This window comes from Choloepus didactylus, chromosome 23 (genome assembly GCF_015220235.1).
Source record: "Choloepus didactylus isolate mChoDid1 chromosome 23, mChoDid1.pri, whole genome shotgun sequence".
In the NCBI taxonomy this organism is placed as follows: domain Eukaryota; kingdom Metazoa; phylum Chordata; class Mammalia; order Pilosa; family Megalonychidae; genus Choloepus; species Choloepus didactylus.
In genome coordinates, this window is record NC_051329.1 from 18,835,349 (window position 1) to 19,408,467 (window position 573,119).

A 573,119-nucleotide genomic window follows, 5' to 3' on the forward strand; every position below is an offset into this window, starting at 1 on the left:
CGCGGCTGCAGAGGGCGGCCGCCGGCAGCAGCAGCAGCAGCGAGCGTCGCAGCGACGGCGGAGCACAGCCCGCCCCGTGAGGCGCTGCCCGGCCGGCGGCGGCAGCAGCGGCAGCAACAGGGCGGCTGAACACCCGGCGGCGGCGGCGGCGTTTCTGCTCGCAACCTTCCGTTTCGCTTCGAGTTCCCTCGGTTTTCCCTTCTTCACCTTCGCTTCCCACCCCTGGTCCTCCTCCTCGGCGCGCGCCGAGCCGCTGAGCCCGGGGGCGGGGGGAGGGGCGCGTGCCGCCGGCGCGGGGGAGGGGCGGGGCCGGCGCGCGCCGCGCCCAGGGCTCCCGGAGACCCGGGGGACGCGTGCCGCGGCGCGGGGCGCGGGGCGGCGAGGCGGCGAGGCGGGGCCCCTCCCCCTGCAGCCTGGCGCGCGCCGGCCGGGCCGCACCGCTGCGGGCTCCGCGCGCGCGGGCCATGTCCGCCTTCTGCCTGGGCTTGGCCGGCCGCGCTTCAGCACCCGCCGAGCCGGACAGCGCCTGCTGCATGGAGCTGCCCGCCGCGGCCGGGGACGCAGTGGGGAGTCCAGCTGCCGCCGCCCTCATCTCCTTCCCCGGGGGTCCCGGGGAGCTGGAACTGGCGTTAGAGGAGGAGCTGGCGCTGCTGGCGGCCGGGGAGCGGCAGTCCGACCCCGGGGAGCATCCTCAGGCCGAGCCCGGGCCTCCGACCGAAGGGGCCGGACCGCAGCCGCCGCCCGCCCAGGATTCCGAGCTACTATCGGTGATCCGGCAGAAGGAGAAGGATCTGGTGTTGGCGGCCCGGCTGGGCAAGGCGCTGCTCGAGAGGAACCAGGACATGAGCCGGCAGTACGAGCAGATGCACAAGGAGCTGACCGACAAGCTGGAGGTGAGGAACCCCCTCCAGGGCTGGGTGGGAGGCAGGGGGAGCCCAGGCACCCGCCTAGCCTTGGGCACCTTTGGGAGCCACTCATACACCCCCTCCCCCTTCCTCACCCACCCTGCTTGAATAAAACCGCCTGAAAGGAGGGTAGGGTGGGGGGCTTGGGATTGTTAGATCAGGGCATCCGTTGAACCCACCCGACTTTCCCACCCTGCTCAAGCAAGTGGGTCTATGCACAGCTCCAACCAATGTGGACCGTTCTATATATATACTGTACACAGTATCTAAAATAGAGCTTACAGTATGACTAATTTATACAGCACTGAGGTGATATCTGTATACAGAGAAATAAGAAAGTCGAGGAGCATTTAAAATATGCTTCAGGTTTTCAAAGAAGTAGTTAATCTGTAATCAGGGTGTTAGCCTTAAGCGTTCCAGTTTCAGTGTTAAGGCCTCCAGATGCCCTTGTCTTAACTTCCTGGCAGCTCAGAGTTGTGTGAAACAAGTGCCCCTAAAGGAGCTTTATATAGCCTTCAGATATTCAGAGATTAGGAAACGTGGTTCCACTGCAGAAATCAGGCAAGCCTACATGCCGGGGCTCAACATGTGACCACGGGTGGTGACTTTAATTTGGTTCTTAGTATTTATGCGGATCTGAAGATTATTTTTCTGTGTTCTGGGTCTCACACATGCATTTAGATGGCCACATGCAGTATATGAGAATCATATTACTTTACTGTTATAAATAGCTCTCAAAGTATGTAATATTTCTCTCAGTTCTCTGGACCAAAGTCTTTTGGAGCTAAGCCTGTTTTTGTTTTCTTATCCTTAACTAGAAAAGGGCCTTGAGTGTGATACAGACAGCCAGCATTTTTAAAAATTAGAAAGACTTGCCAAAAAAAAAAAAAAAAAAAAAAAATGGGGAAGGGGGCACTATGGCAGTGGAGACAGCTTATCTTTTTCAGCCTGTGTATTTACAATTGTTACCTATTGTGGTTGTGACCAGTTCTTTTCATTCTTATTTGCAACAAGAGGAGAGTACAGTCCTTATAAAAGGTCTGAAATTGATCCTAGATTGGTTCCACTCCTACTGGTTGAACAGTTGGAATGTAGATTCAAAAACTTTTCTATAGTAAGATTTAAATGTGCCTGTCGTCCTATGACATATCAAAAGTAAATCAGAGGGAAAAAAGGAAGCCAGTGAGTGCCCTGTGATTCAGTTGGCCTGTTAACTGGGTCTGTCAGTTGATGAACTCCTGAGATATGACTCTGAAAAGTGGTTTGTGAGACCTATAGGTAGACTGCCAAAAACCAACCCAGTGAATTGAATTGTTTGGTTTTCATTTGAAGTAGAGGTCCAGAAATAAAAAGGTGTCTTTTTTTAAAAAAAGATATTCAGTTACATGACTATAAAGAAGTACTACTGCAGAGATTTATTCTTGTGATTTCAAATTCCTTCAGTGAGGGACTTGATTGAAGAGACAGATCACTTGAAAGGAACATCGTATCAGTCAATTTGATTAGTGATAGATTTCATAGTAATCCTGAGTGTGCAATTACACATCCTGGGCTCCATGTGGAGCCTTTAGAAGTTTCTTCAACAAAGGAAAAAGATTTCAAAATTCTATAACAAGAAAGGTTCTATTGTAAAAGAATAAATTTCCTTTGACTGTTTTTTATTAAAGTGATAGACAAAAATAAGATAGTTTAAAGCTCTTAATCTGTTTTTTTTTTCTTTTTTTTTTTTTTTCATCTTCACTGCTCTACAGATCAGCATATGAACTCTGGCATTAAAAGTTTATTTTTATAAAGGCCAAGTATCAATCATTGAACCTGAGTGATGGGTACATGGGGGTTCGGTTATAGTATTCTCTTTAGGGTACGTTTGAAAATTATAAAAATTTTAAAGTTTAAAAACAAGGTACACTTAAAAATATTAAGGTATTGCCATCAGTTACTTGGTAATTTTTTTAGTGTTAATGTGAAAGTGACAAACCTGATTAACAGAGGACTACTTCATTTCATGTGCTTTTGCCACAGTATATTTTTGAGCAGCCTAGATTTTAGAATGTCTGCTTAGACAAAGAACTTTGTAAAGTTTAACACTGCCACTACATTTTCAATTAAATTAAACATTTGGGAGCAGAGAACCAGCCCTTACTTGAGAAGAATTTATGATTTCCCAGGAAGTGTCAAGATAGTGGAGTCAAACACATTTTTTCACAGGATGATTTGAAAGATAAACACAGGTGAATTCTGAGAGAGCAATGGGGTTTAACTATTAAATGATGGGACCAGTTTTATTTTAGTCCCATCTGCTCCCTTACTTTGTTTTAAAATTGGCACCTTTCTAACTTCAGGACAAGCAAGCCATTTTCAGAATCTTTTTAAACCATTCATTAGTTAATGTGAATATCTCTCCAGTTCTGTGTGCCAAACCCAAGATTTTCTGTTTTGTCATTTAAAGCATCAGGTGCTTGATCCTACACTACTCTCTCATTAAAGACATATTCTTCCTCTTAAAAGATCTCTTAGGATTAAAATGAAGATTCAATTTAATCTGAAAAAATGTAAGGTTTTGGCCATTTTTTACCCATGAATTGACTACTGTATTTTATTAGTCATTCACTGAATCACGTTTTCCTATGTTTAAATCTTATTTCTTCTGTATCTACCATTAGCCCTTTCAGTTTTAAATTTATATTCAGCCAGGTCCTTAGTTTTTCCCCCAGAACATAAGCTAAAATAGTAACTTGCATTTATACATGTTTTCTCAGGGTTTAAATATATATATATATATTTGTGTATGTGTGTATATACACACACACACATACTTATATTTTTATTTATTTTTAATATATTTTTATTGTGAGATGTAACATATACAGAACAGTGAGAACTTTCGGAGTTCTTTTTTTTTTTTTTTTAATATTTGTTTATATTGTCCAGGATCCCCATTTTTTTCCCATTGCATTTGAGAGTGAATTATCTCTTTCTGCAGGGATAGTTTCTTCCCTCACTTATATGTTCTTCCTCCTTTCCTAGACCAATTCTCTTGATTCTAAATCACTTTTTTTTAAGAGGGCAAAAGTTAAGGTGAAAATGAGTATGTAATGGGAGTCACTAGTAGATTTAAGGAAGCAAACCCAGGGTCCTTGATTTGCATTCAGTACTTGGTCTACTTAAAGAACTGTATTTTTCTTTGTATTTTTCAGGTAACATCCTATACTTATGAGGTTGGTATTGCTTTTTGGTCCTTTGCAGAAATCCGTTTCTGTAAAGGCCTATTTTATGTAGGCTAATGATAAAAACTTTTGTTTTTTGGAGCTTATTTGGACTTGATTTTCCAGAACAGTTTTAGATTTGTGGAAACATTGAAAAGATAGTACAGAGTTCTTATATACCCTGCATCCAGTTTCCTCTCTTATTAACATCTTACATTATTATGGTACATTTGCCACAATGAATGAACCAATAGTGTTATATTACTATTAATAAAATTCTTAATTTATTCACATTTCATTAGCTTATACCTAATGTCTTTTTCTGTACCAGGATCCTGTCCATGATACCACATTACATTTAGTTTTCACATTTCCTTAGGCTCCTCTTGGCTGTGACAGTTTCTCAGACTTTGCTTGATTTTTATGACCTTGACAGTTTTGATATTAACTTTAAAAATGCCAAATAACCCTAGAAACAAGGGAGAACATGGACAGAGCCTGACCTCCACACTTCCCGACATTTTGCCTAGTTTACTATTTAATTTAGCATTTAATTGAAAATGCAATTCTAGAAAAAACCTTTCTTTTCCCAAAGTAGACAAAAGGCCAGATTCTGTGTATTAATAGGAAGGTCTTGATTTTTTTTTTAACCGGTTGGGGAACCTGAAATAGGAAGTTTATCTCATGTCCAAAGAACTGTAAGGACAGAATAAACTGATCAGCACCACCTGTCCTCTAACCGTCCCTCCCCGCACGTGGATTGGATTGTTTCAGTTGCCTTGTTGGGCTGTTCGCTAACAGCTGTTTGGGAATATTTTTAAGTCCCTCTGTTCTTTTAGAGCACAAGCCTGATTTATCTGGCCTCTCAGTTAACACTGTGATTACTGAGGTCTTGGTGTTACCTTCTGCTCAAATCTTTTTTCATTTTGGAAAAATTCAGTAAGATCAAAGGATCACAATTTTAGTTTTGCAGTTAGCTTTTGTTTCTGCATTCCATCTTTCTGAAGTTTCCACGGTGGCTAAAACATGCTCATTTTTGAAAGTTTAGTAATGTGAAGGAAGAAATAGAGCAGAAAATTCTCACACCGATGAGTAGAAGTCCCTCCCTTGTCATTCCTTTTGCTACATGCTCGAAACAGGCTATAAAAAGTGTAATTATGAAGGAATGTGATTTTTTTCAACAGTGGATTAGAGTGGCTATATCCAAATGAGTTATCCCCTTAAAAGTGGTCAACTTGAGAGACTGTACATTTATTTTGGTGAATGCTGATTTTGCTAATGTGCTCAGAATTTTAGTTTTGCATCACTCTATATTTTTTGGCACATTCTTTTGATTGTCCTCAGTCATGGTAAATTTTCATCTTTGGGGGGTAAATTTGACTTTCAGAAACATTCACAGGTCATTCAGAACAAATTTAGGGGAATAAGACAGTCAGATCAAATTGCATAATCTCATTCTTAGCCACGCCTCAGATGTGAAGTAATGGGACTAACTTTCTTGCATGACTAGAAACTGGACCTTAAGGCTTTTCAAAATAAACATTCCAAAAAATACTTGAAAGATGGAACTTAAAATAAGAGTGTAGCTTACCAAGGTAAAGAGATGGATGCCTGAGTACTCTGAAGGAGAGAATTCATATGCTCATTTTAGCTTGCTGAAACAATCTTAGTGATCTATATTGACCTTTAGTGTGCATCAGAATTTCCTGTAGAACTTTAAAAAATACAGATAGATGCCTCGGCCTTATTGTATTCTTAAGTGAATCACAATCTTAGGAATTAGGGTCCACGTGGGTGTTTTGAAGTTTTATACCAATGCTTTTCTGAGGGCACCAGAAGTTGAAAACTATTACTTTAACTTACACCTATATACTCTTTGAGGTAGAGACTTGGCTTCTGCACATATTTTGCTCTTTTAAGTGGGAGAACTTACTTGCCTTTTAAAAAGAGGCAACTGTATTTGTCTCACTGAAACAAAAAGATGTTATTTCCTTCAATCCAAAGGAATCCTTTTCTCTTGAACTGTGACTTCAAACCTTTTGTACTTTTTCTGCATAGCATTTGTCACATAATTTATTACTTTTATCAGTCTCCTCCGCTGGAATGAAAGCTCCATAAGGGCAGGGGCCTTGCCTGTTTTGTTTAGCACTGTGGCCCATAGTAAGTACTCAAGAATGAATGAATGGATCAGAAATAAATATGCAGTGCTTTATTGGCCATGATTTAAAGTAGACCTGAGCCTGAGCTTGCTTTAGTGATTTTGAAATAAAGTGCTGTGTATAGCAACAAGTATTTATTAAGCAGTGATTTAGAGCAACTAAACAGTCAAGTGACTTAGATACACATCCCAGCTCTGCCATTTACTAATATTGACCTTGAGCTTAACTTAACCTCTCATCTTCTGTTGCCCTGTTGTAAGAAGAAATGGTTCATTGAATGGAATCTCTGAAGTTCTTTCCAGTTCTGAAAATTCTGTGAATTTAAGTGCTTGCTATTATATCAGCCATAATAGATGATTCTAAATGAAACTTTCTCTAAGAAAATGGATATTTTGGTTGTGGGCCTCATTTTTAGTTGTTTAAATATATAGTTCACCAATTGATTAGATGACTTGCTAAATGTCAAGGAATGCCTAAGTGTAGAACCCCATTCCCAAAGACAGGAATAAACAAGTATGATTAATACCATTAAGTATTTTCAGTAGGAATGGTGTTGTTTGTGAAATCTCCCCTACTCTGGATGAAGGGAATCTTTTGTAGGTGTGAACTGGGCGACATACATTTGTCTTACACAGCAGAGTGTTTTCTTGTTGACTGATCCGAGAAAAAGAAACTTAGGAGAGTGTGAAAAGAGATAAAAGAAAGGCTGTGAATTTCTAACAGTTTCTAAATCTTCTTCACTTTTCACCCAGCATTTAGAACAAGAGAAACACGAACTAAGGAGGCGATATGAGAACCGAGAAGGGGAATGGGAAGGGCGAGTGTCAGAGTTGGAGAGTGACGTGAAGCAACTACAGGATGAGTTGGAGAGGCAGCAGGTTCATCTGCGGGAAGCCGATCGTGAAAAAACACGGGCTGTCCAGGAGCTATCAGAACAGAACCAAAGGTTATTGGATCAACTAAGTAGGGTGAGTCACAAGTTAAATGAATCTGTGGTGTAAAATTCCAGAAGTTGGAACAGAACTTCTGTGAAATGTCAATCACATATAGCTATGGTAAAAACAGTTCTGATCTTTGTTGCCTTTAGTTTTGATATCAACTAGTTAAGTGTATCTTCCACCTACAAGAACTTCAGCAGTTTGAATTAGGAGTCAAGAGCCAAGACCCATCTTTGTCATTAAACAGCTAGATGAGACTTTGACAAATCACCTAACTTGGGAGTTTTCTCATTTGTAAAATGAAGGAGTTATGCTTAATGATATCTGACATAGCTTATACCTATAGAAGTCTTTGGTTCTTTTACCTAGAGAAACTGTTGCTGGGAAAATTATGTTAATGCATTTAGTTCAAATATTAAAAGGGGTCACCTTTAAACTGAAAAACTTAGGGAAATTTTCTATAGCAGACGATTTTCATTAATGTTGCATTTGAGAATATACATTCTTGCATGCTGTTTAAACATAATAGGAGGTCAGCGTGTGCCATTATATTTAAAATTTGTTTTATTTCCAAATAAATAAAGATTATTTATTTGTACCTTTATAGGATGGTATAGGTATTAATTAACCAAGGTCAAGACTAAGATGATTGCAAAAGAGGTTGAGGGCTAAAAAGGTGAAAACTTAATTTAAATACAGAATGTGACTTTAACAAATGCAGGAATGCTGTTAATGCCCTGGTCTCTAAATCCATCTACTTTTCAAAGTTAAGAGCCAAGTTTCCTATTTGTGCCTCAATCCTTCTTGTGTATTAAATACAAAATTGCAGTTCTTTGGTTTACAGAGAAAAAAGAACTTTGACTCTGCTCTCATCCCTAAGCCCTAAAGTTCTTCTGAGAATACTGTCTTGTCTTCTGGTTAGTGTTTGGTCCTACTCTGGGAAAGCTTTAGCCAGATTCCTGGCTCTTCCACTCATTTGATGGTTGACATTATATGAAATTATTTCACTAGTTTGTCATTGGCACTCTGAGACTGGTGAAAACTTTCATGCCTCCTAAGTAGGTGTGAAATAATATTACCCCTGGGGAGAGGGAGAGGAAGTAGAGGAGATAGAGGAGAGAGAGGGAAGAGAGGAAAGAAAGAAAGAAAATGATGCCTAGTAACTTGGAAAATAGCTAGTTACAGGGAAATATCGGAATATATGTGAAAGGTGAGAATTCAGGTGATAGGAAGAGCTAAAGATCTTCCCTGCATTTTTCCCATTTAGGGAATCAAATCACCTTACCTTCTTTGATTGTTTGGGAAGCAAGAGTTGGACAGTACTTTAAGAAGTCATTTTACAGGGCCATTTCTGTAACAGCATTTCTTACTCAGTTCTAAAGCCTTTTTCAGCAACTGGGAAGGGACTCTCTATTCTATGATTTTATAGGTTTTTGAGTCTTTTCATTCATTTTTCATGAAAGGGTAAACGAACCAGCTAGGCCTGGCCAAATTGATTTATTTGTTCAAAAACATTTGGTACATATTTTGAGCAAGGATGGTCTTATGGGAACTTACAGAATGAATACAACGAACCAGGACAGTTAAAGGGAAAATTAAGATTTCTTGGGGATTGAGTTCGTCTCACAAAAATGTGAGCAGAAGCAGACTCAGCCCTGCTTTCTGATCTGGCCAAGGGAGATGAAAAGGAGAAAGCAAACATGACCTGGCATAGTGAAACAACACAGACCTTGGAATTTAGATCCATGTTGAATCTTGACTCTGCTTCTCATTAACTGAGTGACCATGTTTGTGCCTCAGTTTCCTTATCTTTAAAATGGTGGTACAAATTTGTAATTTGCATAAATACTGTTGAAAATGAAATTGTAATGTGTTTATGTTGAGCAATATATGAAGATCGGGATTTGTTTCAGCTGTTGAAGGTTATTTTACTAATGCATTATCTTTATAGTTGAGGTTCCTTTGCCCAGTTCCTCTGAAAATCCCAATAAACTGCTCCCAAAAGAATATATGAGGATAACATATCCCCTAAATCTAGATTCTGATTATCCTCGCTGGCCTTGAATATGTGCCCTTGGGGACTTTTGTGGCTTTTTTTTCTGTTTCTCTTTTTAAACAGGACAAGCCCCATGGGGTTTCCATCATCAGCTAGTTTAGATTGCGTTTCATTATCATTTTATTAACTGTATTCTGGAACTGGAGGAGTTGAGTACTTTGAGGTGAATTAAGATTCTCATAGGACAAGATAGCAACCAGCTACGATGGTAGAAGGAAATCCTTTTCTTACAATGTATATAATGTGTTTTTAAGCATGAGGTATATAATATCTAAAATGTAGTACAGTATTTCTGTTGCTTTTATCCAGAGTATTTTTACATATGTATTTCCTTAGACTGCCTCCAAAGTTCTTTTGTTTTTAATAACAGCTTTAATGACATATAATTCACATACCATAAAATTCACAATTCATTGTACAATTCAGTGGTTTTTAGTATATTCGGAGTTGTGCAGCCATCACCACTATTTTGAGAACATTTCATCCCCCTAAAAAAGAAACCATGTGCCCATTAACAGTCACTCACCATTCCTCACAACTGCTGACCCGTGGAAATCACCAGTTTACTTTCTATCTCTGTGGATTTTGGACATTTCGTATAAATGGAGTCATACAATATGTGGTCTTTTGTGTCTGGATTCTTTCACTTAGCATAATAGCTATGAACATTACTGTACACATTCTTATGTGAACAAGGTTCTTTTCAGCTCTAAAATAGGATGCTGTGAGCATATGTATCCCCATGGCTGCTGGATCCTCGTGATGAAGGAAGGGATAGGTATTTTCATTTTATAGTTGGGAAAACTTGAGAGACAGAAAGATAACCTAACTGGATTAAGGATCTTATGATTCAAGACTGATTAGTTCCTGTGCTCCAATTTTAAATTGCTTAGGTAGGAGTTAGGATCACAGGCTCTGGACCAGACACCCCTGGGATCAAATACCAACTCTGACATTTACTAGCTGGGTGAACATAGGAAGGTGTTTTAGCCTCATTTTCATCCTCCACTGTGCTGGTTTGAATCTCTTATGTACCCCACAAAAGTCATGTTCTTTTAATCCAGACTTGTGGTGCAGACTTACTGTGGGTGGGTCCTTTTGATTAAATTATTTCAATGGAGATGTGACTCCGCCCATTCAAGGTGGGTCTTAATTAGTTGACTGGAGTCCTTAAGAGAGCAGACACAGATCTCGATGCTTAGAGAAGCTGAGACATTTTGGAGAGAAGCTAAGAGATGAAATCCAGAGTTTGCTTCCATGAGAAGCTAAGAGAGGACCTCCAGTACTCAGACAGAAACACCCTGGGAGAAACAAGCAAGGGCATACAGGAGCTGAGAGAGAGAGAAGCTAAGACAGAAGCCCAGAGACATTTTGGAGAAAGCAACAGAAACTAGAAGCTAACCACAGGAGAGGTCCAGCAGACTCCGGCCATGTGCCTTCCCATGTGACAGAGGAACCCCAGATGCCATTGGCCTTTCTTCAGTGAAGCTTTAGCAAACTGGAACATCCATATCATAGAAGCAATTATATTATTATTGTTACCTGATAGTGTTATGAGGATTAAATGAGATAATGCATATAAAGCACTTAATTACTACATCTAGCATATAGTAAGTGCTCAATAAATGGTAGCCATCATAATAATTATCATGTTATCATCATGTAGATGGGATTTCTGCATCTGGTCAAGCACTGATCCTGAAAGCAGAGGATTCTTTCACTTAGCCTAATGTTTTCTTAGTTCATCCATGTTGTCACACGTATCAGTACTTCATTCCTTTTTATAACTGAATAACAATCCTACCTTTTTATAACTGAATAACAATCCTACCATTTACTCCTGACTGCAGAACCAACATAACTTAAAATAAAATTTCTAAAAGGTTATAGGGAACCATTTTGGGACATTTCTTGCCAACAGAGACACCCCTTGGATCTTACTCAATGTTGTCTGTGAGTAGTGTTCACAGTAGTGTCACTTTCCTTGGGGGTTCCAAAAACTCAACAGAATATTCACACACCAAAGACACATATGCCTACAACCAGTGGCCAATGGCTGCCATGACCAATGGGAAGAGATTTAGAACCCTCATTCAATTCTGTTCTTTGAAAATAATCTCAGACCTACCTTCTCTGCACTCTCCTTTACATTTTATTATCTTGAGTAAAATAGCAAAATCTTTTACTATTTTTTCGATCATCTTTAATTCAACATTCAGCATATATTTATTGAGTAGGGCACTGGGGGATACAGTGGGGAGGACATAAGACCTCTATTTTGTGAAGCTAGTAGGAAGAGATACATAAAGAAGTACACGTATCCACAAGATAATTACAGATTGCAGTAGGTATTATGAAGAGTGATGTGATGGAGAATGACCAGAGAGAAGGGGAGCTACTGTAGAAAGGGTGGCCAGGGAAGGCTTCTTTGAGAAGATAAAATTTGAGCTGAGACCTGTAGGGTGAGGAGACAGCCCTGAACAACCCCAAAAAACAGCATTCTTTGATGAATACTGTTAGACCATGTGCCGGTTTGAGTGCATTATGTCCCTCAAAACGCCGTTATCGTTGATGTGATCTTGCGTGGGCAGACATGACATTGTTGATTAGATTGTAATTCTTTGAGTGTTTCCGTGGAGATGCGACCCACCGAACTGTGGGTAATGACTCTGAATAATTTCCATGGAGGTTTTACCCCACCTGTTCAGGGTGGGTCCAAATTAAATCACTGGAGCCATATAAATGAGCTGACAGACACAAGGAACTTGGTGCAGCTGTGAGTGACATTTTGAAGAGCAACTGAGAGTGACATTTTGGAGAGAAGCTGAAGCCTAGAAAGGAATATCCTGGGAGAAAGCCATTTTTGAAACCAGAACTTGGAGCAGATGCCAGCCACGTGCCTTCCCAGCTAACAGAGGTTTTCCAGACTCCATTGGCCATCCTCCAGTGAAGGTACCCAATTGTTGATGTGTTACCTTGGACATTTTATGGCCTTAAGACTGTGACTGTGTAACCAAATAAACCCCCTTTTATAAAAGCCAACCCATCTCTGGTGTTTTGCGTACCGGCAGCATTAACAAACTAGAACAGACCGCAAACTCTTTCAGAGCAGGGACCATCTTGTTTATTGTTGAAAATAGGTATCTAGCCGAGTGGACAGTCAAAATTTTGTTGGTTTTTTGTTTGTTTGTTTTTAAACTTTTTATTTTGAAAAAACTTTCAAACTTACAGGACAGTTTCAAAAATAATACAAACCCCGCACAGAGCTCCAACATTCCTCTGTCCTCCCAGATACCCGGATCTACCAATTTTAACATCTTGCCACATTAGCTGCGTCATTCTATCCATCTGTCCATCTATCTGTCTGTCTACTTTTCAGCCCATTTTCTGAACAATTGAGTGTAAGTTGTATGCATCATGCTCCTTGAACACTTAATACCCATGTACATTTCCTGAGAATAGGATATTCACTTACGTATCCACCTAAGTACAGACATCAAGTTCAATATTGAACATTGAGATAAAGCTATATTCCAGTTTTTTCTTATGTTCCAATAATGTCCCTTTGAGCTTTTTTTCTTCCTTGTTAGATTCCGTCCAGGATCGCATATTACATTTAATTGTCATTGTCTTTGTCTTTTTTAGTTGCTCTTTCTTTTAAAAAATATTTTTAAATTTTGGTAACATATATAGAACATAAACTTTCCCCTCACCCTTCCCAAGCATACCATTCAGTGGGATTAATCACATTCACAGTTTTGCGATCCCTCACTACTTTCCAGTACTAAAACGTTCCCTTCTCCCCAAACAGAAGCCCTGAATCCATTATGTATTCTCCCTGTTTTTTCCACCCCTGCCCCGTAACCTGTATTCTTCTTTCTGTCTTCATGATCTTGCATATTCTTTGATATTTTCTTTGTAGTTATCGTGTGTCTTAAAGTGAACATACTAAATCCATAACAGTCTCTCATTTGCTTTGATACCAACTTAATTTCAATAGTATATACAAATAAACGGTGTTCCTTTATCCTTCCGTCCTCCCACTTTTTTGTAGTTTTTGCCTTACAGATTACATTTTCATTATGAGTCCAAAACCACTGATTTATCATTACATTTTATGCGTTTGTCTTTCAGATCCTATAGAAAATGAAAGGTGGTATTTCAAACTAAAAATACAGTAGCACTAACACTTATATTTACCCATGTTGTTATCCTCCCCCGAGATCATTATTTCTTCGTGAGGCTTAGATCTATTGTCTGTTATCCTTTTCTTTCAGCCTGCAGAACTCTCTTTAGCATCTCTTGTAGGGCCAGTCTGTAATGACAAAGTCCCTCAGCTTTTGTGTATCTGAGACTATCTTTATCTTTCCCTTATTTTTGAAAGACAGTTTATCTGGATAAAGACTTTGTGGTTGGCGATTTTTTGCTTTCTGCACTTTAAAGATGTCTTCCCACTTCCATCTTGCCTCCTTGGTTTCCGATGAGAAATCACACTTAATTTTTTTGATGTTCCCTTGTATGTGTCATGCTGCTTCTCTCTTGAGGCTTTCAGAATTCTCTCTTTATCTTTGACATTCAACAGTTTGGTTATAACATGATGCTGTGTGGGTGTATTTGAGTTTATCCTGTTTGGAGTTTGTTGAGCAAATGAATGTGTATATTCATGTCTTACATTAAGTTTGGGACGTTTTCAACTATTCTCTCTGCCCTTTTCTCTCTTCTCCTTCTGGGACTTCCACATTGCATATATTGGTCTGCTTGATGGTGTCCCACAGGCTCCTCAAGCTCTGTTCACTTCATTCTTTCCTTTTTCTGTCTCCTCAGACTGGATAATTTCAATTGTCTTATCTTCAAGTTCACTAATTCTTTCTTCTGCCAGCTCCAATCTGCTGTCAGAACCCTCAAGGGAATTTAAAATTTTTGTTATTGTGGTCTTTAGCACTGTTTCCTTTTCATAAATTCCATCTCTCTATTAATAATCTCGAGTTCATTTATTGTTTTCTTGATTTCCTTTAGTTCTTTGTATTTAGGACCATTTTTAGAAAAAGTCTTTTGTCTGGAATGCCCCAGGTCTGATCCTTCTCATTGATGGTTTCTAATGTTTTAATCTTTTCCCTTCCCTGGGCCATTGATGCCTCTTTCTTTGCATGTTTTGTAATTTTTTGTTTAAACTTAAACATTTTGACATTTTAATGTGTTATCACTGGAATTTAGACTGTAAGGCATCTGTCCTTTAAAGCTTGTATCTTTGAATGCCACAACTAACAAAGCAAGAAGAAGAAGGGAACAAGAAAGAAAAGACCTTCCCCATCTTTGCAGATTGACCTGCGTGAATGCTCTCCTTCAGAGCTCATCCATACAGTGAGTTTAGAGAATAGTTTGAAGCCAAAGTGTAGGGTCTTCTCCGGTCCTTTTTGCACATGCATCTTGTCTTGGGTATTTGCTTGTGGCCCTAGGAATTTCCCTGTTTACACAGTTCTGTGTCCCCCTTACCTGGTTTCCTCACAGCACCACATGTCCTACAGCCAACACTCCCTTGCCCCAGGCAGCCATGACTCAACTGCTCTTCCACAGTGCTATGTAAAGAGCTCTGTGCGCTGCCTTCTACATGCAGGGCAATTCTGGGATGGAGCGCCTGCAACGAGTCTGCTGATTCAGTCCCTCAGGCCACCACCAGACAGACTGGGCCAGACATAAATGCTCCCATTATGTGCACCGAGGTTACTCTGCTTCCTCCAGAACCGGACCAGGGACCCACACTGGGAGCGTGGGCTGGCGCCACAGCAAGCTGGTGAGGGGATGAGGAAGGGGCCAACCAGGATGCCATGAGTTCCTACTGTTTCTAAGTTGTCTTTTTTTTTTTTTTTTTTTTTTTTTTGATTCAGCACTCACCCTGTTAGTGCAATGCTTTCACTGTTTTCTGGATCTTTGAGAAAGATATTTCTGCAGGTTCTCGCTCCCAGTTCTTGTTCAAAGCTTCTTTCAGGGGACAGAGCCCTGAAGCTTCTCATCATGCCATCTTGATTGGGATGGAGCCAGTTGGTGGTTTTTTATTAAATGACTGTCTAAGATACCTAATAAAGAAATATTTAGAACTATAGCTTTGAAGAATACACAGCTCCTCCATGTACTCTGTAGAACAGATTCCTAGACTATTCCAAACTCACTCCTGTGCTGCGTGTATTCTAGTTGAAAACCAGTGCTCAAAGAACCATGGTATGTCAGTTCAAGGATATCCCTGAAATAGAATGAAAACCCAACCTTCTATAAATTGAGAGGGGTGAGTACAAATGAGAATGGAAGGAGCTTTTGTTACTGATTTGAAGTCTGAACTTCTTTTTTTTGATTATACTGTTTCTCCAGTGTATTTCTGTGGGTTGGTCAGTTACTGAAAGTCAGTAGTTGTTTGACTTTGCCAATGAAGATGGAAATAAATGTTTTAGCTTTTACAAAAAAAATTTCTGTTGTCTCATGGGAGCGTTAGGTTTGGCTATAATTATGACTTTCCCTTTCTTCTAGGGAGCATACATTCTGGACAGAAGAACTTCATGTCTCCATCTGTCTGTCTCTTATCTATTATTATAATACAAAATGGCCAGAGATTCTCCTTTGTACAGCTGATTAGTGACTACTTTTGAGCAGAGCATATAGAATATACAGTTGCTCCTTGTGCAGCCCTGGTTGGCTTCTCCCCAGAATAAAATTGTTGGGAATTAGCCTTAAAATGGTTATATTTTTTCTAGTATTATTATTATTTGTTTCAGTGTTACACTATATTCTTTTAGCTTTTATTTTCCCATGGCCCTCCCCATTAGTCCTTCCCCCCTCCCCTCACTATTATAGCTATATAGATTTCTCCAACAAACCTCTCCCATGTTCCCACACCAGAACTGTGGTCATGTGCCTAGTTATTATGGCTTTGGATATTACTATCTAGTTGTGCCAAATGGAGATGCTGTATCTGGGGCAATATACAAAAGGGGCTGTTCCATTCAATTTCTGTGTGAGACCAAAGGAGAAGATGTTTATTTTGTCCAAAATTTCAATTTTTCTATAGCACGCTATCTAACTTAACCTGTCTGGCCAGTTTATTTAAGCAACCTAATTACATGGAGCCTAAAATAGCAAATGAGCTCTTGTTATTCTTTGTAGCTTAATGTAATACCCTGATACATTCCAAAGTGTTTCGGGCAGAAAATAAAAAAAGAATTTGCAAAGTCCCTTGAGGGATTGGAGAATAAATACGGAACTATTAAACTTCCCCACCTGGGAAATTCCTGATACTCTCAAGCATTTAGGGACTCCCAGTTTAATAAGCCAAGCTCTTGATCTTGAGGCTTGCCCTTATGAAACGTATTTCTGTAATGGCGAAGCTAAACCTATTTATAATTATTCCTAGAGTCACCCCCAGAGAACCTCTTTGGTTGCTTAGATGTGGCATCTCTCTCTCTCTAAGGTAAACTCTGCAAATAAACTCATTACCCTCCCTCCTAGGTGGGACATGACTCCCATGGGTGTATATCTCCCTGGCAACATGGGGCATGACTCCCAGGGATGAGCCTGGCCCTGGCATCATGGTATTGACAATGTCTTCTTGACTAAAAGGGGTGAGGGGAGAAATACAACAAAGTAAGGTTTCAGTGGCTAAGAGATTTCAAATAGAGTTCAAGGTTGTGGAGGTTACTCTTATGCAAACTTCAGCCAGATATTGCAGATTGCCACAGTATGCCAAGCCCCAACCAATAGTGTTCCTGAAAACTCTAATGAATACCAAGGGCTCTATCTAAGACTCTATAATAAAAGTTTTCTTTATTAAGTTTATTTTTTCAGAAACTTAAAACCTCCAGATTGTTCCTATGCCAAATAAGCCCTGAAACCCAGAGGTACCAGTCTCTCCAAGCACATCAATCAGTTGCATTCCCCTACCCTGTAATGTCTCACCCCTTTTCAGTATGAAGAAGTTAGAAGGATCATTCCTCAGATATCCCTGAAGATTGAGAGAATGATCAAACGATATGGAGGAGTGGTAACTGAGAAGTTGGGATGTAACAAATGATTATGACTACTGAATCACTGTATAGTTTTAGTTTCTAGTATATTAAAATAGCCAGAAGGAAATACCTAAAATTGTGCAGCTGTGAGTGATGTTTTGAAGAGGAGCTGCAGCCAAAAGGGACACTTTGAAGAATGCACAAGAGCTGAGAGAGGAACTGCAGTTTACAGAGACATTTTGAAGACGGGCTTGAAAGCAGACTCTTGCTCCAGAGAAACTAGGAGAGGACAAACGCCCCAAGAGCAACTGAGAGTGACATTTTGGAGAGAAGCTGAACCCTAGAGAGGAACGTCCTGAAAGAAAGCCATTTTGAAACCAGAACTCCGGAGCAGTCGCCAGCCATGTGCCTTCCCAGCTAACAGAGGTTTTTCAGACACCATAGGCCATCCTCCAGTGGAGGTGTAGACATGCAGGAAGACGGAGACATGAGGGAAAAGGGGAGTCTTTTCCAACTCTATCTTTACACATCGAGTCTCCTGACACGGAACAGGAGTTACTGGTTATTTTTGAATGAGAGGAATCCCCAAGTTGTTCGCCAAATCTCAAGATGGTTCCATGTATCCTTAATGTTGCTGTAGTTTCTTATCATCCTGGGATCTCAGAAACTGGGATTAATTAATTTTAAGAATAAGTCAGGAATTAGCAAACAAGAACAGATTTTGAAATTTGCTCTATAACTACTTGTTAAACTTTACTTGGAAATTTATCACTTTCTACATATGTTATATTTTACAATAAAAAAATTAAAGTGTGTGAGGGGGGTGCTGTTCAAAAGGCTGGGTGAAGCCAAAAGGGTTGTTGCTATAGAATCACCAAGATAGGGAGTAAAAATAAAAGCACTCAACAGGAAGCTAGGCTTGGGTCCAAGGCTTGGAGAAACCAAAGTCTGTATTTTAAACTAGAAGGGCTTAGGCCAAGAGATACTTGGAGGAATAGTCTGAAGATTGGTGATGGAGAAGGTTGAAATAAAGAAATAAAGATCCAGTTGTAGTTTAAGTGAAGCCAGGCTGTTTCAAATCTATGTCTCTGAGAGCTTGACATTCAGTGGGGTGTTCTTTTCGTGAGCCTTGGCTTTTCTGGCCGGGATAGGGGTGGATTCTTAGGGAACTATGCTTTACTGAATATCCCTTAGTGTATATTCAGAACTTCTGACTTTGCCTCTGCCCTAAAGTTTTCACTAACAGATTTTAATTATCTTCACATTGGTGTTTTGTTTTGTTTTTTTTTTTTTTTTGGTGGTAAAAAGAACTGATGTTCACTGTAAAATAGAATTCAGACAATACAAAAATGTTTCAAGTAAACAGTGAAATCCCCCATGATCCTCCCTCAAATACTGATTATAGTTTGGTGTCTGCTTTTTACATATATGTATATACACACACATACACAGACACATGTAAGTTATTTTTCTATTTCTTTTTCCTTTTTCTCTTTTTAGGATAATTTTTCTTTCACTTACTGTATCTTATATCTTTTTTTTAATGGTTGTATGCAGTTTCCATGTAGTATATATGAATGTACCATGTTGTAACCATTCCCAATTGAATAGTATGCCGGTTTGAATATATTATGTCTCCCCAAAAAACCGTGTTTTAATCCAATCTTGTGGGTTATTCCTTGCTTATAGAAACACTACTGCTTCTTGAGTGTTGATCTTGTACCCCGCCACTTTGCTGAATTCATTTGCTGGCTTTAGGGGCTTTGTTTTGTATTTTTCAGGATATTTTGCATATAGGATCATGTTGCCTGCAAATACAAGAAGTTTTACTTCTTCCTTTCCAACTTGGATGCCTTTTTTTTCTTTCTCTTGCCTAGTTCCTCTGGCAAGAACTTCCACTACAATGTTGAATAACAGTGGTAGCAGTGGGCATCCTCATCTTGTTCCTGATCTTAGAGGGAAAGCTTTCAGTCTCTCACCATTAAGAAAGATGTTAGCTGTGGGCTTTTCATATATGCCCTTTATCATGTTGAGGAAGTGTCCTTCCGTTCTAGTGTGCTAAGTGTTTTTATCATGAAGGGCTGCTGGAGTTTGTCAAATGTCTTTTCTGCATCAGTTAAGATGATGTGGGGTTTTTTCCCTTCATTCAGTTGATATGGTATGTTTCATTAATTGATTTTGTTGTATTGAACTAACGTTGCATACCAGAGATAAATCCCACTTGATCATGCTGTTGGATTTGGTTTACTAGTATTTTGGTTTACTAGTATTTGGTTTACTAGTATTTTGTTGATGATTTTTGCATCTATATTCATAAGAGATATTGGTCTATAGTTTTCTTGTATCTGTATCTGGTGTTCTAGTTTGCTAATGCTGCCAGAATGCGAAACACCAGAAATGGATTGGCTTTTATAAAGGGGGTTTATTTGGTTACACAGTTACAGTCTTAAGGCCATAAAGTGTCCAAGGTAACGGATCAGTAATCGGGTACCTTCACTGGAGGATGGCCAATGGCGTCCAGAAAACCTCTGTTAGCTGGGAAGGCACATGGCTGGTGTCTGCTCCAAGTTCTGGTTTCAAAATGGCTTCCTCCCAGGATGTTCCTCTCTAGGCTGCAGCTCCTCTTCAAAATGTCACTCTCTGTTGCTTTTGGGGTTTTTGTCCTCTCTCTTAGCTTCTCTGGAGCAAGAGTCTGCTTTCAATGGCTGTCTTCAAACTGTCTCTTATCTGCAGCTACTCTCTCAGCTTCTGTGGATTCTTCAAAGTGTCCCTCCTGGCTGTAGCAAGCTGGCTCCTTCTGTCTGAGCTTATATAGCGCTCCAGGGAACTAATCAAGGCCCATGCTGAATGGGTGGGGCCACATCTCCATGGAAATTATCCAATGAAGGTCTCACCCACAGTTGAGTGATCACGTCTCCACGGAAACATCCAGTCAGAAGTCTCCAACCCAATCAACACCAATATGTTTCCTGCCCACACAAGACTGCATGAAAGATAATGGCATTTTGGGGGACATAATACATCCAAACCAGCACATCTGGCTTTGGTATGAGGGTGACGGCCTCATAGAATGAACTAGGGAATATTCCTTCGTTTTCAGTTTTTTGGAAGTTTAAGAAGAGTTGGAGTTAAGTCTTCTTGGAATGTTTGGTAGAATTCCCCTTTGAAACCATCTTGTCCTGGGCTTTTCTTTGTTGGGAGGTTTTTGATGACTGATTCAATCTCTTTAGTAGTAATTGGTTTGTAGACATCTTCTGTTTCTCCTTGAGTCAGTGAAGGTAGTTTGTGTATTTCTAAGATTTGTCCATTTCTCTTTGGTTGTGTAATTTATTGGTGTACAGTTCATTTCAGCAGGATTTGTAGCCATGTCCATTTTTTCATTTCTGATTTTCGTTACTTATATCCTCTCTGTGTTTTTCTTTGTCAGTCTTGCAAAGGTTTGTCAATTTCACTGATCTTTTCAAAGAACCCACTTTTGGTTTTGTTGATTCTCTCTATTGTTTTCTTATTTTCTATTTAATTTGTCTCTGGCCTAATCTTTGTCAGTCCTTACTTCTCACTTTGGGTGTATTCTGTTTGTATTGGGTGAAATATTCTATATATGTCTGTTAGGTCTAGTTGGTTTAGAGTATCTTTCAATTCTTGTTCTTCCTTATTGATCTTCTGACTAGACGTCCTATCCATTATTGAGAATGGTGCATTATTGTCTCCTACCATTAATGTAGAACCATCAATTTCTCCCTTCAAATCTATTATTTGCTTCATATCTTTTGGGGCTCTGCTGTTAGATTCATATATATTTATCACTGTTACATCCTCCTGTTGAATTTTCCCCTTTATCAGTATGTAATAACCATCTTTGGCCCTCATAACTTTTTTGACTTAAAGTCTATTTTATCAAATATTAGTAAAGCCACCCCAGCTCTCTTTTGGTTACTACTTGCATGGTATATTTTTTTCCATCCTTTCACTGTCAACCTCAACCTACTTGTATCTTTGTCTTTAAGGTGAGTCTCTTAAAAACAGCATGTAATTGGTTCATGCTTTTTTATTCATTCTGCCAGTCACTGCCTTTTGACTGGAGAGTTTAATCCATTTATGTTTAAAGTTATTACTGATAATAAAAGACTTTCTTCTGCCATGTTGCTACTTAACCTTGTAAGTCTTATACCTTTTGTTCCCTCAAGTCTTCTAGTAGTGCCTACTTTTATATTTATTTGATTTTTTGTGTTGTACCATATTGAATGCCTTCTCATTTCTCTCTGAATTTAGTTTTCATCTTTCTTCCCTGTGGATCCCATAGTGTTAAAATTTAACATCCTAAATCAATAACAATTACATTTGGTTTGATACCAACTTACCTTCAGTAGCATACATATATACTTTTTTTATACCCCTCTGTGCCCCCGTAATTTTTTTTTGTACTTGTACCACTTATATTTTTGTATATTGTATGTTCAAAAACATAGGTTTATCATTACCTTTTATCCATTTGCATTTTAGCACCTGTAGGAAGTAAGAAGTGGAGTTATATACCAAACAATACACTACAATAATACTGGCATTTATAATTACCCAAATGGTTAAATTTACCACTGATCTTTATTTCTTTATGCTGCTTTGAATCACTGTCCAGTATCCTCTAGTTTCAGTATGAAGAAATCCCTTTAGCACTGCTTGTATTGAAGATCTAGTGGTAATCAACCCCCTCAGCTTTTGTTTATCTGAAATGTCTTAATCTCTATCTCATTAAAAAAAATTTTTTTAAATTCAGTTTTATTGATATATATTCACATACCCTACAGTCATCCACAGTGTACAATCAGTTGTTTACAGTCATCATATAGTTGTGCATTCATCACCAAAATAAATTTTTGAACATTTTCATTACTCCAAAAAAAGAAATAAAAACAAGAATAAAAATACAAGTAAAGAAGAAAACTCAAAACATCTCATCCACCTATTATTCATTTAATTTTTATTCCCATTTTTCAAACTCATCTGTCCATATACTAGATAAAGGGAGTGTGAGCCACAAGGTTTTCACAATCGCACAGTCACATTGTGAAAACTACACAGTATACAGTCATCTTCCAAAATCAAGGCTATTGGATTGCAATTCAACAGTTACAGGTTATTTCCTTCTAGCTAGTCTAGTACACTAAAAATTAAAAAGAGGTATCTATATAATGCATAAAAATAGCCTCCAGATTGACCTCTTGACTCTATTTGAAATCTCTCAGCCACTGAAACTTTATTTCATTTCTCTTCCACCTTTTGGTCAAGAAGACTTTCTTAATCCCATGATGGCAGGTCCAGGTTGATCCCTGGGAGTCAAGTCCCACGTTGCCAGGGAGATTTACACCCCTGGGAGTTATGTCCCACGTAGGGGGCAGGGCCGTGAGTTTACCTGCAGAGTTGGCTTAGCTAGAGAGAGAGGACGCATCTGAGCAGTAACAAGCTTCATAAGTGCAAACCCCAAGATTCAGAGCTTGGCCTTCTAAATTGGTAGTCCCCAATGCTTGTGAGAATCTCTCTCTCTCTATCTCTCTCTCCCATTTTTTAAAGAAAATTTCACTTTCTTGGCTGGCAGTTGTTTTCCTTCAGCACTTGAAGTATTTCAGCTCACTGCCTTCTTCCTTCCATGGTTTCTGATGAGAAGTTAGAACTCAGTCTAATTGGTACACCCTTGTATGTAACATGTTGCTTTTCTCTTGCAGCTTTCAGAACTCTCTCCTTGTCTTTTTTTAAAATTGCAGAATAAAATATATATACATAGAAGTGATAACTTTCCAAGTGCAATTTAACAAGTGGTTAGAGAGCAAATTTCAGAGAATATTATGGGTTATAGTTCCACAGTTACAATTATTTCCTTATTGTGAAATAATAACATAAACACACAAAAAATAATGTCTTTCAAATTATGATTTAACGATAGTTATACAGGAAATTTCCAAAGTTGTTAGTACCATAGTTTCAGTTATTTCCTTATTGTGAAATAGACCATATATACAAAAAGGTGATAGCTTTCAAGTTATAATTTAACAGTAGCTGTAAAACAAATTTCAAGGATGCTATGGGTTATAGTTCCACGATTTCAGTTCTTTCCTTCTGGCTATTCTAATACTCTATCAGCTAAGAAAAAGAAAACTATATAGAGATTCAGTATTCATAATCCTTTGTTAAATTTCATCTTGTCTGTTTCTACCCCTTCCTCTAATTTAATCACTTTCCCGATCTTCAGGGCTGTCTAGAAAGTTACCCCCTCTGCCCCCAACTTGTTTATGTAGAAAATGGGTGTGCACATTATGGGAACAGGGGACACATCTGGTTGATGTTCTTGAAGAGGCTATTGCCTCTGGGTTTTGGGACTTAGCTAGCATAGGAGTTCTCTGAAGGATTTAAGTATCTGAAGAATAAACTTAGTGAGTGAAACTTTTATAGAGTCTTAGGTAGGGATCTAGGTATTCTTTAGGATTTGACTTGGGCTTATCATACTGTCGTTATTTGGCATATCTAGGTGAAGCTTACCTAAGAGTAACCTCCAGGATAGCCTCTTCACTCTATTTGAATTCTCTTAGCCACTGAAACTTTATTTTGCTGCCTTTCTTTTCCCCCTTTTGGTAAAAAAAAAAAAAAAGTCACAATGTCTCAATGCCAGGGTCAGACTCATTCCCGGGATCCATGTCCCACGTCACCAGGAAGACTCATTCATCTGGGGATCCTGTCCCACGTCGGGGGGAAGTTGTTGAATTTATTTGCAGAGTTAGGCTTAGAGAGAGAAAGTCCACATTTGAGTAACAAAAAAGGTTCTCTGGAGGTGACTCATAGGCATAATTATAGGTGGGCTTAGCTCCCCTCTACAACCATAAGTTTCACCCAAGCAAGCCTTAAAATTGAGGGCTTGACTTATAAAGTAGGGGGTTCCTAAGTTCACATAGCATATGTTATGTCCACAATAATCCATCCATATCTCACATTATCATCACTTAGATGTACAGCCCTCATCACTCTCTGTTTTAAACAATTCTCATGACCCAAAACACCTCTTAGCTCTTGTCAGCCCTTAGTTATTTGTCCCTAGTATTTGTGTGGTACCAGTAAGATTTTCCTGTTAATTATAGTCTCTAGTATACAATAGGTAGATTTTTCCCATATACCCTTCTGTTTTCAATTCTCTCTCCTTGTGTCACCACCCCTTAGAAGTAAATCATGCAAGCACCTATCTATTTTTATGGTGCTAATCTGTGGGAAACATACCTTTAAACAACTCCTTTCAGTCCTATTTGCCTTCAATACAGCTCTGATACTTATAATCCCATTAACAATCATCATCCCTATCCAGCTCTCCTTGTCTTTTGCATTCAATAGTGTGATCAACGTATCATGGGGTATATTTTCCTTCATGTTTATCCTGTTTGGTGTTCTCTGAGCTTCTTGGATGTGCATCTTCTCGTCTTTTGCCAAGTTTGGGAAGTTCTCTGTCATTATTTCTTTGAATAATCCTTCTTCCCCTTTCTCTCTTTCTTTTCCCTCTGGGACCCCTATTTTGCATACATTGGTGCATTTGATGGTGTCCCATAGCTCTCTTAGGCTAATTTTGCTTTTAATATTTTTCTTTCTGCTCCTCAGTCTGACTTATTTCAAGTGCCTTGTTTTCAGGTTCCCTTATTCTTTCTCTTGTTATCTTCAGTCTGCTCTTGAAACCCTCCTGGGCATTTTTTATTTCAGTTGTTGTAGTCCTCAACTCCAGTAGTTCTGTTGTTTCCTTTTTAAAATTTCTATCTCTTTTCTAAGACTCTTATTGCTCATTCATTGTTTTCCTGAACTCCTTCTCTCTATTTTCCTTCATCTCTGTTCTGGTTTGCTGATGCTGCTGTTATGCAAAATACCAATTTTATTAAGTTACAGATTTTATTAAGTTTTATTAAGTTACAAATTTACAGTCCTAAGGCCGTAAAAGTGTCCAAACTAAGGCATCAACAAGAGGATACCTTCACTGAAGAACGGCCAGTGGCATCCAGAACACCTCTGTCATCTGAGAAGGCACATGGCTGGCGTCTGCTGGTCCTTTGCTCCTGGGTTGTGTTTCAAAATGGCTTTCTCCAAAATGTCTCTGGGCTTCTGTTTGCATCACCAAGCATCTGCAAGCATTAGCATCAGCAAGCGTCTGTGACTGGAGCTCTCTTAAGTAGTCCAGTGAACTAATCAAGACTTACCCTGAATGGGTGGGGTCACATCTCCATGGAAACATTCAATCAAAAGGTCACACCCTAATCAAAAAGATTAATAAGTCTGCCCCCACAAGATTGCATTAGAGAATATGGCTTTTAGGGGGATATGACATATCCAAACCAGCATAATCTCCTTGAGCTTTTTTAAGATCATTTTTTTAAAAGGCTTTGTTTATCATGTCCACATTCTCATCATCTTCATTGGTGTTTTCTGTATAGTTATCCTCTTCCTTTGGATGGCCCATCATTATTTTTTCCTTTATTGTCTTGTACCCTTGTTGCATACTGTACATTTTAATATCTTTAAATGTTAACTCTGGGATTTACTACCTGAGATGTCTGTTCCCAGGTTTTGTAACCAGCTGGTGATAGGACAGAGATTTTCTTGAGCTTTGTTCCCCCCTATCAGGAAGGTCTGCCCAAGGCAAATACAGTATGCAGGGTTTTCCCTGTCTGGTCCTGGGCTTTTGCTTGTTATTTGTTTTGGAGTTCCCCTGTTTACAGGAGTTTGGTTGCACCCTCTGCTTCCCAGGAGACAGACCTCCCTCTCCCTAGTGTTTGAAGCAAAGGCAGGCCTTTGTCCCAGACTGTGCACCTCTTCAGTTTTTACACCTCTTCTATTGTCTCAAGCTGCTTTTGCTTGGAGGACAAATTCTGAGAGGAAGGCACAATGGAGAGGACTTTCCCAAGTCAGTCTTTCCCAGCCACAACTCCAGGGACCCACGAAGCAGGCACAGACCAGCTGCTAAGTGCCCTGGGGAGGGGATCAGGAAGTTGCCAAAACCATCTTCAGCAGCTCTCCAAAGCTTAGCTTTCCTGGCCTGCCCAGCATACACGGCCCTTCAGATAACTTTCCCCACAGACCTGAGGAAGCCCTGCATATTAACTCTCCACTGCTTCTGCCTCTGCCAGGGAGAGTTGAAACAAGAGCTGCCGCTGTCTTTGTCTGCGGCGGGTTGAGACAGTGGCTTCCTTCAGAGTTGGGCCCCCAGCAATCCAGATTTGCTAGTCAAAAGCCGTGATCGATGATCATCTGTGCTCACCCCTGTTCTTGGGAAGATAATATTTATATCCCTTTCTGCCACTGTTGTACTAGCCAGGGGCTGGACCCCATGGCAGCCTGCTGCTAGAGTGGGGGAAGGATGTCTGTAGCCACAGCATGGAGAGAGCTATTTACTGTTCTTTACTGTAATTTAACAGTCTCTTCTTCCCTTGGATGCTGTACTGTGTTCTTCTGGCCTTCAAAGTTTCAAAATAGTTGTTTCACACAGGTCCTACCTATTTAATAGTTGTTCTAGTAGAAGGACTGAGTCCTACAGCCCCCTATTCTGCCATCTTCCCACCATTCCAGAGAGCTGCCTTTTATACATCCATGTTAGTTTCATGTAAGTCAAGTGTCAAGGAGTGAAGACACGGCTTCAGAGGTGTGCACTGGGGATCTGTGTGAGAGGTCTGGGGGTTCAGTGATGAATCTGATCCTATCCAAATTGTGGCACCAGAACCATCAAAGAAAAAATTACACCAAACTATGTGTGCTGGTTTGGATGAATTATGGCCCCCAAAACGCCATTATCTTTGATGCAATCTTGTGGAGGCAGACTGTATTAGTGTTGATTTAGTTGGAACCTATTGATTGAATGTTTCCATGGAGATGTGACTCATTCAACTGGTGGGCAAGACTTTGATTGGATAATTTCCATGGTAGTGTTACCCAACCCGTTTAGGGTGGGTCTGAATTAAATCACTGGAGCCATGTAAACGAGATGACAAACAGAAGGAACTTAGAGCCTGCTAAAAGTGACGTTTTGGAGCTGCTGCTTACAAAGACATTTTGAAGACAGCCGTTGAAAGCTGATACTTTGGAGAATGCCATTTTTTTTTTTAATCTTCATTTTATTGAGATATATTCACATACCACGCAGTCATACAAAACAAATCGTACATTCGATTGTTCACAGTGCCATTACATAGTTGTACATTCATCACCTAAATCAATCCCTGACACCTTCATTAGCACACACACAAAAATAACAAGAATAATAATTAAAGTGAAAAAGAGCAATTGAAGTAAAAAAGAACACTGGGTACCTTTGTCTGTTTGTTTGTTTGTTTCCTTCCTCTATTTTTTCTACTCATCCATCCATAAACTAGACAAAGTGGAGTGTGGCCCTTATGACTTTCCCAATCCCATTGTCACCCCTCATAAGCTACATTTTTATACAATTGTCTTTGAGATTCATGGGTTCTGGGTTGTAGTTTGATGGTTTTAGGTATCCACCACCAGCTACCCCAATTCTTTAGAACCTAAAAAGGGTTGTCTAAATTGTTCATAAGAGTGCCCACCAGAGTGACCTCTCGGCTCCTTTTGGAATCTCTCTGCCACTGAAGCTTATTTCATTTCCTTTCACATCCCCCTTTTGGTCAAGAAGATGTTCTCCGTCCCACGATGCCAGGTCTACATTCCTCCCCGGGAGTCATACTCCACGTTGCCAGGGAGATTCACTTCCCTGGGTGTCTGATCCCACGTAGGGGGGAGGGCAGTGATTTCACCTTTCAAGTTGGCTTAGCTAGAGAGAGAGGGCCACATCTGAGCAACAAAGAGGCATTCGGGAGGAGGCTCTTAGGCACAATTATAGGGAGACCTAGCCTCTCCTTTTCAAAGACATTTTGAAGACAGCTGTTGAAAGCTGATACTTTGGAGAATGCCATTTTGAAACGCAACCTGGGAGCATGCAGATGCCAGCCACGTGCCTTCCCAGCTAACAGAGGTTTTCTGGATGCCAATGACCTTCCTCCAGTGAAGGTACCTGATTGTTGATTCCTTACCTTGGGCACTTTTTGGCCTTAAGACTGTAACTTTGTAACCAAATAAACCCCCTTTATAAAAAACCAATCCATTTCTAGTATTTTGCAAAAAGGCAGCATTAGCAAACCGGAACAGGCAAGGATTTCTTTATTCATGGTTATACGTGGTAGGAAAGAGAGAGAGACTAAAAAGCTGTTGCAGTAGAGAGAAAAAAGAAGTCTGTTACCATAGAGAAAGGAGAGAGACGGCTCAACTTCCCTGAATCAGGACAGGAGAGTTTTTAAGGACCGGCGTAATCTACTGGGAAAGTCCTGAAGGGGAAGGTCAAGCAATGGGGTGTGTCCATTATGCGGAGTGTGCTGCTGAGTGTACTGTTGAGGCCAGGGAGAGTGTGTTCTATCTGGATTCTTTAAGGGCCAAGGTCAGGCGCCTCGAATCAAAGAGAAGCCTGTCTAAAGTTTGGTCAAGCTAAGGGGCGAGTATGGCTATCTTGATCAGTAACACAAAGGATGGGGGCTGGTTACTTAACCTGTGCTATTTTCCAGGACTGCATTATTCTAATAAATTCTGCATCCTCAAGAGCAATGCGAATTCTGTTGAATTCAGGTGATCTTTTAATTTAAATTTCCCACAGCCACTCTTGGCATCTGAGACTCTTGTTTTAGTACCTTTTGTTAGGTTGTCACCAGGAATTTACTCATTCAGAGTGACTGAAGCTGTATTCAGATGAGACTCTCCCCACCCAACCCCACCCCCCAGTTCCCCACTCCCTTCTTGTCCCACCCCTACCCCTAACTCCCTCAGCTTCTAGAAGAGCTGTCAGAGGAAGTTGATGTAAACAGGGTGTTTTGTCTTGGTTTCCTGCCTGTTTGGAGCTGTGCTCATCAGTCAGCCTCTGTCTTACCCACATTTAAAAAGTACATTCTACATACTAGCTGAAGCCGATTTTCCCTGTAAATGCTAGTTTTCCTTTGAAAAATGAGCAGACCCCTGTTCTTTAAACAGCTTGTTTTGGATTAGCAGCTCCGCATCTGGTATGCCTCTTGAAGCACATTTCTCGTGGCGGTATTTTCCCAGGTTCCCTTCTCAGGGTTAGAGGCTTTTAGACAGTGGTTCTAAATTTCCTGCAGTCTCTCTGGTCATCCTTATTTCTAGGACACTTTACAGTGAACAAAAGCTGTTCACTACCAAAAGTAGTTTTAACCTCTGAGTGGGCTTTTGCTTCTTTTTTTTGTTGGGGGCAGGGTGGTGCTATATTATTTGCTGCTTCTTTAACGTCTGCTTCATTTACAGGTATTGTGTTGTTGCCCAGGTTTCATAATGTGAAAGAAGTTAAGAAAAGAAGATTATTTCCAAACCAAATAGCAGTAATTTACATTTCCAAAGGGCATTCATATATGTGACCTCCTCTGATCTCTACCCTTGATGGAAGTAATTACTCTTATTTGACAGATGAGGAAGCTGAGTTCAGAAGCTTAGTAACACCTTCTCCACAGCCTTGCGCTGGCTGCAGGTTAACCACTGGTTGAGGCTTGGTTTTTGTACATTTTCAAGATCAACAGTCAGTCAGAAGTAAAAACCTCCTCACATGTATTTACTCTCTCCTTGATTTATTTTTTAGTTGATGTTTGCTGAATGTTAACAACCTGTGAATTTCAGAGTCACTGGGCAAAAAGGTTTGGGATACGTTGTTTAGTCTGTCTATTATATCAAGTTATACTGGAGGGATTGAAAACGGTTTCTTGAGAAGATCACTTCAACTAAAACAGAAAAGCACTTTTGCATGTAGGAACACTCCCCTATGGAGACAGCATTTCCAGCTTTTTTCCTGATTGGTACTGTTGCTAATTAGTGGGTTAAACACATTGGGTTGATAATTACTTATTCTTTCAGCACATGGGTGTTTTTATTGGTAGATTCTTGTCTTGATTATTTGAGCCTATTCCTGTTTACCCAGGGAGAGTTATGCCTACCTGATTCGGGAGTCTTCAGGTTGGCTGTGTTGGTTACAGTTGTATTTGGTTCCGTTTTTCTTTTTTAAAGGAGTGTCTGAAGTTCTAGCATATTAAGTATGTATTTGTGGAATTGTAAGGCCCAAGACTCAGATGAATTACTGTAAGGGTAGATCTTAATGCCACTAGGTTTGATTTAATACAATGGCAGTCAGCCTTTTTTGCCTTGAAATTTGGACTCCCTCAGTCTCTGTAGACAGCTTAATGTATTGCGTTAAAGTGAAGAAAACAAAGTTAAGTAAACTTCCCATGTCTGATGTGAAGTGGGGCCTCCAGATCTGATACCTGACAGATGCGTTGCAGATGGCAGGAATGTTCGGGTTCACTGGCAACGAAATAATTGTTATCAAATTACACATCATTTTCTTATCTGCTCTGGTTAGCCCACAGTTCTGGCCCCTAAATGTTGTTGCTTTGGAAAAGAAAATATCTGTACTCAATGAGTAAATAATACTCAGCAGAGAAGCCCGTAATGTTTTGACACTGATAGCATCTTCTCCATGGCTTTTCATTATAATTCAGGACAGTAATCTGGTGGTATATAAATGTTAGAGCTCAAAGAGAACTTCTAGTCCATCTAGACCAGTGGTTTGTAAAATTTTTTGTTTTCAGAGATTCTGCAAATTGGATTCTGTTTTTAAAATTGTAACGCTTTTAAAAACCATCTCCAAAATAGACATCATGTAGTCTCTTGTGATGGATCATCAGTGCCTTAACTTGTGCTGCCCAGCTAACGTGCCTTTGCAGAAAAATTAGCCTAAAACTATCTTGCCATCTCTGTTAACTAGAAGATATTGAGGTGAGCTATGTGAAAACTGTTAACATTTGTACCTACCCAACTTGGTGGAGAAAAAAAAAAAATTTTTTCAGTACTTTGAAATCAGAGCTAAATCCACAAATACATTGATACCGAGGCTGATGCAAGATTGCCACTATTGCCCTTAATTCCCCACCCCCCTCACCAATTTCAAATTGTTTTCACCAGAAAGCCTCATTTTCTATTGAAATAAGTTATAAATAAAATTATAGATTAAAAAATGTACTGTCAAATCACATAATTTGGAAAACCATTGGTTTAGTCTGTGGTTCTCACACTATGTTCTGAGGAACTGTAAGTCTTAACAGAGATGCTCAGGAATAGTTGTAAGGAAAAGTTAAAGGGGCATTAAACTGGTGGGCTCTTGTTCCCTTCTATGTCTACTTAAACCTGGGCATTTTTATGTCTTATATATTGAAGTTCTACTTAACATTTTATTTGGGGAAAAAAAAAAGTGGTTTTCCAGCTCTGTGTTAAAAGAAAACAATGATTTGCAAGGAAACTGAAGCCCAGGGAGAGCTGTATTCTCAGCAGAATGGGAGGAGAACAGAAGGTTTCTGTGGTTCACTGGACTCATTTGCTATTGGGGCTCCATCCCTGGGCCACACTCTGTTCCAGGAGAGGCTAGGAAATATAGGCTAGCTTTGTGCCCAGGAGGGAGAGGAAATGGGTTGGTGAACAGCTCCAGCAGGAGCAGTATCAGTAGAAAGAATCCTGGACTGAGCCAGCCTGGTTTCGGGCTCTGTGGCTCTGTGGCTAGCACTCAGCATGACTTGAAGTCTTTGTTTTTCTGGAATTTAGTTTTCTGAAGGGGTTGGAGTGGCTGACGGCTAAGATCCTTCCAATTCTAATGAGATATGATTCCTTGGCCGACATGGTAAAAAACCACCTTTTGTGGTACATTTGCACCATTCTATCCCAAGTAGAGAAGTGTTTGGTCTTTTTGTATGCAGGTAAAATCTCTGATAATCACAGATTTGGGTAAGTTCCTTTGAAGTTGTAACTTGATCTAGAATCCTATTTCTCACTCTACCCCGGGGAGGGGGGAGGGGGAGGGGGGATGTGGAGATCTTTTTCAGATTGCTTTGGAGTGGGTTAGGCCCATTCATGGTTACTCTAGGTAGGGTAACACTAACTGTTGTAACAGATAAACCCTAAAATAAAAGAAGTCTGTTTTTCATTCCTGCAAAATCTAAGCAGCCATTCCTGTTTAAACCTGAGGGGAAACATGAATGTAGCATAATGGAGAGAGCTGGTCTGGGAGACAGAAGATCTAGGTTCTAAGCCCATGCTCTGTCACTAACTTTCTTGACCTTGAAAAAGTCCTCTCTGGGTCTCAGTTTCTTTGTCGTTAAAACAAGGGGATTGAACTCGATGATTCCTTTATTGTCTCTAAAAGTCACATGTATGTATGTGAACTCTGTTAGAAAGAGAAGTCTGAAGAGAGAAAACACTCACTTTATCTGGGTATATTTTGAGAAAAGTAGCTTTGTAATACTGCTTTCTTGGCATGCAGAACATGTTTGCATACAGAGCACCTTCATCCTTCTCTGGGTCCAAGAGCTGCTTCTCCTCTCATCTAAATCCACTGCTTCTGTATAACTAGAAATGGAGAGAGGTTGAGATGATTGGTGCCACAAAAAAAATTTATTTTCCATCCCAGTCATGACGCATAAGGTACTTTCCCTGCACACGACTGACGGTGTGGGGAGTGAGGGGGTGTTTGTGTGCTTTTCCTGTTTAAAATTATGTATCATAGTATTAAGATTTTATGAGGCTGACATTCCCCAACTCTTGACACTGTCAGGTTTTCCCCGGTGCCCTAGTGTGGTTAGTTAGTTGCATTCAATTTGGCATGTTTGTCATTTGCAGAACTGGAAGAATTCCCCCTACACACACATCTCGTCATCAGTTGCTAGGTTACAGCTTTTTACATTGTCCAAGTCTGGCGATGTTGCCATGGATACCAGTTAGTCCCCCTCCCATCCCACTGTTCTGGTCAGACTCTGAATGCAGGTAAGATGTAACTGTGATGTCAGAGATGTTTTAGTGTACGTCTTTCCTTCTACATTAATGGTAAGATCTTGGAAATTCCATGTTTTCTATTATCATATAATTAAAGAAAGGAGTTATTAGCTGACTACTGGACACAATCCATCATGTAGGACCTCTATTCCAGTGTTCTGCAGAAGTAAAGCAAACCAATTATAATATATGAATGTGAAACCTGCTGCACTTTTTCTAGCTCATTCTCCACGCAGACCAGCATGCTGCCTCCAGTAGGGATATACATGGACTATAATCATTACCCTTGACAATACCCTCAAAGGTTAGGGAAATTTTTTAGATGCTTTTTGTCAAACTCTTGATTTATCTAAATAATAAAACCTGTGACCTAAATTTTATTGTCATTTAACATCACACATGGTGGTTATGTCTGGTTTTCCTACTAGGTTTTAGACACCATGAAGGCAGAGACTGTGTCTTCAGTGGTTTTTTTTTTTTTTTTTGATCCCCAGCAATGCCTAATATAGTGCCATGTACAGGGCAGGGATCTAGAACAGGCTCATTGATTTATTCTAAAGACTGAAAGAGAAGGTAACTATTAATTTGATTTTAGATTTCTAACGTAGTATTTTAAGATGCTGAGAACCCCTTTATATCACAGTGTGAAAGGACAAGGTGTTAACCAGTGTTACTCAGCTCTCATGTAGTCTGTGTGATCTCACAGTTGAAGGAACAACTAAGGTTTTAAGAGGATGTGACTCATCTAAGTTCACAGAGCAAGCAAAGCTGTAGTTTATGCAAGTTTTTCTTGTAACAAAGTCTTTGTAAAAAACAGGGTTCTAAAATCTTTGCAATAAAAATTAAAAATAATGCTGTTTCCCTAAAGGATAGTGTTTTGTTTTATGCATTCTGTTTATCTAAAAAGCTGGGAGGCAGACATTTATTATTTAAAAAGAACATCAACGTTTAAAAGGAACACTATGAAGAGTATACCAGTTATTTCAAGTCAACTCAAAGCCTTGCAGTCTTCTAAAGATTTGGCTTATATCTCAAAAAACAAATGATATTGAACACAGTGTAGGATTGAGGCCAGTGCTTCAAAGTTAACGTCCTATTAAAAAAACTGGCAGAACTTGAATTTAAAAAAAAGTTATTCTTTACATGTGATGGTTCTTTCCTAAAGTTAAAAGAATTTATTTATCTAATGAACCATTTTGTGTGAAAAATACAAACGAAATGAATGAAAATACATCTTCTGAAGCATTGATTGCTAAAGATGCCAGTTGTGGACTTTACTCATCAATGGGGGAGACAGACAAATCCTGCAGGAGTAGAGCAAAATGGCAAAGCAAAAGCTCTTAAAAGATGACATATGTAATTCAAGATGAACCTCCTCTACCCTCTCTTAGGACCAGGGAATCAAAGAGTCTACCCCTGCCTTTGCCTTCTCACTACCATGTCCGCTCGTGAAGCTCTCTTAACTTCATGCTGTAACGCCCTTAGGCTCTGCCCCTCCACTCCTCCTCCTTGTCAGATTACCTTCCTCCATGGAAGCTCTGAACTAGTCATTGCCTTCTGGGAGCTCCCCTTTGCAAACCAAGTAAAGTTAAGACTCCTTGGCATGACATTCTTGTCCCATCTGGACCTAGCTTTTGTCTCACATTATTACTTTTCTGTTTGTATCCTATGCACAACCAAATTACCCTATTTCCTGAGAAGACCCTGTGCTTCCCCACCTTGCATCGCCTTCTCCCATCGCTCCTTGCTGGATTCTTCTGCAGTCCTTAAGGCCAACCTCAGTTGCCACCTCCTTCTGGAGGCCTTTGCAGTTCTCCCCCCACCGTATCTGATCTCTCCTCCTACTGACCACCAGGAGCACTTGAGTACCTTTCTTTGGGCATTTACTTTCTGCCATCTGTTAGGGTTAATTTATGTGTTCGACTTTGTCTGAAACAGCTGCTTAATAAACATATGACCTGGATTCAAGAGTCAAGTGACTGTACTATCACTAGCACCGTGGGTCAAGTATATAGCCAACTTGACTGTTTACTAAAAGGTTTTACCTGCCTAGAGAATTATTATTTTACTTCCTTAGTATATACTTATTCTTGCTGGATTCCTTCACATTGTCTAGGTTATTGGTTCCTAGTCTGTCAGTATGAGGAACCCCACCTTTTAAAAATCTAAACCAGCTACTGTCTACAATATTTTTAAAGTCTTATTGAGGTCTAATTTATACTTTATAAAATCCACTCATTTTTAAGTATACAATTCAATGATTTTTTTAAATGCAATTTTATTGAGCTGTATTCACTTACCATATCAGTGATTTTTTAAGTGATGAAGTTGTGCAACCATCTCCATAATCCAGTTTTAAAAATTTCCATGACCCCGAAATTTCTCTCATGTCTGTTAGCAGTTAGTCCCCACACCTACCTCCACCCTAGCTCCAGGAATACACTGACCTATTTTCTGTCTATATCGATTTGCCTTTTCTGGATATTTCATATAAATGGAATTAGATAGTATGTTGTATGTTTGTTTGTTTTTTTTATGTCTGACTTCTTTCATTCAACATAATGTTTGTGAGGTTCACTCATGTTGTAGCGCTTTTCAGTAGTTGTTTTATTGCCAACTAGTATCCTGTGTATGGATATATGGCATTTAGTTTGTCCACTTACCAGTTGTTGGGCATTTGTCTTTTTTCCAGTTTACAACTATTATGAATAATGCTTTTGTGAACATTCGTATACGGATCTTCCTGTGGATGTGTGTTTTTGTTTCTGCTGGGTAGAAATCTAGGAGTAGAATTGCTAGGTTGTATGGTAATAAGGACAATGTTTAACTTTTTAAGAAACTGCCAAACTTGTTTCCAAAGTGGCTGTACCATTTTATATCCCCACCAACAATATATGAGGGTTTTACTTTCCCATCCAAGGGGTCTCCTTTTTAATACAAAAAAAAAAAAAAAAAAAAAAAATGTGGACCAAGACATGGTAATAAGTGTGGTTTTGGCATCTGTAGATAGATAAAAAGAATAAAAGTGGCACATTATTAGGGATTGAATAGTACTTTTAGAAGGAGTTATATTCATAAACACAGCAGCATTTAGAGGACTTCTTGCAGCAGCAACTCAGTGTCCCCCAAAGATCCTTGGCTTATCAATTGGGAGCCACTGGTCCAGATAACTCATTTAGAAATAAATATATGCTGTTTAGTGTCTTTTTATGCATCATCTGTAAAATAGAGGGAGACCTGCCTCATAAAGTTGCTTAAAGACTGAACTAAAGCATGGAAAGTGCTGGGCCCCAAACAGGTGTTTGGTTGATGATAGTTATCATAAAGAGTATAGGCTTTTAAGTATACAGATGAGCATCCTACCTCACCTGAACCAGGCAAGATTAGTAACAGTCTTTCCTTTACTGAAACTTTCCTAGGAATAGAGATTGTATGGGTAGCTTCAAGTACACATTTCCTTGCTTAATTCTTACTGGTTTCAAATTGCTGTTTGTATCTACCCATTTAACTGAGACCTGTTTCCTTTGGTTTCATCTTTTTGGGGAAAGACCCTTCTACCCCACCCCCAATTTATCAAAATCACTTAACAAGTGTTATTCTTGCATTCTGAAGCTATATTCTTATCCTTGCTGCACACTAGCATTACCTTGGTAGCTTTTAAAAAATACCGATGCCTGGGTCCGACTCCCAGAGATTTTGATGTAATTCTTCTGGGGTGGGGCCTGGGAATAAAAGCTTCTCGGGTCTTTTAATGCAGTCTTCCTAATCTCAGACCTTTCTCAACATTGATTAGAATCACCTCGGGAGATTATAAAAATGCTGATGCCTGGGGCCCACTTCACTTTCCCCTTGATCTTCTTGATAGGAAGGCCAAATGTTGGTGGAGAGAATGAGCAAATCAGAGCCAGGTTGCAAAGACTATGAAAGGTGCTCTTTGCTTTGGTTTGTTTTTGTTAGCTCCCAGAACAAAAGGAACAGACAGCTCAGGGACCAAATCCTAGAGTTATTTTAAAGTATTAAAATGTACAGTGTGCAACAAGATTACAAGACAAAGAAACAGGAAATGATATCCCATCCAAAGGAACAAGATAAAAATCCAGAAACTACCAATGAAGACCAAACTTTGGAAATACCAGCCAAAGACTTAAAAAAAAAAAAAAAAAAGATTCTTAATATGTTCAAGGAGTTAAAAGAAAACATGGAGAAAGAATTAAAGGATGTGAGGAAAATGATGGATGAACAATATGAAAATCTCAATTAAGAGCTCTAAGTTTTAAAAAGGGAACCAAATAGAAATACTAGAGTTGAAAACCACAGTAACTGAAATGAAAAATGCCCTAGAGGGTTTCAACAACAGATTAAAGTTGATAGAAGAAAGAATCAGTGAGTTCGAATGTACAACAATTGAAATGATTCATATTGAGGAGCAGAAAAGTAAAAGAATGAAAAAAGTAAACAGATTCTAAGAGACCTGTGGGACACCATCAAGTGTACTAATACATGCATTATAGACGTTCCAGGATAAGAAAGAGAGAAAGTGGCAGAGGGAATAGTCAAAGAAATAATAGCAGAAAATATGCCAAATTTAATGAAATACATGAAAACACACCTTCAAGGATCCCAACAAACCCCAAACAGGATAAAAGTGAAGATAACCACATAAGTAGTCAAACTGTCAAATGCCGGGGACAAAGAGAGAGTTCTGAAAGCTGCAAGAGAAAAAGCAATCTGTTACATAAAAGGGAGTTCCAGTAAGATTAAGTACCAATTTCTCAAACAAGACAAACAGAGAAACAGGAAATGATATCCCATCCAGAGGTATGAACCATGAAGGCAAGAAGACAGTGAGCTGAAGTATTTAAGGTCCTGAAAAAAAAAAAAAAAAGCTCCCAACCAAGAATTTTACTTCCAGTGAGACTGTCTTTCAAAATGAGGGAGAGATTAAGATTTTCCTAGAAAAACAAAAGTTGAGAGAATTCTTCACCATGAGACTTACCCTACAAGCAATGCTAAAGGGAATTCTTCAGGCTGAAAAGAAAAAACCCTAGATGGTGGATCAAAGCAGCATAAAGAAATAAAGACCTCTAGTAAAGATAACCATATATGTAATTATAAAAGCCAGTATTATTGTATTGTATTTTTTGGTATGTAATTTCTCTTTTTACTTCTTTCAAGTTCTAAAATGCAAGTGCTTAAAAAATTAGGATAAATCTATGGATGGGGACATATAATGTATAAATTATATTTTGTAAGAAGTACAACCAAAAGGTAGAATGGTAGGATATAAAAACAATGTATATGCTATTGAAATTAAGTTGGTATCGAATCAAATTTGATTGTTATGGTTATAAGATGTTAAATGTAAGCCCATGGTAACCACAGAAAATATCTGATAGATATATCTATGTAGATAGATATACATATAGTATGTGAATATAAAAGGAAATGAGAAGGCACTCAAAATGATACACTACAAAAACCTCAAATAAGTATGAAAGTAGGCATTAATGGAAGAATTGAAGAACAAAATGGTATGAAGTACAAAGGCCAAATAGAAAATGGCAGAAGAAATTCCTGTATTATCAGTATTTACTTAGAATGTAAATGGATAAAGCCATCCAGTCAACAGGCAATGAATAAAAAAGCTGTTTTCAATAGACTCATCTTAAATTCAAAGACACAAGTAGGCTAAAAGTGAAAGGATGGAAAAATATATACTATGCAAATAATAGCCAAAATAGAGCTGGGCTAGCTATACCAGTATCGGATAAAATAAACTTTAATTGAAAAACTGTTATGAGGGATGAAGAAGGTCACCATATACTGATAAAAGGGTCAATTCAGTAAGAAGACATAACAATTATAAATATATGTTGCACATAATGGCAGAGCCCCAACATATATACTGTAAATACTGACAGATTTGAAGGGAGAAATAGTTCTGTGTTAACAGTAGGAGACTTTGGTATACACCTTCAATAATGGCTAGAACATCTAAAGAGAAGATCAGTAATGAAATAGAAGACTTGAATGATACTATAAAACAACTAGACCTAACAGACATATATAGAACACTTCAACCAATAGCAACAGAAGAACAGAATTCTTCTCTACTGCATATGCATCATTCTCCAGGATAGACCATATGGTAGGTCACAAAACAAGTCTCAATAAATTTGAAAATATTGAAATCACAAGTATATCTTCTCTGACCACAATGGAATAAAGACAGAAGTCAATAGCAGGGAGAGTCACAAATATTTGGAAATTTAAACAAACAATGAGTAAAAGAAGAAATCACAAAGGAAATTAGGAACTATCTTGAGGCGAATGAAAATGAAAGCATAACATTCCAAAACTTATGGGATATAGCAAAAAGCAGTGCTGAGAGGGAAATTTGTATCCCTAAATGCTTACGTTTAAGAAGAAAGGTTTCAAATCAGAGTGCTAAACTCAAAACTATAGGATCTAGGAAAAAGAGAGCAAACTAAACCCAAAGTGAGCAGAAGTGGGGAAATAACAAAGAATAGAGTGGAGATAAATGAAATGGAAAATAAGAAAACAGTAGAGAGAATCCAGAAAACAAAAGTTGGTTCTTTGAAAAGATCTATAAAATTGACAAACCTTTAGATAGTCTGACAAAGAAAGAGAGAGAAAAGATGCAACTAACTAAAATTAGAAATGAAAGGGGTGGGGGTGGGTGGGTGCGTATTGCAACTGACCCCTCAGAATTAAAAAGGATTACGAGGATACTATGAATGACTGTTTGCCAACAAATTAGATAACCTAGATGGACAGATTCCTAGAAACACACAGATGACCTATACTGAATCAATAAGAAATAGAAGATCTCAACAGACTAATAAGTGAAGAGATCGAATCAGTCATCAAAAACCTCCCAAAAAAGGGAGCTTTGCCAAACATTCCAAGAAGACTTAACTCCAGTTCTGCTCAGACTCTCCCAAAAAATTGAAGAAAGAATACTCCCTAACTCATCCTATGAGGCCAACATCACCCTCTTACCAAAGCCAAATAAAGATACTGCAAGAAAAGAAAATTACAGACCAATACCCCTTATGAATATTGATGCTAAAATCCTCACCAGAATACTAGCAAATCAAATCCAACAGCACATTAAATAAGTTATTTACCATGATCAAGTGGAATTTAACCCAGGTATGCAAGGGTAGTTCAACATAAAATCAATTAATGTAATACACCACATTAACAGAAAGAAGGGGGAAAAAATAATAATCTCAATTGACACAGAGAAAGCATTTGACAAAATCCATCACCCCTTCTTGATAAAAACATTTAGAAAAGTAAGAATAGAAGGAAACTTCCTCAACATGATGAAGAGCATATACAAAAAACCCACGGCGAACATATTCAGTGGTAAAAGACTGAAAATATTTCTTTTAACATCAGAAACAAGACAAAGATGCCCCCACAGTCACTACTTTTATTCAGCATTGTACTGGAAAGTCTAGCCAGGCAATTGAGCAACAAAAAGAAATAAAAGGCATCCAAATTGGAAAAGAAGTAAAACTTTCCCTATTTGCAGATGACATGATCCTATATAGAGAAAATCTTGAAAAATCCATAGCAAAGTTATTAGAGCTAATAGACAAATTCAGTATAGATCAGTATGCAAAAATCAGTGGCGTTCCTCTGCACTATTAATGAACAATTCAAATAAGACCTCAAGAAAAAAATCCTTTTTCAATAACAGCTAAAAAATCAAATATCTAGGAATAAATTTAGCCAAGGATGTAAAGGACTTCCACACGGAAAACTACAAAACATTGCTGAAAGAAATCAGAGAAGATCTAAATAAATGACCTAAATACATTCTGTATTCATGGATTGGAAGGCTAAATACTGTGAAGATGTCACTTCTCTGCAAAGTGATTTAAAGACTCAGCGCAGTCCCAATCAAAATTCCAACAGCCATCTTTCCAGAAATGGGAAAACCAATGATCAAATTTATATGGAAGGGTAAGTGGCTGCAAATAGTGAAAACCATTTCAAAAAAGAAGACTGAAGTTGGAGGACTCACATAATGTCATTATAAACATCAGTGTACAAATGCCTATTCATATCCCTGCTTTCAGTTTTTCTGAGTATATACCTAGTAATGGGATTGCTGGATCATATGGCATCTCTATACTTAGCTTCCTGAGGAACTGCCAAACTGCCCGAGTGGCTGCACTATTCTACCTTCCCACCAGTAGTGAATAAGTGTACCTGTTTCTACACATCCTCTCCAGCACTTGTAGTTTTCTGTTTTTGTTTTTGTTTTAATTTTATAATGGCTATTCTAGTAGGTGTGAGATGTTACCTCATTGTGGTTCTGATTTGCATTTCCCTAACATCTAGTGAAGTTGAACATCTTTGCATATGCTTTTTAGCCGTTTGTATTTCCTCTTTGGAAAGTGTCTATCCATGTTTTTGCCCTTGTAATCTATTTTTAAATAGTTCAGAAAAAATTGGCAAAGCAAATAGAGCAAACAGTTAACATTTAATATTTCTAGGGGTTCAGTGTTCATATAGTATTCTATTTTTTCCATATGCTTGAAATTTTTCTTATCAATAAATTTTTTAATAAATTTTTTAAAAAGATGTATGTCATTCAGACAGTGTGTTAGAAGCTAAGTAGACAGAACATGGAAGATATATATAATAGAAGGCTATGTCAGGTCTAGACCAACAGGAATTAGGCACTTTTCAGAAAAAGGACAAAAGCAGTAAAAGATATATTTAAAGCACGTATAACAAGGAAATGTACCAGTAACTAAGGCAAAGGGCTGCTTCAGCTTAGAAGGTTTTTTAGATTCCTAGGGAAGAAGAAACCATTCTCTGATGCACTTTCTAACACACCCAACACTTGTTGGAACGGGGATGAGATGGCGGTTCCTGGGATCCTATAAAGAATAAGAGTTATTGGCTGTTCCAGTGCTTGAAATGAGAAGAGGATGAGAATGTTGGGGTAATCTCACATCCCACCAAAATAAAGTTGACTCTCACTCTATTCCTCTTGGGGTACCACTTTACCTTGAAAATGCTTAGCAGTAATAAGAATAACATTTTGTCCTTTATAGTTTGAACTATTTTCATATATTATCTCATTTGAGTTTCACAGCAGGTCTTGTTAAATATTATTATCCCTATTTTACAGATAAGGAAACTAAAGCCCAGAGAAGCTGTGATTTGCCCAGAGTTGATCAGATGGGCCCTACACAGATTTGTCATGTTGTTGTCATTCTCTGTGTTCTTTATGGCTGTTTTTCTCAGACTTCTTTGGAGTCTTTAACAATCTAATTTTCACTCCCCAGGTGTTGTTGAAAAGATCATTTTCCTTCTAGAACAGTTTATGCCCAACAGTTTTCCCTTGGGTATAAAATACTAAGCATCCAAGATATTTTTGTTTCCCAAAGGACCAGCTATAGCACTAATTTAGCTGTTTTCATCCAAGAAGGAGGGTAGCATTACTTAATACCATTATTCCTAATTAACAGATCTGTTTACTCTTAATTTGTATTTATAGTACAAGATAGGCAAACATCAAGAAGATTCCAGTTCAGAGACACTAAAATGTTGATTGTCAAATTCCTAAATGGGTGCTTTTAAGAAAAAGTTTTAATTGAGGCAGTGGTAAGTATTAATCTCACTTTGCCCTACCATACTCCTAAACTGTTAATGACTCAGAATTCATCCTGGAAATTGGCTCCTTGGAAGGGAGGCTGCTAAATGGCTTTGTTTTCCTCACAATCTCTGATTGTCAGGGTCAAGACTGTCAAATTAGACAAGGGTCTGAAATTGGAATGTAATGCTGTCCTTTTCTGGGGCTACAGTTTTTTAGTATGACTACTAGTTTGTTAGATTCTATTAAAGTCTCTTTCTCCCCCTCCCCTTTTTATGGTGAAAATCATATTTAGAATTAGTTAACCGGACTCAGTTTAGATTATCTCAATTTTGTTGGCAACATTCAAAGCATCATAGTCAAGAGCCAGTCGGACATATGCCTTCTTCTCTCCCTTGGGCCTGATCAAGGTACTTTTGGCACGTCAGTGTCGTAGAGTGTCTTCACAGCCCGTGTGATCTGGTGCTTGTTGGCCTTGACATCCACAATGAACACAGTGTGGTGTTGTCTTCTTGTCTGGTCGGGGGGGAAGTCAATGACGGCACTGTGGTAAAGCTTGTTTCTCCTGGGGGCACTCTTCTGACATTATTTGGGCTGTCTTCAGAGACGGAGCATTTTGGGCCCCCAGAAGGTGGGTGACACGTGGATCTTCTTTTTTTTAAATGGCTGTGGATGCCTTTCAGCCCTGCCTTCTTGGCTCTCAGAGCCTTCACTTTGGCTTCAGTTTGGGGAGAAGCCGGGGCTTCCTTCTTCCTTTTTGGCGCCATCTTCATGAAAAGACTCAAAGTCTCGTCTAGCTTTAACTGAAGTTTTAATTAACAAGAAAATATCTCTGGTTCTCTGTTTTGCTGCCTGTCTTTCAGACTCTTCTGTGTCGTTGGTCTTACAGAATCCCTTTGTTAGTCATGTATCTAAGAACTAGTTCCCCCCAAATCCATGAACACTGAAAATTAACAAGAAAATATGTTATTTTATGAAATAGGCAACATTGGGGCAGGACTGGCTAGGAACCAAGCTGTCTAGGCAGAGTCCACAGATTCTGTAGCTGTAGGTAATAAGCCAAGAGTCAGGTCAGAGGGACGCCAGCTACCTTCAGAAAAAGGAGGCTGCAGAAAGCATCATGGAGGTGGTCATGATCCAACAAGTGAGTGAGGAGGCTCTAGCAAAGCTTGCTGTTCAGAGGTAGGCCCTGATCTGAGGTTCTTAATGGCTTGTGGTCAGAGGCCCAAAGTGCATCCTGCTCTGCGTGATGGAAAGGTAGACACGTTAAGACCATGAGAAGTTTGCACAGAAAGTACTGTCAGATTCCCAGTGCTATATCCTGCTCTGTGCGCTGAACCACGTGGCTGTAATTTTGCCTGAAGTTTCAGACCATTTTTTTCCCCTTAGTATGTAGGACAGAGATCCCTCAGCTTCATTATGTAGAAGAGAACCTGTGACAATGTGATTATTATAACTGTCTATGCATTCCTTTTTTATTTTTGACTTGTTTGCCATCCATCCAGCCCTCAATTAAAAGGTAGATCTATTGAGAATTTCAGAAGTATTCACAGCAGCTTGTAAGTACTTCTTAGAGCATCAATCCCAAGAAATGTATTTCAAAGTCAAAAAGATTCCATGGTCAAGTAAATCCAGGAAACATTTACTATTATATCACCCTCTTGGTGATTTGCAATATATATTTGTATATTAAAAGGTTCAGTAAGTCTCCGTAGTAGAGAAACCTGTTCGACCCAGTTTCCCAGACTTTTTTGACTCCAGGTTTTTGTTTTGTCTTGTTTTTCGTAATACTTATTAACCTTCTATTGAACTAGTATTTTTTAAACTACTTTGGGAACAGAGCACACTCTTGGAAATAATAGCTATATGCCAAGTGGATTGAGCCTTGAAACAAGTGGAGAGAAAGTCTAGATTATTATTAATGAAGCCCATGATTTAGAGGAAAGTTCAAACCCCCATTAAGGAGGTAGATATCCCAAGAACGGGCCTAGTGATGATGTTCTGCTTTATTTTCTTGAAGACAGATATAAAGTGGGTATATTTTGGGAAGTGGGACAGGCTTTTGTCCCTTAAAACTGACAGGGTGATGATAACACCTTACATTTGCAGTATACTTTAAGGTTTACAAAATGTACATTTCCACAGTCAGAACCCTGTGAGGTAGAAAGATAGATACTATCCCCATTTTACAAAAGAAGAACCTCGAATTAAATGGCTTGCCCATTGTCACACGAGTGGTATGTAGTGAAATGGGTCTAGGACTGAGGACTTAAGTCTCCAGGTCCAGTGCTTACGTCCACAGTGTCTGTGGCGAGCAAGCACTCCTTTCGTGCAAGTGCATTCTTTTCTTTCTTTCTTTCTGTCACTCGTGTAAGTACTTCTGTTTGCATTTCTACCCCTGAGTCCTTTTTTCATCTTTGCTGTTTCCTATAGCACAGTGATGGGCACAGCCTGATGTAACAGGTATCCTGTTTGTCTCTGGTTTTCCTGTTTAGAGGATCAAAAACCTCAGACTTTACGAAATTTCCAACTTCTCTTATAGAATACGCTTCCAGATACGATTGTAGAACCAACCATGGTTAACCTTTTTTGTTTCATTTTTGTTTTTAATAAATTCAATAAACATTTATTAAGAACTGACTATGAACCACAGGCAAGGCACCAAGCTATGTATATTTTCCCCCAATACTTCATTCAAAATTTTTTTAGAATTAAAATTAAAATTTTAAACATACAGAAAAGTTGGAAGAATTGTTCAGTGAGCACCATATACCCACCACTCAGATTTTACAGTGAACATTTTACTTTGTTTTATCACATATCTAGCCATCTACCACTCCGTCTTATTTTTGATGCATTACACAGTAACCTGTAGACATCAGTACACTTCACTCCTAAATACTTCAGGATATATATCACTAACTAGAGTTCAGCATTTGTGTACAGTTCCTGTTTCGTTTCTGTGTTTCACTTTTTGTGTGCCAGGCACGTGACAGGTGCTTATCAGATGTCTATTGAATGAGTGACTGATTCAATCAGATCAAACAACACAAAGTGGAAGAAGATCCGCATTGAAAGGGCTCTTTTACATCTGCTGTCTCGAGTCTCAGAACAACATTCCCTCTAGCACATCTTCCCTTCCCGCTGTTACATGTATGCAGTACCCCACACATACCTGTGTTAGAACATTCCATACTCAGAGGTAAACTGTCCCATTTTCGGAAACCAGGAAGAGGGAGTCCTTCGGAGAATAAGGCAGTGCTCCCCTTTGCTGGAAGTGATGAATCAGGTGACTTTGAGGTCATGAGCACTGACAGAAAAAAGAAGCAGCCAGCTAGGATTTAAGGGGAAATTTTTTTGTTTTTGTTGCCAAAGTATCTCATGGCCTAGCCAGGCTTTCCTCCATACCACCCTGCCACCTTTAGGTTGACTGGTAGGTAAAAGAATGTAGGAGTGTCTACCAGTCTAAATTCTACCCGTTTTTGCAGGACCAGCTGGGAATTTGTCTCCTCCGTGAAGGCATCCCTCACCATTCTAGCATGCAGTCATCGCTTCATTTTCTGAATTCATTATTATTTACTTGGTACATGTTCACTGCTTTGTGAGATTTAGTTTTACTTATTTTTACATAACCTTTTATTCTTGCAAAACAGTGTATGTACACTGAAGAAAATGAGAAGATAAAGCCAAAATTTTAAAATGAAAGCATCACATTTCTACCTTCCAGAGATTACCATTGAAACAGCTCAGTACAGATCCTTAGAGACCTTTTTCTAGGCATTTGTAAACCTATATATATTTTTTAAACCAAAATCATGTACTATGTAGCAAGTACTATTTTGTAACCTGTTTTTTTAAAATCAGTGATCGCTACCTTTCTAGTCCATTAATTTTTCATTATTCTAATTCCAAGTCCATATTAAAATTTCCTCGTTTGACCTTAAAAGATGTCCTTTACAGTTGGTTTATAAATCAGGGTCCAATCCAGTACAACTCATTGTATCTGGTGATTGTTATTTCCTCTATGTATTATTTATTCTAGTACAGTCCCCCTGGGCCAGTTGTCCTCTAGAAAGTTCCAGCTTCTGAATTTGTCCAGTTGTTTCCTTATAGCAACATTTGCCTTGTTCTTCTGTTCCTTGGTATTTATTTCCTATTAAATGGAGGTCATATATAAAAGCTTGACGAATTCAGGTCAAAATATTTTTGGCTAAAAGACGTGCATTTCTGATGCATGATATCAGATGACACGTATTTTGTTGTCCCCCCATCAACAATGCTGAGACAGATCCCTGGAGTATAGTAATCGTATGAAATCCCTCCATTGTTCAGTTTTGTTTTCCCCTTTAACTAGATAATAATCGGGGTGCGGGGACCAGCCGTTAACTTTTGAGATTCTTTCAACACCACCGGGCACTGGAACACAGTTTCTCAGCCTTCGTGGTCATTGAGCATTTTGATGAAAATGGTGTATCACCCGATGAAATTTTCCCATGTAACTTTATTACACAGATTTTAGTCCCTATATCCTGCTGTTCTGATTCTGGAAAATGGACCGGTACTAGCTGTAGACGAATAGAAACTTTACTATATCTCTTCAAATGAAATTAGGAAGACTTCAGATGTAATAGATGAGATCTGCCATCTGTAAAAATGGCAAACTGAGGATTGTCTTTTAATGAGTTATAGTTTTAGGAACTGGATCCTTTGTCCCGGGACCAAGGCTGCCATCAGGGTGTCGACGGGGCCGGGTTCTCGTCTGGAGTCTGGAGCCCGCGTTTAGGCTCATTCGGGTTGTGCAGAGTTCACTTCCTGGTCGCTGTGGGACGGCCCCTCCACAACCGGCTCTTGGCTTCTTCAAGGCCAGCAGGAACTAGCCTGTTCCAGTCTCTCTGTTCTATTTAAATTTTTAAATTCTTTTTTATTTTTTTAAAATGATTGTCTGTCTTGTCTCTTCAGCTAAGTTCAGAGTATCTTAAGGAGCTGTGTATTTTATTCCCCACGGCTCTTAGCAGTAGATTTAATCACATTTGCAATGTTGCAGTACCCTCGCCACCATCCATTACTAGAACCCCCCCTTCACTCCAAACAGAAACCCTGTAATCAGTTTGCATTAACTCCCCATTGCCCCAGCCCAACCCCTGGGAATCTGTACTCTACTGTCTGTCTCCGTGAGTTTGCCTGTTCACTGATGTTTTCTCTGTGGTTACCATGGGTTTTAAATGTCACATCCTAAATCTGTAACCCTCTCGTTTGCTTTGATACCAGCTTAACTTCAACAATATACATAAACTATGTTCCTATTCTGTTTCCCCACCTTTATGTAGTCTTGTCACAAATTGCAGGTTGATACATCATGAGTCTAAAACCATTGGTTTATCATTATACTTTATGCATTTGCCTTTTATATCATGTAGAAAGTAAAAAGTGAAGCTACAAATCAAAAATACAATAGTACTGGTATTTGTATTTACCCATGCCATTATCTTTACTAGAGATCTTTATTTCTTCACGTGGCTTCAGTCAGTTGTCTAGTGTCCTTTCCTTTCAACCTGCAGAACTCCCTTTAAGCATCACTTGCAGTGATGAAGTCCCTCAGCTTGGTTTATCTCAGACTACCTTAATCTCTCCCTCATTTTTCTTTTAATTAGAGAAGTTGTGGGTTCACAAAACAATCATGCATAAAATTAAGATTCCCATACATCATCCCACCCCCAAAACCTTGTATTGGTATGGAACATTTATTACAATTGATGATAGCTTTTTTTTAATACTTGCACTATTTTTTTTAACAGTAGTTACTTTTGTTACAATTGATGAAAGATTATTGAAATTGTACTATATCGTCCATAATTTACATTAGGTATATTTTTCCCATATACTACTGTAATATTAATACCTTGGAGCAGTATCAGACATTTGTTAAAATTCATGAAAGAACATTCTTATACTTGTACTATTAACTATAGTCCCTCTTCTACAATAGGGTTTACTGTGTTGTACAGTCCTATGTTTTATCTTTTACTTTTTAATCTAGTAATACATACATCCTAAAGTTTTCCCTTTTAACCACAATCACCTCTGTCATTCAGTGCTGTCAATTATACTCACCATAATGGGCTACCATCACCACTGTGCTGGTTTGAATGTACTATGTCCCCTAGAAAAAGCCATATTCTTTGATGCAATCTTGTGGGGCAGACATATTAGTGGGGATTAAGTTGGAACATTTGGATTAGGTTGTTTGCATGGGAATGCACCCCACCCAACTGTAGGTGATAACGCTGATGAGATATTTCCATGGCGGCGTGGCCCCACCCATTCAGGGTGGGCCTTGATCAGTGGAGCCATATAAATGAGCTGAGGGGCAGAGGGAACTCAGTGCAGCTGAGTGACATTTTGAAGAGGAGCTATAGCCAAGAGGGACACTTTGAAGAAAGCACAGGAGCTGCAGATGAGAGACATTTTGAAGACGGCCATTGAAAGCAGACTCTTGCTCCGGAGAAACTAAGAGAGGACAAATACCCCAAGTGCAACTAAGAGTGACATTTTTGAGGAACTGCAGCCTAGAGAAGAACATCCTGGGAGAAAGCCATTTTGAAACCATAACTTTGGAGCAGACACCAGCCACATGCCTTCCCAGCTAACAGAGGTTTTCCGGACACTGTTGTCCATCCTCCAGTGAAGGTACCCGATTGTTGATGCGTTACCTTGGACACTTTATGGCTGTAACTGTGTAACCAAATAAACCTCCCTTTATAAGAGCCAATCCATTTCTGGTGTTTTGCATTCTGGCAGCATTAGCAAACTAGAACAACCACCATCCATTTCCACACCTTTACCATCAACCTAAATAGAAATTCTGTACAAGTTAAGCATCACCTCCCCATTCTTTAACCCCAGTCTATCTCCTGATAACCTATATTCCAGATTCCAACTCTCTGAGTTTGCTTATTATAGTTAATTCAAAACTAATTGTATGATATTTGTCCTTTTGTGTCGGGCTTATTTTACTCAACATAAAGTCTTCAGGGTTCATCCATGTTGTTGTGTGCATCAGGACTTCATTCCTTTTTACAGCTGAATAATACTCTGCTGTATGCATATTCCACATTTTATTTCTCCATTCATGTATTGATAGACACTTGGGTTGCTTCCACCTTTTGGCAATTGTGAATAATGATGCTATGAATATTGGTGTGAAAATACCTGCCTGAGTCCCTGCTCTCATTTCTTCAGAGTACACGCCTAGTAGAGGGATTGCAGGATCATATGATAATTCTATACTTAGCTTCCTGAGGAACTTCCAAACTGTCTTCCAAAGCGGCTGCACCATTTTACATTTCTACCAGCAATGGATGAGTATTCTCATTTCTCCATATCCTCTCCAGCGCTTGTAGTTTTCTGTTTGTGCGTGAGGGTTACTCTGCTCACTCTGGAACTGGGACCAGAGATCTGTACTGAGAACACAGACCACTCCACGCCAAGCAGAGGGGGGACGCCGGGGGCCAGCCAGGACACCCTGAGAACCTCTGCTTTTAAGTGGCTTTTTTCTTGATTTGGCACTCGCCCTGTTACTGCAGTTCTTTAAATGTTTTCTGCAGCATTGAGAAAGATGTTTTTGCCAGTTCTTATTGGTTGTTCACAGCTTCTGTGTGAGACCGAGTCCTGAAGTTTCTCACGCCACAATCTCAATCCAGTAGGACAGCTTTTATTTATTCTAGTTTAATTCTAGTTTAATTCAGTGTAAACTAACTACGCTTTGTTCAGTCTGTGGAAACAACTGACTGTAGAATCAGTAAGCAATTCCTTGTACTGGGAGCATCTCACTTTGAGAGATGTATTTTTTTCATGCTGCCTATAGTTCATTCTTTTCAGTTTTTGTAGTCATTATGGCTGATTGGCTAGAAAGCTTAGAAATGTTGGTGAATCTCCTTTTATAGAAACATGATGTCAAAAATCATCAAGATTAAATGTTGTAAATAAAGGAATTGATTGAATATGCTGTATTTGATGTATCACTTCCCAGAACTTAAGTTCTATCAATTGAATGTTTTAATATATATGCTCCTATGTTGTTACTTCTCCTTTAGTGAATATGATCCATGGCTTATTCATTTATGTGATTTCTGTCCTTCCTTGAATGCAGAGCTGTATCTTACTCAGTACCTAACATATTGCCTTGACTATAGTAGATGCTCAGTAACAATATGTTGAAATAGTATCAGATTACTACATTATTTGGAATTGTTTTCTCTGTTATATTTGTGCTTTTCTGTAGTATTTTAGGTTTATTGACTGTTTTCGTTTTAATTTATAGAGCATCTGCTCTCTCCCCTAGGAGCACCAAGGTGACAGGGTATTTGGAACCACTTCTTTTTGGCTTGGAATTATTATTTTGCATCTAAATGAGCCTCTGTCTTGATATGCCCCAAATTTTCATTTCTGTCTTTTTAAGCTCTCCTGCCCCCAATAATTTTCAGACTTATAAGACTGCAAGTAATTAATAATCTCCATTATGACATCCCAAATAGACATAGATGTTGAGTGATGTGCTGGTTTGAATGTATTATGTCCCCCAGAAAAAGCCATATTCTTTGATGCAATCTTGTGGGGCAGACATATCAGTGGGGATTCAGTTGGATCATTTGGATTAGGTTGTTTGCATAGAAATGTGCCCCACCCAACTGTGGGTGATGACTCTGGTTGGATAATTTCCATGGAGGTGTTACACCACCCATTCAGGGTGGTTCTCAATTAAATCACTGGAGCCATATAAATGAGCTGACAAACACAAGGAACTCAGTGTAGCTGAGAGTGAAATTTTGAAGAGGAGCTACAGCCAAGAGGGACACTTTGAAGAACGCACTGGAACTGAGAGAGGAGCTTCAGTTTACAGAGACATTTTGGAGACGGCCTTTGAAAGCAGACTTTTGCTCCAGAGAAGCTAAGAGAGGACAAATGCCCTGAGAGCAACTAAGAGTGACATTTTTGAGGAGCTGCAGCCTAGGGAGGAACATCCTGGGAGAAAGCCATTTTGAAACCAGAACTTGGAGCACACGCCAGTCACGTGCCTTCCCAGCTAATAGAAGTTTTCTGGACACCATTAGCCATCCTCCAGTGAAGGTACCCGATTGCTGATGTGTTACCTTAGACACTTTATGGCCTTAAGACTGTATCTGTGTAACCAAATAAACCCCCTTTATAAAAGCCAATCCATTTCTGGTGTTTTGCATTCTGGCAGCATTAGCAAACTAGAACAAGTGACAAAAGGGAAGTAGAAACAATTTTTAATAGAATATAAATAGTGCTTTATATTTGAAAAACCTTCACAGACAACCAATTTTCTAACACTTTGGAGAAGTAGGAAATGGGTTTTTATTATGTATTTAATCACTAAGAAAATGAGATAATTTCATTTTAATCTTCTCTTACTGAAAAATTGACATTCACTTAGGAGCAATTTGATTTATTTGTTTAAAAATCATAAAGATACTATGTCTTTGTACACAGAACAGCTAGACGGAAGATCAGCAGGATTATTCAAATAGAAGACCTGAAAAACTCTGTAAGCTATCGAGATCTAACAGGCATATATAGAACACTTCACCCAACAAGAGCAGAATACGCATTCTTCTCCAGTGCACATGGACCATTCTCCAGGATAGGCCATCATTCAAGGGCACAAGACAAGTATTAATAAGTTTAAAAATATTGAAATCATTGAAAGTATCTTCTCCAACCACAATGGAGTAAAGTTAGAAATCAGTAACAGAAGAAAAACTGGAAAATCTACAAAATATGTGGAAATTAAACAACACTCACTTACACAACCAATGTGTTAAAGATTCACAAGGGAAATTAGAAAATAATTAGAGACAAATGAAAACAAACACAACATAACAAAACTTATGGGATGCAGCGAAGGCAATGCTCGGAGGGAAATTTATAGCTATAAACACCTACATTTAAAAAGAAAAAAGATCTCAAATCAATAATCTAATTTCACATCTTGAGAAACTAAAACAGGAAGAGCAAAGTAAACCCAAATTTAGCTTAAAGAAGGAAATAATTAAGATTAGAAAAGAATTAAATAGAGAATAGAAAAACAGTCAAGTATCAATGATTCTAAAAGTTGGTTCTTTGAAAGGGTCAATGAAATTGACAAACTTTTAACTAGATTGAAAAAGAAGATGCAAATAACTAAAATCAGAAATAAAAAATGGTAATGCTGGCCTTACAGAAATAAAAAGGATTATAAGAATACTATGAACAATAATTGTACACCAACAATTTAGGTAACATAGATGAAATGGACAAATTTCTAGAAAAATACAAATTAACTAAACAGACTCAAGAAGAAATAGAAAATCTCAGTAGATCTATAACAAAGAAATTGAATCAGTAATCAGAAAACCTTGCATCGAAGGAAAGTCCAGGTCCTGATGGCTTCTCTGATGAATTCTTTAAAGAAGAATTAATGCCACTCTTTCTCAAACTCCTCCAAAATATTCAAGAGGGAAGAACACTTCCTAATTCATTCCATGAGGCCAGCATTACCCTGACACCAAAACCAGGAAAAAAACAGAAGAAAAAAATTTATAGGCAAATTTCCTGTATGAATATAGATGCAAAAATCCTAGTAAACTGAATCAAATAGCATAATGAAAGGATTTTCACGAGGACCAAGTGGAATTTATCCCAGGAATGCAAGTTTGTTTCAAAATATGAAAATTAAAGTAATATAACACATTAAGAGAACAAAATATGAAAATTAAAGTAATATAACACATTAATAGAGCAAAGGAAAACCTCCACATTGTCGTTTCAATGGATGTAGAAAAGGCATTTGATAAATTCAGCGCTCTTTCATGATTAAAACAGTCAGAAAACTAGGAATCAGAAGGACTTTCATCAACATAATAAAGTCCATATGAAAAACTCACAGCTAATATCATACTTATCAGTGACAGACTGAAAACTTTCCCCTGAAGGTCAGGAACAAGACAAGGATGCCTGCTTTTACCACTGCCATTCAATATTGTGCCAGAGGTTCTAGGCAGAGCCATTAGGCAAGAAAAAAACAATAAAAGGTATTAAGATTGGAAAGGAAGAATTAAAACTACATCTTTTCACATATTAGTTGATCCTATATTTAGAAAATCCAAAGGAATCCACAAGAAAGCTATAAGAGCTAATAAATGAATTCAGCAAAGTGGCGGGATACAAGATCAACCTGCAGAAATTTCTGTACACCAATGAATAATCCAAACTGGAAATTAAGAAAACCATTGCATTTACAGTGGCATCTAAAAGAATAAAATATCTGGGAATAAATTGAACCAAGGAAGTGAAAGACTGATATGTTAAAAACTTCAAAGTACTGTTGAAAGAAATTAAAGAAAACTTAAATAAATTGGAAGACTTCCCGTTTTCATGAATTGGGAGACTTGATATTGTTAAGAAGTCAGTACTACCCAAAGTAATCTACAGATGTAATGCATTCTCTGTCAAAATTCCAGCACCACCTTTTTGCAGAAATTTTAAGGCTGATCCTCAAATTCGTATGGAATTGCAAGGGGTTCCAAATAGCCCAAATAATTTTTAAAAAGAAGGACAAAGTTGGAAGACTCACACTGCTGATTTCATAATTTACTACAAAGCTATAATAATCAAGAGTGTGGCGCCAGCGTAATAAGACATACACACCAATGGAATAGCATTGAAGTCCTAAAATAGACCCAGATATCTATTACCAAATGATTTTTGACATGGGTGCTAAGTCCACTGAGTAGGAAAAGAATAGTCTTTTTAAAAATGATGTTGGGAAATCTGTATATCCACATGCAAAGAATGTATTTGGACCGGTATCTCATATCATGTATAAAAATCAACTCAAAATCGATCAATGATCTAAACAAAAGAGCTAAAACAATAAAACTCTTAGAAGAAAATGTAAGGGAAAATCTTTATGATCTTGAATTTGGTGGTGGATTTTTCACTATGACACCAAAAGCATGAGCAACAAAAGAAACAATAGATAAATTAGACTTCATCAAAAATAAAAACTATGTGCATCAAGGACATTATCAAGACTGTGAAAAGAATGGGAGAAAATAGTTGCAAATCATATATCTGGTAAGGGCTTAATATCTGGAATATAGAAAGAACTCTTACAACTCAACATCAAAAAGACAACACAATTAAATACTAGCCAAAGGCTTCCCCACCTCGATGGTTCCTGATGTGCTCACAGATATAGGGGACTGGCGATTTGATGGGCTGAGCCCTCTACCATGGGACTTGCCCTTGGGAAGACTCTTAACTCCAAAGGAGAGGCTAGGCCTGCCTATAATTGTGCCTAAGAGTCTCCTCCTGAATGTCTCTTTGTTGCTCAGATGTGGCCCTCTCTCTCTAGCTAAGCCAACTTGGCAGGTGAAATCACTGTCCTCCCCACTATGTGGGACCTGACTCCCAGGGGTGTAAATCTCCCTGGTAATGTGGAATATGACTTCCAGGGAGGAATCTAGACCCGGCATCATGGGATGGAGAACATCTTCTTGACCAAAAGGGGGATGCGAAATGAAATAAGTTTCAGTGGCTGAAAGATTCCAAAAGGAGCTGAGAGGTCACTCTGATGGGCACTATTACACACAATATGGATAACCCTTTTTAGGTTCTAATGAATTGGAATAGCTAACAGTAAATACCTGAAAGTATCAAACTACAACCCAGAACCCTTGAATCTTGAAGATGATTGTGTAACAGTGTAGTTTATGAGGGGTGACAATGTGATTGGGAAAGCCATTTAAATCGCACTCCACTTTATCCAGTGTGTGGATGGATGAGTAGAGAAACAGGGACAAAACAAACAAACAACAACAACAAAAAAAACTGAATGAAAAATAGGGTGGGATGGGGGGGATGATTCAGGTGTTCTTTTTTACTTTTATTTTTTATTCTTATTCTGATTCTTTCTGACGTAAGGAAAATGCTCAAAAATAGATTGGGGTGATGAATGCATGACTATATGATGGTACTATGAACAGTTGATTGTACACCATGGGTGACTGTATTATATGTGAATATATTTCAATAAAACTGAATTTAATTTAAAAAAACAAAAATAAAAACAAAAAAAACTAGCCAAAGGAACTGAATAGACATTTTCCCAAGGAGGATATACATGAAAAGATGGTCAACATCATTAGTCATTGGGGAAATGCAAACCAAAACTACAATGAGATACCACTTCACATCCACTAGTATGGCTACCATTAGAAAAATGGAAAGCAAGAAATGTAGACAAGGATATGGAGAAACTAAAACTCATGTGCATTGCTAGTGGGAATATAAAATGGCACAGCTGCTGTGGAAAAGAGTTTGGCAGTTCCTCAGAAAATAAAACAGAATAAACCCCAAAGAATTGAAAGCAGGGACTCAAACAGATACTTGTACACCAGTGTTCATAGCAGCATTATTCATAATAGCCAAAAGGTAGAAACAACCCAAGTGTCCCTTGACAGATTAATGGATAAAACGTGGATATCCATACAATGGAATATTGTTTGGCCATAAGCAAGAATGAAGTTCTGAGACATGCTGCAATGTAGGTAAACCTTGAAATCATTATGTTGAGTGAAGCTTCAGACACAAAAGTACAAATATGATATGGCCCACTTATATGAAATACGTAGAATAAACAAATTCATAGAGACAGAATGTAGATTAGAGATTACCAAGGGCTGGGAGAGGAAGAATAGGGAGTTATTGCATAATAGGTCAAGAGTTTCTGTTTTGGGTGATGAAAAAGTTTTAGTAATGGAAACGTGATGATGGTAACAGAACATTGTAAAAGCAATGTCACTCAATTGTACGCTTAAAAATGGTTAAAATTACAAATCTTATGTTTTGTGCATGTTACCACAGTTTAAAAATTTTACAAGTGAAAATAAAGAGACTGCATGGAGATACTTTGAAAAGAAAATGAGATGCCTTTCACAACAAGGCTAGGAGAAGACAGATGCTTTGACATTCTACTTAGCAACTTTTTAATTTAGGGTAGAGATGGTAATGGACTGGTAAATACTTAAGAGTCCTGGAAGACAGATATCGTAGGAACACATCCAGGATTCCCTCTGAAAACAGTTGTCATGTGTAATCCTAAAAAAGAAAGAATACTCTAATATTTTTTATGTTTTTTTTTTTGTTGTTGTTGTTCTTTTGGTCGTATGGCTCACCAGGGGGGCTTATCTAAACTTAGAAAAGAAGGGTGGAATGTTAATGTTCTTGTTAGGAGCTGGGGAAGAAGTAGAGAAATTTTGCTTTCCAAACTGGTGGTCACTTTATTCCTACCACCACCATAAAAAGAAAACTATAAATCAAATCATCCCTTTTTCCCTAAAGTGCCATGTTTCCTGAACATGCATGCCTCCATGAATTTGATCATGATGTTCTCCCTGTGGGGATGTCTTTCTCTGTACTTTTTCACCTGATAAATTCTTACTCAACCTTAACATCTCAGCTCAGACATGACCTCTGTATTGATCTTGTAATCTTCCAGGGTAACATTACTACTACACTCCTTGCAGTCCTGTCATCGTCTGTTATAGCCCTCATCACTCTCTATTTGTTTGCATGTCTGTCTTCTGTCTTTGACTGTGAAGGGCTTAAGGGCAGGAATTGTGTCTCCTATTGATACATAATAGTGCTAAAATTAAAATATTTACCAAAAGAGATAAAATCTGAATACCTTAAGTACTTTTTGAGATTGTCAGACTGACTTGAAAAGAGAAGTGGAATTAAACTAAAGCCCAGAAGTTCCCCTTTAGCAAGGTTCTACCAGGATCATCAGGGGATTAATGAGATAATTCTCTGATTTAAATAGCCCATCCCCAGTGAAGTATATGATTCCTCCTGTAGGTCATTGCCAGGCTCAAGTAGATTTACTTAGGCTTTGATGTAAATTACCCGTGACTGATCCATGGGTTTGCTGCTTGGTGCTTCTACCTATGCATTCACCCTACTTTTGCATGAGGAAGCTTTTAATACTCAGAGCCTGCAACAATGTTCCCTCCATAAACCTCAGTAAAGTCCTTTCTTTTATAAGGTCATTATTGTTTGACAGGAGATGGATTTGATTTCTTTTTGGAGCTAGTCATCAAGTAGCCACCCCCAAAATGTATACATGGGGATTGGCTGTAAGTTCAGACTGGTTTCATCCTGGGAGAGCAGCTCCTGCTGTGTTTGCATTGAATGCAACAAACTAAACCTGAGGAAAAGGAAGATAAATATTTATTGAGCACTTCGTATGTCCAAGCACTGCTCCGAGTACCATACATATGTTATTTCATTTTATCTGACAATCCTGTGAGATAGGTACTGTTAACCCCATTTTACAGATAAAGAAACTGAAGCTAGAAGAGATTAAACCTAGGAAATGATGGAGCTAGGATTCAAATGCAGGTCTTATCCCAAAGCCAATGATAACGCCATGACACGAGCACACTCAAGGGAGAAGACTGCCCTCACTTTTGGTTAGACGCATTAGAAACAGACGTCACGTTGGCACTTCATCCTGAATGCTTTGAGGTCTCTTTTGTAATTCGTCTCCAGACTTGACCTTTCTTCTGGCTACAGGTTCCTGTATCCAATGCCTACTCAGCACATCCATTTGGCTATCCAGAGAGCATCACAAACTCAACATGTCCAAAACCCAAACTCTTCATTCCAGGGCCTCCCCCCAAACATACTCCTCCCCAAGTCTTTCCCTTCTCACCTATGTTCTTACAGTTGTTTTAGGCCCCAACAGAGGAATCAGCCTTGATTTCTTTTGTTCCCCCTCTCACAGCTCCCGTCTAATCTACCTGCAAATCCTGTGGGCTCTGCCTTTGAAATGTACCTCACAGTATTGTTAAGAGCAAGGAGTGAGTTGATGGCTATAAAACTGTTAGAACAGTACCCAGCACATAAGAAGCACTGTATGAGGAGTTTCTGAGTAAAATAAATACCCGGAATCCTATTGCTTCTCACTCCCTCCACTGCTAGTACTTCCCTAGTTCTAGCCACCACCATCTCTTGCCTAGACTCTTGATTGCAGTAATCACTTAACTGTTCTCTGGACTTCCACCCTTGTCCTCCTAAAGTCTGGTCTCCATACAACAGAGCAATCTTTTTTTTTTTTCCCCCTGTTGTCACCATTTTTTTAAAACTTCGGTTTTATTGAGATATATTCACATATTGTACAGTCATCTGTGGTGTACAATCAACTGTTCACAGTACCATCATATAGTTGTGCATTCATTACCCCAGTCTATTTTTTTTAACATTTTCCTTATACCAGAAAAAGTAGAAATATAAAAAATAAAAGTAAAAAAGAACACCCAGATCATCCCCCCATCACACCCTATTTTTCATTTGGTTTTTATCCCCAGTTTTTCTACTCATCCATCCATACACTGGATAAAGGGAGTGTGATCCACAAGTTTTTCACAATCACACTGTCACCCCTTGTAATCTACATTGTTACACAATCATCTTCAAGAGTCAAAGCTTCTGGGTTGGAGTTTGATAGTTTCAGGTATTTACTTCTAGCTATTCCAGTACATTAAAACCTAAAAAGTGTTATCTGTGTAGTGCATAAGAATGTCCACCAAAGTGACCTCTTGACTCCATTTGAAATCTCTCAGCCACTGAAACTTTATTTCATTTCATTTCGCATCCCCCTTTTGGTCAGGAGGATGTTCTCAATTCCACGATGCTGGGTCCAGATTCATCCCCGGGAGTCATATTCCAGCAGAGCAGTCTTTTAAAAACCCAAGTCTGATCATGTCACTGTTCCAAACCCTCTAAAATCTTTCTGTCTGACTCAGAATAAAATATAAAGTCCTTACCAAGATTTACAAGACTCTACAAGATTCCACCCCCCACTCCACCTCATCTCCCATCTCCCCGTCTATCCACCATCTCTCTGTTCTGCTCATAGTGGCCTTCATGCTGTTCTCAAACTTGTCAAACATACTCTTCTATGAGGACCTTTGCATTTGTTTTTCCCGCCACCTGGAACTTCTTCCCTGAGATATTCACAGGCCTGTTCCCTGAACTCGCACAGGTCTCTTCACAAATGCCGTCTTCATCCGAGAGGCTTCCTGGTTCACCCCTACCCTGCCAATCTCCCTTCCCTCCCTTGCTCTGTTTTAGTTTTCTCCATAGCACTTATCATGCCTGACCTACATGTCTTTGTTTATTGGGTTATTGCCTGTCTCTCAGTCCTGGATTGTAAGTTCCAAAATGGTGGGGTCTTTGTTTTGTTTACTGCTATACCATGCAGGCAAATAGTAGACAAATTTGTTGCCCGCAAGGGAAAACAAGTGTATTTTCTCTCATTTCCAACTTGAGGTTGTCTATAAAGTGGTCCTCAAAATGTCATAGGGGACAAAACAAATTCTTTAAGATTCCCCATCATATAACAAGTTCAGTTTATAGCAGGAAAAGAAAATTTTATTTTTAAATATTCCCTTTCATTTGAATAGTATTGACAGAAGAGAAATCATGCCCATTTCTTTCTTTGCTTCTAACAACTTAAATCATACATAAAACCTTTTCTCTCCAGGTTAACCTTATCTGTTAACTCCATTTTGCACTAACCATTCAAACAATTCAAGCAGAATGCTATTTTCTTATAGAAAAATCCGTAGCAAGATTTTTCCTTTAAAGTATCTCCTACTGAAAGTTCAACACGGAAACATGGGGGGAGAGCAGTTTAGATTTTAGAGACAGCAGCCAAGCAGTCTGGTAATCTCCTAGTAGTACAATCTACCTGTGAAACGGCATCTGTCTGTGAAAATACTTTGCACAACTTGCTGCTGAGATTATGCATCATCTGATGGTTGTCATGGAAACATTCGTAATGCTAACATGGATTATCCCCATAGGGTTTAGAATTATTTTCTGTGAAGTTGCTGGGGAAGCAACACGGATACTATGTGGTGGATAAAAAGCATTGTAGTGATGCTGGTGAGACTCCCTGAGGGGCAGGAGGAGAGCCCAGCTCCTCTCCCAAATCAGAATCTGTTCATTTGTTATCCTCATAATATCCACAGCTTGATAGTCTATGTTTTAGAGCCTCTTTAAATCCTGCATCTTCAGTGAAGACTTCCCTAACAAACTCCAGCTCTCAGTTCTTGCTCTTGTCTCTCAATTCATAGTTTTTAAAATGGCCTTCATGTAATTTAAGTATCTAATCATAGATACAAGTTGAGTTAACATCTGCTGGGTGCCTACCTTGAGCCAGGCATTGGTGCTAAGTGCTGTCACATAAATTATTTCATTAAATCCTCGTACTAATCATCTGAGGCAGATGTTATTAACCCATTATTTAGAAGAGGAAACTGAACTTGGAGAGATTGCGACTTACCCATTATGACAAATGATTTCACAGAAATGAGCCTTGTTACCTGGGTTAGACTGCAGCCTCTCCAGTATTTGGAAAAAGGTTGGCTCACAGTGGTCAGTCGACAAAAAAAAAATGATTTAAGAAGAAAATCAACAATGGGAAAAAAAAAAGAACTATATATTTGAACGTGAGCAAGTGGGAAGGCCAGAGAATGCTGTCCTTCTATCTCCCGCCAGTATAATGTCCATGTGTTATTTTGAAGAAGAAAGAATTTTAAAAACATACAAAGCTGTAACTGTTGTTAACTATGAACCTATTGGTGTTTGTCATGATCACTTGAGAGGTATGTTGCAAATCATTTGTTTCTCATAATTAAGTAATGAAGTAAATAATTCACTTCAAAATATGTCAAGAGGAGCAAAGTCCAAATGGTCACACTCACTCGCTTGTTCACTCACTGTGTTTGTTCAAGAGGGAGAGAAAAGATGTAGTCACAGCTAGCCCTCTCGGTGAACCGCACCTTACAGAAGCATCCTGAGCCCATGTCTTGGTTGAAAAATGTTTAAGAACCACAGGCTTAAGAAAAAAATACTAGGATGGGGATCCAGGATCAGCTGTCATTGCATTGTTCTTAACTGTTACTCACTTATTGAGTGAACACAGGCAACTCACCTACCCACTAATTCTAACTGGCTTCAGAGGAGCGTGGCTGGAGCACGGAGAGCAGGAGGAGGGTAGAGACCAGAGAAGGGATAAGAGGTAGGAAGGGACGAGGTCAAAGCAGACCTTATTATGGTAAGGAACTGGATTTTATTCTACCTAGAGTTAGAGGAAGCCATCGGATGATTTTTAAGCTGGGAAATGGCATGATCTGATTAATAGATTAATGGTTACAATGGTTAGTATATAGAGAACAGATTGAAGGTGTGAGGAAAAAAAGAGTGAAATAGCGAAGAACTCGATTATTACACAGAACAGTAGATGGGAGGGTTCAGACCAAAATGGTAGAGGAGGAGATGGAGAGATATCGACGGGTTCAGAGGATGTTTTGAAGTTTAGAGCTGACCTGACTTGCTGATGAATGACTGTGGAAGGAGGAGAAAGGGAGAATCAAGGGTGACGTGTGTGTGTGTGTGTGTGTGTGTGTGTGTGTGTGTTTGGCTTGAGAAACTGGATAGATTCTGGTGTTATTTAATGGAGATTGTGGGGATGGGAGGTTGGACAGAGAGGGGAAGCAAGTTTGATTTTGCATGGTTAAGTATGAGATTCTTACTTAGATTTTCAAGTGCAGATATCAAGTATGCAATTTGAAATATGAGCCCAGTGCTCAATGGAATGGTCAGGACTTGAAATTCAAATTTGGGAGCTTCTGGCATATAAATGGTATTTAAATCCACAGTGCTAGATGAGATGTGGAGGGTGTAGTTCTGTGTTCTGAGGCACTCCAACATGAAAAGGTTTCTTGGAGGACAAAGCAAAGGATACTGAGAAGGAGTAGCTTGGTAGACAGGAGGAAAACCAGGCAGGTGCATGGATACAGCCAAAAAAAAAGGTTTTTTGTTTGTTTGTTCATTTGTTTTTTATGAAGGAGGTAGAGGTCACCTATTTCTAATGCTGCTGAAAAGGCAGATAAAGTGACAGAAATAGCTATTGGATTTGGCAACATGAAGGCCAATGATGAAATTTCCTAAAGCAGAGTGGATATGTCCAGACATGTTGTGCTTGGGTGCATGTGTAGAGTAGGCAGATGGGTGACTTTAAGCAGAGCTGGAATTTTGCCAGGCAAGGATTATAGGGTAAGAGGGACAAGAAGGTAAAGGGGTTTATTCAGGTGTAAGTGTATTGATAGACCGTGGAATCTAAATAGGGTGAGAAGGGATGTAGGGGATGGTGTGTTGTGTGTTGTGTTCTTAAATCAAAGTCAATGGATTGGTGATCATGATGAATGATAAGGAATTTCAAAGTTGGGATACTATTCAAGTAAATAATGTGAAGGTGATGCAGTGGTGTCAGGGTATGGGATATTAATTTGAAATTTGGGGAGAAACAAAATGCAGCTCAAAGTAGCCCAAGCAATAAGAAAATTTATTATTTTACATATTCTTAAATCTGAAAGTATGGCATATCCAGGGTTGATTAGTTCTGGGGCTAACTCCCTGTTCCGGTTTGCTAATGCTGCCAGAATGCAAAATACCAGAAATGGATTGGCTTTTAGAATGGTGGTTTATTTGGTTATAGTTACAGTCTTAAGGCCATAAAGTGTTCAAGGTAAGGCATCAATAGAGTACCTTCACTGAAGGATGGCCATTGGCGTCCAGAAAACCTCTGTTAGCTCGGAAGGCACATGGCTGGCATCTGCTTGCTCCCACGTTGCATTTCAAAATGGCATTCTCCAAAATGTGTATGTCAACTTCCAACGGCTGTCTTCAAAATGTGTCTCTCAGCTGCAGCTAGCTGTGAGCTCCTTCTGTCTGAACTTTTGTAGGGCTCCAGTGAACTAATCAAGGACCACACAGAATGGGTGGAGCCACACCTCCATGGAAACTATCCAATCAGAATATCACCTACAGTTGGGTGGGTCACATCTCCATGGAAACAATCAGATTCCAACCTAATCAACACTAATACATCTGCCCCACAAAATTGCATCAAAGATAATGGCATTTTGGGGGAGACAATATATCCAAACTGCCACACTCCCATCTGGTCACAGTTCTGCTGCAATTCCAGGCATCATATCCACAAACACCAACATCCAGATACAGAGGACAAAAAAAGCCATGTCTTCTTTGTTTCTCTTTTTAAGAGTGAAGTAACATATTCCAGAAGCCCCTTTACGTATGTCTCTTCAAATATAATTGGCCAGATCTGAGTCACATGCCTACCCCTAATCATTCACCGACAAGGGAATTGCCCCCCCCACCCCCCCGTGGCTGAAGTAGACGGATCTGGACTTACCAGAGTCATGTGGGGATGGAGTGAACATGGAAGCAAAGCTCAAAGCATTACCAGCATAGACGTGGAAAGCTCCATGTAAGTAGTCAACCAACAGTGAATGCTGTGAAGTAGTGATGACATTGTCAAGGGTATGTCCATGGAAGTGAGTAGCTGAAGGTGCAACAACAAAAAAATGTCATTGGTGATAAATGCAGTGGTTGAGTAACCATGGATGTCGAAGTCTTCAAGAATGGTGGCAGAAGTCAGGGTGAGAAGCGGATCATGAGCTAGGTATTGCCATCAGTAAATGATTTCTTTTTCAAGGGCAGGTATTACATGTTACTCATATTTTTATATCCCCTGCATGGTGCCTTATGACTGCTATACATAAAACTCTCCAGAAGTAGTCAGTTTGGTTTTAAGGGCCTCAGTTCTCTCCTTTAGAAAGCCTTTCTCTACTACTCAAATCTTCACTGACTTTTCTTTCTTTCTCTGAACTGTGGTATTTCCCGGCCATGTTAAGCACTCTTTTTGGTATTTAACCTATGTCCTGTGCCTTATATTGGCTGCTTCCTGAGTGTTCGTCTCATCTCCTTCAGCTGGTTGAGGATGGAGATCGTCTCTTATACTTCCTTATACGCCTCATAGTGACACAACTGTTAATTTTCAAATTTGAAAGTTTTTTTTTAAACAAATTAACTTCTTTCCCCCTTTCAGTCTTTCATAGCTTATACTTCTGAGATTCATTGTGATTATTGCGTCACTTTACCCAGCCTCCTTTTTATTGAAATTACTCATCTTTACCGGCATTTTTTTTTTCATTCACCTTGCTCCCTAGGTTGATATCGTATCAATTTGCCCATTTCAAAAAAAAATAAAAATAGTTTTATTTTTTCCTGATTATTAAGATAATATATACCTCTATAGCACATTCAAGCATTAAAAAAAAAAAGTATTTTTTTCCAAAGTAAAAATAGGTAGGAATCTTATCCCCCAGCAGTAATCACTGATAATATTTTGACAAATAGTTTTCCAGGCATACTTCTATGCATGTATACACATAAATAAATGCTTTATAATTTATTTTTATAATGTTATTGTTTTCATTTTACATTGTTGAAATCTATCTGTTTTAATGCAGGTCAATAGACAAAGCCTTCCATTGCACTGATGTTCCATAATGTTTTAATCCAGTCTGTTAACAGTAGACATTTAGATTGCGTCCAATTTTTTACTATTAAAAACAGTGCTGCAAGAAGTTACTTAGGTTTGTTATTTTCTTCTCCACACCCCCCACCCCACCCCCAGTATGGTTACATTGTTCACTTGTAATGCAGTTAGGTATATTTGTTACTGTTTGTAATTCCATCAATTGGTTGTAATTATTTGGGTTGTGAAACATCACCATGACTCTGCTACTATCTTGCCAGTTCTTTGATTCTTTTAAGAAGCCTTTTCTATTATGCAACATTTTTAGCTATTTTTAAAAGGAGAGTCAGTCCAAATAACCTAGCTCATCAATTTGCCAGAAATGATTCTTTTCTTTGGGAAAGTATCAGTGAAAATCTTACTGTCTTCAAACATTAAGAAAAATATAAATACTTCACACAATTCACTTGTGAACTTTATTTTTGAAAGACTTTGGGGGCAATTGTCATATTCAAGTCTAATGAGAACAATGAGACTATTTTACATTTGTTGCATTTGTTTGTTACCTAATAGATGTCTGTTGTTTTTATTGCTACAAATTATTAAGAGAGTAAAAGGAGCCTTATTCTGTAATGTGCTATTGCTAGGTACCTAGCACCCCTTACTCAATTTGAAAGTTTGTAATAGAAAAACCTTGACAATCAGAAAATACACTTCTGATTAACTGGATTTTCCAATTAAGCATGGGTTAATTATTTGGGTTGTGAAACATCACCATGACTCTGCTACTATTTTTGGTTCCATTTGGTGTTGGTTTTCTTTTCTGAAGTATATGCATCTACCTTTCTGCCACAGTAAGGTTGTCTAGTCTTCTGGACTACTCTGGTAAGTTCTACTTCTACCACCCCAGTGACATGTATTCATCAGTGTATTATAATTGCAAAATATGGGGAAATTCCAGATGCCTAACAAATAGGGAGTGGTAAAGGAAATTATAGCACATCTACTTTATGGAATATTATGCAAAGTGATGATTAAGAAGAGTGGTAATAAATAACATGGAAATGCTTTTTCTGTAATGCTAAGTGAAAAAACCTATATGAACATTATAATTATAACTGATTGTACATGTGCACGGGTACACATAGACACACACACAGAGAGTTTGGGAAAAATCAACAAAGCACTAACAGTGGTTTTAAAATGTACCCATATTCTGCAGTGGAATTCTGTTACATTTAAATGTAAAATTAAATTTATTTTTAAAGTAGTGCCCTAGAACACAAGTTTTGAACCACAGTGACATACCAATGTTTTGAAATAATTTATCCATTTTTCTAAGTTAGAGTAAACTGAAGGTTGTTCTCTTTTTCATTTTAATAAGCATTCTTGAGAGGGAGAAAAGGGGAGAGGTGTCAAAGGGAGTCAATATAGTGTTTGTTTTACAATTTTTATTGTGAAATATAACATAAATACAGAAAAGTGATAACTTTGAAAGTACAATTTAACTAGTACTTAGCAAATTTCAAAGAATGTTATGGGTTATAGTTCCACTATTTTAGTTATTTGAAATGTAACATATATACAGAAACGTGATAACTCTCAAGGTGTGAACTAACAAGTAGTTATAGGGCAAGTTTCAAAGACTGTTATGGGTTACAGTTCCACAATTTCAGTTATTTCCTTACTGTGAAATATAACATAAATACATAAAAGTGATAACTTTCAAAGTAGAATTTAACAAGTAGCTGTAGAGCAAATGTTGAAGCATGTTGTATGTTACAGTTCCACCTTATCAGTTATTTCCTTCTAGCTATTCTAATACCCTAGACACTAAAAAAAAAACTATTTATATAAAGATTCAGTATTCATAATCCTTTGTTAAATCCTATCTTATCAGTTGCTACCCCTCTCATTTCATCACTGTCTCAGTCTCCAGGGATATCTGGGCAGTGACCACCCTGACTTGTTCATATTGAAAGAGGGTGTTGACATTATTAGGAAGGGGGATGCACCTGGTCGATGTTCTTGGAGAGTCTGTTGCCTCTGGGTTTTGGCAATCTAGTGTTGAGGCTGAGAGTGTTGGGTGTAAATACCGGCTCCACCACTAACCAACACCAATATAGATCTGGGGAAAAATGGCCTAACCTTGGTGTCCTCATCTTTAAATGGGGAGATGCACATTTCCTACTTAGAGTTATTGTGAGGATGAAATAAGATAATAAACATGAAATATTTAGAACAGGGTGAAGCAGATAATTAATGCTCAGTATGTAAATCATCTCTACGTCTTCAATCACCCTCATCGTTACTCTCACTGCCACCCCCAAGGTATTTCAGGCAGATGCCCTTTATCCATTATGCCCTGGCAGAAAAAAGATTGAAAATTTCTCTCTTAAAGTAAAACTCAGTAAATCAGGTGAGTATTAAAATTGTAGCTCTTTTGACAAGTAAGTTAAATGGATGCTCGTGTGTGACTGATGCAGTTTTCTTTCTTCCATTTAACAAGAATGTGTATAGTTAATAGTTCTTTGGCCAGTTTAAACAAACTTAATCTAAATGTCCTAGTCTGGAGAAATGTTCATATGTTATTAATCACATCAATAAGAAAAGTAATCCTGGAATAGCTCTGCCCCGCGGAGAGGAAATAATCTGTCCTAGATGGTACGCTAACCAAGTCAGGCATGTCAGGGAGAAGGAAAACACTGTCACCTTGTTTTGCCAACTTGAGGATTAATTAAATAATAATAACCCAAGAACTCAGACTATAAATGTTCATTTTAGATAGTTCAGCTTTTCAATTTTGTAACAGAACTAGAGTTGTTTCTCAAATGTCTTCTGTTTTCAAGTATTTAAAGATTAAAATGCTTGCTAAAGGAGAGGCTAGGCCTTCCTATGGTTGTGCCTAAGAGCCTCCTCCCAAATGCCTCTTTGTTGCTCAGATGTGGCCCTCTCTCTCTGGCTAAGCCAACTTGAAAGGTGAAATCACTGCCCTCCCCCCTACGTGGGATCAGACACCCAGGGGAGTGAATCTCCCTGGCAACGTGGAATATGACTCCCGGGGAGGAATGTAGACCTGGCATCGTGGGACAGAGAACATCTTCTTGACCAAAAGGGGGATGTGAAAGGAAATGAAATAAGCTTCAGTGGCAGAGAGATTCCAAAAGGAGCCGAGAGGTCACTCTGGTGGGCACTCTTACGCACACTTTAGACAACCCTTTTTAGGTTCTAAAGAATTGGGGTAGCTGGTGGTGGATACCTGAAACTATCAAACTACAACCCAGAACCCATGAATCTCGAAGACAGTTGTATAAAAATGTAGCTTATGAGGGGTGACAATGGGATTGGGAAAGCCATAAGGACCACACTCCACTTTGTCTAGTTTATGGATGGATGAGTAGAAAAATAGGGGAAGGAAACAAACAGACAAAGGTACCCAGTGTTCTTTTTTACTTCAACTGCTCTTTTTCACTCTAATTATTATTCTTGTTATTTTTGTGTGTGTGCTAATGAAGGTGTCAGGGATTGATTTGGGTGATGAATGTACAACTATGTAATGGTACTGTAAACAATCGAAAGTACGATTTGTTTTGTATGACTGCATGGTATGTGACTATATCTCAATAAAATGAAGATTAAAAAAATGCTTGCTAATACTCAGTGGCGGCAAGGAATCAGGAAGCAGGCATATTTGGACTGTCAGAAGGGGTATAAATCGATACAACCTTTTTTGGAAGAAAAACAATACCTATCGAAACGTATGTGTGTATCGTTTTACCTAGCAATTCTACTTACAGGAATTTATCCACTCAAAAAATATACTCCCACAAACACAAAATGGGTGAAAAGGGATTTTTGTTTTTGTTTTATTAAATTCAGTTTTATTGAAATACATTCACACACCATGCAATCATCCATGGTATACAATCCACTCTCCACAGTATGATAACATAGTTATGCGTTCATCACCACAATCTATCTCTGAACATTTTCCTTACATCGGAAAGAACCAGAACAAGAAGAAAAAATAAAAGTGAAAAAAGAACACCCAAATCATCCCCCCATCCCACCCCATTTGTCCTTTAGTTTTTATCCCCATTTTTCTAATCATCCATACACTAGATAAAGGGGGTGTGATCCACAAGGTCTTCACAATCACACTGTCACCCGAAAAGGGATGTTTTTTGCAGCAATGTTTGTAATAGCAAAAAATTTGGAACACTAAATGCTCAAAATTAGGGGCTATTTATAAGTTATTAGAATTAAATACCAGACAGTTGTTAAAAAGAATGAGGTAGATCTACATATTGACGTGGAAAGATGTTAAATGTATATGCATTCAGACAAGTTTTTGGGGAATGTTTTAGATAGATATGAATAGAAAAATTTTAGAAGGATCACAAGAAGTGTCTCTAATACTGATAACCTCTGGAGAGTGGCATTGATGATTAGGGGTAAGTGGGGACTTTTACCTTTTGTTCTAGTTTGCTAATGCTGCTGAAATGCAAAACACCAGAAATGGATTGGCTTTTATAAAAGGGGGTTTATTTGGTTACACAGTTGCAGTCTTAAGGCCATAAAGTGTCCAAGGTAACACATCAACAATTGGGTACCTTCACTGGAGGATGGCCAATGGTGTCCAGAAAACCTCTGTTAGCTGGGAAGACACGTGGCTGGTGTCTGCTTCAAAGTTCTGGTTTCAAAATGGCTTTCTCCCAGGACATTCCTCTCTAGGCTGCAGTTCCTCAAAAATGTCACTCTTAGTTGCACTTGGGATATTTATCCTCTCTCAGCTTCTCTGGAGCAAGAGTCTGCTTTCAATGGCTGTCTTCAAACTGTCTCTCATCTGCAGCTCCTGTGCTTTCTTCAAAGTGTCCCTCTTGGCTGTAGCTCCTCTTCAAAACATCACTCACAGCTGCACCGAGTTCTCTCTGCCCATCAGCTCATTTATATGGCTCCACTGATCAAGGCCCACCCTAAATGGGTGGGGCCACGCCTCCATGGAAGTATCCAGAGTCATCACCCACAGCTGGGTGGGGTGCATCTCCAAAGAAAAACTCAAGGAAATCTAATCAAAACTGATAACGTCTGCCCACACAAGAATGCATCAAAGATAATGGCTTTTGGGGGACACAATACATTCAAACTGGCACACCTTTCATTTTAATACTTCTGTTCTCTTGGATTTTTTTTAACTCTGAACATTTGCTAAAAACTTTATTATACAAAATATTTTTTGAGTTTTTAAGAAAGAACAGATATCTAAATTAAAACCTTACCATCTATTTTATATCCCCCTTTGATTATAGATATCATTTTTTTGCCAAAATTTTGCCTCAGCTGTTAATAGCTTGAAAATCAGGCCTTGTAGCCAAAGCTTATCAATATTTTTGAGACATAAACTGTAAGACCAGTGCCTGCCATCTTCTACAACAATGAATTGTCCTAACATAACCCCCTACCACATGTCCCACTTCTCCATACTTTTTAGCTTGACCCACTAGCTTCATGATGTTGGACAAGTCACTTAGGTATTTTCAGTGCAGAAGCCAGAAATGGGCTATGTTTATGACGGTGCCCTATAATGTAACCCCAGGACCTTAAAAAAAATAAATAAATAAAGTTGCTCCTTCAATCTTTTACTGTTTCCCCCTGTTGCTGTAAATTTCCAACGAAGTAATATTTCTTTCCTTTCTTACCTACCTAAACTTCACTGATTCAACTCAATTCTGCAGTGTCCTGAGTTAGAAATAGGAAAATCAGGCATTCCTGCAGAGCTGCCTTTTTTATGGTTATAAGTAAAGGGGGAGAGGCGGGGCAAGATGGTGGCACAGGAAGGTGTGGAATTCAGTTAGTCCCCTAGAACAGCTAGTAAATAGCTAAGAACAACCAGAAAATAGTCTGGAGCAACTGATGAGGGAACATCCGTGACTGGGCAACATCGTATATCAGTCAGGAATGGGTGGAACGTCTGAGATCGCAGCACAGAACTGTAAGTAAAGCTCCCCAAACTGCGGCGCTGTCACCCCTCCCCCACCAGCACAGCAGGCCGAGTTGCAAAACTGCTGAGGGAAAAAGAACAGTCCCTGCCAGGAGCAAGGGAAGTATCCCAACCAAGCTCTAATTGTGATTTTAATTAACAAATTTGGACTACTGAATACGGTCTGTGAGCACAGATAAACCCAGAGCAAGCAGGAAAGTTACGTGGAGGTTTATCCTGGCAGAAAGGAGGCAGGGCTGATGGGAAAAAAATTATAAATAAATAAAAACAGAGGCTTTTGGAGTCCGCTCAGATCAGAATACTGGAAAAGGACTGTGCCCCAAGAAAAGGGGCGCACAGAACTGGGTACCAGTTCTGGTTCTTCCTGGTGAACTGGAGGGCTGGGGACTGGCTCTGAAAAAGGGACTTCTTGCTTTTTTCCCTTTTTTTTTTTTTTTTTTTTTTGTCTCATGCTAAGTAGCATATTAGAGAAAGCCTCAGGCATTTTCACTTGTCAGCACTGACCCAGGTTAACATAGAGATTCAAAGGAAAAACCCAAATGTACAAGACAGTTCCCTAAAGGGCTTATCTTCCTGGCCCAGCTCATGTGGCGGCCCGCCCTCAGAGAACTCAGACCCCAGGGCCTGGGGGTGGGGGGGACAGAAACAGCTTAAGCTTGGCTTCTGACACCCTGGGCCCCTGGCCAGGACAGGTTCTGCTGAGAATTAAAGGGGCCACTCCTCTTTACACTAGGGGGGAGCTGAGGGCTGACAAGTGCCACCTGCTGGGCAGGATAGGAAAAGCACAGAGTCTAGAGGCTTTACAGGAAAGTCTGACGATCTTCTGGGTCTCACCTTTAGGGAAACCTGATACTGAATACGGCTTCCTCCTGAGACCTGGGCCCATCTGAGCTAGGAAAATCTGATTGGGGTAATCAAGGAAACCAGATGCCTAGACAACAAAAAATTGCAAATCACACTAGGAAAAACAAAGATATGGCCCAGTCAAAGGAGCAAACTCACACTTCAACTGAGATACAGGAATTGAAACAGCCAATTATTAATCAAACAATCTCCTAAATCAATTTAAAAATCAAATAAACAAGTTGAGGGAAGATATGGCAAAAGAGATGAAGGATATAAAGAAGTCATTGGGCAAACATAAGGAAGAACTCGAAAGTTTGAAAAAACAATCAGCAGAACTTAATGGGAATGAAAGGCACAATAGAAGATATGAAAAACACAGTGGATACATACAACAGGAGATTTGAAGAAGCAGAAGAAAGGATTCAGGAACTGGAGGACAGGACATCTGAAAACCTACACACAAAAGAACAGATAGGGGAAAGAATGGAAAAATATGAGCAGGTTCTCAGGGAACTGAATGACAACATGAAGTGCACGAATATATGTGTTGTGAGTGTCCAGAAAGAGAAGAGAAGGGGAAAGGGGCAGAAAGAATAATGGAGGAAATAATCACTTAAATTTTCCCATCTGTTATGAAAGACATAAAATTACAGATCCAAGAAGTGCAGTGTACCCCAAACAGAATAGATCTGAGTAGACCATCTCCAAGACACTTAATAATCAGATTATCAAATGTCAAAGACAAAGAGAGAATTCTGAAAGCAGCAAGGGAAAAGTGAACCATCACATGCAAAGGAAACTTGATAAGACTATGTGCGGATTTCTCAGTAGAAGCCATAGAGGTGAGAAGGCAATGATATGATATATTTAAGATACTGAAAGGGAAAAACTGCCAACCAAGAATTCTATATCTGGCAAGACTGTCCTTCAGAAATGAGGGAGAGTTTAAAATATTTTCAGACAGACAGACGCTGAGAGAGTTTGTGAACAAGATAACCTGCTCTACAAAAAATAATAAAGGGAGTAATACAGGCAGATAGGAAAAAGACAGGAGAGCACTTTGGAGAAGAGTGTAGAAATGAAGACTAACAGTAAGGTTAAAAAGAAAGGGAAAAAATAAAAATAAAGATATGACATACAAAATCCAAAAGACTTTACATTGAATGAAATTAGCCAGAAACAAAAGGATGGATACTGTATGATCTCACTAATATGGACTAAGAATGATGAGAGAAATTTGAGAGTTGAGAACACAGGTTTTCAGGAAATACAAAGAAGTTAAGAGATCAGGCATTTGATACTGAAGTAGTACAGAAGGTTCAACAGGATTGATTGTATAGATCCAGAAATGGATAGCACAATTCTGTGTGATGGTAGCACAATATTCTAAGTACTCGGAACAAAGATGATTGTGACTATGGTTGAAAGAGGAAGGTTAGGGGCATTAATGATAACAGAAGGAAAGATAGAAGATAAAGACTGGGACTGTATGACTTAGTGAAACCTAGAGTGGTCAATGATAATGATTAAATGTACAAATATAAGAATATTTTTAAATGAGAGAGCAAATGAATGTCAACATTGCAAGGTGTTGAAAATTGGCTGGTATGGGGAAAAAATACAATCAATGCAAACTAGAGTTTATAGTTAATGAAAACATTGAAAGATGCTTCCAGTAATTGTAACAGAGGCAATATACCAAAACTAAATGTCTATAAAAGGGGGTTATAAGGGAGTGATATGGGATTCTTGGTACTGGTAAGGTAATGTTGTATAACCTTTTCATTGTATTTTATTTTTATTTTTCTTCTATCTTTTGTGTTTTTATTCTTTTTTTCTTCTTCTTCTTTTCCTTTCTTTGAGGAAGAGATGGAAATGTCCTCATATAGATTGTGGTGGTGAATGCACACTTATGTGATTATACTGGGAATCATTGATTGTTTACTTAGGGTGGTTTCTATGATGTGTGTTCTAGCTTGCTAATGCTGCTGGAATGCAAAACACCAGAAATGGACTGACTTTCATAAAGGGGGTTTATTTGGTTACACAGTTGCAGTCTTAAGGCCATAAAATGTCCAAGGTAATGCATCAAATATCGGGTACCTTCACTGGAGGATGGTCAATGGAATCTGGAAAACCTCTGTTAGCTGGGAAGACATGTGGCTGGCGTCTGCTCCAAAGTTCTGGTTTCAAAATGGCTTTCTCCCAGGACGTTCCTCTCTAGGCCACAGCTCCTCTTCAAAATGTCACTCTCAGTTGCCCTTGGGGAGTTGTCCTCTCTTAGTTTCTCTGGAGCAAGAGTCTGCTTTCAATGGCTGTCTTCAAACTGTCCCTCATCTGCAGCTCCTCTCTCAGCTCCTGGGCATTCTTCATAGTGTCCCTCTTGGCTGTAGCAAGCTCACTCCTTCTGTCTGAGTTTATATAGTGCTCTGGTAAACTAATCAAGTCCTATGCTGAATGGGTGGGGCCACACCTCCATGGAAACACTCAAAGAATTACAATTTAATCAACACTGATACATCTGCCCATACAAGATTACATTTACATCAAAGATAATGGCATTTTGGGGGACATAATACATTCAAACCAGCACAGTGTGTGAATAAAACTGTTAAAAAAATAGAGGGATACAAGTGCTGGAGAAAAGATGGAGAGAAGGATGTACCTATTCTGTGTTGGTAGGGACGTAAAATGGCACAACCCACCTGGAGGGCAGTATGGTGGTTCCACCGGAAGCTACCTATGGGATTGCCATATGGTCCTGCAACCGTGTTATTGGGCATATACTTGTAAGAACTGAGAACAGGGACGTGAGTGAACATTGCACACTGGTGTTTATGGCAGCCATATTCACAATTCACAATGGAGTTGGCCTAAGGGTACATCAACTAATAAACAGAATGGTGAACTGTGGTGTATATGTACAATGGAATACCAAGCAGCAGCAAGAAGAAATGAAATTGTAAGGTATGCACCTAGGTGAATGGACCTTGAGGACAACATGTTGAGTGAAATAAGCCAGTATCGGAAAAACAAACATTATAATGCCTCACTAATACGGATTAACTATAATGTGCAAACCCTGAGAATTGAATTGGAAAGAATAGGTTATCAGGGGAAGGCTTATGGTAAAGGTTCCTACATTGCAAGCTCTTACAGTAGTCACATCTATTGCTGAATTGTAATGGTCATCTCTTTGTGTATAACCTGGTCGGTCCCTGTAACTTCAGGTATCTGTGTGACACCTGAGACTCAGAGCCAGAGTTCAGCAGCTATGAATGTCAGCATTACTCCATACAGCAAATGTTAAAAAAGCTGAAAAAGAGTTCAGTGTTCAGTTAGAGATTTGAATGAAATGGACTCTACCAGAACTAAAGTAAACCAGACTAAAGGGGAAAGGATGATAGTGACTTTGTTTTAAAACCTCAACTTCTGTGTGAGACCAAAGGAAGACATGTTTATTTGGTGCAAAGTCTATACTTTCTGTAGCACGCTATATAATTTAACTTGTATGATCTGTTTATTCAAATAGCATAATTACATGGAAACTTGAGATCTGATTGGTTTGTACAGGGTAGCGTGAAACCCCAATACATCTTAAAGTAATTTGGGCAGGAATAAAAAGTATTTGCAAAGCCCCTTGAGGGCCTGGGAGAAAATGTGGAAACATTAAACTTCCCCACCTGGGGAATTCCTGATACTTTCACAAACATCGGGGAATACCATTGTAGTAGGCCGAGCCCTCAGTCTTGGGGCTTGCCCCTGTGAAGCTTGTTACTGCAAAGGAAAGGCTAAGCCTCCTTATAATAGTACCTAAGAGTCTCCCCCAAAGAACCTCGTTTGTTGCTCAGGTGTGGACTCTCTCGCTAAGCCCATTTGGCAGGTAAACTCACTGCCCTACCCCCTACATGTGACATGACTCCCAGGGGTGTAACTTTCCCTGGCAACATGGGACATGACTCCCAGGGATGAGCCTGGACCCGGCATCGTGGGATTGAGAAAGCCTTCCTGACCAAAAGGGGGAAGAGAAATGAAATAAAATAAGTTTCAGTGGCTGAGAGATCTCAAATGGAGTCAAGAGGTCATTCTGGAATTTATTCTTACGCATTGTATAGATATCCCTTTTTAGTTTTTAGTGTATTGGAAAAGCTAGAAGGAAATACCTGAAACTGTTGAAGTACAATCCAGCATCCTTGATTCTTTAAGATGATCATATAACTATATAGCTTATACAGTGTGACTGTGTGATTATGAAAACCTTGTGGCTCACACTCCCTTTATCCAGTGTATGGAAAAATGAGTGGGAAAAGGGGGGACAAAAAGTAAATGAATAATGGGGGGGAGCGAGCAGTGTGAGATATTTTGGGTGTTCTTTTTTACTTTTATTTTTATTTTTATTCTTATTTTTTAGAGTAATGAAAATGTTCAGAATATTGATTGTGGTGATGAATGCACAACTATGAGATGATACTGTGAACGATTGTATACTTTGGATGATTGTATGATATGTTAATAAATCTCAATAAAATTGCATTAAAAAACAAGTAAAGGGGGAATAGATTTATAATTTGGGAAAGTGAGACTCAGAGAGATTAAATGCCTCGTATAATCATGTATGTGAGTAGGGGAGGAATGCTAACCCTGAACATTTGACTCTTAGGTTTCTTTTCTTTCCATCATACCATCACCCCTCAGGAGCACAGTAGGTCCGTTCAAAGGAACCACTGTTATCCTGGCTAACTCTGCTGCTTGGGGAGCTTCATAGAAGCTCTGAAATTCATTGTGGAGCTAGGACCAGCCTTGTAGGCTTCCTGGAACTTTGATAGGAGAGCACTAAGAACATTTTAGCTGCATACAAATTTAAGAGATTATTATTTATGTGCAGAAACACCTAATAATATTCATTCTGTTATTCAAGTCTAAAGATCTGAGCCAGATTGTGTCTCTGAAAAAGAAGACAATAATTTACTTTGAAAAGTGCATTAGCTCCTTGAGAACAGTACGTTTATGACCCTGGTGATTGGTCCCCTCCACCACCATCACAGGCAGACTGGGGGGGCTCGCCTGGCTGCAAGGTGGCTGTGGTGTGTGGGGAGACCCAGAACCAGGAGGCGGGAGGCCTGGGCGTCGCAACTCCCTGGCTGGGTGATCTGGGCCGTCCCTGGCTCTCGCCCTCAGCCTCCGCCTCCCCGTCTGCAAGGCAGAGCCAGTGATTCTGCTTCTCGGGGCTGTTGCTGTTGGAGCTTCCAAGGAGGAAATGGAGGTTAAAAGCCTCTTACAAACAGTACATCCAAAGGAGTAAAGCGTTTAAAGGAGACATTATAGCTGAGTGGTTAGGAGCTCGGGTTCTGGAGTCAGACTTCTGGTAGGAAGAGTCATATTTCTATTTCCAAGAAGGTCGCTTTGAGAAGAGAGGAGTTATAGGAAGGTTTCTGATGCCAGTTGGGCTAGATTTGTAGCCCTCGGTGGTCCTCTGTGCTTTGCTGTCTCATGAGTCACATCAGGGTGGTGATGGGTAAGGACACGGTTGGCTGCCGAAAGCATCCAGTGCTTTTTCAAGTCTTAAACATATTTGAAACCCCAACAGGCAACTGAACCTAGTGTAGGCAGTCCGATTATAGCACATGAGAGGGAATTTTCCTTATGGACCCTAAATTCTATTAGAAGAAATTTCAAAAGAATCTTAATGAAATTGTTTAGTATTAAAAAAAGAAGAAAGAAAGTAAAGTTTGCTAAATCATCTCATGTAAAGTTTGGTTTCAGTAGTGACTTATACAACCCTGGTGCAGGAAAAACTATTTCAAAATACAAGAAGGCAGCATTGCAGTCCTAATTTGGGGATAAGACAGCCCAGTTTGCCATTCTAATGCTGTCACTTCCTGAGATCTTGAACAAATTACTTCACTTCCCTACACCTGTTTCCTCAATAAATTGGGGGTGATAGTCCCTACCTTGGGTGTGACAACTGAGATGATGCATTTAATGTATTTAGTTCTTTACGCAAAGGAAGCACTCAGTTTATATAACTAATGTTATTATTCCACAAGGATGAATGAATAGCATTGTGTTTCTAAGTGATTGAACAGTCTGAGAAAAACTAGTGGTGTCTGAATTTAAACTTGGGATATAGAGGGAAAAGGTGGTTTGATATTATTTTGTTGTGTGTTTTGTAATTGCTGTTTAAAAATTGGAACTATACATTAAGATTCTTATGTAGTCCAGTGGGGCAACATTTGTTGACTCTTTGGGATCAAAAAAAAAAAACAACAAAAGGACATTTGGTTCTATAGCACTTAAAGATAAAAAGAGGTGCTGAATATTTGAATGTGTGACCATGGCTGTGAGAGCTTCATTGAACAATCAGCCTACCATTTCCACATTATCACCCTCCTACCTCCTCCCAAAGTCTTTCCTAATCATTCCAGCACACAGTGATCTCTCCCAAGAACCCATGAAGTTTACTGACCCCGTTTGGCCTCCGAGAAGCACAGAGGCAGTTACCTGACTTGTCCTGTGGCTCTCTTCCCTGAGGACAGTGTGAAGGGCTCTGCCCAGCAGGTCTGAGTTGAGCCTCAGGAGGTGGGCAGGAATCGACGCTTGGCCACGTGAGCATTCTTCAGGTGACTCTCCTACATAGTCAAGAGAAGGTGCCGACACAGTGAAAGGTGTTTTGATGTTTTCTGTGTTTCAGCATCAGAGGATAAATGGGTGATGGTGGGAAGTGAGCACCTCAGCCAGCGCTCCCCAGATAGTTAAAAGTTCCCAAAATGTCCTTGAGGAATGAATGGCAAAATTCCTAACAGACATGACAGGGAATTTCAAATAGTGCCCACTCAGGATAGAAGGGAGAAACGCAGACAAAGATGATTCATTCGCCTGGGCTCCGCTGAAGAGATAAGTGGGGGAAATAAAGGAGTTTCTAAGGCAGTAGGTATACCTGTCTTATTCTTTCATGTGAAATACTAACAATTTCAGCTTAGTCAATATTTGCTGAGTTTCTGTTATATACAGAGTAATGATGATAATGACATACGAGAACTATTTTATGAACCTATTTCTCCTCATCCATAAAGCCGCCCTGGGCCTAGACATAGGCCTGGTATGGTGGTGGTGTGGATGGGGATGTGTCTTGTTTTGGTATGAGAGAACAAATAGACCAGGTGTAGGAAGCCATCTCACCCTTTACTCCTTATAGAATGGAAAGCTGCAAAGAGATGCTTGAGAAACTAAAGACAAAAGTTCTTAACAGACTTCCTCTGCACAAACTCTGAACTCACTCTGAAGGTCTCCTCTGTTCATAGGCATCAGAAGTTGAGAGACAGCTCTCCATGCAAGTCCATGCCCTCCGAGAAGACTTTCGGGAGAAAAACTCGTCCACCAACCAGCACATCATCCGGCTTGAGAGCCTTCAGGCTGAGGTGAGTCTCCCCAGGGGGGGCAGTGCTCTGGGACAGAAGCGCTTTTCTCAGTGGAAGTTCTGCACCCAGTCTTTTGGATAAGGGGTCCTCCAAACCAGGAAACAGAAACTTGTTCTCTGTAAGAGCAGACTAAAATCTCTAAAGAGAGACGAATCTGTGAGACACTAAATGGGGACAGCTTGATCCGTTTTCCTCTGGGTAGCCTGTTGTCTAGAAAAGTAAGGTTGCTGAGGGAGTGTGCAAACTTGTGCTGAGTGTTGAAATCATGAATGAGCTACATTTTACTGCATATGTTGTTCCCTCCAAAAAACATCCTTGTCAATCCCAGATAGAAAATGGAAAAGGGAATCTTTCCTTTCTCCATTCCGCTCAGGTCAAGTTCAGTCCACCTTAATAGGGTCTATGATTATTATCATCTGTAAAATGAGAGTAATGGAAGTACCTACCTCACAGGGTAGTCGTGAGGATTTGATGAATTAATACATGGAAAGCACTTTGTTTGGTGCCTGGAACATTGTGAAGTTGTGGAAAGCATATGAGAGGCCAGAACATAGCAGCCAGGGTCCAGGGCCCCAAAGTGAGCCAGAGGGAAGAAAAGAAAAGTACCACTTAGGAACTGCACAGAGAGAATCCAGTTGTGGGAGGTGAGGTGAGGAGAGGGATCATATCACAAGCCCAAAAGGGCTCTCCCCGGTGGAGCCTTCCACCTAGTCTGCTCCTAAGGACCCCTCAATTAAGTGTCTGAACGGCAGCCCTTTGGCTCCATCAGACTCTGAAGGATGATCTAGGGCCAGATGGAATGAGCTCCCTCCAGTATGGTCAGCTCCAGAGAAGCCCAGGCTGTCTGCTCCCATGCTTTGTAAATGACATGAAGATGTTTCTCCTAAAGTCTGTCAATATCTTCTCTTTTCTCCTGCCTCCCATTCCCTTCCTTCCTCCCTCCCCTTGGAATTCCTACTGGTATTGAGCAGCAGGTTCTTGAAGTAAGTAGAGTCTGTCCCAGTGGGGTTTGGCATGCCTGTCTGTGACCATTTGTGTGCATGACTTACCATTCAACTGCCTCTGCCAAGCTCTGACTCCTTCAAGTTGCCCGTCTTCCTCTTTTCGCTTCCCACTCACTTTTTCTAGACCCTCATGTAACAGGGTAATTCCCAGGAATGTTTACCTCCAGATTTGGTCACAAGTTTCAGGGTGTGTAGGGTGGGGTAAGGGAGTTGGTGGCCTAATACCAACTCCTTGCTCCATCCCAGGAACACAGCTGCTTTAAAAAGCCAAGCTGTGAAACTGTTCATTTCCAGTAAGTTACTTCAGGTAGCTCTGAACTTCTCTCTAAACTTTTTTAAGGAGTTGGGGTTGTGTATCAGAATCACATTACCTCATTATTTCACTGAGTGGAACTTGGGAAACAATGATTGTCATGAGATGAAAAATGTAAAGGTCAGAGGGTATTTAAATGAAAATCAACTAGAGTAGGAATTCCTTTCACTTGGGTAGCTTTGCTACAGTGCAGGGAATAGTGGGCCCATTCACAAAAAGTCCCTTACCCAGGTGTACCCTTGAGAGACAGTGTTTCTTTATTTCACCAGATACCTGATCTCTGTGGACAAAGGCCACATACTTTGTTTCCCTAGGATGGCATCCTGTCTGAGTGATTGGTAGCCAGGGAAGATCTGCACCCTGTGAACAGACTGCTAGTGCAGAGTGAGAATGGCCCAGAAGCAAAGGGCAAAGTGGATCTCAGAGGATCCGGAACAAGTTGGACATTGGTTTCGAAATCTCCCCTGAGGTTGTTCCCCAGAACTTAACCAAGTAAAGGCCTTAAGGAATTGTAACCCAAGCTAGACTAGAGAGCTGGAGAACACCTTAACTGTGTCAGGAGAATATGTACAAGCAGGAAGCTGGTAGAGACATCAGTCCAGCAGGAAGCCTATAAATGAGAAGAGCCAAGGACCCTGCAGGACTCCAAAAGTTCCCCAAAGCCAGTAGGAAGTAGAGGGCCTGCAGGGAATCAGAAAAGCAGACACCGTTGTGGAGAGGAACTGCAGGCCTTAGGAGACCTGGACAGGCTTGCTGTCCAAGCAGGACAGTGGTCTTTGGGTGACACATCAGTCAGTGATCTTGGGGAACACTGGCTCCAGCAGCCCATGCTGCATACCTTGGAAGGCCAGAGAAGACTCAGCATCTTGCCTCTTTTCCTCTGTTTTGCTGATACTGAAGAGACCAGACAGACCTTCCTAAAAGAATGTTCATGTTTCTTGAGACTGGCCGGGTATCCAGTGTCCAGACATACCAGCCTATTTAATAGAAGGAGAGAATTTGCCTCTGCTCACAAATTACCTGCTCAGGCAACAGATACTTTAAGTAAAACCAGTTACCCACTAGGGTTGCTGTCCTGTTGCTTCCCAGGACCCACCCTGACATAGTCTCTATGTTGTGTCTACACCCACTAGCTCCTCCATTAACTCGGGGCGCCAGGTCTGAACTGTATGACCTCTGGAGCCAGACCTGCCAGCAGTGAGGGACGGCGAGAGGAAAGCCCTAGAGCATGTAAATACAGCGGCTCCTGAGGATTTCTTGGGCAGTTTATTGTGCTATGACGAGAAGAGTAGTACAGCCAGTTAGGATCCACCCCATCCCCACCCCCTCAAATTGCAGGGTTGGGATAAAGTTGAGGCCAAGCAAGGTGGGGCCCTCCTCTGTCTTATCTCTGGAATTTCCAGAGTGCTAACCTTCCCTTCCTCTGCCTGGCATCCCACATTCCAGCCTCCCCAAAGCTCAACTCCTGCCCCTCCTCAGAGCAGTTTCTAGAGGGGAGGGGTTTATCTTCAGCTTATTAGGATTTCACAGCTGTTCTCTCAGAGATGGGGGCACAGAGCCCCTGGGCAGGACACTTGAAGAAACACATGCCTTCCTGTTTTGAGGCTAGTCCCTCCCTTCCTACTCGTCAGCCTGGGTGTAACTCCACACCACCCCTGTGGCTTTCCACCCTTTCAGATCAAGATGCTGTCCGATCAGAAACGGGAACTGGAGCATCGCCTCAGCGCCACCTTAGAGGAAAATGACCTGCTCCAAGGGGCCATGGAGGAGCTGCAGGACCGTGTGCTGATCCTGGAGAGGCAGAGCCATGACAAAGACCTGCAGGTACCGGGGCAGACAAAAGGAGCACTAAGCCCCTTAGCCAAAAAGGAAAGGCGGGGGGATGAGCCCCACCACCGGCTGGGTGTGGGCGAAGCTGAGGTCTCTCCGCAGGCCCTGTTTGTAATTTCCCTGGGGCACCCACTAGCTTGGCTGTTCCGCCTCTGCCTGGGAGAAGCACATCTCTCCCCACAGGTCATCCCAATTTGTTCCGCACCACTGGCCCCTGGAGCAGGTTCACAGAGTTCTTTCTGGGTAGTTAACATGGCTGGAACACTGCGTGTGTCACTCCAGCCTCCCGGTGTTTGCGAGATTTGCCAGAGGATTTCAGAGGGAGCCTGTGACTTTCTGTGCTCAGCTCACAATGCTCTCTGCTGCTGACATCCCAGGGTGATGGATTTAGTTGGCTGGCACAGAGCAGAAACCAAGAGGCTGCTCACTGAACACAGCAAGACGTATATCCTGCTTCCAAGAGTTGCCAGAAAAGCCACAGGCTGATCCCCTTTGTGAGCCTAATTGGCCTTTTTTTCTTCCTAAAGGAAATTGCTTCATGACCATATTTGTCCTTATTTGAGAATTTCCACCAGGCCTCATCAGAGCTCATACTTGACTACAAAGAATCCTCCACTCAAAAAAGATTAAAAAAAAGACTCCCAGCCTCCCAAGAAATAGAGTGTAGCCTCTGCAATCAAGAAAGCTTCCCCAGGCTTGCCTTCCCCAAGGCTGGTGGCTGAGAGTGCAACGCTTCCCCTCGCACATTACCGTGTTCTGGGCTGTAATGGTGTTGTTAGTGCAGAGGTGGGTCCCTGCCCAAGGACAAGGCTACCCAAGGCCCCCACTGAACGTAGGCTGCTCAGGAAAGCCCTGGGTGTGGGAAAAGAAAACAGCATCTCAGGCCAAGGTCGCTTGCTGTTGACTCCATCAGCTAAGCTGCCATCTGAATGACGAACCTCTTTGAGGGCAACATAGCAGCTTCAGCTCAGAGCTTCATCCACAGTAGGGCCTCAGTGAACGTTGAATAGAAAGTGGTGCAGACTAAAACCTCACAGCGGTTTTCAAGAAGGGAAGGAGTTTGCTCATTTTTAAGGTTGATGGTGATGACAGTGAATGTTTGCATGCTTCTTTACAGGAAGCGCAGTGCTTTCACATACACCGTAAAACTAGGACCTAGAAAAAGATGGATCGTTTATCCAAAAGTGGTGCAGTAAGTCTTTGGTAGAGTCTAGAGTAGAACCCACCTGCCTGCTTTACCGGTTGCTCCGTGGTAACTTTTTGCACGTCACTCGCCTGAAAGTCAGTGTTTCACCGTCACTTCTTACCCATCAGGCACCCTCCTGAGAGCTGCTGAGTAGAGCATGGAGAGGAGAAGGAGACAAAGTACAGGGAAATAGGAAGATGGCATGAAATACACAAATAAAAAGTCCTTATTTCAAGTCAAGGATTGGGGGCCTGGGGCGGGGGAATGTAGGCGGAGGGGTGGACTTCCAGGGCCCGCCTGGCACAGCGGGCTTTGTTCCTTAGCAGCGAGCGTCCAGCTGATGCCGCCTTCACGTCTTCCCCATTTGCACGGCCGCTGTCTTCCGACTAGCTTCTTCCCCAATGAGAGGGGGTCAGTCACCCGGGGCCCTACAGCAGCCCAGGCTGTTCCCCCTTGGATTTGGAAAGTCTTCATCGATGGGCTAAATTCTCATCTTTCCCAACTATCGGTAATTCTTTTCCTCTGTTCATGTGAGATTTTCCTTAAGCTGCCACTGATTACCAACACCCTCCAGAAAGCCCTTTCCGTTATTGAAATGGCCTGTACTGAAACAGCCTGTTGTTGAAATAGAGAAATAAAAATTCCAGCTCACTCAGGCTGTAGTTGAGCAGTCCTAAACCAGACTTGTGAAATGTTGAGCTGGCAGCCTCAGAATGTATGTAATCCCATGATTTAAAACCCTTCTCCCCAGGCAGGGCTGAGGGGAAGACTGGAGCAGGCAACGCACGGCCCGCCCACCCCTGCCCCAAGCTCCCTCTTGGTTTGTTTCACTGTATAATTTGGAGTTCCACAAGAGACTTATGGAAAGGGGTTCTGCTGTCAAAACCAGATTTTTTTAAACTAATGATCAAATCCCACTCTAATTTTTTTCAGGTTGAGAATAGGGATAAAAATTGTTATTCATTGAGCACCTAGACTATATCAAACATGTTGCTAGACTCTGAATGCCTGGTGAAGGAAATACTTTGTCCCCCTAAGGACCACTTAACAATGCCCTGTTCCATACCCAGCCAGGCATCTTACGGATTTGTGCAGGGACCCAGTCCCAGTGAGGGGGCAGATTTTGTCAGCAGAGAGCACAGGCCCTGCTCGCTGTGAGGTGGCCCAGGAAGCAGTACCGACGGTCTAAACCCGGCTCTGACACTAATGGTGTACTGTTAGGCAAGTCGCTTAAGGCGGCACTCAACATCTCAGATCCCTTAAAATGTCAAATGGGGAGGGCACCTCCACTGGTGCCAACCTTAGGGACTTGAATGTTTGTGAGTGTTTAAACGTAATATGTTATGTAAATACAGAGCATTTAGTGTCATCCTTGTTCATACATATAAGCACATTCAGGGGCCTCTTTTTCATATAAAGGCTGATATTTCTTATTTTAATGGATTCTTATACTTACCAGGTTCTTCTCTGGTTTGGTTTGGTTTGGTTTTTTTTGCATATGTCTGTCCGGTTGATGAATCAGTTATTGACCAGAACGCAGACCCGTCCTGGCCTTTTGTTCTCTTTCTGTTATAATTAATTAAGCCTCTTTGAGTGTGCATGAGTAATTGAACTAATTTTATCCAGTGCATAAGAACTTGTACTTGTCTGTGCAGAACTTTCCATGCTGAGATGTATGTGGAGTTGTCTGGAAAATAATTGTCAGTTTAATGTGCCATTTGTAATTGCGCCAAATGCTTCCTAGGAATGTCTCTTTTTTTAAACCATGATTTCTTCTTTCTGAATTTCCTCAAAACTGGGGCTGGAGTTGTTCCCGCCGGACCAGCAGGTATTGCTGATCCACGGAAAACTGTGCAGAGCAGGCTTGCCCGTTCCTTCTTCATTCTCTGAGTAACCTGGCTCCAGACCCTTCCTGGTTGGGACTCATCCAGATCACAGGTGCCACTAGCCAGCCGTTTCCTGATACGGGTTGGCAAAGGTGAAGCTGCCGGGACACCTGAAGGATTGGCTCAAGGCACTGCAAGGCAGTTTGCTCTATGTATTAAAACTGCAGAGCTCTGAGGGGCTGCCTGCTAACCTCCAGTCTTGGCATCTCTTCAGGAACCACAGAACCCACTTTTGAGAGTCCAGAACAGACCAATGCAGTGTGCACACTATAATGGAGCAGGGCTGACCCCAGAAACACTGTTTTATTAAAAATAAACTGTTCAATTTTTCCCTCCCCCACCAAAATTCAATTTTTAAATGTCTTTATTTTTTGCTACAATTGATGACACAATATTGTTACAATTATATTGTTAACTATAGTCCATAGTTTACACTAAGGTTCACTCTTCGTGTTGTATAGGTCTGTGGATTTTTTTTAATTCTAATAATATATACAATCTAAAATTCCCCATTTTAACTACTTTCAAGTATGCAATTCAGTGTTGTCAATTATATTCAGAATGTTGTGGTGAATATAATTTGGTTTTCCATTACCAAAGCTTTACCATCACCCCAAACAAACTGCACCAATTAAGCCTTAGCTCCCCTGCCCCTAGTAACCTGTATTCTCATTTCGACTATGAATTTGCATATTCGAATTATTGCATATCAGTGAGATCATGCAATCTTTGTCCCTTTGAGTCTGGCTTATTTCACTCAATGTGATGTTCTTATGCCCTTTAAAGTGGGGTGCGGGCATCCCACCGATGCCAGAGCGGGAAATACCACTCATGTGCAGGTGTATCCCATGGTTGTGTGCATAGTGGTTAGCAAACTGGATCGGGATTCCACAGCTGGGGTCTTTTGTGTTAAAAGTGTCATGATGGGGTGCACAAATAAGAGTGTGGCATCTGGCCGCCATGCTGGGGTCCTGCCCAGACACTCAGTGGTTGTGATAACCTCCCCAGACGGTGGTGCCCTGTTGGAGGCTCCACACCGAAGGGGCCAGAGAGGGGTAAGGTGGGGGCAGCAAGGGAAAGGGGAGGGGGCCCGGCCTGGACGTCCTGTTGCCTGCACTGCCGACCCCCCCAGTCTGAGCCCCAGTTTTATCATCAGGAACCTGAGATGGTTGGACTAGTTGATCTCCGTGACTCTGTCAGCTCTGAGTGCAGGATTATGTTAAAACCTCTGAGATCACTTAAAAATCCAGAAGGAGGGTGTAAAGGAAAGGCCTGAAAGTATATGATACATACAATATGCAGCTTGCAGAATGGAAGCTATTTGAAAAGCTACTGAAAAGGAGTGTCTCTAACTATGTAGCCCTTCCCAGTCTTCAGTAAGGGCTGAGAAAGAATAGCTGAATGGATGGGGTGAAGGACTTGGGTTAATCAGGCAAAATGTGTGTTCATTTCTGACCACCAGAGTTAGAACTGAAACGGAGGAAATTTCCCTTCGGAGATCTTTAAAATAGGTTAACATCTCATCTGTCTGTGACAAGTAAGCTGTGTGGAGGCATGGAGAGAGCCCTGGCCCAGGGACCCTGAGTCCAGCTCTGCTTCTTGGTGGTTGGGGAAAGTCACCTGTCACCTGTGGCTCATTTCCCTACCCTTGGAAATGAGGGGGATGGGCCAGATGGCATCTGTGGCCTCCCAGCCCCAGGGCCTTGTCTTTAAACTGTGAGGTATGCAGAGAGCGGGGAGAGGCTACTTGGTATTACCCACCCCCAGCTCCATTCCAAGCTACCCCTTCCCCCCTTTATTTTGTCATTAAAATTAGCATACATATAGTAAAGCACACGAATCCTAAGTGGACAGCTCAATAAAGTTTTACAAATGTATACACAAATGTAACCCCCACCTAAATCAAGATATAGAACATTATCCACACCCCCAGAAGCCTCTCTTGTCCCTTCCCAGTCAATACCCTGCCACTTCTTCAAAGGCAAAAAAGGTGTTCTGACTTTAATCCCTCCTATCTCCATGAAGTTTGGGACCTTCCTATAATGGAATCACGCATTATGTACTTTATGTCTGGCTTTTGCTTGTGTTTTGGCGAGTAATTGTCATGTGTACTTTTTCCACTGTTGTATAGTATTCTAGCTTCTGAATAAGCCAGAATTTATCCATCCTATTTTTACTGGCATTTGGACTATTTCCCTTTGTGGCTATTATGAATATTGCCGCTATAAACATCGCGCTTAGGTCTTTTGTGGAGATATGCAGTCATTTTTGTTGGGTCTGCACCTAAGAGTGGAATTGTTGGATCATAGGAAAGATGTATATTTAACATTATTGGAAAAGGTCAAACAATTTTTCAGAGTGGTTGTACATTTTATACTCTCACCAGCAAGGGGAGTCCTAGTTGCTCCACATCCTCACCAACACCTCATGTTATTATTAGCAGCAGCAGCCAGAATTTATCTATTTATTTTAGACTTTCTGGTGAAAGTCTAATGGCACCTTAGTTTGTGCATTTGTATTTAATTTTTTATTATGGAAAATTTCAACTAACTCAAAAACAGAATCGTATAATAAGACCCAGCATACCCCATTGCCCTGCTCTAAAAACAATGGCCAGTCCTGCCCCCATCTGCATTACATCCACTTCTTCTATTCTTGTATTATTTTTTAAGTAAATTACCTAAGAGTTTTTTATAATTTTTTTTGTAAATGAGGAGTATCTCTAAAAGATAAAAACTTAAAATACCTGAAACTACCAAACTCCAACCCAGTGGCCTTGACTCTTGAAGACGATTGTATAACAATGTGGTTTACAAGGGGTGACAGTGTGATTGTGAAAACCTTGTGGATCACACTCCCTTTACCCAGTGTATGGATGGATGAGTAGAAAAATGGGGACAAAAACTAAATGAAAAATAGGGTGGAATGGGGGGGGATGATTTGGATGTTCTTTTTTTTTTCATTTTTATTTTTTATTCTTATTTTGATTCTTTCTGGTATAAGGAAAATGTTCAAAAATAGATTGGGGTGATGAATGCACAACTATATGATGGTACTGTGAACAGTTGATTGTACACCATGGATGATTGTATGGTATAAATATATCTCAATAGAACTGAACTCAAAAAAAATAAAATAAATAAATAAATAAGATAAGGACTTTAAAAATAGAGCCACAATACTATTATACTTTAAAAAAAATAGCACTATTTCCTTAATATCAAAAATCCGGTCAGTGTTCAAATTTTCAATCATCTTATAAATGTCACATTTTTTTCATTTTTTTTTTTTATGTTTGAGTCAAGGTACAAATTAAAATAGACCCACACATTGCAGACAGTTGATATGTCTTTTAAATTTCTTTTAATCTGTAGGTTCCTTCTTTATCTTTTTTTCTTAATTCATCTGTTGAGGAAGCTGAGCTGTTTGCCCTTGTAGGTTTTGTTGCTTGCATCCCTGGTGCAGTCTTAACATGTTCCTTTCTATATATTTTTCTGTAAATTGGTGTTTGGATCTAGAAGCACGAACAGGTTTGGGGTCAGTTTTGTTTTTGTTTCTGGAGATCCTCACTACCATTTGCTGTTTCTTTGAAAGCTGCATCAAAGCCAGCTAGAGCTCCAGGAGGTGCGACTCTCCTACAGACAGCTGCAGGTGAAGGTAGAAGAACTCACGGAGGAGAGAAGTCTGCAGAGCTCTGCTGCCACCAGCACTTCCCTCCTGTCAGAGATGGAGCAGAGCATGGAGGCCGAGGAGCTGGAGCAAGAGAGAGAACAGGTGTCACCATCCCCGGCACTCCGACACGTGAGATTGCCTGGGGGCTCTCGGGCAACTTCAACAGCCCATCAGACTCCCTCTCTCTCAGTGCCTGCTGTTTCAGCAGCCAGCCTGGTAGGGGCCTGGGCAAGCCCTGGGCCTGCTGGCTAGAGCTGTCATGAAGCAAGCCACGACTGAAGCAAGTCCCACTTTCCATTCTCCACCCACCTTGTCCACTGAGGCATTAAGAACAGAACTTCCAGAGGACAGAATGTTGTGGGCAGAGCCACGTCCAGCTGCCTGTCACCCCTGGGCCTCTCAGCAAATGCCTGTTGACTGATGATCGGCCTCATAACCTTGTGTATTGACAAAGTTGTAGAACATTCAGGGCTCATCCTCTCTGTCCCGTTGGCTTCTTTTCATACTACATATAAACACTCATTTCCAAAGTAACTGATTATATAAAGAAAATGCTTTATAAAGGCAAGTGGGATGAGCTAGCAAACAGGGAAACAAGAATTAGGAGTCTCTATAAACATACTGGGCCCAGAATAAGTATCAGCATTTCTTGGGACAGATGATTTAAAAAAAAAAAAAAAAAAAAAAAAACTTTCTCCCAAAGCAGGTGTGTTGGGTATCAGTAGTTTGGATTCATATACTGGAAAAAGACGATCGGGTGGCCGTCTTCTCTAGAGTCCGTAATCGAGAATCTTGTCTCTGTGTGACAGCTGAGGCTGCAGCTCTGGGAAGCTTACTGCCAGGTGCGCTACCTCTGCTCGCACCTCCGAGGAAACGACAGCGCCGACTCTGCCGTGTCCACCGACTCCTCGATGGATGAGTCTTCAGAAACTTCGTCCGCCAAGGACGTGCCGGCTGGCAGCTTGCGCACCGCCCTCAGCGAGCTCAAGAGATTGATACAGAGCATCGTGGACGGCATGGAGCCCACGGTACGAGAGCAGGCTGGGGACAAGCGCTTCACCTCCACCCCATGGGATCTGGCTGGTGGCAGGATGAGGCTAACGCTAGAACAGAAACCTTCTTAAATACCTGTAGTGACTTCTTCTGAGCCCGTATTTGTTTGGGAGCATTGAATCCCTGTGATCAGGCAGGGGGGCTAATGCCAGAGAATGGAAGGCCCCAGAGTCGTCCTCTCGCAGACCTGGGACCCACAGGTGATGTCCTTTTCCCCATAGAGATCTATATAGGCAGCGGTGGCCTTGAGTTCAGGGGGTTTCCTTGGAAGCTTTGAATACAGAATTTTGTATCCGAGTAAAAACCGCAATTTACTGTTCTGTAGAATCTCTCTCCCCTAATTCCTTCTTTCTTCTCTCCTTTTTCTCTCTCCTCTTTCTTTCTCTCTCCTCCCACTTCTCCCCCTGCCATATCCCCAACCCCCCATCTGTCACTCCCCTCCTCATCGACCCCCTCCCCACCCACCCTCTCTACCCTCCCCATCCCTCTGGCTGCCTGGCTCTTTCTTTTGCTGTCAGACCTCCCGGAGAATTGACGATGACTCCTTAGAAGAACAGATAAGGCAGACCAGTGAGGACTCGAGAGCCCTAAGGGAACTCATGGAGGGAGAGAGGGGTAAATTGAGGCAGAGCCTAGAAGAACTGCAGCAACTCCACAGTCAGGTGAGCAACCCCCCTTAAAGGGTTTAAGGAGCCGTCCCACCCAGAAAGGAGATTTTAAACTCCATCCTAGGGGAGAAGGAAAGGCTCCTCCTTTTGACTAGAGTCGCACATAGAGTTTCTGTCCTGCTGCCCCCACCCAGCCTGCCCCCTTCCTTTCCTTGTCCTAAGGTGTCCATCCCTTCCTGCTCCACAAGATTTTTGAGAGATGGAACTTCAGCCTGACTTTCATTTTCCCCATTATTCCTTAAGTTTAAAAGTACTTTATAGAAATATATTCCTGTCTTTTTTGGGTCACACCCATTAATCTTCCTAGTATTATCCTCCTGATATTGGGGGATCCACCCAAAGCCAGTACCATGCCCTACTTTCTTTGAGTGACCTGATAATGAGGACGCAAAGATGCTCTTTAAAGCTGTGGCTTCTTTCTGGCAGTGCCCTGGGGAGTGGGGTTGGGCAGCCAAAGGCATTCTTGTTCCTGAATCCTAAGACCCTCTGCTGGTGGTTCAGACTCGGGGCCAAGTCTTCCAAACTGGCGGAATAAAATGCAAGAGAAAGTTTGGATCTAAAAGTGCTTTGGATTAATAAAAAATTTTTAAGTTTATTTTCAAACCTATTTAAATTTCTTAGAGGTGCTTCTGCTTGTCAGCTCTTTGGAATTGGCTGGTTTTTTGCTCTGTTTTGTTGATGTTTTTTGCTTCTCAGAATTGTAAAACAAGAAACTCTCCAGAGACATTATTTCATTCAGAAACATGAGCAAAGTGTAAGTTGCTGAGAGACTGGTGTGGGACCATTCAGGAAGTCATCTCCACCAAGAAAGTTTCCTGGAAGTGTCAGCTGAAAACTGGCTTAGGCTATGCCCAGTGGCTTCCCTTTCACATCGTTCACCAGGCGCCGCATGGGGAGTGGACCTGGGCTGGGTCCTCATGAAGCCCCAGCAGGATGGCCCAGCCCAGTGGAGCGAGGGGAGGAGCAGGAGCCCACAGTCGTCCACCAGGCACCATGCAGGGCCCAGGACTGTTTATCTCGTCTGAGCCTCACCACAACCAGGCAATAGTTAGTTTTGTGCCTACTTGCTATGAAAGGTTTAAAGAGAGATTAAGTCACGTGTCGCTTCTCCTAAGGCAAATGGCTGGTAGGCCCTACCTATACCAGGTTTTCTAGGTCAAAGTAAAAAGTTCTGGAGTTTTATCTGGAGCATGTCAAATGTCAACATTTCCTAAGCAGCATGTAGTTCTGCCTGTCCCTTACTCAGCTGACAGGACACCCGGCTGTCCCACGGCTGTCCTGAGGCCATCTCAAAGCTCATTTGGTCTGAGGAGGTCTGGCGCTCTCTGCTAGGTGTTCTCTGGACCTAGAGTTCTGGCCTGCCAGGCTGCAGAACCTGCCAGTAGATGAGGTGAGGCTGGGCTTGTCGCCTCCTGCCTCGTCTGCCTCAGGGATAGATGCATGAGTCTGCATGCCACTGCTTCTGCAGGTGCTGAGTCAGGAGTCTCCTTACCCTTCTCACCCTCCACCTCGCAGCTTTCCCTGCCACAGATGCTGCTTCCCACTGTTCTCAGCACAGAGCACCAGGCCCCGAGCTCCCCGTTTCCTGCCATCCTCCCGAGACACGGTGGCAACAAGTTGTCCTCATATCCCTCTTCATTGCTGGTTGTCCTCCGAATTCCTCCAGATGGCTGCTACCCCCAGGGCTGGCACCTCTGCTCTTTTCAGTCCAGGGAGAGTCTGAAGGGTCTCCAGGAGAGCTTGATTTTCAGCCTTAGACCTGGGGCCTTTGGTCGGTCCGTCTCATTCTGTCTCAAGATGATTTGACCTGGGACTTGAGGAGCAGAGATGGGTACACTGAAAGGTGATGTTTATTCCCTTGTGGGAGGGAGGCAGACTTCTATGGGTGGAGCTTCCCTTGCGGGAAAAATGTCAAATTATGTTTCGTATTTAACAAGAGTCATGGCTAGGTACCCTAACTCATGTCTGGTCCTACCCACTGTGAGAAGACAGGGCTCCCACCCCTCCATTCATTCAACAACTACTTACTGAACGCTCCACCAGGCATGGTTCCTAGTTTCAAACAACAGAAACTTGCTCTGCTTAACTTAAGCCGAAAGAGAATGTACTAGAATTAAATCTGGTTGCTTAGAGAATCAACAGGAGAGCCAGGGAACCTGGGCTCCAACAACAGGAAGGAGCCCATGTAAATAATTTCCCAGTGGCCTGTGGCTTCTCTTTACTCCCCCATGAGCTGCAGCCCTAGGTAGTGGGGTGTGGCTGGTAAGTCTGGGTCACAGGCTCATGTCTAGGTTGCCCAGGAAAGGAAATGCCCTGTCTCCCACCGAGCCTCAGCCAACCAGGAAAGCTCCCAAAACAGGAAGGGATTTTGGATGGTAAATAGCAAAAAAAAAAGACAAGTGCATTGGGATTAGCACTGTTGACCCTGTACACAGCCAGGCTCTGGGAAAGCAGATGGGTGAGGCACAGATCTGCCGTCATGGGGCTCGTGGTGTGAAGGGTGTTACTGCACAGAGGGCAGGATGAGCTCCGGTCACCGAGGGAGTCACCAGGAGGGGCCCCTCGCTCCCAAAAAGGATGATCCCAGGTTTGGCATGAGAACCTGCACAGGGGCATTCCCAGAGGCAGGGACCACAGGAAAGGCCACAGGTTTGAAGTGAAAGATAACATCATTTAGGTTTCTAAATTCCACGTGGCTTTGACCTGGGGAACGAAATGAAGAAAAACGAGAGAGCCGGACTGCACCGAGCCCTGCCAGAGAGCTGAGAGATGAGTGTAAGGTCCCAGGCTTTGGGATCACAGGGCCCTGTTGATAACAGCTCTCAGCGTTGAGTGGGAGATGCCTGAAAACAAAACCTGAGTCCCTGGCCCCAAAAATGTGTTTCAGAGCACTGGTGCAAGTCTGGTGCTCTTTTATTCGTTCCTGGGAGTGCGTCCAAGGGGGATCCGGCCCCAGGGCCCCAGGCCTCTTGACACTGAGCTCAAGTCTGGCAGGTGGCATCCTTCCTTCAGAGATGCTGCCTGAAGTTCAGAGACTCCTGGAGTGGGGAGCCTACTGGTCTGCACCCCCACACACAACCCCTGTGTCTGCTTGGATTTTCTTTTTCCTTTTTCCCTCTTGGAGGGAAAACACTTGGGACCAGCAGCCATGATGTCATCATGTCCCCTCTCCTCCCGTCTCTGGTCAGGTGACGCTGCTGAGTGTCGAGATGACGGCACTGAAGGAGGAGAGAGACCGACTCAGGGTGACCTCTGAGGACAGGGAGCCAAAGGAGCAGCTTCAGAAGGCCATCAGGGACCGGGACGAGGCTATTGCCAAGTGAGTGCCATGTGGCTCGCTTCATTTTTTTTTTTTTTTTTTTTTTTTTTAATTTCACGAGTAACATGGGAATATATGCTCGGTTTTTGTTTTGTTTTGTTTTTTAATTCCATTTTATTGAGATACATTCATATACCATACAGTCATCCATGGTGTACAATCAACTGTTCACAGTACCATCATATAGTTGTGCATTCATCACCCCAATCTATTTTTGAACATTTTCCTTACACCAGAAAGAATCAGAATCAGAATAAAAAATAAAAGTAAAAAAGAACACCCAAATCATCCCCCTCACCTCACCGTATTTTTCATTTAGTTTTTGTCCCCCATTTTTCTACTCATCCATCCATACACTGGATAAAGGGAGTGCGATCCACAAGGTTTTCACAATCACACTGTCACCCCCTGTAAGCTACATTGTTGTACAATCGTCTTCAAGAGTCTAGACTACTGGATTGGCATTTGATAGTTTCAGGTATTTACTTCCAGCTATTCCAATACATTAAAACCTAAAAAGTGTTATCTATATAGTGCATAAGAATGTCCACCAGAGTGACCTCTTGGCTCCATTTGAAATCTCTCAGCCGGTGAAGCTTTATTTCGTTTCATTTTGCATCCCCCTTTTGGTCAAGAAGATGTTCTCAATCCCACAATGCCAGGTCCAGATTCATCCCTGGGAGTCATATCCTGTGTTGCCAGGGAAATTTACACCCCTGGGAGTCGGGTCCCACATAGTGGGGAGGGCAGTGAGTTCACCTGCCGAGGTGGCTCAGTTAGAGAGAGAGAGGGCCACATCTGAGCAACAAAGAGGCACTCGGGGGAGACTCTTAGGCACAATTGTAAGCAGGTTTAGCCTCTCCTTTTATGCTCAATTTTTAAAATTAATTCATACATAAGAATACAGGGCTAAAGAGTTGGAGTTTCCTTGCTACCCACACACACACACCCCATTCCTGTTCTTCATCCAGACAGACACAACTGGTAGGTCATTTTCCTATGTTTATATAGATATACATTCAGTATAGTTGTGGGTATTTTTTTAAAACACAATAGGAGATATTTTACATGCCTTGCTTTTTTTTTCCACTTTCATGTTTCTTAGCTTTCAAATTTGATTATATATATTTAACCTCATCTTTTTTTATTTTTATTAACTTTTTGTTATGGAAAATTTTATGCATACGCAAAATAGAAAACGTTAAGATGGTGAACCCGTCTACCCAGCTCTCAGGCTCAACAGTAAACAGCATATGGCCGGTCCTAGATCATCTGTATCCCCATCCACACTCCCCACTGAGTCATGTTAAAGAAAGTTACAAGGCATATATCACTCATAAACACTTGACTGTATATTGCTACCAGATAAAAACTTTTTTTTTTTTTTAAACACAACCACAATATAGTTATCACACTGGAAAAAATTTTATAGTAATTTCTTAATGTCATCTAGTATCCTGTAACTGTTCAGATTTCCCCAGTTGTCCCTTAAATGTCCTTTTTAAAAATAGTTCTCAAATAATTTTATTTTGCTTATTAATGATTCACCATCCTTTTTACCCTTTTCAGAGAGAGCAATATGGTTGGAAATGCATCATCAATTTTTAAAATCTTGGTTTAACACCTTGTGGTGTACTGTCTCAGAAGTCTCGTTGTAAATTTGTTTTATTCATGTTGCTTGTGGTTTTTGTTTTTTTTGTTTTTAATTTTATTATGGTAATGTATATCCATAAATGTCTTTTTATATAGTTGGTTAAGCTCAGACTTTAAAGTCCACATATTCCATTTGGTTGATGATGTCTCATAAATCTATAATACTCCCTCTTTTTTATTTTTCTTACTGCTGTTTATTGAAGAAATTGGGTTGTTTGTCTTAGTTTTCCCTCTTCTGGATTGACGGCATTCCTATGCTGTCATTTTACATGTTCCTTGCCCCCTATATTTCCCATAAAATGGGTCACTTTTTAATAATTTGGAGGTGTTATTTAATAGAGAAGAAATGCATAAGTGCATTCATTCTTATACGTTCAAAAAAAACTTGTAACTGCACATGGCAGAAACACATATTTACACATTCCCCATCTCCCTGAGGTTGTTTCTTTATCATGCACTCAGTCAACCCCTGTTCACTGAGAAACAAGAGATAAAAGGTACAAAAAATGTGTCTGCTTTTGGGGAGCCTGTGACACAACAGTAATATTTGTCTATCAGCATACTGTTTAGAAAGCACTTTCATGCTTTGTAAACAGAAAGAATAATTTTTTATCCCAATTTCAATTCCTTTTTTACAGATGAGGAAACTGAGATACACTTTCCTCAAAGTCACAGCCAGTAGTGATAAACTGGACTTCAACTCAGGTCTCTGACTCCAGCCACGTCCTTTCCCCTGCAGCATATTGCTGCTTGTTGGAAAGCTAAGATCAGCTCATTTGCAACAATTTGTAAATAAGATACCATACACCTTTTTTTTAAAACATATGACACAAATTTTAATTTCTCGTTTTAAAATTCTCCAAACTAACTTCCCCGTTTCTCACTTCCACCTGCTTCCCCTCCCTTCTTTTCTCTTTAATCATTCTCATCATCTCCATTTCTGTTTTACCTCTGGTCTTTTTTCAGGTTATCTGTCAATTTCAAGTTTGTTTTAGGAATTATACTCAGTGAGTCTCATATCTATCTTTGCCACTTGGACTCCTGGTGTGTTCATGCATACCTGAATAGCAGATGATATAAGGGATGGGTGGAAAGGGAGAGCATATCTTTATGAATAACAAAGGATGAAATTGTGAGACATTTAGGGAATAACATGAAAAAATTAAGTGCCAATTGTAGAACCCCTGTAGGATCAAAGCAAAACGAAGCAAGAAGTACAGGCTGGTGGATTTGAGGCATCCTGTTGGCAGGGACTGGCAGGAATCCCAAATGATGTCCCAAATCTTTCCTTGAGGCCTCAGAGAAGGGATGACAGCTGAGGAAACAGGCCAGGGACGCCTTGCCTCTTGGCAGGGCTTGTGCTGGAACCCATGGCCCCATGTAGGCATGTCTGATAGGCTGCCCCTGGCACAGAGCAACAGGGTCCTTCCACCCCCAAGCCCGGGGCTGAATGTCAAGATCTGACCATATGCTGGCGTGGGCATGGGAAGTGAGAGAAATAACCAGAGATTGGCAGGGTACAGGAGAGAAGAAACAAGTTGTGCAGTTGCCATCCCTTAAAAAAAAAAGTGGAGCCTAGCTCTGCCAGCTGGATGAGAGGCTCCAAATCTACCTGAGACCTTGTAATGCAAGTATCCCCCCCAGCAAGGAGAGCTCTGGAAAGAGGCTCTGTCCTTCCCTACCTCCTTAAAGAACAGGGTTGGCCCTTTGGGGAGCAGGGGCTGGGAGTTGTTAGCTCACTGCAGGAAGATAGCTCTTTTTCTGTTCCTTAGAAATGGAATTAACTTGGTGTACAAGTATTGAGAGAGCGGACCCAAGCAGTCATTTAAAGGGGGAACCACACGCACATTTGTATAGGACCTTAGTTTTATAAGTTACTTTCATATTCATCATCTCTGGTTCTGGATCCTGGCTGCACATTAGAATCCTCTGGGGATTCAACCTGACAATTCAGTCTGAACCTCAGCCTGGCAGCTGCTTCTTAATATTCACCTCTCTCCACTGGGCTGCAGGACTTGAAGTGTACCTTAGATTGCACAGTAGAGTTTCAGAGAAGTAACTTGTATCTTCTTGCAGGGGAAAGGCCCTCGCGAAAAGCAAAAACAAATCTGGGGCTAGAAATCTGTCTTCTAAAAAAGGAGACAATTACTCGTTTCCTTTAAATAAGTGATTCTGCCAACACTTTGAAATACTCCTTTTTTAAAAAACACGATTAGTATATTGATTAGTGACTTCTGCAGCTTTGCTTTCCCTTTCTAGTTTCTCATGAATGGCACTAAGATTCCCGAGGGTGCAGTCTGAGGCCGGGATACGAGGTGGGCAAGATGCGCCCCGCCTCGGGCTTGCAGGAAGGAAAGGGATCCCCCATCCCCGGGTCCGCCCCCCACCCCGGCGGCGTTAGTCAGCACATTCGGAGTCTCCAGGCTGCTCGTGGCGCCACCTGCCGGGAGACGCCTGGAAGCGCGGGAAGCTGCAGCCGCCGCGAGGCGCCAGGGGTGTGTCCTGACGTTCAGTGACGGCTGGGGCGGCGGGGCGGGCGTCCGTGGCAACCGGCGCCGTGCGGTGACTTCGCTGTTCGCCGCCAGCCAATAGCGGGCGTGACGCGCGGCCTGCGGCAGCTGAGACCCTGACGCCCATTGGAGAAGCTCGGGTCCCAGCCCCGCAGCCGCAGTGCGGCGCCGAGTGGAGCGGCTTGCCCAGCAAAGGCCGACAGGCAGCGGGGTGCAGGGCAGGTGACTAGCTGCTCGGTGGCCCCGAGGCCTCTGCCTTGGTCTCCCCTAGCTGCCCTGCAGGGGCGGGAGGCCGCAGGAGTCGCTGGCCCTGAGGAACGAGGAGACTTTCGAACTCGCGAGGCAGCAGTTCGTGAAGGCAAGGGCTAAATAAAGCATGTTTTCGCAGCTGGGCCGAGTCCTCCCCACTTTTTATTCCCATCCTCCCAGCACCAGAAAAAAAATTTTTTATGCATTGAACAACTGATTTAGGAATGTTGGGGGAGGCAGACAAAGTAATCTGTATGACATACACAAAATGTAAAAATTCAAATTGCAAAGAGGTGTGGGATGGACTACTTATCAGTGTTCACCGCCCAGAATGTAACCAGCTAGACATTTTGTATATGTCCTTCAGCTACACCCACAGGCAGGTTTTTTTTTACAGAACTGGTATCATATTAGACCTTATATTTTAGTGCTTTTCTACACTCAGTAATACATCATGAACATTTCCTCCACTGTCAGTGAGTGCTCTTCATGGTAGTTTTTTCTAGTGAGTGCATCCCATCAAATAATTTATTGAAGCAGTTCCCTCATTTTTGGTTCTTTGGTGACCTCCATTGTGTGGCTGCATTGCATATATCTTCCAGCTGTGTGAGGCCTATGACTTAAGGATCATCGTCTTTTAACCACTTTGAGCCTGTTTTCTCCTCTGTGAGGTGGGGATGACAAACAATCCCTTTACCCTCAGACTAGTTACGAAAATCATGAGGATGTATGTGAAAGCAGTTGCAAACTTTCCAGGCCTCTATTAAGTAACGTCATCATTGCTGTTACAGTTACCCTTAACTTTGTGAGTTTGGGGTCACGGCCGGTTCCCGCATCCTGTGGAGTTCTAGTGCCCCAAGTAGAGAGCCAGATGCCACTTTAACAGGTCTCCATGATTGCCCCGTCTTGTCTGTTTTCAGGAAGAATGCCATGGAGCTGGAACTTGCCAAGTGCAAGATGGACATGATGTCTCTGAATAGCCAGCTGCTGGATGCCATTCAGCAAAAACTGAACCTCTCGCAGCAGCTTGAGGCTTGGCAGGTGAGATCCCTGCAGCCCAGGGTGGGGGAAGGTGAGGCTCCAGGAGGAGTCTCTGCACCCAGGCAGGGTGTAAGGAGGAGAGTTTGTTAGGGAAGGATCCCATGCGATGGGTGATTAGCAACCTCGGTCTTCACCTGGTGAAACCTAGAACTCACCCGTCCCTGGGGAAAAGCACCTAAGGATGCTCTCTGCAGCAGCAAACCCCAGGCTGCTGGCCTCGGGGCTGTAGCTGCCACCAGATCTGGGACTAGGGCCTCCTTTGGCTGGTTTTCTTAGCTTTGCTTAAATTAGATAGCAAACATGGAGGGTCCACAAAGCCCTGTGTAACTGAGTAAAATTGCAGCCAGATTCAGTTCAGCAACCCTCAGGCAGCCGCAGCTGCTGCCCTTCCAGGGCAGAGGGCAGCTTCCTTTTTCCGTAGAGCACTGCTCTGGCACAGGCTCTGGGTGAAGTGAGTCAGTGTGTCTGTCCATCTCCAGGACCACCTTGTTCAGGGTCCAGTCAGCCTACTCCAGCAGGCCAGGGCTCCCCACTGGGTGGGGGCTGTGACTGACTTTGTTGATGACATTAATTGGTGCAATTTAAGATGTGGGTGTAACCATCAGTGTTTCTCTCTAAGAAATTCTAGCCAGGCGGATGGAAATGCACCTGGCAGCTTTCTGAGATGAGCCCCACCAGCAAGGGCAGGGCAGTGGTCACCGTGCCTGGTTTGGGATGCATGGCCCACCCCATTGGGCTGGCAGGAGCACCAGTGCCCCACAGAGGGCCGGGCCTGTGCCGTTCCCTGGCTTACCTCCCTGTTCTTCTCTCTTCTCTCCTGGCTGCAGTTTGCTTCCTCAGGGCTTTTTACTATCTGGCTCCTTTGGTTTCTGATCTAGTGGCCTTTCTCAGTTCCCGTACCAACAGCTTTAGTTGTACACCCCTCCAGCCTTCAAGGTGAGCCTGAGCCCTGCATCCCACCCGCCCCCCGTGCCATCGCAGTCCTCCCACTGCCTCCCCTCATGGCCCACCGTGTTGTGTGTGCCGGAGCCTGGTGGCATCTCCGTGCAGCATGACATGCCACCCGAGCCCAGCCCCCCTCCTCCATCATCATCATGTCGAGTGAGCTCCTCCTCAGTGCATAGCCCAGTGCTCAGGCCTGGCCTCCTGGTGCCCCCTTCACATGGTCGAATTGTCTTGCCCCTAGGAGCAGTGGCAGGCGGGATGAGCAGCACATGCATGTGTCTGTGTGAAGTTTTAAAATTATGTATTTCCGGTGATTACCTTGGTGAATTTGATTGCTTAAAGTATTAAAAATGCAGTTTGTAATGTGCCAGAGAAAACATTGGTGGCTTTGAAAGGCTTTCTTTCTGAAAGGCCCTTTAATATTCCTGTGGCACATTTAACAACATAGATTTTATTGAGCATGTCCTGAGTTTAGGGTGCTGTGCCGAGGAGTCTACACCGGGAGCTACTTGGAGGTGGAGACCAGTCTCCTCTTTGTTTGTGTCAGCAACCAAGTCAGATCTGAGGGAAGGAATGGAAAAGAGGGAAGGGAGGAAAAGAAGGGAAGGAGTAGAGGTGGCAGGAAGGAAGATGAGTATGAAGAAAGATGAGGGATGGAGAGGAGAGGAAGGCGGGAGAGCAGGACTTGAGGAGGGAGAGAGAATGAAGAGAGGAGGAAACAGTGGGGAGAAATCCACCCTGGCTGCCCCTGTGACGTGGACGTGACAGTCCCTTTGTTTCACACTGAAACCCGCAGACATTTGAGTGACAACCATCTGAGGTGAGACCGTAGGTGATGGACACCGGTGGTTGGGGAGAGGGGCTGCTGCAGCCGTGGGGGTCACCCCCCAGCCCTCAGGGGGCCCCCTGACCTGAATGCCGGCCTCACCGGCCTGGGCTTAGGCAGGAGCCACTGACTCGACACAGGTTTTAGCCACAGGTTCCGTGTCTCCCTGCCAGGGCATCCCAGAGTCACTGGTTCAGGGTGAACAGATTGAGCAGATGTTCTGTGTGTTGCTGACGTTAGACAGGGCTGCTGAGATTTCTAAACCAGTCGTTTTCACACTCAGTGGCAGAATCCCTTTGTCAAATGAAGTTTTACCAGAAATGCAGTCTAGCAACTAGAATGGAAAAGACTGGTGCTTCTCCGTGCAGAAGCCTCTCAGTGGAGTAAAAGCTGCTGTTCTCTAAGACGAGGGGGTAAATGTCTTCTAGGCAACTTTAATAGCTCCATGGCCTCTACCACAGGTGGGAACCTGGCTGGCAGCTGGCGCTGAGGGGCTGGTTGGTGGGGACAGGTGCTGCACCCAGAGCTTCCCGTCTCAATGTGTGGGGGCCATCAGTGGATGGACACGAGCAGCTCAGTCTGGAAGAACCTGAAGAGAAAAAAGGGCAGAAGCCCCCCTGAAGCTAGGCCACTAGGCTGGAGAGTTGGCAAGCTGAGGTCAGGAATGGTACAAACTGAGTGAGGCCCCTGGCGCCCCAAGGGACAGAAGGCAAGCAGGGCAGAGGGCTGGTCACAGTGGAGGCTGAGAGGTGGTCTGGGGCGAGTGGACTGGGTGGGCCTCTCCCTGACCATAGTGGAGAGAGACAGGGAAGTATCTGCCATGGTGCTCTCTGGCCTGTAGGAACAGATCATCTGAGGGGTCCGCTGAGGTGATGGCAGGGGGTGGGCAACACTAGCAAGGAGACACGTGTTTCAACCCTGAGGAAACGAGCAGTTGCCCTGGCCTGCGTGTCTGTCAGCTTCCCACCCACACTGTGCTGCTTTCTTGGCCCGGGCGACCCTGGATGCCGCTGCCCACTCATCTCATCACTCGTCCTCATCTCGCCCTTCCAGCATCTGCCACCTCCCTGCCCGCCCTGGCCCCGGCCCCTGCTCACCTCCTCCCCTCTTCCCTCTGCAGGACGACATGCACAGGGTCATTGACCGGCAGCTGGTGGACACACAGCTGAAGGAACGGAGCCAGCCTTCTTCCTTCTCCAGGGGCCACGGAGCAGGGCGGGGGGACGAGCCCGGCATAACTGAAGGCAAACGACTCTTCTCATTCTTCAGGAAAATTTAAGTCGGGAGGAGTCAGGCCACTGAGGATGGGTGGCCTGGAGGCAGCTGAAGGAGGGGAGGCAGGCGAGGGCCCTGCAGTGTTTCCACTTGGTGGCCTTCTAGGCATGCCCGGGGCCTCAGCAGCCCACCAGCACCCTCAGTGCTGAGTCCGACTCAGGAGAGTCCCAGATCCCTTTGTGGTCAGGGATGGAGACTTGGAGGGAGAGGTAGGGGTAGCCTGTCTTAGCCTTTGGAAGGTGCCCTCGCCATCCCCACATTGCACAGGGACCTCTCGGCTGGACTGTGCCACTCAGACCCAGCTGAGGGACCCACTCCCCTCCCACCCCTCAGGGGCCCCAGTGCCCACCCCCAGGCACTGCTGCCAGGCCCGTGTTTTGGAACCTGAGGGAGTAGGAAGTAGAGGCTTCTCTGCGTGCCTCAGGCTGTGGCCCATCCCCGGCTGGCCTGAGCCTCGGCAGCCTAGTCCCGCAAGGCACCAGGCCCAGGCCTGAGCCTCGTTCCCTCCTGGCCCCTGGGACTTGGGAGGACGGGAAGGAGGCAGCTCTCACCCAGTACATGTGGCTGCCTCAGGCACCTCTGGGCAGGGGGCTGAGCCCACGGCAGCCAGTGGGGCCCAAGTGCTGGGGCTGCTATCTCTCCGTCAGCCCCAGCAAGCTCAGGCCAGGCTTGGTGGAAGCCGTCCCTCAAAGCCCAGGGAGGAAGAAGGGCCTGGTTTCCCATCACCACTGCAGCCCTTACCCTGGTGGGGGGTGGGCCAGGCAGAGCTCTCTCCTGGGTCCTCTCCAAGGGCCCAGGGTAGGAGGGGCCTCAGCCTTCTCCCACAGCCTGCCTGCCCCCCGCAGGCAACTTCTTGGCCCAGCCAAGCAAGCCTAGGCCACAGAATGGCCCCAGAGGGATCTGTGATCGGCCACCTCCACTGCGAGGGCAGCACTGGCCCCCCAGGGAGGAGGGGGTGCTGTGTCAAAGCCCTGGCCATGGGAGTTCTGTGGCTCCAGATGCTGCCCATCAGGCCCACAAAGAACAGTGCTGCAGCCCGCTGCTTCTGCCCCTTCTCAGCGGCCACACCACATTCTCTGCCGAGGCCCAGCTCCGAGAGGCTCTGCGGGCTGAGAGCCACCTGCAAGCTGCTGGACACTGACTCAGTCTCCCTCACTCACGGGAAAAGCACAGCAGGGATGAGTGGAAAGAATGTACTTATAGATATGTACATACAACAGTGCTGTAATTTTTGTATGTAGCAATCATGTAAATACATGTATGGATTTTATAATATACATATTCTATATAAATCTATAAAGGCATATTTTTAGAAAAACAGCACACCACTGCTTCTTTTGAAAATAGTCTGAATAAGAATAAAATGAATTTCTACAGAGCTTCTGCCTCGGTCATTGGGTATTTGGAGGGGTTGGTGGGTCAGAATGCAGCTTACACTTCAGAACCAGGGCTGGCTGAAGATGCAGCCAGTGACACCCCCCACCCCACTGGGAGGACCCCTCATTCCTTGGTTCCTAGTCACCGGATTCAGCCAGGAAGGGGCACCTTTCCTGGAAGGAGCAGCATCCTGCCCTGCAGCCCGTCCTTTCAGGGACAGCTGCTTTGGGAGCAGCGGTGGGAGCACTGCCTCCGTGCCCTGGCCCAGGCTCCCAGCCAGCGGCTGCAGCAGGCCCACCCTCTGTGGGACCCGCCAGCACTGCTTGTCAGACCCAGGCAGGGCCTAGGGCTCGGCAGAAAACAGCCAGAGAGAAACCACTCCAAGCAGAGGCTTCCATTGCCTCCCCTGGCATCTCACCACACATGCTCCCAGCTGAGGCACAAACCAGAGGGGAAGTTCACCCTGGACCAGCCTTTCCTGGCAAAAGTGCACTTGGCTTCTGAAAGCCGCCCCAGACCGCGGCAGACCCTGCACGGGCGTCACCTAGAGCACAGGTGAGCGCTGGGCACTGCTGGTGGGAGAAGCCAGGCCTGCCTGGAGCACAGCCAGAGAGGAAACTGACCCTGAAAGAAAATGTGGCAGCTTGAACCTTTATTTTTAGTATTTTTTTTTAAAAAGCATAATTAGAAACTTTCAATACAGAAATAATCCTAGCAAACCATTTAAAAGTTTTGTTGTTTGACAGGAAATTTCACATCAAATCCACCAGGACATCGGTCCAGCCCTGTGAGTTCCCCCCACCCCTCCCATTCACGTGTGTAACACCCAGTGGGACACCATTGTCACCAAATCACCCCACCACCCTGGGTGTGGACATCCAGTTGCCAGAAGCCATGGGGGTTTCTAGCCTGGGCTGGAAGGCTCCCAGGACCCCCCCTTATTGCTTGAACTTGCAAGCACTCCCACAAAGGCTTCACCTGAACGCAGAGTCAAGCATACCCACCCCCACTCCGCGGAGCCCAAGCTCCACGCCCCACCCCCACCCCAGGGTCCCCAGACCAGTCCTGAGGACGGAGGCCAGGCCTCTCTCCAGGGCCCCAGCTTCCACCCGCCCAACTTCCCCACATGCTCCCCACCCCATCCTGTAGCTCCACAGGGACGGCCTCTCACAGACCCACAGGGCAATTTGGGGAAATGGGGAAACGGGGAAACGGAGAAACGGGTCAGAAGAAATCCCTAGTTTCTATTGGTTAAAAACCCATCCAACAGTGTTTATGTGGCAAATCTGCAGTGTGATCTGTGATGTGATTGTCCAATCAGGACTTTGCCTGGAAATGGGCTAGGAAAGGAAATCTCATAAGACAAATCATGGTGGTGAAATAAATTATTCCCAGGTTACGTGATCCTGAGGGAAAAAGGTGAATGGAGTGCCCCGGCGAGGGAGGGAGCAGTAACCACGTACAAGTGGCCTTGGCCTTCCTCCAGGGGACTGGGCAGGTCAAACCTGGCTGGCCTCTGCCCAGCTGCCATTCCTTCCCACCCACTCACAACTTCTCGTGCCACTTGCCTGTCAGTGAGCCAAGGCTGCCTGCCACCCCGCTCAGGGCTGTGGCCCCCATGGACCAGCACCCCCCAGGACCACCACCCACATTTCCAGGTGCCGGCACTACACTCCAGGCCCAAGAACTCCAGTGGGTGACGCTGGGCCGAACAGAGGGTGGGAGGCCCCTTCTCCTTTCCAACCAAGTAACAGCCAGAAAGGCAGGTGACTCGGCCAAGAGCCCCACAAAATCACAAAAAGCCAATCGCTTTGTCTAAAAACACTGGACCCAAAGGGGGCAGGCAACAACTTTTGCTGCTGTGCCAATCAATCTTCAGGGAGAGAAAAGTGTGACAGGAACTTAATTCATTTGATTTGGCTTCATTATCTGTTAAAATAATGCTCCTGTAGCCCTCCTACAAGCCCCATCCCTGCACAAAAATACCCCTACCTTTCTGCTGGAATTTAACCATTTTGGTAGAAATTAAAAACCTCAGCTCCCCTGGGTTTGTAGCTCAGAAAATTCTAGGAAGCAGGTTAAGAAATCTGTTGACCAAAGGGCATTCGTTATTCACGTCCTTTGCAGAACTGAAAGGCTGGGCCAGCCGAGGGAAGGACCTCGATGGGCAGCCCCAGGCCTCACTGAAGGCCTGGTTTTCCCGGCTGCCAGAATGGGGGACAGGGCAGGAAACAGGGACCTCCCAGGCCCCAGAGAGGTGGGGAGACCCTGAGTGCCAGGGACAGGAGCTGACAGCATGAGGGGAATAAAACAGAACCCACTCCACCAGCCCAGGTTGGCAAAAGACTTGGCCAGAATGTAATCCGTCTCCTCCAGAAGCTGCTGGCAGTGAGCTGGGACCAGGGCGGGGGGGAGGAGGGCCGGTCTGTTGCATCAGGTTGGCATTAAGGAGGCAGAAGCCAGAGCGGGACGAGGGCGATGCGGCTGGTTATAGCAATATACATTATGTACAGACTGGTTAATCCGTCCGCTTGGCTAGCAGCGTCCTCGCCGTGTGCAGGCGCCTGGGCCAGGGAGGAGGGGCACCAGGAGGGAGGGCAGGCTTGTCCAACACCTTCTTGGCACTCGAGGGGGGTGGAGGGGAAGTGCCGAAGGCGCCTCCCGATACAAAAACGTGGAGAGAATTCTTTAAATAACGGCACGAAACTGAGACTGTCCCCCGAGGTGCCCCCCGTGGGCCTCGGGCTGGGGAGCGGCCGCAGCACAGTCTCTGCAGAGGGATGGGTGGCCATTAGCAGCAACGTTTCTTTCGTTTACTGTTCTTCGTGAGCTTTACCACATCGTTCTGTTGTTGCTGCTGCTGTTTCGCTAAGTTGTCTTTCTTTGCTCGGAGGACCAGCTCTGTGATGCAGTTGAACATCTGTGGAAAGGAAAGGAGGCAGGGGTGGCCTCAGACCCACCGAGGAGGGCCACAGGGTGGTGCCACCTCCTGCCGGTCAGCATGCTGGGCGCCCCGCACACACTCCTGGCCTTTCTGGGCCCGCTTTCTGTTTCTATTTATTTTTTTGTATGTATGCCCTTCACTGCAAATATCCTCAAGCCCCTACTAAAAGGAAGTGGTGAGCTGTTTTATATAAGGGTCAAAAAGGACCAACAGAGACCCATGAGCCGCATAGATCTGAGCCAATCTCTTAGTCTCTCAGGGTTTTCCAGTCTTACTTTACAGAAGGAACAGACAGGAGTAGAGAGGTGAAGTCACCACAGTCACAGGGGCCTGGCCCACTATCGCCTACCCACCCACCACCCCCACCCACCACCATGGAAAGCCCAGGATTTTAACCCTAGTCTGACTCTCCCAGAAGCCAGTATTCCCCACCGCTGTGTGGTCCACGTCCCAGGATACAGAGGAACCCCAGCCTCCCCGGGGCCTCTGGACCCCATGCACCAGGGAGCCAGGTACCTCCTAAGGCCAGTGAGTGGGGCCAGCCTGGGCTGATGGCAAAAGGTCTGGCTCTTCTCTCACAGAATCACAACTGCCTTCCAGCAGCCCCAACCCAAGTGCACAGGGAAGAGGCCTCAGGCCAGAGGCTCAGCCGCCCATCTGCAGCAGCTTTGTGCAGCCTGAGAAGCCTCTGGAAGCCACAGCAGAGTAACCTGGTCTCCACAGGACCAAGGCCCCAGGGAAGGCAAGAGAGTAGGAAGAGGTGACAGTGGTGGGGCCCGGGAGGTGACAGTGAGGCAGCAGACCAGAGTAGAAGCTGTGAACAGCTCTGGTGTGGGACAGATCAAAATTTGACTCAGCTACTTACTAGCTGGCTGACATTCCTGAAGGCATTTAACCACTGGACCCTGTTTCCCTATTTGAAACATGGAGATAATCACACCTTGCTCAGAGGATGCTGAGAAACAACCAACACCTTCAAACTGCCTGGCAAAAGCCTGGCACACAGTAAGTACTTAGTAAGTGGCAGCTACCATGCCGCTTTCTGGTGGTCATAAAAAAGCATGACCAGTGTGGGTGGGAAGAGGAGGCAGAGATGGGGAACAGAGCCGGGAGCACCAAGGAGCCACATGGCCCCCCAAGCCACTCGGCCTCACCTCCTCCACGTTGACATTCTCCTTGGCACTGGTCTCAAACAACTGGATCCCCATCTGCCCAGCGAATTTGTAAGCATCTTCTGTCTCCACCACCTTCCGCTCAGGGTCATCATTCTTGTTCCCCACTTCAAGGCAAAGCAAAGTCAGCCCAGCCCCAGCTGCATGCCCTCCCCCAGCCCGCCCCACCGGGTCCAGCTCACCTAATATTCGGCACACATCATCACAGTTCTGATTGATTTCGTGAAGCCACCGTTTGACATTAACGAAGGATTCAGCACTGGTGACGTCGTAAACCACGATGACCCCATGGGTCCCTCGGTAATACCTGTAGGGCCAGGGCAGGCATCAGAGCCGCGGCCCCTTCCCGAAGATCCACGGCACATGCCCAGGATAGGTGGAGTCAGGGAGGGGCTGCAAACGCTTCCCTGCCAGTCACCGGGAAGCCCACCCACTCCTCCCGCTTTCCTGCCAAGCCACCAGCAGGGTACAGCGACCGCTGGGCCCCAGGAGGTGGCCCAGGTCTGAGGATTCACCCTAGGCTGTGCAGAGCAGCCATTAGTGTGACACTTCTTTGAAGTTCTTGCTTTGTTTTTAAAATCGAGACAATTTTAGTAATTGACATCATATCACTGTGCTTGTTTTAACAATCAGAAAATGTTTTCTCTCCTCAAATTTCTTTTAGTAGAATGCCATCCTGAGGATGAACCACTTGTGAACACAAGGCCCACCAGGGGCAGGTGGGCTCTTCCCGCCTACTGCTCTGGCTCAGCCGAGCAGTGACCAGGAGCTGCCCGGAAGCTGTGGGTGCAGAGGGTGGTGTGCAGGGGGATCCCAGATAGGTCACTGTCCCAAATGTGCAGAGCCCATGGCCCAAGGTCCGCCAGAAGGTCTAGGAGGACGAAGACGTTAAGACATTCCTCTGCCAAACATCTAGCACCCCAGCCCCGGTTGACTTGGGTGGTTCAGGAGGATAAGTGAAGGAGGAGGCGCACTAGAGCCTCACACTCTCTGAGTCTTTGCACACCCAACAGCCAGGTCTCAGTGCCCCCTCAACACCAGGAATCACCCCAGAACCCTCTTCCCAAAGCCACAGAGATTCTCAATCACCAAAGGCTTCTTAAAACTCGAAGGGTGCAAACCACTGCCCTACAGAGAGGCCAGCGGCCTCCTCTCCAGCTCAGCCCACCACCCCAGCCCTAAGCACCTCCGCCTCCTGAGGCTCCCGGCCCCAGGCCTTTGGGGAGAACAGGTCCACCCCAGCCTGGCCCCCCAGGACAGAGGCGGCTGGGCTGCTGCTGCGACCCTGGCCCCCTCTTCCGGCCCACCAGCTCTCTGGTCCTACAAGAGGGGAAAGCCAACTCTGGCTCCACCTCTGAAAGGCTGTAGGGTCTTGGGAAGGTTCTGGCACCTCAGTGAGCCTCAATTTCTTCAACTACAAAATGGGCATCTACTAGTACTAACCTCTCAGGATGGTTGTGAGGACTCAAGTAGTCAACGGGCATCACCACAAGAACTGGTGAATAGTAATAAACATTCAACAAGTGGGAACTCTTTATTATCACTACTAATAATCTTTCCATGGTAGTCTGGGGCCCCTGACACAGGCAGAAGAAAACCAAGGGGCAGCACAGGAGGCAGCTCTGGAAGCCTCTCCTCTGAGCGAGAAGAGCTGCTCTGCCGTCCCTGGGGCCTGTCTCTCCACCCATCACACGGCCACTGAGATTTTCTCCTGGGGCCCGGCCTTCATTCTGCCCATGGCTCTCCCTTTCCAGGGGTGCAGACCTCCCTGGGCTTGGGGGAGTCATGACAACCACACCACTTGGGGGCTGAAACTCTCCAGGCTCTGGGCCCCTCGAAGCCAGCCCTGTCCCTTGCTCCTGCTCCCTGGCCTCCAGTGGCAGCTGTGACACGCTGGAGCATCGGTGTGCCTCAGTTTGGTGGGGTCATCCTCCTGAGTGGCTACAGGAGGGCATTCAGGTAACCACATGACAGACAACTGTCCCTGTGCCAGCAAAAGAAATGCAAGCAATGGAATGCAGTTCCAAAACTCTCCCTTCGCTGAAGACAATTAAAGATGCCCACAAATGCCTATGGCCATGAGTCCCAGCCCAGACCGGTACGTCACCTTCTCTGGCCCAGGGAAGGAGGCTCTATCCAAGAGCACAGAGTTGGACTGGGGGTGAGGTCAAGGGCCCAGTGCAACAGGAAGTACCCGGTGGAGGCTGGCTTGACGGAACTATTATTTCCACTCACCAAGTTGACTCTGCCGGGCATTTTACACAACTCCCTCTACCATCCCAGTGACAGTCTGGCACAACAGATATCAGATTGCCATTTTACCAGTGAGGACGTGGGGTCAAGCAGTGATGTGACCTCCTGAAGTCACATAGCCAGGAAGTCACGGGGACGAGGTCTGACGCCCACTTCTCCCTCTGACCGCCATTATCACCGTCCCCCTCACTTCTCCCCAGCCTGCACTCCCAGCCACACCTCTCAGGGTCGACAAACCCCAGTTAACAAGAGACAAGAAACCATGAGGGGGACAACAGGGCTCTGCCTTGTCAGGCTAACAGGATGCAATGTTAGTTTCTCTTTTAACACCTGAAATCAGAAAAGGTCATGCCACTGCACCCTGACTGCCCTGTCCATGAAAAGAGAACAAACTCCTGAAATATTCTGAGATACCACCTTCCTGCCTCGGCAGCTACCATCACTGGGCATTGAGTCTTTCTGCAAACAGGAAGCCCATAACGTGCCCTCCAGGCCTTCTGCCTCACAAGGGCCGCAGAATCAGGGACCTCAAGATAGAGCTGTACTCCAGCCTCCCCAGACAGATGGGCAGGGTGGTCAACAGGGGCCAGAGCTGGTGTTCACAGTGGTGGATGCAGGGTTGCTCCCCTTCTCAAGCACCCTGGAAAAAACACGTGTTGCCCTCAGGCAGCTGAGTAATCCTCCAAGGATCCTAAATAGAAGGAAGGAGGCAGCCCTCCCTCCTCCTACCCACCCCGCCCAGTAATGAAAGAGCTGACATCACGGTGGTTGGGGGATGGGCTGGGGCTTGTCCTGCTGAAAGGGCTTCAGACACCCCAGTCCCCAGTTCCCTGTCCAAAGCATTTCTTATGGCCACAAGCTTAATGTTCTCTGCCATCCTGACTTGCTTTAAACTCAAGAAAGGCCTCAGTCCCTTCTGGGAGACAGGCCAGAGCAGGGAGCCAAATACTGGGTGCTTTGGCTTCACACAGACTTAAATTCAAACCCTGTCTCCTCCGCTTACCCACCAAGTTGTCACCTCACCCTCTCTGAGCTTCTGTTTTCTCATCCATGAGTGGAGACATCAGAGGACTCCTTATTGGGATTGAAGAAAGTAACAGTAGAAGCCCTAGTGACAGTCTCCAGCCCACCTCGACCACCTAAAGTGGTCTCCGACCTGCCCCAGCTATGTTCCGGGCTGCCTCGAGCTTCCGATGTCAGTCCAACTCCAGGAGCCTCTGAGCCCTGGGCCTCCCTGGGAGTTGCTGCCACACCAGCAGGCAAGGGGCCCCCTCAGGAAGCCCGGCAGCAGGCGGGCCCTGAGAGCTGGCACAGGGAGATCCCGGGGAGTCACGGACAAAGGGGCACATGCTTACTATAGGGCGACCCCTGTGACACAGCCTGTTCAGCTGCAAGCAGAAGCCCCTCCTGCCCGGGCTGCTTGGGCTCCAGGCCCCCCACCCCCTTGACCAGTGCTGCCCAAACCCAGCCGAGCCCCCTTCCACTGTGGGCTCTTTACCCCTCCTCCACCACCCCCCAGAAGTCCCCCAGGGCCTGTGTCCATCCTGGTTCCACGCCGAGGAAGGAAAGGGGTCCCTCACCTGGGGAGCCTCCTTCTGGACCTCCCCAAGAGCCCCACTCACAGAGGAGCTACTCGGTGGGAGGAAAATGAGACTCCCACAGAAGAAGCAAACCCTGCGGGCCAGACGGCGCCTGCCCCTCTGCACACACTGCAGGGCGAGCTCCAGCTCGGCTGCTTCCTCGGGAGCCCCTCTGTGGACTGCAGTGGCAACAGGAACCACACACAGGGTTGTTAGGGGAGCTCAGCGAGAGGATCACGGAAAGCCCCAGGCACAGGGCACCTGGCTCCCAGGGCTCAAACGTTAAAGCAAATCCTAAAGTTAAACCCTTGGGGAAACTGCAGCACAGGGTTTAGGTGACTTGTCCAAGGCACACAGTAGAACAGAGATTTAAATTCAAACTTTCTGAACGAATTATATTATCACATGTAATAAAAGTCTAATTATATTTTTAAAAACAAATTCAAACTTTCTGCCTTTAAAAACCCTGCTCTTAATCTGAGCACAGAATAAAAAGTATTTGCAGAGCCCCCTTGAGGGACTTGGGAAAAACTGGAAATATTAAACTTCCCCACCTGGGAAAATCCTGATATTCTCGCAAGAATTGGGGACTACCAATTTAGAATGCCGAGCCCTTGATCTTAGGGCTTGCCCTTATGAAGCTTGTTACTGCAAAGGAGAGACTAAACCTGCTTATAACTGTGCCTAAGAGTCACCCCCAGAGAACCTCTTTCATTGCCCAGATATGGCCTCTCCCTCTAAGCCAACAATGCAGGTAAACTCACTGCCCTCTCCACTACGTGGGACATGTCTCCTGGGGATGAGCCTGGACCTGGCATCGTGGGATTGAGAAAGCCTTCTTGAACAAAAGGGGAAGAGAAATGAAACAAAATAAAGTTTCAGTGGCTGAGAGATTTTCAAATGGAGTCGAGAGGATATTCTGGTGGTTATTCGTATACATTATATAGATATCTCTTTTTAGTATTTAGTGTATTCGAATAGCTAAAAGGAAATACCTGAAACTGTTGAATTGTAATCCAGTATCCTTGATTCTTGAAGACAATCATATAACTATACAGCTTATACGTGATGACTGTGTGAACGTGAAAACCTTGTGGCTCACACTCCCTTTATCCAGTGTATGGACAGATGAGTAGAAAAAAGGGGTACAAAAAGTAAACGAATAACAGAGAGAAAAGGAGTTTTGGGTGTTCTGTTTTACTTTTATTTTATTTTTATTCTTAATTTTTGTTTTTATTTCTTGTAGTAATGAAAATGTTCAAAAAATTGACTGTGATGATGAATGCACGACTATATGATGATACTGTGAACAACAGATTGTACACTTTGGATGATTTTATGGTATGTGAATATATCTCAATAAAATTGCATTTAAAAGAAAAAAGAAAAAAAAAAAAAAACTGCTCTTCCAGGAAGCTGTTTCATTAGCAGCCCAATAACCAAGAGCCCCTCTGCAGTCCTCCTGCTTCTTGGAGAAAGGGCTGGATTTTGCTTCCAGTTTGTAGCTAAGAACCACAAAGATGCTACCCAGCAGTAAAGATGGACAACCCTCTGGGGGAGCCGGTTCGCCAGCAGACAGCTTTGGGAAGGCAGAGGAAGGGCTTCCAATGACCTCATACATGTCAATGCTCCTTTCAGGCCTCCCAAAAGAAAGGAGCCACCTCCAAGAAGTCAGGGTGGGAGAGGAGCTACACAGCAAGACCCCAGAGTCACAACTGACACCCACCAACAGTAGCCCTTGCTGACTAAGCGTCTGCTGGTACAGGGCACTTCACAGCACCTGGTGAGGCAAGTTCCACTGCCATTCCCACTTCAAAGATAAAAGAAGTACCAGAGGGTACTGTCATTTCAGACTCCAGAACCAGCATGCTCAGTCACCAGACACCACTCAACTGGGGCCTTCAGCCTCAGGGACCCACCGTGGTGACATTTTCTACCATTTCTACCACGGCTCCCTATTCACGCAGCAACAGTGCCCAAATGTCCGGGGTGAAGGGACAAGAATGGGAGCCAGCAGACTCACGTGGAGGTGATGGTGCGGAAGCGCTCCTGCCCAGCTGTGTCCCAGATCTGCAGCTTCACTTTCTCCCCATTGATCTCCACGGTCCGAATCTTGAAATCCACTCCAATTGTGGTGATGTAGCTGCCTGTACACACAGGTCACATGAACAGACTGGTAAGGTGGGTGCTGCAGTTGGCAGGGCATCCTAAACCCTCAGAGTCTCCGTGACCCTCGCCTTTCACTCTAGGAACCCCACCCAGGTCCAGGTTCCAGGGATACCGCCCCGAAGAAGGAAGAACAGGTCTTGGGCCCAAAGGAGTCTACAACTGAGGCGAGGGCAGCCGACCACATACCATAAAACAAACTGATAAAGAAAATAATTTCTGATGGTGATACATGCTACAAAGAAAATAAAACAGGGAGATGTGGCTGTGAGGAGGGCAGGGAAAAGGCTCCATCACTTGGAGTAGTCAGGGTAGGGACTTATCAGCTGTGATCTGAGAATGGGGGGAGACCTTTGATGTACTTGTTTTTTCTGTTCTATCCTATTCAAAAATATGTTAATGACCCACAAAATTAGTTTCATAAACATATACACAGGTCACAACCTGCAATATGAAAAATACTGTTCCAAGCAGAAGAGACAGTAGCAAAAAGTAATCACTGGGGGCTCAAAGGTCAAGCACACAGTGTGAAGCAGGTAGAGAGAGGGCAGGGCAGATCTCGGAGGCCTTTATGTCATTTTAAAGATTTTGGACTTTATCACTGAGTGTGATGAGGAGTCACTGAAGGGTCTGCGTCAGGGGCATCTGTGTAAAACAGTTCTCTTGGGGCATCTGTGTAAAAGATGGATTTGAGGAGAATTAGGACTTACACATATCTTAACCTTAAGAACAGATGTTCTTGCTCCTTTAGGAGCTTACAATGTGGCACAGGAGATGAGGCACACATACAATTATGGAAGGTGGGGCGAGTATACGGAAAGGTCAAAGTTCAAGTGGGTGGAGATTGAGGAAGGCTTCAGAGAGGAAGTCGCATCTGGGCCTAGCTTGAAAGAAAAAGATTTCAAAGGTTGACATTAGGTGGGGGAAAGACATCCCACAGAGGAAACCAGCTGAAGCAAAAGGACCAACAGAATACATTCAGAGAACAAGCCAGCTTCTGGTACTCTGAAGGCTGGATATCAAGGGTGGTGGCCCAGCACTACTAGGCCCTCACACAATTGATAGATGAATGAATAAATGAGTGAGTGAGTGAATGGGCAAGTGAGCAAGTGGGTGAAAGAATAGAAGTATGAGCAATATGAGAAAGTCAGAAACGTGAGCTGGAAATAGATTCTGAAGCCCTCTGAATCTCAAGCTAAGACTATAAACCAGTGGCTCTCAATGAGAGCCGATTTTGCTCCCCAGGGACATGTGACACAGTCTGGAGACACTTTCGGTCGTTACAACTAGGGGGGTGCTACTGGTATCTGTGGTTCAAGGCCAGGGATGTAGCATACCATCCTTCAACGCACAGGACAGCCCCACCCCAAAGAACTGCCTAACCCAAAATATCAATAGTCCTCAGGTGAAAAAACCTTGCTATATACTTTACTCGGGTGACAGAGGGCCACGGAGGTTTCTAAACAGGAGAGACTCTGCCAGAGGCATATACAAGCAAGATGAATTTAGCAGTCCTGTACAGGACAGAAAGGAGCTATTCTAACGCTTCAGGTTAGAACCAACAAAGGTAGTGATTACAGAACTGGAAAGGACAGATGTTGAAGAGGGACCTCCAGGATTTGAAAGCTGCTTAGAAGGGAACTGGAAGAGGAAGAGGAAGAGGAATGCTTATCAGCATAAGCAGAGGCTGAATGTAACACTAACTAACTAATATACATCGAGAGATTATTCAGTCCCAGGCACTAGGACACGCGATGTCTTGGGTAACCCTGGCGACAACCCTATTCCGGAGGGACTACTACCATTCTCACTTCACAGATGGGCTGAGCCTTAGTCACTAGCTCAAGGTCACACAAACAATCCAACTCTTTGCACACCATACCAGTGATGCTGCAGGGCCAAACCCACTTCTCCACAAAGAGGAAGGCATTAGCTGTAATCACTTCCTCATCAGCAGTCACCAGGTGACTTTTAGCTCCCCCTCAGCCACTGCACAGGGAATCCCCCACAAGAAAATCATATTTCAGTCCTCAGTCAGAGACAGCCACCCAAGCCAAAGCCTCTCTCATCAGTCTGATGTATTAAACAAATGAAAACATATTCAATCTCCCCAGTGATCGGGGAATACAAATTTAAATGATACCACTTTTTGCCTCTCGGCTCAGCAAAAATGAAGACGGCTATGAAGATCCAGCACTGACTAGCACTGACAAGGGGTACTTCCGAATCCCTTCAGTGGAAGTCTAAACTAAATCTGTACACTTCTCCGGAAGACAACTTGGCAGTTCCTATGACCATTTTAACTGCACACGCCCTCTGACCCATTAACTCCACTTCTGGAGAAATGTACAAACAAGTGTACAAAAGCATACAATGTCTCACAAGTAATGCAGCCTCACTAATAAAAGAAGCAACCGGAAACCATGTACATATCAAAAGCACTGTTAATGAATTAGAGTTCATCCATGTACACCACAGAAAACTTCACAGCCATTCAAGAGTCGTGTGGAAACATGTTCCTTGACAGACTGAGAGGAAGGCAAGTTGGCGAACAACTTGTAGAGTTCAGAAAAAAAGCTGGAAAGATTCTCACCTCACTGGAGAGAGGCCACTAGGGCAGCAGAAGGGGGCACCTGAAGGGGGCAGCTGAAGGGACAGCATTTGTTTTTTACTTTATTGATGACCCACTGTTTGAAGTTTTATTCAAGCATGTACTATCTTACAATAAGGATTTTATAACTTTTTTTTCTTTAATGTTGGGGAGCAAAAAGACCCTGGGTGGAAAAAAGAGGGACCTGAAAGAAGATTCTTTGAACAAGATAGTTTAAACAGACCACAGATGCTTCTACCCTACGCCTCCCTCCCTTTTCTCCGCCCTCCTCTGGCAATCAGAACAAGAGCGTTTTCTATATTAGGTAGAGGCAAGTGTGCTCTGGTGCCAGGGAAGGGGATTTTAAAACGAAGACATCCCAGCAGCATCCCCGGGAACACTCACCTGAGAAAGTGTTGTCCGCAAAACGTAACAGTAAACTGCTCTTGCCCACACCTGCGAGAAGGAAATCACTGGGATGAGAGAGGACATGGGCTTCTTCCCTCCAACCCCAGTCCTTCTTTCAGGATGACAGAAGACAGGCGTAACTCAGGAGCTCCGTGGGACCCTTCTCCCCCTCTCAATGCTTCTTTCTATCTCCGCAACCAGTCACACACCAAGAACATCTCTTCCATTCAATCCCTGGCCTTTTCCTTCGTCCTCATATACAAGCTGCTCCCATAATCCCTGCGAAAGAGATGAGAGAGGATCTCATGCCAGGCCCTGCACTGAGGGCTTGAACCAGCTACCCAAAGGAGGATACCAGAGGACAGAAATGAAACAGGAGAAAGCTCAACCAAATGATACCTGGCTCCCAAAGTGTGTCTAAAACATGGTCCCCAGAGAAACACACATCACCCACAGGTATGACCCTCCAGTTTGTGTGGAGCTTGAAACGAGGAACTGTAAAGCTGGAAAGAACCTTTGAGATCATCAGGGCTATTTTGCAGATAAGGAAACTGAGGCACAGTAACTAGAACCGTCAGCCATCTTCCCTCTGCAATACAGTTTCACCTCTGCTGTTGTCACTGCTGGCTGGAATGGGGGAAGAGGGTGTCCCGCCTTCGAACACCCATCAGACCAACAACTCCCCACGACACTTAGGACAGCAGCTCCTGGCCTACCTATTCCAGAACAGGCAGGACGCAGGTATGCTGGGCTTTCCCTTCACATAGGCCCACCAGCAGCTTTAGCCAATCAAGTGTGCCTGTCCCACGGCCCCCTACCCCATCCCTCTACCCCTGACATCCCTAAGACCAGCAGAGTCACCAGCCACAGGAGGAAATAACTAATATGCAGAGAGCACTTTCTGTATGGTGGGCACTTTGATGCTTTCCTGTAATTCCAACTATCTCTCTTAAGGTGAGGAAACTGGGGTTCCGAGAAGCTAAGCAGCTGGCCTGGGGTGCCTCAGCAGGAAGTGGTAGAGCTGAGATCTGACTCCAGAGGGCTAAGACTCCCTCCAATACATCCTGCTTGGGGAGGCTTCTTGAGTCTGTTTCAGGAAGGGGAATAAAAAGACCCCACAGGAGCTCCTGCATTTCACTCCTGTTAAATTCTTAACAGCAATGCTACCAAAGCTACATGTGAAGAGATCTTACCGTAGGGACCCATGAACCCCTGAAACTAAATGCAAAATGTTGAGTGTTAATGCATGACTGTGCTGAGAAGCCCAAAGCTTTTAACAGATTCCCAAAGAGGGCACTGACTCTGCCCCCACTCCCCACAAATAACCAAAGTCCAAAATTACTGTGGTGGAGGTAAGAGTACCTAACCCCAGACAGACAGCCTTTCTGGGTAGTCCTCTCTAAAGATCTCTCTATACTTCACCAAGTGTGTAAGTTATCGGGAGATGCCCAGGAGAACTTGTTTCACTGAGTAAACCTAGACCTTACCTTCCTAAAGGGAGACTTGGGGTGAAGCTCTCGGGAGCAGACAGGTGCTGCACCCACTGTACCTGCTGCTCACCCCGAGGCCCACAGCACTCTTGCTCAGAGCCTCTTCCTCACTCTTCCTCATTGCACCTCTGGGAGGCTTCCTGCAGAGCCCAAGGAGAGCCCAAGTCCTGGGTTGGGTCCTTCTCCAGGTTCTGCCCAAAGCCAACACCCACTGGCCCTGCTGGCTCCTTTGCTTCCTCCTGGTGCCTCCTGGAACCCTCTAGGCCCAGCTGACTCAGCTAAAAGCCTGTGTCTAGGCCAGCAGGCTGTGAGTTCCTCTCAGATGAGCCCTCCTCTCCCTCACCCTGCGCAGTCATGCACGGTGCTGTGTTTTACTTGTCCCCAGGCCTGGAAGCCGGGCCCAGCACATAGTAGGTGCCAACCAGACACTGCTCCATGAATTTATGACTAAACGAATGCCAAGCTCACTGACAGCTACATCATCAAATGCTCTTACTGCAGCAGCAACCAGAGCCAAAGCAGTGGTTTTCAAACTTTTAGGGGGCAGCAGAACCCTTTTGTAAAAATTAAATTCTGTCCAAAATTTAAACAGAAAATTAAAACAGAAGCAGGAAGCGATGAAACAGCGGTGTCGTCCCTCCCCAGCTAGGCCTTTCTGGCTCCCTCGCTCACCCCCAGGCACCTTTGCAGAGCAAGGAAAGCCACTGGGCTGCAGAAAGACCACCCTAGGCACCGCACAAACTGCTGCTTTGGGCCTGACACCAACCTCCAGACATTGCTCTTCCCTCTGAGAGCAACAGAAACCCACCCCGAGGCAGACCATCTCCTAAATACCTCTGAAAAGAGCCACCTTGGGAAAACACATGCTACCACTTAACCTCCAGCACCTACCACTTAACCCTCAGCATCCAGCCTACAGGAGGAAGTGGAAGGTACCAGTCTACCTTCACCACAGCCAGTCAACAGCTTCCCAGTGGCCACATCTAGTGTGAAACATGACCAATCCCACCCCAGAATTTTTAACCCTGCAAGGAGCACAAGTCCTGGCACTCAATGCCTCTGGGTAGTCAGGAGGTGCAGATTTACACGCCTCATTCATCTCTCCTGCCCTCCCCTGGTCTCTGCCTCTATCAGGGACTCTAGTCTTCAACATGCCAACCACACTGCTCAGCCCTGCTCCTCCCTCGGGCTACATTCCCTCACCCTTCTTTGCTTCAATTCCAGCCTGTTGAAGAGCCTACAGGTGAAGTGTTCTCAATTTTTCATTCTGGCTCAGCACTACTTCACTGTTTAACCTTGGACAAGCCACTTCCCCTTTGCGGGCCTCAGTTTACTCATCTGAAATATGAAGTGCTTTAACTAGATCTCTGATGGCCACTCTGGCTTCCAGGTCCTAAGAATGAGGACAGCTGGCCCAATGGATGTGGACAAAATGCTTTACAAATCAGAGCCAGAGGCAGAAGAGCCTAAGAGAAAGTACAGAACCTCAGGCATAAAGAGCTGCAAAAGCCAAAGGAATACATTCCAGAAGCATGTACAATGTGGCAGAGTGGGAAGAAGAACTGTAGATTTATAAAGAAGGAAACAACATCCACTGAGGGCCTACTGCTAGCCAGGCCTGACACCAATTGCGCTCACACATATTAGCACAGACATGCAGTGACTCCCAGCTTTGCCTCTGATGAGCTGTGTGACTTTGGGCAAGTCAGTCCCCTTCTCTGAGCCTTAGTTTCCTTATTTGACAAACCGCACAGGCAATGGGTGAGACTCAGATGAGAGACTGTGAAATCATTTGATAAAACTTAAGGAAGCATACACATAAGGAACCCACTTCAGGGGCATGCCTGGTATCAGTCTCCTCAGCTCAGCTGCCAAAGCTTGAGTTGCTCATCCCTGGCTACCATCTCCCAGTCTCATAAGTATTCACCTTTGAGTAGCAACTCACTGTTTGGAGAAATCAGCAAATCATCTATCTCCTCTCACGCAACCCAGACTACGAGCTCAGCCTGAGCCAGGAGCCAGACCACATAAATCTGGACCCAATGAGTCTTCTCCCACACCTGACTTCTGAGTAAAAAATCAATACACCAGGCAAAATGCACTGTGGGAAACGGGGCCAAAACCATTCCCTGGGTTTTACAAGGGAGAAACTCAAACAAGCTGCATCTTCTCGCTGGTTTTAGGCTTTTTATTTTTGGATATAAATTTTGGATATAAATGTGCAGGCCCTAGATGTCTTGCAGAGGGACAAAGACCCCTAACCACATTAGGCTGATTTTAACTCCAAAAGAAATGAAGAATTATCTAATCCCACAGAACCAGGCCAGGGTGGAAATCAAATCCAGTAAAGGCATCAGCCCCAGAACCCTGGAGAATGCCAGAGGCCATCTCCAAGAGCAAGATCACACAGCTCATCTGCTTTCTCTCATTCAAACCACAAGCAATCCATCCTCCACCTTTCTAACTCCCACCCCAACCACAGTTACCTTCCACCTTCCTAGTTAGCACACAACTTTTTCCCTCACTTCTCCCCTCCACCAGCAACCACGAAAACCTCAGCCATCCTTCATTTTATCCAAACCACCAACCACATCCCAATCCAGCTTCATATGTAAGACTAACAACCACCCACTTCCCAAAACCAACTATGACACTGTCCCTCCAACATTCTTATATCCTGGGTCTTACCACCCACTTAATCTGGTCCCCTCTTTAATAATCCAGGGGCTCCACCTTTAGCCTATCCTCTGCCTCCAGTCACATGCACCCCTTCCCCACACTCAACTCGGGTCTATCTGTAAACATACTCCCCAACATCATATAATCCCAGCACCTCAGCTATGCTCCCATAAATCTTCTGTGGCCTGCCTCTCTGACCTCCTGGTCACCCCATAAACTTGCTCACCAGCCACACTCCAAATACCTCTCAAACCCTCCACTCTCTTGCAGAAACCAGCTTATCTTTTCTAAGGGTGCTCAGTATTCATTTATTCATCAAACATCTGTTAAGCGCCTAGTGGGTGCCAGGCACTGTTCTAGGCACTGGGGAGAGAGCAGTGACCTGAGCTAAGGAGGGTGCAAGGGCTGAAGCACCTCCAAAGCCCCTCTGTTACAAAGGATGCAACAGCAAACACTTATTGAGCACCTGCTTTGTACCACAGACTGTATCGAACACCATATGCATTAATTAATTTAATAGTCAATCAACCCTGTGAGATACATGCACAATTTTCCATTTTACAAATGAGAAAACTGAACCACACAAAAGCTAGAACAATAATTCTGCAGGAATGTGCCAGGCCCCATGCTAAGCCCTTTACCATGCTTTATATCTCATTTAAACTTCACAATAACCCCAAGAGGCAGGTTCTAGGAATACCCATATTCCCTTTTGTACAGGGGAAGAAACTGAGGCTTACAAAGGATACTCACCATAATGACAACAGCAGTTAGCATTTACTTAGACCTTACTTTATGCCAAACCTGGTATTAAACCCTTTTCCTGCTTCAGCTCATTGAATACACACACCACCCAGAGAGGCAAGTCCCCACTTCTCAGGTGAGGGAAATGAAGCTCAGAAAGGTGAAGCAACTTGCCCAAGGTCACAGAGTGAGGCTACCTGGTAGTCCCAGGACTCGAACCCGGATCCGTCCAACTCCAGAGCTCGCGCGACTTGACCAAGGTCACCCGTGAGGCAGGGGCGGGCGCGGCGAGTGGACCCGGCGCCCCAGCCCCGCGCAGCCCCGCGCCCGCCCCGGCCCGGAGCCCCTCGGCGTGCCCCTCGGCCCGCGGCCGCCAGGCAGCCCCGCCCGCCCGCCCGCCCTCGCGGGCCGGCACCTCCCGGCCCGCCCCGAGGCCCCCGCGGGCCGCGCCCGGCAGGGCCCGCTCCGCCTCGGCCGCCGCGGCCTCACCGCTGTCGCCGATGATAAGCAGCTTGAAGAGGTGGTCGTAGTCCCGGGCCATGGCGGGCGGGGACGGCAAGCACGGACGGGCGGGGTCGGTGCTGGCCTCGCGAACCGCAGCTCCCTCCGGGCTGCTCCGGCAGCGGCGGATCCACTTCCCGAACAAACAGCCGGAACTGACAGAAACACCTCCCTCTGCTCCCCCTCCTCCTCCTCCTCCTCCTCCTCAGCAGCAGCCGCCGCTGCCACCGCCTCCCTTCTTCCCGCCCCGCCCCGCCACTGCGCACGCGCAGAGCTCGGCACCACCTCTGCGCAGCCGCAGCCGGGGCCGCCGCGCCCTCACGACGCTCGCGCCACGCGCACGCACACGCGCACGCGCCCCGGCGGAGATCCGGCGGGAGCGGGCGCGCTTTCCCCGCGCGTCTTCAGCGATCGCCGCTGCCGGTGTCGCGGTCGCCACCACCTGCTCTGGAGGCTCGTAGAGCGAAGCCGCTACCAAGCCCCAACCAAAAGAAACCGAGAGTGTTGGAGTAGCCCGGCCGTGGCCCCGAACGGACTCACTCCCTCGTCTTCCAGACCCCCAAGTGCTGCGGAGAGGAAATGACGGACACGCAGTGACCGTAGAGGGGCTCACGCCGAGCTCCCGGTTTCTCGAATCTGGGGACTCGGCTGTAAAGGAGAGAGTCGTGCGGCGGTTCAGGGCTCGGGCACTCCGCCCCCTCTCTGCATCCACGCCGCCTGGTGTTGGTTCGGGATCCCATCGTGTCCCGAGCCTATGGACCGCACGCCGAGGGTGGCTGGTGGCCACCGAGCTGTGCAAGACAGGCGTTGCCTGCTGGAGCGTAGCTGTTAGGAGTGTGGCCTTTGAGGTCAGCGCTGGGTCGAAATCACATCCTAGCTGCGAGATCTGGACTCTGAGTTGCCTCCTTGGAAGAATAAGGAGGGTACGTCCAGATTCACAGTCCGGTCCAGCTTTAAGCTGAGCCCGGGAAATTAATGACCCACAGTGTTTACCCCGAGATCGAAAGCAGCAGCTCCCTCGGCTTGAATTTCACACCACCTACAGATACACATCTCACAGCCGTGCGGTTAAAAAGACCTGGGCCGCCAGAAGTTAAGCAGCATTCAGTTTGTCATCAGCCAGTTTTTCCAGTTTTAAAGTGAGTCCCACCTGCCCCACCCCTTAGATCTGAAATAGAAAGTAGGATCTCCCACTGCCATCTCACTGTAGAATTAGAGTTGATTTTTTAAGTTTCCACCCTTAGGCTATTGCCTTATAATCCTGTCCCTTTCCAGACAAGTGCCTATTGACTTTATCAAACTCCCTTTTTAGTTCTTTGGACTTTTTAAAAAGTAATAATATTCGTGGTAAAGTACAGAAATTTACTGAAGCATACAAGTTACCACCCCCCCCACCCCCCTTCAGATCCACTACTCTCAGGTAACCCTCCTTAATAAGTTTCTTGAACACCTTAATAAATGCATAATAAATACCTGATGAGTGAGTAAATTATCCTTCAATAAATTTTCTTTGCCTATATAAATACATGTATGTATCTTGCTTTTTCCTTTTAGCAATAATCATTTTGTAACAGCTGCATGGCATGGTACTCCATTATATGGTGGTTCTATAATGGAAGCACTCTGCTGTGGATAAGCATTCAGGTTGTTTATACTTTTTTGTATTATAAACAATGTTGCAGGGAAGATCCTTGAACACCACATGGAGTGTCTAACTCAAGCTTTGGGTTATTTTCTCCAGGAGCCAAGAATCAGCCTGGTAGCATCAAAAGAACATGAGCTTGGAAGTTGAAGGTATGAGCTGGGGGAAGGAGCTGCTCACGTGCTCTTGATTGAAAAAGGGTCTTCCTCTGTCAGCGAAGGTTTGTGTCATCCCCTTTGACCTAGCAGTTTTAGGAAATATAATGGAAGAAGGGGGCTTTTGCAGAATCCCCAGACAAGCCAGTGAGGCAGTGGGTCTCTGCCAGGTCATATTCACAACCCACTCTGGAGTCAGAAAGACTAGTTAGAATGCTGTTTTAGAAATCCTGGCTACACCCCATACAAGGTTTGTGATTTTGGATAACTCGCTGTGTCTCAGAGCCCCAGTTTCCTTGCCTGTAAAATAGAAGTTACAATATCTCCCTCACAAAATGGTTGAGAGCATTAGAGATGTTTGTAAATTACCTGGCACATATAGGCATGTGATAAATGGTAACTGATGTTGTTAACCAAGGTCAGTTTGCACTGACTCACTCATACTTTCAGCCATGTCCTCGTGTAGACTCTAGCACACATTTCCAAGGCAGCCACCAGGTATTAGGGCTCCAGGGTACTTTGGGGAAGTATAGCAAAATTGTCCATTATAAAGACCAAATTCCTGACTGCTTTGATGTGTCATCTGGATAAAAAAAGCAATAGGCATTAATGCCTTCATTTATTTGGTAACTATTTAACGAGTGCTTATTATTCATCATGTGCCACAGAGTCTCATCAGAGGTAAGACATACTCATGAGGAATTAAAAATTCAAGACAATATAGCAGATAAAATAGCTTTTGAATAAGCAGTCTAGACTCTAGAGGAAGAAAGCTATCACTTTTAGCTAGTATAATGGGGGAAAGATTTCATCATAAAGATTTGATGATGGAGTTGGAAATTAAGAGCTTTGAATGATGGGTGTATTTAGACAGCCATTGTCACAGTCTGAGAATCATCAATTTTGGCTTGTAGGGGGGAATTCCCTGTAGGCCAGGAAATGTGCTTGGCATCTCAAGATGAAACTGAGCACAATTTCCTCTAGAAACCTTGTTTTACAATTATTTAAACTACTGTTCAATGACTTGAGCTATGTTATGGGATAAATATAAACTTTTGTGACCTGAGGGCTAAGTATCAGTATGTACCACCAATGGCAAACTTTGTTCCACTATTCCAAACATCCAACGTACAGATGAGCTTTTGCAACACCACCTCTTTGTACAGTAGAAACTACAACAGCAAGGCAGTGAAAGTTTTTGAGAAGAACAATATCAAAATGTTATTTTGGGTAAGTAACTTGGTAGGCGCATACAGGATGGGTTTCAGCCACAAAGCTTTTAAGAATGTTATTGCTGTAACCCAGGTGTGAAGTAACAGCAGGAAGGGACTGATGCAAAACAATATCAACCAAATGAAGCCCTATTAAAAAAAAAAAAAAAATCACATCATTTACCCGGCAACTGGATTCATTCACTAACTTAATAAACCTTTGAGTGTTTACTATGTGCCAGGCACTGTGCTGCTGTGGGGATAAAATATGAATAAAACAAAGCCCCTAGCCTCATGGAGCTCACAATTTAGCAGAGGTAGAAAAGTCATTAATTCATTTGACAAATGTTTGAGGACCTACTATGTGCCAGACACTGAACTAGGAACTGGGGATTTAACAGTAAAGAAAATCTTTTAATCTCTGCTTTCATGGAGCTTTCCTTCTGGTAGAGAGCACAGACAATGTGTCAAAAGAGAAAAAGGAGGGTCAGCATATGCAGAAGTTTAAAGGAACAGAAAGATAGTGAAGCCGTGGAGGTGCTAAGGGTATACTATTCATTTATTCAAGAAATCTGGCAGGGAATAAAAGAGAAATAGAGTGGTTGGTGGTGAGAACAGTGGGGTTGAAGGAAGAATTTTTCAGGATGGCAGATTTAGAGGATCAGCAGCTAGTGGATAGTTAGAATTGAATATCTGGTGGAGAAGATGGGCTGAGGGCACTTCAAAGAGCTTAACTTTGGCCAGGTGGAGGTCAGGAAGTGAGGTGTCACCAGAAGGGGGTGTTAAGAGGGGGAGGGAAAGAGAGCCCTCAAGTTCAAGGCCCTGGAGCCAGACCCACTGGGGACCTGGAAGGTAGCAGTAGCAGAAATGAAGGTCAGTACAGTGAAGGCCTGGAAGGACCTGTGAGGTCCAGATTCGGAATGGTCAGCAACATGGATTCCAGAGTTGCTAAATAATAGACAGCAAGGGAGGAAACGCATGCTGCAATCACCCAAGAAGGTGGAGTAAGAATTTAGTAAAGAATTTAGAGAGTGCAGGTAAATTGAAAGATAGGAACTTTAAAAGAGGGGCCAAGAAGGGGCACCATTCAACCTGCTGATCAACAGGGAAGGAATAAAGGAAATTGCAACTGGTCTCTCTCTTCAATGGAACTGGAAATTGGCCTTTTTTCCCCATATCTGCATGCCTGATGCCATACCAAGAGATGTGGCAATGGTCTTGCCCTGCCCCTTAAGTAGTGCCCCCAAATCAAGTGAACATAAGTTCCTTGATTGCAGGGATCATATATTATTCATCTCTATCCTCTGGGACCTAACTCATGGTAGGCACTTGGTGTCCGTCGTATTAAAGTGAAGCCACACACAGAATTTTAAGTTAGTAGGAACATCCGAAATAATCTAGTTGAACCCTCTCATGAGCTTGCTTTCTGTGGGTGGCCAAACTTAGGGCCTTTTGACTATACTCATAGCCAAACTCCCCCTTCCCTCCAACCTCCAAACTCATCAGTAGGCTTTTTCTCCCCTCATTTTTTGAATTATATCAGCAGTTCTGAACGTATGGTCTGGGGACCTGTGGGGCTCCCTGACTCTTTCAAAGGGTCTGTGAGGTCAAAACATCTTCATAAGTTATTTGCATTTTTCACTCTCATTTACTTATGAGTGTACACTGGAGTTTTCCAGAGCCTACAAGACGTGATATTGCAAGAGACTGAATGCAGAAGCAGACAAGAGAATTCAGACATTAAAGAGACTTCCAAAAATGTAAACAGTAACACCCTTCTCACTGAAATTGTTTCTGTTTTGGAAAGGTATGTTTATTTATTTTTTAATGAATTAATAAACACTTTTAAAGTTTCTCAGTTCTGTGTCAACATCAATAGGTAAGATATGCATAAGCAAGAGCCCTTTGGGCTCCCCAGAGTTTCCAAGTGTTAAGGGGTCCCAAGGCCAAAATGTTTGAGAAATGCTGGATTAGATAGTGGTGCACCCCAGCCTCTTACCTCCCTTGTCTGTGGAAATCTAAATTGCAAGAAACACCTAATAGAGCGTATGTCCATAGCTTCATCATAGGACTAAGAGGCATGGCCCTGAGGGATTCCCACATACTCAATGTCCCCAAGACCAGGCTGCCATCTCACTGGAGAAATCTCAGAATAGCACCGCAGAGTGACTGATATATTCCATGTGGGCACACTCAGGAAACAGTCTTACCCAGAAATCCCACTAAGGTACTAATCCTTGGACCAGTTTTTCCGGTTTATAAGCTTTGTTACCATCTATCATTCTGCCTGGGCAGGTGGCTGGGAACCCTCCTAAAAGAACTGAGGGGCAGCTCAAAACCACTCAGAGAAATAACTGAGCTCCACCATTTTTAAAAAGTAAAACCCAGTCACTCTGCAGAGCCATATACTGAGAACCCAACTAGTTTCTTTTGTTAAAGTCACCATCCAAATTATTTTTATAAAATGGCCTTGGGGTTTAGTAACTAGACAATCAAGAAATATGTGGGTTGTTTTTTTTTTTTCCAGTTTTGCTGCCAACTGGCTCCATGACCTTAGCGCCACTCCTTTCCATCTGTGCCTCAACTTTACTACTCATAAAATAAGGACAAGGTCCTCCTGACCACTCCCCAGAGGGTGTAGGAAACCCTGACCTAAAAGTAATGACAAAGTACTTTACTGCCTGTGCACAGCGAAGACCCTGCTGCTGCAGAACATGATTTACACAGGAAATTGTAGCTCTCAATGAGCAAGAAGGATTTCTCCAAATGCTTTTTTTTTTTTTTTAGGAAACAAAAGAAATTTTGTATTATTAAAAAATATGATTTGAAATTGGGAGATTTTCACAAAGGGCTCAAGAAGTTAACAGTACATCTGCAAAGGGTCCAGTAATTAATTTCTGAATGTTAGAACCCTGTTCTTTGACATGCCTTGTGCAGTGGTAGGTGTCTATTGTTGAGTCGCTTTTCATAGACATACCTTATTTTACTCACATTATCCACATATTGAGAGCCTCCTGTGTGCCTGGCCCTGTGCAGAGTGTATTACCTCATTCAATCTGTACAACCACCCTGTGAAATCTGGCCTATCACAGAACAGATGATGAAACTTGGGCTCAGAGACATTAAGGAACATGTTCTAGGTCACACAGCAGTAAACTAAAGCTCAAACCTGACTCCAAAGTCCACACGTATAGAATTTTAAAGCAATTTCCACATTTCCTTAAAAACATTTTAGAACCTAGACCTTTAAGTTCAACTAGTTCCTCTTTTTCCTTATTGTTCTAATTTAGAAAGACCTGAAGCAATTTAAGACATATCCACACCAAACCATACTTAGAAGAAAAACATTCCTAACTGCCAATCTTGTTTCAAAATCTACTCTTAATAAAACCATCTGTCTCTCTGGAGCCCTGCATACAAGTCTGTCAATCCTGAAGGTTCCTTGCCCCTCTCCCAAGCTCTCTAGCATCACAGCAGTGGAACTGAGAAAACTTGCCTGTAGGTAGGGTTTGGTTCCTAGAAGGGATCTGAATCCTGTCATACCATCCCACATTTTAAAATAATCTTGATGCCCCTGATTCCAGAGGTAACCATAGTTAGTTGAAGGGTTAGTATGTTCTCGGTTTAAGTAGTTTTCTCTGGATTAGCTAAGGACACAACATTTTATCACTAACTTTCCAATAATTGGAAGAGAAAAATGAGGGAGTCTCCTTTCTGGAGGATTACTGAAAATCTTGAAGGACAAGAACGTTACGTCTTCTCTTTAGACCTTCCTAAACAGTGTTCTATAAACGGGCTGAGATATTGGTGTCTCAGCCCCTAGAGCTGCTTGGGGGGTGTCGTGGTGGGGCAGCCCCTGGGCCAGTCATCTGGAGCAGTCTCATCCATTTACCTAGTGGGCTGTACATGTATTTTCATTTCCTGTGTGTGCCAGGATGTGCAAGGTCTGGAGGCACTGCTCTAAAGAAAAATGTTCATGTCTAGCAAGCCCTAGAAGGGCTAAGAGGATGAGCTCTGGGGACAGAATACCACTTATTAGCCAAACGACCCTGGATGAGTAACCTCTCTGTGCCTCAGTTTCCTCCTCTGTAAAATGGTAATACCAAGAGAACCTACGTCAGAAGACCTTTGAAAGGGTTAAATGAAATGATGCCTCGCACATGGTATATGCTCAACAAATGTCATGTCATAATTACCATGAACCCCTAAAAGGTGACTTTAAGAGCAACAGATTCCTAGAGCTTCTATCCCAAACTCCTTTTACAGGTGAGAAACTGGTCCAGAGAGGTTAAATGACTTGCACGTGGCCAAACAGCTCTACCAACCACCAGGGCAGATGGCTTTTTCATCTCGGTTGTCAAGCTCCAGTTCTTCCAGGGTGTTCGGTCCTGGCTGCTGCTTCCAGGATGACTGACTTGGGGCCAGCAGGATCCTGTCTGCCTGCTCCACTGTCGCGTCTGTGACAGCTCTTCGCAGCTCACTTCTTGGAAGCTCACACTCTCCTTCCAGACTCAGAGAATGCAATTCAAAGTGCTCGGGGAGCCTTTGAGTCATACTCCGTCTGTGAATCAACCTTCATCCATCTATTCTGAACAGAGAGATCTCATCCTCCTCCAGTTTCTGGAACTGGAACCTGGTATTTTTTCTTTTGGATTCTGCAGAATGAGTGTCTTTCACCTCCAAGTATATCAGGTTCCCCTCCCAATTTCAGACTGAAGACTGAAAGTCAGAGGTGGATATAAGCATCTAATCTAAGATCGTGGAGGGAACGCTTAAGACAACCTTGGAGGCTTAACAGGGGTTTCACAGCCCACGTCCTGTGAGTTGGCAGAGCCCCCTCACAACAGAAACTTCATAAACCTCTCCATGGCTAACTGGCGAAGGTGGACATATATGCAGACAGCTTGCTGGTCAAATGCCCTGGGCAGCTAGAAGGATGTAGATGACCATCTGAATCCAAGAAGCAGGGAAGTTACCATGGCTACTAAGAGCTGTAATCATTGGCTGCTTTAGCTATGGGGACCAACTCAGCTGACCTCTCAAGTTCCCTTCCAGCCCTGGGATTCTACAATTACAATTACACTGAACCAGCTGAGACCATGTCTGCTGCAAGGAAATAGGAAGTCCTGTGACACATAAGGCTCAGGCATAGGAAGGAAAGATTTCATCAGAAGTATCTTAGAGGTCACCTTGTCTTATTCATCAGAAGCCTTGAGTCACAAGCCTGCTTTCTACCTCTGCTGCATTTATTAGTAAACAGAGCCTTGCTTTTTTGGGGTATAGGATTTTAAACCTCTTACAGAGTGAGTTCACTACCACATTTATTTCTCTTCCTTTTGCAGCTCTGGCCAGTAATTTTAATAGAGGTTTGCTTTGTATTGTGACCAGGGAAACAGCCCAGAAAAACTTGTGTCACTGGGCTCAGGGGGTGTGCCCTATCAGACAGGACGCCTGTGTCACGAGCCTTCTAAGAATCTGGAGGAAGGAAGTCACTCATAAAGAAGGCAGATGCTGAAATGCAACTTTGGTTTCCTCTTGCAAGTCCTTTGATTATAGGAATGTGGCTTTCTTACTCCACAGAGGGGGTGGATTTCACTTTAAAACTTGCTACCAGAAGCTCCCCTACCTTTCCGAGTCAGGACAGAGCAAGGCAGTGGCTATATTCTCCACACCAGATGAGATCACAGGCCCAGCTGCACCTCCCTCAAGACCTGACCTCCGGACAGAGAAGTCTGTAGGTATCTACATGACTTCAAAGAGCATGGGACATACCCAGGAAATCAGAGTTCTGCTAATACTTACAGAGAGAGTTGCCAACCTTTCCTTATCCCTGATGCAGGAAGCTTCATGTTTAGCAGATGTTTGGAGATTTAAAAAAAAAATCTGCTTATGTCAAGATGAAATCAAAGCCTTTATTAAACATTCCTCCTTCAAACAGCCTGCATTTAAACCTATGCTCCTCCCCAGACTCGTGAACTGCCAGGGCCACGTGAATGTTGTTTTCATCTGACGGCCAGATCCCACCAGGCAGCACAAGCATGAAAAGCCAAGCCTAGCCACACCCCACTTGACACACCTCTCCACTCCTGTACCCACTCAGGATCTAGGCAAAAGTCTGATGGTGCCGACTCTCGAATCAGAGCTCAAGCACAGAAGAAGAGGAACCAGAAGTCTGACCCCACTTGTTCCAGACCAAATCCCACTAAGCTGGTTAATCAGCTCTCTGGCCACCATCTGGTAAGGCCTGCGCATGTGCTTTTTCTTCTCTTCTCCAAAGAAAAGGGTGAGAGATGGAGGAGGCAATTTTCAGTTGTGTGTGGGCTTGAGTTAAGGCTTTGGCTGTGGTCTGTTGATATATTAAAATACTTTCTGGGAACGCCATCTCCTAAGCTCCCCATCAGAACAAATGTATTTTCAAAAATGAAAACATTGAACAAAGATGTGGAGCCGAAACACTGACATAGAGCTCGGTGGGCTGGGCCAGGCCCATCATGTCAGGATGGTGTCATCCACCTGCTCCGCTGAGTCGGCCTGGCTGGCCAGCTTCTTCAGGGACCTTCGGTGGCACTCATTCAGCACCTCCAAACTGGCCACATCCAGGATCTTGGAGAGAGACTGTGAGGAAAGGTGGGAAAGAGGAGAGGTGGTCAGAAAACAGGGCTTTGGATTTCTCTAATCCAAGACAAAAATGAGTGTTCACTCAGAACTAGAGTCATGAGGTGGAATTTGGCAAAATAGGGGAATCGGACTGATCTGGGGAAAGCAAAGTGTTCAGCTTGCTTTTCATGGGGTAAGGTGGTAGTTTTCAGGGCCTAGGGTTGCTAGCAGAAAGGTGGCCGAGGGGACAGGACTGTGGGCTTCAACAGGACAGTTTGACCTGGGTCTTGTCTGCCATGTTTGGGTGCCACATGAGATTTTATTTGAAGAAAGGGCTCAGCTGCTCAAAGAAGTCTGAAAACCACAGGAGCAGAGGAATATGTGTTTTCAGACAGTAGACCAGGCACCTGAATCACCATCTGCTTCTCAAAACTAACACATATGTGGTGGCAGAGAAAGGAGTATGACACCTAAATATTGTCATGCAGAAGAACTGCAAAATGAATGCTCGCAGCAAACAGAGAGAGACAGAAAGTAAAGTACCAGTTATGGGGAGGGGTGGGGGGTAGAAGAATTGCTGCATAATGGTGCAGAGTTTTTTGGGGGGTTGATGAGAAAGTTCTGGTAATGGATGGTGGGTTAAGGGTAGCACAATATTGTAAATGTGATAAATCCCACTGAACTGTATGCTTGGGAGTAGCTGAGATGAGAAAGTGTATGCTGTATAAGCAACTAAAGAGACAGTGACAATTAAATGGATAAAAGATCTGGATGGGATCTAGCAAGGGAGGAGAAAAGGGTCAAAGGGATATTATTGGGACATATGAAAAAATTGGAATATATACTGAAAGCTTTGTATCAATGTTAAAGTTCTTGAACTTGATAACTCTAAGGTAGTAACATAAGTGAACGTCCTTGTTCTTAGGAAATGTACACAAAAGTATAATGTGGTCAAGGAGCATGATGTATAAAACCTACTTTCAAATAGTTAGAAAATACATAAAGGAGAGACAGATGGACAGACAGACAGACAGATAAAAGGACTACCAGATGGAATGATAAACAGATTGATAGACGATGGATAAAATGATATAACCAGTGATAAAATGTTAGAACTTTGTAAATCTGGAGGATCTGGATATAGCTAAGGTACTTTGGTGTTCCTATATTGGTTCTGTGTTAATTTTGCAACTGTCCTATAATTTTGAAATTATTTTAAGATTAAAAGTTTAAGAAGAGAAAAAACACATGCGGGCAGCGTGCCCTGGGGAAGGCACTCAAGTCCCAGGTTCCCACCTGAAACACCTCCTCGCCCTGCCTCATCTTGAGGAGATTGACAATTGCCTGGTCGCTGTAGGCCCTGACGACGGTGTTTTTATCCTTGGTGTTGTCAAGAAGCGCCTTCAGAATGGGTTTGATGGCTTGGGGATCCAGGGGAGGCAATGGGTCTTTATTTGCCCACCAGATCATCTTCTCAGCCACCAGCCTGATGTCACTGGATGGGTTCTGCAGACACTATGAGGAGGAACACAGACAGGCTTTCAGGTCAGGCACATCCAGCCTGTTTCTCAAAGTAGCCCCTGTGCCCAGGCCCAACACCCTTTTCTTCATGGAAACCAACCTGACTGCTCCCTTCCAATGCATTCCCCTCCCATGTGAGGGCAACAGGGCGTGAACAGGCCCATCTAACTCCCCCATCTCATCTCGTGCCACTCACCGCTTTGCTCACTGCTCTTCACCCACACAGGGTTTTCACTTCCTCAAACATGCCAGGCTCTCTCCTGCCTTGGGGCCTCTGCATAGGCAGGTCCCTCTGTTTGGGGCACTGTTGCACCCAGATCTCTGCTTGGCTGGTTCCTTCTCTTCCTTCAGGTCTCAGCTCAAACGTCATCTCTTCAGAGCTTCCCCTATCTAAAGTAGAGCCCTCCCCACGGGGTTCTGTGTGTCTCCAACCCCAAAGATCTCGTCTGCCTTGTTCATCTCTGCACCTTCCCGTGGTGGGTCCTCAGCCTGTCAATGTGGGGTGATGGGTCTGGCACAGGCCACTCTGATCGGGGTACCTCTAAGCTCTCAGGAGGGGCCTGGGTGTCTGCAGGGTGGAACTACCACCCTTTCGAATCTCACTACTCATGCAAGGCCCCTGGTACAGTGGCACTGACATTATCGAGAAGCTGGTTAAAAAATGCAGAGTCTCAAGCCCAGCCCGTCTCATTAAAATGCAGATTCTGCTTTGAGTGTGCACTACCGTTGAGAAGCATGCCTTATTACAGAGGTGGTGGGGTCCAGCCATCAGACTCTCCAGCTTTCATAATTACGGCCTTGCACCCAAGGCAATACCACACTAAAGTGCACCATGCCACCTACATGGAGTTGAATAGTGTCCCCCAAAATCCATGTCCACCTGGAACCTGTGTGTATGCCCTTATTTGGAAGTAGGGTCTTTGCAGATGGAATCAAGTCAAGAAAAGGTCATACAGGATTTGGGTGAGCCCTAAATCCAATGACTGGTGTCCCTTATAAGAGGGAAATTTGGACCAGAGAGAGAGTTGCAAGGGAGGAGACAGCCATGTGCAGATGAAGGCAGAGATCAGGGTGATGCTGCCACAAGTCACGAACGCCTGAGGCCACCAGAAGCCAGGAGGAGGCAAGGAAGGAGACCGCAGAGGCCCTGCAGCCCTGCCGGCACCTTGATTTCAAACTTCCACCCTCCAGAACTGAGAGAGAATCAGTTCCTCATGTTTTAAGCTACCCAGTTTGTGGTGATTTGTTACAGCGGCCCTAGGAAACTAATACACCAACTAAAAAAGGGAGGCAGGCAAGAGAAGATTTGTTAAGATTTGAACCCAGATCGTCCCTCATTTTACACACCAGGATGCCTAGAAAGAAAGCCTTAAATAGTGGTTCCTAACTTGGTTTAGGGTCACAGGTCTCTCTGAGAATGATAAAATATTGGGCACACTTCCAAAGAAAAATGGACATAGAAACATTTTGCATTCCACTTCTAAGGGTCCAGAGAGCTCCTGAGGCTATCCGTGGAGAACTCCTAAAACAGGTCTAGTCTCAGGACCCACTTCTGGTAGCCCCTGGTCATGGGCCCATCTCACCACCCAGGCTTGGTGGGTCAAACACAGGCCTTGCCCCACTCACCTTAATGAGCAGGCTGGAGAGTTTAGTTGGCAACTGTCCTCCTCCCGTCTCGATGTGATGTTTCATCAGAAAGCCCATGCCCCGAACCCCACTCACAGCAATGGGAATCTGTGGAGAAACGGAAGAATAAAACCACTCAAGAGCTAGACAGGAAGGCAACCTGCTTCTTCCTCAGAACAGCAGAGCGAGACAAAATCCTGCCCCCAGTCATCTCCCTGACCCTGCCTCTTTCCCACTGTTTTATCCCTTATTTCTTCACAGCAAAGACTCCTCGACAGCTCTCATTTACACAGGCTGCCCTGAATGTTAGGCAGATGAACACATTCTGAGTGACTGGCTCCAGGAACAGGAAACAGAGACTTTCTGAACTAGAAGGAATGTCCAGATCCTCCACACTCCCCATTGGTTAAATGATGAACCTGGGGCCCAGGGAGATGAAGCACTCGTCCAAGGTCGTAGCAAGTTACTAGCAAAGGTAAAATTCAAACCCAGGCCTCTTAACACCCAGTCTGGAGTTTTTTCCTGTGCTGGATCAGCAGAGGCTTTGGCCCTGGGATTTTAGCCAGGGGGAAAGAGAGGACTAGCCTGGCTGCCCCAAAGCCTTACCCTGTCTGCCGTGGCATTGCTGAGGATCATTTCCTGAACTTCGTTGCTGTATTTGCCCACACAGAGTCTGCCAGGAGTCACATTCACAGCCACGGAGAGCGCCAGGCTCCGCCCGTGGCGAACCATCCAGTCAATGCCGGACACATCCGCTGAGTGGAAAGACAAGGTTGGGGTCAACTCACCCTTTAACGCATGCCCCACCACCTGTGAGGTCCATGGGCCTCCCCACCTCGGAGACCAGGTGCTGATGGGGAGCTCGGAGGAAACCCTGGCCACCCCGTACTGAGACCTCCCCTTCTGTCTTGACAGGAATTCCCCCAAAATGGCATATTAAGGAGCAGTCTCTCACAGATCACCTCAGGTTTACAGCTGTGTTCTCTGGGCAGAGACACTGGACCAGTGAACACTCCATTTTGTTTTGAATAGTTAAGATTCCCAAGGAGGGGGCAGTCCACACACTCACAGACCCTCTGAGATGGGGCATCCGGGGGCCATGGACTCTTCCTCAGGGCTAAGAGGCCCCAAGTCCCTGAGGGGGAACTCCCCAGTGTAAAGGCCTACCCAGCAGGCACTGCTGAAGTACAGCGCTGAGCTCCTCTTCAGTCAAAAAGGCACACAGTTCCCCCAGGCACCCGGCCGAGGATATCCGAGTGTTGTCCTGATGGAGCAGAGAAGGGAGTGATGGGGCAAGCAAGCAACACCTCCAGCTCCAAGGCGACCAGGGCAAGCAACTGTGGGGCCTGGGACGGAGGGCAGGGGATTCGGTCCATCCCCTACTCTGTGTGCTTGTGTTCCCAGTGCCAGGACAGGACAGCCAGGCACTGACACTGCCTCTTGGTGTGGCGTTAAAAATCACACGCCCAGCACTTAATTATAGAAAATGCTGTGTGTGCATATGGTACTCCTCAACACAACAGCAGTAATGACTGTATTTATTTAGCAGCTTTCTTCTGATGAAGTCTGAGTGCTTTCTGTTTATTACCTAGTGATCATCAACAGCCCTGTGAGGCAGGGATGGCCATGGCCCAGAGAGGGCAGCAGCCTGCCCAGCACCCCGCAGGCCAGCTGCAGGCAACCCCTCAGTCCCCTCTCCCCACACATCTTGGGTGTCATCTTGTGTCCAGAATGACTCCTGGGTGCCCCACTGCCACCTCAACTGTTCTGGTTTGTCCTAGGAAGTCAGACTGAAGCCACTCATTGACCCACGGAAGATGGGTAAAGGCCAAGCATTCTATATCAAAATCAAAGCCAGGGTGTTTCTGGTAGCACGGCACTGCGGATGTAATCCAGACCACTGAGCTGTGTAAGTGAAAGCACTCAAAATGGGAAATTTGGGGTTGCATAAACGTTACCAGAATAAAAATTCTTTAAAAACCCACAGAATTACAACAGTGTGAACCCCTAGTGTAAACTATTGGCTTTAGTTATTAACAATAATTACATTGGTTCATCAGTTGTAACAAATGTACTACACCAACGCAAAATGTTAATAGGGACAACTGTGCGCTGGGTCTGTGGAGGGCGGGGGTAGGAACCACTGTATTTACTGCATGATTTTTCTGTTAACCTACAACTGCTCTGAAAAATTAATTAATTAGTTAATTAAGAAAAAATCAAAGCCCGACACACACTGCTTCTGGCTGCTCCTCCCTGACAAACTAACTGTGGAACACTAAGATTGGATTTTATAAACCATCCCTCCACCCATCCACCCTCGTCCCAAAACAAAACAAAACAAACAAACAAAAAAAAACAAAGAACTCAGCGACCTCTGAGGAAGCTGACGCCAGATTGGCACCCTAGATTGCTCTCTTCAATCCAAGTGGAAGTTCAGAGGCGGGAGGAGGATGGACTGCCAGCAGCTTGGGCCTCGGAGCTCTCAGCAGAACCCCAGGTGCCAAACAAGGATAAAGCTGGCTCTTTCTGACACCCACTCTCTCCAACTGGATCTATTTTAAGCTCCAGTGTGGTGAAATGCAAATGCGTTCAATCCTAACTTTTGCCTGTACTGTGCATGGCCCTGTGACCAAAAGAAGCTACATGCACCTCTCTACCAAGGCCCAAGCTGTCGAGCTGTCGAGCTGTCGCTCCGGGAGCAGGGGCTGGGGAGGAGGAGCAGACTTGTGGAGCCATGCCAAGTGCTGCAGCAACAAGGCCAGCCCATGTGGGTGCACCCAAGTGCAAGGCCACAACGAACCCAAAGCGCTCTCTCCAGAGATCAGCTTGCAAACATAAATTAGGTCACTACAACAGAGGGCTGTCTGTGAGAGGGCAAAGAGAAAATTCTTATTCACAGATTCAACCCCTACTAAACCTACCTCAGTGCTGGGCAACCAGCAGATACTTAACCAAGGCTTCCAGACTGGGGGAGACAGAGCTGTGAGATGGAACTGGACGCAACAGAGGCCACAGGACCCAGAGGCTGGTGGATGCCCCAGGGAAGTCTCACCCTCTAAGCCAGTGGTCAGACCTCCCACCTAGACGGGCACTCAAGAGCCTTTCTCCCACCCAAAGCCAAGTTTCCTGAGGCCTGTGACTATGCCTCACTCACCTCCGGGCTAGGCCCAGAAGGGCTCAGCAAATGTTTCATGAACAAAATAAATGAAGTCCTTCACTTTACGAACAGGAAAAATGAGGGACAAAGAAAGAAAGTTATCTAAGATCAGAGATCAAAATTAGTGTGAGACCTGGAACTCTACAAACCTTACTTTCCTTATCTATAAAGCAGCATAATCAATATCAATAATACCCACCCTGGCTCCCTGACAACCTGTGGAAATGCTTGGCAAGCCATAAAGAATGGTACAATTGTCAGAAAATATTCTTATTACTGACCATTTGGCAGCTGTACCGAGTTCTTCTAACACAAAGCAGAGATACTAACCAAGAAAGAAGGAAAACCAGCCGACTCCTCCAGCCCTGCCAACCACCTGCACCATACCTCATCATGTCCCAGCATGCTCAGCAGGAGCGAGATGATGTTTTTCCGGATGACTGCATCCACTTTGGCCCCCGCTCCCTGAATCACAAACCTCAGGGCTTGCAGCATGGTGTCCCTACAGAACCAAAGCACCCAACTTAAAATCCTGGCTCTCCTTCCCTGCTGCCCCTCCCACCTGCACAGGCATGGCTAGATCTGATTCAGCAGCTACCTGGTCTCCTCGTGGCCACAGCCCTTTCTCCCCAACCCCTCACACCTGACACCTGGGTCCTCCATGACACGGATTCCATTCAGCAGCTCGGTGAAGAGAGGGTCCACCTTGATGTGGATGGAAATCAGCTTCCCCAGTGCATCGGCAGCCTTCAGACGCACACCCCGGTTGGAGTCCTGCAGGGCTTTGGTGAAAGTGGTCTGCAACTGGGGCAGGAAGGGCTTCAGGGCGATCCCAACCTGCATGAGAAACCCAAACCCCAAACACAGCTGTTGTGGAGGCTGAGGCCACAATGTACTACAGGACAAAAACAAGCAACAATCACAAACCACTATGAGCTAACCCAGCTCTCGTGCAGAGGCTGGGAATGGATACCCCGTAAGAAAAGAGCAGAGCACAAGACAGGCTACGCCTGGCCTCCTCATCCGTGTTCAGCATCCTTCACGGCTCTGGGAGGAGGCAGTGGAGGCAGCTACTATCTGAGGGAGTGGTCTTGCAGCCTTGGCTATCTTGGTGCTTGGCTTAGTGGAGACTTGTCCATGTGAGCAAGTGGTTGGAAAACCTCCTTCTCTGAATCCCTTAAAGAGCTGGGCAGGCAGATGGCTGCAGGCAATGGTGAAGCACAGTTCTAGTGCCACGGCAGAGAAATGGACTATATCGGTAGCAGCAGGTACCATCTACTGAGCAATTCAGTCATGGTGACGCACTTTACATTTAGCTCTCAGAACAATTCTATTGAACAGATGACCTCAGGAATTCCCCTTTGCACACAGATGCACCCATCTAATTAAAGCTCCAGTTTAACCAATGGCTCCATAAAGAAAAACAGGCACATTTGTGATAAAATACAGATGGGTCCAAGACTAGAGATTCACTTATTATTGTTAAATGGAAAACCGAAGCAGCTGTTTGGAGTTTAATGCCAACTGAGGTCTGGAAGAACTGGAGTCAGCCGGGCTACAGGCCGCTGGGGGCCACCCAACATAGGAAAGCCCGTAAATCAGAGGTGGGAGCCAACCACCCATGAGTGACACGTGACTTGTGGCCTATGGGACAAATGCTACAAGGTAAGGGCTCCATTTGTATCTAAAGGTACAAAAACACTACGGAAAAGAATAAAACAGAATGCAAGGTGAAGATGATGCTTGATTAAAAAAAAGACTCCATTTTCTACAAAATGAGGCTGATGCAATCCCATTTTCTAGCTGGGAAGTTGTTCCCCACGCCCACCTCTCAAAAGGAAAAAGCTACAGATTTTAAGGTTGCTTTGGCTTCCAAACCTCATGTAAGAATTTAATTTTTTTAACAAGTTATCTTGGTGCTGTTTATGCTTTTTAAAAAAAAAAAAATCTAAAGGGCTTAATTACTGTCCCATAAAACAACAGCTGCCTGGCCTCCTCACAACTGGTGAAGACCTTGCATCTTTGCTGCTTCTACTTTTGGCAAAAAATTGAAGTCATTTCAGGCACTCTCAGACTTCCTTTGCATTTTCTCATCAGATTCTTTCATCTCTCTTATGTGGCCATAAAAGAGAACTGCAGCATATTTCCACAATGTTTTGATTGTATTTATGGAGCCCTGAATCTATTCCTTTGAGCCAGTAGTCCTTCAAAATAACAGCAATTACGTGGACTGCGTTCTTCATGTGTGTCAGGCGTTATGCCAATGTGATTTCATTTAATCCTTACATTTACCAGCCCTACACGAGACAGGCAGGATTATGTCTCACACATAACAGATAAGGAAAGAGCCTCAGAGGGTATGTGGTCTCCAAAGTCATTCAGGCCACACAGCTGCTAAGTGGAAGGACTTGGCTCTGAGCCCTGGTATAGTCTGAGTCTAGAGCCTGAGCTCTTAACCCCTCTGCCATACCCTCTCTCCATGATGAAGCTGCCATGCAGCAGTCTCATGACACCCTGTGTCAGCCTCCTGCAGGCAGACCTGTTCCGGCTGCTTTTCCTCATCTCGTCACTCACCTTCGCCAGCAGGAGGCTGAGCGTCTCCAGCAACGCCGCCTTCACGTTCCAGCTGAACCGGTCTCCCAGGATGCGAATGAGAGGGCCGGTGATGCTGACCACAGAGGGCCTCAGGGCGTCAGCCGAGGTCAGGCGGATCACCAAGCCCAAGGCTTTGGCGGCTTCCTCCTTCTGCTCTGGGCTGCCGGTCAGGACTCCCTCCCGCAACACTGGAAGGATGGAGGTGACTCCCTGGCGAGAGAACCACACCTGAGAGTCAAATCTCAAAGGCGCCAGACCCGGTGTCTCCCACCCAAAGCAAGGCACTCCTGTCCCCCAGACAGTCACTCACAGCCTAAGAAGGTGCTATGCCTGGAAAAGAGGATTATCTTGACCCAACAGTACAAGAAATGCACATAACTGAAGACAAGAGCCCCTTCCTGTATTACACCAGGCTTGTCACACAGAGGTGACATGCACCAGGCCATGTGACCCACTTGCTCTGGCTGGGGTGGCTTAAACCAAAGCATGAACCATGTCCCCATCTGGCCAACCCCGGGAAAAACAGGCTGTCTGTGAAGGAGCTGAATGAACAACAGCATCAAGTGCAACACCAGCTGCCCCATCCCAGATCTGTGACTGGGGACGGAGGAGGGGGCAGCACCCTTGCTCAGAGGCCCTAACTTACCTTCTTGGGGAGGCAAAATCCTGGCACATGCTCGCCTTTGCTCTCGTTCCCTATGAGCCGGATTTCTTTATGCAGTTCTTCGATTAGTGCCAGCTGGTTGCCGGCATCCAGCTTCTGTGGGAATCCGGGGAAAAGCAGAGAGAATGTCAGAGTTCTAAGAACGGCCCTCTGAAGATTGCTTCAAAAAAAATAAAGAGCTGGGGGGTGGGAGACGTACAAATAAGACTGGCCACAGCTGACAAAGGTTGAAGCCGAGTGCTGGGTACACGAGGGACTTTTATAGGAGTCTACTCTTATAAATGTTCAGAATTTTCTATAATCTAAAGTTGTTTATTTTACAGCCAGCACACAGTTTATGGCTAGACCTCATTAATTCAGGAGAGTTACTTCTTAATTTCCTAAGCACACCTCATATCCAGCAATTGACCAAGGCTGAATGTGAGTTCTCTGTAGGATTTCTGATCAGCAGGGAGTCTGTAAAGTGGGTGCAGGAGCTCGTGGGGTCAGCAGTCCCTCACCTTGGTGATGGCATGCAGGGCATCCCAGCTCTCCTCCAGAACCACAGGGCTGGAGTCATTGAAGAGGCGGAGCAGGCCGGAGACCAGGCTCCGCAGGTGGCTGGTATAGTCTGCCTTGGAGCGGGAACAGTAGATGTTAAGGATGATGGCTGCAGCCTGCCTCATGCCCACTTCAGGGCTGCGGGTGGCTTCCAGCAGATCCTCAATGATGATCCGGTGCCCGGTGTCATCGTCCACTGAGAGGATCACAGCCTGGCAGTTGGCCATCTCCTAAAAACCACAGGGGACACGTGTGCTGAGCTGGAAACCTCCAGGGACAGGGCAGGAAGGCCATTAGAAAGCCAATTGCAGGGTTCACACTGCCCCTCACCAGCTGCTCGTCTGGGGTCCCTAGCTTCTCCTTTAGGGCCAACATCACTGCCGGGAGAATCACTCCAAGATGACGGGTCAGGGCATCACCTGCCACAGACGAGAGGAAAGCCAGCACCCGGGTATTGACAGGCGGGGTCGTCAGCTGTAGAATGACGGACATCATCAACGCAATAAATACTGAGTACGTAATCCATACCAGGCCCTGCGCTAGGCTCTGGGAGAGGTGAGCAGGAGATGCCATCCCCACTGCCTCGGAGCTGAGTGTCTACTCCCAAGCTGCTCAGAGGAGAACAGGGGAAAATGTCCTGCCTGCTCTGCACTCCCCCACAGCCTCTAGAACCTGTCTTCACAGCAGGCCCAGAATGATCATGAGGCTATGACTTCTGAGCCAGGGAGTGTTTGCCATGCCGTGGGGTTTACCTTGGGCACGAGGTAGGGCAGCACCACACGGCTCTTGATGGCCATAACTTGCTTCAGACCATCCAGGGCAAATTCTGACACCTCCTCGTCTTCCTGCAGAGGCAGTGGAACAGCCCTGAGGAGCAGGCTCCTTCCCAAATCGCTGCAGTCTGAACCTGCCACTGCCAGCGTCCTGCTCCGTGTTCCTCCCTCCTTCCCAAAGCACCCATATTTACTTACCATTGAAGGAGAAGCACAAAGCCAAATCTGCTCTTGCTGCACCCACTCCCTCAGGAGGGCCCACATTCCGACTGCCTTGGCAGAATAATCCCCCTGCATTTTGCTTCTACAAAGACAGTGAAAGCCAAACTGGTAGGTGTGTAGCAGATCCACTCACCAGCTGCTTCAGTAAAAATGGGAGAATGTCCTCCAGGGCCTGGTGGCCAATGGTGGAGTGCAGCTGCTCGAAGGTCTTGGCCGCCGCCTCTCTGACCTCCTCCAGTGGGTCGCACAAAGCTTTCCTTGCCGTGGGCACAAGGGACTCAGAAAAATACAGCACCTGCGACAGCAAAGCGCAGCTGTACCAGATGCAGAAAAGAACACGCAGGGGCAGAAGCCAGCAAGGGGACATGGGTGAGGGAAATGCAGCCGAGCAAGCACGATTGCCCAGGCTTGACCTTTTTTTAATTAAATTTAACTCTTTCATGTGAAAAGGTTTAAATCTTAAAAAGCAGAGAGAACATGTGATGCCCCCCAGCATACTAACAGTTATTGACTTGATTTTTCCCCATCTCCTAAATTAAGTTCAAACTCCTCCGTGCAGCAAGACCCTTCTGGCCTCCACTCTCCCTGGACCCTGTTTTGCTTATCCTCTTGAGAAATTCCAAGTCCTTCTGCAAGTCACAGCTCAAATGCTTCCTCCTCTGTGAAGTCTTTGGGTCTACAACAGAGCCAACAATGGCGCTGTTCTCTTTGTAATTAATTTTATCACAGCAGAGTTCACTCTAAGTTCTAATAACTGGTAGACGTGTTTAGACCGTGGGTACCTTGCAGGGAAGGTCCCAGCCTTTGGGGGACCCAGTAACTATTTAATGAACCACAACTCTCTATTTGCCAAATGCAAATATAAAAAACAAACATAATGCATTTATGCAGGACACAGGAGGAGAGGGATCCAGGAAATCAGACTAGGATGCTCAGACTAAGCAACCATCTACTTGCTTACATCCCTAACTGGCCATCAGTGCTTTCATTCAAACTGAGACTAGTCATTCTCAACCTACTTCCCAGGAATGTTCTGAGGATCAATTACCTTAAAAAGTAAAGGCAGTGCAGAGTACTCCAAAGCCCTTAATACGGCTTCTATGGAAACAGTACTGCTGCTAGGAACAATACATTTCCACCCACTGGGTACTTAAACTCACATGTGCTCCACTCCTTCTAAGAATGAACCCACACCCTTCCCGTTCTGTCACCCTCCACCACTCACACACGCTCTCCTTCCCTGTGGAAAAAGTACCGCACATCTTAATTACACAGAAGTGACGTAGTGGGCACTGATCTGCAGCAACCTCAGGAATGGTGAGAAAAGGATTATCTTTGAGGCCTTCAAATCACTTATTTCTTGAGACTGGCAGGAAAGCTGAGAGGCAGGAGAGTAAAGGCCCCGTGTGGCCCAGCCAGCACCCTGCAGCTCACAGGGCCCTCCGGAGAAAGGTTCTCCCCTCTGAGGGTGAGCAGAGCCTCTAGGTGGGGAGCTTCTCCTGGAAACCAGCCCCGATCCCTGTGCGTCAGGTCACCCGCAGGTGAGAGGCACTCACGGCATCTCGGCTGGTGGACTTCATGATCTCGCTCAGCCCGATGCACACTCCCTGCCTCTCATCGCTCTTCTGAGACCTCAGGCCTTCCTCAAGGATAGGGATGATCTCGGGTAGGATTTTCTCCCCTAGCTTCCGGACAAGGTCTCCCAATGTCCTCGCTGCAATCTGTCAACAAAGATCCAGTTGGGACACCAACTCCCTGCATATCCCAGGGTACCCAGAATGAGGACTGGGGAGCCTCATGGACTTTATCTGAGCCACTAAACTTCCCCAAGTGCTCCCACCCCAAAAAAGGTCCCAGAATGTTTGAAAACATTACAAAATAAAATTACGTCTCTGTTTCACACATACTACACAACCTGAAGCAGGAGCTGGCTCCTGAAATAGGAAGGTGAAATCCCATATGCTGCGTAGACAAGAACCAATTTCTCTGGACTTAAAACTGCGGACTAGAAGTGACTTAACCCTATGCCCTTGCTCAAGGGGAGCTGAACTTGGAGCAAACACTTTAAGGAAAAAAAAAAAAAAAACATCTCTTCTCTGAGGCCTCATGCAAACCTTTCTTCAGAGCCAAATACACAATTTGCTTGCTAGGGACAGGGGTTAGAAGTGGGCCAAAGAGACTGGCAGAGACAAGCAGCCCAGGCTGAGTGCCTTCTCCCAACCACCCAGCACGCCTGCCCCAGCCCGGCCCCTCAGCCTTACCACACACCTGCCTGCTCCTCCCACTTCCACGCTTCAGCCACACTGGCCTCTATGCAGTCCCTGATGTTTGCCACATTCCTGCCTACAACAAGACTTTGCCTAGCTCATCCCTGTAACTAAAAAGCACTGTTCCCTCTGTCCAGAATAGTCTTTTACCACCTCTTCGCCTGGTTAATGCTCACTCAGCTTTCATCTTCAGGCATCATTTCTCCTGAGAAGCCTTCCTTGACTCCCCTAGCTAGGTCAAATGCCCCTATTACAAGCATCTGTAGGGCCATGAAGCACGTGTCACAGTTCTACTTTACATCCGTTTGTGTGGTTATTTGATTAATGTCCATCTCCACCACTGGAGTGGCACTCCACAAAAATAAGGCACCCAGGTCCCAGGCTCAGCTTAGCACAAAAAATATTAGTTAATAAATAATAAATATTAGCTTAATAAATATTAGTTGAACAAATCAGTAAATAAATGCTCCTCCCTGTTAATTTCCCTGCTAGACACTCTCCCCAGTCTCTGCAAACCTAGCTTTCTTGGCTCTGAAGGCATCAGGAGCTGTTGGGTCAAGAGAAAAGTCTGGGCAATTTACCGTTCGCTTATCTGCACATGTGCTGGCTAGGAATCCCAGCAGGAGGCCGAAGAGAGTGGGCAGAATTTCACGCAAGGTGCGGGGAGTGTTGGAGACCACAATCTTCCAGACGTGCAGGGATGCCTGGCGCACGACCAGCTGGGTGTCCGAGCGGCCCATGTACAGCCCTGCCAGCACCCGGTTCCGCCGATCTACCCCCAGGGCAGTGATGATCGCCTGCAGCCAGCGGAGGCAAGAGGGAACAGAGAAGACAGGGTGGTGAAGCCTCTGCAGCTGAGTGGCAGGCAAGCTGGCCCCAGAGTAACGCGCCCCTGAGCAGAGGGAAGAAAATCAGCCCAAGGCATGCACCTTGTTGGACTGGGCAGTTCCAAAGTTGTCATCTTCGGAGGCAGTTTCTGTGGTCATTTTCCCAGTGACTCCTGAGATGTGGAACAGGAGATCCCCAAGGAGCTGAACCGAGCTGAACCTAAGAAGGATGTCAAGAACCAAGTCATACAGCCACGGGGATGGCCTCAGTGCACAACCAAGCACAACAGGAATGAAGGACCGGAAATGTTAATGGTGGTTCTTTTGGAACAGGAGAAGGATTACAGACAATTCTCATTTCTTTATGCTTTCCTACATATTTTCCAAGTTTCCTTCTAATGACCATGTTATTACTTTTATAATGGAAAACAAACATTTTTTTAAAAAATATATAGTTCATAGCATCATGAAGATTCTCTCTACTTCTCTGTATGAGTGAAAATTTCTATAGTAAAAGTTATTAGAGACAGAGAATAAAAAGGAGGCATTGACGCGAATCAGGAACACTGATCATCAGAAGTTTAGAAACCAGGAGAGACCTCGAAGAAGAAAACGATTTCTCATCAAATTCAATTAGGTTTCTAGTTTTTAAGGATTAGAAAAAAAAATAGTCATGTTCAAACTGAAAATTCAAGAAACAGAAAAATACAAAGAAAGTGTTTAAACAATCATCAAAACTCCCATCACCCAAGCAACCACCCTGACAATCTGGTGGCACACTTGTACACATCCCCCTCTTTACACTCCACACCACGTGGGAAATGGGCTCACATGGCATATTCTGGGCCTCAGCCTGCACTGTTCCATCAACAACTATATAATCCTAAGTCATTCTTTGTAACAGCCGATAATAATCTACTATATAGATATGCTGTGATTTTTTAAAAACCAACTCCAATTTTTCAAATGATAAGCAATACTGCAACAAACATCCTTTATGTACCTCTGTAAGCATTTGACCAAATATGTCTTTGAAATAAATTCCTAAAAGTGGAAATTCCAGGTTATAAGGTAGTCGCATTTACAGTTTTAATGCAACTCAAAGACTAGATGGAACTTTTTAAAAGAGAATCAGAATGAATTCCAGAGGAAACCATAGAGTTTCAAACTGGCTAAAAGCAAGGGCCTGGAGAAAGTGGAGACAGTTCTTGGCAACCTTCTGCTCTTCATTTCCCAGTTAGTGTTTTACCACCCATGTTCTCACCTTATTCTCCAGAGGTCGTCAAAGAGGCCTTGCTCCAGCTGGGGCAGCAGCAGGGCGATGGCTGTCTCAGCGTACATGGAGATGACTCGCTGGCCCGCGCGGAGGGCAGTATCACGCACAAACTCGTTCTCATCGGCAAGAGCCTGCGTGCACAGAGGATGAGTCAGCCAGGGATGCCTCCCCCTTGACACCCAGTCCCAAAAGGAGTGGGGCTCCCTGACAGCAGGGTGAGGACTCCTGCCGCCTGGCCCCAGTCCGCAGGGAGCCCCTGGCCCTCCAGGAGGCATGTCTCCTGCCTTCCTTCCTCATGAACTCGATCCTTGGCATGGTCATCGGTACCTACTTTGAGAATACAGGGGATGATGGGTCCAACATAAGGAGTGAATTTGTCCCCAAAGGTGATGGGCAAGTAGTTAAACATCATGATGTAGCCATCTCGGACGTGGGGTGCAATGTCCACTTTGCTGGCTGTAGCCACTATTTCCGGCATGAGCTTCTCCAATTTTTCTACCCCCAGACCAGCCATGACTTCAGCCAGCCCTGCAAAAACAAGAGAGTATGACCCCCTGGATGTGAGGACCCCCTAGAGGGAATTCCTGATCTGGCCAGTAGGCTTGCTCTGGCCTCACCTTGGGCAGCACCTGAGCGGTCCACAGAGCTCTGCTCATAGGTGAGCGTCTCCATCAGCCATGGCAGCAGGTCCTCAAAGCACGATTCCCCCATACCCTTCACCATGGCCCCAAGAGCCTTTGCAGACACTGTCCGCACCTGCCAGGCAATGACGAACAGAGATGGTGAGGAGATACAGCCCAAGGTGGCCAGGCAGGGGAGAGGAGGGCCCCTAGGGTCTCCTACCCTTTACCAGCAGCTGATGGGGAGTTCTCAGGAATCCATTTTCTGGGGACTGGGCTGACACAATGAACTCCTCTCCCCTCTCCCCTCCAACTCACCTCAGGCACAGGGTCCAAAAGAGAGGCTTTCAGGCCGGGCGTCACACTTGGCAGGTACGGAGCCAAGTCCTGCAGCCACACAAGAGATGACTCAAGCAGAGACCTGATTCTTGCTTTCTCTGTGACCCATTTCAGTATGGACCTGACCCAGCCTTTCTGCTGACAAGGAGCACTCAAGAGGGGCCCCATGCATGTCAACCTGATGCTCACAGAAGAGGCGGGGGAAGGTAGCTGACCAAGCACATCCTCTCCAAATGGTTCCTTTAAGGGACCCAGGAAAGAAACCAGGCCTTTCCTAAACAGGCCAAGGAGAGTAGCAGCCATAGCGCATGCTCCCGCTGCTCCTGTCCACCCCAAGACCAAGACTGCCTAAGCCTCTGGGATCCTGAGGAAATTACTTCTGGCACTTCCCTCTCAGAAATTCTCTATCATCACTCCTTTCTTTATCTTGAAATGCTTATATCTCTTGATTTGGCATTCTGTTTTGGGGAATAATTTTAAATATAGAGAAAACCTTAAATTTGCTGCAGCACCACTTAAAATATAAGAAAAAAAAAAAACCCAAAAACTTACAAACTGTATGATCAACAATAGAATTATATAAGTTATGGTACATACACTTGTTGAATATTATATAGCTGTTAAAAATCAGTTTTATGAACAACTTGTAACTTGGAAATAAATTTATGTTCAGATATATAATAAAAAAACATTAACAGTAATTGTTTTGGTGCTGGGAGACTATGGATAAAATGTTTTGTTTTCCTAATTTTTTGAGATCTCAAATTTTCTGATTGATGCAATAACTTCTCCATCTTCTTTAGCCCATAGCCTCAGTAAGTGAGATCACATGTGCAAGCTCTTGGGAACAAAGAAACAAAACAAATAAAGGAAAGTTCCCAAAGCAGGCTGGATTCCTCCAGGAAGCTTATGCTTGGGGAAGCGAATGCTGTGACGAGAAAACACTGCAAGTCGTCAAAATAGCAGCCACTTGACCAACACTCCTGAAAGCTCACAGGAGAAGCTGGACCCTCCCTACACCTCAGTGTGGGCCTCGCCTGGGTACCAAGCTAAGAAGGACCTGAATCGCTGTTCTCTGCGAGATACCTGGAGAATCTGGACTTCTAACCCCATCTCCCAAAAATGGCCCATCCTCCTGCCCTCCAAACACGATCAGGGACCAAACGTCATGTCCCTCTCTATCTCCCCAAACCAGCATCTACTGGTCTGCCTGAGCCAACCCAGCTGGGCCACTACCTTCTGGTCTGTCAGGGAGTACATGTTGCCAATAATCTGGGCGGCCATCTTGCGTGTGTCTGTGGAACGATCCTGGAAGGCTCTCTGCACGATGGGCATGATGAGCGCCAGGGACGGGGCATCGATGAAGTGGACAAACTTGGTATCTAGCAGGGTCTGCAAGCACTTCTGGGTCTTCCTAGAGGGGTCTGTCAAGGCATCCAGCAGGACTGGAGCAATGGCTGTATGTCCAAAGAGGAGAGAGGCTGATATGTTCAAGTCTGTGGAGTGGCAAAGCCCCTGGGGCTGCAGAACTAGCGTGGACAGGAAGAGAAGGGAGCCCTGAGGCAACTCCTCCCCAACACCCCTCAAGTATCCACTAGGGAAGCCAGTCTATCTGCAAAGAAGCAATCGTTGCTTCACCAGCAGGAAGCAGAGGACACTGTGTATAGGTGGCACCTATAGTCCCTTTGCACTGCAGAGCTGTAATCTGGTGGGGACACCTGTGGCCTGATTTCTGTGGGCAATGAGCTACAGCCACAGTGCTGAGTCTCCACGGGCAAGCTACTCAGGCACCAAGGACGGACCTTATTCTGGAAGCAGCAACCCAAAAGGAGTTTTGAGACACCAAAGGCCTCTGAACTAGTGTGAATGAAACACACAGTGCTCAGAACAGTTAAACCCAGATAAAATGAACTCTCAAACAGCCTGGCCCCAAGAATCCCAAGAGGAATACCTGGCTTATCTTTTCCACAAGCCCAGGGAATTTGATCACTATAAAGACCCATGCTGGTCAACAATAAAAAAAAATAACCCAGTTGAAAAAGAGCAAAGGATTTGAATAGGTATTTCTCCAAAAAGATATGCAAATGACCAATAAGCAAAGGAAAACATTTTCAACATCATTAGTTGTTAGAAAAATACAAATGAAAACCACAATGATCAACGACAATAGTACAGACAGTCCAATTATAAAATGGGCAAAAGATATGAAAAGCAGTTCTCTGAAGAGGAAATACAAATGGCCAAAAAACACATGAAAAAATGTTCACCCTCACTAGCGATTAGGGATATGCAAATCAAGACCACAGTGAGAAATCATCTCACACCAATAAGAAGGGCTGCCATCAAACAAACAGGAAACTACAAATGCCGGAGAGCATGTGAAGAAATTGGAACTCTCATTCATTGCTAGTGGGACTGTATAATGGTACAGCCACTCTGGAAGACAGTTTGGCGGTTTCTCAGAAAACTGGATATTGAATTACCCTATGATCCGGCAATTCCAGAACATTTGAAAGCAGTGACACAAACAGACATTTGTACACCAATGTTCACAGCAGCATTGTTCACAACTGCCAAGAGATGGAAACAATCCAAAGGTCCTTCAATAGTCGAGCAGATAAACAAATGCAGTATATACCTATGATGGAATACTATACAGCAGTAAGAAGCAACAAGGTCCTGAAATACATGGCAACATGGATGAACCTTGAAGAAATAATTCTGAGTGAAAAACTCAGACACAAATGGAGATATATGATATGTTACCACCTCTATGAACTATCTGAACAATGTAAAATCAATGTCTTATAATAAAATAGGGGACCTAGTGATAGACGGTAGCTAGTGAGGGGGAATGATAATCTAGTATGATCAGATATGTTAATGATGGTAAATTCAAACATATGGCAATGGATAGGGGTGATGAATGTTTGCTAATGGGATTATAAGTATCAAAGCTGTATTGAAGGTGAATAGGAATGAAAGGGGTTGTTTAAAGGCATGTTTCCCACAGATCAGCACCACAAATATGGACAGGCACTTGCATGACATACATCTAAGGTATGACACTAACACAGGGAGTTGACCACAGAAGGGTATATGGGAAAAATCTACATACTGCATACTAGGGACTATAATTAATAGGAATACCATACTAGTACTACACAAATACTAGGGACAAATAATTAAGGGCTGACAAGGGCTACAAGATGTTTTGTGTCATGAGAATGGTTTAAAATGGAGAATGATGAGGATTGTACAAATAAGTAATGATAATGTGAAATACGGATGGACTATCATGGACATAACATATGCTATGTGAACTTAGGAACCCCCTATTTTTATAAGTCAAGCCCTCGATCTTGAGGCTTGCTTGGGTCAAACTAATGGCTGTAGAGAGGAGGCTAAGCTCACCTGCAGTTATGCCTAGCAGTCACCTCCAGAGAACCTCTTTTGTTATTCAAATATGGACTTTCTCTCTCTAAGCCTCTCTGCAAATAAATACATCACCCTCACCCCCACAAGGGACAGGACCCCCAATATGAATGAGCCTTCCTAGCAACATGGGACATGGATTCCAGGAATGAGCCTGACCCTGGTACTGAGGGATTGAGAATGTTTTTTGACCAAAAGGGGAAAAGAAAGGCAACAAAATAAAGTTTTAGTGGCTAAGATAATTCAAATAATCAGGAGGTTGTCCTGGAGGTTACTCCTATGCAAGCCTCACCTAGATATGCCAAATGACCACAATATGATAGGCCCAAGTCAACAGTAGTCCTGAAAACCTTAAAGAGTGCCCGGATCCATATCTGAAACTCTATAAAGGTTTCACCCACTAAGTTTATTCGTCAGAAACTTAGATCCTTCAGAGTGCCCCTTTGCCAGCTAAGTCCCAAAACCCAGAAGCAACAGCCCCTTCAAGAGCATCAACTAGATGAGTCCCCTTTGCTCATAATGTTGACACCCCTTTTCAACATGAACAGGTTAGGGTGGTCACTGCCTAGACATCACAGAAGATTGGGAAAGTGATTAAACTAGGGAAGGGGCAGCAACAGACAAGATGGAATTTAACAAAGGATTATGAATACTGAATATTTATATAATTTTCTTTTTGTCAGTTGTTAGGGTATTAGAATAGTCAGAAGGAAAGAATTGAAATGGTAGAACTATAACCCATAACATCCTTTGAAATTCATTCTATAGTTACTTGTTAAATGGTAATTTCAAAGCTATACCTTTTTGTATATATGTTATATTTCACAATAAGGAAATAACTGAAACTATGGTACTGTAATTCATAATAACTTTGGAAATTTCCTACTGTTAAATCATACTTTGAAAGATATTATCTTTATATATATATATATATGTGTATATATATATTTCATAAGGAAATAATGGAAATGGTAGAATTGTAACCTATAGTATTCTTTGAAATTTTCTCTCCAACTACTTGTTAAATTGCGTTTGAAAAGTTGTCACTTTTATGAATATATGTTATATTCTACAGTCTTAAAAAAATGAAGGAAAAAAAAAACAAACCCACAATGAGATGCCACTTCATGCCCACTAGGATGGCTAAAATCAAAAAGCCAAGAACATGATGATACTGTGAGCCAGTGATTGTATACTTCGGATGTTTTGTATGGTGTGTGAATATATCTCGATGAAATTGCATTTAAAAATGCTCAAGGAAATGAAGGAAAATAAAGAGAAAAAACTAAAGGATATCAGGAAAACAATGAATAAGCAATATGAGAATCTTAGTAAAGAGACAGAAATTTTAAAAAAGAATCAAAACAAAAAGAAAAAAAAAAAAAAAGACTAAGAGAAGCCCTATCCCCATCAAGATGGTAGAGTGACACGCTTCAGAGCTCCATCTCCGTCAACCCCCACAGTAGCTCTGAACAACCAGCAAGAACTGGCAGAAATATGTTATTCAAAGTTCCAGAAAACAATTAAAAGTAACAGGGCAAGCACCAAATCAAGATAAAGGCTACTTAAAAGCAGTAGGATCTCTAAAGGGGGACACGAAATGAAACAAAGTTTCAGTGGCTGAGAGATTTCAAATGGAGTCGAGAGGTCACTCTGGAGGGCATTCTTATGCAGTACATAGATATCCCTTTTTAGGTTTTAGTGTATTGGAATAGCTAAAAGTAAATACCTGAAACTATCAAACTGCAACCCAGTAGCCATGATCCTTGAAGATGACTGTATAACTATGTAGCTTACATGGGGTGATGGTGTGATTGTGAAAACCTTGTGACTCTCACTCCCTTTATCCAGTGCATGGATGACTACACTCATTTTATGAATAGAAAAATGGGGACAAAAACTAAATGAAAAATAGGATGGGAACGGGGGGAAGATTTGGGTGTTCTTTTTTACTTTTATTATTTATTCTTATTTTTATTCTTTCTGGTATAAGGAAAATGTTCAAAAATTGGAGTGATGAATACACAGCTTTATGACGGTACTGTGAACAGTGGATTGTAGAGCATGGATGATTGTATGGTATGTGAATATATCTCAATAAAACTGAATTAAAAAAAAAAGCAGTAGGATCTCGGGGCACCCAGGCCCACATGCCCAGTGTGATTCCTGGTCCCAGTTCCAAAGGGAGCAGAGTAACACACACGCACATACTGGGAGCATGTATATCTGGCCCAATCTGTCTGGTGGTGGTGCCCTGAGGGATTCACTGTTCCACAACTTGCCCAACGTGTAGAAGGCTGTTCACAGAGCTTTCCTATAGCACACCATGGGAAAGCAGTCAAGTCTTGCTGCCTGGGGCAAGGGATTGCTGGCTGTAGGACATTCAGTGCAGTGCCAAGACTATGAGGAAACTATTTCCCAGGGAAGAGGGGACATTAGGAACTGTGTAATAACAGGGGTATTTTTCAAGGGTCAAACCAGTATGCCAGAGACAAAACGCATGTGCAGAAAGGAGTAGAGGAGCCCCTATGCTTTGGCATAGAGCTGTTCTCTAAACTCACTGTATGAATAAGTCCTGAAGGAGAGCCCTTGCACAGGTCAATCTGCAAAGACTGGGAAAGGTGTTCTGGCATCCTAGGAAAGCTCTGTCATCACACTAGCTAGATACAAACTTAAGGAACAGATGCTTCGGAGTCTAAATTCTAGCAACACATTAAAATATCAAAATATCCAGATTTCAACAAAAGATTACAAAATATATGAAGAAATAGGAAACAATGGCCCAAGAAAAGGAGAAAATTAAATGTTAATTAACAGCACTGAATTATGTATCTGAATGTGATTAAAAGGGGAAATTTTAGGTTACACATATGATACCAAAATAAAAATTTAAAAAGAAAAACCCATTGGACTGTACAACACAAACAGAGAACCCTAATGTAAATCATGGACTATAGTTAACAGCACAATTATAATAATATTCTTTCATCAATTGTAACAAATGTACTACACTAGTGCAAGGTTAACAATAGGGGTTAAATGGGAATGGCGTGATTTTCTGCATGATCCTTCTGTAAACCTACAACTTCTCTAATTAAAAAAAAAAGAAAAAGAAACCATCAAGAGGAGGATGAGACCTGGGACATTTTTTAAAAATGGTCCTAAATATGCTCAAAGGGCTATTAAAATGATGGACAAAGAACTAAAGGAAATCAGGAAAACAGATGAACAGAGAGAATATCAACAGAGAAATGGAAATTATGGAAAGGGAACAGAGCTGAAGACCACAGTAACAGAAACTGAGAATCCCCTAGAGGGGTTCAACAGCAGACTGGAGCTGGCAGAAGAAAGAATCAGTGAACTTGACGATAAGACAATTGAAATCATCCAGTCTAAGGAACAGAAAGAAGAAAGGAACAGAGCCTGAGGAACCCGTGTGACACCATCAAGCAGACCAATGCACACACTGTGGGAGTCCCAGAAGAAGAATGAGAGAAAGGAGCAGAGAGAATATTCAAAGAAATAATGGCTGAAAACTACCTAAATTTAATGAAAGATACAAATACACAAATCCAAGATGCTCAACAAACTGCTAACAGGATAAACTCTAACAGACCCACACCGCACCACGTTATAATCCAAGTGTTACAGGCCAAAGATAAAGAGAAAATTGCAACACCCATAAGACAGTAGCAATGTGCTACATACAAGGGAGCCTCAATAAGATTAAGCATGATTTCTCCTCAGAAACCATGAAGGCAAAAAAGCAGTGGGAAGGCATATTTAAAGTACTCAAAGCAAAAAAAGTGCAAACCAAGAACACTACATCCAGCAAAACTGTCTTTCAAGATGAGGGAGGGATTAAGACATTCCCAGATGAAAAAAAAAAAATGCTGAGGGAGTTCATAACTAAACTTCCCTACAAGAAATGCTGAAAGAAGGTATACAAATTGAAAGGAAAGGACACTAGACAACTGACTGAAGCCTCATGAAGAAATAAAGATCTCTGGTAAAGATAATGACATGGGTAAATATAAATGCCAGCACTATTGTATTTTTTATTTGTAATTCCACTTTTTACTTCCTACAGGATAATGATTACAATGTAATGATAAATCAGTAGTTTTGGATTCATAATGTATAAGCAAGTAATTTGTGACAAAAATTACATAAAGGTGGAGGGACACAGAGATACAAGAACTGTAAACTATTACAGTTAAGTTTGTATCAAAGCAAATGAAATTATACAGATTTAGGATGTTAAATTTAAGCCACATATAACCACAGAGAAAATATGGGAGAATATGCAAACTCATAAAAACAGAAATTAGAGTACAAGTTGCCAGGGACAGGAGGCAGGAAGAATGCAGAGATAATGCATAATGGGTATAACAGGTTTCCATTTGGGAAGAAGGGAACGTTTTAGTAATGGAAGGCAGTGAGGGTACCTCAACATTGTAAGTATGAGTAATCCCACTGAATGGTATGCTTAGGAGTAGTTGAGATGGGAAGATTTATGTTGTATATATGTTCCCACAATTAAAAATAAAAAGAATAATTAAAGAGATAATGAAATTAAATGCAATACATGATCTTGGATGAGAGCCAGCAAGGGAAGAGAAAAGGCTCAAAGGAACATTATTGGGACATATGAAAAAAAATTGGAATAAAGACTGTAAGCTTTATACCAGTTAGATTTCTTAAACTTGATAACTGCATTTAAGGTGGTTACATAAGTAAATATCCTTTTCTTAGGAAATGTATGTTGCAGTATTAAGTGTGTTTAAGGAGCATGTTTACAATCTACACCCAAGTGTTCAGACAATGGACTGACAGATGGATGGAAGGATAGAATGATTTGGCAAATGTGACAAAACATTGAATTGGTGAATCTGGGTATCTGGGGAGATGGTGGCATGTTAAGAGTTCTCTGTACAGGGTCTGTATTACCTTTCGAACTGTCGTGTAAATTTGAAAGTACTTCAAAATTGGAAGTTAAAAAAAAAAAAAGACAAGAACAAGTGTTGATGAGATGGGGAAAGAGCAAAACCCTCATTCATTGCTGGTGAGAGTGTAAAATGGTACAATCACTGTGGAAGCAGTCTGGAAATTCCTCAAAAATTTAAACCTAGCTATATGACCCAGCAATTCCACTCCCAGGTATCTAAGACTGAAAACACATGTCCACATAAAAACATGAACACAAATGTTCACAGCAATATTATTCATAATAGCCAAAAAGCAGAGACAACACAAATGTCTACCAACTGGTAAACAGATAAAGAAAATGTGATCTATCCATACAATAGAATATTATTGAAACATAAATAGGAGTGAAGTACTGATACATGTTACTGTATTGAAGAGAATTTAAAACATTATGCTAAGTGGAAGGAGTCAGACAAAAAAGGCCACAAATGGCATGGAAATATCCAGAACAAGCACATCCACCGAGAAAGAAAACAGACTAGTGATTGCCAGGGGCTGGGGGGAGGGCTCATGAGGCGTGACAGCTCAGGGGCACAGGATTTCTTCTGGCATTGATGAAAGTGTCCTGGTATTAGACAGTGGTCATGGCTGCACAATTTTGTGAATATACTAAAAGCCACTGAATTGTACACTTTAAAAGAGTGAATTTTTTATTACGTGCATTATTTCTTAATTAAAAAAAAAAAAGATCCATGCTGGATTCACAAAATGAAGACATTTCTACTCATTTGATAGAGATAAGAGCATCCCTGGCCTTAGAAATTCCCAGTCTATGGGGGCTGGTAAAAAACAAAACAAAGCAAAACAAAAAACAAAATAAACAAAATACAAAAAACACTAGGTCTACCTATTCATCCTTAAAGGAAAAAAAAAAAAAAGAAACAGAAAAAAAAAGAAAAAGTGCCAGACCCCCATCACTTTCTCAGTGAAAAAATTCTGGTAACATCCTTGCTGAAATATACTGAATGGACACTGATGCCCCAAAGTGAACCTTAAAATTTTATAAGTAATGTCCTACCAGGCCAGGTGGATGGCTGGGTTTTGTTCCTAGTTGTCAATACCTTCATAACTCAAGAAAGACCCCAACTAAATACAGTTACCCTCACAGGCCTGCTGGAATGAAATAGAATAGAAAGTTCCAAAAGAATCTAAAACCGTAGTGATATTAATGCAGCAGAGTTTGTCATTCAATTCTGTTGACCTCACAGCTCAGCTTAGTGCAAAGGGCTCTCAGAACCAAGCTACTGCAAGCCTACGACTCAGTTTCCCTGTGTGTGCAGTCAATGAAGACTGCTCTGGACCAGTGGGAAAACAGACTGTTTCCAAACTACTTTCAATTAATTATTCCAGGAAAAGCAATGCCCAGTGGCAGTGATGGTAGCACAACATTGTGGATACAATTAACACAACTAAATTATATACTTGAAAGTGGTTAAAATGGGAAATAATGGGAAACATGGTGTTTTATATATGTTAGCACAACATATATAGAAATAAAGTAAGAAATTTAAAAAGAAAAAAAAAAAGGCTGCCCAGGCTTTAGAGGTTATTTCAATGTAGACATATTTGTCCTCAAATGAGTGGAAATGCATGTTCCCTGCAACATCCCAGGTGGGTGAAGCATGTGCCCTTGTGGGAGAGGCATACCTACCCAGAATCTCTGGGTTCCTGATGACAGAGCCAATCTGCCTGAGCGCCTGCTGTCCGGCCTTCTGTACTTTGACGTGGGAGTCGGTCAGCACCTCTGTGAGTTTGGGCACGATGTTGGGCAGGCAGGACGACAGCTGCTTGGGCGCACAGTATGCCATGGCCCCGAGCAGCTCCACCGACCCTACAGAAGGCAGACACATGCCCGAACGACTCACTGGGCACAGGCCTGCAAATCCCCCAGGCTGGCTGCACAGGCAAGACTGCTGCAGGCTGTGTATGTTAAGTGCTCCCTGGGAGGAGGGGGCAAAAAGCCCCTGCAGCCTCTGAGCCAGGGATATCCTGGGTGGGAGGAAGTGGGGTGAGGCAGGGGGTTGCAGGGGGAGAGAGGTTAAACAGGATGGTGGAGGCCTGGCTTAGTCCTGGCAGTGCTATTAACTATGTACATCCAAGGCCAGTTCATTTCATTTCTCTGGCCAGAGTTTCCTTATCCACAAATGAAGAAACAAATTTAGATCAGCAATTTCTCAAACTGAGGGCGAAGCCTGAAGGACCAAGGGGGAGGCCAAATGGGAGAGCCCCAGACCATGATCCTCCCCATAAGAGAACAGCAATGCTTGGGTTCCAGAGAAGATTATGTGTTTTAAGAGTATTAATGGGGGAACAAAGCTTTAAAGTCACAGAACCAGGTGATTTCAAAGACCAGCATTAAAACTCTGGGATTTCCTGACTTCAGGTTGTGGCTCCTGTCACAAACTCCAGAAGGATTGCACTGTCCAAGGATACAGAGTCCGCCTTATCCTGGACTGGGGACTACAGACCCCATACACAGAGGACAAGCGCTGCAGCAACCAGGATTCCAGCTGAGAGCGGTTTCAACAAGCAGCTGAGGAAGAGGGAGAGGAAGGGAGTGGCCTTACCGGCTTTGGTCCTCCAGGATTCCTCCTCCAGGGCAGCCAGTAAAGAGGGGAGTACCAGCTTCACCCCGTGAGCACTCAAGTTGCTCATCACAGCCTTGGCACAATCATCTGCAGCCTCAAGACAGGAGAAAAGACATTCAGGAGCATCCTCACCAGGTAAGGGTCAAGGCCCGATGCTATACATGGCTCCTCCAGTGGCCAGCACTTATAGGGACTCCATTATGTCAGACCCTGTGCAGGGGCCTGGAGCTACAGCGGTGAACAAGTCAGAGTTCTCACCCTGCTTCAGTAGTTTACTGGGGACCAGAAGGGGGTTCATACCAGTGACCAGTGAAGGCAGAAGAGACTCCATGCTGAGAGGAGAAGCAAGGTTTACACCCTCTCAGAGACCCTGGCCTGAGTCTCTCACCCAGTGGCTGTCCCTCGGGCTCCCGGCTGTTCTGGTGGGCAGCTTCAGGACTTACCTCACGCACGTACTGGTTCCCATCCCCGAAGCACAGGAGCAGATGGGGCAGCACATGAACCACATACGGCTCGAAGAGCTTCCCCAGCATAGTGCAGAGCATCTCAAAGGCGAAGAGGGCTCCTGGGGAAGGAGGAAGTGGGGAGAAAGGTGGGACAGCTAGGAAGCCAAAGGGAACAGAAGTGGCTGGCAACCTCCCGGCCACCTCCTGAACCTCTGGAAACACTCAGGGCAGCACTGGAACTAACGCAGCTGCCCTGGGAAAGAGCAGGACCCTCCGTCTCAGCTCGAGAACCGTCAGAGCAGGGATGTGGCTGACAGCAGAGGAGGAGAAAGCAGGGAACTAGCAGCAGAAGCCAGCTCTCTTGACCTAACTAACCCTGGCACTAACAGCCAGAAAGGCAAAATCTCTCTCAGTTAAGGGTGTTGGTGAGTTAGAAGTAAGAAAGTCCAGGCCAAACCACCAAGGACCAACAGAAAGGGTCACAAAACGTGCCTCCTATAAACCCTCTACGGTACACACACTAGCACCAGTCCTTCTTCAGCTTGGGAGGAAAGGCCAGATTCCTTCCTCTGGCAGCCTTGGGGACAGACTTCTCATGCTGGGCAGCACTGAGCTCAGAGACACTCACCCTCCCGCCGGCGGAAGTTCTTCTTATCCTGGATAGCATCGGTCAGCGCTGCCATCATTTCCTGCTGCTTTAGTGAAAGGATGCCCAGGCCCTTCACGAGGCCTGCCAGCCCGTAGGCGGCCCCTTTGCGCTCTGCGTACTTGTCTGACTCCAGCAGCTGCTGCATGAGCTTCTGGATCATTCCCCCTGCATCCTCCTTGATGGCTGGCACCAGAGGTGGCAGGCAGCTCGCCACGGATTCCTGGACCTACAGGGGGATCACGACCTCATCAGTGTGGCAGCTCAATTTCATCTGCTGCCTTGAGACTGACACAGTCCTGTGCAGCACCTCACCACCAAATCCCATCTTGGCCACTGCCTGCCGGGCCTCACAGGGCAACCAAGAAGCCAATGGTGTTTCATATACTTCCACATATGACACATGTGCTCCACTAGTGGATATGTCTGTTAGTGACAAGAACATCAGCAAGTATGGTTGCTGTTTCTGGTCGAAACAGAGAACCCAGGCCTGGGCAAGGGGTGGAAAATTCCAGAAAGACTGAACCTACTCTCAGAAAAAGACCTCCAAAGAGAAGCGTGCTAATACTTCTCCACAACAATACTCCACGTCTCTCAGTTTTCAAACTTCTCAAAATCACAAAAAAAGGGCTGAGCAGAGCTTTTAAGATCAGGACCAAATTGAATAGAACCAACCTGCAAATCTTCCCTCCAGCCACAGCTCATCAGGCCCAAGTGAAAGCAACAAAGCACAGTGCTTCCAGGTTCCCAGATTGGGAGCTTTGTGGATCAGGTAACATCTTACTGATCCTAATTTTATAAACTTACAATTCTCAATTGTACATGATACTCTAGGTGATCTAAAACACAAGTCACACACAAAAAAAAGAGTGTTTTTTTCAAAAAGAGGGAAAAAATATGCATTTTACACCATGGCTTGGAGGTTGCATTCAAAGGCACCTGAAAAGATGTAACTAACCTCAGAGAGGGTCAGGAAAAAGCCTGATGTCAGAGGAAGCCCATCTTTTTTTTTTTTTTTTTTTTTAAAGAATCTCTGTATCTGTATCTCCAGCCCGAGGTCTACACTAAGTACAAAAAATGTCTGTTAATAAATGAATGGAAGAAACACAAAGTAACTCCCTCTCCAGGGGTGTTCTGATGCAGGAGGGGACTCCTCCTCCTCCTCCAAGAGAACTGGGCCTTCTGGACCCTGAGCATCCAACTCTGCACACCCCACCCCCGCCCATCCCAGTGCCTGTCTGCAGGTGAGCCCCAGTTCCTCAGCTGGCTCCAAGGAACCAGGTGGCAGGTACCTGCTGGGAGGGGGTGGAGAGGGCAGCGATGAGCTTGGCGACAATGGGCTTCACTTTGGGGTCACTCTTGTCCAGGTGCTTGGCCAGGGAGCCCATCAGGACCACCACGCTCTGCCGCACGGCGTCGTAGCTGGCATCATTGGGCGCATCCTTCAAAAACTCCTCAAATACTGGCAGCAGCGAGTTGACATTCTCCTGGAGAGCCAAGCCCACCCTGGCCTCAGGTCAACCCTGCAAGGCCGCAACTGGGGAAAACAGTCTCTGCCCCAAGGCCCGAGCCCAGGTCTGGCTCTGGACAGGCATCCTGACAAGCCCTCAATGCCAGCAGCTTTCCCAGTTTACTAGCAGGACTGTAGCAGACCTGCAAAAACTTAACATTCTTTTGGGTCTTTTTGGCTCAAGAGATACAAATGTATCTTCCACCACAAGGCTAATGCCCTGCCAGGATTTCTGTTCTCAGTGTCACCACTGCTCAGCTCTGGCTCCTGCCTTGGCCCAGCCTTTTCCCCTCATTCCCTCAGCTGGCTGAAATTCTTTTACCTTCCCATGGGTGTTGAGTGTTGCAAGGGCTGCATCCAACATGCACTTCCGGACATCTGGGTTTCGGTCGTTGAGGGCATCAGGGACAAAAAACTGAAAGAGTGGCTTCACCTGGGAGCTGTCCAAATACTGGGAGAGCTTGTTCAGGGCCAAAGCCAAGCCACACCTGGGAGAGAAGCAGGAGCATGTTGGTGGGTGATGACCAGCCACTGGTCACCTCTACTAATGAAAGCTATTCCGGTCCGTCAGAAGGAAAGGGAGCTGGCCAGTAACACATCAGGCATGCAAAGAACAGCTGGGAGCCTGCTGCCCAGTCCTTACCCAATGTTCCGGAACAGCCAACTTTCAAGCACAGTAAGCCTTGGGCCAATAGGGCCAAGACCTGCCCTCTCTCTTGAGTGGAACCCCTACAGGGTGACTTTGGTCAGGGGGACAAGCTCTGCCTCAGTTTCCTCAAATGTGAGTGTAAAGCCTACCTTCTACTTGCAAGGTAGGCTGTAAGAGGAAAGAAGAGAGGCAAAAGGGTCAGAAGTAAGGGCTCTCGGAACACATTCTACAAAGAAAAGTGGCATTACTCTCTTCAGCTAGAGAGACAGGAAGAATGAACACAGGGCAAAGAATCTGTGTCCCATCCCTGGAGGACTGGATCAAAAAAGAAAATCCATTGGCAAGATGGACCCATCAACTGATAGAAGCCACACAGGAACAGAGCCAGCCAGAAAGCTAATATCTACCACGTGTTAGATGCCTACTCTGCGAGGGGCAAGGGTCTTCCAAGTTCACACTTGCTAATCCTCCAACTGCTGCTCCTGGGCTCCAGGGAGGAAAGAGAACTAACATCCACTGAGCACTTTACACATCGTTAATCGACTGATTCTACCGACCCTGCAAGGTAGGTTCTGTTCTGTGCTCTTCATACAGACGAGGAAATGAAGCCCAGAGAAAAGGAGAAACGTGCCCAAGGCCACACAGCTAGAATCTGGAGAGGCCAGCACTTGAATTCAGGTCTCTCTGACTCCAACATCTTGCTCTTTCCTTCCATTGTACCATTATTCCATGCTGCCTCCTCACAGCACCCACCCCAGCTAACCAGCTATATCTCAGAAAGCTGTGGATGGGACAAGAACAAGACTGAAACAGTTGTTATACCTGGCTTCCCACTGATCTGGAGGAGATTCTGAAATGACTCGTCCCAAAGCATCCAGAACTGGGGGTGGCCGCTGCAACAGACAAGTTGACACACACTCACTGCAGTGCTCTCCCCAGCCACGCTGGGCAAACAAGGGACCCCGGCACCAGGACTGTGAGGTGGGAAATGAGTCATAGCCACCCTGAGCCAGGAACCCTGTCTGGAAGTCAGGGGCTAAACAGAGTCCAATCCAAACTTGCACCCTACCACAACCGACCCCGCCAGACCATATCAGGGCTACACAGTTACTCACATAGAGCTTTTCCTGATAGATCTCCATGAGCCTGCCCATAACCTCCGCTGCCTGCCGCTGGTAACATGCCACTGCTTGGGAGAGGGCTTCGGCCGCAGCCTGCCTTATGGCCGCTTCATGGTAAATCACATCGTCGATCAACAGGGAACAGAGGTCCGGCTGCAGATCTAGGCCCATCGACGACCAGAGCCTGCAGCAGACCAAAGGCAGAGGCTGGTCAGACAAGAACCTGGAGCTCCTTTCCCACCAAACTCAACCACCCGGCCCTTCTCTCAGTGTCAGCTGAGCACATCAGGTTCACTTCTTTCAGAAGCAAAGAGCAGCCAGAGCAGGAGTAAAAGATCTTCTAGGGGCTCTCACCTCTCAGCCAACTTTCGAATTTCCTCTTCCTTGTCAAACTTGACCACCCAAAGCCTCCGCAGAAGGTTCAGGCCATTCTTCTCGTCGGTATCGGGTGCTGGCAACACCAGGTGGAGCTCCATCAGCCCCTGCGAGAGGACGGTTAGACAGAGGGAGGCCTTCCAGGAAGAGCCTCTGGCCTGCCTCCTCACCTCCCTCCAGGGTTGTGCTGTCTAAGATGTAGCCACCAACACGTGGCTATTTAAAATAAATCAACTAAAATTAACTGGAAATCCAGTCCTGCAGTCACAGCAGTGACATTTGAAGTGCTTAACAGCCACATGTATTACACAGGGCAGATGTCGAACAAGTCCATCATGGCAGAAAGTTTCGTGGGCAGTGCTGGTCTAAGGAGGCTATGAATCAGCTCAACTCCGTACCTGGTCAGGGTCCCTCCAAATGGCTTTTCTTTTGTGAAATGACATTGTGTGGTGGTAGAATATTTTGTGTAAAAATTTAAAGTTTAACTCTAAATCAGACAGACGTATTCTCAGAAAAAGGACAGTCCCTTCATTGAATGAATTGAGACTTAAGAAAAATTTACCACATTGCCCTTATTTTTCACATTTTTAACCAAGTACTAGGAAAACTCTGTAACAGACCAATAGCAGCAGGCTGCAGATCGGAATTCATCACTCCAAGGGGATTCTTTAGTTTCTGGTCCCAAAACCACCAAGAAAGGCCAAATACAAGGTGGTGGGCTGAAGAAATAAACTAATCCTGTGTGTTATCTGTCTATAACAGTACCAAGATCCAAGAATGTAGGTGAAGATGGAAAAAAAAAAAAAAACCAAAAACCAAAGATTCACCACGACCACTGCTTAGTTGTTGGGATCCTTAAGAAGACCCCCGACCCACCGCCCACAACCTTCTTTGCCTCCCTAGGACACAGTGGTGCAGAAAGGTGGCACCTCCCGTGACAGAGAGGGACCTTCTCTCAAACGTCCATCACACAACTCGAACTTTTATAAACCGCCAAGGGATGTGGATGGGGCCCCCGTGGGGGAGGGTCACGCACCCGGAGTGCTGTGTCCCGCACACTGGCACACGGGGACAGCAAGGCCCAGAGCAGCACGTCCACCTCCTCCTGCTCTGCGAAAGCACAGCCCTCCTCGCCACTGCTGCTGGCACACAGGGTGGTCAGGGTGTCTGCGGCCAGAACCTGGGGAGGACATTATCCACTTTCAGTTCCAAAGTGTTTACCGTCCCTCCCATGGGGCCAGGCAGGGTACCCCGATGAGCCAAAGGGCCCACAGGGGGAGCTGACCTGAGAATGCCCAGCCTGCAGCCCCCCCATGCTAAGAGCCCAGCTCCTGGCAAGAGCTCAGTGGCAGGACTCAAGTGAGACCCCTCACTAGCTGAGAAGAGCCAGAGCAACCCCCTAAAGCAGCCCTTCCATCCGAGTCCAAGAGTAAGGGCTGAGGGGACAGAGAAATAGAACTCTACCCTCCTCCTAGACCTGAGGTCAGGGTCACACACTGAATCAACTGAAAACGAGATTACCTGTAGGCGGGGAGAGCCCGTCCCGATCACCCAAGTCAGGAGACGCAACATGGCCACGCGAGGCAGCAACTCCGGGCCATTCTAAGAGAGAAGAGCAGACAGGTTGGGGTGAGGCCCTGGGAAATGAAGCAACATCCTCCACAGGGAAACATTCTGGATCATACATCAAACTTCACTGTTGAAATACTGTTAGGATTGCAATTGACTGAGGTCCCAGAAGCTAAGCCCAGTCAACCAGGATCCTCAGGGACTAAAAAAAATGAATACTGAAATCTGCTGGAAATTCACAGAATAGGGAATACGGTTAGCCTATAAACACAGACAGAGCTACTCAACTTTATAAATAAGTAAAGAAACACTAAATAAAATGAGATACCATCCTTCACCCGTCATTGGCAAGCCTGACACTAGCTGAGATCGATGCAGACGTGGAGAAAAGGGAACTCTTAGCGAGGGTTCATCTCAGAACACGCCGCATGGCCTAGCAATCCCACCTCCAAGTATCTACCCTACAGAAATGCTCACTCGGGGTGTGCACAGTGTGTGCACATCACTGTTCAAAACAGGGAAAAGTTAGGACCTGAAAATGTCCATCAGCAGGTACAGAGTTAAATAAAATATACTGCATTCATAGCATAGAATCCATACAGCCAATAAACTCTGTACACCCTGACATGAAAGGAGACCCTGGACATGTTTTAAAAAGCAAAACAGTATGATTCATTTTTGCTTTAAAAAAATCCACAATACTCTATGGATGGGAGTTTTGCATGTACTTAAAAAAATAAAATGTAAAAAAAATAATATAATATAAAAATATATTTAAAAATATAATATAAAGAAACATAGTATAATACCAGGAGTGGTATTACTTTTTTTATGCTTTTGCATTTTTGGAATTTTTAAAAATACACATGTATTATTTGGAAAAAATTTTAAAAAAGAAGTTATTAAGGAAATTATAGTGATTAAAATTACATATATAATTACAAGTAATTTATTAAGGACCCCTTAACAAATGGGGTCCAATCTCATAATCATGAGCAGGGCAAAGGGAGACTGATCAGTATTATCTTCTGAGTTAGAAACCAAACACACACAATAAGTCAATATACAACCCTTCAACTTTTTGAGGCCAGAAACAATCAGACACAGACCTGGTAGTTTCTGAGGCCCTGACGGCTACACAGAAGGGAACATTCTGGTTCTCCCTGCCAATGGCTACTGCTGTGGGAATAAACACATACTCTACTTCCCCCAGAGAAGAGCTGATGGGTCGGAAGGTATCAGAAGCCCTTGCCTCCCCCGTCCCAACAAGCCAAGAGGAGAGCAGCACTCCTCTGCCAACCTCGTCCACCCGCCCAGGCGGGCTGCTGGGTGAGGCCCTCAGCTGGGCATGGACAGTGAGGATCTGAAGGATCTGGGCCATGCGCTCCTCCTCCTCCTCACTGTGGTGGGGCATCTCGGTCAGCACCATCTTCAGAAATGGGAAGACTAAGGAGAAGGCTGGCGCGGACAATGGTAAGGCACCTATGAGAGCAAGAAGCAGACAAGATCCGGTGGGCAGGGCAGGGCCCAGGGCCGTTGATGCCTCAGTATCCACCTTCAGGGCAAGTGGGCAGCAGGGAAGGCTGGAGGCCCTTTCTGACACCTGCACGCAGGGAGTACAAGGATAAGGATGACAGCTGATGGCCCAGTTCTAGAGCCAAATCCGCTCCTACCCCAAAGACTGCCCAGTTCTAGAATGTGAGTTAAGAAATAGATTCCAGAGACAAGAAATAAAACCTGAATGGGAATCACAGCAACTCACGGAATACCAGGACTGGACTCAGAAATCCTCCCATTCTTCAGATAAGGAAACCGAGGGCAGATGAGCAGACTCATCCAAGGCCACGGCCTCAGAAGCCCAAGGTGATGCCTTAGCAGCTGCAGCATCCCGACCTAGCACGTCCTGCCCCATCCCTTACCTGGCTCACCCTTGCCCGCCCTGCTGGTGACAGTGTGGGTGTGCAGCAGGGTCACTGCCCTCTTCACGGCCACCGACAGCTCTTCCTGGCACCAGGACTTATCGAGAGCACACTCTGGCTTCAGCAGGCGCAGAGTCACATGGCTCACCAAAGTACCTACACCAAAGAGAAGTGACCCAGCAAGAACTGAGCCATGCAAAGGAGCAGAATCTGGCCCACGTGCAAAAGAGGGACCCAGCAGAGAGGCAACCCATCCCTGACCTAATAAGAATCTCTTCTCCTGCACCTCAACCTCATCTCACTTTTGATCTGTGTGACAGCACTGAAGGATAGGCAGGTCAGGAGCTTTGGACACTCAAGAAATTATAAATGCACCAGAGTAGGCATGGCTCACCCAAGGACCATTCAGCCAAGCACAAAGCTCTATCCGTATGGTGCCTCCACCTTCCGTGCCACAAACCCTGCCAGCCAGGAAACAGTCTAGCAGGCTCCCTGTGCACTGACCAACTTGTTCACCAAGAACCATCCCTGGATTCCAGCCTTTCCCGAGAACATGCCTTTAAGCTAGGAAGGATGATGTCTGCTCAAGGTCGTGAACCCACAGAAGACAGCCCACCTTAATTCCCAGCCACCCACCCTGGTTTTTGTTTTCTCCAAGCTACCAAAAAGCCACAGACTTCTGATCTCAGACTTCTGATCTCCCGATACGTGGCTGCCCTGGAGCTCTGGGCTACACTGACCAGCCAAGTGCCATGTGATACCAAACTATTCCCACTGGCCCTGATTTCTGACTTCTTAGTTTTCAAACTTCTACTGAAGGACCACACACTGACTAAGGTCTACAGCCTGGTCCTCAGAGGGAAGGCACAGCAGGTGTAAAACAGGAGAGCGGGAAGAGGTACCAGGTCACTCCTAAGGAAACACACAGCTTGAGGCTCCCAGGACTGCTTCCACAAGGAGACACATGTCGGTGGCCCAGATCACCATGTGCCTCCCCACATGCACTCAGGGGCATCTCTGCCCACCGCCCAACCTGCCCTGAGCCATCCCCACAGTCAGCAAACCAGAACTCACCCAAAGCCTTGAGTCTAGGGGGCATGACACAGGCAGCCAAGGACAAAAAAGGGTTCTTGATCCTGGGAGCGGCCAGGGGAGATTTCAGCAAGGGCAGGAAAGAGTCAACCAAAACAGGGATGTACTGGATCAGGCCAGATGGGTTCTTGGCCAGGATGGTGTCCAGGAGTCCTAGGGCCGCCTCCAGCTCACTGTCCAGCTGCAAGCAGAGTTGCCCCGGAGGAGGTCAGCACAGCCTTGCTCCAGGAAAGGAAGAGCAGGCACAGGCTGCCCAGCATGCTCACAGCAAGGGTGTGGGGGTGATGGTGGCAGCAGCAGCAGCCTCTTACCTCTTGCAGCCGCCTCCGTATCTGTGCCTCCTTGTCCAGCTGGGCCTGCAGCATCTCCTTCTGCTTGCTGGTGAGCTGTATCTCCTCTTTGATGCCTTTCTTCTTCTTTATCTCCTGAAGGGAACAGGCAAACCAATTCCACTGTCAGGGAAAAGCCTTCCTCCCTACCTCAGAGGATGGTGACTCAGTTCCACTAGCAGCACCACACTGGCTCTAAGTCTACGGCTTAGACCCCTGAACCTGCCATGTAAACTCCCCTGCCCCCAACAAAGTCCCCAGCCACCTGGTTTCATGGGCACAGCAGAGAGGCAATTCCTACTGGAATCTCTACTGACTTCTAGAAAGAAAAAGTCCCTCAATGTACTCAAAAGAGTATCTAGTAGCCACATGGCTTCAGAATTAAGACTCTAGTCTCCCTTCCTGCCCAGCCCCTTCCCACAGAAACTCTTCCCACAGTCTAAGTTGAAACCAAAAAACTGCCTGCGAAGGTGCCCAAGATGGCACAGAAGAGAAATCACTCATTCATTCAACAAGCATTTATCGAGGTCCTGCATGGTGCCAGGCACTGTTCTAGGTATGTGGGGGTACTGTGGGAACAAGACAGACAATGCCCGTGCCTTCATGGAGCTCACCATCTAGTAGGTAAAGACAGACAATAAACAAGTAAAATAAACACATAAACCAGTAAAATAAACACGTAAACCAGACGATCTCAGATCATGATAAATGCTACAAAGGAAACAAATACAATGCAGAATAACTGAAAGGGGGGCTGGGTCTTCTTTGGGTAGGGTGGGCAGGCAATCCTCTCTCTGAGAAGGGAATATGGGAGCTAGGATGGGACAGCTAAGAATCCAGCCCTGTAAATCTGAGGGAAGAGCAATGGCCCTGGGATCAGAAGGAGCCCTGCAGGCTCTGCTCCTGGCAGGACCAGTTCTGTTCAAAGCTAAGGACAGCACGAGAGCCTCGATGCTCCAGAGGCTCTGCAAGGTGAGGAGCAAAGACAGGGCCCCAGCCACCAGGGAGCTGGGGGGACAGGCACGGAATCCAGCAACACCACATAGTAAACACTTAGCAGAGGAAACTACCCATACCTGGCAGAGAGAAATTTGTTTCCTTGGGGGCGGTGGGGGTGGGGATGGAGGAAGCTACGGAGAACGAGTAGACAAAGAGCATGACAGGAAGACAAGGGACAGGTGGGTGGTTGGAGGAGCAGGCCGCAGGCATCAGGATGATCCAAGGGACAGCACACGTGCAGCGGAAGAGCCACTAGCCAGAGGCCTCCAAGCTCAGCAGCCTCCACATGCCACACTTCCATGTGCTCACCTCCTTCAGCTCCAGCTCAATGATCTGCTCCTTGAAGGAATAGGCTTTGTTCTCCCGCTTCATGTTGGCCTTTTTGATGCTGTCCTGTTGGGCACTGAAACCCCAGAGTGGGTGATGAGCCCAGCCTGAAAAGAGCCACCAGACCCTTCTTCGAGCCTCCCACCAGCCATGAGACCCCAGCCAGTTTTTAAGGAGCACCGTGCACCAGGAACGCGCCAGCTGCCTGACAGACTCTCATACCCAGGGCCTGAGCACGCCTGTAACCTATCAGGCATTTGTCCTAATAGCTTATTTCAGTTGTTCTGTCTCTACCTTACAGACATGAAAACTAAGGCTGGAGGAGAAAAGGCTACAGAGCCCAGGCACAGGGTCTCACCTCTGGATGATGGACTTGTCGTACAGCTCCCCGGCAGGGGTCTGCATGATGGCAAACTCCTCCCGCGTCACCTGGCACAGCGCGGGGTTCTGCACAGAGGCGGTGATGGTGCTGATGAGCTGCGGAAGGACCCGGGCCGGAGACAACAGGGAGAGGGAGCCCATGGCGTTCATGGAAGACTGCCAGACAGACAGACACAGTCAGTGTGTGCCAAGGCCGGCAGTGGGGAGCGGTGCTGCCATGCCTGTACACGCCCCCCAGCAATCGGCTGCCCTTCCTCTTGCCACTTGTTCTTTCTACACACTGCTCACCACAGGTGACGGCTGTAGCTGCCGCCTGCCTCAGCAAGCATGTACTCTTTGTCTGGTAAGTTCACCCTGATGGGGGTGAGGGGATGACATCTTCCCCCTCCTCTCCCAATTTCTAGTGCAGGTGGGGGTCCCACCCTCCCCTTTCCAGAGGTAAGCATGTGACACAGGACAGGAGCAGGGGCTCAGGAAGGAGAACCGGACTTGAGTCAGGTCAAGCAGGGACAAGACACCAGGCCAGGGCAAATTATCAGAAAACTCAAGGTTTTTCCACTGCAGCTGATGGGGGACAAGATGGAAGTCTGGAACTCCAGTAGCTGCCCTACTAGAATCCTAGCAAGCTATCCTAAAACAAAATACCCTAAAGTCTGAGCCCACATCGTGGAAAGCAGAGACAAGAGACACAGATGGATGAGAGAGAGAGAGACAAAGAGTTAGAGAGATATCACCTACAACGCCTTGAGGGCAGTATCTATGTCCCTGTAGCCAACATCACCCAAAGCCATAGTTATATGAAGCACTAAGCTCCCTTTTGTGCTTCAACCAGTTTGCCTTTCCTGTCACTTCCAACCCTAGGGTCCAAGTCCACATCTCAGCACACCTTCACCTGCCTCCCCAAATCCTCTCTTCCTGCACCCTGGGAGGGTCCCCCGGCCAAGCCAGAATCAGCTCCTAGGCCAATCACCTGGTTCAGGGGACTCTGTGTGGTGATCCTGGGAATGATCTGATCCAGATGCCTGGTGATGAAGGCTTCAGGATCGATCTTCATCCTGGCAAGAAGTGCCGGCCAGAGCCCAGACTGCACAGCCACTGAATGGTGGGGTTGGAGAGGGATCTTTGAGGCCTTCTGCCTGTCCTGTAGAGCCCCCATACCTGCCCCTCCCTGCCCCAGCCACGGACCTAAGGATGGGTGGTGGGAGATGATCAGCATCTCCTGGACCAGCTGCTCGGTGTTGGTGACGTCCCCCTCCAGCCCCGGCACCCCAGAGATGACGCACAGAGCCTCCTGCAGGACCCGGGGAGGCACATAGGTCTTGCCCGCCTCCATCACCTCCCCGGCATCAGTCACTAGAGCCTCTAAGGGCAGCACCTGCATGAAGACGGCACGTGAGTTCCACTGCTCCAAGTCCTGTCTGGGCTTGGCACACATGAGGTCATGATGCCAGCAACAAAGCTGCCTCTGGCTCATGTGATTCTCTGGGGTCCCTGCTGGAGTGGAGACTGATGCCCAGCTTCCTGCACTGGACCTTCAGGCTATGAGAGTTCCTGAATGAGGAAGGACCTATGACTTTGCACCTAAAAAGCCCAACAGGGAAAAGAAGGCAACAGAAACTGGTCCAGAAGACCTGGCCCATGAACACAAATCTGTCACTGCCTGCACTCCTCAAGCAGGCTTACGGGGGGACGGATGCCATTGAAGCATGGCACAAGGAGCTCCGAAATGGGAGTCAGGAGTTTGAGGTCTATTCCTAGTTCCATTTCCCACTGGCTGGGAGACCGTATGCAAGTTATTTCAGTTCCCTGGACCCTGGACAACTCATATGAAATAAGGGTAATAAACCCTGTCTTTAAGAGATATCATGAAAAACCAAGTGAAAGAATGGGTAAAAAAGTGCTTTAAAAATTATAAAGCACATTAAAAAACTAGGGTATTATTCAATTATTCAAGGAAAAAAAAAAGTTGAGCTACATGTCAAAAGGAGCCTCAGAAAAAGAAAAGGAATTATATGAACAAGAGGTCACTGGGGCTCTAGTACAGAGGAGACTATTTCTGACATCACTCAGAATCTGAGTGAGTGAGGACAGTCGAGGAGTGGCCCCACCAAAACCTCAGGGTCTAAGCAGGACCTGCAAAATGGGTCCCAGCGCCTCAGTTCTGGAGCCCAGATGCTCTCACCTTGTGAGAACTGAGGACAGTCTTCAGCTCCTCCAGGAGCCCATATGCCAGCTTAAAGCCCCCAAGAGAGGACAGCAGCTTCCGGACCGTCTGCTGGGCCTGTCTGCGGATGTGCCAGGTCCGGCTGAGGAGCACGGCCACCAGAGCACGGTGGTATTGCCTGCAGACACAGGGCACACAGTCCCTGGGAGGGTCAGGAGCAGGGCCGTCCACAGCCAGCCTTCCTGCCTCCCATACCCCTGCCAGGATTCAACTCATTTGGTCCAAGGGAAGAGGTAAGAGCGCCTCACGTACTGAACTTTGTTGCCTGTGAGTCTGTGCAGGTGGTCAAGGAAAAGTCTCTCTGTCAGCTGCAGCACGGTGCACAGGGCTGAGAGGGGAGAGACAGCAGAAGTATTTTCAAAAAAGGTATGGAGGCCTTTTGAGCAGTAATAACCTCCCCACAGAAACATGCCTCTCACAAAGAGCCTCCTTCCCTCTCCAGGAAAGAGGAAACACAGGGAAGTGCCTGTTGCAGAGCCCCAATTCCTACTTCAGGGATGTGAAATGCCCAGGATGCTATAAAATCACCATGGTCTTTTGCCGTACACAAACCGTAGTTTTGTGTGTTGGGTACTCCACTGCCCACTGCCAGCCTACAGGAGGAGATGCAAGGCTTACAAAAGGATGCTCCTTCAGAAGGAAGTAACATTGGATTAAAAAAAAAAAAAAGAAGAAGATAGACATGTGTGTACATACTCAGGCACACAAACACATATATCCAGAAAGTACTGTAAAGAACTAGAAAATTAATGCCAAAATATAAATGTGATCATTAATGGATATGAAATTAGAGGTCATTTTTATTTCCTTCATTTTGTTTATTAGGCAGATGTGTTTTGGAACAAGGAAAAATACCATGCAGCCCTAAAAAAGAATGAGAAAGCTCTTTATGTACTGACATAGAACAAATTCCAAGTAAAGAAAGTACAGTGTATATGCTAGGCACACTACCATTTGTTAAAAAAAAAAGTAGAGAAGGAATATAAAGAGGCATTTGCTTAGACAGCTACAAAATATCAAGGATACAGAAAAAGCTGATAAAATTGGTTGTCTATGGACAGAAGAACTGGGTAGCTAGAGATCAAAGCAGGAGTAGCATTTTCAGCAGAGACCATCTTGTACCTTTTATATTTGGATTACATGAATGTATTTCCTATTCAAAAACTGAAAGGTTTTAAAAACTCAGGAGCAGCTAACAGTTGCAGCTCATTAATAGGATGTTGTGCTTTGTGAGTCAAAAGGCTTTTCAAGTCACCAATTCGTGGCAGACACCCCACCCCTAGGACAATCTAGATTTTCAAACATGCATTTAAGGATCAACTGTTACTTTTCTGCCAGGAGAGAAACCAGTAGTTTTTTTTTGTCTCCTGCTGGGGAGCAGAGCCTGCCACAACACCGCCAGAGCTTCTTAGCTCCCTCTTAAACACAAGAAAACTTCCGAGACAGCACCAATTAACCAATCAGCTATAATTACAGCTAACCCCACAGCTAACCCCACGGCTCCACAACCATTCCCGCCCCATCTCCACACATCTCCCAATTCCCCCATCTCCGTGGCCTTACACTCCCCCACAGGAATGAATCCGTTCCCCCAACACCCAAGCCGCTGGGCAGACCACTTCTGGTCCAGGTTTCTGCAGAGCTGACTGGTCACAACCACAGGTAGTCAGGGAAGGGTCCCTTCTGCAGACCTGTCAGGGAGACGGGGCCCACCCTCAAGATCACTGACAGGGGTAGTAACTCACCATCCTCTGAGGCCAGGAGCAGGAATTTCTCAGAAGTGAAAATCTGCTTCTTCTCATCCACAATCAGCTGCCAGAAACTGCTCAGTTTGGCCTCTGCAAAAAAACAGAAGGTCACCCCCAACACAGCTCACCATTCCCACCAGGGCTGGCCCCCCTCCATCGCGAAACCACGTGGTCTGGCCTTGTGACAGGATCTGCTCTCCAGCTGGCAGGAATGCTCTCCTAGCAGGGAGGGATGCTTCCTAGGCTCACCCCCCTCACCCAATCTGACAGCTAACAACAGTCCTTCTGAGACCATTTCCTGTACGAAAAGCTTCAGTGGTTCCCCGCTGCCTGCAGGAGCCTAGGACGGCAGCTTCTCATCTGAAATTCCCAGGTACCCCAACCAAGGTGGAATACCTGAGGTTCACACACTGTGGTTTTCACTACTCTTCTCCAACCGGGGCATGCTTCAGACTCACACTGGGCAGTGCTCTTCAGGCTACTGAAATCCCTTGTAGCCTTCAGGGCCCCAGCTCAAATGCTTCTTCCTTCAAGAAGCCTTTCCCAACCCTCACCCCAAACTAAAAGCAATCTCTCCTTCAAAACGGCTCCAATGCCACAGTTTGCCTTAAACTACAGATGCAATTTTGTATCTCCTCTCTCTGATTAGAGAGTAAGCACCCTAAAAGTTGCTGAAGCAAGGTCTTGTTCATCTTTGCATCCTCTCAAGTTAGCCCAGAGCCTTAGCATATGCACAATGGGCACACAAAATATGAAGTGAGGTGAACTCCCTAACCACAGGAATCAGTTCCAGTTATGTTCGTGTGTGGCGAGCAGGAAGGAGGTGAACTGAAGAAAGTCTGGAATACTATGTAGCCACAAAAAAGACTGAGAAAGCTCTTTTTGTTGTACTGATGTGAAATCATTTCTAAGATATGTTCAGTATATTATGTGGCAAACATAGTAAGACTATCCTGCCTGTTGGATTTGATTATGCAGCGACTACCTCTGGACACAAAACTGGTAATAAATACCATTTTGGGGAGGGGGGACAGAGTGGATAGAAGACAGGACTGAGGGGAAGTTCTTATATCATACCCTTTTGTACCTTTCAAGTTTTGTACCTTAATTGGCATACCCAGTTAAAAAGAAAAGCCCTGCTACTGAACCCAGTCAGCCTGGGCATCTCCAGGCCCACATCCCCAGGTCACTGGAGCCAGAGGGTGAAAGAGGACAGTGGCAGAGTTCCCTGGTTCATTCCCAGGCTCAGTGCAACCCTGAGGCTCATCCCTGCAGACTGGGCAAGCAGCCCCAGGGCCAGCCCAGTGGGCTAAGTGGCCAAGCTGACCTGTAAAATCCTAAACATCAGGACACTCATCCCAAGGACTCGGAGAGGCCCTTGTCTACTACCGTCCTGGACATGTCTGGGCTCTTACCAGCCTGTGAGTCAGCTGCTGACAGCTTTGAGAGCAGCAAGGCTGCGGCAACCCCTTCGGTGACTGTGGGAACCTGAGTGCTCTGGGCGGCTGCCTTCTCCACTGTCTGGATGAGCAATGGCAGCAAGTCCAGGGCCTGCAATAGTGTGTCACCTGAGGAGAGAGGACAAGAACTCACTAAATCAGCCAGATCCGGGGTGTGTGTGTGTGTGTGTGTGTGTGTGTGTGTGTGTGAGAGAGAGAGACAAGATTACTAAGAAAGAAGTCAGTCACCCACGTCTGAACTGGCTGACTAAAACCTTCCCATTAATTTGTCAAAGAGCTCACACAAAGAAGTGGAATCTGAATCTGGGGCTTAAATCAAACTCTATAACCAGAAAATTAGAGCTAGAAGGATCCATGAAATCAAATAGTTCAGCTCTTCACTTGACAGATGAGGAAACAGACCAAAGAGGTTAAGTGAGCTGCTCAAGGTCACATGACTGGTGAGGCCAAACTAGACCACCCTTCCACCTACCAACCCCTCTCTGGTACTCTTCCCCCACAACAGACAGCCTCCAAACCCTAGTTCCAAGGCCAGAGGCCATCTGCTAACCCATGAACTAAGCCCAGTAAGGGAACAAAAAAACAAAAACAAGTTAAAATTATAGCTAAACCCATGTTTTAACTACTAAATAGGTTCATCAAAACATTTTCACAAGGAAACCAGTATTTTGTTTAGACTATGTCTTGGATTTCAATCCAAGCAATGCTTTTACAATCAGTGAAAAGCACCAACTCAAGCTGAAGTGACTAGATTAAACCAAATCTTTGCTATCTAGGAACTCAACTGAGAATCACTGAAGACACAAATTAACGTGAGTACACAGACTTGTTTTTAAACCAAGATGTGAGTTCACTACATCCTTAAGGCAGCTGACTCTGTGGTTAACTGTACATTTCCACCCACAGGGAATCTATGATTTCAATGTGTGGCTTTTTGTAAACTCCACCAACCACTGCACAATGATGAACTACAGCTTTGAACTTGGAGATGTTTCACAAAAAGATTTATTGTTCTCCACTCAGTGCAAAAATCTCCTCTGTTCATATTCCTGTTCTATAATCAGTTAAAAAAATATATACATGGATATAAAGTACAACAGATAAGACAAGACACATTTCATGTGGAAGGCTGTCCTCTCTCTAATGGAGGCTCTGGAATCCCTTAAACAGTTTTTTAAACACAGATCATCATAAACCTGAACCTTTCTAAAAAGGTTTAAAACATTTACCCCACAGGTAGAAATCATTAATAGAGATTTTTAGCTTAGAAATCAAGCTCCTACATGATTTTCAAAGTTTCCCCCAGCTCTGTTTGGGAAGGCAGTGGATACCCATGCCCAAATGACTAGGTTTGCTGGCACTGTAGCAAAGGCAGTGTTTTGTTGTGTTTTTTGTTTTTTTTTTAACTTTTTATTTTGAAAAAATTTTCAGCGGTCGTTTTCAATAACAAAGTTTGTATGAAGTTGGACCTTTTAAGTCAGTGTTACCAGAATCATTTCTCCATGATTTCAGATAATAGAGTGATAATGTAGTGATGTGGGAATGCAGTTCTGCAGCTTCTTGAATAAAGGTTTATGCTTTGAAGGTTGGATAATGGGGAGAAGCCAGAAGTGGATGTGAAGATCAGGCTCTGATTCCAGGCTTTATGAGTGACTAACTCCCAAAGCTCCCAGAGGCCCAGAAGGAAATGATGCAAAACAAGGTGAACCAAAAGGAGAAAAATCTGGAACCATGATGATGCCTGAAGGCTCAATCATTTTTGTGGGGAGATCCTGGATACCGGCCCCCGGCAGGCATCTTACCTCGGAAGGAAGCCAACATGCACTGCAGGTAGGCGTGCCTCACTGCGGAGGTGGAGGTTTTAAGGCTGAAAGCTTTCTTAAACCACTCAGTGAGCTTCTTGGGCACTTCTGTGGTGAACCGGTTACACCAGAGAGCCAGGACAGAGACAGCATGTACCAAGGTGCCTTCGTGAACTAGGGCGAGAGGCAGAAATCCTGTCAGTTCAAGGTCTTATAACCGAGACAAATCACTGCAAGCAGCTCAAAAAAGCAAATGGGAGCTCCAGAGAAAGGAAGCAGCGATGCTTCTAACAATTCCCAGTCCCTGCTCTCTGGGGGAAGCCTGCCTTCAGAGGGGCTGATGGAAGGCTCTGACTATGAGACCTTTCTTTATGGTCAAGGATGAAGTTCAATCTGCATGCTCATCATGCTGCAAAGAATTACCTTCTTGCTGGAGGAAAGGGATGAAGAGCTCAGCCACGGTCCCATTCAGGACTTGACTGGAAGGCCCAGCCACCAGGTGATGACTCACACTGCCGATCCCTGAAAGACAAGAGTCTCTGCTCAGTCCCTCATTCATGCAACACCAGAAACCTGTGCTTTCTCCTGCCACTGCCCACCTCCTCACACTGAGCTGATGGGCCACGGTCATGGGCTGCTTTTGGGGCCCCCAGAAGCCATACCTCTCCTCTGGCCATTACTGACCCTCCCTCAATCCCCTCTCCAAACATCCTGCCTTTTGTAGAAGCCAGACTTCCCCCTGGACTTGAACAGGTCCCTCTTGCTGGGCAGTGGGACAGTGGGATTCTGGGGACCAGGGTGGGATGTCCAGGATTGTCAGAGGATTCAAGATCTATGAAAGACTCAACTTCTCCAATGGTTACATTAAACCCAATCTAGTGAGTAGGGTTCTGGGGACCAGGTGGGATGTCCAAGACTGTCAGAGGGTTCAATTACAGAAAGATTCATCTTTTCTAATGGTTATGTTAAACTTCATCTAGTACCAGACTGCATTTTCTCCTCCCTACCCACAGGGAAATTCTGTACCTGAGAGTACACTGATCTTCTGGGCTATAATAGTTAGTTTTCCCTCTGAGCCTGCGAGGAGAGACAGCAAAGATCCAAATTCACATTTATATTTCCCAAGGGAATGAATGATGTAGTCACAAGTGTGACATCAAGACAGTTTCTTAACTACTCAGAAGTAGCCTGTGTGAAGCTTGGTTTCAAATATCCTTTACTAGCCTTTTGGTTTTTTGACTAAAAAAAGTAACAAGTTCTCATAGAAAATTTGGGCAACAAAAAATATATATAAAGAAAAACATTGAAAAAAATCACCCATATCCCACTACCCAAAGATATTATTAACATTTAGTGTGTATTTCCCTCTAGTTTTTTCTGCCATGCATATAAAGACGTACATACTTAAAGACAAAACACGAGGTCACAGTGCCCACAACCTCCTGCACACGCTTCTGTTGACTTCTCATAGTCACATTATACTGTGAGCATCTTCCCGGCCACGCAGAAATTCCACCAACAAACTTGGAGCACCGTGTTCCAGTCCAGACCTCGGTGTTCAGGAGAACACTGGAGGCTGCACCTCAGCCAACTGCCACGGCCAGAAAGGTTTGCTCACCTCCGAGGATGGCAAACAGGTGCCTGGTCAGGGCTTCCATCGCCGAGGAGTCACTGCATTGGTGGGCCAGGTTGCGCAGGGCCAGCACGGCTTCGTCCATCAGGCGGGGACTGTTGGATTTCAGCTGACCTGGGCACACAGAGGGCCACTGCTCAGCGGCAGCTCAACAACTGAGGACTCAGACTTCCATCTTCGTCTTTTCCATGGTCCCAATTCTTTTTAAGTGCTCTCATTAGACATGGCCTCAAGAAAGAAACTATGCAAATGTAGTTTAGGTTCAAGCCTTATTTCTAACCTGAGCAGACCCCCTACCCAGGTGCTTTTTCGACAACCAGGACAAATATAACCAAAGCCCAAGTGCACTTCTCAGGGCTGGAGAGGGTCAGGATACTCACTAGCCAGTCCTTTCACAATGTCCAGGGCATACTGACTGAGATCGAGAGTCACTGATGCCAGCAGACTGGAGATAGCTAAGGAGGGAGGGGCAGAAAGTAGTGACCACATCAGCTTCAAGTATAAAAACTCATTTTTGCCTTACTCCCCAGCAAATGCCATCAGGCCTAATGTCTAGCCACATGGAACCATGACTACTCTTCATCTCTATGAGGCCACATGAGTTGTCACACTTTTGTCCCAAAGCTCTGCCAAAAAACTGTCTACTGCCTCGCCCCCATCAACAACAAAAATGACCCTCCAACATTCACCTATACCTTTCGCAAAGATAAACAGAGACCCAAAACTGCGTACCCTGTGGTTTCAAATGCCACCTCCACAGCAAGTTCAAACTGTCTAGAGAAGAGGTTCTTCACCTGAATGGTCTCCAGAAGTTTCTTGGACCCCTAAAACTGTATGCAATATTCTAAGTAGATACACTTTAGTGCGTTCTTCTAGCAAGAGGGTCCAACATACTATCAAAAGGCTTCCTGATCTCTCGCAAGGTCCCCATGAGATAAAAAGATCTAGTGAATACATTCCCCCAACCACCGCTTCCTGCTGCCAAGTTTCAGGGATGCAGCTCCTCAGGCAACTCATCTCCCTCCTACCATCCTGTTTGGCAGCAACCTACTTTCAATAACATTCTCTGGACTCCTCAGTAAGGACTTCTGTATGGTGGGAAGTACCAGATCCTTAAATTCCGAGTGGGACATGTATCGGAGCAGAGGGGCACAGCTATCCTACAAAGAGAAAGGAGTCAGGCATCCAGCCCTCACAGGAACAGACCAAGAATAAAGGACAGTCCCCAAACCACAAAATTTAAAGTAGGACTTAGCTTGTCCAGGCGAGTAAAGTCCACCTGTCACTCACCAATAGATACTTCTGAGGCTTTACTTTGCTCATCAGAATGTTCTTCGTATAAAAATCCAGCAGGGCACTCTACAGAACACAAAGACCTGGTTAGATCCTGTTATTCTGAAGTTATCCGATCACTGGCCTAAGAGATCCATCTTGAGAGAATGCCTCCAAATAATACAAGTCAACACCTCAAACTTCATAGTGTCAAGTATAGAGTTCCCACCGATCATGCCAATCTCCATTTAAAAGCCTTCCATGGCTCTCTCCCACTCCTAGGATAAATACCCTGGCCCAACTCCTCAGGATCTGCCTGCTCCCTGACCAGTTGCATCTCACAGTTTCCTTACCTGCTCACACCAGCCACGCCAACCCCACCCACCTGCCTCCTCTACATTCCTCCCCTCGTGCTGCTTTCTCTGCCTGAAATGCTCTTCTCTCACCTCCTCTCCTTGCCAACTCCTATTTGCCCTTAAGCTTCCTTCATTAGAGACGGGTTCTGTGACACACAGTCTAAACCAGGTCCTCCTGCTTCAGAGTATCACAGCTTCCTGCACTTTTCCTTTGTAGCACTATCGCAGATATAAGTAATTAATGAGGTGACCCTTCCTCAGACTCTGTCCCACAGGAGCAGGGATCCTCTCTCCCTTGCTCACAGCTGCTTCCCCAACGCCTAGCACAGTGCTTGGGATGTCATAGCTGCTTAACTGGGGGTGAATGAATGACTGCAGGAAAAAGCATACTATCAATCAATAACTCTGCCCGGTTTCAACCCAAGCCAGAGCTGGAAGGAAAACTTCCCAAATCCTTGAAGTTCATGTATCACGGCAAAAGTCAAGGGTCTTAACCCACATCTCATGTGAAAAAAACAAGTTTCAGATAAGGCCAGCAGCTGGGACCAAAAGGGCAAAATGAGCTCCCACTCCTCCCCTGTGTGCTCACCTTGTGTCGGCTGACCACGTCCATCTCCTTGTGGCTCGTGCAGAACTGCACCAGCAGCCCCAGCATGCCTGCAAAGTTCTGGTTGGGTTCTAGGCTGAGAATGGCTGACAAGTACTGCTCTACCAGCCCAGGAGTCTGAAGAGAAAAGTTCAAAGCAAGTGTATCAGACAGCAGTGGAGGGCAGGGTTCAGAGCAGCAATGCCCCCCAACACCTCCTGGCTCCCGTCACCTCTTTCCACAGTTTGGTGAGCTTCTTCACCGCACCATCCACAGCATGCTTGTGGGAGCCGCCCAGGACCTCCAGCAGGAGCAGGCACTGCACCTCCACCTGCCAGGACCAGGAAGGGTTCAGGTGGCCCTCTCACAGCTTGCCCAAGACCTTCCGGAATCTGTTTCATCTCAACTGGGCCTCTCCCACTCAAGGTTGGCCAGATCCTCTTCCCTCCATCCCCCATACTTAGTCCTGTCCTTTAATTACATCCATTCACTCAAGCGTTTATTTAATAAGTATTTGTTGAGCACCAACTATGAGTCAGACAATGAAGACACATGGGAAACAAGGCAGACACTGTCCCTGCTTTCAAGAACCTTATAGTATAAAAGGAGAAAAACATATCAAACAATTAAAAACGCAAATGAGTATATAATTTCAGCAAGGTACGTGCCAGGCAGGAAAAGCCCAAGCATCCTGTTTCATATACTTCATTATCTTCCTTGATGTTTTCCTTCATTAATTCCAAAAATACCAACTAAATACTGACTGAATGGCAGGCACCGTGCTAGGTCTGTGGATACGGAAGTGAAGATCAACATGGTGAGCTTGGCATTCACAGAGCTCATCGTCCAAAGTGGGGCGCACACAGAGTGGAGCATATAGGAGGGTCTCAATTAGGCACATGGTAGGGGCTCAATCAATAACCTCAAATAATGTCCCAGGTCACTGGCGAGCAGTGTGAATGGCCACCCTGAGATTGCCCATGATGATCTATCACATAAGGGAGTCCAGGTGAGACCAGCTCATATCAATTCCAGCACATCCACTACCAGTGAGGTTTCAATGTTCTCACCCATCAACTGCTGACGGCCACTCTGTGGTCATCCCCAAGTGTACTGGAAACACTCCCAGGGACTAAGCATCCATCAGGCTAATGTAGGGAGAGCTACTTCAGGTTTTCTAATGCTGCTCCTGTCATTTACACCTATATGCACAGCACACTATAGATAGTAAAGTCTTTCCACACCTTATCTGAGCCCATCTTCATGACAACTCTTTGAGGTGGATTCCTGGGCAGAACTTTCCCCATTTTGTAGATGAGGAAACAGACTCAGAAGTTAAATGACTTGGCCAAATCTCTAAGGAATATGGAATCAGATCCACACCAAGATCCTCAGATTCCTATGCTAAAGGCCTTTTCACTAAACCCTAAGACCATTCCCCCTGACCTCTACACCAAGCACATCTTTAAAGGGACCTCCAAATTTGGCCTAGTAGGTCATCTCTGGTCAGCAGACATATGGAAAGAAAAAGCAGGGACTGTGGAAGGAACAAGCATAGAATAGGAAGAGAGAATTTAAGGACAAAAACACACGTTAAGAATTCCATTCCACTGGCCAGTTCGACACCAAACTCCAAACAAAGGAAGAATGTTGGCCAGAAAAAAAAAAAAACCGAGATGATTTACACTACAGTTTCTTCTGGTTTACTTTCTTTTGGCCACCTTCCGCACTATGATGTGTCATATTTTTCACATGCCACGAAGGCAGGGACGTGTTTCTCCTGTTCATCACTATTTTCCTTGGCCTAGCTCCAGGCCTGGCACATAGAAGACTCTCAAAATATTTAATAAATCAATCAATGTTATGTTGCACAGATGCCTACCCACCACACACTCCATGACAATGCCTTATCACCTGATACCTAGAAGAGCACTTGGCACAGAGAAGGTGTTTAAACATGAGCTGAAATGACTGCAAAAAGCTGACCTCACCAACCCAAAGACCCAGGGAACCTACCAGTTTGTTCCAGAGGTCTCCTTGCCTCTTGGTTCTTGCGGGAAAGACAATGCGCACCAACAGGCAGGTCCAGGACAGGGCCAGCAAGGCGGCCGAGCCACTGCTCTTACTGTGGGGAGAGCAGGAGTGAACGCAGAGCAGCCACCCTCCAGCCTGAGGACTACTGCTCACTGCAAAGCCCCGCCTGGTGTGTTGGACCTGCCTTGGACCTAAAATCGGGAAGAATCTGAAACCAGTTTCCCACAATTTATCTGGGACAATTCAGGACAAGGAGTTAAGCCCTTATCAGCAAACTCCCATCTCTTAGCACCACTAACTATAAAAGATAAAAATACAGGTTCCCCATTCAGTGCCCTTTGGACATTTGCTTCCAACGGGAAAAGTCCCATTCCTCAGAAAAGTGGTTTTCTCCAGAGGCAGCTAGCTACAGTTGCAAAAGAGATCCACGTGCTCATCCCCTACTCAGTTTGGCTCATCTGGCACTGGCTCCTCTTGAGTGGGACCCCACAAATCCCCAGTGGGCCAAAACCTTCACCTCATACCTGGGAACACCTGCTTTGGAGCCAATGCCTGAAGACTGCAGAGACTGCAGAAGGTTCTTGGCAGTGGCTTCTGGCTGGGCCTCTGCCAACTGCTGGATCGCTGCCTGCAGGGCCCTGCGGGAAGCTGCATCTCTAGAGAGAGGAAAGAAAGGGAAAGGTGAACATGTGGACTCGGGGTGGAGGGTTGGGGGCAAGGCTGCTTGAGCTAAGTACTCGGCTTTCCCAGAAAAAACTTATCACACTGTACTCCAATGGATCACTGATGAGATTAGGAAACGAACCAGAAAAATCCATCTCCTCTCAGAATTCTGGAAGTAGCTGATAAGAGCAAATGAGTCATTGAGTCTGTACGGACAGCAGCTACATGTTCCAACTAGGCCAAGTGCTTTTAATGATAACGTGCATGCATTGAGCACTCATGGTGGAGAGGCACTGTTCTAGGCACTTTATACTTATTAACCTCCACCCTGTGAGGTAGCTAAAAGCATCATCCTCATTCTGCAGATGAGAAAACTGAGGACCAGAGAGGTTAAGTAACTTGCCCAGGACCCAAGAGGATGTGATACAGCCCAGATTCAGGTCCAGGCAGTCTGGCCCCAAAGACCCACTGCCCTAGTCTGCCTCTCTGTAGAAAGTGATCAGACACTGGGCCTTTCTTTGGTGGGATGCACCTGTATCGATGCAGAGTCAAGCAGAACAACTTGCAGAGTCCTTTCACCGCTCCCTCGGGCAGATCTGAAACCAAGGACAACAAAGAGATTAGCCAATAAAAACTACACTCTGAGTACCTGCTTGGGCCAGGCACTCTGCCAGGCATGATCTCTGCCCCCTGGACACTCCCACATGTTTGAAATAGAATTGGCAGGAAGAAAAAGCAACAAAAGAACAAGGCTCTAGGAAAATGCCAGGTATAGATAAAGCTCTCAGGTAAACACCTGTTTAATGAATGAAACAAAGGCAGTATCAGTGGCCTCAAAATGAGAAGTGCTATCAAGGGAGTTTTGGGGTGCTGGTACTATGCTGCTTCCTGAGCTGGGTGCTGATTAGATGGGTATGTTTAGTTTGCAACAACTCAGCAAGCTGTTTGCATGTGATATGTGTGCTTTTCTTTATGTGTATTCTAGTGAAAAGTTTGAAAAATAGGACAGCCATACCTCAGAGATATTGAGGGTTCAGTTCCAGACCATCACAGTAAAGTGAGTATTGTAATAAAGCAAGTCACACAAATTTTTTGGTTTCCCAGTGCATGTAAAAGTTATGTTTACACTATACTGTACTCTATTAAATATGCAATAACATTATATCTTAAAAAACAATGTGGCTACAACCAAGAGGGACACTTTGCAGAATGCATAGGAACTGAGAGAGGAGCTGCAGATGACAGTTTGAAGACGGCCGTTGAAAGCAGACTCTTGATCCGGAGAACTAAGAGAGGACAAACACCCAACAGCAACTGAGAGTGACATTTTGAAGAGGAGCTGCGGCCTAGAGGAACATCCTGGCAGAAAGCCATTTTGAAGCCAGAACTTTGGAGCAGATGCCAGCCACATGCCTTCCCAGCTAACAGAGGTTTTCCAGACGTCACTGGCCATCTTCCAGTGAAGAATTAGCATACGGACTTGACATGTAATTTATGGTTTAAGTATTCTTCACACTTCTTGGATTCTGTGGCACCATTTACAGAGTTTGACACTCACAGGCATCAGTGACTACTCAGAAAAGTTCCGTTGTGGAAAACAAGACTTGAAAATGAAAAGCATTTTTTGGAGTCTTTGGCTTTCTATACCATACTTTTAAAGATTGGATAAAAATTGACAATGAAAATGTTCACCTATCTCCAAACAGAACATAAGTGGTAATTTCCAGAAAGCAGATTTCTTCCATCACGCCTCTTGGTCTACTGAGCTTATTCAACATGTGACTGCAAACACAGCAACACCATCAGCAGGACAGACATGAGTGCTTGTCTTGGGAATGGGGTGTTGTATAATGTGATAATTTATTTCCACTGACATTGCTTATTCTTATCTATTAAAGCCCAATGCTACACCTTTAAAAAAAAAAAAAGTACATCCCTTAATTAAAAGTACTTTATTGCTAAAAATTGCTAACCATCCTCTGAGCCTTCAGCAAGTCGTAATTTTTTTGCTGGTGGAGGGTCTTGACTCCATGTCGACGGCTGCTGACAAACCAGGGTGGCGGTTGCTGAAGCTTGGGGTGGCTGCGGCAATTTCTTAAAATAACCCAGATCCATCAAAGGAATCACTATCTATGGCAACTACAGGCATACAAAATGTATTTCTTCAATAATAAGACTTGAAAGCCAAAATTACTCCTTGATCCATGGCTGCAGAATGATGTTGTGTTAGCAGGCACAAAAACAACATTCATCCCATTTTACATCACCATCAGAGTTCTTGAATGACAAGGTGCGTTTTCAATGAGCAGTCGTATTTTAAAAGGAATCTTCTTTTCTGAGCAGTAGGTCTCAACAGTGGCGTAAAATATTCAGTAAACCATGTTGAAAACAGATGTGCTGTCATACAGGTTATGTTGTTCCATTTACAGAGCACAGGCAGAATAGATTAAGCATAATTTTATCTTAGGGGTCCTAGGGTTTTTAGAATAGTAAATGAGCATTGGCTTCAACTTAAAGTCACCAGCTGCTTTTGCCCCTAAAGAGAGAGTCAGCCTGTCCTTTGAAGCCAGGCACTGACTTCTCCTCTCTAGCTATGGGAGTCCTAGAGATGTCACCTTCTTCCAATATAAGGCTGTTTCGTCCACAGTGACAATCCGTTGCTTAGTGTAGCCACTTTCAACAATAATCTTGGCTAGATCTTCTGGATAATTTGCTGCAGCTTCTACATCAGCACTTGCTGCTTTACCTTGCACTTCTATGTTACAGAGATGGCTTCTTTCCTTAAACCTCATGAACCAATCTCTGCTAGCTTCGAACTTTTCTTCTGCAGCCTCCTCACCTCTCTCAGTCTTCAAAGAATTGAAGAGTTAGAGCCTTGCTCTGGATTAGGCTTTGGTTTAAGGGAATGTTGTGGCTGGTTTGCTCTTCTATCCAGAACACTAAAACTTTCTCCATATCAGCGATAACGCTATTTTGCTTTCACTGGAGTAGCACTTCTAATTTTCCGCAAGAACTTTTCCTTTGCATTCATAACTTGGCTAACTGGCAAAAGAGGCCTAGCTTTTGGCCTATATCTAGGCCTCTTGCTTAATCATTTTTAGCTTTCGATTTAAAGTGAGATACATGTGTCTCTTCCTTTCACTTAACACTTAGAGATCACTGGGGTTACTAATTGGCCTGATTTCAATATTGCTGTGACTTAGGGATAGGGATGTCTGAGGAAAGGGAAAGAGACAGGGTAAAGGCCAGTTGGTGGAGCAGTCAAAACATACACAACATTTATTGATTAAGCTCTCTGTCTTATATGGGTGTGGTTCATGCCACCCCAAAACAATTACAAAAGTAACATCAAAGATTACTGATCACAGATCACCATAAGACACAATAATGAAAAAATCTGAAATATTGCGACAATTACCAAAAATGTGACACAACGACAACGAAGTGAGCACATGCTGTTGGAAAAATGGCACCAATAGACTTGCCACAAACCTTCCATCTGTAAAAAACACAGTACCTGTGAAGTGCAATAAAAAGGTATGCCTGGGAATGGAGAACATCTTGACCAAAAGGGGGATGTGAAAGGAAATGAAATAAGCTTCAGTGGCAGAGAGATTCCAAAAGGAGCTGAGAGGTCACTCTGGTGGGCACTCTTATGCACAACAAAGACAACCCTTTTTAGGTTCTAATGAATTGGAACAACTAGCAGTAAATACCTGAAACTATCAAACTACAACCCAGAACCCTTGAATCCGGAAGATGATTGTATAACAACGTAGCTTATGAGCGGTGACAATGTGATTGGGAAAGCCATATGGACCACACTCCCCTTTGTCCAGTGTATGGATGGATGAGTACAAAAATGGGGGAGAGAAAAAAAAAAACAAAAAAACACCCAGTGTTCTTTTTTACTTTAATTTTTCTTTTTCACTTTAATTTTTATTCCTATTATTTGTGTGTGTATGGTAATAGAAATGTTCATAAATTAATTCTGATGATGAATGCACAACTATATGGTGAACAATTTTGTTCATATTGTGAACAACTGAATGTACACTTTGTATGACTGCATGGTATGTGAATATATCTATACATCTCAATAAAATTTAATTAAAAAAAAGGTATGCCTGTACAAAAGTTAAAAATTAAAATATTGCAAGGAATCAGAAAAAGGAAATAGCAGTTGTAACTGCAGTGGTTTCTGAAGATTTTAAGGAGACAAGAGCTTGACCTGACAGGTTAGTACGGATGGAAAAATGGAAAGAGAGGAAGGACATGTTGGGTGGTGGTAACAGAGTGAGCAAAAGTACAGGGGTAAGAATGCACTGTGCTTATTCAAGACACCCAAGAAGGAAGAAGAGGAGGAACACCCAATGCTTAGTGCTCACAAGGTGCCAGGCCCTGACCTAACGCATTTACACACATCAACTCACTGAATCCCCATGAGGCAGGTAGTGTTAGCGACCCCATTCGAAGATGAAGAAACCAAGACACATCAATCCAGCAGGACAGCCAGAGTGCAACTCAAACTTTGGTTGAACAACAGTGCTCAATAATGTTGGAAAGCCAACCTGTGACAGGTTCTGCATTCCAGCCTGAAGCCTTCAGGTGAAAGGGAAGGGGAAATTTAAATCACAGTTTAAGAGACAGACCAATATGGGAGACCCCTTAGAGCAGGGGAGCCACGCTGGGCTTGCAGAGGTGATCAAATGATGGAGGGAAAATGAATTTGGCAGCCAGGAAAAAGGGCCCAGGTCCCCAAGGCTGCTGAGCACTATTATCAGTCCATCTGATTTGGGCTATTTCAGTAACTGAGGAAAAGTGCAACTCGGGTCACAAACAGGTTGTAGTGAAGACAGTAGTAATGTGCCCATTTGAATATATTATGTCCCCCAAAACGCCATTATCTTTGATGTAATCTTGTGTGGGCAGACATAGCAGTGTTGATTAGATTGTAATTCTTTGAGTGTTTCCATGGAGATGCACCCCCCCCAACTGTGGGTGATGACGTTGATTGGATAGTTTCCGTGGAGGTATGGCCCTGCCCATTCAGCATGGGCCTTGATGAGTTTACTGGAGCACTATATAAGCTCAGACAGAAGGAGCAAGCTGGCTACAGCCAAGGAGGACACTTTGAAGAATGCACATAAGCTGAGAGAGTAGCTGCAGATGAGAGACAGCTTGAAGACAGCTGTTGAAAGCAGACTTTTGCTCCAGAGAAGCAAAGAGAGGACAAACGCCCCAAGAGCAACTGAGAGTGACATTTTTGAGGAACTGCAGCTAGAGAGGAACGTCCTGGAAAAAAGCCATTTTGAACCCAGAACTTTGGAGCAGGTGCCAGCCACGTGCCTTCCCAGCTAACAGAGGTTTTCCGGACGCCATTGGCCATCCTCCAGTGAAGGTACCTGATTGCTGACGTGTTACCTTGAACACTTTATGGCCTTAAGACTGTAACTGTGTAACCAAATAAACCCCCTTTTATAAAAGCCAATCCATCTCTGGAGTTTTGCATTCTGGCAGCATTAGCAAACTAGAACAAGTGATAATAACTGCAAGATGACCACAGCCAGGCACTGTGTTCGGCACCATGCATGCATGTTCTCATTCACTCCTCATGCCAACCCTGTGAGGGAGGTACTACCGATTGCCCCATGTTCAAAGGAAGCAGACTCAGAAATGTCATGTAGCTTAAACCAGGTCACACGGCCTATAAGTGGCAGAGCCATGGCTAAAATTCAGGGCCCATCTGACCCCAGAGCCAAGCCCTTCATCACTGACTACTGCACCAAAGGGCTCTGACTGGAAAAATCAGGCACAGGAGACACAGCATCAGTGAGTCTCAGCATTCGAGCAGATGGACGCAGGGCTGAGGAGGGCACCAGGATGGCCTCAGAGGCCTCGGGGCCAGGCTGGGCTGAGCCACGCTGACCAACTGCACCCAGGGTTAGGCAGCCCTGAGAAAGTCCTCAAACTCTGCAGCCTGGCTCACCCACCTTTGCTTACTTGGCTTGGCTATCTTCTGCTCTCACAAAATGAAAGACCAGAATAATCTTTGCTGTGCAATGGCCCCTCCCTAGACTCAGAAAATTCGAAAGTTGAGAACTAACGATTTCACGCAAGGAGTAAACTTGCATGTACAGGCTACTGAGCACCATATAAATGCAATTCACCCTGAACTGTAGAATTTCATGGCCACTGAAGAGTAAAATCATCCTAAAAAGGTCCTAAGTAAACTTCACCCACCCTCCATAAAAAAGGGAAAAAAGTAATATTGCCTTCAGCAGTTTGACAGCAGGCAGTCAGATTATTAGGGATCAGAAGGTGTGAGAAGCAGTATCTTGTCTATCTGGATTCAGGCCAGCAGCCTTTTCTAACTAGACCCCTGCTGACAACCTGAGCAGAAAGACCTTTGAGCACACCATAAATCTCACACAAAAAAGCACTAATACATAGGAGAAGCTCACAAACAGCAATTTACTTAATTTACACACAACTTTAACAAGCTTGGGTCGGTTTCCCAGACATCAGTAGAGCTGAAGCAGCTAATTAGAACTTGGGTGAAAAAGGTAGGGTCTCTATCATTAAGAAGTGAACACGGACAAAAGGGAGAGATAACTATATAGCCAGGGTTTTCAAATTCTAGCACACATCAGAATCACAAAGAGGGTTTGTTAAAACAGATGTTGGGCTCCTCCCCCCAGGGTTTCTGAATCTGAGTTTCTGAGATGGAGCCGAGACCTTGCATCTCTAACTCTGAGGTGAGGCTGCTCTGCTGGTCTGGGGACTCTGCTTTGGGAACCAATGCTGTATGGTAAAAACACGCATACCAAAAGGAAACTCAAAAAACTAATCTGGATTTACTGACGGTAGGCAAAATAGTCTTCTTTGCCCAGATAGGTCATAGGACTCTCGAGAGCAAGTATTCCCCAAACCATTAGCAGGTATTCAACAACAACAAAAATCCAAGGGAAACACTGGAAACAAAGCTTAACAAAGTTAAAACACCTTCCTGGAGAGCACTGTGACTCTGCAAAAGGCAATGAGAAAATGTGGCATCTCCCATGGAACACAGATTGGGAAAAACGGTGCCCCAAGTCATAAGGAAAATGTTTTTACATCCAGTAAATTACCCACGAGAGACTGTTGGTATCATTTAGAAATATTTCCAACCAAAATAGTTAAAACTATAAAAAGCTTTGGCACCTAAATGGATAAACTCTCTACTATTGCAACTAATCTTGAGAAATGAGGTTTCAATGTACATTATAAGAAGTACAGAAAGTGAAGACAGAAGTTGCTGCAGGAAGGGGAAAAAAAAAAGGCCAACATACAAAACAGAGAGCACAATTTACATTGAAATGGAACAGTCTCCAGGTTATACGGATGGAAAATAAATACCTTTTCCAGCAACACATTTCCCCAGTTCACTAAGGATTTCTCTCCGTTCCTTCACACTGGCTGTTGTCACCTTCCCCGCAAAACGCTTGAGTGTCTCGGAAACCTGTGAAGGCCAAGTCCACAAAGAAAGTTTCACCAGTGAGACAACAAAATAATGAGTGTGTGCGTGTGTGTATTGGAGAGGAGGAGGGCAGAATTCAGTGCAGATCTCTCCAACCCAGGGTTTCTCAACCTCAGCACTACTGATATTTCAGGCCCCATAATCCTTATTATGGGGCCTCTCCTGTGCATTGCAGGATGTGGAGCAGCACCCCTGACCTCTCCCTACTAGAAGCCAGCAGCACAGCTGCCCACCCACCCCGACTCAGTTGCGAAACCAAAATTGTCTCCAGACATTGCCCAATGTACCCTGGAGGGCAAACAGCCCTTGGCTGAGAACCAGTTTTATAACCTAACCAGTCAACCAGTCAATATACCTTATTTAAACTTGGGCAATGAGAGGCAAGGCCAACGACAACAAACTCAGGACAAAATATTGTCAGAATTATCCAAAACCTAGTGAGAGGCTGCTAAGTGGAGGCACCCTTTTAATCAGCTCACTTTAACCTTCCACAAGGGAATGTCAGTGTCCTGGCATGTCACTCAGGGAGCAAGTATAGTGGCTAAAAGGCCAAAAGATGAAGAGACTGAATCCAGCTCTGCCTCTTACGAGCTGCGGAAACTCAGTCAAATTATTTCACTGCCTGGGGTTTCAGTTTCCTCACCTCACAATGCAGATACCACCACCTACCTACCTTATATTACTCTCATGGAGATGCGATGAGAGAATGTATGTAGAGCATTTACTCTCATCCTAAGCACAAAGTCAGCTACCACTACCAGCAAGCCTCCGCGGTAGGCACCAGCACCCCCATCTTACAGATGACGAAGGAAGAGCCTCTAAGAGGCAAAGTCATTTCTCAGAGTGGAGCCAAGAGTCATGCACCTGCATTTTTTCAAACTAAACCTGAAACCAAATAGGTCTATAAACTGATGCTAACAATCCCTGTCAACCCCCGTCCAAGTTACCACAGCTGCAGTCCCTTCCACAGGAACAGAAGCATAAGACCCAGGGAGAGGACAGTTTGCAAATATTCCTGAGCAATATTGTACAGACTAAAAAGTGGGCCGGTCGTGGATACACATGTAATAGAGCAGGGCACTGTCTTTTTCTTTTGAGGGTTTTTCACAGGCAGAATAAGAAACAAGCGTGCATAAAGAAATAAAATAACCCTGAGTTTTTTGTATGTTTAAATCCCTGCTACAATTCTGCCAATGAATAAACTGATGTCCAAAACTTGGACATCTATGAAAACAACTTATTAACTTGAAAATGTCTTTTGTTTTTATAGTTATAAATGCACATAATTAAGAAGAATCAAAGTAAAAAATTTCGTGAGGTCTGCTATAAGAAGCAGTCCCTTGCCCTAACTCACCAGGGGCAACCTCTTCCATCAGATTTGGTTGAATGTTTTGGCATTTGCCTCTCTATCTCTAAATGACTTGTTTATACTGCTAGGCTTGATTTTTCAGTTTTAGTGCCTATCTCCCAGAGTTCTCTTTCCTTTTCCCAAGCCCACCACTCACCTTCCCTATTTTGTGAATGTAATTTCCCAATTTCCTAATATGGGATAGCTCAGTAGTCAGTATTTACATTATATATAAATAGTATCCATATTTCCATTTAATAAACTATGATTTTGCTCTCTAGCCTACAGTTTTTCAATTCCCCTGGAGTTAGTAACTGCCCTTTCCCACCCCTTGTTTTATCTGTTCTTATCAGTAATCTAACCCCCAACTCTTTGCCATTTGTCTAAATCTTAAGACATTTAGCCAGACCAGGTATACAATCAATCAAATTAAACCTAGCTAAGGAGGTCTCTCCAGGAGTTTTCTGACCTGCCCCAATCTGGACTGGTGATCTTCTACAGCTAGGGCACAGTTTATCACCCTGAAAGCCTCCCTCTCTCTTGTATTTGGGTGAAGCACATTCTCCAGGGGCTTTCTGAGAAAGGAACGAATGAGAGGTAAATTTGTGGAGTCTTTGCATGTCTAGGGTAACATTATTTTCCTTCAGAATTCTGAAGGCAGTTCTCCATTGTGTTCTAGCTTTCAGGGATGTCACAAAGTCCAACGCCATTCTGATTCCTCATCCTCTGCAGGAGACCCAAGAATTTCCTCTTTTGCCCAGGGTTCTAAACTCTCATGATAATGTGCTTTAGCGTGTGTCTATTTCCATCCAATGTGCTGAGCACTTTGGGTCTGGAAACACATCCTTCAGCTTGGAGAATTTTTCTTGAACTATTTTATTCAATCGATGATTTCCTCCTCTCCCTCTTATTTGGATACTGGACCTCCTAACCTAGTCCTCACAATGCAGCAATCCTATTTTACACTCTCCAGAGAGAAAAATTCCCATTTTTCACCAGGGTGGAAGGGGAGATCTGGGTCTGAACTGCATCTGAAACAGACTTGCAACCAATTCTCCTTCATTTAGTCTCTCCCTATTCACCCTCACTTCCAGAGGTTAATGGATACCACCAATCTTTCAGAAACTCTGCAGTGTAAATCAGATTGGTTTGCAGCTTTCCCAATTGTTGCCTTAGGATTCATTTTTCTTGGGTCTGCTAAGTCCTTTCCACTCATCATGGCTTTCTAGCTTTCAAAAGTACACTGCTGTTGTCTGCACTCCCGTGCCCCTAATCCTCATGCCATTTTTTTTAAAAATGCTTTACTCGTTTTAGTAGGGTCTGAGGAGTGAAAACAGGTGCGTGTACACAATCCACCATCTCCCTAGAATTCCCACATAGCCGTCTTTCCTTGTGATGATATTGAATTCCTGGCTATAGTTTCTCTCACAATGAATGGGCTCTTCAGGTTTAAGGCTCTTCTTTTTCTTTATCAGAAAATGAACGTTACCTATTTGAGACCCTGTCAGTATGAAACTGAGAGTACACCAAGAGCCTTCAGTGATATCATATGCAAAGAGCTTTAACGCTCACAAGTTTCTCTCTAGAGCAGCACTGTCCGATAAAACTTTCTGTGATGAAGCAGCCACCAGCCATGTGTGACTACTGTACACTTGAAATATGGCTAGTACAACTGAGGAAGCGAATTTTTCGTTTTATTTAATTTTAACTAATTCAAATAGCCATATGGCTATTATTTTAAGTAGCCCTGTGGCAAGTGGCTACCATATTGGACAACACAGCTCTAGAGGAAAGGTATTTTTGCAGTTGAGCATCAGTGTTAAACATTCATCCTATATTCCCAAATACCTCCCACCTCTGAAAATATTCAATAGAGTAAGAAGATTTTCTTTCTAGGATTCAGTATGACACAACTTGAAACAAATTAACAGCCCCTTATATAGGAGACCCTCAATAAATGTCTTCTGAATATTCAGGTAGATAGTCACTCTCTGGTCACTCTCATCACCCAGGAGACCCAAGTGAGCCTAGCCGTCCTTTAGATATCTGTATGTTTTTTTCTTTTTTTTTCCCCACCACACTGTCTTTTCAACCTTAAACAATCACAGTTACAGTCAAGGCTAGGGTGGAGGAAAAAGATTTTCCCAAGCTCTTCCCAGAACTACAAGGTACCAATCAAGGGGTACAGGAACAGATATAATCAAGGGGAACAAGAACTCTTCCTGGGTAGCCACAGTTCTTTTATCTAACCCTGGATGGAATACTACGGAATAGTAACAGCCAATATATATCAAGCCCTACTTTATCTCACTGAATCCTCAAGACTACCCTACAAGGTAGTTATTATTTTAATCCAATTTTATAGATGAAAAGACTGACATTTGACCCGGTTAAGTCACTTGCCCAGCGCCTGAGAACGGCGGCAGGGGACTCAAACCCAGATCTGCATGAATACAAAGACTGTGCTGTAAGTCCCTACACACAGTAGGTACTCGAGAAATATTTAACCGAATGCAAAGTTAAAGGAAGATCTGGCATTGGCCCAGGGCTCCATGTCGGTGTGCATGAGGGAAATGGAGCGGAGACTCCAAGAGCTGAACTTCTGCAACTCCAGGGTAGGGGAGGGCCCCGCCGAGTTCCAGCTGCCGAAGCCGAGGCCGGAGCCCTTTGACTCCTCGAGCTCGGAACGGTTGGCGGCGCCCGAGCCGGGGGCCGGGCCGGACCCGGAGCCCTATAGGATCCGCCCGAGGCAACCCGGGGGCCGCATCCCCGCAGTCACCGCACCCCGCAGCCCCTCGCCCCGAGGCCGAGCAGCGGGGACGACCCGGCCCGAAGGCCAACGTTCGCTCCCATTCCCCAGCTTCATTGGCCCAGCTGCCACCCGCCTCACCTGCGTGTCCGCCGCCATCCTGCCGGCGCTGACCCCGGAATCCCTTCCGGAGCGCTTCCGGGTCACCGCGCGAGCCCACGCGGCAGGGCGAGGCCTAAAGTCTGGGCCAGTAGCTAGGCTTGGCGCTCCGGGCCGGAACGGCGGCTGTTCCCGGGCCCAAGTTCCCGGGCCCCGGGCGAGCCCGGGCTACAAGTCAAGTGGCTGGATCGGATGCCTAGACTCGCGCCTGGGACAATCAAGATCTTTTCCCCAGGATCCGCCCCTCATTTTCCGATCAAGGTGCCCTTCTCCGCCAGGTCCGGTACAGCAGGAGGGTCTGTGAGGATCTGTTTTAGGATGAGATTTCAAGTGGAGTTGAGAGGACATTCTGGAGATTATTAAGCATTATACAGACATTCCTTCGTAGGTTTTAGTGAGCTAGAAGGAAACAGCTGACTGTTGAACTGCAACCCAGTAGCCTTGATGCTTGACGACAACTGTATAAGTGTATAGCTTGCACTGTGTGCCCATGTGAAAACCTTGTGGCTCACACTCCCTTTATCCAGTGTATGGACAATGATAGAAAAAGGGGGACAAAAAGTAAATGAGTAATAGGGAGGGATGGGGGGATGGGATGTTTTGGGTTTTTTTTTACTTTGATTTTTATTCTTTGTGTGTGTTCAAGAATTGATTGTGGTGGTGAATGCATGGTACTGTGAACTGACTGTACCCTGTGGATGATTGTATGGTTTGTGAATCCATCTCAATAAAATTGAATTTAAAGAAATGGAAAAAAAAAACACAAAACACTGCTCTCCAGGATGATGCCTGGCATTCGCTCACTGAATGCCTAAGAACCTACTCCGTGTATCTTAGAGGAACAGGCTAGTGGTCAGATGTCCCATAGGAATAAGAATTCCAGTCTAAAAAAAGGACAGTTGAAACTGGTCTAGAAAATGTAGCTGATGCTAGGAAGAGGCTTTAGTTTCCAGTATACAGCACTATAAACTTCAAAACATACAAAATAAAGCCTCCAGAGACTTTTTAAGAGAAGTAAGCCTTTATTTCCTCATTTCACAAATAAAGCTAGTTCAGTTGGCTGCTTTTTGGTGACTAGTCAAAGAGACCAAATCCCATATCCTCATCCGACTCCTCTGACTCTTCCTTTGCTTCAACCTTGGCTGGGGCTGCAGCAGCAGCAGGAGCAGCAGTGGTAGCGGCGGCCACAGGGGCAGCAGCCACGAATGCAGATGGATCAGCCAAGAAGGCCTTGACCTGAAAGCAAGGGGATAAATTAGTGATCATCCACAACAGTCATCCACACCCCCTCACAACCCCTAGCCCTCCACTGTGAGGTCTTCCCTAACAGGAAACAACCAAGGTTGGGTATGGCTCTCACCCATTTACTCCTCCAAGTCTCTCGTCATTCCTAAAGTAAGCACACCTCCCAAAATAACCTTATAGTTATACTCTTAATGTATTTGCTATGTAGGCTACAATTACAAAAATGATAAAAGTACTAAGCAGTAGGCTGCCATCTGTCCCCCGTAGTTCTGGTGGTATTTTCTTACCTTTTCAGCAAGTGGGAAGGTATAATCAGTCTCCACAGACAAAGCCAGAACTCGCTTGTACCCATTGATGATAGAATGGGGTACTGATGCAACAGTTGGGTAACCAATCTGCAGACATACGCTGGCAACATTGCGGACACCCTGGGGGTAAGGGAGAAATTACATTTTAGATGAGACCTCCTAGGAAAAAGGCAGTGGAATCCAGACAAAGCTAAAGCAGAACAGAAACACTTGTTAAGTATCTCAAACACAAGAGACACTTTAATCTCATACCAATTGTTCCTGGCAAAGCACTTCACACCCACTGACTTAAATGCTTTTTGCCCTTATTCCCAATCCATGTTACCTACTGATGAGACTCAAAGCCACTATTTTATGAAAAATATAAACTATCAACTGTACCATTGAGTTCCATGAAAGAGAAACACTATAAACTAATTTCAGACTGAATTTTATATACTCATGGAGATTTTTTTAAAATTGGTGCTATTTAGGATATTATTTAATTGCAATAAAGTAAAAAATATTTGACCAATAAAGAAACAATGTACCTTCTATCACCATTACTTATTAAGACACCTTAGTGGTAAAAGTTAAAGACAGTGCCAGAAAAAGGAATCTCAGTCCTCCCAAGAAAGGACACTTGGTAATCTTATGTGAACACTTATATAGGAAAGCAAGCATTAAATTGTCCTCGTGAGTTTGTCATGACTACCCAAAATCTCAGCTATCATTGCAGTACCTAGAACAGCCCTTACCATGTGCCCAGCACAGTTCTAAGGCTTTACGTTCACTAATTCATTAAATCCTTCAATAATCACATATTATTGCCATTTTACAGATAAAGAAACTGAGGTGGACAGATTAAACCATTCGTGGTTATACATCTAATTTAAGCAGCACAGCCATTATTCAATCTGACACTTGTCGGGCTCTCAACAATTTATGGAAGGGCCTGGCAGTATGTACCTCCAGGAAGCGAGAGTGCAGAGTTTCCTCTGTGATGTCAAGTACTTCAGGGTTGTAGATGCTGCCATTGTCAAACACCTGCTGGATGATCAGCCCAAAGGAGAAGGGAGAGATGTTCAGCATGTTCAGCAGCGTGGCTTCGCTGGCTCCCACTTTGTCTCCAGTCTTGATAAGCTGCACATCACTCTGAAGAACAAGACAGCTGGCAATTAATACCTGGGCATCCAGCAGACCCAAAGCCACTAAGAGAATCCCCAACACTTGCCTGACCAACACTGGCAAGCCAGGACCACTCACCAGGATTTCAATGGTACCCCTGGAGATCTTAGTGGTGATGCCTAAAGCCTGGAAGAAGGAGGTCTTCTCGGGACCCAGCCCAGTGTTCTGGGCGGGCACAGTGACTTCGCATGGGGCAATGGCACCAGCACGGGCGGCAGCTGGCACCTGAACAAAAACAAAAAACAGTAAGAACATTCATCTCACCACAGATCCAACCTGAGAATGGTCAATTTTGCTTTCAAGGAGCCAAAGTTAACAATAAGGTCTCTTTAGCCAACCCAATCCTCCCATTACCTTGTTGGCCATCAGCATGTCCCTGATCTCAGTGAGGTCCTCCTTGGTGAACACAAAGCCCACATTCCCCCGGATATGAGGCAAAAGTCTGCAAAGACAAGTTCACAGGAGACAGTCACCTTTCAGCACCATTCTCCAGGAAAATGGAAAAGGACACTGGGAAAGGAGGACAGGACTGGCCAGGGAATTGACTAACTTCTCCAGGGCCGGGTTGTTTTCCAGATGCCCTCGGATGGCCTTGCGCATCATGGTGTTCTTGCCCATCAGCACCACAGCCTTCCCACGGAGGGACATGCGGATCTGCTGCATCTGCTTGGAGCCCACATTGTCTGCTCCCACAATGAAGCATTTTGGATAATCATCCAGAAGTTGCTACAAAAATAAGCCCGAAACAATAAAAGTTTAGCCACAATCACTAGCTTTCCAATTCACACCCTTTCTTCTAGGCTTTTGAAATGACCTGAAGGAAGGGGCAATTCCTCCCACCAGGAACCACCTGAGTTATAACAGTGCCAGAATTGTTGAGACTTGCTGGCTTGCTGGGGATGAATAAATTCAAATCAAAAAGACAAAGGAACAGAAGTATCTTTCATAGAGCACAAAACCATAAAACCATAAAGCCCTAAGCAGATCTAGTTTTAATTTTTCCCAATTATAGGCATGTTTCTGATTTCACTAAAATAGCTTTTAATAAGGAAAAAAAAACTGCCCCAAATGATCCAAACAAGGGAAAGGATAGATTTATAGCATCAAAATACCACCTAAAGTAAACAGAGCAAAATGTTAATTGTAGAATCTACACGGTGGACAGAGACATTCTTTAAGTGCTTTATGTTTCTGAAAATTTTCTTAACAAATGTAGAGGAAAAAATGCAATACAGACTAAGCGGTAAAATGCAGTCTAACCCTCAAAGCACAGCATGGTCAGCTTTTCTCAACCAGGAACACCCACCAAAAGAAACTATTCAGCAAACAGTTTCTTGACTGGCAGGACTTAAAATATGCAACAACTTGCCTCCTTATAAAAGCACTCAACTACAGATCAAAGGAAATGAGTCACTCATTGCTTCAGACCGCCCAAAGAAGGCAGGGGAGTTAAAGTAAGTTGAGTCTACTTGCACGCTGCCATCTCAGGAGCCACTAACACCTGCTTGAGCTGTCACTGCAACCAGAGGAACACACCTCGGTAAACTCTTAAGATTAAACGATATGTGGGCAAAAGGATTTAATCAGTAGGCGGGATGGGGCAGCCGATCGTCTCTATTAGCTAATACCCGGGGTCCACACCCCCCACTTACGATGATCTTTAGGAAGTAGTTGGACTTCCAGGTCGCCCTGTCTTCCCTGGGCATCACGGCGGTGCGTCAGGGATTGCCACGCAGGGTTTAAAGACGATGTCACTGAGGGAAGAGAGGGAGCTCAGACCCGGTCACCTGCGCACCCGCCACCACGGCCAGGCCGGGTTCAGCACGAGGCCTAAGCGAGGCGGGCCACGCGAGAGCACCCGCCGGCCGGGCCTGGGGCCGCAGCCGCCGCCACCACTACGGGAGCGCAAGCCGCCGCCGAGTCCCCAGGCCGGACATGCACGAACCCCACCACCCCTGAAGTCCCCAGTTCTCCCCAGAGCCACCCACCCCATCCTCCCAGCTGCCCCCGCAACAACTCTAGCGGCCGAACGAACCTCTCAAGAGGACGCCTGGCGAGAGAAGGACCGCGCGCCGGCGCGTAATATTTATGCTCAAACGAAACAGCCAATCAGAAGACGAGGACAGCGCCCCCGCCTATTGGCTGGCACCGTTGCCCGTCTAGCGAGGCGGACTTGATGTAGGCAGCCATTGGATGATGTCGCTGCCACCCCAACCAACGAGAAGCTGCCTTTAAATAAGGTAATTGAGAAAGCGCTTCCTAGAGTTGAGGGAGTTTTTTCAGAGCTGCTTCCCCCTGCTGGGCTGGAGCTGCCTTCCGGTAGGAGCTAGTTTGTGGTTTCCGCTTCCGGCGGGCCAAGACACAAACTTAAGAGAATCACGTGGAGGTCAGAAAAAGTGGCACATAGCTCAGAAACAGATCGGTCGCCTTGCTTCTGTGTCAGTTTGTTCTCCCCGCTCCCCAGCCAAAACAGAGGGATACTTTTAAACCGTAAATCGGACCATTTCTTCATCTGTTAAAACTCTTCAGAGGCCCCCCATTTCACTCAGAGTAAAAGCCCCAAACTTAAAACGGACTACAAAGCCTTACGCGATCTGTCCTCGACCTCTCCCCCTTCTAAGTCATTCCTTTTAAGCCAGACGATGCCCTTTGCTGCTTTTCCAGCAGCATGCTCCCACTAAGGAGCTGTACACTGGCTCCCATGAACAGCACTCTTTCAGTAACTCACCTCTAGGGAGTCTTGGCTCAGGTATCTGCTCAATGAGGCCTGCCTGAGTGCCGTATTTAAAATGACAAAATCCCTCCTTCCCATTCCTTCTTTACCCTGTTAATAGTTTTTCAGTAGCACTCACAACTTCTAAAAGATTATATAATTTACTTATTGCATTATTGTCTCTCCCTGCAAGAATGCAGGTTCCACAGGGGCAAAGATTTTTGTCTTTGTCTGAGCCTAGTACACACTTCATGAATTATTAGTAAATTCTTTTAGGAGTCTTCCATTCAACAAACCCTTATTTGAAAACGTGCTGTACCATTAAATATTTTTTTGAATGATTGAGCTTAGATCCTAGGGCAGAAGGGAAGTTTCCCCCTATCTCCACCCTTTCACTTGTCAGTTAGAAATTTCTGATGATTTCCTCTAGACCAAGCAATATCAACTACAAAATGGTTGGCTAGATGTGGTCTCAAGTCCTTTTCTCTAAACTTACCCCCAACAAGGCTGGTCTAAGGTTGGAACTCTGATTTTCCTGGCCTGCGTCTAATTTTGTTACACAGCCTCTTTGAATAGTCGCTTTGAGAATGAAAGCCAGCTTTTCCAGTCACTGTCATCAGGGACTATGCCAAACCTGATTAACAATCAGAATCACCCTAGGAGGTGTAAATCTCCCTGGCAACACAGGATATGACTCCCGGGGATGAACCTGGACCCGGCAACCTGGGATTGAGAACATCTTCTTGGCCAAAAGGGGAAACGAAATGAAACAAAATAAAGTTTCAGTGGCTGAAAGGTTTCAAATGGAGTCAAGAGGTCACTCTGGAGGGCATTCTTATGCACTATATAGATATTCTTTTTCAGGTTTTAGTGAATTGGAATAGCTAGAAGGAAATACTTGAAACTGTCAAACTGCAACCCAATAGCCTTGATTCTTGAAGATGATTGCATAACTATGAAGCTTACATAGTGTGACGGTGTGATTGTGAAAACCTTGTGGCTAGCACTCCCTTTATCCAGTGTGTGGACAGATGAGTAGAAAAATCGGGACAAAAACTAAACAAAAAATGGAGTGGGATGGGGGGATGAAATGATTTGGGTGTTTTTTTTTAATTTTACTTTATATTCTTATTTTGATTATTTTTGGTGTAAGGAAAATGTTCAAAAATTGTGGTAATGAATGCACAACTATATGATGGTACTGTGAACAGCTGATTGTTCACTATGGATGATTGTATGTTATGTGACTATATCTCAATAAAACAATTTTTTTAAAAAAGCCTAGGAGCTTTGTAAAAATAGGAATTTCTAGGTCTTACTCCAGGCCTACTGAATCACAATCCACAGGAGGGGGACCCATGGATCTATATTCTGTTTTAAAGCCCTCTGGTGCCTCTGTTGATCAGCCTGGTTTAAGAACAGCTGGAGCAGGTCTTAGACAACTGCTAAGATCCCTTTTTAATGACAATGCATTATTTCATGTTCAGTATTGTACTAAGAATTTTGTGCACATTATCTCTGTAAATCTTAACTTCAATCCTCTGAGATAGGTATCAGTATTCCCATTTATACATGAGAAAATTCACACCAAGAGATTAAATAATTTGCCCAAGTCCCTCAGCCAATTCTGGCTTCAGAATTGAAATCTAGGAGCAAGTTTAACATCCCTGGGCCTCAATATGCTATGCTGTCCCTTTCAAACCCTGAGGCTGTCCCCCTCTAAACTCACTTTTCTAAGTATATGTACACTCACATGGTACCTTCCCAAGGACATCCTGGCCCTGTGATATAAATACCAAGATCCTCTCTAATTGCAGTACATCAATATAATGGAATACCATGAAGCCATTAAAAATTGATGCAGATCTATATTTATTGACATGGGAAAATATCCACAAAGTACAGTTGAGTGAAAAAGAAAATCACAGTGTAGTATCCCAAACCCATTTCTACAAATGAAATGAATCCAACATGTCCTGGAAGAATAAAACGAGTAATTCATTATCTTTGGGTGAGCGTTGAAATAGCACAGGTGAAATGGTCCAGGTCCAGACTAGAATTCCACATGCTGCTGTTGGAGGACTATTCCAAACAGGGAAACTGAAGTCACGGCTCAAGGTAGAACAAAGCTCTTGGGGAAGATGACAATAGCTCCTGGGGGCCTAGGACTCAAGTTCTGGTTCTGACAAGAGCAGAGGAAGCATGCAAATATGGACATGACCACGGGGGGACAGTAGAGTCCCATTCTCAAGAGTAAGTCAGACTCCTGCAGCCTGGGAGGGTTCAGCTGCACCCACTGTGTTGGGCTAGCCCAGGAGTGGTGATGTCTGGCTCAACCCAGGAAAACCATATCTTATCTCCACATAGGCAGTTCTCCTCTCTGAACCTCTTTCCCAATTTGCTAATGAACGGAAGGACACCCAGGGGCCTAGGTGAGGATACCCTGAGCGAATCCATGGGAGAGAAACCAAGACCGGGCCTGGCCCCTACAGGACCCAGTAATGCTGCTCCCAGCCTTCTCTCCCCAACTGCCAAGGAAGGAGCAAAGCTCACACGGGAGCAAGGCAGGACTCATGATCCCAGACAAGTGAGGCATCAGGGAATCCCATCCCCATGGCTTTTTGCCTCAAATAAGGGGATTACCAATGGTTTGCCCTCAAACTGGTCATCCTTATGAGTCTGGGGAGGGCTTGGTCTCTTTGCAGGGACTAAGTTATCTCAGATCACAAAGGAAAGGCACTAGCGCAGGTGAAAATAATGGCAAATTTTATTGGCATAAATCACAGGAATTGAAATGGGAAAAAGCCATGTTAGAAGTAAAATCAAAATCAAATTATCAAATAACCACCAACCCAGAGGTTGGACCCCAGAAGCCCCTGTCCCTGTTAGAGAGGGGCCTGGGCAGGTCTCTGTAAACAAAGCAGTAAGGCCTATGGGTGCAAGTGGAGACGTCAGACGTTTGGAGAGGCCCAGCTGACCTCCCAGAGCTGGGCAGCTCTAGCCTTGCCACGGAGGGTGACCCTCTTCCCGGACCCCCTGCACAGAAGCATCTGCTATGAGGCTAGTGGAGTGGTCTGGGTCTCCCTCACTTCGGACCCCTTGGGGGCCCCTTCCTACCGACCAGGATCTCCCAGGGCTGCCTGATCCTGTTCATCCTTGGGGAAAAGAGCTCTGGGGGCTTTCCTTTGCTTCAACCCAGGATCCTATCCCTCCACCCCAAATCCTATCAGGCCCCCCCACCTGCAACAACCTGGGCCCTTCTCCCTAGACCTCTTGTGTGTCCATCCCACCTGCAAAAGGGGAAGAACTGGTACCCAGTCCCCAGAGAGAGCAGGAAATGGGGAAGTGACGTGCCCAGTGGAATCACCAAGAACCTAGAGAGATTTTTATGGTTTTTACAGTCAAAAATCAGGCACCAGCTTTCCTGAGAAGGTAGAAGAAAGAGTCCCAGAGAAGCAGTGAGAAGGCTGAGAATGGTCAGGAGGCTTTATTTGTTGCCAAAAAGTTCAGAAGGAACAGAAGCCCCTAATGGCTTACTTGAACAGGAAACAGCACCCCTAAAAGTGTGCTTTCCCCTTCTCCTCCCCACCAGGAACAGGACCGATGGGGGTTCTGAATTCTAGGCCCAAAACGGCAAGAAATCCTTTAGCCAGTTTTATAGTTAAGAGCTTGCTGGCCTGGGCAGTAAAGAAGGGGTTTCAAAATACAGCAGTTTATAAAACACTCCCAGTTAGCTATGATGTGAAAGAAGGGTCACAGAGCTGCTCCCAGTTCACCTGCTTGTGCTAAGAAAAAAAATAAAATACAAATGGCTTCCCCACCCCCAGCCCTCAGTATAAAGCAAATTCCATACCAAAGCCACTGTCACCAACAGGATCAGTGCAGGTGGCGAGAAGAATACAAAAGGGGACATCTTTAAAATCTCTTCAAAATCATTTTGTAAAGAGAAGTAAAAGCAACTCAGATGATATGAATTCAAACCTCAATGTAGAAATCTATCAAAGTCGGCACAGCGTCCAGGCACGGGGTGATACTTCCCACTCACGCCATCCCGGAGATGAAGTTACTATAAAACATTATTGCTGGAAAGGCCTTTCTCAGTAGAACCAGAGCAGTTAAAAGAAGGGAGGTCAAGGCGAGAGGTGGGATGGGGCAGTCACCCAGGCCCGGGTGACTGGAAGGGCAGGAGCAGGACAGGGCACCTCCCCTGGTCCCTTGGCTGCCCCACCGGGCGGACAGGTGGATTTATGCTGGCATCGTCTGGAGGGAGCTGGGTGTCCCCCAGTACTCTCAGAACAAGGATAATTAGGTCAGGGAGAAATAAGGATAAAGAGACCTGACGTGTATTAGGGGCCAACCCTGCCTGCCCTCCCCCGGCTCCACTGCCAAAATATGAATAAGAGATGGCTCCAGTGTGGGGTGTTGGCACGGCCAAGCCAGTTCTCGGGAACACGCACGGTGCGGGGCAGGACCCTCCAGCCTCTACCTCCAGGGCAGGATGACCGGTGGGCCAAGCCCAGTTTGCAAGGATTGCAGGAGGAGACAGGAGGCCAGAGAGGCTCTGGCAGGGGTGAAGAAAAGCAGGCAGGCCCCCTCAAGGTCCTCTTCCCATCCTGCACCAGCTGAGGACATGGGTTCCAGTTTCGGCCGGGTTTGCCCCTTCACCCCTGGGCAAGGTCTCTGGGTCACAGTAGCAGTTGGGGATGATGGGCTGGGGAAGGTGGGCAGACGAAGGGATGAGGGAGCCTAGCAGAAGAGCTTGAGGAAGCAGTTCTGACAGTAAGGCTTGTCGTTCTGCTCCTTGAAGGTGCCCTTGTTGAGCTGCTTGAGGCAGAAGGCACAGACAAAGTGCTCCGGGTGGAACTTCTTGGCCATGGCGGTGATGCAGCGGCCCGTGATGGGCTTCTGGCAGCCGGAGCAGAGCGAGCCGCGCCGCTCGTGGTAGTGCACCTCACAATAGGGCTGCCCATCGTGCTCAAAGAAGCTGCCATTGATGAACGGCGTGAAGCATTCCTGCCAGACCGAAGAGGGGCAAGGAGCTCAGCCAGCTGTCCCTTCAGGCTGGGCCAGGGGAGCCAGGGCAAATCCTAGCCTGTCTGGCAGGAGGTGGTTATCAACATCACACTCTCAGGGACTCCTGCTGGCTAAGTACTTCCCGTGTGCCAAGTGCTGTGCTAAATGTTCGTTTGACACTGCCAGCAGAGGAAGCAACCAAGGCACAGAAGTTAAGTGACTCGCCCAAGGTCATAAGCCTGGATTCAAGCCCAGGTCTGAATCCTGCACACTTAGCCAGGCACTGTTAACAGTGTTGCAGAAAACCCTGGTGCTGATAAAAGGGTCCTGTGGTCAGACTCTGCATCCCAGATCCCCACTGGGAGATTCTCATGCATGTTTGAGTATGAAAGGCTCTGAGAAATCCTGCAGTGAACAGGGTTTCCCAAACTTATTTAGTCAAAGAGCCCTTGTGGAATCCCTGATAACATCTTGTGGGGCCCTAATATTCCCCAGAATGCAGTTAGGACACCATTGCCCATTTCTCTCAAAGCTGCTCAAATACTTGCATTATCTCACTTAAGCCTCACATGCTCTTGACCCCAGTATGACCAGCCCCAGGGCCGCCGCCCAGAACGAGCTGGGGGATGTGTCCACCTTGCTCTGGGTCTGTCTCAGCCTCAGGACAAGCCCTGGCCCACACCCCATCAGGCTTGAGGGACTGTGCCCTCTGCTTGCTCATCCCATTAATAACCCATAACGAGGCCACTGCGCACTGGCGGAGGCCCTTCTTTCTCTCCCCGTGCCCAGATGCAATGGGACTCCTTACCCGGCACACAAAGCACTCAGGATGCCACAGGGTGTTGAGGGCCGAGATGTAGTTCTCTAGGATGGCCCGGGCACAGCCGCCACACTTGGGCGCGAACATGTCGAAGTAATCCTTCCGGCAGTAGGCCTTGCCGTCTTTCTCATGGAATCCTGGGGGGCGGGGGTTGGAGGAACAGAGTTAGGGCCTCCAGAAGTGGGGCTACCCCAACCCCTGCATCAGCAAAATCACCCAACCACCCCCACGCCTGGGCCCTCCCGGGTGGGCCAGCCCACTGGTCAGTACCTTCGGGACCAAAGAAGGCTCCACACTGGGCACAGAAGAAGTGCTCTGGGTGCCAGGTCCGGTCCAGGGCCGTCACCACTTTCTGTGAAGGGGAAGTGTGGGGTCAAAGGTGAGCTGCCTGCCCTGCGGCACAGGCCCCACAACTCAGACCCACGGGGAGGCCCTCTTCTGCCCCAAGTCCAGCACAAACAGCCAAGGAATCACCTCCCAAGAGCGGGGTCTCTCCTATTAATCCACGGAGAACTCTTACACACGGAGAGGTGTGACGGCTACCAGACACTCTCTCTCCTTTAATCCTCACATGGGGCCTAGATCATAGGTTCACTGCGATCCCCATTTTATAATGAAGAAGCTTAGGCTCAGAGAGGTCAGGCATTTCCCTCACATCACACAGCTGAAGAGTGAGGGTGCCAGTGTTCATTCCGTTTGTCTAGTTGGAGCTCCGAACCCCTGGGAGTCTCCACAGGCAGGATGGGAGGTGGAAGGGAGGTGGGGCCGCCCGATGTGCATTAGACCAGCCTCTGGCTCAGGCCCAGGTTGGAACCCCAGCCCAAGCGCGCACCAGCAGTGTGAGCTTGGGCATGTGACAGGCCCTTTCTGAGCCTCGGACGGGCACCACCTGACCCTCAGAGGGCTGCTGTGAAGACGGGGCACCTCAGCAGGTACCTGGCATGGTGCATGGGTAAGGGGGGACTCACATCCAGGATAGGACCGTTGCAGTAGTAGCAGCGTGGAGAGAAGAGGTTGTGATAGTCCTTTTCACAGTAGGGCTGGCCGTCCCGCTCGAAGAAGTTCCGGGACCCGATCTCCTCCTGGCAGTGGGTGCAGACGAAGTGCTCCGGGTGCCACGTCTTCCCCATGGCGGTCACAACCTGAAGCAGGTGATGGGATGTGGTTCCAGGCTGAGGCCCACCATGGAACACTCAACACAGAGGAGCAAAGTCCCCGTGCCCACCCGCAGCCCCCCACCTCCCGCCACCTCTTGCCCACCTCACCTGCCCGGCAATGGGCTTCTTGCAGGCCCCACAGACCCCTTTGGCGACCGTGGCAACACCCAGCTTGTTCAGGTCAGACTGCAGGCTCCCCAGCATGCTGTCTAGCTGGCTACCAGGCTTTGGGGCTCCCCCAGGGGGAGAGCTGTTCCCCGCCTTTCCCTGGGCCATGAACTGTGAAGACAGGGGAGGGCCAGTCAGGACCTCTGGGGCTTGGAATGTGGTGTCTCACAGCCACACACCAGGGGCTCTGGTCCTTCCCGGACAGCTAGGATGATGGAGGACTAAAGAGCCAGGGAGGAGTGGCCCCAGGAAGGCATCCTGTCGGTCAGAGGGGCTTGCTCTTGGGCCCCTGGAGAGTCAGGGCTCCTGGCACCCTGCTGGCATGACCGAGCCCAGGGAAACATGACAAGCAAGAAACTAAGCCCCCGGCCCTTGGCACTGACCCCTCCCTCGTCTGGCCCTTGGCTGCCATTCGGAGACGAGCCGGCCACCCAGCACATCTCTCCATCCATTTTTTGTTCCAGGTCCTGCATCTTAGATAGGGGGAGAAAAGAGAATAAGAAATATATATATATATATATGAAGGAAGAAAGAATAAGAAACCCTGTCACTGGATCAATTCACAAAGGGGAATTTAGGATGAAAAAAGAGGATTTTTTCCCCCTGGTACTACCAAAATCCAGAGAAAAACAACCCAGAGAGAAAAGCCCAGAGGAGATGAAGAGGGAGAGGCAGCCAGCCGAAGGCATGGGATACAGTCAGGAGAGATGACCTGGGGTCAGAGGGCAAAGAGGCCTCTCCAGGTACTGGGCCTGGGGGTTGGAAAGGAGACGGGTTTCCGGTTTCTGCTCTAGGACTGGCTTCCTCAGATGGGGGCCTGGGCAGAATCCAGGGACAGCCAGGAAGGGCAGGCAGAGGGGAGCCCCACAGGGAAGCGAGGCGGGGGGCAGAGAATAAAAGGAAGGGCTGTGGTCACTGGGCTGGGGTTGCAAATGAAGGGACAGAAGGGCACCAGCATGACTGAATGTGCCAGTGGGTTTGGAGGGTAGTGCTCAGGCCCCAGGACAGGGAGGGCTGGGCCAGCGCCAGGGCCCCTGGCACGCCTGCCTGCAGCGGGGGGAAGAGTGGGTCCTCGTCGGTCTGACAGCCCACGGACCTCCCGGCGTGGGGCGCAGGAGTGGGAGGGGTGGGGCCCTGCACATCCCCATTGAAGGGGTCTTCCCAGGCGCTCTGGACCCCAGGAGAGACACGGGTAAAGGCGGAGGGCCCCGGGGGCAGGGGAGAAGAGCTGCTGCTGGCCGAGGCGTCTCGGTGATGCTGGAGCAAAGGGACAGGAGGAGAAGGAGCCAGAACAGAGATGGTTCTTCTCAGGGGAATGGGAGAGCCGGGAGGGAAGACCACCTGGGAAGAAAGGAGGGCAGAGGAAAGCATCAGCTCAGCGAGCGGGGGGGACAGAGGGGTGGCGTCCCCGGCTCCCCCCAGCCCTTCCCACTCAGCTCTCCCACCAGGAGTGACCCCAGCCTCACAGGAGCACAGAAAACAAGACCACCACCCCTCAGTCTCCCGTCCGGCCAGTCCCTGGCCACCTCCCGGCTACCTTCTCTACGAGCTGCCCCCCAGCCCGCCGCCCACGTGGCTGCACGGTGATGACGACCCCCTCCGTCAGCCAGTCCTCTGCAGAGGCCCCCGCAGCCCCCTCGGCCTCCGGCTGGATGCCCAGCCGGCCCTGCAGCTCCGCGATGAGCCGCTCCTGGGATGGGGTCCTGCTCAGGGTGGCGGGGTCCCGCCGGCGGCGAGGGGAGGGCTCCCGGGACATAGGGTGCACGTGGCCTGTCTCCCGGCTCCTCCTGATCACAGAGCGAATCTGAAGGGCGGGGAGGGAAGCCGTCACAGTCCCGCTCTGGGCTGGGGTGTGATGCTGCTCAGGCCACACTTGGGGGCCCTGGGGAAGGGAGGAACAAAAAATGCCAGAGAAGCCAAGCAGAGGTGGAGGTAAAGGCAGCAGGCAGGAGGTCTCTGGGATGGAGATCAAGGCAGAGCAGGCTCCCCTGGCAGTGCCAGCCACAGACCCAACCCTCACCTGGTGCCAGACACTTAACTCCCAGGGCCTCAGCTTCCCCGTCCTTAAAATGGGGTCATAAACCTACATCTTCACCAGTTAAAAAAAAAAAAATGGGGCAATGGTATTTTCTTGGCCTACCTCATAGGGCTATTAGGAGAATTATTTGTGAGGATTTAAGTGGAAGCTCTAGAAGAGCCTAAGGCTTTTTTCTTTCATTCTTTCTTTCTCTTTTCCTGATTTGCAATAGAAAATAGTCTCTTTTCCTAGTAAATCTCTTAACTAGCTTTTCTTCTTACAAAACCTTCTTGTTTGTAGAGTTCTCTTATTTGTTTGCTTGTTTTTGAAAGAGCATAAAATTTTAACCAAGCGAGAAGCAAAATATAAAATCAACCACCACTCTGGAAGTGCCATGTGCTGTGTTCTAAGCACTTTCCAGGCATTACGGTAATCCTCTAGCCAACCTCAGGGGGAAATGTTCCATCATTACCCCCATTTTAAAAATAAGAAAACTGAGGCTGGTGGGGGTTGCCCGCGGTCATATCCACAGCCAGTGTTGGAGGTGGGGTTTGCTTCCAGGTCTGTCTGATTCCAAAGCCCATGCTTTTAGCCATTTCACATACATCATGATGTCAGAGGTAGCTCTTCTAAAGAAGAAAGCTTCAAACAAGCAAAAGGGGTTGCTGCTAAGGGAAATTCTGGGGTCCAGAGAGCTCTGCTGGCCCCACAGAACCCACTGCTGAGTGCTGGTCATCAGGATCGCGGGCCACGGTGTCTGTATTTTCTGCCCAAACACGCATGGGGTGGGAGGCTGCATGCAGTTAGCGAGGCGTGCAGGGGCCGGGCCACACTCAGAGCAGCCGTGCGAGCGGGAGCCTGCCTGGCTGGACGTGGAAATCCGCTCCGTGACACTGGGCGTGTCCGTGACCGTGAGGTGCGGCAGCTCCAGCTGCTCCTTCCTGGCCTCGGTAGCAGCTTCAGGGGTACTCTCGGGGCTCCTTGGGGTCTCAGGTCCCTGGCTTGGCCTGATAGGGCTCCCCGTCTTGGGCATCTCTCCATCTAGCTGCTCCTTCTCGACTGGGGCAGGGTGGCTGCTTTCCAGCCCCAAAGACTCTGGCCTTGCCGCTTTTCCCCACTGTCCACTCTCCTTCGTGAACCTCCAGGTGTCTGGGAAGATGGCCTGACGGTCCATAGCTACGAGAGCCGGCTCAGCTACTTCCCTGAAGGTGAGTGCAGCTCCACATGGAGCCTCGGGCCTGGACACCTCCAAAGTGCCCAGACGCTCCCAGGTGACAGCCACAGTCTCCTCTGGGCACAAAGGATTGGCCGGTAGCCCCTGGGGGCCTCCAGGCTCCTGGGGACCTGCACAACTAGCTCGGGTGAGAATGTCGCAGGGGGAGGCCCTGGAGAGCTCACTGTGGAAGTTCCATGTGTCCCTGGTGGGGCCTTCCTTCCACCCTCGAGCCTGGCTCTCTGCACCCAGTGGGCCCTGAGAGCCCTCCCCAGAGGGAGCTATTGAGTTGGGGGTATCAGGCGTCACCCCAAGGCCAGCCACTTCAAGCCAGCTGGGGTGCACAGGAGATAGGAGGCCCCGTCTATTATCCTTTTCCTCAACGCACAGGCCCCCCAGGGTATGGCCTTGGCCTAGAGGGGAGGCTTTAGTGGTGGATGGCAGGAAAACAGAGGGTGCGGGAAGAGGAGGAGGAGGAGGAGAAGGCATGTTGTGTGGGGATGGAGTGGAGCTGAGCCGCAACCCCTGGGAATGCAGGACCACAGCAGAGGAGCTGGTCTGGAGAAGGAGGAAGAGAAAGACAGAAGGGAGAGGAGAGAAGTGAGGAAGGAGGCTCACTGCCTGGGGTGGGCTCAGCCTTAAGGCTCAGAGTCACTCTCTGCATTGACCGAGGTGGTCGTGAAGCTGAAGCTTGGGGACTCACCCTGGAAGAAAATCCAGACCCCAAAGAAGGCTCTCCTGGGCTCCCCACCCCTGATGCCCATCAAGCTCAGGCAGCAGCTACTAAGCCGGGCCTGTGGGACCAGCCTTACCGCACTCAGAGTAGGTACGAGGGAGAAAAGGCTAAGAGTGCAGTGGACAGATGAGGGGACAATGCTGGGAGACAGGTGACTAGGGAGGACAAATTGAGGCAGAGTCCGCTGCAGGCAGCTGTCCTCCTCAGCCCGCAGCTGTGACTCCTCCCAGACAATCCCTTCCTTACACAAGACCAAGCTCTAGGGCACAGCCAGCACCAGGCGGCTTCTCCTGCCCGGGCATGGGGACGCTGAACATCTCAGAAAGCAACAAGAGCCTTAAAGGCACCAGGGACAGGGCTCCCTCGAGCCAACGTCTGAATCTGCTTCTGAAGCACTAACATGGAGGTTGGAACCACAGCTGGCAAGGGTCACAATCCCAAGCTCACTCCCCACCCACCCCAGCCGTGCTCCCACCCCCCACCGTGAAACCCCAGCTGAACGCAGGCTAGAAGGCACCCTCAGGGCCAAGAGCACAAGGACTGCTTGCTTCCCGGCTCATATTCCCTAAGCCAGGCCCCAAAGGTCTCCAGCAGACCCACGTGGAAAGCTGAAGTCAGCAACTGTTGGAAAGTTCTGTCAATATCTGTTCCCACTGAGGTGCTGCTGGCAGGCTCTGCATCCTCTAAATAAAACATCCTGGGCCTGGCAGGGCTGGGGAGCTCGGAAGCAGGGGGAAGGGGCAGCTCAGGCAGGATGGGCCCCGCAGCCTGAAAGGCTGGGTTTCCCACAGGCAGAGCTGGTGGGAACTCCGAGGCCCAGCTGCCAGGCCCCGGAGGGAGAGAGGCAAGAACCAAGGACGGCTGGTGAAGGAGGCCTGTGGATTCAGGAGGTCAGAGGCAGAAAGAAAAAGGATGTGTTGAGGACAGCTGGTATGGGAGATGGGGCTCCAGGGCAATGACCGCTCAGGCACGGGATCCCAAGTCCCACGTGCCCCAGCAGAGGACACCTCCCCCACTGAGGGCAGCCGGCAACACAGGGCCCTTTGTCCGAGCTCCTGATCCAGTTGGCCGGGGTGGCTGGGAGTGCCCAGAGAGGAAGGAATGTCCTTGCTGAGTGCTTCTCTGCCTTCACAGGCTGCCGTGGTGGCTCGATCCCCACGCAGCCCGGCCTGGCCCTCCCCCCGTCATATCTAGCAAGGCCGGGCACTGCGGGGTCCCTGGCTCGGAAACGAGGCACTGAAATGCTGAGGAGCCAAGTTCCAGCTACTCACACTGAGGTGAGGGAGAAGGATGAGAGAGGCGGGTTAGGGCAGGGAAGATTGAGGGGCCATGGGGCACCTTAAAGTCCGACAGTGAGGCCATCAGTTCGTCCAGCTCCCTGGTGGCAGAGGAGGCTGAGATGCGCGTCTGCTGCTGGCTGGAGGTGACTCGCTGGGGGCTGCCCACCTCGCCCTGGTTCACAGTGATGGCGGGGCTGCGGGCAGGCATGGTGTCAGCAGGGACCCTCTCCCGAGGGTGGGATCCCCAGGGCAGCTCTGACACCGCGGCCCCACCAGCTCCCAACCTCTCCTGGGCACCTGTCACAGGGAGGGGAACAGAGCCAGGGGACAGAGCTCTGCGGTGACCTGACTTGGGAGAAGGGAGGGCAGAGGCCCCTGGCCCTCCTAGCCCAGGGGAAAGCTTGCCTTTTAAACAAGCCCAAGCACCCTGTGTGCACCCTCCACAACAAAGTATGTACGTGTCAGGACTAAAACTTAACAAAATAGCTAATTTATTAAGCATTTACTATGTGGGCTATGCGCCAAAATCATTCCAAGGGCTTCACATACATTATTTGGTTTCAACCCTATTATTATCCCATATCCCCCTGTCCCATTTTACAGATGAGAAAACTGAGACTTGAGAGCTGGCATTTAGGAAGTGGCAGAGCCAAGATTTAAACCCCAGCGTGGCTCCAAAGCCTGTGCTCTCAGCCACTAAGCTCCAGGTGCCCTCAGCTCATTCCGCCTCTGTCTCTTCTGACTGAGACTCGGTGGAAGTAGGGGTGGTGTTGGCCGTGATTTGCCGCTGGGCCCCCAGTGCCTGGCACAGGGCCTGGCACATAACGGGCACTTGTGGAGAGAATGGAGGGCACCAGGGTGCAGCAGGCGGGGGACACTCACACAGGGCTGGGCACGGAGCTCTCCAGCTCATCCAGGAGACTCTCCACACTGGGCCGCACGTCCTCCAAGCCGCGGCCCCCGTTCCGCTTGGGCTTCTCTTTCGTCATGGGCCCGGCTTTGCCCCCCAGGGAGCTGTTATTCTCCGGGACGCTGTAGTGGGGGCTCAGGGCCCCAGGTAGCGGGGGGCTCGAGTTGGCCTCATCTTGGGGAGAGGGAGAGAGAAAGGCTGCCTAACCCTTGAGCCCTCCGGGGACCCAGGGAATGGCAGCCGAGTCTGGGAGGTCTGGCAGGCCCCAGGCCCAGGAACCAGACCTACCTGCAGGGAAGCCGGGGGGGTTGTGCTGCACGGCGTTCAGTTCCAGCAGCAGGCGGTCGAGTTCAGAAAGGTTGCTGCCCAGGGAGGAGCTCATCACGGTGGGTGAGGGCTCAGCCGACTTCTGCTTGTTGGGGAAGCTTCAGGAGGCAAAGGGAAGGAGACGGTGAGAGATGCTCCCCAGCCTTGGACTGGCTTGGCGGCCCCCAAATTCTCAAGAAGAATAAGACAGAGGAATAAGCCTCTCCTGACAAGAGGACAGAGTGGAGAAGGGGATGTGGTAAGAAGTGGGTGGGGGAAGGAAGTCTTGCTTCAGTTCCTCTCCTACCCAGAGGGGCTGTGCCTCCCAACCCAACCACTGCAAGGAGATAAGGTGGACCAGCCAGGTGAGCGACATCAGGAGTCTTGGGGCCTCTGAGGCAGAAGCCCTGAGGGCCAGTGGCCAAGCCTGGTCCCTGGCCTCCCACCCTGGCCTTGGCATCACACAGGGCAGGCCTCAGCTGCCTCCGGCCCCGGCCAGGCCCCCGAGATTTGCACGGCAGAGGGGAAGACGCCTGAGGAGGGGCTGGGGCTGCACCTGTAGACGTGCTCCTCCTCGCCCGCGCGAGGACACGGTGAGCCGCTGCCGTCCTGGGGGAAGGAAGCACTGGGAGCTTTGGCACTGGAGCTGTACACAGTTGACGGGGATGGAGGCTGCAGGACAGAGAAAGCTCAGAGGTCAGGTGGGACAAAGGCCTTCCCCCAGGGGAAGAAAGGGATTGGGGGACAGAAACAACCCCAAGTCACCCCCAGGAGGCCCCTGCTCACAGCCAGTCTCACCAGGGAATTTCCAAGTTCTGGCAGAGAGACCAGTGATTAATATGTGGTTCATTACCACCCCACCACCACCACCATGTGATAGGTGGGAAAAACAGCATTGGGTTGGGGAGAGCTGGACACTTCCTGGTCCCTCTCCCCATTTCCCTAATTCCCCTGATTTCATTTCTCCCCCACCACCACCCCCGCTCCCCAAGCCCCTGCTAGGCAAGCTCTTTTATCTCCCAAAGACTCTGGGGGCTCCCCACCCCTGTGCCCTTCTTACCTGCTGGTGGGCAAATCGGGGGCCGCCAGGTTGCCACTGGTCTAAAGGATCAAGAATCGTGCCATTGAGGGCCTCGCTCGATGGGGGTGGGGGGACAGGGGGTGGCACTGCGATCTCCTGGTATGTGTGGTTTCCAGTTGGGTATGAGTAGGGGGTCTCCTCAGACAAGAACACGGGCCGTTTGGAGATGTGGGAGGTGGTGGACTCCAAGTCCGCTAACAGGGCATCTGCAAAAAGAAGGCAGAGGGAGAGAGGGTGTAAGAACCAGGGATCCAGGGAGCTCTCCAATGGCAGTGCCCTCCCTACCTGCGCCCTGAGAGTTAATGACTTCTGAGCACCTGCCCCACCCTGGGGAGAAATGACCAGCCTCAGGGCAGGAAGATTCCAGCCCAGCCGAGCCTGGCTAGGAACCAGCTCCCAAGGCTGACCTTCTCTGCCCTGCCCGAGACTGCAAGTGCTCTTGAGGGCGTTTGAGGCTGCTCCTTGGGGCTCTCCTACCTCTCTCCGGGAATCGGGCACCTGGCTCTGCGTTCCCTCCCAACAGGGCCGTGCAGCGGGCTGGCTGCGAGTGAGCAATGCCTGCCTGGAACGCGGTGCTCTGACTCCGCAGGGCAGCGGGAGGGGCTCCACGTCACGGGGAGGGGCCCGGGCACTTCCAGGTCCTGCTTAATTTCTGAGAGCTGAGGCTTTCTCAGCCCCCAGCCCGAAGGGGACATGTTCCTGCACTCCTGACCACGTGGAAGCAGAAACCCCAGCTCCGAGCTCCTCCCGCGAGTCCAGGGGATGGGGTGAGGTGTGTGGGGAGGTGGGGGGCTGGAACGAGGCTGGTGCAGCGGTCCCCACCCCCCTCGGCTGAGCGGGGGGCAGAACTGCTCTGTCGGCTGTTTCTGCTGAAGCCTGGCGAGCAGCCCGGCCCCAAAGACTTCAGGGCCCCGCTCTTCGGCTTTTAAGAGCAGCAAGGGAGCTGAATCGGCCCTCGGGTGCAAGCTTCCATTACCCCAGCACTGGGCAGCCAACAGGGGACCCCTGGATCTTCCCAGTCTCCAGGCAAGAAGGTGCAGCTGGAGGGTCAGGGGTAGGAACTGCTGCTGTACCCAACTGCACCCCTCCCTTCCGGGGACCCACAATAGCCCCAGCCCCGAGAGCTGGGGCCGGATGCCACGCCCTCACTCCCACCCTGCTCAGACTCGCTCACTCATCAGCTCCCTGGGGATGGAACCCCTGCCCCGGGGGCAATCACCAGACAGCCCTGGCTGTAATCGCCATTTGCTAGTAACAAGCAGGGGGACCAGGCGCTTTGCAGCTGTCATCTCAGTCACTCTCCAGAATCCCCCGTGAAGCTGGAATTTTGATCCCCCCTTTACAGGTGAGGAAATGGGCTCTGAGAGGTGAAGGATAATATCGCTAGGGAGTGAGGGGATCTTCCGACCCCCCCCAAAAGCCCCAAAACCCTAAAAACCAGCCTGCAAGAGGCTGCTGTGATTCCAAGATGATGTCATATTTAAATGGTACAACTTCCTGAGTGTCTGAAGGGTCCCAGTCTGATCCTCCATTGTCCCCACCCCCATTCAGAGCAGAGAAGAGACCCTCACCCCGGGTCTCGGTCCATGCGCCCACCCCTTCTGCTCACAAGCCTCAAGGGTGCCCACACGTACCCCAGGCTCCTGCCAAGACGGCCGAGGGGCAGCCCGATCCGAGGCCCAGGACCCTGGGGCCAGCAGCCCAGGTCTCCCGCCCTCCAACTTCCCTTCCAACTTCCGGGGAAGGTCAGTTCCTGCAGCCCCCTCCCCCTCCAGGTCCTTTGGACTAGGTCTGACTTCCTCCCTTGAGCAAACCGGAACTAGAGGGAGTCAGTGTGCGTGTTTAGGTGACAGTGGAAAAGAGCCAATCCCAAAGGCCTCTACACAGCCACACCTGCTACCTTAGCTTTACCACTATCCCCATTTCCTGTGGGCCCAATTCAGCAGGGGCTGGGTCCCTCGTTCACCCTCCATGGCAGAGCCAGTGGGGAAACCCCACGTCAGCTCCCCAGCTCAAGTGCGACAGTGATAACAGGAGCAGCACCTGTTTGGGGCCCATTAACAGGTACCAGGAGCTTCACCTGTCTTCCGACAGAGATGGTAAAACTGAAGCTCAAAGAGGCCAAGTTGTGTCCCCACACTGCCAAAACTGGTCCAAGTGACCAGGCTGGGACCGGAACTCGAGTCTCGGGCTCCAAAGCACTCAATGGAAGACAGATGGCCAACCTCCCCCAGCAAACCTTCTGAAGCAGGGACTCCACGACCCACTACATCAAACACCCTCACCCCTTCACACATGCTGTGATCCTCAGTAAAGCCTAGTCCATTCATTGCTTCAACGGGCTCTTTTCAACACTGGTGCATGGGTTAGTTGGACTGTCAGTCAGAGGGTGTGGTTTCCGGGGACAAGACAAAAGATCAATAGTTCTGGAGTCCAGCCAGATGCAAGTTCAAATCCCAGCACCTCTATCTACCTAGAATCCATGGCCATAAAGCAAATTGCAAAGCTAAGCAAATCGCTTAGCTTCTCAGAAACTCTTTCTTCAGTAAAGTGGTGTGAATGACTCCTACCTCCTACCACTGGTGTGAAACTTAAATGAGATAGCATATGCTAAAGAGCATGGAAACTGCAAACATCAAATTTTATTTGCTTTGTGAAATTCAGAAAAAGATCTTCCTCTAAGGAGAACAGGGCACAAGGCATAGTAATGACCAGTTCTCCCAAGTCTTGAGAATCTGGGTAAGATGGGAAAAGGGCAACCTTGAAGAGAAAAAGAAGGTAATAAAGTAACATTCTAAGTGAAATATGTGCATGGAGGACTGGCGGTTTGGTATACTGAGCCCTCTATCTTGGGGCTTGTCCTTATGGAGCTTGTTACTGCAAAGGAGAGGCTAAACCTGCTTATAATGGTGCCTAAGAGTCTCCCCCGAGTGCCTCTTTGTTGCTCAGATGTCACCCTCTCTCTCTCTAGCTAAGCCAATTCGGCGGATGAACTCGCTGCCCTCCCCGCTACATGGGACCTGACTCCCAGGGGTGTAAATTTCTCTGGCAACGCAGGATATGACTCCCGGGGATGAATCTGGACCCGACATCGTGGGATTGAGAACATCTTCTTGACCAAAGGGGGGATGCAAAATGAAACAAAATAAAAGTTTCAGTGGCTGAGAGATTCCAAACAGAGTCGAGAGGTCACTCTGGTGGGCACTCCTACACACTATATAGATAGCCCTTTTTAGGTTTTAATGTACTGGAGTAGCTAGAAGTAGATACCTGAAACTATCAAACTGCAACCCAGTTGCCTTGCCTCTTGAAGACAATTGTGTAACAATGTAGCTTACAAGGGGTGACAGTGTGATTGTGAAAGCCATATGGATCACACTCCCTTTATCTAGTGTATGGATGGATGAGTAGAAAAATAGGGACAAAAACTAAATGAAAAATAGGGTGGGGGGGAATGATTTGGGTGTCCTTTTTTACTTCTATTTTTTATTCTTATTTTTACTTTTTCTGGTATACGGAAAATGTTCAAAAAAATAGACTGGGTTGATGAGTGTACAAACTATATGATGGTACTGTGAACAGCTGATTGTTCACCACAGATGACTGTATAATATGTGAATATATCTCAATAAAACTGAATCTAAAAAATTGAAATATGTATAGCTGTCAGAAAGAAAGCACTTCGTTTTCCATTCTTTCCACAAACTGTTGTCTGAGTGAGAGGGGACCCCCAGCAAGCACCTCCACAAGCCACAGGGTCTCTGTTTAGCACAGCTTTCTCTCTCCCTGCCCTTCGTCCTTGCCTAGTGACCTGAACAGGACTTGGAGTCACTGTCCCTCCAAAGCCGGTACCAACCAAGAATCTAGGAGGCAGCAGGGGAGTGGACTCTGAGCTCTCCTTTGGTCACTACACGTACAAATGCCTGATATCTCCAAAATGGTTAAGGGCCAAAGTCACCCTGAAAGCTCAGCAAACTCCTCCCCTGGCAAACCAAGGAGGGCATGAAGGAGCACATTTGCAGGTGGTGCCCCATTTTAGCAGAGGCAGGTCCCCTAGTTTTCAGCTACAGCTACCCTGGTGCCCAGCTCTAAATACCCCAGGGGCAGGCACAGGGATTCCTTCCACTCACAAGGCAGCCCCACCTTCTGAGAGACTGGTGCTCACTGGAGCACTGCAAGACCACAAGCAGGGCCTCTCTTCCCACGTGTTCTGGGGACACATTCCAGACACCTGTCTAGAAGCAGCACAGGCTCCCTCATTCGGGCTCCGGGAAAGCCTCAGACTCCCTTCGTACAACTCCACTGAAGTGCTGGGTCCAGGCCTGAGACCCGCGGGACATGAGAGAGCTGCCAGGACCACCCGAGTCACCCTGCAGGAGGAAAATCTCCCTGGGGCTTCCCATCCCGTTTCTGGAGGAAACCATCCTGAATTCCGCAGGCTTTTGGCCCCTCTGGGCGGGTTGACAAGGGCCCTGATACCGCCATCCACCGCAGACGGGATGGGCTAACGAGCGGGGTGGCGGTGCAGCTGAGCCGGGTCTGCTGGGAGCAAAGTCCCCAGCCGGCCAGGGGCAAAGGCCACCGAGCTCTGCCGAGCGGAGCAAACAGGGGAGGCCTGTCCGCCGCTGACCACCAGAGGGCGCCATCGGCCCGTCGGCTCCTGCCGCGCGAGTAACCGCGGGTAACCTCGCGCAATCACGGAATTTTCGAACTGGGGAAGACCGGGGAGCCTCGGCCGTGGGCTCACTGGAGAGACCAAGCAGGCTACGAGGAGGAGCGCGAGACGGCCTGGATGCCGAGCCTCCGGGGCCGTGCCTGAACACACGATCAGTTGAACGCGCGACCCAAGAGTGCCGCGGACCGCAGGGCTCGAGGGCTGCCGGCGCCCCCTCCGCAAACCCAGCGCCGGCGGGCGTCTGCTCCCAGCCGGCGGCGGAGCCCGGTGCCGAGCAGCAGCAGCTCAGCGCGCAGCGGCTCTGGGCCAGGAGGCCGCCCCGGGACACCTCAGCAGGCCCTCCCCCGGGGCCCAGGGACGGGAATCATTGGCGCGGGGTGGGGGCCGCCTGGACTGCGGCCGGGACAGGGTTAAGCCGCCGGCGCCCCCGGCCCGCCGCCCCGGGAGGGAGGAAACGGAGGGGCAGGTCCGCCCGCATTCCAGGGCGAATGCCGCAGCTGCGCCCCTCGCGTGCCTATCCCAGCCCAGGGGCCCAGGACGGAGAGGGCCCAGGGGACCCCTCGTTTCAGTCCTTTGGAGAGACTCCCAGTGTAGGAAGGGGCCCAGAGCACTGAACTGCCGGAAGACGGGTCTGCCTCCACCCCCACCCCTCGCCCCAAATCCCCAGCCCGGAGCACTGAAGCAGTTAGAGCCCCTGCTCCCCTCAGGCCACTAACGTGGGGGCCGTCCCCCAAGACCACAGCTCTGAGGACCCGGGCTGACACACTGACACAGTGAGCACCCAATAATAGGTTAAAGAGAATCAGTGACTCCTTTCCACCCCACCTCTAGCTGGAGCACAGAATCAGGGCCCGGTTCTCACAGGCCTGGAGTCCTCCCACTTGAGCGCGCTGCCACTTCTTAGTGTTTGATAAAGTCTGTCAAGAGCAGAGGCTGGGAGCTGGGCAGGTGCCAAGATAAAGGTCCATCCACCATGGGGGTGGGGGGGCAGGAGGGACCACCCAGAGCTTTGACATTTTCTTGGCCCACTTGATATCTCTGGGGCCACTCGATGTTAGAACTTGCAGAGGGGAATTCTGAGTCACATGGACAGGCTGTTGAACCGCTCTTGTGCCTCTGTGTCCTTGTCTGTCAAATGGGAATGCCACCCTCTTACATGATTAAGGATTAAATGTGAGGCTTACATGAGAAAGTGGAGATATAAAGTGTTTACTTAGCACAGTGTCTGGAACCCGGCAGGCACTCAGTAAATGGGAGCTGCTAAGTAGATGGGAGGACCCTCTCAGAAGTCTGGCCTGGGGAAAGGAAAGAGAAAGCTCCTGCCCACACAATCTCACCCCTAGGACAAAGGATGTTAACTGTCCAGTCCTAGACCAGCCAGAAGGGGCACCATTCTGACAGAAAGGCATCCCGGAGAAGCCCCCCACTAGATGTCCACCCCCAAACCCACGATGGGGCAGGTAAATGCCAGACATGGAGTCGGCTTCCACATCTCGTCCCAGAGGCTTACAGGCTGCCCTCCCATACCAGTCGTGTCTGAGACCCTCTGCCTCCCTGCCCACCCCTGCCACTCTGAACTCCCTGGCAAGACTAGAAGGTGTGGTCCTGTGGGCAGCTCCCAGAACCAGCAGCCCTCAGAAAGACCCCACAGAGCAGATATTCTTGAGGCCAACAGGAGAGGAGAGGCCCACAGTAGGAACAAAATCTTTTCAAGACTGTCACCCACCTTCTTTCTGCAGGCCAGTTTAATTCAGCATCATCACCCCAGGCAGGGGCTGGCCCGGCTTCCTTAAGAGCTGACAGGGAGAGGTAAATGCCAGGAAAGCTCCACCACAGGCAGCAAGGGGCTACCATAGCACCAGGGCCTTCCCAGCAGCCCAGGGCCTGCTGTCCATCCCTGCCATTTAACAGGTCCCGGGACTCCCAGCGGGACAGCACCCGCTCTGCAAGCCCCCTACCCGCACACCATGCAAAAGTGCAGCCTCACACCTGTCTATCCCATTGGGCCCACTTTAGGCTTCCTGCTGACCACCTGGGTGGCCTTGGTGCCCCATGGGACAGAGAAGAAGCTGCCTGGCCTCTTTACCACTGCCGGAGCTCAGGGCTGTAAGCAGTGAGCAGGGCTCAGCCCTTGCTTGCGAAGGAGCTATGTAAACACTGGGCTGGCTCAGGGACGGTCCCATCTCAGCTCCTTTGGTGAGACTCTTCCAGATTAGGAAGGAGAGCAAAGCGTTGATGCTCAGGAAGGCGGGTCTCCCCCTTCCTGGGGCCCCAAGTCCCCATCCCTCCCCCTAGCCCAGAGCACTTGACCAGTTAGAGCCAAGGTAATCTAATCCGCAGCGGGGTGCTTTAGTACTTGGTGAGTAACTCCCCAGGAATGGGGAGCTGGGTATATTTATCCTGATAACCGTCCTAGGAGGAAAGGCGGATCCGTGGCCAGTGAGGGCCAATCCACAATTAGGCCAGACTCACTCTGCCCCACCCTTCCCAGGGCCCCAGGGCTGGGGACTCAACCTCCTGGAGGGGCCTTCCCTGCCAATTTGGGTTCTTGTCAACTGACTGTCTCTTCTCCAAGAATTGAGCTCCAGAGAGCAGGGAGCTTGTCTGTCTTGCTCGATGCCATACCCCTAACAACGAAAATGACCGGTTGACTAACAGAGGGACCGTGAAGGGGGAGGAGGATGGGGAAGGAGCAGTGAGCAGAGAAAACCAACAGTGTCCGCTGGAGCCAGGCTGCCATCCAGGAATGGTAGGCCCGGCCTGCTGGGTACCAGCAATGCTCCCGAGAACTTCTCTGGGTAGGTCTCTATCAGTAAAGTGGGCAGAACCCTGTTGTTCCCCATTTCTAGTAGCAACAAGCAGTGAGGAGGAGATATTGCGCTGACCGGTGAGATTTCTATAGCACCTGTGAGCTCCTCAGGAGTCGGTCTAAATCCAAGATATTGTAATTATTTGAGTCCCAGACAGGAAATGCCCTTCCCAAGGGAATGGAGACAAACTGATCAATGACATAGTGTCATTTAAATATTTAATGGCCATGCCTGGAGGTTAGAAGATTCAGCCACTGATTCTCCTTCGCTGACTCATGCCTCACTCAACAGGAATTGCCATTTTACTCTCACAGCCCTGAAGAAAAGTGTGGGCTGGGGGTGGTGACACAGAGGAAATGCAGGGGAAAAGGCCAGCGAGGTTTCCAATCTGCTGCTGGAGGAGGCGGGGTGGTCATTTAGATAAGGCATTTCTTTCCCTGGGCTTCCTACAGCGTCATAGGAGGGTGGTTTCCGGTCTGCTGCCGGCCCTTTCCTTGCAAAGTTCGTCCCAGCATGAGTGTGCCAGCAGATTCGCTTTCTTTATTGGGTGCCTGGCTGGTGCCCAAGGCCGCAGGGAACAGGTAACCGGAGTCCCGAAAGAGTAAAGGCTGCAGTACAACTCCAGAGGTCACCCTGGGCCCAGGCAGAAGTTCAAATGTGCCGGACCCCACCACCTCCACCAGGCACCCACTCGCGGCCCAGCCATCAGGGCGAGTTCCCTGTTTCTCGGGCTCCTCTGGGGAGCTAAGCAGAGCAGAGCAGGTGGGAAGGGGGCACCCGGGTTTCCTGGGCACACCTCCATGAGGCGGCCCTGGACTGCAGGCTCAGGGGTACAGGCAGGACCTCAGGGTCTCTTTTACACCGTAAATAACTCATTTCCTGCCCAGGAGCAGCGGGCACAGGTCACCCAAAGACTATGGACGTTTTTAATGTCAAGTCTACGGCCCCACTCAAGGCCCGTCCCAGAGCTCCTTCAATGGGTAAAACATGGATTTGCAAACAGAAAGAACCCAGGAGGCCCGTGTGCAGAAACCTCGCTGAACTATTCCAGATCTACTCAAATCCATTCCTCAAATCGAGGCGCGTTGGTCTGTTGCAAAGCAGGGCGGCTCCTGGGGCCTCTTCGCCCTTGCTAATCACCAGAGGTTAGGAGGGGCTCAGAAGTGAGTCATCGCCCCACAAAGACCCGAACAGAAAGTTCAAAAGTTTTCCTGTTCCAGGGATGAGTTGCATCCTTTCTCCTTCCCGGAGGTTTGTGGATTTCAGAGCTCCAGGCACCCATGCTGCCAGTCAAGTTCCTGGTTAATAAACAGAGCTCAGGATGACCCCTGGGGCAGATCAGCGCTTCCCCTTTCTCTGACAGCTGGGTCATTTCCCTAAATGGCCCATCCACCTGACCTTCCCCATGCTAGCAGCCCCACTAAGGGCTCCAGCCCTCTTCTAGCCGCCCCCACATTTGACTAGTCACCGGGCCTCATCAATTCCTCCCTTATGAAGCCCTACCCCAGTACCTGCCTCCTTTTCTTTTTATCACACACGGTCGGCAACCTGGAGGGCGTCAGAATCCCCACTCAGCCCCTTCTGGCTGGGTTCTCCCCGCTCTCACCTTTCCCGCAGGCACCCCAGGTTTGAAATGTGGGGTGTACCCCACACTCGGCCCTCACCTCTCCCACTAGACTCTTGATGGGGAGGAACCAGCCTCCCCATCGCTGGATCCCCGCCGCATGGGTCCCCTTCCAGACCCCCTCTGGAGGGCTTGAGGGACTGTACACCAACATGGAGCACGGCCACTTAGCCGACGTGGCCCGCTCTGCCTGCGGGAGGAGGCCGCCCCCCCCAAACCAGCCTTCGCTGTCCCCTCCAGCCACCCCACCCCCCAACTCCAACCGCCTCTCCAGGGAAGTTGGTCTCCCCACCATCCATTTCCCCAACTGTTTGCCTTCATTCACAATACTGAACGTGCCCCCCAAATCTTCTGCTGGGTTTGAGCTTCTCACCCTGGGATACCCATACCTCTAAGGGGATAGATGAAGCCAAGGGGTACACAGAAACCACCTCAGGATAAACCCAGACCATCTTCTGAGGATCAAATTTACTTGGTAGTAAGAAATTTAAGTCCTTGCTTTAAATTAAAAGGAAGGCTACATTATGGAGTAAAATGCAAAATGCAAGTGAGTCATAAGATAAAAAGTAAAGTACAAGCTGGCAGTTACACAGCTTTATAAATATACTAAATACCAATGAATTGTACACTTTAAAATGGTTAATTGCATGTTCTGTGAACGGGACATAAATTTTTTTCTTAAAAAGTGAGGTGCAAAAAGACTTTGCACATTCCCTGGGAACTCTGGAGAACAATTTTAAGCAGCACCACAAAGCTACCCCTGTCCATACCAGATTTGGCTGCTCTGGTGTTACTGGGAGATGTGCCCATCACACGGCTCTTTTCCCTTCTGGCACTCCAACCCCACATGACAGTGTGGAACAGGGGCTCCAAACAGTGACACAAGGCAGACAGGTTCAAATCTTCCACTCGCCAGCCTGGGTGACAGGAAGCCAGCTCCTCGGCCAAACTTGGCTTTAGTTTACTCAGACGCCTCATAGAGCACAGTGAGCAATCCATGAAAAAGTGTGCAAACCCCACCATGGTGGATGGGAGCAAAATAAACTTGAGTGTCCCCTCCCACTCTGAAACAGAGGAGACCCTCGATTAATAGAACCCCATCAATGATGTTCATCTCCCTCAAGAAGGAGAGAGGGAGGAGGTGGAGCCAGGAACTGTGGCCAGGAATCTCGGGAGCTGTGGCAGGGCCACTAGCTTGGGCCTTGTTGCTGAGCAATCCACTGACCTCCCCCCAGGGCCTCGGGTCCATTCCAAGGCCCTTCGACGTGCAGCAGCTGAGCCCAGAAGACTCCAATTCATTCCTTAGCAAGGACAGAGCCTGCAGAGCTCCAGTACCACCCCCCACCCCCCAGACTCAACTGCTGGGAAGTCACAGCTGTCTGAGAGCTCTGTGGCTCTGAACCCAGAATCGTGACAAGCTCCACAGAAGCTCTTCAGCCTCCAACCTCCCCAAGGAACAAGCCCAGGAGGGAACAGGCTATGGTCCTGCCATCAAAGCTCCAAGCCCAGTAGAGTCCCCAAAAGAGACCGAAAGACAAGCCATATGGGCAGAAAGAATCTCAGGAAGGGGGGTGAGGAGGAAAGGAGAGAAACAACCCTTCCTGAGCATCTGATAGGAGCCACCTCCCAACACCCCATTTTACAGATAAGGACCCCGAGGCTCAGAGACATCAAATGAGCAGGCTCTGCAGGTGATGGTGTTCTTTCCCTGACACCCTGTGACAAGGAGAGGGGCGTCTGTCAGCACCCTCCCTCATCCTGCCGGTGACCCCTGCCACCAGCCCCAGAGCCTCCTGGAGGAATCTGAAAGGGCTGGCTGCCCCTCTACTGCTTTGCTCTTGGTCTCCCTTCTTCCTCTTTTCCCTCCCTCTTCCTCACCCTCTGCTTCAGGCAGGGTCCTGAGCCCAAGGAGACCCTAGTGGTGGCATGGGGAGTTCAAGAAGTCAAAGAAGGCTGGACCGCTCCTGGTTGTCCAGCCAAACTTGCTGTACGCGGTGGACCTGCACTGGGTGTTTTCGTCTTCTGCTAAGCTGCCAGCGGCCCCATGAGCAGCAGTCTGCAAGAAGCGTGGCCCAGGCACTGCTCTCCAACCTCACTTCCGGCCAGGCAGCCCTCTTATCTGGATGAGAGGGAGGAGCCTAGACCATCTGTCCCGGGGCCTGGGCAGATCAGAGGCCCCTTGAGCCCCTCCAGAAACAGCAGAGGTGGCGTGAGGATTATCAGGGAGACAGAAAGGCATTCAGGGGCTTTGCTGTAGGCACCAGACCAGCCAACGGAGGGAGAGCCAAAGAGACAGGTGGCCTGGGCCTTCCAGCCCACAGGGTCGACGAGGTGTGGCGCTTCCTCTAATGGGCAGCCACGTATCTCCCCCAGGCCCTTGCTCTACTGAGCAGAACCACGGGTGTCCTGGGTTTCTTCCTCTGTAAGTGCTGTTCCCACCCACCCCACATCTGTGGGGGCAAGAGGATGCAGAGTGCACAAGTGTCCTGGGGACACACAATCCTAAACCCAGGGCTGTCCTCAGCCGTGGTTCTCAATCCTGGTGGTGCCTTCAGACGTGAGCTGACATTGATAAGGTATCGACACTTACAATTGATTTCCTTGTACTTTTAAAAAATAAACTGAAGTGGCTTCCAGATTACTCCATAACAGTCAGCCCCACTCACGTGTGTTCCAATAGGCTTTCTGGAGTCACAGCCAGCCCAGAGAATCGCACAGAACCCCCGACACACCCTCAGCAGGGGGATGGGCAGCCCATGGTCCGTATCGGCCATGGGAGTCATCTGAAGGGTATCTCGTGGTGGAACACAAGCTGGAAGCATGATCTTGGATGGCCAGCAACTCTGAGAAGGGGCAGATGGGAAAGGAAGAGCACCAGGGCCAGCTGCCCCCAGAATGCTCCCCCGGCTGACCCCCAATGACACTTAAACTTCCCCAGAGCATCTAAGTCTTCCAGCCCCGGGCCCTCTCATCTCAGTCTGCACAAGTTTTGGAAGCCATCTGCTGAGTTCAGGGCTCCCGCAGATCCTGGGGCCACACGAGAGCTGATGTCACCACAGACTGTCAGCACCTCCCGGATGAGGGGGCGGTCTCTGGAGGGCCTCCCCCATGGCACTGCTCTCCAGACCTCCCCACACTTGCCTGCAGCAGGCCTGCCCACCTGGCCCGAGGATTTGGTGGGTCAGGGCCGCTGACCCACCAAGGAAGGAGGCCTCCTGCCAGTCGGCGGCCATCATCCCTAGCCTGAGGAAGGCAAGACACGTTCTCCTGAAGCCAATCCTCTGCAGCTCTCTGCACTGGGACATCTGCCCCTTCCTGGACAGAGGGAGGAGACCGAGGCCACAGCCCTCGTGGCTTTGGCTAACCAAAGTCACACTGGGAAACCACAATAGGAAAAAAAAAAGACAGAGGATCTGAAAGCAGTGACATGAACAGACATTTGCACACCGATGTTCATCGGGGCATTGTTCACAATTGCCAAGAGATAGAAACAACCTACATGTCCTTCATCAGACGAGTGGATAAACAAAATTTGGTCTATACACACGATGGAATACTATGTGGCAATAAGAAGGAATGAGGTCGTGAGACATATGACAATGTGGAAGAACCTTGAAGGCATAATGCTGAGTGAAATAAGCCAGGCACAAAAGGAGAGATAGTGCATGTCACCACTAACGTGAACTCCATGAACAATGTAAAATAAGTGTCTTATATCACATAATATCGGGGACCTAGAGATTGACAGCAACTAGTGAAGGGGGAGCAATAATCTATTAAGAACAGACAAGATATTGAGGGTGAGCTTAATGATGTGGGAATGCTCAGGTGTGACTATGGTTCATTAATTTTCTTTTGGTATGGTAGGAGTCTACTGGAAGGAATGAAGTTGTTTCAGGATATTTGCTTTTCCCATTGCTTTGGATTGTTTGGAAATGTTTTTTATTTGATCAAGTAATTTTAAAACTTAAAAAGAAGAAAAAAAAAAGAGGGAAAAACAGACTTTTCTGAGACAAAAAGCATCCAGGGAGTCCTCTGGGCTTTCAGTCTAGCTGGCCAAACTCATGTGGGTACATCAAGGTGCAGAGGAGACACCTTGACAGGACCCCATGGTCAGCCGGTGGGTGCTCCACCAGCCCAGAGTGAACCACCCAGATGCCAAGCCTCCTCGGGGCAGGTTCCTCAGGGCTCCAGGGTTCCGGCTTGGCTGGGCTGGCCTCCCTCCACCAGGCCCAGATGGGTACACCAGGAGATTGGGGGCTGCGAGCATCCACCTCATCTGTGATTAGGACTTCCTTGGAGGAGGCACTCTGGGGCTCTGGGAATCCAGCCCAGCAGGGCCAGAATGAATGGCAATAGCGGTGCCTGGCCATAATGTCCCAAAACACAGTACAGGAAGTTCCCAATACATGCACATGGAGCATTCCAAATTGGATTGCGAGCCATGGAGAATATCTTCTAATAGAAACCACACTGGTAGACCATTTCTATCACTAATTCCACTGAATGCTAGATCCTGCACTGTCGCAGGGAAAGTCTTCTCACTGAGGGGCCTGAACCCCCCCACTCCACACCCCCACAGTGCCCGCCATGAGTCCAGTAGAGTGCTGTGCCCTAGGGGTACCACTGGCATGGATAGTTCCACCTGAACTACCCAAGGATGGGACAAGACCTCCCAACTGTCCTAACATCAGGGAGGCTCTTGGGTAACTGGGCAACCTCTGATGTGAACAATCTGTCGGTTGGGGCCGCTGTCTTTCCTCCTGAACGTCCGTCCGTCCAGACAAGCAACAGTCACCAAGGAAGTCAGCAAGCTGATCAGGCCCGGCCTCAATACTGCCCTTCCTGACACCACTTGGTTCTCCTTTTTCAACAGTTGAAGTTTCTGCCCCCTCTCATTTGGCCCCAAATGCTAAGTCCGCCTCCATGGGCACCATCCTTCAGTAGGGGGTGCTGGCCAGGAAGGAGGGTGCCTGGCCCCACTCCATTTTCTTTAGTTAAGGGAGGAGCTGGCATGCAAAGAGTCTAATCTCACCAACTATGAACAATGACTCCTGTTTCCACAAGAGAGATAAACTTTAAAACCCAGGACCAAAGAGCAGCCCTGACACTCCCACCTGGTGACCGGTCCTCTGAGGAAAGGCCCCAGGGCCTGTGCTCCCTTAAAGCCAAGAGCAGCTCAGTGTGGAGGGGCAGGGAGTGCCCACGGCCTCTGCAGGCGACAAGCAGGAGCCCGGGGAATGGTGGGCAGCTGGGCAGAGGCTGGGGCCTGAGGTCAAGCCCGACACAGACCCCTGTGCGCAGATTTTAATCTCCCTTCTACCTGATTCCACACTTCTGCTCCTCTCTGGACCTATCTTTTTGGTGACATGGGGATCAAAAATGGCTGAGGGCTATTAGGGAGACGCAAATCAAAACCTCAGCGAGATATCATCTCACTCCTATAAGAACGGCTGCCATTAAACAAATAGGAAACTACAAATGCTGGAAAGGATATATAAGCTGGTGGGACTGTATAATGGTACAGCTGCTGTGGAAGACAGTTTGGCAGTTCCTCAGAAAACTAAATATCAAGTTACCCTACGACCCGGCAATTCCACTACTCAGTATATACCCAGAAGATCTGAAAGCAGTGACACGAACAAACATTTGTACACCAATGTTCACAGCGCATTGTTCATGATTGCCAAAAGATGGAAACAATCCAAGTGTCCTTCAACAGACGAGTGGATAAACAATATGTGGTATAGACATACGATGGAATACTATGCAGCAGTAAGAAGAAATGAGGTCCTGAAACATGTGACAATATGGATGAACCCTGAGGACATCATGCTGAGTGAAAGAAGTCAGACATAAAAGGAGAGCTACAGTATGATATCATTAATATGAATCCCTAGGATAATGTAAAATTAGTTGTCTTAAAATGTAGAATATAGGGAACCTAGAGATAGAAGCTCGAGAAGGGGGAATGATTACCTAATATGTACAGACTTGTTAATGAGATTGAATTTAAAAATATAGGAATTGACAGGGGAGATGATGGTTTGTTAATGAGATTATACGTATCAATGCCATATTGAAGGTGATTAAGATTGAAAGGGGTTGTTTAAAATTGTGTATCTCACAGATTAGCACTACAAATATAAAGTTCTTTCATTCTAAGGAATGACACTTGAACAAAGAGCTAATAACAGAATGGTATATGGGAAAAACTACCTATTATATACTACGGACTATATTTAATAGGAATATCTAATACCACACTAATACTGGGGGTAAATAATAGAGAGGCGGGGATAAGTTATAGGGTGTTTTTGGTTAGGAGAATTGCTTAAAATTGAGAGTGATGATGATTGTACAACTAACTGAGGATGAGACATTGTTTACTTGGGACAGAATATATGCTATGTGAAATCAGGAACCCCCTACTTTAATAAGTAAAGCCCTTGATCTTGAGGCTTGCGCTTGTGAAACTTAACTGTTGTAAAGGGGAGGTTAAGCCTACCTATAATTATGCCTAAGAGTCACCTCTTTTGTTGCTCAGACGTGGCCTTTCTCTCTCTATGCAAAACTCTGCAAATAAATTCATTACCCTCCCCCTACATGGGACATGACTCCCAGGGATGTGAGTCTCCCTGGCGATATGGGACATGACTCCCAGGAATGAGACTGGTCCTGGCATCGAGGGATTGAGAATGCCTTCTTGACCAAATGGGGGAAAAGATAGGTAACAAAATAAGGTTTCAAGGGCTAAGAGATTTCAAATAGAGTTGAAAGGCTATCCAGAAGGTTACTCTTACACAAGCTTCAGCTAGATATTGCAAATGGCTGTAGTAAGTCAAGCCCAAACCAACAGTATTCCCAAAAATCCTAAAGAATACCCAGGTTCCTATCTGAGACTCTATAAAAATTTCCACTCACTAAGTTTTATTTTTCGGTAACTTAAAATCTCCACATTGCTCTCCCAACCAAAACTGATCTCTCGCTGATTTCAAAGTCAATCCCAGTTCAAAGAGTCACCAAGTGGGAGCATCCCGGGCCCCTGACCTTAGGGTGTGGGGAGCTCAGTGCACAAGGCCAGTGGAGAGAAGAGCATGGCTGATCCTGCCAGGAATTGGTCCGAAGGCCGCGCTCCCTGCTCACAGGGCCATCTGTTCCCAAGCATCCGAGTTCTGAGGAAGGAGTCCAGGTGGGCCGGGGTAGTTCTTGCTGCACGTGCCCATCAGAGGTCTCTGACTCCTCACCTGTCCAGGGTCTCTGGCTTTGGAGCATCATCAACAATGACCTGCCCAGCCCTGGACTCAATCCAGAGGACCCGAGTGCCAGGCAGGGCAAGTTCTCGCCTGCGATGTGGCCTGGCCTGGCCCCACAATCCTCCCTTCTCCTGCTGACTCAGTTCAGCCCCCTACCCCGTGGGGCACAAGGACTCCTCATTCCTCTTTCTTCAGTTTCCGGAGCAAGAGAAGAGAAGAGCATCTGCAGATAACCCTCGAGGGGTCTGCGAATCTCCTGAAATTCTACCCAAAGTTTCATACGCATGACCTGTAGTATTATTCTGGGGGAGGTGGTTCTAATACTCACAGTCTCACAGGAACCAAAATCCACAAAGGCAAAGCCACTAGGGTGGACCAGGACTGACAATGTGCCACCCGACGGATGCACGACGAGCTTGGGCCTCTGAACACAGGCCTCACGGCTTGGGGCTGAAATGGCCCCTTTTTCATATCAATCCCAGGTGATCGGAATTTTGGAACAGGACCTGTTCAGGCACTGACTGACCTGGCAGTGTGCACACTCCACTCCAGCACAACCATCTCTAGCCAGGAGGGACAAAATGGACTCGGCCTCTCCTGGGTATCCAAGGCTACACTTAGGAGAGGTCAGAGCTACACATGGGAGAGGGCCACAAATAGGGGAGGGGTCAGCAGAGGGCCTTGAAGAATGCCAGGTGGCAGCAGGTGGATGAGGGGTTCTGGGCAGAGGAAGGAGCACCAGGAAAGTGCCCAGAGAGAGGGGGCTGGAGCTCAGAGGACAAGTCCCAGCGTGGTCTACAAGGTGTCGAGGACCCCAGGCCTGCTCAGGGCTCTGGCTACTCAGTGGCGACCCACGTGGGCAGGGGAATGGCAGGACTGGGTTTGCATCTGAGATTGTTCAGGCAGACTGTGCAGGATCAGCTAGAAGGAGGAGTGCTTGATGGGAGGGACACCAAGAGTTATGATTCTCTAAATAAAACTAAGTAAAATCAACAAGAACTAGTAACTGAGAGGATATGGAGAAGGAGGGAGGAGCACAGGATGCCTCCCCCGTTTGTTTCTTGCCGGAATGGATGAAACACCCACCAGTTGAGCCCGGGAAGTGAGGAGGAAGGGCAGGGCCAAGGGGAAGAGGGTGCTCTCAAGGGGAGGGTCAGGGTGACAGGGCAGCAGGGCCAGAGGGCAGATGGCAACGGGCACAGCCCCAGGGCCACCTGAAGCCAGGCCACAGGGCCTTTCTTTTTCCCTGGCCAAGTCACCTATGAATCCCTGGCTCAGGCCCAGAAAGCTGCAGTTTGGGAAATGATATGGTGTCGCCAGTGCAGTCTGCTCTTCCTCTGAAAACAAATGGCTCGCCCGGCCCGGCCTCAGGAGAGGCTCAGCGGGCTGGATGCAGCCCGTCCCAGGAATTCTCAGAGGGCGCAGGCACACTGTGGGTGCCCCCCTCTTCCCCACATCCATCCACACTCAAGCCTGCCTCTGAAATCCAAATAGGAAGCTAGTTCCATCCCTGATAGCCCCCTCTGGGAGGAAAAGGGACCAGGCCAAGTGCGTTATCAGAGGAACCAGGCCGTTCCTGCCACAGGAGCACATGGCTGCCACTAGGGCCGGGGGCCAGGATGCAATCTCAGGCCCTGAACTCTCGTGGAAATGCCCTTCAGTTCTGGCCCGGGACTCTCCCCTTCGCCCTTCCCCAGCTGAGCCCAGAAGGAGTTTGTGTAAACAGAGCTCAACATCTGACCGGAGGATAACAGAAGTCCCATCGGAAAGGTCACTCCTCCGAGGAGCAAAACCTCCACCAGGCTGGAGACTGTCCTCAGCCTTGAGGCTCAGGCTGAGCCTGGTCAGCTTGGAAGATCCAACTGGGAGGACGTAGGGTGCCAAATCAAAGCCAGTGAACCTGGCATGTGCACACGGGCACACACACACACACACACACACACACACTCTAAGTCTCTTCCCTCCAGGCCTTGCACCTGCTGTTCCCTCTACTAAGACCCTTCTCCTGTCCTCTTTGCCTGGCTAAGTTCTTTCTTATCCCTTGAGACTCACCGGAGCCCAGTTTCCTGTTCTGCAACAACTGGATACAGAGGCAAGCTGCCCACCTAACCGGATTAGTGTGAAGGCTACAGGAGGTGATAGATGGAAAAATGCTTTGAAAACCACTGAATGCTAAAGAAAAAGTGAAGTGTTGTGTCTATGCTGAGACTTTTCTGTAAAGGATCTCAAACCTTATTTTGAAATGCTATCCACATAAAGGACCAAGGCTTAGAACTTTTCTAAATGTTAAGATTCCAATGAAAATAAACACACAACAAAGAGTCAGCTCAGGGTACCATCTCCTCCAGGGAGCCCTCCATGACCACACTCCCCACACCAAGCTCACGGCACCTCTTCCCTGAGCTCCTACAGCACAATGTACCTCCCCTCTCCGAGAACATATCAAACTGCCAGGCACTGTCTGCTCAGTGCCCATGTCCCCAGCAGCCCAGGAACAGCCCTGCGTGGCAGGGAGAGTGTCTTTATCCATCTTCGTCCATCTTTATCTCCTCAGCATCAGGTAGCACCTGGCACTTGATAGGTGCTTAGTCAACAACTAGGCAAGCCCACGTGCTGCACACATTCACCTCACTGTTTAGTTCAGGGCTAGCAGCTAGCCTTCCATCTCTCACTTCCTCTGCTGGGCCTTCATTTAGTGCCTAAGTATTGAGAGCTCACTACACGCAAAACACAATAGGAGAGAGAGGGCAACATGAGGGCCAGGCTCTCCCCTACATTTTTATCCCAGCAAATTTCCCATCTACTGTGATCCAGTTACCACCACCCTTCCCCAACAAGCACCACCCCCACCCTTAAAACAAAAATCAAAGGGAAACTCCACAAGACTTTGTGGCTGGGCACAGTCTCTTGTGGGTACTTAAGGATTAAACGCACTGTGCGAGCTCTGTGGGTGAGGGAAGGGGAGTCAGGAGGGTGGGCTCAGAGGTAGGAGGCAGCTGGGGGCAGTCTGAGGACCTAGGGAGATTCAGGGCCTGGCAACCGAGTGGCCCTTTGTTGCTGGGAAGGAGGAGAAGGTAGGACATTACTAAGCTCCAAGATAAGAAAGAACAGGGAGACGGGCAGCCAGTGTACTGCGGCTCTCAGATCTCGTGGGACCTCTCCCCACGGAGCAGAGGGGGCTGGAGAAGTGAGCTGGAATGCATGAGCTTTCTGAAACATGCCCCCTGAAATGCATTTGTAGCACCAACCCCAGGGCTCTGTAGCAATTGATAGCATCATTGATTATCATGACTGAAAGCGAGGACGAGATGAGCCACAAAACAGGCACTGAAGGTTAGAGGTGCTGATGGAAGCTCCAAGGGCAGGGAAAACGAGTTGGGAAAAGGAAGACAAGTTTTTAGAAGTGAAACTGAAACAGAGAAGAAGAAAAAATAATAATGTTTTGCAAACATTTTTGTTAAGGTCTTTAGACTTTAAGAGGCCCTATTTACAAAGATATAAAGAGTGCAAGTAATAGCAAATTTGTGAGTGAATATAAAAGACTAACAACATATGGTAGATTTTATAATATAGGAAAAGATAAAATGTTTGACAACAATAGCACAAGGGATGGGAAGGGGAAATGGAAATATATTGTTGTAAGGTTCTTATGTTGTATTTGAAGTGGTGTGATACGATTTGATGGTAGACTGTGATAAGTTAAACTCATAAACGGCAGTGCAACCACTAAAAATTTAAACTAATAAAGTAAAGCTAAATAAGACACCAGTGGAGATAAAATGGAATCCTAAAAAACACTCAGTTAATCCAAAAGGTGGCAGGAAAAGAAGGAATAAAAAACAGATGGCACACGCGGATAATAAAATGTGGTATGGTAGGCTTAAATCCAAGCATAATAATAATTACTTTAAATGTAAAGGGTCTAAACACTACAATTAAAAAGCAGAGATGGCCAGACTGGATAAAAATACAAGATTCAACATATGCTGTCTAGAAGAAACACAGTTTAAATATAAAGACACAGATGGATTAAAAGTAAAAACAATGGAGAAATAAATACTATGCAAATGCCAGTATAGAGAAACTTGGAGTGGCTCCATTTATATCAGACCAGATATCACCAGAGATAAAGAGGGGTGTTTCATAATGACACAAGGTTCAATTCATCATGAAGACGTAACAATCCTAAATGTGCATTCATCCAACCACAGAGCTTCAAAATAAATAGCAGAAACTGACAGAACTGAAAGGAAAAAGAGACAAATCCACAGTCACAATTGGAGATTTCAACTCACACTGTCAATAACAGAGAAAAAGCCCTTCTAAAGGAAGCCAGAAGAAGGTATAAGCAAATAACTGAAAAGCTGAAAAGCTGAAAAGCAGCAAGACGAGGGCCAAAAGATGCTGGCTGAGGAACACAAGGGACCCCAGGCCTTTGCTCCCTGAAGCAGAGGGGCTTGGGGACACCAGGGATCAGGAAATGCTCCCTTCCCTCTGAAAGGCCCACACAACTCCTCGGGAGGGAAGCCCATCAGCTCACAGCATAGGAACCTATAGATCTCAGTCCATGACAAACTGGGGTAGGGGTCTGTGTTCAACACCTCCCGTACAGCCGGCTGGTTGTCAGTCCATCTGCACCCCCACCCCAGACACTGTATATGAGGCAGAGATGACTGTCACATACACAAAACACACACACACACACACACACACACACACACACACACACACACCTTTTCTCCCTCTTCCGTCCCACCTCCCTCCTCCCAGGGCATCACCCCCAGAGCAGGGAAATGAGAACAGAGTCTACAGTGTGCTCTAAGAGGATGTATGGGACCGTGGTCTAACAGCCAGTCCCTGGAGCCAGACTGCCCAGATTCAAATCCCAGTTCTGCCACTTTCCAGTTCTTCACCTTAGAGATGTCACCTAACTTCTCTATGCCTCAATGTCCGCATAAGAATACCTACTTCATGGGGTTGTCATGAGGGAAAAATAAGGTAATAGAAGCAAGGCACTTCAACAGTGCTTGGCACAGAGTAAACATTATGTTAAATTTGGCAGTTATTATTATTATTCCAGTTATGTAAATTTATATGTCCTGGAAAGAGATTACAGAAATACATTAAAATGTTAATTGTGGTTTTCTCTGGATAGTTATCTCTGTGAGTGTCTATTATTTCCTTCTTTGTACATCTATGTAGTTTTCAAATTTTCTACAATAAACAGGTATAATGTTAATATTCAGTAGGAAAGTAAAATGTTAAAAGAAACAACATTATTAGTCCTTTTAGTAGACATTCAAAACAATATAGAAAAATAAACTCTAAAAACAATGAAGGATATGTATATCAGATGCATGCTTATATGTTTGTAAATGTATAGAAAATGGTTCAAGATGATACACACCAAACAGTTAACAAAAGTTCCTACGGTAGAGGAAAGGAACAAAGGACTTTCACTTCCGTTTTTTGTTTTTTGTTGTTTTTCTTCTACTTTTTATAATAAATGTATCTTCTTTGACATAAAAACTTTTATAAAAGTAATAACAACAATGGATACAAAATGACTCAAGAACAGTCCCTAGATAAAAAAGAAGGCTTGAGGCAACACTGTGGCGAGGGCTGTAGTTCCAGAAATAAGGCAAACAAGGGCTTAGACATTCCAAAAAAGTGAGAAAAGGGACCGGCCACTGGGTGACCCGGGCAAGTCCTTTCTCCTCCAAGGGCCTCAGTTTGTCCATCTGTAACACAAGGGGGTTAGATCTGGTAAGTCATTTCCAAATGTTTTTACAGTTCTGTTGTGTTTTTTTTTAAAGCCACAAAACCCCTTTTGCAATTGTGATCTTAGAAGGAAGCTCAACAGATAAACAGATAAAAATAGGGCAGCTCTGACTGAAGAAGGTGATGGGCTGGGGACCCCCCAACCCCAGGATTAAATGATGCCTAAGGAAGCTCTGGAAGCTCAGAGATTATAGCCAAACTGAACACCTACAGGGCAAGTCTCCCAAGCTGCAGAAGCAAGGAGAGGAGAGGCAGAGCCAGCACGCATGTCTGGACACATCTCCAAAAGGAGCTGCCACCGGCAATGCCACCAAGAGCCAGTGGCCAGAGAGCCAGGGGAGAACTCTCGGGGGCAGCTGGGCTGTGACACCCCTGGCTCCCAGGCCCGCGCTGCAAGTTCAGGCAGGTAACAGCTGCCTCCAGGTCAGTGATCCTGCTGCTCTCGGGACATAAACAGGATGTTTGGAAACAGATGAGCACAAGTGACCACAGGAAGCCATGACAACCACCTCCTGGTGACGCTCCTCTGCTCCCAGCTTGTTTCCAGCTTGGCTACCTCATACTGGCAGACCAGGCAAAAAGACCTGGAATGCCGATTTCCAGAAAGAGAGAAGGGGCAGGAATTCTTGGAAAGTTCAGAACTCCTAGTAAGAGGCCATCTGAGGCAAGAAGGCAGGGAGGCCACCCAGCCATCCCAACCTCACCCCAAAGACACAGCCAAGCTGACGCTACTAAGGACGGGCAAAGAAACCGCAAGTCCACTCCTCGGGACAGAGGACTTTCCGAGGTGGGCGGCACGTGATCAAGTGAGCTCAAAAGGGCAGCCAAATCGGGCCTGGGAAGGCATGAGTACAATGTTCCAAGCATCACAGCCACCATTGAGGAGCCAACCCCACTTAGCCACCCCAAGCTCATCAGATAGAAGAAACCACCTCAGCTGGCCAACCCAGCCAGGATTCCAGAGGGGAAATCCAGAGGAAACCCAGAGCAGGCCGCAGGACACTCCTGCCTCCACAGGAGAAAGGAAGAGGGCTCCTGCTGGAAACAGAGAGAAGAAAAGTCCATCCAGGGTTCTGCAAGGCACTTCAAACCCTGAACAGAGCCCAGGGCTGGCCCAACAGACTGCCAGCACTGAAAGGGGTACGGAGGTGGGTGGGGTTGTCCAGTTACTGGGTCAACCTCCAACTAATGGCTATGCTTGCTCTGCTGACAAGACCACAGCTCACTGTCCAGAACCCCAAACTCCCTCCTCTGCTGCAACTAGGAGCCTCGATAGCCAGACCCACCCAGGGAGGCTGGATGGGTGTCAAGGAGCACCCTTCACAGCCTGCCTGGAGCAGGAGAAAGCTGCAGTGCCAGGAGAAGCCTGCAGAACTGAAAGCTGGGTCCTGCAACTGCTCTCTCTAGCCGCTCCCAAACGTTAGTGTTAAGTAAACCATAAGATAAACCAAGCTACCGAATGACCTCTTCCCCCAGCCACTTCCTCCTTGAAGCCACCAAAGAGGCCCAGGGGAATAAAATGTCTCAAAATCAAAACCCAGACGTTAACACCAACAGCACTGAGGTGTGACCACCTCACCTTCAGAGCCACCAAACATTTTCTACCCCACAGGGCCACCACAAGTAGTCCTAAGTCACATTCTCCTGGAAGATAACTTGAGTGAGCATCCTTCCCCAGCCACCCGTGGATGGCAAACCAGGCACATGGACATGCAATGGTCCAGGAAATGCAGCCTGCATGGCACTGGGAGGGTGACCCAGAAAGCCAAACCCCGGGACAGCGTCTGGATTATTCTAAGAGCTAATGATAATCATTACCATTTACTGAGCACTTTATTTTTGAGCACTTTAATGTATTTCTGGGAAGGCACCTGTTTCACAGATGAGGGGGCTGAGGCTGGGAGTATACAGTGACTTGCCCGAGGTCACACAATTAGCAAGCGATGGTGTCAACACAGACCCTGGTGTTGTTGTAGCCGCAGAGCCTGAGTTCTGCCCATGGCAAAGTGCTGCCTCCCGGCCCCAAGCCCAGATGATTTCTCTCTTTTTCGCCAGCAGAGGAAGTGGTTTGCTGGAGGCAGGGCATCATGGTGGGTGTCCGCAGCACAAACCCATTTAATCATCAACCACCATCATATACTTATTAGGCAACCACAGAGAGCACCAGCAGTCCTTGGCGGTTACGGACACCTGAAAGCCAGATAAGATCTCCGTCTTCAAGGAGCTTACAGGGTGGGGCACACACACACACACACACACACACACAGAATGAAACCCAAGTGGGGACACACACACACACAGAATGAAACCCAAGTGACATGGATCTGTAAAGTCATAGTCAAGTGGGAGTGCCAAGACCCAAAAGTAAGTTAGAAGTTGGCTGCTCTTAAGCAGGGGCGGGGGCCTTCTCAAAAAGGTGGCTTTGGCTGAGATCTTAAAGGCAGAGGGTGTGGGCTGACAGATGAGGGCAGAGAGGCTATTTTCTGCAACTTGGACAAAGATCCAGAATCAAGGCAGAGCTAAGTGCTTGGAGTGCACAGAAATAAAATCTAACTCAGAGAATGCAGTTCAAGAAACCCCTAGACTTGGCAACTGTGTCATAAATACAAAAAGAGAGCCTTAGAACCCCCCATTCCCCACCCAAGCAGGGAGCAGGTAGGAAGGACCACCTAAAAGGGCTGTGGCTGATTGGCTCACCAGGCAGTGCTGAGTAGGAACCTAGGCCCAGGGTGTCCAGATCTAATTTTTCAAAAGAAACCAGACATGTGGATCTTTATGTGCAATATCCTGAAGCTTTAAATATTGGCAACTAATCTGAAATATTAATAAATGCCATGAAGGCCAAACAAGATGGGTCTGTGGGCCAAATACAACCTGTGATTTGCTGTCTCTACCTTGAGACTTTCACTATGAAGAACCAAAAAGAGGTTCAAGTTCCAGTATCATTATCTGTGTTGACACTGGGTGTGTTCCTTAATGCCTCTGAGCTTCAGTTTAGCTTTGTCATCTGTGAAACAGGGACAACCACCACCTACCCTAAAAGTTACTGTCAGAGTCGTATCATGAAAACGTTTCCTGAAACTTAAAGTGTAGCACAAACGCCCATTTTTTAACACAGGCCAAGGGAACAGAGGGGACAATAGCGGAGCAGTCAGACAGTAGACAGGGTCGTGAAGAGAGGGAGAAGGAAATGAGCCGGGCCCTTGCTGGCCTGCAGAACGGAAGAAGCCGGACAATGGAATCCACGTCAGGGATGGAAATATAAATTTAGGAGTCACCAGCACACAAGTGACAAAAGAGATCATGAAAGGAGATAGATTAGACCTTAGAATCCAGAAAGGAGAAAAACAAGGGGCCCAGAAAAAAGCCTTTGGAAGAACACAAAGGCACAACCCCTACGAAGGGATCAGAGAAGGAAGTGGGAAAGGAAGCAGGGGAGGTTCTGGGAGAAGGGGAGCTTAAGGAAGGGAGAGGAAAAAACATGGAAGAATGGTCCAGGACGAGTTAGAAAAAGGAGCGAAAGAAAGGAGTGAGGAAGGGAGGACAGGTAAAAAGAGGAAAACAACTGTCATATGACTTGAGGCAAGATTTCAAGCCAAGGAACCCCAAGGATCACCAACAGCCAGCACGAGAACGTTACAGACTTTGGGGAGAAAGCATTGCCTGGCTGACACCTCGAGTTTGGTCTTCTAGAGCTTTAAAACTGTGAGCCAATAAATAATTCCCATAGTTTAAGCCAAAAAGAAAGAGGAAACCAGAAGAAAAGGAGGTCAAGGTGAAGCGGCAGAGAGAGGCCTTTAGGCCCCAGGTGCTGACACTGATGGAGAAACTGGGGGTGGGGAGGGCAGGGCTAGGGAGTTCTGAAGCGCTGGGTGCAGCAGAAAGTGAATCAACACAGAGACAGTCATTGAGGGTCTCTCCCACGTGCTAAGCTAAGCACCTCCACCTGTGTCCTCTCCCTGCCACCTCCCAGTCACCAGAGAGGGAGAGGCAGGCCCTACCCTCATTCTATAATGGCACTTTTCTGTCCTTGGAAGAGGCCAAAGGCCCCATGGCTCCTTCAAAGAGATACATGGTCTGATGTCCAGATAAAGCTCAAGAGGCCTGAAGCTCCTTGAGCTAACCGAGGAAGGAGCTCCCTGGGGGCTTCCGCCCACCTGGCTCCAGCTCGCCCAGGGGGTCTCCTCTCCAAACCAGCTGGAAATGTGTGCCCCACTCTCCCCAACAAGAAAATAGAACAGAACATGTCTGTTTCTGCCAAGAGAGTTCTGAATAAGCTGCATTCCATTTCATTAAAACAATTACCTGAGCCCCAGCCAAGAATTACATAAAGCTTCCTCCCAGCACCACCCCCCTCTCTTCCCAACGCCCCACCCCCACCCCCACCCCCTCAACACACATCACACTGCTTCCAACAGGCAGAGTAAGGCATGGCACCCCACTCTGGAGACCTCACCGGGAAGGTCCCATGACCCCCACCGAGTGGCCAGCCTCTGCGTCCTTGCGCTCCGACGTGACTGAGGTTCAAAGCAGGCCCTCGCAGGAGGCGCTCACCAGCCCCGGATGTTTCTAGTGGGCACCAGGACCCTCACCTCTACCGCAAAGCCAAGGGCTGTCTCTAGTGCCAGAATCCAGCTATTTCCCAAAAACAGATGGGCGGGCCAAGTGATCCAGCTTTGAGTCAGCATAAACAAGACAGTGGGACCCTGGGAGTGGGCATTCCAGGAGGGAACCTGCAATCTGGAGGACTGGACGGCCAGATCGCAGCTGCAGACAAGAGCCTGGGGCCCGCTCTGGCCTCGCTGCCCACAGGCTGACTGTGTTCCTTTGGCCACAGATAAGAAGTTCATGATGTGAAGCAAATGGCATTCCAGCCCCTCCCCCAGGGCTTGAGCTGCCCCTGAGGCTGTTCCCGGCCCACAAAAGCCTCGCTCTGCTTCCGCAGGCCCCAGACAATCCCTTCCAAACTCCCTTCCTTGCTCGGACCAGGGCACAGAATCTCCCAATTAACGTCACCACACCCAAAGCAATACCAGGGCTGCTCCACACAGATGTAAGCTCGTGATCTCTTGCCTATCTTTTTTTTTTTTAATAAATTTTTAATGAGGCTATATATATATATATATACATACAGCATAAAATTTCCCATTTGAGCCATTTTCAAGTATATGATCCAGTAGCATTGATTACATTCGCAACGTTGTGCCACCATCACCACCATCCATCACCAAAACTTTTCAATCCCCCCAAAAAGAAACTCTGTCTCCATTAAGCAGCAACTCCCCATTCCCTATCCCCAGCCCTGGTCCACCCTGGAACCCTGGTCTCTAGGAACTTTCTTTGCACAGGCTCTGCACCCTAATCCCCACCTGACAATCACTATAATCCAAGGCCTGCTTGGCTCTTGTCTCTGCCCACTCAGTCTTTCAGCCACCTCCGCCAAGAGCCACCCCTGGGAGAATGACTCCTGCTCCCACAAAGAAATAGCAGGGCTTTTTTTTTTTTCCAACTTTTCAACGTGAAAATGTCTAAACACACAGAAAAATTGAAAGACTAACACAATGAACACCCACATACCCTCCACCGGGCTCGCTCTCTGTATCCCTTTTTTTTACTATATCACTTAAAGCTAAGTTGCAGACATCATGATACTTTACCCCTAAATACTTCAGCACACCCCTATAAAACAAGGACATTCTCCCATACACCCACAGAACCATGTCGCATAAGGAATAAGCACTAAAAGGCAGTCTTTAGGAGAAGATTCAGCCTCCAGGACCCTGCAAGGCCTGGCAGAGAGGGGAGTTCGCCCCCACCCCAGCACACCCGCTGCCTGCCCCTGGCCCAGCGTCCGAGGCCCCCCTGGAGAAGCTGGCCCTGGAGAAGCTGGCCCTCGAGCCCCACTGGTTAGGCAATCACTTAGTTGGAAGACTTTTATCAGTCCATGAATGTACACTCGGGCCCAGATGTGAGACCGGGAGATGAGAAGCGGAGCCTGGAGGCCGTGGCGGCCCTGGGCTGGGCCCACCCCAGGTCAGGAGACAATCCCGGGACACCCGTTTTAATCAGCTGTTCTGTCACGGTTTCTGAGAGAACCTGGTTCCCTGGTTCTCTCTCGCTCTCTCTCCCTCCCATAGGCCATTCTCAATTCTCTACCTTAAAAGTTTTCAACAACCTCCTCCTCTGGAAACAGGATGGCTCCAAGTGGCAGTGTAAATACACCCGAACAAAGACAAGGAGAAGTGTCTGTGTGTTGGGGTGGGGGCGCGGGAAGGCTGCTGACGCCCAATCAGGAGTGGTTAAAGACGGACCTCGGGAGACCAGCCCCAGGTTCTCATCGTCGGCAGCTGATGACTAAGGACACAGCTATGTCTGCAACAGGTAACCAGAGAGGTGACCAGGGAGGGAGGGGTGGCTAACAGGGTCCTGCGTCCCATCCTGAGCGAGGTGTCCCCATGAAAGAACAAAGGTGAGGGAAGAAACCAGATAGAACAGGAAAAGGAAGTGGGAGACTGGACAGAGAATGCAGTGTGTAGGGAAGGGGCAGAAAAGATGCTTAGCATTCTAGAAATGGAAAGCAACCAAACTAGGGCAACTAACATCTGCTCCAACAGCGTGAAGAGATGTGTGAGAAGTGGTTTCAAGCCCAGGCTCTGGAGTTGGAGTGCCTGGATTCAAACCCCAGCCCTGACACTCACTAGCTGTAGAACTTGGCCCTCTCTGTGCCTCAGTTTCCTCATCTGAAAAATGGGTAACAACAATAATAATAGAAACTGCCCCATACTGACATGAGGATTCAATGAAACAAGGCATGGCAGGTGCACAGCACAGGGCCTGCACATAGCAAGTGCCCAACAAATATGATGGCAAAGAGGTCTGTAAACACTGTATACATATTTTAAAAAAGTGTTCTACAGATGTTTGTTATTATTAATGAAGACACTGAGACAAGGGCAAGCCAGGGAAGGGCTGGAATAAGAGTGAGGCTGGGAAGCTTTTCAAACATCTCTGGTCTTGCAACAAGGTAAAGGCCCAAAGGAAGCAGTTCGGAGAGTCGGCACACTCCATGCAGGATGACCAAGTTGGGACACTGGCTACTCAGAGCCTCAGCAGTAACTTCCCCTTCAATTGCCGCCCGCTAGCCAAGGGCACGCCCAGCCTCCCCAAGGCACGGCCGTCACCAGGGGAGCTGGGAAAAAGGACTCCTGAGACATACCCTCAGAAGACCTGGAACCCACAGTGGCAGGCGGTGGCCCCCAGGGGTCTGAGCCTTCCCACACGCAGCTGGCTGCCCAGGGAGCGAGACAGCTTAGCCCAGCGGAAAGAGCACCTGCTCAAGAATCAACCACACTCGAGTCCCAGCTCCATCCCTTGCAAGCTCACAGTGCAGGAGATTTGGTGGTGATGCAGCTCCTGCTAGGAGGGCACCATGTCTGCACGGCCAATGCTGCTTCACCCATGGGGGCCCTGACCCTGGCCTAGCAGACAGAGGCACCACAGACAGGCAAGCGCGAAGTCCAGACTTTCCATGGAAACAGAGAAGCTCCGTAGCCTGGAATGCCCCAGGCAACTCCCCTGCTCCCTGAGTCCTACCCCCAAGGACAATGAGGCACTGTTTTCCAAAGGGTCAGCACTGCTGAGAAGCTGAAAGAAGACATGTCCGGATCTCCGCAGCAAATGGACATGGCCAGCAGCTGGCTGGTGCCCCTCCCAAGCGATGGGGAAGATGTGCTATGAAGTCTTGAACTGGACCCACCCTTTGCCACAGAGGCGATTTCCTAGGGGCAGAAATTTTAAAAGGTAACAATTACTCATGGCTAATCCCACACACCCCTACGTCCCCTTTAGTCACCCAGAACGTGCTACCTCATTACGATGATGATGACCGGATCTGATGTGGGATCAGTCTGACTTCAAATCCCAGCTCCATCACGTGTATATATAACTAACTTTGGGTGAGCACCAGAACTTTCCTGGGTGCAGGGGAATGGTGGTGAGAACTCCAGGGTCCTAAGACAGCACACAAACAGTGTGGGGTACAGGGCCTGCCCCCCATCATGCATGCGCAATCCTCAGTAGACCACAGCCTTGGCCAAAGCACCCTCCACCCCAGCCACATTAAGAACGGGAAGAAGGGGAAAGCAAAGAGGAGGGTCAGAAAACGTAATCGGAGTGCATCTCCCTGTTGTGGTAACTCTGTCCAGGAAACTCCGGCCAGAACATGAACAGAGTGGACTCCCGGCCAAACCAGCATCAAAACAGTAATGGGAAAAGCCACCAGCAGCCACCCTGCAGCACCAAGTGGAGAGAACACCCAGGGAAGGGCAGGACACTCTGTGTTTATGTTTTTCTGCCCAAAGAGCTATAAATTTGTAACTTATTAAACAGCACATGGTGAGGCTGTCACTGGCAGCTCTGGGGAAGGGAGAGTCCCTGATTTTTTTAAGACCGAAAAACAAAGTCACAGCAGAGGCTCTGCCCTTGCCACAGAACAGCCCGCAAACTCTCCCCTGTGTTAGGGACCAGGAGGCTCACAGCTGAACGCACTTAGGAGAAACATAAAAACAAGAAGCCTGGGCTTTGTTTCTTCCCTAAGTAAGGAAAACAGCTGACGGGCAGGACTGAGCAGCCATCCAGACAGCTGACGGAGCCCAAGCAAGCCTGAACGCAGATCCTTTCCCCTCCTGCACACTCCATTCCTCCCACCCGAGGCCCCGGCCAGCCAGGCGTGGCGGCCACCGGAGGTTTAGGCAAAGGAAGTTAGGCAGCCCGGATCCACGCAATTTGAGAGCCCCGGGAGGGAGGCAGCAAACGTTAGTGGTAGTAGCTGTCACCCCACTGAGACCCCTCCTTCCAGCACCTGCTCACCCCCCCCCCCCCCAGGAACAAAGTCCTCTGGATAGGCAAGAGCTGCAGTTCTAGGAGCTGGAGATTGGGCTTCCAGTCGTGGTTTTGTCATTTTGTGGCTGTGCAGCCCTGAGTAAGTCAATCAACCTCTCTTAGTCTCAGTTTTCTCAACTTGTAAGAGGCAGATAGCAATGACAGCAGGGGCCATATAGGGCTCTTGGCAAGTGCTGTTGAGAGGATGGACAGGTTGAGATCTGGGGAAGTACTCCATAAACAGCAAATTTAAATTCCTACAAACCCCTCTGCTACCACACTGTTCCCTTTCAGAGACTCAGTTTCCTGGCCCTAAAGGGAAGACTGTCAGAAGACAGGAACTCCAGACTCGACTGCAAACTCTACAAACACTTTCTCAGTCTTTCAAAAAGCACATGGACTGTCTGGAAGCAACACAGGCACATCAGCATTTTAGAAACTGTAACTCTGCTCCCCATTTCCCAGTAGGAAAGCATCAAGACTTTCAAAACCTGATTCAAAGAATAGCCTGAGCCTCCCTTCAGCTTGGTTGTTTTTGTGGGACCTAAAATACCTGCCTGGAAGCCAGCCAAGACCAACCTTGAATACCTTGGAAAAATGGGTGCCAAGCCTGACCCAAAGGCAGACCTACACTCAGAGCCATCACACTCAGCAAAACAGGAACCTACACCACCCCCAGCTCCAGGATCTCTTATGGGCATCATGATCCCAAAAGGAAGCTGCCAGGAGGCACTCAAGTCCCATCCTTCTTCCTGTCCCCTCAGAACTCTCCTGTCTACAAATAGCCAGTCTTAATTTAGGGTCTGCCCCATGCTTCTGGGGAGAGGCCTGTCAGTCCCATCTGATGAATCTACTCCTCAGAGCCTGGGACACACAGAGCATTAGTGGTCACACAAGTCACCCACAGTCCAGAAAGGGAAGACAAGGCTCCTACAGAGAAAGTGTTTCTCCCTGCTCACCAACGTAGCTCGGGGAGCCCTGCAGCTATAGACGTGAAGAGGAGGGAGAGAAAGCGAATCCTCCCATCCCAGGGTTCACACCACTTAAGACATTCCTAGAACCCTGGCACCAACCCCTTGGGTTTAATGTCAGGTTCCAGAGGACACTTTCTCCTGACCTAAACTCAGATCGAGCCCAGGGAGGGGGTGGGCTGAAAAGAGTAGTCTTGAGGCTCCAATAACAGGAAAACAGTAAAACTCTGTTCTGGGCATCCTGCCCTCCTTACCTGTGTGGCTTCCAGCTGAGCCCGGCACAGGGGGGGAGGGGGCTCTGCCAGCCAGGACAAGTCCAGAGATGGCCCTATCTGGGGCCCACTTCCCACCTCATTCCCCTGGAATTTCACCAGGGGCTGCAGTGGGGGAGAAGGCTGTCTCCCCAACTTACCCTTCCAGGCTTAGACTGCTCTGTGATATGAAGGGGGAAGGGGCTGGCTGTGAATTGAGGGGCTGCTCCACTGAGTGGGACGGCAGTCAGTGAGGTGGACCACTCTGATCCTGAAGTGGAACGACCAGTCCACAAAATGGGGTGCCCAGACTGAAGTAGGGGGTAGTCGGGCATACTGGGAGACTGGCTTTGGAAATGGACGAGTGGTTGTCAGAGACTCATCTCTAACTTGTGAATGTGACTTGTGAAAATGGAAGGGGTGGGCTCGTGGATGGAGGGGTTAGCCTTGAAGTGGGGGTGATAGTCTGTGAATTGGGGGGGGCGGGGGCGGGCAGGTGTCTTCCAGGGAGTGGGAGCAGGTCCCATAAATGAAGGACCAGCCCATGAAATCAGGCTCCCAAGTTGGGTGGCCGATCTGTGAGGTGGGGGTGGGCGAGTGGTCTGTGAAGTGAGGGTCCCATCGCTGAGGAGGTACTCCGGCCCGGGCAGGCGGACGGGGTGGGTCCCCGGGGTGTGAGCAGGTCCCTGGGGCTGGTCTGGGGAACGGGGATGGGTCCCCGGGGTAGGGGGTCCGGAGGTGGGGGCTGTCCCTGAGGCGGGGGGTGGCGGCTGGGAGGACGGCGGCGGGGACGGCCTGGCCCGGGACTCAGGCCCAGCCCGGGATCCCGGCCCTGAGGAAAGCCGGCGACAGGGACAGCAGCCGGGGCCGCCGGGGTGGGATCCCGCGGCCCCCGCCGCTCGCTCGCTCGCGCCCGCCCGGCCCGGGGCCGCGCGCCCCTCGCTGCTCCTCCCTCGGCCTCCCGCTCACTCACCGAGGTCGTCCATGGCGGGGCCGCGGTCGCCAGGCAGCGGCTCGGCGTCGCGCTCCTGCCCGTCCGGGGGCCGCTCCTCTCCGCCCCGCAACTTTTCCGCCGCGAGCCTCGGCCCGGAACGGAACGCGCCGCCGCCCCCGCCGCCGCGCGCGCCCGCGCCCGCCGCGCGCCCCGCCCCCGGCCACCCCCGCGCGCGCGCGCGCCCCACCCCCGCCGCTGACCCGCCGCGCGCCCCGCCCCCTGTCGCCCCCGCCGGCGAGTTGGCCCCGCCCCGCGAGCGCGCGCCCAGGCGGGATGTGGGCGAGGCTAGGCGTGGCGGCGGCGCCCCCTAGCGACCCAGCGCGCGGGAGGCGGGAGGCGCCCAGCCCGCCGCTCGGTCAGTCTTCCTGTCCATCTCAAAGTCGCACACCTACCTGACCGTCCGACTGACAGATGTATCCTTCTGTCTTGGCATCTCACAGCCTGACTTGTGTCTGTTCATCCGTCGGTCACCCAGCCATAGATGTTTATCCTTGGAGAATCATGTTTATCCTCCTGCCTGTCTGTCCGTCCGCAAATGTCACCTCCTAAGAGGGACCTAAATCGGTACCGGCAAGGCCGGGAAGCCTTTGGAGGACCTTTTCCCGTGTCGCCCTCTGGAGTGTTGGAAGTGCAGCTCGCAGAGCAGCCCCTGAGGCCCAGATCCAAAACTGTTGAGGTTATGTACTCCTTCAGCTTCTGCATGTCCACTCTCGGAGAGGGAGCCTTCCCAAAACTCTGCATGGGGCAGAGGATACCCCACCTTGGACATTAGAGGGAAAACTACCTGGAGGTGATATCCAGTGCAGGGCACAGTTTCCTGGATCACCCCACTGCCACCCGGGATCCCGGATGGCTCTGCTCCCAAGCTGTCAGAAATTGGGTAATGACAGCTACCATTCATTGAATGCCTGAATAGACAGATACTGGGTAGCTATTATCCAAATTAATTCTAAGAGGTAGTTATTATCCCATAATCAGCCTTTCCCCACTCTTTGTTGTGGGTGATGGTGGTTTGTCTATTTTACATAAAAATGTTGTGTGAGTGCAGCTTCAAACTCCCCTTCCCAGGAGAATCCAGCTCCTAAGACCCTGTGTCTGCTCAGGTCCTCTGGGAAGCAGATGCTGAGACAGAACTGGGGGTAACATCTGTGAAAGATAGAGGGAGAACAAGCAGGACTGGGTCAGGAGAGCCTCAGATCTGACAAAGACCAGCCAACCCAATGGGGAGCTCTGGAACAAAGACCAATGGTTCAAGAGGTCCATTGTTGGACAGAAGTGGCCAGGCCCTGACACGCCCACCTGATCAGTCATTGACTGGGGGCTGCCCAACAAGAGTGTGGCCTGGCCTCAAAGGTGCTGTATCGGGAGACTGTCCACTAACTGCACCCTTCCAGCTGGATGACAAGCTCTTGCGGGAAGGAAGATCCAAGGAGCAACCCCCTACCCCCATGGCTGCTCTACCCTTCTACATGAAAATGTAGGAGCCAACACTGCTCCCCAACTAAGCAGTCACTTTATTGCATGTTCTTCCAACACATGTCAGATACCTCTGCTTTCAGGCACTTCTCATGGCTGCAATTTACATTTAGGGATGGGATTATTTGGTAAAGAGTCTTTCTCCCTATCAGACTATATATAAATAGTGGGAGGGAGGAAACTAAAGAATAATCTAGTGAGATCACCCATTCCTTCCCTTAATGATGAGATATTTAATGGCACTGTACCAGGAGCTGTGCTGGGGCTGGGGAGTACGAGGATGAATAAGACTGACACAGTGCCTGCATTTTTGGGGTTTACAGTCTAAAGGAGTGGACAAAAGAGCAAACAGACCACCATGAAGGATGAGTAGCCTCACACTGTTCCCAGCTGCCTGGAACAGCATGTGCTAAGGCCTGAACATGAGGCAGAGACCACAGCATATTGGAAGAACTGGAAGGAAATCACAGTGTGGAATATGAGGTGAAGAGTGATAACAGTGGGGATAAAGATGTCAACAGGGGGCTCCTAGCCTGCATCAGACATTGGGCTAAAGCTGGGGGAAGCAGAATGAAGAATCCACACACACTAGATCTGCATGAGACCCTGGAGTTTCTGGGATGAACAATATGCAAAACTGTATCCAAAACTAGCAGGGAGAGAGGGCGACAGTACAGTGGAGATATAAGGTCACATTTCCTCTTGAGAACAAATTCTCTTTAGAACAACACTAATAATTATTATTATAATGCCTGCTATCAATATAATGAGGCAGGCTCTGGGCTAAGCACTTTCCATGCTTTTTTTTTAATCCTGACCTTAGGAAATGACCACTGCTATCCCCTTCTACAGTTGGGAAAACTGAGTCAGGGTGATTGAGTTCTCCGAGTGAGGAAACTGGAATTTGAACCTGCAAAGGCTTGTGCCAACACCTAACTCTCCTTAGACCAATCCCAGGGACACTCTTGCCCACATCTCCAAAGATCTTTTGTTTTTCCAAGCAGTGTACCATGGAAGGAAAACCAAGGCACCAACTGAGTGGGTGATTTCCCACTGGGGACATGGAATACTAAAGAGAAACGAGGCTTCAAAGCTCAGCACTGGGGACTTTTGACAGCCAAGTTCCTACCTGTGATTTTCCTCCTGCAAACAGTCCATGAGGCCCATTTCCGCTCTCTCTTCCTTGTCTTCCTCCAGACTCCCCCCTCCAGCAACCAGATGCAGTTTTTTTTCATGCTTCCTAAAGAGTTACTGATATTGACAAGGCAGATGGATGGCCTTGCCAAAGCTGACTTCAGCGTCCCCAGGGTGAGGTGTCAGCCCCCTGAGAAAGCAGGCCCTTCGCAGGCTCACCCCTGACCAGATGGGCTGAATCATCCTAATGTCCATCTTTCCACGGGTGCTGTTCCTTCTCCTGGACCACCCTGGATGTCTCTCCTGTCCTGCTCGTGTGCCTCTCTGCTCTGTAGTGTGGGATAAAAGATAAGAACACAGGCCCTTGGGCTGATTCCACCGAGGCTCCACCCAGGTTCAAATCCAAGCTACGTTCTTTGCTAGCGGTTGATCTTGGGGCAATTTACTCTGTGTGCCTGTTTCCTCCACTCTGGAGTGAGATTAAGAATAACTACCCGTTACAGTCATCATAGGATTAGACGAGATACTGTATATCACATACTTAGAATGTGATGCCCTCTCAAACTCAGCCCTGTCCAATAGAATTAGAATGTGAGTCACCCAGGTAATCTAGAATTTTCTAATAGTCTTATGGGGAAGAAGTAAAAAGAAATAGGTGAAATTCATTTTAATAACATATTTTATCTAATCCAATGTCATGGTTTGAACATGTAATCAACATAAAAAGATATCAATGAGATATTTCAGATTCTCTTTTTTTGTGTGCGGTCTTTAAAAACCACTGTGTATTTTACACCTGCAGCACATCTCAATTCATACTGGCCACATTTTCAAGTGCTCATTAGCCACACACATGGCTAGTGGCTACTACATCGGGCAGTACAGCTTTAAATTGGAACTGTCATCATGATTGTTGGGGTGTGTACCAGTTTGAATGTATTATGTCCCCCAAAATGCCATTATCTTTGATGTAATCTTGTGTAGGCAGATGTATCAGTGTTGATTAGACTGTGATTCTTTGAGTGTTTCCATGGAGATGTGACCCACCCAACTGGGTGATGACTCTGATTGGATCATTTCCATGGAGGTGCGGCCCCACCCATTCAGCATGGGCCTTGATTAGTTTACTGGAGCACTGTATTAGCACAGACAGAAGGAGCGAGCTTGCTACAGCCAAGAGGGACACTTTGAAGAATGCACAGAAGCTGAGAGAGGAGCTGCAGATGAGAGACAGTTTGAAGATGGCCTTTGAAAGCAGACTCTGGCTCCGGAGAAGCTAGGAGAGGACAAATGCCCCAAGAGCAACTAGGAGTGACATTTTTGAGGAACTGCAGCTAGAGAGGAACATCCTGGGAGAAAGCCATTTTGAAACCAGAACTTTGGAGCAGATGCCAGCCACATGTCTTCCCAGCTAACAGGTTTTCCAGACATCATTGGCTATCCTCCAGTGAAGGTACCCGATTGCTGATGTGTCGCCTTTGACACTTTATGCCCTTAAGACTGTAACTGTGTAATCAAATAAACCCCCTTTATAAAAGCCAATCCATTTCTGGTGTTTTGCATCCTGGCAGCATTAGCAAACTAGAAAAGGGTGTCAACCTAAAAGCCATTTCCTCAGAGAACCCTTGCCTTGTTATTAAGATTCTTTTTTTTTTTAGTACCCTGCAAGCATTCATCAAAATCGTAAATAAATAACTATTATGCATTCACTGTTTGTGTCTGTCTCCTACTAGATGTTAAACTTCAAGAAGGCAGGGACCACATATGTCTTGTTCACTGCACATAGTAGTTGCTCAATAAATACATGCTGTACAAAAAAAACTTATTAAGCACCTACTTGATGAATTAGGCTTTAGCACTACACTGCTGTTGGGAAGAGAGAGCAAGTTAAGAGGTAAAAAAAGCAGATTTAGAATAAATTCCAGAGCTTACAGTATAGATTTGGAAATTGTCCTTACAAAAGCAATAGTTGCCCATTGTAGGAAGAAATTTAGAAAACACGGGTAAACTAAGAGAAGAAAATTACAATAATCCATAATAAAAAAAAAATAGTGACCTATTGGATATTCTTCTAGACCATTCCCCATATATATTGTTTTAGTTTCCTTGTTGCTAAAGCAAATACCATGCAATGGGTTGACTTAAACAATGGGAGCTCATTGGCTCACAGTTTTGAAGCTAGGAGAAGTCCAAATCAAGGTGTCATCAAGGCGATGCTTTCTTCCAGAAGGATGTGGCATTCTGGGGCTGGCTGTGGGTGATTCTTTGTCCTTGGCTTTTCTGTCACATGTCAATGCACAAGGTGGCCTCTCTTGGCTTCTCTTTTCTCTTCTGAGTTCCGTTGACTTTCCGTGTCTGGCTGTTCCTTCTGTGTGTCTTTCTCTCTGTGACCTTCCTCACCAGGCATTCAGTAATAGGATTAAATTGGGCCATACTTTAAGTAACCTTATCAAAAAGTCCTATTTACAAGAGTTCACACCCACAAGAATGAATTAAATTTAAGAACAGATTTTTCTGCGGTACATAGCTCCAAACCACCACATGTATATACGTATATATATGTGCATCTATAATGTTTAAATATATTTTTTATGTTTATACATACTTCTTTACAATTAACACTTTTTCATGGCATTCAATATTCTTCTAAAATATCATTTCATTGGATGAAATGGTATACCATCGCATGACTGTACCAGCCTTCACTTTGCCAGCCCCCTGGTTAAATTTAGTTATTTCCAAGTTTTCATAATTAGCAATTCTGAGAAGAACGTCCTTATAGTGAAATCTGGGAGCACATCCTTAATTATTCCCTTAAGATCAATTCCTTGAAGTGGAAGTGCTGTGTCAGAGTTAAGTGCCCTGTTAGTCCTCTTGCTATGTGTTGGCAAAGTGCTATCTGTAACAGATAGATATCTAGATAAACATCTAGTAAATATTTCATGAGCTTTGACTTACCGCACAGTACCATGGGTGACCCCAAGCAAAATCCCCTCAAATGTGGTACGGGTGCCACAGGTGGAATGAGAGATGCGTAAATGATACAGGAGTAAAGATTTCCTATCTTAATAGTTATGTATTTATGTATATTAGAAAAAATTCTAATTAGCACACCAAACCTGTGATAGCACCAATATTATTGTTTAGGCTGAAGCTGAAAAAAAAAGTGGGTCCATTTAAATAAAAATATTTGGTAAGTAATAGCACAGTTGGTTTTCAGTTACGGCAAAAATCACGAACATCTAAGCAAATAAGTGGGGTTGGAGGCTTTTACCTGGGCCGTTCCCAAAGAGGGTGCAGCCACGGGGAATACCTGGAACCTTCAGAAACTGGAAGAGACAAGAACAAGACTCTGCCCTAGAACCTGGGGAGGTAGTGTAGCTGGGCCAACACCTTGATTTTCGAGTTCTGGCCTCCAGAACTGAGAGAATAAATTTCTGTTGTTTTAAGCCATCAAGTTTGTGGTAGTTTGTTATGACCGCCATGGGAAACATACGTTACTAACCACAGAGCTGTTGTCAAGAGCAAAGGACTGGAAACAACCCAAATATCCATCAATGGGGGATTGGTTAAAGAAATTGCACACAGTCCTGTGATGGAAAACTATGTAGCCACAGAAAAGATGGAGGAAGCTCGTTATGTGCTAGACGGAAACAACCTCCAAAGTCTATTCTCAAGGGCAAGAAAAAAAGAAAAAAAGTGTAACATATGTATCATTCGTGTAAAAGAAGTGGGAAACTATAGTATATGTTTGACATGCTCCTGCCTGCTAGAATATCTCTGGAATTACACATGGAACCATAATGCCACCTGGCAGGAGTTAGAGGTGGGGGAATGGGGTGGCTGGGAGACAGGAATAAGGAGATTTCACAATATACCCCCTTTTGAATCTTTTGAATTCTCAACCACATATCTGATTTTACCTATTCCCAAAATGAATTCCTATTTTAAAAATAAAAGAAAACTACATCACATTGAAAAGGATTACACGATAGGCATTAACTTGAGAGTGATCAACCGTTTGAATGTGCATGCCATGAGACTTCAAAAATGTTTCCTGGAAGAGAGCTAGCTAATCCTCGTCTGAGTTTTTGGAGAATGGAAGGCTGTGGGAAGGGCATTCTGGAAGGAGGGTCTGGCATGCAGAAAGGCATGTAGGCGGGAGCTGGCAAGCAGAGGGCCCCAGCATCAGAGCAGGGAGGCTAAGAGTGAAATGCTTCCCCTCGTTTATCCCAAAGAGCCAGGTGACTCAGAGGGTGGGTCTTAGTAGGCAGTTCTGCCCTCCAGGGCCAACCTCCAATGTCCAAAAATCTAGACAGGCCAGGTACAAATCCTAGCAAAATGAGAGTGAGGCTCTGCTTGTCTGATACTTAGTAGCTGTGTGGTCTGGGGCAAGTGGCTTAACCACTCTGAGCCTGGGTTGTCTTAATTGTAAAATCTGGATAATAAAAAATATTTCTTCCATGCTTGTTAGGTGGATTCAACAACAACAAAAATTCATGAAAAGGGCTCAGCATAGTAAGCAGCCAAGAAACTGTAGCTGTGATTTTCATCAAAGAATGCAGGGGGACTTGAGGACTGGGAGAGAAAAGGACAGGTTTGGGAATTTATTGAGCTACCAACAGGTTGTGGAATCGAAGTTGTGAGTTAATAATAACTAGGAGGAGGAGTTGCCAATAAACTGGGAACATTTATTATTTAGCATGTGGGAGCACCATATTAAATATTTACATTATTATCCCATTTAATCCTCACAAAAATCCAATAGGAGGGGATCTTTATCCCTAGTTTACAGACTAAGAAACTGAGGCTTGTAAATAAACTCACCAGCACAATGCCACACAGCTTCAAAGTGGCAGAGGCAGGATTCGAACTCCAGGCTGACACGAGAGCCCATGCACTTGCTTACGAAAAGGAGCATGGGCTTGTATCTCGGCCTCTTGGCAAATCCAAGCTCCCCAGCTGGCTTAGACAAGCTCCCCAGCTGGCTTCCCTTGGGAAGGCCCTAGAATTTGGGGTTAGGGCACATTCTGTATCATGGGGGGTCCTGTTTAGAACCTTGGTGACACCAGGATAAATCCAAATGGTTTTCCATGACCTGTGACCTCGTTAGGGGACCTAGTGTGATGTGCCTTCTCCCCAGCTCTCGCTGCTTCCGTCTGCCTCAACTTCAGTCTCAGGGAGTGGCTTTCATTTCCTCCAAGAGTTCATGTACACCTGATTTCCACCTTCTCCTCATTTCCATGCCCCTGTGGGTGCCATTACTGCTGCTGAAATCCACCCTATCCCCTTTCTCCCTGTTAATTCCTCCTGCTGTTCACAGCTTAGCTACCCCTCCTCCAGGAAGCCCTCCCTGACTACCCACCAGGCTTGAACAGTTGGTTCCACAAAAGCACTTAACTCCACACCAGGCATCAGTGGAAGTGCTTTTCCTATCTTCTCTTATTTAACAAAATATCTGTGGCAGTAGCTCTCATCCTTGGCAGCCCATCAGAATCACCTGAGGCGCTTTAAAAAAAAATACTTTTGCCCAGATCCACACCTCAGAAATTCTGATTTAATTGGTCTGGAATGCAGCCTGAGCATCAGGGTTTTTTTTAAAGCTCCGTGGGCTATTCTAATGTTCAGCCAGGGTTGGGAACCACTGTCCTTTGAGAGAGATATGATTACGGCACTCCTTTTATAGCCAGGGAAATGGAGGCACAGAGAGGTTAAGTAAGTGGCCCAAGGTCACAGAGCTTGTGAATAACAAAGAGCAAGGATTTAAACCCAGGAATTCTGGCTTCAAAGCTTTACAGAAAAAAAAATCAATTGGCCTCAGTTAATTTCCCCCATGAGGGAGAGGCCATGGAGCTGTAAGCCAGCTCTGTTCTGAGACAGACACCAAAGTCCCTCGGGCATGGGATATTTTTAACCCAGAGAAGCTGGTGAGTCTTTCAGACATCATGCAGTGCCTTGAACACTGAGCAGATTGTTTGGGGGCCCGTGGGTCCTCTCCCTGCTGAGACATCCCTCAGAGTCCAGCATTTTCTTCTCCTGGGGCCACTGTCCCCTGGCTGGCTCTGATGACAGGGAGGGAGGGGCAGGGTGGCTCCAGTGGGGACTGATGTTTCCAAGGATATTTCCACACATGGTGGAGGGGAAGGGGAGTGAGCTTTGGATGCATTCACAGACTCCTCCTCACTCCGAGACAAGGATTGCCTCTCCGGGACCCTACCCTTTGTCCCCTGGCTCTGCTTGGAAAATGCACTGAGAAGACAAGCAGCCCCAGCCTCCAGAGAATGGGTATAGATTCACTCTCCTCTTTCTTCCCCTCCGTAACCTGTGAGAGCTAGGTGAAAGCTGCAGAGCACTTCCAAATGAGCACTTTAAACAGTTTTCAGATGCTCCCAAACACGGCTCTGTGGGAATACATTGATTGGTACGACAGCCCTAGGGGAGCAATTCAGGAGCACCCCTTAAATACAAAATATGCATGGCCTTTGAGCCAGCAAGTCCACCAGTAGAAATATCCCCTAGAAATCCCCCAGGAGGAGGCAAAGATGAGCATCCAAGGATTTTTATTGGAGCATTGCTTATAATAGGGAAAATCTGGAAACAACCCAAATGTCCATCAATAGGGAACTGGGTAAAAAGTTCAGGTACATCCATACGATGGTAAAGAGAAGAAGGGGTGCTACGTGCTGACTTGGAAAATATGTCCATGATATATGGTTTAGCAGAAAGAAAAAAATGAGGTCGTAGAACTGGATGTGGAGTATAGTCCAATTTCTGTAAATAATTATGGGGTTCATCTATGAATAGGACAATTTGGAGGCTTGATCACACCCACCTGGACTCATCTCCTAGTGGTGGGGTGGGGCTTCAGCGAGGGTCTCTGTCACTGCTTCATAGACAGAGTATTTGAGTTTTAAATACAAGCATGAGGTGCTTTTGTAATCAGAAAAAGTCAAGATTGGGAAACAGAAAACAATAATACATAAAAGTCACAAGGATCAGTGGCTGCCCGGGGCTGGTGGGGGGTGGGGGGTGGGGCTGGGTGGTGAACATTGTCTGCAGGGGAATTTTTAGGGTGACAGAACTGTTCTGTATGGTGCTAGGATGGCCACACATTTGTCAAAACCCATAAAACTGATTTTTATGGCACCTTCATCCTATTGAGTACTTTGCAACCACTCAAAAGAATTAGGTGATTTCAGTGTGCAGATAAATTAAGCTGTCCCGTGATTTATTTTTATGCAATTTTATTGAGATATAATCACATAACATACAATCATTCAAAGTGTACAATCAGTTGTTCACAGTATCATCATATAGTTAGTTGTGCTTTCATCACCACAAATTTTGAACATTTTCATTACTTCCAAAAAAATTAAAATTAAAATTAAAATTAAAAAGAATATCCAAAACATCCCATTCCCCTCCCCCTCACTGTTCATTTACTTTTTTTGAAATACAGTTTAATTGAGATATATTCACACACCCTACAGTCATCTGCAGTGCACAATCGATTATTCACAGCACCATCATACAGTTGTGCATTCATCACTAGAATCAATTTTTGAACCCTTTCCTTACTCCAAATTAAAAATAAAAGCAAAAAAGAGCACCTAAATCTTCCCATCCCCTCCATCCCACCCTATTCTTCATCTAATTTTGTTCCCATTTTTCCACTCATCTGTCCATATACTGGATAAAGAGAGTGTGAGCCACAAGGTTTTCACAATCACACAGTCACATTATGCAAGCTACATAGTCATACAATCATCTTCAAGAATCAAGGTCACTGGGTTGCAGTTCGACAGCTTCAGGTATTTCCCTCTAGCCATTCCAACACACTAAAAACTGAAAGGTGATATCTATATAGCACATAAGAATACCCTCCAGAGTGACCTCTCAACTCCATTTGAAATCTCTCAGCCACTGGAACCTTATTTTGTTTCATCTCTCTTCCCCCTTTTGGTCAAGAAGATCCTCTCAATCCCACAGTGCTGGGTGCAGGCTCCTCTCCAGGAGTCACTTCCTGCGTTGCCAGGGGGATTCACACCCCTGGGAGTCATGTCCAAGGTAAGAAGGGTAGTGAGTTCACCTGTTGAGTGGGCTTAGAGAGAGAGGGGGCCACATCTGAGCAACACAGAGGCTCTCTGGCGGGGGCTCCTAGGCACAATTATAAGTGGGCTTGGCGTCTCCCTTGCAGCAACTAGCCTCACAAGGGAAAGCCCCCATATCGAGGGTTCAGCCCACCAAATTGGCAGTTCTCAATGTTTGTGGGAAAATCAGCAGTAACCCAGGTGGGGAAGTCCAACATTTTCACATTTCTCCTTAGCTCCTCATTGGGGCCTGCAAATACACTTATACTCTCTGCCCATATCACTCTGTGTCCCATGATTTTAACAAGGGAAAACACATGTTGCAGAACAGTGTGTGTAATTTGATGCCTCATTTCGTATAAACTAAACCACAACGCCCTGTGTATGCAGGTTTCTCTGTGCATGGGAAAATAATTGGGAGTCCCCCACTGCTAAGGATGGTAAACCTTGGGATGTGGGATTAGTTTCAGGGCAAAGGGTTAGGAAGGGACTTTGATGATTTATTTGGAGACTTCCATAAGTTTTGAATTGTCTATGAGATTATATTCTTTTCTTCTTGAGGTTGTTTAAACAATTATAAATCACTTCAGAACAGTACAGAAAATAATAAAAGAGATACCACTGACACTAAACAGATGTTAACTTTTTGTTTGCTTTATATTTCTCTCTCTCTTTCTTTTAAAGAAATAAGACGTTACAGATATAGTTAAAGCTCTACATCCCTCCATCCCTTCTCCCTTTTTCTCTCACCAGAGGGTAATTGCTATTCTGAAGCTGGTGTGTTTTTTAACTTTTTACTCCATGTGTATGTATCCATTATCTAACTATCATCCACCTATATATTATTGACAATATTACTTTGTGTATTTTTAAACTTTTATAAATGGTATAAGTTTTTTGGTAATTTTCCATATCGATATATGTAAATAACACTTTCATTCATTTTAACTGCTGTATGAATTGTATAAATAACAGATTGTTTCCACTTTTGTACCACTACAATTGATGCTACAGTAAACATTGTCAAAGTATAATTTTTAACACTAAAAATATGACTCATACAAATGTATAGTCTGTGTCAAAGAAACATGAAGATAAATAGTTTATGAATGAGGGAAGTAGCACGATGGCAAAGTGGGTTCAAAGAAGGATATGTGAAACATATATACAGTAGACAAAATAATGCTACAATAAGATTTCAGAGTTAGATACAAAACTGGTTAACATCCTGCAGGGCAGTAAAATCATACCCTTTTCTTTTCTCGTGGGCAGAAATAATCTGCATTTTTCCCAGACAAAAATTCACAACTTACTATTTTTCCACAATATAAGCTGTAAGTTTATAGTCTGTGTCCTTACCAATAGTAAAGAGTAAGTCAAACCTTCCAGAGATCATTTGATGACACTTATTTGAAAATGCTGCTGTCCCTCGAGGTGGGGTTCCTATTTCGGCACATCAGCATCACCTGGGGAGCTTGTTAGAGACACAGAATCTCATCTCGGGCCCCACCCCAGAACAAGTGAGTCCAAATCTCTGGGAATGTGGACCAGCAATGTGTGCTTTAATAAATTTTCCAGGTGATTCTTACGCTTTGAGAAACATTATTCTAGTGTGACTTTGAAAGGGCATGCAGTACTCTTTTTGCCTCATTTCCAAGTTTTGGATAATTTTTCTTACAGCATCCTTCTACATGTCTCTTGGCACATATGTATGAGATTCTCTAATTGCGGGGTCATAGGCAGGGCCGAGATTAGGGTGAGGCAAGTTAAGACCCTTGCCTTGTCGGGTGTAAGGTTTAAGGAGGTGTCAGAAAACTCAGTAATCAAGATAAAGAATATTTTCATGTAATTTTTTAAAAATCTAATTTAATGCAAAAAAAATCCATGATGAGCAACATATCAAAATTTTGAAGACAAGATCTGACCCTGCACTTGCATGCCTAGGTCCTCATTTGCCTCATTTTTCATGAAAATATTATTTATCATGATTACTGAGTTTTGGAAGCCTCCTTATATTTTGCCCCCAAGGTGAGGACCTCAGTCATCTTGCCCTGGTCCCTGCCCTGGCCATAGGATACAGAGATCTTCAACCACCATGGCATTGCCAAATTCTTCTCCAAAGTGCTTTTGCAACTTTATAACCCCCCACTATGCAAACTATAAGAGCTCCTGTTCCCCTATTGCGTTACTTTAAATTTATATATATATTTATTAATTTATTTGCATTAATTTTTATATTTTTATTGTAGACTATAACATATATATATGTGTGTGTGTGATAACTTTCCAAGTGCAATTAACAAGTAGTTAGAAAGCAAATTTCAAAGAATATTACGGGTTACAGTGCCATAGTTTCAATTATTTCCTTATTGTGAAATATAACATACAAAAAGGTGATAACTTTCAAAGTACAATTCAACGAGTAGCTACAGAGCAAATTTCAAAAATGTTATGGGTTACAGTTCCACCTTTTCAGTTATTTCCTTCTAGTTATTCTAATACCCTAGCATCTAAAAAAAAATTTATGTAAAGATACAGTATTCATAATCCTTTGTTAAATCTTATCTTGTTTGTTGCTACCCCTTCCTCTCGTTTAATCACTTTCTCGAGAGAAAGATCTTGGCTGAATAAGAGAAATTAATGTCATTTCTTCCCTGAAACCCAGGGGAGGTTTCCTGGGGCTGATCTGTGTTTGGGGAGGGCCTAGTGGCCCCAGGAACTCAAGAAGGATCCCAGAAGAAACCAATGTGTCAGAGCTGAGTGGAAGTAAAGTGGGAGTCAGGGACAACGGCTCGAAGGGGCATCCCGGAGACCTCAAATTGGTGACGGGAACTCAGAGGACCAGGCAGGTGCTGCCCAGAAGCTGAAGTTTCAAGGAGCTGTAAATTCCTGTTATGAACTGAATCACTTTCTCGATCTCAGGGTTATCTAGGCAGAGACGACCCTAACTATTCATAATGAAAAGGGATGTCAACGTTATGGGGAAGGAGCTGCATCTGACTGTTGTTGTTCTTTTTCTTTTTTTTTTTTTTTTAAATTCAATTTTACTGAGATATATTCACATACCATACAGTCACCCTCAGTGTACAATCAGTTGTTCACAGCACCATTACACAGTTGTGTATTCATCACCACATGCAATTTTGAACACTTTCATTACCATACACAAAAAAGAATAAAAAAATAAAAAAAGAATAAAAGTTAAAGTGAAGAAGAACACCGAAACCATCCCATCCCCCCCAACCCTCTCTATTATTCATTTACTTTTTGTTCCCATTTTTCTATTCCTCTGTCCATACACTGTATAAAGGGAGTGGGAGCCACAAAGGTTTCATAATCACCCACGCAGTGTAAGCTATGTGGTTATACAATCATCTTCAAGAATCAAGGCTACTAGGTTGCAATTCAACAGTTTCAGGTTATTCCCTTCTAGCTATTCCAATACACTAAAAACTAAATAAGGATATCTACGTAATGCATAGGAATAACCTCCAGAATGACCTCTCAACACTATTTGAGATCTCTCAGCCACTGAAACTTTATTTTATTTCATTTTGCCTCCCCCTTTTGGTCCAAGGTCCAAAAAGGCTTTCTCAATCCCACAATGCCAGGACCAAGCTCACCGCTGCGAGTCATGTCCCACATTGCCAGGGAGATTTACCCCCTGGGAGTCACATCCCATGTAGGGGGGGAGGGCAATGAGTTTACCTGCAGAGTTTGCTTACAGAGAGATCAGCCATGATTTCTTGATGCCTGATCAGGAAGTGATTCAGGGGAGTGGATATGGAAAATTCAGTGCTTTAAGTAGCAAAAAGTTCCTATGTAAAAAGGACACAAACTACTAATTACAGAGGGGAAAATGCACCTTTTCAGTGGGAGCGTGAGAGCAGTTACTGCCTTAGCCAGGTGCTCAAACTCAGCATCGTTAACAGTGGCTGATGTTGTCCAAAGTTCACACATCATCTGTGAACTTCTCTTGCCAAAAAATGTAACCTGAACCCAATAAGCCTCAGGGTCTAGCTTCCCCTTTGAATGAAATACAGGGGACAGAGGACAGGCTAGACAACACTCTGGAACACAGAGTGGGACAGATTCAGAATGCAGGACATTCCACAGGATGATCAGTCTGGACTCTTCAAAAAAATCAATGTCATAAAGGAAAGAAAAAAGGCAGGGGACTTCTCTAGAGTTAAAAAGACTGCAAATGGAATACGAAATGGTAAAACCACTCTGGAAAATGATTTGGCAGTTTCCAACAAAACTAAGCATGCATTTACTATTTGTCCCAGCAATCACATTCTTGGGCATTTATACTAGGGAATTAAAAAGTTATGCTCAGGCGGGGCAAGATGGCAGACTGGTGAGCTGTATGTTTTAGTTACTCCTCCAGGAAAGTAGGTAAAAAGCCAGGAACTGCGTGGACTGGACACCACAGAGCAATCTGTCTTTGGGCATACTTCATACAACACTCATGAAAACGTGGAACTGCTGAGATCAGCGAAATCTGTAAGTTTTTGCGGCCAGGGGACCCGCGCCCCTCCCTGCCAGGCTCAGTCCCGGGGGAGGAGGGGCTGTCAGCTCCAGGAAGGAGAAGGGAGAATTGCAGTGGCTGCTCTTATCGGAAACTCATTCTACTGATTCAAACTCCAACCATAGATAGACTGAGGCCAGACACCAGAGACTCTGAGAGCAGCCAGCCCAGCAGAGAGGAGACGGGCATAGAAGGAAAACAACACGAGAAGCTCCAAAGTAAAAGCAGAGGATTTTTGGAGTTCTGGTGAACACAGAAAGGGGAAGGGCGGAGATCAGGCCTTGAGGCGCATATGCAAATCCCGAAGCAAGGCTGATCTCTCTGCCCTGTGCAACTTTCCTTAATGGCCCTGGTTGCTTTGTCTATTAGCATTTCAATAACCCATTAGATCTCTGAGGAGGGCCGGTTTTTTTTTTTTTTTTTTTTTAAATCCTTTTTGCTTTTTCTAAAACAATTACTCTAAGAAGCTCAATACAGAAAGCTTCAAAGAATTGAAATTTGGGCACGTCAAGTCAAGAGCAGAACTAAGAGAGCTCTGAGACAAAAGGCAATAATCCAGTGGCTGAGAAAATTCACTAAACAACACAACTTCCCAAGAAAAGGGGGGTGTCCGCTCACAGCCACCATCCTGGTGGACAGGAAACACTCCTGCCCATCGCCAGCCCCATAGCCCAGAGCTGCCCCAGACAACCCAGTGTGACGGAAGTGCTTCAAATAACAGGCACACACCACAAAACTGGGCGTGGACATTAGCCTTCCCTGCAACCTCAGCTGAATGTCCCAGAGCTGGGAAGGGGGAGCAGTGTGAATTAACAGAGCCCCATTCAGCCATCATTTGAGCAGACTGGGAGCCTCCCAACACAGCCCAGCAGCCCAGAACTGCCCTGGGGGGACGGCACTCACCTGTGACATAGCACAGTCATCCCTCAACAGAGGACCCGGGGTGCACAGCCTGGAAGAGGGGCCCACTTGCAAATCTCAGGAGCCATACGCCAATACCAAAGACTTGTGGGTCAGTGGCAGAGACAAACTGTGGCAGGACTGAACTGAAGGATTAGACTATTGCAGTAGCTTTAAAACTCTAGGATCATCAGGGAGATTTGATTGTTAGGGCCACCCCCCCTCCCCGACTGCCCAGAAACACGCCCCACATACAGGGCAGGCAACACCAACTACACACGCAAGCTTGGGACACCAATTGGGCCCCACAAGACTCACTCCCCCACTCACCAAAAAGGCTAAGCAGGGGAGATCTGGCTTGTGGAGAACAGGTGGCTCGTGGTCGCCACCTGCTGGTTAGTTAGAGAAAGTGTACTCCACGAAGCTGTAGATCTGATAAATTAGAGATAAGGACTTCAACTGGTCTACAAACCCTAAAAGAACCCTATCAAGGTCAGCAAATGCCACGAGGCCAAAAACAACAGAAAATTATAAAGCATATGAAAAAACCAGACGATATGGATAACCCAAGCCCAAGCACCCAAATCAAAAGACCAGAAGAGACACACCTAGAGCAGCTACTCAAAGAACTAAAGATGAACAATGAGACCCTAGTACGGGATATGAAGGAAATCAAGAAGACCCTAGAAGAGCATAAAGAAGACATTGCAAGACTAAATAAAAAAATGGATGATCTTATGGAAATTAAAGAAACTGTTGACCAAATTAAAAGATTCTGGACACTCATAGTACAAGACTAGAGGAAGTTGAACAACGAATCAGTGACCTGGAAGATGACAGAATGGAAAATGAAAGCATAAAAGAAAGAATGGGGAAAAAAATTGAAAAACTCGAAATGGACCTCAGGGATATGATAGATAATATGAAACGTCCGAATATAAGACTCATTGGTGTCCCAGAAGGGGAAGAAAAGGGTAAAGGTCTAGGAAGAGTATTCAAAGAAATTGTTGGGGAAAACTTCCCAAATCTTCTAAACAACATAAATACACAAATCATAAATGCTCAGCGAACTCCAAATAGAATAAATCCAAAAAAACCCACTCCGAGACATATACTGATCACACTGTCAAACATAGAAGAGAAGGAGCAAGTTCTGAAAGCAGCAAGAGAAAAGCAATTCACCACATACAAAGGAAACAGCATAAGACTAAGTAGTGACTACTCAGCAGCCACCATGGAGGCGAGAAGGCAGTGGCACGATATATTTAAAATTCTGAGAGAGAGGAATTTCCAGCCAAGAATACTTTATCCAGCAAAGCTCTCCTTCAAATTTGAGGGAGAGCTTAAATTTTTCACAGACAAAGAAATGCTGAGAGAATTTGCTAACAAGAGACCTGCCCTACTGGAGATACTAAAGGGAGCCCTACAGACAGAGAAACAAAGACAGGACAGAGAGACTTGGAGAAAGGTTCAGTACTAAAGAGATTCGGTATGGGTACAATAAAGGATATTAATAGAGAGAGGGAAAAATATGGCAAACATAATCCAAAGGATAAGATGGCCGATTCAAGAAATGCCTTCACGGTTTTAACGTTGAATGTAAATGGATTAAACTCCCCAATTAAAAGATATAGATTCGCAGAATGGATCAAAAAAAATGAACCATCAATATGTTGCATACAAGAGACTCATCTTAGACACAGGGACACAAAGAAACTGAAAGTGAAAGGATGGAAAAAAATATTTCATGCAAGCTACAGCCAAAAGAAAGCAGGTGTAGCAATATTAATCTCAGATAAAATAGACTTCAAATGCAGGGATGTTTTGAGAGACAAAGAAGGCCACTACATACTAATAAAAGGGGCAATTCAGCAAGAAGAAATAACAATCGTAAACGTCTATGCACCCAATCAAGGTGCCACAAAATACATGAGAGAAACATTGGCAAAACTAAAGGAAGCAATTGATGTTTCCACAATAATTGTGGGAGACTTCAACACATCACTCTCTCCTATAGATAGATCAACCAGACAGAAGACCAATAAGGAAATTGAAAACCTAAACAATCTGATAAATGAATTAGATTTAACAGACATCTACAGGACATTACATCCCAAATCACCAGGATACACATACTTTTCTAGTGCTCACGGAACTTTCTCCAGAATAGATCATATGCTGGGACATAAAACAAGCCTCAATAAATTTAAAAAGATTGAAATTATTCAAAGCACATTCTCTGACCACAATGGAATACAATTAGAAGTCAATAACCATCAGAGACTTAGAAAATTCACAAATACCTGGAGGTTAAACAACACACTCCTAAACAATCAGTGGGTTAAAGAAGAAATAGCAAGAGAAATTGCTAAATATATAGAGACGAATGAAAATGAGAACACAACATACCAAAACCTATGGGATGCAGCAAAAGCAGTGCTAAGGGGGAAATTTATAGCACTAAACGCATATATTAAAAAGGAAGAAGAAGAGCCAAAATCAAAGAACTAATGGATCAACTGAAGAAGCTAGAAAATGAACAGCAAACCAATCCTAAACCAAGTAGAAGAAAGAAATAACAAGGATTAAAGCAGAAATAAATGACATAGAGAACAAAAAAACAATAGAAAGGATAAATATCACCAAAAGTTGGTTCTTTGAGAAGATCAACAAGATTGACAAGCCCCTAGCTAGACTGACAAAATCAAAAAGAGAGAAGACCCATATAAACAAAATAATGAATGAAAAAGGTGACATAACTGCAGATCCTGAAGAAATTAAAAAAATTATAAGAGGATATTATGAACAACTGTATGGCAACAAACTGGATAATGTAGAAGAAATGGACAATTTCCTGGAAACATATGAACAACCTAGACTGACCAGAGAAGAAATAGAAGACCTCAACCAACTCATCACAAGCAAAGAGATCCAATCAGTCATCAAAAATCTTCCCACAAATAAATGCCCAGGGCCAGATGGCTTCACAGGGGAATTCTACCAAACTTTCCAGAAAGAACTGACACCAATCTTACTCAAACTCTTTCAAAACATTGAAAAAAATGGAACACTACCTAACTCATTTTATGAAGCTAACATCAATCTAATACCAAAACCAGGCAAAGATGCTACAAAAAAGGAAAACTACCGGCCAATTTCCCTAATGAATATAGATGCAAAAATCCTCAACAAAATACTTGCAAATCGAATCCAAAGACACATTAAAAAAATCATACACCATGACCAAGTGGGGTTCATTCCAGGCATGCAACGCTGGTTCAACATAAGAAAAACAATCAATGTATTACAACACATTAAAAACTCGAAAGGGAAAAATCAATTGATCATCTCAATAGATGCTGAAAAAGCATTTGACAAAATCCAACATCCGTTTTTGATAAAAACACTTCAAAAGGTAGGAATTGAAGGAAACTTCCTCAACATGATAAAGAGCATATATGAAAAACCCACAGCCAGCATAGTACTCAATGGTGAGAGACTGAAAGCCTTCCCTCTAAGATCAGGAACAAGACAAGGATGCCCGCTGTCACCACTGTTATTCAACATTGTGCTGGAAGTGCTAGCCAGGGCAATCCGGCAAGACAAAGAAATAAAAGGCATCCAAATTGGAAAAGAAGAAGTAAAACTGTCATTGTTTGCAGATGATATGATCTTATATCTAGAAAACCCTGAGAAATCAACGATACACCTACTAGAGCTAATAAACAAATTTAGCAAAGTAGCGGGATACAAGATTAATGCACATAAGTCAGTAATGTTTCTATATGCTAGAAATGAACAAACTGAAGAGACACTCAAGAAAAAGATACCATTTTCAATAGCAACTAAAAAAATCAAGTACCTAGGAATCAACTTAACCAAAGATGTAAAAGACCTATACAAAGAAAACTACATAACTCTACTAAAAGAAATAGAAGGGGACCTTAAAAGATGGAAAAATATTCCATGTTCATGGATAGGAAGGCTAAATGTCATTAAGATGTCAATTCTACCCAAACTCATCTACAGATTCAATGCAATCCCAATCAAAATTCCAACAACCTACTTTGCAGACTTGGAAAAGCTAGTTATCAAATTTATTTGGAAAGGGAAGATGCCTCGAATTGCTAAAGACACTCTAAAAAAGAAAAACGAAGTGGGAGGACTTACACTCCCTGACTTTGAAGCTTATTATAAAGCCACAGTTGCCAAAACAGCATGGTACTGGCACAAAGATAGACATATAGATCAATGGAATCGAATTGAGAACTCAGAGATAGACCCTCAGATCTATGGCCGACTGATCTTTGATAAGGCCCCCAAAGTCACCGAACTGAGCCATAATGGTCTTTTCAACAAATGGGGCTGGGAGAGTTGGATATCCATATCCAAAAGAATGAAAGAGGACCCCTACCTCACCCCCTACACAAAAATTAACTCAAAATGGATCAAAGATCTCAATATAAAAGAAAGTACCATAAAACTCCTAGAAGATAATGTAGGAAAACATCTTCAAGACCTTGTATTAGGAGGCCACTTCCTAGACTTTACACCCAAAGCACAAGCAACAAAAGAGAAAATAGATAAATGGGAACTCCTCAAGCTTAGAAGTTTCTGCACCTCAAAGGAATTTCTCAAAAAGGTAAAGAGGCAGCCAACTCAATGGGAAAAAATTTTTGGAAACCATGTATCTGACAAAAGACTGATATCTTGCATATACAAAGAAATCCTACAACTCAATGACAATAGTACAGACAGCCCAATTATAAGATGGGCAAAAGATATGAAAAGACAGTTCTCTGAAGAGGAGATACAAATGGCCAAGAAACACATGAAAAAATGTTCAGCTTCACTAGCTATTAGAGAGATGCAAATTAAGACCACAATGAGATACCATCTAACACCGGTTAGAATGGCTGCCATTAAACAAACAGGAAACTACAAATGCTGGAGGGGATGTGGAGAAATTGGAACTCATTCATTGTTGGTGGGACTGTATAATGGTTCAGCCACTCTGGAAGTCAGTCTGGCAGTTCCTTAGAAAACTAGATATAGAGCTACCATTCGATCCAGCGATTGCACTCCTCGGTATATACCCGGAAGATCGGAAAGCAGTGACACGAACAGATAACTGCACGCCAATGTTCATAGCAGCATTATTCACAATTGCCAAGAGATGGAAACAACCCAAATGTCCTTCAACAGATGAGTGGATAAATAAAATGTGGTATATACACACGATGGAATACTACGCGGCAGTAAGAAGGAACGATCTCGTGAAACATATGACAACATGGATGAACCTTGAAGACATAATGCTGAGCGAAATAAGCCAGGCACAAAAAGAGAAATATTATATGCTACCACTAATGTGAACTTTGAAAAATGTAAAACAAATGGTTTATAATGTAGAATGTAGGGGAACTAGCAGTAGAGAGCAATTAAGGAAGGGGGAACAATAATCCAAGAAGAACAGATAAGCTATTTAACGTTCTGGGGATGCCCAGAAATGACTATGGTCTGTTAATTTCTGATGGATGTAGTAGGAACAAGTTCACTGAAATGTTGCTATATTATGTAACTTTCTTGGGGTAAAGTAGGAACATGCTGGAAGTTAAGCAGTTATCTTAGGTTAGTTGTCTTTTTCTTACTCCCTTGCTATGGTCTCTTTGAAATGTTCTTTTATTGATGTTTGTTTTCTTTTTAACTTTTTTTTTCATACAGGTGATTTGAAAAAAGAAGGGAAAGTTAAAAAAAAAAAAAAGAAAAAAAAAGAAAAAAGACAAACAAGGGAAAAAAAAAAAAAAAAAAAGATGTAGTGCCCCCTTGAGGAGCCTGTGGAGAATGCAGGGGTATTCGCCTACCCCACCTCCATGGTTGCTAACATGACCACAGACATAGGGGACTGGTGGTTTGATAGGTTGAGCCCTCTACCATAAGTTTTACCCTTGGGAAGACGGTTGCTGCAAAGGAGAGGCTAGGCCTCCCTGTATTTGTGCCTAAGAGTCTCCTCCTGAATGCCTCTTTGTTGCTCAGAAGTGGCCCTCTCTCTCTGGCTAAGCCAACTTGAAAGGTGAAATCACTGCCCTCCCCCCTACGTGGGATCAGACACCCAGGGAAGTGAATCTCCCTGGCAACGTGGAATATGACTCCCGGGGAGGAATGTAGACCCGGCATCGTGGGATGGAGAACATCTTCTTGACCAAAAGGGGGATGTGAAAGGAAATGAAATAAGCTTCAGTGGCAGAGAGATTCCAAAACGAGCCGAGAGATCACTCTGGTGGGCACTCTTACGCACACTTTAGACAACCTTTTTTAGGTTCTAAAGAATTGGGGTAGCTGGTGGTGGATACCTGAAACTATCAAACTACAACCCAGAACCCATGAATCTCGAAGACAGTTGTATAAAAATGTAGCTTATGAGGGGTGACAGTGGGATTGGGAATGCCATAAGGACCAAACTCCACTTTGTCTAGTTTATGGATGGATGTGTAGAAAAGTAGGGGAAGCAAACAAACAGACAAAGGTACATAGTGTTCTTTTTTACTTCAATTGCTCTTTTTCACTCTAATTATTATTCTTGTTATTTTTGTGTGTGTGCTAATGAAGGTGTCAGGGATTGATTTAGGTGATGAATGTACAACTATGTAATGGTACTGTAAACAATCGAAAGTACAATTTGTTTTGTATGAAAAAAAAAAAAAGTTATGCTCAGCTTCCTTCCTCTTCCTGTAAGCGGCCCGAGGTGATCTCTGAAAATGTTTTACATTTCACTTGTCCCAAAACCCCATGGAAGCATGCAAATCAGGAAGTTTCAATCTTTGGGTTCACTTTAAGAACACTTGAGAAACTGCCCACGCCATCAAGGGTATGCATTATTCAAAAAGCCACCAAATATCTGAAAGATGTCACTTGACAGAAGCAATGTGTACCATTCTGTTGTGACAACACTGACAGCATTGGTAGGTGTGCCTGGGCCAAGAGCTGGGGCTGGACACAGGGTTGGTGGCACCAAAAAAAGTGCTGAATTTTTGCTTCACGTGCCTCAAAATGCAGACAATAAGGCTGAACTTCAGGGTTTAGATGTAGATGCTCTGATTATTGAGCATATCCAAGTGAACAAAGCCCCCAGGAAGTGCTGCCGTACTAGAGAGCTCATGGTCGGATAAAGCCATCCGTGAATTCTCCCTACTGCACTGAGATGATCTTTACTGAAACAAGAACAAATTGTTCCTCAACCAGAAGAGGAGGTTGCACAGAAGAAAAAGATATCCCAAAGGAAACTGAAGAAACAAAAACTTACGGCTCAGGAATAAATTCAGCATAAAATAAAAGCAAATAAAAATTAAAAAAAAAAGTTATACTCACGCAAAATCTTATACACAAATGTTTGCAGCACCTTTATTTGTAATAGCAAAATACCAGAAACATCACAAATGTCCTTCAATGGGAAGATAGTCAAACAAACCCTGGTATATCCATACAATGGAATACTACTCAGCAATAAAAAAGAATGAACTATTATTAATACATGCAGCAACCTGGACAGACCTCAAGGCAATTATGCTTAGTGAAAAAAGTCAATTTCAAAATGACACAAACTGCATGGTTTTATTTATATAAAACTCTGGAAATGGAAACTAATCTGACTGAAGTCAGATCAGTGATTGGTAACGGGGGGAGAAGGGAGAAGCAGAGGGAGGGATGACGAACCCCGGGAAACTTTAGGGTTTCTGGATTGCGGTGCATTTTCTGGATGGTGGTGATGGTTTCATGGAAGTGGTACACATGTTAAAACTCATCATCAAATTGCACACTTTAAAAACATGCAATTTATTGTATGTCAATTACACCTCAATAAAGATGCTTTAAAAAAAATGAGTGGGGAAAATGGTTTCTGTGAGGATCGGAACGAATGCACATTAAGTACTTCGTGTGGCACACAGTAAGGGCTCAACAATGGATGCTGTTGGAACTTGGCTGGCCCAACGTCATCACCTCTCCACATCTTTCCATTTTCTTCATAGAGCTGAAATAGTCTGTGATTATCTAGCTTATTTGTTTACTTGTTTGTGGTCTATCTCCAGGCTGAGTCCCCTGAAGCAGGGACTGGGTTGATCTAGTTAACCGCTGAGGCATTTTCCCCAATGTGACTTTGAACTTACTGATGCTGCTGCCACCACAGACCCTGGTCCATCCTTCCATACAGGTCAGAGGAATGACTGGTGGTTGTGGCCTAAGCAGGTTCAAGTGTTCCTGCCAAGCCCAGGGATAGGGCTCCTGAGGACCTCTGTGTGCCTGTGCCTTGCAACTTGACAGTATGTGGGTCAGTGGACCAGACTGGATGGAGGCCATGGCCATACTACTAAGGACATCTGGGTTTGATCCCAGTTTTGCCAGCGACTCCAAAATGGGACCCCAGCAAGTCACCTGTGCCCATTTCCCTCCTGGTGGTAAAAGGAAGAATTTCGATGAGATGGCTTCAGAGTTTCCATTTCTGCGAATCTCTGAGTGGGTTTGCCTGCTTCAGTGGGAAATGGCAGTGAACTCGGCCATTTGCTAGCTATGGGAATTCAACTGTTGCCTCTCGGAGCCCGGCTTCTGTGAACAAAGCATGGAGCACACTCCATAAAGAATAGTTACAACAAGGATTATTTCACTAAATGTTTGCTCCCTGCAGTCGGATGCCTCGGGGCTGTATGCCCCAGGCCTGACCCGAAGTGGGAGTTTCTGGCGGAAGAAAGATGTAGAATGGGCATGGCTTCCCTGCCAGAAACCTGATCTGTTCAGTCTCATCTTTTCGGCAACTCATCACTGATCTACTGGAATAGCAGCAGGAAAACAACAGCAACAACAAAGCTCTCAGAACACAAAATCACGCTCTGAGTTGAGAAACACAAATAATATTTTAACCTTTTATTTTGAAATACTTTTCAAATTTGCAAGGTAGTTCTAAAAAATAATACAAATCCCATACAGAAAACTCCAATACACTCCCTAATATCTACATCTGCCAACTTTAAAACCTTGCCATAACCTTACCGGTTTTTTAAACACTTGAAAACAAGTTGCACACACGATGGACCCTTACACATTACACTAAGTAGAATTTCTTTCACACACCACCAAAACTAGAAAGTTTTCGTGAACTAACTTTTAAACGTAACATGCTCAGTCTCCGTAGAGACTGTCAAAAATTGCCAATGCCGACTATATTTCAAGTCGTCATGGCGGGGTATTGGGAAAAGTTTTCAATTAGCAATAATCGCGCCTCGGATAAACCTCATTGGCTACGATACTGCCACTGCGCAAAGCTAAAGACATCGCCCCGCACCCTGCTGCCCCATGAACGACAATACCTTTAAGAGTAAGGGTGAGAAACTCCCACCATATTAGTGGATATGATGGTTTCTTATTGGAGCAGTTATAGCAAGCAACCGTCTCCGAAAGAGGTTTCTTGTTGTTGGATCATCTCTTGCACAACCTTTAGATTTTGAAACCAGAAGAACAGTCGCTTGGGATGCTGGGGACTCTTATGCAAAATAAACCTGACATCATAAAATCGACAGAGTTAGGATTTCAGCCGTGAGCGGCAAGCTAGCGAGTAAGAAAGAACACGAATGGCTGGGTGAAGAGTATGGAAACAGCAGGCAAGCACCGTATAGGAGCATCTTCAACGAAAGAAAAAAATACCGCAAACGCGGAAAAGACAACAAAATACGTAAAAACATTACAACCAGAATAAAGGAAACAGGACAAAGCAGCCGAAAACCACAAAAATCATAAAACTAATAATGAAGATTTCTTCCACATAAGCTAAACAAGGCAAGATCTATAAAAACACATTTCTTCGAGCTATAGCGCTTCAATACATCCAAGATAAACCAAGAACCTTTCATTTAAACATTGGATACTCAGTCTCCGTAGAGACTGTCAAAAATTGCCAATGCCGACTATATTTCAAGTCGTCACGGCGGGGTATTGGGAAAAGTTTTCAATTAGCAATAATCGCGCCTCGGATAAACCTCATTGGCTACGATACTGCCACTGCGCAAAGCTAAAAAATTCTTTCTCTGCCCATCATCCCCAAAAAGCAAGGTCCCTATTGCAAAAAAGGCGAGTTTTAGTCTCGTAAAATACTTTAAAGTATTGTTTGGTTGAAAATTAAACAATAAAATAAAAATACCTTATAAATACAGAGATATTTCTGAAGATTCAATACCTTGCGTTGACTTAACCAGGTTTGGTGGAACACGAAGCAAAGCATTATGGGAGGGAATATGCTAATATTGTAACAATACAGAGAATTCAAAAAGTGGTTGAGAAATGAGCTTGTTGTCAGGGTGCTGGTTGCTTGGCTCCTGATTCACGGTGTAACTCCCCAAGAGTTCTCTGTGAACATCTTAATTCAGAGGAAAGACGATCGAAAGAAAGAGGCTTTAGTTCCACAGAAATGTTTACAGTACATGAAGTTTGAGGTAACTTTCACCCTTACTGGCTTTCTTGGCATCTTTTGTCGGCTGGAAAGCTGTTAGAAGCCTACATCTGGACTTGTTTCCCTGAACTATATTCTCCAAAATACTTTTGGTTCTTTCCAATCGTTAAAAGGCAAATACTGGTCTCTGAAAAAGTGACATTTTTTTTCCCATTTTACTATGAAAAATTTCAACCACAAAAAGTTCAAAGATTGTTTAGTGAACATTTATGTACTTATCACCTAGATGAAAAAATGATATTTTTAAAGGTCTGTATGATATTGATAGGTAGCTCATTGTTTTGTTTATTGTCACAGCCGTAACTACCCAGGGTAGGAAAACCTGGCTGAAAAAAAGATAAGCCTAGCAATCTGGTGAATTTCAATGATTTTATTTTGATCTAATAAGGATTTAGTTATTAATTCTGGGTGATGCTAGTTCTGAGAAATAAAAAAGCTAAAGCCTTAATCTTGCAGGGTTTTCAAAAGAACTGCCAGCTCTTGAGAATGCCTTGCTTGGGAGGACATTACCCCCAACTGTGCATTTCACCAGCTGTCTGAAGTGATCTCATCCTCCACGATGACTTTCCAGCACTCTAAGAAAATTTTAAAACTCAGCTAACTACTCTGGAACATGAGATTCCTTGGGGGCCTGAAAGCTCAACAGTCCTGCAATCCCAGCCAGTATCTATTAATGTGCTCATCCTACTTGGAGAACTGAAAAAAATAAAGATTTTGAAATTTTTCATAATAAAATGGGGGGAAGGGTATCGTAGCCTTAGTATTTTCAGTTTTTTGTTTTGTTTTGTTTTGTTTTGTCAAATACCATCACAATTTTTTTTTTTTTTAATTAGGTTTGCAGTCTACATTTTGAGCCTTTCTTTCAGCCAATGTGGTCAGGTTAAGTAAGGCACAAGAGGCGCTCAGGTGATTATCCCAACCTCGTAGATCCTACAGCTAATAATCCATGCTGTTTTGAGGTATTCCTCTAAACTTCAAATTTGTGTCCCTTTACCAACACTTAGCTCCATGTATTAAAGGAGAGGACCAGGAGTCAAACTCCCCTCCGACTTCCGTATTACCCCTTTGGGCTTCAGTTTGTCTTCAAAATTGGGCCCGGGGGCGTGTTTCCCATCTTAAGTGGTCTCCACGGTCACCGCCCTGGGATTCTTTTCTAGGATACTTATAAACTGATGAATGTCTTCTTTAGGCAGTACTATATACAGCAGCGGTTCTGTTGCTTACATATTAGAAACAGCTTGGAAGCTTGTAAAACGACTGGTGTTCAAGTCTCTCAGCAGACCAATTAAATCAGGATCTCTGAGACTGAGACCCAGGGTTGTATTGGTTAATTTGGTCCTTATATTAAAGCACAAGAGAAATAAAATTGGAGAAGCCAAGTGGGTAACACATTAGTCCATGTATATTATATTTGGCTTTAATTGCTCTTATAAATTGTTATTAATTTTTCAGATATTTGTAAATGTATTTCTTCATAACCCATTGCCAGATATTTTACCAATAGCAGGGAACTTTGATTCTGCGACCGCAAATGGACAGGATCAAAGACACTGAAGTTGAGATGAGTCAAATCTAGATTGATTGTTAAAGCTGCTTAAGAGGGAATGAATTCCTAAATTAGAGCGGTTTTGATTTACTGTTTTGGACTCGGGATATTGTTATCGAGGCTCTGACCACTTCTCTCTCAAAGAGATGACTATAGGTAGACTTAGGTGACATACGTACCTTGAGAACGAAGGTTCAAAACTTCTGGACAGGGAAGGCCGACAGGAGGCGCTGAGGAAGCCCAGAGGATTGTGGGACTTGTAGTTTTTCCTGCAGCATTTCCGCTTCATGAACTACACTTCCCAAAATGCAAATATAGCCAGACAATCCCACCGTCCGGTGTGGTGTCCCTTGAACTGTGAAAGGTAAGTGTGTACTTTGCGGCCCGCTGGCGTTTAGGAGTTACGGATTTAATTTCTCCTTGTTGCCCTTTGCTGGGACTTGGAAGACAGCGGCTGTTCCAATGGGACCATGTTTCAGCGGCGTTTCCCTAACCCTTTAGTACAAGAAGCCAGGACGGTGAATTTCTTTAGCTGTTGCTGTGGAATGTCAACGAGAAAGCAGGGTCCTGGACTCAGATCTGGAAAGGCAACATAAAACAGTGTTTACCTATGGGGTGCGTATCACTAGAAAACTCCTGCCTTATATCAAATAATATGTCAAAGCATTGTTTTTACAGCTAGAAAAGCTGACATGCGGGGGAGAACGTCTTACCTGGTCTCACTTCTCTGTGTCCCAGTAGCAAGGTTTGCAAATGAGGGTAAACTAAAACAGTATGGGCAAAATGAAAGAATAAAACGTGTGCGTGTGTTTAATTACATTCATAAAGTCCTAAAGCCTGAAAGGGCTGAGCAGCAATTTATTCATCAAATCCTGGTATTCTAGAACTCAAATGTGTTTCTCTTAGCTTATGTAGAAATAAGATAATTCTACTTTAGGCTTATGGAACACATTGGCCCCCAAAGGATGGTATTAGTTGAAAATATAAATTCATTCCTCTTACAGTGTCATCTTTAGATATAGTCACAGATGGAATAATAATGGGCTATTAAGGGACTTAACAGATATTGGGGTAAAGCACTGACCTTTTACGTTTATAAGGAATTCAGTTCTGACCATTCAAGTGTTACTGGGAGAGAGAGAATGGGTCTTATGTTATGCTAGACTCCTGCTTTACCAATTCCACCTCCCCTCCTCTTTTTTAAACCAAAATATATTGCCTTCAGATGCAGAAGGCCTTGGCCAGCCATTTTAAGTTAATTTCTGTCTGATGGCTGCGGCATAGTAGAGCTCTGGCTGTGGGTTCTTAAGAGGTCAGGAAGACAAGATTGGCTTAGGCTGTTAGGACATATTCCAGTGTGTAGACAAAATTTTATTTGTGGAAGTTTTTAGAGATTCTTGACCAAAAAAAGAATTATTAAAAAGATTAGGTAGTTATCTATCTCTGTTAGAAGTAAATAAGATGAAGTACATGGCAAACTTAAAAAGTATTTTACAAATGAGAATTATTTGGGGAAAAAAAAAGAAGATAAAGTACACTTGTTTCAAGTTGGACTTCCTAGGACCCATAAGAGTGTGCTGGAAACAGTTTGTTTTGGTCAAGTCTAATCCTTAAATATTCAGGAATTTTGCTATCTGCTTGTTAACCATTAGTAGCCTGAAATCAGCCATGATGGGAGTATTTCCTTTTTCTTTTTGGAGGAGGGGTAGGGAGGGGAGCCTGTCTGTTTTCTCAAGATCTGTAAGCCTGTAGGCCCAGTGTTCAGTACATCCTTGAATTATCAGATCCTGAGCTAGCTCATGCCCTTCTAAATTTTACAAAAGACTGATCTGGATTACAAAGTAAAATTATAAAGATACATAAGCAGGTGTCTGTGGGAGAGGAAGGGGGCTGTGCCTTTCCAGCAAAGGATATTCTTACTCATTTGGGAGCTGCCCTTCAAGATACTGAGGTCATCTCTCTCTCTAACTGAGCCATCTCGACAGGTGAACTCGCTGCCCTCCCCCCTACGTGGGACCCGACTCCCAGGGATGTAAATCTCCCTGGCAATGAAGAATATGACTCCCGGGGATGAATGTGGACCCGGCATCGTGGGACTGAGAGTATCTTCTTGACCAAAAGGGGGATGCGAAATGAGACGAAATAGTTTCAGTGGCTGAGAGATTCCAAATGGAGTCGAGAGGTCACTCTGGTGGACATTCTTATGCACTGTATAGATAACACCTCTTAGGTTTTAATGTATTGGAATAGCTAGAAGTAAATACCTGAAACTACCAAACTCCAACCCAGCAGTCTGGACTCCTGAAGACAATTATATAATAATGTAGATTACAAGGGGTGACAGTGTGATTGTGAAGACCTTGTGGATCACACCCCCTTTATCTAGTGTATGGATGAGTAGAAAAATGAGGATAAAAACTAAAGGACAATGGGGTGGGATGGGGGGATGATTTGGGTGTTCTTTTTTCACTTTTATTTTTTTATTCTTGTTCTGGTTCTTTCTGATGTAGGGAAAATGTTCAGAGATAGATTGTGGTGATGAACGCATAACTATGTTATCATACTGTGGACAGTGGATTGTATACCATGGATGATTGTATGGTGTGTGAATGTATTTCAATAAAACTGAATTTAATTAAAAAGAAAAGATACTGAGGTCATCGATTAATTCATTGTCAGGAAGTTGTTCAGATAGCATAGGATCTGCCACAGGGAGTAGTGTGGTCCAGATGGGTGTTTTCTTAGATTGTATGAAAACCTGTTCTCTCCAATACACTTTTCCAGTACCTAGATCTTTTCTTCTATAAAACTTAATAGTATGAAATTCCAACAAAGTCCTATTCCCCAGCTGTTTCTCAGTATCCTGATGTTGATAGTCATCACCCTCATAAAACATTTCAATGTACAAGTTTCTGATTATTTGATACCTTTTGGGTTGGCAGTTTCCAGATATAATTTGGAGAGGGATTGACATCTCATCAGTAATCTGCTTCCAGATCCCATTTAGGGTGGGCTAATTTTGGGAAATAAGGATGCTGCCCAAGTTTGTCTTTGTGATTGCTTGGATACTCTCTCTTCTTTCCTTTACCTCATTTATTTCTGGCCTGTAGTTTTGGGTTGATCTATATTTTTTAGGCCTTAGCCCTTGTTTACCTCTCTACTGTTGACAGTCATGTGCCTTTGCTCATTTTTGTCTAGGTCTTGGCCACCATAAGGGAGGTACATTGTTAAGTTTGCCTGGCCTTGTTCACTTTGTACATTTAGTTTCAAATACATTTCTTCCCAATACTATATGACCGATGATATGGTTCAGATATTGAAGTTTTTTTCTACTTTTAAGATGAAACATTCTATATATTATAGCTTCTCTTAAAATGTCTCCTTTCTTTTCTTTTTCATTTTCTGATCATATCTCTTAAGCTATTAAAATATTCAGAGGATGTAAACATTTTCCTTCATCTCATGGCTTTTAGCATCCTCACACTCCCACCATCCGGGGTGCACCATCCAGACATTCCTCTAAGGAATTAATTTTTTAAAACTTTTATTATGGAGATAGAAGAATTATAATGAACCCCATCCGTGGATCGTCACCCAGCTTCAACTGTTAAGAACTCTTGGTTAATCTTGTTTCATCTATACCCCCTTTTCACCCCTGTTGAGGGTTAAATCATGTCCCCACAGAAGGCATGTTCAGGTTACAACCCCTGGTCCTGTGGGAGTGAACCCATTTGTAAATAGGACCTTTGAAGATGTTATTAGTTAAGGTGCACCCACACTGAATAAGGGTGGGCCTTAATCCAATATGACTGAAGTCCTTATAAGCAAAGGAAATTGGACACTCAGAAGCCATAGGGAGGAGCCAGAGCTGGAAGTCTACAGAATCTGGAAGAGAAAGGAGAAGATTTGCCATGCGATGGAAAAGTCAAGGAACCTAAAGGTTGCTGGCCAGCCAGAAGATGCCAACCCCAAGAGGAAGCAAGCTTTCTTAGCCTCTGAAACCATGAGCCAATAAATTCCTGTTGTTAAGCCAACCTATTGCATGGTATTTATTTTAGCATCTAGAAATAAAATATGTGGTGTGGATCCATTTTGGTTTATCTTGTTTGGAGTTCACTGACCATCTTGGATGTATATATTCATGTCTTTTGTTAAATTTGGGAGGTTTTCAGCGATTATTTCTTCAAATATTTGCTCTGCCCCTTTCTTTCTTCTCCTTCTGGGCCTGCCACAATGCATGTGCTTGTACACTTGGTGGTGTCCCACAGGTTCCTCAGGCTCTGTTCACTTTTCTTCATTCTTTCCTCTTTCTGCTCAGACTGGATGATTTCAATTGTCTTTTCTTCAGGTTCTCTGATTCTTTCTTTTGCCAGCACCAATCTGCTGTTGAACCTCTCTAGCAAATTTTTAATTTGTTACTCTGGCCTTCAGCTGTGTTTCTTTCCTTTTCATAATTTCTGTCTCTCTACTGATAGTCTCTTTGTGTTCATTTATCGTTCTCTATCTATATTTGCCCCTAGCACTTTGAGCATATTTAGGACCAGTTTTTAAAAGTCTGTGTCTGGAGTTTGATGTGCTGGGCCCTCTATCATGGGACTTGCCCTTATGAAGCTCGTTACTGCAAAGGAGAAGCTACACTTGCATATAATTGTGCCTAAGAGTCTCCCCCTGAGTACCTCTTTGTTGCTCAGATGTAGCCCTCTCTCTCTCTAACTGAGCCACCTCCGCAGGTGAACTCACTGCCCTCCCCGCTACATCGGTCCTGACTCCCAGGGGTGTAAATCTCCCTGGCAATGCAAGATATGACTCCCGGGGATGAATCTGGACCCAGCATCACGGGACTGAGAATATCTTCTTGACCAAAAGGAGGATGCAAAATGAAACGAAGTAAAATTTCAGTGGCTGAGAGATTTCAAGTGGAGTTGAGGGGTCACTCTGGTGGACATTCTTATGCACTATATAGATAACACCTCTTAGGTTTTAATGTATTGGAGTGGCTGGAGGTAGGTGCCTGAAGGTGTCAAACTCCAACCCAGTAGTCTGGACTCCTGTAGACAATTGTATGACTGTAGATTACAGGGGGTGACGGTGTGATTGTGGGGACCTTGTGGATCACACTCCCTTTGTCTAGTGTGTGGATGGATGACTGGAAAAATGGAGACAAAAATTAAATGAAAAACTAGGGTGGGATGGGGGGGATGATTTCGGTGTTCTTTTTTATTTTTATTTTTTATTCTTATTCTGATTCTTTCTGATGTAAGGAAGGTGTTCGGAAATGAATTGAAAAGGTTAAATAAAAATAAAAATAAAGAAAAGAAAGTGTGGCCTACCTCAGTCAGGAAGGGTCTTAATCCTATTACTGGAGTCATTTATAAGTGGAGTGAATTTCAGTCAGAGAGAAAGAAAACCACAGGAAAAGCAGCTCGATATCAGTGGAAACTGGAAGAGAAAGGAAAGACTAGGAGATACCACCATGTGCCTTGCCATGTGAGGAGGAGACAAGGATTGCCAGCAGCCAGTTTAGTAACACCAATTTTGGGAAAGAAAGCATTAGCTTCATGATACCTTGATGTGGACTTTCTTTTAGCCTAAACACTGAGCAAATAAATTCCCATTTTTTTAAAAAAAAAAGAAAAAAAAAAGTCTTTGGAACATCCCAGGTCTGATCCTCTTCACTACCCGTCAGAAAGGGTGGGACTTTATGCCCACACCGACAAGAGGCCCATTCAGCATCGGGTTTCTAATGCTTTACTCTTCTCCTTTGCCTGGGCCATTGCTTCCTGTTTCTTTGAGTGTTTTGTAATTTTTTGTTGAAAACTCGACATTTTAATATTATCACTGGAATTTAGACTCTGAGGTGTCTGTTCCTTGAGCTTGTGTCCAGCAAAAGGAGAAAAAAGAAAACACCTTTCCCAGTCTTTGCAGAGTAACCTGTCAAGTATTCTCCTTTAGAAGCTTATCCATACAAGGAGTTTAGAGAGTAGCTCAAGTCAAAGCGTAGGGGCCTCCCTGATCCTTTTTGCACATGTACCCTGCCTTGGGCACACATTTGGCTCTAGGAATTCCCGTTTAAATAGACACAAATGCCCCCTCTTTAGGAAACAGTTTCCTCATGGTCCCACATACTGCACGGTATGTCCTACAGCCAGCCATCCCTTGCCCCAGGCAGCCACTTAACTGCTCTCCCACTGCATTCTGTAGGAGAACCCTGGGGGCTGCCTTCTGCATGAAGGACAGGTTCTGGGATAGCGAGTCCCTCAGGCCACCACCAGACAGATTGGACCCGAAATACATACTCTCAGGGTGTGCACAAGGTTTATATAGCTCCGTCTGGAACCAGACCAGAGATCCACACTGGGAGCACAGCCAGCTCCTCTCCAAGCCGATGAGGGGATACAGGAGGGGCCAGCCAGGGAACCGTAAGATCCTACCGGCTTTTAAGGGCCTTTTCCTTGATTCAGTGCTTACCCTGTTACTAGTCCTTTAACTGTTTTCTGGAGCTTTGAAAAAAGTGTTTGTGTCAGTTCTTGTTAGTTGTTTAAAGCTTCTGTGGCTGGACAGAGCTCTGAAGCTTGTCACTCCACCATCTTGATTGAGGTAGGGCCAGTTACCTTTATTTTAAAAACCCAGCTTCTCACATGAGGTTTCTTTTTCTCTAGAACGAGGATGAGTTTTGGGTTGACTGTCAGGTCACCAAAAGGCCGTTGGATCACGAACCTCAGCCGTGGGTTCTCGCTATTTGTACCTCCAAGTCCTCCTTTGGACCCTGAGAAGGTCAAAGAGCTGCAGCGCTTTATCACCCTTTCCAAGAGACTCCTGGTGATTACTGGGGCAGGAATTTCCACCGAATCGGGGATCCCAGACTACCGGTCAGAAAGGGTGGGACTTTATGCCCGCACCAACAAGAGGCCCATTCAGCATCGGGATTTTATACAGAGTGCACCAATCCGTCAGCGGTACTGGGCAAGAAACTTTGTGGGCTGGCCTCGGTTCTCCTCGCATCAGCCTAACCCTGCACACTGGGCTTTGAGCAGCTGGGAGAGACTCGGAAAGCTGTACTGGTTGGTGACCCAAAATGTGGATGCATTGCATACCAAGGCGGGGAGTCAGCGTCTGACAGAGCTGCACGGATGCATGCACAGGTGCAGGAAGATCTAGACAGCTTGAAGGCAAAAATGTGTGCCCCATAAAAGCGGGGACCTTGGGTGGTTAATCACTGTTGTCTCAGTTAGACCCTGAGAAAAGGATTTGGGAGCAAGACATTTATTTTGGAGTCAATCCCAGCAAGCTCGGGGAGGGAGTGGGGAAGTGAAACAGAGAAGAGAAGAGAAGCCAAGTAAGGATGCATTCATGAATGGGTTACCACTTTGAGAAACTAGGGCTCAGTCCTGTGAGGGACTCCCTGAAAGATTGTCTAGAATGTGCTTCAGAATTGTCTCATTGAAAGTCAAGGAACAGGGGTATTTACCTGCTATCTCCCATCCTGCCCTGGTTGAGGGTCACTCCTGGGGCATTAACTCTACGGTATTTTTACTTGCCCCTCTCAAGAAGGCTTCCACGGCCAGAGAACACCCTTAAGCAAGAGAGATGGAGGAAGCTGTGTACAAGAACTGGGTACAGGTGGCTTCCAGGGTGGGCTGGGGGGAATGTGAGCAGAGAACCAATGGCATGTGCTACAAACTGCTGCATTTTCAGAGCCTAGACAAATAGAACACAGTAGCACCTGGCCTGCAGTCAAAACTCTGTAAATATTGAGCACATGGGAAGGGTATTATGCCTGCAGCCCAGAGAATAATTTGTAGCTAATTGGAGACCATTTCTTAATCTGTAAGCCCCAGAGATCCTCCACCGAGGACTGAAATCAGTCTGTCAATCACAAAATACTTATGTTTGTCCTGCCTGCTACGTATAGTGTATTTGGGTATGCTATTTGGTAGTGTGGAGGGGTCCAAAACCAAAGTATAGGACATGATCTGCTTTACCTGGGAGAATTTTGTCATCTGTCTGGAGAGCACAAAACTTATGTTTAACAATGAACAACCACTCAAGATAACACATGACTGTTAAATTGTGTGGTCCTTGATATACATAATATAGAAGTTCAGAGAAACAGAGAGTAAAGATAGGAGTGTTCAGGAAAGCTTTTTGAATGAGGTAGGGCTTGAGACCAGCTCAATTTGACTAGACAAAGGGGGGAAAAGAGGAACTTGTAAATGAAGGTCCTGTGTAGAGCACAGAGGAGACTGACTTGGTCTCCACGGAGGGTTTGAACTGGGGACTCATATGAAGTAAGACAGTCTGGGAAGGGTAGACCTGAAATCATGGATACATATTATGCACTATAGTTTAGGTCTGCTGTAAGAGACCAAAGGGAACTATTAGTGGTTTCTGAGCAAGAAAGCAACATGATAACAAGAGCATTTGAGGAAGGCTAGCAGGATTAGAAAGAGTGGGTTGGGGACATCAGCCTGAAGGGCCCAGACTAGGGTGGTCCCAGGGGAAATAAAGAGCTAATGGTGGCTAGGGATCCATTAAAATATTTTTTTTTCATATGACAAAAATGTCAAATATCCATGGAAGTGGAAAGAATCGTATAATGAATGCCTATGTACTATTACCCAGAATCAAAGATTTTATTAATATTTTAACATGTCTACTTTCTCCCTTCTCTCCCTGTCTCTTCTAAAATGTTTAAAAACAAATCCAAAACCTCTTGTCATTTCATAAGGGGCCTTTTAGGGGAAAAAATATCCAACATTTTCTAGTGGCTGCTTAGGTAAAGAGCAAAAGGAGAAAAATAAGTAACACAATTTTTCCAAGGATCTCAGCCCAAGTAACTGGAGGAAGGGAGGGATGGTGATTGAGAAGTTGGGGATGCAGTGGTTGAAGAGTGGGCCATAGCTTTGGGCATGAGTTGATGACAGGCCAGCCAAGAAGAAGAAATGTATAGCAAATACTTGGAGATTGGACTAGAGATTGGGAGAAAGAGCAGGATTAGAGTCAGAGATGAGGAAACCGCTGGCATAGAGACACTGAGGCGATGAAAATAGCACTGCAAGGTGGAGAACAGAGAAAAAAAACAGGGTGGAGGATTGAGGACACTCAGAGGAGGAACAAACTAAAGAACCTTTGCTTTTTCAACAGCTATTTTGTGAGTGCCCATGAGGTGCAGGCCCTGTCTAGGTGTGGGCATAGAGCAGGGGTCACGGCTCAAAGTTCTTGCCCTCAGGGAGCTCATGTTCTGGTGATTAGAGAGGTAAGAAGAGAACCAGAAGACACTGTGTCTTGGAAGCCAGGAGGACAACTGTTTTAAAGGGAGGATGGTGATTGACAGTGACTATTATAGCAGATAAGGAGAGGAAAGGATGAAGGGGGAAAAAACACTGGTTTAAACACTAAGGAAATCACCTGTATTAAGGATAAAAGCCAGTTTGCAGAAGATTAAGCTGGGAGAGTATAGCAAGGAAACAGAGGTGCATTAATCATTCTAGAAGGTTGGTGGTGGAAGGAAGTCGAGAAGCAGGGTGGTAATTAGAAATTAGGAGAAGGTATTCCTAAAATGGAAAGAAAAACTTTTGAGTGTTTGAGAAAGAAAGCAGAGGTGATGGAGGGGCTGAAAGGGTTGATGATGAACTGCCTTTGGCGGCTTTGTGCCTCCCCAAGACGCATTGTTCAGTTGGCTTTTTCTTTGGTTTCAGGGTCCTCTGCTTGGACTGTGGCGAACAGACTCCCCGAGGGGCGCTGCAGGGGCGTTTTGAAGTCCTGAACCCCACCTGGAGTGCCGAGGCCCACGGCGTGGCTCCCGATGGCGACGTCTTCCTCACAGAGGAGCAGGTACAGAGCTTTCAGGTCCCATCCTGCGCTCGATGCGGAGGCTCCCTGAAGCCTGATGTCATTTTCTTCGGGGACACCGTGAACCCTGCCAAGGTTGACTTTGTGCACAGGCGTGTGAAAGAAGCCGACTCCCTCTTGGTGGTGGGATCTTCCTTGCAGGTATTGGACTCGGTCAAGCAGTGACTGTCCCTTTTGCAGAAGACGGAGCCTTGGAGAGCCCCAGAGAGCTCTTACCTGTGTCTTTCCCCTGTGCAGGTGTACTCTGGTTACAGACTTATCCTCACTGCCCGGGAGAAGAAGCTGCCCATTGCAATACTGAACATTGGACCCACACGGTCTGACAACATGGCGTGTGTGAAACTCGATTTTCGCTGCGGAGAGTTGCTGCCTTTACTAGACCCACACTGACTACAGCCTCATGTTCCCGGCCAGAAACAGGGGCTTTCACTTGAATCCCGCTGCTAAAGGTAAATACCTTCTCAGATATCAGATTCCAGCTCTGATGCAACTGAGGGTAGGGTACACTGACAAAATATAGAAGGCCCTAGGCTCCTTATTATATGGCCATTTTTTTAAAATACAGTTTTATTGAGATATATTCACATAACATACATCCTTCAAAGTGTGCAATCAGTTGTTCATAGTATCGTCATATAGTTGTGCGTTCATCACCATAATCAATTTTTGAACATTTTCATTACTCCAAAAAATAAAATAAACATTAAAATAAAAAGAACATCCAAAACATCCTCTCCCCATTGTTCATTTACTTTTTTTAACACTCATTCATTTTTTTTAACTTTATCAAAAATTAAAAATAAAAAACATTTCAAACAAAACCAGAACAAAGGAATAAGAAAACACAACCTAAAATAACTACATTGCTTCCAACATGTTCCTACCATACTCCAAGAAAATTAACAAACCATAACTGAATAAAGGAATAAGAAAACAAATAACCTAAAATAACTACATTGCTTCCAACATGTTCCTACCCTACCCCAAGAAAATAAACAAACTCTAACCAAACAAAGGAAAAAAGAAAAATAACCTAAAATAACTACATTGCTACCAACTTGTTCCTACCATACCCCCCAAAAATTAACAAACCATAGTCATTCCTGGGCATTCCCATAACATTAGGTTTACCCTCAATATATGGCCATTCTTAATTAAAATTATTTTTTTAATGTACATTAAGATAGAGTATTGGATAGACTATGGTTTTCAAATTCTAGGCACGTTTTTCCTTTTTTTAAATAACAGCTTTACTGACATATAATTCAATATGATAAAGTTCACCATTTAAAAGTATACAATTCACTGGTTTTTAATATATTCACAAAGTTCTGCATCAGTCGTCACTAATTCCAGAACATTTTCATCATCCCAACAAGAAAACGTGTACCCGTTAGCAGTCATTCCCCATTCTCCCTCCCTCCAGCCCCTGGCAACTACTAATTTACTTTTTGCTTCAGTGGATTTCCTTATTCTGGACATTTCATATAAATGGAATCATATAATATGTGGCCTTTTGTGTCTGGATTCTTTGACTTAGCATAACGTTTTCAAGGTTCATTCTTGGTGTGGCATGTACCAGTACGTCATTCCTTTTTATGGCTGAAGAATATTCCATTGTATGGATATACCACATGTTGTCTATCCATTCACCAATTGATAGACATGTGGCTGGTCTTTCAATAGCCTTTTTGGCTATTATGAATAATGCTGCTATGAACATTCATGTACAAGTGTTTGTTGGACAGTTCTCTTGGTATTATAACTTGAAGTAGAATTGCTGGGTCATATGGTAATTTTATGTTTACCATACTGAGGAACTGTCAGACTGTTTTCCAAAATGCACCATTTTAAATTCCCACCAGCAGTGTACGAGGGTTCCAGTTTTTCCACATCCTCACCAACACTTGTTATTGTCTTTTTGGTTACAGCCATCCCTAGTGGGAGCTGAAGTGGTATCTTGTGGTTTTGATTTGCATTTCCCTATGACTAATGAAGTTGAGCATCTTTTCTTGTGCTTTTCAACCATTTGTATACCTTCTTCGGAGAAATGTCTATTCAAGTCCTTTGCCCATTTTTTAAATTGGTTTAACATACTTTTAAAATAACTCGTTTTTTAAATTATTAGAATAATACATGTTTATTAGATGATAGAGAAGTAAAAAGAAAATAATACAAATAACCTATAACCCCACAACCGAAATAACCAAAGTTTAGTATTCTGTGTAACTGTATGTGTGTACAAATACTGAATCAGTCTGTACATGGTGCTTTATTTTATCCTGTTTTCACTTAACAATAAATGGTGGCCATCTTTACATGTCCTAAATGCTATTTTTTTACACACACACACCCAACCCCCCCCCAGCTTATTTGGCATTAATTCGTTTCATTTCTTTTCAGATCCCTAAGCATTCATCCCCTCTTCCTCAAAATAATTGAAGCTTACTGAGTGCAAAACCAAGGTCTCTCTGCCATCCCACCTTTGAACTGGGCTGTTTCAGACCCAATGAGTAAAGCAAGGTCTTCACAACAAGATATGACCCTGAGAAGAGACTTTTTCAAAGCAGCAGCTGCTCCAACAGAAAAACTGCATTCACTTCCTTCCTACTTCTCGGGTCAGAAGAAATGGCCCAGGAACTGTGTCTGCCAGAATAGTCTCTGGGGTGCTAACCAAGGGATCTCACTAAACAGGGGAGTAGGGTAGAAGAAAACGACTTAATTTTAATTCCAAATGGCCAAATGTCTTTAGCTGAACCACTTTGATGTATTTTTTTTTCAAATGAGCAATGACATGAATGAATGTTTTATTAACCAAAGAACAAAGGAATCATTTTTTTTTTAACAATATACCAGATGTGTAGTAGGCTATCGTTTATGTTCTTTTTTTTAATCAACTAAAGAAAATGGGGCTTTAAGACATGGTTCTCCAAGGATTTCTCCTTGGCTTCAGCTGCCGGAATGAGACACCTGCCTTGAACCCCGTCTGTAGAGAGGAAACAGGGAATTCCCAGGTGGGCTCTTAAATTGATTTGTTTCTGCTGAGGAAAGCAGAAAGACTTGTTTGATTACTGCCTTAACCAGAACGAATCACTATGAAGCTAGAGCTTTCTGCAAAATTTCATAGAAAGTGAGGCAGATGAAAGAATCACAGCCTATTCTGAGTAGTCTTTTGTCTAAAATTAGGGCAAGCAGCATATGCTCATCCTGCACCTGCCTAGGAAGCAAATTTCAGTTAACTGAGATAATGCAAGATCTTGAAAACAGACTTCTTTTCACTTGCACAACTGTAGGTTTGCTCATAGGCAATAATTAGTTCTAAAGAAGTGTCAGGTGGTTGTGAATCTCATTCCAGCTTTTTTTGCAGCTGGGGATCCTATCGTGCTTTCAACCAGAGGTGATTTTCTCAGCTGCCCAAAGTCAGAACTCAACAATTGTATTAAAATCTGGGTCTTTGGAATCTGAAGCCTTTCTCATCCACAAATCTCATCAACAGTTAATGACAAACACTGTATTAAGGTACTGAGGATACAAAGAGCCTCTTGCCTCAAGTGGGTCATAGAGAATGTGCTGTGTGTCCCCCCTGCTTTTCTACCAGAAAATATCATACAGTCATGTATGGAATCATAGAATTAGAGAAAATTTGGTCCCTGTTCCTCATTTCATTTTTGAGGAAACTAAGATCCAGACTAATCTAAGGTCATGCTACATAGTTTCAGAGCCAAGACTAGAATCCAAGTATTTAAACTTCCCTCCCAGTCCTTTGTCTTTAAACAACACTGCTTCTCATTTGTCTGCGGATTATTTATGGTTGGAGAGAAGTTAGCTTGAAGTTTAAGTAGAAGCCAGCACCACACCCAGCCAAAAAGACCAAGAATGATTAAAAGGCAGTGGCATTTGCAAGCTGCTTAGTGTGCCATGGATGAAAAGGCACCTGAATGCTGGCACGAGTCACAAAGCCAAGTCTTGAGGGCCTTAGGAATGTTTGCTTTGTTCATATTTCCTCCTGAAATGGACTTCTTTCCAAGAAATATGTCCCAAGAGGAACTTGGTATTTCCTGAAGCTGATGCTTCTATGTCTCCTTGCTTTACATCTTTTGATCTCAACCAGTGTACCAGTTCTAGCCCACAGTTAAGTGCTCTCAGTTGGAGTAACAGATATTTTCCAGTGGGTGTTATCAGTTTGCCGCTGCCATGGTTATATGATTCTAGCTGCCTAAGTGCAACCTAGGACGTGACTTTCGGTTGTCCCCTGTTGCTTTGGCAGTTCTGCTCTGTTGTCACAGCTTAGTAAACAGAAGTCACAAAAGCAAACAGGTACATCACACTCAAAACTTCCTTTCCACTAATTCATATTCCTTCTTTTACGCTATCACAAACTGAATATCCTTTTCTCACCTCTCCCTTAAAAAAACAGCAATAACATTTATTGAATACTGTGCATCTACATCCCAAGCTCCATGCAAAGCATTTTAAAACCCATCAGCTCACTTACAGAGTTAACCCCACAAGAGAGGCTTGGGCATGTGTAAGGGTAGCTCTTTAGTGAGTGTTGACTTTTCCTGAGACGATTAAAGGAGTTCACCACTCTTAGGTAGGGTGCCAAGCTGTCCCAGATTGCCCAGGACTGAGGGGATTTCCTGGGATGCAGGACTTTCAGTGTTAAAACCAGGACAGGTTGGTCATGATGCTCCTGCAAACATTAGAGGTTGACACCTGTGCCGGTTTGAATATATTGTGTCCCCCAAATGCCATTATCTTTGTGGTCTTGTGGGACAGACGTTTTGGTGCTGGTTAGATTTGCTTGGAACGTGCCCCACCCAGCTGTGGGTGGTGACTTTCGTGGGATACTCCCATGGAGGCGTGACCCCACCCATTCAGGGTGGGCCTTGATCAGTGGAGCCATATAAAACATGCTGACTCAAAGAGACTGAATGGAGTGCAGCTGTGAGTGATGTTTTGGAGCGGAGCAAGCTTGCTAGAGAGGAACGTCCTGGGAGAAAGCCACTTTGAAACCAGAACTTTGGAGCAGACGCCAGCCACATGCCTTCCCAGCTAACAGAGGTTTTTCCGGACGCCATTGGCCTTCCTCCAATGAAGGTACCCGATTACTGATGTTGTTACCTTGGACACTTTGTGGCCTTAAGACTGTAACTGTGTAGCCAAATAAACCCCCTTTTTATAAAAGCCAATCCATCTCTGGTGTTTTGCATTCTGCAGCATTAGCAAACTAGAACAACACCAGATATAACAGTTAATTCCAGATATATTATCTTTGTTGAGACTCAAGACCATGCTGTGAGATCCGGATTTTTTAGTTCTTAATTTTTATATTACAGAACAGATAAATTCCACTTAATGAAGAAAAAAATTAAGGTAATTAAAGAAAGGAGAGTAATTTTTTTTTCTTCTTAATTTATTGGAAAGGGAATATAACATGGAATTGAAACTCAGGGTATAGATAGGCTTGGATTTCAATCCCTGCCTTGCTACTTACTGGTTAGGTGAATTTGGCAAGTTATTTTATTAAATCTTCATTCAATTTCTCTATAAATAGGGATAATAGTAGCTGTCTCACTGGGTTGATGTGAAGATTAAAGAAGGTAATAATGCATGTAAAGCTCATCACACAGGACCTGGCACATAGCCATTATCATTAGGATATGGGAGGAAGGTGGGATGGCCAGAGAGGAAGTCATCAAATTGGGCTAACATCTGTCTGCTACTGAGTTCTCCTTTAACTAGTCCATAAGGATCTTCCACATTTCCTTTTTGTGAATATATTTGTCTTTTTAAAAACATCACATCTAGTCTTGCTTGATGTAATAAAGCCGTTCTAAAGAAAATAAAATGTGAGTATCCTTCCCTCTCCTTTCCCTTAACATTTAATGAACTTTTTACTATACACTAACACCGTAATAAATGTTTTAGAACGCACTGGCTCACTTAATTCCAACTCTATGCTATTGGCATTACTGTTTCTTCTGAAAGATGAGGGTCCTGAAACTTAGAGACTTCGTGTAACTTGCCCCAGGTCACCTAGGGTGAGCAGACCAGTAATCAAACCCAGTCTCTCCAGGCTGAGCTCTCTTGAATGCTACAGAAACCCCGTGGGACAACTGAGCAACTGCACCTTGGGAAAGAAGGGGAGGACTCAAGAATCGTCCAGATGTGACTCAAGCTGGTTCCTGCAAATGAAGAGGTGTTTGCCAAGAGGGACAAGGGAGGGCATTTCAAATGGAGGCGACAACCAATGCAAAGACAGGAAGGTCACACCCGCAAAACCCTTCATTTTTTTTTTTTTTTTTTTTCTTCAAGGTCGGGGTGGGAGGATTAACCGTGGGCTTGGGGCGCCTCAGAGGCCCTTGGCTGGCCGAACATCCATTCGCGTCTCTTCCTGGCCTTCGTTTCTTCTCAGACCCCCCTTTGATTCCCTGCACCCCACTTTCCCAGCCCCCTCGTCCCTCCCCGGGATAGAAGCAATGGCTGGAGTTACCGACTGGACACTGGCCGGGAGGGGTGGCGGGAGGAAGAGCACAGCAGGAAAGTTGGCCCTAATGGCACACCCCACGTGAGTTCGCCCTCTTTGCACACACGAGCCGCCTACTCTGTCGTTCCTGCTGGATTCTGGCGCAGCCATGGTCCCTTGAAACTGCGAACCGAACCACCACCATCACCTCAGCGACTGTCACCAGCCACTGCGCTTGCGCGGGTTCCAGCCGCTTGCGCGTGGGAAGGGCGGGGCTCCGGGGTAGGCTACTAACCACCAATAGAAAAGAGGGACTGAGAGCCACGTGGCCACAAACTACCCAATCATATTTCCTACCGCTAAATCCCTGAGGCCCGAACTGGGGCGGACAGATTGACCCGGTTAGGCAGTCACGGTCCCTTGATCTGAAAAGGTAAATACGGTCACGTGGTTTTTCCTGGGCTGCTGAAAACGCCCTATACCTTTTTTTGAACAATTATTTAATGAGGGTGGGTGAGGTGCTAGGCACGGTGAAAATACCTTGACTTCTAGGATCCAATCCCTACTTCAAGTTACTCTCCGTCTGTTTTAATTCTGTGTGATCTCGGGCAAGGGACTAAACGTCTCTGAGCCTTTAGTTCCTCATCCATAAACTGGGGACAATAATACCGATCTCACAGAGCTGGTTCGAGCATTTATTGATAGGTGGTACGCAGTAAGTGCTCAAGATGTGGAAGCTGTTGTGCATTAAATTTTACGACTGTGATGTGAAATCTGCATGTAGAGTGTGGTGAAGTCTTTGAAAGATTTACAAAGAAAGGAGTTGTGGGAAAATGGTTTAAGGCAGAGGAATGGAGGCAGAGAAATAATAGGGGAGGAGACCTGGCGCATTAAAGAAGAGAGTGGGACCAGAGGCGGGGCAAGATGGCAGACTGGTGAGCTGTATGTTTTAGTTACTCCTCCAGGAAAGTAGGTAGAAAGCCAGAAACTGCGTGGACTGGACACCACAGAGCAATCTGTCTTTGGGCATACTTCATACAACACTCATGAAAATGTCGAACTGCTGAGATCAGCGAAATCTGTAAGTTTTTGCGGCCAGGGGACCCATGCCCCTCCCTGCCAGGCTCAGTCCCGTGGGAGGAGGGGCTGTCAGCTCCAGGAAGGAGAAGGGAGAACTGCAGTGGCAGCCCTTATCGGAAACACATTCTACTGATCCAAACTCCAACCATAGATAGACGGAGACCAGACACCAGAGAATCTGAGAGCAGCCAGCCCAGCAGAGAGGAGACAGGCATAGAAAAAAAAAAAAGAACAACACGAAAAACTCCAAAATAAAAGCAGAGGATTTTTGGAGTTCTGGTGAACACAGAAAGGGGAAGGGCGGAGCTCAGGCCTTGAGGCGCATATGCAAATCCAAAAGAAAAGCTGATCTCTCTGCCCTGTGGACCTTTCCTTAATGGCCCTGGTTGCTTTGTCTATTAGCATTTCAATAACCCATTAGATCTCTGAGGAGGGCCCTTTTTTTTTTTTTTTTTTTTTTAAATCCTTTTTTCTTTTTCTAAAACAATTACTCTAAGAAGCCCAATACAGAAAGCTTCAAAGACTTTCAATTTGGGCACGTCAAGTCAAGAGCAGAACTAAGAGAGCTCTGAGACAAAAGGCAATAATCCAGTGGCTGAGAAAATTCACTAAACACCACAACTTCCCAAGAAAAGGGGGGTGTCCACTCACAGCCACCATCCTGGTGGACAGGAAACACTCCTGCCCATCGCCAGCCCCATAGCCCAGAGCTGCCCCAGACAACCCAGTGTGATGGAAGTGCTTCAAATAACAGGCACATACCACAAAACTGGGCATGGACATTAGCCTTCCCTGCAACCTCAGCTGATTGTCCCAGAGTTGGGAAGGTGGAGCAGTGTGAATTAACAAAGCCCCATTCAGCCATCATTTGAGCAGACTGGGAGCCTCCCTACACAGCCCAGCAGCCCAGAACCGCCCTGGGGGGACAGCACTCACCTGTGACATAGCACAGTCATCCCTCAACAGAGGACCCAGGGTGCACAGCCTGGAAGAGGGGCCCACTTGCAAGTCTCAGGAGCCATACGCCAATACCAAGGACTTGTGGGTCAGTGGCAGAGACAAACTGTGGCAGGACTGAACTGAAGGATTAGACTATTGCAGCACCTTTAAAACTCTAGGATCACCAGGGAGATTTGATTGTTAGGGCCACCCCCCCTCCCCGACTGCCCAGAAACACGCCCCCACATACAGGGCAGGCAACACCAACTACACACGCAAGCTTGGTACACCAATTGGGCCCCACAAGACTCACTCCCCCACTCACCAAAAAGGCTAAGCAGGGGAGAACTGGCTTGTGGAGAACAGGTGGCTCGTGGACGCCACCTCCTGGTTAGTTAGAGAAAGTGTACTCCACGAAGCTGTAGATCTGATAAATTAGAGATAAGGACTTCAATAGGTCTACAAACCCTAAAAGAACCCTATCAAGTTCAGCAAATGCCACGAGGCCAAAAACAACAGAAAATTATAAAGCATATGAAAAAACCAGACGATATGGATAACCCAAGCCCAAGCACCCAAAAAACCAAAAGACCAGAAGAGACACAGCACCTAGAGCAGCTACTCAAAGAACTAAAGATGAACAATGAGACCATAGTACGGGAGATAAAGGAAATCAAGAAGACCCTAGAAGAGCATAAAGAAGACATTGCAAGACTAAATAAAAAAATGGATGATCTTATGGAAATTAAAGAAACTGTTGACCAAATTAAAAAGATTCTGGACACTCATAGTACAAGACTAGAGGAAGTTGAACAACGAATCAGTGACCTGGAAGATGACAGAATGGAAAATGAAAGCATAAAAGAAAGAATGGGGAAAAAAATTGAAAAAATCGAAATGGACCTCAGGGATATGATAGATAATATGAAACGTCCAAATATAAGACTCATTGGTGTCCCAGAAGGGGAAGAAAAGGGTAAAGGTCTAGGAAGAGTATTCAAAGAAATTGTTGGGGAAAACTTCCCAAATCTTCTAAACAACATAAATACACAAATTATAAATGCTCAGCGAACTCCAAATAGAATAAATCCAAATAAACCCACTCCGAGACATATACTGATCACACTGTCAAACACAGAAGAGAAGGAACAAGTTCTGAAAGCAGCAAGAGAAAAGCAATTCACCACATACAAAGGAAACAGCATAAGACTAAGTAGTGACTACTCAGCAGCCACCATGGAGGCGAGAAGGCAGTGGCACGATATATTTAAAATTCTGAGTGAGAAAAATTTCCAGCCAAGAATACTTTATCCAGCAAAGCTCTCCTTCAAATTTGAGGGAGAGCTTAAATTTTTCACAGACAAACAAATGCTGAGAGAATTTGCTAACAAGAGACCTGCCCTACTGGAGATACTAAAGGGAGCCCTACAGACAGAGAAACAAAGACAGGACAGAGAGACTTGGAGAAAGGTTCAGTACTAAAGAGATTCGGTATGGGTACAATAAAGGATATTAATAGAGAGAGGGAAAAATATGGCAAACATAAACCAAAGGATAAGATGGCCGATTCAAGAAATGCCTTCACGGTTATAACGTTGAATGTAAATGGATTAAACTCCCCAATTAAAAGATATAGATTCGCAGAATGGATCAAAAAAAATGAACCATCAATATGTTGCATACAAGAGACTCATCTTAGACACAGGGACACAAAGAAACTGAAAGTGAAAGGATGGAAAAAAATATTTCATGCAAGCTACAACCAAAAGAAAGCAGGTGTAGCAATATTAATCTCAGATAAAATAGACTTCAAATGCAGGGATGTTTTGAGAGACAAAGAAGGTCACTACATACTAATAAAAGGGGCAATTCAGCAAGAAGAAATAACAATCGTAAATGTCTATGCACCCAATCAAGGTGCCACAAAATACATGAGAGAAACACTGGCAAAACTAAAGGAAGCAATTGATGTTTCCACAATAATTGTGGGAGACTTCAACACATCACTCTCTCCTATAGATAGATCAACCAGACAGAAGACCAATAAGGAAATTGAAAACCTAAACAATCTGATAAATGAATTAGATTTAACAGACATATACAGGACATTACATCCCAAATCACCAGGATACACATACTTTTCTAGTGCTCACGGAACTTTCTCCAGAATAGATCATATGCTGGGACATAAAACAAGCCTCAATAAATTTAAAAAGATTGAAATTATTCAAAGCACATTCTCTGACCACAATGGAATACAATTAGAAGTCAATAACCATCAGAGACTTAGAAAATTCACAAATACCTGGAGGTTAAACAACACACTCCTAAACAATCAGTGGGTTAAAGAAGAAATAGCAAGAGAAATTGCTAAATATATAGAGACGAATGAAAATGAGAACACAACATACCAAAACCTATGGGATGCAGCAAAAGCAGTGCTAAGGGGGAAATTTATAGCACTAAACGCATATATTAAAAAGGAAGAAAGAGCCAAAATCAAAGAACTAATGGATCAACTGAAGAAGCTAGAAAATGAACAGCAAACCAATCCTAAACCAAGTAGAAGAAAAGAAATAACAAGGATTAAAGCAGAAATAAATGACATAGAGAACAAAAAACCAATAGAGAGGATAAATATCACCAAAAGTTGGTTCTTTGAGAAGATCAACAAGATTGACAAGCTCCTAGCTAGACTGACAAAATCAAAAAGAGAGAAGACCCATATCAACAAAATAACGAATGAAAAAGGTGACATAACTGCAGATCCTGAAGAAATTAAAAAAATTATAAGAGGATACTATGAACAACTGTATGGCAACAAACTGGACAATGTAGAAGAAATGGACAATTTCCTGGAAACATATGAACAACCTAGACTGACCAGAGAAGAAATAGAAGACCTCAACCAACCCCTCACAAGCAAAGAGATCCAATCAGTCATCAAAAATCTTCCCACAAATAAATGCCCAGGGCCAAATGGCTTCACAGGGGAATTCTACCAAACTTTCCAGAAAGAACTGACACCAATCTTACTCAAACTCTTTCAAAACATTGAAGAAAATGGAACACTACCTAATTCATTTTATGAAGCTAACATCAATCTAATACCAAAACCAGGCAAAGATGCTACAAAAAAAGGAAAACTACCGGCCAATCTCCCTAATGAATATAGATGCAAAAATCTTCAACAAAATACTTGCAAATCGAATCCAAAGACACATTAAAAAAATCATACACCATGACCAAGTGGGGTTCATTCCAGGCATGCAAGGATGGTTCAACATAAGAAAAACAATCAGTGTATTACAACACATTAACAAGTCAAAAGGGAAAAATCAATTGATCATCTCAATAGATGCTGAAAAAGCATTTGACAAAATCCAACATCCCTTTTTGATAAAAACACTTCAAAAGGTAGGAACTGAAGGAAACTTCCTCAACATGATAAAGAGCATATATGAAAAACCCACAGCCAGCATAGTACTCAATGGTGAGAGACTGAAAGCCTTCCCTCTAAGATCAGGAACAAGACAAGGATGCCCGCTGTCACCACTGTTATTCAACATTGTGCTGGAAGTGCTAGCCAGGGCAATCCGGCAAGACAAAGAAATAAAAGGCATCCAAATTGGAAAAGAAGAAGTAAAACTGTCATTGTTTGCAGATGATATGATCTTATATTTAGAAAACCCTGAGAAATCGACGATACAGCTACTAGAACTAATAAACAAATTTAGCAAAGTAGCGGGATACAAGATTAATGCACATAAGTCAGAAATGTTTCTATATGCTAGAAATGAACAAACTGAAGAGACACTCAAGAAAAAGATACCATTTTCAATAGCAACTAAAAAAATCAAGTACCTAGGAATAAACTTAACCAAAGATGTAAAAGACCTATACAAAGAACACTACATAACTCTACTAAAAGAAATAGAAGGGGACCTTAAAAGATGGAAAAATATTCCATGTTCATGGATAGGAAGGTGAAATGTCAATTAAGATGTCAATTCTACCCAAACTCATCTACAGATTCAATGCAATCCCAATCAAAATTCCAACAACCTACTTTGCAGACTTGGAAAAGCTAGTTATCAAATTTATTTGGAAAGGGAAGATGCCTCGAATTGCTAAAGACACTCTAAAAAAGAAAAACGAAGTGGGAGGACTTACACTCCCTGACTTTGAAGCTTATTATAAAGCCACAGTTGCCAAAACAGCATGGTACTGGCACAAAGATAGACATATAGATCAATGGAATCGAATTGAGAATTCAGAGATAGACCCTCAGATCTATGGCCGACTGATCTTTGATAAGGCCCCCAAAGTCACTGAACTGAGCCATAATGGTCTTTTCAACTAATGGGGCTGGGAGAGTTGGATATCCATATCCAAAAGAATGAAAGAGGACCCCTACCTCACCCCCTACACAAAAATTAACTCAAAATGGACCAAAGATCTCAATATAAAAGAAAGTACCATAAAACTCCTAGAAGATAATGTAGGAAAACATCTTCAGGACCTTGTATTAGGCGGCCACTTCCTAGACTTTACACCCAAAGCACAAGCAACAAAAGAGAAAATAGATAAATGGGAACTCCTCAAGCTTAGAAGTTTCTGCACCTCAAAGGAATTTCTCAAAAAGGTAAAGAGGCAGCCAACTCAATGGGAAAAAATTTTTGGAAACCATGTATCTGACAAAAGACTGATATCTTGCATATACAAAGAAATCCTACAACTCAATGACAATAGTACAGACAGCCCAATTATAAAATGGGCAAAAGATATGAAAAGACAGTTCTCTGAAGAGGAAATACAAATGGCCAAGAAACACATGAAAAAATGTTCAGCTTCACTAGCTATTAGAGAGATGCAAATTAAGACCACAATGAGATACCATCTAACACCGGTTAGAATGGCTGCCATTAAACAAACAGGAAACTACAAATGCTGGAGGGGTTGTGGAGAAATTGGAACTCTTATTCATTGTTGGTGGGACTGTATAATGGTTCAGCCACTCTGGAAGTCAGTCTGGCAGTTCCTTAGAAAACTAGATATAGAGTTACCATTCGATCCAGCGATTGCACTTCTCGGTATATACCCGGAAGATCGGAAAGCAGTGACACGAACAGATATCTGCACGCCAATGTTCATAGCAGCATTATTCACAATTGCCAAGAGATGGAAACAACCCAAATGTCCTTCAACAGATGAGTGGATAAATAAAATGTGGTATATACACACGATGGAATACTACGCGGCAGTAAGAAGGAACGATCTCGTGAAACATATGACAACATGGATGAACCTTGAAGACATAATGCTGAGCGAAATAAGCCAGGCACAAAAAGAGAAATATTATATGCTACCACTAATGTGAACTTTGAAAAATGTAAAACAAATGGTTTATAATGTAGAATGCAGGGGAACTAGCAGTAGAGAGCAATTAAGGAAGGGGGAACAATAATCCAAGAAGAACAGATAAGCTATTTAACGTTCTGGGGATGCCCAGAAATGACTATGGTCTGTAATTTCTGATGGATATAGTAGGAACAAGTTCACAGAAATGTTGCTATATTATGTAACTTTCTTGGGGTAAAGTAGGAACATGTTGGAAGTTAAGCAGTTATCTTAGGTTAGTTGTCTTTTTCTTACTCCCTTGTTATGGTCCCTTTGAAATGTTCTTTTATTGTATGTTTGTTTTCTTTTTAACTTTTTTTTTCATACAGTTGATTTAAAAAAGAAGGGAAAGTTAAAAAAAAAAAAAAAAAGAAAGAAAAACAAGGAAAAAAAAAGATGTAGTGCCCCCTTGAGGAGCCTGTGGAGAATGCAGGGGTATTCGCCTACCCCACCTCCATGGTTGCTAACATGACCACAGATATAGGCGACTGGTGGTTTGATGGGTTGAGCCCTCTACCATAAGTTTTACCCTTGGGAAGACGGTTGCTGCAAAGGAGAGGCTAGGCCTCCCTATATTTGTGCCTAAGAGTCTCCTCCTGAATGCCTCTTTGTTGCTCAGATGTGGCCCTCTCTCTCTGGCTAAGCCAACTTGAAAGGTGAAATCACTGCCCTCCCCCCTACGTGGGATCAGACACCCAGGGGAGTGAATCTCCCTGGCAACGTAGAATATGACTCCCGGGGAGGAATGTAGACCCAGCATCGTGGGACGGAGAACATCTTCTTGACCAAAAGGGGAATGTGAAAGGAAATGAAATAAGCTTCAGTGGCAGAGAGATTCCAAACCGAGCCGAGAGGTCACTCTGGTGGGCACTCTTACGCACACTTTAGACAACCCTTTTTAGGTTCTAAAGAATTGGGGTAGCTGGTGGTGGATACCTGAAACTATCAAACTACAACCCAGAACCCATGAATCTCGAAGACAGTTGTATAAAAATGTAGCTTATGAGGGGCGACAATGGGATTGGGAAAGCCATAAGGACCACACTCCACTTTGTCTAGTTTATGGATGGATGAGTAGAAAAATAGGGGAAGGAAACAAACAGACAAAGGTACCCAGTGTTCTTTTTTACTTCAATTGCTCTTTTTCACTCTAATTATTATTCTTGTTATTTTTGTGTGTGTGCTAATGAAGGTGTCAGGGATTGATTTAGGTGATGAATGTACAACTATGTAATGGTACTGTAAACAATCGAAAGTACGATTTGTTTTGTATGACTGCGTGGTATGTGAATATATCTCAATAAAATGATGATTTAAAAAAAAAAAAAAAAAAAAAAAAAGAAGAGAGTGGGAAGAGCCCCACTTCATGTGGGGCAGGGTAGTGGTTAAAAGTGACCTTTCTGGTAGAGGACTCTCAGGGTTCAAATCTCTTCTCTGCTGCTTATTAGGTGCATACGACTGTGCCAGTGATCTCTCTTATGGAATCCAGCTTCTTAGTCAGAAAGATGGAATTTGCTTATATTTTCCATACCTTACGGGGTTGTCCAGAAGATTTAGAGACACATAGTACTAAAACACAATCATCAGTACATTGTGCTTGTTAATCATTTTTCATGTCTTATGATGCTCACTTCCTGTTGTATCCCTCTAATTTCAACTTCCAGCACTGGAAGGAATCATGTGCATAAAAGACTAGCCAGAGATGATGATACTGTGAGCCCTAGATTGTATACTTTGGATGGATTATATGGTGTGTGAGTAGATCTCAATAAAATTGCATTAAAAAAAAAAAAAAGACTAGCCAGAGAACAAGTCTTGTTCTGTAGAGAGAAAAACAATCTCCAAACATGAGGCTCTTCAACAAGGTGCTTTAATGGAGGGCATAGTAGAAGTGAGGGCAACCAGAAGACTTTTCAGAGGCTGTTCTCAGTCCTTACAGTACTTAGCGTCCAAATTCTTGTACTGCTTGTTGTATGGGGCCTTTGAAAAGCAGATGGCAGCACTGCGGTCGCAGTTACAGATAAAGTCCTCGCAGTCGTTGTTGCTGCCTGGAAAGGGATGGGAGGAGAGGAGTAAGCCAAGGTGGACACTGGTTTGTACAATTCAAGGGCAGGAAGGCACCTGGTGCAAATTTAGGGTTGTCACATTGAGCAGATAAAGCTACAGGATGCCCAAAGTTAAATTTTTAATTTCAGATAAACAATGAATACAATATATGGGACATATTTATACTAAAAATTATTCTTTGTTTTTCTGAAATTAAAATTTAACAGGGGATCCTGTGTTTTATCTGGCAGTTGTAGCCCTGATAACTGCCTTTTGGAAAGGCCTATTTCACATCGCTAAATGAGCTTACTGTTTTTAAAACTCATATAGCAATAGATCTCTAATAACGTAAACAAGCAATTATAAACCCTATGGAAAACATTAAAACGTACATTTAAGTCAGCAAAGTATTGCACATTTCAACTTGGTGAAGTCGGTGAGCCAATTTCTCTACTTGAAAGTATATATTTTTAAAATTATGCAACATCCTTACAATGGAATACTACACAGACATTTACAGGAATTAAGTATGTCTATATGTGGAAATGTTTCCAAGATATTTTATTAAATGAAAAAGCTAGTATAGGCATAAAAAAATCTGGAAAGATATACATCTATCTAACTGGATATCTTTGTGCAGTAGGATTATAGGAGGCTTCCACTTTCCATGAGATATATTTCCATAGTTTGAAATTTTATTTCTTTGGGTTTGTTTACTTTTTTAACCAGAAGAAACAATAAAGATGACATTTGAAATGCATTTTAACTTTATTACTATCCTTTTTAACTTATGTGTATCTGCTTACCTTCAATAATCTTTTTAACTTTTGTTTCTCTCTGATCCTTTCTTTTAAAAATCACAAATGTATTCCTTGCGTAGCAAACTTCCATTAAGGCATAAGTTAGCACTTAATTAGATTATAAACTGTTCACATTGAGATAATTTTTTTAGCAGATTATTGTTAATTGATATGAATACACACTCTCAAATCCCAAGCTTCTTGACCTGTAAGGTCAGCTGCAGTAAAAAAAGACATTGTACAACACAAACAGTGCACCCTATTGTAAAAGATGGACTGTATTTTATGGTACAATTATAAAAATGCTCTTTCATGAATTGTAACAGATATGCCACACTAATACAAGGTGTTAATAATTGGGTGGTATATGGGAACTCTGTATCTTACACGTAATTTTTCTGTAAGCTTACAACTTCTCTAATTAAAAAAATACCTTATTGCTAAAAAAAAAGTTTGCAAAAATGTGAGTGTGTGTGTGTGTGTGTGTGTGTGTGTGTGTGGTATGAGTGCGTGTTTCCCCTGGGATGAGGGTCCCAAGTTTTCATCAGGTTTGTAAAAAAGTCTGGAATCCACAGAAAATTAGGAACTCTTGTTGATCAAGCTGTAGTGCAAAAATATAATTTCTAAAGCAGAGTACAACCTAAATACCCACTAGCAGGGAATGCGTAAGCAAATTAAGCTGTGTTATACAACCAATTAAAAGAGTAAAAATGAAGACTATGAGGCAATAGGGGAAAATGGTTATGACCTGATAATAAGAGAGAAGAAGCAGAATGCAGGATTGTGTCTAAGCTATCCATTCCTCAACTATTTATATGCTAGACACTGTTCTAGATTCTGAAAATACAGCAGTGAATAAACAGACAAAAGTCCCTGGTCTCATGGTTTCTACATTCTAGTGGGGAAATAGACAATAAAGAAATACCAGGTGGTGATAGATTCTACAGAGAAAATCAAGTAGAGAAGGAAGATGGAGTGCTGGAAGGATGGAGGGAGTGTGTATGCGATTAAAAAAATTGTGGTGACGGAAGTCCTTGCTGAGGAGGTGACATTTGAACAAAGGCCTGAAGGAAATGAGAGAGTGACCCAAGCAGATATCTGGTGGGAAAATGCATCAGGCAGAAGGAGCAGAGGACTAGAAGCAGACACACCCTTGAGGTGGGAGCCTGCCTAGCCAAGATCACAAGGCTATAAATAATATTCCAAGGATAAGGGCAAAAGGGAACAGCCTCCTGTTCATTTGTTAGGATGGTGGGATTCTGGGTAATTTTTTTTTCTTGGCACTTTTGGATTTGAATTGGGATTATTCCAATGTTGTTTGTACAGCTTTGAAAAGTGGGACCTTTCTGTAAGTGCACAGGAGAGGGCAGTGATGGTCCAGAATGCTGGCCTGCTGCGATGGTACCTTTCACCTCTGTAAATTGTCCTGTTTTTTAGGAATCCCCTCTTGGAGGGACTCAATTCACCATGAACACTATATAACTTAAGCAGGTTAAGACCAGAGCCTTTGAAATCAGATGCAACTGGTTTCAAATGCCTGTGTGATGTGGGGCAAGTGACTGTCTTGGAGCCTCAGCTGCCTCACCAGTAAGATGGGTTTCATCAAACCCATCTCATATACACACTTAGCCCAGTACCTGGCATGTAATAAGGGCCTAGTAAATGCTAGCTCTCAACTCTTTTTATCAAATAAGGAAGCAGTTTAGCGTGGCAGTTAAGATTACAGGCTTTGCCTTCTTGACCAAAAGGGGGAAGAGAATTAAAACAAAATAAAGTTTCAGTGACTGAGAGATTTCAGATGTAGTCGAGAGAACATTCTGGAGGTTATTCTTATGCATTAAATAGATATCCCTTTTTAGTTTTTAGTGTATTGGAACAGATAGAAGGAAACACCTGAAACTGTCGAACTGCAACCCAGTAGCCTTGATTCTTGAAGACAATTGTATAACTATATAGCTCACACTGTGTGACTGTGTGATTTTGAAAACTTTGTGGCTCACACTCCCTTTAGCCAGTGTATGGACAGATGAGTAGAAAAATGGGGACAAAAAGTAAATGAATAATACAGAGCGATGGGGGTGGATGGGATGTTTTGGGTGTTCTTTTTTACTTTAATTTTTATTCTTATTCTAATTTTTTTTTTTTTTGCGGTAATGAAAATGCTCAAAAATTAATTGTGGTGATGAATGCACACCATATAATAATACTGTGAACAATTGGTTGTACACTTTGGATGATTGTATGGTATGTGAATATATCTCAAAATTGATTTTTTTTTTAAAGAGTACAGGCTTTGGATTCATGTGGACCTGTATTCATAAATGAACCATTGCCACTTTACAAGCTGTGTGGCCCTTGGGCAAATGACTCAGTGTTCCGAGCCTCAGTTTCCTTATCTGTAAAATGGAAATAATGCTAGTACCTACCCCAGAGGGTTATTTTGAGGATTAAAGAAGACACTGAGTGGCACAAAGAAAATGATCAATAAATTGTAGCTACAGCTACTATTATTTTCCCCCATGCCTACTGAGGGCCCATGAAACCAATGGAGTGGGAGGGCAGGGGTGAACCTACTGCTGCAGGTGATCTCAGAGCCCGTGCATTTGTAGGAGTACGTCTTGGTGTAGGGGTTGTCTAGGAGGAATTTACAGGTGTCCAGCTTCTTGGCCTGTTTGTAACAGTTGTCATGTTTTTGGCAGCACCTGGAAATGGGGGAGAAACAGAGCTGAGGCCAGTGCAGTCTCCCTTGCTAGAATCTGCTCTCTGGCAGGCACAGGTGGAGCTGATTTGGTTGAGACGCTCCGGGAGAAATGGCCCTGTGGCTTGAAACAGTGTAAATCCTTTTTATCATATGTTTATTGAAAGTGCTGTAAGAATGGTTGTGTAAAGACAGGCTCCTCTTTACAGGAATCCAGTAGAAAATCATAGATGCGGAAGTTAGTTGGCTAGGAGCTGCGATGCCTTGTGTTACCGAGCGCTGCCGCTAGGGGGAAGCAGCACCCATCATTTTACATCTCCGACGTTCTGCCTTCCATCCCTAATAGGAAGCGTTGGATACATTGGAACAGATGTATTTCTTTATATCACAAGAGGTGAAAATATGTTATCCTTAGCAGATATGTAAATCCCGTTCCTGTGCCTCCTTCTGATGCCACCAGAGATCCTTGGCTTGTGCCCTTTCCCCCACTCCTGCGGAGCCTCCAATTCCACCACCACCCCCATCACTCACGTGTCCAGCTCATCTACAGGGGTGCCTGATCCACCCAGGCCACAGTAGCAGCCGTAGTTGTTGTAATCCAGCAAGGGTGCGCTGTCGGGGATCTTGCACTTGATCATGCTTCGGAACTGCCACAACGCCCGCGAGTTGACGTTGCTGGTGGCAGCGCCCGCTGCAAAGAGACTTACAGCTAGAGTTCGAATGGATCCTGGTTGGCCCTGCCAGCAAGAGTTCCGTGGATTCCCTGCCTGCCCGCTCTCCCAGGCCCCCTGATGCCCCCTGATGCCCCCTGGATCCCGGAGGAGGAGAGCTGGCCACAAGGAACCTGATAAAGTGAGTAGGATTTTTTTTTTTTTTTTATTAGAACATTTTTGGGGGTTATTTTTTAAAGCGATAAAATTCAGGTAACACAAAATTGACCATTATACAGTATACATTAATTTTAGTGTATTCACAGAGTTGTGCAACCATCACCACAATTGATTTTTGAACATTTTCATGACCGCCGAAAGGAACCCATACCTTTTATCTATCACCCCAACAGCCCCATCCTCCTCCATCCCTAAGCAACCACTAATCTACATTCTGTCTCTACCACTTACCAATGCTGAAGATTTCATATAAATGGAAACATACAATATGTGGTCTTTTATGCCTGGTTTCTTGAATTTAGCATATTTTCAAGGTTCATTCATGCTGTAGTATGCATTAGTGCTTCATTTCTTTTATGGCCAAATAATATCTTACCATATGAATATAGCCTATTTTGTTTATCCAGTCATCCATTGATGGACATTTGAGCTGTTCTCACTTTTTGGCTATTGTAAATAATGTACTAGTTTTCATGTGAACATGTTCAGTAATCCACCAAATATTTATTAAGCAGCTACTGTATGCCAGCACTGCCCTGGGATTTGGAGATGTAGCAGTGAACAAATCAGACAAAAACCTCCAACCTCATGGAGCTTATGTTTTTATGGGGGAGAAAAACAAGAAGCAGTAGATGTAATAAATAAGGAAATTGGATATTGTGTTAAAGGGTGGAAAATTTGAGCAGGATAAGGGAAATCTAAAATGGGAAGTTGGGTGGGAGGTGGCAGAGTTGAGATGGGGCGAAAGTAAGAATTGGGAAGGAGGCCCATGTGGCTGGAGTACATGGGGAAGGGGGACAGGAGACAATGAGGGAATCAAATCCGTTGGGGCTTGTGAGCCTCTGCAAGGATTTTGGCTTTTACTCTGCAAGAAATGGGAAACCACTGGAGGTACTGAGCAGGGGATGGACATGACCTGTGCTTTTAAAAGGATCCCTCTGCTGCAGTATAGAGAATACACAGAGGAAGTTGTGTCAACCTGGGTCCTCCGGAAGCAGACACCAAGATGGAATTAGAGGTGCAAGAGATTTATTGGGGAAACAGCTGTGAAGGATCAAGGAGGAAGCAGGGAAGACCTCAGATGCTTTGCAAACCTGACACCTGGGAAAGGGGAGGGGGAAGGAAGGAGGAGTGGGCAGGAATAGCTGCAGACTGCAGCCCCTTTCTAACAAAGCCTTGGCCAGGCCAATGGAGTCCCTGAGTGAAGATCATCTGTCCCAGGCATCGCATGTTGCACAGGAGTGGCCCTGCATTCACTGGCTGGGAGAAGCCTGGGCAGAGCATGGCCTCGCGTGGAGGCTGCAGGGGATCCCAAAGGCCATCCTAAGTACAGTCCCTGCAGCCAGCTCTCTGGAGAAGGCAGAACCAAGCGGTGCAGCTCACAGCTGCCACGGGGGTGAGAGCTGAAGCGGGGAGACCAACGGGGGTCCCCCAGGATCAGCACATCTGACCACTTCACCTCTGCCAAGAAGGGGTTCTTCAGAGACTCAGGGATTCACCCAAGTGTCCTCGGAGCATCTACAGCCCCTGCAGCCCCTGCTGTCGGAGCTGCGAGCACAATTTCTCTTATTCGGTTTTCAATCATTCAGTCATCAGATAATCTCTGAGCAAGTATCAGTGCCAGCTCAGTGCCAGCTCAGTGCCTGGTGGAGATATGGCAGCGGACAGCCAGTCACCATCTTCAAGGGACTTTCAGTTTAATTAGGGAGGGAGCCAAGAAAGGAGCAGTTACAGTGTAGGAGGATTAGTGTGACCTTGGGCAATTGACTTGACCTCTCTGTGACCCACTTTCCTCATCCATAAAATGGGAATAATAATACCTATTTTATAGGTGGATTACATGAATTAATGCGTGTGAAGGTTTAGTATTGGCACATAATACATCACCTCAATAGATCTTAGCTGTTAATACAATTATTACCGGAGAGCTAATAACATAGGCACTTAGCCCCGACTTGGAGGTGGTCAAGGAAGGCTTCCTGGAGGAGGTGATGTCTAAGGTGAGTCCAGAAGAAAGAAGGGCCTGCACTTTTTGTAGAAGGCAGTGAGGCTTGAGAAATGTCATCCCTGGGCACAATGTGATTAGACTAGAAATAAGTCTAAAGGCTGGGAAGAACAGTGAGGAAGTGGTGGCAGTTGTCCAGTGGCAAGAAGGGGTTGGATTCAAGAGCAAATGGAATCAAGAGGACTTGGGGACTTACCAGTTGACTGGAAGGGAGGAGCTGAGGATAACTTCCGGACTTCCAAATTGGAGAAATGGAGGGCCTGGTAGTGGGGCTGTTCCTGTCAGCTTAGGGTTGGGTTGACCTTGAGGGACAGCCCAGTGGAGCTGCCCCCTAGGCCATCAGGGATAGAGGAGTGAGGTTCTAGAGAGAGAATTTGGGCTGGAGGTTAGAGACTTAGAGTTGACAGCAGAGGTGTCATCAGGGAACTGAAACCAAGGGAGGGGGCGAAAAGGCCCTGAGATAAAGAAGATAGTCAAGGACAGATCCAGAGAAATCCACAGTTACCATGGTTACCCACATGCACACCAAGAAACATGACAGGCAGCTTCAATAACCCCAACTCCTGGTATCCATGCCCTTGTGTAATTCTCTCCCCTGGAGTGTGGACCAAAACACATGACTCCTTCCAATGAACAGACTACGCAGAAGTATTGGGATGTCACTCCTGAGATTAAGTTACAAAAAAGACTGACTTTTTGCCTTGGTCATCCTCTTTGTTCCCTCCCTTGCTCACCAGGAGGGAAATCAGCTGGCATGTAGTGATGGACAGCCAGCGGGGATGGAGGCTCCCGGGCCAGTAGCCCACATGGAGCTGAATCAGGCTAACCGCTGCTCAAGTGAGTTTAGAAGCCGGTCCTCCCGCCGTCAAGCCTTCAGATGAGACCCCAGCACCAGCCAACACCTTGATTGCAGCCTCATGGGAGACCCTGAGCCAGAGCAACCAGCTCAACTGGACCCTGGTTCCTAATCCACAGAGACTGTGAGATAATAAAATGTTTGTTGTTTTAAGCTGCTAAGTTTTCAGGTACTTTGTTACTCAGACGTAGATAACAAATACACAATGCTATTCATTAAAGCATTGTTTTATGGCAACATATTGGAAATAACTAAAGTCCCATCGGTAGAGGATTGGTTAAATAAATTAGGGTACAGCCATACAGTGGAATACTATGCAGTCATTAAAATGAATGAGCAGGTGTTAGTGTATTAATATGCAATGATCTTCAAGACAACGTGAAAAAATTAAGGGCTAAACAGTATGTACTATTTGCTACCATTTCTATGGAGGGAATCATATAAATGTATATGCTAATAAATACACAGAGTACCTCTGAAAGAAGTACAGAGGGTTTGGGGAAGAAGTAGTGTTTCTACTTTGAGGCTGAGTCAGGGTGGGTCAGCTTTGTGTTCTCACTGTCTCTGAAACCCGGGAGTCACCACTGAGTCCCCAGCCCAAGCATTCCCGACATCCAAATTAGCAGCTCACCCCATGGTTTCTCCCATCAGTGAGTCTCCCGAGTCCATTTTATCTCTCTGTTCTCACTGCAACCGTCCCTGCCCAAGCCACCGCTGTATCTTGCCCCAGCTATGGCAGTGGATTCGTAACTGCTCATCCAGCACCAATACTCACCCCCTTCTGATCCACTCTCCCCAAGGTGCCAGACTGATATTATTTTTTAAAACTTAAGTTGACACAAAATCCTGCAGGCAAATGTTTATAGCAGCTTTATCCATAAGCACCAAAAATTGGAAGCCACTGAGATGTCCTTCAGTAGGTGAGCGGATAAACAGACTGCGATACAACCATGTAGTGGAATATTATTCAGGGATAAAAATAAGTGAGGCATCAAGTCACGAAAAGACATGGAAGAACCCTAAATGTGTCTAGCTGAGTGAAAGAGGCCAGTTTGAAAAGGCTACATACTATATGATTCCAACTAGATGACATTCTGGAAAAGGCAAAACTATAGAGAGAGTAAGCAAGATCAGTGGTTGTCAAGGGCTTGGTGGGGGGAGGAGGGAGAGATGAATAGGTGGAGCACAGAGGATTTTTAGGGGGAGATGAAAATATTTTGTATGATACTGTAATAATGAAGACATGACAACTCTGCAATGCACAGTGAACCCCAGTGTAAACTATGGGCTTGAGTTGCTAATAATTTATCCGTGTTGCTTCAGTAATTGTAATGGATGTGCCACATATTGTAAGATATTAATAACAGGAAACTGCAGCCAGCTGGCCTCTTCCTCTTCCCCTTTTCTGCCCCAAGGCCCCTGTACCTGCTGTTACCTCTGGCTGGCGCACTTGTTATCTCACTCTTCCGAAGACTGGAAGTAACCTTGGCTTAAAAGTCACCTCTTCCGAGAGACCTTCCTGACCACCCTAGCTAAAAGGATCCTCTGCCTTCATCTTTACTTTATGTTCCTGGCTTCACAGCTTCTAACAATCTGTGCTCATCCATTTGTTTAACTGTTTTCTTGTTTGTTGCCTCCCTCTCATAGAACGCAGTCCTCCCCAAGGACAGGCCTCATGGCTTTTAGACCCCAGGGTCTGGCACTGTGCCTGACATGTAGTAGGCACTGGATACATCTACGGTGAATAAATGAATGAGGTGATCGATAAATTAATTCAAGAAAGTGCCTGTATATAAGGAACTCCTACAACTTAACAACAGAAAGAAAAACAGCCCAATTTAAAAGTGGGCAAAAGACTTGAATAGACGTTTCTCCAAATAAGATAGACAAATGGACAATAAATACACAAAAAGATGCCAACGTCATTAGCCATCAGGGAAATGCAAATCAAAACCACAATGAAATACCATTGCATCCTGTGCCAGTTTGATGTATTATGTCCCCCAAAACGCCATTATCTTTGATGCAATCTTGTGTGGGCAGACATATTAGTGTTAATTAGATTTTGGAATCCCTTGGGTGTTTCCGTGGAGATGCGATTCATTCAACTGTGAACAAGACCTTTGGTTGGATAATTTCCGTGGAGGTATTGCCCTACCCATTCACGGTGGGTCTGAATTAAATTACTGGAGCATTATATAAGGTCAGACAGAAAGAGCAAGCTTGCTACAGGCAAGAGGGACACTTGGAAGAATGTATAGAATCTGAGAGAGTAGCTGCGGATGAGAGACAGTTTGAAGACGGCTGTTGAAAGCACTCTTGCTCCAGAGAAGCTAAGAGAGGACAAACACACCAAGAGCAACTAAGAGTAACATTTTTGAGGAACTGCAGCCTAGAGAGGAACATCCTGGGAGAAAGCCATTTTGAAACCAGAACCTTGGAGCAGATGCCAGCCACGTGCCTTCCCAGGTAACAGAGGTTTTCCGGACACCATGGGCCATCCTCCAGTGAAGGTACCCGATTGTTGATGACTTATGTTGGACACTTTATGGCCTTAAGACTGTAACTTTGTAACCAAATAAACCCCCTTTATAAAAGCCAGTCCATTTCTGGTGTTTTGCATTCCGGCAGCATTAGCAAACTAGAACACATACCCACTAGAATGGCTGGCTACTATTAAGAAAATGGAAAATAAGTGTTGGAGAGGATGGGATGTTGCTGGTGGGAATGTAAAATGGTACAGCAGATGTGGAAAACAGTTTGGCAGTTCCTCAGAAAGTTAAGTAGAAAAGTACCATATTAACCTGGCATTCTCTTTTCTAGGTATATATCCAAAAGAACTGAAAGCAGGGACTCAAACAGATATTTGCACACCAATGTTCATAGCAGCATTATTCACAATTGCCAAAAGATGGAAGCAACTGAAGTGTCCATCAACAGATGAATGGATAAACAAAAAGTGGTCTACACATACAATAGAATATTATTTGGCCATAAAAAGGAATGAAGTTCTGATACATGCAACAACATGGATGAACCTGGAAGACATCACATGGAGTGAATTAAGCCAGACAAAAAAGGACAAATGCTATATGATCTCACTGAGATGAAATAATTAAAAGAAGCAAATTCAAAGAGTCAGAAACTAGAATATAGTTACTAGAGGCCCAGGGTAAGAGTAGGAAATGCTTACTTGGTAGACTTTCTGTTTCAGATAATGAAAAAGTTTTGGTAGTGTATAACGTTGAAGGTAGTGCAACATTGTGATTGTAATTACCACCACTGAGTTATATATTTGAATGTGGTTCAAAGGGGGAATTTTAGGTTGTATATATGTTACTAGAATAAAATTAAAAAAAAAAAAATAGGATTGAACAACACAGTGAACCACAAATGTAAACCATGGATTATAGTTAATGGTATAATTACATTAATATTGTTTCATCAATTGTAACAAAAGTATCACACGAATGCAAAGTGTTAATGATAGGGAAAACTGTGGGGGGGTGGCATGTGGGAACTCTGAATTTTCTGCATGATTTTCCTGTAAACCTACAATTTCGGTAATAAAAAAACCTAGAGAGAAGAAAATGCCTGTCATATAATAAGTGCTCAATAAATATTTGTTGAATGAGTGAACCAATTCTGCTTCTAGCTGAAAGAACGAGTGTCTGTCCAAACTGCGCACAAGGCTTGGCACAGCAGACTTGGGAGAGCCCTAAATTCCTTCTTCCCCTCTGTGAAATTTGGTGCCCTGAAGAGAACAGCACTAAATGGTTTTGAGGGTCGTGTTGAATCGCCACTTGGCCCCATACCTTCCTTTCCTCAATCTGTATCACAGAGGCCACTCATGGAGCTTAAACCCAGGGCCCAGGAGGGGCAGCTGGTGGCTGTCCCCTGTGCGAGGCCTCCACGATGGCAGCAGAAAGAAGCCGTGTCCAGGAGCAGAGGCTTGGGCCTCCTTCAGGCAGGAGCCTCCCAGCACCTGGGCCCATCCCCGGACCCCCTCTGTTTCCTCTCTGCTTTCTCTCCTCTCTCTCCAACCCAGGAAACCTTGCTCTCTGCAGAGGCCAGAACTGCCCAGAGCCACAGCTCTCGTGTGTGCATGCCTGTGCCGCACGTGTGTGTGCGAGCAGGCCAGTGTCTGCATGCCCCTGGGTGGGGAGCGTGGCTCATTTACCTGTGAGTCTCCAGTCTCAAGCTAGAGGCTGCTACCTGGGAGGCTTCAGTTAGTGTTGAATGAATCAACAATGGATGGTTGAGGTGAGATTTGAATTCCAATGTGGCTGGCTCCATTCATTCATTCAATAAACAGTGCAAACAGCACTACCCCTACCTTCAAGGAACCCACCTTTGGTGTGAGTGGGAGATAAAAAAGGTAAGAGAATTGCAAGCAGAGGTAAATGCTGGGAAGACTCAGTACCGGGGCAATATGGTAGAGAGAGAAAGGAGGGGGCCTCTCAGCTCCGGGGACATGGTCACGGTGGGCCTTATCCAGAGGGGTCATCTGAGTTCCGTCCTGTGGGGGTATTGGAGGGAAGATGAGGGAACCCCAAAACGGGAGCTCTAAAGTACCATGGGGAGCCCTGTGTAAAAACTCCAGGTCTGGGCAGCCCTATCGGTTGTGTCCTGTGGCTCCATTCCAGAGGAGGAGATCGTAGCTCAGGCAGGGGATTGGAGCTGGGGGAGCTTCACCTACCTGTAAGCAGAGTAGCCAACACAAGGAGTTTCATCTTGTCAAGGAGGTTAGTGAGACAAAGGGCTGAAATGATCAGAGGCCTCCCTCCTTATAGCTGCCCCACACCCCCAAGATAAGACTGTAGTGTTTGCTTTGCTTCCCAGTGGATTCTGGGTTGGCCTTGAGTTTGCCTGTTGCAGAATAACCCTGGTCAACTTGGCAGAAAAGGGTCAGTGGGAAGAATGCATGTATTTTTTGGTCTGCACTTTTAAAATAAAGGCACTATTTCTGGAGTTTGCAAATCTTGGACCCAGCCCCCCTTCATTGCTGGGTGGTCGAGGCCATCAACCCCATTAGACAACAGGGCAAAGGGGAATGGCAAGAAAATGAATGGTGCTTTCATGTCTTGCCATGTGCCTGGGTCTGTGCTGTGGGTCTCATGGACTATTTCCAACAACAATGCACTTTGCAGATGAGGGAACAGGTTCAGAGAGGGTAAGTTATTTACTCAAGGTCACACAGCTGGCAAATGATAGAGCAGGGACTCACACTTGTCTGATTGTAAAACACGTTTTCTTTTTTCCCCACCACATCCATCTCACTTCCCCCCACCCCCAGTTCCCCAGGTGGGGTTGTGAGAAAACCCTGGACTTTGAGAATTCCCAAGGCTTTGGATCTGACAAAATTATCCACTGTTTTAGAACTGTCAGAAATGGAACCACCACATCAAATGCCTGAGGAGCATTTTATCATTAGATCCATCGAGTTCTCACATGAGCTCTATAACAACCCTGTAGGAAGGGCTGTGTTTTTTTTCTATTTTTTAAAAATTATTGTGATATCTAACACAAAACTCATTTTAGCCATTTTTAAGTGTACAATTCAGGGATACTAATTTTGTTCACAGTGTTGTACTACCATCACCACCATCCATTTCCAAGGCTTTTTCATGACCCCAAACAGAAACTCTGTACCCGTAACTCCCCTATCCCCCCCTCCCCCACAGCCCTGATAACCTCTAATCTATTTTCTGTCCCTATGAATTTGCTTATTCTAGATATTTCATGTAAGTGGAATTATACTATATTTGTCCTTTCATGTCTGGCTAATTTCACTCAACCTGATGTTTTCAAGGTTCATCCATGTTATAGGAAGGGCTGGGTTACTTTTCATTATCTTTTTTCCTGGGATGCATCCCAGAAAACTGAGGAAACTGAGGCTCAGCATGGGGTAGGGTTAGAAATGGCCAGGCTGGGACTTAAACCCCACATCTGCCTTTTCCCACTGACCCATCTCCTTCCATCCTGGCGAGATTATGCCATGAGTGAGTCAGTGTAGACTCAAGGACTCTTGGCCTAATTCTAACCTTGTGGCCTCTGCTCACACACTCCAGGATTCTAGTTTTTTGAGTTTTTTCACTGAGGTTGTACCGGGGCCATCAGAAATGGTTTCCCTGTCTCATCTCAAGTTCAGGGTTCCCAGGAAAGGTCATCTAATGAAATAACAACAAATTTATAAAGCATTTATAAAGCATCATCCAGGCACCAGGCATGTTCTCTTCCCACTCCTCAAAATGCATGCCACTATCATTCCTATTCTACAGAGGGGAAAACTGAGGCACAGAGAGGAAAAGAGATTTATTTGCTCGGACCTGTCTCTGCTCTTGTTTTTTCCCGGTTTGCTTCATGCCAACCCCCGTCTGATACTTGCCTGAGGTTTTCAGACTTGTGCTAATATGTTCCTCAGATGGCTATTTAAATTCATTAAAATTAAAATTAAAAATTCAGTTCCTCAGCCACACCAGCCTCATTTCAAGGGTTCAGTAGCCATGTGTGACAAGTGGGTACCATACTGGACAAGCATAAAGGTTTCCCTCATTCCAGAAAGTTCTATTAAACAGCACTGCACTAGATGTCATGGAACCTGCCTCAGTGCTGGCCCCAAGGGGGTTGTGATAGTTTATCTCAGGTTAAATTATCACAGGTTAGCTCGGGATTCCACATCAGCCAGGCTGAATGGTTCTTCTTCAGCCCCAGAATGAATAAAGGCTGCCCAAAGAAAGGGAAGTTGAAACCAGCCAAAAGTTTAAATCCTTCTTATCCGCATTCTTTGGGGTTCAACGAGTGAGACAGAGGAACAGGCAGTGTGCCTGGATTTGGGCCAGGGGGGATGCTAAGTGGATGGTTGGGGGTAGCCTGAGGAAGGATGAGGAGTCTTCTATGGCTAATAGGTAACTAACATTTACTAAGTGCTAACTCGATACCAGGTACCATGCTAAGAACCTGGCCTAACCCTTTGAGACAGGTCCAATTACAAGCTCCATTTTACATAGGAAACAATTGAGGCTCAGAGAGGTTAACTGACTGCCTCAGTGTCACACAGTAGAACCAAGATGTGAGTCAGATCTGGTGCATATACCACATCACCATGTCAGGGGAGGGAATTGTTGGTAGCAGGTAGGAGCGAGCGCTGAAAGCCCCTTGAAGCCGTGAGGAGGTTTAGTCAGGCCCACTCCCCTCCTCCACCTCCTCACCACCCCTGGGCAGCTGGAGGCTGTCCACAAGAGCAGGCTGGGCAACTTCCCACGTGCCAGGGCTTAGGCAAAGCACCTGGTAGGGGAGGGAGTCAGGCTGCTCCCACAACCCCCTCCCCCCAGAAGGAGGTGTGTCGTCCCCTGTGACAGCTCAGACCAGGCATCTAGGACACAGAGATGGTGGATGAAGGGCCCCCACTGATATAGGAGTAGCCCCCAGGCCCTTACATAACCTGCTGGCCCAGATCTATGCACAGGTGTGTGCATCCCAGCCTCTCCTAGCCTGGGAAAAACACACTCCCCAGTGGAAAGAACAGCTAAGGATAGCTTTTGGCACCTTCAGGTGATGGCACACCCACACTCTGGCAAGGTCACACCTGCCCAGCTCCTCAAGGACAAGGTTACTGCTTCCAGGAAATGCTGAACAACAGCTGCCATTTGCTAAGCACTCCTTGTATACGTGACACGGTGTTAAGGGCTTAATGTACATCGTCTTTCAGCCTAACCATAATCTTCTGTCATAGTTGTTAATGCTGTCATCGTTGTCATCATTCCCATTTTACAGACGAAGAAACTGAGGTTAAGAGAGCTTAAGTAACTTTCCCAAAGTCACACAGCTGGAAAGTGGTGGAGATAGGATTTGAACCTATGTATGCCTGCCTCTCTTCAGTAGAAATAAAAATAAATAATAATAATAATAACAACATAACATCTCTTGAGTGCTGTGTCAGGAGAGATCCTAAGCTTTACACAGGTTATCCCTCAATCAAATGCTATTACAGATGAGAAACTGAGGCAATACCTAAAGTATCTATAACTTTTTTTTCCACACCCGAAGCCACCATTCTAAGCCTCTGGATTTTCAAGATGAACTCTTAGCAGCTTCTGCTACTTCCCCCATCCATCCAGAGAAACATAGCCAGTGGTTCCCAAACCTGAGTGATCATTGCAATCTTCTGGGAAACACAGATAATAATACAGATTCTTGGGACTTGGGTGCAGGTCTAGGGTAGAGCTCTGGAATCTGTGCTTTTTTTGAGTTTCCTAGATGATTCTGATGGTAATGCAGCATTAAGAACCACTGGTTTGGTAAAAACAACAACAAAAAACACGATGCGTTGGGCAGATTTTCAAGGGGGTTATTATATTATTATGCTTTATAACTCATAATGCTACATATATTCTTTTGTGTAAATCTAATATTACATGAAAGAAGTAAAATAAAAACAGAGCAATTATGGGATCAGAGGAGCTAGTTTTGAAGTCCCACCTTGCCACCTAGCAAAGAGACTCTGGATGAGACCCTTCAGCCCTGAGCCTCTGTTTCCCCATGTGTAGAATGGGGGTGGTGATACCCACTGCCACACACCACAGTTGGGTGGATTAATGCGATAGAGCACAGAAAGCAATGTGCCCCGTGTGTGGATGTCAGGAAGTGCCCAGACGGCCTTGGGTACAACTGGGCTGGGTTTAACTTGGCCAAGGTGACCCCAAGCTGATGATTCCCATTTAGATTCTTCTCTTAGCAAATGGTATCTCCAGTTGCACCTGTGCTCAGCTAAGACCAATCCCCACCTGGAGCCCAGCCACCAAGGAAGCTGACCCTCGAGACCTAGGTCCTCAGAAGCCCAGGAGCCCTCCCTAACCTATCCTTGTCCAGCCACATCCATTCCGATGCGATCTCAATCTCCAACACTCTGGTCTGAGCCCTGGCTAACTCTTGTCTGCACGATTGCAAATGACTCCAAATGACTCCTCGGTGTCTCCCTGCCCCCTTCCACCATGGCGTCTCTCAAATCTGTTCCCCATTTCCTAGCCTGAAGATCTTTTCAAATGCAAACCTGATTATGTCATACCGCCTCATTGCCTAAAACCTTTCACACCCTCCCAGGGGCTCTTATATAAGAAACTAAGACTTTGGCAGGGCCTAGAGGGCCAGGGCTGATCCCCACCCCCTATTCTCCAGCTGGAGTGGGGTGGGCTGCCCCCCTCCAGTCCACAGCCGCCTTCTTTCAGCTCTGTGAAGAAACGCCCCTTGCTCCTTCCCATCTCAAGGCTTTTGCATGTTTGTCCCTCCTCCTTGAGGGACTTTATTGCTTAGTTAATCCTTACTCATCTTCCCTATCTGAGCTGAACTAGACTTAGACTCCCTGCCAACTAAATCTGTGCTAAGTGGCCAACTGTCCCAGTTTGCCTGGGATGGAGGGATTCCTAGGATGCATGGCTTTCAGTTTTCAAACCAGGGAAGTTCTGGCAAATTGGAATGAGTTGGTCACCCTATTTATGTCCCGCACACAAAAGATGATCAGGGAGGGTTTGTCGAGTGAGTTTGTGAGCTACCAGCTGTTGGTAGGGGCAGCCACTGCTTAGCTCCAACCTCCCAGCTCCTGGCATCTGGGGCAGCGGATGTCACATGACAGCTACTCTTACCAAGCACCTCCTGTGTGCTTTGCCCTGTGCTGAGTCCTTATGTTCACTCTCCCACATGCTCCTCAACTACCCTCGTGGCTGTCACTATCATTCCCTTTTGATGGATGAGAAAACTGAGGCCCAGGGAGTCTGGGCAATTTGCTCGATGTCCCTCAGCTAGGAAGGGGAGGAGCTGGAAGCTTTGAGGCTGGTCAAGAAGTTAGAGAGAAGCTGAGTCAAGTAAGTGAAAAGCGAGAACCATTCCAGGAGGAAAGTGGGAGAGGGTATGGATAGGAAAACAGGATATCCTTGGGATCCCTCAACCTGAACGCACGCAGAGAACGCACCACACTCACAAGCCTGGCACCATTTTCAAATAATTTATTAGGAATTTAAAACTGAAAATAAAACCTGGAAACAGAAGTTACAGATGTGGAGAGAAGAGACACCGGAGGGTGGTAACTTGCTGGCTTTGAAACACCATGTAACGTCTTTAAAAACAAAACAGAACAGAACTCCTCAAACAAATCAGAAAACGGAAATCCTGGGCCCTGAGCCGATGGGTGGGCCCAGTGTGGGGTGGGGGGAGGGAAGGGGAGAAGAGGGAGGCCGAGTCCCTTAGGACTTAGAACTCAGCTCAAACGTGTAGAAAATTAAAAATAAAAACCAATAAAATGCAGCTTCTCTTTTATTAGGAAACATTTAAAAAACAAAAACAAAAAAAAAACATGAACAGCCGCACAGACGTCTCAGTAACAAAGATTATTGCTTTGTGATCTCAGGGCTGACAGGTTAAGCACCTCACAGACAATTAACTCTCCAAAGGGGTGTTTGAAGGTGGGGGGTATGGAGGGGAGGGGCAGCTTAGGCCCCCAGCCTCAGACCTGGGGGAGAGGGGACAGAGAAGGGGAAGGACAGCGGGTGGCCTCAGCCCTGCCCCATCAGCCCGGTCACTGCTCACAAGGATTCGGACCCTGAGCCTCTTTTTCCTTTGAAAGGGGCTCTGGGGTGGGGGTGGGGGGCTGCCAAGGGGCTCTGGCCATGGACCATCCTGGTGGGAAACTTCAGTGAGAGAATGTGGGGGTTCCCTGAGAAGCCCTTTGCTTTCCCCTGGGGTCCACCCCTTCCCAAAGTGCCCCTCGATGCCCATGCATGGGGCGGGCTCAGAGCAGAAACCATGGGTAAGGGGCAGGGGGAGACCTTTGGAGAGTTAATTCCTTTCCAGCAGTGGCTCCAGTTGAGTCCTTCTCTTCTCTCGCCCCTTGCCCCCACACTGGGTTTTCAGGGTGAGCAGGCCCCAGCCTGGACCCCTAGGGCCTGAGAGAGCGGGCCTGCCGTGGCCACAGCCGAGGCCTGCAAGCTTACAGTAACGGTGTCCGAGGAGGGGACAGAAACGTGGGGGAAGACCCCCGCCGGGTGGGGCGAGGCGACGCCCTCACCCCCCCAGGGGGAACGAGAGAAGGGTGGGGGCTTCGCCTCACAGTATTTACATATGATACAGGACCACAGGGCGGGGTTGGTTCCAGGGGCCCGGCCTGGCCTATGCAGCCCTGTCCTCCTCTCCAGGGCTGGAAGCAGGAGGCCAGGGGCCCACACCCATGCGGACACTTTGATCTCAGCTGGTGGGAGGCACCTGGCCCCTTGCCCCCTGCGGCCTGGGGCTTCACATTCACAAACCTAGAAATAGTTTTAAAAGAGTTTCTCTTAAAAAAAAAAAAAAAAAAAAAAGGAAAGAAAAGGAGGGAAAATCAGAATTAAAAAAACCAGGGTTGGGGCTGCAGCCTGCTAAGGGCTTCGCAGGCTCCCTCTGCCCACACTCTAGCTATGCACAAATACAAAAAGCCTTCTTGGGGGGATCCTATGGGGGGCGCGGCAGGGAGGGAGAGGTGCAGACCCAAGAGGGGGAAACTGGGTGGGGGGCAACCGGCTAATCCAAAAATAAATAAAAGCGGGTGTGGGAAGAGGGGGCATGGGGCAAGGGCGGAAAATGGGGAGGTTAGTAGGGGCACGAGATGATGTCGAGGGCAGGGGCCGGGGCCCAGGGAGTGGGGGGCAGGCAGTAGCGGGGTCCGAGTCGCTGCTGGGGAGGGGAGGGCGGCGGCTGCGGCTGAGGTGTCCCTGCCCCCTCGGCTGGCTCACTCGTGGTCCTCAGTCAGCTGCAGGTTGGGGCTCTAGGAACACAGTGGGGAGATTAGGAGAGCCGCGCTCGGACCCGCCTCTCTTTGGAGTCTGCAGAATCCTCATGTCTCATGCCCCCTCCTTCTCTAATTCCCTGCTAGAGGAGCTCTGTCCACAGCCTCCACATTTGCTGTTCCCTGTTTTGAATACCCTTTCTCCAGATTTTGAATGGCTGGATTTATTCAAATGTCAGCTTCTTGGAGATCCCTTCTTTGAACCCCATATCAAAAACAGACACACAGAAACAAACACACACACCAACACCCATGCTATTTGAAATTATCTCACTTGTTCACTTGATTTTTGTCTGTACAATGAGAGGGGGGCTTTGGCTGATTTGTTCATCCCCCTCTTTCCTGGAACAGTGCCCAATTATTATGTTTGAAGACATGAACTTACGACCGAAATGTCACGGGGTTCATGTGGTCCTTTTGCAACCTTCATCATACCATGTTTTTTGAGTGTGTGCACACATATTGTGTTTATATATAGATTGATTGTATTCTGTTTTGATGGCTGTATAATATTCAATTGGATGCACACACCCTCATTTATTTAACCACTCTCCTTCTGATGGCCATTTCCGTTATTTGCCGTTTTTAAAATAAATGTCTAGAGGTGGAATTGTTGGGTCAAAGGGCACACATATTTCTGGAATGAATACCTCCAAACTGTAAATTGCTGAGCTAATTTACACTCCAATTTACATGCTGTTTCCCCTATACCCTCAGCAATGCTAGGCATTATCAATCTTAAAAAGTCTGTGCCAAACTGGTAGGTGAAATGTGCTGGCCTATTGTTCCTATTCACATTTTTTAATGTAACAGGTTGAACATCTTTTCACAGGTTTATTGACCATCTCAAGTATATCTGTCTGTCTCCCCCACTGGATTGTGGGTTCCACAAGGGCAAGGACCGGGTCTGCGTCCCAGACTGGACTATCCGGTGTCAGCTTCCCCAGCATCACCCCACCCTGAGGCCCCTCCCTGCCTCCTCACCTCCTGCCACTGTCCCCTGCTTCAGTGGTAGCCATTGGTGAAAGCTGTGGCGATCAAGGGGCCCTGGAAAGAAAAGAATTTGACTTCCAGATTCCATAGGGAAATCGCAGGGGCTCACTCTCTCCCCTCCAGGAAAGCCAAGCAGAGAACGGACCCTTCTCTGGCCTTGCCCATATTGCCTCCCCTGCAGACCTGTAAAAGGCTCTCTGGGGTAGGGCACAGGAATCTGCATATAACCAGAACCCTGGTTATAAAGTTATATAAAGTTAAGGGACCCCTGAGCTAGGATCTACCCTCCACATGGGCAAAGATGGTGCGTCTCATCTCATTCGCATGGAATCTCCGGTACCCACCTAATACCCGGCACAGGGAGGACGACCGTTAGGTGGCCACTGAAAGAATGATGCCTCACTCTCCCCTTAGGGACCCTCTCTTTCTCCATATGTCATTCATTTCCCCACTTCAGCACCTACAGACAAGCAAGGCCTCTCCCTCCCCCAAATTCAGGGGGCCCCCAGGGTTGGTGGGGGAGCTGCCAGATGCAGCCACTCACCCCAAGACTGTGGCCGAAGCCGGTGCTGGGGGCGGGGCTGGCGGCGCTGATGTAACTGCTGACCCCCGAGTCCTGGTTGGCCGCCCCGTAGAGCTCGGCCATGGGGCCTGGGCTGGTGGTGCCCAGGAAGCCCCCGGTGCGGCTGGGAGTCGAGCCTGGAGGCGGAGCCATCGTCCAGGGGTGAGAGCCTGGCAACCCAGAAAGAAGACGGTGATCGCCCTGGCGCCCACTGTGCCGCACGGCCACCCTCCCACCCCCACCTCCCAGCAAGTCCTAGGCGTCCAGCCCTGGCCCAGGCCCCCATTGTCTCTTGCCTCCTTCCTGATCTCCCGGTCTCCCCTCTTGTACCCCTTCAGCCCTTTCGCCAGTCTGCAGCTGCAGTGCATTTTCTAGAACCTGGTCTCTGTCCCCCAGTTGCCTCCTCCTGCCCACCCTCCCGCCTGTACTCGGTACCCACATGGCCTCAGAGATCCTCAGGCTCTCAGCTCCAAGTCTGAAGTTAAGAGGCCTTGCTTCTGGAAGCCTTCCCTGGGTGGGCTCCCCTGCACCCGACATCATGATTGCTTTTCTAATTCCTGGCACCCTCCTGGCCCGTAAGCTCTGGAGGGCAGAGACGGCACCAGCCCCGTTCCTTGCTGGACCCCAGGGCCGGCACATATTAGGCGCTCCGTTAATACTTGAGCAGCCAACTCCCCTCCTCTCCCTGCACCCCTCTCCCCCGCCTCCAGCAGCCCGGAAGGCCTCACCTGTTCCTCGAACCACAGCTGCTGCCGCCGCCGCCGCCGCCATGGGTCCGTAAGCAGTGAGAGGAATGGCTGAAAGGAAAGGGATGGGCACTTCAGCGTGGCCGGTGGTGGGGAGGGGTGGACACAGGAGGCCCCGATCCTCTGGGCAGAGCCCCTCCGGCTATCCCCCAGCTCAGTGGGGTCCGTGCAGTCCCAGGATCAAGGCAGGAGAAGCCACCTTGGGCCGTCATCTGTGCCCTGACCCGTGGATGGTGAAAGCTCGGCAAGAGGACGGCTCCCATGCCAGCTGCTCAGCCCAGTTCTGCCGTGTCCTCGCGGGACACAATTGAACCATCCAGGCTCCTAGAGGGTGGGGGTGGGGGGCTTACCTCACAGCCCTGAGCTGCTGGGGGGGGGGGGCTGCCCTGCCCAGATTCCCACCCAGAGGGTGCACCCAACCCTGAGCCGCTGCAAGTGTAGCTCAGAGCCTCCCCCTTCTCCAGAGAACCCTCTTGGCAGAACAAGAGCCAATTAGCCCAGAGGGGCCGGGGAGATACCCCAAAAGCCTGCAGCCAATGATGACGGACACGGGGGTACAAAAAAACATCTGGATGTGATTGTTTCCAAGGTACAACTCGTGATCCAGAGCTCCCTGCGGAATCAGGCTGACACTAGACTTCACTTAGCTCCTTCTGCGGCACTGCCTGCCTCCCCCACTCTCTCCTCCTGCGAGCGCACCCTCAGTAAACTGTGCACCCATATCCCTGTCTCGGGGCCTCCCTGACCAGCCTGCCGAGATGACCACTCCCTCCCCCACGCGCTCTCAGCTCCTTTTCTGTGATCCCCTCTTCGGACACATGGACCTTGCCTTGTACACAGTGGGTGTTTAATAAATACCTGCTGAAGGGCTAGAAGGGACCTTTTGTTTAAATCCGCTCTCCCTTGGCTTGAGCCTGGACTCCTCGGGCTGAGAGGTGAGCGCCCCCTGCTGCCTGGCTCTGCCACTGCAGCCTCTGCCCAGAGGAGGGGGCTTCCGAGCTGCATTCGAACAAGCCCTCTCGGGAACACCAGTCCTCCCATCCCAGGAGTGTTTTGGTGCCCTGGCCCTGAAGTGGAACTGGACCTGGGGATAGGGATCCCAGAAGAGGCCCGTGAAATTCCATGGCAAGGCCTTCCGGCCTTTGGGCTGGGAGATTATAAGCTAGAACTATGTGGTCCCTGCACCCTGGAGGAGCCTTTCTTAAGATCGTCATACAGCTGGCTCCTTCTCATTCAAAAGTCACCTCCTCTGAGAAGCCTTCCTCGATTATCCTAGCTGAGGCAGCCCCAGCCTCCAACCCTACAGCTTTAGCACATCTGTTTTATTCTCTTCATGGAATCTCTCACCCTCCAAAAGTATCTTATTTACTTGTTTTTTGCTTTCTCTCTCCACTAGAATATCAGGTCCAAGTTGGCAGGGACTGCGTCTGCCTCATTCATTTCCGTAACTCCAGAACCCACAACAGTCTGGCGCATGGTTGCTCAGCAAGTATTTGTTGCATGCATGAGTGGGAGGAAACACCCAAGTCTCCTGAAGGCAGGAGAAAAGCTCAGATCCCGGAATGCCCAAGAATTGCTGAGCCTTGAAGCCACTCTCCCCAGCCAGGGCCCAAGATACTTGTCAAGGGGACATTTCTTCCCTCAGTCCTTTAAGGGTAGGGGCTGGGCTATGAGTTCTGGCTTTTTGGACCATTTAGACATTTCCACAGAGCAAAGTCAAGGTAGCCAAACTGAGCAGGTGCTTTTCACAAGTGTAAAGAACTAGTCATTTGCACAGTATTTGTCCCTCTTCACACTACAAGTTTTCTGAGAGCAGGGGCTGGCTCTGTCTTGTTCCTGCTGTGTCCCCAGGACCTGGCAGGGTGTCCCACACACCAGCAGGTCCTCAACACATTTTTCTTGAAGGAGTAGAAAGAACTCCCCACTCCCACCCCCAGTTGCTGATCAAACTTTCACACTGCTCAAGATAGTGTGTCTCGTCATCCCCACCCCCAGGACTCTCCACTCCTCCCTCTTCTTCACCCTGTATTTCTTCTCCCCCTGCCCCAATTTTTGGGGAAGAGAAACCCTGACCACCCCTTGGAAGGAAGGTCTCATCTTAGGCAACATCCAAACTCATATCCTCCACACACTGCCAGGTTGGGGGGTGAGATTCTGAGGGTGGGGTGGGGGGTAGAAGCAGATTGTAAACAGAGAAACCCCTTGCAGGCTGCTTTGCCTGCACACATAACCCTCCCCTCGGACTCTGCCTCACTCGCAGCTCCACTTGGCACAAGTGGAAGTTCCAGCTGGAGAAACGGCACCAGATGGCCAGGCACCTTCGGCCCAAGAGCCCAGAGGTTGCAAATGGGCAGCCCTAGGGCTGGATTCAGCCTGCTCAGTTTTTTAAAATTTTGGAATTTGTTGCCAACATTGAAAAATAATTGAACATTTCATTCTAAAGCATGAGCCGGATTTCTGGCTTCTCTTGAAAAATGAGCTCTGAGAATACTGGGTCTGCTTCCCCTCCTGGCAAGGGTCAGTGGGAACCGGGTTGAAGCATGCTCACTCTGGTTTGCAGAAATCCACACCTGTTCCACTTTGCTCTAAGTTTGAGACCCTGACTTGCTGACTGGATCCCAGTGCCTAGCAAGCTGCCTGGCACACTGGAGGTGCTAGATAAATATTTGCCAAATGGATGAATGAGTGATTTCACCTCCATCTGCTGGGCCTGGCCCAAGGCCCCATGCTTAAGGGGCACGGAGCTACATAGACTGCCTAAAGAGGGCCGGCGGGCAGAAGTAAAAAGGGTCCCGGCCAGCTTTCCCCAGGAAGGTCCCTGGGTCCCTCCTCTTTCTCCCCATGTGGCCTGTGAGGTGTACGAAATCCGAGCGACTGACCTGTAAGCTCGGGGAGGACTGGGGCACTCGGGAGAGGGGTCCGCTCTACACGGAATTCTAAAATGAAACGTAAAACAGCTTAGGAGGAAGAAGGGGAGGTCCCTTGGGCATGGCCCAGGGAGGACAGATGCACCCATAGGGACATGGGGTGGGGAACAGACCATGCACAGGACCCAAGAGCTGGGGAGGAGGGAGCACATGGTCCCCAGCAGGCCGGGCAGGGGTAGGAGACACAGAGAGGAGAGAGGGGGTGACAGTGGGCAGGGTTGCCACCTATACCCTGGGCATGGGCCAATGCTGGAGCTGATCCCGGCTGGTGCTTAAAAGGCTTAGGATCACACCAAAAAAAACATTTCCCAGGATCCTGCTCTTCTTTTTTTTGTGTGTGTGGGGAGGCTGCACTGATGAAGAGAAACAGCTTCAGAGCAGGTCAAGATCAGGTTCCATTCCCAGCCCCACCACTTCTTAGCTGAGCCACCTTAGCACAATCGTTTTTCCTCTCTGAGCCTGTTTCCTCAACTATAAAATGGGGTTTAAAATAGTCTCCTGCATGAGGATCAGACAACATAATGTATACAAAAGATTCCAAGTGGGATGGCCCAAGGGCCCGAGACACAGATGATGCAACTGCTTTGGGTCCCTCCCCCCAAAAGAAGACAACCCCACCTCCCAAACAAAGGCTTGCAAAATTTTTATGTTTGATATTTCAAAGAAAGCAACATTGAATGGGCATTGTGGGAAAGTTCAGAACTTTGTTGAGCTCCCTGCCACTTCATTTAAAGTCTTGTGTTATTTTTATTTTGAATTACAAATGAAGATGGTGATCATAGTGTTAAAAACATCTTTTTTCCCCAGCATTCAGGGTCTTCACCTGGTCATTTTAAGTGTGTCCATAAACCCGGAGCCTGCGCTGGCCCTCGTGGAAGTCCCCCCACCACAAGCCCGATGCCCTTTTTGGTGGAAGTGGCAACCCCAGAGTGGGGTGGGGAAGAGAGAAAGGCAGAAGGCAGGCAGAGATCGGCTAGGGAGAGAACGGGGCCATGCAGGGCCATGCCAGACCCCTGCCCCCCCAGCTTCTGGAGAGGGAGTTGGAGGTGACTAGGGTGGGGGGAGGGCCCGCTCCTTCTTCAGACATAGCCCTTCCTTCCAAGCTTCCAGCAGGCAGAGTCCCAGGCCATGCACCCCCAGACACTGCCCTGAGGAAGTCAGCCTGCCTGGGAACTGGGGGCATGCTGGCTGGCAGCAGGGGGACACAGCGGGACTTACCGGGGAACTGGTAGGTGTAGCCAGGGGGCGAGGCCTGCTGTAACTCCGACTGGCGTAGGTCGTGGCTTGGAAACCTGGGTAACCTGGTGGGGCGAGGGGACCATGTCAGATGCCCTCACCTACAGCTTAGGCCTCTGCTCCCTGGGGAAGGGTCTGAGCCGCTCATTTCTGGCTCCCCATCTTGCAGCATGAAGAAGTCGGCCACACTTATTGTATTCCTTCTGTGTGCTAAGCCCTGTACTGAGCACAGTGCACATTTTATTGTCTCGTTGAACATCACAAGAATCCTAGGAGCCCCATTTTACAGACAAGGAAACTGAGGCTTAGGGAGGTGCCACTTATTGGCTGAGAAGCCTCCAGACCCCTGATGATGGCTTACGAGATTCTCCCCACCCTCATCTCCAACGCTTGGCCCGCTCAGTCACACTGGCCCCTCTGCTGTCCCTGAGATTCACCAGGCTCATCCCCACCTCAGAGCCTTGGCTCTTGGGTTCTCTCGGCCCCAGAATATTCTTCTGCCAGCTTTTGGCACAGCTGGGACCTCCTCATTGTGCAGGTCTCAGCTCAAAGATCACCTGCTCAGAGAGGTCTACCCACAGGGTCCACCCTCCAGTTAGTTACAATCTTTATCACATTGCCCGGTTCTCCCCTTCAGAGCTCTGAATTTATCTCCTGATTTCTTTAAGTGCTTATTTTCTGCCTTCCCATCTCTTGTTTCTGTATCTCGGGAATCAGCATGGTGCCTGCTACTTAGTGTGTATTTAATAAATAATTGCAGAGCTAAAAGAAAAAATATTTAGTGGGATTTAAATTCAGATCTGACTGGCTCCAAGGCTCTTAACCACCATTTTTCTTTTTTTTTTTTTAATTAGAAAAGTTGTGGGTTTACAGACCATGACTAAAATACAAGATTCCCATTTACTACCCTGTCCTTAACACCTTGCATTGACATGGAACATTTGTCACAATTGATAAAAGCACATTTTATAATTGTATTATTACTATAGTTCATGGTTTAACTTTGGGCTCACTGTCTGTGGTTCTATGGATTTAAAAAAAATTTATTCTAATATCATATATATATATATATATATATATATATATCCTAACATTTCTCCTTTTAACCACATTCAGATATATATATTTCAGTGCTGTTACATTCACAATGTAATTAACAACATCACCACCATCTACCATTCTTGCTACTTGTTAGAGGTTTTCTCTGTTTTTCACCTTTTAAAAGGGGGTGAAACCTGCTCACCTTAAAAAAGAAAGCTTTCTCAATGTTCTGGATCAGAGGAGGTTAAAGACACTGACAACTAAACGTAAGATATGACTCTAGCCTGGATACTGTGCTGGAGGGCAAAAATATGCTATAAAGAACATTATTAGGCCAATTGACAAAATTGGAAAATAGGCAGATTACATAAAAAATTGTATCCATATAAATTTATGAAGTTGATAACTGTGTGGTTACATGAAAAAAAAAAAATTCCTCATCTTAGGAAATGCACACTGAAGTATTTAGGGGTAAAGGGTATGTAACTGGCCCTCAAATGGTTCAAGGAATATCACATGTGTTTGTATGGGTGTGTTTGAGTGTACTTGCTCACACATGCACATATATAAACACTCATATATAAACACATACAGAGAGAGAGAAAATGATCAAGCAAATGGGGTAAAATGTTAACAGGTGAATCTGGGTAGGGGGTATAGCAATGCCCTTTGTACTATTTTATTTTTGCAACTCTTTGAAAAGTTTAAAATTGTTTCCAAATAAAAAGTGGAAAAAAAAAAAAAGCCTCAAGGGAGGATTGTGCCCCATTTGGAGGATACTCTCCTCCCCCACCTTTCCTATGATCCCAATTCTGACTCAGCCCACCCCATGTCCCCCTTCCCTGTACCTGGTATAAGACATCTTGTGTCCCCAGGGAGACCATGAGCTTCTAGGGGTTGAGCTCAGATTTACCATCCCGGACCTGGGCTCAAAGTCCTGCATGTGGAATCAGTACCTGATCATCACAGGCTTCACCTCTTCCAGGGAGCCTTCCCTGATTCCTAGGTGGGGTCAGGTAAGTCCTTAGTCTCCCCAACCTCCAATCACCCTGTGGGGGCATTGCTGTTTTACTCATGTGTCTCCCACTTGATGGAAAACCCTACAAGGGCAGGTCCCGCCACCCAGAAGTTGCTCAATAAATACTAGCTGAGTGAAAAAGAAGCAGCCTTCTTCTTCCCTTCCAAAAGGCCTTTGAGCCTTTGCAAATGCTGCTCCCTCTTCCTGGAACACTTTTTCCCTTCCCTTTCCCCTGCCCTGGCTCCTATGCATTCCAGAGACTCAGTTTCAATCTAACTTCTTTTCTGAATTCCCCAAGGCTGGGTCAGATTTTCTTCCATGCTCCCTCGGCACCCAATACTTCTCCATCCTAAACCTATTTATCTTCTTATTTCTTTGTCTTCCCCATCAGACCGTAAAGCTCCAAGGAAAGTCCTTGTTGTAGTTCCTGGTACTGTGTCTTGCATACAGTAATTGCTCAATAAATACTTGCTGAATGGCTGGATGGATGAATGGACGGAAAGATCATGAAAGATGGAGCAGCGGGACCGTTCTTCTGGTCATCAGCAGAGGGCAGCACACCCCAACCAAACCACCCCACTTGGGTAGACCCGTCAGACCTGCGATCCCTCGTCCCCACTCCCGCCCAGTGACTCAGAGGGGAGGGCAGACCACAGAGGGGATGCAGCGCCCACGCGCACCCCAGCAGCCCCGGGAGCGGTTCCGGGCAGGAAGGGGCCACCGGCGCGCGCCTGGCACATACCCAGCATGCCGATGCCCAGCATGAAGGCGTCCATCCCGTAGGGCATGACTCGGGACCTCCCCCGGGCCGAGCCCGTCGGTGACATCACCTCTTTGGGCTGAGCTTTCTTACATTCCACCTGCAAGGAGACCTGGCAGTCAGTCCCTCCCCCTCTCTGGAAGGTCCCTTTGTTATGAATTTCATGGCTACTGGATGGAGCGCTCACTATGTGCTAGGAGCTATGTAAACAGCTTTGCTTGCAATATTTCATTGAATGCTTACATTAATCGTGTGATGGCAGTGCTATTGTCACCCCCATTTTTCAGAAGAGGAGACTGAGGCTCAGAGAGGATAAGTCATCTCTGCCCAATGACTAGACTAGTAAGGGATGGAGTCAGGATTTTAACCCAGGTCTCTCAGACTCCACCAGCCAGGCTTTTCAACCCCCATGTGACATTGCCTCCCTGTGTAGATTTCCAGGGGGTAGGGGAACGGGCTCTGCCCCTCTGCTTGTGTGGCCTCTGCCCGGCTCCAGAACCTCCAGCTTCCCCAGCTGGTTCAGCCTGGGCACACACACACACACACACCCCTCGCCCCCAGTCCCTCTCTATGCCTCCGCCCCGATTTAATCCAGCTCACCATTTTGTTGTTGATTTCATGGAAGTGGATTTCACACACTTTCTCCACAATGTCCTCGCTCTCAAACGTGACAAACCCAAACCCTAGGGGGAGGACAAGGGGCAAAGGCAGGGTCAGAACCAGGGTTCATGGTCAAAATCCAGCCTCAAAAAAACACAAAAACAAAAAAACAATCCAGCCTCAAGTCATACCACCCCTCCTCTCTTGGAGAGCTAATGAAAGGTTTCTGCCCACAGTCTGGGAGCCTTGCAACTATGCACTGAAACAGGGTTTCTAGCCCTAAATTATGGGTGAGAAAACGGAAGCTCAGCAAAGTGAAGTGACTTGCCCAAGGTCACACAACAAGTTAGAAAGTGGCAGAGCTGTGATGGGAATGCTCTCAACGTGCCTTTTCTTTTCCTCAAGTGCTTTCCAAAGAGGGAGGAAAGAACATACATTAATGTTTCTTCAAACTTGCACAAAGGTGTACACACCCAAATACACATGTGTACACAGCCACATACATACACGACATAAGGTATGCATAAGCACACACACACTCTCCCCAGGTATGCATATATCACACACACTTGCTGGTGCTCAGAGGCCCCCAACATGTGCAAATTACCCTGATATACAAGACCCAGACACCCTGGCATGCACAAATATAAACAAACACCCCTGCACATGCCCCACTCCCAGAAAAGGCTAAAAGTCCCAAAGCCCTGAAGCATCTGGAGAAACAACCCTGCCTCCTCCTGGGTGTGCCCCAGGGACTGGAATGGGATTTCTCAGAAGGCAAGGCCCTTGGGAGGAAAATAACCTGGCAGGGCACACACCGTGGCCCAGAAGCTACAGGTTCAGGGGCAAGGGGAAGGGGGCGGAGCAGACTGCCTGGGGCTTTGGAGTCGGACAGACCCTAGAGCGGCCTGGCCTAAACTCTGGTTATCAGGGACAAGGTAAGCCCCAGCAGACACCATGCTAGGGCAGACACTGGGCTGGGGTGAGGGCAGAGAGCTCAGTTGGGGAGAAGTGGGGGGCCAGCTCCTCTGCTCCTCTCGGGTGTCTGCAAGTTTCTAGCACAGGAAACGGGCGGGACAAAAGCCTTCTGTAAGGCCAGGCCCGGGAGAGGACGCAGATTCTCGGGGATAGGATGTCAGGATGAAAGGGCAGCTGTGACCTGCAGCCCCCTGGCTGACCACACGCCCCCAGCCTGGGAAGGGGGAGGGGGCGGGGGCCACACTCACCTCTGTGCCGGTTGGTGGTTTTGTCAAACATCAGCATGGCATCGTCCACCTGAAACAGAGCCTGCCATGGAGGACCCACCAGATGCCAAGGACGCTGCTGCATCTCAGGAGCAGTAGCTCCCATACCCATTCCCCTTAAGTCCAGTCCAGGCTTTACCCTAAGCCTGCTCCCCGCACAGGGGACAACTTTCCAATCTTCAGCCACCTCCACTGGATGCCATGGCAGCCTCGCATTCAATCACTAGCTTCTCAACGGACCAGCCTCCGTGCATTAAGCTCCTACCATGTGCCTGGCACTTTGTCCCAGACACTTTATGAGCATATTCTCCCAACATTCCCTGCATGCTAAGAACCGCATTTTGTAGAGAAAGAAAATGAGTTCAGAGAGGTGATGTCGCTTGCCCAAAGTCACACAGCAAGTCCTAGACCAAGCTGGGGAGGAGGAGGCACAGAGCTGGTGGTAAAGGAGGAAGTATGGGAACAGGGTATGAGAGAGACGGGAAGCAAAAGGCCAGGCAGACAGCAGCCTCTGCAGCCAGACTCAACTCCCCTCTCCCAGTACAGATCTTTTCCTCTAATTGAGGTTTCCTTCTGCTAGAGGCTGTAATTAAAGCAAGCAGAGTTCAGCGCCTGGGCTGCTTGCCTCCCACTGACTGGGGGAGGGGAAAGGGGCCAAAGAGAGGGGAAGATCTAGCTTAGCCACCCTCTCTGGGACCCCAGTCTTCTCTTCCTGCTACTGCCTCAAGGCATCCCCTTGGATATATGGACAGCTAAAGATGAAGACCTCAGCTTCTCTCTCACAGTCCCACCTCCTTCTCTGTCTTCACATGGGTGCCTCCTCCTTGCCTGTTTAATTCTTCAAGCAAAGTCAGATATCTCTTGGAGTTAAACTAGGGTCTGATTCACCCTCCCCCAAATGACCAGGCACCCAAGGGATGAAGGAAAACTTTCTGGGACATAGGGCACAGATTTTTCCTCCCCCACTCTCTTTCCTTCTCTTTCCAGGCCCTGTCTGCCTCTAAGGGGCCTCCCCTGCCTCATTAAAGTTGAAGGGGAAGACCTTGAACTAGAGCTGTCCTCCAGCTCTCCTTAGGCACCAGGCTTCACCTGGCCTCCGGCTCCCACTGGGTAAACAGGACCCCACTGAGTCAGGAGGCAGCTGGGTCCCTGGAGAATCTCCCTCCCCAAGGGGCTTTCTGTCCTGGGAACTTGCAGCAGAGGGCCAGCCTCACTCCTATCCCTATAGATCCATTCTGACTCCAAATCAGCTATATTGCCCAAATTGGGTAGACATTCCAGGCTCAGCACATCTTCCCTTCCCCCTCACTTTACCAATGGAAAACAGAATCCCAGAAAGGAGGTTTGTACTAAAAGCATGGGCTTTGAGTAGGTCAGTGCTGAGTTGGAATCCTGGATCCTGCATTGGTAGGCTGGGTAACCTTGGGCAAGTGGCTTTAGGTCTCCTTATCTGTAAAATGAGCATTAAGTGTCTACATTACAGAAAGAAGTTAAACGAGATAGAGCATATAATGCTCTTAACTCACAGTTCCAGGGATGCAGTAAGTGCTCAAATAAATAGTGGCCATTATCATTATCTTTATTATGGAGACTCTTGCCCACAGTCACATGGGGGATAGTGGCCAAGCTAGAGAGCAGCTGGAAAATGCTGGTTTTGCAGGTTCCATGAGGGCAGCGCCTATGTAAAATGACCACCAACCTAGTGAGCATCTTGACTGGTAAGAGGTGCCCAATAATTATTTGTTGAATGCGTGAATGAATAAATGAATGAAGGGACGCACCAGCCACACCCTCCTCCCTAATCCTGCTGTCTGAGTCCCTGTACGACCTACCAAATGATTCAACCCAAATCTGAAGAGCTTCCCGCCTTCCTCCCCACAACCTTCCAACTGCACCATCCCAGGTCCCCCAGACCTTCACCTGGGCCTTGGCTAGCAGGTCTGAGTGGGATGGTGAGGGCTGAGGCCAGAGCAGGGGGCAAGGACAGTGACGGGGGGGGGGTCCAGGGTTCCCCTACCAGTATCCCCCTCCCTGGGGCCGGCTGAGGGGAGGGAGGCTCCCCGCGCAGTGTCCTTAATAGGCTTTGGTCTCCATGGGAACCCGGGGGCAGGGGGGCTCGGGCAGGGGGGGAGGGGAGGCGGCCGCGGCCTGCTGACCAGTGGGAGCCGCCAAGTTCGGCGGCCGCTAAGCCTGAGTGGCAGCCATGGCGGCCGACCATTGTTTCCCCGCCTCGGCGGCGGCCCCTGGGTCCGGGGCGAGGGTTGGGGAGGGGGGTGGGGTGGGGTAGGGTGGGGGTCCCGCCGCGGGGCCCTTGGCATTCCCGGCTGTCCCCCTCGCTCCCTGGCAGCCTATTCTCCGGCTCCCCCTGGCCTCCCCGGGCCGGTTTCACATGCCAACGCCGATTTAGGCCCGAACAAAAGACGCGGCCGCTGACGGCTTCTCCTGGGGCCCGGTTGCCTTGGCAACGCCGGCCCCGGGGGCAGGCGGCCTCCAATCACAGCTGCTGGATCAGATTAGTGCGAGCTCTAATGCTCGGCGCTCAGACACAAAGACACCCCGCCGGAGTCGAGCGGGGCCTGCTGCTTCCCAGGAGCGGCCTTCCCTCTCGGGGCCCAGGCCCGGCCGCGACCTGCCCTCCGTCCTGCACCCAGCTCCCCGCGGAGGCGCGCCTGCAGCGCCCCCACAGCGCCAGCCTCCACCGGCCAGGGGGATCCCGCTCCTCTCCCCTTCTACCCTGGAGACAGGAGGCTAATGGAAAACACTAGAACCTATTTCCCAAGCCATGTTCCCCTTTGCCCTCTTCCTGAAAGGAAACTGAAAATCCTTGGTGGGAAAGTAGAGACCCAGCCTCTAACTCCTCTCACGTAAGAGACTAGGGACCCCAGCCTGAAGTCAGGCAGTCCTCTTTCACCCCCAGACTTCTAACTGGGGCCCCTGTGCTCTCTTCCCCACGGGTTCTGGAAATGCATATTGCTCACCTTTCTGGGGACCCCCTATAGTCTGGTTTCACCACACTTTCTACTTCTTGCTAACCTAAGTGGCCCGGAAATTAAAGCTCTATGCATCTCTGAGCTGAGTCCATCCTGGGCCTGATCAGGAATTTGGGCTGCTCCCTTTCGCTCCCCAAAATCAAGGGGGTCTGTGCCACCCCAAGCCTCTGCCCCAAAGCCCCACCTGTGCGAGTAGGGTGCAACTGGGAGTCATATTTATTGCCTCCTTATCATCCTCACCAGGAAGGGTGGGGGAAGGTGCAACAGCCTGTGGCCTGGACAGGTGCAAACTCCCGGGAGGCCAAGGGGTGACTGGATTGAACTGGCTATGGGAGTGTAGCCTCCCTAGGGAGAATGAAGATAAGCAAGAGAAAAACAGGGGAAGGGTGACAACAGGGACAGCTAGTGTGTGGCTTCCCCTCCCAGGGGACGTGTCCAGAGTCTGAGACCCATAGACAGGCTGGAAGCCCGGACAGTAGGTTGGCCTGGCCTCACCCCCAGAAGAAGCCACCCCCCTTTTCATCATTTGCAGGACTTGGCATGACCCGGCTGGACCCCACTTGCTGCCTACCAGCTCTCCAGAGCTTTCCCAGTCCCGGGAAGTGCCCCCCAGCAAGCACCTACAGCTTAGACCAACCTTTCCGAACTGCTCAAAATATTGCTTCACATCCTCCACCGTGGTGTTCACCGACAGCCCCCCCACAAAGATCTTCTTCGTTCGAGTCACCATCTGTTAGGGGGAGGGAATGAGAAAGTGGGCATCTGAGTCCTGTGGCCTACCACCACCAGCAGGGGCTCGAGTCCCCCTGCCAGGATGCCAGCTGACAAGCTCTCTGTGGCCCCGGCCTCTCGGAAGGCTCCCCCCCCCAACAACCAAGTTCTACCTCAAATCTCCCCCTCACCCGCCAGGACTGTCATGGGCAGCTGTGCACCCCACACCTTGGCTGGCTCAAATCTGCCTCCCTCCTGCCTCCCTCCCTGGGATCCAGAAAATGCCTTCCTTGAAGATTAGTATAGGCAAGGGGCATCAGTGGCCCAGACCCACAGCCTAACTTGAAGACCCCTGGGAGAGGCCAAAGTCCATACAGGGTCTCCCTGAATTCCATGCCAACATCTGCCTCGTCGACCTCCTCCCAACCTAACCTCTGGCAGCCCCGTGGCCCCAGCCCTGTTTTAGGAAGAACACATGGTTCTAATTACCCTAGGAGCGATGGCTAATCCGCGGCAATTCCCAACCCCATCCTAACACTAAAGCACCTTCTGTCACCAAACTGCTTAATGGAATTAACCCAGTTCCGACCATGTGCTCCCTGGTGCGGCTTCCTTGGAATACCTGCTCCATAATTGCTTTCAGGTCCACGGTTGGACCCCTTCCAGAGATGCCCCTTTCCTGTCTTCTAAAACTTGCTCCTCTCCCCTCTCTGTGACAGAAGTGGCTCAGAATCTTAAAGCACCCTAGCTCCCACCAAGCCCCTTGCAAAGGGGGAAACTGAGGTCTCCTGGAGAAGGACTAGTCCTAGGACACATGGCAAGTCAATCAACTCTGGGGTCCTGATTTCCTCTACTGTAATCAGCCTTCCCTCCCACCCCCTGTGTTTAACCACATAAAAATTAAGATCTGGCTTGTTGCCCCTGAGGCCTGGAATAGAATCTTAAGCCCCTACCCTCAACCAAAAGTTCTTAATGTTATATAGCTCTACTGCCCAGGAACCCATTTTCTGCACTTCCCTGCCCCTCTCCCCAGAAAAATTTGTCCAAGCATCTGGGAAGGCAGCCAAAGCCACCTGAGCCGAAAGACAACAGGTGATGGGGTATCCAGGGCACAGTGAAAAGTGGGGTTCAGTGCCAGGCTCCCAGATTCCTTCCTCTTCTGCAAGCCCAGCACACCTCACGTTGGTGTGGTGGTAGGGGGCAGAAGTAGCTCCCTGACCCTACTCTAACTCAGTCTCAGGGTGTTTAAGTCCATCTAGAAGTACTGGGCACAGAGGCTGTGATCCATGGTTCAGAATTAGACTCAGGGTCCAAGTTGTACTAACTTCAAATACAGGACAATGAATGCCCTGAAGGGGGTCCCTCCTTCTCCCAACAAGGCACAGCCACCTCCCCACAATCCACAGAGAAAGGACATCAAGAATCCCCCTCCTCCCATTCCAGGCCAATCCAAAAAACTTCCCAAACAGGGCTTCCAGGAGCATCTTCCACAGAAGGGAATGCTGGGAAAATCACGGCCCGAGTTGCCCATGGTAACGGAGCTCCTCCCAGACACAGACACACCTACCTTAGGCTGTGCTCGCCTGGGGAAGGCCACCTTGGGGTCAATCTGAAAGAGAATGGAGAGGTGGGAGGGGCCTTGGCCATCACGCTTCAGCTCACACAGCCTTCAACCCTGACGACCTCTCTCATCCCAGGACACAGAGCTGACAGGACCTGCCGTGAGACCACAACGGCCTCTCGTGGGAAAGGGTCGTGGTTAAGCATTTCGGTGCCAGAGTCAGACTGCTTGGGTTTGAATCCCACCTGTACTGTTTCCTAGCTGAGAGACCTTGGGTCAGTGACTTAACCTCTCTGAGCCTCAGGTCCAAGCTCACCTGCAAAATGGGCAAATAAAAACATCCACCTTAAAGGGTCGTCTGGGGATTATTTGAAAAATATGCAAACAAAGCACTTGGTATGATTTCTGGCTCACAGCAAGAACTCAGAAAAATACAACCCCACATCGAACAGCCCTCCGTGAAGCTGCAAGCAAACAGCTCCCAGTAATGCAGCTGGGCTTGGGGTGAACCAGAGCGCAGACTTTGGTGGTGACATGAAAGAGCATGGGACTTGGATTCAGAGACATCAGGCCCCTGGCCAAGTCTGTGATCTTGTTAACTAGCTTGACCCCTCTGGGCCTCAGTTCCCTCATCTGCAAAATGGGAACAAACACCCGTGCTTTTCTGAGGGGGAGCTGTGGGGAATCAAATGGGATAACATGGGTGACAGCGGCACTTTGTGCACTACCCTTCGCTGCACAAACAAAGGTGCTATCACCAGCAGGCCACCTTTGCCCTGGCTGTGAACAATCAGAGGGAAAAATCCAGATGTGCCTGACTGCTGGGGATAAGGAAAGAGTTTACATGAGAAAATCCTTGTGGCTGTTGGATTGAGGTATTCTTGGGTACTACGATACCCATACTGACAAGCAGCAAAAGCCAGGGCATAAATAAGACACTTTTCAATACAGGACCTATGAGGCTGGGTCATTAGAAGTTTCTTGCCACCCACATGGGTGGACATCATTCAGAAGTTCACCAGCCAATCGCATGGAAGATCTCTCTTTTCCCAAAGTTCCTTCTGTTCAAAACAGCCTCATTCTAGGGAACTGTTTCTGGCTCCTCTCCCTGCGTGAAAGGCACGAACTTGCCTCCTACAGGCTCCCCCTTTGGAATCCGCACACAAAGACAGAACCTCCAAGATCCATGCTGGGGTAACCTCTCCTCTTCCCAAAAGTCCAAACAGGTTCCAGGGAAAATCACAGCTGCCCATTTTCCCTGACCGAAATTGTGATCTTGTACCTCTTACAGATGTTTTCATCCTATTTCTCCCAGAAGCAACCTCAAACAGACCCACCCCCCCAAAAACAGACCCTGACGGGGCTCTCCCATAGAGACAGAACCGAAGATCCACACACGCACTGGATCCCTGAAACTCCCCCACCTCCACTCTGACTCACAGCTGGCAACATAAATAAACTCAACAAGTAAATAAAAGGTGAAAGTCAGAACCCAAAATAGACTCCCCACAGTAAACCTCCCTCCCGCCCCCTTCCCCAGGCCAGAGGAGGAGAAAGGCAGACAAAGCCCTTACCCTTTTGGAGTCTCCTAAGGGAGCCCATTTCACCCTCCTCTCTCCCTTCTCTGTCTTCCCCTTTATCAGTCTTCCACTCCTCTGCCCCCAGCTCCTGCCCCTAAATCTCAGCTTCCTGAGCACTGCAGAAGCCATCAGTGCATTCTGAGGACAGGGGATGGTAGGAGAACAGGCAGCTTGATGGCAGATAATCGCCAAAAACAATAGGCCACTGTCTCTCCGTTCCCAGCCTGGGTCACTCAGGCTGAGCCAAGAAGCTCCTTTCAGGGCTGGTGAAGTTGAGTCCTGGCCTCATTTGCTCATTACTGGGAGCGGGAGTGGGAGCCATTGGACAGAGATAACAGGAGCTGGGGACAGGCGGTAATTTAACAAATTCTTGGGCACAACCAGCTATTGTTGCAGGTAAACAGGAGCCAGTGACTGACCCGAGCAGAGAGGCCAGGGGCCAGGGGAGTGTGGAGAGAGGAGAGCAGACTGTACCATCTCCCTGGAAGACAGACATCCCCATCAGAGCAGTAAGCCCTCCTCTGACTTTCTCCTTTCCCCTCTCCCCTTCGGCCGGGCCTCAGCCAGCGCCCCCTGCAGGGCCCAAGACACTGGGGAGCAGTGGGACAGCCACAAAATGTTCCAGGAGTTTGGATGCCAAACAAACAGCTTCTGCCTAAGATCTAGTCCTCGGAAGGGGTTCATGAGGGCTGTTTCCAGGCAAGCTAACTACCTTCTCATAAATCCCCTTCACGGGCAAAGCAGATCAGAGTCTTCCCCACAAAGCTCATTCATAGAAAGCGGGGGAAGAGGGAAGGGGATCCAGTGATGCTTTGCCATTGGTTTGGAATTGGGGTGGTGGCAATACTAGTTAGAGTTGGAGAGAAGCCTCCGGATGGGTCACTACAGCCCTGACTCACCCAGTTTGGGCTAGGGGAGGGACCTGGCCCCACCCCAAGCTCCAAGGTTAGTACTTATAGAGAGGGATGGTAGCTGCCTCTTCCCTCACCAGTACTGAGGGGCAGGGGTAGCATCGCGTCGCAGGCCATGGGCTTTTTCTCCTCCCTTTCCTCCCAACTCTAGTGACAAAGTTTCAGAGCCTGGCAGCACTCCTATTCATAAAACTTTCTCCTTCCTCAAGGATCCCATCCAACTGTTCCCCTGGGGAGAGTCCTGACCCTCTCCTCCGGCAGCCTCCCTCTCCCAAAGGACCCCCGAAACCCCGAGGGCCACTCACTGTTTTGGAGTCGAGCTCGTGCCGCGATTGCGCCAGCACTTTATCCACCCCCGCCTGGTCCATGAAAGTGACGAAGCCGAAACCCCTGCGCGCCGTAGTGAGGGAGAGGCAGATGGTTACAAGGCAGTGAGTGGCTGGTGGAGGGGGGCGAGCCGGGCGCAGGAGGAGGGGGTGAGGGGCTCACCTGGATCTCTTGGTCAGAGGGTCCCGCATCACCAGACACTCCTTCACCTCCCCGAACTGGCCGAAGTATTCGCGCAGCCCTTCTGTAACCACACACCCGCCTTCGGACCAGCCCGGGCCCGGCGCCCTCCCCCCACCCCCGCTCCCCCGTCCTTTGCCCCCGGTGACCCCGCCGTGGCCCGACCGCCCCCGCGCCAAGCTGCCCGCGCGCTCTCCACTACCTCCCGCCCCTGCCCTCGCCCGGCTCCCGTGGAGCCTCCTGGCGTCCACCGGGGTCCCGGGAAGCCTATGGCCGAGCTGGGCTGGAGTGGGGGGGACGGCTCCGGCCGGGTTCCCGCCGCTCCGGGAGCCGCCTCACAAAAGTTTGAGCCGCAGGTGCGAGAGGAGTTGGCGCTGCCGCCGGCGGGTCCCGGGGGTCCAGCCCACCCCCCCGATGGCCCCTGAACCCCTCATCCGCTCCTCTCCACCCGCTGGGCCGGGCGCGCTCGCGGACGGCCCTGCGCTCTCGCGGTCCCCGGGCGGGGCGCGAAAGAGGGCGCGGGGGCGCCCGGGGTCAGCAGGGCGCAGGGTCGGGCTGGGCTGTCCGGTTCCGGGGCGCCGGGGGGGTTCGGGATGCCCTGCCGGGCCGGCGGGCGCTCCCGGGCTCGCTCACCCTGCGTAGTCTGCCAACTGAGTCCCCCGATGAACATCTTGCTGCGGGAAGAGGAGAGACACAAAGGGCCCGCGTGAGCGCCGGGCGCCAGGGCGCAGGGGGCGCGGGCCCGGGCCCCAGGGAGGCCCGGCCCGACCCGGATCGGCCATGTTGGCGGGGCCGGGGCGGGCGCGGGCCGGGCAGGCCGGGGCGGACCGTGCCGGGCCGTACCAGGGGTCGTGCGGCGAGTCCGGGGAGGCGAGGCCGGGCTGGGGCGCGTCAGTCTCCATCGGGAGCCGCGGGCGGCGCGGGCAGCGGAGCGGCGGCGGCGGCGGCGGCGGCGCTCGGCGCGGGGCAGATGAGGAGCGCGGCGAAGGGGGCCGGACGGACAGGCCATGCTGCCCCCTCCCCCGACCCCGCTCGGGCGGGCGGGCGGGGACGGCAGAGGGGAGGGCCCGCCGGGGGCCGACCTGCCGGCTCCTCCCCCCGCCGCCCTGCGCTCTTAAAGCCCGGCGCTCGCCCGCGCGCCCCGGCGCCCGCGGAGGCGGCGGCGTCCGGACCCTGCTCCCGCCGGACTCCCGGGTCCCCGCCGGCGAGAGAGACCCCGAATCCTGGGGCAGGCGCGGGCCGGGGCGCGGCCGCACCCCACCCCCACCCCCACTCCCATCCCTGCGCGGGGGCCTGACCGCGGGAACGCCCTCCCGGAGTGAAGCGCTTCCCGGTGCCTGCAAGGTAGCTCGGTTCCGGATCGGGAAACCCCCCTCCCCAAGTCCTCCTTCTCAGGTTCCCACTATCCAGAATTTAAGAAACCTCAATCTTCCTGGGTCTGGAGGGAGAGAGCCCCAGTGCCCCCCAAATTCCCTCAGGTTCCCGAGTGGTAAGTATCCCTCCATTCCCCTAATCCCGAGTGAGAAGCCGCCTTCCGAGCCCCCCGTTTCCTCCGAACCTAATTTAGGGTCCCCCCCCCCCCTTAGTTCCTTAGTTCCTCTCCCAATGCCCGGCATCCCACAGCGTTCCCTGTTTGGGGAATCCTCTCAGTGCCTCGCGTCCTGAGTGGGGAGCGTCCATCAGCACCTCTATAGAAACCGTCTGTTTTTCCCAGTCCCTCCCCAGCCCTTGATGTCCAGAGGGCGAATCCTCCTCAGCACCCCCAAATCCCTTGGCTCACAGTTGTGGACAGCTACCCTCACCCTATGGTCTGTTGAGTTTCAGTTCCCAGTTTGCCGCCACCCGCCACCCCAGGTGTGAGGAGACTCCCCAGTTTCCCTCTGACCCGGGTTAGGTTAAGAGTTCTTGTCAGCCCCACGCGGACTCCAGTCTGGATTCGGAAGTCCGGTTCCAGATGCCCACCGCTCCCTCCCCACCGGGGCTAGGGGAGAAGGCAGTGCCTCTAAGAGCCTGCCGTTTCCAGTTTAGCAACCCAGTGGCTCAGCTGTCTCCCTTCCCTCCGAATGACCCGCTTCTCTGGCAGAGTTCTAAGCCCCTGCCCACCCGATTGGAAGGACCTAAGCTGCCTACCCACTGCGTTCGGAGTTACTTCCCTCCCTCCTGGTCTAAATTTGAGACTACTCCCCAGGGAGGCAAACGCCTTCCCTCGCCACCCGCGTCCTTCCTTAGATCCGCCACCCCCCGCCCCCATCCCCCCCCCCCGTACTTTCACCCAAGGCCCCTGGGAGCCACCCCCACGCCCCCAAGTCCCTCTTTCCAGCCTGGGAACCCTGAGAAAGCACATTCGGGGACACCTTCCTCCCCACCTCTAGGTACCCATACCCAACAATTCCTCCTTTTCCTGGCTGAAACAAGCCAAGAAAGGGTGAAAGCAGCAAGCCCAGGAGGCTAAAGCAGCCAACCCCACCCCACAAATCCCGATCCTGGGGGATCTCAGCAGCCCCTCCCTCCCAACCCACTTCCCAACTCCTTCCCCACTCCTTATCTTAAATCTACCCAGAGTAACCCAGTGACAGCCTTTGATGACAAACCTTGCTGCTCACCTTGACCTCCATCCTCCATTCAGCCACCACCTATTAACATGTGCAGCAGCTCTGGGCAACATAACCACGAACCCCAACCCAACCGCCACACTTACAAGAACCAGAGAGCCCCACATTAATGGCTTCCTGAGGACCTTCTGGGAACACTCAGCAGGTATATCCTGCCACCCTCTGCACATAACACTAGAAACAAACTTGGCTTTTTCCTGTTCTTTCATCCTCCTCCTCTGTCCCACAGTTTCCCAGCACCACAAACAGGGCACTTCCCACCATCTCAACATAAACTGAAATGTCAGGTGTATCCTGGGAGAGACACAGGTGAGGGTCAGCAGGCACCACTTTCAGTGTTCGGGAAGTGACTCGTCCTAGGTCTGAGCTTCAGGTTCCTGTGCTTAGTAAAATGGGACCGATGGGGAAGTACTGGATGGGGTATATGTGCATATGCATGGAAGTACACATGTGCACTGACTTGTATGATGGTGGTGTTGGGCAGGTGGCTTGGAGGATAAGAAATGGGTAAGTGTCATTCATTTAGAGCCTGCCAAGCCTGTGAGAAGTAACTTGAGATCTGATCCATTTATTAGCATCCTCGTTCAGAAGCTAAGTGGTCCATTTCTTGTGGTCAGTACCTGGTTTGCAGTACAGTAAGGTGCACGGTGAACTGAGAGCAGTCTGCTTCCACTGCAGATTCATCTCAGCCCCCTGCCCCAGTCCACATTGTCCACAGAAGGGGCAATAAGTCCTTCTAGGGGTAGCCTTCACAGGGCAATGCAGCTGTGAATGCATGATCCTCATAGTAAATTGAGGATCCCAGTGGTATTAAGGAAAAATTATCTTTAAAGCCACTGGCCCAGACTCCAGAATTAGGAGATTAGAGGATGCAATTCCAGCTATTTCTCTCTAATACTATGCACAAAGCATCACTCAGAGATAAAGGAATAATTTGCTTTATAGTTTTCAAAATGTCCTTTAGGAAAAGGCAGTAGGCAAACGACATTATGCCCAAGCACTGAGATGCAACTTGGCACATTCCTTCATTCCACAAATATTTATTGAACACCTGCTATGTGCCAGACACTGTCCTAGATGCTGGGGTTACAGCAGCAAGCAAAATACCACCAAACATGCCTACCTTTGTGAAGCTTGTTTTCTAGAAGCAGGACTCAGATAATAAACAAATAAATAAAATATATGATATCAGTCAAATGTTGGTAAATGCAATAGAAAAGGAGTGGGAATGGGGGTATGAAATGGAAGGCATGGAGGAAAGGGTGATATGCAATTTTTAAATATTTTTTTAGATTGTAGAATATAACATATATACATAGAAGTGATAACTTTCCAAGTGCAATTTAACAAATAGAGAGCAAATTTCAAAGAATATTATAGCTTACAGTTATATTATACTCACAGTTGCAGTTATTTCTTTATTGTGAAATGTGTATACAAAAAGATGATAACTTTCAAATTACAATTTAACAAGTAGCTATAGAACAAATTTCAAAGAATGCTGTGGGTTACAGTTCCACCATTTCAATTCTTTCCTTCTAGCTATTCTAATGGTCCAGCAACTAAGAAAAAGAAAATTATATAGGGATTTAGTATTCATAATCCTTTGTTAAATTCCATCTTGTCTGTTGCTACCCCTTCCTCTAGTTTAATCACTTTCCCGATCTTCAGGGATGTCTAGGCAGTGAGCACCCTAACCTGTTCATGTTGAAAAGGCGTGTTGACTTTATGAGAAAGGGGACACAGCTAGTTGATGTTTTTGAGGCTATTGCCTCTAGGTTTGGGGACTTAACTGGCATAGGAGTTCTCTGAAGGATTTAAGTTTCTGAAGAATAAACTTAGTGAGTGAAACTTTTATGGAGTCTCAGATAGGGATCCGGGTATACTTTAAGGTTTTCAGGACTACTCTTGACTTGGGCTTATGATACTGTGGTCATTTGGCATATCTAGTTGAAGCTTGCATAGGAGTAACCTCCAGGACAGCCTCCTGACTCTATTTGAATTCTCTTAGCCACCAAAAAAAACCTTATTTTGTTGTCTTTTTTTCCCCCTTATGGTCAAAAAGGCATTCTCAATCCCTCAATGCCAGAGTCAGGCTCATTCCCAGAATCCATGTCCCATGTTTCCAGGAAGACTCAGTCATCTTGGGGGTCCTGTCCCATGTCAGGGGGAGGGTGATGAATTTGTTTGCACAGTTAGGCATAGAGAGAGAAAGTCCGCATTTGAGCAACAAAAGAGGTTCTCTGGAGGTGACTCCTAGGCATAATTATAGGTGGGCTTAGCCTCCCCTGTACAACCATAAGTTTCACCTGAGCAACCGTAGGGAGGTTCCTAGGTTCATATAGCATATAGCATATGTTATGTCCATGATAATCCATCCGTATCTCACATTATCATCACTTAGTTGTACAATCTTCATCACTCTCCATTTTAAACAATTCTTATGACCCAAAACACCTCATAGCTCTTGTCAGCCCTTAATTATTTGTCCCTAGTATTTGTGTAGTACTAGTATGGAATTCCTATAAATTATAGTCCCTAGTGTGCAATAGATAGATTTTTCCCATGTATCATTCTGTTGTCAACTTTCTATGCTAGTCATACCTTAGAAGTATATCATGCAAGCCCCTATCTATATTTGTGGTGCTGATCTGTGGGAAACATGCCTTTAAACACTCCTTTCGATCCTATTCACCTTTAATACAGCTCTGATACTTATAATCCCATTAACAAACAATCATCACCCCTAACTATTCCCATACCTTTGAATTCACCATTATTAATATCTCTGAACATATCATTTCCCCTCACTAGCTTCTATCACTAGGTTCCCAATATTCTATAAGACATTGATTTTACATTGTTCAGAGAGTTCATAGAAGTGGTGATATGCAATTTTAAATCAGGAAGGTTCTCATGGCGGGGGGAGTGATGTTTTAGTAAAAACTTGGAGATGAGGTACATTAATCTACTGTATTACCCAGAATTTTTATGTAAACAGAATGTCTACATCTCTTGAGTGCAATGATAATTGATATTCATAATTATAACTTTCACTGCTCTACAACAACCTGTTGAGTACATTAAAACCCAGTGATTTTCAGCATATGTGGGGCTCTGAAAACTGCATTTTTGTAATAAGCACCTCTATCAGGTAACACTGATGGCTGAGATGTTCCTTGGACCACTCTTGAATAAACACTGCCCTAAAATACCCAGAAGAGTCTTCCCAACAAACAAAATTAAAGATTAAATTACAATCTGTGTGGTTTTTATGCTGAGAATTCCAATCTTTGAAAATGCAGCACCCAAGCAAAGCACTGGATTACCCAGAGCACCCCATTTCTTGTCCATGTGGGAGAAAGGAATATTTATTATGTGCTGATTAGCAGCCATACCACTTATAATCAGTCTATTTTACACCACCACTTTCCCCCTCTCCTGGCTCTAATTTTTCTTCTTACTTTTTCCTTCTCCCAAGTTGTTGGAATCAATGAGGTGGCAATCAGCCAGAGATGTGAGAGCACTGGACTGAGAGTCAAAAAAACTCATGGATTAGTCCTGAGTCCTGGGGCTATCACTCAGCTTTCTGAGCTTCCATTTACTCTTAGAGTTGATGCAAAAGTTAAGTTGTATTATGTATATGAAAGTACATTTTAAAACCCTAAAACATTATGGAAAAGTGAGGAAGCTCTGTGTTGTGCATTCCCCGATTTAGTTAATTTGGTCCAGCTCAAATTCAGTTACCTTCAAAACAGTGTGGTACCTGCATAAGGATAAACATATAGACACATAGACTAATGGAATGGAACTAAGAATCCAGAAATAAACTACTATGTAATAGTCAATTTATTTTTGACAAGGGCACTACAAATGGTGTGCCACAACTTGATATCAGCCTGTAAAAGAATTAAGTTGCATCCCTACCTCACACCATATAGAAAAATTAACTCAAAATGGATCAAAGACCTATATGTAAGAGTTCAAACTATGAAATCCCTAGAAGAAAAAATAGGAGTGAATAGATCTGCATTGTATTAGACAATGATTTCTTAGATATGACACCAAAAGCAAAAGCCGCAAAAGAAAATACATAAATTGGGCTTCATCAAAATTAAAAACTTTTATGCTTCAAAGGACACCATCAAGACAGCGAAAATACAACCCACAGAATAGGAGAAATTTTTGGCAAATCATTTATCTGTTAAGGGAATTGTATGTAGAATATAGTGAAGAATTAGTACAACTCAACAATAAAGAGACAAATAACTTAATTAACAAAAGGGGAAAAGAACTTGAATAGACATTTCTCCAAATAAGTTATACAAATGGCTGAGAAGCATGTGAAAAGATAGTATCATTAGCCATCAGGGAAATGCAAATTAAAACCAGGAGATACCATGTCACACCCCCTAGGATGGCTATACTTAAAAGATGGAAAACAAGTGTTAGTGAGGATGTGTAGAAACTGGAACCCTCAAATACCACTATAAAAACCAGTCTGGTGGTTCCTCAAAAGGTTAAAGATAGAGTTACCACATGACCCAGCAATTGCATTCCTAGATGTATTCACAGAGTTGAAAAAAAGGAATTCAAACAAAACTTGTACATGAATTGTTCACAGCAGCACTATTCACAATTGCCAAAAGATTAAAACAACTCAAATACCCATCAACTGATGAATGGATAAATAAAATTATCCATACTGTGGAATATTAGTCAGCAATAAAAATGAATGAAGTTTTATGATGATACCATGAACAACTGATTGTACACTGTGGATAAATGTATGGTATGTGAATATAACTCTATAAAATTGTAGGAAAATATATATATAGGAGTAAAAGTGTTGGAGAAAACATAGTGAGAGGGATGATGCCTCACTAATATGGACTAACTACAATGTGTAAACTCAGAATTGAATCTTAGAACATAGCCTAACGTGGACACAATAATTGTAATAGTCCCTAGATTGTAAGCTCTTACAGCAGTTAACTCTATCCCTGAATTGTAAGGCCTATCTCTAAACTTTAAGATGCTGATCCCCCAGCGTATGTTGTCACAAACATTGGGACTGGCAGTTTGATGTGCTGAGCCCTCAAGCATGGGACTTGCCCTTATGAAGCTCATTACCACAAAGGAAAGTCTAAAGTTGTATGTAATGGTGCCTAAGAGTCTCCCCCTGAGTACCTCTTTGTTGCTCAGATGTGGCCCTCTCTCTCTCTAACTGAGCCATCTCGACAGGTGAACTCGCTGCCCTCCCCCCTACATGGGACCCGACTCCCAGGGGTGTAAATCTCCCTGGCAACGCAGAGTATGACTCCCGGGGATGAGTGTGGACCCGGCATCGTGGGACTGAGAGTATCTTCTTGACCAAAAGGGGGATGCAAAATGAGACGAAACAGTTTCAGTGGCTGAGAGATTCCAAATGGAGTCGAGAGGTCACTCTGGTGGACATTCTTATGCACTATATAGATAACACCTTTTAGGCTTTAATGTATTGGAATAGCTAGAAGTAAATACCTGAAACTACCAAACTCCAACCCAGCAGTCTGGACTCCTGAAGACAATTATATAATAATGTAGATTACAAGGGGTGACAGTGTGATTGTGAAGACCTTGTGGATCACACCCCCTTTATCTAGTGTATGGATGAGTGGAGGAATGGGGATAAAAACTAAAGGACAAATGGGGTGGGATGGGGGGATGATTTGGGTGTTTTTTTCACTTTTATTTTTTATTCTTGTTCTGGTTCTTTCTGATGTAAGGAAAATGTTCAGAGATAGACTGTGGTGATGAACGCATAACTATGTTATCATACTGTGGACAGTGGATTGTATATCATGGATGATTGTATGGTGTGTGAATGTATTTCAATAAAACAGAATTCAATAAAAAAAATTCAAAAAAAAAATTCAAAAATGAATGAAGTGATGGCACATGCTCCAACATGGATGGACATTGAAAACATTATGCAAATGGAAAGAAAACAGTCACTAAAGACCACATTTTGTATGATTCCATTTATATGAAATGTCCAAAATAGGCAAATCCATAGAGACAGAAAGTAAATTGGTGGTTGCCAGGGGCTGCGTTGGGGGAACTTAGGGGGAAATGGGGAGTGACTGCTAATGGGTACTTTTTGGGTGATGAAAATATTCTAAATAGATTATGGTGATGATTGCATAATTCTATAACTATACTAAACACCATTGAATTATACACTTTAAATGGGTGGATTGTATGTTATGGTATGGTATGATATACGTATGGTATCAATAAAGCTATTACTAAAAAAAACATTTGCCTACTATGAACGTTTCTCTGATTTCAGTGCCTATCCATCAAAATTAGTTTAATCTCTTTTCTCCCATTGCACCTGTTTTAACTTTTGTTATTATTGTTAGTAGTGGTGGTGGTAGTACCATCTAGATATTATGAAGTCCTTACCGTATACCCGAGATTATATTAAGCATTTTTCAGGGTTTTTCACATTTAATTCTTCCAGCAATTCTACGAGGTAGGAACTATTATATCTTTATTTTACTAACCAGGAAAATGAGTTTTAGAGGAGTTAAATAATTTGTCCAAAGTCGCTTAGGGAATGGTAAAAGTAGTAGTTAAGATTTACTGAGCAATTACTATGTGCCAGGCACTGCACTTTGCATCGGAAAACTCACTTAATCCTTACAACAGCTCTTTGAGGTAGGTCCCTATTTTACAGACCAGGCACCTGAAGCATTCTAAGGTAAACTTGCTAATAAAGATGAGATTAGTAGCAAGTGTAGGAGCTGAGATTTGAATGCAAAATTGATGCCATAATCTTTACCACGGCCCACTAGATTATACTATCTACCTATTTAATGCCTACAAAACCCACCTATTATTGTAGCTGGTGTGGGCTGTCTATTATGCTAGTATAACCGACAATTAAGGGCAAGGTCCTAGGGCTAAACCTCTTTGCATTCTCCTCCTCCCATCCCCATCCTCAGGCCCATTATACTAAATACCCAATAGTGTTTTTGTTTAGTTTTGTTTTGGTTTTGATTTTGATTGCGGTAACATAAATACAACATAAATTTTCCCATTTTTCAGCACTTTAAAATATACAATTCAGTGGTGTTAAATTACATTCACAGTGTTGTACTACAGTCACCACCATCTATTACCAACATTTTCCCATCACCCCAAAGAGAAATTCTGTGCCCATTGAGCATTGGCTCTATATTCCCCTTCTCTCTATCCCTGGTTAACCCCTAATCTACGATCTGTCTGTATGAATTTGCATATTCTGGTAATTTCATATAAGTGAAATCATACAATATCTGTCCTTTTGTGTTTGGTTTAATTCATTCAACCCGATGTCTTCATGACTCATTCATGTTGTAACACATCTCAGAACTTAATTCCTGTTTAAGGCTGAATAATATTCCATTGTGTGTATGTGCCACATTTTTGTCCATTCATTTGTTGAAGGACACGGGATGTTTCCACCTTTTGGCTATTGTGAATAATGCTGCTATAAGCATTGTTGTACAATTATCTGTTTAAAACCCTGTTTTCACTTTCTTTGGGTATATATATAGGAGTGGAGTTGCTGGGTTATACGACAATTCCATATTCAACTTTCTGAGAAACTGCCATAGTGCTTTCCACAGTAGCTGCACTGTTTTACATTCACACCAACAATACATGAGATTTCCAATTTCTCCATATCCTCTCCCTACTTGTTATTTTCCTTTTTCAAAATAAAAGCCATCCCTTGTGCATGTGAAGTGGTTTCTCATTGTGGTTTTGATTTGCATTTCCTTATAGCTAATGGTGTTGATCAACAGTTTTTTTATTAAGTACTTAGCTAGAACCTGTCACTGTGCTAGGGTTGGAAGATATGAAGGTGAATGAAACAGATAACCACCCCTACCCCTACTTTCACAGAGCTTATGATGTAGAGACAAATACTCACGAGTGTGTTATATATGTCTTTTTTAGCCAGGTCATTTTTTTTAAATTAAATTCAGTTTTATTGAAATATATTCACATGCCATACAATCATCCATGGTGTACAGTCAACTGTTCACAGTACGATCATATAGTCAAGCATTCATCACCCCAATCTATTTTTGAACATTTTCCTTACATCAGGAAGAATCAGAACAAGAATAAAAAATAAAAGTAAAAAAGAACACCCAAATCACCCCCCCAGTCCTACCCTATTTTTCATTCAGTTTTTGTCCTCATTTTTCTATTCATCCATCCATACACTAGATAAAGGGAGAGCGATCCACAAGGTTTTCACAATCACACTGTCAGCGCTTGTAAGCTACATTGTTATACAATCGTCTTCAAGAGTCCAGACTACTGGGTTGGAGTTTGATAGTCTCAGGTATTTACTTCTACCTATTCCAATACATTAAAACCTAAGAGATGTTATCTATATAATGCATAAGAATGTCCACCAGAGTGACCTCTCGACTCCATTTGAAATCTCTCAGTCACTGAAACTTTATTTTGTTTCATTTCGCATCCTCCTTTTGGTCAAGAAGATATTCTCAATCTCATGATGTCGGGTCCAGAATCATCCCCGGGAGTGATATTCTGTGTTGCGAGGAAGACGTACACCCCTTAGCAAGGTCATTTTAACCACTGTAATAATCTATTGTAGTAGGTTCTAATGCTCTGTCTATTTTACAGATGAAGGAACCGAGACTCAAAGATTTGAAGTGGCATGCCCACTGTCACCCAGCTAGCATGCGTGTGGGGCCAGCCTAAGACTTAAACATGATGATAAACCCTGTCTCCATTTTTCCCTGACTTTTCTCTCCTGCCCTGGCAGGGAGGGAATTGAATAAACTATTCTGCTTGCCCAGCTGAGAACACCCACTGTCTGTCCAGACCTGCTGACTCTCCCACTTCCCCACTGTCAATTCCAGTGACGGCTGGAGCCTGTTTGATGTGTTGGTGAAAAGGGGATGCTTTTGGAGTTCTATGATTTCAGCAATTGAAGTCACCCTTCTGCTGCAATTAACTATTTTATTTAGCCTGTTCAATTAAATAATCCCACAATACTGGGGCGAAGACGAAGCTAGGAGCAGACCTTCTTTATTTTTAAATTTTTTTCTAAATGTGTATTTTGGGAAACTGAAACTGCAGACCTGGAGAACATAAACTGCAAGTCTGTCCGTGGTGGCTGTGGGGGAGGGGATGCCAGGAGGGTGGCAGGGGCTTTGGTTACATTTAGGCAGGGCATGCAGATGAGGAGCTGGCTAGAGTGGAGGGTCCCATGTCTGAGCTGGAGAGGAAAATGCCCTCGCCCGAGAGGCTAAGGTTTCAGGGAACCCAGAGAAATAGTTTTGGGGATCAGTGAATGTAGTGGAAAAAGCATTAAGGCAGGGAGTAAGGAGCCCAGGGCTCCATCTCTGACTTTGAAGCAGGCTCTTCTCCTTTCTGAGGAGAGGCGTTTATTCATCTGCAAAATGAAGGGTGGCAAGAGTGCTTCAGAGATGGGAAATGGGTTTCAGTTTTTCCACCGATGAGTAGTGTCTGGGGCTAGACAGGGATCGGAAGCTGTGATTGATTAGTGATGTCTGCCCCAGGTACAGGTTATCAGGGAACAGGCATGTAATTTTTGCATTCTATGGCTAGATGATCCCTAAGTCCTTTCCAGTTTTGGTCTTCCAGAGGTTGTAGAACAAGAAATGCAAGGATCAAAAGCTATCCAGACATCCCCAGGAGTCGGGCAGCCAATGGGAGAACCACCAAATTGTCAATTTTATTAACAATGATAATAATACATGAGTCTATGTGTGGAGGAAAAAGTCTGAAAGGATTTACTTCAAAATACAAACCATGAACATTCTGGGGGAAGGGGTTGTGTTTTAGTATGAGTACAGATTTTTTTTTTTCCAAGTATGGATCCATCTTATAATTAAAAAAAACATAGTAAAAATAATTTTAATAAAACAATTTGAAGACTTGTTCAAGAAAGTTCATAGCAGCTTTATTCATCACAGCCAGAAACTGGACACAATCCAAAAGTCCATCAAGAGGAGAATGGATAAACTATGATATATTCATACAAAGGTTACTACTCAAAAATAAAAAGGAGCAAATGACTGAGACATGTAAGAACATGGAAAAATTTCAAAACCATTATGTTGCGTGAAAGAAGCAAATACACAAAAAAACTACATACTCTTTGATCCTAATTATATGAAGTTCTAGAACAGGAAAAACTATCTATGGAGAGAGAAATCAGAATAGTGTTCATCCTTGCAGAGTGAGAGCAGATATCAACTGGGAAGCAAGAGAGAACTATTTGGAGGTTGAAAATGTTCTATATCAGTGGTCTTCAATGGAAATAAGAAGCAAATCACAAGTTCAAGCCACACATATAATTTTAAATTTTCTAGTATCACATTAAAAAAAAGTAAAAAGGTAGAGCTGAAATTGATTTTAGTAATATATTCCAAATACTATAATTTCAATGTGTTATCAATATAACAATTATTAATGAAATACTTCACATTCTTTTTTTTTTTACATTCTTTGATAACCAATGTATATTTTGCACCTATAGCACTTCTCATTTTGGTGCAGCCACATTTCAAGTGCTCAGTAGCCTCACATAGTGCGTGATCACTTTAGAGGACAATGCAGGCCTGTATCTTATTCCAGGTTGTAGCTAAGTGAAATAAGTCAGACACAAAAGGACGAATATTGTATGATCTCACTAATATGAGCTAATCATAATATGTCAACTCATAGCCATAAAATATAGAATATAGGTTACCTCGATATAGAATGAGGCTAAAGAATGAGGCGTGGTTGCTTAATATGTGCAGAATGTTTAACTAGGTTGAACTTAAACATTTGGAAATGGATAGAGGTGATGGTAGCACGTTAATATGAGAATGATTAACAGTACTGAATTGTGGGTGAATGTGATGGAAAGAGGAAGTTTGGAGTCATGTTTGTCACCGGAAGGGAAGCTGGAGGTTAAACCATGGGAATGTATAACAGTGAATCTTGTGGTGGACGTTGACTGATTAACTTTACAAATTTGAAAAGTTCTTTCATGAACTAGAACAAATGTATGGCACTATTGCAAGGAGTTAATAATTCAGGGGTATATGGGAAAAATATGTACCTATTGCAAACTATGGACTATAGTTAACAGTAATACCTTAATATTCTTTCATCAACAGTAACAAATGTACCACACCAATACTATGGGTCAATAATGGGGGAGTGGGGTAAGGGGAATGGGAGGATTTGGGTTTTATTTTTTATTTTTAGTTCTTTTCTGGAGTAAAGAAAATGTTCTAAAGTTGATCATGGGGATGTATGCACAACCATGTGATGATACTGTGAGTCAGTGATTGTATACTTTGTGTGATTTATATGGTGTGTGAATAAATATCAATAAACTTGCATTAAAGAAAAAATTCATCAAGCTGTACAGTTAAAACTGATGCATTTTACTTTATGTAGATTTACCTTAATAAAAAAAAGAGAGGGTAATACTTCACTAAAAAGGCAAAACAAAAAAATTTAAAAGGGGATTGAAAGAAAATATGGGAATGGAGATCCAAAGCAAAGAAAGAATGAACTACATCCATAAATCCATTTTCCAATTCATCAGGAAAATCCACCAGCACTCAGGAGCCTGAAGACTGGATCAGAAAATCAAGAAAGATCAAATTTGATTGAAGCTAATCAAGAGCTTGGTTTTTTTGTCTTCTGCATTGTATCCCAGTTTTCGAATATGCTATATGTAGTGTGGCTAATAACAGTAAAAGTAGATTTTGACAACTTTATTGAGCCCTTGCCTTATGCTCAGGAAAGTGCTCTTCTGGTTTGCTAATGCTGCCAGAATGCAAAACACCAGAAATGGATTGGCTTTTATAAAAGGCGGTTTATTTGGTTACACAGTTACCTTCACTGGAGGATGGCCAATGGTGTCTGAAAAACCTCTGTTAGCTGAGAAGGCTCGTGGCTGGTGTCTCCTCCAGAGTTCTGGGTTCAAAACGGCTTTTTCCCAGGATATTACTCTTTAGCTTCAGTTCCTCAAAAACATCACTCTCAGTTGCTCTTGGGGCGTTTGTCCTCTCTTAGCTTCTCCAGAGCAAAAGCCTGCTTTCAACGGCCATCTTCAAACTGTCTCTCATCTGCAGCTAACCTCTCAGGTCCTGTGTATTCTTCAAAGCATCCCTCTTGGCTGTAGCAAGCTCACTCCTTCTGTCTGAGCTTATCTAGTGCTCTAGTAAACTCATCTAGGCCCATGCTGAATGGGTGGGGCCACACCTCCATGGAAACTATCCGATTAGATTATCACGCACAGTTGGGTGGGGTGCCTTTCCATGGAAACAACCTAATCCAGACGTTTCAACTTAATCCCCACTAATATGTCTGTCCCCACGAGATTGCATCAAAGAACATGGCTTTTTCTGGGGGACATAATATATACAATCTGGTACAGGTGCTAAGAAATTTCATGTATTATCTCTTTTAATCCTCTCAACAGCCCTCTGAGTTTGGTTGTATTATGAGCCTTCCCTTTTGCTGATGGGGAAACTGAGGCTCAGTAACTTGCCCAAGGTCAATCCACTCAGAAGTGACAAAGAGGGATTTTAAACGCAGGTCTCCTTGACTTCTGGCCTGGTATCCTTAACCACTACCCTCTCCTGAAGCTTGGAAGTGCTTTACTTGCTTTAAAAATAAATAAATAAATGTGGAAGAAAAAGAAATAAACAGAAGAGGAAAAGCGGATTCAAGGTTATGTCTATAAATAACCTCACTCTCCCTGGCCTTTGGATATGCTCTCCGGAGGGGGGAGAGGAAGGGCTGGAGGTCGTTCATCGGGGAGTGTCCCAGTTTCAAAAAGGCTGAGACCGGCTGCCCTGGAGAGCCTCTTAAGTCCCTTCTCACTTTACAGATAAAGAATCTTTAAGATCCAAAGAGAGAAGTGTCTTGCCCAAGGTCACACAGCTCGTTTGTGCTCAGTGCTTCCTTCTTTGCATCGTTGCTTTCCACTGAATGAATCAAATATGCCTTTTCTACCTTCCACCGTGCCAGGTAGCATGGAGGTGTCCAAAACTGAGCACAGTTTGCTGTCAGTTCTTGAGGAGTTAACAAAGGACAAAGTCTGAGGAACTTATGAGAGTTTTGGATGTTCTAGGGAGGGAAAAAGCACAGCAGATTGGTAAGGAAGGGGAAGGCCGGCATTTGAGCAGATCATAAAGACAGAAAACCGGGAGCAGGCACCCTCCCAATGGGGAGGCAGGGGTATGCCATGTTGGCTGGATTGCGTGTTTCCAATCTGTTCAATTAGACTGGAAGTCCCCCCCCCCCAGGGGAGGGGCTGTCTCTCTTTTCTGTACCTCTTTCGTCTGGCATGGTGGTGGGTCTCCATGAACTTCAGCCAATGTTGGATGACTGTCTTAGGATGGAGCTCATTCCTCAGAAATGAGAAAAGTGCATTCATTCATTCAGCAAATATTTTTATTAAATGCCTATCATGTTCTAGGCATTGTGCTAAATACTTTAATTGGGACTTGAGTCAAATATGTGTGTTGTCATCAGACCACCTCTCCTTAGTTGACATAATAAAACAACAACAGTAGCAGTAGCCCCAACTGCCATTTATCACATGCTTACAATGTGCCAGGTGCTTTGCTAAGTGATTTACAACAACTAATTCATTTAGTCCTTCCACAAAAAACTATGAAGTAGGTATATTTATCTTCACTTTACAGAAGAGGAAACTGAAGCACAGAGAGGATGTGTAATATCCTAAGGCCACACAGCAAAGAAGTAGAGAGCTGGGATTTGAACAGAGGCAGGCTTTACACCACTCTTGAATTCAATCACTTCTACTCATCTTCTCGTCCACCAGGCAAGTACAGGCACCACCAGCCCTCAGCAAGATGTCTATTATAGCCCCACATGATTTTCCCATGACCACGCTTGCCCTCTGTCGCAGCTAAAAACCCTCCAGGCTTCCCTGCTCTCATAGAGAAAATCCAAACCTGTGTCAGTGGTCTACAAAGCCCTGTGTGATCTAGCCAGTGCCTCTCTCTCTAGCCTCAACTCCCCACACATCCCTTGTCCCCTCCCTTCTTCCCTCCAGACACAGGGGCCTTTCAGTACCTGGAAATCACCAAACTCTGTCTCAATACAGGGCCTTTGAACAGGCTTCCCTCAGCCTGGAGCACCCATCCCCCATCCTGGGGCACCCATCCCCCAATCTGGAGCACCCACTCCCCCATCCTGGAGCACCCATCCCTCAGCCTGGAGCACCCATCCACCATCCTGAAGCACCCATCCACCATCCTGGAGCACTCACCCCCCATCCTGGAGCACCCAACCCTCAGCCTGCAGAACACACCCCCCTTCCTAGAGCATCCTTTTCTCCTTTTGGTGCCTAGTTCATTCCTTTACTCTTTTAGATTTCAACATGAATGTCACTTTCCCAGAGACCTTCTGTGGTTACTTCTCTGATCCTATATTCCTTTGCTTTTTACCCATTTCTTTTCTCTTGTGCACTTGCTACAGTGTGTATTTATTAACTCCGTTGCTTGGTTAATGTCTGTGTGTTCTTAGTGCATAAGCTTCTTGAAGGTAAGGCCTGTTTTTCTCTTGTTCCCAATTGCATGCCTGGCACATAGCAAGCATTCTGTAAATGCAGGTTGAGTAAACAAACAGATAAATAGTGCAGTAGATACACTGGCCTCCTTCAGCCTTAAGTAATAATAATAATCACTGTTATTTACGGAGCTCTCATTGTAGGGTATGCACTTTCACGTGCTACTTCATTTACTCATTAGGATAACTCTACGATGTGAGTGTAATTATTACTGTCTCCATTTTGCAGATGAGGACACTGAGGTTCAGAGAAGTGTCATCACTTTGCCAAGCTCCCATGGGTGGGGAGAGGAAGAGCAGGCCTTCAACTCAGGCCTCTTCTCTCCAGGAACGTCACCCCCATGGCACCATCCCACCATCCTTCTTCTTAGAGGGCAGGGCTGGTGGATCCCAGGACTGTCACCCCCTGCTTCCCTCTCCTTTCTCTTCCTTCAGTTCTTCCAATGAGGGGGTCCTGCCTTGAACTCTTTAGCCAGAAGAAGATCAGAAGGTCTATGGGAATCTTGCCCCTTAATATAGTAGTGAAGATGCTGGTTATTGTCAACTGAGTGATTACCAGGTGCTAGGCACTGCACTCCTAGATCCTATGGAACAGGCATTAGCATCTGAGGCTCAGAAAGGCAGAGGCACTCCCCTGAGGTAACCCAAAGAGGAAATAGATGGAGCCAGGATTTGAACCTCTGTCCTTCTGACCCAGAAGAGAGAAGTCAGATCCAACCTGGAGGGCTCTCTGCCATGCCACACCGCAATCTGGCTGTCTCATCAGAAGGAGCATTGATGTGCTCTGTTGTCTGGACCAGCAGGCTCTAGACAGGGGCTAGACGCCCTGGGAGCACTGAACATGCTCCCCCACGTAGAGACCAGAACTTCTGTGTTGCATAGTATGGATTACGTCCCCCAGAAAAAAAGCCATGTTCTTTAATGCAATCTTGTGGGGGCAGATGTGTTAGTCTTGATTAGGGTAGAAATGTTTGATTAAATTATTTCCATGGAGATGTGGACCCCGCCCATTCAGGGTAGGTTTTAATTAAATCACTGGAGTCCTATATGAGAGCTCACAGACAGAAGGAGTTCAGAGCAGCTGAGAGGGACTTTTGGAGAGATGCTTGCTGTCACTTGAGATGCTTGGAGACATTTGGGGATGCTAGCCCAGAGTTCACTCTGGAAAAGCTGCGAGAGACAAGCCCAGAGACAGTTTGGAGAAAGCCATTTTGAAACACAACCCAGGAGCAAAGGACCAGCTGATAGAGGTGACAGAGGTGTTCCGGATGCTATTGGCCTTTTTTCGGTGAAGGTATCCTCTTGTTGATGCCTTAGTTTGGACACTTTTATGGCCTTGGAACTGTAAATTTGTGACCTAATAAACCCCCTTTATAAAAGCCAATCCATTTCTGGTATTTTGCATGACAGCAGTATTAGCAAACTGGAACACCTTCTATAACTAATTTTTTTATTTCGTCTTTTAAGAATTCCTTTTTGTGGTTGTATTTTGTAACATAAATATTATTATGAAACTTCAGCTGTACATGTATATATTTTGTAAAGAGTAAATCTGCATATATTGGAGACATGGGCTCAAAGCTTTTTCCCTCTTACAACCCTTAGGATCACAAAAAAATTTGGTTAAGACAACAAGGACAAAAGATTAACAACAGTTATTATAAGATATCCAAATGCAAAAGAATAAAGTTGGACCCCCTATGTCACATCATATTCAAAATGTACTCAAAATGGATCAAAGACCTAAATAGAGGAGCTAAAACTATTAAATGCTTGAAAAGAAGACATTGGGAAAAATCTTCATGACCTAGGATTTGGCAATAATTTCTTTAACATAACACCAAAAGCAAAAGCGACAAAAGTAAATACATGAATTGGACTTCATCAAAATTAAAAACTGTTGTGCATCAAAGGACACTATCAAGAAAGTGAAAAGACAACCTACAGAATGGGAGAACATATTTGCAAAATATGGGCAAGGTACCTGAACAGACATTTCTCCATAGAAGATATACAAATGGCCAAACAAGGACATGAGAAGATGTTCGGTATCATTAGCCACCAGGGAAATGCAAATCAAGACCACAATGAGATACCACTTCACACCCAGTATAATAGCTAATAATAATAAAATAATCTAATATATATATATATCATCATAAAAACAAACAGAAATAACAAATGTTGTTGAGGATGTGGAGGAATCAGAGCCTTCATACATTGTTGCTTGAAATGTAAAATAGCACAGCTGTTGTGGAAAAGAGTTTGGCAGTTCCTCAAAAAGTTAAACATAGAATTACAATGTGACCCAGAAATTCCACTCTTAGGTATACACCCTAAAGAATTGAAAGCAAGGACTCAAATAGATACCTGTACACTAATGTTCATGGCAGTGTTATTCACAAGAGCCAAAAGGTGGAAACAAACCAAGCGTTCATTGACAGATGAATGGATAAACTAAATTCCATAAAAAGGAATGAAATTCTGGTAATATGCTACAACATGGGTGAACCTGGATGACATAATGTTAAGTGAAATAAGCCAGACACAAAAGGACAAATATTGTATGATTTCACTTATATGAAATATCCAGAATAAGCAAATTCAGAGAAAAAAGGAGATTAGAGTTTATCAAGGCTGGGGAATGGGGATGGGGAGTTATTGCTTAATAGGAGAAGAGTTACTGTTTTGGGTGAGGAGAAAGTTTTGATAATGGATGTTGGTGATACCTATTTGAGTCCCTGATTTCAGTTCTTTGGGTTGTATGCCTTAGAGTGGAATTTCTGGGTCACATTGTAATTCTATGTTTAACTTTTTGAGGAACTGCCAAACTGTTTTCCACAATAGCTGTACTATTTTACATTCCAACCAACAATGTTACACAACATTGTGAGTGTACACTTAAAAATGGTTAAAAATGGCAAATTTTATGTTATATATATATGTCACCACAATATAAAGCAAGCAACAACAAAAAAACTGGTACTTGAATTTTGATAGAAGCACTAGTTACAATTGTCAAAAGGCGGAAAACCCCAAATGTCCATCAGTGGATGAACACATTAACAAAATTTGATGTAGCATATAATGGAATATTATTCAGCCGTTAAAAAGAACAGACTACTGATACATGCTATGACGTGGGTGAACATTGAAAACTTTATGCTAAGTTTAAGAAGCCAGACACAGAAGGTCACATATATTATAAAGAAAATGTGATAGTGGAAAAGAATTTTTTTTTTCAAATAGCACAGAGGATAGTAAATGATCTCTTTCCACTCCCCATTTCCATTTTCCAAAGGAAATAAACACAGATACTACAATTTATTATGTATTCCACCCCATATTTTTCTATGCATATAGGAATGTGAAATACATGCATGTGTGTGCTTGTGTGCAGATATTTCCTTTTCCTCTCACACAAATGGAGCTATACTACCCTCAGCATATGGCTTTTTTCTGTTGGCAATTTATCAATGGCCATTCCAGGTCAATACATTCTTCTTAAGAGCTGTGTAGTATGTACAAATGCCCTGTAGTTTATTTAACTAGTCCTTTTTGATATAAACTTTGCAAAAAAATAGTCCTGGATATGCTTCTTACTGTACATGTGTGAGTATATCCAAAGGGGAAATTTCCAGAAGTGGAATTGCAAGATCAAAGCTTCTGGATATTTAAAATGTCGATAGATGTTGCCAAATTGGCCACCAAAAAGGTTGAACCAGTTTGGGCTGCTGTGAAAAGCGGATAAGAGTGAAGATAAGTACTGCCCTGCGCCCCAGGTGAGCTTAAGTCAATATGCATTCATTTATTCATTAATAGAGAGCCTACTATGTGCCCTGTGCTGTGAATAAAATCAGATAAGGCCCCTGTCCTCAAGGAGCTTAGAATCTGGTAGGAGGGAGAGGTACAAAGCATATAATTTTGCAAATGTGACAAGGGCTAATAGGAGGAGGGCATAGCTCTCTTGTGAGAATGCAACATGAAAGGAGTTTGATTTGGTCAGGGAGGGTTTCCTGGAGGAAGTGGATGGATACTCAAACAGATCAAGGAGGTATCTGGTTGAAGAGCGTGGGAACAGCATTGCAACAGAGGAACAGCATGTGTGAAGACCTTGTGATGGGAGGAAGAGGGTGAACACCTGGGGCTAAAAGAAAAGAAAATGAGTTGAGCTGAGGCTACAGAAATAGCAGGACCAGACCTCACAGGCCCTCCTGGGTTCCTGATGGAGCTTGGGACATCGCAGTGGGGGCTGAATAAAGGGCACTTTGGAGAGGGTAAAAGGGAATGTGGGGGGACCAGTTAGGAAGCCATTGCAGTTTCCAGGCAGGGGCTTAGACTAGAGGGTGGTGCTGGTGGAGAGAAGTAGACAGATGGGGAAGGTTTTGTGGAGGTGACACGTGCAGGACTCGCTCAGGAAAAGGATGTGAAGGTGAAGACCCAGAAGGAAGCAGGAACAATTCCCAAACCTGGACCCACTGGATAGGTTCAGTGATGCCATTGCCTAAGAACAATGGATTTGGGGATGGACATCTTGAGTTGGACTTGTTGAATTTGAGGAGCAGATGTTAGGTAGGCAGCCAAATACATGCTCTGAAGTGCTGAAAAAGGTTTTGGATTGGAGATGGAAATTTTGATGTCCTCCTTGCATAAGTGCTGATTGAATCCACAGTGCAGATGAGGTTGCAAAGAAAGACATAATAAAGTGAGAAGAGGAGAGGGTTGAGGATGGAGCCTTGGACAGCTTTGGCATGGAAGGAATGGAATAACCAAGGTGTGGCCACTATTTGGTTGGGCAGGTTGTGCACTGCACAAGCCTAGGAGTGCCATTCATTCTCTCCATCCTCAGATCTGAGGGTTCCACCGTCTCCCCCAGAGTCCTGAGTTCAGACCCCAATACTGCTTGGGACTTGCCTTGACTTTGACTGTTGCATAAGGCTCAGCAGGAGTCTGGCCCCAGGAGCTTTGTGAAAATAGTAGCTCCCCTCTCCCTCACACTGCCCTACCTAGGACCAGCTGAGGGTTCCATAGAATAATGCTCAAGGGTCCAGGCTCCCCCTCTTACTAGCTGTGTGGCCTCAGGCAAGTTCCCTAACCTCTCTGAGCTGCACCGAGGATACTAACAGCCTCCAAAATAATACACATGAAGCGCTGAGCACCGGGCTCAGCTTAGAGCCTGTTGGCGTCATATGACCTCCCAAGAAGGAAAAGTCTGTGGCCACCTGCCTCTGGGTAGTGCACTCATGGGGAAGGTGAGGCCGAGCTGGGCGGCCCTGGGAACCCAGGAAGGAGGCGAGGCTGGAGTGGAAACTATTAGAATGAGAACAAACAGGCTCCTGAATGGAAGCTTTTATTCCTGCTGGAGAGGGCTTTGTTCCCCAAGCACGTGACACACAAAAGCCTCTACTTGAATTCGGGAGCCCTAATTGGTTCTCAGGTGGGGGAGGAGAGGGGTGTCCGGATTTGGGGATTCCTTAAAGGGACCGTACTGTAAGGAGCTGGGCTCAGGGTTCGTCCTCATTGTCTGTGGTTGTTGTTGGTGGTGGTGGTGGGGCAGTCAGAGGGTGGAGGGGGGGGGAGCTGGACCACTGAGGGTGGGGCAGCTGTCCAGATGAGAGGGGAAGACAGGAGAGGAGAGGGAGAAGCTTGGAGAAATTCAGAGGCCCTCAGCTCCTGGCCCAGTGTCCAGAAAATAGTAGGCATGGAAGGAAGGAAGGAAGGGAAGGAGGGAGGGAGGGAGGAAAGAAATCCAAACTTACTATGTTCTTCAAGCCCTGGTCCCTTCCTTCCTTTCCCTCCTCATCCTCCCCCACTCCCCCCCTTTCCTCCAGCCACATTGCCTGCCCTTCAGTCCCCTCTGCCTGGCATGCTTTGCCCCTGTATCTTCCCATGGCTGTCCTGCAGTTCCAGGATCACCTCCTAAGGAGAAGACTGCTCAGACTCCCCAGACTCAAGCTCATCACCCTATTTTACTGTCTTCAAGGTGCTTATCACTCACTGAATTACATGACTCTCTATTGTCAGAGTCTGACCCCAGTACAGCAGGCCCACTGTGTCTCTCTGGTGCTGAGCTCTAGCCCCAGCGCCCAGCACAATCCTTGACACACAGTAAGGGTTCAAAAAATACCGTACCCGAGTGGGAGAGGGTAGTGGCTGCAGTAATTCCCATCCCTTGTCAGCCCCAGAGCCATAGTTTTTAGGGTCAGTTGGGCCCCGGGTTCTTGCCTCTCTTTGAAACTTTCTAGCTGTGTGACCTTGGGTAAGTCTCAGCCTCTCTGACTTCATTTTCCAATTTGTCAGAAAGTACAGGCTCTACCTCATGGAGGTATTTGAGGAGCAAAGAGAGAATTTAATCACTGAGCGTAGGGCTGGCACCTAACGGCACCTGGTAGATGATAGCCACATTCGTCACACTGCAGTAGATGTTTCTATAGAAGGGGCCGGGGGTGGGGGTATCCCATTCACTGAGTCCCAACCAGGTGGCAGGCCCTCCCATATGACATCTGAGTGAATGCGTATAACAATTTTTGAAGCAGGTTTTGATTGTTCCCATTTTACAGATGAGAAAACTGAGCCCCTGAGAGGTTAAGAGACTTGCCCAAGGTCACACAGCTGGGAAGGGGCAGAGCCAAGATGTGAACCCTAAGCTGGTGCTCTGCCCACTCTACCCCACATGGCTTTGTTGATGTCCAGTGCCAGAAGGTTGGAGGGCTGAGGAGGGGTTCAAGAACCCTGAAAATGAGAACAGGCAGAAGGAGGGCCCTGAGGGAGCTGCAAAGTTGAGGTGGCCTCAGTGTCCTCCCGCAGCACCCAGCCTTGGGCTTTATTATATTAGTAAGTGGAGCCCTGTATTACCAGACAAACCTGCTGTTGTGCACTAATGGGGACAAGGAGGGCTGAAACAGAATCTCTGGTGGGGGCAGGAGTTTTCGCTATGGCCTGGGGTGAGGCCCTTTGGTGGCACCCAGGGCCCAAAGAGCCCCTTAGGGACCCCAAGCCTCTCTCTTCACCAGAGCTCAGAAACCCAGCTCACCCTGGGGAGGGTTTGTCTCCCACCCACCTGGTTAACATTACTAGGGGCCTCCTCCTGCTCTCGGTTCCAGTCTGGGGCCTGGGCTCAGGGGCCCTTTAAGAAGGTTGTCCCCCTGTCTCTCCACACACCCCCGCCCCCCATAATTAGCCAGCTAAAGAAAGAGCTGGCTGGAAATGGGATTGTGCAGACCCAGCTTTGGGCCCTGAGGTTGCCGGATCGGCGGATTGTTATGCTAATCGCCTGCGATCAGCAGTTCCTGTGCCCTTCAGATGGCAGGTAGCCTGGCCCGGCTCTGCCCAGAGGCTGCGGCCACAGCTGGGCGGTGGAGGCCCAGGCCCCTCTCGGGCCTCTCCTCTCCTCCTCTCGTTTCCTCTGCTCCCCACGTCCGCTGTCAGACTCGCCCTGCCCGTCCTCCCACCTGCCCGCTGCCTGGGAGGCTCATCCTCTCCCTGCCTCGGCTTGGGAGCCAGTGGAGGACACAGAAGCAGGAAGGAGGAGGCCCCAGGCTAGGGCTTCCTTGTAGCCCACTCTCATCTCCAGTCACTGACCCGCCTCAGTCCTTCCCGCCTCCCAGTTCTGGAAACTGCACCGGGTGGAGGCGTTGCCACTTTCTAATTTGGGCAAGTGATTTTACTCCCTGAGCCTCAGTTTCCTCATCTGTAAAACAGGTTGACGATGACAGCTCCTACCTCAAAGGATTGAAATGAGGATGGAATGAGATCAAGCACTTATAGTTCCTGTGTGTAGAGCACCAGGTACGTACCAGGCCTTGGGCTGTGTACTTAGACATAATCCCATTCACCTTCTCAACCACCCTGTGAGAAACTTAGTATTATCACCTCCATTTTACAGATGAAGAAACCAGAGCCCAGAGAAGCTAATTCACTTGCCCAGGGTCCACCTGAGCCAGCTTGTTCTCTTTTTTTATTTTATTTTATTTTATTTTATTATTTTTTTATTAAATTCAGTTTTATTGAAATACATTCACACACCATACAATCATCCATGGTATACAATCAACTGTCCACAGTATGATAACATAGTTATACGTTCATCACCACAATCTATCTCTGAACATTTTCCCTACATCAGAAAGAACCAGAACAATAATAAAAAATAAAAGTGAAAAAAGAACACCCAAACCATCCCCCCATCCCACCCCATTTGTCCTTTAGTTTTTATCCCCATTTTTCTACTCATCCATACATTAGATAAAGGGGGTGTGATCCACAAGGTCTTCACAATCACACTGTCACCCCTTGTAATCTACATTATTACATAATTGTCTTCAGGAGTCCAGACTGCTGGGTTGGAGTTTGGTAGTTTCAGGTATTTGCTTCTAGCAAGCTTGCTCTCTTAACCTCTATTCTGCAGTTTGGCATTTGGTCCATTGATGATTGACTGATTGACGGTGCAGGAGGTGAGCTTCGTTGGTATGCAGCTGTTCACGTAAACATGTGTCTTAGTTATATATTTAACGTGCAAGAGAGAAAAGATATAACTAGCATTTCAAGCTTGTGAGCTCACAAATAGAATTGCTTGGGTTAAATATATTTAAGTCCACATAGGCCAGTACAAGAATGGTCATAGCCACTTTACTTGCAGGTGCCCAAAACTGGAAACAGCTGAGACATCCATCAACAGGAAAATAGATCAACAAACCATTGGTTCAGCCGTTCAGTGGCATACTCCTCAGCCGGTGGTGAAAGAGAATAAACTACTGATACAAGCCAAAGCATGGACAAATCTCAGAGAAGGAGCAATGTTAAGTGAAAGAAGCCAGACTCAAGAGAATATGTACTATGTGATTCCCTTTATAAGAAGTTCAAGACCAACGAAAATGAACCTATGGTGACAGAAGTCAGAATAGTGGGCTGCCACCAGGGGAGGGTATTGATGGGGAAGGGGTGGCGGGAGACTTTTGGGATGAAGGGAACATTCTAGATCTTGATCTGGGTGTCCATATAGGTAAAAAGGCATCGAGATGTATACTTAATATTCATTCAAGTTGCAGTGAGGAAGGTATGTGTGGATAAATCACCATTAATGATTTAAATTTTTAAAGGTAAATTCATGTCAAGAAAAATAGTATCTGAACAGCAGTCGAGGGGATATGCAGACGTGGTCAAAAAACAAAAAGCAAACAAACAAAAGGACTCCAATGACTGGAGCTGGGGGAAGTATCAACTAAGGGCCAGCCTTCAGAAAGTGCAGGGCAATGGAGTTTTATTCGGCTTCCCCCTCTCCTAAGATTCCGGATAAAAGACAGGATGCCTGGTTAAATTTGAATGTCGCGTAAACAACAAATACTTTTTTAGTATAAGTATGTCCCAAATATTGCATGGGACATACTTATACTATTTTTTAAAAAAATTCTTTATTATCTGAAATTAAAATTTAATTGGGTCTCCCGTATTTTTTTTATTTGCTAAATCTGGCAACCCTAGCCTCTCGGGACCCCGGCCTGTCTCGCAGCCCCGGTGCCCACCGCAGGCGGGAGCGCCCTGCGCGGTGCAGTCACGCCGGGCGCAGCCTGGCAACGCGGCCACAAAGGGAGCCCGGGAGGCGGAATCTTTCCACATGCTTGATCAATGGGGGCGCGGAGACGGCGGCGCAAACAGGCCCGAGACAGCCGCACAAAGAGGAGGCCCCTCGGCCGCTCCCGCCTTGCATTGATCCCGGTCCTTTGTGGCTCGGACAACGCGGGCGCGGGAGGCGCCTCGCGGGGACTTGGCGCGTTGTCATTAGGGGGAGAAGGCCGCGGAGAACCCCTGCCCGGCCAGCCCTCCCCACCCTTCCCCTGCCCCTGATCTCCAGGCCTCAGGCCTGGGGATGTCCAGGGACCCTGGGCAGCGGGAACCCACCAGGAGCTCGAGCAGGGCACAGGGTGGGATTGGGCCAAATCAGGAAAGAAAGATCTGGGATCTGCAAGCGGAGTCGGCCACCCAGACCCAGCCTGCTGGGGACCACTCGCATCCCCCAGCCAGCCTGCCCTGGGAGGCCTTCTCTGTCCCCCTGGTTACAGGCAAGCCTTGCAGGGAGCACAGGCTCTAACTTTTTTTTTTTTTTTTTTTTTTTTTAATTTATTGAGCAAATATTTATTGAGCATTTGCTCTGAGCTGTTCCCACTCATCCTGTCCCCATGACCACTTAAACTAACTCCTCCTCCAAGTGTCACCGCTCTGGGAAAGTAGCCCTGACCCCTCTCCCACCCCAGGCTGGGTAGGAAACCCCCTTTCGCTGTGGGTGCCTCCCCCATCTCCCTGCTCCTCAGTCAATGGGAACAGCTAACAGCTGTCGATTGCGCACTTGACATTTGCCAGTCTCCTTGAGTCCTCACGACAGCCCTCTGGGTTGGAACTACTATGGTCTCCATTTTCCAGATGTGGAAAGCGTGGCTTGGTATGCCAAGGTGAGCATGACCTTTGTGGCTCGGTCGTGGGGGGTAGGGGAGGCCCCTGGTGAGGACTTGGCCCATTAGGGAGATACAGCCAGCAAGTGGCAGAGCGGGGATTTGAACCCAGGCAGGTGGACTCCAGAGCCCAGGAGCTTCACGACGCCAAGTGCCAGTCTCTGGGCAAGATACATTCCAGTGACTCGACTCGGCAGGCTTGCATGCACTCGAGGTCTCACATGCCCCATGGTAGCATTTATCACACTGTACCTTGCCTTTTTGCCCTTTTTCTTCTGATTTTAGAAGATTTTCTTCTGAGTTTAGACTGCTCTGCGGCCTTAGCACCCAGCCCAAAGAAGTTGCCCCAGGTGTATTTGTTTGACCTGAACCACTACTGGATTTGAGGACATTTTGCTAGATGCTAGGGGTGGGAAGTTGAAACATGAATCTGAACCAGTTTCTGCCCACAGATGAGCTTGAAATCAGACACTCAAATAATAGAGACTAGAGTCTGGTATACATAGCCTTTTGTCCCTCTTCTTTTAAATCAACTTTATGAAGGCATAATTTAAATACATAAAATGTACCTATTTTAAGTGCTCAGTTGGATGAGTATACACCTCAGTCAAATAAAGGATGTATCCATCTCCCCGAAAAGTTTCCTCATTCCCCTTTGCACACTATGCCTTCCCACCCCTGTTTCCAGGCAACCATTGATCTGCTTTCTGCCACTATAGGTTAGTTTGTATTTTCTAGAATTTTCTGCTAGAGTGCAAGCTCTACAAGGGCAGGGTCTTCCTCCATTTTGCTCACCAGTCTTCACTAATGGCAATGGCTATCATTTATTACAGATGGTAAATCTGAGGCTCAGGGAGGTGCAACAACTCGCCTGAGATCACACAGCTAGTAAAAGGCCAAGCTGGGATTTGAACCCAGGCAGCCTAGTCCTGGGGCCCTTGCTCTTAAGTCTCAAATGTCATATTTGTCCTCTCCCACAAATTCCCAGTGCCTTCCTTTCTGTCACCATCACCCTTAACTGACCTCTACTAATAATATTTTTTGAGTGTTTACTAGGTGTCAGACAGTGTTCTAAGCACTTTACAAATATTAACTCATGTAATCCCCCAGCAATGTTCTGAAGTAGGTACTGTGGTTCTCCCTGTCTTACAGATATGGAAACTATAGTGTAGCAGAGAAGCTGTCATTTGGAATCAGGAAATCTTCCATCTTTTTTTTAAGACTTAATTTTTTTTTTATTATTGAGTTAAAGTTCACATAACATAAACATAACCATTTTAAAGGGAACAATTCAGTGGCATTTAGTACATTTACAATGAAGTGCTATCACCTCTATCTAGTTCCAGAACGTCTTCATCACCAAGAAAGAAACCCCGTACCCATTTTTTTTAAACAGTCACTCCCCATTTCCCCCTCTCCCTTGGAACTATCGATCTGCTTTCTGTCTCCATGGGTTTGCCTATTCTGGATCTTTCATATAAATGGAAACATACAATATGTGGTCTTTCATGCCTGGCTTCTTTCACTGAGCAAAATGCTTTGCGATTCATCCACGTTGTAGCATGGATCAGGGCTTCATTCCTTTTCATGGCTGAATAATATTCCATTGGGTGGATGCACCCCATTTTGTTTATCTGTTCATCTGTAGATGGACCCTTGGCTGTTCCCTCCTTTTGGCAGTTGTGAAGAACATGTGTGTAAGCTCCTCTTCCTTTTGATGTCTGTCTTTGCCAGTCTCTCCATGGGGCTTTGGAAAGTCCCCTCCCCTGATCCCGTGTGCTCACAGCATAGGAGCCACCTGGCAGAATCCATTCCTCTCCCAGGTCTCTTCTGCCCACAGTCTCACTTGCCAGGTCTTTCCAATGCCCTCTCTGACTTGGCATTTTTCTGGGCACTTCTCTCTGACCCCTCAGCAGAGTTTTCTCTTCCTACAGCTTCTGAGTTTCTTTCCCTAGTCCCTTCCCGGGCTTTGGCAGGCCAAGACTGCAATTTCGAAAGGAGTTGAGTTCCTGCTGGAAAGGGGCTGGGACAGAGCCCCTCCTCTCCCGCTCCTTCCCATAAATACCCCGTGTGTACAGTGTGTGCAGCGCCCAGGGGCCCCTGGGAGCCCGGGCCTGCTGACCTGTAATTAGAAACTTTTCTCTCTTCTTTGGTGAGAGGAGGGAGGGCCCTGGTCTGGGCCAGCCATTTTGTTTGTTATGAATTATTCAGGAGATGGGAAGTGGAGCTGAGACAAACCACTCCACTGACCAGAGCATGTCAGGCCCTGCTGAAAGCCTCCTGACCCACCAACCTCTATTCCTTTCACCATTTCAAATCCAGAAAATAAACAAACCATGTGCCAGGCACGTTTACAGAGAGGGTTTCCATTAGGCCTCATCAGATTGGGAAGGAGGTGCGTTCTTCAACTCTGATTTTCCAGGGGAGGTGGAGAAGGGTGTTGGTGGTGGGGGGTGAGAGGGATGGGCTAAGGGTGGGGGGCAGGCAGGGTGAAGGGATTTGCCCAAGGTCACAACATGAGGAAGAGGACAGCCGAGCTGGGATTTGAACCTGGGAACGCAAAGCGTGGTGCTCTTTTTGTGCTATTTCAGCTGTTGATGCTGGACAGAGGTAGAAGATGGGAAGGAGAGCCCAGCAGGCTGGCAGGGAGAGACAGGAAAAATGTGTTTTCCTTCCTGTCCTTGCCCTGCCCCTGGCTGAGCCCTTGAGGTGGGGAGAGAGAGGGGATAAAGGGGAGAGAACTGATTCATGGAACACCAGCTGGGTGACAAGGCATTATTTTTCATAGGATGTTTAATATAATCCTCACAACCCTCTGAGGAAGGTGTTATTGTGCCCATTTTATGGATGCAGAAACTGAGGCTCAGAGAGATAAAGGAAGCTGGTTAGTGACACTACAAGGGCTCAAACCTAGCACATCCCTCCATGGCCCACATCTTTTTCCACCACTCCTGGTGGGTGGGGAGGCAGAACCCACAATGACCCTTAGATCAGATTATCATTGTCAGACCTCTTGGAGTTCATGGGTCTAATCCAGAACAAGATCCCTGAGAATCATGAATGACTCTGAACAAATGTGGGGATGGTATCTGTACCCCACATTGGTTAGCTCTGTCAAGGTCACCCTTTAAAAGTCTCAGGTCCTCCTCTTTGGCATGTAGCCAACAATTCCAAGCGATACACCAGCACTAAATGAAGTTCCCAGAGAAGCAAAGGACACAGGATTTAGAAAGGGACATCCTGAGTAAGAACCCTGGCTCTGCTCCTTACCATCCGTATAAACTTGGGCCAACTCCTTGATTGTCTAAGCATGGGTTTGCCTATCTGTGAAGTAGGTTGATGATAAGGAATAAATATGGGCTGCAATGAGGAGTAAATGTGATAATGCATATAGAGCATTATTTAGCATAATACCTGGCATGGCACATAATAAATGCCCAATAATATTATTATTGTTATTATTCTTGATGACAGCCTTCACTTAAGCTTGGTGAACAGAGAGGCAGGAACCACCAGATGCTGAACATTTGTCTCCTTCTTCTGGAAACAGCACCCCACTTTTTCCTGGGAAGTCCTCCCTACCCCAATATCAGTGCCTGTGGCTTGGAAAGAGTGACTCTGTCCCTGGGGGAGCCTGTGATCATCCAGCCTAGGCCACGGGATTGGTTGAAGGATGTGATAGGATTGGCTGAAGGACGTGCCGGGATTGGTTGAAGGACGCAACACGGTGAGAGCCAATCGGAGGAAACCCTGAGATTTTTGCTGGAGGGGGGCGCTCTTTTCATTGGGGAGAGAAAACAAACTTGGAACTTCTGAGAGCCTACTTGTCTGAGAATGAAGCCACAGAAGAAAGCAGGGGCAAGACATTGCATGAATACTTCTTGAAGTCTTGGAACTCCTGGATCCAGTTGTGAGTCAATCAATAATAATTACTATTATTATTTTGTTTGCATCGGTTAGATGATTTTTCTGTTGCATACAATCAAGAGTCTGACTAAACATGCCACTGATTCTCTCTCTCTCTCTCTGCCTGTCTCTCTCTCTTTCTCTTTCTACTTTGGTTAAAATGACAGTGTATGTTGAAGACTCACTTCTAATTATTACTTTTGTTTTACAAACTTGGGTCAAGAGAGAATGTACAATAAGACTTTAAGATTCACAACTCCTAGGTAGAAATTAAGGACCTTTACTCGTTAAACTTACACTGTCACGGAGCCACGTGCTTGGATTTAGGGCTAGGCTTTAACTATGGCTTTCCTTTCTGCTTTCAGGAAAACATTAAATTTCCACCCAGGGCCTAGTGTATCCCAGCTTCCTTGTGGCACCCTGTTTCTGTCTGCCTTTTGTCTGCGTGCTGGTGGTGTCAGAGCCAGTAACTATCTGTTTACAGTTTCATACAGAAGCATTAATTGCCTTTTGAACCTCCTATTTTCCTCTCAGAGCTCCCCACTCTGACTGTCTCAACTGAACTGTTTCACTTGTGTTTCGTTCTGCACAAAGAGAAACGTCTAATTTTTTTTCATGAACTCTGACCACCTGCATATCCCTACATATTCTCTTATGAGTAAGGCAACATGAGAGAAAATCATGTAGGGAGCAAATACCTGCCCTGAACAGAGTTGACAGGACAAGTTGTCATAACCTAGAAGCTTCTAGATCAAACGTGGAGGCAACTGTGGGTTGGTAGAAAGAGCCCAGGAATTGGAGTCAGACCAATGCAACATTTGAAATTCAGTTTTGTCATTCACTTCCTGTGTGACCTGGGGCAAGTTACTTAATCTTGCTGAGCCTCAGTTTCCCCATCTATAAAATGGACAGGATTGTACCTGCGTCAAATAATGAATAGTGTAGGTACCTGACAAAAGCACTTTCCTCTGTGCTTTTTATTGTATTTAACCTCTGTTCTTTTACTTGTCAGATGGGAGTTCAAAATAATAATTTAAAAAGCTAGCATTTATTGAGTGCTTACCATACTCAGCATTGTTTCAAGTGGTATTTGTCCTTACAACAAGCCATATGAAGTAGTTACTCTTGTCATATCCCCACTTTAAAGGGGAGGAGGCAGAGGGTCAGAGAGGGTAAGTAACTTGCCTAAGTCACACAGCTAAGAGGCAAAGCTGGCATTTGAACCCAACAGTTTCACTTCACAGCCTTCTCTTAACCATGACTGTTCAGCTTCCACTCAGATAGACACCAGCCACCCCCTCTGGAGGCTAGTCAGGGCCAAGGGCTGGGGTTGCTGCCTTCTAAGACAAACCACATCGTTCTGTGGCTTCCTTGCCCTGCATGCCAAGTTATCTGGACTGGACACTGCCCCAGAGAGAACTTGATTTTCCAACTTGATCCTACTCTTGGGAGCCATGGTGATAATAAATAAATGGCAGTTTGGCTTTGGAATCCAAATCCTGGACCCTCATGAGGACACTTATGCCTGCCCCTTGTGTGATAAGGGAAAAGAGGAGAAACCAGGGAACCGGGGAGGTGGGTCCCATGGGAGCCCGAGTGGGAGACCCATGCACACAAACATCCCCACATGCCAGATTCAGTCACTCTCATGCAAGCAGAACACATACTAACATGAGCATGCATCCGTGCACTCACACGAGTACATGCATGCACATGTGTGACCTACATGTATCTGTACCCCCCACCCCACCCCGCCCCCGTCACAGACACACCTCACCCACCCTGCACTGAATTCCTGGACTTGGGTACAACCACATGAGACTGTGCAGGGCAGTGGTCAAACACATGAACTCTGGCTGTTGACTAAATCCTGATTCTGTTGCAGACTAGCTATGTGACTTTGGGCAAATCCTCTCACCCTCCTGTGCCTCAATTTCCCCATCTGTCAATGAGAGTAATAAAACACACACACACCAAATACATAGATAGGGCAGTGTTTAACACATGGCAAACAGTCTTTAAGTAATGCTATGTCTTTGATCCAAGTTGATGCAGTTCTAGTTCCCTGGGAAGGAGTCTCGGAGATGGAGATTAGCATGTACACATTTATTAGGTGCTCTTGGGATCAGCACCCATGGAAAGGAAGGGGAAGAAGCAGGATTGGGTAGAGGGAGAAGTCGGGCTGTAGTGCAGTCTTAATGGAGGCTCAGACAACTCATGGGGGACTCTGAAGCTGGGATGGCCCAGCAGAGATGTTGAGTTGGGGTGAGTGGCCTGAGCCTTTATACCTGTATCAACCAGTGCAAGGACATGGGTTGCCCTTAGAAGAGGGTGTGAACTTGATGAGATGGCTCCCTTCAGCTGTGGGCAAGCCTCGGCGAGGGACTTGGATGTGAGCTGTCAGGAACCAATGCCTCTAGCAGCCAGAGGGATGCGTGCCTCAGTCCTAATCAGGGAGCAGGGCCACACACTACGGCACTGACTATCCAGCCCTCCAGACCACAGCCAGGGGCAGCCATTCTCTCCTCTTCATCTCTGGACTCCAAAAAGGATCCCTGAAAACTGTCAATCAAGGAACAGGAAACTCAACTTTCCCTGGCTTGGGTCTCAAACCATGCTGTTTACTCTTGCCTCTGTATTCTGCATTATTTTGGTCAAACTTCAGGATCCCATTTAGCACATCCTTGTTCCTAACATTAATGAGCATTTGCTCAAAAAGTAGGAACCAGTTCCAAGTACTATCAATGGATGACTCATTTAAAGGTTACAACAATCCGATGAGGTAGATGTAATATTATCTGCACTTTACAGATGAGGAAACTAAGGCACAGAGAGGCTAGGTAACTTGCCTAAGATCATACAGCTTGTACATGGTGGAGCCAGGTTCAGCACTCACAGTCTTTACCAGCATGCCCCAGTGATTAACGGTTAGCGTTAACATGATGATGGATATCCATAAGTAAGTGGATGGAAAGAAAGATGCATGTATGTATGTATGTAGGTATGGACTGGCAAATGATTGAACAAAAGGTGGATGTATGAATGTGTGGATGGATGGATGGATGGATGGATAGATGGGCAGATGAATTTATGTATAGAAGCTTGTATGGATGGAAAGATGAATAGACAGATAGATGGACACATGGATGGCTGGCTGCCTGGTATCCTCACCTCCATGGAAATTTCCCTCCTGCTAGCTGCCTCTCCATCCCTGGCATCAGAGCACCTATTATTTCCTAGTAAGGAAAGTAGACCATCAACTCCTGGGGCTCCGATCTTCAGCCAAGAGTCGATGGGACAATGTGTGGAATGGAAGGCGACCTCAGTGGCAATGGTTGAATCCCAGCCCTGCTAGCTCTGCAGCCTGAGGAGAGCCTTCCCCTCTCTCTGAGCTGCAGAGGCCTCATCTATAAAACGCAGTAGCTAGAACTTCTAGGCCAGACACCCCATGATTTTTTTGAAGTGGGGTCTCAGGCCAGAGTAGTAGTCCCTTTTCTCTGTAGGGACAGCCAATTCCCAATTCCTCTCTTTTGGACACCATCTCCCTCTCCACTGCCTATTTTTGCAGCCATCTCCCAGAATGCTCTCCTTCTGGCATTTTCCTTTCTTCTTTTCCCTTTTTTTTTTCTCTTCATGTTACTGCTCCTTACTCCTCACCATGGAATAGCCATGGCTGAACATGCACTGGGATTGCCTGATTTTCTCCCTGTCTGGGCATGTGTGTATTTAACTGTTATTTCCCTTTTTTTTTTTTTTTTTTATGACGGACAGACAGCACCCAGCCCTGGAGGGGAGACGCACAGCTGGGGCCCAGGTTCTGAGAGATTCTGAGTCTTGTTGGAACCCAGAAGCCCCATGGGAAGATTTTCTAAGACAAAGAGTTTTGGAGTTCCTACAGTCCCATCTCACTAGATCAGTGCCCAGTGACCAGACAACAGGGCATAGAAGAAAACATCCAGAGATCTGGGCTGGGCTCTTTCCCTGATGTTGGCCAAGTTACTTCCCCTTTTTTGAGCCTCTGTTGTCCTATATGCAAAATAAGAGCTTGATTGATCTGCAAGTTCATGCAAAGGGAGTTAGACTGCCTGGCTCTAATCCTGGATGCACCACTTACTAGTTATGCGACCTTGGAAAAGGTACCTAACTTCTCTAAGCCTCTGTTTCCTCATCTGTAAAATGGGGATGATAATACCATCTACCTCATAGGGTTCTTGTGAGATGCAAACGAGATAGTGCATGTAAAATGTGAAACACAGTGCCAGCACAAACTGAACAATAATTGGTGGCAGTTACCGCAATGTTAGTGAAGAGGAAGGAAAGGGGGAGAGCTGGCAGCATGTATAAGCAGAAATGCTCCAGCTCAATCTTGCCAAGCAGAACCCCTTCCCTTCCCATCTTCTCCCCGCTTCCAGAATGACTATACCCTTCACCTGTAATGAAAAGGATATTTCATACTGTGAAGAGGTGGTAAAGAGGGGTAACACTTTCCGGATATAATCTGACAATGCTTTTTAAGAGCCTGAAGTATGGGTACACCCTTGAGCCCAATTACTCCCCTGCTGAGATATAAGGACATTATTTAACATTGAGAAAAAGATTAAATATAAGTTGTTCATCTGGGCTGTTTATAATCACAAAGGCTTGGAAACAATTTAGTGGCTTGGTAAGATGGGAATGTTTAAGCAAAGGCCGGTTTGTCTTCTTGCTGGGTAACTCGTAACTATTAAAATTACACTTGTGAATCACTTAAAATAATATGGAAACGCATACAAAAATATCAAATGAAAAAAAGCAAAACACTGGTTTACATTTATAGAAGGAATGGTGTAAAAAGACTGAAGTCCATTCCACAAAGAAAATTCTGCAAAGAAGGATTCAAAAGTGGATACTCTAAAATCTAAATAGTGGTTATTTCTGAATAGTAGGGTTTGGGTGGTATTTATTTTCTAATTTTTTAGCAAATGTATCATTTGGGTACATTTTTCCATTTGTATATTTTTTAAGTGAGAAAACATATTTAGAAATAAAACTAGAAAGAAATAAACCAAAATATAAATAGTGGTTGTTTTTGGGTAGTATAGGGAATTTTATTTTCTTTAATCAAAACTGCATTTCTTTAATGAACTTTATATTTATTTAATGAACACTGCATTTTCTTTACTGAGCATATAAGAAAACAATAGATAGCTAAACCACATTTTTGTTGGCTAGTTTTTTTATATTGCAAAAATAACATTTGTTCACATTAAAAGAAAAAATTCAATCAGTACAAAAAGGTGTAAGGTGAAAAGTAAAAGTTCGTGACCCTCTTTACCCCTTAGTCTCCTTCCCCAAAAGTAACTAATGTTACCAGTTTTATGTGTGTTTTTCTGGAAATTTCTTGTGCACATACACTGAGATATGGTTATCTATTTAAAATAAAAACAGATATGGAATCACACAATATAAATTGTTTTATAATTTATTCACTTTGTTGTTCACTATATCTTACACTGTAAGATATTTGTTATTCACTGTAATATATCTTTGTTATTCACTGTAATACATATTACATGCAAAAATATTACACTGTAAAGTTACATAGTAATTTATTTAATTAATCCCCTACTAATGACCATCAAGGGTTGTTGCTAATTTTTGCTTTTATAAACACTGCTGCGAGGAACACATTTGTTTGTTATCATTTACCTTTTCCCACTCAAGTTAGCGTATCTGTAGAATAGAATTTTAGATGCAGGGTAGCTGGAGTTCAAGGGTTTGTGCATTTTAAATTTCAAGAAATTGCCATCTAATAAAATAAATATACATATAACAAATGAAGAGAAAAGAAGACTGGAAAGAAAATCTCACTGTTAAATGGTTTAAGTATGCAAAACAAACAAAAACCTTTGCATAGAAATAAATCATCAAAGGACATATACTTAAATATTAAAAGTGATTTTCTTCAGCTGAGATGATGGGTGGGTTTTATACTTTATTTTCTCGGTGTTTGACACTGAGCATGAATTTCTTTTCTAATCAGAAAACAATACCACTGATATTGTGAGAAGTAGCCCTGCCTTCCTTAACTACAAAAGGCAACACATACTCATTGTAATAAGTTAGAAAATAAATGCATAAAGAAAATGTTAATAATGTCCCTCTCCCCATGTCCCAACTCACCCCCTGAGGTAAACAGTGTCAACAGCCTGGCAGGAATCCTTTCACACTTTTTTCTAGAACATGTTATTTTTACACCGGAAAAGAAAGAAAAAAAAAAAAAGATTTTTTTGTTTAAAGTTAAAACAAATTTTAAGACCCTCCCCTGGCTTTCGGCGGATCATGCCTCCCTCCCAGTCTTGCGAGCTGTTTGCAAGCAAACCCACTTGGGGCCCTGCTCCCGGGAGACACCTGCGCCTCTGGGGAGGGGAGGCGAAACCTTGGCCCAGGTTCAGCAAGAATCAAGGCCGGGCGGAGGCAGCCCCAGGCCCGGCCCAGGCCTGACGTGGGCCCGGGAGAGCCAGCCCTCCTTGCCCGGGACGAGGGGCCCAGGGCCGGGCGAGGTGCGGGGCTCCCCGCGAGGCCTCCCTCCAACCATGGAGTCTGCGCCCGCTCGCCCGCCCGCTTTCTTTAGGAGTAATTAAGAGTGAAATCCTCCTCCGGGTGACCCCGGTGCTCCAGGCCCGGGCTGATTTACACATGAAAGGTCTACGGAGGGCCTGGGCTTTCTCCTTTTCACATTCACAATGAGGCGCGGCCTATAAATAAAACCTCTCTGAGAAACAAGAGGCTTCAAAAATGTCTTTGTGTGTGTGTGAGAGAGGGAGAGAGGGAGAGACTGGAGGGAACGGGAGAGCTTGAAAGAGCTGGAACAGGGAAGAAGGAGTGTGAAAGAGGGAGATGCTAATAACGGCTGGTGTTTATGGAGTGCCTACTGTGTACATTCTTGCAACAGCCCTCTGAGGGAGACATGCGGTCCCCATTTTATCGATGAAGAAACTGACGTTCAGGGAGGCAAAGGCCTGCCCAAGGGGATCACTTGGACCTGGCAAGTGGGACAAGCGTGAAGTGAAAATGAAGTTCTATGTCTCTGTTAGGATGATGATTATGGGATAGCGCATGTTTGTCAAAACTCACAGGACTCTACACTAGAAAGGGAGAAATTTACTCCATGTAAAGTATACGCGATAAGCCTGACCGGATCCCTCCCCCCCTAAAAAAAAAGTAAAATAACATAAATATACCAAACAAACAAAGACACCAATGGGCTGTGAGCAGGTGAAGCCCCTGGGTGCATGGGTCTTTCTGGACCTTTCCTTCTAGCAGGGATGTTTCCTTATTAGTGTCTGTATCCCCAGACTTGGGGCCTGATGCTTAGGAGATAGTAGGGAAATGTTTGCTTGTTTGAATGAATAAACGAATCAGTGAGCTAAATCATTCTCTCTGGACCCATTTCCCCATCCGTAAAATGAGAAATTGATGAAACACTAGGGTCAACTCCTCCCAATCAGCTTAGAGGTCACCTCCTCCAGGGAGCCTTCCTGGACCCCCTCCAACCCCCCGACTGGGTTGGACGCCTCCTCTGGGCTCTGGCAGAGTCGGATTGTGCTTTCACCACAGCACTCATCATACTGTAAAATATCTGTCTGGTTCTGGGTCTCCTCCACATGAATATTCAAGTTCTCTGTGGGGAGGGCCTGTATCTGTTCTGTCATCTCTGTACCCCCAGTGCCTGGCACATAGCAGGTGGAAGGTCTGATGAATTAATGCATTTATTAATTCCAGTCTGTGGTCCAAAATTGAATCATGCTGGTGTTGGCTGGGGCTGGGCCACAGTCCCAAGCAGCAGAAATGGGCCTGGGGACAGAACCAGGAAGTCCCTGTACGGGGAGATGAGTTGAAAGGACTGACTTCTAGAGCCTGGAGAAAACAATCCTGCTGTGAGATTTGCAGGAAGCTCAAACCTCCTTCTGTGCAGAGAACAGCCAGACTCTGAGGGCAGATGGTTTGGGGGGTGTAGGGGGGAGGAACACTGGGGAGCCAGCAATCTGCCTGCATCTGTTTGAGGCTGGGGGTGGGGCAGACATGTGGGGTGTGTGTCCCAGCTCTGCTACTTCTTAGCTGTCATCCAGCCTCATCAACCTCAGTCTCCACATCTGTGAAGTGGGCAAAAAATACAATTATATCTACCTCATCACATTTGTTAGGAAGATAAAGGGACATTATGAGCTGCTATTGAGCAGCAGCTCAGAAATAATTTAACCCCCCTGACATCTTTTCCCTTTTCTCCCAAATGTTTTTCATCCTTGCTAATAATTAGAGCTGCCATTAATGAGTTCCTAATAATAATATTAACTATTCTAACATGTTTTGGGTAACTGCTGTGTGCCAGACCCTATCCTAGGCACGTTGCCTTTATTATCTCATTTAATCTTCACAGTCACTTTGCTCTTTGCACTTTGTTATTATCCTCATTTTTCAGAGAGGAAACCGGTTCAGAGAGGTGCAGTAACTGTCTGAGATCACACAGCCTCCTAAGTGGTGCGACTGGGATGTGAACCACTGGTTACCAGAATCCCGTGGAAGGCTTGCTCAAACACAGATTACAGGGCCCCACCCCCAGAGTTTCTGATGCATTAGGTTTGGATTGGGGTCCGATAATTTGCATTTCTAGTAAACTCCCAGTTGGTTTCTGCTGCGGGTCCTGGACCACAGTTTGAGAACCATTGCCTGATACCAAGATTTCTCCACTGTCATTACCCCAATTAGGCATGTTATATCATGCCCAGACTGTTATGATAGGCTCAATTCAAAGAATTTGAAGTCTAGTATAGTTCATTTAGTACTTGGCATATATGACTTTATATTCTAAATAACTTAAAAAAAAAAAAACCAAACCTGCTTTCATCCATTTTAAAGGGACAGAAAATAACTGGAAAATGTAAATAAGCAGAAAGGAGAACAAAATAAGCTATGGTTCTCCACCAATTACACAGAGAGATGGCTTTTTGTTATACGTGGTTGTAGAGTAGAAGCTGTCTGGACTAACCAACTCGCTGGATTAAAAACTCAGTGGAGCTGGCGGCTCACTGGATTAACCAACATTTGCCTTGCCTACGGTAAAACCCAGAACGACACAATGCCCGGGGCAGGTGGCAGGCTCAGCTGGTGTTGACCAGCCACTAACTCCTGCTTCTGACTTAAGATGTGATTGTGTGCTTAGCAAGGGTGCGTGTGCTGCTGGGTTGCTCTTCCTATCAGTTACTCTTGTTATTAAATCACGTAATTGTGTAGGACAAACTGATGAAATATTAGTGAGAAAAGAAAGGTGATGTTTCTATGAATGCAGTTGGATGTTTTGGAAAGACTCAAAAAGTTAATACTCAAAAGAATCGAAATCAGGGACTCAGATATTTTTACACCAATATTCATAGCAGCAATATTCACAATAGTCCAAAGGTTCCCAAGTGTCCATCAGCAGAGGAATAGATCAACAAAATGTGGTACATGCACACAATGGAGTATTATTTGGCTGTAAAGAGGAACAATGATCTGATACATGTTACAACGTGGAAAACATGCTAGGTGAACTAAGCCAGACACAATAGAACAAATATTGTATGATTTCACTTACATGAAATGAATCTAGATTAGGCAAATTCACAGAAACAGAAAGTAGATTAGAGGTTACCGGGGGCTAAAGGGGAGTTATTGCTTACTAGGTAAAGAGTTTCTATTTTGGGTGATGAAAACATTTTGGTAATGGTCGGTGGTGATGGCTACACACAAGATTGTGATTGTACACTTAAAAATGTTTAAAATGGCAAATTTTATGTTGTATGTATTATCACAATAATTTTTGTGGTTGTTTTAAACAATGATCGTTGATTGGCTCATGGTTTCAGAGGTCACAAGTCCAACATCAAGATATTGTCAAAGCTTGTTTTCTCCCCAAAAACTGTGGCATTCTGGTGCTGGCTTGCTGGTAACCCTTGGGGTTTTTTGGCTTTCCCATCACATAGCCATGTCCTCTTCTGGGTTCCTGCTGACTTCTTGCTTCTGGATCCTTCTTGTGGCTTTCTCTTTATAAGGCCTCCAGTAATCCTGTTCTCATTCAGTTGAGGCACATCTTAACTGGTACCTAGTAGATCCTCAATAAAGATGAATTCTCTTTCTTCTTTCATCTTTTCTTCCTTTGGAATTGGTTGCTGAAGTGCAATCACTAGCGGCTCAGTCTGCACATGAGCCTCTGCTTGGGCCAGTTCTGCTGGAAGAGGCATCCTCTCTACTCGTCTTATTAAATCAGAACTATTATTCCAACCCAATGCTTCTCCAAGGTGAACTGTTTTGTGGCCAGGAGAAATCCAAAATCTTGGCATAAGCAAGGCGAGGATTTCTCCCCACAGCCTGTTACATGCTGCTAGTGTTCTTGGGGTTCCTTGATTTGTATCCCTGTCTCACATCACATGATGATGTCACGACAGTAATAATAATAATAAAAGGTTAGGTGTGATCTAGACAACTGGAGCCCATTGAGTGAGGATGGAGGTAGAATTCTAAAAATCTGGACAACCATGGCCCTCAGTTCTAGATCAACTTTTAAGAAATCGAAACTAGAACTCATGGGACTGGTTCATGTGAGAAAGATGTCAGGGAAATGCCAACCAGCAGAGTCAGATCAGGTTCAAAGAAAAGGCTTTGACTCTACATCAAAAGTTTGGTGAATGAATATACAGCAACAAGTTTGTAAGTTGAAATTGAAAGTTTAAGGGATGTAAGTATAATTTTTATATTTCCTGCTTCAGTGGACTTTTTCAATAAACTTACCAACTAATCATCTGATCAGATTGGATAAGAAAGTGTCTACTACAGATTTTTTTTTTAACAAAGAAAAATGGGGGGGAATTGCACAGCGCTTAATTTTTTATTGATTTCTATTTCAGCTCTCTCCAGCCAATAATACTCAATATTGGCACTGTACTTTATGGTTTACAAAGCACTTTCGAGTCTTTTTATTTAATTTAATTCTCACAATAACTCTGGTCAGCAGACTTCACTTTCCCCATTCTACAGATGGGGAAACTGAGGCTTAACGAGAGGAAGTGAAGGCCTTAAGTAAAGCAGCTAATAACGGATTCTAATGGGGCAATGTAGACTTACTTTTGGGTTGCTCAAGTCTCCTTGATGAGGGACTAAACTGCCTCCAGGGCACTGCATTAACAAAAAGAGTAGAATCAAATCACTGAGCCTTTACATAAACACAGTAGTTGAGTAGTAGATGCCTGAGGGTGGCAGGGTGGGAAAATAGGAGGTGAGGAGTGGAGACTGAAAAGTGACACTGTCTGGTTCATCTCTGGATCCCAGCACAAAACGGGCTCTCCAAAAATATTTGGTGCTTGGTTGAAGGAATGAAGGAGTAAACGAATGAATGAAACAATGAATGAATGAATGAGTGAGTGAAATAAAAAACTTGGAACAGGGGCCTTTCTGTCTCCTGGACTCAGTTTTCCCATCTTTAAAGTTGTTGAAAGCTAAGTTTCTCCCCCTTAGGAAAATGGATGGACACATGCAATTGTCTACTCTATTTCTGGAGGTTCACAGACCATCCCCTGATCCCCAACTATGGATGGGAAAGTGTGAGCCTTAGAACTCTGAGTAGGGAGCCCCTGAATTTGAGGATCTGATGTGTCTTCCAGGTATGACATTAATAATTGTAATCATAATAATAATATTACTAGACTCACATGATTTTAGAAGCTGACCCTGGACCAGAAAATGTGTTAAGAGCTTTATCTCATTTAATCTCTTCGTAGTCTTAGGAGGCAGGTATTATTATTATCCCCCTTTGGCAGAGGAGGAAATTGAGACTCAGAGAAGCTGAATAACTTTCCTAGAATGCACAGCCAGTAAGTATGGGAGCTTGGTTTTCAATTCAGCACTGTGGCACGAGACTCGCTAAACTATCCCACCTGCGTGATTTCCAACCCCCAGATTCCAGCACCTGCTCCATTCAGCACATCTAGGGTGAGGACAATGGGCGTGGAAGGGCGTGGAGGGGCTGGCCAGGAGGTGTGGACTCCCAGGATGTTCCCAACTAACCACGGAAGCCTGAATCATCCTCTAATCTGGATCCTGTTTTCACCTCCACAGGCAATGCTAAGCCTTTGTTTGTTTGAACTAAGTCCTATCTGGAGTCCTTAATGCCCAGCAGTAAATGGTGACATTTGAATAAGCCGAGGAAAATTCCTTTGTAATGGGACCTAAAGAACACCTGCCTCCTAGAGCCACCTTATTACAGACAGGAAGCACAGCTTGCCTTCCCGCATGAGAAACCCTCATGGCCACTGTTGGTGACTCACCTTTGGGTGGATGGGGGGACTCAGGCCCTACCCAGCCTCTTTCTAATTATGGACACCTGTTGCTGAACCTTCCAGTGCCTCAATTTCTGTCCACCACTTCCCAAGGGTGGTATTGAGATTGGAATGAGTTTTCTTGTAAAATGTTTAGAAGAGTTCCTGGCACACAGTAAGACTTCAGAAAATGTTAGATATGATTGTTCATGCACCAGAAACTGTGCAACCTGTTGGGATACAGCAAGAAAAGACAAGTTAAAGGCCCTTATGCAACTTATACTCTAATAGGCAAGCCAAGCACCAAAACAAACTTTTTAAAAACACAGATTATGTCTGGTGCTATGAAAAAAAAACACAAAAAACACACAAAAAACAAAACAACCAAATATGATACTTGCTATAAAGAAAGAGGGGATCCTTTAGAGAGAAGACCAGGGAGGGCCTCCCCAGGAAATCTGATGTTTAAGGGGACACATGCCACATGATGAGCTGGGAGAAGAGGATCCAGGCTAAGGGCACTGCATTTGCAAAGGGGAATTAACAGAGAGCCAATATGGGTGGAGTGCCTTACTGTTTCTATTTTACAGGTGAGGAAAGGAGGTCAGAGCTAGTAAATAACAAGGGCACACAGGGAGGGGTGGAGGCAAGATTTGAGCGTGGATTCAGTTCCACCAGGAATTTTATCAAGTCTTTTAAAGTCACCGTTTCACAGCACAGTTCAAGTTCAGTCAATGTTCCTGAACTCAAACAGAGACCTAGAGTCGGATTTAAGCCTGAGAATGCCTCCTTCACAGGTGACGTTAAAATAGATCTGCAACGAATGAATTAATGAAAGAATGAATGAATGGACCTCCTTTCCACCAGAGTCACCAACGTCTGCTGACTTCAACACTGATAATGGCAAGATCGGTGCTATATGCATAACTGGGGGAAGGACAGGGACTAGAAATCAGGAAGAGAAACTGACAGTCCACAGCCAGAAACACTGGGAGAGCAGTTAGCTTATCTTCTACCCAGCAAAGTCTGCAAATGGAAGCAAGTTTACAGGTGCCATTTAAGTCAACAATAGCTCTAAAGAGTGAGCCCGTGGGGGACTTTTGCCTTCTAATTTATTCCTGCAGTGTCTGAAGATTTTACAACAGGCATATTTTCTCTTGTCATCAGCAGCATCAGAAGAAGAGCAGCAAAACAATAAAAATATCATTAAAGTAAAACAATTTTATGCATTCAGTATTTGTTATTACTGTACAGACTGTTGTGGAAAATGCAGACATAAGGAGCAAAGTGACTGCCTGCATGGAACTTGGATATCCCAAGAGCTGTGGAGCACTAGATAAAAACAGAGCATGACAGAAGATATAATCTGTCACAGTGCATGGTAGTGTCTAAAAGTTGTTGTGCTGAAATTCCAAGAAGCAGAATCACCTCTCTTAAAAAGCATTGATTAAGCACCTGCTTTGTGTCAGGCACAGAGTTTGGAATTGAGGTATATTGGGGTACAGCAGTAGGCAAGACAGACAAGGTCCCTGCTCTTATGGAGTTTCCAGGCTACTTAGAAGGAGTGGGTGAGACGAGGTGTAGGAGGGGGAAGAGCATTCCTGGTGGAGAGAGTAGCATGAGCAAAGGCCCTGAGGTGGAAAGAGCCTTGGCACAGTTCAGAAACAAAGAGCAGGCTAGCTCAGAGGATGAATGAAGTGTCCTTAGAGATAAAGGGGGAGATAGGCAGGGATTGGATCTTTCAGGACCTTGGTGGCCAGGAATTTGGGTTTATTCTAAGGGCAATGAGCAGCCATTGAAGGGTTTCAAAAAGGGGTGGTGGCAGAGTCAGATTTACATTTTAGAAGGATCACCCTGGCCGCCGCTGTGCAGAGAAAACATTGGGGGCGAGGTTGTAAGGACAGAGACCATACAAGAGGCTACTGAAATAGTCCAGGTAAGAGATAATTGTGACCTTGATTAAAGCAGGGATGGAGAGGAAAGGATTTGACAGACATTTCTCAGGTAAAATCTCAGGACTTGATGGCTGATTGGATGTGAGGATGAGGGGAAAAGAGATGATGAGAATGATTCCTGGTTTGCTGGTCTGGGGACTGGACAGATGGTGGTGGCATTATAAGGCCACCTAACCAATGACAAGTCTAAAATTAATAATCTAGTAGAAGGAGAACTGGGCTCGGAGATGATCATCCATCATACATGGTACAATTAAATGTGGTAAAAGAGATGCTAGGAAACTTAAAACCTCCAGATTGTTCCTATGCCAGATAAGCCCTGAAACTTGGAGGTACCAGTCTTTCCCAGAACATCAACCAGATGCATTCCCCAACCCCATAATGTCTCACCCCTTTTCAGCATGAAGAAGTTAGAATGGTCATTGCCCAAATATCCCTAAAGAATGAGAGAATAATCAAACGAGAGGGAGGAGTTGTAACAGAGAAGTTAGGATTTAACAAATGATTATGACAACTGAATCATTATATAGATATTTTGTTTTAGCTTCTAGCGTATTAGAGTAGCCAGATAGAAATACCTGAAATGGTAGAAATGTAACCCATACCATACTTTGAAAATTGCTTTCTAACTACTTGTTAAACTGTACTTTGAAATCTATTACTTTTCTGCATATATGTTATATTTCACAATTAAAAAATGCTTTTTTTTTTTTTTAAAGAGATGCTGGCAGGTCTCTGGGCAGAGAGGAAGGACGAATGGATTCTGGCTGGGGAGGCTTGAAGGGTGAAGAGATCTCAGAAATGGAGCAGTTGCAGAGAAGCCAGAGGCAAGGAGACTGAGAAGATGATGACTAGATACGGGAGCTTGGAGAAGCCTAATGTGGTTGAAACAGAGCCTCTGGAAGGCTTTGAATGCCAATCCAAGGAGTCACCCAAGAGGAAACACCAGTTTGAGAGGAAGAAGAGGACATGGTTCTCCCTGTATTTCAGATAATCAGTGGTAAGTGTGCGAGATGCAGTAAAATAGAAGGATACATCAGAAATCTCTAATATGGTAATCTTGGAACTCGGGTGGCTGGATGGCAGGGTAGAGGAGGCTTTTCATTTTTTATCTTGTTTTTTTTTTTAATTTCAATATATGGATGTATTACTTATTGAATACATGAATCATTGTTAAGGAAAAAACAGGTACTGGTTAGAAGCATCCACTTTGGGGGCAGACAGACATTTGAGTCTTGGCTCTGTCAAACTTGTCTCTAGTTTTGTCAGTTTTTGCTTCTGAGGCTCAGTTTTTTCATCTGTAAAATGGGGTAACAGTAGTTCTTATTTCATGGGATTGTTGCAAGGATTAAATGAGATAAGTCAAGTGCTTGCATCCCAGTGAGGATAAAATAAATAGGTGCTATCAATTAGTAATAATTAATAATAGTAAGTTAGGTGGGCCCTCCCTCTCAAGGATGTCTCAGCTTGACACACAGGGGTGGGTTCGTGGAAGACGTGGAATTACACACAGCTGAGCTCTGTCTGTGACCTTGAGCAGGCGTGACCTCTCTAAGCCGCAAGGCTCTACCTCTGGAAAATGTTGGTCGCTGCTAAGATCAAAGGAGCTGCTGGGTGGGGACAGTGAGTAAACTGTCCAGTGCGGCTTCCTGTAAGTTATGAGCTATGACGATGATGATTTGGGGGATGGCCTCTGTCCCTGTCCTCCCAACCCCCACGGGACACTCTCTGGGAAGTGAAGTTTTTTCTCTTTTTTTCCAATTCAGAGAAGACGTAGGAGAAGTCAGAGGGAAAGCATGAAGAAGGAGTCCCTGAGTTCCAGACCAGCCTCCCTCCATCCCTCTCACAGGTTCCACCTTCCTCCCTCCCTCCAAGGATCCCGAGACCAGATCGCCCAGTTAAAGGTCAGAGACCAGATCGCCCAGTTAAAGGTCGAAGCGGGGACTGGTCTCCGGCGGGGCTCGTGGGCGGTGCCCGCACATGCGGAGCCTGCCACCCACCGGGCGAGGGCGGAACTGCAGGCGTGTGCTGGGGAACCCACGCGGTCGCCGTTCTGTCAACGTTTCTGCAGCGCCTTTGCTGAGCCAGGCTGCGCGCCGCGCCCGCGTGGAGCTTGCAGTCTAATGCGAGACTAGGGCAGCAGCGGAAGTACTGGGAGCAACGCATCGTCTGCTTTTTGGTGAGACCCTTTGTTCTAAGAATAAATGTAGTAGATAGTCATTGTAGAAAATTAAAAACAAAAAACAAAAAACAAAACTAAACTAAACCCAAGATATAACTACTGACAACGCATGAGATTGGCCTTTCTCGTTTTTTTTCCCATACATTTTATAAAAATGGAAACATACATTTCATATTTTTTTTATTAAGCTGTTTTGTCTGCTTTTATTTTTTTTCTTTAGGTGTTTTATTTTGAAATAATTTCAAACTTATAGGACAGTTGTAATAATATAAAACCCATACGGAGAACTCCAACATATCCCCACTTCCCCAGATACCTAAATCCACCAATTTCAACATTTTGCCATATTTGCTGTATCATTCCATCTATCCATCTGTCAGTCCATCACATATCTATCCATCTATCTATCCATTTTCTGAATATTTGAGTGCAGGTTGCACATGCCATACTCCTTGAATACTATTTGACACTATTTTGTAAACTGTTTTTTTTTAAACATTTTTGAATTGTAAAATATTACATGAAATTTACCATTTTAACCAGTTTTTAAGTTCACAATTCTGTAGCATTAAATACATTCACAATGTTACATGATCACCACCATCATCTGTTTACAGAACAATTTTATCATCCTAAGCAGCTTTATTAAGATATATCACATACAGTACACCTGCTTTTTCCTTTTAATTTTTATTGTGGTAATAAATACGACATAATATTTCCCATTTTGACCACTCTCAATTCAGGGCTGTTAATTACATTCACTGTGTTGTGCTACTATCACCACCACTCAAATAGCAAAACTTTTCAATCACCCCAAACAGAAACTCTGTACCCATTAAGTATTCCCCACCCCCACCCCTAGTACCTTGTAATCTACTTTGTCTCTATGAATTTGCATATCACCTGCTTTGTTTTAACTTAGTATAATGATGGATGATTAATAATAATAAAATATGAATTGCTGCTATTTGTTGAGCAAGATGCTAAGTGTTTTATATGAGGCATCGTATCAGTCCTCTCAGCAATGCTATTAGGTGGGTACTATTATTTTCCCTTTTCTGCAGATGAGGAAACTGAGGCAGAGAGCCCAGCAAAAGTAGCAGAACGAAGACTTAAACTCAGCTTTGTCTAGAACCTGAGTTCTTAACCACTTTGCTATACCTGCTCTGTGCCAGGCTGCGGGGGAATTCACAGGAATAAAAAAAAAAAGAAGGGGTCTCCTGGAGCTCACAGCAGAAACAAGGAGATGGAATAGTCCTCATACAATGTACAGTGAGCTTAAAGATCACTGAGGCCAAGGGACAGGGTGTAACCAGGAAAGGCTGCCGGTAGGAGGTGAGGGCTGGGTAGGATGTATGCAGACAAAGGTAGACAATGGGGTGGGAAGGGATTTCTGGTTAGCTGGACAAAGCCGCGAGTGCAGGCAAGCGTATGTGTATAAACGAGGGACCAGTAAGGAAAAATAATTCAGCACCAAGTTTTTGGAGCTACAAAATGAACGATACCTGGAGTTTATTCTCCAAAAGCTGACAATCTCGCTAGGTGGGGGTGGGTGGCAAACTAGTAATGAGTAATAGCTATCCCTCACTGTGCACCCACTGCATGCCCAGTTCTCTACACTGTCACATTTAAACTCATAACATCCCTCCAGAAAGTGGACACTGTTGTTGATTCTGTTTATAAATGAAGAAAGTAAGGCTCAGATAGGCAACGTGACTTGCCTTAGACCCTCCAGTAGGAAAGGCTGGGGCCAAGACTCAAATCCAGGTCTCTCAGGGTCCAAATCCAGTGCCCTTACCTGCTTAGTTACATTATTGGTGCCCATTGAATGCCAGGAAGTGGAGGTGCTCTCAGCTTGGAGAAATGACAGTAGAGTAGCGGCAGGATGCCCCAGATAAGCTTTCCCCTAAGCCAGTCCTGCCCTTGGCTGGGCAGCCTCCCCTGGCACCAATCTCTTGCACCTCCTCCCGGTAGCTGTACCCAATATAGGGACGCTTACCCGCCAGCGCCCTGCTGCAAGGAAATAGAGCATCAGAGAGAACTTCGGGGGACTCAGCCTGAAGATAAACATCGTCAGTTGCCAGACAGGATGACGTCAAATCCAGGCCTGGCTGGCAATGGCCTCGGGGAGACTCCCTGCACAGATACCTGATGTCCTAGGGTTCACAGAGGCTAAGAAGGGCAGTGCAAGCCCAAAACAACAAGCTGAGCATCCCAAGGACACATTTGATGGATCCATCCACTCTCAAGAACCTTCTGACATGAAATATGTTTGCTTTCTAAACCTGTTGAAATCAGAAATTAATCAGTTCTTCCTTTTCTTGCTAATCCTTTCTCAGAGCATCTGATCAGCATCAGCTTGATAAGGTGACCTCTCAGCGGTACTATCATTCTGCCAAAAGCAGAGCCTGCATGGCTTTGTGGTTAAAAGAACTGACTTGAACCCCGGACTGCCTGGGCTCCACCCCTTGCCTACAGCTGTGTGACTTTGGGCAATTTCCTGCAATGCTCTGAGTCTCAGTTTCCTCATCGGTAAAATGGGCAGGATGGTCTACCTCCCAGCACCATGGTTGGGATTAAGAGGTACTCATTGATGCGCATCATGTGCGCTGGGCTGCAGTCACACCAGTGACCAAAACATAGTCTTTTCCTCCTTGGAGTTGGGAGGATGAAGGCAGAAAATAAACCAATAAATATTTAATGCAGCAGATGGTGGTAAGTGTGAGAAGGATCAATAAGGCATAGTAAGGAGGATATGGTGTCAAGGTGGGGAGGGGTTATTTCATGTCGGGATAGTCTGGGAAGGCCTCTCTGATAAGCTGTCTTTTGCAAAGAGGGCTGAATGAAATCCATGTGGGAAACTCTTCCAGACAGAGGCGAACATGTGCAAAAGTCCAGAGGTAGGAATGTGCCTGGCATGTTCAAGGAAAGGCAAGGAGGCCAATGTAGCTGGAGAGAAGTGGGCAGGGGTGGAGTGGAAGGGGACGAGGTCATAGAGGTAGCTGAAGGGCAGGTTGTGCAGGGCTTTGTGGGCCACTGCAGGGACATGGGCATTTACTCTGAAAGAGTCATGACACATTGGAAAATTTTTTTTTTTTGACTGTTTAAAAATCAATTTTATTGAGGTATAATTTGCATTCAGTAAAATTCACCAATTTTAACCACAGAATTTGATGAGTCTTTCTTTAGTGGTTTTTAAAAAAATTCTGGTAACATATTGTGCCAGTTTGAATGTATTATGTCCCCCAAAATACCATTTTCTTTGATGTAATCTTGCATGGGCAGATGTATCAGTTTTGATTAGATTGTAATTCTTTGAGTGTTTCCATGGGACATGTGGCCCACCAAACTGTAGGTGATAATTCTGATTGGATAATTTCCATGGAGGTGTAGCCCTGCCCATTCAGCATGGGCCTTGATTAGTTTACTGGAGCACTATATAAGCTCAGACAGAAGGAGCGAGCTTGCTACAGCCAAGAGGGATGCTTTGAAGAACACACAGAAGCTGAGAGAAATGCTGCAGATGAGAGACAGTTTGAAGACGGCCGTTGAAAGCACACAGAACACATATATACAACCTAAAATTTCCCATTTTAACCATTTTCAAGTATACCATTCAGTGGTGTTCATTACATCCACAATGTTACGCTACCATCAACACCACCCATTAACAAAACTTCTCCATCACCCCAATAGAAACTCTGAACCAATTAAGCATTAACTCCCTGTTCTAGTTTGCTAATGCTGCCTGAATGCAAAACACCAGAGATGGATTGGCTTTTATAAAAGGGGGTTTATTTGGTTACACAGTTACAGTCTTAAGGCCATAAAGTGTCCAAGGTAACACATCAGCAATTGGGTACCTTCACTGGAGGATGGCCAGTGGTGTCCAGAAAACCTCTGTTAGCTGGGAAGGCACGTGGCTGGCATCTGCTCCAAAGTTCTGGTTTCAAAATGGCTTTCTCCCAGGATGTTCCTCTCTAGGCTTCAGCTCCTCAAAAATGTCACTGTTAGTTGCACTTGGGATATTTGTTCTCTCTTAGCTTCTCCGGAGCAAAAGTCTGCTTTCAATGGCCATCTTCAACTGTCTCTCATCTGTAGCTTCTGTGCTTTCTTCAAAGTGTCCCTCTTGGCTGTAGCTCCTCTTCAAAATACCACTCTCAGCTGCACTGAGTTCCTTCTCTTTGTCAGCTCATTTATATGGCTTCAGTGATTAATTTAGACCCACCCCGAATGGGTGGGGCAACACCTCGATGGAAATTATCCAACCAAAGTCATCATCCACAGTTGGGTGGGGCGCATCGCCATGGAAACACTCAAAGATTCACTGATACATCTGCCCACACAAGATTACATCAAAGATAATGGCGTTTCGGGGGACATAATACATTCAAACTGGCACAACATCTGAATAACATTTCTTTGTATATAATACCACATTCCATTGATGGACCCTTGGATTGTTTCCACTTTTGGACTGTTGTAATAATGCAGCTATGAACATTGATGTGCAAATATCTGTTCAGTTCTTTGGGTTATGCACTTAAAAGTGGGATTACTGAATTATATGGTAATTGTATATTAACTTTCTGAGAAATGGCCAAACTGTTTTCCATAGTGCATGCACCATTTTACATTCCCACCAACAATGCACAAGTATTCCTATTTCTCCATGATGTTAAGCATCTTTTCCTGGGCTTATTGGCCATTTGTATGTCTTCTTTGGAGAAATGGGTCTATTCAAATTCTTTGCCCATTTAAAAATTACTTTGTTTTTCTTTTTGTTGTTGAGTTGTAGGAATACATCCAAAGATTTTGAGCAGAGGAGGGAGGTGATCTGACTTAGGTTTCAAAATGATTTTTCAGGCTGCATGTAGAGAATCAACTGTAGGGGGGCCAGGAAGCAGGGAGATAAATTCAGAGGCTGTTGCAATTGTTCAGGTGGGAGATGAGAGCAAGTTTGAATCAAGTAATAACGGTTGGTGGTAAGAAGTGGCCAGATTCTGGATATATCTGAAGGGAGAGCCAGCAGGATTTGCTGATGGATTGGATGTGAAATGTAGGAGAGAGAAAAGAGTCAAAATGGTTTGGCCTAAAGAATGGAATAGGAAAGACAATTAATATAAAGTGCTTAGCATAGTCTGGACACAAAAGTACTCAGTAAATATTAGCTGTTCTTGTATTGATGATTTTGGTTTTCCTGGGCTGTTTTCCCTGTCACTTGAGGCTTTGCAAATGCTGAGCATACCTGCCAACAATAAGCAGGCACTGTGTGACAAGCATGTGATAGGCAATCTTTACATACCAGAATCACCCTGCAAGATGTATGAAAGCCCTCTAAGAAAAAAAAATGAACTTTTGTTGAATTTTTAATATATGCCAGGCACTGGGTCATTTTTTCATTTAACCTTCTGTCTCCATCACTCAAATGTAAACTGCATAGAGACACCTTGTAGTTGTTTTGCATGTCTGCACACACCTGGCACATAGTAGACACCTTAGTTAACATATATTAAATGAATCTTCATTACTACAGCTGGAGATTAATTTCTCAAGGTGGAGCTAGGTTTCAATAAATGTTTGTTGGATAAAAGGATGAATAAAATGAGTATTACAATCCCATCTTAGAGAAGAGGAAACACAACTGGTTGCAGACCTGAGATGTGAATCCAGGTTTTCCAGATTCCTGAGCTTAGACTCTTTCCATGCCCATACTGTGGGGGCTCACACACCCTATTGGCTCTTTTTAAGGATGCCTACGGATTCAATGGTCTTGCTTATACCAGAAAATGTAAAAACCCAGATTACTGGGAGAAAGATCTAAAGCTAGATCAGACTGGGAAGCTCTGGTGATAGGATCCTAAATGTTTGTCTTAGTGGAATTACATGTCCTCAAAGCATTTGTTTCATCGAAATTGCCCCAAGTGATGCAGGCTGTAAGGGGAGGAAACAAGATGTGAGCCCAGTTTTCCCACACCAGGGATTCCTGTTTGTTGCCATATACCAGGATTTTTTAACCTGGGACACAAGGATTCTTAGGGGGTCTGCGGATAGGCTTTAGGGTCACTACGGCCCCAACACTGTATGCTAAACTGTGCATGCTTATGTGCAGGTGTGCTTTTCTTGGGAGAGGGGTCACATTCTTAAAGGTGTCTAGGATCAAAAAGTTTACTTCCATTTTATCTTATGTATTTTTAAACTTCTATTTAAAAATATTTTTAGTTAGATGAGTAGAAGGAAGAAAAAAGAAAAGAAAACGAAAAAAATTGTAGAGACAAAGCAAGTGCCAACTTTTGTTTCCAGAAATTCAAGGGAGAGAAGACTACTGTGACTTAAGCTAAAAATTGAGGATTGTTGAGTCCGGATTAGAATCCACATCTTTTGGCACAAATTCCAGAGTTCTTTCTGGTTCCCTTTGCTATTAATTACTTATTTATTTATTCAGCAAATTTGTATAGAACTCCTGCTATTTGCCAGTCACGACTCCAGGCTCTGGGAATGCTGTCATGGAAAACTCTTGGCATCATGGAGCTTATATTTTAATAAGGGAAACAACATAATAATGACGGCGACGATGATGTCAGGTGCCATGACGAAAAAAACAACCCAGGGCCAGAGGATGACAAAGAAGGGAAATGGTGTTTTAGATACGGTGGTTTGTGCTCGGAAGCCCCCGTCACTTCTTGTCCACGGACTTTAACGAAGACACCGATCCGGATGCCCAGGGGGCCCTTCCCAAGCCTTTCTTTCGCGGTTACAAAGGTGGAAACACTAGGAAAGTGCATACGCATGCGCAGGAAGGAAAAGGCGAAGCCTGAAGTAAGGGGCAGAACGCATGCTCCTTCTGGCTCGCCGGCTGTGAGGCTTTTGACAACGACTCGGTCTGCCTTGATGTTAGTGCGCAGGCTCGTCAATTCCGCATAATAGGGCGTCAGTACGCATCGTCCAATAGGAACTGCTTCTTGAGATTGTGACTCCGCCTCCAGGGCATATCTGTCTGTTTCCGCTTCCGTCGGTTGCAGCTGTCCATCTCGAAAATGGCGGCGTCTACTAGGTCTGGGGTTTTGGGGCTGCTAGCTCGCTCTCGGCCGCAGCTGGGGCGGCCTATGTCGAGTGGCGCCCACGGCGAGGAGGGCTCAGGTACTAGTGCTAGGGTCGGCGGGATAGGCGTCAGCCCTACTCGGGGGGCGGGACGGGACTGTGACCTTGGCTTGAGGCTTTGCGGGGAGGCGGCCGGGACGCCGGGGCAGACCTGAGCGATTGCGCCTTCCCCGCAGCTCGCATGTGGAAGGCCCTCACCTATTTCGTCGCGCTTCCCGGGGTGGGAGTGAGCATGTTGAACTGCGTCTTGAAGTCGCGTGAAGAAGAGCACGAGAGGCCCGAGTTCATCGCCTACCCCCATCTCCGCATCAGGTCCAAGGTACGCCTTTGCAGTCTGGAGTGTTCTGTTCTCCTGTCATTCCAAGTTTCCTAATCCAAGATCTTCATTCTGTAGCGGCGTGGGTGCCAGGCACATCCAATTTTTCATTCAATCCACAAAACAGATTTTTAATTTCTCGTATTTTACGGAACTCGTGAGTCACTTCTCAGTTTTCAAGGTCGTACAGTAAGTGGTTTTCCTTTGTGTTCCTTTTTCCTCTGATTCTTCCCAACTTCTACCTTGTGGTACTGTTCTGAAACAGATATTGGTTGGATAAAACTTGGAGGTTTGGGAAAGCCTCTTAGTGTAATAGTCTGAAGGTGTTCATCTTTCTAGGATCTGGGGAGCTAGCAGATACTAGCTGCTGCTCTTGTCAGGTGGAATGAAAAGACTGATAGCCTCCCATATTCTCTATCTTTATATTAGTTATCTCTCAACTATTTTAGCCTTTGGCTATTGATGTAGATACATTGTAGTTATTGTTTTCCATTGTGTGCTCTAAGTATTCTTAATAAGAGCTTTTTCTAGTTCTTTAATACATCACCTAGGCCAGGTAGGACTGACCACGTAGACTTTAATTAGAAACTTAGAATTTTTGCAGCGCTGAGCCTCACTCCAACCCTTGAAAAGTAGAATTAGAAGCCCTACAGTTGGGTTTCTCACCTCAGCACTTGAAATTTGGATATCTTGTTGGGCAAGGCAACTATCCTGTGCACTGTAGAATGTTTAATGGCATCCTTGGCTTTTAATGAGTAGCTGCCAGTAGCACCTCCCTCCCCCCAAACGTCTGCAAATATTGCCCGATGTTCCCTGAGGGGTGAACTCAGTCCCAGTTGGGAACCACTGCAGTTTCCCAGTATTGTTTCAGGTCTGAGATTGCGCCCAGAAATCTTCATTTAAGTAAGCATCTCTTTTCCCACCCCCTACATCCACCATTCTGATACAGATGATTTGAGGATGGCAGCTTCATAAACGCAATAGTAGATACACTAGTTGCCAGAGAGAAGCTCATGAGTAACTAACTTGGGCTTGCTCTTCCTACTGTCTACTTTAAGAAGGGCCCTCTTGTAGTCTTAAGAGCCTCCTTTAGCCAAAAGAAGGTTGATATATGCCAGTAGTAGTTAAAGGACTAATTTCCATTTTGTTTTTATGTATTATCTGCCACTTATCCTGTTTTAAGCATTTAACAACAGTGCTGTTTCTGAACTATTTTCTGGAATTGTATAATTGATGTTTTCACTTCACAGCCCTTTCCCTGGGGAGATGGTAACCATTCTCTATTCCATAACCCTCATGTGAATCCGCTACCAACTGGCTATGAAGATGAATAGAGAACCTGGACCACTACCGAGGCACTGGGGACCACAGCCCTGGGTTGGACCACTACTCTGCGCATGGACCAGAAGTATATGGGACCCTATATTCAACCTTTACTTTCATCAAATGATGATCTTCCATCCCTTTGCTTTTGGCAGGAGATGACTTAAATAAATAACTTATCTTAGATTGTCATGTGCTGAGAGTTGTATTCTTTAGTGGCGTTTTTCCTCAGAAATTAGCGTTAATGTTTGTTTCTTCATATGAAGGATATGGCTGCTGTTTACAGTGTTTCAGATCCAATTCAGCCCACTGAATAACTGTCTACAATAGGCCTGTCTTGGGTTTCTTGTGCCTGGTGAGGGTAATACAAAGGGACCACAAGTAGAAAGCACTGGAGCTAATTAAGTATCAAGATTGGGTCCTGACAGACTTTGGATGGCAAAGACATTGAGTGGCCAGCAGAAGGGCTACAGCTTACATCTGAGAGAAGTACCTGCAATTCTTAAGAGGAAGGGCTTCTTTGGGTCTCAACTTTGTCCTGTCCCATGCCACCAGCATTTACTACAGAATATTCCCCATAGTCAGAGAAATAGTTTTCACCAAAGGTGTCAAGTCTCACCTTGGGGCCATCTCTTAGTACCTTAACTGCTAATAGGGATCAAAAATCTGGAGAAATAAAGGCAGTGGGGCACATTTGTGCATGTAGTATTGGCTTTATTTGTTCCTGGGATTAAAACTATCTTGTGGCCATAAAAATTGCGAGCAGTAGTACCAACAAAATTACCCTGAAAAGGGAATTAAGAATTCCTCATAAATTTAAAATCTTCAAAGTATCTGAGGTAGCTGGAGTCATTTTATGGTGAAGATGAAGTCAAAATGGCAAGGAACAATTATTCAGAAAAAATTATTCCCTCGGTGGCAATATAAGATATTATTATTATTTTTTTTTTTTTGGCAGAATGTGGTCATAAAGCAAGGTAGCTACTAGAATTCTATCTTTTTTAGACCTAATAACATAAAAGAGTTAGATCCCTGAATTCTTTTATCTATTCTGGCAACTAATGAATTTGAACATCCTTCTCACCCCCTCAATTTAAACTGAAGAGGATTGCAAAATGTTTCCTACAATTTTTCCCAAAAGCCAGAGGTACAGATGTGAATTTCTGGGCTAGCACATGCGTTTTTGCATCAAGCAAACCTTTCAATCAGGAATTACAAGGTGGGTAACAAGGTAAGAACTGTTTCATAAAGCACACTGAAGTCTAGGGACAAATCATGACAGAAACTAAATATGATTTATTCCATTTTCATGATTATTGATGTTACAAGGCAGGATTAGGTAAATGAGGCAAATAAAGCAAACTTCCCCTCATTTAACCAGATGCAGCATTTTATGATATGCAGTTGACTTAATTCACTGACTTGGGTTGGAAGCTGACAAAATCTTTGCAACTTAGGATCTTCCTTCAAAGTTACTCCAAGTAACTTAATTCCTGAAGTACAGTGATCTGCAAGGTGGTGTTCTCTGCAACATTCTTGAAGCTTTCAAGTCAATCCAACATCACGTTAAGGCAGGGAACTGATGAAAGCTGTCTTCTTGGCTAACACAGACCACCAGCAATTTTAAATCATTGTTACTTTATAAAAAATGAAATTATACTCCCAAGCACTGACACCTTTTTCATTGCATTAGCTCCCTGAGAGGAAAAAGAAGTCCTAAGCAATTGCTTCCATGTACCATGATCCCAGTATGTTGTACTGAATATCCTTTTAGCACAACTTAAGAGGTCAGGTAACCTGGATCATCCTGACTAGTTTATCATTATTTACATACAAGGTATAAAGTTGATCACAGACCAAATATTGCAACCATAATCCCAAGAAATTATTCAGTTTTAACACACTTAGTTCCTGCAAGATGCCAGAGTAAGTGAGAAAACACCCCAAAGCAAAGTACAAGCGAGAGGAAACATCAAAGAGGAAATAAAACTACTCCCTCCTAAACCCCTCAACAGATTGATGGTTATCTTATAGCCTTAATTGACAAAATCCAGAATCTTCAACTTCCTGACTTGAGGAGTCCCTTTTAAAGACGACTGTGAAGGTCAAGATGAGCTTTCAGGCCTTACTTTGCTGTGGCCCATGAACTCCAGTCCTTCAATAGGAATCTCCTTCTCCTTTATTGCTTTCTGAGGGAAGGAGAAAAGATAAACATTTATATGAGGCCTGAGAACCAAACTTTGTAAATAAAATATGGTGCAAAAGAAAAATCAGACTGGGCTATAAGGACTCCAAATCACCATGATTCAAATCCCATACTTTTTTTTTTTTTTTTAAAGCAAAACAGAACTATCATTATGAAGAAATCAAATATAAGACCTGAGAGAGATTGGAAAGGAGGGCGAAGGGACCATCAATCTCAGAAGTGAAATTTATAAAACACTATCACCACTCTTTATCTTAGTGACAGGCATGGGTTTAAATCTTGGTTCCAGGACTTAATGGCTATGTGACCTTGAACAAGCTTCACTTTCCTTACCGGTAAATGGAACAAAAATAGCAACTACGTCCTGGGATTACCATGAGGATTAGAAGTGCTTTGCTCAGCACTGTTAGTTTTTATAATCAAAGCAGCTCCACTTCCATTGGGCTGGAATAATTTTTCTACCTGCAGCTAGGAACTGTGATAGAGAAATGAAAAGGCCAGTGAAGGAATTATAACAGCAAAAACTATGGGACTTCCATAGTGTCTGACTGGCCAGAGAAAGGTTGAAAACGCCACCGCGACAACCACCACCACATACACATACACGGCAATAGTACAAAAGTGCGCTACCTGGAAGGGAATCAAGGAAACATGATACTAGAGAACTTGAACTAGTATTTCTTGGCGTGAGTTTTCCATCTATAAATAATCGGAAACACTGTGCCCACTTTGCAAATTTAGAATGAGCACCAAATGAACGAAGGGATATTACCGTGCTTCGTAAAAGGTAAAGCACTGCAGAAGTATTTAACTTTGTCATTCGGACAGATACGCGGCGGCCTTGGTGGTGACAGTAGGAGAGGGGCTCCTGCCACCGGCCTCGCTGTGGCTTTTCTCCACCCTGCGTGTCTCAAGCTCCGGAAAATGCGATGTGTGTGGCGGGGGACACTGCAGAGAGAACGAGGGGCTTGGAAATAGAAGTAGGAGGGGCTCGGGCCACGTCTCACCTGAACGCACTGCTGGTAGCGCTTGAAAAGGTCGGTGCAAGGGTCCCCGGAGCCGTCCCTCTTGAGGAACTTCTCGGCAAACCAGCGATTAAAGCACTGGTCGTACTCGCGTTTCATGTCAGTGCATGCCTCCCCTACGCTGTTCATGGCGGCGGCGGCGAAGGAGGAGGCAGTGCCGGCGGCCGCGACGGCGATAGTGGCAGCGGCGCACTCTGATGTCATCATTCTTAGGCGCGTCGCTCCGCGTTATTTAAGGGCGCACCACACAGGCCGAAAAGAAAGGAAATGTGGGTGTGGGCGGCGCGGCTGGGCTTTTTGTCCCTGCTGAACGGGAGCCGGGGCTTCCCCGCCAAGGTGGGTCCTCAGGTAAGGGCCCGATGCGTGGTGGCAGGTGGGGAAGCGGACCGGCAGGCGGAGCAGGCCCCGCCGGGGACCCAGGCTCCCCGCCTCAAACCCCAGGGATGTGGCCGAGTGACAGCCGAGGTGATCGAGCACCTGGAGCGTCTGGCGCTTGTGGACTTCGGCAGCCGGGAGGCTGTGATGCGGCTGGAGACAGCCATCGCCTTTGCCGACAGGCTTCATGCGGTAGACACGGACGGAGTGGAGCCCATGGAGTCGGTACTAGAGGACAGGTAAATCCGTGGCGGCGGTCCCCAAAGCCTTGACAGTGGCTCCTTCGCAGCCCTTTATGGTGGTGGATAGTAGCCCCACTTTACGGAGGGTAAAAGAGCCTTAGCGAGATTCAGGAACTTGCCTAAGATTACCCCGTGCATAAGTAGTTTTAATTTTCCTCTTGTTCACTAAGGACCCTGTCACTGTCCTTAAAATTCTCGAGGATACGGTTTCTTTCTGTTTGGGGAAGTAAAAAGTTTTGGTAAGGTGGCGAGGGTTGCACAACATTGTGAATGTAATTAATGCCACTTAATTGTTCTGTTAACAATGATTAAACTGGCAAATTTTATGTTACAATAAAATTTAAAAATTAATAAAAAAAAATCCCTGAGGTCTCGCGGTGTAACTAGGTACAAAATTCACACTGATAATCAAGGCCTTCAAGACTCTACCTAGAATCTCAGACTACCACTTGGAAATACTGTTCTTCCCACTCAGGACCCTCCAGCCACACTGTCCTACTTACAGCTTCTCCAGCCTGCCAATTTCATTCCTTCTGTAGGATAATTGCACTTGCTGCTACTTTTTTCTTGGACAATCTGCCCCCCAAATCTTTGCATGGCTGTCTCCTTGGCATTCAGGTCTCAGCTCATATCCTCAGAGAAGCTTCTCCTGACTACTACAAATCCCCTCCCACCTTCCAGTCACTAACTATTTTATATTTTTATTTTTCTTTATTAGAGAAGTTGTGTGTTTACAGAACCATTGCTAACTCTTTATCCTGAGTTTTGTTCTGTTATTTTTCCTGGTTATTTTGGTTGCTTTGTTATTTGTCTCTACCACTAGGATGGGAGCTCGTCAGATTTGTTTACTGCTGTATTCCTGTCTCAGAATGTTAAATGTACATATATTCTCTGACCCAACAGTTCCCTTTGGAATATTTGTGAAAGTGCATCAATATACACACACAAAGGTATTGCAAAATTGTTTATAATACAAGATAAAACAAAAACCCTCAAAACAAAACCCAGAAACAACCTAAATGTTGCTGGCTAAATAATTCATAATTTTTTTCATGGATAAATTCATCATCATGCAATGGAATATTTAGGCAAATTGTTTAACAAAACAAAATAAAACTATATGTACTGATGAGAAATCATCAAGGTATGAATAAAAAAGTACAGAATACTGTATATCATTCATCCTTTATGTGCGGTCTGTTTCACACATTCTGGTATGTGCATTAAGGTTTTTTGTTGCCCTTAAAGAGGATGCAAAAAAAAAAAAAAAAAGTCCTAATCCTTTCTCTACTTTGCCATCTGATGCTCAGGACAGGCAGTAAATGTAATTTACTGAAAGTTACACTGCATTTCGGACAAAAGTTTGGTGTTATTCCCTATCAAAGCCCTTCAGGAGGTTTCCCTTTGTTTTTCAGAATAAAGACAAAAGTTTCACCATAGTCTTCAGGGCAACACCTACCCTAGTCCTGTCTTCCTCTCCAAGTGCTACAACCTCAGGGTTGCCTCAAGCTCTTTTCTGCCTAAAATTCTGGACCACTGCCTTCACTTCCACCTTGTCTCTTTTGCCTATGTAATTTCCTTTTTGCAGATCTCAACCTTGTGAAACCAAATGAAGTCTTCATTCTTTCATATTGAGTCAGGTTCCCTTTCAGGACACCGTGGCTCTTGTGGTGTTCAATATAACTGTAGTTTTACATGTACTTATGCATCTGTTTGAGTAATATTTGATTCTCTGCCCCCCTCTCTCTGCCACTTGATGAAGTTCCAGGAAGCATGTCTGGTTTTGCTCATCCTGTTCTCTAGCACTGAGTAGACAATAGTAAATGTTGAATGTTCTTTATTAATTTCTTTGGGAAAGGAAGGAATAGAAGCACAAAGAGGAGTCAGAATCTCCCAAATCATCTAGAAGTTAACTGTAAAGAATTGCAGTCATCACTCAGGAAAAACTTGAGGAAAAGTGAAGAGGGATTTGGGTCTGGTGGCAAGAATCACAACTTGACAGTCAGCGATCCGTACTCTTTCCATAAATTCAGGATCCAGTTTGTATTAATAATTCCATTTTAAGATGTGACAAAGAAACAAAAGTAGTGGTGGAACTGTCTCATCAGTCAGTTCAAAGGCCAACAGGAGCACATGTAGTCAGTCACTTCTATCTCTATGCTGCCACAGCACTTTCCATGTCCTTTTACATTTTACAGTTACTGGTTTAAGTGATTGTGAGTTTTAGAGGCTAGGGGTTTCTAGTTCACAGAAGCCTTTCTCAACCAGGGTTGCTCATCTGAACATGGACTTGAGGGACTTTCTTCGTCATTTTCCCAAGCCCAATAACCTAAATCATACTAGTGCAGATGCATAGGAGAGTTTATTATAAAAAGTGATTTCTTAGGGCATTGAAGCTAAATTCTCTTCTGAAACCCAGATTGAGAAAGATAGGGTGGGAAGTAATTGGCAGGCAACTGAAGCACTCATCTAGTCCCATCCCGGTGTTTTACAAATGATTCTGAGATCCAGAAAAGTGATTTGCCAAGTGAGAGGTCTGCTTAGAGTACCACAGTTAGCAATTCAGTATACTATGATTAAGAAAACAGAGATGTGGGTCTATTCTAGAAATAACTCCATCATAAATAGTAGTAAGTGAAAATGTGTGGAATTCAAAGGGTTGAATTTTTCCTGAAATCTCATTTACATAGGAAACCTGATTATCAAAGGATGGTGAAAAATCAGTTGCTATTAAATCTACCATTGGGAAGCAGTAGTTTTTAACCACCTAAATTGCTGGTAGTAGTCTTATTTTGTCAAAATCTCCCAATGCCCAATAACAGCAATCTGTAGGGGCTAGGCAGGTTCCACGTGATTAAAACAGGTTCAAAGCAAGTACATAGGCATACGTTGAGTGATGGTGGGGTCTAGGTGTTCCCAGGGTGCGCTCTTTCTGAAAGGGGCACCTGCTGCTTAGCATCCACCTCTTACTGCATGAGAATGCAGGCCTGACATTATCAGATCTTATTTTGTAGCATCATTTCATTTAATCTTCCCAACAACCCTATGAAACATTCTACAGATTAAGAAGCTGAAGCATGGAAAGGATATGTAACTTTGTACCCATACTATGTGTCGCACTGGGATTTAATTCAGGTATGACTCAGGAGCCCAAGCTCTTAGCCATCTTGTTATATTGCCCAACATTAATACAAATTCCAGAAAGCCCAATTGTTACTTTTGAACATTGCAATTATGGACAATTTTTATTTTCTTATTTCTAGTTCAAGGCCACACACTTAAGATAGTAGCAGAGCACAAGAGATGTAAGTACGAGTTCTTTCCTTTAAAAATATTGTGACAGCTTAGCCATCATTTGCAACCTTTGCCCAAAATATTCATGTTACATCTGACCCCATCAGGCTATGTCCTAGTCAAAGCAGAAAGAGTTTGCCTGCTCCCCTGTTAGCGGACTGCTTGTTTTTTTAACCCAAGTGTCTGAGAGCAGGCTCAAAATTCTTGTCATGCACTTTTAAACCCTGAAACAATAATGAAGCCTCATGTTCAAGCTCCTATTTGGTTTCACAAGTTTGTCATCTGGTGAGGCCACTAAGCCCAGAGAACAGTGAGAGATTCGTGGGCTGTTTTTGTGGCACATCTTGCTCAAGGGCAGGCACTTTTTTGATCTACAAAAATACAGTGTGATTTTTTAAAAAAAGGCATTCATCCTAGGGGTAAACCTGGGCTTCGATCCCAGTTCTTTCATTTATGAGATAAGCAAGTCACTCTTGAGTAAGTTCCTTCCTCCAGCTCTGCTTAGGTTCCTAGCCCATTTCTGAGCAAGCCGCGCTGTAGCCCTGCAGAACTCCCTGACCTTCTCTGAATGTGCAAGTCTCTCCTGCCTTGGGTTCGTGCTGCTGCTCCTGCCAAAGTTCATTTCCCATGCTCCAAACCAGCTATTTCTTGCCTGTTCTGTAGCAGTCAGCAGTGGTATCACTGATACTGAACACCTGCTCCCTGCTCCCCACCCAGGCCGAGTTAGGTGCCCCCTTTGTATTCTCTTGGCAGACTCTTGCATACCTTTGTTAGATTTAACACATTGTTTTGTCTCCATTAAAGAAACTCACCCATAATAATCATCCAATAAATATTTTTTCACCATTACCAATCCTCAGGAATAATTACCACTTACCTCACAGGGTTGTTGGGAGAATCTGTCAACTGTAGACAGTTTTTGGCCTACTGTTCCATCCTGTCTCTTCTGCCTTTGAGAAGTAACCTTAACTCAAGAATATGCTGCTTCCTTGTTTTCTCATTCTTGATCTTCTACCATGTCTGAGAAGCCCTTAGACTGCTAACCTTGAGTTTCTGGACTCTGTAGATGCCTATACCTGAGAGCTGATAACGTTGTAGAAGGCAACTGTGCTGAAGAACTACTACAAAACTCCCAGCGGGTCGTGGAAGAGTATTTTGTGGCCCCCCCAGGTATGTGTTGCCCAGAGTGGCTTATCAGTCACAATGAACTAAGGAATGAAGGCAGGTACTGTGAGGGTCAAGTGAAAAAAGTGAAAGTCCTTTGAAAAGTATAAAGTGCATATATAGATAGTAGCATTAAGGTAGCAGTAGAGCCCAGGTGTCATACCCACCTCTAGGGGTCAGCAGGTAACAGAAGTGAGCAGAGTGGGGTTGGGAGGAAGGGGGAGATGTACCGTGGCTTGGAGCTCAATCTATTTCCAAAATTTTAAATACTCTGCAGGCCAAATAAAACATATTTTAAGCCTGGGAGAATCCCCGACTATGAGATTTTCATCTTTAAGCCTGGGAGAACCCCCAACTATGAGATTTTCATCTTTAACCTCACTGTTAAGTATTTTAAGTAGAAGCTTTCTAGCTCCTCTGGACAAACTGTAAAATCCACAACCTTGGATGGGGTTTCAACCTGTTGTTAACTCTGCAGATAGGTGGGAATTCACAGTTGATGCACCACTCTGGATATTTGGGAATGGGACTAGCCAGAGCACGCAGGTAAAATACCCTTTTCCAGTTCAGGAAATCCTCTCAGGGAAGCCACTCTTGAGCCTCCAAATACAAACTTCAGCTTTGCTCAGCCTCAGGGGTTACCTCTTCAATGAAGACCAACCTGTTAAAGGGAAGCTCTGGTTGCAGCAAGGGTGGGGAGGAAAACTAGAGTTTGTGAGTTAACCATGCCTGACTCACTAAACCACCTCAGCAGTGGAGAGAAATAAGACTTGATAATCTCCCCATCTCAGAGCCTGACAGTTGTGGCTGCTTCAGCAGACATATGCATTAATTGATCATGTAAAACTCTCTCAGAGAACCTTGCTTCAGACTTTGTTTCTTGGTACAAACTCGGTTCACGGTCATAGTCTTTCCTTCCATATGCATGGCTTATGGAAATAAGCTCTTTCCCTTACTGAAAAGTGTGCATGAGTTTGGCTTCACTTATAACTGTGATTCTTTCAGATACTCATATAGAAAAACAGGATAGTGGCTATGCTTATTTCCATTGCTTTATTAACTTAGTAGAGCCAGTAGGGCAGAAACCTTGGCTGTAACATTCTTTTTTGTCTTCAAACAGGTAATATCTCTTTGCCAAAGTTGGATGAACAAGAGCCCTCCCCACATGGCTGAGTAACTATTCTAGGAAGGGAGTACCCAGTATACAACTGGGTACTTTTTAGTAACTGACTCTTCTGAAGACACACTTGGGAAAGATCTGGCCAAAGCAAGGCAATGAGTTTCTAGTGTTAATGGAAATAAAAGGCATTGTCAGCTTCTCAGGAAATGGGAAGTATTCACTTATAGACCTATTTGCTATGAAAGACTATCTCCCTTCTCTCTCCTCCAAAGATTATCTATCAAACTGCATTTCGTGATACAACAGAATTTAGAGATTTTTCTAACCAAACTGCCGAAGTCAGTTTTGGCTAGGAATTTTCCAATGATGTTTGTGCAGCTACCCATCAAAAGATTATTTTCTTCCCATTCCTTTCCTCTATATGCTATGTTACCTTAATGTCAGCTTAATTTACAAGCTTGGCCTTGAATAAGAGAACCTTGAACCTGCCCTTGGGACTGAAGTTCTCAAACCACCATCAGACCAAGTATCTTTCTCCCAGAATAAAGTTATCCACTTCTGCTCCATACTAACTGGGTATGAGTTTCTACTACAACTACATTTTTTTTTTTTAAATCATTGTGCCTGTTTGGTGAAATCTGTGAACTTAATCAAGGACAACCACACATATCAGTTACTAAACGTTTAAAATATATTTCTAAACAGAATGGGCCGACTCAGTCACAGTTTCTGCTAATCTCCATAGCAGAGCAACCCACAAGGACACAGACAGCACTGATTTTTTTCCCATAATCAGGGGTGGAAAATATACAACTTGTTTCTGAACCAAAACCACAATTTTAGCAGTTTAACATGTTTCACTGCTACCATGGCCCTGGTAGAAATTATGTAGGTATTTTTCCTTTAAAAAAAAAAAATTAAAAAAATTTCCTAAAACACTAAATTATCAATCTGGAATGTAGATTCTGAGCACAAAGCAGCTCAGTTCACACTAAAAAATAAAGAAAAAATTTCCATCACTGTCTCAGTAGGGCCTGAAAGGGGAGAAGTAATGTGGGGAACCCCTGCTTTGGTATGGAGAGTCACGGCCCCTTGACCCAGATCGAGATCTGGAATAGCCATAGCTGGTGCTTCTCTCAGGATAAACTCGGATGTAGGAAGTTTCACCCTGAAATTCAAACAAAAAGAAGGAAAAAGTAAGAGCCAGAAAAATAAGTAAATCAACATGGTGGCCTAACAACAACAGCTAGCTATTGAGCACTTACCATGGGCCTGGCACAGTGCTTTACATATATTATCTTTTTAATTCCTCACAAAAATGCTATGAGGTAGGTACTATCCTATTTCTAGGATGAGGAAAATTGAGACTTGAAAGTGGTATCACTGGTCCAAGGTGACAAATAAAGGACAGCCTGGCATGTGAGAAATGCTCAAATATTAGCTATTATTGTTAGTAATATCCAAATTAATTTACCCCCAGAATCTAAGAACTGGAAAGGATTTCAGAGGTCATATATGCCAGCTCATATATGCATCTTTGGATAGGCATCCAGGGAGAGCTAGCCTGTATTCAACACTTCCCATGTGTGAGGACCTGGGCTAGATGTTCTAGTTATCCCCATAGTTGAACCTCATGGCAGGTCTTGGAGGGGTCGTGGTGGTGGTGGTATTATTGTGATCATTTCACACATGGAAGAACTGGGGTTCAGCAAGTAGCTTGGCTAAGACATTAATAAGCGTAAGAGCCATGTCCAGGTTGGCTCTCTCTAGACCAGCTGTCCTCAGCCAGCTGCTTTTCACTTTAAGGTATAAAGCCAGATGCTTTTTCCGTAGGTAAACTCAACAACAAGATTTACCTTTACTGAGGCCCTGCTTTGCAGTACCGTTCTGTATCTGTTCCAAACTCAAGTCCTGGAGGACTGTCTGAGCAAAACCATAATTAAGCCATGCAAAGACCAGCCCCCCAGGCCTTAAAACTAGGGAATGACAGGAATTCTAAGAAAAGTAAAAGAGCTCAGAAATTCATATCCCCCAGATATCCCTAAATGCCAAGGCAAGTTAGGACAAGATAACTAGAAAAATGAATGTCCTACTGGTGGTTTGGTCTCTGGTCTCAATGATATCAAAGGGACAGTCACCACTTAAATCAGACTGAGAACCAAAGTAGCAGCCACCTTTTAGAAAGGAAGAACACCAAGAACTAAGCTCATGAGGTGACTAACCACAAGAAAATGTCATGCTGCCTTAGGTTTCAGAAGAGGATCCTGCACTGCTGTGGGAAAGGAAAAATGAAACCCTGACAGCAGTAGCTAAAAAGACTAGGATGATGAGACTGACCTAGAGAACCCAGCCTGGGCCCAGAGGACGAGCAGTCATAACAGTTAGGTTCACAGAGAGACACCACAGATTAAGCCAGTTGTGCACTATCACAGAACAGCTCACATTAGGACAGACTGCACCAGTATTCATTCTCTCAGGGTTAATATTATTACTATGACTGCAGACTTCTCTCTGCTATGATCCTACGGGGCTTAAGCATGGTGAATTCCTTGGCTTTGCCCACTGAAGACAGACCTTTAATGGTACTATAAGGACATTATTAAATGGCAAATGCATGGCCTGTTGCTAGTTCTACTAGGACAGGTTCAGGTGGAGCAACCCAGGTACAACAAGCTCCTCAACAGAAGGTATGGACCCACCTCATGAGAGCGGAATTTGGTGTCATCCAGTTTACGCAGGGCATATTCCATGTCTTCTTTTCTGAGATATTCAACCATCCCCATTCCATCCTTCTGCACATCTGCGTAACAGACATCCCCAGCCTCTCGCATGTGATCCTTCAGGTCCTGCCAGCTGCCTGATGGAGGAAGTCCTAGGCACAGAGAGAGACAGAAGAGGCCACATGCTTCAGCCAGGTTTACTGTCCCGTCAAGAACCAGTAATGCCTAGAGTCCATTCTCTGTCAATCACCACTTTTAAATCCTGAAGATCCCCATATCAAAAATCTTATTAAGACATGTTGAAACCAGAGAAGAGTAGGAGGCATGAGTGGTAAACCCACCTTGAGAAGTGTATTCCATAATACATTTAGTATCTCTGAAAATTCATAGCCTCTTTTTCTCTGTTCTTCATGCTTAATACCAAACTCCCAAGACTTTGAGTCCCAAATGATTTAATTATGAAATTTAGCAATACCTTTTATTTCTTGCCTAATATGGGAAATTTGAAACCAGTCAACGAAATAACCCAAGTGTAGTTGAAGGTTACAACATACCAACAACAAAAGTCTAAAAAAAGTTTGTTTCTATGAATGACTGATGAACTAGACAAAGTACCTGTGAAAAGATCACCAACATTCTTCAGACAGTGAGGGGAAAGGTAAGACTCAGATGCTAAAACTAGTTGGGAGTCATACAACCCTACCTGATGTCATGAAAGGGAAATGTGCTCCTGCTCTCAAAGGCTGTATTTACTGTTCACAGCTCAGGACTGCAGCCATTTCCTAATAGATTTCTAAGCAGGATTTCAGAGCAGCATGAAGAGAAAAAAAAATATGTATGACATCCTGAAGGAGGGAACAGAGTTCTGGGGTTAAAAAAAATTACAAAGGGACACAAAATAGGCAAATACTGAGAGTATCACTCTTAAGCACCATGGGAATCTACTGTGATTGGTTTTTTAAGAGTGATATTCATATCTAAAAAGGAGCTAGATTCCTCAATACGGTTCACTCTACCAGGGTCCTAAAAATTCACCCAGTGATGTACAGGCCTTTACCAGTGTGTTGATATTTCGAAAAGATGCATAAAGTTATTAGTACTAGGCATTTCATTCTATACTTTGCAATGAAACCCCCAAGACTCCAAGTTGGTTTTTCTCTCTCTCTCTCTTTTTTTAATAATTTTACCAGAACCCCAAAATCGGGCCTTTTTCAGGATCCAAGATTGTTCAAATCTAGGTCCTGAAATGTCTTTCTTGCAAGTCTCTATTTTCAAGGTACAATCCAAAAGAAAGTCTCTTCTCACCACTAGAAAACTCTTATAAAGCATGTTTACGTTCTATCAAGGCTGTACCACCAGGGTGACTTCATTTTCAGGATCCCTTCCTCAATGGCAAGACAGGGCAAGGCTTCAGACTGTCACTTACTGTGTATAGTCTACTGGAAAGAAAGCCCCACTTATTCTATGCACTAAAGAATAAAAGCTAACATTTCTTGGAGGCCAGACTCTGCTCTGAATGTCTTACATACATCGTCTCAGTCTGAAAGGAACATACCTGAAACAAGAACTCGGAAATCCGATCTTCTTGTAGGAGGCCCATTCCTCCCAGCACGGGGCCACCCACCCCGACCTCCATAAGTCCTGGGGAACTCCACACGAAGCCGACACTGGCCATAATCATAACCATTCCTTCCATAAACTGCATCTTCAGCATCTCTGCAAAGAAAAGTTTGGAGTTACTGCTGATCAAGAGGCTGATTTCTCAGTGAGGGGACTGAGCAATAAGTACAAGAAGGAATCCCAGAGTGAAATAAAACAAAAACGCAGCATCCTGATGTGTTACTGCTCTGGTCTGAAGACCTTTCATGATACTGGAATTAAAGTTAATGACTGTAACACACAGGGCTTTCTAGGTATGATACAATACTAAAAGGTGAATAGGTTACTTATAAAAAAGGCTGGTAGGAACATGTTGGAAGCAACATATTTATTTTAGGTTGTTTTTCTTATTCCTTTGTTTTGGTTTTGTTTGAAAATTTTTTTTATTGTTTGTTTTTAAATTTTTTGATAAAGTTAAAAAAAGGCTAATTCAGAAAAAAAAAATTATTAATAGAAGAGTTCACCAATAAGTCAGCGTTTCTCTAACTTTGGTGAAGTTTCTTAAAATGCACACCATACACTAGCCCCTTAATATTCTCCCACAAGGCCTAGTTTATACCATGAAGTCTACAGAAATCAAAATCCCTTTAAAAAAGTAACCACAATATAGACAACCCTTTTTAGGTTCTAATGAATTGAGGTAGCTGGTGGTAGATACCTGAAACTATCAAACGACAACCCAGAACCCATGAATCTTGAAGACGACTGTATAAAAATGTAGCTTATGAGGGGTGACAATGTGATTGGGAAAGCCATATGGACCACACTCCCCTTTGTCTAGTTTATGGATGGATGAGTAGAAAAATGGGGGAAGGAAACAAACAAACAAACAAAGGCACTCAGTGTTCTTTTTTACTTTAATTGCCCTTTTTCACTTTAATTATTATTCTTGTTATTTTTGTGTGTTTGGTAATGAAGGTGTCAGGGACTGATTTTGGGGATAAATGTACAACTATGATGGTACTGTGAACAATCAAATGTACGATTTGTTTTGTATGACTGCATGGTATGTGAATATATCTCAATAAAATGAATTAAAAAAAAGTAAGCAAACAGTACATTTAAAGATTGTTAAAATGGCAATTTTTAAAAAAACAAGAAAAGGCTGGAAAGACAGTTTTATAAGGAATTTGGAACTCTCAAGTATACCTTTTCTACAGGATGGGAGAATTAAAATTGTCAAAATCACTCTCTGGGTGACGAGGTATTTTGGAGTTCTACATACTGTTTTTGTATTATTCTTGCAACTTTCCTGTAAGTTGTTACTTGAAAACAAAAAATGGGGGGGGGGGACAAAACAGTCTCTGGCAACAATTTCACCAAAGGAGGTAAATAATAAAGCTACTTTGTCTTTTTCCTAGGACTCTGAGAGAGTTAGGAATGCCAAGTTGATTCTACAGTATTGAATGGGGGGAAAGAATGGGCTCAGGACTTAGGTGGAGAAGCAGAACCAAAGATCTGCTAATGAGGGTATCATATAGTGTCACAAAAACATAATCCCTTATCAAGATTCTAGTCACAAGGCTAAAAGCAACAAGGACCACATCCAGTGCAACCCTGGCTATATTTATAATGCAGTGGGGGGGGGGGGGCAGAACTGCTAAGGGTTAAGAGCAGAGTAAATACCAACTAATCTGAGTTTGAATCGTTCTTCTATTTACTAGTGGCTGTCTCTGGGTAGGTTTTTACATCTCTAAATGTTAATAGTACATCTATCTTACAGGGTTATTGTAAGGATTAAAAAAGATACTATGTGCACAGGGCTTTCCTCAAAATTTGGCACCTAGCAATATCGTAAGATAGCTTTTCTATTATGAATGGAATGAGGGAATTATAGACAATGTAGTATATCATACAGTAAGTTTGTTTTTTAAGGGAAGGACAGCTGGATTCAAATCCTACCTTGATCACTTACTAGTTTAACTTTTATCAACAACTTTATGATCCCCTGTTGCCTTATCTGTAAAATGTGGTTAATTAACAGTACCTACCTCTGTTGTTGAAAAAGCTAAATAATACACAGCATGGTACTTGACATATAGCAACTGTTCAAAAAACACATTGGCATTGTTACTATTTAACAGAAGTTCAACCTTCTAAAGTTTAGGTATAAAAAATGCCTAGTTCCACTTCTGAGGCAAAGGCCAAGACACTAGGAATGAGCTCTGTCAGTCTTGGGCTATCACAGCCTCAGGGTGCTTCCTACCTCCCCTTCCTCACGTGCTCTCCAAGTCCAAAACTTCCATAACAGGCAGGCAAGACACTCAATTGCAGACACTACTAATGCAGACTGCTTAAAGAGTTCCTGAGACAACGCTGGAACACAACAAGCCTGTTCCCATTTACCCCGAGCGGAGAGACCACAACAGCAGAGTAGCTTCTAAGAACTACCAATCGCAGTTGTGAAAGTTCATAGGCCTTTTCCGGCCTAAGGGCCGACAACGTTGGCAAATCACAAAGACCCCTTTGAATCATTAGGGGTTTAGAACTTCCAAATCCCAAGGGCCGGTGTGCATCTAGCGGTGTCTCCACTCATTAGAGGAGGGGAATAAAATCGGTGACCCCTTCAGACTGTTTTAAAAGTTTTTCCAAATCCCTGATCCCTTTCTTAGGACTAGCTCCTAACCTCGTGGGGCGGAGGGGTTGGGTGGGGCACGCGGAAGGAATTCTGTACCATCACAGAGACCCCTTTACGATCCCCAAAGGCATCCACATCCGGCAGTCTGTTCCCCTCTAACGGTGAGTTCTGGCCGTGTGGGGGTGGCAAGGGGTGCCACCGGCGGTATCTGCTCGTTTCCGAGTCCTCCCCGGCCCGTTTAGGGGCCCAGCTTTCCAAGCCGTGGAGCCGCTTCTCCTCTTAAGGGTGCCTCCCCAGCTGCGGGAAGTGTAATTTGTACCATCCCTGAGGCCGCTTTGGGCCATCTAAAGGCCCAGCTTTTGTGTTTTTAAGTAAAGTTGAACAGCAATAATAATAAAGGAAGTGACGGAGCCAAGGCCGGCCTGAAGCCTGTGGTGAGCGGGAGCCTCATCCCCACCCGGGGGCGCCGTGAGGGGTCTGCGCCGAGGAGGGGGGGAGGGGAGAAGGGGGAGGGAAGGAGGGAACCGCGGCCTCAGGCCCCGCGGGCGGAATGGGAACCTCACCGGGGGTCCTCGAAACGCACGAAGGCGAAGGGCACGAGGCCGTGCCGGTTCTTGAGCTCGATCTCGCGGATGCGGCCGTACTTGTAGAACAAGTCCTCCAGGTCCTTCTCGCGCACGTCAGTCGGAAGGTTTCCCACGTAGATGCGCCCGTCGCCCTCGCCGCCGCGCTCGTCCGCCCAGCCCGACATCCGCACCTCCCGACGCCGCGGGTCCGCCGCAGCCCACGTCGCCGCCGCCACCGCCTCCGCCGCAGCCCGGGTCCCCCGCAGCGCCTCCGCGGACTCAGAGGCGCTCAGTCGCACTGCATTGTGGGAACGTCGAGCGGAAGCGAAGGGGTCGGAGGAAGCAAAGGGAATCGTCTTAAAGGGGACGCGAGTGCGACGTCTGCGCTTGCGCGCGGGCTGGCGCCCCCTATGGGAGCTGGCTGTCGCCGCGAGATGAAGGGGAGAGCGTGAAGACCGGGCATTTGGCTTCAGTTCCCGAACTCAGTCTATTCTCTGGCGGTGCGTACTTCGGCGAGTGACGTGGGCTCTTTGAGCCTCAGTGTCCCTCAGTAGCGCTGCCTGCCTCACAGGCTTTTGTGAGCATTCACTGAGGTGACGCGGTAGCGGCCTCAGCCGGCCCTGCGGGCTGTTATTTTGAGAGAGGGGAGCCCCAGGGAAGGAATCAGCCCGGGCCGCTGGCTGACCCCGTAGCGGCTCGGACGAGTCCCCAACGGCTGGGCTGGGCTGGACTGTCGCGGCCCTAGGTCTCAGGTCAGTAGTCCTCTGGGGCCATGCTTTCGGGTTTTACAATTTATTAGGTCTGCCTGTAAGCCTGAGATGGATTGGACTTGGAGTTTATCAGAGACGGGGAGGGAGTAAAACAATCATAATATCATTATGGAATGCTTCCCACAATTTGTGCTTTTACTCCTCCCCTCGGATGTAGGGATCCTTATATTATTACGGGGGAGAAAACCGGCGTCTTATAGTATGGGGGGGCTAGGGGCTAGGATTCGAACCTAGAGCCATTCTCCAAAGCTATGGGTTGAGCCCCTCAGAAACTCGGGCAGCCTGGAGATCTCGGATATATGTCCACAAACGAAAGACCCTCACCTTGGCGCCTTTCCACATTCGCATCCCATATTGCAGGAGCATTGAATTTGGCATGTTTATAAAATTAGTTGTTGCATCGAAAGTCTTAATCTAAAGATTTTTCATATTAACTTTATATTAGTATGTAACCTTGTGGACTGCTGGATGGATAGATATATGGTAAAGCAGATACAGCAGAATGTTGACTGTAAGATCGAGGTGGTGGGTGTATAGGTGTTCACTGTACCCTTCTTTCAACCTCTCTGAATGTTTGAAAATTTTTGTAATAAAATGTCAAAGAAGAAATGAAACTTGTTAAAAACAAATCCCATTAATGCTAACAATAGCAAGGGAATAAAAACCAAACATTTAATCAGAATTTAGTTGATTTCTAGTTAAACCACCTCTGAGCCTTTAAAAATCAAAACAAACAAAAAAGTAGGCACCTGGACATAATTACTGAGTGTGAATAGTTATAACTTATGTATAAGGAAGTTCATCATTGCATTCTTTACAATTAAAAAAATTAAACTCCTGACAATAAGGGTGTGATTAAACACTTTAATAACATGGAAATGTTACACAATTATTAAATCATGTTTTGAAGGATATTAAAGGCATGCTAATTTAATTATGATATAAAATGAATTTTTAAATGGTGTTTGACATATACACGTAGATGTATAAGTGTATATTCTGAAGGAATCTATTAAACTGGCTGACACCAGATGTCTCTAAAGAATGGCATTTTGTAAACTTTCACTTTGGATGTCTTACATTGCTGTAAAGTTGAAGATTGTTACTGTAACTGTTTCATTTTTATATGCTGAAAAGATAAAAAAGGAAATACATTTTTATTCAATATTATCACAGTTCTGTACAGAGAATGGAGATAAATACACACACACCATATATATGTGTGTGTGTATATATTTACATACATATATATATATATATATATGTATCTCATGTAACAAAAAAAAGCATAGATCCGACAACAGAATATACATTCTTCGCAAGTGCGCATGGAACATTGTCCTGGATAGACCATGTTAGGCCATAAAATGTGTCAATAAATTGTAAAAGCTCAAAGTCATACAAACTATTTTCTCTTTAATTATGCCTACATTAAAGAAGAATGATCACAAATCAAGAAACCTAACCTTCCACCTTAACAAACTAGAAAAAGAAGAGCAAACCCAAAGCCAGCAGAAGGAAGGAAATAAAGTTTAGAGTGGAGAGAGGTGAAATAGGAAAATAATAGAATCAATGAAATCAAAAATTAGTTCTTTGAAAAGAGCAGTAAAATTGACAAACTTTTAATCAGACTGACCAAGAACAAAAGAAAACTCAATTTACTAAGGTCAGCAATAAAATGGGAACATTACTACTGTTTATAGGAATAAAAAAGGATTATAAGAAAATACTATAAACAATTATATGCCAACAAATTAGATAATCTAGACGAAATGGATAAATTCCTAGAAGTAAACTGCCAAAACTGACTCAAGAAGAATTAGAATATCTAATAGGCCTATAGCAGAATCAGTAATCAAAAATCTTCCAAAAACAAAAAGGTCCAGGATGAGATGGTTTTGCTGGTGATTCTGTCAAACACTTAAAAATTATCAGTCTTTCTCAAACTCTGCCAAAAAAAAAAAAAAAAAAAAGACGAGGAAATGCTTCCTAACTTGTTCTAAAAGGCCCGTATTACCATAATACCAAAGACAGCCCAAGAAAGGAAAACTACAGACCAGTATCCTTAACAAGTATACATACAAAATTCCTCAACAAAATGCCAGGAAACTGAATCTAGCAGCATAATAAAAGGATTATTGTACTCCATGACTAAATAATTCCGATACAAAGTATATACCCAGGAGAATTGAAAACAAAAAATCGTACACAGATGTTTATAGCAGCATTTTCCACAATGGCCAAAAAGTGGAAACAACCAAGATATCTATTAACTAATGAATGGATAAACAAAATATGGCATATCCTTACAAAGGGATATTATTCAGCCATAAATAGGAGTGATACATGCTACAGCAGGGAACCTTGAAAGCATTATGTTATGTGAAAGAAACTAGCTACAAAAGGCCACATGTTATAGGATTACTGTCTTGAATAGGCAAATGCATAGACATTGAAAGCAAATGAGTGGTTGTCAGGGACTGGGTAAAGGGGTAATGGGGTGACTGCTTGATGGGTATAGGGTTCCTTTTTGGGTTGAAGAAAATGTTCTATAATTATATAGTCGTGATGGTTGTACAGCATTGAGAATGTGCTGGAAGTCACTGAATTATACACTTTAAAATAGTTAAAATGGTGAATTTCATGTTATGTGAATTTTACCTCAATGAAAAAGAAATGATTTCATTTTAAAAAAAAAGCATAGGTGGAAATAACCTAAATGTTTGTGGGGATTATCTCTTGATGGCAATGATTCCTGTATTTATGCTTTCTGTATTTATTAAATTGTCTGCAGTTAGCATGTACTACTTTTATAAATGGAGCAAAACGTAGTAAATTATGAAACAAAACTCCAAATTGTCTATTGTGTTCTGGATTATGTAAACTTTCTAGCTGTTTTCTTCTGGGCTTTAGAAGGCAGGCAGGAAAGAGCCCTGGCCAAATATATTGACTCTAAGTATGCAACCTTTTAGGAGCTTACATAGCCTAACAACATCCTAAAGTCCTGTCGTTTGGGTAGGTGTTCTTATTTAAGTGTATTAAGAACACCCTCTGAGTCTTACCACTACTACATGATTGTTGTTTCAAAAGACACTTTTTGAAAATGTCCTTTTAAAGATAACTGGGCTGTCTCCTAAGGAGAGAGGTGGAGTCAGCTAAGTGACCTAATAGAACTCTAGGTGGAAGACTGCTTGCAAATAATGATTCAGCTTGTATTGTGCAAAGTACTGCAGCTTGAAATCCCCAAAGAGGCTCAGTTCCCTAGCCCAGAAAACACTGTGCCCAGATGTGGGGATGTGGCAAGTACAAGCCTTCCTGGATTCGAAGAAGCACAACTCAATTATTGGGAGGCATTCATGACCATCCATGGAACCCAAAGATGGTCTTTGTTCCTTACAAGCCCAGGTTTGAACACAAATGAGGCCAAAATTGTGGCTTCATGCTCACATGGCTTCCTTCTCTTCCAAGGCCACAGACCCTAGGCAGGGAGACCCTTTTGAGCTTCTACACCGAGTACATACTTTAATTTAGACCTGCACACAGTCCGGAGCATGCTATAAAAGGACACCTCTGTCCTCAAGGTGCTATTCCAACAGTCATTTAGAATACAGTTGTGATATGGGGAAGCTACCACAGACACCACATTAGAGAGCCACCTAATCCATCTAGATTCCAGTGAGGGCTTCCTGGAGATGGTGTGAGTCTAGATCAGCACAGTACAACAGAAACATTAACATGAGCTACATTCATAGCTTTAAATTCTCTTGTAGCCACATTAAAAAAGTAAAAAAGAAACAGAGAAAAATAATGTTTATAATATTTTCTTTTAACCCAATATATCAAAAATACTATCATCTCCCCTCCCCTCCCCTCCTCTTCTCTCTCTCTCTGTCTCTCCCTCCCCCTATCCCTCTTTCTCTCCTCTATCTCTGTCTCTCTAAAAATTAATTTTTTTCTTATTACAAAAGCAACAAAAAAATGCATTGCAGAAAAATCCCCAAATATAGATAAGAAAATAGAAGACAATTGAAAAGACTATGATCCATCCTCATTAAAATAGCCACTTAACCATTATGAGCATCTGGGTGTATCTCCTTTCAGACATTTTTTGTGTCTCTGAAACATATTAACAAATAACTCTGGAGTCAAACTGCCTGGACTTTAGTCTTGCCTCCATTTACTAACCTCTTGGAACTTGGTTTTCTCAGCTGCTAAACAAGGACAATAGCAGTCCCTTCTTCTTTCCTAGAGTTCTTGTGATGACTAAATGAGCTAATGTTGATAGAGCAATTAGCCCAGAGCCAGATCCTTGATAATAGCTTCATGATTACTAGCTAGTATTACAGACTGTATCCTTCACACACAAAACAGATGTGCTACTGTGTCCAGTGTTTCTTAACTTGCTTTCTCCACTTAACAATATATGGAAACTATTTTCCCATTGTTACTAAAGCCATGTCTGCATCACTCCCAAAATCCATGCTCTGTGTGGACAGTCAACAGAACGGACCAGAAGAGCAATAATTCTATGAAATCAAGGACCACCTCCATCTCATTCACTCTTGTTCCCTGTCCCTAACACAGAGTCAGAAGCCGTCCATTAAACACAGTGCTGACTATAAACTGCACTAATCCATGTTTGCTGAATGAATGAATGAGGTAGTAAAGCAGGCTTCCTGCTTTAGGTATGAACTGTCCAATACGGTAGCCATTAGCCACATGTAGCTATTTAAATTTACATTTAATTAGAATTAAATAAAACAAAAAATCCAGGTCCTTAGTTAAATTAATGGCATTTCAACTACTCAATAACTATTTACATTTAAATGTGAATTATTTATAATTAAATAAAATGAAAAGTTCAGTTCTTCAGTTGCACTAGCCATATTTCAAGTGTTCCGCAGCCACAGGTGACTACCATATTGGACAACACAGATGCAGAACATCTTCATCACTGTGGAAAGTTCTACTGGGCAGCACTGCTGAACCGAGATGCTTCTCAAAAGTAACACTAATGGCAAAAATTACTGACATCTTGGCAGTCCATGGGAGTCTGTAGCAAGAGTTAGGGTCAAGCACCCTAAATCAAACTTCGTAAAGGGCTGCCTACATGTGTGCTGAATGAGTTAATGTGCATCAATTCATACCTAACGAGATCAGTATTCCAAATTTCCTTCCATTCTTCCCCAGTCCTCAACTGCATGGTTTGAATAAAAATGGCATCATCCTTATTTGGGTTAGCTAATCAATCTCTGTCATCCTCACCAGACACACTGATTGGAGCAGGGTGAGCAGTGGTTGGGGCATGTGGGAAAGAAATTTCTTCTTTCTTCTACAGAGGTAACACTGTTCTCAGATACAAGATAGTGATCTGCTGCAGTCAATTGGTACCACAAAGGGAACATGCTTTAGCAAGAACTCAAGATGAAAGGGCACCAAAAGAGGGGGGAAAAGTCAGGTTCTTCCCACATTACCATACTCCTGGATCCAGACTTACCTGAAGTCAGATCTATACTAAACTTTCAACTATATTAAATTCCCTTTAGTTTGAAACCCAGTTTCAGCTGAGTTAACTATCACGTGTACCTGAAAGTTTACAAATAGATGCAGCCCCTGAATTCCCTTGTGCCTTGGTTTCCTCATTTGCCATACTGGTATGAACAGGTGAGGAAGGCATGAAGCTAGGTAAAAGCACAAGTCTTGGAGTCACAAGACCTAGATCCAAAACTGTGTTCCATCACTAGCTAGTTGCAAGACCTTAGACGAGCCATTTCATTGCTCAGAGCCTCAGTTTCTTTATCTGTAGAATGGGAGTGATGCTTACTTGATGAAGCTGTGGGTGGTATCAAATGAGATCAGGATAGCAAAACTCTTTGCACAACATCCAGCATGTAGTAAGCACTCACTAAATGTTGACTGGATGAGAAGTTCACTTCCTTGACTCTCCTCATAAAGATTTCATGCAGAATAAGTGAGGTACTGGTATGGGAAAGCAATTCCCTGATGTTATAGATTATTACTATTATTATAAGCTGCACAAAGTAAACTGATTTAGAGAAACAAAAGCAGAACAAAAGCCAAAGGGAGGCAAGAATGCTCCAGAAGACAAACCAGGGAAAGGAAGAACTAGGCTTTGAGGCAGACACAAACACTGTTTTTCAGGGGAAGAAAATGGCTAATGCAAAATGGAAGAGAAGATGGGCATTTTCAAGCTTTAAATGAACTGTTTTTTCCCCAACTCAATTCACAGAGAAAAGTGCAGTCAGATATAATCAAGGGCTGACAAAGAGCAAAATATTTGTTCCGGTAAATATACTCATCTCTCCAAAGTCACTTGAAACATTTTCTGTTTTCAAAAGAAGCTCTTATGAATTCAGAGCCGCAAGGAATCACCTGGTGAGTCTTTTCCAAGAGGCAACTCGGTGCTTCTGAGAAATGGCCGCCCCGCCCTGGGTACATCTGAGCCCATGTTCCTGAGCTGGGAGCAGCGACCTCGGAGGGGCTTTGTACCTGTGCTTAATGTGCTAATGGAAACGGCACTGTGCAAGGCACCAGATACGGATGGGGCTCCTCCAACCATGGAAGATGTGGCAGGGGGTAAACTGAGGCTTCTCCTAGAAGGAAGGGAGGGGCAGATGTTGCCGGGCTGTATGTTTATCATTTCATCTTCTTGTGCATTGCTCTTCAGCTATACTTACAGTGTACAGAGTGTGAGGACCAGTAGGAGTTAACCAGGGGAGAAGGAAGGGCATTTCAGGCAAAAAGCCCAGACAGAGGAGGGCACAGTAGGCCAGGGAAAATCCCCACCATACTACAGTGTGTTTGGGGCTAGGAGTTCAAGTGGGGAAGAGGAGGGGGAAGCTGGGGCCAGGATTTACAAGGCCTAGTAGACCATACTATGGAATTTGTACTCCCTGCTGAGGGCACTGAGGAGCGAAGGATTTTTAGGTCTTAGGATGGGATGAGTCCATCCCAGCAGGGAGGGGCAACTGAAGGGATTGGAGAAATGGAGTCGGGGAGGAAACTGAGAGCCACCTTGGCTAGAGGGCAGCTGTAGGATTTTAGGGGAGGGAAAGAGAGAATGAAGGAGAGATGTAGTAGCAGTTGACATTCTGGGATAACTTGGGGGAAAAGGAGAGATAATTAAAGGGTCTGTTTAGGAAGCTTTGCTGTGTAATTGCAGTGTAACCCCTTTCTTGTGACCTCATAGATCCCATTAAAAACCTACATTAACCATTCATGAATTGGGATTTGGATTCTTGATTTTGAGGGGGAATATGATAGTGTGCTTAGATTAGCCTAAAGATGAGTATAGGGTGAGAACAAGAATGGCCCAGTGACTTGCAGGTTACATGGGGAAGTAACCGGGTGAAATGGAAGGGGGGACAGGAATGGGTGCAGGAAGACCAGCTGGGAGACCAAGTGAGAGATTACCAAGTGTAAGGTGTTGGAGATGGAAAGATACTAAGGAGATAAGAGGCCCTGAAGAGATGCAATCACCAGACTTGGAGATGGATTGGACCTGGGGGAGGTGAGGGTAGAGGAGGAGTCCAGGTTGATTCCCAGGTTCCTGGCTTGGGAAACTCATTGGGCAGGGGTACATGCTGAGATGTGGAATAAAACCACAAGAGCAGATCTGCAGGGGAAGGAAGAGGTTGAGTTCAGATAAGCATGGAGGACAGAGAAGGAAGGGTAAGAAGTGTGATGGCTCTAGACTCAATGTACCATTGCCACTGAAAACAGAATGGTGGATTGCATTGGAATCCTCAGATACATTGGGCAGAACTGCCCTTCCAGTGAAGAAAAGCCTTCACTTAAAACATGTGGGAGATCAATATCCATCATTCTTGATACAGGAATGACACCAATGTGCTTGTCCTCAGATGGAAAGAACCCTTGGACCCTTACAGACTGTTTTGTTTGTTTGTTTCTTAATTCATTTTATTGAGATATATTCACATACCATACAGTCATACAAAACAAAGCGTACATTCAGTTGTTCACAGTACCACCGCATAGTTGTGTATTCATCACCAAAATCAATCCCTGACACCTTCATTACCACACACACAAAAATAACAAGAATAAAAATTAAAGTGAATAAGAGCAATTAAAGTAAAAAAGAACACTGGGTGCCTTTTTTTGTTTGTTTGTTTGTTTCCCCCATTTTTTTACTCATCCATCCATAAACTAGACAAAGGGGAGTATGGTCCATATGGCTTTCCCAATCATGTTGTCACCCCTCATAAGCTACTTTTTTATTCAATCGTCTTCAAGATTCATGGGTTCTGGGTTGTAGTTTGATAGTTTCAGGTATTTACTGCTAGCTACTCCAATTCACTAGACCCTAAAAAGGGTTGTCTGTATTGTGCATAAGAGTGCCCACCAGAGTGACCTCTCGGCTCCTTTTGGAATCTCTCTGCCACTGAAGCTTATTTCATTTCCTTTTGCATCCCCCTGTTGGTCAAGAAGATGTTCTCCATCCCACAATGCCGGGTCTAGATTTCTTCCCAGGAGTCATATTCCATGTTGCCAGGGAGATTCACTCCCCTGGTTGTCTGATCCCACGTAGGGGGGAGGGCAGCGATTTCAACTGCCAAGTTGGCTTATGCAGAGAGAGAGGGCCACATCTGAGCAACAAAGAGGCACTCGGGAGGAGGCTCCCAGGCACAATCATATGGAGGCCTAGCCTCTCCCCCATAGCAACAGTCTTCCCAAGGGAAAGTCCTGGGGTAGAGGGCTCAGCCCATCAAATCACCAGTCCCCTAATGTCTGTGAGCACATCAGCAACCATTGAGGTGGGGAAGCCCAACACCCCTGCATTCTCGACCAGCTCCTCAAGGAGGCGCTGCATATTTTTTTCATTTTTTTTAATTAACTTTTTTTTAATCAACTATATAAAAAAAAAATTAAAAAAAAATACAATGAAAAAACATTTCAAACCAAACATAACAAGGGAATAAGAAAAAGACAACTAACCTAAAATAACTACCTTACTTCCAACATGTTCCTACTCTACCCCAAGAAAATAACCTAATATAGCAACATTTCTGTGAACTTGTTCCTACCATACCTATTAGAAATTAACAGCCTTACAGACTGTTAAAAAGAGTGAATGCACTTCCCAAAGCCCAGTGGAAAAAAAAGTAAAGCAGTTAACACTCAAGGATAAATACATTCTGCAAACCTGACCATCTGGTTTTCTGCCTGTCCCTATGACATCAGTCCCCTTTGGCATCCCAGTAAAGGAGGTTTTGTCAGATCCAATCATGAGTTTCTCTCAGACCCTGGCCTATGGGAGAAGAGGGCAGAAGGGGAAGTGATGGGGGAGAAGGACCATCAGTGGGAAAATGATTCGTCATGGAGAAACTGGTCCAGGCTGGCAGGGAGAGCTGTGAGCTGGGGTTTACTGTGGAATTTGTTCCTGGTCACAACACCCTGGGAACTTTCTACTGTTCTTTGCCACTATGTGTGTGATGGGATAAAAAACAACTACAACAACAAAAAACCGTACTCTATGGAGCTACATAGTAAAGAACTGAGCCGTGGAGAGGAGGAGGAAGGAGAAAATCAACAGCAGAGTTCGAAGATTTGGGAAGAGTTTGGAATGGGGAAGCAGAGAGCTTTAGGGAAGCCAAGTGCCACGCGTGGGAGGATGAGAAAAGAAGGATGGGGAAAGATCATTTCAAGATTTACAGCATGTTGTGAATATGATTCCCCTTTGGGGTTTTCTTAAGAGACTGCAGAAAATCTTTACATTGTTTTAAAATTATTTTTGGACACTGAACTGATGTTTCTTTCAATGTGGCTAGACAGGTGGAAACACAAGGGCCTGGTCTTGAGGTACATTCAAAGCAGTGAAGATACTGAGTTTGTAGCAGCTTTGTTTTATTTTTTCCACCTTGCTATATTCTTAGATGGAACCCTAAAAATTCACACAATGCAGAACCTTTTCAGATCAGGACTTCTTTAGGTTGGATTCATGGGCTTTAGGGATCAGTGACTAACCCTTTCCTCCTCCTACTACTACCACAAAGTTGTGAACTTGTAGGCAAAATGTGCGTATATGAGCAGGAGTCTTTTTATTCTGGGGAGTACATCCATGCACTGCTGTCCAATAGAATTTTCTGTGATGATGGAAACATTCTATAACAGCATTCTATACAGTAGATAGACACATGCACATTTTAATTTAAATGCCCAATTTGGCTAATGGCTACCGCTAGCCACAGTGCAGGAATTCATGAGACTGTCAACGATCTGTAAAGCACTCCCATCCCCACCCCACTCCCAAAAAGGTTAAGGACCCCTGACACCGATCACTTGATCACTTCAGCCTTGTGTTGGTACATAATAGGTGTTTAATAAAACACTTGTTTATTTAAAATCAGTTATCCAATGCATAAAGAAGAGTTACTCTAGCCTCACAAAGGGGAACTGAGGTACAAAATGGCAAATTGGTTCATCAAGTTCATCAAGTTTTATTTTCGAAACCCCAAATTCCTTAGACTCTTCCCAGAACTTATCCCTAAATGTTTCCCACTCTGTCACATACCTTGGAAACTTACTTTATATGGCAGAGTGAACAACGAACACAAAGGGTAGAAGGGGAGTGAAAAGATTAATGGCAGGGCTAAGTGTTTTTAACACAGAAAAAAAATTGTTTAATAGAATCCTAACCTTTTTTGAACTCAATTTTGTACTAAGCAGATTTTTGATGAAAGCCACGAACTGTATCAATGTAATTTGTTAACGACACCATCTCAAAGGCAGACTTGCCCCTTAAAGGTAAAACACAAATGTTGGAAGTATCTGGAGATTTTTTGTTTTAGAAGTAAAAGGGTTAACTGAGAGTCAAGAAGCTTCTAAACCACACATCCCCCAGTGCTACCACATGCGCAGTAACTGAATTTCCTTCTGTCTGGCTGAGGTTGGCTCTCCCCCTCAGCCAGCACATGTGTTGGGGTTCTGTGAATGTCACATTGACAAACATTCCCTGGGGCGAAGCAGCTGGGGAACAGTTTCTTTTGTTATTCCATCCTTCTTGTGGGCTGCCTGTTTGTGTGGTCAAGGCACGCTCCGTGAAGGTGTCCACAAGAGACCAAGGTTTTTCCTCTTTCTGAATGCAGAATGCTTAGACCCCAGCTCTGGAAGCCTAGGATTGTTTATGTAGCATCTGGGAGTTTGGTGGCTTCCCCTCTCCTTGTCTGCTCAACATTTATCCATTCATTCATTCATTCAACCGAATTATTGAGCCATGACTCCACCTGGCTCCATGCTGAGCCCTGGGGGTACAACAGTGAACAAGACCCAAGCTCTTCCCTCACTTCCTTCACAGACAACTAAAAAGACAATTACAATGAACTGAGATATATGCTGTAAGAAATATGGGGTGCTCCTATAGCTCTTACCCAGGTTGGAGGGATGTGTTTAAGGAAGACTTTCTGTAGGGAGTGGCTTCTAAACTGAGACCTGAAGAACCAACTGGTGTTAGCCAGGTAAAATGAGGGGAGGAAGAGAAGCATTCCAAGCAGAAGGAAAAGCATGTGCGAAGAAAGCTGGGAGGGCAGAAGAAAGCCTGATGCTTTGGGGAAGCCAAATAGTTCAGCAGTTAAGGAATGGGGACTAAGTAGGGCGAGGGGAGGCTTCTTTCCCTCTGTAGAGCTGCAAGTGACTTATGGAGATACCCTAATGTAAATCAGAGGCTAGCTGAGTTAGATTATACACAGAGGTCCTAAGTATTTCAGCTGCTCAGTGGAAATCAATGTGGGTTGCCTTTGCCATACAAATGTTTATTGTACATCCCTGAAAAGGATGATTGTAAAGGGGACAGATGCTTGGGCTGCTGGGAGTGGAGGGCCTGAGAGGAATATGGTCTCACAGCCTCCAAGGGCTGGCTGTGATTAGCGAAAGAGTTCTTGTTTGGAAGCCAGATGCAGAGCAGGACTGAGCAAAACTCCAGTGATCCCTCTTGGGACTGAAGAAGGGCCTCAGGGGAGCTAGCTTCAAAATGTTAAGAGTTTTGCCAACTCCTTCTCAGCATTGGGGCCCCAGCTTAAATGTTTTCTACCTGGGAAGCCTTGCCTGAACCCCACCCCACCCCCGTCTGGGTCAGATACCTCTTCTGTGTACCATGGTGCTTGTCCTTCCCCATCCCTCACCCCCAATCTTAGCACCCAGCTCTGTGATAGAGACTGTGATAATCCCCTGCTTACTTGACTGTGTCCCCTCCCTCCCTACACAGGAGATCTGTGAGCCCAGCACTAGGGAGGAAGAGAGATGCAAAAAGTAGCAATATCTTCTAAGAGTGGATGGAGCTGGGCAGGACCTTACCGGATAGTAGCTCCAGAGCTCCTGCCTGTTTGTGCTGGGGCCCTGAGGCTCTGTGCTAGCATGATTGCCTCATGCTAACCAGAATGTCCAGACTGAGTAGACACTGGAATGCCAATGTATGCATTTACAGTGAGAATTATATTCATCAGATAGACTAAATATTCACTGAGAAGTCCTAGCCTTCTCTCCCCATAGCTATTTGATAATCTTGCATTTTAAGCAGTATTTTTCAGGGTGCAGCAGTGAACGATATAGACAAGGGCTTTGCCTGCTTGGAACTTACAGTCTAATGGGGACGCAAACAGGCAAGTTCTGCAATTAGGGAAGGATATGGTCCAAGCAGGACAAAGAGGGATTCCTGTAAGGGGAGGTGTCTAAGCTGAGCCTTGAAGGATGAGTGGCAGTCAGCTGAGACAAGGTTGAGGGAAAGAGCAAGAACAGGGAGAAGGATGCAACATGTGCAAAGGGTGGGAGATACAGGTGAGAGAGCCTGGGACCTTTGCAGAAATGTAAAGAAGTTCAGTATGTCTGGGACAGACAAGAAGGAAGCGAGTGGAGAGGGAGGGACAAAGGAGGAGAAGAAGATAAAAGAACCTAGGAGGTCAAGTGAAGGAGTTCAGATTTTATCCTGAAAGCAGTGGGGAGCTGCAAAGGGGTTTCAAGCAGGGAAGGGTGATGTGATCACTTTTGGTTTTGGAAAGCTCCTCATCCTCTGGAAGCTGGGTGCAGAGGGACTGGTGGGGCCTGGAGGGGAGGCCAGGGTGTAGAGCCCAGTTTCTGGAAGTGAGGAGGGGAAAGGACTTGATACCCAGGATGAGGATGTAAGGCCCTGGGAGATTAACTGACTTACCTGGGAGGTCCCTGACTTAGGAAGTTGTTCAGGGGTGCCCAGGCCAATGTGAGCTAAATCGAGAGCTTTCCTCTGAGTTCTTCCCTCTGAAAGGCCCGATTCTCCCTCATTGCTCATTTTCTTTCCTTCAGTTTTTTTGCCACTTTATTTTCCTAAACATTTGGCGATCATTTTGTCAAGTTCTGAATGGCATTCTGTTGGTATTTTAATTGGAGTGGTTTAAACCTATTAATTTACATGGGAAAAAAAATTTTCATTTGTGCTATCTTTAGCCTTCCCACCCAGAAGCTTTATCTCTTTCCATTTATCCATGTTATTATTTCTCCTATTTGTGGCTTGTAACTTTTCATGTCTATATATCCAGCACTGTGCTAATACTCAGTGATTCCCTATGTATTTCTACTATGGTAAATGGAGCTCTTTTCCTTCTTTCTGTCATAGTTGAACCTGACCTCTTGACTAAATTTCCTTAATAACCTGATACTTTTTTGGACCATTTCTTTAGGCTTTCTCTTGTCATCAGCAAATAGCGAACATTTTTATTTCTTCCTTTCCTATATCAATATGTATGTATGTTTATGCCTTATTGTGGTGCACCATTTTCCAATCCATGCCATATTTAGTACTGGGGCTACTTCTATGTCTTATGTAACAGTGCTCTAACAGTATAACCCACACACAGCCAGTGCTCGGTCCGTGTTTCTGAAGGACTATTGTTCCCTGCACCACCAGTGGCTGAGGGCAGCCCCAGCAATCATGGGTCTGTTGGTGCATCTGGCCATGGTCTGGTGTGTGGGCTGCGTTTCTCTTGAACATTCTTCAGCTAGAGCCCTGGCAGTTCATATTCTTTTGGCAAATGAGTCAAGGGAAAGAAAGAACATTCCCTGCACTCCCCCAGCTAGATTGTGTCCTCCAGGAGTGGGGACAGGACAATCCACTCCTCATGACAACATCAAGCTTTGATTCCCCTGATTCCACTTAGGATAAAGCCCTGATTCTTTAATATGGTGGGTTGAGCCCTCCTGGATCCAGCCCCTGCCCATTCTCCAGCTTTATCTACCCCCATTCATGCTTGCACCCCACCTTTCAGCCACCCGGGACTTCTGTGTTCCAATAGCACCCCACTTTTTTCTTCCTCAGGGCCCTTGTGCTTCCTGTTCCCTCTGCCTACAGTGCTTTTCCCCAGACTTTTGCTTGGATGGCTTCTTTTCATCCACTAGGGTCTCAGCTTAAGTGACACCTCCTTGGAGAAGCCTTTGCTGGTCACTCTAGGTAAAGAAGTTTCTGCCTATTGATTCTCCATTGCAGCTCCGGTTATGTCCTTCGTGTTCTAGTAATGGCCTATACTTCTTGACTTCTATTTTATTGATCGTACCATCTTGCAAGCTCTATTAAGGACAGAGACCCGTCTATCTTGTTTGTAACAAGATAAAAAACCCTTTGCCTAGCGTCTGACACATTAAGAGGTTCTGGTTAAATATTTTTTCGTTGAATTGACTTTCTCCTGGTTTCTGAGGTTCCCAGGTTGAATGTCATCTGAAAAACTCTCAGTCCCTCGTTCAGTCCATTGCAAAGTCTTACCTATCCTACCCCATGCTATTGCTTTTAAACCCCCTTAGATCAGCCCCTCATGCACTCTCAGCTGGTTGTTTGCGGGTCCCCTTCCCTGCCTTAGTGAAGAAAGATGCTGATTTCCAAGCACTTACCACGGTCCTCACACTTTCTCTACATTTTTTCGTTTTTCCCTCACAAATCTGAGAGGTGATTCCCATTCTATAGATGAGGCTCCTAGAAGAGAAGCTTACCCAAAGTCGCTGAGTTATTGGCAGAATACAGAAAGGGGTGATGTATACTGGTTTAAGGTACTCTCCTGCCTTCCTGGTGATACTTTTTTTGCAGGAGAAATTGGTGATGGATACAAATAAAAAAATCTATATAACATTTTACCCTTGATTTCTATGCATGAGACTTCATTCCTTAGAAACGTGTGCCAAGAAGCACAAAGCTGTATACTTCATAAAAGATATTCATTCGACCATTGTTTTTATATCAAAACATTAGGAAAAAAAATAACCCTGAAGCCTAAATGGTACTATACAGTGGAACATTACACATTCTACTTTGTTTGTTCATCCAGCAGTTTTTGAGTGCTGATGACACTTTCAGTTCTAGGCATCAAGCACATGGCAGAGACAAAGTCTCTGCCTTCATGGGACTTACATTCCAGGTGACTGACAACAGAAGAATACACAAATAACAAAATTTGTCTGTTGGCAATAAGTGTTATGAAGAAAGATAAATCAGGATGGAATAGGTGATGTGGGGTTGGGAGTGAGGGGCTATAAAGCTTGCAAAAACTTCTACAACTTCAAACACCCATTATAAAGATTACAAAATCTTGTAGCTTCTGCAGTTACTGCACTATTCAACAGATACAACTCAATTCAGTTCTGACTAACCACCCAGAGTTAAGCCAGATTCCTCAGGTTAAGGGCTGTTCTCTACTAGATTGCCCTTCTGACACCAGCAGCAAACTTAGAGGCCCGGTCCACCTGTACTTCTGACCAACTGGCCACAAATTCGGGGTTTCCCACCACCCCCTTGGTCTCAATAATTTGCTAGAACAACTCTAAGAACTCACTGAAAGCACTATACTCATGATTGTAGTTTTATTATAGTAAAAGGATATAAATAAGATGGAGCCAAAAGCAGAGATGCACAGGGCAAGATCTGGCAGGGTCTCAAATAGGTGGAGCCAGGATGCATCTCCCTCTTGGCCCAGGGACTTATTTTATCAGTCACAGAAATTCACCTAGAGCGTCAAATGTCCTGTGTTTATATGGGGTTTCATTTGGTTGAGATGACTGGTGGAATCATTGCCCATGTGGTTGATCTTAATCTCCAGCTCCTCTCCCAGGACACGAGGTCAGGCTGACATGATGTAACTCAAAGCCCCAACCTCCTGTAATCACATGGTTGGTCTTTCTGGTGTGGCCAGTCCCCTACCGTAAGACTACAGGTGTGGCTGACCCCACCAGTCATCTCCTTAGCATATGGACTATCAAGTGTGGTCCTGGGTCCACCTGAATAACAAAAACCACTCCTATCATAGGAAATTTCAAGGATATAGGAACTACCTCTCCCGGAAATGTGGACAAAGATCAGTCAAGTTTTTATTATATTACAGGGCACTATCTTATATTGGCTGTTTCTGGAAGGTAGTGCTTGAACAGAGACCTTCAAAGGAGAAAGCTAGCTAGGGGAAGAGAGTTTCAGGTAGAGGGAATAAGGGGAAAGGCTCTGAGACAAGAGCATGCTTGGCATGTCAGAGGAGTGGCAGAGAGGTCAGCGAGCCTAGAACATTGTTCAGGTGGAGCGAGGCCAGTAAAGGGGGAGAGGGATGGGTGAGTAGGTCAAGGCGGTACTAGAGCACCAGAGTACATGAGCCTTGGAGACCGTGGTAAAGATTTGCAACAAGTATTATTCAACATTGCACTGGAAATTCTAGCTTGTACAGTTAGACAAGAAAACAAATAAAAGGCATACAGATTGGAATGGGAGGAAAAAAATGTCTTTATTTTCAGGCAACATGATTGTGTAGAAAACCCCAAAGAATCTACAAAAACAAAAAACAAACAAACAAACAAAAAAAACAAACTCCTAGATTAAGTGAGTTTAGCAAGGTCACAGGATGTAAGATCTATATACAGAAGTCAGTTGTTTTCCTGTATATCAGCAATAAACAATTGGAATTTGGGGAAAAAAATACCATTACAATAACTAAAAAAAATGAAGTACATGGGTAACAAACTATTTGTAGGATTTGTATGCAGGAAACTACAAAATGCCGATGAAAGAAATCAAAGAAGATCCAAATAAATTGAGAGATATTCCATGTTCATCAGTTGGAAGACTCATAGTTGTTAAGATGCCAGTTCTTGAGCTATAGATTCAATGCAATCTCAATCAAAATCCGAGTGAACATTTTTGTAGCTATAGACAAATTGATTCTCAAATGTACATGGAAAGGCAAAGATACTAGAATAGCCAAAACAATTGTGAAAAAGAAGAACAAGATCAAGGAACTGACACCCAATTTCAGGACTTACTATAAAGCTACAGAAATTAGCAAACAGTACTGGCAAAAGCATAGATTAATAGAACGGAATAGAAAGCCCAGAAATTGACCCACACAAATATAGTCAACTGATTTTTGCCAAAAGTGCAAAGACAATGGAGAAAGGATAGTCTTTTCAGGACTTTGTTTGGAAAGCTACTGGAAATTTTTGAGTGGACAAATTATGACCTGGGTCTTAAAAGACTCATGCTGGCTACTTGGTGGAGAATAGACTAGGATAACAAAGATGGACATGGAAAGACCTGTTGGTTTCTACAATATTAGTCTAGGTAGAAAATGATGGTTGCTTGAACTAGGGTTGTTACATTAGAGGTGGTAAGAAGAAGTCAGTTTGGAGATAAAGTTATCATTTAAGGATTGGATGTGAGATGTGAAGGATATTAGAGAATCAAGGAAAAGTTCTAGATTTCTGTCCTGAACACCTGGAAGAATGGAGTTGCTCTTTATGGTTGTCTTAGTTTCCTAAGGCTGCCAGAACAAAGTACCACAAACTGGATGGCTTGAAACAACAGAATTTTATTGACTCAGTTCTGGAGGCTAAAAGTCTGAAATCAAAGTGTCAGCAGGAACATGCTCCATTGGAAATCTATAGGGGAGAATCCTTCCTTGCCTCTTCTAGCTCCTATATGGTGTTTGCCAGAAATCTTTGGTGCATGCATCACTGCAATCTCTGCTTCCTCCATCTTCAATGGCCTTCCCCTCTGCCTATGTCTGCATGCAAATTTCCTCTCATTAAAAGGACACCAGTCATCTTAGAGTAGTGCCCACTCTAATCCAGTTTGGCCTCATGTTAACTAATCACAATTTTCAAAGACTCTATTTCCAAATAGGGTCACATTCATGGGACCAGGGGTTAAGACTTGTACGTATCTTTTTGGGAGACACGATTCAACCCATAACAACAGTGATGAGGAAGACAGTAGGAGAAGTAGGTTTGGGGTCAAAGCAGTTTTGTTTTGGACCTGTTAGGTTTCAGATGTCTATTAGGCATCCCAGATGTGTTGGAAATATAGGAAAAGAGTTCAGAGGAGAATTCTGGGGTGGGAATGCAAATTTGGGAGTCATGAACATATAGATGGTATTTAAAGCCATGAAAATGGAGACTACAAAGGGAGTTTGAGAAGCAACCCAAAGACTGCAGCCTGGAACACTCCATTATTTGGAGGTCAGGGAAAAGAGAGGAACCGATAAAGGAAACGCAGTAGAAACAACCAGTGATGTAGGAGGAGAACTAGGAGAGTGTGAGAATGAATTTCAGAGAGGGAGAAAGCAACTGGGACAAATAGGTCAAAGATGGGCACTGAGAAGTGATGACTGGAACTAACAGCATGGTGGTCACTGTTGGACCCTGTTCTGGTTTGCTAAAGCTGCCGTTACGCAAAATACCAGAAATGGATTGACTTCTATAAAGGGGATTTATTAGGTTACAAATTTGCAGTTCTAAGGCCATAAAAGTGTCTACACTGAGGCATCAACAAGAGGATACTTTCACTGAAGAAAGGCTGATGGTGTCTGGAACACCTCTGTCAGCTGGGAAGGCATGTGGCTGGCATCTGCTAGTCCTTTGTTCTCATGCTGCATTTCAAAATGCCTTTCTCCAAAGTGTCTCTGGACTTCTGTCTCTCTTAGCTTCTCTCTCTCAGCCTCTGTGCATCCTTACTTGTTTTCCCAGGGCATTTCTCTCTAAGCGTCTGGGGGTCCTCTCAGCTTCTTTTGGGCAAACTCTGGGCTTCATCTCTTAGCTTAGCATCTCCAAACATCTTGCTCTCTGAATCTCCAAGCATCTGGGTCTGTGGCAGCTCTTAGCTTCTCCTGGGGGCAAACTCTGGATTACATATCTTAGCTTCTCTCCAAAATATCTCTCCCAGCTTCTGTGAGCTCCTTCTCTCCATGAACTCTCTTAAAGGACTCCAGTGATCTAATTAAGACCCACCCCAGAATAGGTGGGGTCACACCTCCATAGGAATGCTCTGATGAAAAGGTCTCTCCTACAGTTGGGTGAGTCATATCTCCATGGAAACAACCTAATGAAAAGGTTCACCCTAATAAGTCTGCCCCCACAAGATTGCATTAAAGAACATGGCTTTTGTGGGGGACATAATAGATTCAAATCTGCACCGACCCTGATTAGCTATTTGTTGGAGTGGATTCAAGAGAAGAACAGGTGGAGAGGAATTGCAGATAGTGAATAGAGACAGTCACCCTTTGAAGGAGACCAGAGATGGGGCAGAAACTAGAGGAGAATGTGTAGTCAAGGGAGGCATTTTTGAGGATGGAGAAGTTTACAATATGTTTATATACTGATGAGGATAATCCAGTATACAGGGAAATTGGATGATACAGGAGAGGGAGAAGAGACAACCACAGGACTGAGAGAAGACAGAAGCAGCACCAAGGAGATTGTCATAGGTAGAAGCTCCAATGGTTCATGCGTGGTAATTGGAGGCAATGTGTGTGCGTCCAGATGTGGGTGAGTGGGTAGATGTGGTGGTGAGAATGTTTGGAAGTTCATTAAAATGAGGCAGACCTATATGTCATGACAGGGAAAACCCAGGGCAATCCTATTTTGGTATAAAGAAAACTATATAAGTTATAATATATAGAAAAAAAAATCTAATTGTATCTAGTTATCTTTGAGTTGTAAGATTTCCAGGAACTTTGTTTTCCAGACTCTAAATTTCTGCAGTGTTTGACTTTTATACAAGCACCTCTTACTTCTGGAAGTAGAATGAAACAAAGATTATTTTTAGCTTAGAAGGATGTTCATAAGAATAAAACATTGCTACAATACTGAAAAACTGGAAACAACCTAAATGTCCAATGATAAGGGATCATTTCAAAAAGTTATAGATAGACAATTAAGAAGCTATTAAAAACTGTTGTAGGAGGCATTTTAATGACATGGAAAATTTTCCACAGTATATTGTTATGTAAAAGAAAAAAGCAGATAATAGGATGATATATACAGTTTGATAGGTATCATGTGAATATGGATATATATATATATATACACACACACACACATATTCATAGGCATAGAAAAGTACTAGGTATATGTAGGGCAAAATGTTAACAATGTTTATCTTGTACAGTTAACATTTTTCATTTATTGTTTGTGTACTTCTGTATCTTCTACTATGTGCATTTACTTTTGTAATTTTTTTTAATAAAAAAAAATGGATGCCAGGAAAGAAAATGATTGGTTAGAGACCCTGTAAATATTTCATGCATGTTATGACTGTGACATCATCTGAGAACAGCTGCAGTCAGCTGCACTAATTACATTATTTTACTTTATTGCCTGGCAGTAAAGGACTCATAAATCAAAAGGCTGATTTATATGAATTCAAATGGAAAATGGCATTTTGAACCACAGAGCCACCTGGCACCCCTGCTAATGAAATAATATCTTTAAAGCTCTGGAGGGAAGCGGCTCCTGGAGGAAATCAGATTTTTTATGTCCAGTCTTAATGCTCTGGTTTTCTTATCCCCAGATGACCCATTTGTGGGTTCCAAGGGTTCAGTTCTTGCTGTTCTGTTCTCTAACAACTTGTCAGCATTAAAGAGTATGGCTTTTGGCGGGTCATAATATATCCAAACTAGCACACCCTTCCTCTTGCTGCCCACTCCCCACCTCCCAGGAGAACTAGGGCTCTGCAAACAGTTAAAATGGAGGAACTGAGGCAGAACCTTCTCACTGGTGTCCCAAGCCACCACACTGGGTTCCTCTGACCCACTCTTCTCAGTGACTCTCTGATGATGGCCTCAGGACAGAGTCCATGTGTCTTAACCTGGCTCACAGGGCTGAGAAGATCTGGCTGCTGTCCATCCTTCCAGCCTGCACACTCACCCAGATCACTTCTCTGTGGCCAAGTTGGCCTTCCTTCAGCTGTCAACCTCCTTTCAGTCCTCGGGCCTTTGAACATGCTGTTCCTTCCATCCTAAACGTTCCCTGTGGGCCCCCGCCTGACCCCACCCCACCCCACCTCACCACTGTGGCCTAGTTTCTTGCTCTTTTAGATTAGCTTCCTAGAAAAGGCCTTTCTTGCCTCCCAGGCTAGAGCAGAGCCCTCCGATAACAGCTCTCATACCAGCCTATACTTCTCCTTCATTGTGTTTAGCACAACCGTGATCACATGATTATGTGAGTCCTTGTTCAATGACTGCCTCCCCCACCCCACTCACGAAATGTAAATTCCATGAGGGCAAGAGCTGTGTCTGACTTGCTTCTTTTTATGTCCCTCATGCCTAGATTGGAGCTTTGTGCCAAGTAGATGCTCAACAAATTTCTGTAGAAAAAAATGAGTGACTAAGAGGCAGGTCAGGAGCTCTCAAGGTTCAACCTCTCAATGGCCAAAGAATTTAGACAGGAACAATGAAGTACATAGTGGAGCTTCTCTTGGGCAGGTGTCGGGGAACCTAGGTACCTAGAACCTAGTTCAGGGCCTGGCCCCTGGTAAATGCTCAGAGAATGTTGCTAGCTGAATAAGCATTTCCTTTTCTATCACATGTACTCCTCCCTCAGTGAGCTCCTCCAGCCCCATGGCTTTAAATGTCATCTCTAAGGTGATGATTCCCCAAATTATAGCTCCAGCCTGGACCTCTTCCCAGAAGTCATTTACCTTTTTATTTTGAAATAATTTCAAACTTATAGGACACTTGCAAAAATCATGCAAAACCCATACAGAAAACTCCAACACCCTTCAACCACCCAGATAACCAGATCCACCAACTCTTAACATTTTGCCACTTTTGCCATATCATTCTATTTTCTAAACATTTGAGAGTAGGTTATATACATCACGTTTCTTGAACACTTAATACTTCCATGCATATTTCCTAACACCTTAGGTACAGTTATCAAGTTCAAGAAATTTAACATTGATATAAAACTTACAGTCTCTATTCCAGTTTTTTCATGTGTCCCAATAATATCCCTTTGGGCATCTTCTCCTCCATTATCAGATCCATTCCAGGGTCATGTATTATATTTAATGGTCATTGTCTCTTTAGACTCTCTTTCTAAATTGTGGAGATATATGTTGACATACATTTCCCATCTCAATCACTCCCAAGCATACAATTCCGTGGGATTCATTTCATTCACAGTGTTGTGCTTCCCTCAACACCATCCATCACAAGAACTTTCCCGTCACCCCAAACAGAATCCCTGCACCCATTATGCATTAACTCCCCTTCCCCCTCCCCTCACTCCTGGTAACCTGTACTCTACTTTCTGTGTCTATGAATTTGCATATTCTAGTTATTTCATATAAGTGGAGTCATTCAATATATGTCCTTCTGTGTCTGGCTTACTTCATTCGACCTAAAGTCTTCAAGGTTCATCCAATGTTGTCACATGTATCAGAACTTCATTCCTTTTCATAGCTGAATAATATTCCATTATATGTCTAGAGCTTATTTTGTTTATCCATTAATCTGTTGATGGACATTTGGGTTTCCTCCACCTTTTGTGAATAATGCTGCTGTGAACATTGGTTTACAGGTATCTGTTTGAGTCCCTGCTTTTAGTTCTTTGGGGCATATAGCTAGAAGTGTGATTGCTGGGTCACATGGTAGTTCTGTTTACCTCTTGCCTGGACTATTGCAATCACCTGGACTATTGCCTCCAGCTGGCCTCTTACTCCCACTGGCTTCCCCACACTCTACCCTCCATCTGGTAGACAGGTCATCAAGTCTTGGCTCAAATGACACCTTCTCAGAGAGACCTTTCTTGAAACTTCTGTTTAGAACGATACCCTTCTCCCTGTCCCTTTTGGTTTGCTTATTCTGCTTTATTGTACTTACCAGGGTCTGACATATTTTTGCTTATTTATTATCTGTATACTCCTGCTAGAATATAAATTCCGTGAAAGAGGGACTTTGCCTGTTTTGTACTCTTGTGTATCCCCAGCACTCTCAATGGTGCCTGGGATCTAATTCTCTTTTAAAAATCTTAAAGTAATCATGAATGAAGGTCTGAATGAACTCTTGAATTCTGGCGAGTCAGAGTTTTCTCCCAGTCAGTGAATCAGAATGGAGATGCCAAAAATCAGATACTAACTACCTGTCTCTTTGTCTGGGGTGTTAACTGGGAACCACTTTGCATACAATTAAACAGTGACACTGAGATCACTTAGTGAATCTGAGGGGGTTTATTATCTAGTCACTGCCTCTTAGTTCACACTGCGGCTAGCTTGATTTGTATTATACATTCTATGCTTTTATCTTTAAGTAGCCCTAATTGCCTTGTGGCCTTTACAGGGGGCTGTGAGTTTGGGATCTGTGACATTTGGTCTTAGTCCAGATGGTTTAGGTCTGGGGTTCTCAACTGGTGGCACTTTCTCCTTCCAGAGGATATTTGGCAATGCCTGGGGACATTTTTGGTTGTGACAACTGGTGTGGTATGGTCCTGTTGGGTAAAAGCCAGGGGTGCTGTTGAACATCCTACAATGCAGAGGACAGTCCCCATCATAAGAGTATCAGGTCCCAGAAAGCCTGGTTTAGGGTAACACTAACAATAACTGATAGCTGTTATCATTAACCTTAGCCATGTGTCAAGACCTGCACAACATACTTTAACACACTATCTTGCTGAATCTGCAAATCATCCCTGAGAAACAAGGACTATTACAATCCCCATTTTACAAATGAGGAAACAGGCTCAGATGGACTCACTAGCCTAAGGTCGTTTACCTTAGTAAGGGGCGGACTCCCGTCACACACCCAGGTCTGGCTGGTCTCAGAGCCTGTTCTCTCAACCTCTGCTTTGGGTTGCTCCACCCACTTGTTGGGAGCGAGGCCTCCCTGGACATGCCTGACTTTATCTGCGGCCCTGTGAACAGCAGGCTGAGCAATGAGCCGTCAGAAGTGTCTGTCTACTCTGGCCATGCTTGGCTATTGGCCCGAGGGGAGGTTTTTCTTCTGAGTTGTCTCAGTCTGCCTGGCCTCACTCTGCCTGCACTGCAGTACAGAATTTGGCTCCAAAGCTCAGCAGCCCTGCCAGCTCTATGCTACAGCCAGCCCTTCTCCATAGGAAGACCCTTCCCAATTAGACTGAAGCCTTGCTCTCACCCTGAAGGACCCTTCTTTCTGACAGGAGTCCCTGCATCAACTCTCTAACTCTTGGGCCTCCAAGATCATATCTTCTTATACTTCCTTCAGATAAGGGAGGGCTAGAGCTGCTGGGTAGGTGAAAGAATCCATGACCCAAGAAAGAGCCTCAGGATTCAGAAAATCTAGAGAAGTGATTGCTAGACAGGGCTAGGAACAGCTGGATTGTAGGCCAGTGTCAGGGTGGAGGTGCAACAGGCTGTCATTCTCTCTGGCCTATTTGTGGGAGAGCTCCAGGGCCTGCAACGAATCTCTTAGTCTGCTTGTGAATGACAAGTCTGAGAAGAGATTTATGAAGCTCCTGGGAAAGTATGATGGCTATAGTTACCTTTTGTTAATGGCAAATGGGGCTGGTTTTCCATTTGTGGGAAAGTCTGGGAAAAAGTAATTGTGCCCAGGGCAGGAAGATCAAGACAGTCAGGAACCAACCAGGGCCAAGTTTTGGGGCATTCCTTGCTGAGAAAGCAAAGCTGAATTAGTTTGGAATATCCATGCATCCAGTATATATTTAGGGAGCTTCCACCAGGGCCCAGTGATGCTGACAGTCTTCAGGGGCGCTGCTCTGTTCTGAGGCCGCAGCTCCCTTTGCTAGGCGGTGCATGCAGCTCAGAGGCTGCATCCAACTTAGAGGCTGCATCCACCCTGTGGGACTTCAGAGTCAGCAGACCAGTGTTCAAATCCCAGCTCTGTCCCTTCCTAGCAGTGTACCTTTAGGCAAGGGACTTCATCTCACTGGATCTCAGTTTCCTCATCTGTATAATGGGACACCAGCAATTCTTACTGTTTAGAATTATGGTGAGAAATCCATGAGATAATGTGTCCAAAATGCCTGGTGTAGCGAAAAGACTCACATAATAGCAATAACTACTATTTTTCATACTTGGCTACATCTTTAGATGCATAATTTAATATAATCCTTACCACCATCCTATAATGAAAGTGTTATCTCCATTTAAAGTCAGGAAACTGTACCTCAGAGAGGCTAACTTGCAGGAGGTCACATAGCTTAGGTTTTCCCAGGTCTGTCTTGATTCTGAAGCCTGTGTTCTCAGAAATACTGCCTTCTCCTAATTATGATTTCCTGTGATAAGTAGAGAAAATGTAGGTTTTCAGGCTATTCAGAAGAGTCTTCACAAAATTTAGCAGCCAGGCATGGAGTAGAGTGAGTTGTCCAAACGTTATGTTGCTGTGGAAGCCCAAATGGGCCAGTTCAGTTAGAACTGGCAAGGGAATCTCCCAGATCCTCAGTTCATTCTAGGAATTTGGGTTGGTCTAGAGCAGTTGTTCTTTATCTTCCTTGGGTTCTGAATCCCTTCTTTAATCTAGTGTAAACTATATATGCCCTCCCCTGGAAAATGCCTATGAGTACTACACACATTTTGTGTGCAATTCTAGGGGGCTGGTGAAACCTTTGAAATCCATCTGTGGGCCCCATTTAAGAACTTGCCTCTAGGAAAGCATCCCCCACATTTCACTAAGGTATCCAAGATCATTTTAGTGATAGTGGAGGGCAAAATGTTTTATATTTTAATATTTATTTATACTTTCTAGTTATCTTTGATTTATGGCAGTTGGGACTGGTTTTCCATTTATGGCAATGATATAAATTTGTTTTTTAAAAAATACATTTACTTAAACAAAAGAAGTTTAATTAAAGAAAAAAATAATAATAGAGGTAGGGTGTAGACGTGGCAAAATCATGAGAATGATTTAGGAGACTTCTCTGAGGTACCTACTTTAGTGGAGTCATAATGGGCTTTCTTGAGGATGATCTGAACTTTCAGAGCACCCTCGAAATGACTTATTCTTGGACACTCTGAATCTGTTCAGATAGTTCTGATCAACCAAGAATGGTGTTGAGCCCCTTTCTTCCCTTTTTCCCATGGGATCTCCTGAGTGCCTATGATGAACTAAACTCTTCCTGGGGCCAATCAAAACTACACCCAAAACTGCACCAGATATTGTCTTCAGGCAGCTCTAAGTAGAGGAATTTTGGGGCTCTAACCATTTATTCAGCATTTATTTAGCAAACATGTGCTAAGTAATGTAGGCTGTGCTCCGTTCACTCCCAGAAAGCATGAAATCCCTGCATTCAAGGACCAGCCAACGTGTCTGATGTGATGGAAAGAGTACTTGATTCAGAGTGAAACTGGACTTAAAAAGCTGGCTCTATAACCAGCTTAGTGTGTGATCATGGACAGGTACCTCCCCTTCTCTGAGTCTGTTTTCTGGTTATAAAAAGAAAGTATTCAACTGGATCAGAGATTGCAAACTGGAGGCTGATGGCCATATTTAAATTGCATGGTGTTTTTAAAGATGTATTTGTGGACAAAATAAAAAATGAGGACATTTCTCATAAAAAAAAAAAAATCCAGATTTCAGACTTCTCTCAAAATTGGAAGATTTAGCAACACTGGGCCAGCATTCCCAACTGGCACCTTTAGAGGTGTTCTTCTATTTGCCACAGCCCCTACCACCCTCTGTTGTCCCACCTAGCCTATCTCACTCATTGTTACCTGCCTGGTTCCTGTATCTATAGGGACCTTCAAACCCCCAAATCTATGATATTAGCAGAATTAGGTTATTTCAGGTTAGCTGCTCCTTGAGGATGGGATAATGATTCTAGGTACATATTTCAAGCATCCAAATGCTGGATAGTACAGCTCTCTGATAATCAGAGGCTATCTGTTGGCTGATTTGCTGTAGGAAGAATAGATAGGAAAAAGAAAATTTTGCAGAAATGACTGACACAGGAATGTATAAGAGAGAAAGATTTTGGTTCCTAGGAACAATACCTCCCTCAAAGGGTCTTTGGGGACGTAGGCCAGAAAGTCACAAGTTTCTGACAGCACCCTTATTTCACATCTAAAGTAAATAATTAGGATCAAGAGCTAAAGAAGAGATGAGTAGTACAAATACAGGAGATGCCAGGGAAGCATGGGTGCCACAAATGGAGAAAAACCTACACTCATTTATTAATGCAAATCTTATTATCTATTAGAAAATCTTAACATCATCCCATTTTAAATTCCTTTTCTTCGTATTTATAAATAAGGAAAAGATAAACTGTCTACTTAGCTTCATGTATTAAGATAATACTGGGGTTAAGAGAATGATTTTAGAGTCATCTCAACCTGGAATTTGGTCCTTTATTAACAGTGTAACCTTGGGAAAGTCAGTCTCCTAATCTGGAAGTGTGGATTTTGATACCTGTTTTTTTTTTTTTTAATTCAATGCATATTTCTTGAGCACCTAGTATATGCCAGGTAGTGCATTAGATGCTGAAGATGCAGTAGTGAATAAAAGGAAATAAAAGTGTCAAAGAGAGTAAATGAAGGGTGGTGGTAGGGGGCAAGTAGAGATGGGAGTTCAAGGAAGATGACATTTGGTCTTAAATTTAAACCAGGAGGAAAGGGGTCCCAGGCACAGCTGTTGTGAGGAATAATTGAGACTGTGAATGCAAAGCACTTAACTTGGTAATCAACCACTCACTAAGCAGCTGCTATTATTACCTCATCCAGTCAAGTTCTCTCAGCAGTTCTTGTTCAAACAAGGTGAAGTCTATGGAGCCATAGATCAGAGACAGAAAAGGCCCCCAAAAAAGGTTCAGGTTCTGGCATCATCAGTAGATTCCACAGCTCTGAAACTTAGACCCAAGCCAGGTAGAAGTACCAACCCAGGTTTACTACTGTTGCCAATCCTTCTTCTTAGCAGAGACACCATGTTTTAACTCCTCAAATACTTTGGAAACATGGAGCTGGGAAGAGCCTCTCAATTAGATATAATTGGGATGTGCATGTATGTTGTACCTTATTATTCTGTTTTGATGCTTCTTCTTTTTGGAGCTATGTGCGTCTGTCTGGTCAAATTGTTGTATGAACTCTGAGTTAATGAAAGTAAGTGGTCAAGAAGAAAAACACAGAAATGTACACAGAAAACTGATAACTTAATTTATGGAGTTTCAGAAATGCATTATAGATATTTGAGTATTGGTTGTTCAGAACTTTTTGCTCTGTGGCCCTTGGGACAATTCCCGTGGAGACCACTGGGATAATTATTATTGGTAAGAGTCATTAAGCACTTACCATGTGTCAGACATTGTGCTAAGAACTTTAAATGCTTTAGTCCCAACATACCTACAAAAAGTTCCAAGGTTGCAAAAAGTTCTACCAATTTCCAATAGCTTCTGACACCAACCGCAAATAATTCAATTCTGACCCTAACTACCTAGAGTTAGGCCAGACTCCACAAGATTGCTCTGCAGACCTTCAGACACCAGCCACAAGCTTGCTAGAGTGAGTCACAGAATTTACTGAAAGTGCAATAACTATGATTATAGTTTTATTATAGTAGAAGAATACTTAAGCAGCTGAAGAAAGAGACACGTAGGGAAAGGTCTGGGAGGGTCTCCATACAGAGTGAGCCCTTGTCACTCTCTAGGCACAGAGATAGATCTTACCATCTCTCTAGGCACAGAGATAGATCTTACCAATCATGGAAGCTCACCCCAGCTTCCAGTGTCCGATGGAATCAGTGCCCATGCGGTTAAACTCAATCTCCAGACCCCCTAATCACATGGTTGGTCTTTTTGGTGTGGCCAGTCCATACCCCAAAACTACAGGTGTGGCTGGTTTCACCCATCATCTCCTTAGCATATGAATTATCAGATGTGTTCCTGGATCCACCATGAATAACAAAAGACACTCCTCTTATGGGAAATTACAAAAATTCAGGGGTTCATACCTGGGGTTATTATGGTAATTCTATATTTAACTTTCTGAAGAACCCCCAAACTATCTTCCACAGTGGCAGCACCATTTTACATTGCCACTAGCAATGACTAGTGTTCCTATTTCTCTGCATCCTCTCTGGCACTTGTAATTTTTGTTTTTTAATAGTAACCCTTCTAGTGTGTGTGAAATGGTATCTTATTAAGGTATTGATTTGCATTTCCCTGATGGCTAATGAGTTGAGCATCTTTCCTGTGCTTTTTGGCAAACATCTCTAATAAAAACAAAAAAGGTTCAGAGGTTTCCTCCCTAGGAACTGGGGACTAAAGCCAGCTAATCTTTTTTTTATGCTACAATGCCTATGAAGTGGTTTCTTTTTATAATTAGTCCCTCTTTATATATAAGAAAACTGAGGTTCCAACAGCTAGTAAATGATAGTAAATGAAAATGCTGGAATTTAAATCCACATCTGAGCCCACACCAAGACTTTGCTTTTTTAACCACTTAGTAGTTCGCTTCCCTAAACTAGAGGAGACACCTCTGAGGGCTGCCTTTCTCCCCATTAAGGTCACCTCCACCCTAGAGATAAATCCCCAACCAAGAAACTCTTCCACACTGGAAAAGGTGCCTCACCTGAGCAAGAAGCCCCACCTTGAGCACACCTCATTCCTGGGGATCAACACTCCCAAATCCACTTAAAGGAGGCATGCATTGCTGGCAGGGAAACCCCACTCTTGGGGATCCTTAATTCAGAAGGAAACCCCTTCACATTCTTGAAACCCTCCCTCAATCCCTATGCCCCCCCCTTCCGCCCCCCAAGCATTTTAGATCAGGATCAGCTACATAATTTGTGGGGCCTAGTGCAAAATGAAAATGCAGGGTCACTTGTTTAAAAAATTACTAAGAATTTCAAGACTGAGACAGCAGAGCATTGAACCAAGCCCCGGGCCCCTCTAATTTCGGGGTTCTTTATAACTGTAGTGGTTACATGCCCATGAAGCCGGCCCTGCTTCAGAGATACACTTTCGGTGAAGGGAGAGCCCCTCAGGAAATTTGTGAATTCTTCTGACCTGCAGTTGGGGGAGGATGGATGTGGGACGGGGATGGGGAGTTGGACACCCAACTTCCCAGACAGTCCTTGTTCAAGGACACACCCTGGGACGACCTCCTTGAATTTGGGATCACTTTCCTTGGCCGAGCAGAAACTCTTCTCGCACCCGCACGAACCGGCTGGGTGGTCCTCACAACCCCGCCCCGGCCCCACCTTCTGGGTGTGTGGGCCTCACGGCGTGCGGCCCATCGCCCAGGCAACAGACGCTGTGTGCGGTGCATTGTGGTCTGCAACAAAATGCAGGCGAAATATCCTGGGGGAACCATTGATTCCGGGGACCAATAGGAGAGCCTTGGGGACTGCGTCAGGCCAATAGGGACGGGCGGTGGGGGGCGGGGCCGGAGGCAACAGGGCGGGGCCTGGGCACTAGGTGGCGGCGGCTGGCGTGCCGCGGCTTAGATGCGCCACGGTTTCGGTAGCGACGGCATATCTCGACAGGCCTAAGCCGCGCTAGCCCCTCCCCCAGGAGACCGTTGCAGTCGGCCAACCCTGCTCCTCGGTGAGAGACTCGGGGACTCCGGGGGTGGCTTTGCTGACGGGTCTCGTCCCCCGCCAGACTTCTCCCGCCGTGCGGTCCCGGTGACCCGCGCGTCCTGAGAAGTCGGGCAGGGAGCGCCGCCGGGTGTGGCGCGGGGCCGGGTGGGGACGGGCGGAACGGTCCGGGGCGCGGGGGAAGCCGGCTCCTCGGAGGTGCGTCCCACACCCCAACTCTCACCGCCCCCCTGGCCGGGTCCGTTCCACAGGTAACCATGTGCGACCGAAAGGCCGTGATCAAAAATGCGGACATGTCGGAGGAGATGCAACAGGACTCGGTGGAGTGCGCTACTCAGGCGTTGGAGAAATATAACATAGAGAAGGACATTGCGGCCCATATCAAGAAGGTGAGGAAAGGGCCGCGGGGGCTCGGGCGAGTCACAACTTACTTTCCTGTCGCGTTCCTGCGTCCCCAGAGCGCATGGCGGGGAACCTTGAGGCACGCAGGGCGGCTCGGGAGCGTAGAGGTTTCCAGAAAGGACGCGAACGAATTGTGCGCTCCTGTCGGGAAGACCAGACCCGCGCGGCGCGAAGTTTTTTTTTTTTTTTTTTTTTAATTAACGCGGCTCCGCGGGGAAAAGCGCCACCTAGCAACGGTTTCCAGGATCAGGGAGCAGCGGTTCCCCCTTTCTGCATGATTCCTGAGCCAACGATCCATCTGGGTGTTCCGAACGGAGGGGGGAGCTGCGTGGGTGTTTCCAGCAGGGCCCGAGGGAGATCTTGCCAGCCTTCCAGTGGGGAGCTAGTCGGCAGTTGAGGGAAAGTGGGTAGGAGTGGTGATTGGGGGCTGGGATGGGGGCTTGGTAAATGGCAGTCTGTAGAAAGCTGGAGGGACTGCCACCTTCTGCTGTTTGCTGGAAGGGAAGGAAGCTGGCAGCCTAAACTGTGGGAGGGCTCCAGTCAAGAAGATGAAAGACTAGGGATGGAACAGAAACAGCTTTTTTGACAAACGCAGCAGTGTAAACATCTAGCGTGTAAGAAAGTTATTTTCCTTAGGAGATTTAAGAGATTTTCACGCTGCATGCGATATAAGTAGCCAAATGTTGAGTAATTCACCATAAAAGCTTGTAAGAATTTTACGAAGATCAGCTTTGTCTCCTGCCTGTGCAGCCCCCTTACTGAAGAAATGGACACAAACATACAGCCCTTCTTCTATCCTCAGGTCCCCTGTGAGTGTGGGGAGGGGTAGGGAAAAGTTCTTGCAACTTGCCATTCTTTTGGATCCGGTGGTGCATAAGGATACGTGTGGAAAGGAGGACTATTTAAATTACAGTTAAGCCTAAAACAGTACCATTTGTTAGATTCTGTTTCCAGTATTTTCTTGGGTTTTGGGTGCATGACAGGTACAGTAGGATAGTTTAGTTCTACTTACATACAAGAATGTGATAAACTGCAAGTGTTGATGTAACATGCTGTTAAGACTAAGCATATTATAGAAGGTATGAAGGTGGAGTTACTGTTATAACAAAGTGCCCTGTCTCCGAGGCTGTGCTTTTTGCCGTTTGCCTCCTCAGCCCCCATTCCCAGCTTAGCTCAGACTGCAGATTTGCTTCCATTAATGCACTCTGCAGACGAGCTGTCAAAGCCAGTGGTCCTCCTTTCTGCCCCTAGAGGTTCTGGCTTATCCAAGGAGTACACTCTGACCTCTGGTTTGGTGCTAAAATTTAGTGTTGTGTTTGATTTTTCCAGGAGTTTGACAAGAAGTACAACCCCACCTGGCACTGCATTGTGGGGAGGAACTTCGGTAGTTATGTGACACATGAAACCAAGCACTTCATCTACTTCTACCTGGGCCAAGTGGCCATTCTTCTGTTCAAATCTGGTTAAAGCATGGACTGCCACCCAGCCAGTGATCCATCCAAAAACAAGGACTGCAGCCTAAACTCCAAACACCAGAGACTGAAATCCTCAGCCTTCCTAAGGGAACACCTTGATCTCTGAACCTTTATTGTGTTGTTTTGTGCAGGGCATTCTCTGTACTAGTTTGTTGTGGTTATAAAACAATTAGCAAAACAGCTTACATTTGTATTTATTTTTTGTTTCGTACTTCTCCCTGCCCCGTGTTTTTTCTTTCAAAATCCATTCCTTTCAAACAAAATAAATCAGTTGAAGATGTGCGTGTTAACTACGATCTGTTCAAATAATATAGGATTGAAGATCGCCTATCACTGATAGGTGACTAAATCAGTGGGGTGGGTCCTTAAGGTGAGTTGGAATAGCAATAACTAGTCTCCAGTACTCTTTCAATCTAACCTGTCCCTCAATTGTTGAGCATGGAAGAATAATAGAATGCTCAGAAGTACATGTTGAGAAATGCATGGCAAAGAAACTTGGATTAAGTATTACATTCTAAATCTGATAAATACTATCTTTTCAGCACTGGTTTTGTTAAAAAATGTTGCTATAAAATGTTCTGGCCTTTAAGCTTATGCTTCAGTTATGTTTGGTGGATGTATAGCAGTCCTCCCTTAGCTAAGCTCTCTACATCTGTAAAATGGAAATAAGTTAACAAAGTTAGGATCTGAGAAATGCTTTGCTGGACTCGGCCATTCTCACCCCAAAAGGATGCACTGAAGATTGAAGGTGGTATTAAAAAGTTAAATGGGAGATTTTGAGTGGCAGCATTCTGTGCAGTTGTAGTAGTCTTTGTAGGAATTTAAATTTCTTTAACCTGCTTTGCTACATCCTTTAACTAGCTGTGGTCAGAAACTAAATGTGAACCGAAGCTTTTTCATTGAAAGACCCAATTGAAGGTGTGAATAAGGAAACTTCATTAAAGATTTCCTGCTGTCAATTTTAGGAAGACTTCAGTCTTTTCTATAAAGAAAGTTAAAGGTGGGAGACTTACTTTTGTAGGTGGAAAGGAAATATGCCAGGAGCTGAAACAACCCACACTCATCTTGGAAGCCTGGAAGATCCTGGCTGTCTATTTTCCCAAACATTATTTTCACAGTGTTGACATAAGTTGTCACACAAGGTTTTTTTGTTTTAGACCGTGGTTCTATGAGAACTAACGGTATTTTTAAGCAGCACAGCTATGCCTACACAGAAGGGGCTAGTTGAATTTGGTAGGTGATGACTCCATCTTAAGACCAACATCAGGCCGTAACATTTCTTGGAAGTTTCTTTTACCAGAACTTCTGGTTTGAGGGGGTAATGAAGCTGTGTTACATTAGGACTCACTTGGGAAGTTTCAGGGTAGAGGGGTGATAATTTTTTATTTATTGTTGCAGTTTAAATGGGAGAAGAATTTTTCCTCTAATATCTGCAAGAAAGAAGGATGAGGAGCTATTTTGGAACAGGAGTCTGCAATTGGGGTGATTTTAAGTCTGTATTTGTGTAGATACACTTAAAATAGTCCACAATATTTTTTCTATCACCTTTTCCTTTTTTTTCCCAGCAGGAACTTATTTGGCCTACAGAGCTGTATCAACTTTGCCCACAGTTAGCTTTACTCCAAATAGATAATCTGTCTCCAGCACAGGCTCTAGAGCTGATGAAAGTCCACACAGCGGGACATGAGGGGTCCTAATTTGATGTGGCCCATATCTACTGCAGGATGTGGCAGCTTTTAATATTTATTCTTTCAACAAGTATTCGGTGAGTTTTCTTTATGACAGGAACTGAGGATACAACAGTGGCTTTTGGTAGAAGAGAACTAGAAAAAAAAGGAAAAACTATTCCCCTTTCCCCAAGAAAAAAATGACACAAATAGCTTGCAAATCATAAACTCATTTACTAGTTTAGAACACTACTCCAGTAGTTATCATTAGCCCTCTGATTTGGTTCTTGGCTTTTGGCCCCAGACTCAGAAGAAAAATTGACTCAGGAACAGGAAACTTCCTGGTTCGATGATTGGATTCAAATGATCTGTTATCCCTCTGAAAGGCAACATTGACAGAGAAGCTACAAAAATATTTAAAACCTAAGGTTTAGTGCTGTTTTTTTGTGTTTTTTTTTGTGTGTTTTTTTTTTTTTTTTTTTACCTCAATCACATTTTGCACATCCAAGAAAAATTAGCAGGAATTGATAAAAGAACAAAAACAAAACAAAACAAAAAAAACGACCAAATACCCCTGGAAGAAGGCCTGAAGCAGCTCTTAATGGAAGCTGCAATAAAATGAAAGGAATTTACTTCTTCCACTTTGAGGTTGGTCACGTCAGAGCTTGAGTCCACGGCACACACCCCTAAGAGGAGACGTTCTGCTGCTGATCTCAGTCAGATTATCCTCCAGTTCCAGACTTTCATCAGGATGTCACTGGTTAACACGAAGATCAGAAGGGAGTTACAGTTTGAAGCCAGAATGAATGGCCACAATGCCTGATGTTAGACTTTCATACATCACTTTCTGGAAACCTGCATCTTCTATCATCAACTTGAACTCCTCCTACAACACAAGGAAAGATACAGCAAGGAATGCCTGGATTTCAACTTTAGGGCCTCTGTTGCAACCTGAAGAAGCTTGTACCTGGGCTGGGAACCGTCGGATGCTCTCTACAAGGTACTGGTAGGACTTCCAGTCTCCTGCAATGACCTCTCCTAGGACAGGAATGACCTGAAAGCTATACAGATCATACAGTCTAAACAAAAAGGGAAAAGATGAAGATTAGAATGTGTTCCAATTTCTTCCCTCGATAAGCAGGGTCTAAGCCTGGGATCACAAACTCAAATGCTTATAGAGGCCAAGCAAGTACCGAAAATAGTAAAGTGGGCCAGGTAGAAGATCAATAGGGAGTGGTGAGGAAGTGAACAGGCATAGTTAGGAAGTATCATAAAGTGGAGAAGGGGCAGTTACTACTCAGCTGTGATTACTGCTATGTGGGAATAAGGGCCTAACCAGGATTGCCATGCAGTCTGATTTCTCAATGAAGCTGAAAATCGAGATTTCTATGTAAAATTTCCTGATTTTTAAACATGGACAACCAAGTCAATTTCTTAAAATAACCATAATGAATCAAACAAAATACATATGTGGACTGACTTGAGCCACTGGTTCTTGGTTTGTGACTCTCTTCTAGCCTAGGTGTTGTCATTCAGAACTGGCTGATGTCTGAGGTGGCACCATCCCTCAGGGACTCTGCACTATGAGGTCAGACAGTACAAAGCTTACTGGCTATTTTCTATCCATTTTGGAGTGGAAAACTCTAGGCTAGACAATAAGAATAAAGCCCTGTTAACAATTCCAACCTGGATATGAGGGGATTGTTCACTTGGCTAAACTCCAGACAGAGAAACCGTCCTCCTTGTTTCAGGACCCGATGGGCTTCCTGGAGTGCCTGAGTGGGGCAAGGAACAACAGGATACATTCCTCAGTTGACCTCACTCAATTCCGTGAGGCTGAGACAGCTTTCGCTTCTGTGGCCATTATAAAAGTTATCATTTCCCACAGATCCTTGTTCACTCTCAGCTGTGAAGCTATAACAGCAGAAATAACCCTACCATATCCTAAATTTTATAGGCATTCAGCTGCACAAGACTCTAGGATTACTTGGAGCAATCTAAACTGAACACAAACAACCTCCATGTGGGCAATTTCAGAATCACCTATCAATTACCATGGATATCCTCTTTGATGTAGCAATTCTTCTTCTAGGAATCTATCTTACAGAAATGCTTCTCTTTTGGAAATGACAGGTGTATGGGTTATTCACTGCAGTACTGTTTGAACAGCACAAGACTTGAAGCCTCTAAATTAACCATTATGAGAGACCAGTTAAATTAAGAAATCGCTATACAAATGGAATCTATGCAGCTATTACAAAAACTTATGTACTGATGTGGGAAAATCTTTAAGATGTATCTTTAAGGGGAAAAAAACAGTGGACAAAATGTTTATTATGCTAATTTTTAAATTAAAAAAAAGAAAAAGGATAAATGCACTTAATATGCACAAAACATCTTTGCAAAGATATACAAGAAGCTGGTGATTGTCTAAAGGGAGAGGAGGCACTGAATAGCTGGGAATCAAAGTGGGGAGGAGACTTTCATGACATACCCATTTGTACCTTTGGAACCAATTCAAAAGAAATTTTTTTTTAATAAAAGCAATAATAAGCTGGCTATGGATACAGTATAGGTCATAAAAACCAAGCTAAAGAGCACCATAAAGGATGTACCAAAGCACAGGAACCAGGGAACTGGGGCCCACGTTACACGAATGAAACTGGGTGCCTCAGACATGGTCTTCAAATATTTTGAATAGAATGGTAAAGTAGAAATCAAAAACTGCATCAGATTAAGAGCTGGTATTCCCTTCTCCCTATAGAGGTATCATGAATCTAGCTACCTTCTGCCAAAATAGTATGAGTGTTTTTTTCTGCATCGGATAACTCCAGCCTCTGACATGTCTCCGATCTGCAAATTCACGGGGTGAGAAAGCTTCACAAGGAAGAGGAAACAGATGAAACATCAGAGCATGACTGATGGTCTCAAAGATGTAAACATCAACCCAAGCAAAAAGGCTTCTAGGGGGATCGACTCTGTGGTTTTGGTCTTTTTCTCAATTTCATGACTAGGAGGAGTGGCAGCTTAAAAGGATTGAGGCCCCTAAGCCTGAAACAGTCATTCCATTCATTCCACTCAAGAGCTGGGCCTGGAGAAGACTCTCTCCCTCTTTTCTCATTCACTGTGGATTCACTCCAGGCAAACTAATACCCTGAGAGTCACACAAGCTGAGGATGCAGCTATTTGTACCCGATCAATGTGTGTGACATTCCGGATCCCAAAGGCAATGGTGTAAACATCAAACTTGTTGTCATCAAAGGGCAGCTCTTCAGCATCTCCCAAAACCCAAGTAAGCCCTGAAAGAGAAAATCAGTTCTGGGTGTTATGTTTTCTGCATCCAGGTGCCTCTAATCCCGCCTTCTTCACTGGATCCCTGGCCACTGCCTTCAAGATGACCTCCAATCCTGAGAGTTTGAGGTTGGTGTCCTTGAAACTTAGCAGGATCTGAGTCCTTCCCCCAAGGCTCTCTAAAACCTGATGCTTACTCAGTCATTCCAACCCTTAAACCCTCATGTGCAATTTTTATCCAACTAAATGTTTTGTATAGAGCACTGTGGTTAAGAGCCCAGGCCCCGGGGTTAGACTGCCTGAGTCTTAATTCCACCTTCATTACAGGATTGCATTATGTAGGCATAATTGATAGAATCAATGCCAATTGGTTGAACTCAGTCTGCAGTCCCGCGTCCCTTCTCCCAGAGGTCTGGCTGACAAGATCTGGCTCAAAGCCCCAACATCCTAATCACATGTTTGGTCTTTCCAGTGTGGCCAGTCCCCACCCTGACATCTCTTTAACATATGAACTATTAGGTATGGGCTCAGACCCACCATGGGTAACAAAAGAAGCATCTATCTCTGTAAATTCCAAAGATAAAGAGGTTCCCTCCCTAGAAACTAGGGATAAAGACCAGCCAAGTTCTTCGTTATACTATACTCTTGGTCCCAGCTATTCGATTCTTAGGAGGACAACACTGACATCATTATCATCACAGCTACCACTTATTGAGCTGTTACCACATGGCAGGGTCTGTGCTATCACTTTACATGCATCTTTACATACATTATCTCGTCAAATCCTTGTGCCCACTTATAAGATAGTTATTACTATCATCCTCATGTTTCAAATGAGCAAACTGAGTACCAGGAAGATGAAAGCAGCTTGCTCAAGGTCACACAGGTGGACTGGAACTCAGGCACCCATATCTCAGAGCCTATCCTGGAGGAGGCGACTATGGTACATGAACAACTGGCCTCCTGCCTCCTGCTGTGAGGTGGTTATTATTTACAGGTAAGGTAATTAAGACTGAGAGAGTTTAAACACTTGTCTGAGGTTAAACAGTAAAAAAAAAAAAAAAAAAAAAAAGATGTAAAAAAAAATAATGGATGTATGCAATAATTCATAGAGATGATGTCAAGCTGCATGCAAAATAGGAAACACATGAAAGATCCACTGTTCACTGGTTACATGAATTATGAAACATCCATTGGAGGAATATCATTAAAAAAACATGATTTTAAGGATTTTTAAAATGTCATGGAAAGCTGTTATACCACAATGCTGAATTAAAGCAGAATACTGAACTGTATGTAAAGGATGATCTCAATTTCGTAAAAAGGAAATGATTAGGTAAAAGAGAAGGAAATATACTATAATATTAAGAAGGGGCAACTCTGTAGGATGGGATTATGGGTTACTTTCTTCTTAATACTTTCAAAATCTAAAATCCAACATTTCTCTCATATATATTGCTTTTATAATCTGTCAAATAAATTTTTTAAGGGTCCTGCCCTCAGAGCTCCCATTTGGAGAGGCAACACAGACACTGCTACACAGAAAAATGCCTTCACACATTAATTTTACATGTATTAAATATTAAATGATCCCTAGAATCCTCCCACTTAGTTTCAACTTTTTTTTTGCCTGAGATTTTTTTTGCAGAGGCAGTATTTTTGAAGATTGGTAAAGCCAAGGGGAAAGATAATGAAAACTGTCCTATGCAGCACTTAATAATTCCTGTACAGGTAGGGTTGTCTTGGCAATTAGGACAGCTTGAAAGGCAAGGCAGGCAATGGAAGAGATGGACTCCAGAGATGGAATGTCACCTCTCATTTCAGTGCCTCAGTAGGAGTAAGGAAACACAGTGCCTTTGTCTAAAAACACCAGTTACTGCCTTCTGATCAGCATCTATGGTTAACAAAAGAGTCCTTCAACTTGGGGGCCAGTGGGCTGTGGGTCATCGTCTAGGCAGTCCCTTCTAGGGGCAGTAGGAAGAGGAGGAACTGAGTTAAAGTGATCATACACACTTGGGGGGTGGGGGAGGTGGGAGGCGGAGGGAGGAGAGAAATGCTGATGTTGACATGAGGGACTTGATTTTCTTTGTTTCTTTGCCTCTCAAGATGGTCGCCTGTAGTACTTGGTGAGCTTGGGGCTCTGAAAAGCTGGATAAACATGGTGCAGCTTCCCGGATCATTAATTTTACTTGGAAAAGTGTTGGGTAAAGTATCTTAAAATATTCAAATAGACAGAAAGCCAAAGGTAGAATTTACGTTTTTAAGAGAGAGCACATATCATTTCCAACACTTTGGGCTTGCATTGGGCTCCCTCCGAGATACATGCAGTCACATTCCCATCTGCTGTTCAGAGGACAGCACACAGGAATGAGTTAGATCCTCCCAGACACTGACACGGACACTGACACGGCGGGAGGAATGCCCAAGGTTTTTTGTGGGGGCCACACCTAGGAAAGACAGAAGGAAGAGGAAGCAAGACTGGGCAGGGAAAGCCTTTAGATGCCATGTAGAACTGTTTAATCTCAGCCTACTCAATAAGGAGCTAATTATTCCTACCTACTACTACCTATTAATAGTCCTGCATGGGAAATGTCCAGATCTAATACTTGGTCACTGGCTGGGGGTTGCTAAGGAAGAGGCTGCCCTTGGCTTGAAAGCTGAGGCAGATCTAAAAGATGCTAACAGCTAGAGGCTGTCAGCTAACTGCACTGCTTATAGCCAAACAGAACTGCAAGTTCTTTCTTTTTGGGAGATCCAAGTGGTGTACCTGCTTGGCTTTCACATCAATCAAACCATCCTAGCACTGATAGGGTCATCTGGGAGCTGCCGGGAATTGAAAGCAAAACTTTTGTCTCAGGGCTCAAGAGCTGAGATCAGAAGATTCAGTTCCAATTTGGGATCTGCCATTTAAAAGCTATGTGACTTAAGTAAGATACTTAACCTCTTTGGGCTTTATCTCCTGTCACATGAGACTGGTACCAGGTTGCTGAACTAATGAAAATAACAGCACACAAACTGGACTGTGCCAAATAAATTAACTTCAACTCCTGCCTAACAGTGTCTAAAAACTGGAAAATGAAGCATGTCAAAATTCTCTACATATTCTTATTTTATAAATATAAACACTACCTCTCTGTCTACTTTCTGTGGACTTACCAGCTTTGTATCCTTGAGCATGGGCTTTCTGCTTTCCAACTTTTAGCATCTCCTTGTTGATGTCACAGATCATAACACGGGAACCACCCAAGGAGTCCTCTTCATTCTGGTACTTTTTGGCAATTTCTTCCCAGGATAAATTTTGTTGGGCCCTTAACTGCCTCTTCTGTTTTCCCTGGTATTGTGCCTGAATATAATTAAGGAACCGGAATGCAATGTCACCTGTGGGAAGCCAACAGGAGGAAAGATGCAAAAAAAACAAAAAACTAAAACTAAAACAAAAGACAGCATTTCTTAAACCCGAAAGTAGCAGTAAAGGTACAGGAGTTGATGAGTGCATGAAAACTGAAGTTTCTACTCATCTCGACATTGATTTTTTTTTTAACAGTAACATTTTAACTTCTAAGATCCTTTAAAAACCTTTTTAAACAAAAAGGCAAGCAACCCAATTTTAAAAATCGGCATTTCTCCCAAAGAAGTTATACAAATTGCCAATAAACACAGGAAAAGATTTCAACATCATTAAGCATTAGGGAAATGCAAATCAAAACCACAATGAATTGTCACCTCATACCCGCCAGAATGGTTAGTATTAAAAAAAATGGAAAACAACAAGTGCTGGTGAGGACATGAACAAAAAGGAAATTCATGCATTGTTGGTGAGAATATAAAATGGTGCAGCCACTGTGGAAAAGTTTGGTGGTTCCTCAGAAAGTTAAACATAGACTTACTATATGACCTGGCAATCCCATTTCTACATATACACTCAAAAGAACTTAAAGCAGGGTCTTGAACAGATACTTGTACACCAATGTTCATAGCAGCATTATTCACAACAGCCAAAATGTGGAAGAAACCCAACTGTTCATCAATGGATGGATAAATAAAATGTGGTATAGACATACAGTGGAATATTACTGAGCCATAAAAAGAAATGAAGTCCTGATACATGCAAAACATGCATGAACCCTGAAGACATCATGTTCAATTAAATAAGTCAGACATAAAGGGACAGAAGGTGTACGATTCTACTTATATAAAATAACTAGAAAATGCAGATTATAGAGACACAAAGTAGAGTACCAATTACCAGGGTCGGGGGTAGGGGTAATGGGGATGTAATGCATAATGAGTACAGGGTTTCTGTTTGGGGTGATGGAAAAGTTCTGGTAATGAATGGTGGTGAGGGTAATGCAACATTGTGAATGTGATTAATCCCACTGAATGGAATGTTTGGGAGAGATTGAGATGGGAAATATTATGTTGTGTATATGTTTCCACAATTTTAAAAAAAGGGGGAACTAAAGAGACAATGACAATTAAATGCAATACATGATCCTGGACTGGATCAAATAATGGAGGAGAAAAGGCCCAAAAAGACATTATTGGGACATATAAAAAAACTGGAATATAGACTGTCAGCATTACATCTATGCTAAAGTTCTTGAATTTGATATCTGTACTTAAGGTAGTCACATAAGTGAATATCTTGAGTGTTATGTGTTTAAGGAGCATGATGTCCACAACCTACTCTCAAAGATTTAGAAAACAGATGGATGGATAGATAGACAGACAGATAGATAGATAGATAGATAGATAGATAGATAGATAGATAGATATATGGATGGACTGACTGATAGACGGATAGATAGACTGATACAGCAAATGGGGCAAAATGTTACATTTGGTGGATCTAAGTATCTGGCATTCTCTGTATTGGTTTTATATTATTTTTGCAACTGTCCTATAAGTTTGAAATTATTTCAAAATAAAGTTTAAGATAAAAAGTTGCATAGGTAATGCATGGACACATTCTCACTAAAAAAGATCAATACCTAAGTATATAGAACAAAATCTGAAAGTCATATTCCCTCTCCATATCTTTCCAGACATACCAAGTGTTTTGGTGTGCCGTCTTCCAGTCTTTGTCTTATAATTTTAAAAAAGTAACATAAGCATATGGTTATAAGAAATAATGCCCTGCCCCATTTCACTCCCAATTCAGTTCCCCAGAGACCATCTCTATTAACTCTTTTAGCTGTTTCTTCTGTTGGTTACAGCCGTTCCTTTACATACCAGATTTATAACGCTACCCGCACCCCCACTTCTGCTTGCCCCTACCCTATCTTGCCTATATACTTCTCTCACTTTTCATAGTTCCTCATAGATAGTTTTGTAATTTGGAGTGCAATACTTTATTTTTTGTTCCATCACCTACAGACAGTATCTCTTGGCTCCCTTCAGCATTACATCAGATGTACTTTTACACTGTCAAGCCTCAAAACATTTACTGTTTATTCTATAGCTATAACTAAGCCTTCCATGCTTTGTCGATTTAAAAGCTAAAAATCAAGAGTTTTTATTATTGTGACCATGATCTCTAGGATCAGGATCATAATTCCTTTCTTATAATACTGTTTCCTTTTCTTTTTTTCCTTGCACTGTCTGTGCAAGAAATATATCCTTAAGTTTTTCCCATCTCTCCATCCAATTAGGTATTCTCCAGTCACTGTTTCACATATTTAAACACAATGATATGTACTCATACGAAAAATTTAAAAAAAATAAACAAGGATCATATTATACACAGTGCTTATAAAGCTTTTTTTTTCCCTTTCCATTTAATATATCTTGGAGAACTTTCCATCAGCACTTACAGGTTTTCCTCATTCTTTTCAAAGGTTCCATAATATTTCATAGTCTACATGTACCTTAATTTAAAACAATTTCCTTATGAAGGCAGAAATAGGTTGTTTCCAATTTTTCACTATTACTAAAAATGATGTAGGGAATATATTTGTACCTATATCTTATACAAGTTTTTCTTTAGGATTGATACCTAGAAGTGGAATTGTGGAATCATAAATTAGACACATTTTAGATGTGGACAGATTCTGTTGAATTGTCCTCAACAGACAAGGTGTCTCACTGCCCTCTGAGATTCCATTTGGAGAGAGAAGCCACACTAACAAAGCTATCCATGAACATACATCAAAGATGGGAATTATTCTGTATTAACCAGGGTACTCACCAAGATGCATTTTAGAAACCCAGGACATTTTCTCTTCAAATGCTGGGTGTACCAAGTAACAAAGAACCATATATAATTAAGCTCTTGATATCTGATGTGCAGAGGATTAGGCAGAAAAGCCTGCCTAGAAAGCTTGTATGAGATGATAAAAGTCCTCCCCTCCCAAATAAGAAGGAACGTAGGTTAAAGGTTTAAATAGTTGGAAGGTAAAAGTCATTTTGATGGTGAAACATCACAGGAGTAAAAAACTGGTCTTTTTCCTTTGTAATCCTGTGTATTTCAGAAAAGTAACAAGTACAAAGCTGATATTCTGTGCTTTTCATCAGTATTCAGTTAAAAGGAAAAAAAACACATTTCTCAAAAGTTATTAGTGTACCAGTTTTCATTTACTGTCTTCAACCTAATGGTAGGTGAGCTAGTGCGTTCCAGTGAGAAACACCGATTTCTGTACAAGATGCTCAACGGTACCCAAGGTTACCAAACTAAACATTACCTGTGCCTCCAGCAACATCAAGCAGCTGGGTCCCAGGAAACGGGCGCATCTTCGAGAGCAGCAAATCCTTCCAAACACGATGGATACCAAGACTCATCATATCATTCATCACATCGTACTTCTTGGCCACATTTTCAAACACCTGGTACACTGACATGGGAGAGACACAACACAATGGTGCTGGTAATAGGATTAACTTGGACAAGTCCTACATGAAAAAGCAGGAACCTTTTTTTTCCCTCCTGAAATTGCCTGCCTTTGCAAGGTGAAGCTAAGGCATAATTTGATGCCCAAATCTAAAGCTTAACATTATGTCTTTAAAAAGAGGCTTTAAAGTACTTCATGTTGTTCTTTTTTATTTTAATTTTATTTTTTGGAGTAATGAAAATGTTCAAAGATTGATTGTGGTGTTGAATGCACAACTATATGATGACACTGTGAACATCTGGTTGTACACTTTGGATGATTGTTATGTGGATATATCTCAATAAAATTGCATTTTTTAAAAAAGTACTTCATATGAGAAATCCAATTCTTTTCTGCTATCTCTGTTACCTTTATCTAGGACCCTTACCTCATAATAATGTCATGCACATATTTGGTACTAAATAAGTGATTCTGTTTCTTAGAGGAGGCAGAGGGGGGCGATTGGAATAATTTTTCAAATAGCTCTCATAATAAAAGACAACAAAATCCATTAGGAAGACACGTGACAAATGGAGTGGAAGACCTCAGCTCATCCCGGACTTCATTTCTGGAAGAACCTCAGGTACAATGTGATGGCAGACCAATGGCAGATCATGTCACACCGTGGAAGGATCTTCTCCATTGGATCAAGATGGAATGTGGAATCTGGGACAGCTGCAGGCAGAAAGGATCTGCTACCCAAGACACTCAAAATAGTCCTCTTTAAAGCACAGGCTATATTGAATTTATCTGAACCTCAATTTCTCTGCCTATAAGATGAGAATATCAGCACCAGCCTCCTACACTCCTGCAGTAAGGCTCTCTTAGGTAACGAAGGGGAGAGGCTGTGAGTTTCTCAGATGAAACGTGCTGCATGGATCCAAAACATTACCATCCTGTGCTGTGAATCAGCAGATAACAGAATTCTGAATCCTGAATGCCTATTCTCAACCCTGTGATCTCCAAGCTTGCTTTTTTCTTTTGAACATCTTTTGGGGTATCTCAGGGACACCATGTCTCAACTGAGTACAAGCAGTTGCAATATGCACAAATTTCAGTTACCGGAATCTAGTTAAATAACACCAAGCCCCCAACAACACGATTCAAATTTCATTTACTATGGTATATCAACTGTGAGTAACTGCAACAAGTACACATTTCACTGCCAGCTCTTCAGGGCACATATCATTACATAAATAACAGATGCATATCATGATCAGTGGCCAATCCTATCACTTCTATCAAAGTCTGTGACTGGTCACTGTCCTTCAGTTAGTTCACACACACAAAGAAAAAAAAAGCATGTAGTTATGTTGCTTTCTCATCTCCTGGAGATAAACCTATGTGACATTTGATAAAAGCAGGTAACTGAAAGGGAATTTGCTAACAAAGATGAAAGTGCAGCAAAGAAATGAAAAGTAGTAAAGCTGGAAATGAAATTAGTATCAATGTCAATCGTCTGATAGAAGAAACAGCAGTCCATGGGAGTTGACACTGCGTCATTCAAGAGACCCTAGATACGCAGCCAAAGGAATTTAGTGAAAATGAACTTATTGACATAATGGGGAATGCGGATGTGATGAAACAGATGAAGATGTCCCAGAGGAAGTGATGCCAGCAAAAAATTTCACATTCAAGGAACTCTTGGAGATATTTCATGACATTAAAACATAAAGGAAAAATGTTTGAAGTTGATTGAAACTTAGAAAGGAGTAGGACAATTTGCAAAAGCATAGAAAAGATGCTCACTCCTTATAAGTTATATGACAAGAAGGCAGCAAGCACTGTTCAAACTACTCTTAAAAACTTTTTTACAAAGAAATAAAACACTTTAATTCTCAATATTTCTAATGTTTTAAATTACTGTGTACTAAATAAATATTTGCTTTACGTTTTTTTTTCATTTTCCATATACTTATAACTGAAAGTAAGAGTTGTTGATGTTTGATAAACATTTTAAGGTCACAGAACAATTGTAACTTTTCCCATTGATTAAGATCACTAGGAGTGATTTCAACTTGCATGGTCAGTTTTACATTCCTGTATTAAGTTCCCAATCTGGAAGCCATATTTAGCTCTGTCAGTAACTCCTCCCCCATTTGTCATTGTGTGAAATGTTGTTTATACACAGTAAAGCACAATAAGAAGGTAAGGTATTATTGCTATTGTTATTAAATAATGGGTAAGAAGATGGACTTTGGAAGCTACCCACATGGGTTTAAATCTCAGCTCTGCTATGTATTAGCAGAATCTTGGGCAAGTGACTTAATATCTGTTTAACAAATTACCTCATTTGTAAAACCAGGACTAGTAGTTCCTAGATCATAGGGTTGTATTTATAAAAATTAATGTAAAGTATTTTAAAAGGCCCTCAAAAAATGTTTGCTATTGTACTTTGCTATTTCACTCCACAAGCAGTTATGGAATTCCTACTGTGTATCAGATCCTGTATCAGGCCCTGAGGATACAGATATAAATAAGCTACTGTCCTACTTTTCTGGGGATTCACACTCCAGTGATAATTTGAGTTCAATGTTTAAAGAGTTACAACAGAGCTATGTATTTAGTAAGCTTAAGGTAGGCGGCAATACAATGTAGTCATTAAAAGGGTGGAAAATTCCACTGTGGGCTTTTTCTCTTATCCTCCTGGTGATTTTAGGTGAGGTGATTTTTCCAGTCAGAGTCTCACAATATCCATCGGTAAAATGGGCTTAATACCTCCCTCATTATGAATGATACAGTTAGTTTAAAAACAGATCTTTTCCTTTTCTGTACCCGTGTCACAGTGCTGTCTACAAAGAAACTGCTCAACAGAATCGTACACTTATTGGGCAATTACCCAATGCCAGCCACTGTTCAAAGTGCTTTAATGTATTAAGTAATCTAATCCTCACAAGAACTCTCCAAGGGAAGGATTACTATCATTCCTACTTGGAAAATTTGGAAACTGCAAGAAAAGAAGATAGTTTCCTTCCTTCCTTCCTTTACTATAAAAGGTCCTGGACTTGGGAGACAGACCAAACTGGGTTGGAATCTGGTTCTGCCACTTGCTAGGTATGTTAAATTGGGCAAGTTCTTGTTTAACCTTTAAGCCTTAATTTCCTCATATGTAACATGGGGTTAGTAATACCCATCACTGGAAAGCTGAAATGAGAATTGGAAATAATGTTTATAAAGGTCCTGCACAGTGCCTGAAACATCACAAGCAGCGGAATGATGGGATTTCTAGCTTTGCGAGGTCAGGACTACACAGGCTACCGCACAGGAGTTAACAAGACTTGAAATCAAAGCTCAGTTGTGTAGAAGAAACTAGAGAGCTGACGGTCAGACCTGATCCCCACCTCCATCCGCACACTCGCCCTTTTCACCTTTGCCCCCCTTCTCCTCTTCAGACACCGTTTCAAACCCGAAGTGCGTTTCCGTTGCCCGCTTTTCTTGGGACAAGAGTCGGGCACCGAGAGGGCCCCCGGTCCAGGGGCTATGAAGTCTCGAGAGCCGGCATGTCCGTGGCACCTGCGACCACCCGCGGCTGCAGAAGATCCCTAAAGCCCAGCTCCTGGGGGCCGCCATCTTTACAGTCGGGACACAGCAGCCCGAGATAGACGTCGCGTTGCAGCATCAGAGGGCCGACGGTGGCCGGCCGGAGACAATATTCTTCGAGGGCGTCCTGACGCTTCATATAAAGAACCAAAATCTCTGGGACAGGAGGCTACTTAGTCTTCCGGTAGCCTAAATCTCTTCCTTTCTTCCCAAATTGAGCACACACAAACACGCACCTCGAGCGTCTCTCAATATCCTTGTCTCCGAATCCTGCCAACCGTCAGTACAAGCACTTACTCGCACAACATCGAGTAACTCTGTTTTCTATGGCAGAAGGGGGAAACTGAGGCCCTGTGTGGTTAAAAGACCACGATCATAGGGTCAATTCTCACAATCTTTGGTGTGCATAAGAATCACCTGGTCTGAGCTGATCTTTAAAAAGCAGATTCCTGGGCCCCAAATAGCAGAAATTTTTAAAATACAATTTTATTGAGATACATTCACATGACATACAATCATCCAAAGTGTGCAAACAATTGTTAACAGTATCATCAAATAATTGTGTATGCCAGAGATTTTGAATCGGTAAATCTGGTTTGGGTACCAGGAATCTTTATTTTAACAAGTTTTTTTTGGTGATTTTGATGAAAGGGATATGCAGACCATTCTTGAGAAACATGCTATACTACTCTGAAATAAAAAATTGGAAAAGTTTGTAAATGGGAATGGAAGCTCTGGAATCGATTTAGCAAATCTGAACCAATCACTACTCACTCCCCATCTCCTGCTATCACAAAGCTTCATTTCCAACAGGCATAGCATAGGGGTTTTACTTCAACCCCAGAGTTCCACTTGCTATGTTTATGTAAAAGGTAACGGACCAGCTTGTGCAAAAGAGAGGAGGGAGCTAGTGAGTTTTGCTTGGGTTGCTGTATGTTTCTGCTTTGATTCCTGCTTTAAATTTATGTTCCCTGTAAATATTTCACAAGGAGAAGGCACCAAGGACCCTAGGAAACTATTTTGAAACTGGAAAGTTTCTTCTTGGTTTAATATAATCTGACAGATGGACACCTACCACTCTACTTTAGGAAGTTCTGCCCTGGGATTTCTCCCTTTTATTTTTAAAAGTGACAGAAGAAAGGAATGGTTCATCCGTGTACTCAGACTTTTCTTACCTTTGCTAATGGAAATAAAGCTTCATCAGGAAACGTTAGTATGTCTTCCACATCTAGTCATATTTAATATTGGACCTCAAGACTTGGGATAGCTCCTTCTAGAAAACAAATTAAGCTTCCAGACCATCAGTCATGTAGCTAATCTCTCATTTCAATATGATTTATAGGGGGAAAAAAAATAGCTTTGAATGATGAAATAGGACAAGGACTGGTGAGGAAATTTTAAAATATTGACAGTATCTAATTTCTTTTATACCAGTTTAAACTGTTATTTCCAAGACATTGATTGATTGATTGACTGATTGATGTACTTATTAATATTTGAATCAAAAGAAGCCAAGGCTTTTTCCTTCGGAGCAGGCAGGATCAAAGCTCTGGACTTTCTCGGCAAGAAGAGCTGCTGAAACCGCTAGATGACCTGAAGGTGGAGCTGCCCCAGCTGAGCGTCTCCAAAACGACAGGCGGCGAGGCGGCCAAGCTCTCCAAGATCCGGGCTGTCCGCAAATCCATTGCCTGTGTTCTTACCGTCATCAATCAGACCCAGAAATAGAACGGCAGAAAGTTCTACGAGGGTAAGAAGTACAAGCCCCTGAATCTGCGGCCCAAGAAAGGAGAACCAGAAGACCAAGGAACGATCGAGCGGCTGTACTCGGCATCGCGGGGTCAAGGCCTGAACATCACAGCGTCAATAAAAACACAAACTGACAAACAAACAAACAAACAAACAAAAATGCCAAGAAAGGAGCCAAGAAGGCAAGATGGGCCCAATTAGAGGATTTCTAGGATTGACTGATTGATTGATTCTTAATTGTCAAGTCAGTAACCTAACCTCACACCTGTAGACACAAGAGAAAGAGGAGCAAAGTAAACCCAACCTGAGCAGAAGGAAAGAAATAGTAAAGATTAGAGCAGAGATCGATGAAATAGAAAATAGAAAAATAATAGAGAATCAATGAAATCGAAAGTTGGTTCTTTGAAAAGATCAATAACATTAAGCTTATTTAGACTTTCAAAAGAAAAAAGAGAGAAGACAAGTAAAGTCAGAAATGAAAGGGAGGACATTACTGCCAACCATACAGAAATAAAAAGGATTTTAAGAAATACTTTGAACAATTGCACACCAACATATTAGATAACCTAGATGAGATGCATAAATTCCTGGAGATGCACAAATTACCTAAACCAACTCAAGAAGAAATAGGATACCTAACAGAAATAGAGCAATAGCAAGAAAAGAGATTGAATCAGTAATTGAAATCCCCGCAACAAAAGTCCAGGACCAGATAGCTTGGCCACACAAAAATAAAATTATAGACCAATATTCCTTATGAATATAAATGCAAAATCCTCAAAAAATACTAGCAAACCAAATCCAATAGCACATTAAAAGGATTATATACCACATCAAGTGGGATTTATCCCAGGAATGCAAGGGAGGTTCAGTATAAGAGAATAATTAATGTAATAGGCCACATTAATAGAATGAAGGAAAAAAACACGATCATCTCAACTGATGCAAAATAGGCATTTGACAAAATGTAGCACTCTTCTTGATAAAAACACTTAGAAAACTAGGGATAAAGGGAAACTTCCTCATCATGATAAAGGACATATATGAAAACCCACAGCTGACATCATACTCAAAAGTGAAAAACTGAAAGCTTTTCCCCTAAGATCAGAACAAGACAAGGATGTCCACTTTCACCACTGCTATTCAATCGTGTACTAGAAATTCTAGCCAGAGCAATTAGGAAAAAAAGAAAGGAAGGAAGGAAGGAAGGGCATTCAAACTTGAAAGTAACAAGTAAAACTATCTTATTCACAGATAACATGATCCTATATATAGAAAATCCCAAAGAATTTACAAAAAAAAAACAAAACAAACTAGAGCTAATAAACAAATTCAGCAAAGTGGCAGGATACAAGATCAACATGCAAAATTCAGTAGTGCTTCTACACACTAGTAAGGAACAATCCGAAAATGAAACAAGGAAATTCCATTTACAATAGCAACCAAAATAATCAAATATCTAGGAATAAATTTAACCAAGGATGTAAAGGACTTGTACAAGGAAAACTATAAAACATTACAGGAAGAAATTAAAGAAACCCTAAATTAATGGAAAGAGATCCTGTGTTCAAGGACTGGAAGAGTTAATATTGTTAAGATGTTAACACTAGCCAAAGAAATTTACATATTGAACAAAATCCAAATCAACATTCTAACAGCCTTCTTCACAGAAATGGAAAAGCCGGTCATCAAATTCATATGGAAGGAGAAGGGGCCCCTAATAGCCAAAACCATCTTGAAAAAGAACAAAGTTGAAGGACTTATGCTTCTCAATTACAAAACTTATTACAAAGCTGCAGTAATCAAAGTAGTATGGTACTGGCACAAGGACAGAAATAGAGACCAATGGACCAGAATCAGAAATAAACCCTCACATGCATGGACAATTGGTTTTTGACAAAGCTGCCAAGTCCACTCAATGGGGAAAGAATAGTCTCTTTAATAAGTGGTGCTGGGAAAATTGGATATCCACCTGTAAAAGAATCATGGTGGACCTCTACCTCACACCATAATAAAAAAAAATAACTCAAAATTGATCAAAGATCTAGATATATAAACCAAAACTATAAAACTCTTAGAAGGGGAACATTTTCAGGACCTTGCATTAGACAATGGCTTTTTTTTTTTTTTTTTTTAAATTCAGTTTTATTGAAATATATTCACAAACCATACAGTCATCCATGGTATACAATCAACTGTTCACAGTATGATCATATAGTTATGCGTTCATCACCACAATCTATTTCTGAACATTTTCCTTACATCAGAAAGAATCAGAATAAGAATAAAAAATAAAAGTGAAAAAAGAATACCCAAACCATCCCCCCATCCCACCCTATTTGTCATTTAGTTTTTACTCCCATTTTTCTACTGATTTTTTTTCAATTTTTTAACTTTGTTTATCAAAAAATTAAAAACAAACAGGCAAACAACAACCAAAAAAACCCCACAACATTTCAAACAAAGCAATGGATTAAGGAAAACAAATAACCTAAAATAACTACTTTGCTTCCAATATGTTCCTACCATACCCCAAGAAAATTAATAAACCATGTCCAAACAGAGGAGTAAGAAAAACAAATAATCTAAAATAACTACATTGCTTCCAACATGTTCCTTCCATACCCCAAGAAAATTAACAACCCCTAAGAAAACAAAGGAATAAGAGAAAAAAAAAACCTAAAATAACTCTATTGCTTCCAACTTGATCTTACTATATCCAAGAAAGTTTACAAACCATAATCATTCCTGAGCATTCCCATAACATTGAGATTACCCTCCATAGTTTATCTGTTCTTATTAGATTATCATTCCCCCTCCACTAATTGGTATCTCTAGGTTCCCTACATTCTACAGTATAAAACATTGTACATTTTTCACAGAATTCACATTAGTGGTAACATACAATATCTCTCTTTTTGTGCCTGGCTTATTTTGCTCAGCATTATGTCTTTTTTTTTTTTTTTTTTTTTTTTAATCTTCATTTTATTGAGATATATTCGTATACCACGCAGTCATACAAAACAAATCGTACTTTCGATTGTTCACAGTACCATTACATAGTTGTACATTCATCACCCAAATCAATCCCTGACACCTTCATTAGCACACACACAAGAATAACAAGAATAATAATTAGAGTGAAAAAGAGCAATTGAAGTAAAAAAGAACACTGGGTACCTTTGTCTGTTTGTTTCCTTCCCCTATTTTTCTACTCATCCATCCATAAACTAGACAAAGTGGAGTGTGGTCCTTATGGCTTTCCCAATCCCCTTGTCACCCCTCATAAGCTACATTTTTATACAACTGTCTTCGAGATTCATGGGTTCTGGGTTGTAGTTTGATAGTTTCAGGTATCCACCACCAGCTACCCCAATTCTTTAGAACCTAAAAAGGGTTAGACAATGGCTTTTTAGACTTTACACCTAAAAGCATGAGCAACAACAACAAAGATAGATAAATTAGACCTCATCAAAATTAAAAACTTTTGTGCATTATGCATCAAAGGACATTATCAAGAAAGTGAAAAGACAGCCTATAGAATGGGAGAAAATATTTGGGAGCCATATATCAAATAAGGGCTTAATATCTAGAATATATAAATAACTCATAACTCAACAACAAATAGACAGCTCCATCAAAAAAATGGGCAAATGACTTCAATAGACATTTCTCCTGACAAATGGCCAAAAAGCACAGGAAAAGATGATCAACAGCATTAGCCATTAGGGAAATGCAAATCAAAATGCATGCCACAATGAAATGCCACTTCATACCCACTTGAATAATTATTATTAAAAAAAAAAACAGAAAATAACAAGTGTTGGAGAGGATGTGGAGAAATAGAAACTGTTGTGCATTGTTGGTGGGAATGTAAAATGGTGCAACAACTGTGGAATATAGTTTGGTGTTTCCTCAGAGAGTTAAGTATAAAATTATCATATGACCTGGCAATCCCACTTCCAGTTATACACCCAGAAGAATTGAAAGCAGGGACCTGGACAGATATCTGTATACCAATGTTTATTGTAACATTATTCACAGTTGCCAAAAGTGGAAGCAACCCATGCATCCATCAATGGGTGAATGGATAAACAAAATGTGGTGTGTGCATACAATGGAATATTATTCATTCATAAAAGGAATGAAATTCTTATACATGTGACAACATGATGAACCTTGAAGACATCATGTTGAGTGAAATAAGTCAGGCACAAAAGAACAAATATTTTATGCTCTCACTGATATGAAATAAGTAGAATAAACAAATTCATAAAGACAGAAAGAAGATTACATGGGCAGGAATGGGTGTGGGAATGGGGAGTTAATGCTTAATGGGTACAGAGTTTCTGTTTGGGATAATGGAAAAGTTTTGGTCATTGATGGATGGTGATGGTAGCACAACACTGTGAGTATAATTAACACCACTGAATTGTATACTTGAAGGTGGTTAAAATGGGAAATATTACATCATATATATGTTACCACAATAAAAATTAATTAAAAAAATAGGAGCCAAGAAGAGCATATGGTAGATTAATTATGCACCCAATTTAGAGGTGTTTTTAATCTTAATTCATGTTCCTGTAGGTGTGAACCCATTGTAAATGCAAACTTTTGAAAAGGTTGTGGTGAACCGAACCATTGTGGGTTCTAATCTGGATTCCTGGAGGCTTTCTAAAAAAGAAGGCCACAGGAAGAAGCAAGAAGTCAGTGGGAACCTAGAAGAGAGAGGAGAGGATATTGCCATGTGATATAAGGCAGGGAAACAAGCCTAGGAACCCCAAGGATTGTTACAAACCTGTACTATTATGATACCAACCCCAGGATGAAGCAAGCTTTCTAGCCTCTGAAACCACCAGACAAAAACCCTTGCATGGTATTTGTCATAGCAACCTGGCCACTAAGACAGGGCCCAATTATGGGAGTTCTAAGATTTTGTTATTCATTCATTCTTAAACGCTTGTCTGGTGAAATTTCACTCATCCTTCTATGCTCAGCTCAGATGACATCACTTCTGGGCAGCCCTCCTGTACCCTGCCAATTTGTTTGTACTTCTCTCTTGTGAAGGTTCTGCCCTGGCTAGTCTCACAGCGTTTTGTAGTTAATAAGCCCTTTTACCTTTTTGTGTTGTAATCTCTTATTTGCTGTCTAACTCAGGACATTATGAATATATTAAAGGCTTCAATCTTAGTGTAATTTGGCCATACCTGTGCACAGCAAATCCCTGGCACATAACCGGTTTCTTTTTTCTTTCTTTTTTTTATTTTAAATTCAGTTTTATTGAGATATATTCACATACCATACAAACATCTGTGGTATACAATCAACTATTCACAGTGCCATCATATAGTTGTGCATTCATCACCCCAATCTACTTTTTGAATCTATTCTATCCGGTATAAGTTTCCTTATACCGGATAGAATAAAAATAAGAATAAAAAATAAAAGTATGAAAGAACACCCAAATCATCCCCCGCAATCCCACCCTATTTTTCATTTAGTTTTTGTCTCCATTTTTCTACTCATCCATCCATACACTGGATAAGGGGAGTGTGATCCGCAGGTTTTCACAATCACACTGTCACCCATTGTAAGCTACATTGTTATACAATCGTCTTCAGGAGTCAAGGCTTCTAGGTTGCAGTTTGATAGTTTCAGGTATTTACTTCTAGCTATTTCAATACATTAAAACCTAAAAAGAGTTATCTATACAGTGTGTAAGAATGCCACCCAAAGTGACCTCTCGACCCATTTGAAATCTCTCAGCCCCTGAAACTTTATTTTGTTTAATTTTGCATCCAGCTTTTGGTCAAGAAGATGACATAATTGGTTTCTAATTGAATAAGATTAGTATGATTGAGAAGCACAATTTGTTCATCTCTTTAACAACACGTATGTGTGATCCTGTAGAATCTCAAATTACCTTGGTCGAAAGGAACTATTTATAATTTTCGAAAGTACCTATATAGGTAATGTGATTTCTAAAGTATGTATATACTTTTCTAAATCTCAGCGTTCATATCTGTGACATGGGGAACATTGTCTCACAGGTAGTTGATCTTGGATAAATTATTTAAGGTCTTTTTGCCCATTTTGTCATATTTAAAATTGTTAATATTTTACATTCATATTTAAAATTAAGTTGTGAGGATTAAATTTGACGATACATGTAAACAGCACAGCACAAAACAGTGCCTGCTAATAATCATTCAATAATTGTTATCAATGAAATGAAATATTAAGGATTTATCTCGACAATTAAGCAACGATTTATGTTAATAAATGAATTAACAAGGAAATGTATTTTATGAGGAAATGCTGTAAAGTCATATTTAAATGTAAGGTATTGTCATTAATGTAGTTATTATTATTATTGTTGTTGTCATTATTCATACGACATAGAATGAGCCATAAACCGATTGATGTAAAGAGAACCACAAATCAAACAATGAGTCCATAAGGAAGTACGTAGCCATTTCAGTGTTTGGCTAAATCATTATTAGTGGTATATATTACTTTGCATAATATAGAAAATTTGTGTACTGATACTGGAATCTGGGTTTGGAGTGAAGTATAAGTCCCTTCATTCCATGCGCCTTCGCAAGCTTTGAAGAGAAAAAAGGTGACTGGATCCGAACGTAGGCATAAAACTACATTTCCCAAAGTCCTTCACGCCCTCCTCTCCACTATATATATAGTCCATCCGGGTTCTTCGAGATGCTGTTTGGCGACTCGTCGCCATTCCCGAAGCAGCTGGGCCTCGGCTTTGAGGCGAGTATCGGTCGCCGTGTCGGAGACACCCGTCCCCGACACCAAGACAACCAACCCTCTCTCCTGCCCCGCGGCGGGAGAGCGTGTCCGGCCGGCCGGCGGGGCTCGCGCACCCTCCCTCTCCTCCCCTTCCCCCGTAGCCTCGCCCCGCCAGGCCCGGCCCGGACCCCCGAGTCCCGGCCTCCTCCTCTTTCTTCGTCACCGCCGCCACCGGGCTCGATAGCCCCACCCGTTGCTTTTCCTCCCCGTTTGAGAAGCTGAGGAAGGAAATAGGGAAAAATGTCGCCATGAAGGCCGAGAACCGCTGCCGCCGCCGACCCCCGCCGGCCCTGAACGCCATGAGCCTGGGTCCTCGCCGCGCTCGTTCCGCTCCGACCGCCACCGCCGCCGCCAAGGCCCCCGTTGATGCCGCAGAGCTCCCCCAGTGCCGCCGCCACCGCCTCCGACATGGACAAGAACAGCGGCTCCAGCAGCTCCTCCGCCTCTTCGGGCAGCAGCAAAGGGCAACAGCCGCCCCGCTCCGCCTCGGCGGGGCCGGCCGGCGAGTCTAAACCCAAGAGCGGTAAGGGCTGCCCCCAAGGCAGTGGGCCGGGGACGACTGCCCCTTCGGCTGGGGAGGGGACCTGGCTCTCTTGTCTGCTGGGTCAACCAGGGACACACTCTGCTTCCTACTGTGGTTGCTGCCTCTTTCGCCTTCTTTCATGGCTCTCATCATTTACAGTTAACACTTGATGATTGCCGTACTGCGTGCTTTACGAGAATCTTTGTATTAATACTCTGTACATCTTGGTGAAGTAGGTGCTATTCTTATTCCCATTTTGCAGGTGAGAAAACTGAGATTCAGAAAAGGTAAAGTCACCCAGTAGTGCAAGAGTTAAGACCAGATTTGTCTGATTCATCAGTCCACGCACATAATCACTCTGTTGTCTTACCCTTTAATGTTGAGTTAGCATTGGATAGTGGTCAGGTTTAAAAAGGGGAGGGTGGGGTCCAAGGAATTTTTCAAACCCAAAGCCCTTATTAACCTGGCCCCAGGTCCATCTCTGTGTCGGAGAGGACTCCTCCCTGAAGGGCTTTGTTTAGTTTGGTGTAGTGGTAAAGAGCACAGACCCTGGATTCAGTCTTCTTAGGTCTTAGTTTGCCAGATCTTGGGTGGAGTATCTTGAGTTTAATTACCTTTAAAGGTGGAAATAATAGTATTAAATGAATTAAGTTAAAAAAAAAAAAGGAAAGAAGGATTTAGAACACTGCCTGACACCTGTTATGCACCATATATGCATTATGCTTATTTCTGTGTGTTAGGCTCTGGCACCATCCTTTAACAAGGAAGGTTTAGTCATTTCTGTAGTCAGTACCTCTCCATGGTCATACCACCATAATGATAATAATAGCTACCATTTATTGAGGGCTTACCATGTGCCAGGTACTAGGCTAAGTTTCTACCTCTGATATTGCTACTGCAATTACTAATCTGTCCAACAAGGTGGGATTGTTATTATATAAAGATGAAAGAACAGGCTAAGAGGCCCTGAGTTTGGGAGTTGGCAGAGTCCAGAGTAGAACATTTTCCATTTTACTTCAAAGATCAAGTACTGATTTCTTCTGTCTTTTTTATGTATTGTAATAGGAAGCTGCTTTTGTTTGGAGTCAATAAACGCAGAGGTCCAATTGCTTCAAACATTTAAAGATTAGGAAACTATAAGGCTGACTTGAGTTGAAATTTTACCTCCTGAGTATAGCAAACTTGTTTTCATGGTGTGCCAAGGGCTTGTAGAGATTGCTTATGGAACTCAGGTTCCAGTTCCATTCTCTTGATAATAAAAGAATGCTTTAAACATCTAAGTAGGGGTTAGTGTGGACCCTCAGACCAAGTTGGGAAGTAGCGTGTGGACCAGTTCTGGGGTTTTCCACATGTGTGGCTTTATCGCAGATCCGTCTTTTAGAGGGTAGCCACTCCTCTTGGCTGGTATTGGAATTGGCTTAGAGTTGTCTTAAATATTTTTCAATGTATTGATAAATAACTTTAGTTTTGCACTTTATTCCCAGGGGTGAAGTTGAGAATTTTGGTTCTCCAGTCATTGGAATTCTTAACTAATTTTCCTGGGGCTTCTGTTTACGCCACTAATGTACATTCATGAGTCAGCTGCAATAAGCTTATACCTTAAGCTTATTCCTTAGTGAGGTAGTAGGTGAAAGTTTGTGATAATCCATACAAAATAAAACAGACAAAAACTAAGGTATTTAAGGTATTTTATTCATATGTTCCTGATTTTGAATATGGTGGCTAACGTGGAACTACATACCCAACAGGATCATACAGAATTCTGCTGTAGTTTGATAAAAGTAAATATATCAGTTAACATTTCAAACAGACTTGTATAGGATAATATTGTTGGTTTATTCTGACTACTTAAAGTGACTGCTGCCTTTTTTTTCTTTTAAAAAGTTAAATAGTATAAAATGCACTAAAAACAGTTGTTCACTTTGTTAGTAGGAAGGTTCTGAGGAAGAAAATAACTCATGTAAAGGACCTAAAATTATAAATATTTGTTGGGGTTTCTTTATGAATAGGAACTGTACTAGGTTTTATGAAATACATAGGTATACCCTCTGGTAGCAATGGTTTTGGTTTAATGTATTTGTTAGAAAGCTTGACCATATGTGTCCTTCCCATTGCCTTCCTTTCTGGCTACTGTTGTGTGTGTTCCTTTAGCAAAAAAAGAATGGGCTTGTAGTTAAATACATAGTTCTTCTCTGCTTGTATTTAGGAACCAGTTAGAAGACATAGGAACAAATTAAAAGGTAGGGATTGAAAGATAATGTTAGGAAACTGGATTTTGTTAATTTTTGAGGTTAAACTGAGGGGTAGAATATTCTGCCTTGACATTAAAGCTAAGACCAATACTACTTCAACAGATACCATTCAAGACCTCCAATATAGTAATTTCTAGGTAGTCTCCATAACAAAGGTATGGATTCAGGTTCAGCATAATTCCATAGAAAGGTTTCTGCAGTATCTCAAAAGCCAACTTAATACTTGATGTATTTGAGTCTGTTGGAGTTTGAGCATACTGAGTTGAAGGGAAAACAGGAAGGGTGAAGTGAAAAAACATAATTTGTCTTTCTTTTGTCAAAGTAAGAAGAGCAAGAGTTTTTCGATTTTAAATATTTGTATGGAAGGTACAAACATTTCCTTTTTCTCTCTTTCTCACTTCATGTGAGAAAAAAACCTTGGGCTTCTAGTCTCTAAACTGGGTATGTTATAAATGTTCACTTGCTTCCTAGCTACATGACTAATATGCTTGTCTTTGTTCCTGTGGCTGGCTTACATTTGCTCTTCATGTGTACACAGGAAATAAGTAAACTTGGCTACCAAGACCTTGATATTTCTGGCCAGAGTGGCATACCACAGTTTCTTTGCCTCAGCTGATTGCTTCATTCACATAACATTCTTTTTCTTGGATATAGTCCTGCAGCTTCATTCCAGTATAGTTAAGATGCAGTTCTTAGAAATTTCACCAGTGAATATCTCATGAATATAGCTCAGAGGATGGGAAAGTCCATTAGAAAGAGCAAAGAAAGTAAAACGAGGCAAGAGAGAGGTGAGGCTGTTTATGAGTAAACAATGAATCCTGGCTAGGAACCAGGCTCTTGCCCCATCCCCTGAGTGGAGAATAGTACTGCCAGGGAGGTTAAGGGAAGGTCGGGTATTATGAAGCTGTTATTTTGAGGTTGGGGTATGAAGCACTGGCCTGACACTCTTCCGGTCGTTATTCCGGAACCAGAAGCCAGGTTACTTAACTAGTGGTAATCTGCATTGAAGAATGCTTCGGAGCTTTAAATGGCTGGAGGTTTTAGTGGCTTTGAAAATTGAGGTGATCTGGAATCTTCAATTAAAAGAAACTTAGATTTTAAGAATTTCAGGGCCTTTTGGTTCGAGTCCCTGATTTATATCACTTTGTTGGAAATCTGGTGGGTGCTCGTGACAGGAATTATTTGAATTTATTAATAATAGGCTTTTAAATCCTAGCAACTATGTGCTGGCTACTGTTGTTTTTTTGTGTGTGTGTTAATCTTCATGGCCATGTGAGGAGGGAGGATAGAGAATTAGTGCTGTACAAACTCAGCAAGCAGTTAACTTCCTGGCACATGCATCATTCCTGATAACACCTCTCTCTTTCTTTCATTCAGAATTACTAATTTCAGCTGGATTCAATTTGTTGCCAGTTGATTCTATAGTAAGGCCATATGTTGCCCCTCTGGAGGTGCTTATCAACCACTGTGGGTGACACTAAGCAACTTGCTTGTGATTATAGCATGAATCAGCAGCAGAAACTTCCTGGCTAGTGTTCTGACCTCTGGGCTGTGCCACCTGTTAGACTAGAGCTAGAAATGTTGATGTTGCCAAATGATTTAACTCTGAAAATTTTGTGGCTCTTAATTTGGGAGTGGGGGAAAGAGACTGAGATATGCCAGCTATTATTTGGTAGAGAATTTTTCATTAGGGAGATGTGGAACAACAGATTAGGTTTTTGAGTCTCGTATTTCTTGGCTTTGGGTTTCTGGGTTTGAGCTATTTAACTGATGGTCTTGTCCATTTTGAAATTTGTCTTGACAGTAGTTCTTGGCAGTTGCTCTTAGCCCTGGCTGTGCATCAGAATTTCTTGAGAACTTTTTTTTTTTAAATAGGAATGTATGGGGCTCTTTCCTAACTACTCTTTCTGATTCTTTAGTTCCGGTTTGAGCCCGTGGACCCTGTGCATCCATAGTTTCAGAAGTCTCTGCAAGTAATTCTGGTGTGCAGGTGATTGAGAACTACCACTCTGAGATTTAGAACTTTCATCAGAGAATGTCTTTCTCCCAGGAGTGTAACTTGACTTTTTCATCTGTTTTTCTAGATCTAAAGCCAATCATCTCATTGGTCATATTGCTGTCTCCTATCAGAGACAGAAGGACAAATTCTGCCCCCAAATTAGTCACATGTATATCCTGGCAAGTTGTGTACAAAACATCTCAAAAACAGTACTCTGAATTTTATCTCTGTGTCCCAGGCCTGACTGTACCTCCAGTCATTAGCTGCCTGTTGCCTGATTATAGCGATAAGAGCCAGTCTCACTTTAGATGTCTGACTTAATACCCTTAGGTAAGTAGAAGGAGGGAGTTGATTTTAGCAGCTAAAGTCTTGAATTCTTACTGTGCTCAGTTGTAATCAGTTTTAGAAATGAGCAGTTCACTGTCCATCAGAGAGCAATTATGTAAGCTTTATGAAACTTTCCTTGCCAGTGTGGTAATAAGTGAAGAAATGCAGAGTCCTTTGCTGAGTGCCAGCTTAAGTTTGTTAAGCCCTTGCAGTGTAGATTCTGGCTTTACCTTAAATCTCTGCAGACTGTTAGGTACCTGTTTTGCTTAGTCACATTTATGTTCTCTGTATTTTCATGCAACAGAGTAAAACAAGATCATCTGAAACAGTCTTGAAAAGTGAGGTTTTGGGAATATGTGTTCTGTATATATGTGTAACCTTGTTTTAAGACCTCATAAGACCCCAGGTGATTTGGAATGGAGTTAAGGATAACAAAGCAGGAAAATGTGACTAAGGTTATTTTTCAGTGGCAAAGAGTTAGATAGAATTCTCTGTCCCCTTGAATTTTCCATTTATTTGAAATCTTATAAACTAATTCTATGTTGAGAGCAAGGCAAAATTTGTGTGAAAACCAAAACTTCCACCGATTGTTAACTCCAATACCATGCTTGAAATGGACTGCCATTAACTGAAGTAGTAGGTAAAAGTCGATGTCTTTAAAGTTCTAACTTTATGAAACTCTAGTCACTGCCCCTAACTGGGATTTAAAACTAACTGGTGAGCGTGAACCTAGTCTGTTTATGTCTCTGTGAACATCTGTTCTGTTTACTTGCTGCCATCTCACATGGCTATTAGCTTACATGACTATTAGCTTAACTCCTAGGCTATAGTTTGGTCAGGTTTGGAGAGGATGGCTTTTCTTTCTTTTACCCCATGAGGTTGGCAAACTATGAGTGTGACATGGTTATTTTCAGAATTTGGGCACTGGTTTGTAAGGTTACAAATCCTTTTCTCTGAAACTTTGTTCCACCTTGGATTCAGTCTGCTATAAAATAAACTGGTCATTTTATCTATAAATAGTTAGTTTCTTCTAAATATTTAGTTTTAAAAATTACTCAAAATAATGATATACAAAACAATGATTCTGTGTACTTAAGTCAGAATCTTAGTGGGTGAGGTCTGAGCATAGGACTCTCTTAAAAGTGCCTCTGGGTGATTCCAGTAAACTGGCAACATTTGAACCACTGTAATAGGGTAAAAGTGAACAGGTAACTGTCATAAACAGCAGCCTGGTGTATATCTTTTGCAGACATGGTTCTACGAGATAGATAGATAGATAGATAGATAGATAGATAGATAGATAGATAGCAGTTTTTGGTTTTTTAATTAGGGAATTTGTAGATTTACAGAAAAATCATGTAGAAAATAGAGTTTCCATATACCACCCCTCTCACAGACAGTTTTCCCTATCATTTACACTTTGCAGTAGATAATGGTACCTTTGTTCCAGGTGATGAAAGGATATAGTTATAATTGTACTATTAACACAGTCTGTAGTTTACATTAGAATTCACTATGTTGTACAGCCCTGTGTTGTTTTTTTAATGTTTATTACAATATCGTTTATACTTTCTAAAATTTCCCCTCTTAACCGCATTCAAATATATAATTCAGTGGTGTTAATTACATTTACAATGTTGTGCTACCATCACCACCATTCATTACCAAAATTTTTCCATCACACCAAACAAATTCCTTACCAATTAAGCATTAACTCCCTATGAATTACATATTTTTAGCATAAACAGGATTAAGCTGTATTTGGAAAGAGCTTTGTAGTTTCTGAGGCTCATGCTGGAATTACTTTGTCTTTGTAAACAAACAAAACTACCTCCTTAAAGTTTGGGGGGTAAGCCTAATGGATTTCTTCATAAAAATTTCCCCAACTTCCATTCTTTCAAAGTTTTTGCTTTTAAAGCCATTAAATCAGTTTGCAGACATGGCTTGGTCAGATCTCCATATTGAGGTAGGACAATATGGTGTGAGTAAAGGGACAAGAGAGATAAAATTTTTTTTGGTCAAAGACTAATTTGGAGACTTCTTTAGTTATTTAGTTGTGTATGATTCTCAGATGGGTGTTACTTAGATTTTTTTGAACTGAAGAACTTTGGCACTCATTAAGTGTGTCTGTCCAGGGTTTTTAAAATTCAGTTTGGGGCAGAAAAATCCATGCATTTCAGCTCCACAATATTAAAAATGGGGCAAGGACTCTCTCTGGCTAAGCCAACTTGAAAGGTGAAATCACTGCCCTCCCCCCTACGTGGGATCAGACACCCAGGGGAGTGAATCTCCCTGGCAACGTGGAATATGACTCCCGGGGAGGAATGTAGACCCGGCATCGTGGGACGGAGAATATCTTCTTGACCAAGAGGGGGATGTGAAAGGAAATGAAATAAGCTTCAGTGGCAGAGAGATTCCAAAAGGAGCCGAGAGGTCACTCTGGTGGGCACTCTTACGCACACTTTAGACAACCCTTTTTAGGTTCTAAAGAATTGGGGTAGCTGGTGGTGGATACCTGAAACTATCAAACTACAACCTAGAACCCATGAATCTCGAAGACAGTTGTATAAAAATGTAGCTTATGAGGGGTGACAGTGGGATTGGGAAAGCCATAAGGACCACACTCCACTTTGTCTAGTTTATGGATGGATGAGTAGAAAAATAGGGGAAGGAAACAAACAGACAAAGGTACCCAGTGTTCTTTTTTACTTCAATTGCTCTTTTTCTCTCCAATTATTATTCTTGTTATTTTTGTGTGTGTGCTAATGAAGGTGTCAGGGATTGATTTAGGTGATGAATGTACAACTATGTAATGGTACTGTAAACAATCAAAAGTACGATTTGTTTTGTATGACTGCATGGTATGTGAATATATCTCAATAAAATGAAGATTAAAAAAAATGGGGCAAGGAGTACAAACAAGCTTTTCACACAAAACACAAATGGTTAAGAGACTGAAAAAATATTTGTTGCTCATTATTAGAGAAACTCAGATTTAAAAACAAGAACCCATTTTGACCCTTCAGTTTAATAAAGTTTATTCAACTTAGTATTAGCAAGAGTGTAGTGAACTAGACCTTTCTTACCGTACTGTTAGAACAAATAAATTGGTGTTAGTTTTAGAGAGCAACTTGACAGTGTGTAAAAGGCTTTAATGATCATACTTTATCTGCTGATTCAACTTTGAGAATTGAACATAACTAAACAATCATACACATAGGCCTGTGTATCAAGAGGCTCCCAATATTTTTATATTAAACTAGCCAAAAATTAGAAGTCATCTAAATGTAGGAAAATAGGGGATTGGTTATCTATTATGGTAGAAGCATCTGGTGGGCAACAGTGCAGCCATTAATCATGTTTTCGAAGCCTAGGGATGCATGAAAATGCTCGTGGAGTAGTACGTAGAAGACAGCATATCTTGTATGTTTATAATTTTGTACACAAGTGTGGTAAGTGTATAAAATGGAGATTTAAAGAAAATTAAACACTTAACAAATTGGTATATTCTGTGTGTACTGGAAACTAAATTTATTCTTTCAGAGTTTCACAATTGAGCATATGTTGTTATAATCAGAGAAAGAAAGCAATAAATGTTTTGTGTTTTTTTTGATGGAATGTAACAACACATGCTGATCTAATATTCTTGTAGAGCCCAACTTCTTTTGTTCTGTCATTTTAATAGCTTTTCAGTTTGGCCCCTAGAATGTGTGTAAATATTGATTTGCTTTTATGTCACTTGAATATATTTGCTGAGGTCTAGGCCAACCCTTATAGTATCGAATCTGGCTGTATGGTAGTTATTTAAAGAGGAATAATGTTTTCTGTCCTGTCTCAAATTAATTACTTTTCCCTAATATAGAATCGTTGTTCTCTTTCCTGTCACTTTGAATGGACTTTTACAGGAATGGTGGTTAAGCTCTGTGAAAGAGAGACTTTATAAACTGATGTTTATATGTGGTTAGATATTATGTTGCATTCATGTTGAGGGAGGACACCTTAGGCTTCATCATTTCATAGAAACTACTGGACTATGTCTTATCTTGCCCAAAGCACTAATGCTCTGGCATAAACCCCGATTTCTTAGAGGGTATGGAAGATCCCATTTACCCTTGTTTAAATACAGTTTTTGCTGGGAGATGGAGAAATAATGGCCAAGTATGTATTCATTTCTTAACTAATTATTTTGTGTTTCTTGCTTTTAGATGGAAAGAACTCAAGTGGATCCAAGCGTTATAGTCGTAAACGTGAACCTTCCTATCCCAAAAATGAAAATTTTAGCAACCAGTCCCGTCGCTCCAATTCACAGAAAAGCAAAACTTTTAACAAGATGCCTCCTCAAAGGGGCGGCGGCAGCAGCAAACTCTTTAGCTCTTCTTTTAATGGTGGAAGACGAGATGAGGTATGTTATTTGAAAATATCCTGTCTAGAACATAAGAAGCATGAGATCTGATCCCCACCCCCTTCAGTTTATCAGTACTTCCACACAGAGCAAGAGGTGGAAGAGTAGACAACTGAAGCAGTGTTGAGTAGTTAAGGATTAACTAGGTTGGGAACTTTGCCTCCTTTCTTCCCCTGAAAGTTGTGAAAATTTCCTTGGAGGAAGACATCATAATCATGTATTGTGAGAGGTTGTGGCAAATTTGGGGAACCTTAATTTGTGTCGTCCTTTTATTATCACTCTTGAATTACAGGTATCATTTGAAATATTTAGGTGATAAAATGACATTAATTAAATAGGGGCATTTACCCCATAGTATCTAACAAAATATAAAATGCTTATACCTTTAGTCATAGCTGTTCTCCTCCTGGGAGTTTCTTAGGTATGCTTCTGTAAGTGCCTAAAGACCAATGTGTACAGTTAACTGCAGTGTTGTTTGTAGTTGCAAAACTTAGGAAATGATGTACCTATTTCTTAATAAGGAACTGGTTACATACATTCTTCTGCTGTTTGAAGTTACTGTACTATATAACCATAATAGATTGGTATAGATTCAGGAGATAATGGAGAATGGGAAAAAGAAACACCAAGTATAGACAATAAGGACAATGCTTTCCAGTGATTTTGCTCTCAAGGGGAGCAGGGAAGTGAGATAGCCTGTGTTGAGGGGAATGTGTGATCAAGAGGGATTTTGAGATTAGAGTGATTATAGCAAGTCTCTGTTAATTGGACTGATCTGGTGAAAGCAAAAAAGTAACCTAAGAGAAAGAAGGGGAGCATTGCTGGAACAATGTTGAGTAAGGAATTGGGACCAGTGTTAGTGTGGAGGAGTTGGCTTAGATAGGACATAGCCAGAGGGAAGGTAGAAAGAAGGTAGGCGAGCATAGAATTTCTTTTCTGATCTTATTTTCCCAGTGGAATAGATATGGTGAGCTGAAAGAGGAGCTCTGGCAGCCTGATGAATGAAAAGAAATGATGGAGTTGTCTGGGAGAGTGGAGAAATAAATGGACTAAGAAAGTATATTAGGATTACAGTAGGAATGCCAGGCAGCATAAGGGTCTCCTTTAGTGAGACTGGTGATGTTCTTGTGTTGTTCAGCCGTTTATCAGCTGCTTGGATGCTGGTGTAGAATAGGCAGAGTTGGATTAATTGGGGGAGGATTTTGCCAGGAGTATATCAGAGGCAGTGGACCATGGGATCCAAGCCAAGTAAGGAAAGAAGATGGAGGGAGTTGGGGCTGGGATGGTTGGTAGGTGTGTGATTACTGGTTTGGAGATCCTAGTGGGGGTGAAGAATTGTTGGAATTGGGACTAAAGAGAACAAGCAGGAAAAAGAGTAAGTTGCTGGTATAAGTGAGGTGCTCAAAATTAAGATGGTGAGGAGTTGCAGTTGTTAACAACATTGTCTAGAATGTAGGGCAGCACTGTCAATAGAAATATGAGTCATGTATCTAATTTTATATTTCCTAATATCCACATTAAAAAAGTAAAAAGGAAACAGGTGAAATTAATTTTAATATATTTAACCCAGTTATCTAAACTGTTATTTCAGTATTTGGCACTGGTCATATTCGAGGTGCTTAGTAGCTACATCCAGCTAGTGGTGGCTGTATTGGACAGCACAGCTCTAGAAGGTCTGACCATAGGAGTGGATGGCTGAGATAGGGTGTGGGTCAAGTTAATTGGAGGAGAGGAAGTCAAGGAACTGAGAGGTCAGTATTGATGTGATAATCAAGAATTATGATGGGCATTGTTGTAGCATGACAGTGAGCCAGATAGGATGACCAGGTGAAAATAGAAGGTTGGGAATGTGAGGGTTTTGTTGACTGAGCATAAGCTCTTATTCAAGTTTGGGGCAGTGGGGGGTGCAAGGCTGTCTTGATCAGGGGATGTACAGAGCCATATGGAGATGAGAGTCTAGGGAGAGAGATAAGGGATGACCTAGAAGACTAGGGCTTCCTATGACTTACATACACAGAATGTGAGCTTTGGTGGGTTTGTTTTCAGGCTCTATTACTAAGATAAAAAAAGAAGTTAAGTAACTTTATAGCATTTACTACTGTTTGCATTTATTTTTAAATGTTATATACTCTGATTCTGTATTGGTAGAATATCTTTTAAAAGTTATACTTACCTCTAGAGTAGTAGGTAACTTTTACAGTATCCCTTTTTGTATTCTGTAGATTCTTTACCATGTACGTGTAAGTGCTGTTTACTTAAAATCTCCCAAATTTGACTAAGTAGCAAAAGCTTTATATTGCATTTCCTTTGACCCAGTAATTCCTCCTGTACCTTCAAAGGAAGTAATTTTAGGCCCCCAAATATTTGTGCACAAAGACCTATCCAAAAGTGTGTTTAACACAGCATCACGTTATTTTGTTACAGTGGAAAAGTTACGACTATTCTGTGTCCTATAAAGAGATATTAAAATATAGTATAACCATATAATATGTATAGCCATTTATAGTGACTATACTAATATTAATGATACGGCAAAGTGTTTATAACATTAAATGGGAAAGGAGGTTAGAGAATGTGCTAGCTAACTTATAGCATGTATTGATACCACTTTAATTTAGGAATGTTGAAAGAACTAAAACATGCCCTGACATGATTTCTTCCATCTTTGTGTGCAGTGGTATTTCTCATATGTAGTTTCTTGCCACTTTACAAACTGTTCCTTAATCTGCTAATTGGGTTTATTTCTGGACACAGAGCAAGTCTGCCTATGTGTTCTAATTCTGTCAGTTTTAATTAACATTGAATAGCAGTGTGTGTCTTAGGTCTCTGGCAGGATCCTAAAGTCTATGGCAGTTAACAGCTGCCTGCGAGCCGCCTCCAGAGTGTGGCTCCACAGACTCTTTGCCAGAAACAAACCAAAGAGCAAATAGCTAACAAGAGGAAAGATGTAGGAGTCCTAAAGGGACTGTTGAACAACTAATCCAGTAAGTAAATCTTTGTGCTTCAAGATAGGCTTGAGAAGTTCATTCTGGGTTTTGTTATTTAACAGTTAATTGTCACTTAGCAGGGCAGATTAAACAGTTGAAGTAATTTTCTTTTCCTCCTCTCCACTCCCATGCCAGCCTTGGTATGTTTTCATAATATCCCCTCCAAGGAAAATTGTTTAATTTAAGCTTCTGTTTTACTGAGTCTCTATTTTAAGCTGAGTACAGGAGAAGTTTGCTGGTTTCTGCTATAAATCAGGAAGTGCCATTGTAATCTAAAATACTCTGATTCATTCTTATTTTTTCTAGGTAGCAGAGGCTCAACGGGCAGAGTTCAGCCCTGCCCAGTTCTCTGGTCCTAAGAAGATCAACCTGAACCACTTGTTGAATTTCACTTTTGAACCCCGTGGCCAGGCCGGTCACTTTGAAGGTGGCGGACATGGCAGCTGGGGTAAAAGGAACAAGTGGGGGCATAAGCCTTTTAACAAGGAACTCTTTTTACAGGCCAAGTAAGTACAACTACTCTTACGAGGAAAATGAAATTCAGAGCCTCTTTGGGCAGTTGTGCAAGGGGCTTTTTTTTTTTGGTCAAGTGTTGAATCCCTGTTGGCTGTTCTTGGTGCTTAAAAGAATATAATGTTAAATAAGTAAATGGCTTTAGTATCATAATTATGTAGGCAGAAAAACATGTTTACTTTGTAATTGGATTCAGATTTGAATCTTGTTTTGGCCTATGTCTTTTGGGCAATTTACCTAAGAGCTTTGAGATTCAGCTTTTCATCTGTAAAGATGAGGAAGTTACTTTAGGGAGAAGTGAATGATAATATGTTGAAGTGCTTGGCATGCATTTACTCAAATACTGCTTCTCTTTTGTTTCCTTTATACAGAATTAGTTATAATGTAAGATTTGATGTTGGATCTAGACTGAAGTAACCATTATATAAACTGGGTCTGAAATGATTGAATGAGAACAGTCTTTTCTACTACCTTGAAGACTAGCCTAGCCATGTTCCTGGGGGTAAGGGTGGCTTCCTGCTGGTTGATTGAGCCACAGTGTGGGTTAGTTTTAGTTCCAGTAAGGGCTGCAGGGGAACTTGGCAGGGCTTGGAAGCAGCAGAAACAGTTAATGGATTTAGATTCTTATCAGCTGAGCCTTTGGATTCCCACCAGAGCCAGGGCTCAGAACTGAGATGTAAGCCCTAGTACTTCATAAACCATAACTGCTAATGGCCTTCATTTGATTTCTAAGTGAAGAGGTGATGAATTTCTGCTGAGGGCTTTCTGGTTGGTCATGACAGTCTGCCTTTTCCTTGTCTTCCTCTCTTCCTCTCTATTTCTAGCTGCCAGTTTGTAGTGTCTGAAGATCAAGACTATACAGCTCATTTTGCTGATCCTGATACCTTAGTCAACTGGGACTTTGTGGAACAAGTGGTGAGTAGCTCAGCTGAGCTCATAAGCTGTTAGTGGGAGATAGAACTAAAGAAGGAGACTGTGGTGACACAGCAGTTGTTGATTGTGTTAACTGCTGACACACTTTTTTGCATGGACTTAATTATAATAGACATTTTCCCAGTGATCAGTTCTTGGTTTCTCCTGTAGTTCATTTTGTGACTCTTAATTGGCGCTGGCGTGCAGGGTTGGGTTTGATCTGAAGGAATAGTCTGTGAGGGGCACTGGTTACTTTACCGACCCAGGATGTAAATCCCCCATGTAGTATTACATGGGGGATTGCTTCGTTGGTGGCCATTTGTAATAGTATCATATTAGGCCTAAGCCTTGGGGCAGATGAGTGAGCCACACAGCTGCTCATGTCAATACCAGTGCTGCTTTTGTTTTCTGTTGAAATCGTGAGCTCTAGGTATTTCCTTGCTGGTTCTAATAAGGTGTCTCATATAAGATACCTTTCAAGATGACAGGCTCTTTTGAGAGAACAGGCTTTTATTTTAATTTGGTCCCAAAGCCTGGGCTCCTAGTTAATGTGAAGATCCAGAAATTCATCTGGGAGTGGCACTTATTTGGGTGTGTATCTGTTGAATTTTTGCGTTCTTCTAAGACATAGAAGGCCTATAAAACTTGAGTTGTATGTGCATTGGTTAAAAAAAAAAATACAGAAGCATAGGAAGTGAAAGTCCTTATTAACTCCTTTTTCACTGGTAAATTACTTCTAGACCTTTTTTATATATGTATGTGTGTATACATACTAAATCTTTTTATGTAAGTGGATCATTTAGTGATTTCTGTCATTTTTTTTTCTTTTGCTGGGCAGAACTCCCCAGATACATCTTGTAGTTATTTTAATATATTAAACCATTGCTGAGATGGGTGAGGATGGGAAGAAGAAAGGCTTTAACTTCGATAATCCCTTATCACTTCTGAAAGCATTGAAGCTTGTGATGGCATTTTGTTTCAGCGCATTTGTAGCCATGAAGTGCCATCTTGCCCAATATGCCTATATCCGCCTACTGCAGCCAAGATAACCCGTTGTGGACACATCTTCTGTTGGGCATGCATCCTCCACTACCTTTCACTGAGTGAGAAGACCTGGAGTAAATGTCCCATCTGTTACAGTTCTGTGCATAAGAAGGATCTCAAAAGGTGAGACTGAGGTATTTACCAGATTAGACATCAGCTTAATAACTCCTTACTCTGCTGTGTCTAAATGTCCATATTATAGTGTTGTTGCCACAGAGTCACACCAATATGTTGTTGGTGATACCATTACGATGCAGCTGATGAAGAGAGAGAAAGGAGTGTTGGTGGCCTTGCCCAAATCCAAATGGATGAATGTAGATCATCCCATTCATCTGGGAGGTGAGTTCTATTAATTTGTGGGTGGTGGTGGTGGTGGTTAAAGTCTCTTAAGACTATTGAATATATCTTTCTAGTGTCAGAAATTTAACCTTCGGGTAAGCCACTTCTAGCATTTCCAAATTGGCCCTAAGCTTCTGATAGGTTAGGAAGGAGTTGCAGGGGATGTGTTAAATGTTTTAACTCTTGGTTTTAAGCTTGGTTCAGTTACATACCTATCTCAGTTCTTCATTTTCCAAGGCTTTGTTGAATAGTGTCTGGCATTGTGCCCAGTCTTGGGATTCCATGACATTCTTGGCTCCTGCCGTCAAGGAACTCAGCAGTTTAGTAGAAGAGACAGCCTGGTAGCCAGGAAATGAGGATATAGAGTGTGATAAGGGCTTACACTGGGGAAAGTTCAAAGTATTGCATTCTATGCAAAAATGAGTATTTGGATAAAGTGCTTTTCAGTCTCTGGGGAAAAGATGGATTTTTCAATTAATGATATTGAAACGATTGACTGTTCATGTAAGGGAAAAAATAAAATTAGATCCCTATCTCATACCATTCTTAAAAATCAATTCCAGATAGATTGAAGAAACTAAATGTAAAAAGCCCAAAACTTTTAAACCATTAGAAGAAAATATAAGACAATATCTTTATAAATCCTCTGGTATGGGTGGATTTTTGAACCAGGCTGAATCCATAGATGCTGTAAAGGAAAGGATTGATATATTTGATATTATAAGAATTGAACTTATATCTGGCAAGATTCCTTAAAGTTGACCAGGTGATAAACTGGGGGAAGTTCTACACATTTAAAACTGAACATCCAAAACATACAGATATACTGTAAATTAGATTAACAGCCTAGTAGTAGAATGGGGTAAGCATGTAACAAAGCATTTCGCAGAAAATAGGAGTAAGCTGCACATATTTAGAGATTTAACTTTGCCCAAATTCTGCAAATACAAGTCGAAATACCCATCAGACTGGAGGCAGGAGCTTGGGTTTTGGTAGGTGTGGGGGAATGGGTTCTTGATGGGAATGTCAATTGGTACAGCCTTTTGAGAGGGCAATTTGGTAATATTTAAAACATGTGCAACCTTTGATCCAGCATTTATACTTAAATATCGTAAAGAAATAATTTGTACTGAGGGACATTGTAAGGATTTTTCATTACAATATGATATTGAGAAATTGGCATTAACCTTAAGGCATTTAAAATCATACTGTGGAGCAACATACTTAACAGTTTGAAAAACTTTTCAGTACACGTTGAGTGAAGAATAAGCTGTAGAACAAGATGTAGAATATATCATTTATGGAAAAGTATTTCTCTATGAACATGGGTATATAAATGTATAGAAAAGGGTTTGAGGGCTACATATTTAAATTTGTAAATGGTTATCTCTGATTGGGTGCTGCGATGGGAGGGTGGGAACACAGGGCCTTCCAAGGGAGAGTCTCAGAAGTTAACATTGTACTTTTTAAAAGTACAGAAAATATGAGGAGGAAATAAAGAAAATAAACCATTCTTTTACTCAGAGGTACCCCAAAATGTTAATTGTAGATATTTTTTTCTGTGTATGTATTCTTCTCTGAGATAGGGATTCGATTATCTAGTCTGACATCTGCTTTTTTCACATAATGTGAGTATTTCTCCGTGTTAGTAAATACCTTCTTCTTAAAAAAACAATTTTAGTGCCCGCAGAATTCTTTTTAACGTGCATACTATTGTGTAATCAGCCATTCCTTTATCGTTGGATTTACTCGTTTTCAGTTTTTCTACTATTTCAGGCAGTTCTATAATTAACAAATGTCGTTTGATTAAAGTTTTGTTGACTGCATCTCTGGTTTTCTTAGGATAGATTCCTTGTATTATGGGGTCAGAGTTATAAACTTTATTTCAAGGTCATTGTTAAATTATTTTCTAGGAAATTAAGCTAAATTACTGTTTTCACTCCTAGAAGAAAAGCTATATATGGAAGTCCCCATTTAGCCACACTATGGTAAGCTGGGAGTGTAGCATTTAAAAAAATTTTGCTGGCTTTCTTGTAGATGAACAGCACAGCCAGTACTCCAAGCTACTGCTAGCCTCTAAGGAGCAGATTCTGCACCGGGTGGTTCTAGAAGAAAAAGTGGCACTAGAGCAGCAACTGGCAGAGGAGAAGCACACCCCTGAGTCCTGCTTTATTGAGGCAGCTATCCAGGAGCTCAAGGTGAGATAATGCACTGGAAACTCAAAACCAGGGATGCTAAACCTTAACATTGTTTGTTGGGGGTGAGGATATTGGAGGGTGGGATGAGATACCTCCACTCCTCATTTAAGATAATAAGCAGGGAATGGCTAAAAAAAGCCACTTTGCTCTGGACTTTGTTTTGTGATGGGAGGGAAGGGCTCACCTAGTAGATTTTAGAACTCTTTCTGGAGCTGAGAGGAACAAGTTAAAATGAATTTATAACTAATTGTGATGATGGAGTTTCTAAGGTTAGCTATTTTCTTAATTAAGCAGGGTGGTTTTTCTGTTTTCTAGGAAAATATTTGGATTTGATTTTAGAGGAATTTTGAGAGGTATTATGGAGAAAGTGCTATGGCCAGCCCAGAAGACCCTAGTAATACCTGCAGGATACCTGGCAATACCTGCATTCAAGAATTACTCAAATACAGAATTCCTTACATATACCCTGTAACCTCTACAACAGGAGTTCTTAAACTTCTTTTTAATAAATATTAGACTTTCTTGGGCTCCATCCCAAAAGATTGATTCAGTAGATCTGGGCACAGTAGGCACAATAATTTGCATTCTAACAAGTTTCGGAGTGATTCTGATGCTGCTGATCCCGAGACCATACTTTGAGAACCGCTGATCTAGATTAGAACACTAAAAACTAATTTATTGAGTAATTAGCATTTGATGGCCCTGTGCTAAAGCATTGTACATTGATTTATCTCATTTAAGCTTCATATCCTAGTGTGGTAGGTACAACTGTCCCTTTTCATAGATGAGGAAATGGAATCATGGGTTAGGTGATTTGCTTATGGACCCATAACAAAGGGTGAAGCTGGTATTTGAGTTCCTGTCTCTCTGACACCCATGTCCTCCTTGGGCAGGATCCTGCATGTTTAATTTTTATTTTCTTTCTGTGGTATAGAAGTATTTGTTCAAATGCCATTTCAGGTAAAAGAAAAAGGGCACAAAAGTAGAGCTGCCCAGGTTTGAGGTAGGGGTTAGTCAAATCCCTGCCTTCTTCTCTGGGGCTCTCTTTGAGCATAATTGTTAAAAACTAGAAGTCTAGTTCTATATTCTTAGACTTTAGGAAACTTTTGTGTATTGTCTTATTGTCATTATCAAAGATTCTAAGCACAACAACATCCTTTGTGGGCACCAGAAGCTTTCATCAGGAGACTAGGCAGTGAAACATGGGCATTATGCTTCCCGTTTCCCTTAAAGATATTTTAAGTACTTAAATCCTTTCCATTGGGTGTTGTTACCCTTTAACTTTTGCTGCTGTTGAGAGAGGCCATCAAACTAAATTGTATTTCTGGAAACTTAGCTTTCTTTGATCTTTTCTCTGGTGGTCTTAGACTCGAGAGGAGGCTCTCTCAGGATTGGCCGAAAGCAGAGGGGAGGTCACTGGTGTCGTGGCTGCTCTGGAACAACTGGTGCTGATGGCTCCCTTGGGAAAGGAGCCTGTTTTCCAATCCAGGAAGGTTAGTGTATCCCTCCTACAGACTGAATGGCTGCCATTCTTCAAATGCTGCTTTTAAGGTGGTAGGCATTGTTGGGAGACCTGAACTTTCTTGGGAGTAGAGGGGCCTATAAGTCTTTACTGTGTGCTTATTAATTATTTCCCCAGGGACGTTACACCCATGAATATGATGGTTAAGGTAAACTTCTAGAGAGTGAATGCAGGACATGTACTTTCTGTTGACCTAGAGTTTGTTCCAATAGGGTGTGTTAGAGTATCTGTCTGCTTTTGATGAAGAAACCACAGAGGTTTGTTCTCTGGACTCTGCTCGTCCTCTTGCTCTTCCTCTGGTAGAAGAAGAGGAAGCAGCATCTGAACCAGAGCCTGAGGGATTATCAGAGGCCTGTGATGACTCGGAGTTAGCAGATGACAATCTTGGGGAAGGAATCATTTGTACTAATTTCAGTGAGCAGCAACCCATCACCAAGCCAGGCTTCACACACCTGAGCCGCTCTCCTTGCTACTACTTTTACCAAGGTGAGGGTCCCTGAGGAGGAAGGCTGGGTTACCCTGAAGGTGCTTCAAAGAGACGACCTGGTTCTCTAGGCTCTATGAAGTATCTCCTCTAGATCTTACGGGTTTAAGTCTGTTGTGTCGGTCTGCATGGGGAGGGAGAGGCAGGTCTAGCTATAAGGAGGGACCCTGCCTGAGGGCTGGCTGAGACTATTATGTGACAGAGCCACTTGTCTTCAGCGGAAGATGGGCAGCACATGTTCCTCCACCCTGTGAATGTGCGCTGCCTCGTGCGGGAGTATGGCAGCCTGGAGCAGAGCCCTGAGAAGATTTCAGCAACTGTAGTGGAGATAGCTGGGTACTCCATGTCTGAGGTAAGGCCTTTTGTTCAGGAGTGGAGGGAGGGGGAGTGGCACTAATAATCTTTTTGAGGTAGGCCAAGCCAGCCTAAGTCTACAGACCTTCAAGGCCTTTCATTTTTGTGTTTTTAAATGTATTTTTATCAGTGGGGCCTGCGACTTTTTAAGAAATATAGATGGTGCTTCCTTACCGTGCTAGGCATACTTCCCTGGTTCTGTTACACCGGCTACCATTGCTCTGTGCATGTCAGGTTCATTTATTGTAGTTTGGGAATACAGCTATCACTTCGTTTCATTGAAGATGGAGTTTATTTTTGTTTCTTTTTCTCGTTATTGCTTGGGAGAAATGTCCAGAAAAATAGGGTAGAGCAGAATCTTCACTGTTCTGTCTTAATACAAGAAGTGCTTGGAAGTTTTAGGCTAGGATTATTCAGGCAAGAAATACATTTTTAGCTTAGCAGATACCTGTGAATTATTTCCTGGTATTTTCATGTGTGAATTTTGGTCTTTCAGAGAACTATCTCTATACTGATCACAACTTTTGTTATAAATTTCAAAATTAGAGACTTTGAGTACTGTAAAATTTCCATCAAAATATATGCAGTAAAAAGAATAGAAAAGAAAATCAAACTTAAATTGGGTTTCCTTTTTACTTTTTTAGGCTAAGCTTCATTCAGTAGGGAAATTGGCTTTATCTTCCTTCCCAATTATTGTTAGTTCTGTCAGTGGTTCCCAGACATTTTGTCAACAAGTACTCGTATCCTTCCTGTTCTCCCCTCTCATTCGTGGATCCCAGAAAATCAAACTGCTGATAGGCTCTAGGTTATTGTTACCAGACTCAGTTCACACATTTGCAGCATGAAACCAAAACACTGGTTTTGGTTGCTTATTCTTCCTTATTGTAGGTTAATTGACAATTTTTGTTTGGCTTTTCAAAATGGTGATAACCTGAGCACCACTTTTTTTGGGCCAGAGTGCTATCTGTGAGTGATACTGTTGGATACCTGGGTTGCTCTCAGAGTTAGGCCTGGTCTTACTTAAAGTGTTGGCCTCGTTTCCAATGTAGGATGTTCGACAGCGTCATAGATACCTCTCTCACTTGCCGCTCACCTGCGAATTCAGCATCTGTGAACTGGCTCTGCAGCCTCCTGTGGTCTCTAAGGAAACTCTAGAGATGTTCTCAGGTGAGAATGTCCCTGCTTGTTTCTCTGCATAGTCGGGTTCAGGTATTCTTGTGGCTAGAAACCCAGTATGGGAGAAAACTTAAAGAGCTGTATCATTAGTCTCAACCTCCTGAAACATTCCATTCATTCAGCCCTTCTGGCTGAGCCCACTGGTTTGGACTTAGCTACTAGTCAACTGGGAGGATTTAATGGCCAGGTTGTCATGGGTCTGCTTCCTCAAAATCTGACCAACCCACAGATGACATTGAGAAGAGGAAGCGCCAGCGCCAGAAGAAGGCTCGTGAGGAACGTCGCCGAGAGCGCAGGATTGAGATGGAGGAGAACAAGAAACAGGGCAAGTGTAAGTTTGGGCACTCTCTCTTTTTTTTCTTTAATTAGAAAAGTAGGTTTACAGAAAAGTCACACATAGCATACATAAAGCACAGGGTTCCCATATACCTGCTTATTATTAACACCTTGTGTTAGTATGGTTTATTTGTTAAAATCCATGAAAGAACATTTTTAAAATTATACTGTTAATTGTAGTCCGTCGTTTACAGTAGGGCTGAATAATATTCCGTTGTATGTATATACCACATTTTATTTCATTCATCAGTTGGTGAATAGTTGGGTTGCTTCCATCTTTTGGCAATTGTGAATAATGCTGCTAGGAACACTGTGGTGCAAATATCTGTCCAAGTCCCTGCTTTCAGTTCTTTGGGGTATATACCTAGAAGTCGGATTGCCAGGTCATATAGTAAGTCTGTAGTTAAATTTCTGAACTGTCAGACTGTTTTCCATAGCAGCTGCATCGTTTTACATTCCCACCAGCAATGAATGAGTGTTTCTGTTTCTCCACATCCTGTCCAACACTTGTTACTTTCTGGTTTTTGTTTTGTTTTGTTTTGTTTTGTTTTGAACAGTAGCCATTCTAGTGGGTGAGAATTGGTATCTCATTGTGGTTTCGATTTGGATTTCCCTGATAGCTAATGATGTTGAGCCTCTTTCCATGTGCTTTTTGGCAATCTGTAATTCCTCTTTGGAGAAATGTCTATTCAAGTCTTTTGCTTATTTTTAACTTGGGTTGTTTTTATTGTTGAGTTGTAGGATTTCTTTATATATTCTGGATATTAAACACTTTTTGGACATGTAGTTTTCAAATATTTACTTCGAGTATGTTGCCTTTTCACTTTCATAATAAAGTCCTTTGCAAAATTTTTTAATTTTGATGAGGTACCATTTATCTATTTTTTTTCTTTTGTAGCTTGTGCTTTAGGTGTACAGTTTAAGAAACCATTGCCTAACACAAGGTCCTGAAGATGCTTCCCTAGGTTTTCTTCTAGGTGTTTTATAGTCCTGATTCTTATGTTTAGGTCTTTGATCCATTTAGAGTTAATTTTTGTATATGGTGTGAAATAGGGGGTCCCCTTCATTCTTTTAGATGTGGATATCCAGTATTCCCAGCACCATTTGTTGAAGAGACTGTTCTTTCCCAGTTGAATGGACTTGGCAGCGTTTTCAAAAATCAATTGGATTGTGCCCAAGAGTCTCCCCCTGAGTACCACTTTGTTGCTCAGATGTGACCCTCTCTCTCTAGCTAAGCCAGCTCAGCAGGTGAACTCACTGCCCTCCTCACTACATGAGACCTGACTCCCAGGGGTGTAACTCTCCCTGGCAACGCAGGATATGAGTCCCGGGGATGAATCTGGACCCGGCATCGTGGGATTGAGAACATCATCTTGACCAAAAGGTGGATGCGAAATGAAACAAAATCAAGTTTCAGTGGCTGAGAGATTTCAAATGGAGTTGAGAGGTCACTCTGGTGGACATTCTTACTCAATATATAGATATCCCTTTTTAGGTTTTAATGTATTGGAATAGCTAGAAGGAAATACCTGAAACTATCAAAGTGCAACCCAGTAGCCTTGACTCTTGAAGACGATTGTATAACAGTGTAGCTTACAATAGGTGACAGTGTGATTGTGAAAACCTTGTGGATCGCCTTCCCTTTATCCACTGTATGGATGGATGAGTAGAAAAATGGGGACAAAAACTAAATGAAAAATAGGGTGGGATGGGGGGGATGATTTGGGTGGTTTTTTTTTTACTTTTATTTTTTATTCTTATTCTTTCTGGTGTAAGGAAAATGTTCGAAAATAGATTGGGGTGATGAATATATAACTATATGATGGTATGATTGTATACCATGGATAATCGTATGGTATGTGAATATATCTCAATAAAACTGAATTTAATTTAAAAAAATCAATTGGCCATAGATTTGAGGGTCAATTTTTGAACTCTCAGTCCGTTTCCATTGGTCTGTATATCTATCTTTATGCCAGTACCATGCTGTTTTGACCACTGTAGCTTTGTAATAAGTTTTTTTTTTTTTTTAACATATTTTTATTGTGAAATATGACATATATACAGAAAAGGGATAACTTTTAAAGTGTGATTTAGCAAGTAGAGAGCAAATTTCAAAGAATGTTATGGGTTACAGCTCCACACTTTCAGTTAATTCCTTATTTTGAAATGTAACATATACAGAAAGGTGCTAACTTTTGAAGTACAATTTAATGAGTAGTTATAGAGCAAATTTCAAAGAATGATATGGGTTACAGTTCCACCAAGTCAGTTATTTCCTTCTAGCTATTCTAATACCCTAGCAACTAAAAATAAAATAAAATTAAAAAAAACACATTTATATAAAGATTCAGTATTCATAATCCTTTGTTAATTCCTATCTTGTCTGTTGCTACCCCTTCCTCTTGTTTAATCACTTTCTTGATCTTCAGGGATATCTAGGCAGTGACCACCTAACTTGTTTTATTGTAAAGGGGTGTCAACATTATGGGAAAGGGGGATGGATCTGGTTGATGTTCTTGAAGAGGCTATTGCCTGTGGGTTTTGAACTTATCTGGCATAGGAACACTCTGGAGGATTTTAGTTTCTGAAAAATAAACTTAGTGAGTGGAACTTTTATTAAGTCTTAGATAGGGACCAGGATATTCTTTAGGGTTTGGGGGACTACTGTTGATTTGGGCTTGTTCTGCTGTGGCCATTTGGCATGTCTAGCTGAAGCTTGCGTATGAGTAACCTCCAGGATAACCTTTCGACTATTTGAAATATCTTAGCCACTGAAACCTTACTTTGTCACCTTTCTTTACCCCTTTTGGTCAAGAAGACATTCTCAGTCCCTCAGTGGTAATAAGTTTTAAAGTCAGGAAGTGTGAGTCCTCTGACTACATTGTTCTTTTTCAGGACGGTTTTGGCTATTTGGGGTCCCATACCCTTCCAAATAAATTTATTGATTGGCTTTTCCATTTCTTCAAAGAAGACTTGGGATTTTGATTGCAGTTGTATTGAGTCTGTAAATCACTTTAGGTAAAACTGACATCTTAACAATATTTAGTCTTCCAATCCATGGGCTTGGAATATCTTTCCATTTATTTAGGTCTTTGATTTCTTTTAGCAAGGTTTATAGTTTTCTGTGTGTAAGTCTTTTACATCCTTAGTTAAATTTATTCCTAGATATTTGAATCTTTTAGTTGCTGTTGTAATTAGAACTTTTTTATTGATTTCCTCCTCAGATTGCCCATTAATAGTGTATAGAAACACTACTGATTTTTTTGTGCCACCTTTGTGAGTTTATTAGCTCCGATAGCTTTGTTGTACATTTTTTGGGACTTTCTATGTAAAGATTATGTCATCTGCAAATAGTGAAAGTTTTACTTCTTCCTTTTCAATTTGGATGCCTTTTATTTCTTTTTCTTGCCTAATTGATCTGGCTAGATCTTCAATATAACGCTGAATAACAGTGATGACAGTGGGCACCCTTGTCTTATTCAAAGTTTTAGAGGGAAACTTTCAATCTTTGACCATCGAGTATGATGTTAACAGCAAGTTTTTCGTTTATACCTTTTATCATGCTGAGAAATTTTCCTTCTATACCTATTTTTCAAATTTTTTTTAATCAAAAAAGGATGCTGGATTTTTGTCAAAGGTCTTTTCTGCATCGTTTGAGACAATTGTGATTTTTTCCCCTTTGTTTTGTTAATGTGATGAACCAACCCTGAATACCTGGGATAAATGCCACTTGATCATGGGTATACTTCTTTTAAAGTGCTGTTGGCAGATGTTGAATGGCCTTGGGCCCAGAAGTGGCCTACAAGCAGTCCCGGGTTGGGCAAACAGCAGACCGTTAGTAGTCTCTGTGGGCGTCCTCCAGACATTGAGAGGTGACCAGGGGAGACGGGGACAAAACAAAGTATTCTTTGTGGTGTGCATCAATGTATATCCTGTTGGGTCAGTGCAGGTAGTGTTTTTTCAAATCTATAATTGAGCAAGAGGTAAGGTGAGCCAGGAGAAGTATTGTCATCTCTGTAAACTCTTGGCAAGAAGAATGGGTTTGGGACTCTGCAGTTAGCACTTTGGGGACCCCATTCCAGAAGCTGTGATGAAGTCTCCTAAAGTTAGGTGAGTGGTATTTGACTGGCTCTTTGTAGGACTAGTTCTTTAATGGGTGGAATTTTCAGGTGGAACCCTGGAGTCTCTTAATAAACTATGACCTCACTTAACACATAGTGCCCAAACCAGGTCAATAATATGATATATTATACAATATTTTGAGGGGAGAGAACTGTGCTTCAGTTTGCATATGGAGTGGTATAACCAGCCCTAGACGATATTTGTGGAACACAAAGTAGTGACATCAGACACATGTTGTGTGTGAATAGATCCTGAGGGTTTTTAACTGGTTTTCTTTGTAGTTTAAAATTGAATTTATTTTTCTTGAGAGCAAAAAGTGTGATTTCTATATGTCACTAGAAGGAAAGACAGGAGAGGAAACATGGGACTGTATGATCTAGTGAGCCCCCTTGAGGGTGAAAATGTTCTAGAATTGATCATGAGGATCAAGGCACAACTCTGTATTTACTAGAAGACATTGCACACTTTAGATGAATTGCATGATATGTGAATTTATCTCAATAAAACTGCTTTTTTTAAAAAAAAAGTGCTGTTGGATTTGATTTGGTAATATTTTGTTGAGGATTTTTACATCTATATATTTATAATAGAAATTGTTCTGTAATTTTCTTGCATCTTTATCTGGCTTTGGTATTAGGGTGATGTTTGGTAGTGTTCCTTCAATTTTTTGGAAGAGTTTGAGCAGGAATGGTATTAATTATTCTTGGAATGCTTGGTAAAATTTGCCTGTGAAGCCCTCTGGTCCTGGGCTTTTCATTGTTGGGAGGTTTTTGATTACTGATTCAATCTCTTCACTTGTAATTGGTCTGTTGATCTGTTTCTTCTCGAGTCAGTGTAGGTTGTTTGTGTTTTTCTAGGAATTTGTCCTTTTCATTTAGGTTTTCTAATTTGTTGGCCTTAGTTGTTCATAGTATCCTCTTACGACTCTTTTCTATTTCTGTGGGGTCCATAAGTAATGTCCCTGTGCTCATTTTTAATTTTATTTGCATCTTCTCTTTTTCTTTGCCAGTCTAGATAAAGGTTTGTCAATTTTATTGTTCTTTTCAGAGAACCAACTTTTGGTTCTATTAATGCTCTCTATTGTGTTTTTGTTCTCAATTTCATTTATTTCTGCTCTAGTCTTTATTATTCTTTCCCTTTCCTTTGGGTTTAGTTTGCTGTTCTTTTTCTAGTTCCTCCAGTTGTGCAGTTAAGTCTTTGATTTTAGCTCTCTCCTTTTTTAATGAAAGCATTTAGATCCCTGAGCACTGTCTTTGCTGTATAAGTTTTGACATGTTTTGTTCTCTTTTTCATTTGTTTCAAGATACTTACTGATTTCCTTTGTGATTTCTTCTTGGACCCATTGATTCTTTGAGTGTGTTACTAAACTTCCATATATTTGTGGATTTTCCAGTTCTATGCCTATTGCTGATTTCAAACTTCATTCCTTTGTGATCAGAGAAGATACTTTGTATAATTTCATTCTTTTTAAGTTTATTGAGACTTTTTTGATCCAACATGTGGTCTATCCTAGAGAATAATCCGTGAGCACTTGAGAAGAATGTATATCCTGTTTTGGGTGCATTGTTCTGTATATGTCTGTTAGGTCTAGTTTATCATATTATTCAATTTCTCAGTTTCCTTATTGATCTTTTGTCTAGATGTTCTGTCTATTGATGAGAGTATTGTATTGAAGTCTCCAACTATTATTGTAGAGGTGTCTAACTCTCCCTTCAGTTTTGCCAGTATTTGCCTCATGTATTTTAGAGCACCATGGTTAGGTGTATAAATGACCCTTTTATTAATATATAGTGTCCTCCTTTGTCTGTTATAACAGCTTTTGACTTAACGTCTATTTTGTCCAATATTGGTATAGCTGCCCCAGCTCTCTTTTGATTGCTGTTTGCCTGGATTATCTTTTTCCATTCTTTCCCTTTCAACTTATTTGTGTCTTTGAACCTAAGGTAAATCTCTTGTAAACAACTTAAAGTTGGATCGTGCTTTATTATCCATTCTGCCAATCTATTTCTTTTGATTAGGGAATTTAATCCATTAACCCTCAGTGTTATTACTTTGAAAGTAGTACATACTTCAGCCATTTTGCCCTTTGGTTTTTATGTCTTATATCCTTCTTCTCTTTCTTTTCCTTTATTGCTGCCTCCTTTTCTATATAGTTGATCTTTTCTGATATATATTACCCGTTTCTTAATTCTGTTTCTGTATTAAAAAAAAATACTTAATGTTTACCCTGGGATTTGTATTACACAACCTGTGTCTATAACCTACTGATTTGAAAAGATACCACCTTAACTTCAGTAGCATATATGTTCTCTGCTTCCACATCCCTCCATTTCCCCTCTTTATGTTGTTTTTGTCCTACATTATCTCTTTATATTGTTTGTGTCCATTATCAGGAAATATGACTAGCTCTTATTCAATGGTATTCCAACTCTTTTAGGAATTAAAGATTTTAGAGTTATATATTGTGGATACAGTACTGTGGGTTTTACATTTACCCATTTAGTTACCTTTACTAAATATCCACTTCTTCACACTGCTCCATGCCACTCTCTCCTGTGTTTTTCTTTCAACCTGAATAACTCCTTTTAGCAATTCTTTTTTTTTTTTTCTGCAAAGCCTTTTATTACACACAGGGAGGGGGGTGTTTAGTCTTTCTTGGCAGCCGCTTTCCTCATGGCAGCCAGGACATTACTCAGCTCCTCTCTCTTTCTCTTGGCACGGATGTGTGTCCCCACCCTTTTCTTGATGAACTTTGCTGATGTCTAGGCAGGTGATTATTTCGATGTGCTAACTCAAAGTCAGTTTCTCCCTCTTGCCTAGGGTTTTATTGTTGATTAGCTATGTATTAAGGCTCTTCTTTGATGCTTGGTCCAACTTATGTTGTTTGCATTTTCTCGGGTCTTCTGCACCTGATTCTTGCCCTGGATATGCAGTACACCTTTTAAGATTGTCCTTTTATGTGCTGTTCTTTCACCTCCAGGAGAAAGCTTCCTTTCCTCTGTTCCTTCTCCAGGAATCCTGATCTATTCTGGGTTTTTTTTTGCAGGATTTCCTTCCCAGCTCCTGTGATTATTCTTTCCCTCACTCAATGCCCCCCTTCTATTACACTTTCTAGTTCTGGGACCCATTCTGCCTTACGTAACGCAGCTTAGTTTTCCCCTTTGTTTTCCCATGAATCTTTTCTGCCTTCAGTTACTTCCCCGTTAGGGTAGTCCACCCTGGGGAGCCAGAGTGGGTCAGTCCAAAAAAGGTCCATTTTATCCTTTAGGTGTTTCAGCAGTGAAAAATTGGGCTGAATGTGCACACCTCTTGTGAACAGTTCTGCTGTGATCTGTTATTTTCTGGGGTCCTTTTTGCATGTACATGCTAGTCAGTTGCTTGTGTTCTGCCCTGGATCTCTGCAGACTTGGGTCCCTGTGTCTAGATATGTGTGTGGGGTTCTAACTCACTACTATGAGTAGCTCTGTGGTCTACATTCATAGTAGGAGGTACCTGGGCTGTGCTGCGTCTGTATGACTCTCAAGCTGCATGGGACCTAGTGAGGGGAAAGGGTCAGACTGGTGGGTCCAGGTCGTAGATCTCCTACCCATTTGTTTTTGTGGGTTTTTTTTTCTTCCTTCAATTCAGTGTTTTTGGATTCCTTCTCCAGTCTCTGTTATCCTCCAGCATGCCAAGCAAGTGGATTTGTCCTTTTATTACTTGTTTCTGAGGGGAGACTTTTCCAGGGGATGTCTTACATCAACTGTGTTGATGATGTCACCCAGGCACTCTCACTTCTGACTAGTACTGCTGTTCATTCTTATATGGATTCTCAGAGCCCTGGCCTAGGAACTAGACTGCCTGGGTTCATGTCTTGGTTTTACCACTTGCTTTCTTCAGCTTTCTAATGTGAATCTGACAGCACCTCCTACAAAGGCTTCTTGTGAGAATTAGATGAGTATATAGACATCAAGTGCATAGCACACAGCAAGGGTTAAGAATAAATTTAACCTTGGTATGGCAGGTGAAAACCTGTTCTGGGGAAGGAAATTGGAGGTCTACCAAAAATGGTGGGGTAATTGTCCCACGTACTCTCTAGACTATTGACTGCATCTTGGATTCTTTAAAAAGGGGACATCTAAACACGGAAGTCTGCCACGAGGATCTGATTTAGTAGAAACCTTAACAAATTAGGAAATATGTGCAGGGATTTAGATTTAAGAGTTATTTTGTACCACTAATATAGAGTCTTTTTATCTTGTTCTCCAACATAGTCATTCCACTGAATGCAAGGAATAAAGGGGATATGAGGGTCTAGCTATTTTCCAAAAAGCAAGCATGTCGCTTGGAATTGAGTACTTGACTAGGGAAAGGAGTTCTCTATTTTGACTCCATATGGTAAGGCATAATGCTTATTAAAAAAAAAAGATTTGTTCTTCTCAAGCTGGGGTAGGTATGTCCCCTGGGGGCCCAAAACTGAAGCTGTTTGGCACATATCCTAACTTTGAGAAAACTGATATTTCAGAAGCAAGAGTTTTTTTGCTTTGTTTTAACTTTCTGTTATGGAAATACTTCAACAGGTAGAGAGAACAGTATAATTAACTCTTACGTTTATCACCCAGTTTCAATTAAGAACAAGGCTTTTATATTAAAACAAAGACATATTATGGAATGTCAGTTATTTCAAATATGAGTTTTAAAGCTTCTGTCTGCATCCTCCAGACTCCCTAGGTATGCATGTTGGCAGTCCTCAGTATTAGAAAAGATTTGAGAAGTTCTGTAAATAGACCTATCAGTCTTATCTTTCTTTGCAGACCCAGAAGTCCACATTCCCCTCGAGAATCTACAGCAGTTTCCTGCCTTCAATTCCTATACCTGCTCCTCCAGTTCTGCTTTGGGTCCCACCAGCACTGAGGGCCATGGGGCCCTCTCCCTTTCTCTTGTTAACAGAAGTCCAGGGTCCCATGCAGGTAAGTAAATAATATCAGGCTTTAAAGAGTGATGTCAGCCACAGACCTAAAGCAAAGCCCTAGGGTCTGAATTTATAGCCCTGACTTGTCCTGGTGTGGTCTTTAGGCTAATAACCTTACTTCAGTAATTGATATATACCTGAGGTATATATTCTTGCCATTTGATTCATCTTTCCCATTGGCTGTACTGATTACTTTATACACTGCCAGCTTCACAAAACTTCAGGGCAGCTCTTACAGCAGGACAGTTAGACCAAGATCTTCCCTGTGACACAGCTATTTTTATTACCTTTCAGTTACTCCCCTCTATGCTTGGGCATCTTTGTACATGTCTCCTTATTGTGGCATTGTTTGAAATAGGAAAAAGTTTGCAGTCTACAAAGTCTGCCAGAAGGGAAATGGCTAAATTATAGTATTTATGCTATGAAATCTTCATACATATTAAAGAATGAAATAGTTGTCATGAAATATGGGTAGGACTTTAAGATAAAAGGAAGTTGTAGAAAAAGATAAAACATATCATTTGGGGGTTAAAAAAAAACACAAAGTAGCCTTTTTAAAAGTGGGTGTATATATCTAAATATATAGGAAAATATTGGAATGGGTTATTGCAAACAATAATAAGTGTTCCACTCTAGGGAATAGGTGAGAGATCAGGATTTAGAAGTTGTTAAAGGAACTGTAGTCTTCTTAATACTCTTCTTTTTGTAGAAAGTATTAATTTTTTATGAAATTCATTAAGACTCGACTGTAATTCAGAGAGTTCTCTTTTCTGACCTTTATCTGGCAGATAGATTTTGATACTTTTGATTTATTTCTGTCAGGCATTTAAAACAAAAATGTCCAGTATCAGAATATGTTAAACTCTTGGTGAACCTTGTGATCATTACTTTGCAGATTAGGAACCTGAAGCTAAGACTGGGACTTACTTAGAGGCAAGGACTGGGTCTCTCGAGGCCTATATAACCATGATACTCTTCCACTTAAGTGAGAAGGGGAGGTGCTGTACAAAGGAACATGGCAGATCACTGGATATGTTATCGGTAGTATAAAGATTGTATTTTCACATATTAGCTTTTCTGAAAGTTGAGATATGGGCTTTAATGAGTGTGGGCAAGAGTGGGGCTTTCTGTATGGAAGGGCCTGCTACCAGGAGACACAGTAGGCCTCTCCCTCCCAACAGTGATCAAGGTGGTGAACAGATTGATGTGTAGGAAGTGTTCAGCTCTAGATGAGAAAGGATAGAGAAGGGTATCACCTGGGGGGTGTCAGGGAAAAGTTTGCATTTTCTTGCTAGATGTTATTGATGTGTGTCTGTCTTGGATTCTAACTGAATACTCACTGTCAGGTCATAGAAATTTGCTGGCTGGAAGAGAAAGGCTGACTTGATTAAATTTTATATCTTTTTCTTGATGCTTTTCCATCTTATAAAACTAGTCCATGATAGAATATGTAGGCCTTAAGAGCCAGTGTATTTGGAAAGATTTTTTCTTACTATGGGAATAAATTCCACCATGACTTCTAGTGTTATTGTAACCATAAAACTTTTCTCTCCCTGTACTGATCACTGATGTAACAGGCCATGCTCTTAGCTTTATAAGAAGATGACAGAGTAGAAGGTTGGATCAAGGTTTGGTTTTTTGGGGAAGGGTGGGTAATTATCCAGTTCTGATTCAGAGTTCATCTCTTCCTTCTTGTTAAGAGAACACTAGCTCTTTGGAACTTGACTCGTATAATCAGGTCTCTGGTTCCCTTTCAGACTTTCTGCTGGCCCCTCTGTCACCCACTGCCAGTCAGGGCAGTCCCTCATTCTGCGTTGGGAGTCTGGAAGAAGACTCTCCCTTCCCTTCCTTTGCCCAGGTAAATCCCTTGCTTTTGAAGCAGCCCACGGGCAGTTAATATGAACTCTGCTGCTTGTTCTTTTCAGAACTTCATCCATGGGGTGTTGCCTTTCGTTCTAATACAGCTGGGGAAATTGAGTCTTCTGATTGAAGGAGCAAAATTCATTGCAAGGAAGCACTTTAAGCAGCAAAAAGTTGGCTGAGAGCAGATGATGCTTGCAGACATCCCCTCTAAGGAGGAGGGACTTACCAGGCTAATGTTGCACTGGCCCTAATGATCATGGGAGGCTTTCTTAAGGGGGAATTTGATGGATTTAGTCTCAGATAGACCCTAGACTTACCCAGAAAACAGGCTAAGACTAGCTGAGGGTGAATTGGTTTTAATGATCTAATAAATCATTGGATGCTAGTGTGCCTGACACTGTTCTGACGGCTAGGGATACATCAATGAATTTTAACTGGTTTTTGGTTCTAGGACCCTCTAATCAGATAATTATATGTGTTACATATAATAAACCATTTCTCTTCATTTTTTGAGGGGAAAGGTTGTCTTGGTTATCCTGTGACTAACCAAACAGCTTTCTTGGAGAGTGGGGTGGGGGAAACACTAGGCTAGTGATACTTGATGTCAAATCACTATTAATCTCTAAAACAACAAGCAGACACTCAGCATTCCTGCTTTCAGATAACTGAGGAAGATGATCGGACATCTTGATACTTTTAAGAAGTTTGCATTGACTTCTTTGGGACTGGTTCAGAATCACTAGTAACAGTTCTTTAGAGCAGCTAATGTGGATGTTTCTCACATAGAAATGACAGTTTGTGTTGAGAAACAAGCAGGAATTGAACTTGGTAAGGAAGGCCCTGAAATCGAGGAGGATGACATAATTTGAGAACAATCCTGAGAGTTAACTTCTGGATTTCAGAGGTTCAAGTTTTTTTAAAACTAAGTTTGATTGCCATTGCTTTTTTCAGCTTTATTTTGAAATAATAGTGTAATGAACATGTATACCTTTCACCTAGATTCACCCATTAACATTTTGCTACATTTGCCCACTCACTCACACTGTTGAATATAAATTGCAGATATCATGAATGACACTTCACCCCTAAATACTTAGTAGATATATGCCATAGAAAAAGGACATTATTCTTTTGTCACCACAGTATTACTACTCCCAAGAAATTCAGCTATACATTTATATTAAATGTAGTCTATATTTCTGTTTCTCCATTTGTCTCATTGTCCTTTATTGTTTTCAGTCCAGAAGCCAGAGATCACTCATTGCATTAATCGTCAGGTGTCTTTGTCTCCTTTCATCCAAAACAGTTCCCCTTGTCTTTCTTTTTTTTTTTTTTTTTTTTCCTTTTCCCTTTTCCCCTTTCCATGTCATTGACATTTTGAAGCATCCAGGTTAATGTTATAGGATGTCCTACAGTCCAGATTTGTCTGAGTGTTTCCTCATGATTGGACTGTTAGATATTTTTGGCAAGAATAAAACACAGATGATGTATATTTTAATAATCTTTTAAGAGCAAGATAATTCAGTTGGCATACTATTTGAACCCAAACTCCCAAGGATTGAGGGAGAATTATCATCAGTAAAATCAGCAGCTGCTAACCAAAATTATCTTGAATATGCACTTTGGGACATAATGCTTTAGGACAGTCCTGCTTGGATTCTGTGGGGCTTGTCTCTTGGTATTTTTCCAGGAATAAGAATCACCCTGCTTTATCAAGTTGCATGGCATGTTTGGCAGCTGGGACTCTGTTGGCCCTCAAAAGTTATGAATCTGGCCTTGCCAAGTGAAGATGAAAAAAATTCCTCAGGACAGGGATTATCTGAGAAAGACTGTCAGCTGCCAGTGGCAGAGGGATTGTTCTGATTTTACTGTACTTTCAGGAAAGTGGTCTATGACTGAATCAAAGTTAATGATTAAGGAGCTAATGGAAAAGCAAAAACTAAAGGTAATGAGGGTCAGCAGAGCAGTTTAAGGATGAAGTTAAATTAGTTTTCACAACCTTAAATAACTGAAGTCGGGTAGCCAGGTGGTTTGTTTTAAAATTGGAGGGTACACACTAATAAATCCAACAGTCTATGTTTCTAGGGGTCCTAAGAAGGGCTGGAGAATTTATCATAAGCAAGGAGTGATACAAAGTCAAGATTTCTGATTTGAGAGCCTGGGTAGGAACCTCTTGTACCTTCTATGCGATGTTCTTTATTTGTCTTACTACCTAAGGAACAGAACAGCATTATGGTTTACCACCTTGCAGCTCTCATTGTCATTTCCATTGGTCAGGATAGAGGGGACATGACTGAAAAGTGTGTTAAAGAGAGAAGTTTGAGGAAAATCTTTTCAAAGGTGATAGTTGGTTCCGTGCCCTCACCCCTCAACAGTATCAAGGTAGGAGTCTGAAAAATAGGTTGGAACCGTTACTGAAATTCTTTTTTTCCCCCTTGCTACTTTGGCACAGATGCTGAGGGTTGGAAAAGCAAAAGAAGTGTGGCCCAAAACTGCTCCAAAGAAAGGTGAGTATGACCGTCTAGTGAAAAGGGTGGTTTGGCCTCTTTCGGTAGAACACTCTGGAGTCATTTCTAGAATGATATAACAACACTGGTCTGTTATTTTTCAGATGAGAACAGCCTAGTTCCTCCTGCCCCTGTGGACAGCGATGGGGAAAGTGATAACTCAGACCGTGTTCCTGTGCCCAGTTTCCAAAATTCCTTCAGCCAAGCTATTGAAGCAGCCTTCATGAAACTGGACACACCAGCTACTTCAGACTCCCTGTCTGGTAAGGGCAGAGGACTGGAGTGCTTAGCACAGGGTTGTCAAACATACCAGATGTGTACTGCCAGTTCCATCTGGGTCTAGGGGTAGATAACCACTAATTGTTGGGCACTTTTCTGAGTTTGTAGGTCTCAGTCTTCAACACATTCTAGTGTCAACTAATATTTCATTTGCTATATCAGACGGGATGTTTCTGCTGTTCCAGATTAATTCCAGAGACCTGGGTCTGAAATTCTGAGGATCTCTTCCTTTCCCCCCTCCAAGACCCAATGGGAAACAGACCCTCTCTACATTTTGGAATCCTGAATTGGTAAAGGGTAGCTAATGGAAAAGTCAGGCCCACAATCCTCCTCTTCTTTGAGGAATGTATGATTAGATAAGAACAGCTATGGTGTGCTTTCTGTGTGCCTAGCACCGCGCACATTTCTCCCAACCATATTCAGTGGGTATAACTGTCACATTATAGATGAGGAAACTGAGGTCTAGCGATGAAAAGTGACTTGTCCAAAGACAAACACCAAATGTTTGCTAGGATTGGTATTGAAATCAGGCAGTCTAATCCTAGAGCCTGCACTCTTAGATGCCACTCTGACTCTTAGTATTGACAATCAGCCAGGGACAAGGGGACAACATTCTGGGCTAAGCTATCTTTCTGTGTTTCTACTTAGAAGAGAAAGGAGGAAAGAAAAGAAAAAAGCAGAAACAGAAGCTCCTGTTCAGCACCTCAGTCGTCCATACCAAGTGACACTACTGGCCCAGGCTACCTTCTCCATCTGTTTTTTCCCCCCTCTGTGCTTTTGGTTTGCTGCTGTAATTTTTAAGTATTTGAGTTTGAACAGATTAGCTCTGGGAGGGGGAGGGGGTTTCCACAACATGAGGGGGAACCAAGAAAATTTTAAATACAGTGTATTTTCCAGCTTTCCGTCTTTACACCAAAATAAAGTATTGACACAAGAAATCTCTTCCTGCTAAGGCTATTTAGGTTTGTTGCCAGGTTAGTCTTTTTGACCCATGTATAATTAGTTTTCTCAACTCAAAATAAGTTGGCATCTCCTTGACATCCCTTAGAGCAGCCCAAACCAGAGTGGTATGGCACTGCCTGCTGTGATCATGTGTCAGGGCATCGTGGTTTCAGATTAGCTATCAGTTTGTCTTTTAAAAATACTTAAATCTTTTCTACCTGTTCAGTTCACTCTTTTCTTGTTAAAGGACCAGGGGGGTGGAATAAAATGGATTTAGAGCACCCAGCTTGAATTAAAAAAAATTTTTTTTGACCAGTGTCCAGGCTGTGTTGCCAGACTTGGGGTGTCAGCATCAAGGGGTGGGTTGTCCTTGGCACTTGCATGTATGTATGTGTGAGGGCTTTGCCTCTTGAATGTGGCTTCTGTTACGTATTCCAAGAAGGAAAGCTATTGTTTTTGCTAAGGAAGCCCTGCGGGCTACCGCCCTTTGATGAAGCTTGCTTTGGGTGACAGTGGCTGGCTTGAGTTTTAGGAGCAGAGATGTCTGGTACACCTGGGGGTGAGGCAGGCTCGAATCCAGTGGGGTTGTCCACCACTCCGTTGTCTAAAGTAGTCTTTGTGGGCTCTAGTGGTTTGAGCTGAATTTGAATGATGTAAATTCTTTCACTGCATAATAAAGTGGCCTCTGGGTATAATAGACTGTGAAGGCAAATAGTTGCAATAAATCACCTGCACAATCAATAAGAGCTTTATGGTTTTTTTAAGTTCATTACAGGTCAGCTTGATACATCACTTCTTACATATGTTAAAGAAATAGTTGTTATTAAGCTTGAACAATTTTGTTATTGTGGAGTAATGTCTTTCCTGTTGTCAGGCCTACAGGCTTCTTGATCTAGGCTTTAACTTGCCATTCTTAAGATCTGAAATTCCTGGGTCAGGAACTCTCCTAGGTGAGGGAGGGTATTCCAGCCTTGAGATAGGAAGATGCTGAAGCAAAAAACCCCACATCTTTCTGTTAAATCAATAAGGAACTTTGAGTGATATCCATTTTATTATGGAGAAGACATCCTAGAAATGTCATTAGTAAGTAACAGAACAAACCCAATCAGAAGTCTCTTGCCCCTCCCAATTCTTGTACATTGAGGATGGTAATCTCACCTATCTTCAGGTGAAGTTTAAGGGAACTGCAGAAAACTTAACAAAAGTTGGCAACTGCTGCTTGGCTTTGCAGAAAAGAGATCAGGTGAGGCCAGTTTTTCCCCAAGGAAGCACAAAACCTCCCTTTTTTGTCAAGTTACTTGGTCAAGTATTGGCAAGGAATTTGGTATTTTTAAGGTCCTGTAGGCCTGTCTTGAGACTGGCTGTAGATCTGTGCCAAGTTTAGTTACTTTGTCTCACTAATACTTCTATCTCAAATAACTTGATTTGCTTAGGGACCCGTTTTGGAGGCTGGGGGTATAAGACTTCAAGTTGAAGACTAAATATTAAAAATTCATCTAATACAAATTGGGAATCTGTCTTCCCACCAAAGCCCACGATAGAAGGGGAAAGAGACTTGGCCAAACATGAACCTCATAATTCAAGTATGCTAAATGCTACAAACGCCAAACCTACTCTCAGCCAGGCAATTATGTACAAAGATATCTACAACTCTAGGGAGTTCAAAACCTGCAGAACCACTTAACCAGTGAAGGCTGGTCAGCCAGGGCAAAGGTGACTTCAGTTTAAGTGAATAAGTCCTCCAATTCGAATTGGTAAATTGTCCCCTGGTGGGCAGTCTTCTAGTTTGGTGTGTTGTAGAAGATGCTGCTGGTTCCCAGAGATCCTATTCTGATAAATGAATCCCAAGGTTGGGCACAGTGCAGCTGTGTTCAGAGAGCAGCATTCTGAAGCTTCTTCCCCTAGTACAGGTCGAGTGATAAAACAGGTTCACTCCATCACCGCAGCACATTCCTCACCACCACTCTCCGAGAGCTCCTCCTCACCTGACTTCTCCTCTAGCAAAGAGCTTCTTGTGACAGATTTCTGGATAGCTTCCCGTTCTCCTGGAGAAAGGCAGACAGGACAGGGATGAAATATGTCTTTGGAAGTGACTTGTCATTCAGCTGGAGGAGGTTAGTCACGGCTCAGTGGGCACTGGACTAACTTGCTTACCTTCATCCGTGCAGTTCTGCAACAAGATCAGCAGCTGTCTCCTGTTGTACTGAATCAGGAACTTCTGACATGTTCTAATTGTACCTGGCATATAAAAGAGTTTTGTGGTCAAAGTCTTTGTCAAAGACCTTCAAAACTAGGAGAAGGCATCTTGTTCTCAGCAGCAACAGCCACCCACCAATCAGAGCTGAACTGTGAATCTCTTCAGCAGCCTTACCACATTCCACTCCTACCTCCCACGTGCAAGGTGTTGAAAAAACAAGGATAACGGTGTCCTTTGTTTTCCAAATATGTGATGAAGGGAAGAGCTGACCACACAAGCTGGTAGAATTCCTTCCGGCATCGTAGTAGCACTATTCCAGTATATGCATTGAGGTATCTCACTATAGCAGGAAAAGAAGTCATTTTGGAAAACCTGGGATTCACAGAGCAGGTTAAATCCTTAGGATAATGGAGAACCTACTATGTGCCAGAAACTTCTAGGCATTGGCACTTGAGATGCATCACTGAATAAAAAAAAAAAAAAAAAAGACTCCTGAAGGGGAAAATAAAACACTTTAGGACAGATGCTCATTTGTGGAAGACAACTCCCAATGCCCTGTACATGGCTCAGAATTGGCAAATGAGTTGAAAATGCTCCCTTAATTCCCTGACTATGGTGACTTTACCAGCTATGGTTAATGAATTTGATGCTGCTTAGGGCCTTTTTTTCCTCTGACAGTCAAACTATTTAAATCAGTTTCCTCTTCTGCCATATGCTTGAAATTGAATCCTGGAGAATTAAATGCGCATAGGCATAACTCCTCTACATCAAGATCAGAGATCAGCTGCAGTAAAAGCAAGTGTTTCCTTCTGCTTCACTCAGGGCCACGGGCTGGGCTCATCCCGTATTTGCATACACACAACCGTGCTGCGCTTTTAACGCATAGAAGGGCGTTTCAAGGACGTAATTTTTATAATACATGCTTTTCTCAGATGATATCAATGTGATTAGTCAAATAATAGCTTACTCTGGACTCTACACAGCTTCCCTTATTTTATTCTCACTATCCTATTAAATTCAATTACGATCCCGAATTGACACATGTCAAAAGAGGTAGAGAGGATACTTGTCCAAATTTCCGCCTACTTTCGGTCTCGTTCAGCCCTCCCCTGCTCGGGAGAGGGACGGGTACCCCAAAAGCCTTAAGAGGCCGATATTTTAAAGGAGGTTGCATCGGGCTTGGCTACTCCAGGGGTTCTCGTGCTCCTCCTTTCCCCCTCCCCCAACCCCCCCTCCATATCCCGTCGTCCGCCCGGGTTCCCCAGTGCCCTCGCACCCGCGAATCCGACCGAGCAGGCAGCTGCACCGAAAGTCCCATGCACGCGGGCGATCGTGTCCCGCACGAGGCAATTCAGCACTCGGTCCTCTAGACTCAGCCGGCAGCGAGGGTCGTCGGACACCAGTTCGCACAGCAGGTACCTGCGGCAGGAGAAAGGGAGTTGACCTTGGGCCACGGGGGCCGGGCAGGGCACTGGAGGTCTCAGCCGACGACGCTTACCGGTGCTTGAACCGCACCATGGCGGCCTCCACGCCCGCAGGCCCGACGCGTAAAGAGGCTGTCCGTGTTCCAGCACGCGACCAATAGGAAGCTTGCCTCTGCAGCCTTGCAGCCACTCGGAGAGGGAGGCGGGTGGAGCTAGGACATTGAGAGGCCGAGTCCTGTGTCAGTCTCCGTGGAGCCCCACCTCTCTGCGCGAGTGCAAGGGCGCATGCGTCCCCCCGAGTGCCATCCGGATTCAGCTGTCGCGCTATAAATTCGGTGGTCGAGCGGGGTGTGGCTGTGGTGAGTGATTCTGCTCCCCGCTAGGGTTGCGTTACTGTGTACGACGCACATTTGGAGCCCTCGGGACGTTTACTGTCACCTTCCGGTAGAGTTATGCCTGCACTTATTTTGTCTTCCCACACTGGACGGTGGAACTTTTGAGGTTAAGACCAAATCTGAAGTCACAGCGCAAATCACAGGGTAAATCAACTCATATTTTAAGGTTAGAGCTCGGTTTAATTTTTACAAATCTATTACCGTTTGGCCCTTCGACAGCCTTAGGAAGACTGTGTGTATTGCTTCAGTTTTGTTTGACAAAACAATCCGTGGTCTTTGTATTTTTCAAATTTTTTACAGAAAAGCATAAAGAAACTATATATGTATAATTCCAGCTCCAAGAAAGAATAACTTATCATGTGGCTTGTTTTCTTCCGTCTTTTTTCCCCGTATACCAGAGGTGTTGCCCAGAGAGCGCTGGGGTTTCCGGGACTCTTTCAGGGAGTTCCTGAAGTCACAGTTAACTTTCATAATAATGCTAACTTTATTTGCCTTTTTCACTAAGAGTGAACAGTGGAGTTTTCTAGAGGCTGTGACGTGTGATGACGCCATAACCCCGATGACTAACGGAATGGTGTATTCTTGGTTTTAAACGTTTCTCAGTTTTAATGTGTATGGTAACTATCGGTAGATGTAACCCACAAAAACAAAAGCTATTTGAAATCCTCAATAATTTAAGACTGTCAAGGGGTCCTGACAAAAAAGTTTGAGAACCGCTGCCCTAAGCTAAATTATATATGCTTGTCCTTTTATTTTATTTTTAAGAATAGATCGTAATGTTTACTGCTCTTTTTTTTCACTTAAATATCTCTTTAAAAAACTCTTACAGAGGTATACCATATATAAAGTTCCTCTTTTTAAGCGTACAATTCAATGGAGTTTTACATATGTATTGACTTGTGTAATCACCACCCAGATTTAGAAATAGAACATTTCCAGCACCCCAGGAGGTTCCCCCAGCCCTCTTCTCATTCAACGACATCCATCAGGATAGATCAGTTTTGCCTGTTCTTGAACTTTATATAAATATCTTACAGCATGTTTATTTTGTGTCTGGCTTCTTTTGCTCAACATAATGTCTGTAAAATTTCCTTTTATTTGACTATATTTTCATGTCAACCATTCTACAGTATTATCTTTCAGCTCTGCAGTATTGCCTTGTATGAATGTACCACTGTTACGTTGGTCAATACATTATTTCCAGATTTTCTTGTTACACCCAGCACTTTGATGCACAGCCCTGTAACTAGGTCTTTATGCCCATCCCTGATTTTCTGTAGACCTGCCATGGACTTGGCTTATCCTATGAGGTCCATGAAGACTAGGGAAGGCAGGTTTCACACAACCGATTATTGGCAAGATCTAGAATGAGTTCTCAGTGTCCCCATAACCCACTCTTCTTCTCCAGCTTAAAAGAAGAAAGAAGGGGAGAAGGGGGAGAGGGAATGCATGACCCTGCGTTTTCTCCTCACCTAAGAACTTCACTATTCAGAAACACAGTCTCGCCGACGACTTCTGGACAGTAGGGGGCACCAGCGGCCCGCCATACAAGGAGAGAGCAGGCCCTGGCTTGCGGCGCTCTCCTGTGCCTAAAAATAACGCCCTTGGCTCTTAACAGCAGTGATCTCAATCGCAACACCGCGCCCCTTTTATAGATGCAAAATTTGTGGCCCAGACCAAAGTCACACATCCTGTAGAGGAGCAGTTTAAGAATTCGAACCCAAAGCATTTCCATTCGAGACCTTGCTCTTTTCTCCCCAGCTGATGTCCGGTGCACGGCTTCATTCGTCCACTTAGTGGGATGAAATGGAGACTCCGGGCGTGGGTTCGAATCTCCCCTCTGTCATTTACCTGACGTGTAACGTCTGGGAAGATAATTCACGTCCCCGGGTTCAGTTTCCTCCTCTGTGCAATGAGAAAGTCACGGTTCTCCCTCGTGGGTAAATCTGAGAAACAAAATAGCAAGTGCAAAATGCCTGGTACCGAGTGCGTGCACAGGAAGAGCTATTTCGAATGAATGATTTACTCCTCCCCCATATGCACAGCTCCGAGAGGAAATGCGCTGGGGCGATCCCAGGCCTCCCTTTCTCCGACCCGCCGGCCTGACCCCCTCCCGCCCCCACGGGGCCCAGACACCCGGCGCAAGCGGCGCAGCCTGCCCCGCGCGGCAATTAGCCCGCGCGAACTCTGGCTCCGCCAGCCGCTAATTACACGTCTCGTAATGAGGCCGGCGGCTGTTTGCAATCACCCGGCTCCCCGCCGCGCGGCGCGGGAGGCCGCGGGGGAATCCGCCCATGGAGGCGTGGAGGGGCGTCTGCCTCCCCCCAGGGACGGAGATCCGATCTGCGGCGACTCGGGTGCGCCCCTGCGTGCCTGGCCGGGGGCGGGGTGCTTGCTGTCGATCTGCTGGGTTCTCGCCGCAGCCCCGTTATTTTCCCCACTTTACGAATGAAGAAGGTCCCTGAGGCGCAGAGAGGTGGACTGGAGAGAGACTAAACCGGGTGGATCTGACCCTGAGCCTGTGTTTTTTAGCCCGCTCCTGCACCGCCGGTATCAACCGGGTAGTCGCTTTGTTATTGCGGTTATTACGGTTGTTTTCCCAGCACTTCTCAGACCAGATCAGGCAAATGGGACGAAGGGCGGGGGCCTCTGGGAAACTTCCTTTGCTCACCCCGCCTCCTTCCCCTCTCAAGGTTCTCACCCTCATTTGCCCTTTTGGATCAGACATAAAACCATGTACAACTTCATGGAATATGAGCTCCGGATTCTTAGCTCTTACAAAGCCTTTAAAACTGACTTGGAAACACAACTCACACGTCCCATTTTACAGACAGGGAAATCTGGAGCATTCCTAGAGGGTGGGTGGGACAACTGCTAAAATGATCCTGTTAGATGGCGGGGGGGACGAGTCTGTATCTTGTCCCACGGCCTTCTGGGGTGGGATCCAGAATAGCTGCCTTTTTTCTTGATCTTCACCCACTGGGCTGCCAATTAGAGGAGGCTCTCTCTAGGTGCTGGGCACTGAACCAAGGGCTTTCTGTGTTTGATTTCATTTGGTCCTGAGACAACCCTATGAGGGTAGGTCCCATTATTCACTGAGGCTCAGGGAGGTGAAGTGATTTGCCCAAGTTCACACAGCAATTCCAACTGATATCTGATCCAAAAACCTGAGCAGAGTAAAAACCCTTATACTCTGCTCTCTTCTGGGGGGCTGGAGTATGATTAGGGATGTCTGGAGCCCAGAAGAGTGTTTGGGGAAGGAACTGGGATGCCCTTCTGGGGTACTTGGGACAGCCAGTGGGTCTCTGTCTCAGCCTGGCTGCCTCCATGGTGGATGGCAGCAAAGGAATATTGTTTCTGCTTTAGCATTTTATTAAGCAGCTGCTGCTCGTTAGGAGCTCCTGCTCCTCTAATCCTATCAACCAATTCCCTGTAAAACCCTTATGGGGACAACCTGGATAAAATTAAACCATCTGCCCAGCCAGGGGCCTGGAGAGCTGCTTTTAACACGCTAGGTTGCTGGGGCAGGTGCAGACCTCTTGGGACCTCAGGGGCAGAAAACCGCTTCTCTCTCTCCTCTCTTGACCTTGCTGCCTTGCAGTCCTCTTTCCCTGTTTCCCACCTGCTGTGAGGATTTGTTCATCCAAAAATTAATTGAAATTACAGGGGCATCACTGTTTGACCCAGCAATTTCTCTGCCAGGAATCTATCCCACAAAAAGTCTTGTATCATGCCAAATGGCAGGTGAACAAGGATGTGCCTTGTGGCATCATTTGTGATCGCAAAAGGGTACCTTAGTGACTGTCAGAAAAGATCCACTGGAACGTGTGTAATTATGTTGGACCACTGTGTGCTAGAGGATGTTATAAGCACTTTACATAGATTGATTCATTGAATCGTCACAACTGCCCTATAAAGTAGGTATCTAATTTTATTAACCCCATTTTACAGATGAAACTGAGGCTCAGAGAGAACAAGTAACTTCCCAAAGTTAGTAAAGTGGCAGGACTAGGATTTGGACGAGTTGGTCCATGTTCTTAACCACTATCCCGTGCAGCTTCTCTGGCTTTATGTGCATGGACGTTTTCAAAAGGTGACACAAGGAGCTGTTAATGGTGTTTACGTGGGGAAAGGACTGGGAGTTGTGCGGCAGGAGGGAAACTCATTTGCTACCTGCCTGCTTTGGCACCATTTTATTTATTTACTTTGCCACGTGCATCTGTTCAGTTTCATAGTTTAAAGAAGTTACTGGGCATGTTATTTGGGCCTCAGCCCCCAAAGTCTGTGATTACTAATCCTTACCCCAACCCTGGAAGAGAGTACTGGTGTTGTCCCAGTTCTGTAGGTGAGGAAGCTGAGCTCACTGAAGTGATTTGGCTGGGCCACATGGCTGGGAATGGCAGAAGGGGACTGTTCCGATTTGCTAATGCTGCCGGAATGCAAAATACCAGAAATGGATTGGCTTTTATATAGGGGGTTTATTTGGTTACAAAGTTACAGTCTTAAGGCCAATCCATTGTGTCCAAGGTAAGGCATCAACAATAGGGTACCTTCATTGGAGAAAGGCCATTGGCGTTTGGAAATCCTGTTAGCTGGGAAGGCACGTGGCTGGCATCTGCTTGCTCCTGGGTTGCATTTCAAAACGGCATTCTCCAAAGCGTCAGCTTTCAACGGCTGTCTCTAAAATGCCTCTCTTGGTTGCAGCAGTCCCTTCTGTCTATGAACTTTTTTATAGGACTCCAGTGATTCAATTAAGACCCATCCTGAATGGGTGGGGTAACACATCCATGGAAACTATCCAATCAAAGGTCTCCATGGAAACACTCAATCAGAGCATTCCAATCTAATCAACACTAATACCTCTGTCTCCACAGGATTGCATCAAAGAACATTGGCGTTGTGGGGGACATAATACATCCAAACCAGCACGGAGACCAACTCCAAAGGCACTGCTCATTCCCCTAATGCACATTAGCCTCCTGGATTTGGAAGGTTTAGAGGGGAGAAAAGTGGTTAAAAGATTGGATTCTGGAGCCAGCTTGCCAAGATTCAAGTCCTGGCTCAGCCACTCACCAGCTGCGTGGACCTTGGAGAAGTCACTCCCCCTCTCTGATCTGGTTTCCTCTCTGTGAGGGTTAAATGACTTAACTCCATGCCCAGTGCTCAGAATAGGGCCGGTCTCATCATGAGAGCTCAAGAAACATTTGGTATTTTTATATTGTTGTCATGAACTTGTCGTTCCCATTTCCAAGCTCAGAGCAGTGCCTTCTCTCAGCTGGTGGGTCCAGCTGTGGCTACTTCAGCCCCATCCCCAAAGCCCCAGCCACCCTGTGATCCAGCCTCCAGCAGGAGTCCCTTGGGATCAGATCTCCTGGGTTCTCCCAGTGTGGCGGCTCTGGTCAGAGCTGATCACATCCCCAGAGCTGAAGAAGAGGCAGAACCACGGGGCTGGTGTGGCCCAGATCCAGGGTGAGGCTGTGACGGGCGGCCTCCCAGTTCGGGATGTTCCCAGTGCCTTCCCACCACTCACGCTCGGAGGGAGAGAAGGGCCTCAAAATAGCTGTTGCTTCCCCAGCACGGCACTAGGCCAGGGACAGGAATAGACATCTGGGGGTGGCCGCCTCAACCTCCCTCGGGGGCCCTGAGGGGCTAGGAATAGGCGAAGACCAGAACCCCCGTTGTGGAGGGAAGTTGGGGCTGGCAGTGTGTGGTGACCCACGCCCATGAGAAGTGTTGCCCCAGCTGGGACCGGCCAGTCAGCAGGTCACCAGTGCTGGCCAGGTACTTGCTAGGGTCTGGATTCTCAGACTAAAGGGAGGTGCCCTCCAAGACTGGCTTCTGCAGTCCTCTCTTGGCAAGTGGGGAAACTGAGACCTGGAGAGAGGATCACACGGCCGAGATCACACAGCTGGTTAGAAGCGAAGCAGGCCTTGGGGCTTTGAGGCCATATAGAGTGGTGGTTGAAGGGTTAAACTGCCCACAAGCCTCCCCTACTTAAGACCTGCATGACCTTGGGTCTCTATTTCATTATCTGTAAAATGGGCACAGTAATAGTACTCATTTCCTTTAGTAAGGAAGTAAGCCCTGTATGGCACTGCCTCTTTCCTGGGGAGAGAGACACATCATCCAGCTGTTATAGTCCAGGGGTCAGCAGGGTGTATTGGGATCACGGAGGAGGGTCCCACTGCCTCACCTTGGACTTCTCCACTACCCCAGACCCCAGCACCTCCGGGGCCTCTTTGAGGGGGAGGGAGGCAGGACGAAGTCCACAGCCCAGTCTCATTCACGCACCAGACCCATGTGAGATGTGAGGTGGTTCCAACCCGCATTAGAGAACTCCCACCTCCTTCACCTCCTGGGACCGTGTCCTGGGTTCCCGAGTGCCAGGCCTCCTCTAGCCTCTGAGACTGCTAAGGCACCTTCACCCTGCCCTTAAATTGCGGGCAGTGTGGTAGAGAGACAGGTTGCTAAAAGTCAAGAGCAGCACAGGGACAGCAGGTGCTCAGTGGAGGTCTCTAACTCAGCCTGGGAGGTCAGGGAAGGCTTCCTGGAGGTGGTGATGCCTGAGCTGAGTCCCAAAGGAGAGAATGACTTAGCTAGGAGAGAGGTGGTAGGAAAGAGTTTCCAGAAGAGGGAACAGCTTGTGCAAGGGAAGGGAAGTGCTGAGTTCCAGGAACTGTGAGCAGTAGGAGGCAGCGGTGTTGGTGAGGAACACCAAGATGCAGAGGTGGGCAGGGGCAGGTCACCGTTGAGGGCCTTGCTGCCCATGCCGAGGGGCCTAGATGTCATCCACAGGGCTGACAGCATGGGATGGGTGGTTAGAAGGTGCCCTCTGCCTACAGGGGGTGGATGGACCTGAGGTCGGGAGACAGGGAGGGGGCTGCCACCAGGAGGGGGATGAGAGATGTGAACTAGGAGGTGGTGGAGGTGGGGATCAAGAGAAACGGGCAGCTTCTTGATGTTTTTAGAGGTAGAATTGGTTACTGATTGCTGCCTAATGAAGCACCCCAAAATTTAGTGACTTAAAATAATTATTTGTCATGATTTTGTGAGGTGACGGGGAAGTTCTGCTTCAGGTGGTGTCTGCTGGGGACACTGGGATGACTGGAAGATTCGAAATGGCCTCATCCATGTGGCTGGTAGTTGGCACTGGGTGCCCGCTGGGAGTTCAGCAGGGGCTGTTGGCTGGGGGGCCTCAGTTAGCCTCCATGTGGCCTCTCCATAGGGCTTGGGCTTCTTACAACATGGCAGCCAAGCAGAGACGTTTCCATGCCTCTTAAGACCTGGGCTCAAAATACCTAGCATGCTACTTCCATTCCATTCCATTGGCCAAAGCCAGTCAGTCACAAGGCCAGCCCTATCCTAGGGGAGTGGAAATGAGCTCCACCTATTGATGGGAAGTCAGTTTGCCCCAATAGGGGTAGAAATTGTTGGGGGCCATTTTTGAAGACTGTCTGCACAGCAGGTCTTAGAGATGGGTTGGCTGCAAGGGCTTGGGGAGGGCAGGGGGTGGAGGCAAGCAGGGTAACAGCCACATTTCTGAACTGAACCACCAGGCAGATGGGGAAGACTGGAGGAGGAGCAGACCAAGGTGGAGAGAAAAGTCCAGTTCTAGACACGTTGAGTTTGAGCTCCCAGTGTAGATATCCAGGCACTGAGAGCGGTGGGAATGAAATCAATGATAAATAAGTATGGAAGGGTGTTAAGGCTTTCCTTCGTCCAACAAATATTTATGGAACACCTGAGACTAATACTAGCTAACATTTATGTAGTGCCAATATGTGCCAGGCACTTTTTTTTTAAACTGAAGTAAAGAACACAAACAGAAAAATACACAAATCCAGTTGTACAGTTGGTTGAATTTTATATACCACCTCTCACATATAGAACATTTCCAGTCCCCAGCAAGCTCTCTCTCAGGCATGTTCTAGTTCATTCTCACTGTGACCCTCTGAGACAGGTTATTATAATAACACCATTGTTCAGCTGAGGAAATGGAGACTTAGAGAGGTGAAGCCACTTACCCAAGGCCACACAGCTGTGGAATCTGGATTCTGACTCAGGCCTACATGACTAGGAGCTTGGAGCCCTTTCCACACTCCCTGAGATTTCTCCCAAGACTCTCAGTCCCTGGGAGATCAGGCTGGGGACACCAAGCTGGGGAACCCCTCAAACCCAGCCCCAGCCCGGCCCCCGAGGTCTGCTCTGCAAAGGAGCTCAACACTTGGACCGGACCCAGGCCTGGGGAAGGTCCCTGAGGGCAGGGCTCCGGGGTCCAGCGTCCAGAACCAGAGTCAGAAGGCCTCTGGGGGGCGCGGGCCCAGGGCGGATGAGGATTTAGGAGGAGGAACCCCCGGAACAGAGACGAGCCCTTCCGTGGCCCCACCCGTCGCGGAGGTGGCCGCGGGGGGCGGTGCCGGCCCAGCTGGGGGCCCGTTTCCCAGCAACAGGCCCTGGGGGACGCTCAGCTCTGCCTCGGCCTAGTGGGTCTGACTGGAGCTGTACAGGGGGCGCCACGCCTGTCAGAACCGCTTTCGATCGCGCTTGCCCAGCATCCGTCGGGCCAGCGGGGATGAGCCGGGCTTGGGGAGGACGCGGCGCTTCCCCAGCCCCTCGCGTCCTCCCTGCGCAGCCCTCTGCCCTCCCGTCACCCTGTTCCACCCAAAACTGGCCTCTCTGCTCTTCTTCCAACCTGAAGAGCTCCTACTCGCCTCAGGGCCTTTGCACTCTATGTTCCCTCCATCTGGAACTTTCTGCCTCATGGCCTTCCCGTGGCTGGCGTCTTCTCATCAGGTGTCTCAGCTCAAATGTCACCTCTTTAGATGGTCCTACCCTGAACCAACCACTCTATTTAACACTCTTTCCACCAGCCAGCCTTGTGGAAAAGGATGGCCTGGGCTCGGGTCCCAGCTCTGCCATTTACTGGCTGTGTGGCCTTGGGCAGATTATTTAACCTCTCTGTGCCACAGTTCCCTCAGCTGTAAAATGGGCATGATGATGCTAGCACCTGCCTCATAGGGTTCTAGTTAAGTTTAAGCTATCTAACAGCTGTTAAGCACTTGGAACAATGCCTGGCCCCTAGTAGATGCTTTATAAATACTTGCTCTTATTTCCGTAGCCCTTGTCTCTTTCTGAAATTATCCTCCTGGTCATTGATTTATTTACTTGTTTTTGTTTGTTTGTTTGTTTGTTTGTTTTTCAATTTCTCCCAATTAGAATGTGGGTCCTCTGAAGCTGATGACCTTGTCTATTTTTTTTCATTGTTCTATTCCTGGTACCTGGATCAGTGACTGGCACACAATAGTAAACATTTGGGTGAATGATCAAATGAATGAATAAACTAGACTTCTAGAGTGTTCTGCTTGCAGCGCCCCAAACATGACATGCTCGCTGTCCTTCCTGAGCCTCTCCCTGGGAACCACTTCCTGGAGGGGAACAATGAAGGCAAGACTGCTTCGAAGCTGCCCAGGTTCCTCTCTCCCCCTACTTCTCACTGCTGCCTGCACCCGGCACCCACAAGAGATCCACCTGTCACCACCCTCTTGTTCTGACACGGGAAACTGAGGGGCAGAGAAGGGAAAAGACTCAGCTAAGGTCTCACAGTGAGTCTCTGGTAAAGTTTCTGCCACTTGGCCCTCACATCTGTCACCTGGATCTGCCCCCTGCAGGGGCCTGGAGCAGGGTGGCAGGTAAGGGGCTGGGCTCTGCCCATGGGCTGCTGCTCCCCATCCTGCACAACTGAGGAGGGGGCAAGGTAGCCAGAACTAGCGAATGGACATGCTCCCGACTTACGCCGACCTGAGTCGGAAACCTGCCCCTTCCAGGTACTAACCATGTGGCATTGGGCTCTCTGAGCCTCAGTCTATCCTCCTGCAAGATGCGGAGACTGAAACCTACCCCCCGGGGTTGCTGGGAAGATTCGTCATAAAAGGTCTCATGAATTGAGCACTTACTCTCAACCACCCTATGGGGCAGATATGGATTTTATCCAGGTAAGTAAACTGAGGCTCAGAGTGGGCAAGTGACTTGTTCAAGGTGACGCAGCCAGCAAGAAACAGAGCAAGGATTGAAATCCAGGCAGGCTGACTTCAGAGCCCATGTTCTTAACCATCTGCTACAGCCCTGGGCACACAGTAGACCTTCAATGGGTGGCAGGGACTGGACCCTCTGACCGAGAGCTCACTTCCACGTGGACACCTTTTTTCTAGGATGACAGCCCCTCATTGCAAACCAGACTTTTCGTTTTATTTTATTTTTGTTTATTTTCCTCCCTTCCAATCCCTGCTTGGAGATGCCAGCAGCTCCCTGACAGATTTTCGGATTATCCCCACCTTGATTAGTTCCAGTTTCTTCTGGCAGAAGCAGGAGTTATTTTGGGGACTTGATGGCTCCCCCCACCCCCAGTCGCAAGCACCTTTCCCTTCTACTGCACGGTTCATTAGAAAGAAGCAGGCTGGTCACTGGCTTTCTGCTCCCTGCCACTCTCACCTCAGACTGGAGCCCCAGCACCTGCGTCTCTGCTTCCTTCCTCCTCTACCCCATGGCTGTTTCTGTCTCTTCCTTTTTTTTTTTTTTTTTTTTTTTTTTTTTTTTTGGGGTGGGGACTTTCCTATTCCTCAGCCTCACTGTTGCCTCAGAGCAGTGACCCTCCCTCTAATTTCAGGATTGTTCCAAACTTGAGCAAAATGTCACACACCATTTTGATGCAAATATTTTTGGCAGATGTTCCCACTCCCGGTTCCGGTTGGAACCCAGTCCCCAGGCCATTCAGCCTGGGGTGGGAGTGGTTAAAAAATCCCCCAAGGGACACAGGATGCTCTTCCTCCTCCGCCGCTGTGTTATGTCACCGTGCGTGGGGCTGGCGTCACAGGCACCCACCGCCGTGGCTGCCTGTTTTCTCTCTGCCGCAGGCTCTCCCTTCCAGCTCTGCATTCTGCCAGGCCGCCCGCAGGCCTCGCTTGCTTTTCAAAAATAACTCCGAATCTCTCACTGAGGTTGGGAGCTGCTTCCTGGGTGCCCTGGGCTGTTTGTTAAAGCTTCCAATGCAAGACTTCCTGAAGTCTGCGGGCAGGGCTGGGGAAATGGCCACCAGTGGTCTGACTAAAGTGATGCAGCCACACTGTTCCAGCGTCTTTGACCTTCAAGGATGAAGGGCAGGTGGGTCCTCCCTGGAGCCCACTGAGTCATTTATTCATCCATTCATTGACTCAGGCATTCAACAGACTTCTCCTAGTGCCCATTGCCTTCAGAGCACCCTTCTGGGTGGCCTTTGTTGGTTTTCCATTTGTCTCTGAGTTAGCTCCCTGAGTTAGCTCCTCTTTGAGCTTCTACTTCCTTCTCTAAACCAGGGGTTCTTAAATTAGGGTGGCCAGTCAGGTTCCCAGCAGGAAACAGACAGTGTACTCAAATTGAGTAAAATGAGGGAAGCTGAGTAAAGGGACAATTTAGGTGTGAGCAGGGTGTAGGGAAATCAAAGGGATAGGGCTGTGCCAGGGCTGTGGCGGACACCCTAGGCCTGAAGCAGTGAGGGGATGGAGCAGTTACCGCTCCCCTGTGGAAAGAGCCCCCCTTGAGAGAAGCTGTGACTTCCATGCAAGGACACAATTGGCCTGAGGTGACCCTGCAGAAAGGAAGCAAGGGAATAAATATCCCGACCTCACTCTTCTCTCTCTCTTCCGTCTCCCACTGGGGAAGGGTGGGTGGGGGTGTGTGCTCTCCATTGACCAAACCTGATTAGAAGCCAGAGACCTTATGAGACTGTTGAGTTGAGCAGGTCAGTCTCCTTGGTTACAGAGTGGGGTAGAAAAGGGTAGAGAGCAGTTCTGGATGGGCAAGCCCAGACAGCTGACTTATTAGCTAGCAGTAGTAGTAGTAAGTCACGTGACCAATGCTCAAGAAATGTAAGCTATTCTTTGTAATAGTGAGTGCTTGTATTAGTTATTTACTGCTGTGTAACAAATCACCCCGAAACTTAGTGAGTCAACACAGTAAACATTTATTACTCCACATGGTTTCTGTGGGTCAGGAATTCGAGAGCAGCTTAGCTGGGTGGGTATAGCTCAGAGTGTCTCATGAGGTTTGTGCCAGTTTGAATGTATTATTTCCCCCAGAAAAAGCCATATTCTTTGATGCAATCTTGTGGGGCAGACATATTAGTGGGGATTAAGTTGGAACGTTTGGATTAGGTTGTTTGCATGGACATGTGCCCCACCCAACTGTAGGTGATAACTGATGAGACATTTCCATGGAGGCATGGCCCCACCCATTCAGGGTGCACCTTGATCAGTGGAGCCATATAAATGAGCTGATAAATAGAAGGAACTCAGTGCAGCTGAGAGTGACATTTTGAAGAGGAGCTACAGCCAAGATGGACACTTTGAAGAAAGCACAGGAGCTGCAGATGAGAGACAGTTTGAAGATGGCCGTTGAAAGCAGACTCTTGCTCCGGAGAAGCTGAGAGAGGACAAATATCCCAAGTGCAACTAAGAGTGACATTTTTGAGGAACTGCAGCCTAGAGAGGAACATCCTGGGAGAAAGCCATTTTGAAACCAGAACTTTGGAGCAGATGTCAGCCACGTGCCTTCCCAGCTAACAGAGGTTTTTCCAGACACCATTGGCCATCCTCCAGTGAAGATGCCCGATTGCTGATGTGTTACCTTGGACACTTTATGGCCTCAAGACTGTAACTGTGTAACCAAATAAACCCCCTTTTATAAAAGCTAGTCCATTTCTGGTGTTTTGCATTCCGGCAGCATTAGCAAACTAGAACAAGGTTGCAGTCAAAATGCCAACCAGTCACCCAAAAGCTTGACTGGACTGAAGGATCCAACTGGCTCACTGACACGCTTGGCAAGTCAGTGCTGGGTTGGCAGGAGGCCTCGGTCCCTCACCATCCAGACCTCCCCATACGGCTGCTTGGGTGTCCTCATGACTTGTGGCTGGCTTCCCCCAGAAAGACTGATCCAAGAGAGAGCAAGACAAAAACCTCAGTGGCTTTTATGACCTAGTCTCAAAACCCACAGACTATCATTTCCAGGATGTTTTGGTTTGGTAGGGCTGCCAGAATGCAATTTACCAGAAATGGACTGGCTTTTAACAGTGGGCATTTATTAACTTACAATTTACAGTTCTTAGGCTGTGAAAATGTCCAATTCAAGGCATCAGCAGGATGGTATCTACACTCTGAAGACAGGCTGCTGGCATCCAGGACACTGCTGTCAAATGTAGAGGCACATGACTAGTGTCTGCTGGTCCTTCTCTCCTGGGTTTTGTTGCTTTCAGCTTCTGGCTTCAGTGGCTTCCTCTGTTTTCTGCGGGTCCTCTCTTAGCTTCTCCAGGGCTTTACTTTGTGAGCTTCTCTTAATTTCATCTCTTAGCTTCTGTATGTGTTTTATCCTCTTATAAAGGACTCCAGTGAGAGGATTAAGATCCACCCTGGGCCTCCTCTTAACTGAAATAACCTAATCAGAAGGTCCCACCTACAATAGGTTTATACTCACAGGAATGGATTAAAAGAACATGGCCTTTTCTGGGGTACATAACAGCTCCTGAACACCACACACAACATCATCCTGGGTACAACAGGGCAACCCTATTCAGTGTGGGTGGGCACTGCACAGGGTTTGAATCCCAGGAGGTGAGGGTCACAGGGGGGCTTCTTGGAGGCTGGTTGCCAGTCCTCAATAAATTATGAATAAAATATCTCAGTTAAAAATAAACCTATGACAGAAGTATTATTCTCACTTTGCAAATGAGAAAACAGAGACACAGAAAAGTGAATAATTTGTCCAAGCTTATATAACTAGTGACTAGCAGAGCCAGGATTTGAACCCAAGTGAAGTAACAACTTTATTGAGGTATAACTTAATGTAAAATAGAAAAAAATAACCACCCCAGTGCAGATAATAGAACATTTCCATCCCCACAAATTTTCCCTTCTGGCTCTGCTCCAAGAAAGAGATCACCTACCTACCTGTTTCTATCATTATAGACTATTTTGTATAAATTGTATAAATGAAACCATACAGTTTGTTCTCTTTTGTAACTGGTTTCCTTTGCTCAACAAAATGTTTCTGACTTTCATTCACATTGTTGCATGTATCAGTAATTCTTGTTTACTTTGAGTAGTATTCTGTTATCTAGATATAGCACAAGTGTATTAGTTAGGGTTCTCCAGGGAAACAGAACCAACAGGAGATATCTGTAAATATTAGAAGATTTTATAAAGTGTCTCACGCAACTGTGGGGATGCAGAAGTCCAGATTCTGTAGGGCAGGCTGCTAGCTGGCAACTCCGATGAAGTTTTTTGATGAATTGCCCAGGAGAGGCTTGCAGGCTGAAGTAGAGATGCAAGTTCTCTCTTCTCATGGCTGAAGTCATCACTTCTCCTTTTAAAGCCTTCAACTGATTGAATGAAACATCTCCCATTGCTGAAGACACTTTCCTTAGTTGATTGTAGATTAAGTCAGCCATAGATACAATCAACTAACTGAGGATTAAAGTCCACAAAATGTCCTTGCAGTAACATGCCAGTGCTTGCTTGACCAAAAAACTGGGCACCATTACCTGGCCAAGTTGACATATGAACCCAACCATCACAACAAGTTAAGTTGTTTCCAGTTTGGGGTCATTATGAATAAAGCTGCTATGAACTTCATGTAGAAGTCTTTGTGTGGACATGTTTTTATTTTTATTGGGTCAATACCTAGGAGTGGAATTGCTAGATCATATGCTAAGTGTATATTTAACTTCGTAAGAAACTTTCAGTTTTCCACATGATAGTACCATTTTACATTCCCATCAGCAGTGTATGAGGGTTCCAGTTTCTCTACATCCTTACCAACACTTTGTATCATCAGTCTTGTTAATTTAAGCCATTCTAGGCTGGGTATAGGGGCATCTCATTGTAGTTTCAATTTGTGCTTCCCTGATGACTAAAGATGTTGGGCATCTTTTCATTTACTTATTGGCTACTTGTATATCTTCTTTCAGGAAGTATTTGTTCAATTATTTTGTCTATTTATCTTATTTTATTTTTTAAAGTATGGTTTTCATTGTATTATTTTGTAACACAATTGTCACTAATAAATAATTAAATATAATTTTCAAACTATTTCATGTAGTCATCTACCCACCTAGGACAACTACTTTGGTGTTATTGTTTTTTTAAGTTATTCACACACGATACAATCCATACAAAGTGTATAATCAGTGGCTCTTGGTATAATCACAGTTATGCATTCATCACCACAATCAATTTGAGAACATTTTCACTGCTCCGAAAAAAAAAAATCACATACTCCTTATTCCCCGTATTATTGATGCTTAGCTTTGGTACAGTTTCTTTGTTACAATTAATGAAAGAATATTACAGTGCTAAAAACTATTAACCATAGTCCTTAGTTTGCATTAATTTTATTTTTTCCCATATACTACCTTACCATTAACAGTTGATAATAGTGATGTATATTTATTCTGGTTCATGTAAGAACTTTCTTGTATTTGTACAATTAACCACAGTCATTGTCCACAACAGGTTTTCCTATGTTATATAGTCCCATGTTTTATCCTCTAGTTTTCCTTCTAGTGAAATATATGACCCTAGACTTCCCCTTTCAACCATCGTCACACTCAGCACTGTTAATTACACAGTTTTGTGCTACGATCACTTCTGTTTCCAAATATATACAATCAACCTTATTAAAAATTCTGCACACCTTAAGCATCATCTACCCATTCTCTCCCCTCTAACTTCCAGTAGTCTATACTCAAGATTTTAACTCCCAGAGTTTGCTCATTATAATTAGTTCATGTTAGTGAGACCAGACAATATTTGTCCTTTTGTGTCTGGCTTATTTCGCTCAACATAATGTCCTCAAGTTTCATCCATGTTGTTGCATGCATCAGGACTTCATTCCTTTTTGCTGCTGCATAATATTCCATCTTATGTATATACAGTTTGTTTATCCACTCATCAGTTGATGGACACTTGGACTGTTTCCATTTTTTGGCAATCGTGAATAATGCTGGTATGAATATTGGTGTGCAAATGTCTGTTTGTATCCCTGCTTTCAGTTCTTCTGAGTATATACCTAGTAATGGGATTGTTGGATCATATGGCATCTCTATACTTAGCTTCCTGAGGAACTGCCAAACTGCCTTCCACAGCAGCTGCACCATTCTACATTCCCACTAGCAGTGAATAAGTGTACCTATTTCTCCACATCCTCTCCAGCACTTGTCGTTTTCTGTTTTTTTGATAAATGACCATTCTAGTAGGTGTGAAATAATATCTCATTGTAGTTTTGATATGCATTTATTTCCTTAATAGCTAGTGATGCTGATCATCTTTTCATGTGCTTTTTAGCCATTGGTATTTCCTCTTTGGAAAAGGGTCTATTCAAGTCTTTTGTCCATTTTTAAATTTCTTTTTATTGTTGTAGGATTTCTTTATTTATTCTGGATATTAAACCTTTATCAGCTATATGTTTCCAAATATTTTGTCTCATTGAGTAGGCTGCTGTTTCACTTTCTTGATAACGTCCTTTGAAGCACAAAAATAGTTAATTTTGAGGAGATCCCATTTATCTATTTTTTCTTTCATTGTTTGTGCTTTGGGTGAAAGGTCTAAGAAACCACGTCCTACCACAAGATCTTGAAGATGCTTCCCTACATTTTCTTCTAGGAGTTTTATGATCCTATCTCTAATGTTTAGGTCTCTGATCCATTTTGAGCTAATTTTTGTATAGGGTGTGAGGTAGGGGTCCTTATTCATTCTTTTGGATATGGATATCCAGTTCTCCCAGCACCATTTGTTGAAGAGGCATTTATTTTTATTGGATATTTGTCATCTCATTGTTTAGTTGTTAGAATTCTTTACGTATTCTGGATACAAGTCCTTTGCCAAATATATATGATATTTTCTTTCAGTCTGTATCTTACAAGTTTCCTTTAAAAAAAAAATTATATCTTTTGGAAAACAGAAGTTTAAAATTTTGAAATCCTATTTGTCAATTGCTTTTATTGTTCGTGCTTTTTGGGTCCTGAGAAATCTTTCCTACCTCTAGACCACAAAGATTTTCCCCTATATTTTCTTGTAGTAGTTCTATAGGTGTAGATTTTACATTTAGGTCAATGATCTCCCTTGAGTTAATTTTTGTGTATGGTGTGGGGTAGGGGTCATGGCTCATTGTTTTTCCATACAGCTCTCCATACAGTAGTTTCAATGCTAGCTTCTGTTCTCTGTTGAATCACCTTTATACCTTTGTTGAAAATCAGTTGATTATACGTATGTGGATCTATTTTTGGACTCTTGATTCTGTTTCATTGATCTGTATGTCTGTCCTTATGCTAATAACACACTGTCTTGATTATTGCAGTGTTACAGAAATTCTTGAAATTGAGTAGTATAAGTCCACCAACCTTGTTTTTGTTTTTCAAAATTGTTTTGGCTATTCTAATTTGCACTTCCATATACATTTTAGAATCTACTCTTTAATTTCTATAAAAAACAGCTTGCTGGAATATTGATTGAGAGCATGTTGAATTTATAGATCAATATGGGGAGGCTTAGCATTTTTATGCATGAACCTTGTGTATCTCTCTACTTATTTTAGTTTTATTTAATTTCTCTCAGCAATGTCTTGTAGTTTTCAGTGTACAAATCTTCCATGTATTTTAAACTCATCTGTAAGGATCTTATGTTTTTTTGATGCTATTTTAAATGTTTTTACACATTTAATTCCCCAATTGTTTATTGCTAGGATATAGAAAGGCAATACATTTTTATATATTGATCTTATATCTTGCGATCTTGCTAAATAAAATTACTTCTAATTTGTTTATTCATTGCTTAGGATTTTCTAATCAGATCATCTGCAAATAAGACAATTTTACTTTGTCTTTTTTCTTTGCCTTATTATCCTGGCTAGGACCTCCAGTACAGTGTTGAATAGAAGCCATGAAAGTGGATATTCTTACCTTGTACTCAGTCTGAGGGGGGAAAGAGTTCGTTCTTCCAAAATTAAATATGATGTGAACTGTAGGTATTTTGTAGCTTCCCTTTACCAGGTTGAGAAAGTTCCCTTCTCTTCCTGCTCTGCTGAGGTTTGTTTGTTTTTCTTTTTAAATCATGGATGGGTGTTAATTTTATCAAATATTATTTCATATCAACTGATGTAATCACCATGAAGTAAACCCAGATATATTCTTTTTTATTGTTATTTTGGTAACACGTATACAAAAGAAAACTTCCCATTTTAACCACTTTCAAGTATACAGTTCAGTGGTATTAATTATATTCACAATGTTGAGCTATCGTCACTACCATCCATACCAAAACTTTTCCATCACCCCAAACAGAAACTCTGCCCCCGTTAAACTATAACTTCCATTCTCCCCCCGCCCCACCACGTTGCCCCGTTCCTAGTAACTTGTAATGTACTATCTGTTTCTACAAATTTGCGTATTTTGGTTATTTCAAATCAGTCAAGTCATATGGTATCTGTCCTTTTGTGTCTGGCTTATTTCACTCAACTTTGATATCTTCAGAGTTCACCCATGTTGTAACACGTATTAGCACTTCATTCCTTTTTACAGCTGAACAACAGTCCATTTTGTTTATCCATTCGTCTGTTCCAGATATGTTCTTAACCACTATTCTACGTTGTCTCTCTTTGTGCCACGTGCTGTGTTTAGCCGTACAGATACAGTGGAGATCTGGCCTTACTCAAATGGAGCTTATGTCTCTTCTAGAACTTAGCATTCTCTGTGGTAATTATGTGCATGTCTCTGATCACACAGGAGGGCCTGTGAGGGCCTGCTCATTCATCTCCATAGCCCAAGTGTCTAGCCCAGTGCCATTTGCTGAATAGTTGAGTTTTAATCTGGGAAGGCTTCGTGGAGGAAGTGGCTTTTGACTGCAGACTTGAAGTTTGAGCAGTTGAGCAGTTGAGCAGTTCACAGTGGTTAATAATAACAGCCACCATTGATCAGGTACATACTACTGATCAGGAACTGTAATGAGCACATTAACTTCCCCTGGGGAGGGCAGAGGGGAGCTCAGGTTTGAACCTGGGTCCACACTCCCCGATGACTACCTTATCCTGCTTCTCCAAATCTGGTTCCAGAAAGTTTCCGGGTCTTTCTCCTTATTCTTCTTGCTCTGTCCCTCCTCCTTTGGGGACAGTTGATGGGATTATAGAGTGAGAGAAGGGTATCCAACATGGCAAAGCCCAGACTTGGGACGCCCCAGTGTCTTGGGAAGCATTTTCCAGCTCCTACCCTTCAAGATCCTTTGGACCCTTTCCTCCCCCAGTCCCCCCTCTCCCCCTCTTCCTTCCTTAGCCCCTCCAGTTCATCGGGCTGTGCAGGAATCTGTGGGGAAAGGAGCAGGATTTCAGCTAAATATAAACCAGGCTGTTCCAGTTTCCAAATAGAACAAAGGAGCAGGGTGTTAAGTTGATTTTTATAAATAAAGAGAGAGGGAGTGAGAGAATATTTTTTCGAGATGTTTAATAAAATCGCCTTGTGAGAGGCAGGAAAATCACTGGGCTGCGGTGGGAGGGTTTGGAGGAGGAAGGAGGGGGGAAGAGAGAGTGGAGGATGCTTCCCCCTCATGCCGAGAGTGACACTTGCCTCCAGCGACTGTCCTTCTCCTTGAGCCAGAGTGAGACGGTGGGGCAGAGAGGGGCAAAGGGGCGTGAGGGTCTCTGGGAGGCAGAGGAGGACAGGGGAGGTTCACCATCATAATAGATACTGCATATTGAGCGCCCACTGTATGCCAGATCCTGTGCTGGGGGATGTATGCATCATCTCGCCAAGTGCGCACAGGTGGATGCTCGTCATCTAGAGCTCTGTCATCTAGCCCCTGCCTTCCTCTCCGACCTCACCTCCCCCTTCGCTCCCCCTGGCTCACCTCCACCCCCAGCCCTCGGGGTCCACACACCCAGCTCATTCATTATTCCCTTCTCACGGCCTGTGTGCCTGCTGTTCCTTCCCTGTCTCCGAGGCCCCGTAGCCGGCTCCTTCTCGTCATTCAGGTCTTGACACAAATGTCACTTTCTTCCTAACAACCTCATCTAAGAGAGCTCTCCTCCGCCCCAGACGTGATCACATTACCCTGTCTTATTTTCTTCCTTAACTGATCACTTCTGAAATTATTTGCTTACTTGCTTATCATGTCTCCTATCCCCCACCGACATGAAAGCCCCATGAAAGCAGGAATTTTGTCTTGCTCACCCACTGCAGTTACACCGGGGCCTAGAGCAGAGCCTGGCATGTGGTCAGTGGTGCTCAGTACATATTTGCTAAATGCCTGGGTAAGTGAACGAGGCTCAGAGCAGTCAAGTGACTTGCCCAAAGTCACATAGCTAGGAAATGACAGAGCCAGGAGGGAGCCTAAATGTGTCTGACCCTCCCCAGTGCAGGCCCTTTCTACCATGACATATGCGCTTCCAGCATGGTGGGGGGTGGGGATTTAAGGAGATCATTCTGGAACCTGGGGAGGGGGTAACTGGACACAACCCTGGAAGATCAAAGGGGTATCAGTGGAGCTAAATTCTCACCATCACATTTATCCTTAAACCATGTGTGTAACATATAAAAATGGTTAAACAGACAGACTTCCTTTCTGGGAGCCATTAGGTAGTGAGAGTTTTACCCCATACCACCCAAAGAAGAGCTATTCTCCATCCACGCTGTGGGGAGGTGGCAGAGGGTTTCTCAACTCAGGGACAGGGCTGAAAGCAATGGCCAGAGGAAGCAGAGCCACCTGCCCACCCACCCCTACCTCCTCACCCCACTTTTACTTTTCCATCTCCGCACACAGTGGCGCAGCAGGTGGGGGGTGGGCTGGGGTGAAATGGCTGCAGTGGTCCCAGGGACTCAGGGGAAATGGCTATACCTTTCTGCTGACATCAGATTCTGCCTCTCCAGGTACCCCATGGCCTTAGACAAAGCACGTGGCTCTGAGTCTGCTTCTTCCTGTGTTAGCGGGGGCTGGTAAGACTTGCTTGGTTATGACGATTAGAGATAAATGTGTTATATGTCAGAAGCTCCCACTTCAAGCACATAGTAGATACTCAGCAAGTAGATGAATAGATTTTCTTATCTATCACCACTCCTCTCTGAATTATTATCTAATTGAGGACAGGGACTGTGACTCTATTAACTGAGCAGCTACTGTATGCAACGCTCTGGGCTAAGCCCTTAACATGGGTTATCTTTGTTGCCTCCTCATATCAACTCATGAAGTAGGTACTATTATTAGTATCCCAACTTTATGCATGAGGAAAATGGGGCTCTGAGGGGTAAAGTGACTTGCCCAAGGTCACACAGCCAGGAAGTGGCAGGGCTGGGCCTAAAATCCAGGTAGGTCCAGCTGCAGATCCTGGGCTTTTAAATATTATGCAATCCTGCCTCTTGGAACTAATGAACCAGTGGATATGACTGTGCTTTCTCGCACTCCAGGAGGGAGAGGCTGCGCTAAGGGAGGAGTGATAGGGTCAGAGAGGGTCGTGGGGGGAAGCAGAGGCCCGGCTTTGCGTGAGAGGTCAGAGAGGGAGCCGGGGCTCAGATGGGTGGGGTACGGGAAATAATGCTTCAGTTTTGGGAGGCCATGGCTCCTGCGCCAAGCGTCTGACTCATTCGGACCGAGCAGCTCAATTCCCAGCCGCAGGAGATGCTATTTATAACCTGCAGGATCTAGCAGCCTCCAGAGCAGGGAGCCCTACAGCTCCTTGGGGCCCTTCTCCTGGGATGCAAGGCTGGGAAGGCAGCAGGGGCTGGGAGAAGGCTGTGGCTCCAACCTCCTTTCTCTTTGCCTCCTCTCCCTGCTCTGAACTCTCCAACCAGTGCAAAATATACACTCAAGCACTGCGTGGCTCATTCTGGGGGTGTCTAGCCCTCAGTGTGGTGCCTGGCACCTAGGAGGCCTTAGTGAATGAATGAATGAATGAATGGCAATAATTTCAAGCTTTTTTATTTGGTCAGATCATATCATTTCTCAGCCCCAAAGTCTCTAATGTTCCCCATCTCATTTAGAAGAAAAGCCAAAGTCTTTCCAGTGGCTCTTAGGCCATCTGGCTACTGTTCCTTCTGACCCCTGCCCTTCTCTCTACTTCATCCAGTGGCCTCCTTGCTGTCCCTGGGAACACACCAGGCACATTCCTGCCTCATGGCCTTGCTCTACCTGTTCCCTCCCCCAGATCCTAGCATGTCTTTCTCCCTCACCTTCTTCAGGTCTTTGCTCAAATGCCACCTTCTCACCAACGACTTCTCTGACCATTCTCCTTGAGCTTGCACCCATGCTTTGCACTCCTTATTCCCTTTCCCTGCTTTATTTTTCTCCGTAGCACTTTCCACCATTTAACATACTGTATATATTACTAATTTGTCCTTTTTATTGTTTGTCTCCTCTTACTAGTATGTCAGCTCCGTGAGAACATGAATTTCTGGGTTTTGTTCTCTGCTGTTTCCCTAGAGCCTAGAGCAGTGCCTGGCACACAGCTGTTGCTCAATAAATATTCATTGACTGCTCAAATTCACCAGGATTTTCTCAGATTTGCTGTGTGACCTTGAGAAGCTCACTTTACCCCTCTGGGCCTCAGTCTCTCGAGCTGTAGGACACAGTGGCCTCTCGGTTTTGACAAGGCCCTACCCCTTCATCCAGCCTCCTGAGGTGTTTTTCAGAACATCTGCTGAAAGGAGAGCTGGCGAAAGCCTGGCGATCATGATATTTTTCTCCCAGACTAGACTGTGCAAAGCGGATGAGCCTGTAAGCAGGCATGTGCCAGCAGTTTTGTATCCATCTTAGGGGCTTTGAGCAGATGCTTTTGTGTGAATGAGCCTTTCCATGTGTTTTGGGACCTGACTAAGATGGGACATTCTAGCAAAGTGTCAGCATAGTCCTAATTCTGTCTTTCTGCTGATTTTTGTTTTCAATGGTGTAAAAAGTACAAATTTCCAAGGGCACAGCAGACCCCTCTCTGTGGGAAACACCTACTGCTCTGGAGATTCAAGGAAGAGCCCGTTGGCTGTGAATCCCCCATACCTGTAACAGGCTGTTCCCACTTCCTCAGGAGCCAGCTGTGAGAATCCACCGCAGAGCTGCCCACCTTCCAAGGAGGGAAGCCCACAGAACTGTAGGCTTCAATGGGGATGCCAGGCCCATTTTTAGATCTCAGCTGTTCTTAATGGAAATGGGTCCAACCTCGCCCTTGTTTCTAGAACAATCCCTAAGAGGGCTTTGAAGTTTCTTGGCCTGTTCACACACTGGCTCATTTAATCAAATGATCTCTTCTGCTTTGGCACAATCTGGGCCCAGCACAGCACCTGGCACCTGGTGGGCCTCACTACATCATATTTGTTGGAAGAATTAATTTTCATTAGTAAATGGGAGGCATCTTCAGTTTATAGATGATGAACTGAGGCTGAGAGGGACGTGACTGGCCCAAGGTCACACAGCCAGGACATGAACCCATGCAGGCAGCAGGCTCAGGGTTACCAGGGAAGGTGAGCAAGAATTCGCTCCCAGTGGGGGTCACATTTTGGGGAAACAAGCTTTACTTTTGAAGGATGAATGGGGATCTCTGGGAGCTTGGACATTTGGGAGCCAGACAACCAGGGATTCAATTACCAGTACTGTCATGACCTGTTCCAAAAACTCCGGAGGGCCTTGGTTTCTCCATCTGTAAAATGGAGACATCAATCCCTAGTACACGAAGCCCTTGGAAGTATTCAGTGAGATAACGCGCGTTTAATGCCCGCTGCTGGTGGTGCTCAATATACACCCCCTGGAGATCTCCGGAATCTCTCGCCCAACGCATCCCTCAACTCCGAACCTCAAGCTGGCGAGGTTAAGATGCGCAGCCGCACACCTGCGCTGGGGGGTGGGGTGGGGGTGGGGGTTGAGACCACGTGGTGAATAATCACTCTGCGCAGCCGCGACATCTGGGCTGGGGGGGGGGGGGGTGTTGAGACCGCGTGGTGAATAATCGCTCTGCGCACGCGCAACCGCCGCTCGTCGCGTTTCCCAGGCTCCCCAGCGCCACGCTGGGGCAATGTTCTGCCTTTAGGACTTTTGGCACCATTATGTTCTTATCTTCGCCGGAACTCCCGATCCCGCAGCTCCTGGCTATTTTTTTGACCGGAAGAGAGAAGGAGATGACCTTCCAGAACCTCAAATGAGGCTGTTTAGCCTTTTCATTTTTTGAGGGAGGTTTTGCTTGGCACCAGGGGCCACAGGAAACCAGTCCAGGCTGGGTCCCCGCCACGGGCAACTGTTAGTCATTCCTTCAGCTGATCAGCCAAGGAATGAATGTTCAGGCCTTCTCCGGTGTTCGGCTCCAAAAATCATGACACAGCCCAACTGGGAAGACAGACATTCCCTGGGAAGCGTCACATGAGTGGAAGCATGAGTCTGAGTTAGGCTGGAGAAGAGGACAAAGGAAGAGATGGCCGACAGACGAGGGGAAAGGAGGGAAACTTCCCTTAACTGGGAAGTAGCCTGGATGGTCAAGAGAACTGAGGCGGGAATGTTGGCTTCCTAAAGGATTTTGGACATCTTTATCCTAAGAGCAGTGGGAAGTCACTGAAACGTGGAAATGATGTGATCCTTAAAGCCTGCACTGAACAGCACTTTTGCCTTGCTTTCTCATTTAGAAAAAAAAAAAGATTTTAAATTCCACACCTGTCCTAATTTTTTTTTTTTTTTTTTTTATTTTCAGAAGTAGAAAATAAGGGAAGAATGGAATATGTGTTTATTTCCAGGATTAGATGTGCTACCTGGTGCAAATTGCCTAATAATCTTTCTGATCACTATAAATGGCAGTTCCCTTATCTTCCCTCTAAATTCCATTACAAAATTTCTGTTATTCCAGCAACACCCAGGGAGACCAATCCTCCCTACAGACTAAAGATAAATTTCATTTGAGGCATGCTGGATGGATGAAAAATCTCGATTGGTTCAGAAGATCAAAGAGTGACTATTTTACAAAATTATGGTTTGAACAGTAAGCTTCCCACAATCATTCAACATATTATTTGATTGATGAAAATACAGTTTGCATTCAACTTTTCAGGAGCAACGTTTATTGTCTGAGACAGGACAAAGTCTCACAAGGCCGGGGGCTGTTTCTGTGTTTTACCTCTCTGTAAGATCACCACCTTACTCGCCTCATCGTAAGTTTCCAAGTATTTGTTGGGTTAATTTCAATCTTGGTAGATGTTTTCTGCTAAATCTCAAGTCAGGAGCATCAGTTCTGTAGTTCTCTCTTTGTAGTTGTTAGCATGAATTTTGATAGCACAAAAAAGCTTGTTCTTGGGATTATATTTAGCTCATACAAACTCTGCTGCACAATTATGTTGTAAAGAGGAATTAAGTTTTATCTTTAGGTTGTTATAATAGCCTTGGGAAAAGGTGAACATTGAGAATGACTACATAAAGTAGTAGCATATTGTATTATTAATTTCACTACTTTAAAAAAAATTGTTGTTCAGGGCCTAGAACAGACTGACATGTATGGTAGGTGTATCTGTCAGGGTCCCAGTAAGAGACAGATGGTACACTCCAGTTAGGTAATTAGAGGAGGGCTGAAAAAAAGGGACTCTGGGGCAGGGTATAGGGAAGCCATGACGGATAGTGGCATTCTGGGGGGCTTGTAATAACTGGGGCTCTTACCACCCACAGATATGAAGGTTGAGGGGAAGGAGAAATTACATACCCCAGAAAGAGAGCTGGGTGGAAAGGACCGCTTTAGGAAGAGAGGTAATCTTTTAACAAAAGACACACTCTACCTGAGGCCATCCAGCCAAGAGGGAAGTGGGGAAATAAAGACTTCAACCTCCCTGTCATCTTGCCCTTCATTCGCCTGCTGCGACTTCCCATTGGGGGAACGCAACTGGAAGCCAGAAGGCAGGGGAGCGAGTTGATGTGGTCCAAATAGGTCAGCTCCCCAGGCAGAAAGCGGGATGGGGGAAGTGTGGAAAAGTGGATTTGGAGGGACAAATGGAAAATAGCTGGTACAGTAGTCTTCATTTGATTTTTGTTAAATCTTGATGTTAACGCTTGGTATCTTATGGAGCCTTTAGGGATGGCAATGGCAGTAGGTTCATTCTCCGGATCTACTGAGCATACTCTAAAAAAGAATCGTGCTGGGCATTTTGAGAGAAGCCCGGCGTAGCAAAAGAATACCAGAAATGCAGTGACTCCTCCTCCCTGATGCATGTATGTTTGAGAACACATCCTGCTCTTTGAAAGCACTTGCTTAGAGGTCTGAAGAGTAAACACGACCCCACCGGTGTCAAAATTAGATGCTGCCTCCCCAGAAGCAAGAGTGTTCGGACCAGGTACACAGGTTCTGATTGCTATGGCTGCCAACCGGCAATTATGTTCCTTGCCATGTTGCTACCTTTTAGGTGTAGCTGAATGAACAGTCATTTTTCAGGCCAGGGAACCAGAATACGATTTGTCAGCACAACTCTGGAAACTGGACTTGCTCTTCTGAAAGGAGTGGATTGTGGCCTGACATTTCCTGAATCTGTGAAACCATGCCCCTCAGAGGTGGGAACGGGGCTCCTTTAGTGACATGTCTCTGACAAGCAAATCAATTCATTCCATTTGTTTCCTCTTTGGAAACAGCAATCCTGGAGCGTTACATAATCTAATCTTCATGCCTCACTGGTTTGTTCTGTCCTCTTGAGGAATTGGCAGATGGTGCCAATGCTGAGACCCGCGAACACGCCTCGCAAGCCTCCTGGTAGCAGGAGAGCTGCTCGGTGTCTCTGTGTCTGTCCTGTGGGGTCCCTTGCTGGCTTTTGTTTGCCTGGATCAATTTGCTCTTTAGTATTCCGCAGGCACCCCTGGCTTCTTGCCTTCGGCTCTCATTCCAAGATTAATTGGAAATGCTGAGAGCAGATAAAAAAGAGAACACAAAGTATAGTTGAAAGGGCAGAGAATTTGCCAGATCTTTGCTAAAAGCCCACTTCCATTAAAGGCTGAGTGTCTTTGGAGCTTCTGACTTCCCTCACCCAGCCTGGTCCCGTGTACATCCTTGTTGCTGGGTTTCACACGGCACAGGGATAGGACTGTCTGTGCCAGAGCAGGGAGAGGAGAGATTTGCTGGTTAAAATCTGCATTCCTCGCTATAAAAGTGAGTCACATAACCTGCAGAAATGATTGGTCCCCAGATCGGGCAGTTGCCTGGAACCCACCTTTAGGTCAGTGATGTCATCCTTGCTAAAGGAAGATGATCTCAGAACTCTGTAAGGTGAGGGGCCTCCCTTTGTCCTTTGGCAGAAGGATCTACAATGTTTTGATGTCCTTGAAAAGGCTTTGCTAAACATCCTAAAAAACTGGGAATGGCAGCCTTCAGGGAAGCAGAGGTTTCTTAGACATCCTGTGAAAGGTAAAGTACTAATATTCAGGACTGGCAATTGAGATCAGTTGACATGCTTTGGTATTACCTTTCAATTGTTAAAATATGGAAATAATCCCATCCTGGTTGGTGAATAATTATATCTCTGGGCTCCCAATGCCTCCCATCCCTCTGCTAACACTTCCTTTGCCGAATCTCCTTTGTTGCCAACCATGCAGTACCAGGAGGTCTGCTTGGTTTTGGAAAGCCAGGCACAACTCCAAGTACCCCAGATGTAACTGCCCTGCTCACAGACTGCAGTGCTGGCCGACTCTGATTTTGGATGGAACCTCCTGGCAATTAAAACACAGAACCCTCCTCCTGCCTGTGGCAAAATCACACCCCGGTCCTGAAAGGTCACATGTACCTTTTACACTGTATTGGTCACTCGGGACCCAGGTTGTGTATTCCACACAACAGAAATGATCTGTCTGAAAGATAAAAACAAACCACGTAGAATCTTTTTTAAATTCCATTTTCTCCCACTCAGTCCAAACATAGGGGGTTAATTTCTATAAAAACAATAACTCTTGGCTTTTTAAAATCTGTTATCCATTCACTAAATTTCAGCTGGGCACGTGTTCTGAGTGTGCTATTATGTGTTAGCCAGTATGCTCAGTGCTGGATATTTAGTAGTAAATAAAACAACCCCTGTCTCTGCTTTCATGGAACATACAGTCTACTGGGGTAAGACTGATAATAAAGGAGGCCACCGTGGCTGGAGCATCATTACGTCATCTGAGTATGGGTTGCATTTCGGCTAATGGAAACTGCACAGATATAGTGGCTGACTTCCGGTGTGTTGTACGCTTATCATATGTATCTGCAGTGCTAGAGTGCCCGGATATGTGGCATCAGTATTAAAGGAGTAAGGCATAGGGAGTGCTCGCTTCTTGCATCCAGTCATGATCTCAAAGAGGCTGAGAACTGCTCTGGATTAGGGAGAGAAAGGGAGGAATATTCTGAATGAGAATGATGGTGGGGCAAATATATTCAAATATTTGGAGAACAGATGTGCCATTCTTAAAGGAGATGGGAACTTCTGATCTGTCAGTCATCTTTAAGGGATAGAATTTCTCTCATCTTTGCCTTTTCTCTCCTCTACCCTTGTAACTGGGAAAGGAATAAAGAACTTGCTAGCTAGGATTAGGGGTACAGGCTGTACCCACAAAATCATGGAAAGCTAATGGTCTCCAGAGGAATAAGCTCGTGACAACCTCTGCCTCACTGTTGGGGCTTCTTCTCAACTGAGTTTGGTTGCCACTATTTGGAAAATCATAATTCATACCCCTAAGATGTTCCAGTTGTTGGTTCCACTTGACAGCATTACTATTTTTGCTCTCTCTCCTGCTTGTTTGCTTTTTCTTTTATTGAGTTGTAATTTACACACAATGAAATGACAGTCTGTAGTGTACAGTTCAGTTTTGACAAATACATATACTCTTGTAACCCTCACTCCTTTTCATTTTATTTAAAAAGTACTGGAATCCTCTTAAGTGATGGACGTCCAGGTCCAGTGGCAGACTTCTAGAAAAGAATCCCCTATTCAGGCCACTGACTTCCCCTTCACCCCAATTCTCATCCAGTCCCTTCCTGAGTTCCCCAATCACCGCTGAGGATTTAAAGCCATAAGAACATTTTGTAATCCCAGCTTTCTGAAACCTAACAGAGAGATTTTGTCATCTGGAAACAAAGGGGAGATTAAGTGTGGAATTTGATTCTGACAGCAGCAGAAAGGAACAAGCTAGATGAGACACGTGACAGAGAATTAATCACACCACTGTACAAATGCTCTACAACCTTTCTCAAGACTCTAAACATGCCATAGTCTTGGCCAGCAATAGAGAACAGTTTTTAAAGGGTTTGCCACAGGGACATGACATTAGCAGACTGAGATGTTAAATGAGAGATCCGTGTACATTTCAGGAATTTTGCCCTTAACCTTGCCTTACTCGTTATGAATGACTTAGAAATGAGACATAAAGACAGCTAGATACACTGGTTCTTTCTGGATTGACATAATGGTTCCAGACCCATCTTCTCTCTTTAACTGCCCTTTGTGTTGGGATGTCTTTCCAGCTCTCCAAAATAGCTCTTGTTTTGCATAATTTTCACCAAGAGTTATATAGTCAAGTAATGTAACAACATGTAACTATTTAATAATTACAGTTTGGTTAACACTTAAAAGGCAAATGACAGACTTTCTGTGAAAATGCTTTTAAAGCTATGATGTCTATACAATCCAGAAGGGTTATTTAACAATTATTTCTACATGGCAGGATACTTTGTAGTTACTATATTTCCATTATATCTCACAATCAGCGAGGCAAGCCATTCTCCTTTTCCACATCCATGTCTTCCTGATGGTATTTTGGAAATATTCCCTGAGTGAGACCCAGCCTCCTTCCTATTAGATTCGACTGGTAGGGAGCTTGCCTTCTCCATGAAGAAAGGCCTGCAGCTTGGCTTCTTTACCACTCTCTTCCCAATGCCTAGCAAGCGGCGGGCACTCAACAATTTTTGTTAAGTGAATGAACCTAATTTCCTAATTGATCTTAGCTTCAGTCTTCTTTTAGTCCAATCCCACAATGCATCAGCTTTACCATAAAAAACAGTTCTTGCCTGTGTCCTACACACACTCATAAAACCTTCAAGGACTCTCCACTGTCTATAGAATAAAGTATAAATTTCTAAATATCACATTCAAGATCCTTCACAGTCTAGTTCCAAACCACCTCTTCAGGCCCATCTTCCATCACACACACCCCCATACCTCTCTTCCAGCCAAATGATTTTCTCTTCCCAAACACTCCATGCAGGTTCACACTCCCAAGCATTCACTTAAGCTGTTTGCTCTGGAATGACCTTCCTTTTATCCCCCTTATACTTATCCTTCAAAGCACAGCTCAAAGGTTACCTTCTCTAGTACGTCCAACTCCACAAAGCAGAGGTCCTTCTCAGGTGCTCCCGTATAATCCAGCTTGTCATTCCTTTATTGCATGTTCCTTATTTTATTACGGTTGGTTTTTTCCTCATTTGAGTTCCTTAGGAGCGGGGACTGAATCTTACTGTTCTTTACACACCTCCCAAATCTGACTACTTCTTACCACCTCTGCCACTATCTAGTCCAAACCACCATCATCTCTTTCCTGGATCATGTAATAACACCTGGCTGGCTCCATATTTCCACACTTGCTCTCCAACAGGTAACTTGCCACTCTCCTACTATAGTGGCTAATGGCTTCCCTTCACATGTAGGAAAAACCCAAAGCCATTGATGATGTGCCAAGGCCTTCCTCTCCAACCTCATCTCTGCCACTCTCTCCTTTGTTCACTGCAGCACCACTTGTCTCCTTGCTTCTCCTTGAACCCTCCAAGCTGCTCCTTCCTCAGGCTTTTTGAACTGTTCTCCTGCCAGGAGAGCTCTCTCTCCAGATAAAGGTGTGGCTTGCTCCCTTACTTCATTTAGGTCTCTGCTCAAATATCACCTCCTCACAGAGGGCTTCCCTAATCACTGTCTAAAATAGCCTCCTCCATTAAACCCTACTGTCTTATACACATTAAGTTCCCATGGCATGAAACACCACCAATTTGTCACCCACCATTAGTTTTCCATGAATTTATGTATTTGTTTATTTGTTGCTGAGGTTCAACTTTGTTTTGCTCACTGCCATGTCCCTGGTACCTAGAACAGTGCCTGGCAAATAAGTGGCACTCAAAATTTGTTGTATGAATGGATGAGTCTGCACATCCCAAGTGCTGATGCAGTGCCTGGCTCTAGAATTTTTTAAAAATAAATTACCAAATTAATGAATTTTACAAATGAAATGGAATTCTGGAGTATATCCAGAGTGAATATAAGACTGTTTCATCTGTTTGCTCCAGGAACATAATTTTGAATTCTTTTATTCACTCTAATAATTACAGGTGTTGTAACCAGATTCTTCCCTTTTTCAGAAACTAGTTGCTGACAGAGGCCTTGCACTAGGACATTTCGGGAATTTGAGAAAGACTAACAAGAGTGGCAGAGCAGAGATTTAGAATGCTCATCAGCCCACTGCCTCTCATCAGCTCCCGAGGGATTCTGATAAGGGATTCTGATAAGCTCTCCTGCGATTTATATTGAGTGCATATTTGTTGTCAATCCTGCCAAATGCTGATTATAACAAGGGCTAGGGTAGGTAAGACATTGACTCCAAACTCCGAGAGGGGGGACTCTTTATGCTCTGCATTCAGAGTGCTCACTGCCACGAGCCCTCGAGGCTACGGCACCCCAGCCTGCCTTGGTGTTGTGCTTTAAGGAGCCTGGGTGGGTTCAATATGGCAATTCAGCCCCTTGAGCAGGTGAGCCAGGGATCAATTTGCCACACTTCCTTTGTTCACTTTGGCTTCTGGACATTTGCTTTACCTGCCCAACCTGTTTTTCTTGATATCTTGCATATGGGTATGTGAGAGAAAGAAACAGACTGCAGAGGAAGGTGCAGCCTTGGCATGAGTGCAGTGTAGTATATTGGCAATCTGCACATCAGTCCTAAGAAGACTGTGCCCTTTTCATGCATGGAAAATACCAGGGCCAGAGGCCAGAACAGGGAGGGCCTGGGAGGTTCACCCCTGTTCAAATCTCAAGCATCCTGGATGTTACTAGACAAGACTGATAGATGGGAGCTCCTGATGTCCAGAGGGAGGGGAGCTAGCTTGACTGTGTGTGCCCTGTGCCAAGCCCTGGGCTGGGCCTTTTATGTTCAAATCATCTGATGTTACCAAGAAATTAGTTGTGATTGTTGCCTGCATTTTACAGAAGAGGAAAGCAAGATTCAGAGTGGTGATGACACTTCCCCAAGATGGTAAGTGGCAGAGCAACTCCCAGGAGCAGGAATCTCTCTAGCAGCTCCGAGAACATGAAGGTGGGAAAGGGGACAAGAGTTGGAGGAGCAGCAAACAGGTCCTACCTGAGACTAGCTCATCACCAGGCCCTGCCCGGTCCCAGCAGTTCAGATGTCACCTGGCTTTTCTCCTATTCTGAGAACTGAGAATTCTGTGGCTCATTTACCAGGGTCATCCCAGGCCCACTCCACGGGATTGGGGATGGGTGAAGCACCCTGTAGAGCAGCAGTGTCTTTCCATGCCATTCTGGCTTCCGTGTTGTGCACAATGGTGCCTTCCTCCTCGAGTCACTAGTTCCTGCACCTCTCTCCTCCAAATGTCCAAAGTTGTACCCCCTGGGGAGTACACCCCGCCTGCATCTCTGGAGGTTCCAGGCCTGATAAAGGGCGCTGCCGGCGCCACCAGGGTCTCGACCTCCCCGGGGCCCTCCACCCAAGCCACCTCCCCTGCGCTCCCGGCTCCGCGCGAAGCACCCCCTCCGCCGCCAGGGGCCGCCCGGAAGCGGGGTTCCCCGAGCTCGGGGCGGGGCAAGAGGCGGAGCGCGGCTGTACCTGGGCCGCTGGAGAACCGGGGGTGGGCTTTCGGGGGGACAGCCGGCGGCTCCCCCCAGATACCGCACCGCCAGGCACCGGGGAGCTCCGGGGTCCGGGCGCAGAGGCTGCGCTGTCACATGGGTGGCGGCAACGGGGCCGCATTTAAGCGGCCGGGGGACGGCGCCCGCCTGCAGCGAGTCCTCGGGCTGGGCTCCCGCCGGGCGCCCAGCTCCCTGCCCGCAGGGGGCCCCGCGCCGCGCCGCCCCGCGCCGCCCCCCGCCGCCCCCGCCGGGCCATGCCAGCGCCGGCCCCGCCGCGATGAGCTCGCACATCGCCAAAAGCGAGTCCAAGACGTCGCTGCTGAAGGCGGCGGCGGCGAGCGGGGGCAGCCGGGCTCCCCGCCACGGCCCTATCCGGGAGTCGGGGCTGTCCGGCCGCCGGTTACCGGGCGCCTGCCCCGCCACCCCGCCGCCACCCGGGGACCCCAGTTCGCGGAGGCCCTTGTGCCGGCCCGCGCCGCGAGAGGAGGGCTCGCGGGGGCACCGGCGCGGGCTCCCCCAGGCGCACGGCAGGCCCCGGGAGGCGCTGCTGGCCGTGGCGCCCCGACCTTCGCCGCCGTCGCCGCTGCCGCCGGCCCGCGGGCGGGATGGGGAGGAACGGGGACTGTCCCCGGCGCTCGGCCTCCGGGGCTCCTTGCGAGCCCCGGGCCGCGGGGACTCTGCTCCCGCCGCCGCGTCCGAGGCGGACCCGTTCCTCCACCGACTGCGCCCCATGCTCAGCTCCGCCTTCGGCCAGGTAAGGGCCGTGCCTCCCGCCCGCGCTCCCGGGAGAGGCGCTCGGGACCCTGCCGCAGCCGTGCGCCCAGAGCCCTCCGCCCACAGCCCGCGGCCCCCCGGGTCACGCCTGGGCTCCCCCAGTCCTCCCCCGGCCCGGCGCCCTTGCCGCGTGCCTCCTCCCCCGTGCCTGATTCAGCACCCTGGGCGCTGTCCACGCTCCGGGCCTCTTCTGGGCGAGGCACCACCGCCTCGCTCACACCTGCCGGATCGGCCAGCCTTGGAGAAGGGAACAACCTCTACCATCCACCTGGAAATGTGCAGGGGTCAAGGAGGGGCGCTCCGGGCAGGCGGCGCCAAACCCACCCCTTTGGCGACGGGCCACCAAGCCAGGGAGCGACCCAAGGGTGCAGGGGATTTGGACTCGGGGTGGGGGTGGGGGTAGGTAAAAGAGAGGGGATCTCAGGGTTCACAGACTTGTTTGGGGCCATTGTGACTACGGTGGTCTCAAAGGCTAGGGAAAAGAGAGACGCAATGAATGAAAAAGTTAGGAGAGCTGGAAGGAGTCTCAGATATGTAAGAAAGAGAAGGGTTGTCTGTTAGAGGGGCTGTACAGAGCTATGGTTCAAACTGGAACTTTGGGGCGTTTTAAGGAGATGCTGTTACGATGCCATTAGAATGGCAGTTGGGCAGTTGTCAAGATGAAGGACATGGGATGACACCCAGAGGTCCCTAGCCTGAGTAGGTGTGCATTCTAGAGTCAGAAAGGTCACTGGGAGGTCACCAGTGACTCCTTCTGTTCCCCACCCCCCGGTCTTTCCCTCAAGGGTCCCAGGCAGCTGGGCACCTGCCCTTTATAAAGCAGCTCTGTGGTCATAATCCAGCTCTGCAGTTTGGGAGTGCACTGCTGGGGAGAGGGGCTCTGCAGAAAGGAAAAGGAACTGTGAACTCCTGAGCAAAGCCAGGATCTCCTCCAGTTCTGAGGTTGTGCTCAAGTCCAACTCACTGGCGCAGCATCGAGACAGTTCTGCAGCAGCCAAGACAGGGTGTAGATCTGGTCGGAGTGTTTGCGCCGTGAGGGTGGGGGGTGGGGAAAGGGGGAGAAGGGGTCCGAGCATCTCCGTGCTGGGATATAGCATCTAGCGTAAAGAAGCTGTTTCAGGCTCCTGGCTTAGCCAGGCTGGGTCACAATTCCAAGGAGGCTGAGTGTGTGTGTGTGTGTGTGTGTGTGTGTGGCTTCAGATCTGCACTTTCCTTTTCAAAATACTACTCTGCAGTGGCTGATGCCAGGGGAGGTCTGACTTGAAGGCAGCTACACATGGATTCGGGTTGAGCAGGCTGCTGGGGTGGTGTGATAGGGCAGCGGTGTGTGGCTTTGTTCCTGCGGGGAGCCCTCATTAGCTGAGTTAGCTGGAAACAGTTCTCCAGAGTTGGGATTTGTATGTAGAGCTGTGCGAGTTCGTGCGGCGATATGTGGAGGGAGAAGTCCACTGCAGCGACTTGTATGTTAGTGAGGAGCTGGCTGCAGAGTGTTTGGGCAGGAGTAGGGTGTGCAGCAGGGCTAGGGTGCAACTGGGATGCTGTTGTAGCCTCGGTGACACCCACTCATTCATCCATCCAGTATTTCTTGAGCCCATCCTTTGCACCAGGCATTTGCTGGGTAGTAGGGTGACAACAGTGAATAAGAAAGCCAGGGCCCTGGCTATTCTGGGGAGCTTCCAATCTAGCAGTTTGGAGGGGTAGGTCATTGGCCCCGACTCACACCCTTTCTGGTTATATAGTTTGCTGGCGATCTGAGCTGGTTCCTGGAAAAACTGCCCTTTCTTTCCAGTCTGGCGGAATTTGCCTGCACGGGCCCTTTCTGAGCCAAGTTTGGAACATTTCAGTTACAGGCTTTTGTTCCTCCTTCTACTTTCTCAATTGTTAAATGAAGGATATTCCCAGCCCAATGTTCTGAAATGTCACCAGGGTCATCTGAGTCAGGAGATGCTGGACAGCCCCATCAAATATTTACTACCTCCCTCTGGAAGCTCTGGCGTCTGGAGCTGCAGCACATTCCGTTTGGATTCCTGCTGATGCCTCTAAGGCATCTGCTTAAACGACAACTGCGACAGCAACAAAACCCGGACTGGGACTTTTGTGTCAGAGCCTCCAGTCTCCTGTGACAGAGAGGAATTAGTCTTTCCTTCCCTTCTGTCTGCATTGAGATTTCTGTCCCTAGAGACAGGGCCAGGACCGAGAGAACGGAAACAGAGCTCTGAATACAGAAACTTTCCAGCTAGAATCTGCTTAGGACAAAACATAGCCCTGGGGAAGTGTATTTTCCACTTCTCTCAAGTTCCAATTTTTTTGACCTTAACTGAATTGCGTCACCTTCTTAAGCCTCTGTTTCTTTATCTGCAAAACAGGAATAACCATAGTACTTCGATGGGTTTGGGGGAGAGCCAGTGGAATACGGAGTTAGGCATAAAGCTTGGCCCAGGGTGTGGCACATAGCGAGGGCTTTATTAATGTTAGTTATTATTATTGTGGTGGTTATCAGTTGACCACCAAGGGCTGTGTTGGACTTGTTTTCTTTCCCATTTGCAATAGCATCAGGAAGAACCAGCGTTCAGAGTGGCACTGAAAGTACCAAAATAAGCTCCTGTACAAGGAGGAACAGGAATTTTTTAGGATTCTTCCAGTGACCTCACAAAGCTTACTGCCAAGAGGGAGATGGTATGCTTTTGCTAAGGCATGGAAGGACTTGGGAGCTATAGAGCTGCAGGTTCCAATCCCAGCTCTGCCACTTGCTGGCTGTGTGACTTTGGGTCTGTTACTTTCCCTCTCTGGTCTTGGTTTCCTTATCCAGAAACGAGATGAACAAAAACTGTCTTGCAGAGTTATTATGAGGCTTACACAAGATTCAAGATGGCAACCACCCGGCTCAGAGTTGGTGCTGGAGAAAGGGCAACTTTCATTGATGTTTTTATTATTATTATTAACAAAGCAATAGCCTAAGTGAGGGTCTGTTCAGGGCCCTTTGAAAGCTGCCTGTGAGCCGAGTGGGGAGAGGCATTAAAGGAAGAAGCTGTCAGGGGCCCTTCCCTAGTTCCCTCCCCGTGGCCAGCTAAGGACATGCCACCCACCTGCCTGGAGAGAAGAAGATGGTGTCAGAAATTAACTCAGAATAGGCATGATCTGGGGGAACTCTTGGCTTCGGGTCTTAGAAAACTATTTTAAGAACAGGCTTTCTGTTCCTTACCCAAAGCTTGGGAAGAAACACCCCTTGTCAAGAAGGCAAAAGCTGATAAAATCTGGAGCTCTGTCTCATCCTCCCCCTTTTCCTAGCTATAGGAACACCTCTGGCTTGAGTGAGCTAGCACCAGTCCTAGACTGCTTTGCACATGGCAGGCTCTCAGTAATGAATGAATGAGTGGATGGAGGAATGAATGAATGATTGGTATCTCTAGCCTCTGAACTTCAGGTTTTGTTGGAGGAGACAGATCATGGTGATTTGGGTGCTATGGGATTGAATCGCACATGGCTAGTCTGTCCCTCTCTCTGAGACTGCTGGGATCCCCTGCAGCCTTTCTTCTGGGACCTGGGGAGGGGAAAGAAGGCCAACTTGTGGTCTCCATCAATCACAAGTGGCAGGAGTGGCTTGCAGTCATTCTGGCAAGTCCTCCAGGATATCTGTATTTGCCTCCAGCAGTTTTCCAGAAGCAACAAGGGTACCTGAGACCTCCGTCTAGAGCCCCCGAAATAATTGACAAAGTAGCTTCTCATTATGTTATCTTTCCAGCAAGCCGTGAAGACTGGCATTGCTGTCCCCATTTTAGAGATGAGGAAACAGGCTCCAAGAGCAGAAGTGACTTGTGCAGGGTCACACAGTCAATAAATGGCAGGACCGTGTTGAGAACTGTGGTCTGCCCATCTCCAGACACACCTGTCTGTGCCCACCGTGCTGGTTTGGTGGGAAGTCACTGTAAGTGTCTCCTGTTTGTCGGAAGCAGCTACTTAGCCCATCTCAAGCTATGACCCAGGTTTTCCCGAGTGTGTTAGCCCTGGGCTGTCGTCCAAGTTCAAACGCTGAACTGATCAGGGCCCGAGGCCAGCCTCCCTCCTAATCAGGAATAATCAGTAATAGGTTTATCCTTCTTATTCCTCTGATCCTGTTGTTCCATTCCAGAACTCCAAGTGTGGTTTCCAGAGGCCCATGGGGTTGCTGCCACCGTGGATAGGGAGGGGGAGGAGAGCCAGGCCATGTGCTTTGCTCCTTAGGGGAAGCCCCTGTCGCCCTTAAAGCCATCTGTCCCCTGCCAAGATGACCCATCCCCCATCCCACTCCCATCACTCAGGACCATTGCTGTCCCACCCATCCAGCCCTAAATAGCTTAGGTAAGCTCTGAAGCCCTGGGTCTAAAGGCACCTCAATCCCTTGCTGCCCTTAAGCCTCAAGCTAGTGTCAGCTCCCCAGCCCCGAATCCAAACAGGATGGAATTTCATCAAAGTGCATGACTTTTCCACAGGGACCTGGTTTTGCTGTCTCCTGTCTCCTGTTTCCAAGGACAGAGGCATATCCCAAGGTCGACAAGCGGGTGCTGTGCTCAGGGCTGGCCTGCAGGGGGCAGGAGTCCCCAGGTCTGACTGAGTGGTTGCCCTTCTGAGTGACTGGATGCCACATCCACACTGATACCGGGTGCAGCTGTCCCTTTAAGACTAATGCTGGGGGTGGGGGAAGGGGACACTTCCTGTGCTCCCAGCAACATGCCAAGCCCTCTGCACAGCTTATCTCTTTAATTCCTCACAAGAGCCCTAGGAGGGAGGTTCTATCAGAAACCACATTTCATAAATGAAGAAACTGAGGCTCAGAGAGCTTCACATGTCCTTGTGTTAGAACATAGTTGCTACATAGTTACTAAATAGCAGAGGGAAGATTTGCACTCTAGCCTGTCTGATTCCACATTCCAGACTCTACCTCTATCTCAGTGAGTGGTTCTCAACATCGGCTGCAGGTTAGAATCACCCAGGGCGTTAGCCATCGCTAGGGACTGAAGCCCACCTAGACCTGTTAAATCAGAATCTCAGGGATCCTCATCTTGCAGCCAGCTCTGAGTACCTCCGCTTTACATGCATGAGCCCTTTCAGTTAATAGGATTGAATTGGATTCATACCTGGAGCCTAATCCAAGCTCCCCTCTGGCATCCCTGGAAAGCACTGTCTTTTCAGAAGAGTCTGCAGGTGGTCAAGTTTCTAGATTTTGTCTACAGGCTTTCCTGGTCTCCTCCCCCAGACTAAGTCAGATTCTCCTGTTTTGCGTTCTCAGAGTTCCCATGTTTCCCCGTGTATAGCATTTATCTGAAATATAATTACCGTTGTTCATCGCTATTTAATATCTCTTGCCTGCCTGCTAGAATATAAGCTCCCTGAAAGCAGGACCGGGTTTATGTTGGTCCCCACAGCATTCCCAGAGCCAAGCATAGTGCCTGGCACATAAATATGGGACAAATGATAACTTTCCCCTTCCATTTTAATGATTACTTAACTATGCGCCTCCACTTTCCCACATAAGCTTTGCACCCAAGATAGAGGAATCCCAGGTCTCCAGAGGAGGAAGCCGAGGGCTCAGCGCCGGGCTTTCAGATCCTTCCTACTCACCTGAGTGCATTGCCCTTCTGCAGATCCCGACCCCCGGCTCTGGCCCCGCGGCGACGCCCCCTTGCTGTCGTTTCTGGGGATGGAGGCGCCTCTGAAGAGGGCATGTGTGTTGGCTGAGCGCTCTTCTCCATCCAGTTCCCTGGCCTCTTCCGCCCTGCCCTGCCCTGTAGACTTCAAACACCCTCCCCCGGACTCCTCCTTCTGTCCTGAGGGGGTGGCCCTTCCTTCTCTACACCCCCTCTGCCCCGGGGTTTGGACGAAACCAGGCTGCTGAGTAACTGCCTTGATTAATCCGCAGCAGCAGCAGCGGCGCCACCGTCAAGAGCCACGGTGGCACCCTGACGGCAGCGCCCCCACCCGGTGGGACTTCTGACCGGCCACCCAAAGCTGGGCCAAAAAGGTCCTGGGAAAGTAGCCTCTCTGGGCTGGCACCGTCCAGCTAGTGGGCTGGGAGCTGGTTGGGTTGGGAGCTGGTTGCATCGGGACCGGGAGGAGGTTCTGCTTCCCTGTGTATCTCTGGCGCCCCCTGCTGGGGAAATCTGGGCACAGGGAACCCGGGACCCTTCCTCCGTTGGGTTCTCCGGCTGGGGCGGTGGACCCCAAATGTGACATCTGAGGCTCCAGATGAATTCACATCAAAGCCGGAACCTGGAGGGAGGAGGAAGAGCCAGTCACCTGGAAAGTTCCAGCGGTGGGACCTTGAAGGCTACTTTGTAAAGGGTGGCCTCTCCGCTCTGCACCCCAAGGAAGACAGCGGAAGATCCTCTCTCAAGATCAGGCAAAGGATTTCCAAAAGGTTCCTGGATCTTGCTCACGCCCTCTGTGCCAGCACTGCCTCCATCATATCCTGTGCAGGGCCGTCTCTTGGTTTCCTTTGAATGGGAGAGAACTCAGGCAGCGATGGGAGCAGAAGGAGCTGATCTCGGCTGTTGGCTCAGCTCTGCTTCCAGCCTCCAGCCTGGGAGCTTCCGCCCATTTCAATGACAAGGCAAGTGTGAAAAATGGAGCATGATGGAGACATCACAAGATCTCTCAGGTCCTCAACTGGAGCTGCCTGTTCTCAGTCCAGCTGGAATTGCCAGGAGGCAGTTAGGATGCGTGTTTGTCCAGCTCACTGCTCATCAGAGAGCAGACGTCACGCTGGGTGTTTGTGTGTGTGCGTGTGTATGTGTGAATGCACACGCAAGGCTGGGAGCTGCGAGGCATCCTGGCTCTGGGGGCCCAAACTAGCCAGCTTCCCCTTCTCTGTCTACTGGCCTAATTCCCAGCTGCAGCTGCCATTCCAGGCCCCTCTCCTGGAGGCAATCTCCCTACAGATTTGGCTTGGGGGGAGGAGGGACCAGGGAAGGGGCTGAAAATCAGAGAGGGCTCAGCTCTAATCTGATGTAGGTGACCCTGCAGCCATCTCCAACTCTGCTGCCCTCTGTCATTTGCTCTCCAGGCATTTTTCCCTGAGCCTGCACTCTCCCCTCCTGCCTTCACCTCCTTAAGAAAGTGCCTGGAAAATTAAAGTTAAATCCCCACACACAATCCACCCAATAAATAAATAAATAAATAATCAGAGAGCAGGAGCAGGCAAACGAGTAAGAGAGCACGCACGCCAGGGAGAGGGCTCAGATCGGTCCTGGAGACTATCACAGAGGCGGAGGGAGCCTGGGGTTGGCAGTGACCGGGACTGAGGTCTCCTAGCTCCTGAAGAGCTTTCTTCATGGACCCAGAGATCGGGCAGGGGCTGCCTCAGCTTAGTATGGGCAACTGTGTCAAGTCTCCACTGAGAAATCTCTCACGGAAGGTATGTTTCTGGCATTCCCAAACCCGGGGCGGGGGCTTGGGGGATCTTGCCCTCTGTCCCAGAGGTTGGGCATGAAAAGGATGGGCATCTGAAGTTTGCTATCCTTCCCAGGGGTTCTGTCCAGAGCTGCTTCTCTGCTCCTACCTCCAGATACCTTCCCGTGACAGCTTTCCATGTCCCAGGTGCTGGGCTGAAGTTAACGGCTGCATGGGGGCTAGGTTTGGGAATCTATACAAGATAGAGGAAAGACACCAAGTAGTTTTGGGGCTCCTGCACCATAAAATGAAAAGCATGGGTCCTTAGGATGTTGGGGGAGCATCCTTGGAGCTGCCAGTATCAGAAGAGGGTTGAGTTGCGTTTTGTGCAGCAGGACCGGGGGCTCATTCATCTCCTTTGAGGGTCTCTAAGCCTCCAGAATTGTGGGTTTTGAAGTATATCCCATTGCCACTGAAAGGAACCAAGTAGGGTATCCCCTAACACTTCCTATCATTCTTGAGTCAGGTCAGAGAATCTCACTGAGGACAGACTGGTTCAGAACCCCATATTTTTTCTGTTAAGAAATAGAACTCCCAGGAACTATGTTGCACAGAGGTGAATGTAAGTCACTTTCTCTAGTGGATTTATTGCTTATACACAGAGATAATGTCCTCTTTCAGAAATTTCTTTGGAAAGCCAAAGCATCTTCGTGCAAGTCTGGGCTTGCCTTTCTAAGGTTTTGCTTCGAGTGGGCTCTGCCTGTATTTCTGGCTCTCTGTAGTCAGGCCATAGAAGACTCATAGACAGCATTTAGAGGAAGGAACGATAGGGGTGTTTTCCTCCAATTCTTTCACTTTCCAGGCAAGAATTTGATTGCTGGCCAGAGAGTTAAGTGACTTGCCCAGCTCCATCCAACTCCTCGATCACTTTGACAGATTCTCAATTTAGGATATTTCGGGCTCCTCTGCTTGTCGTCTTCCCCGTTTAGCTAAGCTGCTCGCAGCAAATGCCTCTTAATCCTCACTCTTCCTTGCATCCTTCTGATTGTTTCTTCCGTGCCCCTCTCCCCTGCATGATCTGTCATCTTCTTAGGGGAATCTTCTGCAACAGAGATGGCCCCCACGCTGTTGCAGAGGAGCAGAAACTGAACTGAATGCATCTGAAGGACCACAGGACAGAAAGCCCTGGCTGTGGGTTCTGTCCAGCACTTGAAGAGGGAAACTTAAGAACAAGAATCTCCTTCAGTCCATCCCACCCACCTCCCTTACACAGCAGAGGGCTTCAGAGTCAGACTGCTTTGCTCTCCTTTTTTCAGCCATGTGACCTTGGGCAGGTTATTTAGCCTCTCTGTGCCTCAGTTCTCTTGTCCATCAAGTGGGGACACTAATATCCACCTACTAAAATGCTCATGGGAACTAAAGTGCTATGCACAGTGGGTAGCATACAGTCCTCAATAAATGTTAGCTGGTGTATGGTCAGCCGACTTGTAATTTTTCCACACTGGATTTTGAGAAGGGGGTGGAGGAGAAAAGGAAAATAGGAGAGGTTTTGAGTCCATGGAGTAAGGTAAAAGATCATAAAACGTGCTGTGTTCAATTTCTTATTTTTATAATAATGATAATAATTGCTTTTCACCGAGTAGCTATAATATATCTAACATTCTTTATCGTGTTTGGTCCTTCCCCAAAAGTAGTTCTCTTGGCTATTTTATAGAGAAAGGAGCTGGACCCAGAGATAAGAGCCAACTGGGAGCAGAGCTAGGATTTAAACCCTGGTCTGTGTGAATCCAGAGCTGGATTTTTTTTCCCCTCTTAATATAAAGCTGCCTTTCTCTTTCTCCTGCTTTCAGAAATGTTATTCATAGATTCCTGAACTGACCTTGAAGGTCATCTAGTGGAAATTCCCACACAATGCAGGAATTCCCTCTCCTATCTCAGACAAGTGCTCACTTGTTCAACTTCTGGAATGCTTTCAGCCAGCTTGTGTCATTAGAATGTGGTCAGCTCATGAGACATTCTGACCCCCGCTGTGGCCATGCCACACTCGGGATGTCTCCTTGGTGCCAGGAGACCTTATCGGCCTGTGGGTAGCTGGGGCACTGGTGCTGGTGGGGCTGCTCCAGGCTCTGGGCAGGTCTGGGCCAGGCTGTCAGGTGCCATCACTAGCCAGAGAAGAACAGCCACCTCCAGGGATAACTGGGTGCCAGGCTGTATTATGATCAAGAGATACAGTGGAAATTTCCCAGTCACCACCAGCTCGTTCTTCGTGGGAGCAAAGTCTTCTCCATCATTTCTTTCCCAATTGGCAAAATATTCCCCCACTTCCTCTGGAGCCAGAAGAAAATGCCTTCTGGCACCCAGCGTCTCTTAAGTTGCATCATCATCACCATCATCACCATCATCGTTGTCTGTCATCACCATAGCAACGCGATTTATTTGGCTCTTACCAAGATTCCAGACGCTGTGCAGAGCACTTCACATGCAATCGCTCATTCACTTCTTACAGAATCCTGTGAGTAGACATGAGTGTCCCCATTGGACAGAGAAGGAGCCTGGAGCACAGAGAGCTGATATGACTTGTTCAAGGGCACATGGCAAGCAAGCTAGAATTTGCCCCCAGGACCGTCTTGAGTCTAAAGCCATTATCCTAAACTGCCTGTTGGAGTGCTGGGCCATGGGCTGCTGCCCCCTGCCTGGGATGTGCTCATTCTGAACCAAGTGCATGAGATTCAATCCGAAACAAACATCATCTGAGATTGTTTCCTGGATTAATTAAGCCACTATCTACTGCAAGGCTTCCTTTGATCCAGCCTCCCCGTCAGGAAGATCTCTCTTGTTATGCTCTAGCTCTAGCCTCTATCCCAGAAGCCTATGTGAGTGTGGTGGAGCCTCTGACTCTTAAAACTTTTGGGCATCAAATCAGAATGGACCCTTGGTCCACCTGACATCCCCCAAGTTCTGGGATGACCCCAAACTGACTCCTATTGCATTCACCAACCTTGAGGCATGAACTGAGGTCCTTCACTTTGGTCTGAGTGGCTTCCTCTTTGAGGAACCCAACACTGCTTCTCCTTTTCCAGGCCTGGAGGAAGCTTAGGGATTTGGAAGAGAATCATTGGGGCTGTTTACAGGGCCCACCCTTTGGGGGGAAGCATTAGAGGACAAGGCGGAGGTAGGGAGGTGTTCAGCTTTCCAGCCTGGGAGGGCAGCTAGCTACCCCTTGGTCTTAGAACTTTCTCCAAGGAGTGGCCTTTTTGAGCTGGAGGAGCTTGGCTGGCAGTGGAGTCAGCATGATGGAAGGGTAGGGTGTGCAGCTCTGGGGTTCTCGAGGAAAGACAGCCCTCAGCGTTTCAGCTGCTGTATCTCTCTCCTTGGGAAGGTTCTGCTCCAGATCCCCACACCGAGGGGAGGCATCCAAGCTCAGGACCGAAGGTTCTGGGAGGGCACTGGGCAGCCGGGGGGGCCTGGGGAAGAATAGAATGTTGTGTCTGGTTGCTGCTGTCCTAGGGGGAAGGTCTGTGGGCAGTGCTGACTTTTTATAGCTGCGTGGGAACCGTCCAGGAGCACGCTGAGCTGGCCAGGCCTGGGAGCACAGCTATATTCGGTAAGCAGAGAAGGCCCCTGCCTCAGCCTCTAGAGGGCCAGGATGCAGGGCCAGGCAGGGAGCCAGGAAGGCAGGAGGGAGAAGGAGAGCTGCTTCTAGAAGATGGATGAGACCCTCTAGTCTTGAGGTCGCAAGCTGCATGGACTCTGACGGTGGAGGTGTTTCATTTGCTCCAGCCAGTGCTCTAAATCACAAGGTCTGGCAACACTAAGGTTAAGCAGCCCTGCCCCTTCAGAGAAGACACACACCGCCCATTTGCCCAGATCCCACCCCTTACACACTGCCTGCTTCATTTACATCAGCTATGGCATCTGTGCTTGCAAACCTCCTTTCCAGCAGACAATCTGAGCCCGTTTTCTGTGCTGCCGGCTCCCCTGATTCCCTCCCAACGGCCTTCAGTGGGGCTGCAGCTGGGGTAGGATCAAAATCAGTTTGGGAGCTTGGAAAAGTGGCTGGTCCACGGGGATTGAGCGGGGATATTGGGAGCATCTTGGAGAAGGATTTTATTCCATTCGTCTCTGAGCAGAAATTTCCCGTTGATTAAGAACGGAAGCCTCCCTGTGCCTCTGCTCTCTGAGCTTCTGCATGCACATGAGCGTGTGATCCTGTGTATATGTATATGTGCATGTGTGTGCGTGTGCTACACGGTGGGTATCACACCCAGCTCCCCCTGGAACAGCCACATCAGTCAAGGATCAGAAACTCCGTCTGTTGGACCAATCTGATACCTGCCCCCTGCACCCTGACGTGAGCCAAACCCTGCCACTTGACTCTGAAGAGTCTTCTCTCGAGAGCCTCTTTCCAGGGACCAGGAGCCAGGCTAGGGCCAGCCAGACAGGGAGGTGACAACGCCCTCCCTCTCTTTTGTGTTTGCTTGGTGCTGGCTGAAGATGATGCGCCAGGAGGAGAAGAGCAGCTACACGGTGGTGCAGACAAGCGAGGAGGGGCTGGCGGCCAGCAGTGAGCTCCCAGCGCCATTCCTGATGCTGACCCAGAACTGCACTGTCATGCACAGCATGCTGGGCCCTGCCTGCATTTTCCTGCGCAAGGGCTTCGCTGAGAACAGGCAGCCTGTACGTAAGTGGCCCGGCCCAGCGGAGCCACACTTGGCTCAGTTCCGCAGGGCAAGAAACAGTGCTGGGAAGATGAGGGCTTGCATACCCAGCAGCTTTGTCCCCCACTGAATACACACCTCAAACCCCCAATTTGTGAATGTGGTCCCCAAAGTTTCCCCGTCGTGGCTGTCAAGTGCTGGTGAGTCCACACCCACCAGCAAGGAATAATTCTAATAGCTAACACGTCTTTTCTTGAGCACTTACTATGTGCCAGGCCTTGTGCTATTATGTGCTTTGATGGATGGCCTCGTGTAAAGCCTGAAAGCGACTGCAAGGGCTGGGTCCTATCATCACCCCCATTTTACAGGTGAGGAGTCTGAGTTGGAGACTCAGACTCCTTAAAGTAACAGCGGGGTGGTAGAACTAGGGTTCAAACTCAGGTAGTCTGGCTCAAGGGTCTCCTGTGTTCTTAGCTACAGTATTCTACACACAATGCTGTCCAGTAGAACTTTCCGCATTGATGGAAATGTTCTATCATCTGTGCTGTCCACCGTGATAGCCACATATGGAACCAAATTGTTCATTTCATGTAATTCTAATTCAAACTTAAATAGCCATGTATGGCCCATGGCTACCTGTTGGTTGGCGTCCTACAGATATTTGAATACAGTTCCCAGGAGTTGGGTAATAACGATGACGTTACATGTACAAACATTTGTGGGTTCCTTTTATTTATTGAACGCCACCTGATAAACACTTGATACTTCTTGTCTCTTGGAATCGTATTAGCCCATTTTACAGAGGAAGAGACTGTGGTTCAGAGTCCCACAGTCCCACAGCCAGGAAGTAGCAAATCTAGGGTTTGGCCCCAGCACTTCTCCCCAACCACGTTAAGTTGGGAGAAAGGAATGTGTGTGTACTCCAGTCCCCCGCATCCCCGATGGTGGTGCCCATGGTTCCCCTGCCACATCGGGGGGCATCCCCAGCTCGACTTCAGAGCACAGCACACACACTCCCGCAGCTGCATACAGGGCAGCGTGTAACCCAAGGGTCTGGGACCAGGGCTTGGCCAGGCCAGCTCCTGCTGCAGATGCATGGTCAAAGAGTACTTGGCTTTACTGCTCCTCTGGGCTCTGGGTCTGCAAGAAGGATGGAAAGTAGCTGCAGTGATGGCCAGCAGCACCCCATTCCTCTCCAGCACTGCAGAAGTGGGTCCTGGAGAAGTGGGAGGCTGGATGAGTTTGTCCCATGCACACAGTCTGCACATACGTGTTCACCACATGTGCTCGCACGCTCACTCGCTTTCACTTGCTGGTGGTAGAAAGCATTGCCCCAGACCTCCTTTTTGGTCACCCAAGATCTGGGTCTGATTAGGGATGAGAGTGATGTGCGCTGGCACCAGGCACTGTGACCAGCATAAAAACCCCGGGAGAGTCCAAAGAGCCATCTCACAGGGAAGTTCATAACTTCTGGTGAATCCTTCCCTCAGCCTCAAAGGTCACCTCAAAGACCTGGTTCCTTGCAACCTGCCCGTTCCGAGCTCACATATATTCCTGACACAGAGCCCACATACCTGGTTGTCCCACGAGATGTTGCTCAACGGCTCTTTCCCTTTCCAGAAGATCTCGATATCTTCCAGATTCCGGTTTACCTTGCTATGGGGCCAGTTTGAGGTGGGTGGGCAGCAGTTGTGTCCACCCCACCCCTGGCCCTGTTGGCTAGAACAGCCCGTGTGCACAGTTGAGATGCCGCAAGCTCACTGTGGCGTGCCCACGTCTTCTGTGTTCATGACAGGTGTGCCACACCTGGTGTGCACCTGCTTGAGGCGGCCATGAACTCTGTCCTTCCTGCTCAGAGGCAGAGAGCTGTCATATATGTGAGAATGTGGAGCAGTTTGGGTGCCAACTAAGAAGCAGGTCCAGCCAGGCACTGTGTCCCTTTAATGCCAGTCCGTCTCCACCCTGGGCAGGCCTGGCAACTGGCACCTCATCAGCCTGAGCCCGCCCCATGCTCCTCTGGGCCTGCTCTTTGGAGACTTCTCTGCCATCTGTTGTGCTACTTAGACCCAGAGTTTCCTTGACTCCCCAAGGAGACTTGGGCACTGCTTGAGGCTGGAGACGTGTGGTTTGGACCCTGGCAGCAGCCTGCGGCACTGGCGGCCTCCAGGGTCTGTGCTGTGTTCCCGTGGCGGGGCCCGGCAGGGGGATGGCGGACAAATATGAGAAGGTGGGGCAGTGCCCAGGAAGCAGGGCAAAGCCCCAATTCAGCCTCCACACCCTCTTCCTTCTCCTCCTCTTCTTCCTCTCTCTCAGGCTGCCTGTCGAGTCCCTGCTTTCTCCCTCCCTTCCAGCCCCCTTTTCCTCCATTGCCCAGGCAGACCTCTTCTCCCCTGCGGGTCCTGATTTCATTGAGTAGTGCTCTCTTCTCTCTGTTGTGACCTCCTGCTGATGCTGTTTTATTTACAGGTCCTTACTCCCGATCAACTCTGTTCCTGGACACATTCTTGTGTCTGGAATAAGGGGCTGGGGGCACAGAGGTGCTGTGCCCGGCTGGGTGGGGCTGTTGGGTCCTCGGGCATCTGCTGTCCAGGGCTCAGGAGCCCCCAGGTCAATGGCCGATGGGAGGCAGCACTATTTTCCCTCAAGGACATGCATGTCTCTCCTGCATCCCCGTCCTCTCCCATCCAGTGCCTGCTGCTACCCGCATGGTCCCCAGGTTGGCTTCCCAGCTGCTAACAGGACACGTTCTTTTGTTTCAGGACAGATCACTGCGGCCAGAGGAGATTGAAGGTAAAACTTGGCCTCTTGGAGGGAAGACTTCTCAGTCCTCCAGGAGGGAACGGGAAGGGAGGTTGGTGGGCATAGAAGTAGAGACACCTTGGCCTCTGGGAACAGAGCAGGGCCTCCTGCTGGGATGAAGAGGAGGCAAGAGAAATGCCCTGGGTCCTGGGCAGCAACGGCCTCTGGTTCTCCAAGCTGGTGGGCCTTTGGGCTGCTTTGGTCCCCGGAGGTTTGCAGCATCCCACGCCCAACCACGTGTGCCCTTGCTTTCCTCCCCAGAGCTCCGAGAGGCCTTCAGAGAATTTGATAAGGACAAGGATGGCTACATCAACTGCCGGGACCTGGGCAATTGCATGCGCACCATGGGCTACATGCCCACTGAGATGGAGCTCATCGAGCTGTCCCAACAGATCAACATGAACCGTGAGTCCCCGTCACCGGCCCCTCTTGCCCTCCTCACCCTTGTCGTCCTCTGCAGGTGATGGGCCTGTGTTCCAATTCTGGGTCTGCCACTTTCCAGTTCTGGGATCTGGGGCAAGCCGCTTAACCTCCCTGAGCCTCAGTTTCCTCACCTGTAAAATAGGGGCTGTGATAGGAGGAGAGGGGCACAGGATGTAAATTAGATACCGTATGCAAAACAGCCCACTCCCCGGCACACGGAGTTGAGCAGATGAATGCTATTATTACTATTATGTTTTCCTCTGTCTTAGTTTGGGTTTTCCATTAAACAAGCCCAAGACAAGGCCTTGAGTGCAAGTAGTTTATTTGGTAGGCGAAGGAAAGCATTGGTAGGGAGTAGGGAAGTGAGACAGGGAAGGGAAAGGGCCAACAGGGTGCACAATCAAACCAGCTGCCACTGTGGGTGCATGAAGCTTAATCCTGTGGGGCTCTCAGGGAGTTAGGGTAGAATGCCCACCTCAAGATCACTTCCATTCTCCCACTGCTCTGGCTGATATTTATACCCCAACTGCTGTCAGTCACTGGTTGGAGGCTGTCGTGAGCTAGAAGGTAGATGGTGTCAGTTCTCCAGCACTTCCACCTACCCAGAAACCCAGTTGGAAGTTGAGCTTCCATTTGCACAACATTGATAAGGCTCAAGGAATTGGGCCCATCACCCGTAACTTCTGTTGGTCTCTCTGCCTTTCCATGTGTGTATCTCTGTCTATCTCTGACTCTCTGCCTGTCTCTGGGGTCCAGTGTCTCTTTCTCCCATCCACATCTGCCTGTGTCCACTTCCTGCCCTGTTCCTTTGGTCAACCCCTGGCCAGTCCTCTGAGCCATCCTTTGGAAACCACCTGTCTCTGGTCCCCTCTCTGTCCTCACTTGACCTTTGATTATGCCCTGGACCCAGCCCTGAGCAGGTCAGGGAGGGGTTGGCTGTTCTGTGGGTTGCTGCCTCTTTAGAGATGGAGAATGGTGGATGGGTGATCTAGCCCTTACCTCTGTTCCCAGTGGGTGGCCACGTGGATTTTGATGACTTCGTGGAGCTAATGGGGCCTAAACTCCTGGCAGAGACGGCAGATATGATCGGGGTAAAGGAACTGCGGGATGCTTTCCGAGAGGTGAGTGATGGGCACTGTCCAGGCAGGGGGTGAGTAGGCTGTTAGAATCCCCACCCCAGGATGGCTACTCAAAAAGAAGCCTGAGCCCGAGGTCCCAGACCAGGGGAGGGAGCTTGGGTAGAGAATGGTCTCGGAGGAAGGGGGGACAATGCCAAGACTCTGGAGAAGCTCAATCCTGGGATCTGCTGCATCCAGTCCCCATGTTGTAGACCCCTCTCCTTCCTTCTGCCCGCTCTAGTTCGACACCAACGGTGATGGAGAGATAAGCACCAGTGAGTTGCGAGAGGCCATGAGGAAGCTCCTGGGTCATCAGGTGGGACACCGAGACATAGAAGAAATTATCCGAGATGTGGACCTCAATGGGGATGGAAGAGTGGACTTTGAAGGTAGGTGGGGCTCAAAAACGGGAGCAAATTCAGGTCACCAGTTGCCATCCATGGAACCCTTCAACCATGTATCATCATGCAACCGTCAATCCACCCCTAAACTTCCATCCCCTTACCCTTCTATCCTCCCACCCTTCCATCCACCTCCCATCCCTATACCCATCCATCTATCCATCCATCTGCCTAACCATCCATCGGTACATCCATCTACCCTTCTTTCCATATCCATGTCTCCATCTGTCTATCCGTCCATCTCTTGATCTGTCCAGATGTCTATCCAGCCATTCAGCCATCTCTAAAAATCATCCACACATCCATTCATCCAGGCATTTATCTATCCATCCATACATTTATTCATTCTTCTGTACATTCACCCAGGCATTCCTCTCTCCACCCATGCATGCATCTATTCTTCTGTACTTCCATTCATATGTTCATATATCCCTATCCATCCACCTGTACTTTTACCATACTTCCATCTATCTGTATGGTCATTTCCCCATCTGTATCCATCTACTCATCCATTTATCCATCCCTATACCCATCTGCCCACCCACCCTTCTCTATCCATCCATCTGTCCACCTACTCATGTACTCATCATCCGTGGTAGGTATTTCTGAACACCATGTTCCTTAACCTGACACTCAGACCCCCTAGGATCTGACTACAGCTCCCTCCCCAGCTGCAGTTCCTACCATCCTTTCACTCACTTGCTGCCTTCAACACATTCCAGAATACTCGAGGTCCTAGAACCTGCTTTGCTCTCTTTTGCCTCTAGGCATCAAATTGCCATTCTTTTTGCTAGGATGCCTTTTATACTGTTCTTCACTTCTAAGAATTTTAATTCTATTCATCTGTCAAGATCCAGAAATGAGGCTGTTTTCCCAGAACTTCTTCCCTGTCTCTCCAGACTGAACTTCCTCTTTTCTGGGCTTTCAAGACACCTCAGGCTCACCCCTGGTCTTCACACTGTCCCCTAATTGCTGGTTGTAGTTCTCTCCCCACTTGGTTCTGAGCTTTTTGAGAAGAGGAACCACATTTTCTTTATCTCTGCATTTCCTACATAACAGGCAAATAGCAAATATTCAATACCTGGCACTTAGAAAATACTCAGTATACTTTTTTTTTTCCTTAAAGTTTAATGTGAAAGTACATGCTTGCAGGTGGGGCGTGTGGGCATTCTTTAAAGGAGGAGAAGCTTCAGTATATGTTTTTAAAGGGATCAGTAGTAATCATCAACATTTATTGGATGCTTACTATATACCAGTCACTGTACTAAGCAGCTTTACATTCACTGTGTCTTTTAATTCTCACAATCACTCTATAGATTGCACTGTCATGTTCACTATATGAAGCTCGGGGAATTAGTAAAGTTTGCTCGAGATTGTCTAGCTAGTAAGAGACTGAGCTGGGACATAAACTCAGGCCTGGAATATCAACCACCACACAGTCCTGTGCCTAATGCCACTTGAGGCACTATGGGATACAGGGGGAGGACAAAAGTAAAACATCAACTTTGCACTCTAGGAGCTTGCATTCTGAACAGAAAGACAAGATAGAAAGACATGAACATATCAGGTCATGAGTATGTCCAGAACATAAAGGATGGAAGGCCTTTCCTTGGGAGTCGTTGGACTTTATGGGAGAGGAGTGCATGGATGGGTAGAGAGGACGCTTTGCAACCACCAGATATTCTGGAATTCTCAGGCTGCCCTGTGTTCAGGTACTTGCCCACCAAGGATGCCAATCTTCCCTGAAAGCCCAGCACCCCCCCCCCCCATTTATTCTGCCAATATGCATTGTATGCCTACTCTACACTGAAATGAGATCTCTGCCTTGAGGATAATCCAGCAGGCTGTGGAGCAGAGAGGAGGCACCCATGCTAAGCTAGAGGGAGGGAGCAGGGAAGGCTTCCTGGAGGAGGTGATACATAAGTGGAGCCTGAGTAGGCACCATCAGTTCAAAGAGAAGGGGGGGGGAAGCCACCTATGGGAAAACTGAACTGTGAGAGAGACACTGAGAGCCTGTTGGACTTGGGGTGCCGAAAAGGAGGTCTCAGTAGCTGGAAAATGGAGATTGGGGGTGAGCAATGAGAGATGAGGCTGGAGATGTCACCTGGGACCACATCGGGAGTGGGGGGGCTGAGGCATTAGACCTTATCCAGCGGGGAGCCTTTCGAGGTTTAAATAGGGGTCAGATCTGCAGATTAGAAAGCTCATGCTGGCTGCTGGGTGGTAGACAGATGCAAGGGGCAGAATGGGTGTGGGAAGGGAGCACGGATGAGCCCAGCATTAGCCATGGTGGCACTGGAGAGGGGTCGCCGACCTGAGGGAGGTTTGCAGGCAGGGTCCCAGCCGGAGCGGAGCCCTGATTTGCCACTTCCCCCTCACCTGCCCCTGTGCCCTCCCAGAGTTTGTCCGGATGATGTCCCGCTGAGGCAGCAAGGGCCCCTTCAGGATGCCAAGCTCCCGCAGGCGGGGAGAAGAGGAACCAGAGCACACCTCACCCCGCCGTAGCCACCAAGAGCCCAGGATGTACTGGCGGATGGGGCCTGCCTGCCCCCCACCCCGGACCCCCACCCCTCCGCACTGTGAAAGACTCACAACTCCTGCAACTGGAAAGGGGGGTGCCCGCCGAGGAGGAGGCCGCGGTGCCAAGCCCCAGCAGAGGTTGTGCCAGGCGCCAAGTGCCACGTGTCCCAGCCGCTGCTGGCTGGGTGGGCCAGGGAGCCCTCCAGCAGCCCCCACACAGCATGTCCGCTCCGGGAGGCCCAGCCTCTCGCCGCCCTTAGCTCTGTGCCCGACCCAGCTCGCCTCAGCCCTGTTATCTCAGAAACAATAAAAACATTTCCAAGAGGACAGCAGCAGTGGTGGGCTTGGCTTCTTGGGGGCCTGGTTAGATGACACAGCTGGTCTCCCTGAGCCCTAGCCCCACGCTCAGGGCTGGCTAAGCCCACACTCAACAGGCCTTCGTTAGGTATGGCGTCCCCAGTGACCTCCACACTCATCTCAAAAGGCCAGAAAAGGAGACTGGGAAATGTAGTTGTTTAGCTGGAGACCCAGCTGCTCCAAATAAAACCAGGTTCTCTGAGACGAGGAGAACGGATATGGAGTGAGTAAGCCTCTGGCAGGGTCTACTACACTTCCCGTCTTCCTGGAGCTTACGTACTGATCGGGAAACATGTTAAATAATCATGTCATTCTATAGTTAGATTTTCCATGATCCTGCATTTACGGAAAAGCAGAGGGATCTTGGAAGGGTAGAATAAGGAGGAAGGCCTGACTCACTCTGGGGAGGTCGGGGAGGGCTTCTCTGAGAAGTAATAACAAGGTCTTGCCCTGGAGGAGAAGCCAGGGTGTGTGAGGGGACAGATGTGGAAATAGCTGCCATCCTCTGCTGAGTGGGAGACAGGATAGCATAGGGGTTAGGTCCTGGGTTTACTTGCTGTGTGACTTTGGGCCAGCCGTGTTCCCTCCCTGAACCCCACTTTCCTTGTGTGTGATATGAGGATAATAAAGGATGTGGTCAGCATACAGTAAGTGCACACAGGGCATTGCATTGCACACCTCCAGGGGGCGCTATTCACATAGACTGCAGTGGAATTGTGCAACATGGCACTATTGAATAGGCTCCATTATAATAATTATAATTAACTTCTGTGTGAAGGGTTGGAGAACCCAAAGGAAGGATATGTGCGTAGAAGTTACCCAGCATCTTGTCAGGCCTGGGGCTGCTTGGACAGGTGTGTGGGGTGGGCTAGTGTACTACAAACCAATGGTTCTCAAACTTTAGCATGCATAGGAATCACCTGGAGGATTTGTTGACCTACCGATGCCTGGGTTCCATCCCCGGTGAGTCTGATTCAGTGTTTGGGGTGAGGGTCCTAAAGTTTGCCTCTCTAATAAGCCCCCCAGCTGCTGCTGCCTGTCCGTGGACCACATTTTGAGTAATGCTGTTGGAAATCCCAGGCACCTGGGAGGCAGGTGTACTTCCAAGCAGCCAGGGGAGGCTGTGCGACCCAAGGCTGGAGCTGGAAGGTGGGTGGAGCAGCCCCTGCCCCATATGCTGCAGAAGAGCGGGGATCCTGGTTCTCAGACCTGGCACGGGCCGTGGGAAGGACTGTGGGCTCCAGCCTGGGTAATCCCCATGTCCTGGAGGCAAGCGGGGCTGGGAGCTCCAAATTCACTCTTATAATCCAATTCTGAGGCTAAGCCCTTGGCTCTGTGCCCCACTGGACAGCCCTGCCTGTTCCTGTACTAACTCAGCTCTGCCCTGAGACCCCAGATCTACACTGTTCCAGAATTGCAATGGCTTGGAGGGCTGGAGGAGCCATGTGCAGAAAGAAGGCTTCCGTGGACATCTCTGGGAGCTAACAGGGTGAGTCCCAGGGATGCCAAAGGGAGGGGACAGAGTTGGGGTTTAAGCAAGGGCACCGCTTCTCCCAGTGTTGCTGCCCCTGAAAATCATAGGCATGGCAGCTGTGAGAAAGGGACTTGAGAACACAGCCAGGCAATGTTCAGAGGAAACTTAAATGCTCTTCATAGGTGGCTAGGGGCCAGGGCTGGCTGGAGGCCAGGTTTCTGCCTCCTCTGCTGCTGAAACTAGAACTCTTCCCCTTTAACTTTGTCTTATATTTTGGGGTACCCAGTAAGATTGTTTGAAGAAAGGATTCTGCTACTTTTTAAGAGCAGAAATGTGCTTTTGTACATTGTCCCCAGGCAGGAATTCTTTTCTGCTGTTGCACTACTGCTTTAGTACCTCCACTGGGGTGAAACCCGGCGGGTATCTTCTTAGAGGGGCTTGCACTGGTTGCAGGATCTTAAAACTGATCCTGGATTTGCCTCCTTGTGACTTGTAAAAGCCAAGTCATCCATTCATTTATGCATGCATGCATTCAGCCAACTGATATTTATTGAGCATCTACTATGAGCCAGGCCCTGTGCCAGAGTCCCTGTCCTCCAGGAGCTCAGACTCTAGCAGTGGAAACAGATAAGAAAACGGATAAATAAAATACGGTGGGATAAGTGCGATTGTCAGGTTAGCCTAGGAGCAGTGAGGGTATAAAGGGGGCACCCATTCCACTCTGCTGCAGTGGGGGTGTCAACAGAGGTTCCCAGGTGGGAGGGGACAGAGTCTCTCGGGCCTGATGGATCCCTGGCACTTAGTCAGAAGAGGTGGGGGAAAGAGTGTTTCTGGTCAAGAGAAAACCGCATGGGCAGAGGTAATGGACAGTGTGGCCCTTTAAGGGAAACTGAGCAAAGTTCTATCTGTCTGGTAGACTGGGCTGGAGGTTGTTGGAGAGAGAGATGAGGCTCAAGGGGAGGCAGGCCCGATCCCGCTGCAGAGCTGGGAGTGTGGAGAGCTGCCTTCTTGCGGCAGCCAGGCCCAGGGGCAGCAGAAACCTTGGTGCCCAGGAAGGGCTTGCCTGGGGGAACAACTCTGTCCAGAGGGTGGAGGAAAACCCAGGGCTTCGAAGCATCCCCAAGGCAGCAAGGCTAAGAGTGTGGGCTCTGATCAGAAAAGAGTAAACACCACTGCCTGGGGTTTTGCCAAAAGGATCAAATCAGAGTTGGATCATGCAACTCTAGATCCAGCTACCAATTTGCAGGAAATTCAAAGAACAGAGGAACATGTTGAACTATATAGCACAAGGGAAACTACAGGTCAAACGGCTTGGGTTCTTCAACAGATAATGTCTTCAGCAGAAAAAGAAAGGGATGGAGAGAAACTGGTAGATTAAAAGGGACTTGGAAGTCCTCAAGTTAAAAAATGTGAGCCTGACTAAAAGACAGAGTCTAGGGATGTTCGCTTGGGTGAAAAAAATTATAAAGAAACATGAGGAAATTAGTCCTGTCAAAGTCAGAAGAGCGCTTGCTTTGGGAAGAAAGAGTGAGAAGGCTGGGATTCGGAGGGGGCCCTATAGAAGTGCATCTGGGATATCTGGCAAAATTCTATCCCTTGACCCATGGGATCGCTACAAGGGTGTTCACTTTATAATAACCCTACTAATCTGTACATTTGCTCGGTTTGATTTTCTGTTCCTGTGTTTTATTTTACAATAAAAAGGTTAAAAACAAAACAAAGTGTGGGCTCAGGAGCAGCTCTCCGGGTTCAAATCCCAGCTCTGCCACGTACTAGCCGTGTCATCTTGGATAAGCTACACGACCCTCTGGGTTTCAGTTTCCTTACATGTAAAATGGGGCTGGTGGTATAGGGCTGTTTTGAAGATTAAATGTTAGTGTACACGAAGTCTTTACACTAGCACCTGGCAAAGTCTTTACAATAGCACCTTATGAAAGGATTTGCTGTCATTATTGTTGTCATCGTTATTCTCCAGTTCCCTATCCTTCTTCCCCATTGTGTGTTGTTCTAGTTTGCTAATGCTACCTTTTTGCAAAACACCTGAAATGGATCGGCTTTTATAAAAGGAGTTTATTTGATTACACAGTTACAGTCTTAAGGCCATAAAGTGTCCAAGGTAACACATGAGCAATTGGGTACCTTCACCGGAGGATGGCCAATGGTGTCTGGAAAACCTCTGTTAGCTGGGAAGGCATGTGGCTGGCGTCTGCTCCAAGTTCTGGTTTCAAAATGGCTTTCTCCCAGGACGTTCCCAGGATGTCACTCACACTTGCTCTTGGGGCATTTGTCCTCTCTTAGCTTCTCTGGACAAAAGTCTGCTTTCAATAGCCATCTTCAAACTGTCTTTCATCTGCATGTCCTCTCTCAGCTCCTGTGCATTCTTCAAAGTGTCCCTCTTGGCTGTAGCAAGCTCAGTCCTTCTGTCTGAGCTTATATAGGGCTCCAGTAAACTAATCAAGGCCCACAGTGAATGGGCGGGGCCACACCTCCATGGAGATTATTCAATCAAAGATCTCACCCACAGTTGAGTGATCACATCTCCATGGAAACATCTAATCAAACATCTCCAACCCAATCAACACCAATACGTTTCCTGCCCACACAAGACTGCATTTTGGGAGACATAACACGTCCAAACCAGCACATGTATCCATGCCTCAGTGACTGCCTCTCTCAAGGAAAGGGGAAGGGAGAACCAGCCATGGCTGTGATGGAACCTCTCATTGACAATGACAAGATAATCACAGTTTAATTCAGGGCTCTGGCTCTATAACTGGGATTGACCGTCTGCACAGCGAGGCAGCCCTGACCTGGAAGGCCCTGCCTCTGGCTCAGGTTTCAGGGCCAGAATATCCCTTCACCTCCCCTGGAGGTGCCTGCTCACCTGCTCCTGCTTTCTTGCTGATGCCTGCCTTTTCTAGAAAGGGACAGAGGAGCTGAGTGTCATGACAGAGGCCAGGACTTGGCTGGTAGCACAGACTCCAGGTCTATACTTCTCATCTCTGCGATGTGAAGGCAGGCCCACTTCCTCTTTGAGCCTCACAACCTATTATTAATGAGAATAACTACATCTGCCTGGTGGGGCGATTGTGAAGAAATGACTCAGGCATGATACTTAGTAGAGAGTCTGGCTCAGGGCCTCCACACAGGCTGTTCCCTTTCCTGAATGCTTTTCCTTGCACCCTTTGAACAGCTGGCTCCTTCTCGTCTCTTGTGCCCATTGAAAGAAGGAAGGAGGCCTCTATCCTACCTTATTTATCTTCTTCAGAGCACATATGAAACTTATGATCTGGCCATATGATATTAATTATTATGTTATGTTATATTTTTGTTTATCTGCTTATTGTTTGATACCCCTTACCCCTTGCTAGAAATCTAAGCTCCAGGTCATCAGAGACCACTTCTAGCAGTATCTTCAGTGCCTTGGAGGCTCTCAGTCATTATTTAATGACTAAAGGAACAAAATTAATGAGAATACAAATAAATACATTTGTTCGCTTCATTATCACCTGTCTTCCCTCAGTGGGTTGTGGGGAATGGAGGGACAGGGATCTCGTCTGGCTTGCTCTCTGCTGTGTCTCCCGAACACCTTGCATGCTCCATAAGCACCTGTCAGGTGGATGGGAGCCCGGGTGCAGGGGGGCCGGCAGTCAGTGGGTGGGCTCCAGACATCGTCCCCGGTGGCTCTCCTGACTTCAGTTCTCCCTTCGCTCCAAGCTGGGTCTTCTGGGACCATTTCCCGTGCTGCCTGAGTCCTCAAGGTTGTAGATGACACCATGTAATGGGGAAAAGAGGAAGGATTTGGAGTTGGACAGACCTAGATAGATTTTAGTCCTTGATCAACCCATTTACAAGCTCTGGGAGCTCGAGCTGGTTGCTGAGGTCTGTTTTTTCATCTGTTTAAAGGGAGAGAGAGAACCTAACAACAGCAACAAGAGTAATAATCATCTGCCTGGCAGGGTTTTCAGTGAACAAATCAGGTACCAGGCATGAAAGCCCAATGGGGCTGGGACAGTCCACGTACATGTGTGGTGTCACTGTTGTTAGTAGCTACTAATGCTTGAAATAGCCACAAAGAGCCAAATCCTAGAGTGAAATTAGAGTTCTGTTAAAGACTGCTGGATGTCTCCCAGCAAACGTTCTCCTCATCTTCCTTCTTAAAACCCTCAATTTCTATAACATTTAGAATCAACATTCTATTTCCCAGTCTCCCTTATAGTGAAGTAAGCCTTATGCCCAAGTTCTGGCTAATGGACTATAAGCAGGTAGGTATGTGCAACTTCTGGGAAGTGTCTGATGTCCTTAAAAGGGGAGAGCAGCATGGCTTTCTTTGCATTCCTTCTTCCTTCCTGTTAGCTGGAATGTGGTTGTGGGGCCAGAGCTTGAGCAGCCATCTTGTACCATGAGGAAGAGGTCAGGGTTGAGGATGGTGGAACAACAAATAGAAGGAGCCTGGGTCCCTGGCAGCTTCTGGAAGCCACTCCCACAGCCCTGGAGAGCCTCCTTCCAGAATCCTATTTATGAGACAGGGAAAAAAACTTGTGTCCTTGAAGCCATTGTTACTTTGGATTTTTCTGGCACTTGCCACTT

At 45.1% G+C, this 573,119-nt stretch overlaps 17 protein-coding genes, 3 long non-coding RNA genes, 2 other non-coding genes and 2 pseudogenes across 37 annotated transcripts; 10 read left to right on the plus strand and 14 right to left on the minus strand.

Moving 5' to 3' along the window:
* Positions 1 to 352: 352 nt before the first annotated feature.
* Positions 353 to 104,352, plus strand: BICDL1 (BICD family like cargo adaptor 1). 7 transcript variants are annotated; one of them, XR_005214025.1, is made up of 12 exons: positions 353 to 893; positions 7,023 to 7,238; positions 79,421 to 79,537; positions 80,509 to 80,520; positions 82,532 to 82,678; positions 89,351 to 89,557; positions 90,238 to 90,456; positions 91,000 to 91,143; positions 94,338 to 94,468; positions 99,801 to 99,921; positions 100,749 to 100,857; positions 102,813 to 102,949. XR_005214025.1 is itself a non-coding variant. In XM_037817112.1 (11 exons), exons 1-11 carry the CDS (start codon positions 465 to 467, stop codon positions 102,969 to 102,971), a joined length of 1,902 nt encoding a protein of 633 aa, XP_037673040.1. In that variant the 5' UTR covers positions 354 to 464; the 3' UTR covers positions 102,972 to 104,351. The 7 variants fall into 7 exon arrangements, 6 of the variants coding, with proteins under 6 accessions (XP_037673044.1, XP_037673040.1, XP_037673042.1 ...); XM_037817112.1 differs by lacking the exon at positions 100,749 to 100,857 and having other exon boundaries at positions 354 to 893; positions 102,813 to 104,351; XM_037817114.1 differs by lacking the exon at positions 100,749 to 100,857 and having other exon boundaries at positions 357 to 893; positions 89,351 to 89,530; positions 102,813 to 104,349.
* A 1,055-nt stretch (positions 104,353 to 105,407) lies between these two features.
* On the minus strand, positions 105,408 to 107,132 carry LOC119519290 (annotated as a pseudogene).
* LOC119519520 (ras-related protein Rab-35) lies at positions 106,801 to 123,065 on the minus strand. Of its 2 annotated transcripts, XM_037817206.1 has the most exons (6): positions 122,860 to 123,061; positions 117,455 to 117,505; positions 114,317 to 114,440; positions 108,643 to 108,767; positions 108,443 to 108,567; positions 106,801 to 107,264 (listed from the first exon to the last, which is right to left on the minus strand). In XM_037817206.1, exons 1-6 carry the CDS (start codon positions 122,909 to 122,911, stop codon positions 107,136 to 107,138), a joined length of 606 nt encoding a protein of 201 aa, XP_037673134.1. In that variant the 5' UTR covers positions 122,912 to 123,061; the 3' UTR covers positions 106,801 to 107,135. The 2 variants fall into 2 exon arrangements, with proteins under 2 accessions (XP_037673134.1, XP_037673135.1); XM_037817207.1 differs by lacking the exon at positions 108,443 to 108,567 and having other exon boundaries at positions 122,860 to 123,065.
* Positions 123,066 to 123,240: 175 nt separating this feature from the next.
* Positions 123,241 to 133,896, plus strand: LOC119519142. Its single transcript, XR_005213964.1, has 3 exons — positions 123,241 to 124,010; positions 124,613 to 124,733; positions 130,146 to 133,896. It is a non-coding gene; the product is annotated as an uncharacterized LOC119519142 (long non-coding RNA).
* GCN1 (GCN1 activator of EIF2AK4) lies at positions 131,772 to 196,860 on the minus strand. The gene is made up of 58 exons (XM_037816606.1): positions 196,817 to 196,860; positions 192,458 to 192,560; positions 185,592 to 185,655; positions 184,921 to 185,052; positions 184,379 to 184,487; positions 182,595 to 182,693; positions 182,366 to 182,500; positions 181,439 to 181,507; positions 181,200 to 181,308; positions 180,529 to 180,603; positions 180,134 to 180,262; positions 179,542 to 179,592; positions 178,939 to 179,037; positions 178,516 to 178,689; positions 176,669 to 176,821; positions 175,251 to 175,343; positions 173,758 to 173,833; positions 173,464 to 173,623; positions 172,467 to 172,656; positions 172,252 to 172,376; positions 171,259 to 171,437; positions 170,883 to 170,976; positions 169,557 to 169,670; positions 169,228 to 169,426; positions 168,154 to 168,309; positions 167,535 to 167,716; positions 166,187 to 166,267; positions 165,702 to 165,845; positions 164,645 to 164,772; positions 164,285 to 164,474; positions 163,992 to 164,062; positions 162,843 to 163,008; positions 162,303 to 162,497; positions 160,993 to 161,239; positions 160,362 to 160,483; positions 159,898 to 160,012; positions 158,982 to 159,161; positions 150,143 to 150,363; positions 148,886 to 148,954; positions 148,565 to 148,703; positions 148,279 to 148,475; positions 147,936 to 148,078; positions 146,774 to 146,891; positions 146,426 to 146,641; positions 145,134 to 145,298; positions 143,711 to 143,872; positions 143,335 to 143,427; positions 142,913 to 143,056; positions 142,543 to 142,812; positions 142,025 to 142,138; positions 141,358 to 141,588; positions 139,427 to 139,620; positions 139,171 to 139,285; positions 136,791 to 136,887; positions 136,230 to 136,378; positions 135,624 to 135,731; positions 133,773 to 133,991; positions 131,772 to 132,494 (listed from the first exon to the last, which is right to left on the minus strand). Exons 1-58 carry the CDS (start codon positions 196,832 to 196,834, stop codon positions 132,369 to 132,371), a joined length of 8,016 nt encoding a protein of 2,671 aa, XP_037672534.1. The 5' UTR covers positions 196,835 to 196,860; the 3' UTR covers positions 131,772 to 132,368.
* Positions 173,341 to 174,151, plus strand: LOC119519141 (annotated as a pseudogene).
* Positions 196,861 to 197,833: 973 nt separating the features above from the next.
* On the minus strand, positions 197,834 to 201,639 carry RPLP0 (ribosomal protein lateral stalk subunit P0). Its single transcript, XM_037816948.1, has 8 exons — positions 201,590 to 201,639; positions 201,207 to 201,308; positions 200,105 to 200,280; positions 199,909 to 199,996; positions 199,633 to 199,779; positions 199,336 to 199,521; positions 198,367 to 198,507; positions 197,834 to 198,070 (listed from the first exon to the last, which is right to left on the minus strand). The coding sequence occupies exons 2-8, from the start codon at positions 201,258 to 201,260 to the stop codon at positions 197,909 to 197,911; spliced, it is 954 nt and encodes a 317-aa protein (XP_037672876.1). The 5' UTR covers positions 201,261 to 201,308; positions 201,590 to 201,639; the 3' UTR covers positions 197,834 to 197,908.
* Positions 201,640 to 205,011: 3,372 nt separating this feature from the next.
* PXN (paxillin) lies at positions 205,012 to 250,336 on the minus strand. 2 transcript variants are annotated; one of them, XM_037816758.1, is made up of 15 exons: positions 250,190 to 250,336; positions 216,948 to 217,174; positions 216,444 to 216,559; positions 215,870 to 216,006; positions 215,554 to 215,755; positions 214,730 to 214,865; positions 212,305 to 213,213; positions 210,963 to 211,229; positions 210,473 to 210,766; positions 209,809 to 209,898; positions 209,366 to 209,536; positions 209,069 to 209,242; positions 208,371 to 208,452; positions 208,089 to 208,237; positions 205,012 to 207,280 (listed from the first exon to the last, which is right to left on the minus strand). In XM_037816758.1, exons 1-15 carry the CDS (start codon positions 250,200 to 250,202, stop codon positions 207,014 to 207,016), a joined length of 3,234 nt encoding a protein of 1,077 aa, XP_037672686.1. In that variant the 5' UTR covers positions 250,203 to 250,336; the 3' UTR covers positions 205,012 to 207,013. The 2 variants fall into 2 exon arrangements, with proteins under 2 accessions (XP_037672686.1, XP_037672685.1); XM_037816757.1 differs by lacking the exons at positions 209,809 to 209,898; positions 210,473 to 210,766; positions 210,963 to 211,229; positions 212,305 to 213,213.
* Positions 250,337 to 275,510: 25,174 nt separating this feature from the next.
* LOC119519519 lies at positions 275,511 to 276,589 on the minus strand. Its single transcript, XR_005214036.1, has 2 exons — positions 276,528 to 276,589; positions 275,511 to 275,889 (listed from the first exon to the last, which is right to left on the minus strand). It is a non-coding gene; the product is annotated as an uncharacterized LOC119519519 (long non-coding RNA).
* Positions 275,517 to 275,657, minus strand: LOC119519672. The gene has a single exon (XR_005214073.1). It is a non-coding gene; the product is annotated as a U4 spliceosomal RNA (small nuclear RNA).
* On the minus strand, positions 276,260 to 276,400 carry LOC119519679. The gene has a single exon (XR_005214079.1). It is a non-coding gene; the product is annotated as a U4 spliceosomal RNA (small nuclear RNA).
* Positions 276,590 to 278,695: 2,106 nt separating the features above from the next.
* Positions 278,696 to 293,061, plus strand: SIRT4 (sirtuin 4). 3 transcript variants are annotated; one of them, XM_037817373.1, is made up of 6 exons: positions 278,709 to 278,746; positions 278,884 to 278,997; positions 285,042 to 285,524; positions 288,081 to 288,375; positions 288,472 to 288,683; positions 290,638 to 293,061. In XM_037817373.1, exons 2-5 carry the CDS (start codon positions 278,993 to 278,995, stop codon positions 288,622 to 288,624), a joined length of 936 nt encoding a protein of 311 aa, XP_037673301.1. In that variant the 5' UTR covers positions 278,709 to 278,746; positions 278,884 to 278,992; the 3' UTR covers positions 288,625 to 288,683; positions 290,638 to 293,061. The 3 variants fall into 3 exon arrangements, with proteins under 3 accessions (XP_037673302.1, XP_037673301.1, XP_037673303.1); XM_037817374.1 differs by lacking the exon at positions 278,884 to 278,997 and having other exon boundaries at positions 278,696 to 278,746; XM_037817375.1 differs by lacking the exon at positions 278,709 to 278,746 and having other exon boundaries at positions 278,755 to 278,997; positions 288,081 to 288,216.
* A 2,015-nt stretch (positions 293,062 to 295,076) lies between these two features.
* LOC119519472 lies at positions 295,077 to 314,301 on the plus strand. Of its 2 annotated transcripts, none has more exons than XR_005214026.1 (3): positions 295,077 to 295,136; positions 308,085 to 308,518; positions 314,241 to 314,301. It is a non-coding gene; the product is annotated as an uncharacterized LOC119519472 (long non-coding RNA). The 2 variants fall into 2 exon arrangements; XR_005214027.1 differs by lacking the exon at positions 314,241 to 314,301 and adding an exon at positions 311,299 to 311,570.
* PLA2G1B (phospholipase A2 group IB) lies at positions 303,975 to 316,241 on the minus strand. Its single transcript, XM_037817130.1, has 4 exons — positions 316,117 to 316,241; positions 308,198 to 308,357; positions 307,543 to 307,670; positions 303,975 to 304,170 (listed from the first exon to the last, which is right to left on the minus strand). Exons 1-4 carry the CDS (start codon positions 316,148 to 316,150, stop codon positions 304,049 to 304,051), a joined length of 444 nt encoding a protein of 147 aa, XP_037673058.1. The 5' UTR covers positions 316,151 to 316,241; the 3' UTR covers positions 303,975 to 304,048.
* Positions 316,242 to 322,784: 6,543 nt separating this feature from the next.
* MSI1 (musashi RNA binding protein 1) lies at positions 322,785 to 343,585 on the minus strand. The gene is given in 16 exon segments (XM_037817319.1): positions 322,785 to 323,208; positions 324,214 to 324,276; positions 324,767 to 324,954; positions 325,513 to 325,581; positions 328,410 to 328,466; positions 329,676 to 329,709; positions 329,712 to 329,758; positions 332,495 to 332,612; positions 333,113 to 333,195; positions 334,339 to 334,387; positions 337,984 to 338,076; positions 339,625 to 339,666; positions 342,415 to 342,499; positions 342,599 to 342,680; positions 343,250 to 343,290; positions 343,460 to 343,585. Coding segments are annotated over 15 exon segments (1,089 nt in total). The 5' UTR covers positions 343,519 to 343,585; the 3' UTR covers positions 322,785 to 323,208; positions 324,214 to 324,234.
* A 54,082-nt stretch (positions 343,586 to 397,667) lies between these two features.
* On the plus strand, positions 397,668 to 399,623 carry LOC119519418 (cytochrome c oxidase subunit 6A1, mitochondrial). The gene is made up of 3 exons (XM_037817045.1): positions 397,668 to 397,831; positions 397,969 to 398,111; positions 399,359 to 399,623. Exons 1-3 carry the CDS (start codon positions 397,729 to 397,731, stop codon positions 399,440 to 399,442), a joined length of 330 nt encoding a protein of 109 aa, XP_037672973.1. The 5' UTR covers positions 397,668 to 397,728; the 3' UTR covers positions 399,443 to 399,623.
* A 1,081-nt stretch (positions 399,624 to 400,704) lies between these two features.
* Positions 400,705 to 402,835, minus strand: TRIAP1 (TP53 regulated inhibitor of apoptosis 1). Its single transcript, XM_037817050.1, has 2 exons — positions 402,645 to 402,835; positions 400,705 to 401,620 (listed from the first exon to the last, which is right to left on the minus strand). Exons 1-2 carry the CDS (start codon positions 402,789 to 402,791, stop codon positions 401,537 to 401,539), a joined length of 231 nt encoding a protein of 76 aa, XP_037672978.1. The 5' UTR covers positions 402,792 to 402,835; the 3' UTR covers positions 400,705 to 401,536.
* Positions 402,836 to 402,889: 54 nt separating this feature from the next.
* Positions 402,890 to 409,425, plus strand: GATC (glutamyl-tRNA amidotransferase subunit C). Its single transcript, XM_037817047.1, has 3 exons — positions 402,890 to 403,276; positions 407,640 to 407,743; positions 408,858 to 409,425. Exons 1-3 carry the CDS (start codon positions 402,930 to 402,932, stop codon positions 408,908 to 408,910), a joined length of 504 nt encoding a protein of 167 aa, XP_037672975.1. The 5' UTR covers positions 402,890 to 402,929; the 3' UTR covers positions 408,911 to 409,425.
* On the minus strand, positions 408,777 to 416,674 carry SRSF9 (serine and arginine rich splicing factor 9). Its single transcript, XM_037817046.1, has 4 exons — positions 416,378 to 416,674; positions 413,133 to 413,293; positions 411,557 to 411,729; positions 408,777 to 410,025 (listed from the first exon to the last, which is right to left on the minus strand). The coding sequence occupies exons 1-4, from the start codon at positions 416,563 to 416,565 to the stop codon at positions 409,882 to 409,884; spliced, it is 666 nt and encodes a 221-aa protein (XP_037672974.1). The 5' UTR covers positions 416,566 to 416,674; the 3' UTR covers positions 408,777 to 409,881.
* Positions 416,675 to 416,957: 283 nt separating this feature from the next.
* Positions 416,958 to 450,076, plus strand: DYNLL1 (dynein light chain LC8-type 1). Of its 2 annotated transcripts, none has more exons than XM_037817317.1 (3): positions 416,958 to 417,132; positions 448,169 to 448,306; positions 449,649 to 450,076. In XM_037817317.1, the coding sequence occupies exons 2-3, from the start codon at positions 448,175 to 448,177 to the stop codon at positions 449,784 to 449,786; spliced, it is 270 nt and encodes an 89-aa protein (XP_037673245.1). In that variant the 5' UTR covers positions 416,958 to 417,132; positions 448,169 to 448,174; the 3' UTR covers positions 449,787 to 450,076. The 2 variants fall into 2 exon arrangements, with proteins under 2 accessions (XP_037673245.1, XP_037673244.1); XM_037817316.1 differs by lacking the exon at positions 416,958 to 417,132 and adding an exon at positions 447,785 to 447,924.
* Positions 450,077 to 451,675: 1,599 nt separating this feature from the next.
* Positions 451,676 to 465,225, minus strand: COQ5 (coenzyme Q5, methyltransferase). 2 transcript variants are annotated; one of them, XM_037817241.1, is made up of 7 exons: positions 464,987 to 465,225; positions 461,433 to 461,582; positions 457,909 to 458,130; positions 454,654 to 454,760; positions 453,148 to 453,236; positions 452,429 to 452,540; positions 451,676 to 452,347 (listed from the first exon to the last, which is right to left on the minus strand). In XM_037817241.1, exons 1-7 carry the CDS (start codon positions 465,186 to 465,188, stop codon positions 452,246 to 452,248), a joined length of 984 nt encoding a protein of 327 aa, XP_037673169.1. In that variant the 5' UTR covers positions 465,189 to 465,225; the 3' UTR covers positions 451,676 to 452,245. The 2 variants fall into 2 exon arrangements, with proteins under 2 accessions (XP_037673169.1, XP_037673170.1); XM_037817242.1 differs by having other exon boundaries at positions 461,433 to 462,293; positions 464,987 to 465,123.
* An 8,406-nt stretch (positions 465,226 to 473,631) lies between these two features.
* RNF10 (ring finger protein 10) lies at positions 473,632 to 510,493 on the plus strand. 2 transcript variants are annotated; one of them, XM_037816656.1, is made up of 17 exons: positions 473,632 to 474,240; positions 483,024 to 483,220; positions 486,514 to 486,713; positions 487,545 to 487,635; positions 488,615 to 488,799; positions 488,879 to 489,015; positions 491,053 to 491,213; positions 492,581 to 492,706; positions 492,948 to 493,221; positions 493,438 to 493,571; positions 494,623 to 494,740; positions 494,979 to 495,080; positions 504,004 to 504,159; positions 505,919 to 506,019; positions 508,477 to 508,531; positions 508,636 to 508,794; positions 509,459 to 510,493. In XM_037816656.1, the coding sequence occupies exons 1-17, from the start codon at positions 474,084 to 474,086 to the stop codon at positions 509,533 to 509,535; spliced, it is 2,430 nt and encodes an 809-aa protein (XP_037672584.1). In that variant the 5' UTR covers positions 473,632 to 474,083; the 3' UTR covers positions 509,536 to 510,493. The 2 variants fall into 2 exon arrangements, with proteins under 2 accessions (XP_037672584.1, XP_037672585.1); XM_037816657.1 differs by lacking the exons at positions 505,919 to 506,019; positions 509,459 to 510,493 and having other exon boundaries at positions 508,636 to 508,779.
* Positions 510,494 to 510,784: 291 nt separating this feature from the next.
* POP5 (POP5 homolog, ribonuclease P/MRP subunit) lies at positions 510,785 to 513,489 on the minus strand. 2 transcript variants are annotated; one of them, XM_037816659.1, is made up of 6 exons: positions 513,448 to 513,489; positions 513,226 to 513,368; positions 512,140 to 512,289; positions 511,907 to 511,990; positions 511,738 to 511,797; positions 510,785 to 511,653 (listed from the first exon to the last, which is right to left on the minus strand). In XM_037816659.1, the coding sequence occupies exons 1-6, from the start codon at positions 513,465 to 513,467 to the stop codon at positions 511,472 to 511,474; spliced, it is 639 nt and encodes a 212-aa protein (XP_037672587.1). In that variant the 5' UTR covers positions 513,468 to 513,489; the 3' UTR covers positions 510,785 to 511,471. The 2 variants fall into 2 exon arrangements, with proteins under 2 accessions (XP_037672587.1, XP_037672588.1); XM_037816660.1 differs by having other exon boundaries at positions 511,510 to 511,797.
* Positions 513,490 to 546,629: 33,140 nt separating this feature from the next.
* CABP1 (calcium binding protein 1) lies at positions 546,630 to 567,030 on the plus strand. Its single transcript, XM_037816658.1, is given in 7 exon segments — positions 546,630 to 546,853; positions 546,855 to 547,394; positions 562,197 to 562,227; positions 562,498 to 562,641; positions 563,671 to 563,780; positions 564,019 to 564,166; positions 566,578 to 567,030. Coding segments are annotated over 7 exon segments (1,116 nt in total). The 5' UTR covers positions 546,630 to 546,736; the 3' UTR covers positions 566,604 to 567,030.
* The last annotated feature ends 6,089 nt before the right edge of the window (positions 567,031 to 573,119 follow it).

Bases quoted from the DNA above. Each gene is read 5' to 3' on its own strand.
- COQ5 (XM_037817241.1), bottom strand. From the start codon at position 465,188: ATGGCGGCCCCCAGGAGCTGGGCTTTAGGGATCTTCTGCAGCCGCGGG. The intron at 458,131-461,432 runs GTAATGTTTAGT...GGCTTCCCACAG, and splicing joins TGATGTTGCTGGAGGCACAG to GTGACATTGCATTCCGGTTC. The intron at 452,348-452,428 runs GTACAAGCTTCT...CTTGTGTTGTAG, and splicing joins TCCGACGGTTCCCAGCCCAG to GAGGAGTTCAAGTTGATGAT.
- RNF10 (XM_037816656.1), top strand. From the start codon at position 474,084: ATGCCGCAGAGCTCCCCCAGTGCCGCCGCCACCGCCTCCGACATGGAC. The intron at 493,572-494,622 runs GTAAGGCCTTTT...TTTCCAATGTAG, and splicing joins CTGGGTACTCCATGTCTGAG to GATGTTCGACAGCGTCATAG. The intron at 508,532-508,635 runs GTGAGTATGACC...GTTATTTTTCAG, and splicing joins CAAAACTGCTCCAAAGAAAG to ATGAGAACAGCCTAGTTCCT.
- GATC (XM_037817047.1), top strand. From the start codon at position 402,930: ATGTGGGTGTGGGCGGCGCGGCTGGGCTTTTTGTCCCTGCTGAACGGG. The intron at 403,277-407,639 runs GTAAATCCGTGG...TGGACTCTGTAG, and splicing joins GAGTCGGTACTAGAGGACAG to ATGCCTATACCTGAGAGCTG. The intron at 407,744-408,857 runs GTATGTGTTGCC...GTCTTCAAACAG, and splicing joins GTATTTTGTGGCCCCCCCAG to GTAATATCTCTTTGCCAAAG.
- RPLP0 (XM_037816948.1), bottom strand. From the start codon at position 201,260: ATGCCCAGGGAAGACAGGGCGACCTGGAAGTCCAACTACTTCCTAAAG. The intron at 199,522-199,632 runs GTGAGTGGTCCT...CTTGTTCTTCAG, and splicing joins GGGGTACCATTGAAATCCTG to AGTGATGTGCAGCTTATCAA. The intron at 198,071-198,366 runs GTAAGAAAATAC...CCTTGCTTTCAG, and splicing joins CCTTCCCACTTGCTGAAAAG to GTCAAGGCCTTCTTGGCTGA.
- SIRT4 (XM_037817373.1), top strand. The intron at 285,525-288,080 runs GTGCAGGAAGAT...CTTTGGTTTCAG, and splicing joins CTGCACGGATGCATGCACAG to GGTCCTCTGCTTGGACTGTG. The intron at 288,376-288,471 runs GTATTGGACTCG...TCCCCTGTGCAG, and splicing joins TGGTGGGATCTTCCTTGCAG to GTGTACTCTGGTTACAGACT.
- DYNLL1 (XM_037817317.1), top strand. From the start codon at position 448,175: ATGTGCGACCGAAAGGCCGTGATCAAAAATGCGGACATGTCGGAGGAG. The intron at 448,307-449,648 runs GTGAGGAAAGGG...TGATTTTTCCAG, and splicing joins TTGCGGCCCATATCAAGAAG to GAGTTTGACAAGAAGTACAA.
- TRIAP1 (XM_037817050.1), bottom strand. From the start codon at position 402,791: ATGAACAGCGTAGGGGAGGCATGCACTGACATGAAACGCGAGTACGAC. The intron at 401,621-402,644 runs GTGAGACGTGGC...TCCTTCCCTCAG, and splicing joins GCTACCAGCAGTGCGTTCAG to AAAGCAATAAAGGAGAAGGA.
- PLA2G1B (XM_037817130.1), bottom strand. From the start codon at position 316,150: ATGAAACTCCTTGTGTTGGCTACTCTGCTTACAG. The intron at 308,358-316,116 runs GTAGGTGAAGCT...GTCTCTTTGCAG, and splicing joins GTTGGCTACTCTGCTTACAG to CGGGCGCTGCCACCAGCAAC. The intron at 304,171-307,542 runs GTAGGTTCACCC...ATCCCTTTCCAG, and splicing joins CTCTGAGATCACCTGCAGCA to GCAGCAACAACGACTGCGAG.
- BICDL1 (XM_037817112.1), top strand. From the start codon at position 465: ATGTCCGCCTTCTGCCTGGGCTTGGCCGGCCGCGCTTCAGCACCCGCC. The intron at 90,457-90,999 runs GTACGAGAGCAG...TTTTGCTGTCAG, and splicing joins TGGACGGCATGGAGCCCACG to ACCTCCCGGAGAATTGACGA. The intron at 94,469-99,800 runs GTGAGTGCCATG...GTCTGTTTTCAG, and splicing joins CGGGACGAGGCTATTGCCAA to GAAGAATGCCATGGAGCTGG.
- GCN1 (XM_037816606.1), bottom strand. The intron at 164,475-164,644 runs GTGAGAGCCCCT...GGTCTGCTGCAG, and splicing joins ATTCGAAAGTTGGCTGAGAG to GCTCTGGTCGTCGATGGGCC. The intron at 160,484-160,992 runs GTGAGTGTCTCT...CTCCTTCCCCAG, and splicing joins GAACTTCCGCCGGCGGGAGG to GAGCCCTCTTCGCCTTTGAG.
- LOC119519520 (XM_037817206.1), bottom strand. From the start codon at position 122,911: ATGGCCCGGGACTACGACCACCTCTTCAAGCTGCTTATCATCGGCGAC. The intron at 117,506-122,859 runs GTGAGGCCGCGG...TCCTTCTCGCAG, and splicing joins GCTTATCATCGGCGACAGCG to GTGTGGGCAAGAGCAGTTTA. The intron at 108,768-114,316 runs GTGAGTCTGCTG...CTGGCCCTACAG, and splicing joins TTCCGCACCATCACCTCCAC to GTATTACCGAGGGACCCATG.
- LOC119519418 (XM_037817045.1), top strand. From the start codon at position 397,729: ATGGCGGCGTCTACTAGGTCTGGGGTTTTGGGGCTGCTAGCTCGCTCT. The intron at 397,832-397,968 runs GTACTAGTGCTA...CCTTCCCCGCAG, and splicing joins CCACGGCGAGGAGGGCTCAG to CTCGCATGTGGAAGGCCCTC. The intron at 398,112-399,358 runs GTACGCCTTTGC...TTCACTTCACAG, and splicing joins ATCTCCGCATCAGGTCCAAG to CCCTTTCCCTGGGGAGATGG.
- POP5 (XM_037816659.1), bottom strand. From the start codon at position 513,467: ATGGTGCGGTTCAAGCACCG. The intron at 513,369-513,447 runs GTAAGCGTCGTC...CTCCTGCCGCAG, and splicing joins ATGGTGCGGTTCAAGCACCG to GTACCTGCTGTGCGAACTGG. The intron at 511,798-511,906 runs GTAAGCAAGTTA...GCCTTTCTCCAG, and splicing joins GCAGAACTGCACGGATGAAG to GAGAACGGGAAGCTATCCAG.
- PXN (XM_037816758.1), bottom strand. The intron at 216,007-216,443 runs GTGCAGCCCCAG...TGCCTCCTGAAG, and splicing joins GAGGAGGAGCACGTCTACAG to CTTCCCCAACAAGCAGAAGT. The intron at 208,238-208,370 runs GTACTGACCAGT...CCCGCCCCCCAG, and splicing joins AGCCTTCTTTGGTCCCGAAG to GATTCCATGAGAAAGACGGC.
- SRSF9 (XM_037817046.1), bottom strand. From the start codon at position 416,565: ATGTCGGGCTGGGCGGACGAGCGCGGCGGCGAGGGCGACGGGCGCATC. The intron at 413,294-416,377 runs GTGAGGTTCCCA...TTTTCTTTGCAG, and splicing joins GTGCGTTTCGAGGACCCCCG to AGATGCTGAAGATGCAGTTT. The intron at 411,730-413,132 runs GTATGTTCCTTT...CTCTGTGCCTAG, and splicing joins TTTCCGAGTTCTTGTTTCAG to GACTTCCTCCATCAGGCAGC.